We start from the raw sequence: 576716 nt of genomic DNA, 5'->3' as shown, positions 1-576716 counted from the left end.
GCTCTCTTCAACCTCCATCTCCTGGGTTCAAGCGATTCTTCAGCCTTAATCTCCTGGGTAACTGGGATTATAGGTGCCCGCCACCACGCCAAGCCAATTTTTGTATTTTTAGAAAAGGCGAGGTTTCACAGTGTTGGGCAGGCTGGTCTTGTACTCCTGACCTCTGGTGATCTGCCCACCTCAGCCTCTCAAAGTGCTGGGATTACAGGCATGAGCCACCGTGCCTGGCCCACACTTGGCTAAATTTTAAATATTTTTTTGTAGAGATAGGGTCTTGCTATATTGTCCAGGCTGGCATTGAACTCTTGGCTTCTAGCGATCCTCCCATATTGGCTTCCCAAAGTGCTGGGATTACAGACATGAGCTGCCATGGCCCAACATAAATGTAATTCCTTTGGTGGAGTTGTGGAGGCTTTGGAAATGTAGTAACTAACGTTCCATCTGTCTGAGAGGGTTGGAACCCAGAGGCCACCATTAGGAGGCTACAGGAAGGTGTCCAGCCTGGGGGTAGAACCTCTTAGCACCTGGCACCGGCAATAGGTAGCCATCGGGGAACACTGAAATGAAGGTAGGGTGAGCTGGGGTTCAAAGCCAGGATAATTGCCTCTGGGAGGCCTGGAAGGGCAAGAGGAGACAGGGACCAAGGCAGGAACTTGGCATGGAGTCAGGGGTGTGGGGAAGGGAAAGGGCTACTGGGATGGTTTAGTTGAGGACTTAGGGATCAGAGATAAGGCATTATCCAAAATGTGAGGAAAAGGTTGGGTGCGTCGGCCAGGCGAGGTGGCTTACACCTGTAGTTCCAGCACTTTGGGAGGCTGAGGCAGGCAGATCACTTGAGGTCAGGAGTTCGAGACCAGGCTGGCCAATAAAGTGAAACCCCATCTCTACTAAAAATACAAAAATTAGCTGGGCGTGGTGGCGCAGGCCTGTAGTCCCAACTACTTGGAAGGGTGAGGCAGGAGAATTGCTTGAACCCAGGAGGTGGAGGTTGCAGTTAGCCAAGATCATGCCACTCCAGCCTGGATGACAGAGTGAGACTCTGTCTCAAAAAAAAAAAAAAAAAAAAAAAAAAAGCTGGGCGCAATGGCTCATGCCTGTAATCCCAGCACTTGGGGATGCCGAGGTGGGTGGATCACAAGGTCAGGAGTTCAAGACCAGCCTGGCCGACATGGTGAAACCCTGTCTGTACTAAAAATATAAAAATTAGCTGGGCGTGGTGGTGGGCACCTGTAATCCAAGCCACTTGGGAGGATGAGGCAGGAGAATCGCTTGAACCCAGGAGGTGGAGGTTGCAATGAGCCAAGATTGTGCCATTGCACTCCAGCCTGGGCAACAAAGAGGGAAACTCCACCTCAGAAAAAAAAAAAAAAAAAAAAAAAAAAGCCTGGGCGTGGTGGCTTATGCCTGTAATCCCAGCACTTTGGAAAGCTGAGGCAGGCGCATCACTTGAGGCCAGGAGTTCGAAATCAGCCTGGCCAACATGGTGAAACCCCATCTCTACTAAAAATACGAAAAAATTTAGCTGGGCGTGGTGGCGCTTGCCTGTGACCCCAGCTACTGGGGAAGCTAAGGCACAAGAATCACTTGAACCTGGGAGGCGGAGGTTCCAGTGAGCCAAGATCATGCCACTGTACTCCAGCCTGGATAACAGAGCAAGACTCTGTCTCAAAATAAATAAATAAATAAATAAATAAATAAATAAATAAATAAATAAAAAAGAGGAAAAAAATCAAGTGATGGGCCGGGCGCCAGTGGCTCACACCTGTAATCCCAGCACTTTGGGAGGCCAAGGCAAGCGGATCACGAGGTCAAGAGATCGAGACCATCCTGGACAACATTGTGAAACCCCATCTCTACTAAAAATACAAAAATTAGCTGGGCGTGGTGGCATGGGCCTGTAGTCGCAGCTAGTCGGAAGGCTGAGGCAGGAGAACCACTTGAACCCGGGAGGCAGAGGTTGCAGTGAGCCGAGATCACACCGCTGCACTCCAGCCTGGGTGACAGTGAGAGACTCTGTCTCAAAAAAAAAAAAAAAAAAAAAAAAAAAAAAAAATCAAGTGATGAGCCAAATTGTTGATGCAGACTCCTGCTGTTACTACATTTTGGAAGAGCAGAGAATCGTTAAATTCCATTAATTTTTTTTTTTTTTTTGGTGAAAAGATACACATATTTAGAATTAGCCAGCTGGACTCAGTTTAGATGATCCCATTTTTTTTTGGCAACATCCAAAACATCGTAATCTGGAGCCAGTTGAACATATGCCTTCTTCTCTCCATCGGGCCGAATCAGGGTGTTGACCTTGGCCGCATCATTGTCAGGGAGCTTCTTCACAGCCTGTTTGATCTGCTGCTTGTTGGCTTTAACATCCACCCTGAACACATATGTGGTGTTGTCTTCTATCTTCTTCATGGCGGACTCAGTGGTCCACAGAAACTTGATGATGGCATAACGGTCAAGCTTGTTTCTCCTGGGGGCGCTCTTCCGAGGATATTTGGGTGGCCTCGAGTCGCAGTGTCCTGGGCCTCTGGAAGGTGGGTGACGTGCGGGTCTTCTTTTTTTGTGGATGTGGACATCTTTCATCACTGCCTTCTTGGCCTTTAAAGCCTTCGCTTTGGCTTCGGCTTTAGGAGGGGCAAGCGCTTCCTTCTTTGCTTTCAACGCCATCTTGTGAAAAGGGCAAATTCCATTAAATTTAAGAAGGAAAACTTAAGCTAAATCTGGAAGAACATGATATAACATAATTTGGACACTTAGAGGCAAGTGGGGAAGAAATTCCAGACATAAAGGTAGGGGCAAGCATGTGGTGTTTATGAATGGAGGGGCCTTTTGTGGATGCGGGGGCCACCAGCATGTGTGGAGACTCTAGTAACCAGGAGATTGCAGTCTGACGGTGGAGATCTTCAAAAGCAAGACAAAGGAGTTCCTACCAGATGCAAAGGAAAACAGGGGCCCTGGGCCAAGCGCGGTGGTTCACTCCTATAATCCCAGCACTTTGGGAGGCCATGGCGGGTGGATCACTTGAGGTTAGGAGTTTGAAACAAGCCTGGCCAACATGGTGAAGCCCCGTCTCTACTAAAAATACAAAAATCAGCTGGGTGTGTTGGCCTGTGCCTGTAAACCCAGCTACTCGGGAGGCTGAGACAGGAGAATCACTTGAACCCAGGAGGTGATGGTTGCAGTGAGCCGAGATCACACCACTGCACTCCAGCCTCAGTGACAGAGCAAGACTGTCTTAAAAAAAAAAAAATGATCAGGTGTGGTGGCTCACGCCTGTAATCCCAGCACTTTGGGAGGCTGAGGCGGGTGGATCATCTGAGGTCAGGAGTTCGAGACCAGCCTGACCAACATGGAGAAACCCCATCTCTACTAAAAATACAAAATTAGCCAGGCATGGTGGTTCATGCCTGTAATTGCAGCTACTCGGGAGGCTGAGAAGAGAATCCCTTGAACCGAGGAGGCAGAGTTTGCAGTGAGCTGAGTTCGCGCCATTGCACTCCAGCCTGGGCAACAAGACAGAAACTCCATCTCAAAAAAATGAAATAAAATAAAATAAAAAATTAAAAAAAAAAAGAAAAGAAAATAGGGGCCCTTATGCTTTGTGAGCAGAAGAATGATAAGGACAGCCATTTGTTAGGGAGGTGGTGTGAGCTGTTGATTGAAGCCTACAGATCCTGGAGTCCTGTAATTGCCAGAAAACTTTGATAATCAAATCAGAGCTGAAGATAAGGTGGGAAAGGCCTGTGGCCAGGTTTTCTAAGTCAGTTTGTGTGCTGGGGAGACTTGAAACCACCGGATAGATTCATGTCTTCCTTGGAACATCAGATTCACTTGGGAGATTTTGGGGGAAAATACATATTGAAACAATATATATTATATATTGAAACAATATATAATATATATTGAAACTATATATTATATATTGAAACAATATATAATATATATTGAAACAGTATATAATATATATTGAAACAGTATATAATATATTGAAACAATATATATTATATATTGAAACAATATATTGTATATTGAAACAATATATTATGTATTGAAACAATATATTATGTATTGAAACAATATAATATGTATTGAAACAATATATAATATGTATTGAAACAATATATGTTATGTATTGAAACAATATATGTTATATATTGAAACAATATATGTTATATATTGAAACAATATATGTTATATATTGAAACAATATATGTTATATATTGAAACAATATATGTTATATATTGAAACAATATATGTTATATATTGAAACAATATATGTTATATATTGAAACAATATATGTTATATATTGAAACAATATATGTTATATATTGAAACAATATGTTATATATTGAAACAATATATGTTATATATTGAAACAATATACAAGGCTGTCTTCTGGCCTCACGGGGTAACTCAGTGAGCGATAATGAGTAAGAGGATCAGCTAAGGTATTCTTCATGGAATTGATGGGGAAGTTAAGGAGATTTAGGACATGTCACAGTGCTGAAGCTCAGGGGCTAGCACGGACTGGGGCAGCAGAGCCAGGAAATCTCCCTCTATTTTGTGTTGACTTTGTTTTTTGAGACGTAGTTTCACTCTAGTTGCCCAGACTGGAGTGTAATGGCTCAATCTTGGCTCACTGCAAGCTCTGCCTTCTGGGTTCAAGCAATTCTCCTACCTCAGCCTCCCGAGCAGCTGGGATTACAGGCATGTACCACCACGCCTGATTAATTTTTGTATTTTTAGTAGAGACAGGGTTTCTCCATGTTGGTCAGGCTGGTCTCGAATTCCTGACCTCAGGTAATCTGCCCACCTCGGCCTCCCAAAGTGCTGGGATTACAGGCATGAGCCACCGCACCTGGCCTGTGTTGACTTTTTTTACTACTGCCATCAAATCTGCAATCCACGTAAAGGAAAAAAAGAAAACTCTCGATTGTGGTGGTCACCTGTATAGTCCCCGCTATTTGGGAGGCTGAGGCAGGAGGTGAGGATGGGAGAATCACTTGAGCCTAGGAGTTGGAGGCTGCAGTGAGCTATGATTGTACCATTGCTCTCTAGCCTGAGTGACAGAGCAAGACCCTGTCTAAAAACAAAACAAAACAAAACAAAAAAACCCAAAATCTCACTCAACTATTGAACTATGGACATGTCATTTTAGAACAATACCCAAATGTCAATTTGTGCTATGGTAAAAGCTCCAGCTATTGTTGTATTGGTGAAATGGTGGTTTTTAGGCAATCAAAAATCTGTGTTACTTAAGATTTAAACTTGTGGACCTGAAGGGATTGTTAATGTAAACAGGCCTGGTCAAGCAGTCATACAGATGCTAATTTTTATTTTTTCCTGGGTTACTTAGAGAGGTTTAGAAGAAAATGGCTTGAGTGAAGTAGTTAAAATGAGAACAATTAGAGGTATAACAGATTGTAAGATATCATACTTATTTGCCCTTGTTTTTCTCAGAACTTCAAGCTTTCTGCTCCCAACCTCTACTATTATGAATTTTCACGATAGTATTACATGCATGTAAGGTAAACAATATAGCATCACGTAAAGTAAAAAGTGATCTCTTTTCTTTCTTTCTTCAGTATCCCTGTCCTCAGGATTAGTAGCTGATAACTATTGTGTATTTTTTATTTTTCTTTTTGAGATAGGGTCTCGCTCTGTCATCCAGGCTGGAGTGCAGTGGCACAATCATGGCTTACTGTAGCCTCGACATCGGGGGCTCAATTGATCCTCCCACCTTAGCCTCCTGAGTACCTGGGATTACAGGCACGTAACACTACTCCTGGCTAAGTTTTAAATTTCATGTAGAGACAGGGTCTTCCCATGCTGCCCAGGCTGGTTTTGAACTCCCAGGCTCAAGTGATACTCCTGCCTTAGCCTCCCAAAGTGCTGCAATTACAGGCATAAGCTACTTCACCAGTCCTGTTACATATTTTTAAAGGACACACTATGGGCCCCTAGGCAATTTCCCAGCCATTGGGAGACTCTGGAGATAACGGTAGACAAGATTCTAGGCCTCCTACATCTTTCTTTTAACAAACATTCATCCATTCAACAAATACTTGCGTACCTCTTTTATGCCAGGAATTGCTCAAGACATTGGGGTACCTCAATGCACAAAACTGACAATGTGTTCATAGCATATATCCTGTTCTGCAAGTCTGTTGCCTTCATCTGTACCTCTTTTTTTTTTTTTTTTTTTTCACTCTTGTTGCCCAGGCTGGGGTGCAATGGCGCAATCTTGGCTCACTGCAACCTCTGCCTCCTGGATTCAAGTGATTTTCCTGCCTCAGTCTCCTGAGTAGCTAGGACTACAGGCATGCACCACCACGCCTAGCTAATTTTTTTGTATTTTTAGTAGAGACAGGGTTTCGTCATATTGGCCAGGCTGGTCTTGAACTCCTGACCTCAGGTGATCTACCCACCTCTGCCTCCCAAAGTGCTGGGATTACAGGCATGAGCCACAGCACCCAGCCAGCTGTACCTCTTAGACATCACTGCATTTTATTTTATTTATTTTTTAGAGACAGGATCTCACTATGTTGTCCAGGCTGCTTTTGAACTTCGGGCCTCAAGTGATCCTTCCACCTTGGGCTCCTGAGTAGCTGGGATTACAGCCACATGCCACCACACCTGGCTCATCCCATGTTAGTCCAAAATGGACCCAACTCATTCTGTTCTTTTTTTTTTTTTCTCGAGATGGAGTCTCGCTTTGTTGCCCAGGCTGGAGTACAGTGGCGCGATCTCGGCTCACTGCAACCTCCACCTCCTGTGTTCAAGTGATTCTCCTGCCTCAGCCTCCGAAGTAGCTGGGACTACAGATGCGTGCCACCACACCCAGCTAATTTTTTGTATTTTTAGTAGAGATGGGGTTTCACCATGTTAGGCAGGATGGTCTCGATCTCCTGACTTCCTAATCTGCCCACCTCGGCCTCCCAAAGTGCTGGGATTACAGGCATGAGCCACCGCACCCGGCCAACTCATTCTTTTCAAAAGTTTGTCCATTGTATGAATGTATCATAATTTATGTAATCCCCTATACTGTACATTTATACTTGTGGCCTATTTTTTTGCTATTATAAATGTATTAACACAGAGACATTTTTATGTTGTCAGCAGTTAATATGACAATCCTGCCTCTTGGGCAGAAATAATCTGGTCTGATAAACCCTGCCTGTGGAGCAGATGCCAACCTCTGGGGCTGGATTTTCAAGACTGGCCACCTGATTTTCTGAATAATAAGGGTTTGGAGGGGCCTCAGGGTGGGTCAGAGGAGAGCTGGAGGCTGAAAAGGCAGATCTTTAGAGGATTTTCCAGGGAAATGCCACTGAGAGATGTGATGTCCCACCTGTGTTTCTGCCTACCTCGGCACAGCTGCAAAAATCCCTGCATCCTCACTGTGACTGGGTTCCTGGTGGAATCCCCTGAAGGGGTGAGGTTGCGTGTTGAGGTTGGTGCAAGGTGGAACCCCAGTCAGTCTGCAGCCACATCCTGGGTTCCATAAACAATGTTTATGTGCTTTTGGTCACCAGGATGGATTTATTGCCTTAGGGCAAATTCTCAGAAGTGAAATTTCTGGTTCTTATATAGGTTGCCAAATCACACTCTTTCGGCAATTTGCAATAAATTACACTTTTATTAATAGTGATTAAAGTCCTCCTCCACCTATAGTAACAGTGACTATCGTTTTCACCTTTGCCATTCTGTTAGGATAAAAATAACATCTAATCATTGCTTTAATTTGAATTTCTTGAGTTACTACTGATGTCAAGCATCTTTTCATGTTTATAAGTTGTATTTATTTCTTCCGTGAAACACTCGTTCATTCATTTCTATTGTCTTTTTCTTTTGAGATGGAGTTTCACTCTTGTTGCCCAGACTGGAGTGCAATGGTGCCATCTCGGCTCACCGCAACCTCCACCTCCTAGGTTCAAGCAATTCTCTTGCCTCAGGCTCCCGAGTAGCTGGGATTATAGACATGCACCACTAAGCCCGGGTAATTTTTTTTTTTTTTTTTTTTTTTGAGACATAATGTTGCTCTGTCGCCTAGGCTGGAGTGCAGTGGTGAGATCTCAGCTCACTGCAACCTCCACCTCCTGGGTTCAAGGGATTCTTCTGCCTCAGCCTCCTGAGTAGCTGGGACTACAGGCGTGTGCTACCACGCCCAGCCAATTTTTGTATTTTTAGTAGAGACGGGGTTTCACTATATTGGTCAGGCTGGTCTCGAATTCCTGACCTCATGATCTGCCCGCCTCAGCCTCCCAAAGTGCTGGGATTACAGGCATGCGCCACCATGCCCGGCTAAGTAGAGACTTTAGTAGAGATGGGATTTCTCCATGTTGTTCAGGCTGGTCTCGAACTCCCCACCTCAGGTGATCTACCCGCCTTGGCCTCCCAAAGTGTTGGGATTACAAGCATGAGCCACGGCGCCCGGCTCTTTTGTCTATTTAAAAGTATAGTTCATCTATTTTTGTTCTTTTTTTAGACTTGCTTCTCTCCGCATTTGTTTGTTTGTTTGTTTTTTTTTTTTGAGACAGAGTCTTGCTCTGTCACCCAGGCGGTAGTGCAATGGGGAGATCTAGGCTCACTGCCACCTCCATCTCCTGGGTTCAAGCAATTCTTGTGTCTCAGCCTCCTGAGTAGCTGGGAGTACAGGCATGCTCCACCACACCTGGCAAATTTTGTGTGTGTATGTGTGTGTGTGTGTGTAGTTTTAGTAGAGACGCGGTTTTGCCATGTTGGCCAGGCTGATCTTGAACTCTTGACCTCAGGTGATCCACTTGCGTCAGCCTCCCAAAGTGCTGGGATTACAGGTATGAACCACCATGCCTGGCTTTTTTTTTTTTTTTTTCTTAAGGAGTAAAGTCAACATTAACAAAGATTCTGTAGGAAGACAGAAGGATTTATGCCACTAGTTTATCTTTTCTACTTTGAGTTGTAAGAATTCTTTGTATGTTATTAGGAATATTGGAGCCAGATTATTATTATTATTTGCTTGCTGGCCCAAAGTTACTAGCTTCTGTCTCTTTTCTTTTTAATTTATTTTTATTTTTTTATTTGGCTGAAGTGCAGTGGCACGATCTTGGCTCACTGCAACCTCTGCCTCCTGGGTTCAAGTGATTCTCCTGCCTCAACCTCCCGAGTAGCTGGGACTACAGGGGCGTGCCACTACCCCCGGCTAATTTTGTATCTGTGGTAGAGACAGGGTTTCACCATGTTGGTCAGGTTGGTCTCGAACTCCTGACCTCAGGTGATCCGCCCGCCTCAGACTCCCAAAGTGCTGGCATTACAGGCCTAAAAATATATATATATATATTTTGAGATGGAGTCTAGCTGTGTCACCCAGGCTGGAGTGTAGTGGCGTGGTCTCGGCTCACTGCAACCTCTGCCTCCCGGGTTCAAGCAATTCCCCTGCCTCAGCCTCTCAAGTAGCTGGGACTACAGGTGCCTGCCACCACACCTGGATAATTTTTGTATTTTTAGTAGAGACGGGGTTTCACCATATTGGCCAGGCTGGTCTCGAACTCCTGATCTTGTGATCCACCTGCCTCGGCCTCCCAAAGTGCTGGGATTACAGGCAGGAGCCACTGCGCCCGGCCAGGCCTAAAATATTTTTTAAAGAGACAGAAGCAGGCTGGGTGCGGTGGCTCATGCCTGCAATCCCAGCACTTTGGAAGGCTGAGGCTGGCAGATCATCTGAGGTCAGGAGTTCGAGACCAGCCTGGCCAACATGACGACACCGTATCTCTACTAAAAATACAAAAATTAGCTAGGCATGGTGGTGGGTACCTGTAATCACAGCTGCTTGGGAGGCTGAGACAGGAGAATCGCTTGAGCCTGTATGCGGAGGTTGCAGCGAGCCGAGATTCTACCACTGCACTCCATCCTGCACAACAGAGTGAGACTCTGTCTTAAAAAAAAAATTATTTAAATAGCTTTTGGGGTATAAGTGGTTTTCTGTTACATTGATGAATTAAGTAGTGGTGAATTCTGAGATTTTAGTGCATCTGTCACTTGAGTAGTGTACATTGTGCCTAATATGTAGTTTTTCATCTCTAGTCCCCCTCCTACCCCCCACTTCTGAGTCTCTAAATTCCATTATGTCACTCTGTATGCTTTTGCGTACTCATAGCTTAGCTCCCACTTATAAGTGAGAACATACTGCTTTTGGTTTTCCACTCCTGTGTTAGCATAATGGCTTAGCATAATGACTCCACCTCCATCCAAGTTGCTGCAAAAGATGTTATTTCTTTTTATGGCTGAGTATTCCATGGTGTATATATACCACATTTTCTTTATTCATTCATTAGTTGATGGGCATTTAGGTTGGTTCCACACCTTTGCAATTGTGAATTGTGCTACTATAAACATATGTATGCAAGTGTCTTTTTCATATAAAGTCTTTTCCTTTGAGTAGATACCCAGTAATGGGATTGCTGGATAGAATCGTAGATCTACTTTTAACTCTTTAAGGAATCTCCATACTGTTTTCCATAAAGGTTGTACTAAGTTACATTCCCACTAGCAGCGTATAAGTATTTCCTTTCCCCTACGTCCATACCAACATTTATTGTTTTTTTGACTTTTTAATAATGGCCATTTTTGCTAGGTGCGGTGGCTCATGCCTGTAATCCCAGCACTTTGGGAGGCTGAGGGGGGGCGGATCGCCTGAGGTCGGGAGTTCAAGACCAGCCTGACCAACATGGAGAAACCCTGTCTCAACTAAAAACACAAAATTAGCCAGGCATGGGTGGCACATGCCTGTAATCCCAGCTACTCAGGAGGCTGAGGCAGGAGAATCACTTGAACCTGGGAGGCGGAGGTTGCAGTGAGCCAAGATCATGCCACTGCACTCCAGCTTGGGGCAACAAGAGTGAAACTGTTGCAAAAAATAAATAAATAAATAAAAAATGGCCATTTTTGCAGGAGTAAGGTGGTATCTCACTGTGTGTGTGTGTGTGTGTTTTTTTTTTTTTTTTGAGACAGAGTCTCACTCTGTCGCCCAGCCTGGAGTGCAGTGTTGCGATCTCGGCTCATTGCAAGCTCTCCCTCTCGGGTTCATGTCATTCTCCTGCCTCAGCCTCCCGAGTAGCTGGGACTACAGGCACCTGCCACCACACCCGGCTAATTTTTTGTATTTTTTTAGTAGAGACAGGGTTTCACCATGTTAGCCAGGATGGTCTCGATCTCCTGACCTTTTGATCCGCCTGCCTCGGCCTCCCAAAGTGCTGGGACTACAGGCGTGAGCCACCGCGCCCAGCCCTCACTGTGGTTTTAATTTGCATTTCCCTAATAAGTAGTGATGCTGAGCATTTTTTCCTTATGTTTGTTGGCCATTTGTATATCTTCTTTTCAGAAATATCTATTCATATTCTTTGCCCACTTTTTGATGGGATTGTTTTTTTCTTGCTGGTTTGTTTGCGTTCCTTGTAGATTCTGAATACTAGTCATTTGTTCTATGCATAGTTTGCAAATATTTTCTCCCATTCTGTGGGTTGTCTTTTTCCTGTCCTTATTTCTTTTGCTGTGCAGAAGCTTTTTAGTTTAATTAGGTCTCATTTACTTATTTTTGTTTTCATTGCCTTTGCTTTTGGGGTCTCAGTCATGAATTCTTTGCCTAGGCCAGTGTCTACAAGAATTTTTCCAATGTTGTCTTCTAGAATTTTTATGGTTTCAGGTCTTAGATTCAAGTCTTTGATCCATCTTGAGTTGATTTTTTTTTTCTCGTATTTATTGATCATTCTTGGGTGTTTCTCAGAGATGGGGATTTGGCAGGGTCATAGGACAATAGTGGAGGGAAGATCAGCAGATAAACATGTGAACAAGGGTCTCTGGTTTTCCTAGGCAGAGGACCCTGCGGCCTTCCGCAGTGTTTGTGTCCCTGGGTACTTGAGATTAGGGAGTGGTGATGACTCTTAACGAGCATGCTGCCTTCAAGCATCTGTTTAACAAAGCACATCTTGCACCACCCTTAATCCATTTAACCCTGAGTGGACACAGCACATGTTTCAGAGAGCAAGGGGTTGGGGGTGAGGCCATAGATTAACAGCATCCCAAGGCAGAAGAATTTTTCTTAGTACAGAACAAAATGGAGTCTCCCATGTCTACTTCTTTCTACACAGACACAGCAACAATCTGATTTCTCTTTCCTTTCCCCACACTTCCCCCACTTCCACTCGACAAAACCGCCATCATCATCATGGCCCATTCTCAATGAGCTGCTGGGTACACCTCCCAGACGGGGTGGCTGCCGGGCAGAGGGGCCCCTCACTTCCCAGACGGGGCGGCTGCCGGGTGGGGGCTGCCCCCCACCTCCCTCCCGGACGGGGCGGCTGGCCAAAGGGGGCTGTCCCCCACCTCCTGGAGGGGGCGGCTGCCCGGCGGAGATGCTCCTCACTTCCCAAACGGGGCGGCTGCTGGGCGGAGGGGCTCCTCACTTCTCAGACGGGGCGGCCGGGCAGAGACGCTCCTCACCTCCCAGACGGGGTGGCGGTCGGGCAGAGAAACTCCTCAGTTCCCAGACGGGGTCGCGGCCGGGCAGAGGCGCTCCTCACATCCCAGACGGGGCGGCGGGGCAGAGGCGCTCCCCAAGTCCCAGACGATGGGCGGCTGGGCAGAGACGCTCCTCCCTTCCTAGACGGGATGGCGGCCGGGAAGAGGCGCTCCTCACTTCCCAGACTGGGCAGCCGGGCAGATGGGCTCCTCACATCCCAGACAATGGGCGGCCAGGCAGAGACGCTCCTCGCTTCCCAGACGGGGTGGCAGCCGGGCAGAGGCTGCAATCTCGGCGCTTTGGGAGGCCAAGGCAGGCGGCTGGGAGGTGGAGGTTGTAGTGAGCCGAGATCACACCACTGCACTCCAGCCTGGGCAACATTGAGCACTGAGTGAGCGAGACTCTGTCTGCAATCCCGGCACCTCGGGAGGCCGAGGCTGGCAGATCACTCGCGGTTAGGAGCTGGAGACCAGCCCGGCCAACACGGCGAAACCCTGTCTCCACCAAAAAAATACGAAACCAGTCAGGCGTGGCGGCGTGCGCCTGCAATCCCAGGCACTCGGCAGGCTGAGGCAGGAGAATGAGGCAGGGAGGTTGCAGTGAGCCGAGATGGCAGCACTACAGTCCAGCCTCTGCTCGGCATCAGAGGGAGACCGTGGAGAGAGAGGGAGAGGGAGAGGGAGACCATGGGGCGGGGGGGGGGGGGGGGGGGGAGGGGGAGGGCGAGAGGGAGAGGGAGAGGGAGAGGGAGAGCTTGAGTTGATTTTTATATAAGGTGAGAGGCAGGGGGTACAGTTTCATCTACATGTTGGCTTGCCAGTTTTCCCAGCACCATTTATTAAACAGGGTATCCATTCCCCAGTTTATGTTTTTGTATGCTTTGTTGAAGATCAGTTGGCTTTACATAATTGGTGTTATTTCTGGGTTCTCTTTTCAGTTCCATTGGTCTATGTGGAAGCCAGATTATTTTAATGAATATTCCGCAGTTGATTTCCCTTTTCTGTAATTTTCTTCAGTTTCCTATGTTGTGTAATCACATTTAATATATTTTTCAATTATTTCAGTTTGATTTTAGTTTTCTGTTTTTTTGGAGACAGGGTCTCACTCTGTTACCCAGGATGGAATGTAGTAGTGTGATCATAGCTCACTGCAGCCTTGAACTCCTGAGCTCAAGTGATCCTCCTGCCTCAACCTCCCAGTAGCTAGGACTACAGATGTGTGCCACCATGCCTGGCAATTTTTTTTTTTTTTATTTTTTTTTTAGTTTTTGTAGGGATAGGGGTCTTGCTATGTTGCCCAGGCTTGTTTTGAACTCCTGGCCTTGAGCAATTTTCCTGAAGCACTGGAATTATGGGTATAAACCATCATGCACAGCCTAAAAGAGGAATTTCTAATGAATCTCTGAAGCTTTTCTTATTGTTTGAATTTTAGGAGAAAGGTTTTTTCCCCTGGCTTACTCGGCTTATCTAAAGACTTTGAAACAACTCTGACATCTTCAAAATGTGTTGACATTTGTTGAATTTCAGCATTAGTAGCTGTATTAGTCTGTTCTCACACTGCTAATAAAGACATACCTGAGACTAGGTAATTTATAAAGGAAAGAGGTTTAATTGACTCACATTTCCACATGACTGGGGAGGTCTCACAATCATGGCTGAAGGTGAATGAAGAGCAAAGTCACGTCTTACATGTCAGCAGGCAAGAGAGAATGAGAACCAAGCGAAAGGGGAAACCCTTTATAAAATCACCTGGTCTCATGAGACTTATTCACTACTAGGAGAACAGTATGGAAAAAACTGCCCCCATGATTCAATTATCATCTCCCACTGGGCCCTACCCTTGACACATGGAGATTATTATAATTCAAGGTGACATTTGGGTGGAGACACAGCCAAGCCATATCAGGAGCCAACTAGCATGAAGATTTATTTTGGGAGGGTATCAGAGATTCTAATTCCTAGAACTCATTAGATCAATGACAGATAATCCAACTTTATTGTACACATAATTCATAAAATTATAATGAGTTAGGGCTGGGCATGGTGGCTCATGCCTGTAATCTCAGCACTTTGGGAGGCCGAGGTGGACAGATCACAAGATCAGGAGTTCGAGACCAGCCTGGCCAACATGGCCAAACCCTGTCTCTACTAAAAATACAAAACACAGCCGGGTGTGGTGGCTGGCACCTATAATCCCAGCTACTCAGGAGGCTGAGGCAGAATCGCCTGAAACTGGGAGCCAAGATAATGCGCTCCAGCCTGGGCGAGGAGAGCAAGACTCCGTCTCAAAACAAAAAACAAAAAACAAAAAACATGAGTTAGGGCAATGTCGGATAATCCAGCTTTTATTGTACATATAATTTCTAAACTTATAATTAGATAATATATAATGTGATATAGAATGATATGGGACATCTGCTCCTAAGTCCCTGGCCTATGTTAATACACATTCCAGATGGGACTGAAGTTAAGCAGTAGGAAGCTCAGCATTCTAGCGTCAATGACACAAAACACTAATTTGCTTTAATGACCAGATGTGTAATTTAAGCAAATAGTTGGAAACCACCTCCACTTTAAATTTGTTCGAACTCTTTCAGGACCTTAAATTGATTCAGTTATGTTCAGCTCAAATAGCACAGTCTAAAAACTATTTGATATAATTTTCAGAGTTATAGAAGTTATTTTACTTTAACAAATTATTATTTTATAGAATTCTGCCTCATAGTGGACTGCTAATTGAATCATCTCTCTATAAAATAGCCAGATCACCTACATATGAATTCTAGACTTTAGGTAAGCACCCTAAAATTGCTGGTCACCTGTCAAAATGATTTGCTTTTCACATCAAGTTTCCACGGCAAATTATTTTATATTCTATTCTATCTGTATCCCCAGAAGTTATTATAAAGGATACAAAGAATGACACAATGGGCATGGATTGATATTTATTTGCAACATAAAGGAGGCTAACCATGAAATCACTACTGTATTTGGATATGGAAATTAGAACGAGTCAGGAGAAGTAGGAGATGTTATGTGAAACTTGTTTAAATAGAGCCTCTAGTTTACATTCATTTGCTAAAGAGACAGGCTGGTTCAAGACTGATGGCATCTGACAGGGCACACTTGGCTCTTGCTCTTGGACATCCCTTCCTCCAAACAGCAGAGCCCCACCCTTCCAGCCAAACATTGCACCTCCAGCCTTCCCCTTCTCACGGCAGCCTCAGTGCCTCAGCCTCCTCAGCCTCTTCTTCAACTACTAGCTTCTCCAACTTCTTCAGCTTCCTCAGCTTTCTCTGACTCCCCAGCCTCCACACCTTTTTTGCATCCTTGGAGTCTCAGCCTCTTTGTCTCCTTGTATCCTCAGCCTCTGACTTCTCGAGCCTCGACTCCTTGGTCTCCTCCATTCTCATCGGCTTTCGCAGTCTGGACCTCCCTCTCTCAGCCTCCTCTTTCATTTATCTGGGTATTTGAATGAACTCTTTGCATTTATTTCTGGTGGGAAGAGGACAAGATCCTGCCACCCTTCTCCTTCCACAGGTCTGTAGATAATGCATTTTGCAAGGAAAATCAAGTTTTCATTTTCCTGAAGAGTTGAGGTCAGAGTAGGGACTGATGGTGCTGACAGTAAAGCCCCTGTGTGGTGGGATAAAAGCCTTCACTGCCAGCTGCTCATCTAGAAAATCACCTAAAGTACTGGCATCTAGACTGTCAGCTGACATCAGGGTTCCTCGTCTACCAGGACATCCTCGATTGCTCCTTGGTTTCTCAGAAGTGACTAGTGAGTAGGGTAGTGTCAAACAAGAGTATTAGACATCAGGCCTTGGAGGCCGGGTGCGGCCTCAGCTGGGCGTGGTGGCACGCGCCTGTAGTCCCAGCTACTCATGAGGCTGAGGCAGGAGAATCACTGGAACCCGGGCGGCGGAGGTTGCAGTGAGCCAAGATCGCGCCACTGCATTCAAGCCTGGGCAACAGAGTGAGACTCCGTCTCAAAAAAAAAAAAAAAAGAAAAAGAAACCAGGCCTTGGGGCCTGGCATACAGTAGCTAAGTGGTTCACTACTGTATGTATGGTGGTTAGATAAACCTTCTTGGAACTCCTTTATCTTGAATGAAATTACCATATTTAGCCATAGTTCAATGTGTTTACACAGAAAATTGCTGAAACTCCAAATTTGATTCTGCCCCCCGCCACCTCGCTGCCTTTTTTTTTTTTCAAGATGGAGTCTTGCTCTGTCGCCCAGGCTGGAGTGCAGTGGCGCCATCTCGGCTCACTGTAACCACCACCTCCTGGGTTCATGCAATTCTCCTGCTTTAGCCTCCCAAGTAGCTGGCATTACAGGCGCCCACACCACACCCAACTGATTTTTGTATTTTTAGTAGACATGGGGTTTCACCATGTTGGTCAGGCTAGTTTCGAACTCCTGACCTCAAGTGATCTGCCCATGTCGGCCTCCCAAAGTGCTGGGATTACAGGTGTGAGCCACTGTGCCCACCCGCGCCCCACTTCTATACCTTTTTTTTTTTTTTTTTTTTGAGACGGAGTCTCACACTGTTGCCTGGGCTGGAGTGCAGTGGTGTGATCTTGGCTCACTGCAACCTCCGCCTCCCGGGTTCAAGCGATTCTCCTGCCTCAGCCTCCCAAGTAGCTGGGATTACAGGCGCCCACCACTATGCCCAGCTAATTTTCTGTATTTTTAGTAGAAGCGGGGTTTCATCATGTTGGCCAGGCTGGTCTTGAACTCCTGACCTTGTGATTTGCCCACCTCGGTGTCCCAAAGTGCTGGGATTATAGGCGTGAGCCACCGTGCCCGCCTTTTTTTTGAGATGGAGTCTTGCTCTGTTGCCCAGGCTGGAGTGCAGTGGCACGATCTTGGCTCACTGCAGACTCCACCTCCTGGGTTCAAGGGATCCTCTTGCCTCAGTCTCCCTAGTAGCTAGGACTACAGGTGCACGCCACCACTAATTTTTGTATTTTTAGTAGAGACGGGGTTTCACCATGTTGGCCAGGCTGGTCTCGGACTCCTGAGCTCAAGTGATCCACCTGCCTCGGCCTTCCAAAATGCTGGGATTATAGGCATGAGACCAAGCCTGGATGATTCTGTTCCATTTTGAGGCACATGCATTTGCTAAACTCTTCTTATTCCACAATGAGAGCCTATTTGAATAAAATACATATAGATGAAATGTTGATAGTAGTTCTGTTTATTTTCATTTGTGCCTTTCAGTATTTGCTATAATAAAAAATGCATAAAAGTTTTAGCAACCTTTTACTGTGTTTTGAGACATTGTGTAATATATCTTGAGGGTTTTCTTTCGTTTATACTCGAATTTACTAGCCTTGCTTGATCTTTTTCCTCCCTATATCGAGCGACCAGATCAGCACTTTTTCTGCCCTGGGAACCAAATGTCACCCCTGCTTTTCCATCTGCTGGCCCTGGAACCCTCTGGCTTTTCATCTCCTCCTTTTCTTTCTCATTCCCCCACAAACAGTTCCCTCAGTGCTCCTGGAATAGCTCAGCTGTGTCCCAGCAGGAGGGACTCAGGTCTAGAACCCAGAGGTTACTGTGGCTGTCAGTCTAGGAATATCATGAAAACCTAGCAGGCAGGGGGAATCCCATATTTTGTGGTCTTCCTGTGTGCACATGTCTCCTACACAGGGCCATGAACTCCTCAAGGGCTGGCTCTGTGCTACCTGCCCTATCACTCCCACAGCCCCTGGCAAAGGTAGGCCCTTTACACAGTTTTTTTTTTTTTTTTTTTTTTTTTTTTTGAGATGGAGTTTCACTCTTGATGCCCAGGATGGAGTGCAATGGCACAATCTCTACTCACTGCAACCTCCACCTCCCGGGTTCAAGCGATTCTCCTGCCTCAGCCTCTCAAGTAGCTAGGATTACAGGCACTTGCCACCATGCCTGGCTAATTTTTGTATTTTTATTTATTTATTTAGAGAAGGAGTTTCGCTCTTGTTGCCCAGGCTGGAGTGCAATGGCACAGTCTTGGCTCACTGCAACCTTTGCCTCCCAGGTTCAAGCGATTCTCCTGCCTCAGACTGCTGAGTAGCTGGGATTACAGGTTTGCGCCATGACGCCCGGCTAATTTTGTATATATATTTTTTTTTAGTAGAGACAGGGTTTCTTCATGTTGGTCAGGCTGGTCTCAAACTCCCGACCTCAGGTGATCTGCCCACCTCGGCCTCCCAAAGTGCTGGGATTACAGGCATGAGCCACCGCGCCCAGCCTAATTTTTGTATTTTTAGTAGAGATGGGGTTTACACCATGTTGGCCAGGCTGGTCTCAAACTCCTGACCTCAGGTGATCTGCCTGCCTCAGCCTCCCAAAGTGCTGGGATTACAGGCGTGAGCCACCGTCTGGCCAGTACAGTCTTAAACTTAATTACATCATCGTTTCCATAGGCCATATGAACGTATTTCTTTTTAGACCATAGACTCTCTGAGAGCAGAGGTCATGTGACACTGGTCTTTCTGTAACTTGGCACTGGCTCAGCCACTGTATTGTGGGCACAAGGCAGTGGGCAGTAAGTGAAGGGGTTGGTGGAACTACCAGGTAATTGGAACTGAAAAGACAAGTGAAAACTTTCAGGATACAGACAACATGAAATAGTTTTCTGAAAACCTGTCATTTTTTTTCTCATAGGTTGGAAATACTTTTAGTATAGAAATTTTCTTGGATCTGAAAGTACGAGATGATCCACGGTTAATAAACAGGGATAGCCAGCGGCAGCAGGTAAGCCACGTTTGGGCGACAATAGTCAGCTCACGCACTTGAGAGTGAGGTTGTATGGGGACATATCCTAACAAAGGAGGCAGACCTGAGACACTTGGAGGAATGACTCGTTGTCACCCAGGGACAGAAACAAGGGGTGGGGGGAGGAAAAGGGATGTAAAACTGGTATGCCATTTCTGGCCTGAAAATCAAGGTTCTTTCTGTCATAAACAGGAATGAGAAAGGTGGAAAGAAAAGTTAGTTTGTGGTGCAAGATTAGTTTGTGTCCTTGAACTTCAGTGTCCATTATTAAATAGGAGCCGTACTTGCTCTGATGAAATGAGATAATGAAAGCACTCTGTAAACTAGGAAGGACCAGATGATTGTAATGTGTTAGTGATAATCGTTATCATTTTAATTATATTTAAATACATCCTGCCAGCAGGTAGAATAAAGACCTGAAGTGCTATTTGGGATCCAAAGGGAGGGCTGAGCCACCTGAGGAAGCAGGCATGAATGGGGAGAGGCAGAGGAGCCAACAGATCTTTAGGAATGCAGAAGAAAATAGGTTTTTTCAAAGGAATCCAAGGAGCAGTGAGAACTCCCGGAGAAGTTTGGATAGTGCACTGTGGTAGAAACCAAGACTGTGGGGAGTTTTTAGACGGTAGAAATGTTCAGCAGCGGCCGGGCGCGGTGGCTCATGCCTGTAATCCCAGCACTTTGGGAGGCCAAGGTGGGCAGATCACCTGAGGTCGGGAGTTCGAGACCAGCCTGGCTAACACAGTGAAACCCTGTCTCTACTAAAAATATAAAATTAGCCAGGTGTGGTGGTGCGTGCCTGTAATCCTAACTGCTAGGGAGGCTGAGGTAGGAGAATCGCTTGAACCCAGGAGGCGGAGGTTGCAGTGAGCCGAGATCACGCCATTGTACTCCAGCCCGGGTGACAGAGTGAGACTCCGTCTCAAAAAAAAAAAAAAAAGAAAAAAAAAGAAATGTTCAGTAGTGTGAAATGCTGCAGAGAGGTTGAGTAAGAAGATGATTAAACTTCATTGAATTTGGCTTGAAGGAAGTTTTGGTAAACTTGAGGAAATTGTTTTAGTAGGGGGTAGAGAGAGAACCCAGATTTTGTATGTTTTGGAGGGGTGGTTGGACTAGGTCTTAAGGTACCCAACGAGAGGAATGGTGGCTATAGGTATCACCACAACTGCAGGTACTTCACAGCCAAAGAAAAGATAGCTTAATGTAATTTTGTAACTCTCATTCCAAAAAAGGATTTGGACCAGCGAAGTGGGGAGAATTAGTTCAAAAAGGGCAGAAAGATTAGGTGCAGGAAAGTGGAAGAGGAGAGAGAGGAGACTCTTGATCTGTGACAGAAAGTGACAAAGTCCAAGAGGAGGGCATAGCTTTACAGATTAGAGATAACTCTCATGAGGCTGGGAGAAAATGTGCGGTGGTAAGTGTAGGGTGGTGATGGTTGTGAGGAAGGGGAGGGCTTGTAAAGGATGTTTGGAGGATCTCAGAGCATTGGGAGAGCACAAGAGAGGCAGAGCAGGAGGGAGGCTGCCCACTGAGTGCAGAGTAAGAGAGAATTGGATAGAATTGGGCAGTTTAAGAAGAGAGGCTGTGAAACTGTCCTGGAAAAAAATGCTAGATATTTAGCAAATGTTTCTTGTAGTATAAAGAGCATACAAAAATTCAAAAATACAAATATCTTTTTTTTTTTTTTAGACAGTTTCACTTTGTTGCCCAGGTTGGAGTGCAGTGGCCCGATCTTGGCTTACTGCAACCTCTGCCTCCCAGGTTCAAGCGATTCTTGTGCCTCAGCCTCCACAGTAGCTGGGACTACAGGTACATGCCACCATTCCTAGCTAATTTTTGTATTATTAATAGAGATGGGGTTTCGCCATGTTGGCCAGGCTGGTCTCAAACTCCTGACCTCCAGTGATCTGCCTGCCTCAGCCTCCCAAAGTGCTGGGATTATAGGCTTGAGCCACCATGCCCGTCTCAAATATTTATTGTCCATACCCAACTAAAAACTGTGCATTTTCACACAATTCTGAAAATATATAGTAACTAGATCCTTAATAAATGCTGGTCGAATTAAGGTCTATTTATTAGATTTCAGCTAGGCACTGACCTTATTTATGAATACAACTATGTGGCTCTGTGTGTGTGTGTGTGTGTGTGTGTGTGTGTGTGTGTGTGTGTTTAAGTTGTTGCAGTTGGCATTCTATTTTTTTATTTTATTTTTTGCATACCCAACTCAGACCTAATTATGCCAGTAGCTTTGACCCAGGGCTCTGCTTTGAACAGGTTGGAAGCCCTGGGCTGACATGCTTTCCTATGCCCCTTCTCCTCTCTGGGCAGAGCGCCTGAGGTTGGGCAGTGTTCATGGGCTATTTGTTGCTTCCATCACCTGCCTCACCTGCTACCTCAGGGCTGAGCTTTGCTAACGCACAAAATGACTTCTTACTAACATGTATTTGAAAGACTGAAAGTGAGTCAAGGTCCTGGTTTGCTGATTAGACAGCAATCAGTGGTTGCCCCATAGTCCTGGAAACCACTTGGGGCCTGCTGGTGTCTGTCCTGATGCTGCTGTAAGTCAGATGTTGAGGTCAGCCTGGCCCACTTTGCCATCAGCACTATGTTGCTAAGGTACCAATGTTCTGCCTTCCCATTCTGCCCTGGTATTTCCATCTTCCAGGCACATCCCTGCAACAGAACCCTTCTTGCCAACCCTCTCTCTCTTGCCCCCGACTTCACTTTCCTGTATAAACAAAGACTCCTCTACTGTCACCCTCTTTGGGAACACTCTACCTCTTTCTTTTCCCCTGAGGATATGACCTAAGTCCTCCTACCAGAGAGCTGGGGGTGGGACTGGGGGTGGGGCGGGATTGGCTTTCTTCTTGCTCTCCAGTACTGCCTCCTAACCAAAACCATGTGCCACTGGGCTTTGCCCCCTTCATCCACCTGTCTCCTGAGTTTTCCTCTATGCTCACTGAAGACTTTGACATTTGCTTTACAGACTTTTCCTCTCGACACTTAGTTCTGCCATCATCCTGGACAACTTTATCTTTCCTGTGGTCTTTACTATCCCCTCCACTCCACTTTAGCTGCCTATCCCATGGTCACAACCTGTGCCTGGTCATTGTCTAAGACTGGCCTATTTCTGTACTCCTAAGCTTCAGAAGCACAGCCGTGGCCCTCCTCCTCCAACATAGACTCTTTCCCATGCACCTACTCCTACAGTTTCCAACCTCACACAGCTCTGGACTACTCCATTTTATCTTTTCATCATTTACTTCCCTCCGTGACCTAATTCTCCTAGTCATTATTTCAATTATTCTCTCTCCATCAACCTTCTTGCTTGTTTCTCCATTGTATCCATCCAGCAAACCCTGCCTTGGAGGAAGTCTCCTAATTCAACTTCTCTAGTTCTATATATACTCGGTACTTGTGTATTGTTGGTAAAAACTGTATGGTTTTTCTGCCTGACAATCCTTAGGCAGCTTTAGGAAACTTCTCCCATCTCCCTTTTTCTTTTTCATACCCTCCACTCTTCAACATCTTGCTCACTCTCAACAAGAGGCCTTTATTTTTTCACTAAGAAAACTGATGTTGTAAGGTAGGGAGTTCCTTAACTTACTTGTCTGTGTTTATGTCCATCTGGCTCCCATCTTTCCATCCTCCTCCTCTTGGGGAAAGAGCTACCAGTTCCTGTTTATTAAGGCTTTGGATCTGGTCCCCCAGCCCACCATCTTTATCCATATCTTTACTCTAAGCCCATAAACTTGCTTACTCCTTTCCCATCTGAAAATGAAACCAAACTGAAACCCTTGCCACCATTCTATCTCCTTCCCTTCACAGGCAAGCTTCCTGCAAAACTAAGCCTGAATTAACTGTCCTCATTGTTTTACTTCCTGTTCTCTCCTCAGCCTTCTATAATCCGGCTTCTGTCCTATCATCATTCCACAATGAAATGCTGAGTCATCAATCTAGCCCCATGTGGACAAAACAAATTGGCGCTTCCCTTCCTTATTTTGCTTATCCTCCCTGAGCCATTTGTTCTGCTGGCTATCCCTTCCTCCATTAGCTTCTCCTGTATGTCTCTCCTCATTGCTGTCAAATCTCAGGTAGCTCCTTCCCTGTATTGGCTTCCTTTGGACTCTCATTGGCCAAATGCCAGAATCTCTGGGTTTATTCTGTACCCTGCTCTTCCCATTCTATGTGCTTTCCTTGGGTGACCTCATCTGCTCTTCTGGCTTCAATGACCAGGGACATATTGAAAATTCATATGCCTCTAGTTCCATTCAGGCTTCACTTCTGAGTTCCAAACCATGTGCTCAATTGTCCCCTGGACACCTCCATTTAAGTGTCCCTCAGGTACCTCAGACATAGCTTCATCCTAACAAAATCAATATCTTTTCAGCCAAACGTCTTCCTTCGGTTTCTTTGTATTGTCATCATCCAGGATCTCAGCCTCTTTTCCTCATTTCTAGTCAGTCACCAACTTTAGTGAGATGAGGTGGTAGAGCTGGTCTCCGAGAGACACGCAGTGGATTGGGAGCTACTAACAGTGAGGACAACCACCTGGCAGACATGGTGCTAGGGAGTGGACCCAGTAAAGGAAGGGTGGCTACGGGTGATGCTTCCAATCTTGGATGAATTTTATGTAGCATCACCAGATGCTGAGGGTAGTTGGAGTTCTCGAGGAAAAAGGAATGAGCTTGCCTGTGCCTGAACAGGAACAGGGACAGAAAGAAGTCCAAAACAGTTAAGTTTGAAAGTAGGAGGGCACGTGTACCTGCATCTCTGAGGGGTAAGGAGGTTTCAAGTATTTGTGGGTTCTACCTTTGTAATGTCTTCCCAACCTGTTTTTTCCCTCGGTAGCCTCCAGGCTACTACCCACACCCAAGTCTTGTTCCGAAAGCATTTTTTTTTTTTAAACGGAGTCTTGCTCTTGTTGCCCAGGCTGGAGTGCAATGGTGTGATCTCAGCTCACTACGACCTCCGCCTCCCGGGTTCAAGCGATTCTCCTGCCTCAGCCTCCCAAATAGTTGGGATTACAGGCACCCACCATCACGCCCGGCTAATTTTTTATATTTTTAGTAGAGACGGGGTTTCACCATGTTGGCCAGGCTGGTCTGGAACTCCTGACCTCATGTGATCCACCCGCCTTGGACTCCCAAAGTGCTGGGATTATAGGTGTGAGCCACCACACCCAGCCCTGAAAGAAAATCTTATTTAAGTTGTTGGCTCCAGTAACTTTTGGACATCAAGTTAAAAATTTCTTAGCTTCTCAAACAAGGTCCTTCAGAATATGGTCCCTGTTTGCTGTCTAGGCCCATCTCTTGCTACTGCATATACATTCTTTTTGCTCCAGCCACATGGAAGTTCTTCCAGTCTTCTAAAAACATCACAACTTCATCCTTAGAATGTCTGTCTCACCCTCTCTTCCCCAAGCTCATTCATTCTTCCATTTCTGCTTGTCCTTCAACACTCAGTTCAAGCACCATTTCTCAGAAGACTTTCACAAGCCCAATCTGATTTTGTCTGGGCTATCTTGGTATCCTAAAGGATACGATCCACAAAAATATCATTTACCACACCTCACTGTAATCCATTAACTTGCCTCTCTTCCCCAGCAGACTGGGTACTTTATGAAGGCAGGTCTCAGTCTATCTGGCTTGCTATCCCAATGTCTGGCACTTGATATTACTTACTGTTTTCTTTCTTTTCTTCTCTTCTCTTCTGTTTTCTCCTCTCTTTCTCTGTCTCCTTTCTTTCCTTTCTTTTGCTCTGCCACCTAAGATGGAGTGCAGTGGCACCATCCTGGCTCACTGCAACCTCGACCTCCCGTGCTCGAGCAATCCTCCCGCCTCAACCTCCTGAGTAGCTGGGACTACAGGTGCACGCCACCACCCCTGGCTAACTTTTTGTTATGTATTTACTTATTTTTTTTGGTAGAGACGGGGTTTCACCATGTTGCTCAGGCTGGTCTCGACCTTCTGGACTCAAGTGATCCGCCAGCCTCAGCCTCCCAAAGTGCTTGGATTACAGGCATGAGCTACGGCGCTTGGCCGGCACTTGGTACTTTTAATGAATAGTTATTAACCATGAAACTTTTAAAGTTTAAGCAGTAGTATGTTTAACCTGGAAGACTTTTAACATTTAAACAGCAGGCCATTTAATTGTGGCAGTTCACATGCTACACCAGTGCATGGAGCTCCTTGTGGCCAGTGCAATGTTGCTGGCCCATCTGGCAGTGGGAAAATCTGGGCATCCAGGAGTGCATCTCTAGGGAAGTATCACCAGCCCTCACACCAATCTCAAGCTGCCTGTCTTCTGCAGAACCCACTAGATCAGCGCGCTTCTGGCCTTGACCCACTTGGTGGTTACCTACAGCCACTAAGAGGTGGGCAGATAGATGTTTTTGGTAAGTGGTCTCTGGGTTAGGGAGTGCATGGGTTATGTCCGTCTAGGGGTGTGTGTGTGTGTGTGTGTGTGTGTGTGTGTGTGTGTGTGTGTGTGCATGGGTGGGGGAAGGGAGGAAGGAGGCCGAATGTGCATCCCTTCTACAAGGACGCCTTTCCAGACCTCCTTATTAGGTGGCGTTCGCCTCCTCACCCTCTCTCAGCCCCTTATCTCCTCTTACACGGATCACGACTTGATTAATGCTTGTCTCCCAGCTAGGCCGCCAGCTGCACAAGGTAAGGAACCGAAGGCATTCCGGTTCTCCCTGGCAATCCTCCTTCTCAGAAGGATGCCTGAGGCATAACAAGTGTTCCAGAAATATTTCTTCCGCAAGCGCTCTGGGCCAGTCTGGACGGACCGAGCGCCCGCTGGGCTGCGGGGGCCCCGGGACCCCGGCCGGCACTGACGCCCCGCCCACCACCGGCCGGCCCGGGCGGGGTGGGGCGCGGCTGGGCGCTCTCGCGGGGACCGTTCTCCGGCTAGCGTGGGCGATGCCCGGGCGGGGAAACGGGAGGGGACGACGCGACGCGAGGTAGCGGCCTGGCCAATGAGCGCGGGTCGGGCGGGGCTGGGGGCCGGCGGCCGGGGCGCGCGCGGGTCTGGGCGTGCCGCGGGTGACGGCGGGGCCGGGCGGGCCAATGGGCGCTGGGTGGCGGGCGGGCGGGCCTGGCGGCCGGGGGCTTTAGGACGTGAGCGGGCGGCCGGCCGGACAGACTGACGTGTGAGCTGCATCGCGGGAGGCGCATGGCGGGGATGGCGCTGGCGCGGGCCTGGAAGCAGATGTCCTGGTTCTACTACCAGTACCTGCTGGTCACGGCGCTCTACATGCTGGAGCCCTGGGAGCGGACGGTGTTCAGTATCCTGTCCCGGCCGCGCGCGCGGGGGCCGGGCTGGGGGCGCGGGCCGCGGGGCCGCATTTCCCCAGGCCCCGGGCCTGGGGTGGAGGCTGGAGCGGCGGCCCCGCCGGTCCTGTGCGCGGAAGCCGGGGGTGCAGGGGGAGGTCTGGGGGCCGAGGGCGGCGCTCGCGGGGTTAAGTGGGGGGTGGGGGAGACGAGAACTCTTGAGATCCGGGGTCACCTGTGAGTCGCTGGACCCAAGGGGGAAGCGTCTTGATTCCTGGAGGAAATCTCCGAAGGTGATGTGTAACCCTGTGTGTCGCCTGCACTTCGGCCGCAACTGCCTTTGGTTCAGTCCCCTGTTCCTGTAGGAGGCGGGGATCATGTAACAGTGGAGCACATCGCTCCCGGCTTGGACGCCTTTGACCTTTAAGTGTTCCTGATTTAGTTGGCTTTGGGTCTACCAAGAATTCTAGTCAGTTAACTAGCTTTTAAGCCAGGTTCTGAATTTGTAGGCATGACACTCCAGTAGTTTTTGAAAGCAGTTTAAGTTATTGTATCTTTTTGGTCTTCAAGTTGGGGAGTTTTAAAAGTGTATTTATTGCTTCTGTGCACCGTCCGTAGAAGTCGGCCCGAAAAGTGGTGCAATTTGTGGTTAGTTGTCGGTAGGGTTTGAAACTGTGTTTTGGTGGATAGTTAATAAATTCTTGTTAATGACTATTGAGTGGTTACTATAAGCAAAGCATTTGTGCAAAGCACGTTGTCTGTATCTTAACTCATCTAACTTTGAGAACTTCAGTTAATAACTCAGGGTTGTGAAGATAGGCTCCCTGAAAGTCTGATGTTTCTTGTCTCTGCTTGTCCATATTGACATCCTTTGATGATATTCTTGCAGATTAAATACTGATAATGAATGAGATGTAACTTTTAAAAAACTCAGGCCAATACAAAACAGGTATTTCACAAAACATGTTTAGTTTATCCACGTTCTCTCCTTTTCAGTGTGGTTTAGTTGGAGTAGCTTACTTCAGAATAACTTTGCGAATGCATTGTTGCATTCCAGTGAGTGACTGAGGTAATTTCATTCTAAGCCTTATCAAGTGTGTTTATTTGTTTTGAGATAGCTTAAGGTTGTACTCAAAGCTGAGTCTTTTGTTTAAGCACTTTTGAGGAATTTGAGATGCTTTCAAAGCAGTTTATTTATTTATTACTGTTGGCATTTCTTTCCAAACCTGGAATTTAAGAACCAGAATGCATATTTTGGATTTAGACTCTGAATATAGTTTGCTTTGATTTCCTGCACCATTTATTTGTAGCTGCAGTTTAGTCTCACTCTTTAGGGCTCGCAAGGTCATGCCTTGTAAAATATATACTTGAATGCATATTTAATAGAAGTCTCTCAGTAGAAGCAAGTATATCTTGACTGACATAACACATCCTAAAATTAATTTAAACAATGCTGGGTTAAAATGAAACTCTTTAAATCAGAGGTTGAATGTAGAGTGCACTATTAGAATCTAGTATAGATTTGACACCTAAAATCTAATATAGATTTTACACACTAAAATGCTACAGTTATCAATGATGTTAAGATTTTTCTGTTATGTTGCAATAGTGATAGTGTCCTATAAATAACTAGGTGATGCCTTTTTTGGGGGATGGAGAAATAAATTATGAAATGAAATATAGTGCCTTAGTAGATATTTGCCTTTAATGTTTTTGAGTTACCATGGTTTAGCGACAAGTAGTTTCAATTTTTTTTTCAAATAGGTGAGAACTGCAACCAACTGACATCCAATATTATAGAACCTTATGATTTTAAACTTAAGATAAAAAAATCTTATTTCAAATTTCACGTTATTGAATTAACTCAGGTTAGAAATGCAATTGTTTGACATAAGCCAGTCTTGAATTACTATCAGCTGTTGTATTTATATTTTTCCACTTCAACTTCTAGAATCATTTAAAACTATCTGATAGTTTGGAACATCAATTTGAGATTGAATCCTCATTTTAGCTTGGTGGAAAGAACTGAATGAGAAAACTGGATTTTTTTCCCTACTTGTCAGGAGGCTTACTCTGAAGTAGTTTGAATTTCATAAATCCATTAATGATTAGTAAGCTTCACCCAGAACTAATCTGTGGCCAGCTACAGGCTTTTGGAAAGAGGCATACTTTCTACAGCTTAAACATTACATTCAACTTAATCATCAATCCTAGAAACCTAAAATTTAGAGAAATTTGCCTCTGCCTGTCTGAAAATTTGTCTCTGAGTTAGAAGTCCTGAACAGAGGAAGACTTCAGATTGATTTCTTTTCTTTGTGTGTGTGTGTGTGAGACAGTGTTTTGTTCTTGTTGCCCGGCTGGAGTGTAATGTCGCCATCTTGGCTCACTGCAACCTCCGCCTCCCAGGTTCAAGCGATTCTCCTGCCTCAGCCTCCAGAATAGCCGGGATTACAGGTGCCTGCCACCACGCCTGGCTAATTTTTGTATTTTTAGTAGAGATGGGGTTTCGCCATGTTGGCCAGGCTGGTCTCGAACTCCTGACCTCAAGTGATCTGCCCACTGCAGCCTCCCAAAATGCTGGGATTACAGGCATGAGCTACCACGCCTGGCCAGATTAATTTTCTTCTTTTTCTTTTTCTTTTTTTTTTTTTGAGACGGTGTCTCGCTCTGTTGCCGAGGCTGGAGTGTGGTGGTGCAATCTTGGCTCACTGCAACTTTGCATCCCGGATTCAAGCGATTCTCCTGCCTCAGCCTTCTGAGGTAGCTGGGATTACAGGTGCCCACCACCACGCCCAGCTAATTTTTGTATTTTTAATAGAGGCGGAGTTGGGGGTGGGGTGGGGGTGGGGTGGTTTTACCATGTTGGCCAGTCTGGTCTCAAACTCCTGACCTCAAGTGATCCGCCTGCCTTGGCCTCCCAAAAGTGCTGGGATTACAGGTGTGAGCCACCGCGCCTGGCCCAGATTAATTTCTTAAAGAGGATAGATGCATTAGTTTACATTTCCTGCTATATAATGCATTTTTAAAAATTTGAAGTTGTGGGCCGAGTGTGGTGGTGGACGCCTGAAATCCCACTAGTCGGGAGGCTGAGGCAGGAGAATCGCTTGAACCCGGGAGGCGGAGGTTGCAGTGAGCCGAGATCACGCCACTGCACTCTAGCCTCAGTGACAGAGTGAGACTCCGTCTCAAAAAAAAAAAAAAAAAAGTTGTAATTTCAGGGGAAATTGATAACGTACTATCACTGTACTTTCCAGGGGCATCCTTGAGCATCTGAATGGATGTTTAGAAATTATTTGCTTCTTGACTTCCCAAGTCAAATAGCTAGAAGTTAGTTAAAAGCTGTTGTAAATTGAAAGTCAATCTTGGCCGGGCGCGGTGGCGGTTCACCAGTCTGGCCAACATGGTGAAACCCCATCTCTACCAAAAAAAAAAAAAAAAAAAAAAAATTAGCTGAGTGTGGTGGCGCACGACTGTAGTCCCAGCTACTCGGGAGGCTGAGGCAGGAGAATCGCTTGAACCCAGGAGGCAAAGGTTGCAGTGAGCCGAGATCGTGCCACTGCACTCCAGCCTGGGCCACAGAGCAAGACTCCATCTCAAAAAAAAAAATAAAAAGAAAGTCGATCTTAGGCCTGGCGCGGTAGCTCACACCTGTAATCCCAGCACTCTGGGAGGCCGCGGTGGGCAGATAGCTGGAGTCCAGGAATGTGAGACCAGCCTAGAAAACATGGTGAAACTCAGTCTGTACTAAAAATGCAAATATTAGCCGGGTGTAGTAGTGTACGCCAGCTACTTTGGTGGCTGAGGCACCAGAATCTCTTGAACCTGGGAGGCAGAGGTTGCAGTGAGCTGAGATGGCGCCACTGCACTCCAGCCTAGGTGACAGCCTGTTCAAAAGAAAAAAAAATCTCAATTGAATATAAGTATTTTTGAACTTACCTATGTAAGGAAATTGCAATTTGTAAAAAAGATTTTAAGATGTGTTTTTAAGGAAAAGCATCTATTGGGTCAAGTCAGACACATTGTGAATAGTTCTTGAAACAGTAAGATTTATAAGTAAGTTTTGTAAATTCTTCCTCACTAGGGCCTATATACCATCTGTCTTTTCTTTTCTTTTCTTTGTTTTTTTTTTTTTTTTTTTCCGAGACAGTCTTGCTCTGTCACCCAGGCTGGAGTGCAGTGGTGCGATCTCGGTTCACTGCAGCCTCTGCCTCTGGGATTCAGGCGATTCTCCTGCCTCAGCCTCCCAAGTAGCTGGGACTACAGGCCGTGCCACCATGCCCAGCTAAATTTTTGTATTTTTAGTTGAGGTGGGGTTTCACCATGTTAGCCAGGCTGATCTTGAACTCCTGACCTCAAGTGATCCCCCCACTTCAGCTTCCCGAAGTGCTGGGATTGATTATAAGCATGAGCCAAGATGCCTGGGCTACCATCTGTCTTCTGATGAGACATTTGAAGTGATACATTGGCTTTTGGTTTGTCAAGGAATATTTGAACTTTTTCCATGTGCAGACATGTTTCTATCTTACAGAGAAATGGGACATGACACCTGCATTAAGACAAAAGGTAACAATAAAGAAGAATCTGATAAGTGCCAATTAGTATTACAGTATATACTACAAAAGGAGACCTACCATAGACTGAGAACCACTGACCTTATCTCAGGAGGAGACATTTTTAACATACCTTTCAAAAGTATCCTTTCCCTACTGGCATCCCAAGGTGGGAAAGAAAAGACCAGGTTTTGTAACCAAGATAGGCTTTTGTAACAGTGAGACACGCCCTGAAGTACCTCACTTGGATAACGTTGTAACCATTCCTGTTGAGAGTTGAGAAAATTAAAAATAGATTGTTAAAATAATTTGAATCAACTTTGGGAGGCTGAGGTGGCTGGATCACCTGAGGTCAAGAGTTCAAGGCCAGCTCGGCCAGCATGGTGAATTCTTGTCTCTACTAAAAATAAAAAATTAGTGGGGCATGGTGGCTGGCGCCTGTAGTCCCAGCTACATGGGAGGCTGAGGCAGGAGAATTGCTTGAACCTAAGAAGTGGAGGTTGCAGTGAGCCAAGATTGTGCCATTGTACTCCAGCCTGGGCAACAGAGCAAATGCTCCGTCTCAAAATAATAATAATAATAATAGTAATAATAATAATAATAATAATAATTTGAATCAGAAGTGTGCTATTTTAATCTTTTTTCTTTTCTTTTTTTTTTTGAGATGGAGTCTCGCTGTGTTGCCCAGGCTGGAGTGCAGTGGCGCGATCTTGGCTCGCTGCAACCTCTGCCTCCTGGATTCAAGCAATTGTTCCGCCTTGCCCTCCCGAGTAGCTGGGACTACAGGTGTGTGCCACCACGCCCGGCTAATTTTTATATTTTTTAGTAGAGACAAGATTTCACCATGTTGGCCAGGCTGGTCTTGAACTTCTGTCCTCAGGTGATCTGCCTGCCTCAGCCTCCCAAAGTGCTGGGATTACAGGCATGAGCTACCGCGCCTGGCCTAATCTTGTTTTATTCATTAAAAAATAAAGTCATATTAGTCTATAATCACTGGGCTATATTTGCCCATCTCTTTGCTGCTGATGATGTTTCCATGGCATGTTATTTTCAGCAAAATGTGGGCAGTTTTTTGGTTTATGTTAGGAATTAGATTCACCCTGAAAGACAGTTCATGTGTCTTGAAAACATTTTTTTCCCACTTTTAAACCACAGTGCTGGGCACACAAATAATGCTTAAAAAACAGTTGTTTATATATTGATTTGTTATTTTATTTTATTGATTTATTATTTTTTTGAGATAGGGTTTTGCACTTGTTGCCCAGGCTGGAGTGCAATGACGCGATCTCAGCTCACTGCAATCTCTGCCTCCAGGGTTCAAGTGATACTTCTGCCTCAGCCTCCCAAGTAGCTGGGATAACAGGCACCCACCACCACGCCTGGCTAATTTTTTGTTTTTTTAGTAGAGACGGGGTTTCACCATGTTAGCCGGATGGTCTCGATCTCCTGACCTCGTGATCCGCCTGCCTCCGCCTCCCAAAGTGCTGGGATTATAGGTGTGAGCCACCGCGCCCAGCCACACATTTTAAGCTGTATGTTATTTTCAGTAGCAACTAAATTATTTTCTTAGATTTTTGCTGTATCCTCAGATACTTACAACTTAGAATTAAAAAGGACTTTTTTTTTTTGAGATGGAGTCTTGTTCTGTTGCCCAGGCTGGAGTACACTGGCATGATCTCAGCTCACTGCAACCTCTGCCTCCTGGGTTCAAGCAATCCTCATTCCTCAGCCTCCTGAATAGCTAGGATTACAGTTGCACGCCACCATGCCCAGGTAATTTTTGTATTTTTAGTGGAGACGGGGTTTCACCATGTTGGCCAGGCTGTTCTTGAACTCCTGACCTCACGTGATCCTCTCCCCTCAGCTTCCCAAAGTGCTGGGATTACAGGTGTGAGCCACCGCGCCTGGCCTAAAAGGACTTTTTTTGCATCTCAATATACTAATTAAAGTATTTGGGAGTTTGGAAAATATGAATTTTAAGTTGTAAATAAAATAGATTATACATCCTTATGGTTGAAAACACAAAAGATACAAAAAGGTAGTTGGTGACACAGTCTTCCTTCCACCCCTGCCTCGGCCACCCTGGGACAACCAGTGTCAGCAGTTTCCTATGCATCTCTCCTGAGATATTCTGTGAATATATAAAAAATATACTCCTTTTTTTTTTCTTTTTTTGAGACAGTTTCGCTCTTTTCCTCAGGCTAGAGTGCAGTGGTGCGAACTTGGCTCCTTGCAACCTTTGCCTTCTGGTTGCAAGCGATTCTCTTGCATCAGCCTCCCCAGTAGCTGGGATTACAGGTGCCCGCCGCCATACCCTGTTGATTTTTTGTATTTTTAGTAGAGATGGGGTTTCACCATGTTAGCCAGGGTGGTCTCAAACTCCCAACCTCGTGATCCGCCCACCTCGGCCTCCCAAAATGCTGGGATTACAGGTGTGAGCCACCTAGCCCGGCTCCTATTTTTTTTTTTTCTCAAGATGGAGTCTTGATCTGTTACCTAGGCTGGAGTGCAGTGGCGCAATCTTGGGTCACTGTAGCCTCCGCCTCCTGGGTTCAAGCAATTCTCCTGCCTCAGCCTCACGAGTAGCTGGGATTACAGGTGCCTGCCACCACACCCGGCTGATTTTTGTATTTTTAGTAGAGAAGGGGATTTACTATGTTGGCCAGCCTGGTCTCGAACTCCTGACCTCAGGTGACCCACCCACCTTGGCCTCCCAAAGTTCTGGGATTACAGGCATGAGCCACTGCACCTGTCTGGGAAATGAACAATTGTAAGATTAGGAAGTAATGTGGGAGAAGTGAATACATTTATAAGGGAGGATGGGAAGGACAACCAGCAAACCACAAGAATTCTCAGACAGATCAAGCTCTGGGAGTACGGTGGAAGCAGACCACCTTTAACCGGATTCTCCTTAAACTATCCTAACCTCCTGGAAAGTTGTCTTGTTAACTCCAGGGCCCTACTGCTTTAGTTTGAAGAAAACTGCTCTAGCCTGTTTAACATGTTAGCCTTTATATTTGGCTGATTCAGTGAGAATGTTAGGATATCTCTTAACTGTACTCCTTAGAATATTAACTTTTTCTTTAGTAGTTTTTGGTTGGTAAAGGTTGAAAATAATGAAAACTGTGCTTAACAAGAACTAAATGGTCTATACCAGGACAGGCAGAGAAAGTCATGGTTGGGTTAATGGCAGTGGGAACAGACCACACATTGATATTCTGCAGCAGTGTTTCAGCATGTGATTCTAGTGATTTGTGAGTAGTGATCACTATAGGTCCTGTCTCCATTTTCTTAAAGACTTTGTGATTCCTCCAGACTATGAGTGTTGTAACATTTATGGCACATAGGAGCTAAGATAGATTTTTTTTTCCCCCTAAAACAGGGTCTTGCTCTGTTGCCCAGGCTGGAGTTCAGTGGCTGGCATGATCTTTAGTTCACTGTACCCTTGAACTCCTGGGCTTAAGTGATCTTCCCGCCTCAGCTTCCCAAATAGTGGGGACTACAGGCACACACCACCATGCCTGATTAATTTTTAAATTTTTAGTAGAGACAGGGTCTCACTAGGTTGCCTAGGTTGGTCTTGAACTCCTGGCCTCAAGCAGTCCTCCTGCCTCAGCTTTCCAAAGTGCTCGGATTACAGGTGTGAACCATCGGACCTGGCCTCTTTTTTTTTTTAAAAGAACAAACCCCAAATGCTCAAATTTAGTAATTTAAGCTATGTGTTCTAGAAGATGTACTTGATAGAGGATATATACTTTTTATAAATTGGAATGTTGAAAAAATAGTAGTTATGATCAATAGTTATGAGAAATAGAAGTTTTACTAATACAAGCGTTTTGGTCAGCATGTATTATATATGTTTCTGAAAAACTGCAAAATAATATGGTTTATAGGAAAATATTATTGAGTCAGACCACTTAAAATGTATGCAATTTAGTAAGCAAGCACTAACAAACACAATACTTGGCATCTTGAGGGAATAACTTGGATGTCCCAGACAGGCAGGCAGCTCAGCTTCACTGGAAGCTGCCCGAGGGGACATGAACAAAGCATGGACAAAGTTGAATGGAAATGTCAGCAGTAGGTGCTGATGTAATACAGACAGTGTGGGCTGCCATTGAGGCAGTGTAGGGCCAGTGCCACCTGCCACATTGGCTGAGAGCTGTGCTACCCTGGAGGTGCCTTTCTCTGAAGAGGGAGACTGGGTACAAATGCGAATTTCTGATTTTCTTAAAATAGAGTTAAAAGGACTTCTGCCTGTATAGCAGCTGAGTTGAGAGATGTTTCCTGCAGAAGGTGATACAGTTGACCCTTGATCCACTTGGGGGTTAGGAGTACTGCCCCCAGGCCCTCATCCTCACCCTGCAGGCAGTTGAAAATCTGTGTACAACTTTTGACTCCCCAGAAACTTTACTAATAGTCTACTTTTGACTGGAGCCTTATTGATAACATTAACAGTCGATTAACATATTTTGTATGTTATATGTATTATATACTGTATTCTTATAGTAACGTAAGCTAGAGGGAAGAAAATCATAAGGAGGAGGAGGAGGGGTTGGTCTTGCTGTTTCAGGGGTGGCAGAGGCAGAAGAAAATCCATGTATAAGTAGACCTGCACAGTTCAAACCCATGTTTTCAAGGGTCACCTAATTATTTTCCCACTAATCTGCTCCCCTAAATGATGAAATATCCCATATGAAGGAATATAGCTCCTGTACTGTACTAGTCGTATGTGAGTTATCTGATGTTACAGAAACATGTACTGTAGCAGAACAGATTATAATTCAGAGCAGACTGGGAAATTTTTCCCCATAACACTGGGACTTCAAATCTTCCTGAGGGTAATAGAAGCTCAAATCAATAAATGTGTGCCAGAGACACTATAACCTTAGTGTCTCTGGGATTAGAGCTACAAACCATTTCCAGGATTTTAGTCCACAGTGAAAAATTTTCAGTCCGTGATCATTACTCATTTCAGCAGCATGCTTTGTTGTTTGTTTAGTTTTAAAAGAGCTTGTCATCAAGTTGTAGTTTCTAAAAACAATTTTCATACTTAGGTTTGTATAATCAGCACACTATAGAAAGCTTAGAGAATGGATTTTGCTTGCTAAACACTAATTTCTGATGGTGATGTGCTATCCTTTAACATGACCCTTGAATATCAAATTGGTTAACATACAGAGGACTGTGACAGTATAATATTGTGACAGTATAATATTTTCCACTTGTTTCAATGTAAGAAAACTGGAAAAGTATCAAGAGATAGTTGATATATCTAGGAAAAATTAACTTTCTTTTTTTTTTTTTTTTTTTTGAGATTGAGTCTCACTCTGTTGCTCAGGCTGGAGTGCAGTGGCGCGATCTTGGCTCACTGCAACCTCCGCCTCCCGGGTTCAAATTCTCATGCCTTAGCCTCCCGAGTAGCTGGGAATACAGGTGTGCGTCACTGCGTCTGGCTAATTTTTGTATTTTTTTTGGTCTGACCTCAGGTGATATGCCCGCCCCGGCCTCCCAAAGTGCTGGCATGGGATTACAGGCGTGAGCCACCACGCTAGGCACTTTCTTTACATTTCTGTTGGTGATGATCTGCAGTTTTTTGAGGTCAAAGGAAAAGAAAACTACAGTAATAAGGAAGCTTTCCTGTTTGGGGCTTCATTCAGTAGCCTGCAGCTGCTTTCACTTAGGGCTTTGATTGCTTTTCAGTAAACAGCATATGATAATACTTCGTCAAATGCTTTGTTTTCTTTTTTCATTAAGATGATTTCTTAGATTTATCACAACTCTTGAGTATTTCTAAGGTTAAATAGCATTTTAGAATTGATTTTTTTTTTTTTTTTTTTTTGAAACAGAGTCTCGTTCTGTCGCCCAGGCAGGAGTGCAGTGGCGCGATCTCACTGCAAGCTCCGCCTCCCGAGTTCACGCCATTCTCCTGCCTCAGCCTCCGGAGTAGCTGGGACTACAGGCGCCCGCCACCGCGCCCGGCTAATTTTTTGTATTTTTAGTAGAGACGGGGTTTCACCGTGTTAGCCAGGACGGTCTCGATCTCCTGACCTCGTGATCTGCCCACCTTGGCCTCCCAAAGTGCTGGGATTACAGGTGTGAGCTACCGCGCCCAGCCTAGAATTGATTTTACAAAAGAAATTTGATTAATATAGGATTGGATTGCTTTAAATGTTGTTTTAGCTTTGCTTTTTAATGTGACTATATCATTTAGTCACATTTAATGTGATTTAATGTGACTTAAATAATTGAAATTATTTAGACTAGTGAAGATGTATAAGTCATACCCACTGGAACAAAGGTCTATGACCTTTTCCCGGTGAGAAACTACCTTTAAGTTTTCCAAAGTCTTGTGATTAGATTACTAAAGTGGGTGATGATAGTTTAGAGTTACTGATTGGAACAGGAAATGTTAGTTGCTATGGTTTTGTTTCTAATGTACTGTATTTATATGTAAAGCATTTCCTCTCTTTATTATAGGACTTTTTTTTTTTAAGTTGCTGATAATGGTCTTTTTATGGGCCAAAAAAAAAAAAAATCTTTATTTCTTTCCTAGCTTGCTGGAAACTTAGCTTATGTTTAGGAGATTCCTCTTAAAGAAAGAGAAAACAACATACAGATTCTATATATGGCTTCACATCTACTTGCTTTTATGTCCATGGAACCCATAAAATATTTATGTTATGCCCAGGTTATGAATAACCTCTGATTGTTCATTCAGCCCTTGAACAAACATTTATCTTCAGCACCTGCACAGTATCCTGTCACATTATTTGCTCAATTCTGGGATGGTTCATGAAGCAACTGCTTTACCAAGCAATGTACTATGGCTGGAAGCAAAGGCTCAGTAGGGGTGCTCTGTCAAACACTTAAAAGTCAGTGTTTAGAGACAAGTTATAAACACAAAACAGAACAGCCCATTTTTTAGTTTTTGAGGTTGTATTCTATTCTTGTTCTCTATTGCTTGAGTCATGGAACCCCCTCTAGAATATAGACCTGATTAATTTGTATACAGCTACTGGCACTTATGCAAACAACAAGAAGAGTTCGGTAAATAGAAAGATTACTCCATTACTTTGTATATTACCTTCCAATATATGTGTATTGCATAAAACGGATTAATTTTTACATTTTTTCTTTGTGTACATGTGAAACAGAAGATTGCTTTATGGACGATTGACAGGTGGTACTGAAACGTCCTCTTCAAACAAGTGGGATCCTAAAATGTTAATGAAAGAAAGGACCTCATTTTATGAAGAAACTCAGGTCCAGAGAGGTTGTGTCATCCCAGGATTACACTGTAAATTAATAACAAATTAGTAGCAGGATGAACTTGGGCAAACATAGACAGTCATGATGTTAAATGCTCAAACCCTCAAAGAACAGTTTTAATGAGGATTACATTGCCTTCTCTTGCAGAATAGGTTCGATTCTGAATTCTCACAACCCTGAAAGATAGGTGATGTGTGTCCACATTTTATTGATAAGGAGACTAGTGTTAGAGAGCTTTTGACACAAACAGGGATGGCAGAGTTATGACTCAAACCTGGGTCTCCTACAGTGCTGTACTGTTTCTCCTACCCATTTCTTAAAACTCACAGTGTGTCAAGGGTACTTTAAATTTTGAGAGGCTTGTTACAGAATGAGATGGATTGAGAAATCTATACCAGATAGCAAATTATAGCCGGTATACTCTGTTATGTATATGTTTAGCTTTGTGAGAGCACTTTGAAGTGTGACAATAAAACCAATGCCTAGGTCGGGTGTGGTGGCTCACGCCTATAATCCCAGCACTTTGGGAGACTGAGGTGGGCGGATCACCTGAGGCCAGGAGTTCGAGACCAGCCTGGCCAACATGGTGAAACCCCATCTCTACTAAAAATATAAAAATCAGCTGGGCGTGGTGGCACGTGCCTGTAATTCTAGCTACTCGGGAGACTGAGGCAGAAGAATCACTTGAACCTGGGAGGTGGAGGTTACAGTGAGCCAAGATCGTGCCATTGCACTCAGGCCTGGATACAGAGCAAGAAATTGTCTCAAAAAAAAAAAAAAAAAAGGGAGGCCGGGTGCAGTGGCTCACGCCTGTAATCCCAGCACTTTGGGAGGCCGAGGTGGGTGGATCACCAGGTCAGGTGATCTAGAAATTAAAATTTTTGTTTTTTTTCAAGACAGGGTATCACTCAGTCATCCAGGCTAGAGTGCAGTAGTGTTATTTCAACTCACAGCAACCTCTGCTTTCTGGGCTCAAGTGATATTCCTGCTTCATCCTCCCGAGTATCTGGGACTACAGGCATATATCACCATGCCTGGCTAATTGTTTGTTTTTGTAGAGACGGGGTTTCACTATTGTTGCCCAGGCTGGTCTTGAACTCTTAGTCTTGAACCAAGGTGATCCTCCCACCTTGGCCTCCCAAAATGCTGGGATTACAGGTGTGAACCACCACACCTGGCCTGCATTTTTTGATTATTAGAAGTTCCTCACTGTCCTGTTATGTGCTTGTTCACTTACTGTGTCCCTGTATAGCTAATTTATTATTTTTTAAAAAACTTTTTATCTTTTTAGATAGAGTCTCACTCTGTCATCCAGGCTGGAGTACAGCCGTGTGATCTCAGCTCACTGTAGCCTCAACCTCCCAGGCTCAAGTGATCCTCCTACCTCTGTCTCCAGAGTAGCTGGGACTACAGGTGCGTGCCACCATGCCCAGCTAATTTTTTAATTTTTTTGTAAAAAATGAGGTTTTGCCATGTTGCCCAGGCTGGTCTCATATTCTTGGTGTTAATGGTGGAGGGTATCCTGGTTCTTGGCATCTTGAACAAAGAATTGGTCAAAACGCACAAACAAAGCGAGGAAGGAATGAAGGGTTTTATTGAAAATGAAAGTACACTCCATAGTATGGAAGTGGGCCTGAACATAGGGGCTCAAAGGCCCGGTTACAGAATTTTGGCGAGTTTAAATATCCTCTAGAGGATTCCATTGGTTACTTGGGGTATGCCCTATGTAAATGGAGAGGATGAAGTAAAGTTACAAAGTCATTTACTTGGCCTACACCCTCTGGAGAGGATATTTCCTGTTATAGCTGAAGTGTGAATCGGCCTGATGTTCTCTGCCTCCAGACCCTATTTTCCTGCCTCATCTCCCCACTTTGAGATGTGATCCCCATAAATCTTTATGGGAGGCAGAGGGACCAATGTTCTTTTTCTGTAACTACTTCATGCTGCCTTGAGGCCTAGTCCCTACCTATTGGGGACCATGGAACTCTCGCCCTGCTCTGTCTAGTGAAGGTAGGGTAGCTTTTTTTTTTGAGATGGAGTTTTTGCTCTTGTTGCCCAGGCTGGAGTGCAGTGGCATCGTCTTGGCTCACTGCAACCTCCACCTCCCGAGTTCAAGCGATTCTCCTGCCTCAGCCTCCCAAGTAGCTGGGATTACAGGTTACCCACCACCATGCCCAGCTAATTTTTGTATTTTTAGTAGAGATGGGATTTCACCATGTTGGCCAGGCTGGTCTTGAACTCCTGACCTCAAGTGATCTGCCCACCTCAGCTTCCCAAAGTGCTGGGATTACATGCGTGAACCACCATGCCCTGCCAGCAGGGTAGCTTCTTGATGGCCAGGGGTGGTGTCTTCACCTGGAATTGGCTGGAACCTTTGTTGCATGATCATCTGAAGCTTGATGGTTTCTAGGCGAGAGGGAATGAATTTGGTTAAAAGATTTAATGGGAACTTCAGAGGTGGATACCTATGCTGTCAGAAATGTTTGTTACAGAGATTTGCAGAAGAAAAAACAAAACCTTGTCTGTTCTAGAACCCATGTGTTTCCCTAAAGTCTTAGCACAAACAACCCCGTTTTGGTTTGGTTTGGTCTGTTGGGGCCCAGTGCATGAACTTAGTCCAAAACAATGGGCTTCCAGAATTTTGTTGAAAAAATTCCCCCTTTTTGTTCAGGTTCTTACTTAGGTGAGAGTATGAGCAAAACTTAGGGCCATAGCACCACTCTCAGTTACCATCATTTTCGTTTCCAGTCTCAGCACATCATTTATAGGTTAAGTCCTCATGGTTGCACATTTCCTTCAGCTCTTGTCATTCCAGTTGAAGAGCAATCATATGACATTCTAGAGATGGCTGCATGGAAGCATTTAAAACCTTTGAGAGAATACAGCACTCCAGGGAGACGATTATTATGACTGTTGGGAGGATAATACCAAGAGTTCGGAGTATGCTCCTTACCCGGGTCACCATACCAAACCACCTAAAATTATGTAGATTAAAGAATGATCTGGATGAAGTGTCTGCTTGCTTGACCAAATGGTCTTTTTTTTTTTTTTTTTTTTTTTTTAAGAGATGGAGTCTCGCTCTGTCACCTAGACTGGAGTGCCATGGCACAATCTTGGCTCACTGAAACCTCCACCTCACAGATTTAAGCGATTCTCCTGCCTCAGCCTCCAGAGTAGCTGGGATTACAGGTGCCTGCCACCACGGCCGGCTAATTTTTGTATTTTTAGTAGAGACGCGGTTTCACTATGTTGGCCAGGCTGGTCTCGAACTCCTGACCTCAGGTAATCCACCTGCCTCGGCCTCTCAAAGTGCTGTGATTACAGGTGTGAGCCACTGCGCCCAGCTGAGTAAGTGGTCTTTTCATTAATCCCCTACAACTGAATTTTTATAACCTGCATTCTATGTATTTCTCGATAGGCCACAGGTGCCAGCAGCTGCACAGATACATGTCTGTTTAGCCAATTCTATTATTTAGCATAACTTTCACAAGAGAATTTAAAATCTGTTGTGTGATGATAGCCTTTAAAGTAGAATGTGCTAGAGAGCCTATCATGAGGGATACATTTCTAATCATTGCTTCTTTCACTTTAAACCATGGAAAAAGAGCCAAATAACTGATGCCCTTCTAGAAGAGGGAAGGCCTCCTGGCAATGTTCTCTTTAACCCATGATGTGGGTTAAGAGGAGTGAACCAGTGTTTTATTTTTGACTGATTATGAGGCAATGTATATACCATTAAGGTTTCTTACCTACATTGGGCCTTCATTTTTTATCTGTCAAAGTATAAGATTACCCAGGTAGAAGGCTGGCTGCAGACCCCTTCATAAATAAAAGTACACTCCATAAATCCACATAACAGACCCCTTTTCCACTTCTATTGTTTGTAGAGATGTAGGCAAGAAAAAAATATTCAAAGATAAGAGTTTCATGATAGTAAAGTCTTAACCTGTGAACTTGGAAAAGCTGTTCACATCAAGGATGCTATCTTCTTGGGAGAAATTTCCCTGGTTGGCTTTATCTCAAAGGTTCCAATGGATGCAGTTCCAGAAGTGTGCAGGGACCCCTCTCAGTTGTGAGACCATGAACCCAAAGCCCAAGGTCCCAAAGTTTTGTTGTAGTGTGGATGGGGAGGACAGTCTTTCTCTGATGTTCTCAGAAGATTCAAACGATAAAAAGCTTTTTTTACCTGGTGAAAATACACTGTAGTGTAGTAATCTACTGTTACAACATCAGCCCTCTTGCATGGGAAAGCTTTTATACAACCAGATATCAGTGGAATGAAATCGCTTTGTAAAATATTTAAATGGCCCACCAGGTGACCAAATGTACGTGAAGCTTTAATTGTCTTCCCAGTAATATGGGACCAAGCATTGGTTATAAACTATTTTAAACAATTTTAGTATCAACTGGTTTGATTTGGTTATTTCTGTGGTTTACAATGACAACATAATAAGCATAATTATAGTTGATAGCGTATACTTAGACATTAGAATTTTAGAAATCCCATACAATTTTGGAATATACATTAGTATTATTCACAAAAATGTAACCTAAAGAAGACTGAACATCGTTTTGGCAATCCCGTGTATGTAAACATGTCAAATAATCCTGTTTACCTCTTTTCTGGATGTTTTCAGGGACCCTCTGATACATCCAGAGAGCCAGGCATTAGGAAAGACAATTTTGAAACTGAAGTTTGATTTTGGAATTCCAGATTACCATATATTATACGTTTTGCCAAAATGATGACTCAGAAATTTTATTTTATTTTATTTATTTATTTTTTTGAGACAGAGTCTTGCTCTGTCGCCCAGGCTGGAGTGCAGTGGTGTGATCTCGGTTCACTGCAACATCTGCCACCCAGGTTTAAGCAATTCTCCTGCCTCAGCCTCCTGAGTAGCTGGGATTACAGGTGCATGCCACCACGCTCGGCTAGTTTTTGTATGTTTCATAGACAGGGTTTGGCCATGTTGGCCAGGCTGGTCTCCAACTCCTGACCTCAGGTGATCCACCTGCTTTGGCCTCCCAGAGTGTTGGGATTACAGGCATGAGCCCCTGTGCCTGGCCTAGAAATTTTAAAGAAGCAAAAACCTTTTTATTATAACCTTTTACCAAAAAGAAAAAAAAAGTTTTTTCTACTATTTTTAGACACCTTGCGTGTAAAACTGTTTTTAGTAGTCTTTTTAAAATTTTTTTTTTAGATGGAGCCTGGCTCTGTTGCCCAGGCTGGGGTGCAACGGTGTGATCTTGGCTTACTGCAACCTCTGCTCCCAGTTTGAGTGATTCTCATGCCTCAGCCTCCCAAGTAGCTGGGATTACAGGCGCCCACCACCACGCCTGGCTAACTTTTATAGTTTTAGCTGAGACGGGGTTTCACCATGTTGGCCAGGCTGGTCTCGAACTCCTGACCTCAGATTCGCCCTCCTTGTTCTCTCAAAGTGTTGGGATTACAGGCATGAGCCATCGTGCCTGACCTGTTTCTGGTAGTCTTAATTGCATGTTACAATGACGACTCTTAGCAATTTTTTTTTTTTTTGAGGCAGAGTCTTGCCCTGTGGCCCAGGCTGGAGTACAATGGTGCGATCTCGACTCACTGCAACCTCCACCTCCTGGGTTCAAACGATTTTCCTGCCTCAGCCTCCCAGGTAGCTGGGGTTACAGGTGCCTGCCACCACGCCCAGCTAATTTTTGTATTTTCAGTAGAGACAGGGTTTCACTATGTTGGCCAGGATGGTCTTGAACTGTTGACCTCGGGATCCACCCACGTCGGCCTCCCAAAGTGCTGGGATTACAGGTGTGAGCCACCGCGCCTGGCCTGACTCTTAGCAGTTTTAACTTTAATGTAAAACGTGGTAAGTTATATTCTGATAAGGTTTGACTGTTTCTAGCATAGCTAGGGGTGTGGCCAATGCTACATGTCCCTTGGTCTTACCTAGCTGGAAGGCAGGCAAGTTAAACAATTTTCAAAAGCCAAGGAAGCAGTTTATGACCTTAAAGCATTTAGCAAACCTAATATTTGAACATAATTTAGACCAAATGTTTACATTTTGAAGACATTTTTACTAATAATCTTTAAAACTGTCTTTATTTCCCAAAGATTGCTAAAGTCACATGAACTAAAAGGCATTACACTTTCTACTTTTCTGACAAAATATTTGATTTAGGCTCTTATTATTATTAAACCAATTAATTTAAAACTTTACAGAGGAGACTAACCATTTTGCACAGGGAGAAAGCGGGCCAGAGACCAGTAAGAAATTCTTACCCTTTTGCTGGCATGCCAGGTTGCTGGGTTCTCTATCCCTGAGCGGCCCTAGCAACCCTGTTTGACTGTATGCAACCAAACACATTACCATGAATTAAGAATATTCACAAATAGTTTGCAAATTTTGGAGAAATTAGGCAGAGAGAGAGAAAAATATGACTCAAATTTTATTTATGAAAGTATACTCAGCTGGGCACAGTGGCTCATATCTGTAATCCCAGCACTTTGAGAGGCCGAGGCAGGTGGATCCCCTGAGGTCAGGAGTTGGAGACTAGCCTGACCAACATGGTGAAACCCCATCTCTACTAAAAATACAAAAATTACCTGGGTGTGGTGGCGGGCACCTGTAATCCCAGCTACTTGGGGGGCTGAAGCAGGAGAATCGCTTGAACCTGGGAGGCAGAGGTTGCAGTGAGCTAAGACTGTGCCATTGCACTCCAGCTGGGTAATGAGAGGAAAACTCCATCTCAAAACACACACACACACACACACACACACACACACACACACACACACCCTCCCCTAGAAGCAGGAGAATCGCTTGAACCTGGGAGGCAGAGGTTGCAGTGAGCTAAGACTGTGCCATTGCACTCCAGCTGGGTAATGAGAGGAAAACTCCATCTCAAAACACACACACACACACACACACACACACACACACACACACTCACACCCTCCCCTAGAAGCAGGAGAATCGCTTGAACCTGGGAGGCAGAGGTTGCAGTGAGCTAAGACTGTGCCATTGCACTCCAGCTGGGTAATGAGAGGAAAACTCCATCTCAAAACACACACACACACACACACACACACACACACACACACACCCCCTAGAGGAAAACTCAATCTCAAAACACACACACACACACACACACACACACACACACACACCCCTAGAAGCAGGAGAATCGCTTGAACCTGGGAGGCAGAGGTTGCAGTGAGCTAAGACTGCCAATGCACTCCAGCTGGGTAATGAGAGGAAAACTCCATCTCAAAACACACACACAAACACACACACACCCCTAGAGGGAAACTCCATCTCACACACACACACACACACACACACACACCCCCCTAGACATGTATACACACACACAAAGGAAGATCCAATAGCTTGGAACCTTAGCCATGAGATAATAATACAAGCTTGGCGGTTTTACTTTGCCCCAAGAGATAATCCAAGGAAGGCTGTGAACCAAAATTTCGGGTAAAGCAGTCTCCATGACATTTTGAGTTTTAAAGGCCAAACCTCCCCAGACTCCAAGGAGCACTGGGGCCAAACAGTAGCAAAGGATCGTGTCACCTGTTAACCAGACCCTCTGCTTAGAACTGCAGCACAAAGACCTGCATACATGTAACACCATTCCACTTTCCCATTCAACAGTAAACTCCAGATTCCAAACAATGTTGGGGCCAAACAGCATTCATTGCAACTGCAAGAGTAAATTCTAAGGAGGGCCTAGTATTAGACCTCAGAACCTCTGCCAGGAGCATCCCCTTTGGGCAGGTTGAGGTCTGCAGGACCCCTGGAGCAACCTCCTGTGGGGTCCAATCTTGGAGTGCCAGATGTCTCTGACCTTAGGTGGGCACCGGTGCCACATGCAGATTTTCCCCTCCAGAGCCTACTATGAGCTTTAGAAGAATAGCCATAAACTGTAATGAGAACTGGATGCTGGGTGTGCCTTTTCCTTAGCCAGTTGAGTTTGATAAAGGAAAAATTTAGTGTAAGAAAAGAAGATTTAATTCCCCTGAAAAATGGGTGAGTTTGCTCCAAGCTGCGCCACATGTAGGGATCAGGGACCGTGTGCGGAAAAGATAAAGAGTCCACGGCAACTATAAACAGATGCTGAGGCCTCACGAGGTGGCTCACACCTGTAATGGCAGCACTTTGGGAGGCCGAGGCGGGGGGATTGCCTGAGGTCAGGAGTTTGAGACCAGCCTGGCCAACATGGTGAAGCCGCATCTCTACTAAAAATACAAAAATTAGCCGGGCATGGTGGCGGGCGCCTGTAATCCCACCTACTCTGGAGGCTGAGGCAGGAGAACTGCTTGAACCCGGGAGGCGGAGGTTGCAGTGAGCTGAGATTGTGCCACTGCACTCCAGCCTGGGTGACAGAGTAAGACTGTCTCCAAAAACAAAAAACAAAAAAACAGCCGCTGAAAGACTGAAAAAGAAAGAAAGGAAAAAAAAAAATGGAAAAAGACCCAGGTTTAAGCGAACTGGGCGGTGGTGGTTAGGCTTCTCCACATGGAAACCCCTTAGTTTCACTGGCCATGGCCAGAAACCTGCAGTTGCTTCCATGTTTAGGTGCTACCCACATGGGTCCTGGGTGGGAAAGGAAAAGAGAGAGAGGAGAGAGAGAGAGAGTCCCCTGTATGGAGCAGAAAAGAAAAGGAGAAAGGAGAAAAAAAAATCCCAAACTTTAGGTTTACCTCTTCTTCCTGGCTGGCTTGCCAAAATATGTTAACTGTGGAGGGTGTCCAGGTTCTTGGCGTTATGAACAAAGAATTGGTCAAAATGCATAAACAAAGCAAGGAAGGAATGAAGGGTTTTATTGAAAATGAAAGTACACTCCACAATTTAGGAGTAGGCTTGAGCATAGGGGCTCAAAGGCCCTGTTACAGAATATTTGAGAGTTTAAATACCCTCTAGAGGATTCCATTGGTTCCTTGGGGTATGCCGTATGTAGATGGAGAGGATGAAGTAAAGTTACAAAGTGTTTACTTGGCCTGCACCCTATGGGGAGGCTATTTCCTGTCATAACTGAAGTGTGAATCGGCCTTATGTTCCCTGCCTCCAGACCCTATTTTCCTGCCTCACTGGTCTCAAGTGATCCACCTGCTTTGAGTTCCCAAAGTGTTGGGATTACAGGCGTCAACTGCCTTGCCTGGCAACATTCTCTTTTTTTGGGAGACAGGGTCTCACTCTGTTACCCATGCTGGAGTGTGTATACAGTCTTGAACTCTAGTATCTTGTATTTTAACCAGGCAAAAAACTTGTTCAAGTTTTGATAAGTTATTGTTTCACTTAGAATTAAAAAATCATGCTTTTATAGGCATGTAAAAAATTTAAAAGCTTAACAATTTAATGTTCACAAAATTGAGCTTAAGTTTCAGATTCTTTTTTTACTTTTTTTTTTTTGTGAGATGGATTTTTGTTCTTGTTGCCCAGGCTTGAGTGCAGTGGCGCCATCTCGGCTCACCACACCCTCCGCCTCCCGGGTTCAAGCGATTCTCCTGCCTCAGCCTCCCAAGTAGCTGGGATTACAGGCATGCGCCACCACACCTGGCTAATTTTGTATTTTTAGTAGAGATGGGGTTTCACCATGTTGGCCAGGCTGGTCTCGATCTCCCGACCTCAGGTGATCCACCCGCCTCGGCCTCCCAAAGTGCTGGGATTATAGGTGTAAGCCACCGCGCCCAGCCAAGTTTCAGATTCTTGATTTATAGTGGAATAACCCGTTAGGCTAATATATGCGTGTTCCTTAAGTGATATATTCTCCATACTAAATTGAAGAATTAGCATCATAAAGACTATGTAACATACATATTCAGATAGCTGATTTATAGTAATCACTCCTACTGGAGTTGAAATTGAGCCAATGACCTTAAGATTATTACTATACCATTTTCATTTGTTTGGTATATGTATTTATAAGGTTTATATAAAAGCTGTGAAAAAGCAAAATTTGTTCTTAAGTCCAATATTGCCTGGAAACTGTTTTTGTCTTTTCTGTAGTCATTATCAAGTTTTTCAGCCACAATAATGTGAGGAATATGTAGAAAGCATCATAATGAATCTAGTCACATGAACATCTCTGTTCATCAAATGTCTATTTAGCATGTTTTTTTGTTAGATGCTGGAGATACAAAAATAATATTATTTCTCTGTTTAAGGAGTTGATAATTTGAGTAAGTACATCTACAAATAGGTAATGTCAGGTGGTAAGTGCTGTGTTACTCACTTTCAAACAAAGTATTAAAGGAGCTTTATGAGCATTAAGGAATAATTAGTTCTGCCAAGGGGTTGGGGTAAGAATGGGAAAAATTATGAATGCCAGGGAAGGCCTAAGGCCTAATACAAGAGGAGATAACTACTGAGCTCCTAGAATTATTAGGTTTTACTAGGGGGAGTAGGGCTTTTCATATGTAGGAAAGTATATAGTACAGTGGTTAAGAACACAGATACTTGGAGTTGGACTGATTTGTTTTGGAACTGGCCCCTGTAGTTTGTTGGGGAGGTTACTGGAACTTGATGAAGTGCTTAACTAGTACCAGACACACACTAGACATTCACAAAGTGAAAGCTGCTGCTGCCAGTCTTATTCTTATATTATCATTAAACAATAAGCAAAGCCAGAGCAGTATGGAAATATATAATGTTGTTTTCTGAGACTCTTGTAATATGACTGCAAGTAGGATATGTGTATATTAGGGAATGGTTTGGACTGTTGGGAAGTACAGTGGAAAAGTAGCATGGTAGTCGTGGTTGGTCTTCACCTAGGTCTCCTTTCTTTTTTTTATTTTAAGTTAATTTTATTTTTTTTCTTGGTAGAGACATTGTCTTACTATGTTGCCCAGACTAGTCTCAAACTCCTGAGTTCAAGTAATCCTCCCACCTCGGCCTCCCAAAGTGCTGGAATTACAGGCATGAGCCACTGCACCTAGCTTAAGTCCCCTTTAATGGCTGATGTACCCCCCAAGCCTCCGTGAGTGTTGGCTGCTAATGACCTATAGCGCCCCCTTTCTCTAGAGTATTGTCCTCTGCCAAGCAGCCTTCTTGGTTAGGTGGATTTTCCGTATCCCACCCTATAACCAATGATTGACAGATAAGAAGATACAAAAGGTCAGGCCCTTTGTGTCAAAGCAATGCCAACTATATGGTATAATTTATGCTCCAGAGTGCCCTGTGGGAGCTGAGACTCTGTCCCTACTTAGCTTATTTCCCCTGCTCTATTCTACTGTACTCACTCCCCTTCAAATAAAATTCCCTCAATAAATAGCTTGCACAAGAATCCCTGTCTCAATCCTTCAGTCCCTATCTACTTCTGTGGATCCTAAGATTTGGGGCTAGATCGGAAAGTCCTTGAATACTTGCCTTAGAATCCTATAAGTGCTGTCTTATAGACATTGGAAACCTAATGCATTTTAAAAGGATCATTCTAGTAAAGAGGGACATGGAAAGTGGCTAGAAGCCTACGATGGGAACTTTCTATCATCTAAGTAAAGGATGATAAATGCCTTAATCATTTATCATTGATTAAGGTTGGGGAGGTGAGATACAAGAGTCATTTGTAGGGATTGGGGAAGAACTGAGAAGTCATAGGTAATTTGAATGTGGGGAGAAGGAATAAAAAACCTTCTAGACTGGATGACTTGGCAAATAGTTGTGTTAATCGGCAAAATTGGACTCGTAGGAAGAGGTAGTTTTGGAGAAGGTTAATGAGTTCAGTTTGAATTTAAGTTACCTTGTTGAATGTCATAGATGGAAATGTACCGTAAGTAGGTAGAAATATCTGTCTGCAGTATGGAAGGTGAGGTCAGGTTGACAACATGAAGGTACAGAATGGACATCCCTAATCTGAAAATGAAAAGTCTGAAATGCTCGAAAATCCAAAACTTTTGAGCAACAACATGACAGTCAAAGGAAATGCCCGTTGGAGCATTTTTGATACTGGATTAGGTGTGCTCACCGGGTTAAGTATAATGCAAATATTCTAAATTTAAAAAAAAAATCTGAAATTTGAAATACTTCTCAACTCAAGCATTTAGGATGAGGGATACTCAACCTGTAGTTGTTTAAGTTATGAGGGAATATGGGGCCCAAGACAAAACGATGGGAATTCCATTTTATCATCTGGAACGTTTTCAGCCGCAAGTAACAAAATTGAGCAAGCTACTTTAAGAGTAAAGGGGATTGGCCAGCTCGGCGTGGTGGCTCACACCTGTAATCTCAGCACTTTGGGGGGCTGAGGTGGGAGGATTGCTTGTCCCCAGGAGTTCAAGACCAGCCTGAGCAACATAGGGAGACCCCATCTCTACAAAAATAATAAAGAAATCAGCTGGGCGTGGTAGTGCGTGTTTGTTGTCCCAGCTACTTGGAAGGCTGTGGTGGGAGGATTGCCTGAGCCTGGGAGGTCGAGGCTGTGGTGAACTATGATTGTGTAACTGCAGTCTAGCCTGGACAACAGAGTGAGACCTTGACTCAAAAAAAGTAAAGGGGATTTATTAGTTTAGTATGTAAAAATCCAGTGGTAGGGTGGGATTCAGGGTTTTTTGATGAGGATTCTGACTCCATTTTTCTGTGATTATTTTTGTCCTGCCACCTTCTTGAGTCAGCTTTGTTCTGAATCTTGCTTTCCTCATGGAGGTAAAGTGACTCCAGTGATTGCAAGATTCCATCAGCAAGCTGCATATTGTAGGAGAGAGCATCTATGTTCCTGAATTCCTGGCTGAAGTCCTAAGCTTTGAGCTGATTAATCAGTTTTGATGTAGGGCATTGTTACCAAGCAAAAGAGATCCCTCTAATTGGTTAAGACCAGTCAGGGGTTATCCATGAAGATGGGTTAGTCTAACCAAAAGGGCATGGCTGCTATACTAGGAGGAGAGTGGATGTTTGCAAGGAAAGCACAAAGTTCACTCTTATCTATCATCCATCATAAAGGAAAGAGCCAGTGAAAAACAGGGAAATGGTAAGAGAGATTAAAAGAGGGCCTTAGAAAATACCTGAGCCCAGAGTAGAGTTTTAAAGAGTGGAAAGGATTGTTTTGTTTTGTTTTCTGTTTGTTTTTTGAGACAGGGTCTGGCTCTGTTGCTCAGGCTGGAGTGCAGTGGTGCCCTTCCGGCTCACATCAGCCTCCAGAGTAGCTGGCACTACAGGCATAAATGGAAAGGGTTTTGAAGAAGAAGGACTAAAACAGTGTCAATTCAAACAGCCTTTGGATTTGGTGGAGACCACCAGTGATCTTAGAACAATGCCTACAGTCTGGAGGAGTAAGAATCAGATGGTGTGTTGGTGATGAACAAATATATGCCAATGATATAGAAGCAGCAAATGTATATATTTTTCTTTCTCTCTTTTTTTTTTTTTAAAGAAATTAGTAAATAGAAGGCGGCAGTTTAAGGAATAACTGGATTAAGGGCGGTTAAAAAGTAAATTGTAAAAAAAAGATTGTGAAAGACTTTCTGCTCTTGTTTGCTGGATGAAGAGAATGAGTTTATGGCTTGAGTCAGGCAGTCTTGGTTTGACCTCTGGCTCTAAAGACAGCTTCCTGTATGGCCCTGAACAAGCTACTCAGTTTTCTCAGCTTCTGATTAGTGATGAACATAATAAACATTTCATAGGAAAGCTATAAGGGTTAAGTAAGATAATGTAATTGTGGAAGAGATTTGTCAACTAACCTGTTATACAAATATTAGTTGATAGTAAGCACATTGTTTATTTAAACCCTATCTTCTCATAAAAGAATGTAAGTTATTTTAAAAATAATAGTATGTATAGCTGAAAGGTATGTAGAGTTGAGAAAGGGGAAAGGCAAGTGAAAGAGGAGAGAGAGAGAAGAATGAGAATATGAATGAATTAATAAAGCATGACTCCAGTTCAAAAACAGTTATTCCTCTTAGCATCCTATGTAACTGTGCAAAGCCAAAAGCCCTTAGATTTGACATAATTTTTGCTAGCAGTATTTTGTGTGGCCCCAGAGAGAGGCCTCTTGTTGACTTCCATATATACAGTTTCAGTTCCTTTTGTAATAAAAAGAAAGGAACATGGTACAGAAAGGTTATTGTTTAGGTTATCAAGATTACCTTTATTTGAAGTTGTTGCAAATAGTAGCAATAGTGATAATAATGTTTAATAGTGATAATAGCAGTAGCAGTTGCTGTCATCCCTAAGCTAGTGTATGATTGATTTTAGCTTTGTCTGACTCTAAAAATACTTTTAGCCACATTCTAGTCTAATTCTAAAATTCTTTGATCATACATTCTTATTAGTTAAGTTGGTAGATCTTTTATAGTAATTAAATAGAATTTTATTCCTGTATATTTATTTCTTAGGTAGAACAGTATCACATTCTATGCTTCATTTTAAGCAGTCCTGCCGGGCGCAGTGGCTCACGCCTGTAATCCCAGCACTTTGGGAGGCTGAGATGGGTGGATCTCCTGAGGTCAGGAGTTCGAGACCAGCCTGGCCAACATGGTGAAACCCTGTCTCTACTAAAAATACAAAAATTAGCTGGGTGTCATGGCGGGCACCTGTAATCCCAGCTACTCAGGAGGCTAAGACAGGAGAATCACTTGAACCCAGAAGGCAGAGGTTGCAGTGAGCCGAGATCGTGCCATTACACTCCAGCCTTGGGTAACAAGAGCAAAACTCTGTCTCAAAAAAAAAAAAAAAAAAAAAAGAGAAACAAACAAACAAAAACATTTGAAGCAGTCTGATATTTTCAACTACACAGGGAGAATAACAGTACTTACTTTATATGGTGATAGTAAAGATAGAATGAGCTAAAAACAAAATAAAACAAAACCAGCTTAGAGTGGTGCCAGGCATGGTTGTTAGTGGCTAGTATTATCATTCTTGTTGTTTTTTTTATCAGTGCTTGATATAAATGAGAAAGCACTAAGTGAATGGGTACTTCAGCATAAAAGAGTTGTTGAAGACATGTGGAGATTTAGTTTTGAATAAATTAATAATAATAAGTTTCCTTAACTACAACTCAGATTCCATGCTGGTTTCCATTGTGGGGATGGCACTATACACAGGATACGTCTTCATGCCCCAGCACATCATGGCGATATTGCACTACTTTGAAATCGTACAATGACCAAGATGCGACCAGGATCAGAGGTTCCTTGGGGAAGACCCACCCTACGAAGTTGGAATGAGACCATCAGATGTGATAAGAAACTCTTCTAGATGTCAACATAACCAACCTTATAAAGACTAAAATTCATGAGTAGAACAGGAAAATCATCCTGACTCATGTGTTGTGTTCTTTATTTTTAATTTTCAAAGAGGCTCTTGTATAGCAGTTTTTGTCTATTTTAACATTGTAGTCATTTGTACTTTGATATCAGTATTTTCTTAACCTTTGTGACTGTTTCAATATTACCCCCGTGAAAGCTTTTCTTAATGTAACTTTGAGTACATTTTAATTGCCTTCTATTTTTAAAACTCAAAATCATTAGTTGGGCTTTACTGTTCTTGCTATTGTATGGCATATACATCTGCCTGGATATATTTCTACTCTTGACCAAAGTTTTGTAAAGAACAATATAAGATTTCGGGTAGGGGTATGGGGAGGGAAGATATTTTATTGAGAACTACTTAACAAAAGATTTATCTGTAAGCTTGAACTCAGGAGTACAGTTTTAGCTATCTAGACTCTAACAGCTTTTGCTTTAAAATTATTAAAGTGTTTCTTAATGAAAAAGAAAAGATCTTGCTAAAGTTAAAATAAGGAACATTTCACCTTTTAAATATTTAATTCTTATGTGGACTTATTTCCAGAAAACTTTGGTGATAATTCTTGAGACAAAAGGTGGTTAAGTAGCATTATTATGTAATGCTTATATACCATAGAGTTTTTAATAGAAGAGAAATCCATTTCCTCCGAGGGTCACTATTAACAATGTACTTCCTTAAATTTAGTTTAATGATTGTAATGGGTGCTGCATTTGCACATTGCATTAAGTTATGATGAGACGAATTGTTGTTAAAAATTATAGCAAAAAGAAATGTAAACTTGGTTAAAATCCTTTCACTCTTTGTATTGTTTTTTTTAAGGTTTTTATTCCTTAAATGTAAAATGACTACCTAATTTTTTGATGTAAATACATTAAATTCAAAGAGAAAAAAAATCAGCTGATGTAGCAGTATATCTTTTCCTTGATGGTTAAATATTGATCTAGTATTTATATTGCTGAATTATTTTCTGTGGAGGACCAGATAAGCAGTAAGTATGTCTTATCCTATATGTTTTGCAACATAAAAATATTGCTAATTGAAAAGAATTAGGCAATTATGTGTGTTGCTGGGTTGTTTTTTTGTTTTTTTTTTTTTGAGACGGAGTCTTGCCCTGTCGCCCAGGATGGAGTGCAACAGCATGATCTCGGTTCACTGCAACCTCCATCTCCTGGGATCAAGTGATTCTCCTGCCTCAGCCTCCTGAATAGCTGGGATTACAGGCACCTGCCACCATGCCTGGCTAATTTTTTGTATCTGTAGTAGAGACGGGGTTTCACTGTGTTGGCCAGGATGGTCTCAAACTCCTGACCTCCTGATCCACCTGCCTCGGCCTCCCAAAGTGCTGGGTTTACAGGCGTGAGCCACCGCGCCCGGCCAAAATTGAGGTATTTTTTGCCCTACGTTTTAAGGACTAGACTTTTGAAGTATTTTATAGTCTAGAGGTCTCAAGTAATATATATGTGTTTAATATTTTTAGAGCCAATTGATACCACAATTAGATAGGAGTAGTGAGAATAATATGGAATTACTTGGTTTGAAGTAGTTAAAAATTGGATATGGTTATATCTGAGCTGTAGTCATATTATCTCAAGAAAAATAATACGAGGATTTAACATAAGATTTGTTCTATTAATGCCCAAATTTGGCTTTCCTCTACTATCCCCCATAGAGAACCACTAACAAGTGGATGTCTAATATTCCTCTGGTGAGTTGAAGGCAGGAGAAGTTGAGAATCATTAGTTTCAATGAGTATCCAGGTGACCTATCCTGGCCCTCTACTCAGAAACCGGCAATTTGTCTTCACTCTGAGATTCATTAAATTGCTGTTGTATAACTGATGGTTATTATGAACACTGACCTGTGAGACATATGGAAGATAAAGTTTGGTCTTACAGGAAATCTTGAGGAGAGTCAAAAGAGAAATGGGAGATGTCTCTTGAGAGGTGATCAGAGAAGTTTATGCTCACTGTCTGATGCAAATGTCTGGTCTATTTGTTAGTAAATAACAGGGAAATCATTTTCACTTTTTGTTAAAAATAAGGTATTTACAAGCATACCTTGTAGTTATTGTGGGTTCAGTTTCAGACCACTGCAATAAAGTGAATATCTCAATAAAGTGAGTCACATGAAGTTTTTTGGTTTTCCCCTGCATATAAAAGTTACATTTACACCATCCTGTAGTCTATTAAGTGTGCAGTAGCATTATGGCTAAAAAAAAAAAACACCCAATATACCTATCTTAATTAAAGAATTATTTATTGCTGAAAAAAGCTAATGATTATTTGAGCCTTCAACAAGTCATAATTTTTTGTTGGTGGAGGGTCTTGCCTTGATGTTGATGGCTGCTGACTGATCTGGGTCATGGTTGCGGAAGGTTGGGGTGGCTATGGCAATTTTTAAAAATAAGACAACAATAAAGTTTGCTGCATTGATCAACTCTTCATTCATGAAAGATTTCTCTGTAGCATGTAAGCTATTTGATAGCCTTTTACCCACAATGGAACTTCCTCCAAAATTGGAAGCAATCCTTTCAAACCCTGCTGCTGCTTTATCAACTAAGTTTATAAAATATCCTAAGTCCTTCATTGTAATTTCAACAATGTTCATAGCACCTTCACCAGGTGTATATGCCATCTCAAGAAACCACTTTCTTTGCTCATCCATAAAAGGCAAAACCTTGTCTGTTCAAGTTTTACCGTGAGATTGCAGTAATTCACTCACATCATCAGGCTCCATATGTAGTTCTCTTGCTATTTTTAGCATATCTACAGTTAACTTCCTCCACTGAAATTTTGAACCCCTCCAAGTCATCCATAAAAGTTGGAATCAACTTTGCAACTCCTGTTACTGTTAATATTTTGACCTCCTCCCATGAATCATAAATCTTTTATTATAATGGCATCTAGAATGGTGAATCATTTCTGGAAGCTTTTCAATTGACTGCCTAGGTCCATCAGAGTAATTACTACCTATGGCAGCTATAGCCTTACAAAATGTATTTCTTAAATAATAAAGACCTCAAAGTCAAGGTAAATCCTTGATCCATGGGCCACAGAATGGATGCTGTGTTGGCAGGCATGGAAATGATATTAATCTCCTTGTACATCTCTATCAGAGCTCTTGGGTGACTAGATGCATTGTTAATGAGCAGTAATATTTTGAAGAGAATCTTCAAAATAGTAGTAGGTCTCAATGGTGGGCTTAAAATATTTGGTAAACCATGTCATAAATGTGCTGTCACCAGTCTTTATTGCAAAGTTCCATTAATAGAGCACAGGCAGAGTAGATTTAACATAATTCTTTTTTTTTTTTTTTTTGATACAGAGTCTCTGTCACCAGGCTGGAGTGCAGTGGTGTGATCTCGTTTCACTGCAGCCACTGCCTCCCGGGTTCAGGCGATTCTCCTACCTCAGCCTCCCGAGTAGCTGGGACTACAGGCGCGCACCACTGCACCCAGCTAATTTTTGTATTTTTAGTAGAGACGGGGTTTCACCGTGTTGGCCAGGATGGTCTCAATCTCTTGACCTCGTGATCCGTCCACCTCGGCCTCCCAAAGTGCTGGGATTACAGGCATGAGCCACCACGCCCGGCCTGATTTAGCATAATTCTTAAGGGCCCTAGGATTTTTGTAATGGTAAATAAACATTAGTTTCAACTTAAAGTTACCAGCTGCATTAACCCCTAACAAGAGTCAGCCTTTGAAGTTTTGAAGCCAGGCATTGACTTCTCTCTAGCTATGTAAATTCTAGAGGGTGTCTTCCAATATAAGGCTGTTTTGTCTACAGTGAAAATCTTATTTAGTATAGCCATCTTCATCAATGATCTTAGCCGTAGCTGCATTATTTGCCACATCTTCCAAATCAGCATTTGCTGCTTTACCTTGCACTTTTATCTTACGAAGATGACTTCTTTCCTTAAACCTCATGAACCAACTTACACTAGCTTCAAACTTTTCTTCTGCAGCTACCTTACCTCTCTCAGCCTTCGTAGAATTGAAGAGAGCTAGGGCCTTGCTCTGAATTAGGCTTTAGCTTAAGGGAATATTGTGGCTGGTTTGATGTTTTATCCAGACCACTAAGACTTTATTTATTTTCAGCACTAAGTCTGTAATACTTTCTTGCCATTTGTGTGTTCACAGGAGTAGCATTTCTAGCTTTAAAACAATTTATTATTATTTTTCCCTATCAGCAGCCTGGAATATTTCTAGCTTTTGATTTAAAGTGAGAAATGTGGCCAGGCACAGTGGCTCGTGTCTGTAACCTCAGCACTTTGGGAGGCTGAGGCGGAAGGATTGCTTGAGCCCAGGAGTTAGAGACCAGCCTGGGCAACATGGCACGACCCCATCTCTACAAAAACTTAAAAAAAAAAAATTAACCAGGCATGGTGGTATACACCTGTAGTCACAGCAAGTTGGGAGGCTGAGGTGGGAGGATCGCCTGAGCCTGGGAGGTTGAGGCTGCAGTCAGCCACAATCGCACCACTGCACTCCAGCCTGAGCGACAGAGTGAGACCCCCATCTCAAAAAATAATAAATAGATGTGTGACTCTTATTTTCACGTGAACATTTAGAGGCCATAGTAGGGTTATTAATTGGCCTAATTTCAATAGTGTTATGTCTCAGGGAATGAGGAGCCCTGCAGAGAGAGAGACACAGAAGAACTGCTGGTCAGTGGAGCAGGCAGAACATACACAACATTTATCAATTAAGTTCACCTGTTAAATAGGGATGGTTTGTGGCACCCCAAAACAATAACATCACAGATTACCATAACGGATATAATAATAATGGAAAAGTTTGAAATGTTGCAGGAATTACCAAAATGTGACAGAGATATGAAATGAGCACTCGAGGCTGGAAAAATGGTGCCATAGACTTGCAGGGTCGATTGAGAGCATTGCTACGAACCTTCATCATGTAAAAAATGCAATGTCTGAAGCACAACAAAGTGATGTGCAACAAAACAAGGTATGGCTAATTAGATGAGTCTCCATGGACCACTAGTGTTTCTGTATATCTTATAAGCAGAGGTACTGACTGCATAATTTTTCAAGGATGTTTATATGATAGAGAAGATAGAGATAGTATCTCCCTCCAAAATGAAGGGCAGGTATATTTAGAGCCTTGGAAGATAGAGAGTGCCTCTTTCTGGACCAAACGGCATTATAAAAGCTTTATGTTCCCTATGCTCAGGGTTCCTTTCCTGTAATGCAACCATCTGCACATACAGATATCACCTGGTCTTTGCATTGCCCTGTGGGAACTGGGGCTTGGGAACCAGAACAAGAAAATGTTGATATTTTGACTATTTCTGTGAGTAATAAAGTTCTTTGTCTCTAACCCTGAATCTCTTGTCTTCTGCTAGCATCTACAAAGCTGTCAGACTAGCTTGCAAGTAGAGTAGAATCTCAGACTCTTCATAGTTTTTGATAGTTTAGGTGATGAGGATGGGATGCTGGCAGATGTGGTCTTCTGGAAGAGGAGGGATAATGGACCCACAAACTAGGTTTGAAGATGGGACAACTTGGATCAAGAGGTAAATGCATTTGCCTAAGTATTGGGTGAGTTAAGAGAATAAGGATCCCTAATATCCTACTTGTTAATTAATAGTTAGGGGCTGTGTGGTGAGAAGTAGGATGAAAACAGCAGCCTAAATTGTGCCTCAGTTGTTACTCTCTTCTGGGCAGATAGAAAAAGGGATCTTATGACAATGGGACAACAGGTGCCATGGTCTTGGACTAGGGGCAGTGGTAGCTATGGCTACTAAGCTAAAGAATCCCCAAAATGGAAATAAATAATGTGAGCAGTGAGGAGGTGCTATTCAATACAGACATTTGGGTGGTCCAAAAACCTCAGAAGCTCATTCAGATGAGCCGTGAGTGAGGGCCACTTGAAATTGAATGCAAGGCCTCAATTTTCTCAAAGAAAACTGCTCTTCTTCTGTGCCTTTGACCTTTTCTTTGCCTCCTACCCTGACTTCAGCTTTGTTAAGGAGAAAGATAATTAAGAGTGAGACCTAGCCAGGTGCAATATCTCATGCCTATAATCCCCGTACTTAGGGAGGCGGAGGTGGGCAGATCACTTGAGTTCAGGAGTGAAAGACCAGTCTGAACAATGTGGTGAAACCCCGTCTCTACAAAAAATACAAAAATTAGCCAAGCATGGTGGTACACACATGTAGTCCCAGCTACTTGGGAGGCTAAGGTGGGAGGATTGCTTGAGCCCAGGAGGTTGAGGTTGCAGTGAGCAGTCTTTGCACCGCTGCACTCCAGCCTGGGTGACAAAGCAAGACCCTGTCTCAAAAAAAAAAAAAAAAAAATCCAATATGCACTTATGCACTTATGCAGTTGCTTGAATATGGTGGGGAACTGTGGAGGAAAAAAATTCAAACTTTATGGTGCTGTTGCATATAACTATTCAAGGCATGAGTCTTTGCAGCCGCTTGGAAAGAAGGGGCACCTTAATTCAACTGATGGGATTTGGGCAATTTTTGCAGTAAAGAGAAATTAAGTGACCCTGTTGCAAGTGACCCTTTGGGTCTGTTTAGTGTACTGTTGTAGCTTCCACTGATGAATATATAATTGGCATCAATGTTTTACATGATTGTAATTTGAATGCTTATAAGTGCCAGAGGTGATCCTACTGATTGGGAAGAGATGCTGTATTAGTCTGTTTTCATACTGCTGATAAAGACATACCTGAGGCTGAGAAATTTACAAAAAAAAAGAGATTTAATTGGACTTAGAGTTCCACATGGCTGGGGAGGCCTCACAATCATGGCAGAAGGTGAAAGGCACGTTTCACATGGCGGCAGACAAGAGAAGAAAGCTTGCGCAGCAAAAATCCCCCTAATATAATCATCGGATCTCATGAGACTTATTCACTATCACAAGAACAGCACAGGAAAGACCTGCCCCCATGATTCAATTACCTCCCACTGGGTCCCTCCCACTACACGTGGGAATTCAAGATGACATTTTGGTGGGGACAGAGCCAAACCATATCATTCTGCCCCTGGCCTCTCCCAAATCTCATGTCCTCACATTTCAAAACCAGTCATGCCTTCCCAACAGTCCCCCAAAGATTTAACTCATTTCGGCATTAACTCAAAAGTCCACAGTCCAAAGTCTCATCTGAGACAAGGCAAGTCCCTTCTGCCTATGAGCCTGTAAAATGAAAAGCAAGTTAGTTAGTTCCTAGATACAACGGAGGTAAAGACATTGGGTAAATACAGTCATTTCAAATGGGAGAAATTGGCCAAAACAAAAGGGCTACAGGCCCCATGCAAGTCTGAAATCCAGCAGGGCAGTCAAATCTTAAAGCTTCAAAATGATCTCCTTTGACTCCATGTCTCACATCCAGGTCATGCTGATGCAAGAGATGGGCACTCCCATGGTCTTGGGCAGCTCCATCCCTGTGGCTTTGCAGGGTACAACCTCCCTCTTGGCTGCTTTCATGGGCTGGCATTGAGTGTCTGCAGCTTTTCCAGGCACACGGTGCAAGCTGTTGGTGGATCTACCATTCTGGCATCTGAAGGATGGTGGCCCTCTTCTCACAGCTCCACTAGGCAGTGCCCCAGTAGGGACTCCGTGTGGGAGCTCCGACCCCACATTTCCCTTCTGCACTGCCCTAGGAGAGGTTCTCCATGAGGGCCCCGACCCAGAAGCAAACCTGCCTGGGCATCAGGAGTTTCCATACAGCCTCTGAAATCTAGGTGGAGGTTCCCAAACCCTAATTCTTGGCTTCTGTGCACTCACAGGCTCAACACCATGTGGAAGCTGCTAAGACTTGGGGCTTGCACCCTCTGAAGCCATGGCCTGAGCTCTACGTTTGTCCCTTTTAGCCATGGCTAGTGTGGCTGGGATGCAGCGTACCAAATCCCCAGACTTGGTTAAGCTTCAAACTGATGGTATTCATTGAGTTGCTGCCACTGTTCAGCCTCAGTGCCAGCTCTGCCAAGCCAAACATGGGTGGGGTTGCTCCATTCCCTTTGCAGAACTCAAGGCTATTCTCATATCTCTGGCCAGTGTTCCTTTTGATAAAGCTTGTTATATTTTTACTGACCTCTGGGCTATAGCCAAAGGCCTGGGAGTTTAGTCCGTCACTTGGAAAACTACAGATTGGTAGATTAAAGACACCCTCTCTGGGGCTGCAAAATTTGGTAATAAATCAGTTAAGCTGTTGGGTCACTCATGTAGATGTCTATAGTAAGGGCCAGTTCTCTGGTATCGAGCTGCTGATCAAGACTGCACTGTCCAGATTGCTCCCATTTATGACTAGATCCGTCACTGTACTGGACATGGTGACCTATCTACCACCGTAGGTTTGGCATAAAATAAAGAAAAGACTGTTTCTAATGCAGAAGCTACCTAAAAGGCAGACTTGTGAAAGTGTTGCAGTGAGGGGGGTCACATAGCATGAGCCATCACCTCCATCTCCCCACACCTTGTTCTTGGCAGATTGACTACATTAGACTTCCGATCTCTTCTCAGGGCTACCCATTGTGCTGCAATGCTGTTGATACTTTTTCAGTGACGATTACACAAGGGGGAATTTCACTGCACAAGCTCTCTTCTCTTGTCTGCCGCCAGGTGAAACGTGCCTTTCACCTTCCTTTCAACACAATATTGCTGTTTTAACCCGATCAGCAGATTCCAGCTATAATATTGTAGCCCTTGAAACTAATCTGTGTCATGTGTTTGGCCTTCTGGGCCTTTGCAGCTTGACAGTGGAGTGAGTTTTTTTTTTTTTCTTTTACAAAAGCTATTCAACAAAGTGCTGACAGTCAAGGTATTTGATGGACTTTCCATACTCCCTACCGTTCACAGGCATCTGATATTGAATACTGGAATGGCCTCTTCAAAAATCAATTCAAATAGAATTTTACTCTAGCTCTCTCTTCTCCTTCTGGGCCATGTACCTTAACTAGGCAGTTTGGTCACTGAATGTGGCTATGCTCAGAAAGAGATCACCTCTCAGCCACTTCCTGGTTAATGATCAGGATGACCTATTGCTATTTTAAAATTTGGATTCCTCCCTGTTAGAAATAAAATGCTTGTTCCTTGGTGCCACAAAGAAATAGCACTTGAACATAAATTTAATTTTCTCAGCAAGACAATTTTTACTTCTATAGAAGGGTGTGACTCACGAATGGAGTAATGGCGAGAGGACACCTGAACAAGAGAGGGGAAGGGGTTCTTACTCTTGATGCAGGTAGCCCCTACTGCTCTGTCATTCCCCTATTGGCTAGGGTTGGACTATACAGTCTAAGCTAATTCTGATCGGCTATTTTAAAGAGAGCAGGGGTATGAGCCAGAGTGGCGGGGTGAGTAGTTTGGCAGGAAGGACAGTTAGGAACAGGGAACTAAAGGTGACTTAGGCCAGATCAGGTGACCAGGGGTGACTCAGGTCAAAGCAGGTGACTGGGATGAGTCAGGACGGAGCAGGTGACCAGGGGAACAGATGTGAACTACTGATTAAAACTGGTGGGAAAGGTTTTTTACTGAAACTATGAGGAAGTTAAACTTTAAAACGGAGGACAAAGAACTGAACATACTGACATAATGATTCTTAAAAGAGAAATTTGGAACTCATTGTATCCAACACTCCCTGACCATGCTGCTTTTCTGTTCACTAATGGCAGTCCCAGGACAGTGGGTTGGTAGTCCAGCCAGAAAGAGGCCTAGGGATTTCAACTTAATTCTGGCTCAGTCCCCTGGATTCTCTAGTTGAGTTGCTGTGAGTCTATATCATGAGGTTAATCACCACTTGGTTGAGTACATTTGCTTCATAAGTCACCCAGTGGCTCATGCAGGCCTAAGTAGGTGGCGTGAGTCTCTGTAAGTTTTATAAAATTGCCTTATCCCTTTTGTACCTGACTCTTTTGGATGAAAGGTCTGGGTATGAGTAGAGATGATTGGAAAAAGGTGAATGATAACTATTGGAATAGGACAAGCTGATTTTATAGTGATGGAGAGAAAGCAACTCCAATACATGAGGGGAGAATACCTTAGATGCCAGGAGGGGGAAGAAGGATCTCTAATAATATCCTTCAGAGCCACCCCTGGGTCTTTCCTCAGGAAGAAAAAATGCCCAGATGCAGCTCTCCAAAACTGTTGCAAACACTATAAATGGTGAAACTGCTGAATCGGCCATCCCCCATGATGGTGCTGACCATGATTTTGATTGTCATTCCCCTTCACCTCAGCAAGAATCTATCAGATAAAGCAAAGGATTGCCCCATTTTCTATATCTCCCATGCAAGACATTGGTTAACACCGCTGGATGTCTTCCTCACCTCCCTTCCCATAGCTATTGCTTAGTCAGTCATTCCGTGGGGTGAATGAGCAACACCTGTCTGATGGCATAGATAATTAGGGCAGTTTGGACTGACAGCCCTCAGGCAATTTCTGCAAAAACAGGGACTAGCCTCAATTATTCAAACTGAACCAGGAACCCTAAGGCTTACCAGCTTGCCAGGAGGCCAAGTTGGAGGAACTGTCAAACTATGCCCTCTGAATGATGTATGTCCCACTTAGGGAGACCAACAACACTTTCTTTCCAGGGGCACTCTGTGTGCCCTCAGGTCTTTATTTCCTGTGTGGAATCCAGGAGTTATTTTGTCTCCCCTAAAAACACCTTAGGGGTAATCATAAGATCCCTTTAAGTGTTTAAGGAAGCATCACTGACAGATCATGTGGCCCTCAGATGACCACAGAGATCTCTCCAAAATGAGACTTTTCTTAGGTAATGGAGAGATCTCTGCAGTAAGACAACAGATTCTTAGGCTGGGCGTGGTGGCTCATGCCTGTAATCTCAGCACTTTGGGAGGCCGAGGTGGGCAGATCACTTGAGGTCAGGAGTTTGAGACCAGACTGGCCAACATGGTGAAACCCCATCTCTACTAAAAATACAAAAACCAGCTGGCCATGGTGGCGTGCGCCTGTAATCCCAACTACTCGGGAGGCTGAGGCAGGAGAATTACTTGAACCTGGGAGGTGTAGGTTGCATTGTGCGGAGATGGTTCCACTGAACTTCAGCCTGGGTGACAGAGTGAGACTCGGTCTCAAAAAAAAAGAAAAAAAAAGAATCAAACAGATTCGTTATTTATGTATACTTTGCTGGCAGTTATCCCTATAACAGTAGTCATCCAATTAGAAAAGTGAAGTGGTAAAAATTTCGCTGAAGTTTTCAGTGACATGCCTGGACCCTGAAAGGAAAAGCAGGTCAGCCTCAGCTCACTAGCCATGGTTGTTATGAATGAAATAATTGCCCCAGACTTTCTTCTCAGGTGAAGTCTGTGCAATCTCTGCTCTATCTTGCTGTGCCAGGATTAATGCCTTAGGCCAAGTGAAAAGGTCAATATAGAAACAAAGAGAAAGCCATTTGGCTTTCTAAGTAAACCATGATGGTGTATGGGATTTGTTAAGCTGATTGGGACCAGGACCCCGGGAGCCATGGCTGGGGTTAATACTGCCGGATGGCCTCATCTTGCTGTACAAAGTGCTGTTGATAAGAGCCTTAATTAAGTGCTGTGTGAGACAAATGGATTTGGTCCCAGCCTCTGTTAAATTATTTAGAGTGGCTGATGGAGTGGCATAATATGGGAAAAATTTCCAGGAGCCACCACTGTATGGAAACTATACAGTCTTATGGCTATTGTTGGGAAGAAATTCTCTCTGAGTCTTTTGCATGTCTGCATGTCTTGTGAACAGTGGCACTGATTGTCTTTGTTCCATACTATCTCCTCAAAGAAGCTTGTATAGGAAACAGCCTTGGAAGACAGATAGTGTCCCCTTCCAGCAGAAGGAGCAGGTTTGCTTAGAGACTTAGAAGACAGATATAATGTCTACCTCTGAAACAAATGGCAGGCATACTTATTGTTTAGTATAAAAAGATTAGGGTTCTTTAAGCTTGGGGTCCTCTCCTGCAATGAAACCCATTGCATGTGTAGATGTCCTCTTTGTGCTACACTGTGGGGTTTGGAGCATACAAGAAAATTCTAGTGCTCTAGCTACAGAACTTTGGGAGGCTGAAGCGAGCAGATGGATTGAGCCCAGGTGTTCGAGACCAACCTGAGCAAAATGATGAAAACTCATCTCTACCAAAAAAACAAACAAAATAACCACCAAAATTAACCACTCTGAGGTGGGAGGATGGTTTCAGCCCATGAAGCAGAGGCTGCAGTGAGCTGAGATCATGCCACTGCACTCCAGCCTGGGCAACACAGCCAGACTCTGTCTCAAAAAGAAAATTACGTATCTTGTTTTTGGTATCTAGTACCTAATTTATTATTTGCTGTCATTCCATAACAAAAATAGAAATAGCTTTATTTTTCTTAATTTTAAAATAATATGAGCTTATTGTAAAGTAAATTTCAGAAAAATTGGATGGTACCTATTACACTTTGTTAAAATCATATTAATATTGTAATAATTACTTATTGTTGAGAACTATTATGTGCAAGTGGTTTACACACAGAATGTAGCCCTGTGTGGTAGGTGTCATCTTTCTTTTTTTTTTTTTTTTGAGACAGAGTCTTGCTCTGTCGCCTAGGCTGGAGTGCAGTGGCGCGATCTCGGCTCACTGCAAGTTCCGCCTCCTCGGTTCACACCATTCTCCCGCCTCAGCCTCCCAAGTAGCTGGGACTACAGGCTCCCGCCACCATGTCCGGCTAATTTTTTGTATTTTTAATAGAGACAGGGTTTCACCGTGTTAGCCAGGATGATCTCGATCTCCTGACCTCAAGGTCTGCCTGCCTCGGCCTCCTGACCTCAAGGTCTGCCTGCCTCAGCCTCTCAAAGTGATGGGATTACAGGCATGAGCCACCGCGTCTGGCCAGGTGTCATCTTTCTTTACAGATAAAGAAAGCAAGGCTCATTGAGACTTTCCAAAGGTCATATACTAAGTGATGAGGTGGTGCAGATTTATGTGTATAGCTGTTAGGCTGGAAAACTCTGTGCTTGCCCCTGGTAAATGGTTCCCAAACAAAATGATCATCCTTGGTAATTCTGATTCAGGAGATCTATGATGGGGCCTGGGAATCCCTCAGAGGTTGATTACGCTGTGAGGTATGTAGTTCCACAGTATCAGCCTCCTTTTCTTAATTTAGAGAACAGTACAAGCAGGCCTGACTTAATTTTTGATGATTTCACTTAGGGTGCCAAGTTGCTTGTACCCGTGTTTTTGCTTCTGCCAGCAAACAGCCTTAAACATGTAAGCTTACCTCCACATATCTGCTTGCTAGTGCTTTGGGCAAGTCCGACTGTCCTTAAGGTCTCAATATGTCTCCAGCATCCCTTGCCCCTCTGTGGCCCACCTTCTAAAGGTCCTGGGCATCTTGGTTGCGGAGGCTGTGGATACTCAAGCTGTGGGCTCAAGTTGAAGAGAAAAGAGGAAGAGGTCAAAACTAAGTTAAGCAATGTTAGGAAATAAAAGAGGGAAGAAAGAAAGAAGGGGAGACAGGGGAAAGAGAGAGACAGAGAAAAAATTTGACAAATGAAGGAATATTTTGTAATAATAGAGTAATGAAACCCATTTTTTCTTGTGTGGGTCATAATCCATTTCTAAAGGCTGTTTTATTAGTGGCATCCCAAACATATATTTTAAACACTTTAAAATGTCAGATAAAAGGAAACAGAACTCCAATGATATGTTAGAGAAGACAGGTTTGGACTAGTACTCACATGGAAAGATTTACATTCTGTGGTACCAGGGTCACCTTTAGCTTTGAGGTCTTTGCATCTGACCACTGCTTAAGCTAAGATTTGGCAGTGTGAACAGCTCTGAGGTGAGGGATTGCAGGCTAAAATGTTTAGTCAGTATGAGGGTTGGGGTATGCATTTTCAAGGGAAGGCTGTTCACATACTGTCTACCTGCAGAGTGGAGTTGCTGGTGCAGAGCAATGGCAGCCCAAGAATGCAGGTGCCCCATCTATTTCAGAGGCATAAGAAGGACCAACCACCTGATTATTAATGTCTATGTATGCCAAAGGGCTGTGAGGAGCAGTAAGTTCCCCTTCAAGCTCTTTGTTCTTTCTTGTTCTGTAAACAACCTCTCCCGCCCTTGCCGCGCCCAGACATGCCTTCCCACCCAGACATGCCTTCCTGCCTAATTGGAAACTGGACAGCCTCTCCCTTCCTGCCTAATTAGCCCTATTCAATTTACAGCAGTAGCCAATCGGGTCAGCTTAGATTGTGCGGTCCAACCCCAGCCAACAGGGGAAGGATACAGAAACAGGAACTGTGTTAGGGTTAAAAACCCCTTCCCTCTTTTGTTCGGTGTGCTCTGTGATTGCCTCAGATGCAGGCAGCACCCTTCTGCAGAAGTAAATTGCCTTGTTGAGAAAACTTTTTGCTTGAGTGCTGGTTCTTCTTTGCAGCACTGAGCATCCATTTCTAACAGGGCAATACATAATAAATGAACCATTTTGTAATTTCTTGAAATACTCATTGAATGATCCTTACTCTCCAAATATCTTCTTACACTTAATTGTCAAAAATGTCCTAAAACTGATCAAACCCAGTGTTAGTACAAATAGAGAGAAATGAGAGTTCTTATTCATTGTTATTGGTGGGAATGAGAACTAGTACAAGCATTTGGAAGGTAATTTAGTATTACTAAATGTTTTAATGTTTGTATTATTTGATCTAGAAGTTACACCTTCCTCGTTTATAATGATAAATGTACAAGAAAATATATACATTTTTGTTTTATTTATTCTCCTACAGAAAGGAACATTTGGTATTTTTAAAACTTTTTTTGTGTGTGAGATAAAACACATTCAAATAAGTTTATTAAATTCTAAAGTATGGTTTAATGAATAACTATGAAGTGAATATTCATGTAAGAAGTGAATACTCACGTAACCAACACATAGGCCAAGAAAGATAACAATGCCAGTTGCCCAGAGGTCTGCACATATACTTCCCAATTATAATTCTCCCTTTAGAAGTAACCTCTTTCCTGAGTCTCATATCTGCTAGAACTGTCAGCTGTCTAATATGGTAGGCATTAGCCACATGTGACTACTTAGCACTTGAATTTTGGTTAGTCTGAATTGAGATGTTCTGTAAGTGTAAAATTTACCCTGGATTTTCAAGACTTAGTGTGAAAAAAAAAGAATGTTAAAAAACCTTTCATTTTATTTTATTTTAGTTATTTATTATTATTATTTTTGAGACAGAGTCTGGCTCTGTCACCCAAGCTGGAGTGTGGTTGTGCAATCTTGGCTCACTGCAACCTCTGCCTCCCAAGTTCAAGCCATCCTTCCATCTCAGTCTTCCACCTCGGCCTCCGGAGTAGCTGGGACTATAGGCGCATACTACCATGTCTGGCTAATTTTTGTATTTTTTAGAAATGAAGTTTCACCATGTTGCCAAGGCTGGTTTTGAACTCCTGAGCTCAAGTGATCCACTCGTCTCTGCCTCCTAAAATGCTGGGATTAAAATGCTGTGATTCTTCACATCTGGCCACTTTTAAATATGAGTTATATGTTTAAGTGATGATATTTTGAATATCTTAGATTAAATAAAATGTATTTAATTTCAACTATTTCTTTTTACTTCATTTAATGTGGCTACTAGAAAACTTAAAATTAAACTTACAGCTTACTTTTGTAGTTCACATTATTTTCACATTGGGTAGCTCTGCTCTATAGGTAACCACAATCTTGACTTTGTGAAAATGATTTTCTTCCATTTGTTTAGATTTCTATCACCCGTGTGTGTACCCATAAAATAATATATTTTGGTTTTGCCTATTTTTGAAATTTATATAAATAGAAAATGCTTCACATATTCTTTTGCATCTTGCTTCTTTTGCTTATGTTTTTATAACTTATCCTGCTGTTATATGTAGGTGTAATTCATTCATTTTCATTGTTGTATATCCTATTCCATTTTATGGCTATGCACAGCAATTTGTTTATCCATTCCATTATGCTAATTTATAATCCTATCAGTAACGTATGCGTCTACAGCCTTGCTTTTAATCGTGAAAAATTGGAAACATTTCAAATGTCCATCATAGGGATTGATAGGTAAATTATAGTACATCTATACAATGAAATGCCATAAAATTATTTATTAAAAGAATTAGATGGCTGGGCACGGTGACTCACGCCTGTAATTCCAGCACTTTGGGAGGCCGAGGCAGGCAGATCACCTGAGGTCGGGAGTTCAAGACGAGCCTGACCAACATGGAGAAACCCCTTCTCTACTAAAAAATACAAAATTAGCTAGGCGTGGTGGCGTATGCCTTTAATCCCAGCTACTCTGGAGGCTGAGGCAGGAGAATCACTTGAATCCGGGAGGTGGAGGTTGTGGTGGGCTGAGATTGCGCCATTGCACTCCAGCCTGGGCAACAGGGGCTCCAGCCTGGGCAACAAGAGTGAAACTCCTCAAAAAAAAAAAAAAAATAGATAACGCTATCTGAAATAATTTGAAAAGATGTTTATAATATATTGAAAAATTCTAAAAATTTGTTGGCATATAATTCTTCATGGCAATTTCTTATGATCACTTGTATTTCTGTGGTATCAGTTATAATGTTTCCTCTTATTTCTGATTTTATTTATTTGAGTCATCTCTCTTTTTTCTTAGTCTAGCTAAAGGCTTGTCCATTTTACTTTTCTTTTCAAAAACCTACTTAGTTTTTCTTTTCTATTGTTTTTCTAGTCTCTATTTTATTTATTTCTGCTCTGATCTTTATTATTTCCTTCCTGCTGCTGACCATGGGTTTAGTTTGTTCTTTTTCTAGTTCCTTGAGGTGTAAAGTTATTAATAGTTTGCTTATTTGAGAGCTTTTCAGGAGTGTGTTGTTTAATTTCCACATATTTGTGAATTTTTCAATTTTCCTCCTGTAATTGACTTTTGGTTTTATACCATTGTGGTGGGAAAAGTTACTGGATGTGATTTCAGTCTTATTTTTTTGTTTTTGAGAAAGAGTCTCACTCTTGTTCTTCAGGCTGGAGTGCAATGGATTGATCTCAGCTCACTGCAACCTCCTGGGTTCAAGCGATTCTCCTGCCTCAGCCTCGCCACTAGCTGGGACTACAGGCATGTGCCACCACTCCCAGCGAATTTTTTTATTTTTAGTAGAAATGGGGTTTCACCATGTTGGCCAGGCTGCTCTCGAACTCCTGACCTCAGGTGATCCACCCGCCTCGGCCTCCTTAAGTGCTGGGATTACTTCTTAAGTGCTTGGATTACAGGCGTGAGCCACCACGTCCAGCCAGATTTCAATCCTCTTGAATTTGTTAAGGCTTGTTTTGTGGACTAACATATGATCCATACTGGAGAATGTTCTATGTACTTAAGAAGCATGTGTATTCTCTCTCTCCTGCTCCGCCATATGAAGATTGTGCCTGCCTCCCCTTCACCTTCCACCATGATTTTAAGTTTCCTTAGGCCTCCCCAGCCATGCCTCCTGTACAGCCTGTAGAACTGCAACTGAATTATGGAAGAGTCAGAGACGTCTTTGGTAAAATGTAAAGGATATTCTCTTCAATATGATACCATTGATGTTGACTTTTTAGAAAATTTAGATGAGTTTGAAATTAGAGATGATGATGTCTTCATAGTCACATACCCCGAATCTGGAGCTATCTGGTGTCAGCAGATATTAAGCTTGATTTATTTTGAAGAACATTGGAAGAGAACTGAACATCTGAAAACACTGTATCAAGCTCCCTTTCTTGAGTACAGCGGCAAAAACATGAATTTTTGTGAAAGACCATCTCCTCATCTCTTTGCAACCCACCTCCCATACTATTTGGTTCCAAGAGGGATAAAGAACGAAAAAGTCAAAATGATATATCTATACAGAAACCCGAAGGATGCTATGTGCTCATATTTTCGTTTTTCAAAGATGATGACAATGTGTAAGCCTACAGCTACCACTGAGGATTTTATGAAACAATTTTTAGAAGGAAAAGTGGTAGGAAGCCTTTGATTTGGCCATATCAAATGTTGGTATGAGCACAAAAGCCACTTCAACATTCAGTTCATAATGTATGAGGAGATGAAGAAGGATCTCAGAGGTTCTGTATTAAAACTCTGCAAGTTTCTGGGGAAATAACTGAGTGAGGAGGCCATGGATGCCACATGGAGGCCACATTTGAGAACATGAAGGATGACCCACTAGCAAATTATGCAAACCTACTAAACATTAGAATTAGGAGAAAAAGTAAAGAAGGGCATTTCCTTCACAAAAACACCATTGGAGACTGAAAAATTTACATGACTTTTGAGCAGAATGAAAGGTTTGACAAGATTTTCTGAAGGCAGATGAAAGATTTTCCACTGATGTGGAATATGGGATACAAATGAAATTCATCTGTGATACAAATGAAGTATAGAATTCTAAGCTGAGCACACAGAATCCTAAGAGAGCACTTTCGGAAGGAAATACATTAAATTTTACACTTTAATCTTTGACTATCGTTGAATCACATTGAAAAATCTCAGTGATTAGGAGGATTAATATAGTGACCTTTATATGTCATCTACCACCTGCAGAGTTTTCAATTTCCAGAGATTCCTTAGTTTCTGATCAAATGAAGATTCCCCATATTGTTTTGGCATATCATTATGAATAATTTTTTATTTTATTTGTAGTAATTCCTAAGTTCTTAAACAAAAGGGGAAGTTTTAATGTGTGAGCAATGCACTGTCTTGAAATAGAAACCTTGTCGATTTTTACAAACTGCTTATGACCTGTTCGTCATATTCAAGATTTTAATACTTATGTAATAACGTTATTTTTATGTAATCACATTTCATAGCTTCTAGGGTCTATATTTTACTTTGGAGGGTTGGTACCCCACAATATTCATATATGTTGTATATTTTTTATTTGGATATTATTCTAATGTTGTGAGAAAGCTATTTAATTACTTTTACAGATAGATAACAAATTGACCCAACATCATTTATTGAATAGTACATCATTTTCTCACTGCTTAAAATAGACATGATCATGTTCTAAAGAATTGTGTGTACATGAGTTGACTCTATACATTGTTCTGTGGATGTACTTAACACTTCTTCTATCAAGACAATGATGTTTAAATTTCTAAAATAATTTTATAAACTCTCATAGAGGAAAAAAAGTGTGTATTTTGCTGCTGTTGGATGGGATGTTTTGCATATGTGTATTAGGTCTATGGTGCTGTTCAAGTTTGCTGTTTAACTATTGATTTTCTTTCCAGATGATCTGTACATTGTTAAAAGTAGGATATTGAAGTCTACTATTATTGTATTGCTATTTCTCCCTTCAATTCTGTTAATATTGGCTTTATATAGTTAGGTGCTCTGATGCTGGGTACATATATATTTACGGTTGTTATATCCTCTTGATGCATTGACCCTTTTATTGTTACATAACAACCTTCTTTGTCTCTTTTTACAGTTTTTCACTTAAATTCTATTTTGTCTGATATAAGAATTGCTACTCCTACTCTTTTTTGATTACCATTTTCTTTTTTGTATGTGTGAGAGTGGCATGATCATGGCTTACTTGGAGCCTTGACCTCCCAGGCTCAAGCAATCCTCTCACCTCAGCCTCCAGAGTAGCTGGGACTACAGGTGCCTGCCACCATGCCCAGCTAATTTTTTAATACTTTGTAGAGATGGAATCTCACTATGTTGCCAGGGCTGGTCTCAAACTCCTGTGCTCAAGTGATCCTCCGCCTCAGTCTTCCAAAGTGCTGGGATTATAGGTGTGAGCCATTTTACCCAGTCTACCATTTTAATACAATATCTTTTTCCATTCCTTCACTTTCAGCGCATGTAGGTCCTTAAAGCTAAAGTGAGTCTCTTGTAGGCAGCTTATAGTTGAATATTGTTTTTATTTTTTATCCATTCAGCCCCTCTGTGTCTTTTGATTAGTGAATTTAATCCATTTATACTTAATTATTTCTAGGTAACGGCTTACCATTGTGATTTTGTTAATTGTTTTCTGACTGTATTTCTTTTGTTCCTTTCTTTCTTGCTTGTTCCCTTCCTTTGTGATTATATATATATATATATATATATATATATATATATGATAAAGGAATCAAAGCATACCACTACAAAATATATATAGTGTTATGCTTTGATTCCTTTATCTTTTGTGCATATATTACAAGTTTTTTATTTTGTGGTTATTATGCGACTTACATTAAACATCTTATAACAGTTTATTTTAAGCTGAAAAGAACTTAACTTTGACTGCATACAATTCTACACTTTAACATCTTCTTTTCCTACATTTTTTTCTTTTTTTTTGAGATGGAATCTCGCCCTGTTGCCCATGCTGGAGTGCAGTGGTGTGATCTTGGCTCACTGCAACCTTTGCTTCCTGGGTTTAAGCAATTCTCCTGCCTCAGCCTTCCAAGCAGCTGGGATTACAGGCATGTGCAACCACCCCTGGCAAATTTTTGTATTTTTAGCAAAGATGGGGTTTCACCATGTTGGCCAGGCTGGTCTTGAACTCCTGACCTCAAGTGATCTGCCTGCCTGGGCCTCCCGAAGTTCTGGGATTACAGGCATGAGCCACAACGCCCAGACTCCTTCCCCTGTATTTTATGTTATTGGTGTCACAACTTACATTTTAAAATTATGTATCCATTAACAAATTATTACATATTTATTTTTAATAGTTTTGTCTTTTAACTTATATTTGAGTTAAAAGCTATTTATACACTCCCATTACAGTATTAGAGTATTGTGAATTTGATTATACTCTTACCTTAACAGTGAGTTTTATACTTTCATAGTTTTCGTGTTGTTTGTTAGTATCCTTTTGTTTCAACTTGAAGGAATCCTTTTAGCGTTTTTTTTGTAAGACAGATGTAGGGTGGGCCGGGAGCGGTGGCTCATGCCTGTAATCCTAGCACTTTGGGAGGCTGAGGTGTGTGGATCACGAGGTCAAGAGATCGAGACCATCCTGGCTAACATGGTGAAACCCCATCTCTACTAAAAATGCAAAAAATTAGCCAGTCGTGGTGGCGGACACCTGTAGTCCCAGCTACTTGGGAGGCTGAGGCAGGAGAATGGCGTGAACCTGGGAGGCAGAGCTTGCAGTGAGCCGAGATCGCGCCACTGCACTCCAGCCTGGGCGACAGAGTGAGACTCCCTCTCGAAAAAAAAAAAAAGACAGATACAGGGTGGTGAGCTCCTTTAGCTTTTCTTTTTCTGGGAGTCTTTATCGTTCCTTCATATCTGAAGGACAGCTTTGCCAGGTGTAGTATTCTTGGTTGGCATTTTTTTTCTTTTAGCACTTTGAATATATTATCTCACTCTTTCCTGGCCTTTAAGGTCTCTGCTGATAAACCTCCTGATAGTTTTATACAGGTTCTTTTGTATGTGATGAGTTGCTTTTCTCTCATTGCTTTCAAAGTTCTTTTTGTCTTTGACTTTTTGGAAATTTGATTATAAATTTGTGTAGGTGAATAACTTTTTTTTTTTTTTTTTTTGAGATGGAGTCTCGCTCTGTCGCCCAGGCTGGAGTGCAGTGGCCAGATCTCAGCTCACTGCAAGCTCTGCCTCCTGGGTTTATGCCATTCTCCTGCCTCAGCCTCCTGAGTAGCTGGGACTACAGGTGCCCACCACCAAGCCTGGCTAATTTTTTGTATTTTTAGTAGAGACGGGATTTCACCGTGTTAGCCAGGATGGTCTCGATCTCCTGACCTCGTGATCCGCCCGCCTCGGCCTCCCAAAGTGCTGGGATTACAGGCATGAGCCACTACGCCCGGCCAGTGAATAACTTTTTATATTTAATCTACTTGGGTGTTCTTGGTATTCCTTTTTTCTTTTTTTGAGACAGAATTTTGCTCTTATCGTCCAGGCTGGAGTACAATGATGTGATCTTGGCTCACTGCAACCTCTGCCCCTGGGTTCAAGTGATTCTCCTGCCTTAGCCTCCCAAGTTGCTGGGATTACAGGAGTCTGCCACCATGCCCAGCTAATTTTTGTATTTTTAGTAGAGACGGGGTTTCTCCATGTTGGCCAGCTGGTCTGAAACTTCTGATCTCAGTTAATCCCCTGGCCTTGGCCTCCCAAAAAGTGCTGGGATTACAGGCGTGAGCCACTAAGCCTAGCCTCATATTATTATTATATGGATCTGGATATTCATTTTCCTCTCCAGATTTGGGAAGGTTTCTGCCATTGTTTCTTTTTTTTTTTTCTTTTTTTCTTTTTTTTCTTTTTTTATTTTTTTTATTATTTATTTATTTATTTATTTTTTATTTTATTTTTTTTATTGATCATTCTTGGGTGTTTCTCGCAGAGGGGGATTTGGCAGGGTCATAGGACAATAGTGGAGGGAAGGTCAGCAGATAAACAAGTGAACAAAGGTCTCTGGTTTTCCTAGGCAGAGGACCCTGCGGCCTTCCGCAGTGTTTGTGTCCCTGGGTACTTGAGATTAGGGAGTGGCGATGACTCTTAACGAGCATGCTGCCTTCAAGCATCTGTTTAACAAAGCACATCTTGCACCACCCTTAATCCATTCAACCCTGAGTGGACACAGCACTTGTTTCAGAGAGCACAGGGTTGGGGGTAAGGCCACAGATCAACAGGATCCCAAGGCAGAAGAATTTTTCTTAGTACAGAACAAAATGAAAAGTCTCCCATGTCTACCTCTTTCTTTTTTTTTTTTTTTTTTTTTTTTTTTGAGACGGAGTCTCGCTCTGTCGCCCAGGCTGGAGTGCAGTGGCGGGATCTCGGCTCACTGCAAGCTCCGCCTCCCGGGTTCACGCCATTCTCCCGCCTCAGCCTCCCAAGTAGCTGGGACTACAGGCGCCCGCCACTACGCCCGGCTAATTTTTTGTATTTTTAGTAGAGACGGGGTTTCACCGTTTCAGCCGGGATGGTCTCGATCTCCTGACCTCGTGATCCGCCCGCCTCGGCCTCCCAAAGTGCTGGGATTACAGGCGTGAGATGTCTACCTCTTTCTACACAGACACGGCAACCATCCGATTTCTCAATCTTTTCCCCACCTTTCCCCCCTTTCTATTCCACAAAACCGCCATTGTCATCATGGCCTGTTCTCAATGAGCTGTTGAGTACACCTCCCAGATGGGGTGGTGGCCGGGCAGAGGGGCTCCTCACATCCCAGTAGGGGCAGCCGGGCAGAGGCGCCCCTCACCTCCCGGATGGGGCGTCGGGGCAGAGGTGCTCCCCACATCTCAGATGATGGGCGGCTGGGCAGAGATGCTCCTCACTTCCTAGATGGGATGGCGGCCGGGCAGAGACGCTCCTCACTTTCCAGACTGGGCAGCCAGGCAGAGAGGCTCCTCACATCCCAGACGATGGGCGGCCAGGCAGAGACGCTCCTCACTTCCCAGACGGGGTGGCGGCCGGGCAGAGGCTGCAATCTCGGCACTTTGGGGGGCCAAGGCAGGCAGCTGGGAGGTGGAGGTTGTAGCGAGCCGAGATCACGCCACTGCACTCCAGCCTGGGCACCATAGAGCACTGAGTGAACGCAACTCCGTCTGCCATCCCGGCAACTCGGGAGGCCGAGGCTGGCGGATCACTCGTGGTTAGGAGCTGGAGACCAGCCCAGCCAACACAGCGAAACCCCGTCTCCACCAAAAAAATACAAAAACCAGTCAGGCGTGGCGGCGCGCGCCTGCAATCGCAGGCACTCGGCAGGCTGAGGCAGGAGAATCAGGCAGGGAGGTTGCAGTGAGCCGAGATGGCAGCAGCACAGTCCAGCTTCGGCTCAGCATCAGAGGGAGACCGTGGCAAGAGAGGGAGAGGGAGACCGTGGGGAGACGGAGAGGGAGAGGGGAGAGGGGAGAGGGGAGAGGGAAGAGGGGAGAGGGGAGAGGGCTTTAAAAATCTTTTGTAGAGACCCATTGTTTCTTTAAATAAGCTTTCTGCCCCTTTCTCTGCTCCTCTTGGCCTACCACAATTGTATATTTGTTTACTTGATGGTATCCAGTAAGTCCTGTAGACCTTCTTCACTCTATTTAAATAATTTTTTCTTTTTGTTCCTCTGGGTAATTTTAAATGACCTGTTTATATGCTCACTTATTCTTTGTTCTCCTTTATTGAGACTGCTATTGAAGCTCTCAATGGAATTTTTCAGTTAATTGTTACATTCTTTAGCTCCAGACCATCTGTTTGGCTCTTTTTTATGGTTTCTATATCTTTCTTGAACTTCTAATTTTGTTCATGTATTGTTTTCCTTTTTTTTTTTTTTAACAGAGTCTCACTCTGTCACCCAGGCTGGAGTGCAGTGGCAGGGTCACAGCTCACTGCAGTCTTGACGTCCTGGGCTCAGGTGATTCTTCCGCCTCAGCCTCCTGAGTAGCTGAGAATACAGGCATGTGCCATCGTGCCTGGCTAAGTTTTTGTATTTTTTGTAGAGACAGGATTTTACCATGTTGCCCAGGCTGGTCTCAAACTTCTGGACTCAGCAATCTGCCTGTCTTGGCCTCCCAACATGTTGGGATTACAGGCATGAGCCACCACAACTGGCCTCCTAATTTTGTTTAGTTGCCTATCTGTGTTCTCTTGTAGCTCACTGAACTTCTTTATTTTTGTTTTTTTGAGGCGGAGTCTTGCTCTGTTGCTCAGGCTGGAGTCCAGTGGCATGATCTCAGCTCACTGCAACCTCCACCTCCAGGGTTCAAGTGATCCTTGTGCCTCAGCTTCCCAAGTAGCTAGGATTACAGGTGCATGCCACCATACCCAGCTAATTTTTGTATTTTTAGTAGAAATGTTTTGGCACATTAGCCAGGCTTGTCTCGAACTCCTGGCCTCAAGTGATCCACTCGCCTTGGCCTCCCAAAGTGCTGGGATTACAGGTTTGAGCCACTGAGCCTGGTCTGAACTCATTAAAGATGATTGTTTTGAATTCTTTATCAGGCAGGTTGTAGATCTCCATTTCTTTAGGGTTTGTTTCTGGTGCTCTATTTTGTTCCCTTGGTGGTGTCATGTTTCCTTGATTATTTATGATCTTTGTGTTCTTATGTTGGTGTCTCTGTGTCTGAAGTAGATACCTCCTCCAGTCTTAACAGACTGGCTTTGTCAGAGAAAGCCCTTCACCAGTTAAACTGTCCAGAGGTTCTGGGCTGGCAGAGTCTATGAACAGGTTTGCTGATTGAGTCCTTGGGTGAGCTGGCCAAATGCCTACGTCAGTGGGCAAATGGGCCTGGTACCCAGATCTACAAGAGCTGGCCTGCGGTGGGCCTTGGGGTAGGTCAGGAATTTGAGTCTATTGGTGTAGGTCTAGAGCCTGGGTCTGCAAGGGTGGCCTGGTGCTGGAATTGACTTGGAGCTTGAGTTTGCAGGAGCAAGCCTGAATCCTGGGTCTGTAGGAGAAAAGCCTGGGGCCTGAGGTCATGGAGGCTGGCTTGATACTGGTGTGGCCCTAGAACCTAGGCCCACAGGTGCCAGCCTAGAGCTTTGCTTCATAGGTACTGGCCTGGTACCTGGGGCTGCAGAGGCCAGTCTGGAGCCTGGGTGCATGAGGGCCAGCCTAGTCCTTATGTTCACTGGGGTAACCCTGGTGTTGGGGTCTGCAGTAAAATTAAAATTAGGTGCTCAGTTTACTCTCCTTCTCCACACAGAGGCTATCTCTCTCCATGCTGCGCTATGTGGGCTTAAGGTAGGAGTGAAGTGAGTAATGTGAAATTGTCCTTCTGACTCTCTTCAATGCATCTTTTCTTATTTATATATCTTACTTAGGTGCTGTAAACTCTCACCTGGATTCTGTAGCTCTTGTGAAATTATTTTTGTGCATTGATGGTCGTCTAAATTGATGTTTCTGTGAGGGAATGAGCACTGGAAATGTCTTTTCTTTTTTTTCTAATCTTTAAAGCCACATTCAAAGCACTGGAAACTTCTATTCCATTGTTTTGCTGATATCACCCTTAGAAATCAAGATAGTAAATTTTATGTTATGTGTTTTACCACATGAAAAAATTGGAAAAAAATTGATGACATTTTAAATAAATTTAAGGAGAAAATATATAAGATAAAGTACCATTTAAAAAAATTTACTCAAATAATTTACCCTCTTGCTCTTTATTTCTTTCTACAGTACTGGATTTCTACCAGATTTTATTTCCCTTCAGCCTGAAGATTCAGCCTGAAGAACTGCCTTCCACATTTCTTATAATGAAGAGCTATGGAGACAAATTCTCTCAGCTTTTATCTTTCTAAGGATGTCTTTATTTTTTCTTAATTTTTGAAGTGTATTTTCACTGAATAGAGAATTCTAGACTGACAGTTCTTTTTCTTTTAGTACTTTCAATATATTTCTCCGTGTCATCTGACTTTCATTACGTCTGAGGGAAAGTCAGCCTTTGCTTGTATCTTTTCCCACCTGTATATGATTTTGATGTATTTACCAGCCCCCTTTTCTGGCTGCACTTTTTTTTTTTTTTTTAAAGACAGGTTCTCATTCTGTCAGCCAGGCTGGAGTGCAGTGGTACATTCATAGCTCGCTACTGCCTTGAATCCCTGGGCTCAAGCCATTCTTTCACTTCAACCTCCAAAGTAGCTAGGACTATAGGTGCATGCCACCATGCCCAACTAATTTGTTTTTTAATTTTTGTAGAAAAGGGGTCTTGCTGTGTTGCCCACATCAAGTCTTGAAATCCTGTGCTCAACAGCTCCTCATGCCTCAGCCTCCCAAAGTGCTGGGATTACAGGTGTGAGCCACTGTGCCCAGCAGGCTGCACTTTTAAAGATCTGCTTTATACTTTGGATTTTCAGAAGTTTCATTTTGATATGTCTGCATGAGTTCTTTACATTTATTCTGCTTGGAATGTATGAAAAATTTTGAACCTTTGGATTGCTGTCTTTTATCAAGTTAGAAAAGTTCTTTGCTAATATCTCTTTAAATATTTCTTATGCCTCATGTTCTCCTGTCTCTGCCACTGGAACTCCAATTACATGTATGTTGAACCATTTGATATTGTTCCACAAATCTGTTCTTCTTTTTTTTTTTTCCCTCACTTTTCTTTCCTCTTTGTGCTTCAGTTGGGTGCTTATATTGACCTGTTTTCTGGCTCCATGATCCCATCCTCTGCTTTGTTTTATCTGCTCTTACACACATCTAATGAACTCCTCACTTATGATGCCGTAACTTTCCTTTCTAGCATTTCCATTTGGGTTTTCTTTTTATAGTTTCTATATCTCTCTTGAAATTCTCCATTTCTTCAAACATTTTGTCTATTTTTCCCAATAGATATTTTAACTATAATTATCTTAAAATCTCAGTCTGATAATTTCAACATCTGCCACATCTCTGTGTTTGTTTTTATTGATTTTTTTATGACCATACATCATATTTTCTTGTTTTTATATGTCTTGTGATTTTTAATTGCATTCTGGGCACTTAATATAAAAGATAGTAGAGATTGAAATAAATAATATTTACCTTCAGAAAGCAGCACACCCTTTGTATATCACCCTCCTAGAGTGGGGAGAGAGTCAATTTGATCTGTTGCTGAGCTGGATATGCAAAATTTTGAAGTTTTAGTTTACTACAGGTCTTAAATGTTTTGTGGTTTGGATCTGGATTTTTTCTTTAGCAGGACCCGTATCTTAGTACTGGTGAGCTACCATAAATCTTCTTTTGCTTCATAGGTCACCATCAACTTGTGGAGCTATTAAATATCTCTCCTTGATCTACAGACCAGCTGCCCACCTTTTGGGTTGCTGAGGACTCTCTTTTGCTGTTAATTCCTGCCATTTCATCCTGATTTTTATTTTTATTTATTTATTTTGAGATGGAGTCTCACTCTGTCATCCAGGCTGGAGTGCAGTGGCGCGATCTTGGCTCATTGCAACCTCCACCTCCCGAGTTCAAGCCATTTTCCTGCCTCAGCCTCCCGAGTAGCTGAGATTACAGGTGTGTGCCACCATGCCTGGCTAATGTGTGTGTGTGTGTGTGTGTGTGTGTATATATATATATATATATATATAGAGAGAGAGAGAGAGAGAGAGAGAGAGAGAGAGAGAGATGGGGTTTTGTTATATTGTCCAGGCTGGTCTTGAACTCCTGGCCTGAAATGATCAACTCACCTCGGCCTCCCTGGGGTTACAGGGGTGAGCCACCATGCTTGTCCTCATCCTAATTTTTAAAAAGGGTTTCCTGAAATAATCTTTTAGTTAGGAGCCTGGAAAGTAAAAGCCCACTTATATTATTTACTATAAAGTTTAGCTGGCAGAAGAAACCATATTTCCAGAACATTTTTCCCCTTAAGATTCTTCTCTATTTTTACTATTATTTTGTCAGCATAAATATAAAAAAGTAATTAAGCCTAGGATACATAAAAGTATTGTGATTTTTAAAAACTTATGACAAATAGCAGTGCAATCAGAGTTTTTAATTTTATTTTTAATTGACAAAATTGCTTATATTTGTTGCGTACAACATGGCATTTTGAAAATGTATACATTGTGGAATGGCTCAATCAAGCTAATTAACATATACATTATCTCACTTATCATATTTTATAAGAACACTTAAAATCTATTCTCATAATGTTTTTCAAAATACAATAAATTGTTATTAACTATAGTCATCATGTTGCACAGTAGATCTCTTGAACTTATCTCTCCTATTGAATTGAAATTTTGTATCCATTGACCATCTCATCACTCACTCCTACTCCCTAAACCACCAGTATCCACCATATTATAATTTGACATGTTGGTGTGATACATCACAATATTCTGGCAAAAAATTATACTTAACAACTGAAAGAATACCAGAGCAGACAAAGTGTCACTCAGTAATTAGAAATATATGTAGGCTAGTAAGACTTTGAGATGTAGTGAAAAATGATAAGCCTAGCATTTTCCATGGGTCACTTTAGTAGACAATAGCGTCCAACAATAGAGGGGAAAAGCAGTGGGAGATTGCCAAGTGGTAAAATGTGAAACTTTGGAAGTTTTCATGCCCATGTGCTTCTAGGTTTATGCCTGTAACCCCAGCACTTTGGGAGGCTGAGGTGGGTGGATCACTTGAGGTCAGGAGTTCAAGACCAGCCTGGCCAACACGGTGAAACCCTGTCTCTACTGAAAATACAAAAAAATTAGCCAGCATGGTGGTGGCATGCACCGGTAATCCCATCTGCTTGGGAGGCTGAGGCAGGAGAATCACTTGAACCTGGGAGGCAGAGGTTGCACGAGCTAAGATCATGCCACTGCACTCCAGCCTGGGTGACACAGTGAGACTCAGTCTGAAAAAAAAAAAAAAAAAAGAAAATGAAAAAGAATTCTTGTTGGTACAATGCTAGGTATAAAAACTTCAGTATACATAAAAATAAAAACCATTTATTATGCTAATAAAAATTCACATAACTATTCTGTAAGAAAACCGGAAATACACAGAGTACACAAAATTATTCATGGATCAAATCACAGCTACTTCTACTATAGTACTAGCCATGAGAAGATTTTAAAAAATAACTTTTAATTGAAATATTTTCAGTCATTCTGAAAAGTTGAAACATGGTACAAGTAACACATATATAGTTGTTACCTAGATTTACTAATTGTTAATGTTTTCTTACAATTCTAAAAAGTTACAACACATCTTTTATTTGGGAAGTTTAGAATTATAATTCGTTTCTCTTTTTTTCATAGTTTTTTTTGTTTTTGTTTTTGTTCAGAAATTAGTTATAGAGACAAAAAGACACTATGACAGAATTAGTCAGTGCCAAACTCATGATATCTGCTGCTTGTGACCCTTTCCCATTCATTTAGGGCATGGGTTCTTAAGGATCATAGCAAGAGAAGAGGAGGAAAAATGAGAGAATCTTTCTTCTATAAAGTATCTTTTCCTCCTTTTTGATGAGTACTTGCTGGTCTGAAGAATTAACCATGTGCATCAAGGCAGGGTGAATTCAATTTTCTTCTTATCAAGTGAAAAAACTTCAGTCTTTTTGAGGTTGTTCTGCTATAATGTATTATCCATCAGAAAGTTCACTATGATTTTGGATTCTGTTATATTTCCCACAAACTTCTGGATTAATAGTGTCTTCAGGATTAATAGTTTACAGCACTTTCATTCAGATCAGAAGAATTGGTGCTGGGGGATTTATGATATGTAACCCAATTTTCCATCACCATATTTTGACCTTGGCCTTATAAGTTGTAGCCCATACAAAGCAATTGATTGCTACCCTATAGAGGCAAATGACTGTTTTAAATTCTAGAACAATAGCTAATAAGTTCTTGATAATTGTGACTTATCCTCTGTCAGCTGTGACTGCATGCATCTCTCTGAAGCTGCCTTGGATTGATGGATGCAACTTGTATGACAGGAGCCAGTTCCAGTGGCTTTCTCCTTTCTGCTTAGCCCCACCAGAGCTCCTGGAGTGGGATTGATGAGGTCATTTTTCTTTCATTGTGGTCTTCTATAATGAAATATGGTAAAAGTTCATCTTCTCTTGAGCATGGCATTTTTTCCTTGTCAGATGTGCAGTCTTTCTTTTACTGAACGAATTTGTTATCTACAAAAGCAGTGGCCTTGTACTTCCCTTTTGATTTCAAAGAGCTCCGGAATGGCTAAAAGGAGTTTTCTTCTAAAAATTTAGTAGAGAGTCAGCTCTTTCTTTAGCCAAGACATTTGGTCTCCCTTTTAATCAATTTGAGAGAAATATAAATGTGTGTTATTGGTGACCTCTGGAATACTTCAAACTGTCTCATTCTCCAAGCATAGTTGAGCAAACTTCTAGGCAAACCATGTTAGGAGAAACCAAAACTAATTTTTCTATATGTCCCAGGGTTGATGGATACCTTAGTCAGTAGTAGAAATGAGGATGGGATAGTTTGGATCCCCCTCATTTAAACGCATCATCACTTATGAATTTATGGAACCCTCAGAGTCAAGCTCTTTTTGCTTCTGGCTTGTCTGAAGTGAGAGCCCACTAGCATATAAAGTATTGGATCATGAATAATACTGGATTTAATATTAACATGTGAAAGCAGCTGCTGCAAGAAGAGAAGATCTTATTTCCTGATGTTCAGCCCTGCCACAAGTATGCATATTTATACGTTTTTCCCACTGGCTTTTTTGCTTGGGAGTACTTCAAATATTACAATCTGAACCCATATTTGTATTTGAGTTTGCATAGATTTATTGCCTAAATAAAACTATATTAAACATTTCTTGGGTACAGGAAAATGAAGACTCCTTATATTTAAACAAGGCAGCACGTTTTGGTTGTCTTACGAAACGTGTGGCCTCTTGTTGTCAAAGATGATGTCGATTGCAACATGATGATAACTGGTTCTTAGGCAACGTCTTACATATGATCCAAGATATCTTACTATTAGTAGAAATGGAATCACAGCAATCATAATGACTGGAATGACACTGGCTCTTATCTCACCCACTCCAGCAGGACTTCACCATATAAAATATTTCTGGGAGTCCCAGGAGGCATCCACCATGTGCTCATCAATTAACACTCTCCAGCCTGCCATTGCTACTGTTTTGCCACCTCCATAGAGTCCTCTTTGGGTCCTGCTGTCTCGTTTGGTCCCAGTGCTATGTGTCTGAGTCTTGCATCCTGACATTGCCCCTGATGTCCCAGAGTTTTCACAGAGCCAGAGCTGTGTGGCATCTGTGAGGTGAGGAAGAATGTCCTTGCACCTTGGAGCTTGGTGTTGGACTCAGCTAGAGGGTTCACAAAGCACTGTGTGTGCAAGCATACCAGGAGAGCTCTTTCCTTTTTATGGTACCTGTTTTCATAGGACCTAGATATGAAGAGCATTAACTGTCACAGTTAGTCAACAATTATTGCTTATGTACTTAGCAATTTGATAAGCCCTATAATTATTCATTAAGACTTATTCTATAAGCCCTTTAACAAAATTATTATTATTGTTATTATTTTGAGATGGAGTCTCGCTCTGTCGCCCAGGCTGGAGTGCAGTGGCGCGATCTCCGGTCACTGCAAGCTCCGCCTCCCGGGTTCACGCCATTCTCCTGCCTCAGCCTCCAGAGTAGCTGGGACTACAGGTGCCCGCCACCACTCCCGGCTAATTTTTTTGTATTTTTTAGTAGAGACGGGGTTTCACCGTGTTAGCCAGGATGGTCTTGATCTCCTGACCTCATGATCCGCCCATCTCGGCCTCCCAAAGTGCTGGGATTACAGGCATGAGCCACCGCGCCCGGCCTAACAAAATTATTTTATCTGTACAAAGTAGATGCTGTAATTATTTCTATTTTATAGACGAGGACACTAAGGCTTCAAGAGGTTGAGTAATTTGCTCAGTGTTACCCAGCAAACACTGCAAGTCTGACCTCAAAGCCCACTATCTTTTTTTTTTTCTTTTTTTTTGAGACGGAGTTTTGCTCGTTGCCCAGGCTGGAGTTCAATGGCACGATCTGAGCTCACCGCAACCTCCGCTTCCTGGGTTCAAGTGATTCTCCTGCCTCAGCCTCCCGAGTAGCTGGGACTAACAGGCATGCACCACCACGCCCGGCTAATTTTGTATTTTCAGTAGAGATGGGGTTTATCCATGTTGGTCAGGCTGGTTGCGAACTCCTGACCTCAGGTGATCCACCCACCTTGGCCTCCCAAAGTATTGGGATTACAGGCGTGAGCCACTGCGCCTGACCAAAGCCCAATATCTTAATCACTAAATCTAAATACTTTCCTTGGCATCACTCCAGCTTCTAATAACATAAGATTTTTTTTTTAATTGTTAATTTTTGTGGGCACATGGTAGGTGGATATATTTATGGGGTACATAAAATATTTGGTATAGGTAAACAACATGTAATCATCACCTCAGGGTAAATGGTGTATCCATCACCTCAAGCATTTATCCTTTTCTTTGTGTTACAAACAATCCAATTATACTCTCTTATTTAAAAATGTACAATAGGCTGGGCACGGTGGCTCATGCCTGTAATCTCAGCACTTTGAGAGGCCAAGGTGGGTGGATCACCTGATGTCAGGAGTTCAAGACCAGCCTGACCAATATGGTGAAACTCTGTCTCTACTAAAAATACAAAAATTAGCCAGATGTGATGGCATGTGCCTGTAGTCCCAGCTACTCAGGAGGCTGAGACAGGAGAATTGTTTGAACCCAGGAGGCAGAGATTGCAGTGAGCCAAGATCGTGACGCTGCACTCTAGCCTGGGCAACAGAGCGAGACTCCGTCTTAAAAAAAAAAAGTACAATAAATTATTGTTGACTGTAGTCACCCTGTTGTGCTCTCAAATATTGTATCTTGTTCATTCTATCTAACTATATTTTTGCACCCAATAACCATCCCCCCCTGCCCCTGACTACCCTTCCCAGCCTCTGGTAACCATTATTCTATTCTATCTCTCATGAGTTCAATTGTTTTAATTTTTATTAGGTTGGTGCAGAAGTAATCATTACTTTTTTGCCATTAAAAGTAATGGTGAAAACCGCGATAACTTTTGCACTAATCTAATAGCTCTCACAAATAAGTGAGAACATGCAAAATTTGTCTTTCTGTGCCTAGCTTATTCCACTTAACATAATGACCTCTGGTTTCATACATGTTGTTGCAAATGACAGGATCTGATTCTTTTTTAATGGCCAAATAGTACTCCACTGTGTATATGTACCACATTTTCTTTATCCATTCATCTGTTGATGGAAACTTAGATTGCTTCCAAATCTGGGGCATTGCGAATAGTGCTAGAATAAACATGGTGATGCAGATATCTCTTTGATATACTGATTTCCTTTCATTTGGGTATGTACCTAGCAGTGGCATTTCTGGATCATTATGGCAATTCTATTTTTAGTTTTTTTTTTTTTTTTTTTGAGATGGAGTCTCACTCTGTCCCCCAGGCTGGAGTGCAATGGCTCAATCTCGGCTCACTGCAAGCTCCGCTTCCTGTGTTCGCGCCATTCTCCCTCCTCAGCCTCCCCAGTAGCTGGGACTACAGGCGCCCGCCATCACGCCTAGCTAATTTTTTGTATTTTTAGTAGAGATGGGGTTTCACCGTGTTAGCCAGGATGGTCTCGATTTCCTGACCTCGTGATCTGCCCACCTCGGCCTCCCAAAGTGCTGGGATTACAGCCATGAGCCACCGTGCCCGGCCCTATTTTTAGTTTTTTGAGGAACCTCTAAACTATTCTCCATAGTGGTTGGCTAATTTACATTCCCACCAATAGTATATGAGGGTTCCTCTTTCTCCATATCCTTGTCATTTGGTTATTTCCTGTTTTTTGGATAAAAGCCATTTTAACTGGGGTGAGATGATATTTCATTGTAGTTTTGAGTTGCATTTCTCTGATGATCAGTGAAGTTGAGCACCTTTTCATATGCCTGTTTGCCATTTATATATCTTCTTTTGAGAAATACCTACTCAGATCTTTTGCCCATTTTTTAAATTGGATGATTAGATTGTTTTCTATGGAGTTGAGTGCCTTACATATTCTAGTTATTAATCCCTGGGCAGATGGATAGTTTGCAAATATTTTCTCCTATTTTGTGGGCTGTCTCTTCATTTTGTGGATTGTCTCCTTTGCTGTGCAGAAGCTTTTTAACTTGATGTGATCCCATTTGTCCATTTTTTGGCTTGGTTGCTTGTGCTTATGGGGTATTACTCAAGGTACATTTTCCCAGTCCATGTCCTGGAGAGTTTCCCCAATGTTTTCTTGTAGTAGTTTTATAGTTTGAGGTCTTAGGTTTAAGTCTTTAATCCTTTTTTTTTTTTCTTTTTGGGGCAGAGTCTTACTCTGTTGCCAAGGCTGGAGTGCAGTGGTGTGATCTTGGCTCACTGCAACATCCACCTCCCAGGTTCAAGAAATTCTCCTGCCTCAGCCTCTTGGTAGCTGGGATTACAGGTACCCACCATCATCCCCAGCTAATTTTTGTATTTTTAGTAGAGATGGGGTTTCACCATGTTGGCCAGGCTGGTCACGAACTTCTGACCTCAAGTGATCTGCCCGCCTCAGCCTCCCAAAGTGCTGACATTACAGGAATGAGCCACCATGCCCGGCCCCATAGTTTCCTTTTTTAGTGGTTTTTTTTCCTTTTTTTTTTTTTTTTTGACAGAGTCTTGCTGTGTCACCCAGGCTGATATGCAGTGGCACGATCTTGGCTCATTTCAACTCCCACCTCCTGGATTCAAGCGATTCTCCTGCCTCAGCCTCCTGAGTAGCTGGGATTACAGGCATGTACCACCACACCCACCTAATTTTTTTTTTGTACTTTTGGTTGAGATGGGGTTTCACCATGTTGGTCAGGCTGGTCTCAAAATCCCGACCTCAGGTGATCTGCCGGCCTTGGCCTCCCAAAGTGCTGGGAGTACACGCATGAGCCACTGTGCCTGGCCCCAGAATTTCTTTTTTTTTTGATGTCTTTGTCTGGTTTTGATATCAGCATAATACTTGCCTCACAAAGTGAGTTTGGAAGTATTCCCTCCTCTGCTATTTTTTTTTGGAATAGTTCAGGTAGGATTTATATTAGTTCTTTAAATGTTTGGTAAAATTCAGCACTGAAGCCATTGGGTCTGGACTTTTCTTTGCTGGGAGACATGTTACTATTTTTTTTTTTTTTGAGACAAGAATCTTGCTCTGTTGCCCAGGCTGGGGTGCAGTGGTGCAATCTCAGCTCACTGTAACCTTCATCTCCCAGGTTCAATTGATTCTCATGCCTGAGCCTTCCGAGTAGCTGGGACTACAGGTGCCCGCCACCACACCTGGCTAATTTTTGTATTTTTAGTAGAGATGGGGTTTCACTATGTTGATCTCATTACTTGTTATTGGTCTGTTCAAGGTTTTGGATTTCTTTATTTTTCAATCATGGTAGGTTGTATGTGTCTAGGAATTTATACATTTCTTCTACTTTTCCCAATTTATTGGCATATAGTTGCTCATAGTAGCCTCTAGTGATCCTTTGAATTTCTGCACTATCTGTTGTAATGTCTCCTTGTTCATCTCTAATTTTATTTATTTGGCACTTGTCTCTTTTTCTTAGTTAACCTGTCAATTTTGTTTATCTTTTCAAAAAAACAACTTTTCATTTCAGTGATCTTTTATATTATTTTCTTTGTTTCAATTTTATTTATTTCTCCTCTGATCTTTGTTATTTCTTTTGGAGTGCAGTGGCATAATCATGGCTTACTGCAGTCTTGACCTCTCAGGCTCAAGTGATTCTCCCAGCTCAGCCTCCTGAGTAGCTGGGATCACAGGCATGTGCCACCATGCCTGGCTATTTAATTTTTTTTTTTTTTTTTTTTGTAGAGATGTGGTCTTTCCATGTTGCCCAGGTTGGTCTTGAACTCCTGGGCCTAAGTGATCTTCCTGCCTCAGCCTCCCAAAATGCTGAGATTACAGGCATGAGCCCCTGTGCCTTGCGAATATTATTTCTTTTCTTCTACTAATTTTGGGTTTTGTTTGCTCTTACTCTTCTAGTTCTTGAAGACGCATCATTAGGTTATTTGAAGTTTTGCTACTTTTTTGATGTAGGTGCTTGTAGCTATAAACTTTCCTCTTAGTACCGCTTTCACTGTATCCCATAGGTTTTGGTATGTTGTATTTCCATTATCATTTGTTTCAAGAAATTTTTAAATTTCCTTCTTAATTTTTTTATTGGCCCGCTAGTCATTCAGGGGCATATTCTTTAAATTCCATGTGTTCATGCAGTTTCCAAAATTCCTCTGGTTACTGATTTCTAGTTTTATTCCATTGTGGTCAGAAAAGATACTTGATATAATGTCAATTTTTTTGAATTTTTAAAGGCTTGATTTGTGGACTAACATTTGGTCTACCCTTGAGAATGATCTATATGCTGAGGAGAAGAACGTGTATTCTGTAGCCACTGGATGAAATGTTCTGTAGATATGTTACATGCGTTCGGTCTATAGTGCAGGTTAAGTCCAAGGTTTCTTTGTTGATTTTCTAGTTGGATGATCTGTCCAAATGCTGAAAGTGGGGTTTTGAAGTCTCTAGCTATTATTTTATTGGGATTTATCTCTCTTTTCAACTCTAAAAATATTTGCTTTATATGTTTGAATGCTCCAGTGTTGGGTGCATATATTTAAAATTTAAATTTTAAATTTGTTATATCCTGTGCTAAATTGACCACTTTATAATTACATAGTGACATTTTTGGCCTCTTTATAGTTTTTTTTTTCTTGAAATCTATTTTATGTGATATACATATAGCTATTCCTTCTCTTTTTTGGTTTTCATTGGCATGGAACATCTTCTTCTATCCCTTCATTTTCAGTCTATGTGTATATTTTATTTTTTTATTTTTATTTTTTGAGACGAAGTCTTGCTCTGTTGCCCAGGCTGGAGTTCCAGTGGTGTGATCTCAGGTTAATGCAACCTCCGCCTTACAAGTTCAAGTGATTCTCCTGCCTCAGCATCCCAAGTAGCTGGGACTACAGGCGCACCAACCATGCCCAGCTAATTTTTGTATTTGTTGTTGTTGTTATTCTTTTTTTTTTTTAATTATTATACTTTAAGTTCTGGGATACATGTGGAGAACGTGCAGGTTTGTTACATAGGTATACATGTGCCATGGTGGTTTCCTGCACCTGTCAAGCCATCATCTACATTAAGTATTTCTCCTAATGCTATCCTCCCTCTAGCCCCCCACCCCCGACAGGCCCTGGTGTGTGATGTCCCCCTCCCTGTGTCCATGTGTTCTCATTGTTCAACTCCCACTTATGAATGAGAACATGTGGTGTTTGGTTTTCTGTTCCTGTGTTAGTTTGCTGAGAATGATGGTTTCCAGTCTCATCCATGTCCGTGCAAAGGACATGAACTCATCCTTTTTTATGGCTGCATAGTATTCTATGGTGTATATGTGCCACATTTTCTTTATTCAGTCTATCATTGATAGGCATTTGGGTTGGTGCCAAGTCTTTGCTATTGTGAATAGTGCTGCAATAAACATACATGTGCGTGTGTCTTTATAGTAGAATGATTTACAATCCTTTGGGCATATACCCAGTAATGGGATTGCTGGATCAAATGCTATTTCTGGTTCTAGCTCCTTGAGGAATCGCCACACTGTCTTCCACAATGGTTGAACTAATTGACACTCCCACCAACAGTGTAAAACATTCCTATTTCTTCACATCCTTTCCAGCATCTGTTATTTCCTGACTTTTTAATGATCGCCATTCTAACTGGCATGAGATGCTATCTCATTGTGGTTTTGGTTTGCGTTTCTCTAATGACCAGTGATGATGAGCCTTTTTTCGTATGTTTGTTGGCCACATAAATGTCTTCTTTTGAGAAGTGTCTGTTCATATCCTTTGCCCACTTCTTGATGGGGTTGTTTTTTTCTTGTAAATTTGTTTAAGTTCCTTGTAGATTCTGGATATTAGCCCTTTGTCAGATGGATAGATTGCAAAAATTTTCTCACATTCTGTAGGTTGCCTGTTCAGTCTGATGATAGTTTCTTTTGCTGTGCAGAAGCTCTTTAGATTAATTAGATCCCATTTGTCAACTTTGGCCTTTGTTGCCATTGCTTTTGGTGTTTTAGTCATGAAGTCTTTGCTCATGTCTACGTCCTGAATGGTATTGCCTAGGATTTCTTTTAGGGTTTTTATGATTTTAGGTCTTATGTTTAAGTCTTTAATCCATCTTGAGTTAATTTTTGTATAAGGTGTTAGGAAGGGGTCCAGTTTCAATCTTCTGCATATGGCTAGCCAGTTTTCTCAACACCATTTGTTAAACAGGGAATCCTTTCCCCATTGCTTGTTTTTGTCAGGTTTGTCAAAGATCAGATGGTTGTAGCTGTGTGACATTATTTCTGAGGCCTGTGTTCTGTTCCGTTGGTCTATATATCTGTTTTGGTACCAGTACCGTGTTGTTTTGGTTACTGTAGCCTTGCAGTATAGTTTGAAGTCAGGTAGCATGATGCCCCCAGCTTTGTTCTTTTTACTTAGGATTTTCTTGGCTATACAGGCTTTTTTTGGTTCCATATGAAAATTTAAAGTAGTTTTTTTCTAATTCTGTGAAGAAAGTCAATGGTAGTTTGATGGGGATAGCAATGAATCTATAAATTACTTTGGGCAGTATGGCCATTTTCATGATATTGATTCTTCCTATCCATGAGCATGGAACGTTTTTCCATTTGTTTGTGTCCTCTCTTATTTCCTTGAGCAGTGGTTTGTAGTTCTCCTTAAAGAGGTCCTTCACATCCCTTGTAAGTTGTATTCCTAGGTATTTTATTCTCTTTGAAGCAATTGTGAATGGGAGTTCACTCATGATTTGGCTCTCTGTCTACTGTTGGTGTATAAGAATGCTTGTGATTTTTGCACATTGATTTTGTATCCTGAGACTTTGCTGAAGTTGCTTATCAGCTTAAGGAGATTTTGGGCTGGGACAATGGGGTTTTCTAAATATACAATCATGTCATCTGCAAACAGAGACAATTTGACTTCCTCTCTTCCTATTTGAATATCCTTTATTTCTTTCTCCTGCCTGATTGCCCTGGCCAGAACTTCCAATACTATGTTGAATAGGAGTGGTGAGAGAGGGCATCCTTGTCTTATGCCAGTTTTCAAAGGGAATGCTTCCGGTTTTTGCCCATTCAGTATGATATTGGCTGTGTGTTTGCCATAAATATCTCTTAATATTTTGAGATATGTTCCATCATTACTTAGTTTATTGACAGTTTTTATCATGAAGCTGTGTTGAATTTTATTGAAGGTCTTTTCTGCATTTATTGAGATAATCATGTGTTTTTTGTCATTGGTTCTGTTTATATGATGGATTACGTTTATTGATTTGCATATGTTGAACCAGCCTTGCATCCGAGGGATGAAGCACACTTGATCATGGTGGATAAGCTTTTTGATGTGCTGCTGGATTCGGTTTGCCAGTATTTTATTGAGGATTTTTGCATCGATGTTCATCAGGGATATTGGCCCAACATTTTCTTTTTTTGTTGTGTCTCTGCCAGGTTTTGGTATCAGGATGATGCTGGCCTCATAAAATGAGTTAGGGAGGATTCCCTCTTTTTCAATTTTTGGAATAGTTTCAGAAGGAATGGTACCTGCTCCTCTCTGTACCTCTGGTAGAATTTGGCTGTGAATCCATCTGGTCCTGGGCTTTTTTTGGTTGGTAAGCTATTAATTACTGCCTCAATTTCAAAACTTGTTATTGGTCTATTCAGGGATTCGACTTCTTCCTGGTTTAGTCTTGGGAGGGTGTATGTGTCTAGGAATTTATCTGTTTCTCCTAGATTTTCTAGTTTATTTGAGTGAAAGTGTTTATAGTATTCTCTGATGGTAGTTTGTATTTCTGTGGGATCAGTGGTGATATCCCCTGTATCATTTTTTATTGTATCTATTTGATTCTTCTGTCTTTTCTCCTTTATTAGTCTGGCTAGTGGTCTATCTATTTTGTTAATCTTTTCAAAAAACCAGCTCCTGGATTCATTGATTTTTTGAAGGGTATTTTTGTGTCTTTGTCTCCATCAGTTCTGCTCTGATCTTAGTTATTTCTTGTCTTCTGCTAGCTTTTGAATTTGTTTGCTCTTGGTTCTCTACTTCTTTTAATTTTGATGTTAAGGTGTTGATTTTAGGTCTTTCCCACTTCTCCCGTGGGCATTTAGTGCTATAAGTTTCCCTCTAAACATTGCTTTAGCTGTGTCCCAGAGATTCTGGTACATTGTGTCTTTGTTCTCATTGCTTTCAGAGAACTTATTTATTTCTACCCTTATTTCATTATTTACCCAGTAGTCATTCAGGAGCAGGTTTTTCAGTTTCCATGGGTTTGTGCGGTTTTGAGTGAGTTTCTTAATCCCGAGTTCTAATTTGATTGCATTGTGGTCTGAGAGACTGTTTGTTATGATTTCTGTTCTTTTGCTTTTGCTGAGGAGTTCCAATTATGTGGTCAATTTTAGAATAAGTGCGACGTGGTGCTGAGAAGAATGTATATTCTGTTGATTTGGGGTGGAGAGTTCTGTAGATGTCTATTAGGTCTTCTTGGTCCAGAGCTGAGTTCAAGTCCTGAATATCCTAGTTAATTTTCTGTCTCATTGATCTGTCTAATATTGACAGTGGGGTGTTAAAGTCTGCCACTATTATTGTGTGAGGGTCTATGTCTCTTTGTAGATCTCTAAGAGCTTGCTCTATGAATCTGGGTGCTCCTGTATTGGGTGCATATATATTTAGGATAGTTAGCTCTTCTTGTTGCATTGATCCCTTTACCATTATGTAATGCCCTTCTTTGTCTTTTTTGATCTTTGTTGGTTTAAAATCTGTTTCATCAGAGACTAGGATTGCAACCCCTGTTTTTTTTTCCATTTGATTAGTAGATCTTCCTCCATCCCTTTATTTTGAGCCTATGTGTGTCTCTGCATGTGAGATGGGTCTCCTGAATATGGCAAACCAATGAGTCTTGATTCTTTATCCAATTTGCCAGTGTGTGTCTTTTAATTGGGGGCATTTAGCCCATTTGCATTTAAGGTTAATATTGTTATGTGTGAATTTGATCCTGTCGTTATGATGCTAGCTGGTTATTTTGCCAGTTAGTTGATGCAGTTTCTTCATCGTGTCATTGGTCTTTATAATTTGGTATGTTTTTGCAGTGGCTGGTACTGGTTTTTCCTTTACATACTTAGTGTTTCCTCCAGGAGCTCTCATAAGGCAGGCCTAGTGGTGACAAAATCTCTCAGCATTTGCTTGTCTATAAAGGATTTTATTTCTCCTTCACTTATGAAGCTTAGTTTGGCTGGATATTAAATTCTGGATTGAAACTTCTTTTCTTTAAGAGTGTTGAATATTGGCTCCTACTATCTTCTGGCTTGTAGAGTTTCTGCAGAGAGATCCACTGTTAGTCTGATTGACTTCCCTTTGTGGGTAACCCAACCTTTCTCTTGGGCTGCCCTTAACATTTTTTCCTTTATTTCAACCTTGGTGAATCTGATGATTATGTGTCTTGGGGTAGCTCTTCTCGAGGGATATCTTTGTGATGTTCTCTGTATTTCCTGAATTTGAATGTTGGTCTGTCTTGCTAGGTTGGGGAAGTTCTCCTGGATAATATCCTGAAGAGTGTTTTCCAACGTGGTTCCATTCTCCCCGTCACTTTCAGGTACACCAATCAAATGTAGGTTTGGTCTTTTCACATAGTCCCATATTTCTTAGAGGCTTTGTTCATTCCTTTTCATTCTTTTTTCTCTAATCTTGTCTTCATGTTTATTTCATTAAGTTGATCTTCAATCTCTGATATCCTTTCTTCCTCTTGATCATTTCAGCTATTGATACTTGTGTATGCTTCACGAAGTTCTCGTGCTGTATTTTTCAGCTCCATCAGGTCATTTATTTTCTTCTCTAAACTGGTATTCTAGTTAGCAATTCCTCTAACATTTTTTCAGGGTTCTTAGCTTCCTTGCATTGGGTTAGAACATACTCCTTTAGCTCAGAGGAGTTTGTTATTACCCACCTTTTGAAGCCTACTTCTGTCAGTTCATCAAACTCATTCTCCGTCCAGTTTTGTTCCCTTGCTGGCGAGGAGTTGTGATCCTTTGGAGGATCACAGAAGAGGCATTCTGGTTTTTGGAATTTTCAGCCTTTTTGCACTGGTTTTTCCTCATCTTCATGGATTTATCTACCGTTGGTCTTTGATGTTGGTGGCCTTCGGATGGGATTTTTGTGTGGACTTCCTTTCTGTTGACATTGATGCTATTCCTTTCTGTTTGTTAGTTTTCCTTCTAACAGTCAGGGCCCTCTGCTGCAGGTCTACTGGAGTTTGCTGGAGGTCCACCCCAGATCCTTTTTGCCTGGGTATCACCAGCGGAGGCTGCAGAACAGCAAAGATTGGTGCCTATTCTTTCCTCTGGAAGCTTTGTCCTAGAGGGGTACCCTCCAGATGCCTGCCAGATGAGGTGTATCGACCCCCGCTGGGAGGTGTCTCCCAGTCAGGAGGCACAGAGGTCGGGTACCCACTTGAGGAGGCAGTCTGCCCCTTAGCAGAGCTCACGCGCTGTGCTGGAAGATCCACTGTTCTCTTCAGAGCTGGCAGGCAGGAAGGTTTAAGTCTGCTGAAGCTGTGTGCACAGCCGCCCCTTCCCCCAGGTGCTCTGTCCCAGGGACATGGGAGTTTTATCTATAAGCCCCTGACTGGGGTTGCTGCCTTTCTTTCAGAGATGCTCTGCCCAGAGAGGAGGAATCTAGAGAGGAAGTCTGGCTACAGCGGCTTTACCAAGGTGCAGTGGGCTCTGCCCAGTTTGAACTTCCTGGAGGCTTTGTTTCTACTGTGAGGGTAAAATCGCCTACTCAAGCCTCAGTAGTGATGGATGCCCCTACCCCCACCAAGCTCAAGCATCCCAGGTCGACTTCAGACTTCTGTGCTAGCAGCGAGAATTTCAAGCCAGCGGATCTTAGCTTGCTGGGCTCCATGGGGGTGGGATCCATTGAGCTAGACCACTTGGCTCCCTGGCTCCAGCCCCCTTTCCAGGGGAGTGAATGGTTCTGTCTTGCTGGCATTCCAGGTGCCACTTTGGTATGATAAAAAAAACTCCTGCAGCTAAGTCAGTGTCTGCCCAAATGGCCGCCCAGTTTTGTGCTTGAAACCCAGGTGTTGCAGGCACCTGAGGGAACCTCCTGGTGTGTGAGTTGCAAAGACCATGGGAAAAGCATAGTATCTTGGCCAGAATGCACCATTCCTCATGGCACAGTCCTTCACAGCACAGTCTTTCCAGGCTTCCCTTGACTAGGGGAGGGAGTTCCCTGACCCCTTGCACTTCCCTGGTGAGGCGATGCCCCACCCTGCTTTGGCTCACCCTCCATGGGCTGAATTCACTGTCTAACCAGTCCCAATGAGATGAGCCAGGTACCTCAGTTGGAAATGCAGAAGTCACCCACTTTCTGTGTTGATCTTGCTGGGAGCTGCAGACTGGAGCTTTTCCTATTTGGCCATCTTACCCGAAACCCCACTGTTGTTTGATTTTTGTATTTTTAGAAGAGAGGGGATTTTGCCATGTTGGTCAGGCTGGTCTTGAACTCCTGACCTCAAGTGATCCACCCACCTCAGCCTCCCAAAGTGCTGGGATTACAGGTGTGAGCCACCGTGCCCAGCTTATGTGTATATTTATAGGGAAAGTGTGTTTCTTGTAGGCAACAGATCATTGGGTCCTTTTTTTTTTTTTTTAATTCATTCAGCCCCTCTATGTCTTTTGATTGGAGAGTTTAGTCCATTTACATTCAGTGTGATTGCTGATAAGTAAGGATTTACTTCTGCTATTTTATTATTTGTTTTCTGGTTGTTTTGTGATTTTCTTTTTTTTTTTTTTTTTTTTTTGAGACAGAGTCTCGCTCTGTATCCCAGGCTGGAGTGGAGTGGTGTGATCTTGGCTCACTGCAAGCTTCGCCTCCTGGATTCACGCCATTTTCCTGCCTCAGACTCCTGAGTAGCTGGGATTACAGGCACCCACCACTATGCCTGGCTAATTTTTTGTATTTTTAGTAGAGATGGGGTTTCACTGTGTTAGCCAGGATGATCTCGATCTCCTGACCTTGTGATCCGCCTCAGCCTCCCAAAGTGCTGGGATTACAGGCATGAGCTACCGCGCCCAGCCCTGTTTTGTGGTTTTCTTTTCCTTCTTTCTTGCCTTCCTGTCTTCCTTTTAATGAAGGTGATTTTCTCTGGTGGTATGTTTTAATTTCTTGCTTTTTATTTTTGTGTATCTATTGTATGTTTGTTGATTTGAGGTTATCTAGAGGCTTGGAAATAATATCTTATAACCTATTATTTTAAAAGATTGTAAGATATTATAACAACATATCACTGATTGCATAAGAAAGAGAAAATTAATAAAAACTCTACACTTTATCCTCCTGCTTTTAAACACTTTGTTGCTTCTATTTATATCTTATTGCACTGTCTATGACTTGAAATGTTGTAGTTATTATTTTTGATCGGGTCATCTTTTAGTCTTTCTTTTATTAAATTATTAGTAGAGATGAGGTCTTGCTATGCTGCTCAGGCTGGCCTTGAACTCCTGAGCTCAAGTGATCTTCCTGCCTCCCATAGTGCTGGGATTACAGGTGTGACCCCCTACATGCAGTCATCTTTTAGTCTTTCTACTCAAGATTTGAGTAGTTTATATACAACAATTACAGTGTTATAATATTCTGTGTTTTTCTGTATACTTACTGTTACCAGTGGGCTTGCTACCTTCAGATGATTTCTTATTGCTCATTAACATTATTTTCTGTCAGATTGAAGAAATCTCTTTAGCATTTCTTGTAGGACAGGACTGGTATTGATAAAATCTCTCAGCTTTTGTTTATTTGGGAAAGTCTTACTTTCTCCTTCATGTTTGAAGGATATTTTCACTGGATATACTATTCTAGGATAAAAAAATTTTTTCCTTCAGCACTTTAAATAAGTCATGGTACTCTCTCCTGGCCTGTAAGATTTCCACTGAGAAATCTGCTGTCAGATGTATTGGAGCTCCATTGTATGTTATTTCTTTCTTTTGCTGCTTTTAGGATCCTTTATTTATCCTTGACCTTTGGAAGTTTGATGATGATGATGATGATTATTATTTTTTTACTAGGTTTCGTTTTGTCACCAGGCTGGAGTGCAGTGGTGCGATCTCGGCTCACCGCAACCTCTGCCTCCCGGGTTCAAGTGATTCTCCTGCCTCAGCCTCCCAAGTAGCTGGGACTACAGGTGCGTGCCACCATGCCCAGCTAATTTTTGTATTTTTAGTAGAGATGGGATTTAACCATGTTGGCCAGGATGGTCTCGATCTCCTGACCTCGTGATCCACCTGCCTCGGCCTCCCAAAGTGCTGGGATTACAGGCATGAGCCACCATGACCGGCCAGAATTCTAACTTACTTGTCAGTGTTATCTTTAATTTCATTGAGTTTCCTCCAAACAGTTATTTTGCCTTCTCTGTCTGAAAGGTCACAGCAGATCAAAACTGGAGCAACAGCCAGGTTCATGTCCTGTTGCATGGGGCTGTTCCATTGGGCACTCCTTCAAGTGAGGCCAGCCAGTAGGGCCCAAACTCAGGAAATAATTTATGCGGGTGGCCTTGGCCAACTAATTACACGAAGAGCGGGCTGACATTTAGGTGCTGGGCTGCACAATCACGTTAAGGGTTGCCAGACATTCGGGAGCTGGGGCTCCCCAGGCAACAATGACTCATCAATCTTATAAAATGTGTGGGGATAAAAGCCAATTACTCATTTACATTAAAAACGTCTTTACATTATGCCAAGGTTTTCCTCCTAGCAGAGTCTCCTCCTCTCTTGCCATTTTTCATGAAATGGCCCTAACAGCTACAGTCTAGAAGAGCATGGCTTTTTAAATTGACCTTCAGTCACATTGGCTGACGTACGTTTTCATAATGTTGAAGGTGCGTTTTTCTGATTCAATTGTGGAATTAGGTTAATGAAACAGTACCTTCCCACACATGAGGCCGAATGTCATTGCTGAGGTGAAGATGGGGAGTGCTGAACTGGGTCACAGGAATAAGGCTGCATAAGCACCTCCTAGGAAGACCAAAGCACACCTACGCCTGTTTGTAATTCAGTGTTGCAAATAAGCACTTTTAAAAACAGATGTCCATAAAATATTTTAGGCTTTATTCTTTTACCTCGGATTGTTTAAGTTAAAAAACATTTACTATTGGTTTATCATTTTAGTAAACCAGGTTGAAGCATATGGATAAATAGCAATCAAAAGCAGTGAAATATAATGTAGCCTTGATATGTGAATTATTATACACAGTGGGTTAAGGGAAGAAGTCGACGTGTCTGCTATTCATACTTAAATTGTGACTCACCTATTCAGTGAAGAAACTCAGAGAAGAGGATTAATCTGGATCCTAGTCTCATTTTGATCACAGTGTATTTCACTAGCTTGGGGGACTGTCAAATCACTTGAAAAAACATTTATGTAATTTGTCATGCAGTTACACATGTAATCATTTGTAATTGTAACTATACTCCTCGGGGAGTATAATTACTCCCCCAGGATTGTAAGTCACATGAGAGAGCTTTCAGAGTTTCAGGGGTATAGAGATTGGTACCTGTTTCATTTTGTTTCTTGTTTTCATTCTGTGTGCTGGCCATCACAAAGGGCTAAGAGACTACGTTTACTTCATAGTCTCCTGCTAGTGATGGAAGGGTCATACTTTGTTCCCCCCTCTTGGTCAGGGGAGGGCATCCAGTCTTAAGTTAGTCAGGCTATAGGTTGGTTGGTGGCTTATAAGATGGCCTGATACCAAGAACCTGCCCAAATTATTATGATGGTGACCATACTGGAACAAGCAATTTCTTTGTTTTAAGAGAATCAAGATATAGAGAGAGTTAGTTGGTTGTGGGAGCAGGAGCTGAAAATACATACAGAGAGGGGGCAGTCTGCGGATGCCATACCACAAGTATGCTTAAGTCAAGAGGTAGAAAAAGTGCACGTATATTTCTCAGCAGTGTAGCCTGGGCTGTCTCACCAGTGGTTAACAAACAGGTGTCCCTGAAATGCAGATTTCTAGGTAATCACATTTGGGAAACACCACATCTATATTCCCTTCTGCAGAGTCATACAATGCCTTAGCTTATTAAAGACTGAGAATCCTACAGTAAGAAGATCGTCTAACATTGACTCAGTGTTTCCCAGTCTTGTTGGACAAAGGACTCTCACCTATTAACATCTTTTACAACACAGGTGTTCCGTGGAACAGAGTTTAGAGTAGGGGTTGGCATCTGTGGGTGGAAGCAAAAAAAGAATTGCTCCAGAAACAGACAGTTCAGTCCCATGTCAGGGAAGTCCAGAAACTCCTTTGCTGAGGCAGTGATAAATTTCTGGTCATTAGATCTGTTTTACACTCTGAACCGCCTTCTAGTCATTGTGTGGTCTAGGCACAGCTGCTCTAGTATTTTAGAGCTGCCGTAATATTTTAGTGTTCCGATTTCAGTGAGTATTCTTATCTTAAACCTCCACTAATTAAGATGAAGTCACTAATTAAGAGTGAGGCTTTTCTCTTGTAACTGAGAGTCTGATTAATGTAACAGGATGTCACATGTGACTTTCCAGTTGTCTCCCCAGGTGACAAATGTCCCTACTGTCTCATGAGATGTTGGATCACCTACACAGCACTTGCTAAGGGATTATGGAAATGGCATTGCCAGCATTCTCCTCATGTGCTGCAGGTGAGGGAGAAGAGGTAAAGAATCCGTTATGGGAAAGGGCAGTGAGAATCTTTTGACAGGAGAGTTATCAGAGTGCCTTCCTGGGGGAGGGGACAGAGTGTGCCCCTAGGGTCATAAGGCAAGTGAGGGAGCCTTCAGTGTCAGGGATGTAGGGACTGTGACCTGTTTCCTTCTGACTTGAGCTGCCAGAGTGAGGTGAAAAGGTAATTGGGGAGGAATTGTACTCCCACTTGTGGAGGGGTAAGGTGTGAACAGTGAGTACCCATGGAAGGAAGTAGCACTCAGGTTATCTTTATTTTTATTTATTTATTTATTTATTTATTTTATTTATTATTATTATTATTATACTTTAAGTTTTAGGGTACATGTGCACAATGTGCCAGTTAGTTACATATGTATACACGTGCCATGCTGGTGTGCTGCACCCATTAACTCGTCGTTTAGCATTAGGTATATCTCCTAATGCTATCCCTCCCCCCTCCCCCCACCCTACAACAGTCCCCAGAGTGTGATGTTCCCCTTCCTGTGTCCATGTGTTCTCATTGTTCAATTCCCACCTATGAGTGAGAATATGTGGTGTTTGGTTTTTTGTCCTTGAGATAGTTTACTGAGAATGATGATTTCCAATTTCATCCATGTCCCTACAAAGGACATGAACTCATCATTTTTTATGGCTGCATAGTATTCCATGGTGTATATGTGCCACATTTTCTTAATCCAGTCTATCATTGTTGGACATTTGGGTTGGTTCCAAGTCTTTGCTATTGTGAATAGTGCTGCAATAAACATATGTGTGCATGTGTCTTTATAGCAGCATGATTTATAGTCCTTTGGGTATATACCCAGTAATGAGGAATTGCCACACTGACTTCCACAATGGTTGAACAAGTTTACAGTCCCACCAACAGTGTAAGAGTGTTCCTATTTCTCCACATCCTCTCCAGCACCTGTTGTTTCCTGACTTTTTAATGACTGCCATTCTAACTGGTGTGAGATGGTATCTCATTGTGGTTTTGATTTGCATTTCTCTGATGGCTAGTGATGATGAGCATTTTTTCATGTGTCTTTTGGCTGCATAAATGTCTTCTTTTGAGAAGTGTCTGTTCATATCCTTTGCCCACTTTTTGATGGGGTTGTTCGTTTATTTTCTTGCAAATTTGTTTGAGTTCATTGTAGATTCTGGATATTAGCCCTTTGTCAGATGAGTAGGTTGTGAAAATTTTGTAGGTTGTCTGTTCACTCTGATGGTAGTTTTGTAGGTTGCCTGTTCACTCTGATGGTAGTTTCTTTTGCTGTGCAGAAGCTCTTTAGTTTAATTAGATCCCATTTGTCAATTTTGGCTTTTGTTGCCATTGCTTTTGGTGTTTTAGACATGAAGTCCTTGCCCATGCCTATGTCCTGAATGGTAATGCCTAGGTTTTCTTCTAGGGTTTTTATGGTTTTAGGTCTAACGTTTAAGTCTTTAATCCATCTTGAATTAATTTTTGTATAAGGTGTAAGGAAGGGATCCAGTTTCAGCTTTCTACATATGGCTAGCCAGTTTTCCCTATTTATTTATTTTTGAGATGGAGTTTCACTCTAGTTACCGAGGCTGGAGTGCAGTGGCACAATCTCGGCTCACTGCAACCTCTGGCTCCCGGGTTCAAGCAATTCTCCTACCTCATCCTCCCACGTAGCTGGGATTACAGGCATGCGCCACCAAGGCCGGCTAATTTTTTATTTTTAGTAGAGATGGGGTTTCTCCATGTTGGCCAGGCTGGTCTTGAACTCCTGACCTCAGGTGATCCGCCCACCTTGGCCTCCCAAAGTGCTGGGATTACAGGCGTGAGCCACTGTGCCCAGCACAGTCAGGTTATCTTTAAAAAGAGGACCTTCTGGAGGGGCAAAGTGAAAGCAGCATCAAGTGGCCAGAGCTGGGCTGGGTGCAGCGGTGCATGCCTGTAGTCCCAGCTACTTGGGTAGCTGAGGCAGGAAGATTGCTTGAGCCCAGGAGTCCAAGGCAGCAGTGAACTATGATTGCACCACTGCACACCACCCTGGGCAACAGAGCAAGACCCCATGTCTAATTAAAATAGTTGCTTGAACCAGACAATAGGAAACTAGAACAGAAAGGAAGGCACTGGTGGCCAGCTGGAGGAGGTCCTGCCTATACTAGCAACTATGGCAGGAAAGTAGGGTCCCCTGGGAGGAGGAAGAGCCAGTAATTGTGTATCTGCTGCACTGAAGGCTACTCTGAAATGATAGTCCCACCAGGACATAGCTCCATGTCGCTGCCTTTTCCCCCTCCTACCACACCCTCAGCCTGGGGAGGAGCCAGGGGCAGCACGGGGCATGGGGAAGAGGCATAGAAAGCATTGACTATGCCCCCTACAACCCCCATCCAAACAGCAGGTTTCCCAGCTGGTAGGTCCCTCCTGGGGGAATAGAGAAGCTTTAATTGGATCAAGAGTTTGGAGGTTGGCTATTTGACCATACTAGAATTTTTGTCTAAAACTGACCGAAGGGCTTTTATTATCTGAGAGCCTGGAGGATCTGTGAGCCTAGGGCTGGGATGGAGCAGGTGCACACAGTGAGTTGTGCAGGGAGTAGTCATGCTTCTGGTTTATTTAATTCTGCCTCCATGCAGTGGGAATAGGACAAAACTAAAAATCAGTTTAAAGAGTTTATACGTGTTTACACTTTATAACAGGTGTTTACACTGCTTCCTAAGAAATTAATTACACATGAACTAATTCTAACATGAAAGACTGTGGACACTTATAATGCATACACAATAAACAACCAATGAATATGCATTCAATCAATGAACACTTATGAAGCACCTCAGCTGGGTATTGGGGCCTGTGAGGATAACTAGGAACTGATTTATGCTCTCAAGAAGCATGCAATCTAGTCTGAGAAGTCCCGGTCTAGCCTGGAGATTTCTTCAGGTTGCATAAGAATCACAGTGGTGTTGGTTGTGGCACTGGTTTGAATGCATCTCTACTTTTAAGTCTGATTCAGTAGGTCTGGGTTGGGACCTAGGGATCTGCATTTTAACAAACACCTTGTTCTACAGGTCGTCAGTGGAGAAATAATAATCTAGCTCTCCAAATAGCACCACATACAGAAGCAACTTTTACTGTATTGGGTCATGTATTATTGATTCTCACAGAGTTTGTCCCAGAATCCAGGACACTATTATCCATTTGGATAAAACAAAGTTTCTGCTTGTTCTTTGTTACATCAAATGAAAACAGCTGGATAGATTTTCACCAAATTAGAAGAGGATATTTGGGCTTGTCTGACTTAAGAGGTAAAGGAAATTTATTTTAGGGGTTCCCGAAGAGGGGTGTCCTTTGAAGAGACGGGCAGCTATCTTCCAGAGCCATATCAAATGCTGATTTCTGACAATGCCACTTCCCCCACAAGCAATCTAGGCTGAGGGTGGGAGCAGCAGGAGTTTATTGATGTAATGCTGGGTTAGTGATTGATGTGAGCAGCCCAGGGGAGGCCAGGGACCTGATAACAGCATCTTCACAAAAACATATGCTGGAGAAAATGGACCATAAATATGTAAACAGAGAGTTTTTTCTTGTTTTGAGACAGAGTCCCAGGCTGGAGTGCCATGGTGTGATCTCAGCTCACCGTAATCTCTGCCTCCCAGGTTCAAGCAATTCTCCTGCCTCAGCCTCCTGAGTAGCTGGGATTACAGGTGCATGCCACCATACCTGCTAATTTTTGTATTTTTTGTAGAGACAGGGTTTCGCCATGATGCCCAGGCTGGTCTTGAACTCCTGGCCTCAAGTGATCTACCCACCCCAGGCTCCCAGAATGCTGGGATTACAGGTATGAGCCACCAGGTCTGGCCTAGACAGACAGTTTTAATCCCCATTTTCCTATTTGTTTGGGAAGTCTGGACAATGATCTTGCCTTCTCTGTTTGTTTCTCTGGTTACATCATTAGGAGCATGCTGACTTTTTTCCATAAGGTTGTTGTAAGGAATAGTGAATAAAAGCCTCTGTTAAGCACTTGAAAATTTTATAAAGATGAGTTTTTTTAAAAGATGAGTTTCGTTGTAGTTAAAAATGTAGAATAAGTGGGACAAGCTAAATTTTATTGCAAGACCTTGAACTTAGTTTAATCCAGCATTACTTTTTAGTATATTGATCATTTCATTTCGTTCATTGTTTAGATGACTCAGTGTACAGATGTGATGTAATTTTAAAATAACATATGCTTACAGCAAAAGAAACTATCAATCAAGTCAACAGACAACCTACGGAATGGGAGAAAATATTTGCAAACTATGCATCCCACAAAGGTCGACTATCTAGAATCTAAAAGAACTTAAATTTATAAGCAAATAACAATCCCATTAAAAAGTGGGCAAAGGACGTGAACAGACCCTTTTAAAAAGAAGGCATACATGCAGCCAACAAGCATATGAAAAAATGTTTAACCTAATCATTAGAGAAATGCAAATCAAAATCATGGTAAGAGACCATTTCACACCAGTCAGCTGGCTATTGCTAAAAAGTCAAAAAGTAACAGATGCTGGTGAGGTTGTGAAGAAAAGGGAATGCTTATACACTGCTGGTGAGAGTGTAAATTAGTTCAGCCAATGTGGAAAGCAGTTTGGCAATTCCTCAAAGAACTTAAAACAGCCTTACCCAGTCCAGGTGCAGTAGCTCAGGCCTGTGATCCCAGGACTTTGCAAGGCTAAGCTGGGTGGATCACTTGAGGTCAGGAGTTCAAGACCAGCCTGGCCAACATGGGCAAACCTCTACTAAAAATACAAAAAACTTAGGTGGGTGTGGTGGCACATGCCTGTAATCCCAGCTACTTGGGAGGCTGAGGCATGAGAATTGCTTGAACCTAGGAAGTGGAGGTCCCAGTGAGCCGAGAGTACGCCACTGCTCTCCAGCCTGGGTGACAGAGTGAGACTCTGTCCCAAAAAAACAAAACAAGGCCGGGCGCAGTGGCTCATGCCTGTAATCCCAGCACTTAGGGAGGCTGAGGCGGGCAGATCACGAGGTCAGGAGATTGAGACCATCCTGGCTAACACAGTGAAACCCCGTCTCTACTAAAAATACAAAAAATTAGCCGGGCGTGGTGGTGGGCGCCTGTAGTCCCAGCTACTTGGGAGGCTGAGGCAGGAGAATGGCCTGAATCTGGGAGGCGGAGCTTGCAGTGAGCTGAGATTGCACCACTGCACTCCAGCCTGGGCGACAGTGCGAGACTCCGTCTCAAACAAATCAAAACAAAACAAAACCTAGACTTACTGTTTAACCCAAAAATCCCATTATTGGGTATATACCCAAAGGAATACAAATTGTTCTACCATAAAGACACATGCACACATATGTTCATTATGGCACTATTCACAATAGCAAAGACATGGAATCAACCTAAATTCCCATCAACTGTAGGCTGGATAAAGAAAATGTGGTGCATATACGCCATGGAATACTATGCAGCCATAAAAAAGGATGAGATCATGTCCTTTGCAGCAACATGGGTGGAGCTGGAGGCCATTATCCTAGGCAACCTAACACAGGAACAGAAAACCAAACACCACATATTCTCACTTATAAGTGGGAGCTTATAACAAGAAAAATGCATAGACACTAGGAGGGGAACAACAGACACTGCAGCTGACTTGAGGGTGGAGGGTAGAAGTCGGGAGAGGACTAGACAAAATACCTATCAGCGACTATGCTTATTACCTGGGTGACGAAATTATCTGTACACCAAACCCTGGTGACATGCAGTTGACCTATATAACAAACCTGCACATGTATCCCTGAACCTAAAATACAAGTTCAAAAAAATCATAATAAAATAAAATAAAATAAATGAAACCACATGTGCTTAGATTTTAAAAATCTAACAAGCCAGGCATAGTGGTGTTCACCTGTAGTCCCACCTACTTGGGAGGCTGAGGCAGGAGAATTCTTTGAGTCCAGGAGTTCAAGTCCAGCATGGGTAACATAGAGAGACCCCCGCCCCCTTACCAAATCTCTAAAGACAGACAGACAGACAGACAAACAAACAAACATCTAGCACGGGAACAAAGGCAATTGGAAAATAGGTTAAGCATATTTTTAGGAAGCTGAACAAGTTTTTAAGAGCTAAAACAAGTGAGAAGTATGCTAAGTAATGAAGTGTGGACTTACAAAGCAGCCTACTGTAAATTCTTTTGATTATTAATTTGCTAAAGGCCCTTGAGTCATGAATACAGATGAAAATCTATGGAAAATTGACACGTGTTCTCAAATTGGGGCCATACATCACCACGGCCAAGATATGGTGCAATATGATAGTCTTAAATGCTTAACGTAATGCTATGCCTATAATTACATGTATGGCGTTATCTTTAATATGAACTGATTAATGAGGGTGACATAAAGCAAGGATGAATGTTAGTTATTCAGACACTGATGTTCAGATAGCCACCTGAGAAGTCATTTTTCTCAAAGTTCTATTCCTTAAGGATTGTAGAAATGTCAATTGTTTTTGCAGTTTCCATTTCAAGAAGCAGTTATTCATAATCCCCAGAGAACTCTTCCCTAACAGACTACAATAAAACTTACAATTAATGGTGGTGACATTTTAGACCTAAATTACTGCCTTCATGCTTTAAATCATTATCCTGCTATCCCTATGCATGGAACTTTCAAAGTTTTCATTTCATTCCTGGCTTATCTCTCATCTCCACTGCGTGACTAGTTCCTTGTCCCTTACAAACGAATGCAGGAGGCTGAATTTCTAATGTTCCCCTTAAAATTCTCCTACTTGTTAACAGTACTTTTATGGTAGTTCATCTAAAATAGTTTTTCAACAAACTTCTCAAAGGCTGTCTCTGGCTGTCCATTTTCTTTCTTCATTTTTTAGCTGAATAGCTGGTATACACTAGTCCATTCTGGTATTTGTGTGTTTCCTCCCCTCTCTCTCTTTTTCTACTTTATTTCTCAAAGGTGATTGATATCTTCAATCCCTAGTTACCCCATCATGTGAGCCTCTTTGTTCTCCATGTCCTTCCCACTCTGCTCACAGGGCCCTTGGACTCTGCCTCCCTCTCTCTATCCTTCTTCAAAGGCCACTAAAGAGGTTCTTTTTACGAACTTTTTCTTGGTAAACTGAAGACAGAGTGCTGGGAAACGAAACCTTGAAAAAGACCTTGGAAACCTTGACCAGACGCTGGGCAGTCTGGTTCCCTTTGTCTCTCAGCCCCCAAGGGCTTCTCTCCTCTATCCCTGCTGTGAGCTAGTCACTGGAAAAACACACCTGACCTTGCCAGCCAAGTGAGGGTGCCAAGAATGAGAGGGAAGCATTCTTCTCATCAGCAGATGGGAGGTCTCCCTCAAAGGATTTCTCAATGCCGCCTGAATCAAAGCCTGTGTTTCCCAGAGCAAGGTATTCCCTGGAGGCCTCCTGAGCTCTGGCCACAGTGTTCTCATACAGCTAGCAAGAAGTCATAATGGAATTCGCTCCAACAATCCCACTGCCTTGTTGTTGTTCTGTTCTTGAAGCTTACTCTGTATCATAAACATAATTATAAGAAGAAGTTAAACATATAAATGTGTTCTAAAGAAATGGGCTTTTGTGGCAGGGCGCAGTGGCTAACGCCTGTAATCCCAGCACTTTGGGAGGCCGAGGTGGGTGGATCACCTGAGGTTGGGAGTTCGAGACCAGCCTGGCCAACATGGTGAAACCCCCGTCTCCACGAAAAATGCAAAAATTACCCGGGTGAAGTGACACGTGCCTGTAATCCCAGCTACTCAGAGGCTGGGGAAGGAGAATCACTTGAACCTGGGAGGCAGAGGTTGCAGAGAGCCGAGATCGCGCCACTGCACTCCAGCCTGGGCGACAGAGCGAGACTCTGTCTCAGAAACAAAACAAAACAGAAATGGGCTTTTGCTATGCAGTGGATGGGACCTCGGCTTTTTGAGAGTGATTGGTGGTATGCAAAATGTGGAGAATCCCTCCTCGAGGCCAGATTCTTTGGTATCAATAGTGCTTCATGTAGAGATCCTTTTGTTTGGATCTCTACAATCTTTGGATTGTTTGTCAGAGATTGAGAAGGCACCAGTCTCCTCCTTTTCCCATTGGTTACCACCTCCTGTGTGCATAGAATATTGTATTTTTAAAATCATAGAGTTAGAACATAGGGGTGTGGGTAAATTTTCCTTAGTCCAATACAATTAATTTGATATCCAAAATGAGCTTGTTTCCTGCTTTGCATTTCAACCCCCTAACCCACCCATCCCCACTTTACCCAACATTCTTTGAAGGCTGGGGTTTATCTCATCGTTGAGAAGGAAAAGGCCAAAGGCTTGACTTTCAAATAATTCATTTCCTGCAGTCGCTCACATTCCCAGTCTCTTTTCTTGTTCCTATTTTTAGCTGGTCATAGCTCTTTATAATTTGGAAATTAAAGTCCTTAAAAACAAAGAAATAAACAATTTCACTGGGATGACTGTCAATTTTAAAATAAGCAATTGTTGAGTGCCTACTATAAACTCAGAATGGACTAGGCACTTAAAAAAAGCCAAATTAAAAACAAGGTCCATGTCATTAAGAATCTCATAGTCAGCAGGGAAGGCAGTTGCATAAACAAATAATTTAATACAAAGAAATAAATTGCTTTCATGAGGTTATATATCTGGACCAATGAGAAAATCGGAGAAATGGAGCTTCTTAGTAGATCTGGGCAATGCAGACAAAGCTTTCCAACAGACATATCTTCTCTAGGAGGAGTGTGTGGGGAGGGGTTGTTACAGAGGTGGAGGGGATAGTATGTAGCTCAGAGAATGGCATGTGTGCAGGCCCAGTGGCTCTGGAGGACAGCACGTACTCAGAGTCACCACAGCAATCGAGTATGTCTGGAGAACTGGCTGTGAATGGGTGCAGAAGGAGACTGAGACTAGGAAGGAATGCAGGGATGAAGATCACAGAAGGCCTTGCCTACCATGGAAAAGGAGTTTGTTAGGTTTTATCTTCAAGACACTAGGAAGCCACTGAAAGATTCTGAGCAGGGTAGTGGTGTGATCAGACTTTTGTGTTGGAAACATCCTCTGTAGAGAAAGAAGGGTGGAAGATAGATTGGAGGGCAGCAAGACTGGAGGCAAGAAAGACCAGTGGGAGGATGCTTGTTTAATATTTAGTTTAAGAGAGACAATGAAGACAAGAACAGGGCAGTGGGGTAGAGATAGAGAAGAAAAGTTTATAAGATACATAGGATTTGGTGATTGATTACTTATGGAGCAAGAAAGAGAGACATTTCTGGCTTGGTCAGCTTGACATTTCTCAAGATAGAGAAGACAGAGGAATAGGATTTTTGTGGCAGGGGTTGGGAAGAGGAAGGATCCCTCTGTGGTCTCAGTCTAGGAAGTCCCCCAACCTTCCTTGGTTCTCCATGACCTGAACTTTGAGAGTCCAGATCAGTTGTCCCACACGACAGCCTATACCCTGGATCATAGTTAGATTTAAACCTGCTATTTTCAGTAGTTTACCAGTAAGTGATGTTTGTACCTCCCACTGTGTCACATCAAAGAGAATCTAATGTTAGGAGCCCATCCCTTTTATAGTGAGACTTTTGACTATCATATCAGAAATTGTCCAGATTATTGGATCTTACAAATCAGACATATATGAGTATATATATATATATTTTTTTTTTGGTGGTCCTGGTCTTTTGTAAAAAATGATACATGTTCTGAGTATTTCATCTTTAAAGTATGGCTTAATGAAAGCCAACTTTGGAGCTATTTATTCAGATTGTTTTTTCTTGGTTTTATGTTCCCATGGAAACCTGTATAGCAAATAGGTTGTTCTGAGTGAGGCCTGGCCTGGTTCAGTTAAATCCAAAGGCTTCAGTCAATCTGGTTCACTGACATGAGTAATTTTCTGTCTGCCTAACCATTATCCCCTACAATTCTGATAGATAAACCAGTGTTTAAGGGGCAGACAGAGAGGAGTTGCCTACTGAGAAGACTGAGAAGCAGCAGCCAGAGAGAGAAAAGGTGAATTGGGAGCAAGGGAATGTCTATATCAGTCAGGACTCATTGGTGGCAAATAACAGAAGCCAGTGCAAACCGACTGAAGGAAAGAAAGGAGAGTCTTACACAGATACGGGAGTAGTCAGATATGCAGATATAGGCATGTAACTGGAATTTGTGGCTAGAACATTTTGGGAAATGCAATAACTTCATTTTTCTTCTCTATTCCAAAATACTTGGGAAGTCACTGGTTGGTCTTGCTTGGTGAGGCCCAGCCCTGGGTGGTCAGCCCTGGCAGGAAGCGGGAGGGCTGCAAGTACAAAAACAGGGTGGTTGGGGGCCAAACTGGGTGTTAAGGGCATTTCCTAGAAAAGAAGACATTGTTGGCCAGGCTCTAAGAGGGATTTATCACAGTGATGTCAAGACACTGAGGAAAAGAGTTTCAGGATATGGGATGGGTTGCTGTGATATACAGCAGGAGGTCAAATGAGAGGGGAAAAATACTCCTTGGGTTTGGCATTTGGACTGTCAATGGTAACTTTAGCAGGATTGCTTTTAGTGGAGTGAGGGCAGGGGATTCAGGAGAGAGTGAGAAGAAAGGGGCACAAAGATCTGTGTCCTAGAAGCTTGCTTTGAAAGGAAAGAGAGATGTCCACTAGCAGCTAAGGTTTAAGGTGGAAGAGACTTTTGCTAAAGCTGGGATTCTTCACCTGGGCTCCAGGGCTCTGGGAATCTCTCAAGCCTTTGGAAATAGCATGTAAATTTACCTGCTTCTCAAAGAGATCTGTGATCCACAAATACTAAGAACCACCGTGCTAAAGGAATGGTGGCAATAGAAAGGGAGAAGTGAAGGAAATGGGAGAGGTGATAGATACCTTGAGGAGGGGGCCAGAGTAGGAGCCAGAACACAAGAAGGATGACCTTTGTTGGGAAGAGGATGGTTGGTTTATTTCTTCTTCTGAGGGGTGTGGGGGCTGGCGGGGAGGATATGAAATTCAGGGCAGGTGCAGATGCGTTTGTAGGTAGGGTGGTAGGGAACTGTGAGATTCATTCCTGATAGATTTCATTGCTTTCTCTTTTGTTTTTGGTCCAGCTTGGCCTTGCAGCAGGCTAGAATAGCTCTTCCTACAGATAGTTGGTCAAGAGATGGTCATAATCTGTTTTTTTACTTAGGCTTATCATTGGGTTTTCTGTCTCCATGATCATTCTTGACTGATGTGCCTTGTCTCTTGAGCCTGACATCCATGGTGAGTTAGAACCTGAGCTATGCTGAGCTCTCCTTCTACCTTATCCTGGAAGACCTTCTACAGTTCCCTCACTACTCCTTGTCTGTGAAGCTGACGGTATTAACAATTAATTGCACCTTTTCCCTTTCCCTAAAGGGAAGCTGCATGCAGGGATTTCCCCCAGTTTGGGGCTTCCTGTATTGGACTCTCCTGGGGGATTGTGAGTCAGTAGGCATGATTCAAGAGAGTAGGTGCTTGTGTGGGTGGATGTTCATTGGAGTTAATTGATTCACAGTGAGTGACCTTTGTTTCTTAAATGATCTTGATCCAGAAGGTAGGAAAGTGTGGCCTCTGGATATAAAATCTGAACTTCTCTTCTCATGGAATGATCTCAGCTCAGTCATTTAGGTTTTTCATGCCTTAATTTCACCATCTGCAAAATCAAATAACATTTTCCACTTATGTTAATGGAGTACTATGTCTCTTGACATTTCTGAGAGGTATCATGAGAACAAACTGTTCAACGTATTATTGTTAAAGAAAAAGCTGGAAACCCTTATAAGCCACTCCTCTGATCTGAATGTTCTAGCTGCCATTGTGGAAGAACCGGTTTCTGAAAGAAAAGCTTAGTGACATTCTTTAGGAAATCTTACTCATGGGACAGTACTCATATGCCAGAAAGAGTGCACTTCTTTTTAATTTAAAGACTTTTTTTTTTTTTGGAGATAGGGTCTCACTCTGTCACCCAGGCTAGAGTTCAGTGACATGATCATGGCTTACTGCAGCCTTGACCTCCTGGGCTTAAGCCATCCTTCTGCCTCAGCCTCCTCACTCACTTGTCATCATACCAGGCTAATTTTTTTTTCATTTTTAGTAGAGACAAGGACTCACTGTGTTGCCTAGGTTGGTCTTGAACTCTTGGGCTAAAGTGATCTTCCTGCCTTGGCCTCCCAAAGTGCTGGGCTTTCAGGCATGAGCCACCACACCTGCCCCATAATGGCATTTTTGACCTAAAGACATGTATCTTTCTGCTTTTGATTTTCACAGATTCTTGAAGCTGGTATCCTTTCTATACTACTAAGATTCCCTTTAAAAATAATTTAATAGTAATAAATCAGCAATCATTAAGCTACCTGGGACTTAGCTGTACTTTTAAAAAATGTTGCATTCAATTTATTCTTTTTTATTTTTTGAGATAGAATCTCACCCTGTCACCCAGGCTGGAGTGCAGTGGCACCATCATGGCTGACTGCAGCCTCAACCTCCTTGGGCTCAAGCAAACCTCCCATGTCAGCCTCCTGTGTAGCTGAGACTACAGGTGCATGCCATCATGCCCAGCTAATTTTTGTATTTTTTTGTAGAAATTGGGTATTGCTGTGTTGCCCAGGCTGGTCTTGATCTTCTGGGCTCAAGTGATCCACCCACCTGGGCCACCCAAAGTGCTGGGATTACAGGCGTGAGCCACCATGCCTGGCCAATTTATTCTTTAAAGTTTTTTTAATTTAAAAAAATTGTGGTAAAATTACATAACATGAAACTTACCATTTTAAAGTACACAGTTCAGTGCCATTAAGTGTATCACATTGTTGCACAACTATCACCACCATCCATGTCCATGATTAGCTGAACTTCTTTAGAAATAAAAGTAAATGATCTGTTTGTTGGCTTCAGTGACTTCATCTGCTGGGGATCTGTAAAAAGGTGGTAGGCTGAGTAACTCCTTATTCCCCTTTTTTTTTTTTTTTCGAGATGGAGTCTCCCTCTGCCACCCAGGCTGGAGTGCAGTGGCGTGATCTCAGCTCACTGCAACCTCCGCCTCCCAGGTTCAAGAGATTCTCCTGCCTTAGCCTCCCAAGTAGGTGGGATTACAGGTGTATGCCACCATACCTGACTAAGTTTTGTATTTTTAGAGGAGATGGGGTTTCGCCATGTTGGCCAGGTTGGTCTCGAACTCCTGACCGCAGGTGATCTACCTGCCTTGGCCTCCCAAAGTGCTGGGATTACAGGTATGAGCCTCTGTGCCTGGTCTCATTCCTTAGAAACCTCTTACTTTTGAGGAATGGTTCCGAAATGAAATTCAAAGATGTGAAGAACAAGATGTCCTCATTAATGACTGATGTTGTCGGGGTCCACAGTAGTTTAGGATTCCTATTCCAGCTCAACTTGCAGGTTTAGACAGCTGTCCTTTGCGGACAAGGTTAAGTGATTTTAATTTGGAGGGCAGAGGAGAGTTTCCAGCTTTCTGTAACTTCTGCAAGAGTTCCAGCTTCTGTAACTTCTAAGCTCTACAGAAGAGGGCTCAGAAGAGCTTAGTAACAATGGTGGTAGCAATATCTTAAGGCTCAAATTAGCTGGCCTCAGCATTGGGGAAGCAGGAGGAGGAAGCAAGAAGGTGGCTGTGAGGGAATGAAGTGGCACAGGATCTGTCCTCAGGGAAGAAGAAGGGTGCTGTCCCAGCCTGCTGACAGGAGGGAAGAGAGATCACACTCAAGGAGTTGAAATCAGTTCAACATCCTGTTGGTAACATCTCCTTTTTTCCCCATACAGTCTAAGAAATGCAGTTAGCTCGGGTTGGGATGGTTAAGTTTGAGTATTAGAACTCTGGTGCTCCTCAACTCTTTCCCTGTGATTCAGTCTTTCTCTGGCATCATATGAAAGAAAAATATCTTCTCCACAATGATTTGCTCAATCCCTGCTCCCGAAAGACCTGCTTGTTCTAAGTGTGGCCTCATCCATACTCACCTGATTTTATCAAAGTATGTTGATGACAGGTGTTAGAAATTTCACAATTTACAGCTGCAACAACAGAAAATACTGTACCAAAGGCCAACACAGAGAGGATCCAGGAATTCCCTTGGCTGGATTAAATGTCTTTTTTGCAAGACAGAGTTGTTTTTCCCTTTGATGTGGGTATGAAAGCTTGCTCTATGTGTTTGTGGAGGTAAGTTGCTGTGGTGTTGGTTAGTGGCTCTCCCAGGGATAAAAAAGGGTTTCCTTCTCGTTAAATTAAGGAGGCCTCTGCAAATGAGGTCTGCAGATTCTGGACTTGACAAAACCCAGCATTGCCCTGTTGTCCAGAGAGTGCCAGCATAGCCTGCCCCTGGGACACCTCTCTCCTTAGCTGGCCATTCACTGCTTCTGTGATATTGTGTCGGATGAGGCCACCCTCTTCCCCATTTGTAAGCTCCTCTCTGTAGCATGGGAAGCCTGGAGGTGGAATGGAGAACGTGACCTCCTTGTTCATCATTCGCATTGATTCATGAGAAACATGGAAGGAAACATATTTGAAACCATAGTAGTGAAATATTTAGAGAGAGCAAAAAATTGGTTGGTGGGTTGACTAATATGTCTGTTAGTCTGTTTCTGTCTCTTCCCTCTTCCTCTTTCCTCTCTCTGTGTCTCTTTCCGTGTGTGTGTGTGTGTGTGTGTGTGTGTGTGTGTGTATTTGTGTGTCTGACTCTTCAGTCTCTCTCTCTTGCTGTATTTGTCTTTCTCTCTCTGTCTCATGTCTTTCTATGTGTGTCTTGGTATGTTTGTCTCTTTGTATCTTGTTTCTCTGAGATCCTACTGTGTGCCATGTCCTACCTAGAGGCTAAGTGTCTAAAAGCAATTGACACATTGTCAATAATCGTGGTAACAACAGTAACTAGCAATGTTGCTATTGCTTAGCATTTAAGAACTTTGTACACATTATTGCATTTAATCCTCACAACAGCTACATGTGATGGTTACAACGTTATCCATTTCACAGACAAGAAGACTGTAGTTCATCTAAGTTTATAACTTGCTGTAATTCATGTAGCTTACAAGGACTTAGGTCTGTATGACCCTGGAACCCATATTCTTTTTTTTTTTGTTTTTGAGACGGAGTTTTGCTCTTGTTGCCCAGGCTGGAGTGCAATGGTGCAATCTCGGCTCACCACAACCTCCGCCTCCTGGGTTCAAGCAATTCTCCTGCCTCAGCCTCCCAAGTAGCTGGGATTACAGGCATGCGCCACCATGTCTGGTTAATTTTGTATTTTTAGTAGAGATGGGGTTTCTCCATGTTGGTCAGGCTGGTCTTGAACTCCCGACCTCAGATGATCTGCCTGCCTCGGCCTCCCACAGTGCTGGGATGACAGGTGTGAGCCACCACGCCCAGCCAGAACCCATATTCTTTGCTGTTGCCCTTTAGTGCCCTTTAGCTGATAACTTGAGTTCCTAGGGACTTGAGGCTTCCTATAGGAATGTTTTATGATATCTATTTGATTCTAGAATATTAATTTGTTCCAGGTCTAGGAAGCAATGTACAGCTGTGAAATTTATTTATTTATTTATTTATTTATTTTTTGAGACCAAGTCTTGCTCTGTCACCCAGGCCTGAGTGCAGTGGCACGATGTTGGCTTGCTGTCTCCCAGGTTCAAGCAATTCTCTTGCCTCCCAAGTTGCTGGGACTACATGTGTGCAACACCACACCTGGTTAATTTTTGTATTTTTAGTGGAGATGGGGTTTCACCACGTTGAGCAGGCTGGTCTCGAACTCCTGACCTCAGGTGATCCACCCGCCTCAGCCTCCCAAAGTGCTGGGATTACAGGCATAAGCTACTGCTCCCAGTCGTAGCTATGAAATTTAATTGAGAGAGAGAGAGAGAGAGAGAGAGAGAGAGAGAGAGAGAGAGAGAGAGAGTGTGTGTGTGTGTGTGTGTGTGTGTGAGAGAGAGAGAGAGAGAGTGAGAGAAACAGAGAGACTTAGAGGCAAAAATAAAAATTAGATAGAAAGAGACAGACAGACAGACATGAGACAGAAAGGGAGATACAGTAAGAGAACCTGAGGGAAAGACAGAGACAGACAGATGCACAGACTAACAGACATACCAGCCAATCCACCCATCAAGTCACTTGCTCTTTCTCAATTTTCTTTCACTAGTAAGGGTATAGTATAATGTTTCCTTACATATTTCTTACGAATCAACACGAATGTGAACAATGGTGTCCAGTATTATTTTGTGCTGTGGGGAATATAAAATATTAGCAAGAATTTGGCAACTCTAAAGTACAGAGAAACCTAAATAAAGGCTTTTGTTTGTGCCTAACAGTAGACTATTACAGAACAATTATTTAAATGTCTTACATACTTAACATAAGTAATCAAGCATAGGCTTTGGAGTTGGACTTATGAAATTCATATTCCAGCTTCATTTATTAGTGTAATTTTAAGTAAGTTATTGAAGTCTGGGTATCCGTTTTCTGATCTGTGAAATGGCAATAATAATGGTACCTATTTTGTGGAGTCCTTGGGAGTTTTTAAAGAGATGATGTCGGCTGGGTGCGGTGGCTCATGCCTGTAATCCCAGCACTTTGGGAGGCCAAGGCAGGTGGAATACCTGAGGTCAGGAGGTCGAGACCAGCCTGGCCAACATGGTGAAACCCCATCTGGTAGAATATAAAAATTAGCCGGGTGTGGTGGCGCATGCTTGTAATCCCAGCCACTCGGGAGGCTGAGGCAGGAGAATCACTTGAATCCGGGAGGTGGAGGCTGCAGTGAGTGTAGATTGAGCCATTGCACTCCAGCCTGGGCAACAGAGCGAGACTCCATAACAAAAAACAAATAAAAACAAAACAACGACAACAACAACAACAACAGAGATGATGTCCAACAGTGTTTGACACAATTAATTTAGCCATTTTTATTTCATCACTAGTGCTGACAAGGATAATGTAATTTAAAAATTAACTGAATAAATATATCTGCTCTTAATAAGTAGTAGCTGCATTGTCCTACTTGTAGAACTCAGATGCCTAGTTTTAGGGAGCACTGTCCTCAGTGCAAGCACTGTGGTGACCTGGAATCTCCTGCCCTGACACGTACAGTTTGCTTATCAAGCAATTACCCTGGCACCTACCATTTCTGAGCCTTAGGAAAGCCCTATTTAGAATGCCACTTAAGGAATGTGCTCCCTCCCTTGAGTTCTTATGCAAGATCTTTTTTGAATGCTTAAAGAGAGAATAATAATAATAATAATGATAAGAAGAAAAAGAAGAAGAGGAAGAAAGAAAAAGGAAGAAGGAGGAGAAGGAGAGGAGGAGGAGGAGAGCAAATCAGTAAATCACTTAAGTAAAATTTGCCCTGCAAAGAAGTCAGGGCATCTTGGTCCTATCTTGTTCTCCCCCTCACCAAATTGGTGCCACTTCCTGAACACACTGGGTGCTTTCACATACTGGTGCATTTGCTGGCATGGTTCTGCCTGGCCTGGATGCCCTTCCCTTCATTTCTCAACACTTCCCCCGTCAAAAGCCAAGGAACTCCGTTGTGTAGCTTTCTCCAACACCCACAGATGGAATTAATACTTCCCTCTTCTGTAGACCCACACCACTCTGGAAACACCCCTATCATGCAGTTTATTATAGTCTGCCTAATTAGAAGCATGGTATTTGTCCACTGTGGTTGACCATGAGCTCCTGGCAGACTGGCAGTATTTTATCCGCTTTGTAGTCTTAACAGGTGGGGCAGAGCCTCTGATGATTCTGGGGGAAAAGAGTGAAATCACCTTTTGCCATTTGTCATGTTGTAAAGCTTCCTTTCCTTTGCTAAATACTTACCAGGAGAGCCCTACCATCATGGCTTAAGCATTTTTGTCCCACAGCAAGGGACTAGCCAGGGCAGGGAGGTAGATAGTTTTGTATTTCATATATGGCTTGTATTGTGCCATGAGAATATTTGCAGGCTTGTTACTTTGAAGTGCCTCTGTCAGAGACTAGAGGAAGCCTGATTCTCAAGCCCAAATGAGATAGGAAAGTTGTCATGGATACCATAACTGCCAGTCTTCTTGGATGTCATAGGCGAGGCAGGTCAGCTCAAGAGAGAAGTGCTTCCTGGTGGTGTTTGCCATGCCTGATTGTGGATAAATCCAATATAACCCAGCATTTTCTACACTTGTTTGAATGCACGAAATCTAGTGGGCAAAGATTGAGAAAGGCAGCCTTTAATTGCTGGGTGTGGTGTAAGGTTGATTGAGTGTGGTGGAGTTGTGAGTAGACTTGCCTGCAGAGAAGTAAAACAGATGGAAATTCCATGGCCTTGTAAGTGAGTTTTTATCTCTATTTAAAATCTTTCTCATTTCTTCAACTTACGGTTATGAAATATTTCAAACACACAGAAAAGTTGAAAGATTATTATGGTGTAATCCCATATGCCCTCCACATAAATTTCACAATTGTTAATATTTTGCAATACTTGCTTTATTTTTCTCTGTACTTTGGTTTTCTTTTTTGTGTGCCATTTGAAAGCAAATTATGTACACATGATGACACAACACTTTTCGATATTCAGCATTTCATCCCTTAAGAATACAGATATTTATCCACAGAAACAAAATGTCATTATCCCTGCTAAGAAAATTAACTATCTAAAATCAACTAAATATTTACATTTCTGGCCGGGCATGGTGACTCACGCCTGTAATCTCAGCACTTTAGGAAGATTGCTTGAGCCTAGGTGTTCAAGGCCAGTCTGGGCAATATAGTAAAATGACGTCTCTTAAAAAAAAAAAAAAAAAAGGCAAGAGTGGTGGTGCATGTCTATAGGCCTAGCTACTCAGGAGGCTGAGGTGGGAGGATCACTTGAGTCCAGGAGGTTGAAGCTGCAGTGAGCTATGATGACACCACTCACGGCACCCCAGCTTAGATGACAGAACGAGACCCTGTCTCAGAAAAACAAACAAACAAACAAACTGCATTAATTCCTCCAAAATGTCTTTGTAGCTGTTTCTCTCAAATTAATGCATACATTACATTTTAAAACTTCATTTTAACATAGAATGTTTTATCCCTCTTTTTTTCCCTCCATGACATTGACTTTTTGAAGAATCCAGGCTCGCAGCCTTATAGAATGTCCCACATTCTAGATTGTGTTTTCTCTTGATGTTAACCTGTTCCTCTTTCCCAGTAAGTTTTAACCCGGGCTGTACATTAGAATTCCTTGTTTTGATTAATTGGCCTTACAAAGAAGAAGTAATAAATTGGTCCACTCTGTTCTCACTGGGGGTTTTAAATACAAAACTAAAAACCTAGAAATTTCATACAAATGTCTGAGTGCTGCTCTAATCCAGTTAAATCAGAAGCCCTTGGGATGCAGCCCAGGTGGCCCTACTTTCAAAAATCTCCGGGTGGCTCTAATATGAGGTCAGAAGTAAGAACCACTGCTCTATCTCCTGTATATTCTTTAAACTAGAAGTTAGATTCGAGTATACGTTTTTGTTCAGAATATCTTAACTGTACATTACAATCATGTGGGAAGCTTTAAAAAATACTGATGCTTGGCAACTCCGGCCCCCGCCCCTGCCCAAGTAGATTCTGCCGTAGTTGGCATTAGGAGTTTGAAAAGCTCCTCGGGTGATTCTAATGCAATTAAGAAGCGCTACTGCCTTAGATTAGGTTGTTGAATTTGCATCATATCAGGAAGCATGTAATGCCACAGTGTTCCATTTTTTGTGATGTGAAATTCAATCACTGGATTAAGGTGGTCACCACCATACCTCTCCATTTCAAAGGTACAGTTGCTCTTCTTTGTTTATTTTATATATTTTTTGAGATGGAGTCTTGCTCTATCACCCAGGCTGGAGTGCAGTGGCGCGATCTCAGCTCACTGCAACCTCTGCCTCCCGGGTTCAAGAAATTCTTCTGCCTCAGTCTCCCAAGTAGCTGGGACTACAGGCGTGTGCCACCATGCCCAGCTAATTTTTGAATTTTTAGTAGAGACGGGGTTTCACCATGTTGGCCAGGCTGGTCTCGAACTCCTAACCTTGTGATCCGCCCACCTTGGCCTCCCAAAGTGCTGGGATTACAGGCATGAGCCACTGTGCCTGGCCCAGTTTCTCTTCTTTGTAAAAGTAAGTGGTCCCTGGGATGGTACTTTGGTACTCTAGGGATAGCCCGTATGCTAACAAGTTTTCATCCAAAGGTTTTGGCTTCCACTGGTGATTGTTACATGAATCAATGATTATATCAGGGGTTACAAAATGGTGATCTTCGAATTTTGTCATTTCTTTTACATTTATGAGTGTCTTACTTTTGTAAAGAAGAGCTGTCCTGTTTATCCTCCCCACTCCCTGCCCTGGGATTCACGTATCTTCATTAATAAAGAGCTACCATCATTATCCTTTTTGACGTTAAATTGTATCCAATTCGGCCCGTGGGAAACCCTTCAAGTCGGCTATTTATTTATTGAGATGGAGTCTCACTTTGTTGCCCAGGCTGGAGTGCTGTGGTGCGATCTTGGCTCACTGCAACCTCTGCCTCCTGGGTCCAAGCAATTCTTCTGCCTCAGCCTCCTGAGTAGCTGGGATTACAGGTGTCTGCCACTGTGCCTGGCTAATTTTTGTATTTTTAGTAGAGACAGTGTTTCACCATGTTGGCCAGGCTGGTCTCGACCTCCTGACCTCAGGTGATCTGCCCACCTTGGCCTCCCAAAGTGCCGGGATTACATGCATCAGCCACTGTGCCCAGCCTACAAGTTGGCTTTTTAAAAAGTAAATGATTTTTACATTGAAATATAACATATAGATAAATGCACAAAAAATCAAGTCTATAGTTCAAAGAATGTTCACAAAGCAAACACATGAATAGCTAGCTCCTAGATCAAGAAACAAAACATTACCAGGAGCCTGAAGCCCCAATCACACCCTCTTCCTATCACTTTTGTCCCCACACCAGTAACCACCAGCTTTACTTCTAAACCTATTGATCAGTTTGGCTGTTTTGGAATTTTGTGTCAATGGAATCATACCACATGTACGCTTTTCTGTCTGGTTCCTTTGCACGTCTGTATGCTCATGAGATTCACTCTTGTGTGTGCAGCTGCAGTTCTTTGTTTTTCATTGCTCCTGCCATTTATTTATTCATTCTAGTGTAGGTGGACATTAAGGATGATTCCAGGTTTTGACTATTATGTGCCCCTATGAACATTCTGGTACTTGGGGTCAACACATTTTTTTGGGTAAGGAGAATAGGGGTAGAAGTGGAATTCCTTGCTCATAGGGTATGTTTACTTTGGTAGAGGTCGCCACACAGTTTTCCTCCTGTTTTCTTTTGATATAACCCCCTTGGTCCTTACGTACTTCTTTTACTTTCTGGCAGAAGATGTCCTTGGCTCATCTTTTGTGTTCTCTGCCCGAGCCCTGGAACCAGCCATTTCTCTGAGGATTTCTCATCCTTTTGAATAGGGAACTGTATTTAAAAGCCGAGGTGTGGGTACTATTTGTGCTTAGCACTACTGGGATCTCATTGCTCTTAGTTCCTTCTAGTGGACAAAGCTCAGAAATACACAATCATGTGTTTGAACTGAGAGTTCCAATTTCAACTTTACAGAGTTGTTTTTTCCCTTCTTAACTCTGTTTTATGTTATATATCATCTAATTTCTCTTACGTTGAAAATCTTTGTTCCTAATAACATCAATATATTTTATTTGCTTTCTTCTACATTTTCATAAAACAGTTTTGAAGTCACAATACTAATACTACTGACAATATTATGTGAGTAAAGTAATATATGAATATGCGTAAGCTTCAGATTTCTTTGCAGTTCTTTTTGTCTCTTGTGAGCAACTTCGATACTAAGTTAAATGGCTTAAACTAATGTGGAGAATGAGGAATTTATCTAGCGGTTCAAGAAGTGAGGGTGTTCTGCTCAGAATGTAGACTGTGTGCCTTCTAGATGATTGCAGCTGTTGAGCTCCCACTGTGGGCTTTTTTTCCCTCTTTTATTTTTTTTTGAGATAAAGTCTTGCTCTGCCCCCCAACGCGGGAGTGCAATGGCACAATCTCAGCTCACTGCAACCTCTGCCTCCCGGGTTCCAGTGATTCTCCTGCCTCAGCCTCCTGAGTAGCTGGGATTACAGGCACCTGCCATCACGCCCAGCTAATTTTCTTTTTTTTTTTTGTATTTTTAGTAGAAATGGGGTTTCACCATGTTGGCCACGCTGGTCTCGAACTCCTGACCTCAAGTGATCCACCCACCTTGGCCTCCCAAAGTGCTGGGATTACAGGCGTGAGCCACCGTGCCCGGCCTTTTTTCCCTTTCTTTAACTCCCTTTCTGAAGGTTTTCAGGGTTTCCAGTGAGATGAGGTGCACAGCTGGGGGCAGTATGTCCTTCTCTCACTTAGAGGTTCTCTGGTCGACATCCTCCCTTCACTCTGATCGTGATGGTTAATTTTATGTATCAAGTTGACTGAATTATTGTGTTCAGCTATTTGCAAATCTAGATGTTGCTGTGCAGGTATTTTAAGAATAGGTGACTAACATTTAAATCAGCGGACTTTGGGGAAAGCAGATTGCTCTCCACAATATGGGTGGGTCTCACTGAGTCAGCGGAAGTCATTAAAAGACTCAGGTCCCTTGAAGAGGAAGGAATTCTGCCTCCAGATCGTCAGACTTAATACATCAACTTATTGCTGGACTCGCCAGCCTAACTCGTGGATTTCAGACTTATCAGCTCTCATGATTGTGTGAGCCAATTTCTTAAATTAATCTCTGTCTCCCTACTTCCCCCACCCTATTGGTTCTGTTCCTATGGAGAACCCTGATGATGACACTGGTTATCTCAAACCTGATAACAAATGTTTGGGGATCTCTGCTATGTGCCCCAGTAGTGGCATCACGGTGAGAAGCAGACTGTAGTCATCCAGGAAGGAAAGGAACAGAGTGGGATGATAAAGGGCCCCGTTAAGGGAGTGGATGCAGGAAATGATGTGTAAGAACCTATCTCCCCTCCCACTCTGAACTTGGCTAACATGGTTACCAGCAAACAGCTGGTTTGATTTGGAACCAGGGTGTCCTCCTGGGCTAGGAGCAGCTTAGTGTGCCCTGCTTTGATGAGAGGAAAAGGCTCTCTATGACTCTCACACACCTCCTGGGGCCCTTGACTTACAGTTCCTGTCAACGCTCTCATGTGGGACAGGCTGTGCACACCACGCCTGGTGTGGCTCACTTTTGGGAAGCGCTTCCCCTCGGCAGTGGGAGAAGGCAGAGCAGAATCTAATTGCTTTCATTGCTTAATGAGTAAAGACCAAGCTGTTTGTTATAAGAGGGTGTATAGAATTTTCTCCAGTTCTTCCTTCCTAATTTCTCTTTCACATTACTCCTCCCCAGGAGCAGACTTTGGTAAAATTGTGGAAAACATAGACATAATGAACATAATAATGTACTGAACTTATGCTATGAGCCAGTGAGTATAAGTAATGGAAAACTTTATTTCTGAGGACACTCGATTCTGGGATCAAAAGCCTCCTCCAGTGATTCCCAGGAAGGTTCTGCTACTGCCATTCCAGGGAGGAGTTGGGACCCTGGGAAGCAGACAGAAGAGAGGGGAAAGGACCAGGGTGGAGGAAGAGAAGAGAGATCAGAATGCAAAGTGACCCCAGGTATCAAGGGACTGGATGGGAAAAAGCTGCAATGTTTTACACAACCTTCTAAATGCATCTGTAAACATCTTTTAGCAAGATTCCCCTCAGTAATTGACTGAACCCACATAACCTCCTACAGACATAACTAAGGGGTGACATAGATCACCAGTCTAGAGGAAAGCTGCCACAGTCTTGCAGGGGGTTGAAATCAGGCTTGTTTGCTCTGTTTAGTTTGGGTTTGGCAGAGTTGCACAGAGGAGGAGCACGGCATCTACTCATGAAGCTGATGGTCAGGTTCCCAGACCATTACACATTAGAAACTCGGTGAAATTAAATTGGCATCTCTCGGGTGAGGCCCAAGCAAGGGTATTGTTTAGGTCCTCAGATGATTGTAATGTGCACTCTGAATCCCTGCCATCACCAACTCATAGAGGACATGCTCTACAGCTACAGCCCAGAGGCCATGATAGAGAGACAAATGTGTTGTAATCATGAATGTCATTTTGTCCTTGCAGAATTAATGGGATGTTGTGGTTTATGTTATTAGGCACTGGCAATAAAGAAATTTGTGGTAATCATAGTGATTGGCTAGATAAGGCATTGTGAAATAAGGGAATGAGGATGTGATGGATGGTGAGAGAATTAGGGTAAAAATTCATGAATCTGAGAGCACAACAAAGATCTCAGAGGAAAGTGAGAAGGGAAGTTAAGGATTTAGCTAAAAAGTTAAAACAGTCTGGGTGTGGTGGCTCATGCCTGTAATCCCAGCACTTTGGGAGACCAAGGTGGGCAGATCATCTGAAGTCAGGAGTTTGAGACCAGCCTGACCAACATGGAGAAACCCCGTCTCTACTAAAAATACAAAATTAGCTGGGCATGGTGGCACATGCCTGTAATCTCAGCTACTCGGGAGGCTGAGGCAGGAGAATCGCTTGAACCTGGGAGGCGGAGGTTGCGGTGAGCCAAGATTGCACCGTTGCACCCCAGCCTGGGCAACAAGAGTGAAACTCCATCTTAGAAAAAAAAAAAAAAAGTTAAAACAACACAAACAACTGGAACTATGTAGGGCAGTTAAGTGTGCCAGGACTTTGGCAAGAAGACAGGAACTCCCTCCTGTCCCCAAATAATGATGTTTGGGAACTTGGAGTGGTGGTGGTTTACACCCTGCTCACTGTGATGGAAAGGCTGAGAAGGGCAGTTTGGGCAGAACAGTGAGCAGGGAGCAATGCACAGATGGGCACAATAGGATTCAAGAAGTCAGGAAATGTGCAGCAATGGAAGGCTTATGGAGGACTGGCCTCCTTGACTAAGACAAAATGCTATATTCTGCAAGTTTTTGCAGTTTATTCATTTACTGATCCAGCTACTATTTATTGGAAGGTGACTCTACACTGAGTACTAGGCAGTGAGCTCCTTCCGGACCAGCCCCTGGTCTTGCTCATCCTGTGGACACAGCACATCTGAGAAGGGCTGTGATTGTGCTGCTCCTATCACACTAGCTGCTGCTGGGATGCTTCACTGCCTCTCTGAGTTCAAGGGTGAGTTTTTTTGTAGTCTCTTCTCTCCTCTGCATGGCTCTTGTGCAGCTGGTGGGAGTAGTTGTAGTGATGTCCTCTTAGCTGAGGTCATAGCAGTGATGAATGAAACAAGAAGGCCAGTTTGTTAATTTCCTATGAAGCAACAAGAACTATAAATGCCAAAAGGACTGGATGCCTGAATCCTCCTGCTGATCCTTCCTTCCCTGTATGTATGCCATGCTTGAAAAGCTGAACTATAATTGGGAAGTTGTTTGGTGAGCCAGAGGCTAGAACAGGAATAGCTGGTTATGAGTCCAATCTTTAATAGCATCGGATAAAGATGTATCTATCTTCAGAACAGTGACAAAACTGCATTGGGCCACAGTACTTTTCCCCGAGGCCTATCCTGGGTTGGTCACTGCCTGCATTGACTCTGACTTTCTTTTTAGGCTTTTCAGGCTATGTAATCTGTTTCCAGTTGGCCTGTTCTTTCCTCATGCAAATTAATGTATTTAACCAGATTATAGCTTTGTTTTGAAGGCCTGGGCCATTCTGACATTTTTGTAGGACGACATATTCCTGTTCTGATTCATTATGTTTTGATTTATCTTTTAATTCTGAGAAGACAGCTTGGTCTTATTTCCAGATTTCTCGATGATGCTTCCTTGCAGCACTCAAATCACTGACAATGCTTTAAATATGAAAACTTTAATATTAATATTCATATCCAGTGATGTAATATATCATTTTATTGAAAGTGCACATGTTCAGAAAGACTGTATATTTATGATTTATACCCTGCTTGCTGCCTAAACAGATTTGAGACAACTTATAGCCCAGGGAAATATTATAAATATGAACAACTTGTATGGCATGAGCTCTGGCCACTCAGAATAGATGTGCATCAGAAATAACTATTGTCCATACCAGTGCCTACCAGCTGAATATCAGCCCTCCTTTGAGATGTTAGAGTATCTATAAAGCAGCACCACTGTGGCTAACCCAGAGAGAAACACTGAGGACAACACAAATTTTGGGGAAGCTCTCATGGCTATGAGGGCACCTCCTTTCCTTTTCTACATTTTCTTTCCTGGTATCATGGCAGCTCCAGCTGATGATGAACATATTCCTTTGGTTTACAAAATACTCCTGTTTCATCAAAGCAAAGAAGCCATTGGTTGTAAATACACCATTACTTTTTATTATTTTTTAATTTTTATACAGATGGGAGTCTCTCTATGTTCGCCAAGGTTGGTCTTGAACTCCTGGCTTCAAGCAATCCTCCTGCCTAGGACTTTCAAGGTACACCATTATTTTGTGGTCCACTAAGAAAGAAAAGGTTATTTCCAATTAAATTATAACATACTAGCAATTATAAGACAATCCCAACTTCTAATACGTTAAAATGAAATATAGACATATCTATAAATATCTTAGATTAGATGAAATAAGGTATACCATCTCTCAGAACAATGGTGTCTATCCCTGCTTTTAAGTTACTTTCCTTGTCCAAAAACAAAAAAACAAAACAGAACAAAACAAAAAACCTTTACCAATGATAGGCAAAAAGAAGTGTTCTTGCACAAGGACAGAGAACAATGCCTAAGAATGCCTGACTTTTCTGGAAAATTACCATATACCAATCTATTTCTCTTAGAGAAATTTCCAGTATACACAGATTTACCTCCTTATATTTTTTTTGTCCCAGAACTTCATTTCTGGCATAGGAAAGTAAATCATTCTTGTTGGGAAGAATCAGAAAGCGGGACCTATGAGCTGGGAATAGGAAAGGAAGGTAAAGCACATGGCAGAGTAGAATATAATAGTTACTAGCAATGGAACACTGGGAACCGTGTCCGTTTGACTTTTCCTTGTGATATCTCATTATTCTGTACAACTGCTCTGTGAGAACTGTGCTGCTATTGCCCTCCTCTGAGAGATCTGGACGTTGAGAGGTTAAGTAACTTGCCTGAGGTCATGTAAGTGGTAAGTGGCTCAGCTGGGATTCAAACACAATTGACTTCTTGCTTTAGCCAGGCCTAACTCATGTTTTAATCCATTCAAATGAGTTTAAAATTTTCTTTTAATTGTGCTAAAGTAAACATAACATAAAATGTACCATCCTAATCATTTTTGAGTGTACAGTTCAGTAGTGCCAAGCCCATTCACATTGCTGTACAGCTAGTCTCCAGAACTCTTTTCATCTTTCAAAAGTGAAACTCTGTCCCCATTAAACAACCACTCCCCTTGCTCCCAGCCCCAGCCCCTGGCAGCCACCGTTCCACTTTCTGTCTTTATGAATTTGACTACTCCAGGTTGCTCATATAAGTGGAATCGTATAGTCTTTTGTGGCTGACTCATATTTAGCATAATGTCCTCAAGGTTCATTCATATTGTAGCATGTGTCAGAAGAGTTTTTAATTTCATTGACTATTTTTCCTTGTCAGTCTATTTGATTATTTTCCAGATGTTTCTATTTTTTTTTCCTCATGGTGTTTTCTTTTTTATCCTTGGTGTTTATTCTTAATTTCTTTAATATTTAAGAATATTCATCATACAGCATGGTGACTGCAGTTAATGTATGTATTGAATTCTTAAATTGCTAAGAGAGTAGATTTCAAGTGTTCTTGCAAAAAATGATGTTTGTGAAATAATGCATATGTTAATTAGCTCAATTTAGCCATTCCACAACGTATATATATTTCAAAACAACATGTTGTATGCAATAAATATATAAAATTTTATTTGTCAATTAAAAAATTAAAAAGGGCTGGATATGGTGGCTCATGCCTGTAATCCCAACACTTTGGGAGGCTGAGATGGGAGGACAGTTAGCGACCAGCCTGGGCAACATAGCAAGACCTCTGTGTTTGTCCCTTTTGTGTTTCTGTAAAGGAATACCTGAGGCTGGGTAATTTATGAAGAAAAGGCCAGGTGCGGTGGCTCACACCTGTAATCCTAGCACTATGGGAGGCCGAGGTGGGCAAACCACTTGAGGTCAGGAGTTTGAGACCAGCCTGGCCAACATGGTGAAACCCCATCTTTACTAAAAGTACAAAAATCAGCTGGGTGTGTGGAGTATGCCTGTAATCCCAGCTACTCAGGAGGCTGAGACAGTAGAATCGTTTGAACCCAGGAGGCAGAGGTTGCACCACTGCACTTCAGCCTGGGTGACAGAGTGAAACTCCATCTTCAGAAAGGAAGGGGAGCTGACAAGTCACACGGTGAGAGAGCAGGGAGACTCCAGACCCTTGAACAAGGAGATCTCAAGTGAACTCATTACTACAGGGAGGGCACCGAGCCATTCGTGAGATATCCACTCCCATGACTAAATACCTCCTGCTAGGCCCCACTTCCACCACTGGGGATTGCCTTTCAACATGAGATTTGGAGGGGACAAACATCCAAACTATATCAATCCTGTCTCTGACAAAACATTTTTTAAAAAGTAGCCGTGTGTGGTGGCACATGCCTATAGTCTCAGCTACTTGGGAGGCTGAGGTGGGAGGATTGCTTGAGCCCGCAAGTTTGAGGTTGCAGTAAGCTAGGATCACACCATTGAAACAGCCTTTCCAAAATATAACTGAGGAAATTATGACAGTGAAAGAAATCAGACCTAACTGACTCTATCTTGCTTCTAACCCTTAAGCTGTCCTTGTTCATTCCTGGGCATAGGCCAAACTAACTTTGGGAAGGAATTCAGTTCATGGTTCGACTCTGAAACAAAATTGGTAACAGCCCTTTCCTGAAAAGTCCCCCTTTTTGCCTGGGGTCCAGTCTGCCTTTGCAGGACTAACAAATTAGCTACAAGATTAGAAATTACAATTTAGGGGTCATGTAGCCTCCGGCTCCAAGAGTCTGAACCTCTCCAAATTGCTCTTGGGGAAAACATCACTATTGTAAAACCCAAGATCAGTGCTTGAGATATTTTGCAGACCCTGCACTCGATGGATCAGCAGACACCACCCAGATCAATAATCTGGCTCAACCAGTTCTTCCATCGCACCCAGGAACAGGAGACATTAAGAAAACCTCACTTAGACCCCCTGTGGTTCCATCTCCAACCTGACCAATCCCCAACTCCCAAGCCCCTACCCGCCAAATTATCTTTAAAAACTCTGATCCCCAGCTGGGCTTGGTGGCTCACGCCTGTAATCCCAGCACTTTGGGAGGCTGAGGCGGGCGGATCACGAGGTCAGGAGAACGAGACCATCCTGGTTAACACGGTGAAATCCCGTCTCTACTAAAAACACAAAAAATTAGCCGGGCGTGGTGTTGGGCGCCTGTAATCCCAGCTACTCAGGAGGCTGAGGCAGGAGAATGGCGTGAACCCGGGAGGCGGAACTTGCAGTGAGCCGAGATCGCGCCACTGTACTCCATCCAGCCTGGGTGGCAGAGTGAGACTCCGTCTCAAAAAAACCAAAATAACAAAAAATCAAAACTCTGATCCCCGAATGCGCTGGGAGACTGATTTGAGTGATAATAAAATTGCAGTCTTCCACACAGCCGGCTCTGTGTGAATTACTCTTTCTCCATTGCAATTCCCCTGTCTTGATAAATTGGTTCTGTCTAGGCAGCGGTCAAGGTGAACCCATCCGGCAGTTATACCACTGCACTCCATCCTGGGTGACAGAGACAGAGCCTTTCTATACATAAATAAATAAACAAATATGTAAAATAAATAAATATAATTATATATCTAAAACATTAAAGAATCTACTTATCATAGTGTTTCAGATTCTATTACCTAGTTTGTTGTCTAGGCTGACTCTTGTTCATGGTGTATTAGTTCTATGTATGTTTTATTATTACTTTATTATTAACTGTAAGTTCTTCTTTGTAGGGATTTTTTGTGTCTGTGAATTTCAAGCACTCTGGATTGAGAAAGATTCTGTCAATTGTGGATTTCTGTTTGTTATTTTTAGGTACTCTGAGGAAATCACCAGCCCAGGAACAATATTTATGTTTATTTCTTGGCTTGAGGATTCCTGTGTCCCATGTGTATATACATTTAGGTATTTAGATTTCAAATCTACACATGGCTTAGCTTCAACTCCTCCTCATTGTGGCCCAAGACTTTGGTCTCCTAGTTTGATGTTTATTTCTTCTCTTTATCTTTCTTCCCTTGCCCCTACATAATATAGGCCCTCAGCTTTCACACTTTTGTTCTTGCGAACTCAGTTGAGTATCTATGCTAGTCTGTTTTGTGTTGCTATAAAGGATTACCCGAGGCTGGGCAATTTATAAGGAAAAAGGTTTATTTTGCTTACAATTCTGAGGCTAGAAGGTTCAAGATTGGACATCTGCATCTGGTGAGGGCCTCAGGCTGCTTGCACTTACGCAAGAAGGCAGAAGGGGAGCTGGCATGTGTAGAGACCACATGGCAGGAGAGGAAGCTAGAGAGAGGTAGGGGAGGTGCCAGGCTCTTTCTAAACCAGCTCTGTGGGAACTAATAGAGTGTGAACTCACTCATCCCTGAGGGAAGGCACTAATATATTCATGAAGGGTCTGCCCCCACGACTCACATACCTCCCATTGGGCCCCACCTTCCAATACCGCCACACTGGGGATTCAGTTTCAACACAAGATTTGGTAGGAACAAACATCTAAGCCATAGGCATATCTAATAAAACAATTTTGTTGTTGTTGTTATATTTTATCTAACATTTCCAGATTTTTTTTTGTCCTGTTACCAGATCTAGAAGTTTCATCTTGTACAAACTTTGAGGAAGAAAAAAGTTTGAAATGTTTTTTAGCAAAACTTAGATGTCAAATGGAAAAATAATTGCACAATAACTGTCATTATTAATTTAAGATAGTGAACTGCATTTAGTAATTCTCATTATCCAGTGTCTTCTTTACTGTTTTATTTTAGTGAAGAGAAATAATATGAGAAACAGCTTTTATAACTTCTTCCATGACTTTATCCCCTATGTTTTCCCCATGAGATCTCAACTCTACTAGTTCTTCTGCCTTGAGGGTAGCTTCCAGACTTGTTTGGTTTCTTCCTGTAGCCAGGCTGTGGCTGAGAAACAGCTATGGCTTTTGCGCTTCATATCCCTCCAGATGGATGAATCACACAAGCAGATGGTATCATTCTGGAAAAGGCTCCAGTGTGAACAGGCCCATTGTTCATTTGGGTCCTGCTTACAGCAACAGGCAGATATGACAACCAAGCAACCTGGGAGGTAAAATGAGAGGCCTTTAGCCCTCAGTTCCATACAATTGATCTCTCCTTCCTCGACTCAGTGCAGACAAGAAGGATGACAGAAAAGAGAGTTGATTCTGAGCTAAAAGTCTAATTTTGGCCTTTCTGTTTTTTCTATGGTCTGAAATGGCTTCTTATACCTAAACCCTGAACCTAGTTTTTTTATTTTTTTATTTTTTAGGATTATTTTCCCTGTTCTCTTTGACCATTATTCACCTCTGTCACTAGCAGTTTCCTTTGCTGAGCCTCCTTTTCCTCTTTTCTGTACAAAAGCCAAGGCTATTATATGAAATCTTAAAAGATCCAGTATGGGGATTTAATACAGCAATTGTTTAAATGCAGCAACAGTAATTTGGGTCAGGCTTGTTGCTTTCTGATAGTCTGAATTAATGTTGAGATGGAGCTAGGTGAACCTGGGGAGAGGGATAATTGATATGTCCTTTAAATGAGTGTTTTCCAACCACTTTTACCCAGCGTTTGTAACACTTATGCTGTAGCACACATAGAGCACAGACAGGGTTGCGCTTCACTCTGTTGAGAATTGCTGCCTTTCACATTTAGATATTGTTCAATCAAGTTTAGCCTAAAGCTGCCTCCTTCCATATTTTAAGTTTGGCCTAAAAGTTTCTCCATATACAGTGAACTCTAACCTAAATGGGTGTGTAAACAGACTATAACCTACTCTTGAGCCAGTCACCAAGTTTTGGCCAATCAAAAGGGTCCAACTGTTCAAATGGTGTTCAAATAAGGCAGACCCTGAGCTGTGACCAATCTGGCTATTTCTGTACCTCACTTCCACTTTCTGTACATTTTTCCTTTTCCTGTCCATAAATCTTCTTCCACCATGTGGCTGTGCTGGAGTCTCTGAATCTACTCTGGCTCAGGAGGCTGCTTGATTTGTGAATCATTCTTTACTCAATTAAACTCTGTTAAATTTAATTTGGCTAAGAATTTTCTTTTAACAGATGACATCAGAAGTGGGATCTGAAGTAGAGCTTCCAGTGACCCCCAGGAATGCTGCGTGACTAATCGAGGTACCCACCGGGCCCATTGTGTCCATTGCTCTCTTGCAGCAACTGGGGATCATCATAACTTCTCTCTTGGATTCCAAAGCTCCATGGATTTGTGTTTTGAGCTCTCTGAGTTCTCTGAGCAATTTTCTGATCCAAACTGGGTTTGGAAGTCATGACAGAAACTGGACTGGATCCAGGATTAGATTGGCTCTAATAATTAATTGGTTTGGATCTAGTTAGAGGCTTTTTTTTTTTTTTTTTTTGAGATGCAGTTTTGCTCTGTTGCCCAAACTGGAGTGCAATGGTGTGATCTTGGCTCACTGCAGACTCCACCTCCCGGGTTCAAGTGATTCTCTTGCCTCAGCCTCCTGAGTAGCTGGGATTACAGGCATGCGCCACCATGTCCTGCTAATTTTGTATTTTTACTAGAGATGGGGTTTTACCATGTTGGTCAGGCTGGTCTCAAACTCCTGACCTCAGATGATCCGCCCACCTCAGCCTCCCAAAGTGCTGGGATTATCGGCGTGAGCCACCACGCCTGGTGACGCTTCTTATATCTGAGTCAGAAAGAAACCTGTAGTAAATGGCAATACTGCAGGGGGTATAAACTTTTGGAAATTTGCAGGGATTTTTGTGTTCTACTCCTTTTGTGTCTTTTTCTTGGGGGCTTAGGTAGGAAAAAAAATCATTGGCTAAGTTGATCAAGGGGATCTGAGAGCCAAAGCCAATATTTGAGGTAAAATGGGATCCTAAATTTCTGAAGAACCGAATACCTTCCAGCTTATACATACATACGTATTAGGCCCTGGAAGCAGTGAAGGCTTACAGAAATGGTGAAATCTCACTATGGATAATTTAAAGGTGCAGTGGAACATTCCAGATAAACAAGACTGCACTTGAAGAAGTGTACTTGAAAGTGAGGGCTCCCAAATTAGTCTCATCTATTGCCTATTGATGTGCAGAAACTTGTACAAAGATTTCAGTATTTTTATTTAATCTAATTTGCCCTTAAGATTTTTCTTTGCCTTTGCCTTAGTAAATCCCTGAGCAAAGGCAAAGAAAAAGCTTAAGTGACTAATTGATAAGAAAAATTAAATCTGTCAACTTTTTGGCTTAGTTACTATCCTGCCCTGAAGGTGAAAAAGCTATTGGAGATAAAGTGTTTATAAAAGGTAGGCCCTCAGGTAAAATAGGCTTGCCTCCCTTTCAGATCTGTTCATGCTGAGTCCAGGCATAGAGAGCACTTTCTTTGTCCTGTTCCTTAACAGACTCTACTCTGAACTCGGCGATTTTAGCTAAGAAACAATAGCTAAGTTAAAAAGAACACCTGTCAATCAAAAATACACTTTTCTGGGCTGGGTGCCGTGGCTCATGCCTGTAATTCCAACGCTTTGGGAGGCTGAGGCAGGTGGATCACCTGAGGTCAGGAGTTTGAGACTAGCCTGGCCAACATGGTAAAACCCTGTCTCTACTAAAAATACAAAAATTAGCTGGGTGTGGTGGCACACACATGTAGTCCCAGCTACTTGGGAGCCCTGAACCTCCTTTGGTTGATACTCCTGGATTTATTCTGAGCTGGTGGGTTTTTTTTTCCTCCTCCTAGGAAGTGGTTGTTTAGGATCCCAATTCTAGTTTGGAGGAGTATGCTAAAGGGTATTCTTCATTGCCTTTTTCTAAAGACAAGGAGAACAATCCCCTTTTGGGTACCCCATTTCATTTCTAGTTTGAAGGTACATTCTAAAGGGTCTTTCCCATTGGTTTTCCTCCCAAAATTCATCTCAGTTGGCTGTATGTGCATTTGCATGAGGAACTGAACTGTTGTTTTACTAGAAAAATGAGAGACTGAGTTTTCTCAGCTCCAAAGAGAAAGGGTGTTTTGCTCCTCCCAGCTGAAAGGTGCTCCTAGGTGACTGGGGCCCGAGTGGGAGTGTCTGGGGGTTGATCCCCTGCAATGTGCAGCAGCCCTACAGGGAATCCCCAACAAAATTCGTTTAAAAGGCTCATCCAGGAAATGCATACAGGAGCTCAGTTACTCTGTTTTGAGCCTTCTCAAAGGTGCTAGACCTCTAGCGAGAAACTGAGACACATAATAAGGCAGAAATAACTCAGTGGTGATACACTGTGGGGTCCCACCCACAATCAGCACACTTCAATCCACTACACTAAACCCTAGGCCACAACTCAGTTTGTCATTTTGAGGAAAAACAAAGTAGGAAACATAATCTAAGAGTTGGGAAAAACAAGGAGAATGACCCCCTTTTGGGTGCCCCATTGGTTTTATGGCACTTGTACTTGAAAGTGTTTCAAAATTGACATATTGTGGTCTTTTTGTGCACATTTACATGAAGAAAAAATTCAGGGCCCCAAGGTCGACCTGCAACTATAAAGTTCCTAAGTTCTCTGTCACCTCTCTGTTCTCTTTTCTGCCTTTTTTAAGTCAGCTGTTACTTTCCTACTGATATATAATTCACTGTTTGCATCCAATTGTTTTTTTTTTCATTATTGTTTTTGCAAACAGGGAGTTTGTATTACTATCTCATGGCTAGAGTTCTGAAGTAAAAGCTGTAGGATCTTTGTATGAGCATGTGTGTGTCTGTGTGTGTGTGTTTATGTGTATGTACACATATTTTGTTATGTGTTTTTGGCCATAAGGTACAAAATTTTGGCTGAAGTTAAAGTGTGCTCGTAGAATTAAACAATAAACCCAAATGCTTTTCAAGTTCATGTGACTTTAGTAAAATCTTTAATAAATAGGATGGCTTTAAAATTATTGGTAAAATAATGTTAGAAATGTCTTAAGAATTATCAGTATTTTTCTTTTATTGAGCAAGCAGCTTCATATTTATCCCTGCAGAATACTATAAGGTGTCAGAATTTACCATAAGGGATATAAAATCATAAACCCAGCCCAAAACAGAATCATCTTTGCTTGTGTAATTTTTGATAAATAAGACATTCAATATTGTTCACTTAATGAAAACAGCTAAATCCTAAGTTACTGGTAAAATACCTATGATTTAACCTTATGTTTCCTACTCAGGTAAACACCTAAATTCATAGACTATAAAAATGGTTAACAGGGCAATAACTTTAAATGGTGACTATCACAGTTTTCATGAATATTCTAGGTAAACTATTAAGAAGGTGCCTTGCTTGACCTTTGCCATCTGCCATGATTGTAAGTTTCCTGAGGCCTCCCTAGCCATGCTGAACTGTGAGTCAATTAAACCTCTTTCCTTTATTTATTTATTTTTTTTGTGTTTCACACAGACCTTATTTGTTAAGCAGAGTTTATTGTATTTAATCCATTATAAAATTTGAAAAATTGTAGGAAAGCAGCAGACTTGAATTGAGCAATTCTAACAAGGAATAATTCTGGCCCCATGGCAAAACTGATCAGTTTTAAAACAAAGTAAAGTTCACATCGGTTAGGGGGACAAAAAAATGACACTGCTGTACAAACTTCATTTAAAATTACATGTCTAACATGTTTGAAATGCAGTGTGCTCATGAGGGTTTTTCTGAAGTCTTGCCTGGTCTCTGCTTAAAGAGAGACACGGAGCCTCCATATACAAAGAAACTCGATTCAAGGTGTGTCTGTGTTTTTTTTAAAAAAGGAAAAAGACAAAGGAAAAAGAGATAATGGATGGCTGTTGGCAATGGAAACTGTAAGGAGACTGTGTCCTCACTGCTCACGGATTGTTTATTGGTCAAAGGCCTCGGGAGGCCCAGGACACTTCACGGCCATCACAGTACCAACTGCAGCTATCACCTTTTTTTTTTCTTTTTTTCATTTCCTACCTTTTGACATATATAAATACATATATTATATATACTATATACTATATATTATATATAATATATAGTATGTCATATAAAATATATATTGTATATATACTATATACAATATATAGTATATATAACATACTATATAATATATAATATAATGTATATGTATATGTTATATATAATATATAATATATAATTTATAATTATATAATATATATTATATGTTATATGTAATATATAATTTATAAGTATATGAAATATATTATATGTTATATATTATATATAATTTATAATTATATGAAATATATGTTATATATAATATATAATTTATAATTATATAAAATATATGGTATATATAATATAATTTATAATTATATAAAATATGTTATTATATGTTATATATAATAATATAATTTATAATTATATATAATATATGTTATATATTATATATAATTTATAATTCTATAAAATATATTACTATATGTTATATATAATATATACATTTATAATTATATATACTATACAAATTATAATATATAATTGTATATACTATATAAATTATAATATATATAATTGTATATACCATATAAATTATAATATATAATTGTATATACCATATACCATATATATACTATATATAATTTATATAGTATATAAATTATAATATATAATTTATATAGTATATCAATTATAATATATAATTTATATAGTATATCAATTATAATATATAATTTATATAGTATATCAATTATAATATATAATTTATATAGTATATAAATTATAATATATAATTTATATAGTATATAAATTATAATATATATAATTGTATATATTTAATATAATATATTAAATATATATTATATAATTATATATTTAATATAATATAATATTAAATATATTATATAATTATATATTATATAATTATATATATTTATTATTTATATATAATTATATAAAAATATATATTTGTAATTATATATAATTGTATATACTATAGAAATTATAATATATATAATTGTATATAGTATATAAATTATAATATATATAATTGTATATACTATATAAATTATAATATATAACTATATACCATATAAATTATAATATATAATTGTATATACCATATAAATTATAATATATATAATCGTATATACCATATAAATTATAATATATATAATCGTATATACCATATAAATTATAATATATATAATCGTATATACCATATAAATTATAATATATATAATCGTATATACCATATAAATTATAATATATATAATCGTATATACCATATAAATTATATATAATCGTATATACCATATAAATTATATATAATCATATATACCATGTAAATTATAATATATAATTGTATATACCATGCAAATTATAATATATAATTGTATATACCATATAAATTATAATATATAATTGTATATATTTAAGATAATATATATTAAATATATATTATATAATATATATGTTATATATTATATAATTATATATATTTATTTTTATATATAATTATATAAAATATATATTTATAATTATATACTTATATATACTATATAAATTATAATATATAATATATATTATTTAATATATATTATATATAATAAATATAATAATATATATAATATATATTATTTAATATATATTATATATAATAAATATAATAATATATATAATATATATTATATATAATAAATATAATAATATATATAATATATATTATATATAATAAATATAATAACATATATAATATATATTATATATTATATATAATATACTAAATATAATATATTTAATTTATATAATATATAATTATATATTATAATTATAATATATAACATATAATATATAATATATAACATATACTATATACTATATACTATATACTATATACTATATACTATATAATATAATTATATATATTATATAGTATATAGTATATATAATATATGTGTTTATATATGTCAAAAGGTAGAAAATGAAAAAAAGAAAAAAAAAGGTGATAGCTGCAGTTGGTACCGTGATGGCCGTGAAGTGTCCTGGGCCTCCTGAGGCCTTTGACCAATAAACAATCCGTGAGCAGTGAGGACACAGTCTCCTTACAGTTTCCATTGACAACAGCCATCCATTATTTGTTTTTCCTTTGTCGTTTTCCTTTTTTAAGAAAAACACGGACACACGTTGAATGTATATATATACTATATTATATATAGTATATATGTATCATAGTATATATAATTATATTTATAATTACATATAATTATATGTACTATATAAATTATATAGATAATTTTATGTAATTATAAGTATATATATTTATATATAAATATATATAAATATATATACTATATTATATAATATATAATATAATTATGTATATTATATATTATAATATATAATTATATATTATAATATATTGTATATATTATATATTATATATAAAATATATAACATTTTATATATGTTATATATTAAATATGTAATTATATATTATATATAAAATATAATAATATATTTAATATATAATACATTATTATATTAAATATAAATATATAGTATATAGTATATAGATGTTATATATAATATATAATATATAATATATAATAATAGATATAATTATATATATTTTATATATGTCAAAGGTAGGAAATATATATATTATATATAATTACCAGCCTGACCAACATGAAGAAACCCTGTCTCTACTAAAAATACAAAATTAGCCAAGTGTGGTGGTGGATGCCTGTAATAGCAGCTACTCGGGAGCCTGAGGCAGGAGAATCACTTGAACCCGGGAGGCGGAGGTTGTGGTGAGCCAAGATTGCACCATTGCACTCCAGCCTGGGCAACAAGAGTGAAACTCTGTCTGAAAAAAAAAAAAAAGCTCTTCATGGTCCACTGACTGAGGACAATCAACCCCTTCACAGCCTAGGACCTGAAGATTTGATCTTCTGAGAACACCAGAGAATGACTATCCTTGCCATCCACACTGCAGCAACACTTTGAGACCTTGAACCTTGAGTTCATAACACAACTCAGAAGGGCCCCTTCACACTCTTGGATCTGTATACCCATTGGAAACCTTAAGGTAAAGTTAACCAGGGAAGTTTCTCCCCAGAAGAAGATAGCATTTTTGACATGGACAGCTTTTTATCAAGATCACAGATCAAGATTTCTCTGCTATCATGAGATTCCTATCTTTCAGTTTTCTTCCTTGCCTATGTCTAGAAATAAAAAAGGTGGTTTGTTGTGTACTCATGGGGCATACTTTTATTTTTGAAGGATTTTGCAACCAGCCTTATATATGGACTAGTTGATAGATGGAAGATGAAGGGCCAACATGGGTGAGAAATTTTAATGATATATTTGTTATCACATAATTAGAAACAGAACATTGGTCCACTCCTCTTAACCTACGTCATGGGTTAAAGATAACATTGCTAGGAGATCTTCACTCTTCTTTATGGGCATCATTTGTTAGGTCTCTTTTTTCCATAGTTTGGAGTAAATGAGGCAATGATTAGAAATGTATCCCTCATGATAGGCTCTATAGTAGATTCTACTGTAAAGGCTATGGTTACACAGTAGACTTTAAATTCTCTTGTGAAAGTTATGCTAAATAACAGTATTACTCTAGACTACTTACTGGCTAAATAGAGAAGTATATGTGTAGTTGCTGGCACTTCTTGTTGTCCATGGAGAAATACACTGAGTAGTATAGAGATTCAGTTGTAGGGAGATTAATGACTGTTTGGTTAAGGCGAGTAGACCCTTTATCTAGTTCTTTCTTTGATCCATTTTAGTTTAGTTGGTTTGGTTCATGGAGATCCTGGCTAGGGAGCATACCCCAAACTCTTGGTATCATCCTCCTGATAGTCATAATAGTAGTGTCACTGGCATGCTGTATTCTCTCAAAAGTTTTAAATGTTTGCATGCAGCCATTTCTAGAATATCAAATGGTTTCTCTTCAACTGGGATGACAAAAACTTGAAGAAATGTCTGATCACAAGGACATCATAAGCTATGAATGATGTACTGAGACCAGATGCCCAAAATGATGGTAATGAGAGTGGCACTAAGGCCCTAAGTTTTGGTCATATTTTCACCTAAGTGAGAACCTGACCAAAAAGGGGGAATTTTTAAACAAAATTATGGGAGGCCATTGTTTTAGACAGAGCTCATACACTAGGTCCCAACAGACAAGACCAAACAAAAATGTAGTCACTTATGCTAAAAGTGACATAAACTAAGACTTTAAGGAAACAGATCCTAGAACAGACCAGGTTTTGTTTTTCTCCTGTAAATAAGATATTACAGCATAAGGTGGTACCCTCTATTCCAACTTTTATGAAAAATAACTTGAGGTGGGGCATAGTGCCTCATGCCTGTAATTTCAGCATTTTGGGAGGCTGAGGTGGGCAGATTGCTTGAACTCAGAACTTTGAGACCAGCCTGGGCAACATGGCAAAACCCTGTCTCTACAAAAAATTCAAAAATTAGCCAGGTGTGTTGGTGAGAGGTGACAACGTGCTAGCAGCCCTCGCTTGCTCTTGGTGCCTCCTCAGCCTTGGCACACTTGAGGAGCTCATCAGCCCACCGTTGCACTGTGGGAGCCCCTCTCTGGGCTGGCCAAGGCCAGAGCTGGCTCCCTCTGCTTGCACGGAGGTGTGGAGGGAGAGGTGCGGGCAGGAACTGGGGCTGTGCATGGCGCTAGTGGGCCAGTGTGAGTTCTGGGTAGGCGTGGGCTCCATGGGCCCTGCACTCAGAGCAGCCAGCCGATGCTGCCAGCCCCGGGCAGTGAGGGGCTTAGCACCTGGGCCAGCAGCTGCAGAGGTTGCGCCGGGTCCCCTAGCAGCGCCGGCACTGTGCTCGAATTCTCACCAGGCCTCAGCTGCTTCCCCACAGGGCAGAGCTTGGGACCTGCAGCCCACCATGCCCGAGCCTCCCTGCCCCTGCCGTGGGCTCCTGCACAGCCTGAGACTCCACGACGAGTGCCGCCCCCTGCTCCGTGGCGCCTGGTCCCATCGACTGCCCAAGGGCTGAGGAGTGCAAGCGCACGGCACGGGACTGGTGGGCAGCTCTGCCTGTGGCCCTGGTGCGGGATCCACTAGGTGAAGCCAGCTGGGCTCCTGAGTCTAGAGGGGACTTGGAGAACCTTTATGTCTAGCTAAGGGATTGTAAATACACCAATCAGCACTCTGTGTCTAGCTCAAGGTTTGTAAATACACCAATCAGCACTCTGTGTCTAGCTCAAGGTTTGTAAATACACCAATCAGCACCCTGTGTCTAGCTCAAGGTGTGTAAATGCACCAATCAGTGCTCTCTGGGGACTTGGAGAAATTTTGTGTCCAGCTCAGGGATTGTAAACACACCAATCAGCACCTTGTCAAAACGGACCAATCAGCTCTCTGTAAAACAGACCAATCAGCTCTCTGTAAAATGGACCGATCAGCAGGATGTGGGTGGGGCCAGATAAGGGAATAAAAGCAGGCTGCCCCAGCCAGCAGTGGCAACATGCTCCGGTTCCCTTCCACGCTGTGGAAGCTTTGTTCTTTCGCTCTTTGCAATAAATCTTGCTGCTGCTCAGTCTTTGGGTCTGCACTGCCTTTGTGAGCTGTAACACCGCGAAGGTCTGCAGCTTCACTCCTGAGCCAGCGAGACCACAAACCCACCAGAAGGAAGAAACTCTGAACACATCCAAACATCAGAAGGAACAAACTCCGGACACGCCGCCTTTAAGAACTGTAACACTCACCGCGAGGGTCTGCGGCTTCATTCTTGAAGTCAGTGAGACCAAGAACCCACCAATTCCGGACACATTGGCACATACCCATAGTCCAGCTACTTGGGAGACTGAGGTGGGAGGATTGCTTGAGCCTGGGAGGTGAAGGTTGCAGTGAGCTGAGATTGTGCCACTGCACTCTAGCCTGGGCAACAGAGGGAGAACCTGTCTCAAAACAAAAACAAAACAAAACAAAATGTAACTTGAAGTCCTTGTTCCCACTTTACAAAACTCACTGCTCTGCTATTTCCCAGTGGATTTTGAGACAAAATAAGTACATTTATGGTGATGATAGTCACATCAATGACTAAAGTTTTGGTCAAATTTGAGAGGATGACCAAAAGGGGAAAATTGTTCAATCAATTTTAGCCTACAGCTGTTTCCTTACATATTTTAAGTTTGGCCTAAAGATTTCACTGTACATAGTGAACCATAACCGAAATGGATGTGTAAACAGACTGTAACCTACTCTTGTGCCAATCACCGAATTTTGGCCAATTAACGGTGGCCAATTGTTCAAATCATGTTCAAATAATGCAAATGGTGAGCTGTAACCGATAGAGCTGTTTCTGTATCTCACTTCTGTTTTCTGTACATCACTTTCCTTTTTCTGTCAGTCTTCTTTTACCACATCATTGTGTTGGAGTCTCTCTCAACTCTGGCTCAGGAGGCTGCCCGATTTGTGAATCTTTTTTTGCTCAATTAAACTCTGTTAAATTTAATTTGGCTAAGAGTTTTTCTTTTTCTTTCTTTTTTTTTGAGACAGTCTCACTCTGTCACCCAGGCTGGAGTGCAGTGGTATGATCTCAGCTCACTGCAACCTCTGCCTCCTGGGTTCAAGTGATTCTCCTGCCTCTGCCTCCTGAGTAGCTGGGATTACAGGCATGCATCACCATGCCCAGCTAATTTTTGTATTTTTAGTAGAGACGGGGTTTCACCATGTTGGCCAGGCTAGTGTCGAACTCCTGACCTCATGATTCGCCCAGCTGGGCCTCCCAAAGTGCTGGGATTACAGGCGTGAGCTGCGGTGTCCAGCTGATGAAAATGATTTTTTACCATTCCGGTCTTCCTAGCTGTGGAAAGAAACCTAAATATGCTACCCCAAAGTATACTTCTTTGGTATATTTTGATATGGCTATTCAGAGGGGCTACAACACAGGAATAGTTCTGAAAAGCTGTCCTTTTGTGGGGGAGATTTACGTCTGTAGAGGAAATTTACATTAGTGAGGTAAACAGTAAACAGGCTTTCTCTGAGGCCCCCCTACCCCCATCTGCCTTATTGAGATCTAGGAAATATTAACTCACAGGAAAAGGAGACTAAAAGTTTGTTAATGGAAAAACCAAACTCTGCAAAAATATTTAAGAGGTTTATTCTGAGCCAATATGAGTGACTGTGGCCCAGGGAACAGTCTCAAGAGGTCCTAAGAAAGTGTGCCCTAGGTGGTTGGGTTACAGTTTGGTTTTATACATTTTAGGGAGACAAGAATTGTAGGTAAAATCATAAATCAATACAAGGAAGGTGTACATTTGTTCAACCTAAAGAGGTGGAATATCTTGAAGTGGGGGCTTATAGGTCATAGGTAGATTCAAAGATTTTCTGATTGGCAATGGTTTGAAAGAATTAAGATTTGTTTAAAGACTTGAAGTTAGTAGAAAGGAATACTTGAGTTAAGATAAGGGGGATTGTGGAGGACAAAGTTCTTGTTTTGTAGATGAAGCCTCATAGATAGCCACCTTCGGAGGGAATAGATGACAGTACAGGACCATCTTGGATCGCCATCTTGGACAAGCACAGCCATTCTAAAGTTCCCCTTGATAAAAACCACCTAAATCCAAAGGGCATCAGCCTAATGGCTAAGGTCAGCATGACCATAAACCACAAATGACATCTCCCACCAGAAACATTCCAACCATAAGATAAACCCCTTCCTGACCAGAGATATGCCAGCCCCGAGATAACCTCCCCTCTGGCCGTAGAGATGTCAGCCCCAATATAATCTCCCCTCTGACCAGAGATATTCCAACCCCACCATAAACTTCTTCCCCACACAGAAACATTCTAAGCCTGTGATAAGCCCACTCACCCTAAAAGCAATAAATACTCTTAGTCTGTAAGAGAGAGTGCTCCTGACCGAAATTGGCCAGAAGCCCCTCTCAGGTTTATTCTCCAAAATAAACCTGTCTTTGACTATTGAGCTGCTTTACATGTTTCTTTTTCTTTTTTTTTTGAGACAGAGTCCTGCTCTGTCACCCAGGCTGGAGTGCAGTGACATGATCTCGGCTTACTGCAACCTCTGCCTCCTGGGTTCAAGAAATTCTCCTGCCTCAGCCTCCCAAGTAGCTGGGACTACAGGTGCCTGCCACCATGCCCAGCTAATTTTTGTATTTTTAGTAAAGATGGGGTTTCACTATGTTGGCCAGGTTGGTCTCGAACTCCTGACCTCAGGTGATCCACCTGCTTGACCTCCCAAAGTGCTGGGATTACAGGTGTGAGCCACCGCACCCAGCCACATATTTCTTTCCTTTTTCTTTAACTCTTAAAATAGATGCCAGATGTCTCTTTTCAGACCTTAAATGTGTCAGATTCTCATTTAATCTCTCCTAGATCCAGGAGTGGCCTAGAAAGGAAAGGCCTGGTTGCATTAACGGAGATTCTCTAGGGATGCAGATTTTCCTCAGAAAAGATGGTTTTGCAGGGCCATTTCAAAATATGTCAAAGAAATATATTTGGGGGCAAAATATTTTGATTTCCTCCAGGGTCTGTTGTCATGTGATGCTATACCACAGTCAGGTTGGAATTTGGTATCTTACTGCCACAAAGAGTCTGTTTTGTCAGTCTTACGATCTCTATTTTAATATTAATGCTGGTCAGTTGTTCCTAAACTCCAAAAAGGAGGGGGTATAATGAGGTGTGTCCAACTTTCCTTCCCATGATGGCTGGAAATTCAGTTTTTCAGGTTTCTTTGGGAACCCCTTGGCCAAGAGGGAGTCTGTTCAGTTGGTTGTGTAAACCAAAAGTAAAATTCTAAGCCCTTGACCATCTAAATGGACCCCTCCTTTCAGCAAGGACATTCCAAAGTTTACCTGAAAAACTAGTTCAAGCCATGATGGGAAGTGGAAAGGGGGCATCAGATATGCTTCATTATACCCTCCTCCCTTTTGGAATTACTGATAGAACAGACTCTTTAAGTCTGATAAGAAACCCTTACAATTGGCTGGGCACGGTGGCTCACGCCTGTAATCCCAGCACTTTGGGAGGCCGAGGTGGGCAGATCACGAGGTCAGGAGATCAAGACCATCCTGGCTAATACGGTGAAACTCCGTCTCTACTAAAAATACGAAAAAAGTAATCAGGCGTGGTGGTGGGCGCCTGTAGTCCCAGCTACTTGGGAGGCTGAGGCAGGAGAATGGTGTGAACCCGGGAGGCAGAGCTTGCAGTGAGCTGAGATCGTGCCACTGCACTCCAGCCTGGGCGACGGAGTGAGACTCCATCTCAAAAAAAAAAAAAACCCTTACAATCTATTCTCTCTGAAGCCTGCTACCCGGAGGCTTCACCTGCATGATCAGGTCTTGGTCTCCACAATGCCTTATCTTAACCCAGGCACTCCTAAGTTTTTAGACAGTAACTTAACTCTTTTAACCAATTGACAATCAGAACATCTTTGAATTTACCTATGATCTGGAAGCCCCCATTTCCAGTTGCTCCACCTTTCTGGACTGAACCAACCAATGTACATCTTGATTGATGTTTCATGTTTCCTTAAAATGCAGAAAAACTAAGCTGTATCCCAACCACCTTGGGCACATGTTCTTGGGATCTCCTGAGGGCCATGTCATGAGCCATTTGTCACTCATATTTGGCTCAGAATACATCTCTTTAAATATTTTACCAAGTTTGACTCTTTTCTTTGACAATTGTTGGGCTTAGGGTTTTATTTTTAGTTTACAATTCTGACACTTTTAAAGTTTGACAGAGAGCTCTCACCATAGGCTACCACCTATTCTTTCTGAGGGGAGCTCCAAGATTCCCTGAGAGGTTTTTATCTACAAAACAAGAAGCCATTGCTTGTCATACTTTCCTCTCTTCATTCTCCCTGTGCCGATTAATTCCCCCAACAAGAAACCCAAGCCCCTATTCTTTCCGTAGCCTCAGGATGGTAAAAAAAAAAAAAAAAAAAAAAAACAAAACTTCAGTCATCTGGCTCTCCTTTGAGTCTTTTGCAGGACTCCCATGTCCATAGGCATGTTAATAAATTTGTATGCTTTGTTTCCTGTAAATCTGTCTATTGTTGATTCATTTCAATAGACTTAGACTTGAACTTTCAGAGGGAAAGTTTGAATTTCCCTACACTGTCAACAAAAGAAAAAATTTAATTGCCCTCAAATCTCAGAAATGAATGAAGTGGCTGGATGGCCTAATGGTGTTCCTTCCTTACAACTGTTGTCAGAGGTGTTGGAGCCAGAGTAACTCCATCTTGAACAGGGCCGGGGTAAAATGAGGGTGAGGCCTGCCAGGCTGCATTCCCAGGAGGTTAGGCATTTGTAGTCACATGATAAGACAGGACGTTAGCAGGACTGGTTTCCCAAGACACAGGTCACAAAGACCCCACTGATAAAACAGGATGTGGTAAAGAAGCTGGCCAAAACCCACCAAAGTCAAGATGATGATGAAAGGGACCTCACTGCTCATTATACACTAATTATAATTCGTCAGCACCATGACGAATTTACCATGACAGTTTACAAATGCCATGGCAATGTCCAGAAGTTATCCTATTGGTCTAAAAAGGGGAGAAACCCTCAGTTTCTGGTAAAAGGGTGAGGACCAGAAAACTCATGAATAATTCACCCCTTGTTTAGCATATAATCAAGAAATAACCATAAGTATACTCAGTCAAGCAGCCCATGCTGCTGCTGTGTGTATGGAGTAGCCATTCTTTGGTTTCTTTTCTTCTCTAATAAACTTGCTTTCACTTTACTCTGTGGATTCACCCCAAATTCTTCCTTGTGGAGATACAAGAACCCTCTCAAGGGGTCTGGATCAGGGACACCCTTCCAGTAACACTGCGATCTCACTACCTTTATAGGGTTTTCTTTTTCTTGGCAGCAGTTATCAAAGCAGGAGGCAGATGGTCATCAATATGAGATTGTCTGGATGTAGAAAAGTCAATGCCAGTTTCAGTGTCTCTATACTCTGTTGATAGCCAGTTAAGAGGGAAAAGTAGGCCGGGCGCGGTGGCTCACGCCTGTAATCCCAGCACTTTGGGAGGCCGAGGCGGGTGGATCATGAGGTCAGGAGATCGAGACCATCCTGGCTAACAAGGTGAAACCCCGTCTCTACTAAAAATACAAAAAATTAGCCGGGCGTAGTGGCGGGCGCCTGTAGTCCCAGCTACTCGGGAGGCTGAGGCAGGAGAATGGGGTGAACCCGGGAAGCGGAGCTTGCAGTGAGCCGAGATTGCGCCACTGCAGTCCGCAGTCCGGCCTGGGCGACAGAGCGAGACTCCGTCTCAAAAAAAAAAAAAAAAAAAAAAAAAAAAAAAGAAAAAAAAGAGGGAAAAGTTTCCAGAAAGGAAATTTAAATTCTTTTAATTTTCAAAATATTTCTTGTAGAAATAAGACCTTTGTTTAATCCTAATCTTATTGTCAGACTTACAAATAAATGTATGGGATAGCCGGGTGTGGTGGCGCATGCCTGTAATCCCAGTGAGGCTGAGGTATGAGGAATGCTTGAGGCTAGGAGGTTAAGACCAGCCTGAGCAACATAGTGAGACCACCATCTCTAGAAAAAATAAAATTAGGCTGGGTGTGGTGGCTCACGCCTGTAATCCCAGCACTTTGGGAGGCTGAGGTGGGTGGATCACGGGGTCAGGAGATCGGGACCATCCTGGCTAGCACCGTGAAACCCCGTCTCTACTAAAAATACAAAAAAATTAGCCGGGCGTGGTGGTGGGCCCCTGTGGTCCCAGCTGCTCAGGAGGCTGAGGCAGGAGAATGGCGTGAACCCGGGAGGCGGAGCTTGCAATCAGCCGAGATCGTGCCACTGCACTCCAGCCTGGGCGACAGAGCGAGACTCCGTCTCAAAAAAAAAAAAAAAAAAAAAAAAGTATGGGATAAAGGATAGCTCTCAATTCAGTCCAAAAGATCAATTTCAGTAATGTAAGTAACAAAGTTGATTTTTAAATAATAAAAATACCAACCTCCTTGTTAAAGATATACATGAAATTCACTCACAGCATACTTTCTATAAATGCTGCTATTTAAGATTTGATTTTGATAAAAAAAATGTGTCTGGATCATGTTTATCCTACTTTTGTCCATTGCTTGTATCTGGAGAAATGACCCTTTAGTAAATAATTTTTTCAACCCAGATTTTTCTCTTTGAACTAAGCAAAAGACTTCTGACTGGTTTCCTTTCAGTCAGTTTTTCTCATAGCAGCCAGATACGAGTTGTGTTAGTGTCTTGTGATAGCCATACACACCCACCCACTTCTTTTCACTTTGCCTTGCTTTCTTTAAAAAAATAAAAATAAAATAAAAATGTATGAGTCTCACTTTGTTGCCCAGGCTGGACTTGAGCTTCTGGGCTCAACCAATCCTCCCACCTCAGCCTCTGGAGTAGCTGGAACTACAGGCTGCCTTGCTTGCTTTCTTGATGGGGCTCATCACTCTCTGAAATTATTTGTTTTTTGTCTGTTAGATGTCTATAATGAACAATGAGTGTATGTTTAAAGCCCTTGACAGCTTCAGGATTAAGGATCAAGGATTAATCCCTAATCCTGAAGCTGTCAAAGGGCTTTTAGGATTAAGTCTTATCTTCTGCCACAGCACAATCTGACCCTTGTTTGTCTCTCTGGACTCTCCTACAGTGCTCGTCCCACCTCCTTGGAACCATATCCGATACTCATCTAACCATACCCTCTTCTCTGGTTCTCTGCCACATGCTGTTCTCCATTTCTGGAATATTTTTTCCTCAGCTGACCCCTCTTCATCCTTAAGCCTTTGGGTCCCTGACCCACTGGCCTGAGGAAGGACCCCTTACTGTGTGTTCCATGAACTTTCTGGGCTTCCCTCATTAGTACTTTTTTTTTTTTTGATTTATCATTGTCCATTTGTCTAGATTCCTCCATTAGACATGAAGTTGGGGGTGGAGGTCTGCCCACTCTCTGGTGTCTCTTCAGAGCCTGAAAGAGAGCCTGGCATACATATTTGTTAAAACAACGAATAAATGAATGAATGACCGAAAAACCCAAAAGTAGCTTAGAAGCAATTCTACTTTTGTTATATGATAACATGATAGATCATGTTTTCTTTATCACAATTACTCTGCCAGAAAGCAGGATAAGAAAAAGTCCAGAAATCTTAGACCTGGAGAAATGATTTTTCCCAAAGTTGTATCTGTAGTAAACAGGTGATGTGGGAGGCTGGGTTGGTGATTGGGACGCTTGCATTTATTTCCTAATTCTGCCACTTTCTAGGATTTCTGAAGCATGGGAGAGAGATTCCAAATCTCCTGAGGGGCTGGGAAAAATGCACTCAATTACTTTTGGGACTAAAGTTTTGTGATTCTATATTCTCTGATTTATTAATCCTGTCAATTAGGCAGACTTAATTAATCAGGTGAGATGCGGTGTAGCAGGCCAGATCCTTCCGGGGAACACTTAGGGGCTTCCTATGCTAGTCCACTAGAGAAAGGTAAGGGCATGTTCCCTGAGGACTCAGCTGGATCCTGAGGATGATCTCCCTGTCTCACCGCCCTGCTGCTGGAGGACCACACAGCTCAGGCTCTGCCTGAAGGAATGGGGCATAACTATTAAGTTATGCAAGTTATAACTATTAAGTTGGTGCAAAAGTAACTGCAATTTTTGTCATTACTTTTTATTTCTTGAGATGGAGTCTCACTGTGTCACCCAGGCTGGAGTGCAATGGCACGATATCAGCTCACTGCAACCTCTGCCTCCCAGATTCAAGCAATTCTCTCACCTCAGCCTCCTCAGTAGCTGGGATTACAGGCACATGCCACCACGCCTGGCTAATTTTTGTATTTTTTAGTAGAGTTGGGGTTTTGCCATGTTGGCTAGGCTGGTCTTGAACTCCTGACCTCAGGTGATCCGCCCACCTCGACCTCCCAAACTGCTGGGATTACAGGTGTGAGCCACCGCGCCTGGCCTGTCATTACTTTTAATGGCAAAAACCACAATTACCTTTGCACCAACCTAATAGAAAAGTATCAGAAAAAAGTTTCAGTGAGGAGACTTTATGGGCCTTAAATGGTTTGAAGAGTCTCAAGCCTGCCCACAATGGCTCTTACATGCCCTTAGGCTGCGAAGAAATTTTAAAGACTGACCCCAGATGCTATCTGTGGACCTTGGAGCTGGGAGGAGTCATAAATCCTGCATACAGCCCCAGAGGCCCTCACACAGTGAAGGCAGCTCTGAGGTCCCATCAATGATTTCCCATGTATTTGTCTAGATTCCTCCACTGGCTGTGAAGTTGGGGGCAGAGGTCTGCCCACTCTCTGGTGTCTCTTCAGAGCCTGGCATATACATACTTATTGAGCCAATGAGTAAATGACTGAAACGCCTTAAAGTAGCTTAGAAACAATTCCACTTTGATTATATGATGGTAACATAGTGTCTATTGATGGGAGCCCAGATTACTAGGGCCACTTTTATTTTAAATACCGGATTTGGAGTAATCTGGGACAACTTCCCATTGGTGTTCATGATAGGAAAGGTTGTTGGGAAAAACCACCAGAAGAATCCTTCTGGGCTCTTGGTCAGGTTGGCCTAGAAGTGAGGCAGGAGAATAGGGTCTGGAGGCAGGGAACCTCAGGACTTCCTAGAACTAAATCAAGTGGAAACACTTCAGCTACCACAGGAAATATCATCTTCATTTACATAGGGCGTACACCAAGTAAATGACTTTGTAACTTTATTTCATCCTCTTCATTTACATAGAGTGTATACCAAGAAAATAACTTTGTAACTTCACTTTAGTCTCTTCATTTACATAAGGCTTAACACCAAGTAACCAATGGAAACCTCTAGAGGGTATTTAAAACCCAGAAAATTCTGTAACAGGGCCCTTGAGCCCCTATGCTCATACCTGCTCCCACCCTGTGGAGTGTACTTTCATTTTCAACAAATCTCTGCTTTTGTTGCTTCATTCTTTCCTTGCTTTGTTTGTGCATTTCGTCTAAATCTTAGTTCAAAACACCAAGAACCTGGACACCCTTAACTGGTAACAGAAGGGCTTCTTACTAGCCTAGTCTTCTACAAGAAATTGAACTGGAAGGATTCAAGAACAGAACTTCTGAACTAAAACAAAATCTTGGAAAGATTAAGGCAGAAAGGTTTCTTTAGTTTGGTCTTCATCCTTATTTTCCTTCCAGCCAGGATTTGGATTGATGGAGAGTATTGATTAATATGAAAGATTTGGGGCCTGGTGCGGTGGCTCACAACTGTAATCCCAGCACTTTGGGAGGCTGAGGCAGGCAGATCGCTTGACCCCAGGAGTTCAAGATCAGCCTGGCCAACATGGTGAAACTCCATCTCTACAAAAAACCCCCCAGATTAGTCAGGCATGGTGGCATGCACCTGTAGTCCCAGCTATTCCAGAGGCTGAGGTGGGAGGATCACCTGAGTCCAGGAAGTCAAGGCTGTGGCAGGCCAGGTCTCACTAACGCAGGCCTCCATAACAACTGTTTCAGCACTGACTGTGTAGTTAACTTAAATATTAAAAGCTGAAAGAGCCAGTGTCCTTACACAAAGGCTGGGATGTAACAAAAGCCCACCAAGAGCTTTGCCTAGGTCTTTCCTGGGCCTTAAAGCAAAATAATGAAGGAATTCTTAACAGGACCTGTTTAGGATTAAACAAGTTTTATTGGGGGTCTGAAGAAACTCCCCAGGCCTTCACAAACTCCTCAAACCTTCATGATTTAGCAGGAGACAAAATAAGGTTAATCACTCCAGCAACTGGACCCATTTAGATTGAGTAAATTTACTGAGGCTCCAGAGGAAGGTCTTCAGGACTCACACCTTAATTTTAGATTAAAAGAAGTTAATCACTTATGTCTTTTGATGAATGCACACTTACATGTAGACTTATAGCTTAAAAGGTATATAAGCTCTGGAAAACTTTGTAATTTTGAGTTAGTCTGGTGATAATTTCCAGGCCTTCTCCTTGTAACCGGTTGCAGAAATAAAAATCTTCTTCCTCAGTTCATCTGCATCTTGTTATTAGGCCATAAGAAATAGCAGCCCGACCCTCAGTTTGGTCCGAGAACAAGGCGGCAGTGAGCCATGATTGTGCCACTGCACTCTAGCCTGGGTGACAGAGCAAGACCCTGTCTCAAAAAGAAAAAAAAAATTGCAAATGTTGAAGATTGTGGATTTCATGGATTTTTTTTCTATACAGGGACTGCATTATCTCAAAAAATTAAAAACAGCCAAATTCTCATGTGTCTTCTGAACTGGGTTAATTGCTCTTGGGAGTTTAATTTTAGTTTCTGAGGCCTCTGACTTGCCAGAGGCAGTGTTAGACATGGGGTCATCAGCTTTCCCCAGAGGACTTCCTTTTAGTTAAGAGGCTTGTTTGGGGCTGGAAGAAGGGAATTTTTTTTGGTGGGGGAAGGAATGTGAAAGGATGGTAGTGCTTTTTCTTGGGAGCTGTGCTCACAAGGTCTGAGTTTTGTATGTTGTTTATTTACCCAAAAGGGGAAAACTGCAGTTATCTAATGTTATATGCAGGATATTCCCCAAACCCTGGGACAAGCAAGGTTTCCCAGGTACCTGTTTCTTTTTTTTTTTTGAGATTAGTCTGTGTCACTCAGGCTGCAGTGCAGTGGCACGACCTTGGCTTACCTCTGCCTCCCGGGTTCAAGCGGTTCTCATGCCTCAGCCTCCCAAGTAGCTGGGATCACAGGCATGTGCCACCACACCCGGCTAACTTTTTGTATTTTTAGTAGAGACGGAGTTTCGTCATGTTGGCCAGGCTAGTCTCAAACTCCTGACCTCAAGTGATCTGCCTGCCTTGGCCTCCCAGGTACCTGTTTCAAAGATGAACTGTTTGTGGTTTATGGAAACTGAAGTCTGGCCCTCTAGGGTAGAGTTTAAAGGGACATCTTATTTCCTAGTCACAGGAAGTTTTCTTGCAAAAGTGGGATCATCTATTGAATTCAAACCTGTGTCCCTCATAGGTTAGAGCCTGTGTTCTGGGCCTTGTATGGTTCGCCAATGTAATAATTACCTGGAAAGTTTGGATCCCTTCAACTCACACACCTCCACTACTCAGGTGTCAACAGTAAATGGGTCTCAGGATTCTCAAGGTGTGATGCTTTGGGGTGTGGGTGGTACCCACAAATCTGTTCTTGTAAAAACCTGAGTGGCCCTTAAAGTAAAAGTTTGAGGGGATAGAAAGGAAACCTCACCTTTGGGCCACACACCCTCCTTGCTCTTCTCTGGGTGTTCTTTTTTTTTTTTTTGAGACGGAGTCTCGCTCTGTCGCCCAGGCTGGAGTGCAGTGGCGCAATCTCGGCTCATTGCAAGCTCCGCCTCCCGGGTTCACGCCATTCTCCTGCCTCAGCCTCCCGAGTAGCTAGGACTACAGGCACCTGCCACCGTGCCCGGCTAATTTTTTGTATTTTTAGTAGAGACGGGGTTTCACCGTGTTAGCCAGGATGGTCTCGATCTCTTGACCTTGTGATCCGCCCTCCTTGGCCTCCCAAAGTGCTGGGATTACAGGCGTGAGCCACCGTGCCCAGCCTCTGGGTGTTCTTGTCTGAGAGGCAGTAGTGTCACTGGTAGTGGGGTTGTGACTGCAAGGTGTCCAAGTTCTTGGCATTTTGAACAAAGAATTGGACAAAACGCCCACCAAAGCAAAGAAGCAACAAAAGAATGAAAGCAGGGATTTATTGAAAACGAAAGTACACTCCGTAGGGTGGGAGCGAACCCGAGCTGCGGCTCAAGAGCCCGGATACAGAATCTTCTTGGGTCCAAATACCCACTAGAAGTTTCCCATTGGCCACTTCATGCTCATCTCATGTAAATGAATTGGTAGCCTACAATCAGTCTCGTTGCAGAAAGCAGCCAACCAGAGGCTGAAGTTACAAAGGTCACTCCTGTGCAAACCTATCAGAGGCATTTTGCAACCAATCGGAGGCTAGGGTGAAGTTACAAAGTTATACTTCTATGTGCAAACGAAGACTTGGCCTGCAATCGGTCTGACTGGTTGTGGACCGCAACTATTCAGAGGCTGGAGTGAAGTTACCAAGTTGCAAAAGAAGACTCCACCTGCAATCAGTCTGATTTGTTGTTGACACCCAATTTCCCATTTGTCGTTCAGAAAAGGTCAAAGAGAGTAGCCTCTGGTCGTTTTGTTGCTTAGGTGTGGAAAGTTAGGGTTTTCCTTTCAATTTAGTTCTAGGAAGTCTGCGTGAAGGTTTCCTGCCTCCAGATCCTATTCTCCTGCCTCAGTAGGAGCCTTTTTAAACAAGCCTCTTGTTAAAAAAACAAAACAACCTCTAGACAATTTAAATTTAGCAGTTTATTTGAGCAAGGAATGATTCATGAATCGGGCAGCACTCAGAATTACAAAAGATTCAGAGAACTCTGCAAAGAAGCAGTGATATAGAAAACAAGTTAAAGTACAGAAATAGCCTGGTTGGTTGCAGCTCAGCTCTTGCCTTATTTGGCCTCGGGTCTGATCAGTTGGCAGCCTGTGATTGGCTGAAGCTGGGCTGCAGAGGGGCTGAGACTCAGCTGTTTGTTATTCTCCCAAGTTAGGTTTTCAGTTTATGTGCTAAGTTAGGTTGCGGTTCATTACCTAGGAACTGAGAGTACAGAGACAGCCTCAGGTCAGGGGCCTTTCTTATTTAACACTCTCATGATACATTTTTCTGCGTGAATATGCATTTAATACATGGACATGAAGCAAAGCTGCAAAGGGTGCAGCTTTTCTGGACCTGAAAAACAAGTTGGGTTAAAGCAGGTGAGGCTTCCCCCTCCCCATCGGTGTGTATATAGTTTCTTATCCCTGCCTCACCCTTCCTTCTGCCATTTGCCTTGGCAGTGTGATTTGTATCTGTAGTGCTGGTTGGGGCAGGTGAGGTTTAGTAGGGGCAGTTTATGAAGGCTTGTGTTTGCACACTCTGAGATTTTGGGCCCAGCCTGGGTGCCCCTGAGGACAGGTCTGAGCTGGTTCCAGGGTATGGCTTCCAATGCTGGAGCGTCCTGCTGCTCTCTGCTGCCCCCTGGGAGAATATTCTCACACTGCCGTTCCAGGTCAAAGGCAGGAAGACAAGGTATTAATAATTTCCAGGTGGAACAAACTGGGGGCTCGGCGTGAGAAGAATTTCACTGGTTAGATTCACGTATCGAGAAAAACACACAACATACCTAGAGACTATGGAAAAATCCATGCACTCCAGCCTCTTCATCTGCAGCTTTAATTCTCACGAAAGCATCCCCACATGTGATTGTTTCTGTTCCTTGTGTCCTGGCTTTAAGATCTCATTTCAAACTTGTCATTCTCCTTAATAATAAAAATCTTGTCAATCCCTTGCTGAAATCAGGTCTGTCCTATTTCTCAGATCTGTTAGTTTGGAAGTCCCATTTATAGAGGTGATAAGATTAGGCATGGCTTGTCCTTAGTGAACCTTAGTGCTTCCTTTTCTAAAAGTGGGCATAGTGTACTGGTTACGAATATGAGCTCTGGAGTCAGGGGAGTCTCAGGCCCATCACTGAGAACGAGACTAATGCCTGCCTTCTGTGGTGAGGATGAAATGAGATGATATATAGAAAGCACTCTGTGTAGTGTCTATCTCATAAGCCAATGAATGTTGACTGTTTTGTTATTTCCTAAGTTCTTATAATTCATTCATTAGTTTGTTCCAGACTCTTGAATGGTCTCCAAGTCCTCTTAATTTGTTGACTGCATTCTTCATGATTTCTCCACTGTGATACTCTATGAGAAACAGCAGACACGCAGACACAAGCCTTGACCCAGTGGGGTCACAGTGGGTGGTGGGGAAAATCAGTCTCAGACCCAGTCATGACAGGGGTTAAAGTGAAGGTGCTTTTGGCAGATCACACATGTTCTGCATAAAAGCCAAATCTGCTCTGTTTCCAGTATGTCTAAACACTTCACCTTTAACAGTAAAAAATAAAAACATAAAAACTTTGCACCCTGAGATAAATCAGAAGTATCAGAGTCACCCTGACAGGCCTGGTCCCCAAATAATAAAACGTGAATGTTTATTGTAAACTTGGGCACCTTCCAAAACAAGCTCCCGGACCCCATATTTGCTATGTGGATGTTTAGAGCTATGGCGAGAGCTTTGTGAATACAGCAGTCAAGTGAGTAAGTTGCTGCTTTCTCACCAGAAACACGTGAATGGATATTTTGTAACTTTGGTAATACTGCACATTTTCCCTTTAAGTCCTTGTTATATTTTTTATTTAACCGACCAGTCCTTCAGAAGTCTGATTCTCTTGCTCTCTTTGAAGGTGAACTTTTCTTTCCTTTTGTAAATGCCTCTTTCTCTGAGTATTTTGACACTGGTTGTGCCTTGCCTGAATCATGATGAGGTACAAAGTCTCAAAAGATGTTCCATTTGGTCCACTTTGTTATTAGGTTAAGATTAAAAAAAATTTGAGATACTTTGAGAGTATAAATACTCTTAAGAAGTATAAGTACTTTTAGAGTATAAATACTTGAGAATTACCCATGAGAAGTGGTGAAAATAGTATAGTGAGTTCCCATATACCCTTAGTTTAAGATAGCATCTTAACCCCAGCACATTAGCAAACCAGGAAATTGACATTGGTATTAACTAAAGTTCAGATTTTATTCAGATTTCACCAGTTTTTATATGCACTTTTTTTTTGAGACTGAGTCTCGCTCTGTCGCCCGGGCTGGAGTGTGGTGGTGTGTTCTTGGCTCACTGCAACTTCTGCCTCCCGGGTTCAAGTGGTTCTCCTGCCTCAGCCTCTGAAGTAGCTGGGACTACAGGTGCATGCCAACAAGTTTGGCTAATTTTTTTTTTAATAGAGATGGGGGTTTCACCATGTTGGCCAGGCTGGTCTTGAACTCCTGACCTTAGGTGATCCACCTGCCTCATCCTCCCAAAGTGCTGGGATTACAGACATGAGCCACCACACTTAGCCTATATGCACTTTTTGTGTTTGTGTATGTGTGTGTGCATAGCTCTGTGAAATTTTATCACGTGTAGATTTATGTAAACACAGCCACATCCAGGGTGCAGACAATTCCATCACCCAAAGAAATTCTGTGGTGTTACCACGTTATACTTACACTTTCTCCCTAACCTGACCTGTGACAACTATTGCTCTGTTCTTCATCACTATAATTTTGTCATTTCAAGAATGTTATATAAATGGTCCATAGAGTATGTAAACATTTAAGATGAGCTTTTTTCACTTAGCATAATGCACTTGAGATCCATCCAAGTCATACGTATCAGTATGTTTCTTTCTGTTGCTGAGTAATATTCTACTGTATAATGTACTGCAGTGTATTTCACTATTCACTTGTTGAAGGATGTTTGGGTTCTTTCCAGTTCTTGGCTATTACAAATAAAGCTGCCATGAACATTTATTTATAGTTTCTTAGTGTGCATGTAAGTTTTATTTTTCTAGGTTTCTGGATGACCATCTTATGTTATAAATTGTGTTTGCAGTTGTATTTATAACACAGCTGGTGTTAAGTTGTGCTTCTTGGATTATCCTGTGTGCATGAGAAAAGAACAGAAGTAACTTAGGATGTAAGTGATGCATTTAGACCAAGCGAAGTCAAAAGCTATCATGACATTTGATGCTAATGGTGATTTGACAGTACTTCAAATAGAGTCAATTGGTAAGAGAATTGAGCCATCACAAAACACGTGGTAGTATAAATATGCCAAACTCAAAAACATTTGTGTGGAAACATCAGTTCCGTAGCTGTGTTGTGAAGAGAAGAGTGATTTCGTTCCAGCAGAAAAACATCATCTACCTCGTTATATTAAAACAATTGTTCATTTGGATTTTTATTGGTTTTATAGTTTTCTTTTTTATTTCATTTATAAATTTGTTTTAATTTTATGGCTGTGGACTGGCACATAATCAGCTTAACTACTCAATAAAACCACTATAATATATGTGATTTAATAATGGTTGTGGTATTGAAGAAAGGCAAGGTACAAAACAAATACACTATATTGAAAAAGCTGTAAAGGTGGGAATTTATATCATGTTTTGTTTGTACATATTAATATAGTTGGCATTTTGGATCAAACAGACGTAAAAATAAAGGTGCTTAAACAAATATAGAAGGTCTACTTATCTTATAAAAGTCTGAGCTGGTAGGTGGTGTAGTAGGGTGGGTCGTCTAGATACCCAAGCTCCTTCTAGCTTGTTGTTCTACCTTCTCCTGGATCAGTGCTTCTCAAATTTTAGTGTGAATATGAATTACTTGGAGATCTTATTTAAATGCAGAGTTTGGCATCAGTAGGTCTAGGGTGAGGCCTGAGAACCCCTATTTCCACAAAGTCCCAGCTGCTGCTCCTTCTGCTGGTTCGCAGGCCACATTTTGAATAGTAAGGTCCTGAGTACTGCCTTCATTCACATGGTTGAAGCAGTTTCATCCCCACTTCACTGGATTTCCAGCTATGGGAAGGGGTCCAGGGGAAGTCGAGGACTGGCAGCGTCTTAATGAGAACATGACCAGAAGTTGTTTATGTTCTCTTCACTTCTCACTGCCAAAACTTGTCATATGATTGTACTCAGTTGCAAGGGAGGCTGCAACATGTAAGCTCTGGGTAAAACTTGATGAATTCTATTAACGAAAAGGAAGGTAGGGAGAATTAATGCTAAGGAACTGTTAGTGGTCTCTGCCACAATATTTCATGAGAATTTAAGGCAACACGGGGTTTATGAGAATTTTTTCCTTTTGAAGAGGTGCATGCATTACTTAAGTTTGAGAAACACTAATCTGAAGTATACTGTGAAGTTCCATTTTAAGAGTTAATAAGGTTAAGCATAGCTTGTCCTTAGTGAATCCATAGTGCTTCCTTTTCTGAAATTGGGTATAGAGTACTGGTTCAGAAGGTGATCTCTGGCAGGGCACAATGGCTCATACCTGTAATCCCAGCACTTTGGGAGGCAAAGGTAGGACGATCGCTTGAGCCCAGGAGGTCAAGGTTGCAGTGAGCCATGATTGTGCCAGTGCACTCCAGCCTGGGCAATAGAGTGAGACCCTGTCCCAAAAATGTTTAAAAAAAAGGAAAAAGAAAACAGAAAGTGGGCCGGGTGCAGTGGCTCACGCCTGTAATCCCTGAACTTTGGGAGGCTGAGTTGGGTGGATTACCTGAGGTCAGGAGTTCGAGACCAGCCTGGCCAACATGTTGAAACCCCATTTCTACTAAAAATACAAGAAAATTAGCTGGGCATGGTGGCACGCACCTGTAATCCCAGCTACTCAGGAGGCTGAGGCATGAGAATCGCTTGAACCCTGGACAGCCGAGGTTGCAGTGAGCCGAGATCATGCCACTGCACTCCAGCCTGGGCAACAGAGCGAGACTCCATCTCAAAAAAAAAAAAAGCATGATCTCTGGAATCAGAAAAGTCTCAGGTCCACCACTGAGAATGAGAGTAATGCCAACCTTATATTGTGGGGATGAAATGAGATGATATATGTAAAGCACTTTGTATAGTACATATACCTGTAGTAGCATTCATAGAAGAATTTTCATAATCTCTGCTTTGCCTACCTTTTCAATATCATCTCTCCCTATGAGCATACCTTTTGTGCCAACTCTTGAATGATTTATTTTTACCTGAACAAACACGGTCTCACATCCCCATGTCTTTGCATACGGTATTCGCTTTGTCCTTCGCCATCAGTCATCTGCACCCTAATTAGGGCTGGTTGGCAAAGCAGTATTTCATGGCATGGAGTGTACCCCTCAGCACAGGCAGAAGTTTTGCAAATTTGTGGTTTCTATGGAGACCCCTCAAGAGACAATGGATGGATAAACACAAATGGTAACTGTGTTGGAACCTCTCAGCCTTCTGTTTTGCTGATGGGGGCCACACTGAATAAGGCCCACGTAGCTATAATGAGTTTTGCTGTATAGAGATTCTAGGACAAACCTAGAAGCTAAGTGTCCTGGATTCTATTTGAAGATGTTATTGACTCCTTGGGAAGCCTTAAGATACTCAATTAACTGCCTTGAAGAATACTAGTTTATTTCTTTAAGTTGGAGTATGTAACAGGCTAAGGTTTTCCTTTCTTTGAGAATATCCTACAGTTTCCTACAAAGCGTCAAAACCGTGTGTGTGTGTGTGTGTGTGTGTGTGTGTGTGTGTGTGAAAAGAAATATAAAATTCCCTTTTCTTATTTTGGCTTATCTTCCCAGTTGGAATAAAATTCTCAACACATTTTTTCCTGGATGCACTCATAGTTCAAATGATGTTCCTTTAGGAAAAAAACCAAATCCACAACAAAAATTACCCATAAGATTTAATAAACCCACTGTATTTTTCTGTTCTTTTTCAATTCTATTTTCCATGTATTTTCATCCTTTTATAGCAGGAGCTCATCATTACTTTTTTTTTTTTTTTTGGTAAAATCATTGCTGTTTTTTTTTCCTGTCTAATTGCCTCATTGATTCATTTACCTAATAAACTTAATGGCTGAATTAAAAATAATTACGTGAATGAAAATGTAACCTCCTACAAGTCCTCTACTTCTTTGCACAAGGTTTAACTTTTAGAGAAATAGGTACTTTTGGCCGGGCGCGGTGGCTCATGGCTGTAATCCCAGCACTTTGGGAGGCCGAGGCGGGCAGACCACTTGAGATTGGGAGTTTGAGACCACCTGGCCAACGTGATGAAATCCTGTCTGTACTAAAAAAAATACAAAAATTAGCCAGGCGTGGTGGCATGTGCCTGTAGTCCCAGCTATCTGGGAGGCTGAGGCAGGAGAATCCCTTGAGCCCTGGAGGCAGAGGTTGCAGTGACCTGAGATTGCGCCACTGCACTCCAGCCTGGGTGATAGAGTGAGACTCCGTCTCAAAAAAAAAAAAAAAAAAAAAAAAAAGAAAGGTGCTTTTGACCCTTTCTCTCTATTCCATGCCTTTCTTAAGACATGTGCTGGTTAGTTAACTTGGGGAGTGACTCCATTAGCTAAGTGACAGTAGTCAGCCTGTGTCTGAAAGGGACTTAATCCCTGGTATCTTTTTCTTGTTCAAGTTGAGTAGCTGTGTTCTTTCCCAAGAATGCAGGCTTCCCTCTTTGGATTAATCTGTGTCAATGCCAGGAGCTTTGTCATGGCAAAAGAGATACAGCTGTGAACAAGGAACTTTTACTATGCTTTTAATTCAGTCAGTTGGTCAATATTTATTTAGCACTGTGACATATCAAGAATATAACCTCTGGTCCCTAGGAGCTTCTGACTTAAGGTAGACAAAAATAATGGCAAGACAAAAAATAATGTTGAAACAGAGCTGCAGGAAATTCTTTTGCTACCCAGCCCTTGTTCCAGCACTGTTAGTCTCTTGGTGTTCCAGGACTTGCACACTTCCTTTTCGTCATCTTTCAGCAGAGTTGTACATTGCAGCATGGGCTCTCTGGTGGCGGCAAGTCCCTGAGATGTGGTGTTAAGAGTATGTCTCTGGTCTTCCCTGTGGAGAGTGATAAGAAAGGGAGTTGAGGGCCAGGCGCAGTGGTCCATGCCTGTAATCCCAGTCCTTTCCGAGGTGGGTGGATCACCTGAGGCCAGGAGTTTGAGACCAACCTGGCCAATATGGTAAAATCCTGTCTCTACTGAAAAGATAAAAATTAGCCAGATGTGGTGGCATGCGCCTATAGTCCTAGTCCCAGCTACTTGGGAGGCTGAGGCAGGAGAATCCCTTGAACCTGGGAGGTGGAGTTTGCAGTAATCCGAGATCACGCCACTGCACTCCAGTCTGGGTGACAGAGCAAGACTCTGTCTCAAAAAAAAAAAAGGAAAAAAAGAAAGGGAGTTGCATATTCCCTATGTATCCTCTCTCTGGAGGTAGTGCAAAGCATGTGGGTTTTGGAGTCAGGCCTGACTCCGTTGTGTAACCTAAGGGTAAGATTTTGGCCTCTCTGAAAGCTCAGTTTCTCATCTGTAAAATGGGGATAATAATACCAGCCTCATAAGGCAGATGTGGTGATTAAGTGAAAAAATGAATGTAAAATGCTTAGAGCAGTGCCTGGCATGAAGCAGGTGCTTACTTTGCTCCTTGTCCTCCCAAGCCTCCAGTGGGAACTTCTGCTTTCGGAACAGTGCCACATTCTCTCTGGAAAACAAGCTATGTTATTTGTTAAGCTGCTCCAATGGCTCAGTCAATAGACTAAGAGTTATAGTCCCCAGAGTCAAACGACCTATTGTTATTAAATTGCCTTGGCCCTGCTAGTTTTGGGAGTTGTCATCTTGCACTGTTGATTTACAGTTTTCTTCCAACCCTTCTCTTGTAAATGTTGTTACTAGTTCAGGGCACTAGATGGCGCCATTTTACTAGGTATCGATAACTTTCAAAAACGGACCCCTCTGTCCTGCACTTTAAAAAAAAAAAAAAAAAGAAAAAGAATTTATATCGCATGCATCAGTATAGCCATATATTCCAGCACATCAAAGAAATACCTTTACATTTTGGTGTTTCTTTCATTTATAATAGGGAGAGTGTAATGCTGAGAAATCACCCAGAGGTGCACACGATTTAGTTCCATGGTTTAGTAGAGCAAGAAAACTATGGAGTAGACTCACAGGGAAGCCACAAATTTAATGGAAACTGGAAAATGAAGTGAATGAGGTAAAGTCAAATAAAAGTGGATTACTTGGTGTTTAAAGAATGGATAGGTAGGCTGGGGCACGGTGGCTCACGCCTGTAATCCCAGCACTTTGGGAGGCCGAGGCGGGCGGATCACCTGAAGTCAGGAGTTCGAGACCAGCCTGGCCAACATGGTGAAACCCTGTATCTACCAAAAATACAAAAATTAGCCGGGCGTAGGGGCACGGGCCTGTAATCCCAGCTACTCGGGAGGCTGAGACAGGAGTACTGCTTGAACCCGAGAGGCGGAGGTTGCGGTGAGCCGAGATCACGCCACTGCACTGCAGCCTGGGCGACAGAGGGAGATTCCGTCTCAAAAAAAAAAAAAAAAAAAAAAGAAAAAAAAAGGATAGGTAATGCCATGGTAAGCTCTAACAATGGAAGGATTTCTAGGGAAGATGATAAGCCGCTGTTAATCTCCACCACAAGGAAGAATAGAACAAGAAGAAATGGACTTATATGACTACATGAGAGACGTAAGTTAACTACAAGGAAGAATTTCTGGAGCCAAGGCAGTGTAATGTCACAACCAGGAAAATTATCAAATTTTTCTTTATTAATGTTAAAAACAAAGTAGACAAGAACTTGACATGTACAGGTTGGTTTATTTGCCATTCTACTAGAAGACGGAGGAAGGTTCTCTCCTTTATCATGATGCTTATTTGAAGCCTGGCATGACACAGGGTAGGACAATAGTCTTGTGTCCCAATCGTGCAGGCTGGGACTCGATATGAGCTAACAGGATTAGCAGTGTTTTGAAAAGTATCCCATTATTATGTGTCTGTATATCGGTATTATATTAGAGATCTATAGGAGTTGCTGGCATTTTTTTTCTTGGTTTCTAAAATACTTATATAAGGGTTGGGCTAGAGGGAGGAAAACGATCACAGGCGAAGAGAAAATCAAAGATCTCTTCATTGGCACTGTTTTTTGAACCTCTGTCTTGTTACTTATTATATGATCGCTCAGACTGTGGTTTGGTTTTGTTTATTGGCTATTCCTTATTGATACCTGTAATAGCTTGTAGATGAATATGGAGATTACATAGTTGTGATTATACACCAAGTCCACAAGGGGGCGCCAAACTCGACCTTCTCCCCAGAGTCACCCAACAGTACATATGGTGTCTATCCTGGTCGGTCTCCTTTCTTCCTCTCCTGCCCCATGGTACCATCAGTCCTCCTCCCGAGGTCCCATCTTCGTCCTGGGAGAATGCTTCATGTATGCCTTTTCAGGTTCTTCAGATCCTCATAGCAAATAATAAATAAGACAATAAAACTTTCCATTGCTCACAGTGACTGCCCCTCACTGCTTAACTTAGCTGCGCTATTCTAACAATACTACATCTTTCCAGGCTGGGCCTCACGTGGCTCATGCCTGTAATCCCAGAACTTTCGGAGGCTGAAGTGAAAGGATCCCTTAAGGCTAGGAGTTCAAGACCAGCCTGGGCAGCATAGCAAAAACTCGTCTCTACAGAAAATAAAAAAAAATTAGCCAGGCACAGTGGCATGTGCCTGTAATCCCAGCTACTTGGGAGGCTAAGGCTGAGGCAGGAGAATCGCTTGACCCCAGGAGTTCAAGGCTGCAGCGAGCTATGATTGCACCACTGCACTCCAGCCTGGGTGACAGAGTGAGACCCCATCTCTTAAAAAAAAAAATACTATATCTTTCCTAAGGTCATCTGCCAGGAAGGGGAGAGGTGAAGAAATAAAGATGGTGATGGAGGATTGGGATGAGGTGGAGAAAATTTAGTCCAGCCAGATTTTTCCTTTACTGATTATAAATGCATTGCGTGTTAACTGTAGAAAATTTGGAAACAGATATAGAATAGGACAAAAAGCAAAATTATTTATACTTCTGCTACTTCTAGATAACTACAGTTAATATTTTAAAACATTGTATTCTATGTAGCCATAGGAATTTGGAGAAACTGAAGCAACTGTTTGTAGAGAGCTGATCTGAAAAGTTATCCAGGGGCTAAAAAAGCAAGCATGATCTGTGGATCAGTGGGTAGAGAAAATCTGTTCTCAGAGAGAAAAGTGAGGCAGGGATCTAGAAAGAAAAGCAAATGAAGGTCTCTTGATCTCAGAGAGCAATAGAAAAAGTAAGAGTGGCTTTCTGGATATGAATAACTATTACGTATAAATTAAAAAAAAGAATGGCTTCCTGGGTCTTCTGTGCTTCTCCTTTTCCCAGTTCCCAGGATTAGGAGTTTTGAGCCATGACAGTACCGCTCTTAGGTCCTGTGAGCAGTTTCTCAGTAGCCTTTCAATAGTTCAAACAAGTAGGTTTTCTTTTCTTTTTTTTTTTTTTTTGAGGTGGAGTCTTGCTCTGTCGCCCAGGCTGGAGTGCAGTGGCGCATCTCGGCTCACTGCAAGCTCCGCCCCCTGGGTTCACGCCATTCTCCTGCCTCAGCCTCCCGAGTAGCTGGGACTACAGGCGCCCGCCACCACGCCCGGCTGATTTTTTGTATTTTCATAGAGACGGGGTTTCACCGTGTTAGCCAGGATGGGTTTTCTTTTCTTGAAATCAAAGACCTCTGACTAGAATAGCCACATGAAGTAATAGGAGCTTTATTATTACTGCTATTGACAACCTTATGGAAAGTGCCTTTTTCATTCCATCATTCACTGGAAAGCACAATACTGATGCTCTGCCCAGGGCCTTTTTTTACTATTCCCTTTAACCAGAGATTCAGTATGCTTTCACTTCCAACAGCCCATACCTACAACCCTTCTTTTTTTTTTGAGGTCTGCCCACCTACTGGAACCCACCTTACATGCACGCATAAAGAGCACCTGCCTGGAAATTTGTGCCCCACTGAGGGGACCACTAACCAATGACTGGTTATGGGAATATAAAGCCCTAGCCCCCTTTCCCTGGGTTGGAACAACTCTGAAGCCTAACTTACTTCCAGAGTTCTGCAGGATCATGCTGAAGCTACCAGCTGTGGACTTTGAGACTGAACTTGCAGTAGGCAGCGTCTAAGGTGGTCCCCAACGATCCCCGCCTCCTTATATTCATACTCTTGTGTAATTCCCTCTCCTTGAGTGTGGGATAGACAGGGTGACTTGCTTTTGATCATTAGTATATGGCAAAAGTGCGGGGATGCCACTTCCATGATTAGATGACAAAAGATTGTGATTTCTGTCTTGCGAACAGACTATTTTTTTTTCAGGTTGTACGCTTCAGCAAGGCAAGCTTTCTGGCAGGGAACTGAGGGGAGCCTCTGGCCAACAGTCAGCAAGGAACCAAGGCTCTCAGGCCATCAACCTGTATGCAACTAAATGCTAATCACAATCATTGACTGAGTGTAGAAGTAGATCCTTCCCAGTCTGGGCTCTTAAATGAGCCTGGATCAATACCTTGATTACAACCTTGTGACAGGCCATGAAGCAGAGGACTCAGTTAAGTTGTACCTGGATTCCTGACACACAGAAACTGTGAGATAATGAAGGTGTATTGGTTTTAGATGCCAAGTTTTGGGGCGATTAGTTAATGTAGGTTAATACAGTACCTTGCTTGGTTTCCTCCCATTACCTGTCTTGTTTCCCCCATTCTCTTACCAGTTTTTCCTGAGGTCCCTTTCTTAATAAAGCACTTGCACAGAAACTTCCCTAAGATAGCTGACTGAAGGCAACAGATTCTAAGGATGGGGTTCTAAAGTAGGATAACTTATCAGCCAGCTGGCAACAGGACTATCACTGCAGTAAGTGGAGTGTTGTAGGCATATTGTAGCCTTGCAAATGCTAAGACTGTTATCTGTGATGAATTGGGACAGGGATGTAGGTAGAAGGGATGTTCAGAGACAGTTGAATTAATTGGTTGATTTTGGGTGCTTACTGCTATACTGAAGAGAGAAAATAACAAACTCATTTCCAAAATAGGGCATGGTGTGGAAGTCTGAAGACCTCTAATGCAGCAGCCAGAAGGCAGAACATGCTTAAGATAAGGCTTAGGATCTGAGTATAAGAGTAGCAGAACTTCAGAGAAGACTGAATTAGCAGGTTTTCACAAGTCAATGTCGTGATAGGGAAAGTCTAAACCCTGAGACTTGGGATGGGGACAGTTGGGTGTACTAGATGACACTGGCCCCAGATTCCTCCTGAGTCCTCTGAGCCTGTGGAAATGGACCATTTCCTTTTGCTAGAGGGTAATAGCACCTATCCCTTGTCTGAAGACCGTGTAGAGGCTGTAACTGAAGTGGATGCTTTATGTGCTGTCCTCCTGATCTACTCTCATCTCCCTTCCTGGCCATTAGACTAATAATTTGGATCAAATATTGTCATGTCACAACTCAGGAAGTGCTGGTCCTGCTTAGGGAGAAAGGAGCTGAACTGCAGGAGCTGGCTAATGTGAACAGGCATATTAGCCTGGGAATGGCTCTTGAGAGTGGTGGGCTGCTAGTGTAGACTGTCATATGGAGTTAGATGAGGAGAGAGATTGTTAATATGAATATATTCTTCTGTGACTCAGGATTTAATGTTCTGGCAAGGGTTCTTGGAGACATTCTCAACTATGCTGCTAAATGGCTCCTGGAACATTGAAAAAATCATGGCCCACATTAAAGGAGATAGATCTGCCTTGGCATATTTTCAAGCAAGGAATCAGAAGTCTCACAGTTGATTACTGTGTCAGTTATCAACATATTGTTTCTCAGCTCCAAATCCCTGCCTCCAATTTTTCTTTTCTGCTCTGTGATTTTTGAGCTGACTATATAATCATTTTTCCTTTGCCATCTGGTGCAATATTAGGATTTATTGATAGAGGGTACTGGAGGGATACTGCAAAGTATCAGGAAGGAGGCATGTCTCTTCCTGGTTTTGGTGTGATTGTTTTTCTTTTTCCTCTGATGGTGTGGCTGCCAATAGTGGGCGGAGGCCCATTGACTCTCATTACCCTGCAAGCTTTTGTAGCGCTCCGGCAGGCTGCTACAGTTCTGGACCTCTAGTTCACCAGAACCTCAGCAAACAGCACCGCTAAGGGTAGGAGGGTGCCTGCAGGGTTCTTCACCAGAGGCCAATTTATCATGGTGTCATTAGGAATAAAAAGGATGTGGGCATTCTCCTGGAATATTGCTTCATATATCTGGCAGGGAAAATACCTCAACAATACCTGAAACCAAATTTAAGATCGGGTGGCCAAATACTTGACTTGAATTACCACAGTGGAGAGTTATGGCTCTTCACCCATTTCCCAGACCTAAGCCAGCTCAAAGACTGAGAATCCCTTGCTTGAAGGGTAGCTTGTTCCCTTGAGAAGAACCTTGCAATGTTGCCACAAGTTTATATTATATATTCCCCCAAGCCTTCCTCAATGGGACCTGTGGCCATTTACTAGTCACTGTGCACTGAAGAAAAGGCAATACCTAAACTTTGCAGGTTTTACTAGACACTGGCTCTGAATTGATGTTAATTCCCAAGGAAGCAAAATGCTACCGTGGTCTAGTAGTCAAAGTGGGGGCTTATTGTGGTCAAGTGATAAATGGAAACTTTAATTAATTCCAACTCACAGTGGCCCAGTTGATCCATGAACCCTTCCTATAGTTATTTTCCCACTTCCTGGATGCCATATTGGAATAAACATACTTGTTACTGTTAGGATCCCCATCTGGCTCTGTGACTAAGTAGGAGCTTTTGGAATTTCCCTTCCCTATAAATATAGTAAACCAGAAGGAATATTGTATTTATTTTAAATTATATATATTATTGTCTCCGTTAAAGAATTGAAAGAGGCAGGGTTTATGATACCTATCACATTCCCATTTAACTCGTCAGTTTTACTTGTGCAGAATTTGGATGGATCTTGGAGAATGACTGAGAATATTATAATCTTAATCAGATTGTGACTTTGTAGCTTCTGTCTCAGATACAGAATTTTTACTGAAACAAATCAATAAAGCCCCCTGGCACTTGATATGTAGCTATCGACCTAGCTAATGCTTTTCTCTCCATACCAATTTGGAAGAACCTCCAGAAGCAGTTTGCTTTTACCTGGAAGGGCCAAGAGTACACCCTCACTTTTCTAGGCCTCTGACTGATAGCCAAACTGTTTTCCACAGTCCAGGAATGCAGGTATATGTTGGGCTTGGACAACTTTTCTTTTCACACAAACTGGATGACCGGGTGTACTCACCAATATCTTCCCCCTGGTGTTAAGAGGAGACATATGCATACACTTATAGGAGTGGGCAAAAAGTGTCAGTATCTTTTTATTGTACCTTCATGCTCACTAGAGAACATCTACTGCAGAAGAGTCGTGGTCAACCAGGTTGTCAGGACTCATCCAGTAGATGTCAGCTAGCCTTTGTCCTTGGTCACCCAGTGTCTCTCTGGGGGCCTATAAATGGATAGCCATGGTGGCAGAGATAGAGGTTATCTTTGTGTTGAGTTCTCTTTCACCAAGGCTGATCTAGTGACTGCCACTGCTGACTATTTGAGCTGTTGGCAGCAGAGGTTGAGTCTGAGCCTTCAGTATGATAAACACATTGAGGAGACCAAGTAGACTTGGTCATAAGTTGACTGTGTCAGATCCCTTTTGCACTGGAAAGGGCAACAATTCTTCTTAACTGGAATGAATCAAAATGTATTCTAGGTATGGCTTTGCCCTTCCTGCCTTCAGTTCCTCAGCCAATACCATTATCCAAGGGTTCATAGAGTGTCTTTTTTTTTTTTTTTTTGTGAGACAGGGTCTTGCTCTGTCACTCAGGCTGGAGTGCACTGGTGGGATTATGGCTCACTGCAACCTCTGCCTGCTGGGGTCAAGTGATCTTCCCACCTCAGCCTCCCGAGTAGCTGGGACCATAGGCATGCGCCACTACTCCCAGCTAATTTTTTTTTTTTGAGATGGAGTTGCACTCGTGTTGCCCAGGCTGGGGTGCAATGGCACAATCTCGGCTCACTGGAACCTCTGCCTCCCCGGTTCAAGCTATTCTCCTGCCTCAGCCTCCCAAGTAGCTGGGATTACAGGTGCCTGCCATCACACCCAGCTAATTTCTTTTTTTTTTGTATTTTTAGTAGAGACGGAGTTTCACCATTTTTGGCCAGGCTGGTCTCAACCTCCGGACCTCAGGTGATCCGCCTACCTTGGCATCCCAAAGTGCTGGGATTACAGGCATGAGCCACTGTGCCCCGCCCCAGATAATTTTTAAGATAAGTTATTTGTAGAGATGGGACTTCACTAGGTTGCTCAGGCTGGTCAGGCACTCCCTGGCACAAGCAATCCACCTGCCTTGGCCTCCCAGAGTGCTGGGATTACAGGCATGAGCCACTGCACCTGGCCAGAGTGTCTGATTTACTAAAATGGGATCTAACATATAACACAGACCAGCGTATGACCACATGTTAGAAATGACAATTGGACATATGATCGTGAAGTCACCGATCTTACTGTGTATTGCATAGTATACTAGTTGGCTGAACAACCTTGGAATAGCCTCTGGAAGGTATGGTCAAAGTGTCACCTTGAAGATGATAATCTGCAAGATTGGAACACTGTCCTTTAAGGTGTAGTGTTTCTTTTGAGTCAATGGCCATTATGTGGTTTTGTGTAGAATGAGTCTGGGTTCCAAGAGGTGGAGGAAGGGGTGGAAGAAGCTCACCATGAATCCCAGTGACCTGCGTGGGAAATTTGTGCTTCTTGTCCTGCAGTGTTGGGTCCTAGCATTCTAGAGGTTCTGCTTCCCAGAGGGGAATACATCAGGATTCTCAGAATCCTACTAAACCGAAAACTCTACCTTGTCATTTTATGCCTCTCATGACATGAGATCATCAGGCTAAGAAAGGAGTTATACTGGCAGGAGTAATTGGCCTTGATCATGAGGAGGTAGGGTTGCTTTCCCATAATGGGGTTAGGAAATAGTATGTTTAGAAGGAGATCCACTGGGATCTCTTGATGCTGTCATGTGACAAAGGAATTATAGCTGCTGTAGCCTGCCAAGGGCATGGAAACCAGGAGCTCAGGAGCCCTCAGAGTTGGAGGTCTAGGTCACTCACCAGGCAAGCAGCCTAGACCAGCAGTTGTGCTAGCCAAAGGGAGTTCCTGATACATATCAGGAACCACTGCAACAGTGAGAACTGTGGCTTTTTTGTGTGCATGTGTGGCAGGATCTTGCCCTGTGACCCAGGCTGGAGTGCAGTGGTGTGATTATAGTTCACTGTAGCCTCGACCTCCCAGGCTCAAGCCATCCTCTTGCCTCAGCCTCTCAAGTAGCTGGGACTACAGGCATGTACCACCATACCCAGCTAATTTTAGAAATTTTTTGTAGAGATAGAGTTTCCCTATGTTGCTCATGCGGTCTCGAATCCCTGGCCTCAAGCAGTCCTGCCTTGGTGTCTCAAAGTGCTGGGATTACAGGCATGAACCACTGCACCTGGCCTGTAGCTTGTTTTACTAACTTCCTTTTGTAAAAAGGATCATACTAATAGGATCAAACTTAATCATAAGAATAATCATAATTTATAGATTTTATATATTCTTGGCGCTGTTTTAGGTACTTCACATTTGTAAATTCAATTCTCACACAACCCTATGAAGTCATTAGTATTATTATGATAACTTTATAGATGAAGAAATGGAGACCTAAGCTGAAGTCACTAAGTGATCAAGAGTTCAGAGGAGGATATGGATTGTGGGATAACATTTGAATTGGCTTTTGATCCTTTGCTTTAAGGCGGGAAGGATGAATAGCAGATTCAGTGGATGCATAGAGGGGAGGTATTCCAGGTGGAGGACATGGAATAAACAGATGCACACAAGGACCAAATAGAGATACAGGCTTGGTGAGCGACAGCTACATGAGTTTGCCAGAGCACAGGACTGATGATAGCAAGAAATGGGAGGTAAATTTTAAAAAGTATATCTGGGCCGGGCATGGTAGGTGGCTCACACCTGTAATCCCAGCACTTTGGGAGGCCAAGGTGGGTGGATCACTTGAGTTCAGGAGTTTGAGACCAGCGTGGCCAAGATAGTGAAACCCCATCTTTACTAAAAATACAAAAATCAGCCAGACACGGTGTTGCGTGCTTGTAATCCCAGTTACTTGGGAGGCTGAGGCATGAGAATCGCTTGAACCCGGGAGGTGGAGGTTGCAGTGAGCCGAGATCGTGCCACGGCACTCCATCCTGGGCTACAAAGTGAGACTCTGTCTCAAAAAAAAAAAAAAAAAAAAAAAGTATATCTGGGCCCTGCTAGGTAGAGTTCTGAAGGCAAGTTAAAAACTTTGAATTGTGTTTTTGGCAATAATGGAGATTGAAGGGTTTTTAAGGGCAGATGTGGCATGATCAAAGGAGCTCTCTAGAAAAGTAGTTTCTAAATGTTGGATGGTAAGTAGATGCCAGTTTGGCTGCCTAAAATTTGCGTGGGGATGTTTTAATAACACGATTCCTGCGACGCACTTGGGGATTCACCAAACATATATCTCTATTGATTGTCTTTTCTCTTTTTCCTTGTCCCTGACTGTCAGGTTTCTTTTCCTCTTTAAAATGGAGGCCCCCTTTCTTGCTCCCTCATATTTATTTGTGACAACAGTTAATTGTGACTTCTGGTTTACATACCTATTATGTCTGAGGTTACTCAACTCAGTTCTCAAATGTTTGGTGACTTCTAAGTTTTTCCATGTTGGAGGTCTTGCTAATAAGACTCATGAAGAATTCACTCTTCTCTTTGGAGTCCCTAAATAAATTAAATCCTTTGGGTAATTTTTTTTTTGAGACCGGGTCTTGCTCTGTCCCCCTGGCTGGACTGCAGCAGCACAATCATAGCTCACTGCAGCCTCAACTTCCCAGGCTCAAACAATTCTCCTGCCTCAGCCTCCTGAGTAGATGGGACTACAGGCATGTACCACCATGCCCAGCTAATTTTAAAGTTTCTTGAAGAGACAGGGTTTCTCCACATTGCCTAGGCTGGTCTTCAACTCCTGGGCTCAAGCAATCTGCCTGCCCACCTTGGCCCTCAAAAGTGCGGGGATCACAGGCATGAGCCATTGTGCTCAGCCTCATGATAATTTTTGAGGGACAGTTTTCCAATTTTTCTTTTGTCTTCACTTTTCCAAGCTAAATAGTGTCTGTCCTTTTAATCGTTCCAATTGGGTCATGGTGTCAGACCTTCAATATTGTGTCAGGTTCTAGTATACTTGTGATCTTCTTAGATGCTGGCGCCCAGGATGGCATACAGTGCACTAGATATGATTATGATCCATATAAACTAGAGTGGGACCATCCCCCCCAGCACCACCTGCCACTGGACACTAGATCTCAGCTCAGGGTCAGTAAGAGCTCAGTGGCCCTAGCCCTCTGCTGTTCCTTGTAAAGCTTGTGGCCACTAAAGCTTCTAAGCCTTTTCCCTTCTTGCTCCTCGTCATACCTCTTTCATCAGTTGCACATGTGGTTGATTCCTAGAGAGTTATTGAGGAACTGAACTCATGACTTTAGCTGATTGATGATCCCATCCAGCTTTCTTGTGATGGGTAATTTAGTGTAATATTGGCACAGTTGTGATTCCATCTACTTTTCTTGTTCTTTTCTTTTTTTGAATGACATAAACCAGTATTTGCTTTTATTATTATTGTCTTATGTTCTAGGTCTGGTTATAGCCCTTATTTTTTTCATAAAACTAAAAGTTAAACTTCTTTGTATGTTTTACCATCAGTCACGAAGAATAAGAACTTTCAAAACAGAGTTTTGTTTTGTCCTTTAACTGGTGCATATGGTCACTGATTTTTTTTAGATGAGTGAACATGGAAAAGAAAATTGATACCTAGGAGACAGATAACATGTGATGATGTATTTTTTTAATAATCAAGGTATAATTCATATATCATAAAATCTATACATTTTAAAGTATATAGTTCAGTGATACCGTTTCCTCTATTGTTTCCTCTACCTCTGAGAGATCATATTGTCAGCTTTTAGAATACTAAGTTGTGAAAGCATCATCACTATCTAATTCCAGAACATTTTTATTATTGCCAAAGAAACCCCATACCAGCTAACACAGCTAATAGCCGCTCCTCATTTCCTACCCCGCCAGCTCCATTTAGACTCTGTCTTCCTGCCATTCTCTATGTGTGGACACTTGAGCCTTCCATCTTGGAGCTGACTGGCACACTTTTTTTCCTTTACATCGTAAACTGTACAGAGGAGAATCTTGCATTTACAGAGTTCTGATATCCTATTTATTAAATTATACTGGATTCTTAGGAAGAAGTGAACCGATTTGCAATAGCAAGGGGCTTTTGTCACCACCATCTCCTCCACCTGGGCTTCAGTTTCTTCAATATTCATATTATTCTTTCCAGTCAAATGCCTATTTTCTTTAAAGAAAAGAAAGAAGCAAAATAGAAGTTGACCAGCCTGGGCAACATGGTGAAACCCACTCGAAGAAGAAGAAGAAGAAGGAGAAGGAGAAGGGGAAGGGGAAGGGGAAGGGGAAGAAGAGGAGGAAGAAGAGGAAGAAGAAGAAGAACAACTAGCTGGGTGTGGTGACGCATGCCTGTTGTCTCAGCTACTCAGGAGGCTGAGGTGGGAGGATCACTTGAGCCCAGGAGGCGGATGTTGCAGTGAGCCAAGATTGCACCACTGCACTCCAACCTGGGTGACAGAGCGAGACTCTGTCTCAGAAAAAAAAAACAACAAAAAACCAAAACAACAAAAAACCAAACAATCAAAATAGAAGTTGAGCAGTCCTGCTTTCTCTATGATCTGTTAACAGCGTACCATAATCTCTACTCAAGTGACTTCTATCTTTCTTGTCCTTGTTCCAAACAAGGTCACAGAAACCTTTTTATTTCTGCTTGCTGTCCTTAGCAGCACTTGCACATTTTGGGTGTTAGCCTTCCTGACAGTTTCCATAGGTTTGGACCCATGTCTGCATTTCCTCTTGGCTGTGGATCTCCCTCTGTGGTACGTGCGTCCTTTCCAGCCCTAAGCTTACTAAGGTACTTTCGGTGTAGCTGCATCAGTCCTTGCTCTCCATTCTTCTTCTAGGAACAATTTCCAGTAATTAGTTCAGAATTTTCTTTCTGAAAGCCCTACCTTCTCTGCATAATCTTTCCTTACAGAACTCCAGATTGAGTCTCCAGAGTTATGCTCTTTTCCTGCCACCACAGGACAGGAAACTGTCAGTTTTCCCTATGCCAATGGTCATTGTTCCAAAATGACAGAGTCTCTTTGTTCCCCAAGGTTCTTGTCACTTTATCTTCACCAAACAATTCTTCCATGTTGGTCCAGAAAAGCAGTTTCCTGCATTATTTCCTCTACCTCTGAGAGATCATATTGTCAGGCTGAATTTGTCAGATGCACTTTCATAAATGGAATAGGACATTGCCTTGGTAAGACCTTTGTAGTATGTGATTACGTGTTCTTTTATAAACATTCATGAAGTATACCTTGTGGAAATCCACCTGAGAGTAGGGATGAAAGAAAAGGAAAGTCGTATCCAGAGTTGACAAAAAACAGGGCCACAGAGGCACATACCTGGTTTCTCTAGAAAATGACGGTGATTTTAATCACCACTTTTTGGGAGTAGTCAGGGAATTTACTTACTTTCCCATGCAGATGGATGATTAAGTTAGGATTCTGGCTCTGCCCTAACTAACTGTATGACTTTAGGCAAATTAATTATCCTCTCTAATCTTTGTTTTCCTAATTTAAAAATTATATTTTGCAACCCAGGAGCATAGATTCAAGTTGCCTTGAATATACACTTCCAGGTTTCCTCATTTGTAAAATAAGAATAAGAATACCCAGCTTAAAGAATTTGTGGTAGATTAAAAATGGCTACAAAGTTTTTAACACTCCTCTCATTGACAGGTAAAATCTGAGTCTCTGCTCCTTCAATCTGTTCATTATAATTGTTTGACTAAAAGAATATGGTAGAAGTGACAGTGTGCCAGTTTCTGAGCCCATGCCATAAAAGACTGGTAGTTTTTACTTCTTTTTCTTGGAAAGCTTTCTCTGGGGTCTTGAGCCAACACGTAAGAAGTCCACATACCCAGAGACCGCCATGTTGGAGTCTTAGTATGCAATAGTCCCGGTTGAGCCCAGCCTTCCAGGCCATCCCCACAAAGGTGACAGACATGCTACTGAAGCCATCTTGGACTCTCCAACCAGCCCATTTATGAGCTGATTACCAGCAGGTAGCCTCACTGATGGCAGTTGATGCCTTGTAGATAAAAGGAACTGCCCAACCAAGTCTTGATCAAATTCCTGACCCATAGAATCATGAGACATGATGTAGGTTGTTTTAAGCTGTTAGTTAAGCAGCAATAGATAACTGGAACAGAATTTGGTACCTGGGAGTGGGGTGCTAATAAAACCCTAATGCATGTGACATTGGCTTTAGGGCTGGGCAGTTGGCAGAAGCTGGAAGTCCTTGAGGAGCCAGTTCGTAAAAGCTGGGAGGCCATTGAAAAGACTGCTGGTGGAATATGGAAGGACATGGAGAAAATTGGGTTTGGAGGTGGGAAAAAATGTGATCCTTGTGGAGAAAAATTTGGCAACATTGTTATCTGTAATAATGTGGAAAATAGAAAATAAACCTAGCAAACTGGTGGATTTGGGCAGAAAGATTTCCTGGCAGAATGTTGAAGATGCCAACTGATTCCTTTGAGCCACTTCTGATAAGCTATGGATAGAGACAGATAAACTTAAAAAAAAAAAAAAGAAAATTTCTAGTTTTCAAACAAATTTTAAAGGAAATATAAAGGGGTTAGGCCTTAATGGATTTGAAATTAAAAGTGATTCCATACCATCAGTCCTAAATCCCATCTAAAATGTATTTTAACCTACAGTAACTGTGATAATGGAGGGTCTAAATGCTGAAATTCAGAGGAGCTAGCTTTAACATGAAATCTGATGTTTTATATGTTGCTAATCCCCTTCAGAGAACGTTAGGGTAAGCCAGGGCAGGAAGAGAAGTAGGAAAAATTGGAAAGGTAAAGGAAAAGGACACTCAGTTAGAAAACTGTAAGAAAATGCTTGTTGAAATTTCCCTATCATTAGAAAGAAAAATGTATAATGAAAACTGACAATAAAGACATGAAGGGCTAATTTTCAATTTCAATTTGTCTTTTTGAATGATGCGTCTTTGGAATTTTATGAGGGGTAAATGATATTTGAAATGAAGTCTTTTAAATAAGTTATCTTTTGGGTAGTTATTCTGCACACCTTTAAAATGCATTTTACTTATTTGTGGTGGGTGGAGTAGAAAGATGAATTCTGGAGAAGTTGAGAGGAAAATAATTTCAGGAGGTAATGGATGAACTTGGTCTGGAAGATTAATCAGGGCAGTTGTAAGAGAGTGCCAAATGCATAACCAGAGTAGAACTAAATATCTGATTGTAATTAAAACTTTAGGTTTCTAATGGCTGCATGAAAGATATTTTAATAAACCTGAAATGCACTTTCTAAATGGCACGCTAACTTTTAATGACTTGGGTGTTTTGTTTGATTAGTAACCTGGACTGTTAAATTAAAGCCAACTGCAAGTGCATGATAAAATATTGATGGTTTCAGGCAAATGAATTGGGGGAGTTATGCTTGACAGATTTTTTGTATCATTAAGGATTTTAACTGGTGGAAAATATATATTGCTGGTGCTTAAAGATAGTTAAAGAGGATCTTCCTGTTTATATGACCTCGTTTCAATTTTACAGTAATAATAAGGGAGAAATCTGAATTATTCACAGATGATTGGTCAAGAGAGGTCACTTAATTAAAAAAGTGTTATTTTAATTACACCTGTTTCACATTCCTGGAATAGGAAATTAAATATTTTGCGGCATTTGATTATTTCTGTTTCACAGAATACCTGGACTTTTGCTGATTCTTGTGAAGACCTTACATTGTCATGTGTGAGGCTTGTACTGCTTGTTTTAAAGCAGGGAGTTTTGCTTTAAGAATCAGAATTTAAGAAATAGTTTTTTATGGTCCATTTTAGAAATAATGCAAGAAGAAAAAACATAATTTTATGGGCATATGTACACAGGCATGTGTAATATATATAGTATTGTATGTGAAAGATAATTTCTAGAAGGAAATAAGAGGCATGGTTACTTCTAGGCAGCAAAGCTGTGGAGTCAAAACAAAGGGAAGTTTTATTTCTTTGTTTTTGTGAAACGACAATGTGTTTTGCAGTGAGAATGTCTTAGTTTTATGAAAAAGTTTCCCTTTGAAACCAAAATTTATCTTTTAACAACTTAACTGTCCCTTTTCATGTGTCTCTCCTTGTAACAGAACATTTTCTTGATTTTGCCAGATGATATGGTTATTTTTAGGAGGTTTTATCACTGCATCCTTCCTTCCTTCTGTCCCCACAACCATTCATCGATCCTCAAATATTTAGTGTTTCTTGTCTCTTAATGCTTTTTATAGCCTACATAAAGGTAACTTTTGGACAAAGAGAACTGAGCAGTGTTTTAAAGGTAGTGCTCTCTCTGTTAAGATTTTAGCTGTGTGAAGGAAAGGAAAAAGGTAAAACTTTGAGAAAATGAAGGAACTTAGGGAAGGATGATAGGACAGTAACTTAGGGTGGCCTAGCATTGTGTGCTTAGATATTCCCTCATATAGAAGGAAAACACTGGCACCTTCTCAATTAGTGAGAGACTTGCAAAGTGCTGGAGAGACACCCTGAGTAGTGACGGAACAGCCTCTTCCCAAAGGAAGTGTCCAGCCCCTTCCCATGGTGATGACTTTTGGGTACTTTAGAAACATAGGAGGTTGGGTGTTGAAAAGACACAGGGAAATTCCTGGACAGTATTTGGCACACACACACACACACACACACACACACACCCCCACACACACCCTCCTGTCCTATTGCCTGCTCCTCAAATGATTGACCCTCAAGGGGATGAAGGATATAAAATTAATTCAGGCTTTGCCGCTTACTTGTTGTATTGCTCCAAGCTAGTTTCTGTACCTTTCTGGGCTTCTTGACTATGAAATGAAGACATTTATTCTATGTCAGAGTTGTTCAGATTAATAAACTCATCCTCAACTACTATATTGAAGTTCAGTAAAATTTTTTTTGTACTTCTAAGGAATTCTAGTTGATTAGATTTATTTTTGAGTTAGCTAATGTTTATATTAATAAATAGTAGTAGTAGGCTGGGTATTGTGGCTCTCACCTGTAATCCTGATTGCTTTGAGAGGTCATGGTGGGAGGTGGGAGGATTGCTTGGGGGCAGGAGTTTGAGACCAGCCTGGGCAATACAGCAAGACCCCTGCTCTGCAAAAAATTAAAGAATATCTGGGCATGGAGGCATACATCTGTAGTCCTAGCTACTGAGGTGAGAGGATCATTTGAGCTCAGGAATTTGAGGTTACATTGAGCCATGATCGCACTACTGCACTCCAGCCTGGGTGATAGCATGAGAAACTGTCTCTAAAAAAAAAAAAAAAGTAGTAACAATAACAGCTACAATTTATTAACTCTTCACTGTGCTAAGTGCAGTTCAGTGCACTAATTTCTTCTGCAACCCTATGGGGTAGGATAACCTTTACAGATGAAGAAAATGAGGCTCAGAGAAGTTAAGTAACTTGTTAGTAAATGACAGATCCAGAGATGAGAACTCACAGCATTAAGTAGCATATAATTTGGCTGCTATAACAGAAACCCAAATAAAATAACTTAAACAAAATGGAACATTATTACTTTCCCATGAGGGTCTGTGGTTGAGAAGGTGAGAGTCTCAGACTCTTTCTAGCTTTTGTTCTGCCATCCTCAATGTGCACCTTTCATTTTATTCAAGATAGCTGTTCCAGCTGCCAGCATCCCACTAACATTTTAAACAGCAAGGAGGAAAAAGAGGCAAATGCAATGCAAGCTCCTTTCCTTTTAGGGCATGGACCCTGAAATTCTCCACATCACTTCTGCTTTCATCTTTTTGGTCAAAGCTAGGTCATATGGCAAACTACCTGGGAGCGAATCTGGGGAAGGTAGTCATTTTCTGGACAGACATGTGTCCCATTAATTTTTGATTTTTTTTTTCCCAAGGAAGAAGGGGAGAGTCGATATTGGAAGAGTAGCAATATTTTTCTCACCTATTTTTTAAAATTGCCAAATTTAGGCTCTTAATCATTAGGGTGTAAGTAAGCTTCACTTCGTCAAAGATGTCAATATTAGGGAAAACTTTCTAACAAACAGAGCTGTCCAACCACACGAAGAGAAGTGAGCTGTATTCACTGCACGTTATCCAAACAGATGCTAGTTGACAAACACTGCTGTGCACTGCATGAGTGTTCTGAATATGTCTGCTGTGTATCAGATAAGTGTTAGACAATCTTGTGTTTCTTCCAATTCTGAAATTCTATAGTTCGATTCAAATTGCTTAGTGGCCATACCATATATATTGACCCCACAAACATACCTTTGTATAAAACCATGAACAAACTCGTGGACTCAACTATGCAGAATGTTATCTATAGATTTAGATCTATATTTGAGCTTTTAAAATTCTATGTCTGGCGGGGTGTGGTGGCTCACGCCTGTAATCCCAGCACTTTGGGAGGCCATGGTGGGTGGATCACCTGAGGTTAGGAGTTTGAGACCAGCCTGGCCAACATGGCAAAACCCTGTCTCTACTAAAAATACAAAAATTAGCTGGAAGTGGTGGCAAGTGCCTGTAATCCCAGCTACTCAGGAGGCTGAAGCAGGAGAATCACTTGAGCCTGGGGTGGGGGTGGCGGCGGAGCTTGTAGTGAGCTGAGATCTCATCACTTCACTCCAGCCTGGGTGATAGAGCAAGACTCCGTTTCAAAAAAATAGAAAAAGGTATATATCATGTACATACTGAACTTAGTATCTCTTTTACCTCTTTTTTTTTTTTTTCTGAGATGGAGTTTCGTTCTTTTGCCCAGGCTGGAGTGAACTGGCGCCATCACCACTCACTGTCTGCAACCTCCGCACCCCCTGCCCCCGCCCCCGCCCCCACCCCAGGTTCAAGTGATTCTCCTGTCTCAGCCTCTGAGTAGCTGGGATTACAGGCACCCACCACCACGCCTGGCTAATTTTTGTATTTTCAGTAGAGACAGGGTTTTGCCATGTTGGCCAGGCTGGTCTTGAACTCCTGACCTCAGGTGATCCACCCGCCTTGGCCTCCCAAAGTGCTGGGATTACAGGCATGAGCCACCGGGCCCAGCCAGCCTCTTTTACCTCTTGTATTAGTCCATGCTCCAATTGCTATAAAAGAATACCTGAGACTGGGTAATTCATACAGAAAAGAGGCTTAATTGGCTCATGGTTCTGCAATCTGTACAGGAAGCATAGCAGCTTCTGCCTCTGGGGAGGCCTCAGGAAACTTCCAATCATGGCGGGAGGCAAAGAGGGAACAGGCATCTTACATAGCAGGGGCAGGAGCAAAAGAGAGATGGGGCAAGTGCTACACACTTTAAAAATGACCAGATCTCACAAGAATTCACTCACTATCATGAGAATGGCACCAAGGGGATGAAGCCAAAACCATTCGTGAAGAATCCATTCCCATGATCCAGTCACCTCCCACCAGACCCACCTCCAACACTGGGGATTGCAACTGAACATGAGATTTGGGCAGGGACACAGATCCAAACCATATTACGTCTTCTTATACCATATTAACTTCCCCATTTCTAAGTGTGCTACCACTTTTCTAAGCTTCCCACAAGAAATTTCTCCCTATCATCTCTACCAATGCAACTGTTATCAACATGGGATAGATTTTTCCCCTTCAATAGGCTCTTCAATTTTTTCATCCCTTCTCCCATTCCTTCTGCCATCCCTGTAGGTCATCCTCTCTTCTTCCTCTTGTGTCTAGACTGCCACGCTAGCTTACTAAGGGCTCTCCCAGCCTCCGGGCTGTGTCCCCTCCCACGGAGTCTTCACCCCGTAGATGCGCTGGTTCATATTCCGTGGCTTCTAGCGTGCTCTCATCTGCCTCCTCTTGCCTCCTACTTTCATAGGCTCCTTGCCCTGACTCTAGTCAAGGCCCTGCCTACCTCCACTCCACCCGATCCCGATCCTACCAACCTATTCCCCTTTTCTGCACAAACATGTTGATTCCTTGTTTAGTCTTTCTTCGCTTCTCTCTCTTGCTCTCCTCTGCCCTTCCCTTCTTTTTTCCTTTCTTTGTTTTACCAACAAATAGTTTCGGAGTGCCTAGCCAGTGCTAGTCTCTGGAGATACTGGTAAGCTGAGACACAGGTCCTGCCCTCGTGGAGCTTATGCACTGGGTTACAATTGCCTGTGTCTGTTACGTTCGTTTATGTCTCTGAGTCTTGTCTCAGTCTATTTCATGTGCCTAAAAGCTCTCTTTTCTTTCCTCTACGCAGCTAAACTGTGTGCCTAACTCTAAGGCCTAACTCAAGATTTACTTCTTCAGGCACATCTCCAATTGCTTCCATGCCCTTCTCTTTGTGAATGCCTTCAGTGGTCAGCCACTGCAGACTTTTTTTTTTTTTTTTTTTTTAAGATAGGGTCTCACTTTGTCACCCAGGCTGGAGTGCAGTGGCACCATCTCGGCTCACCACAACCTCCACAACCTCGACCTCCCAGGTTCAAGCCATCTTTCTGCCCCAGCCATCCAGGTAGCTGGGACTACGGGTGCATGCCATGAAGCCCAGCTAATTTTTGTATTTTTAGTAGAGACAGCGTTTCGCCATGTTGGCCAGGCTGGTCTCAAACTCCTGACCTGAATTGATTCACCTGGCTTGACCTCCCAAAGTGCTAAGATTACAGGTGTGGGCCACTGTGCCCAGCCTACTGCAGAATTGTTCTTTTTCATGGTGAGCTAATGGTGTGAGACTCTTGAGAGCAGGACAAATATGCCTTATCTATATATCTATATTGATATTCATATACAGCTGCATATAGACCCCTGTTTCTTTCTGTGTGTCTAACAACCTTGACATCCCGGATCTTTCAGAATTCTCTGATTTGTAAAAGTGGAGTTGTTTTTGTTCAGGCTCTTCACCTTTTCCAACGTGTATTCCATTCAGAGCCAAGTGTAATCTTTGTGCGTTCTCATACCACAAACAGCTCTTTCAACATTCACTAAAAGTATCTCTAGCACTTAGTGCCATTTTCCATGTGGTAACAACATTCTGATGGCTTTATGACCACTGCTGTGTGCCCTGAAGTGAGGAGAGAATGACATAGGAGGGAGAATTGAGATGGTTAACTGCTTGACCTTTGGAGTAAGACAGAGCTGGGACCAAATTCCTGCTCAGCTAGCCCCAATCATACTAGCTCTGTGATCGCTTAATCACTGTAACTAGCTCTGTGATCTTGCTCAAATCACACCAAGTAGCTATGTGATCTTAATCACACTAACTATAACAGCTATGTGATTTTAATCACACTAGCTCTATGGTCTTGCTCAATCACGTTGACTAGGTGTATGATCTTGAGCAAATTTCTTAACCTCTGAATCTCAGTTTTCTCACCTATAAAATGGGAATGAGGTTGCTATAATCATGGCTAAGTGAGATAACATAGAGGCAATAATTAGTATAGTACCTGGCATATGGCAAATTGAAAAAAATAATTATAACATTGTGATTTTAGAATAGCTAACTAGGGGCCGGGCGTGATGGCTCACGCCTGTAATCCCAGCACTCTGGGAGGCCAAGGTGGGCAGATCACTTGAAGCCAGGAGTACGAGACCAGCCTGGCCAACATGGCAAAACCCCATCTGTACTACAAATACAAAAAGCAGCAGGGCATGGTGGTGGGCACTTGTAATCCCAGCTACTTGGGAGGCTGAGGCAGGAGAATTGCTTGAACCTGGGAGGCGGAGGTTGCAGTGAGCCGAGATTGTGCCACTGCACTCCAGCCTGTGTGACAGAGTGAGACTCTGTCTCAAAAAAAAAAGCTAACTAGGCCAACTAGGCTCACTCACCAAGTGATTGTCTCCCAAACACTGGTGTTATGGTGTTCAACATTCAAATTTGAGTCTCAGCAAAAGACAAATTGCTATAGGTCATGGGTCTTTGGTACCACTGTGAATGCTAAATCCATGAATACCAGAGGTTTGGTAAACTCTGTGGTCCCTCAGCTTCTTCATGGTGTTGGGTCTTTAGAGAGGCTCGGCATATGATTTATTGATTCATGATGGGGGATAATTAGGTAGGAAGAATTAGAGTAGACAGACAGAGTAGTTAGAAAGACAGACTGTTCAGGGCCCTTATAGCCACCTGCATCCAAATGAAACTATATTCTGGGTTGGAGCACAACTTGATCCTCTCTGTGAGAAAGCAGCACATGGCCTTCTCTAAAGATTTTATGAATGGGAGTGAGAAATGGAGGAGAGCCAAAGATAGCAGCTGGGCTATTCTCTTGGACCATGCAACATAAAAAATCTTTTATGGAATAGGTTCTACGTTTGTCTGGCACAGTGCAGGAAGGGTAAATGTTCTCTTGCGGCATTCTCCACCCCCTCCCCCATGCCTGCTCTCCTTTGTGATCCCTGGGAGAGAGCACTTCTCCAAGCACAAGCCGAGGAGTAAATGGTGCAGGCAGAGTAAAAGAATCCTCCCCTGCCCCGCAAGCCCCGCTGGAGGCTGCCGGCCCAGACAGGGCAGGACACAAGGCAGTTGCACAGAGAATAAAGGTGTGTGCATGTGGCTCAGGGATCTGAACAAAGCTCCAGTGGTGACAAGCGTCCCAGGAAACCAGACTGAGAGCTGGTCACAGGCCTACAGTGTATGCCAAAGTGTACCAAATCTGTGGCAGGAGAATATGTGTGGTCGCATGGAAGCAAAGCTCAGATGATCCAGTTAAGTAGTCATCCATGGGAAGGCCGGGTAAGAGCAGCGCAAGCCATGGACCATTGGAGTTCTGCGGGTCGGAAACAGGCAACATCAGGAATTAGGGAAGCTGCCCTGCTATGAGGCCAGGTGGTTTTGTTTAAAATTTTTTTTTTTTTTTTTAATAGAGACAGGGTCTCACTGTATTGCCCAGGCTGGTTTTGAACTCCTGGGCTGAAGCAGTCCTCCTGCCTCAGCCTCCCAAAAGTGCTGGGATTACAAGCGTGAGCCACTGCACCCAGCCTAAATTAAAACAAAAACAAAAGCTAAATCCACTAGCAGAGTCGGAGGAATTGGTTCTGAGATTTTTTGGTTGAGAGGACCTCCCACCCACCGCCCGCCGAATACCTTGAGAACCAATTTGTGTTACGAAGCCCAAATGGCTCATTTCTAGGTTCCTTACTAATGTAATCCTATGTAACCCTATACCCTTTTCCTGACCCTCAGCCACTTTTCTTCCTGGCTGAGGGCTGACCTATCACCTTTGGAAGAGAACACAGGCAAAGGAGGAACGGCAGAGGGGGCTAGGGGTGGGGCTGGGGCTGGGATGGCTGGTACACACACCATCTCAGGGTGGCTGGTGGCTGTGTGGGTGTGGGGTGCGCTCTGACCCTCGCCTGCAGGCCGCTTTTTCATAGCATTGCCATCTATGCCTTTGAAGCAGAAAAGAAATCCCACTTTCCTCTGAGGCCCCTTTTGTAATATGGCTTTCCTCTGGCTGGTTGGATTAGTTAAAATTTCATCAGCTTCCCTTAAAAAAATTTCATCTCATGAAAAGTGAGGATATCTCTTGAAGATGTTCTCCACCTTCAAGAAATAAAGAATCTGATGTGCTCTTATTCTAGAAACTTAGTATCTCTTGTAAGCTTAAACAAGTCAGATGGTGTGCTTTAGAACTATATAGATGTATTTGTGGTTGTTCAATGGTTGTATTAAAAGAAAAAAATGAGATTCCCACTCCCTTCTCCACCATCCCAATGTTTTGTGTTCTTCGGGGTGTGAGAGTGGGCAGGTGTTCAGACCCTGGCAAAAAAAGACCACACATCCTGAAAACCAACTCAAAATAATAGCAGCCAGCATGAGATGATAAGATCAAAGCAGTAGGGGGCAGTATGACACAATTGAACAGAGGTTGCTAGTCTAATAAAACATCAGAAACAAGGCTCTTTGAGACAACAAAGGCAAAAATTGTGCTAAGAGCTGTAAATCTTGCATGCTAAATTCTGGTGCAAGAGACAGTCATGGTGTATCATAATTAAACATGCTACTAAAACATAAATTTCTTACTGATAACTTCCTCTTAGTGGCCTTGTTTCCCAAGGAGTGAAACAGAGCTGGTCACCCATTAGCATTAATTGGAAAGATTTCTGGTGTCTTCAGCACAGATTTGCCTTTTGTGTACTGGAAACGACAAAGGAAAAATAAATCACCATTGTCATAGCCATCAGTGTTCCCTAATCATCTTTATGAGTATGAGGCTGTGTTAGTGCTGAAGGACGGGGTTTGTTGGTTGACTCCAGCATCCTCCAAACTTGCAGGCAGTGGGTGGAGAAGAAGGACCATTTATAGGTACTGTATTGGTTTCTTTGGGCTGCTATAACAGAGTACTACAAACAGAGAGGCCTTAAACCACATAAACTTATTCTCTCACTTTAGGAGGCTAGAAGTCCAAAATCAAGGTGCTGGTAGGGTTGTGCCTCCTCCAAGTCCTGTGGGGGTGATACTTGGTTGCCTCTTCTTGGCTCCTGGTGGTGGCCGTAGATCCTTGGTGTTCCTTGGCTTGTGACAGCATAACTCTAATCTCTTCCTCTGTCTTCACATGGTGTTCTCACTGTGTCTCTGTCTTTACATGGCTGTCTTCTTATGAGGACATCAGCTGTGTTGGATTAGGGGCCCACCCTAATCCAGTATGACCTCATCTTAACTAATTATAAGGATCCCATTTCCAAATAATGTCACCGATATGGTTTGGCTCTGTGTCCCCACCCAAATCTCATCTTATAACTCCCATAATTCCCGTGTGTTGTGGGAGGGACCCAGTGGGAGATGATTGAATCATGGGGGCAGGTCTTTCCCATGCTGTTCTCATGATAGTAAGTCTCATGAGTTCTGATGGTTATTATAAGGGGAGTTTTCCTACACAAGCTCTCTTCTCTTGTCTGCTGCCATATGAGATGTGCCTTTCACCTTCCGCCATGATTGTGAGGTCTCTCCAGCCACATGAAAGTGTAAGTCCAATAAACCTCTTGCTTTTGTGAATTTCCCAGTCTCAGGTATGTCTTTATCAGCAGCTTGAAAATGGACTAATATAGTCACCTTGCGGGGTACTGGGGATTAGTCTTTTTTTTTTTGAGACAGAATCTTGTTCTGTTGCCCAGGCTGGAGTGCAGTGGCATGATCTCGACTCACTGCAACCTCTGCCTCCTGAGTTCAAGTGATTCTCCTGCCTCAGCCTCCCAAGTAGCTGAGATTACAGGCAGCCACCACCACCACAGCCGGCTAATTTTTGAATTTTTAGTAGAGATGGAGTTTCACCATGTTGGCCAGGCTAGTCTTGAACTCCTGACCTCAAGTGATCCTCCCACCTAGGCTTTCCAAAATGCTGGAATTATGGGTGTGAGCCAGCTCACCGGGCCAAGGCTTTCGATATATCTTTTTTTGGGGGGGGACATAATTTATCCCAACAGGTCATAGATATTTTTGAGTTGTTTGGATTCTGCCACCTGATCTGACCTGTTACCATATCATAGCATCTCTCAAACAGGGCCAGTCAATTCTGGCTGCCTACCAGCCTACTGTATCTTCCTATAGACTATTTGCTAAACAGTTACCTGAGTAATCCTTTTAAAATGCAAATTGATCAACACAAGCTCCTGCTTAAAACCCTCCAGTGGCTTCCTATCCCTCTTAGAATTCCCAGGCTTAAGTGATTTGGCCCCTGGTGTTTCTCTGATCTTTCCTTTTTTTTTGGACACAGGGTCTCGCTTTGTCACCCAGGCTGGAGTGCAGTGGCATGAACATGGCTCACTTCAGTACAGCTTTGACCTCCCAGGCTCAAGCGATCCTCCCGCCTCAGTCACATACGTAGCTGGGGCTATGGGGATGCATCACCATGCATGGCTACTATTTGTATTTTTTGTAGAGATGGGGTTTTGCCATGCTGCCCAGGCTGGTTTCAAACTCCTGAGTTTAAGCAGTTTGCCCACCTCAGCCTCCCGAAGTGCTAGGATTACAGGCATGAGCCACTGCGTGTGGCCTCTTTCACCTCTTTTAACTTCCCTTTCTCCAGCACTTTACTTCAGGTACTTCTCCTTTGACATGACAGGCTCATTTCACCTGGGCCTTTGCCCTGCTATTCCTTGCATCCAGAATGCTCTTCCCAGAAACGTGCATGGCACCCTCCCTCATTTCCTTAAGGGCGATGCTTATATATCACCATATCAAAAACAACACACTCTTTTTTCTCTGCCTTTTTTCTCTTCACTTATCCGTGTGTGAGAGTTTATCATATATCTATTTGTTTATTACCTGTTTCCTCACTATAGTATAATCTCTATTAGGAGTGAAACTTTGTTTTGTCCACTTCTATATCCTCAGTGTCTAGAACAGAGCCTGGCACACGGTAGGTACCCAATAATTGTCTATTGAATGAATGAATGAATATATCTCATTTAACCCTCAACCTATTTCTCAAGCCAGGTTACATAGCAAAAGACCTATCAACTACTTGAAGGAAAAGCCAGAAATCAAACCCAGGTTGGCCTGACTCTTTCCAAGATGCAAGAATATCGAATATTTTGCTTATTATTATTGTTATTGTAAAAATGATAATAACTACCATTGATCAGTTGTTTACTTTGTGCAAGGTTGTATTCTAAGCCCTTTGCATGTGTTACTTTATTATACTCAGGATACCTCTCTCAAGTAGTTTTTATTTTCCTCATTTTATACATGAGGAAATTGCCACTAAGGAAGTTTTAATTTTCCAAATTCACACAATAAGTGGAGAAAAAGAATTCACATCCAGTCAGGCTGGCTTCGTAATGTTACTGGCGGCAAGTCTGGGCAGGCTCCACAGTGCTTGATCCTTGTCTTCTTGGGAAAAAGAATTCGGCCAAGAGACAGAGTAGATTTAAGGCAGAAAGGAGAGTTTATTGAAGCAAAGAAAAGTACACTTGGAAGGAACCAAGTAGGCAACTGGAAAGATTAAGTGCCTTGCCTGATGGTTGGTTCAGGGCTCTATAGATTTACTATTTTCTGTTTTTTTTTTTCCCCTAGTCTTTTCCTTTCATCCCTCCCTCTGGGCAGGCTGTTGGCTAATCAGTGCCTACACAGCGTTTTGCCATTATCTGGGTGGGGCCACATATGCCATTTGGTGGCTGAAGTTATGCACATGCTCTCTTAGGGCAGTTTTGCCTTACAGGTCTAGTGTTCCCGGAGGAAGGTCATATCCAGGTCAAACTCTGCCACTTTGCCCCTTTCTGTGCATGCCTGGACATGTCCCCAGAGGAAAGTCAAACTCTACTATTTGTAGTTCTTATTAGGAAGTTCTTGCTCGTAAGCTCAAGATATGTCCTGTTAGGAAATTTCCCTCTCCCTGTTGCCAGCTGCCTGATAATTGCCTGACAGTCACCTGACATTCTTTGGGGCCCTATCCTGCCCTGCTCATATCTGCCTATCTACCTACTCTAACATTAAACGTCTCATATCCGCATACTGACACTAGCTATGTCCGTCTCCCTGTCTATCATTTATAAATTTATCCTGCCATTATTGAGCTCCTATCCCATACAGAGGACAATTTCAGGTGGATAGGTTTTCAGAGAGTGATTGTTTTTACAGGGAGAGGTTAACATGTATTGATGACATACATCTTGATTTGGGTGGTGGTCACTCAACTCTATATATTTGTCAAAGCTCATCATCCTGCCCACCTAAAAAGGGTGAATTTTACTATATATAAATTATATTTTAATAAGCCTAACTTTTAAAAATGTTAATTGTGACCTCCTCTCCCCTAACTAAATGATGTTTACAGAAATTTTAATGCTATGTAGAAAGGTAAATGAGTCAGGATAATAAATACTATACTTAAACTAATAAAAATATTAATGATCATTGTCTCCTGGAGGTGGGATCATGAGTGGTTATTTTTATCTCTCTCATGAACACATCATACTTTCATAAAACAGAAAATTAAATATTTTTACAAGAAATATATATATATATATATTTTTATTATACTTTAAGTTTTAGGGTACATGTGCACATTGTGCAGGTTAGTTACATATGTATACATGTGCCATACTGGTGCGCTGCACCCACTAACTCGTCATCTAGCCTTAGGTATATCTCCCAATGCTATCCCTCCCCGCTCCCCCCACCCCACCACAGTCCCCAGAGTGTGATATTCCCCTTCATGTGTCCATGTGATCTCATTGTTCAATTCCCACCTATGAGTGAGAATATGCGGTGTTTGGTTTTTTGTTCTTGCGATAGTTTACTGAGAATGATGATTTCCAATTTCATCCATGTCCCTACAAAGGACATGAACTCATCATTTTTTATGGCTGCATAGTATTCCATGGTGTATATGTGCCACATTTTCTTAATCCAGTCTATCATTGTTGGACATTTGGGTTGGTTCCAAGTCTTTGCTATTGTGAATAATGCCGCAATAAACATACGTGTGCATGTGTCTTTATAGCAGCATGATTTATAGTCATTTGGGTATATACCCAGTAATGGGATGGCTGGGTCAAATGGTATTTCTAGTTCTAGATCCCTGAGGAATCGCCACACTGACTTCCACAATGGTTGAACTAGTTTACAGTCCCACCAACAGTGTAAAAGTGTTCCTATTTCTCCACATCCTCTCTAGCACCTGTTGTTTCCTGACTTTTTAATGATTGCCATTCTAACTGGTGTGAGATGACATCTCATAGTGGTTTTGATTTGCATTTCTCTGATGGCCAGTGATGATGAGCATTTTTTCATGTGTTTTTTGGCTGCATAAATGTCTTCTTTTGAGAAGTGTCTGTTCATGTCCTTCGCCCACTTTTTGATGGGGTTGTTTGTTTTTTTCTTGTAAATTTGTTTGAGTTCATTGTAGATTCTGGATATTAGCCCTTTGTCAGATGAGTAGGTTGCGAAAATTTTCTCCCATGTTGTAGGTTGCCTGTTCACTCTGATGGTAGTTTCTTAAACCAGGAAGAAGTTGAATCTCTGAATAGACCAATAACAGGAGCTGAAATTGGGGCAATAATCAATAGTTTACCAACCAAAAAGAGTCCAGGACCAGATGGATTCACAGCCGAATTCTACCAGAGGTACAAGGAGGAACTGGTACCATTCCTTCTGAAACTATTCCAATCAATAGAAAAAGAGGGAACCCTCCCTAACTCATTTTATGAGGCCAGCATCATTCTGATACCAAAGCCGGGCAGAGACACAACCAAAAAAGAGAATTTTAGACCAATATCCTTGATGAACATTGATGCAAAAATCCTCAATAAAATACTGGCAAACCGAATCCAGCAGCACATCAAAAAGCTTATCCACCATGACCAAGTGGGCTTCATCCCTGTGATGCAAGGCTGGTTCAATATGCGCAAATCAATAAATGTAATCCAGCATATAAACAGAGCCAAAGACAAAAACCACATGATTATCTCAATAGATGCAGAAAAAGCCTTTGACAAAATTCAACAACCCTTCATGCTAAAAACTCTCAATAAATTAGGTATTGATGGGACGTATTTCAAAATAATAAGAGCTGTCTATGACAGACCCACAGCCAATATCATACTGAATGGGCAAAAACTGGAAGCATTCCCTTTGAAAACAGGCACAAGACAGGGATGCCCTCTCTCACCGCTCCTATTCAACATAGTGTTGGAAGTTCTGGCCAGGGCAATCAGGCAGGAGAAGGAAATAAAGAGTATTCAATTAGGAAAAGAGGAAGTCAAATTGTCCCTGTTTGCAGACGACATGATTGTTTATCTAGAAAACCCCATCGTCTCAGCCCAAAATCTCCTTAAGCTGATAAGCAACTTCAGCAAAGTCTCAGGATACAAAATCAATGTACAAAAATCACAAGCATTCTTATACACCAACAACAGACAAACAGAGAGCCAAATCATGAGTGAACTCCCATTCACAATTGCTTCAAAGAGAATAAAATACCTAGGAATCCAACTTACAAGGGATGTGAAGGACCTCTTCAAGGAGAACTACAAATCACTGCTCAAGGAAATAAAAGAGGATACAAACAAATGGAAGAACATTCCATGCTCATGGGTAGGAAGAATCAATATTGTGAAAATGGCCATACTGCCCAAGGTAATTTACAGATTCAATGCCATCCCCATCAAGCTACCAATGACTTTCTTCACAGGATTGGAAAAAACTACTTTAAAGTTCATATGGAACCAAAAAAGAGCCCACATCGCCAAGTCAATCCTAAGCCAAAAGAACAAAGCCGGAGGCTTCACACTACCTGACTTCAAACTATACTACAAGGCTACAGTAACCAAAACAGCATGGTACTGGTACCAAAACAGAGATATAGATCAATGGAACAGAACAGAGCCCTCAGAAATAACGCCGCATACCTACAACTATCTGATCTTTGACAAACCTGAGAAAAACAAGCAATGGGGAAAGGATTCCCTATTTGATAAATGGTGCTGGGAAAACTGGCTAGCCATATGTAGAAAGCTGAAACTGGATCCCTTCCTTACACCTTATACAAAAATCAATTCAAGATGGATTAAAGATTTAAACGTTAGACCTAAAACCATAAAAACCCTAGAAGAAAACCTAGGCATTACCATTCAGGACATAGGCATGGGCAAGGACTTCATGTCCAAAACACCAAAAGCAATGGCAACAAAAGCCAAAATTGACAAATGGGATCTAATTAAACTAAAGAGCTTCTGCACAGCAAAAGAAACTACAAGAAATATTTATAAAAATTAAAAATCCAGTATCTTTTAAGGTTGTGAAAATGTACAGAAAAAAACTAGAGAGAAGAATATTAAAATGGGCTGGGTGTAGTGGCTCACACCTGTAATCCCAGCACTTTGGGAGGTTGAGGCTGGCAGATTGCTTAAGCTCAGGAGTTCAAGACCAGCCTGGCCAACGTAGTGAAACCCCATCTCTACTAAAAATACAAAAAATTAGCCAGGCGTGGTGGTGGGCGCCTGTAATCCCAGACACTCAGGAGGCTGAGGCAGGAGAATTGCTTAAACTTGGGAGGCAGAGGCTGCAGTGAGTGGAGATTGTGCCATTGCACTCCAGCCCGGGCAACAGTACAAGACTATGTCTCAAAAAAAAAAAAATTAAAATGACAACAATAATATTAACTTTGGGTATTATTTTTCTTCTTTATACTTTTCAGATTTTGAAAATATAAAGTAAAAAGATTAAAAAATATTTCTATATTAACCTTCTACTACATTTATAATCATTAAAAAATCACAAAAGTTTGAGGTGACTTTACATACTTAATATGTAAAAAATTCACTTTAAGTCTAGCCAGTCCTTTTGAAATACAAAAGACACATGATTGTGAGACAAGAGAGAGATGGCAGATCTGGATGTTGCAGCCAGAAGCATTGGGTGGCAACGTGTTATTTTGCTGATTTGGTGGAGCATCCCAGTTTGTCATTCCTACCCAGATCAGTCACTTGCTTTCTGTGCCCTGTCAGTCATCAGAGAGGAGGTGGGTAAGTCCACCACAAAGGCTGCCACTGGGTTTTATCTGAATTCTGTCTTATACCATGGCACGGCCATGATACTGTGTGTTGGCCGCTTTTTCTGTTCTGCAAAGCAAGAAGCAGCAAGTCATGGGGACTGACTAAGACCATGCAATTCAGACATGGTAGGATGGGACTTTCTTACCCCTTTTCTTTTCTTTCCTGTCCCACTTCCTCTCCTTTAGGTAGGGGCAAGGTCTTTGGCAAGACAGAGGAAGGGAAAATACAGAGATGTTGGATAGTAATGCTGTGACAAAATTCCAAGCTGTGATTTGAGGAAGATTCCACTTCCCACTCCTGCTAGAAGTACCCAGTTCTTTTGGTCACAAGAGACCTCTCTGCACAGGATCCCTCAATCCAGGAGGCACTTCATTGCTAACAAAAGCAGTTCTTGGAAAAGACTCCTGATATGGCTTACTCAAGTCACCAATCTAGTTCTTCATATTTGTTCCACATGAAAATATATAAAAGAGTATCCTGAGAGGACCCACAGACCCTCTGAAGGAAGCAGACTGCTCCTGCAGGACCCAGGAGACACCCCAAATACTGTGCTGGTATCCATGGCTGAGAGACCCATAGATGGTTCACATCACAGGACTCTGTGCAGACAGCCCCCAGTACCAGCTTGGAGCTGGGTAGACTTGCTGGGTGGCTAGACCCAGAAGAGAGACAATAATCACTGCAGTTTGGCTCACAGGAAGCCACATCCATAGGAAAAGGGGGAGAGTACTACATCAAGGGAACACCCGGTGGGACAAAAGAATCTGAACAACAGCCTTCAGCCCTAGACCTTCCCTCTGACAGAGCCTACCCAAATGAGAAGGCACCATAAAACCAACTCTGGTAATATGACAAAACAAGGCTCTTTAACACCACCAAAAAATCACACTAGTTTATCAGCAATGGATCCAAACCAATAAATCCCTGATTTACCTGAAAAAGAATTCAGGAAGTTAGTTACTAAGCTAATCAGGGAAGCACCAGAGAAAGGTGAAGCCCAATGTAAGGAAATAAAAAAGAAAAGACACAAGAAGTGAAGGAAGAAATATTCAAGGAAATAGATAGCATAAAGAAGAAGTTATAAAAAATTCAGGAAACATTGGACACACTTATAGAAATGCAAAATGCTCTGGAAAGTCTCGGCAATAGAATTGAACAAGTAGAAGAAAGAAATTCAGAGCTTGAAGACAAGGTCTTTGAATTAATCCAATCCAGCAAAGACAAACAAAAGAATAAGAAAATATGAACAAAGCCTCCAAGAAGTCTGGGATTATGTTAAATCACCAAACCTAAGAATAATCAGTGTTCCTGAGGAAGAAGACAAATCTAAAAGTTTGGAAAACATATTTGGGGGTATAATTGAAGAAGACTTCCCCAGCCTTGCTAGAGACCCAGACCTCCAAATACAAGAAGCACAAAGAACACCTGGGAAATTCATCACAAAAAGATCATCACCTAGGCACATTATCATTGGGTTATCTAAAATTAAGACAAAGGAAAGAATTTTAAGACCTGTGAGACAGAAGCGCTGGGTAACCTGTAAAAAAAAAAAAAACAAACCTATCAGATTAATAGCAGATTTCTCAGCAGAAACCCTGCAAGCTAGAAGGGACAGGGGCCCTATCTTCAGCTTCCTCAAACAAAACAATTATCAGCTAAGAATTTTGTATCCAGTGAAACTAAGCATCATATATGAAGGAAAGATACAGTCTTTCTCAGACAAACAAATGCTGAGAAAATTTGCCACTACCAAGCCACCACTAAAAGAACTGCTAAAAGGAGCTCTAAATCTTGAAACAAATCCTGGAAACACATCAAAACAGAACCTCTTTAAAGCATAAATCACACAAGACCTATAAAACAAAAATACAAGTTAAAAAGCAAAAACAAAAAATCCAAGGTACACAGGCAACAAATAGCATGATGAATGCAAGGGTACCTCACATCTCAATACCAATATTGAAAGTAAATGGCCTAAATGCTCCACTTAAAAGATACAGAACTGCAGAATGGATAAGAACTCACCAACCAACTGTTGGCTGCCTTCAGGAGACTCACATAACACATAAGGACTCACATAAACTTAAAGGGGTGGAAAAAGGAAAAATTATGCAAATGGACACCAAAAGTGAGAGGAGTAGCTATTCTTTTTTTTTTTTGAGACAAAATTTTGCTCTTGTTGCGAAGGCTGGAGTGCAGTGGTGCAATCTTGGCTTACTGCAACCTCCGCCTCCCAGGTTCAAGTGATTCTCCTGCCTCAGCCTCCTGAGTATCTGGGATTACAGGTGCCCACCACTACGGCTGGCTAATTTTTTGTATTTTTAGTAGAGATGGGGTTTCACTATGTTGGCCAGGCTGGTCTTGAACTCCTGACCTCAGTTGATCCACTTGTCTCCGCCTCCCAAAGTGCTGGGATTACAGGCGTGAGCCACTGTGCCTAGCCAGGGGTAGCTATTCTTATATCAGACAAAACAAACTTTAAAGTAACAGTAGTTCAAAGAGACAAAGAGGGACACTATATAATGGTAAAAGGCCTTGTCCAACAGGAAAATATCACAATCATAAACATATATGCACCAATGCTGGAGCTCCCAAATTTATAAAACAATTACTAATTGACCTAAGAAATGAGATAGACAGCAATACAATAATAGTGGGGGACTTCAGTACTCCACTGACAGCACTAGAGAGGTCATCAAGACAGAAAGTCAACAAAGGAATAATGGATTTAAACTATACCTTGGAACAAATGGGCTTAACAGATATATACAAAACATTTCATCCAACAACCACAGAATACATATTCTATTCAACAGTGCATGGAACTTTCTCCAAGATAGACCATATATGATACGCCATAAAACAAGCCTCAATAAATAGAAGAAAATTGAATTTATATCAAACACTCTCTCAGACCACAGTGGAATAAAACTGGAAATCAACTCCAAAAGGAACCTTCAAAACCATGCAAATACATGGAAATTAAATAATGTGCTCCTGAATGAGCATTGGGTCAAAAATGAAATCAAGATGGAAATTAAAAAATTCTTCAAACTGAACGACAATAACGGCACAACCTATACAAAACCTCTGGTATATAGCAAAGGGAGTGCTAACAGGAAAGTTTATAGTCCTAAATGCCTACATAAAAAAGACTGAAAGAGCACAAACTGGCATTCTAAGGTAACACCTCAAGGAACTAGAGAATCAAGAACAAACCAAACCCAAACCCAGCAGAAGAAGGGAAATAGCCAAGATCAAAGCAGAACTAAATGAAATTGAAACAAAAAAATAAAAAAGATAAACAAAAAGCTGGTTATTTGAAAAGATAAATACAACTGATAGACCATTAGCAAGATTAACCAAGAAAAGAAGAGAGAAAAATCCAAATAACCTCATTAAGAAATGAAACAGGAGATATTAAAATTGACACCACTGAAAGACAAAAGATCATTCAAGGCAACTATGAACACTTTTATGCACATAAACTAGAAAACCTAGAAGAGATGGATACATTCCTGGAGGAATACAACCTTCTTAGCTTAAATCAGGAAGAATTAAATATCCTGAACAAACCAATAACAAGCAGCAAGGTTGAAATGGTAATTAAAAAATTACCAACAAAAAAAGTCCAGGACCAGATGTATTCACGGCAGAATTCTACCAGACATTCAAATAAGAATTGGTACCAATCCTTTTGACACTATTCCACAGATAGAGAAAGAGGAAACCCTCCCTAATTCATTCTATGAGGCCAGCATCACCCTAATACCAAAACCAGGAAAGGACATAACCAAAAAAGAAAACTACAGACCTATATCCTTGATGAACGTAGATGCTAAAATCCTTAACAAAATACTAGCTAACTGAATCCAACAACATTTCAAAAAGATAATCCAACGTGATCAAGTGGGTTTCATAGCAGGGATGCAGGGATGTTTTAACATACACAAGTCAATAAATGTTATACACCACATAAACAGTATTAAAAACAAAAATCACACGATCATCTTAATAGATGCAGAAAAAGCACTGGACAAAATCCAGCAAGACTTTATGATTAAAACTCAGCAAAATTGGCATACAAGGGACATACCTCAATGTAATAAAAGCCATCTATGACAAACCCACAGTCAGCATAATACTGAATGGGGAAAAGTTGAAAGCATTCCCTCTGAGAACTGGAAAAAGACAAGGATGCCCATTCTCACCACTATTCTTCAACAGAGTACTGGAAGTTCTAGCCAGAGCAATCAGACGAGAAAGAAATGAAGGACATCCAAATTGGTAAAGAGGAAGTCAAACTGTCACTTTTTGTTGATGATATGATCGTTTACCTTGAAAACCCTAAAGAGTCCTCCAGAAAGCTCCTAGAACTGGTAAAATAATTCAGCAAAGTTTCCAGATACAAGATTAATGTACATAAATCAGTAGCTCATCTATAGACGAACAGCAACCAAGCGGAGAATCAAATCAAGAACTCAACCCCTTTTACAACAGCTGCCAAAAAAAAAAAAAAAAATACTCAGGGATATACCTAACCAGGGAGGTGAAAAACTTCTACAAGGAAAACTACAAAACACTGCTGAAAGAAATCATAGAAGACACAAATAAATGGAAACACATCCTATGCTCATAATGGGCAGAATCAATATTGTGAAAATAACCATACTGCCAAAAGCAATCTGTAAATTCAACACAATCCACATCAAAATACCACTATCATTCTTCACAGAATTAGAAAAAACAATTCTAAAATTCATATGGAACCAAAAAAGACTCTGCATAGCCAAAGCAAGACTAAGCATAAATAACAAATCTGGGGGCATCACACTACCTGATTTCAAACTATACTATAAGGCCATAGTCACCAAAACAGCATGGTACTGGTAGAAAAATAGGCACATAGATCAATGGAACAGAATAGAGAACCCAGAAATATACTCAAATATTTACAGCCAACTGATCTTCGACAAAGCAAACAAAAACATAAAGTGGGGAAAAGATACCCTTTTCAACAAATGGTGCTGGGATAATTGGCCAGCCACATGTAGAAGAGTGAAACTGGATCCTCATCTCATCTTACAAAAAAATCAACTCAAGGTGGATTAGGACTTAAATCTAAGACTTGAAACTTTAAAAATTTCTAGAAGATAACATTGAAAAAACCCTTCTAGACATTGGCTTAGGCAAGGATTTCATGGCCAAGAGCTAAAAGCAAATGCAATAAAAACAAAGATAAATAGTTGGGACTTAATTTAACTAAAGAGCTTTTGCATGGCAAAAGGAACAGTCAGCAGAGTAAACAGACAACCCACAGAGTGGGAGAAAATCTTCACAGTTGCTACGTCTGACAAAGGACTAACACCCAGAATCTGCAAAGAACTCAAACAAATCAGTAAGGAAAAAACAAACACTCCCATCAAAAAGTAGGCTAAGAACCTGAATAGACAATTCTCAAAAAAAAAAAAAAAATACACAAATGGCCAACAAACGTATGAAAAAATACTGAACATCACTAATGATTAGGGAAATGCAAATCAAAACCACAATGCGATACCACCTTACTCCTGCAAGAATGGCCATAATCAAAAAATCAAAAAAACAGTAGATGTTGGTGTGGATGTGGTGAACAGGGAACACTTCTGCACTGCTGGTGGGAATGTAAACTAGTGCAACCGCTAGGGAAAACAGTGTGGACATTCCTTAAAGAGCTAAAAGTAGAACTACCATTTGATCCAGCAGTCCCACTACTGGGTATCTACCCAGAAGAAAATAAGTCATTATATTAAAAAGATACTTGCACATGCATATTTATAGCAGCACAATTTGCAGTTGCAAAATCGTGGAACCAACCCAAATGCCCATCAATCAATGAGTGGATAAAGAAACTGTGGTATATTTATACAACGGAATACTATTCAGCCATAAAAAGGAATGAATTGACGGCATTTGCAGTGACCTGGATAAGATTGGAGACTATTATTCTAAGGGAACTAGTTCAAGAATGGAAAACCAAACATCGTATGTTCTCACTGATATGTGAGAGCTAAGCTATGAGGACGCAAAGGCATAAGAATGACACAATGGACTTCGGGGATTTTGGGGGAAGTGTGGGAGTGGGGTGAGAGATAAAAGACTACAAATAGGGTGTGGTGTATACTGCTCAGGTGATGAGTGCACCAAAATCTCACAGATCACCAATAAAGAACTTACTCATGTAACCAAATATCACCTGTACCCCAATAACTTATGGAAAAAAAGATATATAAAAGAATATTTGTTATTGAGACACTGCTGTGTGGGTGTGCTTTCTTCCTCCTCCCTGCAACTTTAGTGAACAACAGAGCCTTACTTAAAATTTTGAGTCTGTGGTCTTTATTTACACAATAGGGTATTTTCCAAATTGTAGTATGTGTACCACTGGGGTGATTTCAGGTGGTACATGAATGAAAATTTTTAATTTTAATAGTGATGTATTTGTTTTAGTAATCACTAGAAAAATGTAACCACAGAGGCCAGATGCAGTGGTTCATGCCTATAATCCTAGCACTTTCGGAGGCTGAGGCAGGTGGATCACTTGAGTCCAGGAGTTTGAGACCATCCTGAACAACATGGTGATACCCTGTCTCTACAAAAAAATACAAAAGTTAGCCAGGCATGGTGGCACATACCTGTAGTTGCAGCTACTTGGGGGGCTGAGGCGGGAGGATTGCTTTTGTTAGAAGATTTGATAACTTTCGTTGTCAAATTTATGCCTAAGATTTGGTAGGGGGCTCACAGTTTAGGGTCAGGGTTTCCAGCTGCTTCTGTTAAAGGAGGTTAAACCATAGTTTCTGTGACAGAATTATTCTATTAAGCATTTTTATTCTGGGTGTGCATAACTTTAAAAAATACAACTTTTCAGTAATATGTCATTAAATAAATATAATGTAAAAACGACTTCAAATTTAGGTATTATTTGATGATCAACTTTAAACATGTATTCTAATAAAAATCTGATACTCAATTTAATTAAGCAAATCTTTCATACAACTCTTACTACTACTAATAGTGCCGCTATTTTTACAATGCTTTAAAATTGTTTTGCATTAATAAAATGAACATTGGCAGAAAACTCTATCATATTAGGCATTAACTCTTATCTAGCCAACTCAACTTACTTGGAAAACTGAGTTATCAAATTTTAATTTATGTTTCCAATTATTATTAATATTCAGATTGGTTTGCAATTATGACCAAATTGTGTGGCTTGAAAGGGATCCAGTAAAGAAGGCCCCAGAAATAAATTCATTCAATAATATGTATTTAGAATTGACAATGTGTGTGGTGGAAAGATAGCATGCAGGGCTGAACTAGGATTTGTTGGTTTCTAATTCCAGCTTGGCAACTTGCTTAGTCTTTGCCTTAAGTTTTCTTATCTGAAAAATTCAATAAATATATTATATGTATAATTCTGTGCTAGACATTCTGTAAAACCCCAAAATGCTTTCAAAGAAGTCATAGTATAGAAGAAGAAATGGGTAAATACACAATTATCTACAAGATGAGGCAGCTCATGGCTATTGCCTTATGGACCAACTATAGGAAAGTGGTTGTTAACGGCAGCAACTGGGTGTAGGGGGTGAGGGGGATAGTGAGGCAGTGAGCTGGGTTCACACCTTAGCTCTGACACTTGCCAGCAGTGAAACCTGTGTAAGTTATATAACAACCTCACAGACCCTCATTTTTCATTTTTTTTTAAATCGGAGTCTCGCTCTGTCACCCAGGCTGAAGTGCAGTGGTGAGATCTCGGCTCACCTCAACCTCCGCCTCCTGGGTTCAAGCAATTCTCCTGCCTCAGCCTTCTGAGTAGCTGGGACTACAGGCACATGCCAACATGCCCAGCTAATTTTTGTATTTTTAGTAGAGACGGGGTTTCACCATGTTGATCAGGCTGATCTCAAACTCCTGACCTCGTCATCTGCCTGCCTTGGCCTCCCAAAGTGCTGGGATTACAGGCGTGAGCCACCGTGGCCAGCCTGACCCTCAGTTTTCTAATCTGTAGCTTGGGAACTCATAGGTTGGCTGTGAAGAGTAAATGAGGTAGTATATTTATATGTAAACTGAGCACAGTGGTGGGCTTCTAGTATGTGTGCAATAAATGTTAGCTATTATTATTATTAACATTTCTCTCATCTGGGATAATTATGGTGGAAGTAAAATTTAAACTGTGTTTTCAAAGATGGGCTAAATATTTTTTTATATATGTTTTTTGAGACGGAGTCTCACTCTGTCACCCAGGCTAGAGTGCAATGGCACAGTCTCGGCTCACTGCAATCTCTCCCTCCCGGGTTCAAGCAATTCTCCTGCCTCAGCCTCCTGAGTAGCTGGGATTACAGGCAAGCACCACCACACTCAGCTAATTTTTGTAGTTTTGGTAGAGATAGGGTTTCACCATGTTGACCAGGCCGCTCTTGAACTCCTGACTTCAAGTGATCTGCCCGCCTTAGCCTCCCAAAGTGCTGGGATTACAGGTGTGAGCCACTGTGGCTGGCCTAATATTTTTAAAAAATTAAAAATAATTTAAAAAGTAATATAGGTAATATATATTCATAACAGACAAGGATAAAAGAAAAGAGAAAGCCAAATAAAATAAACACATGTAACTCTAGCAGATGAGTGGGACTTCGGTAAGCAGAGATAGTGAGGAAGGCTTTTAGGCAGTGGACCAGGACAGGGAGGTGGAAAAGTGGTGCTCACTCTGATGGGCAGAAGCAGAGGGTCCTTCTGGGGAGTGGTTAGAGATAAAGTTGGGTCAAATGATAGAGGGCCTGAATGCTGGCCTTTATCCAGCAGGCATTGGGGAGCCCTTGGCAATGTTTAGGCAAGAGTGACTACGTGAAAGAAATATTTTAGGGCGAGCAAATTCTTTTAAAGGATACTCTTGTCTACAAAGACAACCCCTCTACAATACAAACTGGGCCTACACTACAGAAAGTTCCTTTTGCTTATACCACCTTTCTCCCATTACTTATTAAGACCTCAAAGCAAAGATACAAGCTGTGTTAATCAGGGTTCTCTAGAGAGAAAAACCAATGGTATATCTATATCTAGATATATAAATATATGAGAAGGGATTTATTAGGGGAGTTGGCCCTCAGCCTTGATTATGAAGACTGAGAAATCCCACCACAGGCCATTTACAAGCTGGAGGATCAGGGAAGCTGGTAGCATGGCTTAGATCAAGTTGAAGGCTCTGGAACTGGGGAAGCCAATGGTGTAACTCTCAGTCCTAGGCCAAAGGCCTGAGAAATTGGGGAGCTGCTGGTGCAAGTCTCAGAGTCCAAGTCCAAAGGCTATAGAGCCTGGAGTTCTGATGGGCAAGAGCTTAAGAAGGGTGTCCCAGCCCCAGAAGAGAGAGAGTGAATTTGCCTTTTCTGTGCCATTTTGTTCTATCTGGGCTTTTGGGAGATTGGATGGTACCTGCCCACACTGGGTGAGTGCAGAGCTTCATTAGTCCACTGATTCAGATGACAGTCTGGTTTGGAAACACTCTGGCATACATACCCAGAAATAATGCTTTACTATGTGGATACCCCTTAATCCAGTCAAGTTGACACCTAAAATTAACCATGGCACAACCTAATCTTGCAAATGCAGTGATTCTAATTTCCTATGTGCCTGGATGATTTTTCTTGAGGCCTGATTGTGGGCATAACTTTGCTTGGCCACAGGCTTAATGCATCTCCATAAAGATAGGTAGGACACTTTGTATAAAACCAAGGGAGTATGCATAATCCTAACCCTCCCTAAAGAACAATCTCTGTTTTCCTGTAAGAAGATACTTGAATTCATCAGAATTCCTTTTGTGTAATGCACAGTTTGCTTGTTTGGGATAAATATGCTGATAAGACATTTGAGATAAGAACAAGGGGCCCTGTGTTTTCATTTTGCCCTGGACCCCACACATTATGAAGCAAGTCCTGGGGATACTTTTTCCTCACCTGATTTAAGACTTCTTCCCAAACTCCTCAGTTTTACTGTTGGGTTGATGTCACCTCAGGCCAATTAACAATGTAAATAACCAATCCCATCAAGGGGAAACCCCACTCTTACCTACAGGGCAAGGCTGGATCTTATGGTACCAACAAAGGAATCTTACAAAAATTTGATATTGGACATATCCCCAAATCTCAGAACCCAAATCTGAATATTTTGAGAGTTCAAGAAGTCCTAGAGTCCATTTTGACCGAGGATCATTCTGTTACAATGCTATTTGTGTCAGTTTTTACTAACTTATCTTCAAGGTTAGAAGCACACCCAAGTGAGGTGTATTAGTCCATTCTCACGCTGCTATAAAGAACTGCCAGAGACTGGGTAATTTATGAAGGAAAAAGGTTTGACTCAGTTCAGCATGGCTAGAGAGGCCTCAGGAAACTTACAATCATGGTGGTAGGGAAAGCAAATGCATCCTTCTTCACATGGTGGCAGCAAGAATTACTGAGCAAAAGGGGGAAAAGCCCCTGGTAAAACCATCAGATCTCGTGAGAATGCATTCACTATCATGAGAACAGCATGAGGGCAACTGCCTCCATGATTAAATTACCTCCCACCAGGTCCCTCCCATGACATGTGGGGATTATGGGAACTACAATTCCAGATGAGATTTGGGTGGGGACACAGCCAGACCATATCATGAGGGAAATAGAGAAGTACTTGCTTATACAATCAGCCTTCGCACCATGTCTGAGTCCACAGATTCAACCAACTGCAGATAGAAAATATTTGGAAAAAAATCCAAGAAAACTACAATACAACAATAAAAAATAATACAGATAAGTCAGTGTAACATTAATTTATATAGCATTTACATTGTATTAGGCATAATAGGTAATCTACAGATGATTTAAAGTATACAGGAAGATGTGCATAGCTTGTGCTCAAATATGACACCACTTTATGGAAATAACTCAAACATCTGCAGATTTTGGTACCCAAGGTGGTTCCTGGAACCAATCCTCCATAGATTCCGAGGGACTGTATACTAGAGTGATTCAGAATTTCTATTCATTTAAATCCTAACTAGAGTAGTGCTGGGAGATACTTTACAGTTCTTCTAAGCCCAGTGGTTTTTAAGCTGAGCCCAGTTGTGTCCTAAAAATTCCATGGGGAGTATGTGAAGGGGGCACTGCAGGGGACCAGCTGGAGGCCATTGAGCTTGGGGGTTGGGGTCTCCCACCTTGACTTTCAAGAGAATTGTGCTGATTTTTTCTCCTTTACATTTTGTACTCACACAAGGGTTCTTTTGCTAAAAAGAAATCTTAATGTTGCAGGAAGTCAGGGACCCCGAATGGAGGAACTGGCTGGAGCTGTGGCAGAGGAACATAAATTGTGAAGACGTCATGGACATTTATCACTTTCCTGATAATTCTCTTATAATTTCTTACTCCTGTCTTACTTTAATCTCTTAATCCTGTTATCTTCATAAGCTGAGGATGTACTTCACCTCAGGACCCTGTGATGATTGCGTTAACTGTACAAATTGATTGTAAAACGTGTGTTTGAACAATATGAAATCTGATTGAAAAACATGGGTGTTTGAACAATATGAAATCAGTGCACCTTGAAAATGAACAGAATAACAGTGATTTTAGGGAATGAGGGAAGACAACCATAAGGTCTGACTGCTTGCGGGGTCAGGCAAAAAGAGCCGTATTTTTCTTCTTGCAGAGAGCCTATAAACAGACATGCAAATAGGAGAGATATTGCTAAATTATTTTCCTAGCAAGGAAAACAATATTAAGACCCTAGGAAAAGAATTGCATTCCTGGGGGGAAGCCTATAAATGGGCGCTCTGGGAGTGTCTGTCTTACGCAGTTGAGACAAGGACTGAAATATGCCCTGGTCTTATGTGGTTGAGATAAGGACTGAAATACACCCTGGTCTCTCTCCTGCAGTGTCCTCAGGCTTATTAGGGTGGGGAAAAAATCCTGCCCTGGTAAATTTGAGGTCAGACCAGTTCTCTGCTCTCCAACCCTATTTTCTGTTGTTTAAGATGTTTATCAAGACAATACGTGCACAGCTGAACATAGACCCTCATCAGTAATTCTTTTCTTTTTTTTTGAGATGGAGTCTCTCTCTGTCGCCCAGGCTGGAGTGCAGTGGCACGATCTCGACTCACTGCAAGCTTCGCCTCCCGGGTTCAGGCCATTCTCCTGCCTCAGCTTCCTGAATAGCTGGGACTACAGGTGCCTGCAACCATGCCTGGCTAAGTTTTTTTATTTTTAGTAGAGACGGGATATCACTGTGTTAGCCAGGATGGTCTCGATCTCCTGACCTCGTGATCCACCTGCCTCGGCCTCCCAAAGTGCTGGGATTACAGGCATGAGCCACTGCGCCCGGCCATCAGTAATTCTCATTTTGTCCTTTGCCTTGTGATCTTTGCTTTTGTCCTTGCCCTATTTCCTCAGAAGCATGTGATCTTTGTTCTCCCTTTTGCCCTTTGAAGCATGTGATCTTTGTGACCTACTCCCTGTTCGTACACCCCCTCCCCTTTTAAAATCTCTAATAAAAACTTACTGGTTTTGTGGCTCAGGGGGGCATCACGCACCTACAGATATGTGATGTCACCCCTGGCGGCCCAGCTGTAAAATTCCTCTCTTTGTACTCTTTCTCTTTATTTCTCAGACCGGCTGACACTTAGGGAGAATAGAAAGAACCTACATTGAAATATTGGGGGCAGGTTCCCCCGATATCTTGATAACTACTGATCTGGTTCATCTCCTTCTACTGTCATTTGATAAAAACTACTGAAGCTTAGAGAGATTTAGTGGGTTGCCCTCAGGTGACCCAGATTATTAAATGGCAGAGCTAGATCTCAAATTTGACCTCTTGGCTTTCAGTGATATTTTGGTGTTTTATTATTATAGTTGTGTCAGACTGGTTAAATAATTTCGCAAGCATAGTGTTAGAAAAAGCAAAGGAACAGGTTTGCCTGGCCTATTTTTCCAGAGGAAAACTTGAATTCATTCTCAGAAATGCCACCTCTAACTCCATCTGAACATCTCACAAATCTGTATGGTTGGTTGCAGAGGACTGAGTGAGAGAGGGTGGAAGATGCAAACTAATGGACTATCATTGCTAGAAAAACAAGTGTATGTTCCTGAGTAGCCAGCCACAGAAGAAGAAATATAAGTACCTAATACATTTATGAAAAAGTGTTCAACTTCATTGGTAGTCAAAGACATGTCAATTTTAATCTATTGGATGATACGCTGATAATAGATATTAAAACATGAGGGTAGTTGACTAGGAGAGACTAAAACGCCCTTGGTGGGACTATAAATTGATACTACATTTTTGGAGGGTATCTTGGAATATGTTTCTATATTTTAAATAGATCTATCCTTTGATCCAGCAGTCTAGGAATTTGTCCTACAGCAAAACTTGAAAAACAGCACAAATTTATTTGCACAAAGATATTTGCTGTAATTGTAATAGTTTGGGATGGTGAGGGCAGAGGCCTTCTTTCTCCTGACTTCGTGTTTCCATGTGGAGGGAACTCCACCAGGCTAACATTCCTGGCCTTTTACCCCATCCCCTCATGTTTAGTTCCTTTATTCCTCTTCCTTTGGTTGGATCCACCTGCCTTCAGAGGTAGTGGTTTCATTTGCTCTTGTTTGTAGGGTGAGCTCTGTCCTTGTGAGGAAGCCTGCAGTTTTGGAGTCTAAGTTAAATTGTGGTGGTGGTGGGCATCTTCTTAGCAATCTCATTTGGCTTTCACACCTAAACTATATTCTCCCAAATCACCTTAACCAGTAATGAAAGTGATACTTAATTTTTATGTGTCTGAATCCCATGTCTTCATCTTTCAGTTTGTTCTGAAATCCAATAGGAAAATGGAGGGTATTATTGATGACCCCTTCAAACTCAGTAATAGAGGAAAATTCTTTTTTTTTTTTAAGATGGAGTTTTGCTTTTGTTGCCCAGGCTGGAGTACAATGGCATGATCTCGGCTCACCACAACCTCTGCCTCCTGGGTTCAAATGATTCTCCTGCCTCAGCCCCCCAAGTAGCTGGGATTACAGGCATGCACCACCATACCTGGCTAATTTTGTATTTTTAGTAGAGATGGGGGTTTCTCCATGTTGGTCAGGCTGATCTCGAACTCCCAACCTCAGGTGATCTGCCCGCCTCAGCCTCCCAAAGTGTTGGGATTACAGGTGTGAGCCACTGCGCCTGGCCAGAAAAATTCTAAATAATTGTAATGTCCATTAAATAAATTGTGGTATATCTGTTCACTAGAACACCATGCTGCCATTACAAAGAATGAGGTAAACTTATATATAGACATAGAAAAATGTCCACAATACGATGCCAAGGATGGGGGTGGTGGGAAGGAAACCTGTGTAAGAGTTTACATAGCAAGAGCTCATGTCTATTTTAAAAAGTTTGTATATGCCTTAGTAGAATGTTTTGGAAAATGCACACAGATCTATTAACAGTGGTTACTTGGATGGACTGGTGTGATAGGAAACATTTTCTTCTGTAAACTATTCTGTTTTGCTAGATTTTTTTCTTACTATGAGCAAGAGCTACGTTTGTAAAAATAATTTATTTTTTTTAAAAGAAAAAGTCATAATTCTTCTGTTACTGGTGAGGATAGATAATCCAGTTATCAGAAATTGCACTTAATTCAACAATTTTTCCTTCTCTGGCTAGATCAGTGAGGTCCTTGGAGGTGATCAATATTCATGGCCCCTAGGCTAGAAAATGATACTTGGCCATATTAACCCTGGGTTTTATTTTTGAACTGGTATATAATCTCTCAGTTTAATTCTCTGAATTTACAGGAGCCTTTTCTGGCTTTTTTGTTTCTTTTTTGACATGGAGTTTCGCTCTTGTTGCCTAAGCTGGAGTGCAATGGGTTGATCTCAGCTCACAGCAACCTCTGCCTCCCGGGTTCAACCAATTCTCCTGCCTCAGCCTCCCAAGTAGCTGGGATTACAGGCATGTGCCACCACACCCCATAATTTTGTGTTTTCAGTAGAGACAGGGTTTCTCCATGTTGATCAGACTGGTCTCGAACTCACCACCTCAGGTGTTCCACCCTCCTCGGCCTCCCAAAGTGCTGGGATTACAGGCATGAGCCACCATGCCCGGCGGTCTTTTTTTTTTTTTTTTTAGTAGATTGTTGCTTCTGATAATAAAAGCAATGTATGCTCTATTAGTTTGTTTTCACACTGTTATAAATATACTACCTGAGACTGGGTAATTTTTAAAGAAAGAGGTTTAATTGACTCACAGTTCCACGTGGCTGGAGAGGCCTCAGGAAACTTATAATCATGGTGGAAGGTGAAGGGGAAGCAAGCACCCTCTTCACAAGGCAACAGGAGAGAGGAGCTTCCAAATACTTATAAAACCATCAGATCTTGTGAGAACTCACTATCACGAGTACAGCATGGGGGAAACCACCCCCATGATCCAATCACCTCCCTCCCTCCATGTGTAGGGACTACAGTTCCCTCCCTCGACACATGGGGATTACAATTCGAGATGAGATTTGGGTGGGGACACAGAGCCAAACCATATCATATGCTGACTGTATACAATTTGAAAAATATATAAAAATACAAAAATGGGTAGGTAAATACCTTATGATCTCATTATCTAGAGAAATATATTTATATATTATATATATAAATTATATAATTATATTAAATATAATTATATAATATATAATATATGTATATATAATATATAAATATATTTCTCTAGATAATGAGATCATAAGGTATTTATATATAATATATAAATATTATATATTTCATTTTTATATATTTATATAAAATATGTATTTATATATTAAATATATAAATGTATAATATATATTTCTCTAGATAATATAAGGTATTTATATATAATATATAAATATATATATTTCTCTATCTCTAAATGTATACATAGATACATATATGTATCTATGTATATGTATATATGTATACATGTATTATATATTCTCTAAATGTGTATCTATATACATATATAAGTGTGTATATAGATACACATTTAGGAATATATATGTGTATATATATTTCTAAATGTGTATCTATATACACACTTAGAGAAATATATATAATATATATATATATATATACACACACACATATATTTCTCTAGAAGGGTTAGGGTTAGTACAGAGAGGCATTTAAGTTAGAATGCCTTTCCCTACAATATGGAAGTAAGTATTTCCAGGGTTGATCAGGGTGATAGGTTGACATCTCTGTGACTCATTGGGAGTTTTTTATATTAGTTTCAAGATGACTGCCACAGTTCCAAGCTTTGGGTCTGTATTAGTTGAGTCTTAAACAGGAAGCAAGGGGACAGGTAGAAAAGGGACTTTTAAAAAATGTGCTTTTTAGGGAGTGGGAGGCAGGAGAGGAAAACTTTGTAAAATACTGAGAGTCTTACAAATACTTACACCCTTTGATTTAGTTAGTTCTACTGCTGGGGATCCTTCCAAGGGAGGCTTTCTCTTATATCTCCTTGGCCAGAACTGGGTCTCATGCCCATTCCTGGACTAATCATTGCCATGATTTACATCTGAGATTGGGCCATTGCCACCTAAACAAATTATTGAAAAGATAAGAAGGTAAATTATTAAAAGAGCAGTTCCTCCTTTTGTATTGGAAATAATCTTTCACATAAAATATTTGAGCTTAAGTTGTTTTGCATTTTAGGTAATTTTCTTTGGTGAGATTCACACAAGTAGAATCATTAGATCAAAGGGTATAAATATTTTTATGGTAGTACATACTTATTACTGACAGGAATTTTAATATTTTTATTTTTACAGCATTGTAAATTTACATTTGAAACAAGACACAGCAAGATAATAGATTCCTCCCACAAACCAAACAAAAAGCAAACACCACTAAAAGGCCCCAAAGCCAGATAGTCTCAAGGTTTTCTTTCAGTAATTAATGAATAAACTGAAATTGGACAAAATCACAATTGCACTTTCTGCCACTGAGAACAAACTTTGAGGTGAACATCATCTCCCATTGAGGAATATGGAGCTGATTGACCGGGTTGAGCTATCTCCCAGTTTTTCTTCTCATTCTGTCTCCTTTAGATTGTTTTATTGTTTACCATTGTCATATGAATGTAGAAGCTATGGAAGGGAAAATGAAATTCAGTTAATTATTCTTTTTGTTATTGATTAAGCAGAAGATTGAAAGCGTAAGAAGTTAAAATTTAGTGTAAAGGAGGAATTTTAAAATATTTCTGCTCTCAGTATCTTTCCACTCTCTCTGCTTCAGATGATTTGGTCAACTGCAATCAGATTTTCCCTCCCATAAAAGTGTTAGTCACATTGGATTCTTTTAGGAGACAGACAGCAATATAGTTAAAGACCTAGGAGAACTATTTTGAATGTTAGATAAAATTCAGATTCTAAAGAAAAGTAGAAGGATTTGTTGGCATGACTCTCTAGTGGATTAAGGCTTTGCAGGTGGGTGTGCTAATTAAGTCCACTTCGTTCTTTTTTTTTTTTTTTTTTTTTTTTGAGACGGAGTCTCACTCTGTCGCCCAGGCTGGAGTGCAGTGGGGCGATCTCAGCTCACTGCAAGCTCCGCTTCCCGGGTTCTTTTATTTGTTCCTTTTCTTACCTACCTTGAAAAATTACAGCACCAATACTTTAACAAAGACCTCTTCCTTATGGAATTGACAGGACCCATTGATGAATTTGAAGTTTCACCCCCTTGAGAATTAGTTGAGATTTCTCTCACATCTTTTTCAAGTTTTATCTTAATCTTATATAAAAGATAATCTTTAGAAATTCTTTCCTTAGGGGACTGGTCTGTTTTCCCATTAAATACACTTGCTAATAAGCCTGCAGATTTTTCAACACAATGCCTGCAGCAACATCCATGATAAATCCTTTTCTGGCCTCGGCTTTCTGTAACCTTCTCCATCCCTCACAATGACACACACTTTCTCTCATTCATCTTTTATTACAATTCAATATTGTGCTTGAATATCATTAGCTTGGATGCAACATTCTCCCCCTCCCCTTTTTTTCTTTAAAGGACAAACTACCATTGTTGTGCACATTTCATCTGAAAATTGACTTTGGTGTTATAGGTTCTAATATATTTACACAACAGGTACAGAAAGGTATTGGAAAAGAGAAGAAATTTTTTAACATCGTAAACCTCTAGCAAAAATATGTGTGTAATAGAATCTGGTACTGTGGTATTACACACATTACAACTGTCACTGTGACTTAGAGCCTTAGTTTAGCTGAAAGAAAATCTATAACCCCAGAAATGCAACAACGTCTGAGTCACAGTTCAGGGTAATAAATGTTTTTCAGAGAATACTGTAATCCATATTTCCAAAGCTGATGCAACAAAGGAATTTCTACTATAAATCTTTCAATTTCATGGGTGGAGGCTCCAATGCAGAAACAAACAGAGAAAGAGAAAAAAAGTATTTAGAAAAAAATGATACACTTGAGTGACATGATAAACTGCCCGGATGTTCAGAAACCTTAGCCATCTGGCCAGGGAATTTGGTTGCGGTGTACTCTCCTCCGATAAAAGGCAAGAGAGGGCAAACTTGTAGCTAACTTTATTTGAATAATTTTGAGGATGGATTGTTTTTTTATTTTTAATTTTTTAATTTTTTAAGGCATGTTCCCTTTAAGAGAGTGTTGTTTTATGACTGGAACAAGAAACTGGAAAGAGGAATCCCAGACTTGGATCCTGGCGGGCTTTCCTCAGCTGGGGAAATGAGGGCACTTCCAGGCCTTGCTCTTTGATTGCCTTTGTATTGGCCTGGGCAAGGATTGCTGGTCTGAGGAACATTCTCAAGTGCCTGCAGCTGCCAGTTGTATTCTCCTGGCTTAGTTTTGGGTGGGGGCAGGTAGAGAGGACTAGGAGGGCAGATGGGACGGCAAACAGCGGGACTGATGGGAACACTGAAAAGATGGCTGGTTTCATTTGGTAGGCCTTGTTCTTGTGCTTGTTTCTGACTGACTAGAACAGTCATTTTTGGAATGACAGCAGGAACTAGAATACTTTTTAGACCCTCTGAGGGAGCACGGGTAGGGTCTCTATCTGCTTGAACTTTGGAATTTGCTGTCACAAAACAGGCCTGGCACTTTGCCACTTCTGTGTCGTGCTATTACCTTCCTTTCTATGACTATTAAACTCCTACTCATTCCTCAAGACTCATTCAAGTGTTCCTGTAGAAATTCTTTTCTCTCATCACCAAAAGAAGCTTATTTGTATTCCTTTTTATTCCTTTTATACCATTATGATATCCTAAAGTTAGTTGTTCACATGGCAGCAGATTGATTTTCTGAAGATCAATTCCCCAAAGCCATTTAGCCAAATTAAATTCACCAAAAGTTGATTGAGGAAACTGATTTGCCTAAAACAATTTTATTATTATTATTTTTTATTTTATTTTAAGTTCTAGGGTACATGTGTACAACATGCAGGTTTGTTACATATGTATACATGTGCCATGTTGGTGTGTTGCACCTATTAACTCGTCATTTACATTAGGTATATCTCCTAATGCTATCCCTCCCCCCTCCCCCAACCCCACAACAGGTCCCAGTGTGTGATGTTCCCCTTCCTGTGTCCGAGTGTTCTCATTGTTCAATTCCCACCTATGAGTGAGAACATGCAGTGTTTGTTTTTTTGTCCTTGTGATAGTTTGCTGAGAATGATGGTTTCTAGCTTCATCCATGTCCCTACAAAGGACACGAACTCATCCTTTTTTATGGTTGCATAGTATTCCATGGTGTATATGTGCCACATTTTCTTAATCCAGTCTATCATTGATGGACATTTGGGTTAGTTCCAAGTCTTTGCTATTGTGAATAGTGCCGCAATAAACATACGTGTGCATGTGTCTTTATAGCAGCATGATTTATAATCCTTTGGGCATATACCCAGTAATGGGATGGCTGGGTCAAATGGTATTTCTAGTTCTAGATCCTTGAGGAATCACCACACTGTCTTCCACAATGGTTGAACTAGTTTACAGTCCCACCAATGGTGTAAAAGTGTTCCTATTTCTCCACATCCTCTCCAGCACCTGTTGTTTCCTGACTTTTTAATGATCGCCATTCTAACTGGTGTGAGATGGTATCTCATTGTGGTTTTGATTTGCATTTCTCTAATGGCCAGTGATGATGAGCATTTTTTCATGTGTCTGTTGGCTGCATAAATGTCTTCTTTTGAGAAGTGTCTGTTCATATCCTTCGCCCACTTTTTGATGGGGTTGTTTTTTTCTTGTAAATCTGTTTAAGTTCTTTGTAGATTCTGGATATTAGCCCTTTGTCAGATGAGTAGATTGCAAAAATTTTCTCCCATTCTGTAGGTTGCCTGTTCACTCTGATGGTAGTTTCTTTTGTTGTGCAGAAGCTCTTTAGTTTAATTAGATCCCATTTGTCAATTTTGGCTTCTGTTACCATTGCTTTTGGTGTTTTAGACATGAAGTCCTTGCCCATGCCTATGCCCTGAATGGTATTCCTAGGTTTTCTTTTAGGGTTCTTATGGGCCTAAAACGATTTTTTAAAACAAATCTGTGATTTATTTATCATATATTTCTTGAAGGCAGAAACCTTGTCTTATTCATGCTTGGTGCTCCTTCACAACTTATAGCATGTTGCTTGAGGTATTGAAGGGGTTAGTGGATACTTATTGCTTATTGAATTTAATTGAATATAATTATAATCAAGATGAAATAGCTTCATATTATTTTTTTCTTCCATTTATATTGACTTTTGCTCTCTTGGTAATAAGGTGCAGACCACACCTAGCTGGAGTATATAGATCTTGAGAAGTTTTTCTGCCAAGCCTGTCCTGCAGACATAGACTTTGCAGAGATTTGTGTGAGAAATTCAGCTGTTTTTTGGATTTAGAACTTCTTGGCTCCTCAACAGCTTGTGTTCTGCTTGCTTTACTATCACTTCTTAAAAAAAATCATCTTTGCCTACATTTATTTTTCTGTCCCTTTCATTTAGCATCATTGTTGCTTTGCTACATAGGTGATTCGTCACCATTGGTTATTATTGTAGACTGAATAGTTGTGTCTCCCCAAAATTTATATGTTGAAACCTAATCCCCAGTGTGATAGTATTTGGTGGTGGGAACTTTGGATGGTGATTAGGTTGTAAGAGTGGAGTCTTCATGAATGGGATTAATGCTCTTATAAAAAACCCCAGAAGAGCTCCCTTGGCCTTTCTGCCACTGAGGATACGAGAAGGTGGCTCTCTCCAAACCAGGAACAGTGCCCTCACCAGACACTGGATTTGCTGGTGCCTTGATTTTTAACTTCCCAACCCTCAGAATTCTGAGAAATAAATTTCTGTTGTTTATAATCCACCCAGTCTATGGTATTCTGTTATAGCAGTCTGAATGGACTGAAAGACAGAAATTGATACCAAGAAGTTGGGTGCTGTGGTAATAAATTCCTAAAAATATGGAAGTAGTTTTGGAACTGGATGATGGGTAAAGGTTGGAAGAGTTTTGAAGTGCATGCAAGAAAAAGGGATGTGAAGAGCGATTCTGGTGAGGGGTCAGAAAGAAACGAGGAGAGCTGGAGAGAAAGCCTCAAACTTAGAGAATACCTAAGTAATGACAAACAGAATGTTGGTAGGAATTTGGACAGCGAAGGCCATTCTGATGAGGTCTCAGATGGAAATGAAGAACATATTATTAGAAATGGGAGGAAAGATGATCCTTGTTATAAAGTGGCAAAGAGCTTGGCAGAATTGTGTTCATGTGCTAGTGTTTTGTGTAAGGTAAAATTTGTAAGAAATGAAATTGGATATTTGGCTAAAGAAAGCCATGGGAAGCACTAAGAAGTGGAGCCCAGACAGACCCCTGACACTGAGTCACCAATGAACCATTGATACAGCTGCTTTACCTCAGACTTCTGTGCTTAAGCGTGGTACTTGAATTTTCTGGTATTATCGGCTGAAAACATCCTAGCTAAAAGAGAGGATGTTACGCTTTAATGAAATAGTTGTTTCCTGAGAATGAATATTTGGTAGATGTCCCCTGTGTCCTCTAATCTGAGGCTGGCATGAGGCCTGTATGACTCTAGGGTCAACCAGACCTGTGATCCAACTCTGGTGCCACCATTTACTAGCTGTATGCCCTTGGGCAAGTTACTCAACCTCTCTGAATCTCATTTTCTTATTTGTAAAATGGGAATAATAAAAGTCACACACACAACAGATACACACACATAAGTCAATTTAATTGTAGATATCTTGAAACACCACACAGATATTGGAATTGGGAGGCAAGCAGATGTAACGTGTGAAAAATTGGATTTTCTGTGTGGTATAAACCCATGTCCACATTGCTGAAAATCTGAGTGTCTTACTAGCCCTCACTCTATCTCTGACCCTTATCCAGCCCTCACTCCATTTCTGACCCTCATAACACCAAGGCCGAGGATTTTGGAAAATTTTGCTCCAAATGTTGTTTTCCCCTCATTTTGGCTTTTGGGGTTTAGTGAATCAGCTGCTTAGCTGAGTGTGGAGGAGCAGACACTTCTGATCAGGGTGTGGAGAACCTTGGTGGAGAAGCAAAGACAGGTACATTATTTAACAGGCATAATGCAGACACTGCTTTCTGGGTGCTGGGGTTGCTCCTGTGAGCTGGGAATTGTTCTAAGGAAGGCAGGAGAAGCCGAGCTCTAGTCAAATACCCCTGAGCCACCTGGCTACCCTGGAGTCAACTTCCTAGTACCCCTGGCCACATTATACCTCCAGGAAATGTTTTATTGCTTATCTCACTTCTCAAGCATCCCCATGGTCATTCTTATTGGTTAAGAGTTAAACAAAGACCATTTTATTTCTTCCATTGCCTTAATGTTTTGCTTTTCCAGCCTCTCAAAGGCTATTATTTTTTGGGCCAGCGTCGCCTAGAAAAGGCTCTTGTAGTGAGCTCTGAGTTCCCATAGAAAGATGGATGGGCACGAAGAAAACAGTCTAATCTTGAATGTATTCCTTGGCTGTTGTGCTTAAGTTGTTGTGGCTGCTGCTTGTCAAAATTGAGCTTGCTCCCTTCACTCCCATCTGCTGGAGCTAAGCAACAGGGAAAATACAGGAGTCAGAGCCAAGCACCTTCTTGCTGGTGCCCGTGGGGTTTTCTTCACATAAATCGAATGACTAATTCTATCATTGTGGAGTATTTCCTCTTCATTTCCAGATAGGGAGGAAGGTCTAACCCCCCTCCACATTCCCAGGACTTCTGTGTTGGTGGTAGCTCAGAGGTAAGGTGGTGACCCTATAGTGGGCATGTGCTGTTTTATCTGCCTAGAATTTTTTCTTTTTCCTGGCAATATACTCTCACTTCTAATTTCTAGGGGTATGATTGGTTTTGTTATACTGAGACTATTGTGAAGACAAATGAATAATTATGTTGGTTTCAATGAGATTGAATTTTTGACATTAAAAAGGGAGGTAAAGATATACACTCCAATATATTAAAATAAAAAGCCACGGTCTTTAATTTGAATTGGAAGTATCAGTAGAAATGCACAATGTGTTTTATCATATATATGTTTGCATTTGCCAGTTCTATCCATGGAAAAGACATGAAAACAATGACCAACCAAGTAATGGCATTGGCCATCTCTACAGCCTGTACTGTAGTCTCTAAATACCATTTCCCATTAAAGGAACTAGAGGGGTTCTTGGAGAAATGGCAGACTCCACGTCTGAGGCAGGAAATACACAGGATGAGTCTGGAACATCTTGTCATACTAAGTATCAAGGATGTCATAAGAAATGGTTAGAGACATGTCAAAAGAACTCATGAATGAACTTAAAGAGGTTCCACCTGGCCAATGATGGGACAAATTGAGCATCAATAAGGATAGAAATTACAATGGATTTAAACACAAAAAGTATCTTTAAATCCATGAGGATGAATACTACTTGAAGAAAATCCCTAAATAGTCATCTTTAAAGAATGCTAGGGAACAAACTCATTATTTGAAATCAGGCAAATAAAGAGAAAGAATCAAACACTTATGCTACTATTCCCTTATGAGCTGTCCCTTCAGGGGAAGTTTCTCTTTATACAGTTATTGCTGCCATACATGAATAAAGAATAATAAAATTGGAATATTACCTTTTTGCAGCCTCTAATGGATTAATGAATTTTGACAATGATGACAACTGGCTGCTAATATTACAGAAAGAGAGCCGACCAAACATATCACCACCTACAAAGTGTTCTTGATTAAAAAGAATTAAATGTGAATCTGATTAAGCCTAGATCTAGCTGCCAAGTCACAGGGAATACAGGGGAGAAAGGAGCATGTTAAATGATACCATGGGGATACAATCAGCAAAATCCAGACTGTGAGAAACACTACGGGGCAAGCTGGTTTCTCCCACAAACACATCACAAGGCATAACAGATGAAGGGGAATTTATAGACTAAAAGCGACTTGAGTGACCCTTACTAGGATCTTGGTTCAAACACACTTAAAAAATTTTATGAGACAGTTGGAGAAGGTCAAATATTGACTGGATATTAGATGATATGAAGGAATTATTGTTAATTTTTTAGGTGTGATAACAATGTTGTAGTTGTTTAAAAAAATCTTTTAAAATTTATGGATGAAAAGATACAGTGTCAAAGATTTGCTTCAAAATAATTACAGGAGGGTGGTTAGAATAAAACAAGATTCACCATGAGCCCATAATTGTGGAAGCAGGATGATAGGTGCTTGGGGTTAATTATACCACCCTTTCTATTTCTGAATATATGTTTGAAATTTTCTATAACAAGTAGGAAAAAAGCTTACATTTACTGAGCTCCTTTTATAGGCTGTACTGTGTTATAAACACTTCTAACTCTAATCCTCTGAAGGGGTCCAGAATATGTCATTGTGGCATAAGGCTTATTTTGAGTTGAAGTTATTTGAGAATCAACAGATACAGAAGAGACTTTCTCTGCACTCCCCCTATATACCTGAAAAAGCAGAGCCTTCCAAAAGAATTCAACTGTTATGAATTCCCCCCTCCCCTTGTAAAAAAAAAATGTGGTGTGTTTGTGGAAGTAACCATTCTTTGAATTCTTGCAAATTCATCCAAGCTGGAGTGAGTGGCATGATCGTGGCTCACTGCAGCCTTGACACCTCCAAGCTCAAGTGATCCTCCTAACTCAACCTCCCAAGTGGCTGGGACTGCAGGTATATGCCACCATGCCTGGTATTCATTCATCCATTCATTCTTTCATTCATTTATTCATTTATTTAGTGGAGTTGGTGTCTCACTATGTTGCCCAGACTGGTCTTCAACTCCTGGGCTCAAGCAATCCTCCCTCCTCAGCCTCCCAAAGTGCTAGAATTACAGGTGTGAGCCACCATGTCCAGCCTGAATTCCCTATGAAGGGAGGTTTCCTGTAGTAGGAGGAAAGAATGACTCCTGTCACTGGAGATGAAAAGTCAGTGTCGGGATGAGAAATTGCATAAACAGACTTTACTAAAATGAACCTTACCTTCTATTAGTTTTCCCCCTATATTTCTCAGTCATTTCCCACCATTTATTGTCCCTTAAAATCTTAACTAACTCCTTTTTCTTTGTTAGAGGGCATATAAGCCCCAAGTTTTAATCACTTCTTTGAGTCACAATTTTCTGTGACTCGAAGAATCTGCCATTTCTCAAATACTATGCAAATAAAATTTTGTATTTTTCTCTTGCTATTTTATCTTTTGTTAGTTTAATTCACAGGCTCCCAATCACTAAATCTAAGAGCCCAATCGATGACACTACAGGAAAAATAAATGCATGGATCTCGCACTCATCTCATGCTGTAGTTTCTTGCCAGTACCTTCTACTGACTCAACTCAACTAGAAGCCAAAGGACAAGGGTACTCATGGATGGAAGCTATAGAAATCAGCCTCCTCTGGCACAGGTCAAGGTGGTGAAGGATGGAGAATGGACTTGGAAGGGCTAATGAAGAATAGTCAGCACAACCAGATTTTAGTGAGCAGTGAAATGCATGTCACATTCACTAACTCTCTCAAGGTTCCGTAGCTAGGAAGTGGGGATCTGGCATTGGATCCTGGCACCTTGCTCCAGAATCATTGCTTAGTATTCTATGTTATGCTACCTCTCAGTGAGTCCCAGGTTTTCCTTGGACTATTGAAAGCAAAACTTGCTTACTTTTCTGCTAGACTTCAATGTGATAAGATGTGAACCTGAAATTGGTGGGGGTACCATATGGAGACAGAGGCCAACGTGAGGTCAAGGACATACATGCTGTTTTTATGGTGGGGTCACTGGAGCCAATAATTCTGTTTGCCTGGGGATTCTACCACTTTTAACTCTAACTGGAAGGAAATATTTGCTCCTTCTTAGAATTCCTGGTGGCCAGCCATAGCTCATTCCTGGAGGTAAGTTTGGGGATTTTGACCCTGTTCTGTCTATGTGGATTAAAAAGTAGGAGTCAGATTCTCTGCACCAAAGCCATCCCTCTTGACTCTTGTTTTCCCTACCTATACCTGAATATCTCAAAAGTTAAGTATTATAGATACTTAATTTCATCTTATAATTGAGAATGTCTTTGTTAAACAGTTTAAGATTTATTCATATTTTTAGCCTAGAAAAAAGCTGCATAGGTAGGGTGCAAGATTATTCTAAACCTTCTTAGCAGATAAGTGTCAAATTAAGAAAGTGAATTTAATTGCCTTGTCTAACTTCTAGATAAGTTTGTTCCCCAGTCTGGATGACAATTATTTTTGCACTAGAGGTCACTAAGGGCCTCATAAGCATTTTCAGTTCTACCACTTTTGTCCAAAACGTTTATCCCTAGGGAGAGGCTACCTTCTTCACATTTCAGAGGAGTTAAAGAAACCCTAGAGGAACCAAAGACCATGGGGAGGAGGCTGACTGAATCTGTAGGTGTGTCTGGAGAATCGTTCCCATCATTTTAGAAAGCATGCTTTTCAGCAAACTCTTTCTGATTCAAAACCTGCCACTCAGGCAGCTCCCCTGTGAGCTGTATGTGACACCACCATTGTGTCCACATGACCAGCCTAGTCGTGGCTGGGTGACCCTTTGGCCTGTGAGTCTGTGCTTACTTGTTTTTGCACTTACTTGTGATCCCTGCGCCAGTGTTGCATGTCACATGACCCTGTGCCCTGCTTCCCTGGACACCTGTGTAGCCTGGGTCCACAGCCCTATAGGCATGGTTCCAGTCCAGTTCCTTCCACCCTGTCCTGACCTATCCCAGCTGTCTTTAGGCCTAGGCCTGGCTTCACTGAATTTTAGGGGTTGCATGCCCGCTTCTTCTTCCACCATCGGCCTTAACTGGCCCTCAGGACTTCCCTTTACCCGGGACAACCCTGCTGAGGCAGAATAAACCGGATCCTGTCACAAAAAAACCTCAAACTGCCATGTCCATGTACTGTGGACTTCAGTGGCCTCCAGGGAATGGTTATCAGCTCTATAGTCTACTTCCATGGCGTTTATGTTGGCCGGAGAGGCCTCTTCTATGTTAAACAAAAAAGAGAATGCAAATTGCTGGTATCTTTAAAAATAATTGTGGAGTGAAAAGGAGTAAAATTTTTAGAAAGCTTTTATGCAAGCTGTGGAAATCTGAATGAACATCTTTCAGTGAGTCTTGGAATAATGAGAAGGGAAAAATTGGAGACTTTCCTTTGGATCCCACAATAGACTATGCGAAGGTCTAAAATAGATGTCTCTTGCCCCTTTAGCTCTCCCCTCACCTGAAATAGATACGAAGAAAAAAAATTATCTTCCATTTCGGTTCTAATGAATAACATATTGGAGCCTTCAATTTTGGATGTGGTAAATAAAATAGAGCTAGGATTAAAGTCCAAGTTTCCTATAGCCTATGTCCAATAATACTCACTTCAATGAAAAAATATTTAATTTATAGAAAATCCTATATTCAAGATGATAACAAATAATTCAGATGGAAAAAAATGAAAGTTCATCATGATAGATTCTATAAAGGCATTTGATACAAATCAATAGTTATTTTTGATAACATCTAAGAGGGTAGATGAGATTTTCTTTTTCTTTTCTTTTTTTTTTTTTTTCAGACAGAGTTTTGCACTGTTGCCCAGGCTGGATTGCAGTGGCACGATCTCGGCTCACTGTAGCCTGGAACTCTTGTGCTCAAGCAATTGTCCCACTTCAGCCTCCCCAGTAGCTGGGACCACAGGTACATGCCACCAGGCCTAGCTAACTTTTAAATGTTTTTGTAGCGATGAGGTCTCACTATGTTGTGCAGGCTGATCTCAAACTCCTGGGCTTAAGCGACTCTCACCCCGGCTTCCCAAAGTGCTGAGATTATAGGCATGAGCCACTGCATCAGACCAGCTAAAATCATTCTTAATGCAAAATACTAAAGGCATTCTCCTTGAAGTCAGAAACAAGGTAGGGGTGTCTACTGTCATTATTATTTAACTTTCTATGTTCTAACCAATGCATTAAGACAAGAAAAAGACATAGGAGGCATAGTTCTTAAAAAGAGAAAATAGAAAATTCTCATTTTTTGCAGATAGCATACTTGTCTATTCCAAAAACCCAAGAGTCATTAGCCTTAACATTTGAATCACACTTTGGGTGAAGATCCCCCCTGATTTTACCAGGTGACCAAAACAGATATATAGCAAATATAAAAAGACTGCAATGAATAGTAATAGCTAACATTTATTAATGCTTATTATGTTTTCATATACTGATTGCAGTGCACTGAGTCATTTAGTCCTTGCAACAACCCTACAAGGAAGGTGACATTGTTACCTTCATTTTATACATGAGAAAATAAAGGCCAGAAGTTGGGTATTCTGCACTAGGTTACACAGCTGATCAAAGCGGAATTAAGATGTAAGTGCACAAGTCTGGTTACAGAGCCCTGTCTAAGTCACTATATATTGTATGCACTCTGCTACGAAAGATGTACCTTGCTGTACTAGCTATCCCATGTTTGGCTTAATATTTTCAATGACAAAACCACACCTATAGCTCTTCCCCATGGTGGCTACAATATGCATTCATTTTCTCTTGGTCGGTGGTTAGGCGTTTTTGCATTTAAATGCTGCCTTGTGAAATATGGCACATCAAACCACACATTTTGGAAGAGGAAATGGAGGCACAGAGTATTTAATTAAACTTGCTTAGAGTCATACATTCATAATGAGGCAAAGCCAAGATCTGCCTCTTTTGTCTCTCTAATATAATAATTGATGTTGATATATTGGTTTACAACCTAAGAAGACAGCTAAATACATCATTTCATTTGATAACCTCAAGAATTGTGGGAAAGTAAATTAGTAGAGGTATAAATCCCCCATTGCTCAATTGAGGAAACTGAGACCCAGAGAGGTTATGTAATTAACTCAAGATGATACATGTTATGTATGTGTAGCAAGACATAAACATGGTCTTGAATGTTGCGTTTTTCATGGTCCCAGTTGGTTCTTGTGTTCAAAGGTGCTCCTAGAAATGTGCTTAGATGTGAAGAGGACTGAGGTACCACATTTGGTTCCAGATGTGAGTGAACCAGACTGGAGTTTCCTAGGAGTCTTTATCTGATCTGTAGGTGTTCCTTTGGCTCCTAGAAAACCCCAAGCTCTGATAATAAGGCCTAGACATGGTCAAAGTCTTAGTAGGTGCTTTATTGACCTGGGACTTTTAATTCTGGTGTGGCTGAACTGGGGGATGCTTTGCTAGGAATGACAGAGAAGTTATGGCAGAGTGTATCTTCCAGGGATGATCCCAATAGTGTCTCCCATTCCACATGCTGTTCTGCAATGTGACTTTGCCACTCACCTATCAAAAGGTGCAGTTGATTTCTCCACCCCCTTGAATATGGACAGGCCCTGTTTCTGCTTTGACCAGTAGAACATGGCAAAAGTGATGCTGTCTGATTTCTAAGCATAGCCCTTAACAGGCCTAGCAGCTTTTACTTCCTGCCTCTTGGAAGCCAGACACCATGGAATAAGAGCATCTACCCTGAGACCGTAATGCTGTGAGAACCCTCAACCATGCAGAGAGCTGCTGGAAGTTGAGATACCATGTGGGAGAAAGGGATGCTGAGAAATGCTGAGGAGTCAGACATATGAGTGGAGAAGCCATCCTGGACGCAGATCCTCCAACTCCAGCTGCCCCAGGTGACTCCAAGTGTGGTAGAGATGAACCGCCCCAGGCAACACTTTTTTGAATTTCTGATTTATAAAATTATGAGCAAAAGAAGAAGATTGCTTAAACCCACTAACTTTTGGGGGTGTTTTGTTACGCAGCCAGAGCTAACTGAAGCAGAAGTAATATTAGGCTATTCCTAATAGGACACACTGAGCAGTCAGCAGCAACAGGCACACACCTCTGCCTCCTGTGTGCATGAAGTTTCTTTTGATTTAGCATAATGAACAAAAATATGAGTAACCATTAGTCATTAACAGTTATTTTTAGCTGACAGGTGCTTAAGTCTTTAAGGGTGGTCTGTTTTACAATTAGGAAAAGATAAAAGCCAGCGACCTTATTTATACATATCTGAGCTAAAATGTAGGGATTTGTTTTTAGCAAGAGGAATATAGTAATTCAACTATGTGATTATATTTGTTTAGCCTTTTGCAGTTTCCAAAGTGCTGTTTCATGTCTATCTTCTCCTTAGAGCTTTCCAATGAGTCTAAGATAGATGGAAGAGGTGGTGCTTTTATTCTCATTTCTTTTTCATAAGGAAATAGAGACTCAAAGAGGTGATATGTTTTGCTTAGAACCACGTGGATAGAACTGGAGGTGAGGCTGGAATCCAGATGTCTTGACACAGTCCGTTTCCACCCCAGCAGCCAACCAACCTGTGAGTTGGGCAAGACACGGAATGGATTGCGGGGGAGTTGTGCCTCTAGCTGATGTTTTAACCACTACAGTGGGTGTACATTCAATGAAATTCGCTTGTTTCCAAGACAACAGGATTCAAATGAAAACCTCAATAGCTCAGGAGGAGGCAGATTCACTGTCATTTCCATCCTTTTGAAGAGCTGCACATTTTGATGGGCATAGTGCCAGAAATAATTAAATCAAATAGCTCCACAGAGCTCTGATGGAGCAAGAAAGCAGAAGAAAAGAAACATATTTGTATGTATATGAATGTGGGTGGTATTTCTGCTGTGAGTCTTTCAATAGAAATCATGACAATCCAGGAAAATCCAGGGATCAACACTTTATAGAAAAGAACAACAATCTGGAGAGAAAAAAAAGGGAGCACCTCGAAGTGCAGAGATGGGAGGTGAGGGGAGGAAAAGAAGGAAGAGATGGGTTAGGGGGAGGAGCAGTCCCGTCCCCTCAGTCCATTCCCTGATGTCCAGCGGGAGGAGCAGTGGACGAAGCCATCAGATTTTAACTTGCATTCCCTACACTGAGTCAAGTGGCTTGGAGTATTCTGTTTGTTTCTATTTGCTTGTCTTGTGATGCACCCACTGTTGGTCTGATACTCAATTCCTGCTGTGGAGATCAAGAGATTTTGAGTGGAGCAGAGAGAGAATACATTTTTCTGTACTGGCCACTTGCCAGATTTTATTACAATTTGTTGTTAACTTATTATGGGATGGAAAGTTGGTCTCTAAGGTATGTGAGAAGGAGGAGGCCTTTTTGATTTCTTCCATTCTGCTCTTCATTCAACATTTATTGAGTGATTATTCCATAGAAGACCCTTCCCTAAGAATTAGGGGTTCAGAAATGAGTAGGACACATGGTTTAATGGGTCATATTTAATGTGCCTACTTGCCTGGTCTTTATAACTAAGTAATGAAAATACTGTAACTCTGTTGTGAGTCATAGAGGGATTCTCCACTCTATGGCGCTTTTGCCAGATTCAGTTATTCATGTAGTCAACAAATAATTTCTACTTCTTACTAGGAACCAGGCATTTTGCTAGGTGTTGGTGTTTCAAAAAGTAAACAAAAGCAACATGCATAACAGAGAATTAGTATTCAGAATACGTGAGGAACTCTACAAATCAATAAGGAAAGAGTAAGGCAACAAATGGGTAAATGATATAAATATGGGCTTCACAGAAGAGGAAAACATAAAAGACTAAATAACATTTGACAACTAAGCTAGCGAGGACATGCAAATTGAGATACCACTTTTTTTTTACCTATTAGTGTGGCAAAAATGGAAAGTTTATTAATATCAAGTGTTGCTGAGTTGTGGGGAAACAGGCTACTCTTCTGCGCTTCCGGTGGAAATGGTAAAATGATCCCTGATTTTGGGGGTGGGTGCAATTTGATATTACCTCTTAAAATGGAAAATGTCCATATCCTATGATCTAGCATTCCCCCATTAGGCATCTGCTCTAGAGAAACTGGCACACAGGCACTGGAGAAAGCAAAGAGGTTGATTGTTGGCATTGAGAACAATTGCAAACAGTGTAAATCTTATCAGAGAGTAGATAGGTAGGAAGTGGTATATTTAGATGGTGAAATATTGCACAGAAATTTGCAGGAAAAAAATTAGAGCTATCCATATCCACATGGATTGATCTAAAAATATATTGTAAAATGAAAAGGGCAAGTTGTAGAGTTATATGTACTCTATGACCATTTATGTGAAAAAGAAACCACAAAAAAATCAATATTGTATCTATTCTATGGCACAGGTAAACAGCCTGGGAAAGATACAGGTCAGATTATGATAGTGATTATCTCTTAGTATTTGGTGGGAAAAAGACTGAAGAGCTCCAAGGGGGAACTTCATCTATCTCTATAATATTATATATTTTAGGCAAATAGATCATGTATAATTTATTTGTAAGAATTAACTAGAGGGAAACAGTGGACAGTAGGATATGATCCCTATTTTTGAGGAATTTATTGACTAATGATGGCCTTATATATGGGCAAAGCTGGGATTGGAACTCAGGTTTCCAATTATGTAGTGCAACAATTTGTCTTTTAGATGTGCAATAAATGTAACCACCTGTGAAGAATCTACTCTCTGACTTACTTTCTGCAAAGTGATAGCTTTGCCAGTTGGGATAAAGGTCAAGGCATTTTACTTCTTTCTTAGGGGGTGGGGATACATGGAGTTTGCATTAAATTTTTTTTATTAAAATATGAATAGATGCCAAGGATATTTATAATTTCAGTGTAAGGCATACAGAATAACAATACAACGGACACACTGATGAACTCACCACCCAGTTGAAGGAATAGAAGCTTGCTGAATTTTCAAAGAGATACTGGTAAGAATATTTGGACTGTCCCATCAGAGGTGAGATGAAACCTGAAGGGCTTTGTGGTATTCTTTCCCAGTCTACATTAGCATCATTTCCACAATTCCCCAGCAGCCAAATAAATTAAACAAATGGCCCTATTTGGAAAATTGAAATCTTCTCCTCTTTGTGTGCTAAATGGCTGAGCAGTGATTTATCTGAGCTGCTCCTAGAGGGTTGGAAGCCACATAAAGGTCTCAGAGTTGTGGCCAGAGGTAAATAGAGTGTCTGAGTGTATTTAGCAAACAATAATGCTAACCACAGAAAATATATAGCATGGAGGAGGCAAACTGTGCATTTGCTGTCTGGGAAGTAATTGAACATTTATAGTTTGGGAATTGCTAGTTCAGAGCTGGAGGAAAGGAGATCTTTATTTCAGTCAATGGAAGAATCAGTGTTGTTTTGGAAGTCTGTGGGGGAACTAAAAGGAATTTACCCATTTAAGTAGCTCATTTTTGAGGTTCCCTAAGTCTTTATATGATAAGGGATTTAAGCAGAAACTAGGTAAGACTGTAACTAAAATGCAGAAAGACATAGAGTTTGAAATAGAGAGGAGGAAGGAGGGAAGGAAGAAAGGGATACAGGCAAGGGGAGAGGAGGGAAAGACAAAGACAGAGGGAAGTTTATTGCCACAGCCTTATCTTCCATGTTTTTTTTTTTTGAGACAGGGTCTTGGCCCGTCACCTAGGCTGGAGTGCAGGGGCGCAGTCCTAGCTCACTGCAACCTTAAACTCATGGCTTCAAGTGATCCTCCCTACTTGGCCTCTGAAAGCACTGGGACTACAGGCACGAGCTGCCGTGCCTGGCTCACACCTGTAATCCATGCTCTTCTAAGGCATTGGGGGCCACAGAATTTTACCCACATGAAATCTAAGGCTTTCATGGTACGAAAGCCTCACAGTAACATGGTGCCTTTACCAATTGGCAAATATTTATTTTACATGAAGGGTAGAAAAGTGCTACCCTTCAGTGTAAGAAATCAGAACAAAAAAGTGATGCCTGATGAGTACCCAGAAGCTCTGGGCAACCATCTCCTTCCCAACGTCCCACTTTCCTCTTTGCAGACAGAGCTGGGAGACCTCAGCTCCTTCCCTCACCACAGCCTGTAGGGTTGCCAGATAGAGCACAGGATATAATATTTGGGACATACTTATACTAAAACATCATTTATTGTTTATCTGAAATTCATATTTAACTGGGTGCTTTTCTATTTTCTAAATCTGGCAACTCTTCGTTTTTGAAATGTGCTGTCTTTGTTCCTCCCCCAGTTTCTTTTCTATTTCTGATCAAGTCAAAAAGTTCTGCATCCCCGTAAGACCCCTGACTGCTGCAGCAGAACATGTGTTAGGTGATGGTTTTCCTTCTTGGTGACGCATAGTCTAATTCTAAGGAGGAAAGGAATATATGTCTCCATTTTTCATCTACTTTAAGGCTTTCTTTTCTCCTTATGTTTGAAGGCTGTCCCACCATTTCAGGGTTTCTGTTGCCTACTAGCCAAGAAGGTCTTTCCCTTCAATGTCTTGATGCAGTGGAGAGATTGGAATGATACCTTTACGGATCTCATTTTGCAAGAATATTTAGGAGTGAGAAATAATTAGAATCTTATCTCTAAGCCCTGCAGTGTCGGGATGGGCATGGCAGGAAGAATCTGTTTTCAGAAAACATAATCCTTCTCGTAGCTTATCCCAAACACACCTGCAGTTCAGAAGAAGGGCAGAGCATTTGTTTTATTTTTTACTCTTTCCACTGGACTGTTTTCTCATCCAATCATAGTTAGTCTCAGAACTAAGCTGGAAAGTCCCATCCACTTTGTTTGCCCTCCTTGTAATTGTAGCCAGGGAGACCTGTTATCTTTCCTGCCCTGGGAAGGCAATAGAGGATCATCACTTCACCCAGAGACGAGGATCTAAGCCAGAGGTTGGCAAACTCAGCCTGTGGGGAAACTCCCATTCACTGCTTGTTTTTGTACAGCTCATGACTGAAGAATGGGCTTAACATTTTAAAATGGTTTAAAAAAATCAAAAGAAGAAAGATAAGTGGCATGTGAAAATTACACAAAACTCAAATTTGTGTCCATAGTTTGATTGGACCACAGCCACACTCATTCTTTTACATGTTGTCTATGGCTACTTTTGTATTGTAGCACAGTTGAATATTTGCAACAGAGGCCATGTAGCCCACAAAGTCTAAAATATTTACTCTCTGGCCCTTTTCATTAAAAGTTTTCTGACTCCTGATTTAAGCAATAAACTTCTCTTGCTAATAGTGGCTGCCCCTCTACAAATGTAACTTGCAAGTGTATCTGCTCTCTAGGTTACAAGACCCCTTCCCACAGGAATGAATCATTTAGAATCCTTTTGGTTGCCAGGGACAGAAAACCCAACTCAAACTGCTGCAGGGGTAGAAAGGTGTGATATCTTTCCTCATCCATCATAAGGGACATAGCCAACACTCTGATAACAAAAGGCAGGTTAGCAAGAAAGAAGCATTACAAATTTATTTAATCAAAGTTTTGTGTGTCTCAGGACCCGTCAGAAATGAAGACCCAAATACCTAGGGAAAAGTGTTATGCTTAGGTTACATTTATGCTTAGCTTCGATGAAGAATGGACAGCCATGTAGAAATGTGATTGGACAAAAGGGTATGATCTAATGGTAATAGACTAAAGGGGAAACCCAGCAAAGCCTGTCTGCTCGGATTCTTTTGGCCTCTCTGTGTAGCATTCTTCCCCTCCTACCTGGTATGGGACAGGATCCCTCTGGAATGAGAGTCTTCAGGGGAGAAGGGAGGAAAGAGAGAGCGACCTTTCTAGGTTTTATGGCTTACTTTGGGGAAGAGGAATTCTGGTTTCTATGACCTGCCTTGGGGAAAATAAATTCTAGTTCTATGATTTGCTTTCAGGGGAGAAAGAGGGTTGGCAGACAGGAAGACATGAGAAGGTCAGAAAGACCTTGCTTCTGAGGTGCTTCCAATCTTCTTCAGTTCAAAGTACAGTCATGTGCCACATAATGATGTTTTGATCAGTGACAGACCACACAGACAATGGTGGTCCCATAAGATTATACTGGCCTGAAAAATTTATTTTCTATGTTTAGATACACAAATACCTACCATTGTGTTATTATTGTCTGCAGTATTCAGTACAGTAACATGCTGTATGGGTTTATAGCCTAGGAGCAATAGGCTACACCATATAGCCTAGGTGTGTAGTAGATTATACCATCTAGGTTAGTGTAGGTACACTCTATGATGTTTGTACAATGACAAAATTGCCTAGTGACATATTTCTCAGAATGTATTCTTATAGTTAAGTGACAAGTAATTGTATATATAACAAAATTTTCCATTTTAACTATTTTTTTTTGTTTTTGAGATGGAGTCTTGCTCCGTCTCCCAGGTTGGAGTGCGATCTTGGCTCACTGCAACCTCTGCCTCCCAGATTCAAGCAATTCTCCTGCCTCAGCCTCCTGAGTAGCTGGAATTACAGGTGTGCGCCACCATGCTGGCTAATTTTTGTATTTTTAGTAGAGAGGGGGTTTCACCATGTTGGGCAGGCTAGTCTCGAACTCATGACTTTAGGTGATCTGCCCACCTCAGCCTCCCAAAGTGCTGAGATTACAGGCATGAGCCACATGCCTGGGCCATTTTAACTATTTTTAAGCGTACATTTCAGTGGCATTAATTACATTCACAGTGTTGTGAAACCATCACCATTGTCTATTTCACTTAGAATGATGTCTTTAAGGTTCATCCAAGTTGTAGTATGTATGAGAACTTTATTCCTTTTTAAAGGAATTTAATTTAAAGGAAATATTATTTCACCTTAAAAGGGTGAAATGGTTAATTTTATTTATCCATTTATCTTTTGATGGACCAGCTAATTGTCTTTTAAGGAAATGAAGAAACAAGGAAAGGCTGGGTACAGTGACTCAAGCCTGTAATCCCAGCACTTTGGGTGGCTGAGTCAGGAGGATCGCTTGAGGCTGGGAGCTTGAGACCAGCCTGGGCAACATAGTGAGACCTTGTCTCTACAAAAAAAAAAAAAAAAGTAGCCATGCATAGTAGCATGTGTCTGTAGTACTAGTTTGCAGTAGTCCTAGCTACTCAGAAGGCTGAAGTGGAGGGTTGCTGAAGCCTGGGAGTTCAAGGATGCAGAAAAATAAGGAAAAATGCTGCTATACTCACCCATGTATTTATCACTTATAGAATGTTTCATTTGTTTATGCAGAACTGAATTTCAATCTAGTATTATTTCCTTTCATTCTGGAGAATGTTTAATATTTCTAAATGCAGCTCAAGTATGCTGGGTCCCAATTCTCTAAAATCTGAAAATGTCTTGATTTTTTCCTTCATTTTGGAAGAATATTTCGTTGGATATGGAATTCTGGGTTTATAGTTTTTCTTTGAGTGCTTTATAAAGATGTGAACCCGTTGTCTTCTGGCTTGCATTGTTTTTGATGATAAATCAATTATAATCTTTATTGTTGTTCTCTTGTATGTAATGCATCTTTTTTCTGTGGCTGCTTTAAAAGTTTTCTCTTTCTTGGCCAGGCACGGTGGCTCATGCCTGTAATCCCAGCACTTTGGGAGGCCAAGGTGGGCGGATCATGAGGTCAGGAGATCGAGACCATCCTGGCTAACACAGTGAAACCCCGTCTCTACTAAAAATACAAAAAATTAGCCGGGCGTGATGGCTGTATTTCATGAGTTTGGGAAACTCAAACAATTTGTACTTTGTATTTTAAAATAAGATGAGGTTGTCAAACTGCGTAGCTCATAGGCCAAATTGGGCCTGTGGCCTGTTTTTATAATGGCCTGCCAGCTAAGAATTATTTATACCTTTTAAAAAGGTTTAAAAACACGAAGAAAAAGAAGATTTGACAGATTTAATGTAGCCCACAAAGTCTAAAATATTTGCTATCTGGCTGTTTACAGAAAAGTTTATTGAGTTTCATAATAAAGGCTGAAGGGGTAGGGATGCCTCTGTCACAGAGGCACTGTAGTTCAAATGCTTACTTCTGCCTTTTGTTGGGTTCAAAGGATGTGCAGTGCATATCATAGCCTGTTTTTATTTAAGTTAATTTTTTTTTAAAGAGACAGGGTCTTGCTCTGTTGCCCAGGCTGGAGAGCAGTGGCATGATCATAGCTCACTGTAGCCTCGAACTCCTGGGCTCAGGAGATCCTCTTGCCTCAACCTCTAGAGTAGCTAGGACTACAGGTATGCAACAACATGACTGGGTATTTTATTTTATTTTATTTTATTTTATTTTTGTAGAGATGGGGTCTCGCTATGTTGTCTAGGCTGATCTTGAACTCCTGGGCTCAAGCCATCCTTCCACCTTGGCCTTCCAAAGTGCTGGGATTATAGACGTGAGCCACCGTGCCTAGCCCATGCCTGTTTTCGTGCTTGTACACTGCTGTAGAGAGTGATTGTATGTGTGGTGGTACACTGCCTTTCTCTGTTAAAATGGGCATGGCAGCTTGGACCTCCCTATGTGGGTGAAATGCATCTGAAGTCCCAGTGTAAGTTCTTGAGAGAGGAGCACCTCTTCAGCTGAGAAAGGCTGGCCAGAGGAGAGCCACCTCGTGCAGAGGCAGAGGGCTGAGCCCAACACGGCAGTCTCAAGGCGGGGCTCTTCTTTCTTTTTATTGCTATTTGTCCACTTGTGAGGACTTGTGCTAGTGAGAAAACAGAATGAGAATGTAATTTTCCTGCTGGGTGATTCTTTGAGTCTTCTCCCAGGCCTTTGGAATACCCATGTGGGATGGCGGTGTGCTTTATGTTAGGTGCTGGTCCTGAGCAATGCCATTCATTATCTGCGTGGCTTTCAGACTGTCTGTCAGCCTTCTTATGGCAATAAATAAGTTACCGTGGATCTCTAGAGATCGAAGGTCTTCTCTTTTTGTGTAACGGCCTGGTGAAAAGGGGCTGAAAGATAGCTCTCTTCCAGGATTCCTTTATCATCCTACTGTTCCATATTTAAGTGCTATTATCTGGAAGTCATTCTTCTCAGCAATAATTTGAAAGAAAGTTGCTTACAAAGGCATCAAGCAGAGGGGACAACATGGGTGGAATCAAAATGGGAGAGATACTGAATTCCAGGTTAAATCCCCAGTCTGTCCCTTGAAACTAAGGCACATAGATGAGAATACAAACAGAAAACAGTGGGTAAACATGCTGGAATGTACAGTGAGTAATGGATATTGAAGGATGATCTCACCATGCATGCTAAACAGGTATTTTTATGAGTTTAAATTTAATTAGCATCTGGAAATTAACAAGGCTAGAAAGAAGGGCAATGTGTTTTTAAGTGATGGCGATGGATAGGTACTATTTGGAGCATATAGATAAATGAAGATTTAATTTGTAATGCATAATGAGCCAGGTGCCTATTAAATAATTTGTTTCTTAAGTTGCTATCACAGAACAAAACAATAGGACCATCCAAGGTCAGGTGATTACTGTTATTACTGTTTTTCTTTGGTTAAGTGTTAAAATCAGTGGTGTAGATGGATATTGATTTATATCGCTCAAGATGGATAATGTGATTTTTTTTCATTGTCATATCTTCTATTTCTTTTTTAAGGATGGGACATAGAATAATTCTTTTGGTCTCACATCTTTTGTAAATCTACCTTAAGTATACAAATATGCGTATATTGGGTTAGAGTAGGCTCTTGGAAGAATGGGAAATGGACTTCTGTATCTTCTATTTTGGTAACTTTTATTATTTAGAGCATTTGGTGTTTTTTTGGTGAACTTTTTGTAGGAGGGCCTGAGAAAGGGACTTTAGCTAGAGTTCAATTTGAAAAAGGATACAATTCCTCATCTTCTTTGGTCACAAACCATATGAATCTCATTAAAGTATAAATTGAGCTGGCCCCTTGGATCCTAAATGGTGCTGAATTTGGGTCGAAGTCAGGGTGCTGTGGCAGAACCACATGGGTTTGGATTAAAGTCAGAGCTAGTTCCACTAGGGGAGTTTGTTCTGAGGAAGTTAGCCCTTGGGGTTGAGCACAGCATGTGTGTATGCACTGAGCATGTAGATCTTCTACTCATGGACTGAGGGAAGTGACAGGGCAGACTCAATCAGGAGTTATATGGGGCACCCATGTCTACAGTGGCTCATGGGGAAGAGGGTGCACATTTGTGGCACAGGTCTATGGAGTAGAATCCACTTCCAGCATCGATCTTGCAGCAAACTGCCTTTCTCCCTCTCCGTTCAACATGGTATACTCTGAGCTGGGGGAAGAGTCATCTTGGCCAGAAGTAGAGGCCAGGGCTGTAATGTCTTTACTTACATTGGGAATGAATTTGTGTTTCTGTTTTATGATTTTCTTTTTCTTATTTATTCTCAAGGAAGTGCATTTTAGCGTGTATGTCTCGGAGCATGTAGGCAGACTGTATGAAACTCAATAACTCATATAGGTCTCTAGGATTGTGGAAGAGTACATGGAAGGTGATCTAGGGCAGCCTTTCCAAACCTGGCTCTGCAACTAGGCTCCTCCAGGGAGCTTGGAAAAATTCAGATTCCATGCCCCATTCCTGGAAATTCTGATTTACTCATTCTGAGGACCTAGGAACTGATGTTTCATGAAAAGTAGCCCAGTGGGTTCTGAGGGGTAGCTGGTTTGGGGAACCTCTGAGCCAGTACAACTCCAGCCTATAGGTGGGAGCACACTTAAATCTTCCTGGTATATGGAGGCCATAAATGCCAGATGATGCCTAAAATCCTGAGTTTTGACACTAGAACCACTTTGCCATCTTTGGGATTTCATTGTCTCTTTTTGGCCTTTTAAAAACACAAACTCTAGCCTCTTTCTGCTTCTCACACTAGGAAACTTCCACCTGACCCAGGGGTCGGGGGTGTCAGTCACTGTGGTTCCCACACTCTGGGACCAGGTTCTGTAACATGCAATTTACTTAAGAGGGAGTGTGAGTAACCCAGACCAGGCCAGGAGTTACACAGCAAGACCTTATGTGGCTTCCTGCACCAGGCTCTGACGTGCCCCAGGGAATCTAGGCAGCTTTCCTGCCAGCCTGAGGTGCTGAGGTCAGTATGATCAAGAATCCATTCTGGAAAAGGAGAAGGCAGGAAGGTGACTGGAAAATGTTGTTTTAAAATGGGTTGGACCCTCACAGAACTCTAGAGGAAAAATACATTTAGTAATTTTGTTTTTTGCCATCGTTTCTAAAACTTTATGGTGATGAATTAGGGGCTAGTTTCTAAAGTGGGGATGCTTTTTACTTTTGGGTATTTTGAAATGGGGTCTCTGGAGTACCGAGGCACACAGAGGGAAAGGTGGGGAGCAGACATCAGCTGCCACTTGGGGAGCACCTGGAATAGGGCCTGGGAGATTTATGTGGTGTTCATGTGTGGTTAAAGCGTGGTAGGGAAGCAGTCCAGCTCTTCATTGACAACACTTTGTTTTGAGATAAATTTAAACTAGGCCGTAAAGAGAGTTTCATGTCTATACAAGTGCCTTTCATGAACAATAGTTTCCATCCATTTAATAATGACCTTGGCACTTTCATAAGAAAAGCACATTTCTCAGCCTGTGCCTGGCTTTGCTGAGGAGCGGTCACACTTCCTGTCCCTTTAATCGCTTCTCCCATCTGGGAAGCACTGGGCTCTCCGGAAGACACCTGTTTTCTCGCTGGTTATTTTCAAAGCTTGGGTCTCTGCTGGTCCTGAATGGTTGTGAGTGGGGAGAAGGGGCACTGAGGGCCAGGCCTGTCTGTCCTGAGGGACAGAAATCCTGACATGCCTATGAAAGACCCCCACCTCCTCAGTGCTGACCATGAATTCCCAAGGGAAGCTGGGCATTGTTTCTATACTTTTTTCTTAGTACAAGTGACAAATGACTTGAGTTCATTTTGTGAAACAGGAATTCATGGAGAATTTAAAAAAAGAAGATTTTGAAGAAGAATTAAAATTGGAACTAGAAGAAAAAGAAACAGTTAGAAGAGGAAAAATAAATCTTACTTAGTTTAGAAAAATCCTATGTGTCATCAGCAGACTAGTACCTATATTTTAGATTATCCTGATTGTACCCTGAGTAGGTTTCGTGGTATTTGGTAAAGAGAATGAGGCTTAAATGAGTAAGGAAGGAAATGGCCACGCTTTAGATAAAGGGATCCCATGCTTGTGGGATCTGAGGCCTGGACATTATAAAGGCTGAGGTGAAGGCTGGAGATAGGGTGGCTTCGTGTTAATTTTTGGCCTTTTCCCAGTGCTTGCGTTACAGTTCAGCAGAGGTTACTGATGAAATGGCCTGAGGTAACCTTCAGCAAGGGGTTCCTGGCTGCATCAATCTTTCCTGGCTGCAAGATTCACTTCCCAGCATTGGCAGTTCCCATCTGAATAACTACCCACAAGAGTCTCAGTGGCCTGCACCTCCCATTCTTCTACAAAGGGAGGCTGGTGTGGGACAACAGTGTCCCCCACACACCCAGGATTCATGTAGGCATGGGCATTGCAGAAATCCTGATGGTGCAGGTCTGGGAGGGCAGCAGACAGATGGTGCAGGAAATACTGAGACAATGTCAAATCCAGCCCCTACTCCCTAGTAGCATACTCTCCATGTAAGAATTTACCAAAAAAAAAAAAAAAAAGTCCATAAAAAAGAATTGAGAACGTTTATTCAAGTAAGTTAAAAGCAATATGCTCTTAAACAATAACAACAAGATCCACTAGTGATAAAAGTGTCATAGGGCTAATAAGCTAAAATATCCTAAAAAGGAGAGCTTAAAATTCGAAGCTGGGTAATATAATAATAATCATAATACCAATAATGAGCAGGCTGCAACATAAAAAAATACTACGATGCTATTTTTTTCCACAACTCAAAGGTCATTAAGAAGGTGATCTCATTTGTTAGAACATTTGTGAGAGACAAGCATGATTATCCTCATGTTATGGGCAAGGAAATGGAGGCTCAGAAGGACTGAGCGTTTGTTCCTAGCATATTTGCTGCAGAACAGGACTCAGGACTCAAACTTCAGGATGATTCCTTAATGTGTTACAGGAGTCCAGGACTTCACCAGCTTCCTCCACTGTGGCTTTACTCTGTATTGATCTCCAGTGTACCTTAAACCTCTTTCTTGAGGATAAACATACTGTATTAACTATGTCATCAAGCTAGCATGGTTGGGGGGACATATAATTTTTGGAGGGTTATAAAACAGTATTTTTGATATGATTCCATTTTTATAAAACCAAATATATACATGAAAAATGATATCTACTAATTTGTTAACTGGTTATTTCTGATATGCATAGTTATGGCTTATTGTTACATTTTTTAATTCCCTTGTAAATTATAGAAATGAGTATGCATTGTTTTTTGTATTAAATAAAATAAACTCCTAAATAGCAAAACAAAGGAAAATGTTCTGATATTTTGAAAAAACTTTCTGATTTATCTTTAGTGAATTAAACCTGTTTTTTCATGAAATAAAACATTTTGCTATTCAGTGTTAGAAAATTCAATTTGAATATCAGTTTATATTTTATAATTTCTGTGTATGTTATACATACTATTTTGTAACTTATAATTTCTTTAATCAGTTCCCTACTGTTGAACAGCTATATTTTCTAACTTACTGTTATTACAGGCTGCTTAGAATAAAAACAAATGGCTAAAATTAAAAGTACACACCCCCTTCCCATTCTGGAATATAGGCAAAAATTGTTTCTAGATTTTATTTCTAACCAAGTTATTTTTTTGACCAGATTGTTATGTTAACCAAGGAAAAGAAAGAAACTCACATATGTTAAGTACTTACAGCCATCTTTGTAAGCCAACAAATCTTTATAACATTTCTTATTTTTGTATCTTAGTAGATTTTAAAATGAGAAATGAATTCAAATTCCAATAGGAGAGAAATCTCTTTTATATGGATATTCTTACTTACTATAGGGATGATCAAACACAACAATAGATGATTTTACAGAATCTTTAAATGGAATGGATGAAGAAACTTTTTTTTGGAGGGTGAGGAGGAGATTATCTGTTCTTCACCTGCCTGGTCTGTTCTGGAAAGAGCTGTTCTATTTCTTGTTGAGTGCTTCTATAGAGCAACAGAACAGTTTCATTCTCATCAGGAAGATTCTGAGAACCAAGTGTCAAAGAATAATTATGTTTTTTATTCAGCAAATATTTACTTTATTTTTGGTACTGGGGATTCAAAGATGAATCAATTCAAAGATGTCTCCTTTGTGACATCTTATAGAAATCCTCCAGGTTCCCACAGGTCATTTTTATTCCTCTATATAGCACTCACCACATGATTTCACAATTATTTGTTCATAGGTTGGTCCCATGCAGTAGATGGTGAGCCTCCCTAAGGAAGGCCCTAAAAAGTGCTTAATGTTTATTGAATAAATGAATGAATGAATGAGCTGGCACATGAAAAGTGATTAACACTCTGTCATACAAAAAATGGAGAGAAAGGAAAGGAAAAGGCCAGAGTAAATAGTTTATGGAGATGAAACGATGGCTCTGGGACCTGATGCTTGTCATGCCTGCCCACATGTTCAGGAGTCTTACTGTTGCCCAGGTTGGAGTGCAGTGGCATGATCTTGGCTCGCTGCAACCTCCAGCTCCTGCGTTCAAGTGATTCTCCTGCCTCAGCTTCCTGAGTAGCTGGGATTACAGGCACACAGCACCACGCCCAGCTAATTTTTGTGATTTTAGTAGAGACGGGGTTTTGCTGTGTTGGCCAGGCTAGTCTTGAACTCCTAGCCTCAAGTTATCCGTCTACCTCAGCCTCCCAAAGTGCTGGGATTACAGGCATGAGCCACCAGGCCTGGCCGGCAATTATCCTTTGATACGTGTCCTCCCTTTCTTCCACAATAATAGAAACCCAGGTTTTTGTTTTAGCACAGAGATGCCCATGGTAAAGCTATGGTGGACTGCTGGTTCCATTAGTCCTGGACCATTAGTTCTGTCTAATGGATATTAGTGAATGTAGTGAGTGCAGCTTACAGGAGATGTCCTTAAAGGGACTCTTTAAGTGTGTGCTTTTGTTGTTCCTTTTCTTCTTCCTGTTGGTAGGAGTATAGATGTGATAGCTTATCTCCAGCAGCCATTGCGGGCCATGAGGTAAACTTGAGAATGGAAGCTGCTTGCAGGGAAACAGCAAGATAGGAGAACCCTGGTTCCCTGAGAGTGTGGCACCCCATTTCAGCTCTGGACTAACCAATCTCTGTACTTTTTTGAAAGTGAAAGAGAAATAAACTAATTTGTTTAAATTATACTTGTTTTAGATTATTTCATTACAGCAGAACACAGTTTTACTTAATACAGCAACTGTGAGTTGAGGGGAATATTTTGGTGATTTCCTTCAAATAGGCGGACCACAGGTCTGTCTTTGAGAAGAGTGCCTAGACTTAGCATGTGTATACCCTGAACCCAGCACTTCCCCTGGGAGCTTGACTTATAGCACAGTGTCAACTGGAAGCCTGAGCCCCAACCAGAAGTGTGTGGCTCAGATTACGGTGAGGTCTTTAGTCAGGGAGGAACATAGCATAGGGGAGAGAGCATGGGCTTGAGGTCAGAAAGAGTTGGGTTAAAACACTGCAACTGCCAACAATTTGTGTAATTTGAACTTTGGTTTCTGTGGTTGTGAGGATTAATCAGATATCAGATACTGAGAATATATCAGTAACTGACACACAATAGGCACTGAAGGTATAGCTATTATTATTAAAATATATTAGGTACTAATAGGGCCTTATGTATACATGTACCAAGGCTCATAAAAGTCTTGCTTCCATGATTAATAGCAAGTCATTTATTAATGCTATCTAAATGAATCCGCATAGATAGAAATCTGGGAGCTAAAAACAAAACCTCCTGGTATAAAAACTTCTTTCAACATACAAGATATTTTTGCTCAACAGTAACTGTAAAGTGATGGCTTCTCTCTTTTATAAGCAACCCAAAATAAATATCTATCACTGAATGAGACTTTAAATGACTATATTGGGTCGGGATTCTTAATCTCAGAAAACAGAATTATGAAGGCTAATTTTAGCAGAAAGGTATTTGTCATGGGGTATTAGTAGCTTTTGGAAATTCCAGGAAGACCAGAGAACCAAGGTTGGATGGTATCCAGCCAGGAGCAATGCAGCTCAAAGAGGCTCCAACCATATCAGGTAATGGGGCTTCCAGAAACCCGATTAGAGCCTCTGCTCATCACTTGGCACCTATGAGCTGAGAACTGGGGACAAGAATCTCAGCCGCAGCTACTGCAGAAGAACAGAGCCTTAGCAGTCACACTGACCTGTCTGCCTTGTGTCACCATCCCCCACATGGCTCATTTAGGTCCTTAAAGTCTTATGTGATGCTTGGTAGAATTTAGGTCATTCGAAGCACTCAGGGGAAAGTAAAATGTAGCTTCAAAGCTTTCCAGGCTATAGGACAAGAGAGGTCTTAGCTTGGGTTCCCCTAGAATGCAGAGCCTGAGACAAGGGTTTGAATATGGATAGTTTATTTGGGGAAGTCATCACAAAGTTGACTTTGGGCATTAGGAAGAACTTTAGGCCAGAGATGATGGCATTACTGTAGCTTAAATTTGGCAAGTTTAAGTTTTCCTACCATCAATGGCAATAAAGCCTCAAGAACTATATACAGTTTTGTATGGAAATGAATTCAACTGAGTTGTGAGGATTAACTGTAAAAACCAGACCTGCCACGTGTTGGAGATGGGGAGAGCAGTTAGGGGGCTATTGTAATAGTCGTACAAGAGAATATAGAGCCTGAGATAGAACAGGGACTGTGAGAAGCAAAAGAATGAGACACATAGGATCTAACTGAAGAATCTTAATGATGAACCGCATCTGGAGGAGGAGGATGAGGATAGTTTGAGATAGTACCACACGTCTGGCCTTGGTGCTTGGGAGATTGGCAGTGTCTTCCACTGAGATCAGGAATACTGGAGAAGGGAGAGATATGGGGAGGGTGATGAGTTCATTTTGCATATGCTGAGCTAGGTAGGGGTGCCTGTGTACAGTAGGTCATCAGGAATGTGGGTCTGGAGTCAGGAGAGGGGGCATGGCTGGAGATATAGATTTAAGAATCTTAAGCATTTAGGAGGAGGATGAAGGAAAAGGAACTGGCAAAGTACACCAAGAATCTCACTACCTGCCCCCCCGCCCCCCGCATTCTTGCTAGACCAGACCAGTTTGTCATTTGCAAGTTCCTTGCAAGAGGTCTTAGGCATACAACCTGCTGCTTCTCCTCCTGGGTGCTGGCTTTGCCAATTCTGACTCCCCTGAGGTTCTGTCTCTCAGAGGGATGTGGTGTCTGCAGCTCCTTCTAATTCCTCTAGGTCCCTGAAGACAAGCAACCAGCCCCTCTTATTTACTGTTGGTTTATTTTTGAAATAAATTTTACTTCTAATCACTACTGCCTAATATAATGGGAATAATAAAACTAACAAACCCATAAGATTTAGAGAATCTTGAAACATTTGGCCGGGTGCAATGGCTCACGCCTTGTAATCCCAGCACTTTGGGAGGCCGAGGTGGGCGGATCACGAGGTCAGGAGATCGAGACCATGGTGAAACCCCGTCTCTACTAAAAATACAAAAATTAGCTGGGCGTGGTGGTGGGCACGTGTAGTCCCAGCTACTCGGGAGGCTGAGGCAGGAGAGTGGCGTGAACCCGGGAGGAGGAGCTTGTAGTGAGCCGAGATCGCGCCACTGCACTTCAGCCTGGGCGACAGAGCGAGACTCCGTCTCAAAAAAAAAAAAAAAAAAAAAAGAAAAAGAATCTTGAAACATTTTTATAGTTTTGATTCCCACTCTGTTCCTGACTCCTTTCCTGAGATAGTGGCTAGAATTTGCCTTGAATCCCTGCTTTCATTCCTGAGGTAGACAGTATTAATCCTTCTCTCTTCTTCTAAGTCCCTCTTCTCAGGGGAAGGACAGAACTCTATAATAACCCACTTTATGGTGTCCATCTATACATCTGTTAGACAAAAAGATATGTGTCTCTTATTCCTATATGGGTAATTTGTAGGCTCAAGAAACTCCAAACCCAGTTCCATATACATTCTCTTGATTTCTGCTCAGCGTAGGAACAGGACTGACTCTGAGTGGTGTCACCAAAACCATGGATCAAGGGGGCATCAAGACAGAGTTAGTTGTCAACTGCTGTATGGAGGTTGATTAAGGTGAGCACAGAGAAGAGGCTGTTAAAATTGGCAGCCATATAGTGACTGGTAATCCCTGAGGAAGTGGCTTCAGAAGAGTGATGGAATTTGGTATGCTCATCCAGCTTACATTTAGGCAAGTTAATACCTTCAAGAATAACTGAAACCATTGATAAGTTATCCGTTCCCAAGATCATGTTGACAGTGAACCTCTAAGTAAGAAAATATCTCATTTTCTGTGGACAATACAAGCATCATATGTATGTGTGTATGTTGTATGTGTAAGGATAAGGACAGATCCAAATTGGATCACCATTCTGTAATCACAAGGAACAAAAGGGAATCCATGGGAACTCAGGAAGTATTTACATACCGTCTAAAGCAGAAAAATGTGTGCATTGAAATGGTAATATGGCTTCTGCTGGCATATCTGGAAGCAAAATGCTTTTCTTCCTCAGACAGGTGGCTGTTATATGTGATGAAGCCTCTCTTTACCATCATAACTTTAACTTTGAAAGGATATAACTACTGCGCAAGTTGTCTGCTGAAGGAATCACAATATATACCAATTTCACTGAAATCCACTTCCAAATCTCTTCTGACAAGTGGCCATTGGTGTTTTATGTGCCTCACTGGATGAACATTGCATGCTTTTAATTAATTATTTATTTATAGCTTTTTATTATAGATTCAGGGGGTACATGTGTAGGTTTGTTACATGAGTATATTGTGTAATGGTGGAGTTTGGGCTTCTAGTGAATCCATCACCCAAATAGTGAACATAGTACCCAGGAGGTCGTTTTTCCACTTTTCCCCCTTCTCCTTTCCTCCCTTCTTTTGGAGTCCCCTGTGTCTATTGTTTTCATCTGTTCCAGTGTTTAGCTCTCACTTTTTTCTGCTTCTGCGTAATTTCATTTAGGATAATGGCCTCTAGCTGCATCCATGTTGCTGCAAAGGACATGATTTTGTTCTTTTTTAATGGCTGTGTAGTATTCCATGGTGCATACGTACTACATTTTCTTTATCCAGTCCACCACTCATGGACAATTAGGTTGATTCCATGACTTTGCTATTGTGAATAGTGCTGCAATAAACATATGAGTCATGCTTTTTTTTTTTAAAGAAAAATTATGATTTGTTCAAATCTTATTTAAATGTTCAACAGAAAAAACTGAAATCCAATTTAATAAATAGTTTAAAAGCAATGGAAATTTACTGGGCTAATTCATGAGAAATTTCAAGCAATTCAATGTAGAATAATCTTAACATCAAAGGCAAGAAGATATAGTGGGAGGTGGGGAGAACCTGGATTGGAGAGACAGACAACCTTCATTTTAAAGGGCACCACTCCCTGGTACACATCATATTGTGTGCCTGCTCTTGTGTCTCTGAAAGCTCTGTTTCTTTCTTTCCATAGATGGTTTTCTCTTCGTTATTCCAAGGGAAATCTTCTAAACATGAAATCTTTCTAAACTCCCTTCCTTTCTGCCTGCTGCCTTCCATTTAGGCTCTTTCCTCTGGAAAAATAAGATACCAAGAGGAAGCAAACAGGTAGAACTGGCTTAGAAGAAGGCCCAATAAAACCTGAAGGAGCTGGACGTGGGCCTTAAGGAGAAGTCAGAGGAGGAAATATTTAAGGTAAAGAGAGAAGCCTCTGGAGGCATTTATTGCTTTCTTTCCATAAGTTGTAAACAACTATTCATGGGATTTCACAATGCTCTGAAGCCCTAACCCTCAGAGCAAGCTAAGCACGACAGAAGAGACAAGTATGTATGGGTCTGAGTATTTGACACCTCAAATATAGGCTCATAAATAGTATGCAAAAGAAAAACTTATAAGATGAAAAATGGACCTTTTCCAAAGAAGAGGTTTCTTCTTTTTTCCTTGCTTGTGTCACTCTTCCCTTTCTTCCCTACCCCCTCCTCTTTTTTTGTAACCAGGTTTTTATTGCACACACTAGATACCAGGCACTCTCCTAGGTACTGAGAGTGTAAAGATGGTTGTGTTTGAGGCCCGCAGCTACCCCACAGCATGATGGTACCAGCACAGAGATAAGTACACATTGCTGTAGCCACTCAGGTCATCTAGTTCAGAACTAAATTGGTGCAAGGCAAGACTTGAAGTGAGATCTGAGTTGTGAGTAGTTGCAAGGGTAATGAAGAGTAGGAGGAAGAAGTGCATGAGGGGAATAAGGGATGAGAAGGAGGCTGGGAAAGTTCCTGAGTTCTTGGCTTGCTCATCTGGGTAGGTGGTAGATATAATAGAAGAAATAGTTTCAGGAAAAAAGATAATCAATTTGGTATTAGATATATTGAGTTTAAGGTATAGTAAGACATTTTAGTGGCTGTAAAATTGGCTATTGTATATTCTAGTCTGAAGCACAGGGGGATGTTTGGTCTAAATGTATGTTTCTGGATATATATTATCATACTTATTAATTATGATGGAATAATAATAAATACTAATATGGCAGAATAAACCTCTCTGTCTTCTTTACCTTCTTTGTCCCTTCTGACCTTCACCCTAGATGCAGAGAATCTTATAGTATGAACAAATATCAAACTATGCTGAGAGAGGCAGTCATTATTAGCTAGAGATAGGTTTGTGGGACCTGCTTCTATGGAGGGTGCTAGAAAGGTGCCTACCAAGGAGAGAGCTGGCAACAGTCCATGCCACATAGGGTGATGCTGGCAGGGTGGAGCTGGGACCCTGATAGAGGACAGAGGTGTAGAAAGGAAAGAAAACTTCAGACTCGGCAAAGAAGAACATCCTATGATCCCACCCAAGGCAGACTCCGTCTGGACTAGAAGGAAAGCTGAGGAAGAAAGAGTGGCTATGCACCATCTTCTAGTCTCAGTGATCTACTAGTAGTGAGGTTGTATTATTTCTGGTAATGAGCTATACATGTTTAGCTTTCCAGATGTTCTGGAGCTCATTGCAAGATAATAATAATAGATAACAGTTACTGGGCTAATGATTAGTGTATTTCCAAGCATTATGCTAATTGTTTACATGCATCACCACACTTGATCCTCACAATAACCTTCTGACATAGGTATTATCACTCCCATTTTACAGATGGGGAAGCTGAGACTTAAGAGGGTAAAAGAGTAAAAACAGCTAGTAAGTGATGCAACAAGGAATTCAAACTCAGCCTCCACGTCTTTAACCATTGCACTCTGCTGAAGATCGCAGGATAAAGGTTGGCTATGGTGGCTCAGGGAGCCTGCAGAGGGAACAGAGCAGAAGTGTGAAGAAGGGGGTTAAGAAACAATGGCCTTCAAAAGTGAGTGGGAAAAGAAGAGCCCCCACAGGAGATGGAGAAGGAAAAGAAAATCAGAAAGGATAGGTGTCATGGCAGCCAAGGAAATGAGGTTTTGCCAGGAAGGGAATACTTGGCAGCCAATACTGCAGAGAGGTCAAGTAGGATGAGCACAGAAACCTGCCCATGGAATGTGGCAGAATGATAGCCATTGGCCTTGGCAGTCTTAGCCAAAGCCAGATTGGGGTTGGTTAAGGAGAGAATGGGAAGGAAGCAGGTAGAAGCACAAAGAGCTGACCACTCCATGTGAAAGTTTGGCTGTGAAGAGGAGGAAGGAATGGGGCTGGAGGAGAATGCCAAGTCAAGAGTCCTTATCACCTTAGTATGAAGAGGCTTGTGATTGTTTACATGTCGACTGAGTAAAGGAGAGATTGATGGCACAGGATAGAAAGAGGGTGATTGTTGGAGGGACAGAGAGACAGAGATAAAGACAGAGAGAGAGAGAGAGACAGACAGACAGACAGAGAAGCTTCAGAGCCCAGGAGAGGAAGAGCTGTGGCTAAAGGCAGAGCCTTCCATTGCTGAGACAGACAGAGGCAGGTAAGGTTGCAGATGACCCAACAGGAATGTGAGGCTTCATGCCTGGTGCTCTGTGAAGAAGGAGGCAAAGCTATCTGTTGAGAGTGAGGGTGAAGGAGGTGGGATTGGGGTGGGTTGAGGACAAAGTGAAAGTTTGCTGGCTAAGGTTGAAGGTTATGGATTTTAGTAGCAGCTCAAGCGCGGGACTCCTCCTATCATTAGATACTTAGTCAAAATTTTTGCTATCACAAACAAAACGGAGAAGGAATGATTGGCTAAAAATAAACCTGAATTTTTAAAGTAAAACAAAATCATAATGATTCTCAAGAAGAGACCCAGGGAGAGCAGCTTCAGAGTTAGTAGTATTTGAAGAAAAATATCGGTAACTTGTGTCAATATTTCAATCAAATTTTTGTATCAACTACATTCTTTCATTTTGACAAATTTACTTTTGGTCAAATTGCTTTCTACCAAATTAACCTTTGATTAAGTTCCTTGCAGTTGGGTTTTACAGGACAGATGCAAAGTTTGGACAAATAAATAAGAGAGCTTATTGGCTCATCATATATATCTTTCTCAAATTTAATCTTTTAAGCCACAGTACTTACTTTTTGGTGTGAGGAAGAAGTATTTTGACAGCTGAAAAAGTGAAAACTTTAGGTAACTGTTTAGGTAGCTATTTCTTATTTAGAATCAGAAGTGCCAGTTTACCCATCCAGATAGCTCAGAGACATCAGCATCACAAAATTGTGAATTGTTCAGTGGGTCTGATTTCTAGAAATTTCCCAGAGCTCCCAAACTCAGTGTGAGAAATACCATTGCAAGTAAATTATCTATATTCTAAAATTTGAACAGCACATAATTCCACCAGCAAATAAAAAGAGATAAAAACATAATCACAAATGATACTAAAATATCAAATTTTAGTAAACTTTAGGGACTTCTAAAATAGCAATTTTTTTTTTTTGAGTCTCCCTCTGTCACCCAGGCTGGAGTGCAGTAGCGCCATCTCGGCTCATTGCAACCTCCTCCTCCTGGGTTCAAGCAATTCTCCTGCCCAGCCTCCTGAGTAGCTGGGATTACAGGTGCCTGCCACCACACCCAGCTAATTTTTGTATTTTTAGTAGAGATGGGGTTTCACCATGTTGGCCAGACTGGTCTTCAACTCCTGACCTTAAGTGATCCACTCACTTTGGCCTCCCAAAGTGCTGGGATTACAGGCGTGAGCCACTGTGCCTGGCCAATAGCTATTGTTTAAATGATTTCCTTTTTTTTGAAATTCAGTTCATAAGAACGGTGGCTAAGTTAGTGCAGGAACAAGCTTATAAAATTTTCTGTTTCCTGGAGTTTGTTATATAAGCCCAATTAGCTTATACTTTATTTCTTTTCTTACCCCCTACCCTGCCCCAAACTAGCAGAAAAATCACAGGAAACAGAAATCAAATACAAGTACATAGCCCATGTATCCATGGGCAAGAGTTAAGCCCCTAGTTCATAGTGCTTCCTAGGATGATGTATAAAGCCCACATAAAGTCCAGAACCTCCTGGATGGTGGTAGAGGCATCTCAGGCGGTAGCCCACCAAGGAGGAAGCAGTAGCTCTTGCTGCCAGCATCCACTCTAGTTTAGACTGAGGGCCCCTCTTCTGAGTCATCCAGTCTTTGATTTTGACTAAGTCTAAACAATTTTAAAAAATCATCCTTTGCTTGTCTTCTACCTCTTACCCAGCTACTTGAGTTATCTGTTAATCTAGTTTTCTCTAAATCAGAATCATCTGCCCTTTGCTGGAGGGATCCAGACATCACTCTTGTTTACCTACTCGCAATGTTGCATATACATGAAAGACTTCAGCAGAATTACTCAAATATGCCGCACACAGGGGTGGGCTTAGTGGGAAGCAAGGGTGGGAACAAAGGGACTCTAGAAGGATGGGGGCCCACGGAGGCTTCTAGGAGCCCAGGCAAGGCTCATTCTCTGTTCTTCCCCCATCCCCTGCAGTCTTTCTGCTTCACACATTTGTATCCTTCAAAGAGCCTCCTTTGGCTTAAAATGGAAGCAGGATGTGCACTTTCCACTACTACTTAAGATTTGTTTAAAGGTTTTATTTTGGAAATTTCCTCTCCATGTCTCTATATTCTTTTATTTAAAGAATCTGTTCTAAACATTCAGAGAGTTTTATTTTTAAATCAAAGAGTGTGTGGCAGTCACAGCCTTTGTGCTCATATTTAATACCAGCAGGGTTCAAATAGATTTCCTTAACAGCAGTTTTTATTTAAACTTATTACTCTGACCTGATTATCTTCTGCTTTGCATCTTGGCAATTTCTGCCTTAAGTCCTAGCTAGAAACCTCTATTTGAGGGCAATAATTTTCTTTATAAATTTTCCATAATATTTCATTTATCATAGTTTGTTGGCATAAACACCCCTGTCCTGGCCCTTATATTTACTATTCTTTGAGCATCTGGGCCAGCAAAGTAGCAATTGTGTTGTTAATAAGAGTGGCGTGAGATTAAATGTAGTGGACACCGTGGGCCTCGGCTTTTTAGTGATGATGCTAACTATTTCTTAGCAAGTGGGACCCAGCTCAACATTGTGCATCGCGACTGCAAGGAAGCATTTGAATTATGTTTCCCCTGGGCAAGGGTGAAAAGTCAAAGTGAGATTGATATTGGATTCTCTACCTTTATTTTTTTCCCCATTGAGTGTGAATCAGCCATCAATCTCAAGTGAGCATTTTTCTTATAAAAAATTCTGCAAGGCAATTCCATCACTCGAGGTCTTCAAAATTGTCCTTCTCTCATTACCAAACACATTATTTGACAAATAGTATAGGGCAAACCCAGCATTCAACAACTACCCCAAAATATTGCATGTCACGAATTAAACTAGCTGTTGAGATAGATACAAACAGCATAAGGTTCTTGATCACAAGGAGCTAACTGTTTTTTGGAGATGGCAAATATGTTTTAAGTGCTGTAGTCATATTAACTCTGCTAAGGGTTCCCCACAGTCTTCACAATGGTGGTGGTATTTTAGTAGGTTAGGGATACAAGCATGACTAGGAGTTTGGTTATCAATGGGAAAAATTGTGTTTGAATCTTGGTAAGATCTGTCCATTCAATTAATAAGAAGCCTTGTAATATTCCAGGTTAATTGCTTAAAATGGATAGAGCCAGATTGCAGGGTATGTAGACACTTATTAGATTATCTTCCCTAATATATCCTAATATAATCTATATTGCATCCCCATTCTCTGGTTACTGATCTCCTCTCTGCAACCACATGGGCCTCATGGCAGCCATATTTTGCACAGAACCCTGGAGCTCTGGATGCTCTTGACTGGACCAGAGCTGGCTGTGATCAAGCTCGGGTCAAGAGACTTTTCCCTGGTTCTGGCCATATAGATTGGTTTATGAGTAAACACCTGACCCAAGTTCCCCAGTCAGAGTCTCACCCAGATAATTAGGTCTGGGGGAGGGAGAGAAAGAGTGTGAGTCAGAGCAAGTGAGAGATGCACTATAGGTAAACATGGACTTAGAGGGGATCACTGATGGAAGCTGTAAGCTTCCGGGAGAAATCACAGAAAAGAATCTTTGTGACCTTGGATCAGACAAAGATTTCTTTGATTGGACACAATATGTAGGAAACATAAGAGAAAAAATGGATAAATTTAGACTTCACAAAAATTAAAAACTGCTTTTTGAAATGTACTGTTAAGAAAATAAAAAAGACAAGCCACAGTCTGGGAGAAGATATTTGCAAAACACATATTTGATAAGTGACTTATATCTAGAACATGTGAACACTCTTACAACTCAAGAAGAAAACAAAGAACCCTCCAAAAACTGACCAAGGAATTAAACTCCTTACCAAACAAGAGATATGGATGGCAAAGAAACACATGAGAAGATTCTAAACATTATTTATTAAGACAATACAATGAGATACCACTAGAATGCCTATTAGAATGACTAAAGTTAAAAAGACTGACCATACCAACTGTTTGAGAGGGTGTGAAGCAGTATATATTACTAATGAAACACAAAATGGTACAGCCACTTTGGAAAACAAAGCCTCTTTGAGTTTCTTATAAAGTTAAACACACATTAAAATGTGACTCAGCAATCCCATGTCTAAGTATTTACCCAAGAGAAATGAAAACATAAACATATGTCCACACAAAGACCTGTACCTGAACGCCCATAGCAGCTTAATTCACAGTAGCCCCAAACTGGAAACAATCCAAATGTCCATCAACAATGGATAAACCAATTGTGGTGTATTTATACAATGTAACATTACTGAGCAACAAAAAGGAACTAACCACCAGTACTCAAAGCAGGAAAATGGATATATCTCTAAAACATTATGTTGATTAAGAAAAGTCATACTACATGCTGTTATGGTTTTATTTATATGAAATTCTAGAAAAGTCAAAGTGCTACTAATGGAAAACAGATTCCAGAGCTGAAAGTTGGGGAAAGAGATTAACTGATAAGAGCACAAAGGATTTTTGGGATGATAGAACTCTTACATTTTAATTGCGGTGGTGGTTGCATGACTGTATACATTTGCCAAAACTCATGGATTATACACTTGACAAAGAGTCCATTTTATTGCATATAAATGACATTCCATTAAAACTGACCAAAAAATGAGTGTGTGCTGGGGGGGCGCAGGAGCCTCAGAACATAAACCCTGGGGGCTGATAGGACTCTGTCTTCTGCCATATGAATAGCAAAGTAGAAAAGTCTGGCCTGCAAAGAGTAGAAGATGAAGTAGATGTACAGAAAAAGCCAAAGTAGAATGTGGAGAGAGATTTCCAAAGCTACTGGAATCCTTGGTTCCAGTACATACCTGGGGTCCAGCTGTATTCCTGCCCTGAGTTCCATGAATCCCTTATAATAGAGTCTCCCTTTTTGGCCTAAGCTGTCTCAGTGGATTTCTGTCACTTGAAATCAAAGGAGTTCCAATTAATAAGGAAATGAGCACCTCTGCAGAGCATTTCCCATGGGTGCAGTCTTCAGCAGCAGAGAAATTCTTGGTACTTTCCATGAGGAACATGTGTTCTGGAAACTATACTTGTTTGGAATTCCTGAGAATAGTAGAAAGGACATTGTGTTGGGGTTTGGACCCTGAATTCTAGGCCTGTCTCCATGACACATGAGCTATATGCAGTCTTGGGCAAAACTCCTTGTCTCACTGGACTTCCACTTTCTCATATGTAAAAGGGAGAATGAAGCTAGACACACAGCTTGTGAACTTTTCATTCAAATTAGATAAATAACCCAATATATAAAACAGGTCCAAGCAGAGCTGCTCTGGCTGATGTGGAGAGACGCCTCAGCCTACCTACTTGGAGGTCAGGAGTGCAGCAGAAATAGTTGATACGAATGGTTTGTTGTGTTTGAAGATTAAAGAGTGAGAAGCCATCTGCATTGGTTGGAATATAAATATAGAGACTAAGAATGTAAGCATACCTTTAAGATGATGGCAGAGGAAGCCTGACCTAAAAATAAATGTTTGGAGCTGAAGTATAAGCTGGAGGACTGAGCGTACCCAGAGCAAACCCATCTGTTATCCTTCGTCCTAGAGCTCCATGTCTTTTCTGCATAGCACTTAGTGTTCAACTCCTAATAGAGGCATTAGCTCCATGAAGGCGGAAACCAGATCTGTCTTGTTGACCAATTCTTTCATGCTTTCAAATTCACCCAGTTCACCCCAAAGTTCATGACAGCATCATGTCATCAACAGTTCACTTAAGGAGCCAGGACTCTTGTACCTATAGGAAGCCCCTTCCTCTCAGGAGCACCAAACAGTTGCTGTCAACTTCTCCTCCTCTTCCCAGCAGTCACCAGTCTAAGATATGGGATGAGGAGGGAGAAACAACCATGCTGTCTAGAGAGCCATCAGGGGCTTTCTATTTTAATTAATTAATTAATTACCATGGTCTGTCCCTCCCCAGCTTCATGTAAAAATGGAGCTGCTGGGTGGATTGAAAATCTATTAAAACCCAACTGTGGCAGAGATGGCTCACCGTCCACTAAAAGTTTGCGCTCCTCCTTCCATGATGTGCCTGCGAAGAAGCTTCCCAGCCAAGGATTACATTCCCTAGCACCCCTTGCTTTTCTGTGTGATTCTGTAACAAATCCTTACAGATGAAATGTGAACAAGGCGATGTGTGTCACCTACAGATCGTGTTTGTCATTTGCCCTCAGATCCTTTTCCTTGCCCATCACCTGCTCTGCTCATTCTGTAGGGAATCTGTCCCTGCCAACCACAATTTTCCAGGCTTCCTTCCCTAGCTTTGGCTAGGTTTGGCCAGTGGGTGGGTTGGCCGGAGACTGGAGGAAGGGAGGAAGGGAGAAGCTAGGATATTTTAGCTTTGATCTCTTTGCTTCTGGTGACATCTTTGTGGTCTCAGCTCTTAAGTAACAGCCCCTTCTTTCATCGTCTCAGTTGCCCAGCAGCCCTCTCTGGTTCAGAGGAGTAAGTCATGAGTGAGCTACGAGTGGGAGCAGCTTTCTGCTGAATCTCTGGATTGCTTCACCTCCTCTATCTGGCTTTTTGGTTCTTGCTATTATCCATATGAAATTGCCTCTAATGGATTATGTGGCTGGGCTTTGTTTTCCTGATAAGACCCTGACCAATATATAGGCCAAGATGGTAAAGAAGCAGATGTGCTCCCTCTAGTCTCCCTTCCTGTCTCCTGGCTGGGGCCGTAGGTATGGTGGAACATGGCAGAAGAAGGCAAAGGGCCACCAGCAGGCTAGAAACACCACCGACATCAAACTATTATAGGAATAAAAAATAAAATTCTGTGTTGCTAAGCCACTGAAATGTTGTGGTTTATTTACTATAGCAGCTAGCCTTATCCTAATGTAGTAACCAAAATGGGAACGGGGACCTCAGGTGCCTTTCCACTTGGCCTCTTGCCTGTGCCCTCACATGGCCTCTGGGACACTGGCTGTGCAAGAATTTAAAATTAGAGTGAGTAGTATCTATGGTCCCTTCCAAGCCCTATGAATCTGGGACTATGTTCACTTTAAGAGGGTCCTGAATAAGTTGATAAGTTGAGAAATATAAAAATAGGGATGACTAAATGAAAATATTCTTCATTTCAAAGCTATTTGACTTCTGAAATCATTAATTCATTCACTTATTACCTAACATCAATTTTTTGAAGCATTTATGCCTTTGCTACACATTGAGTTACCAGTAATAGATTTTAGTAAGGCAGGCTCAGGGAAAGGGCTGGACAGTAATTGGGCTATGGGTGAGAGAGAATTCAAATAAAAAGTGTAAATAGAAATCACAGACCTTCCAGGTGCTGACCCTCTGGGGCTTTTGATGCTACCTTGGTCAAGTTGATTGTTTCGGGCTTAGTGGAGTACAAGGAATCCTGATAGTTTTCTGGGTAGAGTTTTATGTAGTTTACAGCAGCCATCATCATGCACTAGTTTCAGCCTTTGGTTGGAGGTCAGGAGATTCCACTGTGCCATTATTTTTTGTGTGTGGGTAAGAAAATGTGGCTGGTGTGATGGACAAATGTAACCATATTTTTCTTCTGGACTATTTTTGGCCTATTGATGGGAACAAGTTGTTACCAATCCATCATGCACTGGAGACAGGCTCATCCAGGGCCTGATTTAGAAGGCTTTCCTAGTGACCTGTGTGCTGGGGCACAAGTTTGGTCTGGGCCATTTATTGTCCTGGGTCAGCCACTGGTGCCTTGGACAGGATGGTAGCACATTGGAGGGGATGTCACATCAGGCAGGGCCTAGAGAAGGGTCTGGGGTAATGTCCAGATGTGGAAGAGGGCAGCTGTCATATGTGCTAGAAGCCTGTGAGTGGCTCTCTGGAACTCATGATGGGGAATGTGGGCCTCATGGTGCCTTTCATGGGAAAAGCAGTCAAATGTCAATTCTTCAAAAACTTCAGGGCTGAATTGTTCTTGATAATTTATTCATTCTGGATGGCTAAGAGTTTCTATCTTTTAAACCCTCAAAATGTTATTTAACCACCCAGAGAGGGTGTTTTTCTAAAATGTATGACTGCCCACAGCCCTTCCCTTCTTGGCTCCAACTTTACAGCCCTGAAAGGGCTCCAGAGAGTACACAAAAATCCAGCAGATGAGATTGTTCCTAAGGCTCAAATATTCTACATTCCTATGATTATGATCTGAAGATAGAAATATCTCTGAAAGGGTAACACTTTAAGCACTTATCAGTCATTTACATTATGAAAACACAGGGGGAAAAGAGAGGGGTTCTTTTCTAGGACCCTCTTGGTGAAGTCTTGGAGCAGAGACTTAGAGTCAGTGAGGATAAAAAGGAGTGACAAAATCACTCCTGACACTACAAGACTTAGCATGCTTCCCTTACCCTTTCCTTGTCCGTGAAATCCATTGGCCGTGCCACACCCTTCTTATCTCTGCTTGGGAAACCACCTGTCCTTTTTTTTTATGCTTTTATTTACATGGACATATTCCATACAATTTACCAGTTTATATGTTTCAATAGCTTTTAGTATATTTACAGAGCTGAGCAACCATCACTATGGTCAATTTTAGAATCTTTGTACTACCCCCCAAAGTAATCCTGATCCCCTTAGCTGTCACCCCCCCATCCTGCCATCCCCCTCCCTGCTGTAGGCAAACACTAATCTACTTTCTGTCTCAATAGATCTGTCTATTCTGGACATTTCAAAAAAAAGAAAAAGGGATCATACAATATGTGATCCTTTGTGTGTGGCTTCTTTCACTTAGCGTAATTTTGTCATGTTTCATCCTGTTACATCAATGTATTCATTCCTTTTTATTGCCAAATAACATACCACTGTATGGATATACCACATGTTATTTATCCATTCATCAACTGATTGTTTCAATTTGGGTTGTTTCAATTTTTTGGTTATTGTGAATAATGTTGCTATAAATATCCATGTAAAAATTTTCCTGTAGATATGTGTTTTCGCTTCTGTTGGGTGTATGGCTGGTAGTGTAATTGCTGCATAATGGAGACCGTTGAACTCTGTCCAGGGCGACTTGTAAAGTTCTATGGGTTGGAGATACTTCTTCATGCTGCAATACTCCTTATTTCCACTTTACTCTTGGAAGCTTGGATTAAAAATATGTTTGTATATGCACTGATTTTTATTGATAAACTTTTTGTTCTACTCTATCAGTGTTCATATGTTTGTTATTGCCTTTTTTGGTTAAAGTCCGTCCTGTTTTTGTATGTCGTTACCAAGCAGTCTTCCTTCTTCCTTACTGCCATTCTGTTTAGTGCAGATACATTTCTCTCTTTGGGACTATGGTTTGTTTTTATCTTATGAGTTACAGAAATAACAAGAGGGAGTCTCAGAAAAAAAAAAAAGAAATAACAAGAGGGAAAACCCAATTCCTATTATACTACAGACTGGGGGCTGGAAGTGAGGTTAGCAAGGGGTGGGGGAGGCATGTGGGAAGGAGTTGAATTCTTGGAATGTAGAAGACGCCACAGGGCTTGGTGCCATAAGCCCCATGTGTCCTGGGCCACTCTCCAGGCCTACGCCCAGTGTTGCCTGGGTCTCAGTGCTGTACGTGCTGCCCGGCACTTGCATGAAACACCTGCACACAACAATTGCCAAGGGCCAAGGAGCTGTTTGAGACGCCATATCCTGTTGGGCATTGTTTCAAATGAAATCAATGACTCTTCCCTGCATTAAAACAATGTTTTTCAGGAATCAAAAAGAAAGAGAGAAGGAGACCAACAAGGAGCCTTGCTTTAGAGAAGGAGCCCATGTGCAGCCACCACCCTGCCCACAGCATGTGCCCCGTGCAGCCAGGCCCTCCCCGCTGCCTGCTTCCTCCTGTGGGCCGGAGGGACAGCAGTGAGATCCCGGGTAGAATGCCAGGAGGAATCTGGGCAGCTGCATGCTTCTTGAGCATCTTCTCCCTCCTTGCTCCTGTGTCAATTTTTCCTTCTTTTCTTTATTCACTCAACAAACTGAATCTGAGTTGAGTGCCATTATGTGCCCAGCACTGTGCTTGGCACTGGGACACAGACATGTTCTTTGCCCTCATGAAATTTATAGCCCTCTATCCCCTCTTCTTTTCCTGCCTCCTTTTCTGCCTTGCTCTCCATTTATTTGTTCCTCCTCTTTTCCTTATACTTTTAAATTTTCATGTATTAAAGAGCCACATGTTTTTTCTTTTTGAAAGATGTTTCCATGTCAATATTTCATTTTCTGGACTTACACAGAAAGGACTTAGAGTTGGGAGGCTTTGCCATGGCCTATGGGCCCACTCCATGTTCCCAGTGGCCTCAGCTCTTCCTTGGAGAGGATAAGGCAAGACCTCAAGTCTATATCAAGAAATGTGGGAGCCATGCATTCTCCACATCTGTGCTCTTGCTACTGGCTGCAAGGAAATTGGTGCTGCTCAGAGAAGTGGACAAGCTCCAGGGAGGGATGAAGAATAAGTGTGTGTGTGTGTGTGTGTGCGCATATGTGTGTAGGGGGTATTTGAGGGAGATGGCATAGAGAAACACTGACTAGAGATGTTACAAGTCCCCCAAACTCAGTTGGACCACTTGACTCACCCCTGGATGCAGCCCAAAAATTTGCTCTTGGAAGTGCTTCCTGACTGGCTTGGAATACTTGTCCTTAACTCCATCAGGATGCCATGGGTCTTAAGATCTTTTCTATATTGGAATGTTTGGGGCAATTAGACTTAAGTCCAAGGCCCTGCCTCTGCCTGAATGATCCAAGCATGGGTTCTCTTCATCGGTGTGAACAGTAGGCTTTGCCTCTGCTTGAGTCATTGCTTTTCCTTGCAGAGAAGGCACAGCTGCATTCCTGCCTTCTCTGAGATCCTGCCTGCTGGATGGCCAAGGGGCTTGGGCCAGAGTGAAGAGGGGAATTTAAAGTAGTGCACTTCAAACTATTCATAATGAAAGACTTACGTATGTTGTTTTGTTTTTTATTTCCAATCTCTTGTGGACTGATAATCTTTTAAAGAAAAAACTTTAAAAATTTTTAAATGGACAAATAATAATTGTACATATTCACAGTGGTACATAGTGATGCTCCAGTATTATAAAGTGTAGTGATCAGGGTAATCAGCACATCCATCATCCCAAACATTTGTCATTTCTTTGTGTTGGGAATATTCAATATCCTCCTTCTAGCTACTTAAAACTATGTGACATATTATTGTTAACTACAGTCATCCTATGGTGGTATAGAACACTAGAACTTATTCCTCCTATCTGGCTGTAATTTTGTGTCCTTTAACAAATCTCTTCCTATCCCTCCCTTCCCCCTACCCTTCCCAGCTTCTTGTATCTTCTGTGCTACTTTTACCTTTACCAACGTTTTTTTTTTTGAAGTTTCCACATATGAGTGAGAACGTGGTATTTAACTTTCTGTCTCTAGCTTATTTCACTTAACACAATGTCCTCCAGTTTCATGCATGTTGCTGCAAATGACTTGATTTCATTCTTTTTTATGGCTGAATAGTACTCCATTGTGTGTATGTACCACATTTTCTTTATCCACTCGTCTGTTGTTGGATGCCTGGGTTGATTCTGTATCTTGGCTATTGTGAACAGTGCTGCAATAAACGTGGGGGTGCAGGAGTTTCTTCAATATAATTATTTCTTTTCCTTTGGATAAATACATAAAATACAACAGAAATAAAATACTAGAAAAATGAAAAGGAAAACAACATTCAAAACACAAGCTCTAATTTTTTATTGTTAGATTTGATAAATATTAAATTGCTTTGAAAAATTGTCATAGTAGTTCCCAACACTGTTTCTGTGCTTTTCTTGTTGCTAACCAGTGATGGATTGTGGGTAGATAGCAGTCTGTGGACTGGTCTCCACCGCCTTCCCTTGTCCGCACCCCTGCCCCACGGGGTAGCCATCTCCTGCCTTTGGCTGGAGGGCAGGAACATTGGTGGGCTGAGGGCAGGCTGTGGAGATTCTTCCCCATGGTGTGGGGTAGTGAGCGGAAATCCCCACATGAGTCTGATGTGTGTTCTCTAAGATTTAGCGTGTCTTAGTTACCAATTTCGGTACTAAGGAGCCCAATCTTCTCAAGTTGGTTTTGGGTACAGGACTCATCAACCACAGAAAAGCCACAGTGGTAGACATAGGAATGGCAGAAGCCAGGGCAGTTTCAAGGACCTCAGCAGGCCAAGTTCATGGACCCTTACTTAGGGCCCTCCTGTTAACGTGGCTTAGCTTCCAGCTTTCTCAGTCTCTTGACATAAATCATCAAGACAGAGATTCTGTGGATTCAGTGAGGAAAAAGTTCACCTTAGTTCAATTAGCGGCGGGCCAAGAGATGGCGTCTCAGAGCCTGCTCTGCTCTGTAGGGGCTGTGGAAACCAACTCTCTGAGAAAGGAGTTAATGGCAGATTGGGACCCAGGGCAGATCTGGGTGCAAGCTGCTGCCTGTGGAAAGTTCGAAACAATGTCCCAGTTCTCAAGCAGGAGAAAGGTTTTAATCATTCAACTGTAGGGAGAAATTCCTGGCTCTGCCCTGTGCAATCAGCTCATCCTCCTGGGTCTCTAAGTGTGCTGAAATGTTGCTTCCTTGCTCCTGGTGTAACCACTCACTTAGCAAGCAGGAGCCTCCGTGGAAGGCGCTGACCTGTGATTTATGTGCCATAAAAGGGCCGGGATGTTTGATGCCTGTACTTCTCTGCCTGAGAAGAAACATTAAATGAGAGCGAATGGACCCTAGGCTCCTAACGTGGCTGCTGCTTTCCGAATGCGCGCACAGGCGCTCCATTTCATTCTGGCTCCCTGGCCGGGCCGAGCTGATTTTCACCCTGCAGATCTTAACGAAGCTCAAACACTGCCACAACCACAAGAAGCAGAAAGGAAAGGCCCAGCAGCCACTGTTTTCCTCTTCTCATACTGTCACCACGGGAGGCCTCTTGCCATGAAGGTGTTTAAAACTTCCAAAGTTAAAAACACAATGTGAAGCAAGAATCCAAGCTGATGACACCATTTCAAACGGTTTAGCAATCCATAGTTCCAGATGGAAGTTCAGATAGGAGGGCTCCTTGACTTTGTACTGAGCAGTTTCTTATAGAGGCAGAGTCCACTTGAATCCAGAATGTCTGTATTTTGCTTTAACTGGTCAGCTGGTGGAGAGGGCCCTGGATTGGGTGGCTCTGGGTCTCTATCAGAAGCAGACTGTAGGTGGCACTGCAACGCAACTTTGGTGCACCGCAGCGCGTGATAGCGCGCAGAAAACCGGGGGAGATTTAGTGCTCCGAGAAATTCAAGCCCTTTAGGGAAAGGAGCACAAAAATCACCACTTAGAAGTTGCTGTAGAAGCCTTGGGGCCACTGACCATCCTCTCCAGGGACCGAACGGCTAAATGGCAAGGATGATGTGGTGGGGAATGTGTACCTGGCGATGGTTTGCAAAATCTTGACGTTAAAAATCACCACTGTTTCATGTGTGTGGGAAATAAGAAGGCAGGGAGACAGAATGAAAAGCCTGAGAAAACACAATAAGGGTGAGAGAGAAATGGATTTTTAAATGACTATTATTATTGTTTTATTTTGAAGGAGAGTTTGAAGTACATGAATTCCCTCTGCATGTATACTCCCACCTGACCATTGAATTAAGGTGGGTACAGTTAATAGTTATAATAGAGAATCATGGTAAATAACACTGATTGAGGGTACTTTATTCATGAGTGATAAGATGAATCAAGAAAGAAAAATTAAGGGAAGCGTCATGAAATGTCTTTTCTCGTGGGCCACATGCTCTAATATTTGGGCTAATTCTAGTCTTATGCTATAAGAAATCACTTAGTCTACAGTTTTGTGGACTTAGTTCAGAAGTGGATGCTTTTGGAGACGAATGTAAGGTCCTCCTCTGAACCTCATTTTCCCATTTGCAAGGATTCGTTCTGTCTATTTCTATTTCTAATGGTTTTCAAAGTGTGATTCTGGGAACAGTAGCATTGGTATCACCTGGGAACTTGTTAGAAATGCAAATTTCTGAGCCCCACTCCAGACCTTCTAAATCAGAAACTCTGAGGATGGGGTGTAGCAATGTGTTTTAGCCAGTCCTCCAGGTATTTCGGATGCATGCTGATGTTTGTGCACACCTGCTGTAAGGAGTCCCTCAGATATGTATGGGGGAAAAGTGAGGATAGATTACTCAGGAAACATTGAACCCTTACGATGTTTATTAATAGCTGAGTGATATATGCTGGGGTTACAATGAAGAAAACATGGTTCTTCTCTCAAGCTGTTTATAATTTAGTGGGAAAACAGGCATACTTACAATGCTAAATGGAATAACTACTCCTTGAAAATACTAATTCTGCCTAGAAAGAAGGGAGGAGAAAGGCTTATAGGGTGGTGGGGAACATTTGAGCAGAGTCTTGAAGGATGAGAAGATTTAATGAGGCAGAGAAGGGCTTGTAGCTTTTATTATTTATTTTTACTTATTTATTTTTTTGAGATCAAGGCTCATTCTGTTACCCAGGCTGGAGTGCAGTGGCATGGTCAGGGCTCATTGCAACCTCAACCTCCCAGGCTCAAGTGATCCTTCCACCTTAGCTTTCTGAGTAGCTAGGACTACAGGCCTGTGCCACTATGCCCGGCTAATTTTTGTATTTTTTGTGGAGACAGGGTTTCAGCATGTTGCCCAGGCTTGTCTTGAACTCATGGGCTCAAGTGATCTGCCCGCATCGGCCTCCTAAAGTGTTAAGATTACAGGTGTGAGACACCACGCCGGGCCTGCTTGTAGCTTTTAAATGTTGTTTAATATTGCCAGAGAGTTTTGTCCACCTCAAACCATCAAGGAGCCAAACATATTGAGAGAGATTGAGTTTTCTTTCCCCTACATTTGGTTAAAGACATGGGCTTTGAGAATCACTTATTGAGAGGGAAAATCTGGCTAGCCTTGGACTTTTGCTCAGTGCCAATAGTCAATGAAGTAATGTCTACAAATTTCTGAGGAAAAGAGTGACTCAAAAATATTATATCCAGCCAAGGAGTTGGTCAAATATAAAGATAACAGGTAAACATTCTTATGTATTGACCCAAGAATTACAGGGTGTACAAACACTTCTTGGAAAAAAAGTTAGTGACAAGATGAAGCCACACAAGAGGTAAAAATAAAGGACAAAGTGAAGGACTCAGGAATGAAACAGTCACAGTAAAAGACTGGTAGTGGGCATTCAATTCATGTAAATGTAAGAACTAAGTCTAAACAAAAGTAGAAAATGGTAACAGAATAGAGAATTAATGTTATAATCCTTATCAGGGAATATGGGTGGGAGTGTGAGAGTACCAATTTCCTCATCTTTCTTAGCAGAAAGTTTTTTTGTTTTTTGAATGACTAGCCACTTTATTTTTTTTAATATTTTTTTTCTTAACGTAGAAGGCTCTTTTAAGAAATAATAACTTTACTGGCAAGGAAACGTTTATTTGAAGTTTATTCTCCTTCACTTTCTTCAGTTTCTTTATCCTTTTTTAAGTAAAACAAAGTTTTCTAACTTTCCAAAAATTAAAGCTAGCTAATATAGAATAATCTCATTTTAATTAGCTTATTTCTTTTCTTCCCTTCCATTGATCCATCCATCTTTCTATCCATTCTTGGCTAATTTCTTTTACTCTCATGGTTTTAATTTAATTTAATTTTATTATTATTATACTTTAAGTTTTAGGGTACATGTGCACAATGTGCAGGTTTGTTACATATGTATACATGTGCCATGCTGGTGTGCTGCACCCATTAACTCGTCATTTAGCATTTGGTATATCTCCAAATGCTATCCCTCCCCCCTCCCCCCACCCCACAACAGTCTCCGGAGTGTGATGTTCCCCTTCCTGTGTCCACGTGTTCTCATTGTTCAATTCCCACCTGTAAGTGAGAACATGCGGTGTTTGGTTTTTTGTCCTTGTGATAGCTTACTCTCATGGTTTTAACTATTATCTCTTTGATCACGATGTTCAAATATTTATTTATTTATTTTTTTTTAGAGATGGAATCTCACTCTGTCACTGAGGCTGGAGTGCAATGGCACAATCATAGCTCACTGCAGCCTCAAACTCCTGGGCTCAAGTGATCCTCCTGCCTCAGCCTCCTGAGTTGTTGGGATTACAGGCTCACACCATCACACCCAGCTAGTTTATTTTTATTTTTGTAGTGATGGGCTCTCCCTGTGTTGTACAGGCTGGTCTCAAACTCCTGGCCTCAAGTGATCCTCCCACCCCAGCCTCCTGAGTTGTTGGGATGGCAGGTAGGAGCCACTGCACCTGGCTCAAGTATTTATCCCTGATGATTCTTCTGAGTTGCAGAATTATGTATACAATAGCCCACTGGATGGACAGCTCCACTTGGATGTCCAATGGACACTTCAACATGTTCAGAACAAGACTCATTTTCTTCAGCTTCCAAATCCAAATTTGCTGCTCCTCTTATATTTTCTATCCTGGTTCATGATATTACCATCAACTTGGTCATCCAAGCCAGAAACTTGGAATCATCTTAGATTCCTTATCTCTTCATCCTTCTCATCCAATCAACCATTAACACCGCATCCAAGCCAGAAACTTGGAATCACTCTTGATTTCTCATCTCTCTTTCAAGCTTCCCATCCAACCGGTCAACATCGCTTCCTAAATATTTACTTTTCCCTCTTCTCCTTATCCTAGCTATCCTTGATCTAGGACAGAGCCTCACCAGGGTCTTTGATAATAACTTCAAACTTGTCTGTAGGCCTTCTTGGCTTTTCTTTATATTCACTTCCATTGTTTATATTCCTGCCAGAATGATCTTTCTAAAATGCAAGTTTATCTTGTTATTCCCCAGCTAGCATCCTTCAAAGGTTCCCTATTTCCCTAAGGATAAATTGCAGGCTACTTAAATACACCATCTTCTGTCTCTGGACTAATAGGCAATAGGCACTATTTTTATCCCTGACATGCTGTGATGTGGACAGCTGCTGGTTCTTCTGCTTATAATTGTTTTGTGTCTGTTATGGCCTGGATGACACTTGCTTATTTGTTGAAACACAGCTCAAGGGTCACTTCAGGAAGTTTTCCCAGACCTTGGACTAAGGTTTTCTCCTCTGTACTCAGTAGCACCTTTCACATATCTCAGTTGTAGCACTGAGCATTTAAGAACTGTTTATGTGCTGGTCTCTCCTACTATCACTGCAAGTTCCTCCATGTTAGGAACTGTGTGTGTGTGTGTGTGTGTGTGTGTGTGTGTCTGTGTGTGTTCGTTCACAGTGCCTACTGTACAGCATGGCACATAGTAGGTTTACAAAGACTATTGAAGTGAACTAAGCAATCCTGGTACATCTTTCTATCAATGCCATATGTACTCCCTCTCTCCCTTGGGCACAATTGGATAAACACCAAATTCAATAGTGCTCCATTTTTCTGAACTCTGGGCAGACTGCCTTCCTTCTGTGGACACATTCTTTCTTCAGATATGTTAATACTATTGATTAAGTCACAGCTTTCTTTTAGAGCAATCACATTCCAGTCATGTCTCTGTAGGCTGCATCCTAGACTCTTTAATTAGATTTCTTCATTCCTTCATTCATTAGTTCACTTATTCTATTCATGGACGGCTGTATGTTTAAAAGGCATCTACTAGGTTTTTAGTAAAACAGTGCCCTTTGTATTGGTGGCCCTCATTGTGGGGCACAAAGTGTGAGCCCAGTGGATGCTTCAGTGGGTGGGATGTGTGCATAAGGTAGGCACCAATAGCAGGGGAGGACAAGAGTCCTGAATGCTAAGTCCAGCCTCAGGCAAATTCCTCAGATTCTTGAGAACGGTCTAGCACAGAGGTTCATATCTCTAGTTTTGGAGGGAGGCAGGCTTATTTTTGAATTTTCAAGTTAACAGCTGAGTGGACAGTTTCCTTACTTGTGAAACTCTTCATCTGTTAAATGAGGTTAAGAGCAGGACTAACATAGGTTTGTTTTGAGAATTAAAAAAAGACAATGTTGAAAAGTGCAAGGCAGATGACAAGCATGTGACAAATGGTAGTCAACCTTATCAACCTCATCATCATCATCATTTAACAACAATGAATGCTCTTAGTCTGGACTTACACTGACCATTGGTTGGTTCCTCCCCAAATTGGGATGCGATTTAGTCAGCAGTGATAGGAGCCTGAGAAAGACCTCGTGGACATCCCAGGCACCAGTTGCCTTTTCTGCTTCTGTTAGGAAATGCATTGAGTTTTTAGGGACTCTGTTTATACAGAGATTATTTAGCATTTTTATTCTCTGAAGGTGCTGGCATAGCTTCAGCCTGTATTCTAAAGGGAAGGCGGTTAGCTGTGCCTTTCTTTGTTTGTCGGGAACATTTCTGTAGATAAGCACCCTGCACAGTAAATAAAATGCATTGTTATTACATTGCCTAGCAATTTACCTGTAACAGACGGCTGTGCCTGCTATAATGACATGATAGCTAATCCATACCCCTGCATGATTTTATCTTCCACGGAAGGAGGCTGGCAAGTTTAAAGGGGACACCCTCAAAGATCAGCCAGGGGAAACTACTTCTGGTTTCTGTGAGTACGCCAAAAGTCCGGTGCCCAGATTTTGAAAGAATGCTTAATTTCAGGATCAATTACCTTAAGCTTCCCATAAGTAGGTTCTACCTAAAGCTTCTGTGGAAAAGCAGTTTGATTTAATTAAGGAAGTCTCTCAGTCCTTGAGTCTGTGCTTAATACAGAGGTTAATTTTTTTTTCTTACTGCATTAGAAGTTTTGGATATGCAAATAGCCTATCATCCAACTTGCCTTAGAAGTAAATAACAATTGCCTTTTGCAGTGGACAAATAACACTGCTTTTGTTTATTTAGCTTCCTGTATGCATTTGGATAAAGCCCTCAAAAAGACGTTATTATGTCCAAAGGCAAGAGCTATTTTATAACACTCTAATATTAGAGTGATACAATTTACCAAACGCCAAAACAATGTAGCGTCACCATAATTTTCAATATAAACAATAGAACTGGACTTTCAACTGTACCTTGTTTCCTGGGGTTTGCTGCTGTTTGTTTTTCTGACTAAACTAATCTGGAAGGAATGGGTTGGATTTGGACTTCTCAGGAGGCTCTGTCCCCTTCTGGAAAGGGTACAGACTTGGAGTTTAACCCAAGTTGCACTCTTGGCTTCAGCCATTAACAACCCTATGATCTTGGGCAAGTCATTTACTTTTTTGCAGTCTTTTTGTTGCTGTTGTCACAAAGCTTGTTGAAGATATTACTTGAGCATTTTTTAGGAATTACTTCTCTAAATGGTCTCAGATACCTTTCATAGCTTAAATATTTCTGGCAGTGTTAATAATAAGGAACAAGAATTGTTTCCGGCTGGGCACGATGGCTCACACCTGTAATCTCAGCACTTTGGGAGGCCGAGGTGGGTGGCTTGCTTTAGGTCAGGAGTTCGAGACCAGCCTGGCCAACGTGGTGAAACCCCATCTCTACTAAAAATACAAAAATTAGCCGGGTGTGGTGGCATGTGCCTGTAGTTCCAGCTACTGAGGAGGCTGAAGCACAAGAATCGCTGGAATCCAGGAGGCAGAGGTTGCAATAAGCTGGGATCGCACCACTGCACCCCAGCCTGGGGGACAGAGTGAGACTCTGTTTCCAAAAAAAAAAAAAAAAAATTGCAAATTTGGGAAATTTCTCATATTGGTACCAATCGCCCTTCCTCATTAATTCCTCCCTGACCTTTCTCCTATGAAAAAAATGTGCCCCCTCACATTTTAGGAGTTTAGGTAGGAGTTAGGTAGGGTGATTGCTTGCTGGTAGACTATTATATCTCTCTAATCTGTCTGTGTCTCTCCATCTCCAGCACCACCAACAGCTAACATTTATTGAAGGCTTACAGAGGGCTGAGTGCCCCACAGGCACGATCTCATTTAATCCCCACCAAAACCATGATTATTGCCATTTTACGGGTGGGGAATTTGAGGCTTAAAGGGGTGAAGCAAATTATCCAGGGTCACAGAGCTAGTTAGTATTAGACTCCTGGTCCGATCTCTCGCCAAGACTCAGGTGGAGGACTGGCAAGAGGACTAATAACTGTCTTCCCAGCTCCTTCCTTCTTTCATGTCAACCTGTTCTCCACACGAAAACAAAGTGAGCTTTTGAAAGAGAAAACTCAGCACTCCCGCGCATCATCCTCCCCCTCCACATGCTAATAATCCCCATGATCTGGCTTCTGCCCCTTTCGTTGCATCTGACACCGCCCTCCTCTTGCTCTCTGCTCTCCCTTTGTGGCTGCCTTTCAGTTCCTGTTACGTGCTTCTCGCCTGTCCTCAGAGTCTTTGTATATGTGGTTCCCTTTGTGTGGAACATTCCCCCTCCTCTTGTTGCTTGTGGTCCCAATCACATTTGCTCATCCATTCTCCTTCAACCTTCTCCTGTGATAAAAGTGCATTTCACTCCTCCTGCTGATGGAGGATGCTGCCTGCTGGTGGGCCATTTATATCACTCTGGCCTCCACTCGTTCTCCAGCTCAAAGATGCATTCATTTCTGACTTCAGATTAAGCTGGGTTCCCTTATAGCCGCTGGTGCATTTTCTTAGGCAATTATTAGGATGTATAGTTAGAAAAATATTATCCATATAATTATTTGATTAATTTCCATATCTATTCTACCCCTGACTGGAAGTTTTATGAGGATAAGGATTGTGTCCACTTTAGCTCATTTTGTATCCTCAGGGTCTAACATAACACTTGGCACATGGTATTGTTATTTACCAGGTTGGATGAAAGCTGAGCTTTAGAAACTGGGAAGGCTGGGGATCAATCCTGAGGTTTCTTAGCATTCTCTGTTCCTGGAGGAGCAAGCAGCATGTAACTGCATGCCCTCTGGCCTGTGTGTGCATGTCTGCATATGCGTGTGGCAATGTACATGCACACACACACACACAAACACACACACACACCCCTTCCCTTTCTCCATTACAGGCAGCTGAACCAGGAAGGTGAAGAATATTTTTCATGGCGTTATTTTTATGATAATCTATTTCGATGGTTAATTTGGTTTAGGACACTGATTTATCACCAGTTTATAGATCTCTCTCTCTTTTTATTGTCCTATTTGAATTATAAGGATGGCATGTGTGAAATGGAACTTCTTGGCCTATTCTGCTTCTCATGCAACCAGTGTAGTTCAGACAATAAAAAGATCTATAAAATTAATATATACACAGAGTGAGAGGGGAAAGAGAGGGACAGAGACAGAGAAAATGGGTAATGCTTTGGAATTGGATGCCACATTTATCTCTCTCCGGTGAAGTTCAGAATGAAAATTTACATGTGGAGGGGGCATAAATGAGGTATGAAGGTGTTGTCCTCTCATGTGGAAAGAAGCCTAGTAATCCTAGCTTACCTGTGTTACAAGAAAACATATTTTTCTCTTGCTTTTAGCAATTTTAAGGACTTACTATTGCTGCTCTAACTTTAGAAATATGTGCTCTAAAGGTATGACTTTAATGAAAGGAAATACCAGGCCACTTAGATTATGCATTGCCTAGTCGGCCAGGTATGTCCTAATTACATCACCGACAGGCATCTGCAATGGATATCTGCTTGTGAGTTTTTCTCTAGCACCTGGTGCACACCCAGTGCATAGTAGGTGTTCGATAAAAGTGTAACTGAACGAGCGCCAAGAAGGCATAGCTGGTTTGTTGGTCTCCTGAAGTAAGTCTGAACCTCACTGAGCCTTCACTGGGGGAGAGGAGTGGGCCCCTTTCCCCTCATGCTTTCTGGAGGTTATGCCACATGATGTGCTTTTAGGGCCAGCTCTTTCCTGCTTTTGTCTCTTGGCTTTCTTCTTGGTTTTGTTACTCTGACCACACTAGCTGTTGACCAGTTTTTTTAAAAAAGTGAGGGGGGGGTGATTTTCGTGGAGTATTTGATCCTGATAAAGTGCCTTCTGAGTGGAAAACAAACAACAACCTTCCTACCTTCTGAAGAGGTGTTTTGAATGACCAGGTGGCAGCTCCCAGATGTGATTTCACATGAGGTTCTTGGATTGACTATTTATTGCTATGCTTGAAATGATGGTTATTATTGTTACAAATATTATTATGCTGAGGAAGCCAGCTTGCAAGCACAGGCAGCTGCATTGTTTACAAACATAATTAATGAGGTGATTTTTAATATCAACAGCTCAGCACCAGCCTTCCTAAAGACTGTTTATGGCCTGGGCCACAGAGCCATTTGTAACTTCTACAGCATGTCTATGACGGGGTTGTCTCTAAGACTCATTTCCTTTGGCTGGGAACTGGTTTATTTTATGAATGACAAAAATAAACCCCTACTTGCCTACTTGTTGCTGACAAGGAATGGTTTATGTCTAAGAAGCCCAGGTCTACCAAAAGATAAACACAGGAATACTTTTCTAAGAAGTGAACGTGTATTTCTTCACAGTTAGCTTCTGTATTTATACAGAAGTCATCCAACTGAGGTGGTTGTCCTGGGGGACTGGAAAGGAATGGCACATTGTCTTTCTAAACATGGAAATGTTTCGTGTGATATGAAGCTCTCTCAATGTTGGTAATATATCAGTATTCGAAAAAAATGGCTTATCCTTCAACTAGCCTTTTGTCACCTGTGGCCTTACAATTGAGGCCTGTTACACGACCTCAGACTTTTATTCCATTTAGTTATATTTCAGTGAGGGATTTGAACAAAAGATTTTCTCTCCTCTAAATTTGGCCTGGCACAGCATTTTGAAATGGACTCTAAGACAAGCCACTCTTTCTTGATAAGTAATAGGTCGAATGCGTCCTTTTGCCTTTATTTTTTCGCTTGCTTCCCTGATTTTGAATTTTGGGGTTCTGATAGTGATTGGTAGCTGGTATATCCCAGGTTAAAGAGATGAGACTATTCCTGCGAGATGCCCACACTTGAGCACCTTCCCAAGCAAATAGATGAAAGACTCTTCCACCTGTATGATAAAATGGGAACTAATCACCTTTCTAGGCTCCGCTATATTCAACAGCAAGAAAATAGGTGCCAGTCCGATTCCTGGCTTGTTTCCTACATTTCAGAGTTTAGACAATTTAATTGTTTACTTAGACTTCTTGTCTTCTCTCCTATACACTCTAAGGGAATTATTGTTCTTCTATTCTCTCGTAACAGTGGAATTGCCTGGTTATGCCTGTTCAGTAAAAGGCAGTAAGTTAGAGAGAGATAAAAAGATTAAAATAATAAAAATGACCCAAGATAATTAAAGTCTTCGATCTTGCATTTTTCTTGTAATTCCCAGGCAAATGCCTCTGAAACATAGTTTTATGATCTTAACTCTAAGCATCCTTGTTTATTACTTTAACCCATTGCTGGCATCTCTGGAGTGAATGATGAGAAGTTAGTGAATGCCCTAGGTTTCACAACTTGAAGTATGGAGTAAGTAAGAGCATTCATTTAATACAACTCCACATTTGCCCAGCATCTGAGTTATGTACCCCCCCACCCTCAGGGAGCTTACTCTTTCTCAGAGGAGATAGAAACAAATGATTCTAATCTGACTCTGTAAGTGCACTAATATTCTTCTAAAGAGAGTTGTTTGTTTGATCTGCTTGACTGCTGGAATTTTCATTCTCCTGATTATACTAATGAATAGTAAAGAGAAATGGAAGGTGCCAGAGGGAACTAAATTGATTTATGTAAGAAAGGACATGAATCTACCAGCAAGACTGAAAATAATATATCTAGAAGGTATGAGAAGGGACCAAGAGAAGTGGGGTGCTGAAGTTGGAAGAAATAGAGGTAGAGTTTGGGGGACCAACTGCCATGATGACTAGGACTTTTGGGGACAAAGAGACCCAATGACAATTTTTATTTATTTTTAAAAATTGAGATATAGCTTATATAAAATACACAAATGTTAAGTGTACTGCTCAATGCATTTTTACATATGAATATACTTGGGTAACTACTACCCACATCAAGATATAGAACATTTCAATCACCCCAGAGGGCTCCCTTACACCCTTGTCAATAGCTCAAGAGTGATCATTATTCTGATTCTAGTCCCATAGAGTAGTTTTGTGAGTTTTTAAACCTTATGTATATGGAATCATATAGTATTGATTGTTTGTTTCTGATTTCTTTCCCTTGGCTATGTCTATGAGATTTATACGTGGTTTTGTATGTATCAGTAATCTATTTTTTATTCTTGTGTAGTATTCCATTGAATAAATATACCATAATTAATTTCCCCATTTATCCATGGGCAAGTTAATGAATATGCTCATTGTCCATGTTAATGGACATTTGGGTTGTTTTCAGTTTGGGAACTATTTTGGGCAATGCTGCTGTGAATATTGTTGTGCATGTCATTTCTGTTTGGTAGACACTTAGGAGTGCAATGCTGGGTCACAGGGTATATGTGTATATTTAACTTCTGTTGATACTGCAAAATATAGTTTTCCAAAGTGGTTGTACCAATTGGCATCCTCTGCAGTAATGTAAGGTGCTCTAGTTGCTCCATATCTTTGGTAAACCTTAATAGGAATTTTAGAAAGTCTTTCTGGGTGTCACGTAGTATCTTTTGCCCCTTTGCTGCCCTTTATGAGGCTTCAGCAAAGCCCCTGCACTTGGAGTCAGATGGGTGTTGGATTCCTCGCATTTCCTATCAAGGGCAGCAAGCCCTGGTCCCCCTGGGTTTGAATCCTGGCTTTTCCATTTGCTAAGTGTATGTTCTTAGGCAAATTAGTTTTTGCTTATTTTATTTTATTTTTTGCCTTCTGAAACTTATTCTTCATCTCCACAATGAGAATCAATCATAAATTTATTACACAGGGTTTTAATGAGGATTGGATGAGAGAGTGTACATAAAGCCCTTTGCACAGGGCCTGGCATATAAAGTACTCAAAAAAAGTTAGCTTTAAAAAAAAAAAAAAGAAAAGAAAAACAAAAACAAAACAAAACAAAACCCTATTAACTGAAGTGGGAAAATTCCCAACTCTAAACACAGGAGAATAAAGTTGAGACACCTAGGACATCTCTCCATATCCATCTGGAGATTCTCCTTTCATAGCTGACCCTTAAAAGCTTGGACTTTGATTAGAAGAGGCAATCGTTCCCTAACACAGTAAGTCTGTACCCCTCTTCTGCATCCTAGTAGGTAATTGTGACTTTTCAGACATAGCTTTTTTTTTTTTTTTTTTTTTTGAGACAGAGTTTCACTCTTGTTGCCCAGGCTGGAGTGCAATGGCATGATCTGGGCTCACCACAACCTCCGACTCCTGGGTTCAAGCGATTTTCCTGCCTCAGCCGCCCGAGTAGCTGGGATTACAAGTGTGTGCCACCATGCCCGGCTAATTTTGTATTTTCAGTAGAGACAGGGTTTCCACCATGTTGGCCAGGCTGGTCTTGAACTCCCGACCTCAGGTGATCTGCCTGCCTCAACCTCCCAAAGTGCTGGGATTACAGGCGTGAGCCACCGTGCCCGGCCCAGACATAGCATTTTTAAGCTTAGCTTTTATGAAGACACAGGTGCACTAAAGTCATCCTTTTCTGACATCATCAACCACCATCACTGAGCAATTTTTTACAGTACTTAGAATTTCCTCTCAAAGGAGATTGGTAATACTCAAGGTAAGAGAAGATTGAAGAAAAAAGTTTAAGAAGAAAAAAGGAAAAAAAATAAAAAGAAAGCCTATTTAATTTTATGGTTGATGCAACTTGTTACATGTGTGTCCCGCCAGAATAAATCGGATCATCTGATTTTCAAATTGCTGGATCTATTGTTTCAGAAATAGAGGATGTAAATAATTTCAGTGCAATCTCCTGGATCTGGACCTCTCTCATCCAGAACTGTTATCAGCATTAGCATAATTTATGGTGCTATCTAATAATGAAATCACTGAACACTGATTGTACAGCTTCTTAAAGCTATAATTATTGCTCATTAGGAATGGATTTCATATTGTTTGCTCCTGGCACATAACAAGTTATTGAAAGAAAAAAGTTGTCAGTAGAAGTGGGAAACCAGGAAAGGCACTTTTTTTTTGTTCCTGAATGTTATCTCTGATGAATCTGTCTGAGATTTTGTCTTTAATTATAACGGAGAACAACTGGCCACATCATTAATTATCATATTTCTTTTTTAAGGAAAATTTTAGCTTCACATCAGATGCCTTTTTCAGTCTATGAGGTAGTAAGTGCTCTGTAAATGTTTGTTGACTGAATGACTGTGCAGGGAAAGCAATGAATGAAGACAAAAGCCACAATTTTGGCAAGTTAAACTCTGAGCAATGTCCAGCTCATACCAAACATTAACATTTCTTCCTTTCTTCCTTTCTTCCTTTCTGCCCGCCCGCCCGCCTGCCCGCCTGCCTGCCTGCCTTTCTGTCTGTCTTTATTTCTCTCTTTCTTTCTTTCTGAGACAAGGTCTCACTCTGTCATCCAGGCTGGAGTGCAGTGGCGCAATCTTGGCTCATTGCAACCTCCACCTCCTTGGCTCAAGCGATTCTCCTGCCTCAGCCTCCCGAGTAGCTGGGACCACAGGTGCACACCACCCCACTTGGCTAATTTTTGTATTTTTTTTTTTTTTGTAGAGATGGGGTTTCACCATTTTGGCCAGGCTGGTCTTGAACTCCTGAGCTCCAAGCGATCCACCTGCCTCAGCCTGCCAAAGTGCTGGGATTACAGGTGTGAGTCACCACACCTGGCCCTCCAAGAGGTTAGAGTTGGCAGTTTTTTAGGGGCATGAATCTGAAAAAAATAATCTTAGCTTATTCATCTCAGAACATCTTAAAATGCATTTTCTAAAATTACAGAGCAATACTTGCTTTTTCACTGTAGAAGATAAAAACAATACATGTATAGACTGAGTAAAATATGGGAGCCCCTTTCAGGTACTCTGATTGATCCTCTTCCTGAGGTAATGGCTATTCTTAGTACAGTATATGTATCCTTTAAGCCCTCATGTTTCTGGAAATATTGAGAATTCATTGTCTGGGATAATGCAGGAAAAAAAAAAAAGGTCTGCTTTTGTTGGCTAACAATAATTTCCGGATGGACTATGGGATTGGAGAAAGCTTGGTTTTAAATCTGATGATGGAGGTTTAGTTAGTGATTTCTATGAGATACAATGGTTGGGGAGAATTACACATTTCAGCATGGGAAGGAGGAGTAACCATTATACGGTTTGCAAAATAGGGGTCACTGTCAATGTTTATGATTCTAGGAATGGGGAAGGGGGCTTATCAAAAAAGACTTAAGTTCATTGTGAACAGTGCCTTTAGCTTGTGATGGCATCGACCCCAATGGAAGGTAGCTTGGCTTTGAGATTGGTACAATGTATTTGGCCTTTATAGGTTGAATGTGACTTCTGTGTTTGTCAATTAACCCAGCCTGGTGATTTATCCAGGGCTAGACCAGATTTTGTATGCTGGTATTTTCCTACACAGTTCTAGTTTCCTTGGGTCTTTTGGCATGGAACCTGAAGGGGCTGAAGAAATCACGTGAGTATTTCTTTAATAGATTCGTTTCCTTACTTGTTGATAACTGCTCACTTTTCCTTAAATATCCTCTTATCTAGGGCCTTCTAGTCCCTGAGAGTACAGGGAAAATGTCAGATATGCAGAGATAAAGAAAATCTTATTCTTTTACTGGAATTTTTCAAACTTTAGTAAAACTGTAGAAATGTTTAAATTGCCTTCCAATTTCTGAAGGAAATTGGTTTCCTTTAACGCTTAACGAGATAAACTGCAATTCGATTCAAGTCATTTTTCTGCCTCTCCTTGTTGACAATCTGAGCTCCGTTTTTTTGGTTTCCTCCTGCTTTCTGATTGACTTCAAGATTGCATCTAATCTTTTTATTCTATCTTGCACGAATGCAGCCTGCAATGTGTTGTGACAAGGAGCCAGACCTCCTATTAGCATATATTTATACCTTGCCGCACGCAAAGTGGTGCTTGGGGATTATTAAACCAGGCTGGAGCTCTGAAGGGATATAAATGGCATCAGATTCGCCCCCTCCCCACAAAAAAGCCCTCCATCTCAACTGTCTATCCACGCGGAGATCTAATTGTTTGGGGAAAGGGACAAATGCGGGGAGCTGAAAGAACAGTTGTGGATGAAGTTACTGTGATGGAGGAATGATCAGATAATTGCAGGCATGGGAGACGCAAGTGATGCTCATTGTCCTCGAAGGGCCTGGAGACTCCTTGGAGGAATTTTAAGGCCACACTGTGAATCAGTAGATAATATGATCAAGTTAATCTGCTGATGAAGTACTGGAATGTGGACAGTTCTGGACAGACATCTGGGAATGAAGAGCTAGGTGAGAGGTGTTTATGATTTGTGGGATTCAGAATATGAATTCACAGTCCTAGATATCAGGGGATGAAGATGGGGACTAGGATTCCAAAACAGGGTCCCTTCTGAGATGACTTGAGGAAACAGGCAATATTGCTTCAGGTTCTAGTTGTTTTTCCAATAAATAGAAATCAACAGAGCAAAGCCTGAACAACATTGTAACACATGCCTGTGTTCTTTGGTGTTCCAGTTTCTTTCAGTGGGACTCTTGGGGCTCCCAGCTCCCAGGGTTTATGAATCACTAACCTCTATCGCCTATCAAAACTGGTGATCAACTGATATTAGTCATTCACACATGGGTTTGACCTAATTTCCACTCATGCTAACCATCCCACAGCACTTCTATTTTAAGCTTGTTTTCTCTAATTGCAGAAAGACTGGCTTTGTCTCCACTGAAAGAAATTTCCAGCATTAGTAAAAAGCAAAAGAGACAATTTGGGGGAAGGGAAGCCTTTTTAGTGATTTGTATGCTAGGGAATTGGTCCAGAAGAGAAAGTACTTTTCCTCTCTTGACTCTCTAGTAGGTCTCGTACCCCTAGGATGATGAGTCCCAGTGACTTTCTTGGGAATTGCTAAGTTTTGAGAAATTTTTCGTTATGACATAGTATCTCACAGCCTTGAATACATCTGCCTTTTCCAACTGTCTGCGAGCACTCACAGGGTAGGGATGGTGTCTCATTCATCTGTATTTTTCCATTGATCGTTGGTGTTCAATATACAGTTTTTGAGCTGCACGGCATAGGAAACACAGGTGTCACTATTCTACACCTTTACCTGTTTCAGCCTTTGTGATAGGAAGTCAGACCCAGGATGCCATTTGGGTTGTATGCGGGGAGTATATTGGGGTGGGCTTCACTTCACTTTGTTTATTTCTCCAGGTACTAGGAGTGGTGAGCTGACCCTCTCTGGGGTCCTCTCTAAGGGCCCAGGACAGCTGTCCTAGCCCGTGCCTGCTTTTCACTAGGCAGACTCCATTGCCATCTGTCTTTCTCTGCCCAGGTTGTACTTGCCCCTTATTTGGGGCTTTCCTTTCCACTCTGGTAAGATTAAGGATTAACTTAGGCAGAGGGAAGAGTCAGAGAAGAGCAAAGAAACTCCTTTAGGCTTGGCCTAATTAGGTCTGAGTCACTTAAGAAAAGGGAAACCACAGAGTGTTCAGAAATTACTACTTTGCTTTCCTTTGTATACGTCTCCCTTGGGGATGTCCTTTGGGGATCCCACGGGCTGCAAGGTATCTGGGCTAAAGTTGGATTTAGGAAAATGAAACACTTGATTTGACTATGGAAAATGCATGTTTCCAGGCAGGAGAGGAAAGATTAGGTAGGTAACTAGATAGGCTAGAGTTCTTTTGCTTATGAGTGTGTTTTGTGGAAATTACAAACTTGAAATGTGTGTGAGGAATAAGTAACAACCAATTTTACAGTCACGTTCAAACATCTAACTCCTTAGACATTTGGGAAGTGGTGTGGGGACTGATCAGAAGCTGCCGAGAAGACACTTAGATTCTTGTTCAGGGGAGGGATGTAGATATTGATAAATGTTAGACATCGTTAGGAAAAATGAGCATAATATAAGTATAGGTTAAAGAGTTAGGGCAACCACCACAACAATAACTATAGAATTATGACATTTAAATCAGCAGAATAAAATGGAGACTATTTAAAGAAAACCAAGAAAGAGAAAAGAAAGAAATAAAAGGAAAACATGGCAAATAGCACTAAATAAGATAGCAAAGTGTCAAAGTAACAGTAATTATAGTAGATACAAGTGAGTTAATGTGAACAACCAACAGACAGAAAGAGTTTTTAGACCCATGATCTGGACAGATGTTATTTATAAGAACCATAAATTTTAAATACAAAAGGATATAGACCGATTGAAAATAAAGGAATGGAAAAAAATACACCAGTTATGTCTGAAGCAAAGAAATCATAGGTAGCACTTAATATCAGAGCAGATAGAATTTAAGGTGAAAAACCTAATAAGGGACAAGAAACATTACATGTTGGAGATATGACACCATCATCATGAACATATGTGCTGCTAACAGATCTCAAAATATCAAAAGCAACAACTGACTTAAGAGAAAAAAATAGATCAATACTTATGGTTAGAATAAAAACAAACCTTTTTGGAAAATGAAAAAGCAAATATATAAAATATATCTGAAAAGAGATCAAACAAATACATAAAATATGTGATTTTCAGGCCTGTGTAGGTATAAGTAAAAGAGGAAGTTTAATTCAAAGGCTCAGCTTCATCTAGACTATGTTCTTTGAATATGGTGTGATAAAACTAGAAATTAATGACAAAAATGAAAGCTAACTAAATAAACAATGTGAATGTGGTAAACTAAAAATTATATCTAAAAATTTCCTAAGGTTTTATATATAAAGACGATTTCAAAAAATGTGTTTTCAGTATGAGGCCTGTGTCACTTCATATGTCTTTTCGTCCAGTGTCTGGTGAATTCATTTTGTGGTATAGCAGGTAGGAGGCTCTGTAATGAACCAAAGAATACCAACTGAACATAAAGAAATCCTCTCTCCTATTTAAACCTAACTTCTATAGTTTGTGGAAAATTTTTGGAAAATATGACAAAATAGAGAATATAAGGCAGCTCCCTGACTGAAGGTGATTTCTCTGAACTTTGGCACAATGATTGGGAATATAGAGCAACTGGAGCCGCATCCTTACCTGGGAGTCTGATCTTCAGAGCAGCCTCCTGAGTGCCATGATGTGCACGACAGATACCATGGAGAACATGGAGGTGTCAAGAGGAAGAGAATAGTTCATAGGTTTACGCGGCACATTCTAAAGCCCATTTAAGAGAACCCAGGAAAAAGAGCAGGGCTAGAATTACAGGTATTTTGCTTTGCAGAGGATCACTGATGTCGTCTATGTTTGCCTCTAGTCTGGTGTGGCCAGGGTAAGTGTGAGTTACTTATTGATTTAAAACCTTTTTACCTGGGAAATGAGGGGTAATTACAATTGTTGGCTTAATAGGTATGGTGGGTTGGGTTTCCTAGGAAGCCAACACAGAGATGGAGATAAGCATGAAGGAGGTTTATTAGAGAGTGCCCTTGGGGTCAACATTTGTAGAAGGAAACGGAAGGAAGAGAAGTAAGCAGGATTGGTCAGAGGCAGAAGCTGGGCTGTGATGAAGCCTTTGCAGAGCAGATACATTACGGAAAGTTTTGAAGTTGGGGTAACCCTTTAGAGTGGTCTGGAGTTACGGTGGGAAAGCTGGGACTTTATACCCCACTACTACCACTACTACTAGTCATTAAATGGGCTCTGTGCCAGCAAGGGTGCATCGGCTTGAGTGAGGTGGCTCTTTTCAGCCAAGGCAATCCAAACAGGGATAATAAGCAGTAGTAAGTCCTTCATTCCTGAGGGAGGACATGGATGCCATATCACAGTGTCTGTTATAGTAGTACAATTTGATACACATTTTCTTCCAAACTAATTTTTGCATTTAAGAAAGTGAAGGGTTGGAAGAAAGTGCTAGGCTTAGTAGGCAGTTGAGGGTGAAATCCTTCCCAGCCTAGCACTTGCTGTTGCTATGTGCCCGCTTTGAGAGAAATGGCTCTATGAACGTGAATGGAAAGAACTGTGCTTTATAAAGGTGTAGCACAGGGAGTTCTAACAGTTTTTCCAAGGACCATCTTGTCTGAACAGGACACTAGGAGTGGGAGTATCCTTCCTAATTTTTTTTCCATGTGTAAAGGGAAAGCATGAAGTAAACCATAAATGTTTCAGGTACTACATGTTTCTTTGTCAAATCCTACATATTTGTTTTGAAAAGAATTTAAGAATCTTAATGAACACCCTTGAACTTGTTTTTCACCTGAGGCTAGTCAAGGGTAATTCACAGGTGAGAAGAGAGAGCTTGTGGCTCTCTAAAGAGCTTATGGCTAATTCTACTTCCTACACCTTCTCCCTACCTCCTCCTTTCCTCTTAAACAGGAGAACTGCAGGGGAGGGAAGGAAGAGGGGAGGCCACATGTGAGACCGACAGAGGTGTTGGCAGGAGGAGGACAGCATGGTAGGGGACTCTTCATAGATCTTCCAAATGGCTGGTGGAAGCTGTCTACGTCTTTGATCCTTCTTGGGCTGCCTTCTTGGTGGAATTTTTATCTACTTGTGTGTAGCTAAGATGTGTAGAGCTAAAATGGACAGACCCCAGCAGTTAGAGCAGCCTCCCAGTGTGGGCAGAGCATCTCCTCAGAGAGCAGGGATTAAGCACAGCGGTGTTGGTGTCAAAATCAGACCGTCAAAGTTCAAAGACCAGCTTCATTTCCTGCTGGTCACGTGGTCTTGGACCAGGGATTTAACCTCTCTGAGTCTTAGTTTTCTTATCTGTAAAATGGGGCTGATAACATTACCTCATAGATCTGTTGTTGAGAATGGAATGAATTAACCCTGTAAAATCACTTAGAACATAATAAGTACTTGATAAATACTAGCTATTATTTAGACTATGGGGCCATGTTCCCTGTCCCCTGGGTTTCCTACCTTGACAGATAACTTTAGTATCACACACCAAGCTCCTCTACACCGAAATCTCCCACTCAGGATTGAGGGTCAGAATTTCTGTAGCCAGTATTTTCTCTACCCATCATCTAAGCAAGTGTACAGAGATGCCATGTATTCTTATTTCCTGCATACTGTATTTATATTCTAACACACATAATTTCCCATTTAATAGTCTTCATACACAATTACCTGTCCTCATAAAGACTATTTCTACTCCTGAACTACAGATGGAGTCATTCCAAAGCCTTACAGATAGAAAGGTGGGATCCGTTGCCAAGCATAGATTTTTTTCCTAAATCTCTCCCTGTCTCATCTTACTGTCTTGGAAGATAAATTTTTAGTTTAAACAAGAGGCAGGGAGTAGAGGCAGGCCCCTACTAAATTTTAAATTCTAGACTAAATTTTGCCCTCCAACATTTTTTATAGTCCCTTATGCCATTTTTTCCTCTCCTGGTCTCTCTCCTGGTCCTTCTTATTCTCCTTCAAGGGAAAAGAGCCAAGATGGAGGGCAGCCTGGGAGACTAAAGAACAGGATCCATTTTCATAGACTTAGAAGTAGAACAGGATGAAAGACTAAAACAAACACGGAGCCACAGATTTTGACTTCCTTTGCCTGGAAGCATTGAAACTGAGGAAATGTACAAAAATATAATTTTGTACTTGTGCTATCAATTGTTTATATTATTTAGAGATATCATTTATTTAATTAGCCTATAGAGTTTTTTCACTGCAAAATATAAATGTTTTGTGCCAACCACCATCTTAAGCACTGGGGATACCGCTGTGAGTGAACAAAAATAGAAGCTCAAGAAGAGGTCAAAGCTCTTATGAAGTTTATATAAAAGTGAGAGGAGACGATAAGTAGATAAACAAATACGTATTATGTTGGGTGATGATAAGAAGGAAAAATAACGCAGGGTGTGAGATAAATAGATAAGAAAAATGAAATAAATAGGAAAAAGAAGGAAAAATAAAGCTGGGCGAGAAAACAGAAAAGGACAGTTGAAAGGGGGTATGTGCTATTTTGGGTGGGGTGTTCTGGGCAGGCCGCTTTGTGTTGAGCTGGGACCTTAACACAAAAAAGTGTTTTTCTTGTCATTGTCACCAGATGAGATTTGATGTAAAATACCTGGAATTTCCTTGAGAACAAGATTTTCCCCCATATATACCTTGATCACATCCATAGTAAAGTTGTTACATTCAGCGTGGCATTCTATGTTGATGATTGTCACAACTTTAGAAACTTTCTCTTTTCTATATTTCATTCATTCATTCATTCATATATTCATTTCTATATTTCATTCTTTGTCTCATCCTGTGAAAGGGTAAAACGTAGGAACTGGGGCCAAAACTGACTCATTATTCTGAATGTTCTTAAGTCTGGGAGCGGAGATTTACTGTCTAAAGCTTTTGCATTTGTTTGAAAAATCCATGTCTTTATTTCTTTATCTTTTTTTCTCTATCTTTTTTAAATGATAAGATTGAAAAGTGCAGTAAGAGTTCTGAGCCAATTTGGTGGCATTGGAAATAGTAGTTCCAGTGACTTTTATGGATTTTCTTGTTTTATCTTTGTGTTCCAGGGTGTTCCATAGATCTGGGGTTTGACTCATCCTTCAGACTTACTTCCCTCCGGTGGCTACTTTAACACCGAAAATCCCCATACCTTTCCATCAAAGTCTCTGTAAGGGAGACAGAGGACCTGCTGAGTTGTATTTTTATGATGAATTTTCTTTGTATTATATGTTTATATTCATTAATCCTGGAATCCTTACTATGTTGTTCTCCAACATCCTAAATACATACAACTTAAGGCTACATAATTTTTTCTGCTGTGATAGTCATACATCAATGATAGAAGGAACACAATCATTTGGGAATGGATGGGCCTTTTAGACTTGCAGTCCAGACTTCAGTTTTATCTCTGGAGCAGGCAGCATGCCCAGTTTATGCTGTACTTTGTTTCTAGGTTTTGTTACCTTGGCTAATGTATTTTCAGTGGGTGAAATAGCTTGTGCTCTACCTTCTTGCATAGAATATTGGTTCCAGGGGTAGAGAACAGGGAGAACATGCTTTATTTTTCTCTGCCTCCTCTGACCTTAGCTCCAAGCTCCCACAACTTCCAGGGATGCCTTGAAAACCAATTTCACTTCTAAACATGTATTGAGAGCCGAATCTCTGCTAGGTTTATAGTGGGAGAAGGGGGAGAGCAGCATAAAGATATCTGTGGAATGCAGAGATGTGAGGAGAAAAAAAGTGGCAGGAGCAGGAGAGAAGGCAAGGGACAGTGAAGCAGCAGAAAAGAAGGTGAAATCAGTTTCTGTTATATTCCCCAAATATATTTGAGGAAGATGATTCTTGAAGAGAATAAATACTTGTGGTGATGGAGGCTGTGGTAGAGGGGGTGGTAAGTGTGAAGATGCAGGGGGAGGAGATGGTGCTGGAGGTGGAGATGGAGGTGGAGGTGGAGGTAAAGGATGTAGTGGGGGGATGGAGGAAGTAGCATAGGAGGTTATGGAGGTGGGACAAGTGATAGAGGTGGAGCTAGGGATGGTGGAGGGGGTGGAAAAGATGGTAGTAGGAGTGGTGGAGGTGGAAGTAGTAGAGCTGGTGGTGGAGGTTATGGTTGGGTGAAGGTGATGGAGATGGTGAAGAAGGTGGTGAAGGTGGTGGAGGAATTGGTGGTGAATCCAAGGTGGAGGGAGAAGAGTTGGTTGGGGCGATGGAGGGAGAAGAGTTGGTTGGGGCGATGGAGGGAGAAGAGTTGGTTGGGGCGATGGAGGGAGAAGAGTTGGTTGGGGCGATGGAGGGAGAAGAGTTGGTTGGGGCGATGGAGGTAGAAGAGTTGGTTGGGGCGATGGAGGGAGAAGAGTTGGTTGGGGCGATGGAGGTAGAAGAGTTGGTTGGGGCGATGGAGGTAGAAGAGTTGGTTGGGGCGATGGAGGTAGAAGAGTTGGTTGGGGCGATGGAGGTAGAAGAGTTGGTTGGGGCGATGGAGGTAGAAGAGTTGGTTGGGGCGATGGAGGTAGAAGAGTTGGTTGGGGCGATGGAGGTAGAAGAGTTGGTTGGGGCGATGGAGGTAGAAGAGTTGGTTGGGGCGATGGAGGTAGAAGAGTTGGTTGGGGCGATGGAGGTAGAAGAGTTGGTTGGGGCGATGGAGGTAGAAGAGTTGGTTGGGGCGATGGAGGTAGAAGAGTTGGTTGGGGCGATGGAGGTAGAAGAGTTGGTTGGGGCGATGGAGGGAGAAGAGTTGGTTGGGGCGATGGAGGTAGAAGAGTTGGTTGGGGCGATGGAGGTAATAGAGGTAGTGAATGTCGTGGCTAAGAAGGTGAAAGAGGTAGTGGAGGTGGGTGGGAAGGTGGCTGAGATAGTAGAGGAGGTTGAGGTGGTAGAAGTAAGATAGTGGCGGAGGTGGCCGGGGAGATGTATTTGAGGTGATGGAGAAGGTTGTGGAGTGAGTGTAAGTGGAGATGGAAATACCTGTAGTGATAGCCCAAAGTGATAGGGTTTGTGGAGTCATCTACAAATATAAATATCCACTCTTAAGTCAGAGTGAAACAAGTGCACCAGCACGCGGGAGAACAAGCAGCCATATGTACTACTTAAAACAATTTTCTGCTTAGGACTTTCAGATATTTTTCTCACTAGTTTAATGCATTTTTGCCTTGAATCTAAAATTGTTTTTGTTTTCTTAGATGAGTCAGAGAGCAGTTGATGCCCATTCATTCTCACTGTAAATGCTTTCTATCCGCCAGACTGGACCAAGCATGGGCAATCAAAAATGAAAGAGACTTAGTTTCTGTCTTTGTTGAAGACACAGACCCATAAGTGATAATTATAACACAGTGACGTTAAATGCAATGACGGAGATGTAAACAGCTATGGAGGATGATAGACAACCAAGGTGGGGAGTGTTAGGGACAGAGGAAACTTACTGGAACAGGTAATACCTTAAGGATGAGAGAACTGGGGATTAGTTGGGTGAAGGGGAAGATGAGCATTATAGGCAAAAGTAGGAAGTAGGAAACAGTTTACAGTAAACATGTAGCACAGTAACTAGTTCTCTAACTTTAACTTTTCCTGCTGTCTGCCGGGTATGTTCAGTTCCTTGCATGATTTTGGAATTTAGAATCAGATTTGAAAGCATTCATGGTTGCAAAAAGTAAATTGTAAGTGTGCAGTCAGGGTCTTTTAGTGCTTTTTTTTTTTTTTTTTTTTGAGATGGAGTCTTGCTTTGTTGCCCAGGCTGGAGTGCAATGGCGCTGTCTCGGCTCACTGCAACCTCTGCCTCCTGGGTTCAAGTGGTTCTCCTGCCTCAGCCTCCCGAGTAGCTGGACTACAGTCTCGTGCCACCACACCCAGCTAATTTTTGTGTTTTTAGTAGAGATGGGGTTTCGCCACATTGGCCAGGCTGGTCTCGAACTCCTGACCTCGTGATCGGCCCGCCTTGGCCTCCCAAAGTGCTAGGATTACAGGCATGAGCCATTGTGCCTGGCTGATCTTTTGGTACTTAATGGTGAGATGTTCAAAAGTATAGACAATAAGGGAGAATCTCACAGTTGGTGCCACCAAATTCTTTAAACTCACCCGTTCTTGTAGCTAGAGAAGTGAGTGGGAAGACAGTTCAAAAGGATAGACAATAAAGGTGAATCTCACAGTTGGTGCCACCAAATTCTTTAACCTCACCCATTCTCGTAACTAAAGTGAGTGGGAAGATAGAATCTGAATAATTTTTCCTATCAGTGGAAGCAAGACAAACAGTATTTAAGCTGGGATGGGTGGGTGGGTATGCAGTATCTGTGCAGAAGATGAGTTGCTCACTCAGAGAAGACCTGATATTCAAGGAAAAGTCAGCCAAAAACGTGAGTCACTCATTAGCCTCTTTAAAAGGTGGAACATGCTAAGGCGGGGAAGGTAAACAGACTCTTGCTATGTTGGATTAAGATGTACCCTTAGATATAACTCTTCTCTGGAAATGAAAAAAATTCTCTAAAAAATATAGCACACATATCCTTGACCCAATTAAAATATAGCATTTCAAAAAGGAAGCAGATAGCACATGGTTTGTCAAATAAATGACTCAATAGAAACGCATGAAATATATTTGAATAGAGATTGCCAAATGTTGTTTTTTAAATAAGGAACTCATTAAAGTCTATGAAACAGACTTCAGAAATTGATTTCCTGGAGTGAATACCACAAATGATTCTCCAGAGCCCACGAAGAGGAAGTTTTCTAACCTATTTCTCTGGACCACAAGTTGTCCTGCAAAGGGTGAGAAGAGAGGGATGTCACTGTTTTTCTAGTTCGTGGTGCCTCCATGGTGAACTGAGATGCTCAGGGAGGCTAGATAGTGGCTTGATGCTGTTTATGCAGAATTTCCAACTCAGAGAAGGCCTCCCACCTCCATCTGGAAGACTTAGTATCTTTGCCCACCTACCTTTGAAAGCAGGATATGGATTGCACAGGAGAAAATATTGGAAATTGACCACTGAACCACATATTTAAATTCATTCCTGGCTCTTTCTTTCCAAATAGCAATTGAGTTTGATTATTGTGATTCGGCCATCTGCATCTCATGTTTATAATTGTCCACACTGCCACTGTCTGAGATTTTCTCAATTAATATTATTAAGGGGTGGATATGTGATTTTCTGGATGGTTCAATTTACTCTTCTGTCTTGTTTTGATAAGAAAGTGGCTACCTGCAAGCACTAAGGGGCTTTTATCGGCATTTCGAATTTTTGCTTGTGAGCAAATAACAGGAGAACAGAAATACTCTCCTGGTTGCCTTTCAGAGACAGAATTCTGTTTAATTTGCAAAACCATTTATAAATTCTCAGTATTAACTCAGCCTTTCTTGCCTGCCTTACAAAAGCAGCTCTTAAGAGATAAAGTGTTTGGGACCCAGTGGGAAAGATTCCAAGCTCATACTGCCAAATCTCCTGAGTTATCCTGACTCCTATCTGAGATTTGGGGATTTTTCTGTAAGAAGGAGGAGTGTGGGATTGGCCCCCCTCTGGAACATAGATGAGAGAGTAAATTGACTTGTCTGTTTTTCAAAGATAATTGTGGGTTGTGAAACTAAGCTAAGTAGGTAGCAAAATCCTACGCAGATTACAAAAGAGATTTTCCATCTCTGCATTACCACACGTAATTTTAGGCCCTGAAGCAATGTCTGGTGGGCCAGTTGAACGTGCTAGGGCAATTGTCTAATGACTCTGACAGAAGTGGTGGCTGGGATTAGATCATGAGTGATAGATTCCTAGAACTGGAAGGGACTTTAAAGATTTTCTAGGCAAACCCTTTTGCTTTCCAGTTGAGGAAACTGAGGCCCAGAGAAGCTTAGCTATTTCAAGTGGTTACCATGGTAATCCTGATTGCTAGCACTGTGCTTTGATGTGGGGTGACCCTCAACTAGACCTCAAATAATGGCTCTGCTGCCTTCACTGTGGATGTTCCCCAGAACACATGTCATGGGTGACACTGGGACTCCTCACAGCTAGTCCTGCTACTCAAAGATCACAAAGCATCTTGCTCTCATTTGTTTTGGCCACACCTCAGCTAAGGGGGCAATATTTTCTCTATTAATGGACTCACAATATGTGGCTCTGCCAGTAGTCAGAGGGATTCTCAGTGGGGACTTGGAGAGATGGGCCTGCACTTGTGCCTTCCATCCCAAACTCCCTCTTTCCCTGGGATTCTTTCTCAAGCTGAGTGAAAGAGCATCTTGGCTCTGGGATTTCTCCTTTGCTGAAAGGTTGAAAACACTGGTGGAGGTCTTGGTCAAGTTAGGCAAATTCTCTGCACTTTTGTTTCTTATCTGTAAAATAGGAAAAATAATAATTCACGAGGCTTGTTGCCAAACATAGTCCTGAGTGCAAGGAAGGCAGCTGATAAATGTTTATTCTCTCCTTTGCCTTTTATAATAAAATATCTGAATATTGCTGGTTTCTGATTAGTCTAAAGAAAGTTATTTAGTTTTGTCTATTTATGAAGATAATACCTCTTCCTTGTAGAAAATGAAACAATGCTGAAAATCGTGAAATCCCCTGAACAGTTACTATCTAGAGATAACTCTTCATACTTTTGCAACATTCTTTCAGTCATCTTTCTACGCATCTTTGTTTATATTTGTGTTCAAATCTATAATTTTACATAAAATGAAATCATAGTAGAAACACTCTTTTGCAATCTACCTTGTTCACTCAAGAGGTCAGTTCAAAGAAAGCACTAATAGATATTTTCTGCCAGATGTTTGTCTCCGCTGTAGGACAGAATGAACAACACAATCTCATCTCACAGATTGAAACTTCACTAAGACCTATTTGGCACTCTTCTCTCCAAATGTCCCTTTCCTCTATCTCCTCACTAGAGAGAGAATATGTCACTGGACATATACAATGCAATTTCTGGAGTGTGCGAAAGATTTGCCAACCAGGGAAGTTTTCTGCTTTTATTTACCCTAACAAAAGCCAGGATAAATAAATGATGTCTACTCTATAGTCTCTCCTGCATAGTCCTTTGAATCCCCTTTGTTGGATCCTTTTTTTATTTTCTGTGGGACAAACCTCCAGGGAAGGCACAGATTTTTGTGTACTGTAGCTCACTGGGTCTTACTGACCTGTAGCTATGGGTGGTCATTGTTTTGTTTAGACTGATCTTCTTGGCGGCCTAGTGTCTCATCCTTGTCAGACAGATTGACATTAGCGATGCTCTATCCTTCGCCTGCCTCTCAGTTTTGTCCATATCCCCTGTCTCTTCGGAACTGTGATAGTGGTGATATAAGTGATGATTTAGCACTAAGCATTAGAAAGGCATGCAGACTGATTCTGCCAAGAATTATAATCTGTTGCTGCTATCAGCTCATTCCTATGAATGCCCATTAGTAGAAAGTAGAGCTAATTGAAAGTCTGGGTATTGGGAGCCTTGGATCATAATGAGCAGATGAAAAACTTCAGTATTATAACCTCGTGTAGGGATATCACACTTCCATGCAAATGGTTCTCATCCATGAAGGAAGGATGTTAAAATTCATGTGGTCCCAGCTCACATATATATCACCAGTATGATGTGAAGGAAGGCCTGCCTATCTCTCCTTCCTTCCTTCCTTCTCTTTCTTCTTTCTTTTTTTCCTTCTTTCTTTTCTTTCTTTCTTTTCCTTCCTTCCTTCCTTCCTTCCTTCCTTCCTTCCTTCCTTCCATCCATCCATCCATCTTGCTCTGTTGCCCAGGCTAGAGTGCAGTGGCACAATCATGGCTGACTGCAACCTCAACCTCTCAGGCTCAAGTGATCCTCCTGCCTCAGCCTCCCAAGTAGCTGGGACCACAGGTACATGCCACCATGCCTGGCTAATTTTTAAATTTTTTTGTAGAGACAGGGTCTCACTATGTTGCCCAGGCTGGTCTCAAAATCCTGGGCTCAAGTGGTCCTTCTACCTCAGCCTCCCAAAGTGCTGAGATTACAGGCATGAGCCACCTCATCTGGCCTCCTTTCTTATGCTTTGAGATCCTGGATCCTGTGATTATTGTTTTCAATTTAAAAACAGCAGTTTCAGGGTGTTTTCTGTTTTGTCATATTTGGGCCAGACTATCTCCCAGAGTCTACAAGTTTACATTTCTTCACAGCCTCCGCTCTCCATACCACAGGAATCTGTGCCGATTCATTCATGCCAGATGTATTGAGGTGTTTTTTTCTTAGGCAGCTTTCATCTAGGAAGAGGTGGGCTGGATACACCCACTCGTTTCCCACCATCTCCAGAAGGAGCAGCTTTAACTATGACTCAGTGATGCAGGGCTTCTGACCACAACCTAAAAATGAAAGGCCCTATCACCAATCTTATCTGCTCATCAAAAAACAGACGGTGGTGATATGCAGTCAAGCTTGCTGGTACTTCCAATGCCTGCCCTGAGAAGGTTCTGCCATGGAGATGAAGACACGCTGGAGCCACAGGAGTGGTTCTGGAACATCTAACCTTCTTGTGCAAAGTTTCTATCATAACTTGAGATTAGACATGCTCTTATTAGGAAAGTTGGTAAGTTGGAAGGAAATATAATATTCTTAAGTTAGAACATTTCTGAGCTTCTCTTCCAAAAGAAAACTTCTAATTTATGTGGCATCTGTGAGTGTGCGTTTTCTCCTTCACTGATTATTTTACGATTTCTCCCATACACTGAGAATCACTGCAGAAGGTGCTCTGGGGCAGCTGGAAAGGAAGTATAAGGAAAGACCCTTGCTTTGGAAATTCTGAAGGAAAATGAAATATGCTTTCCATATGTTTGTATCTGTATGTGTTTCTAAGTAGACAACCTAGAACTTCTAGTTCTAAACTCTAAAGAAAGTCCGTATCTGGCTGGGCGCGGTGGCTCACGCCTGTAATCCCAGCACTTTGGGAGGCTGAGGCAGGCGGATCACGAGGTCAGGAGTTCGAGACTATCCTGGCCGTGCCACTACACACACATCCAGCCAGGGCGATAGAGCGACACTCAGTCTCAAAACAAAAAACAAAAAAAAAGAAAAAAAGAAAGTCCATGTCTAACTTGAATCTATGATTAAAAAATTGATGCTTATAAATTTTAAATGTAATTAAATGTAATCATCTGTAAAGCAAGCTGGATTTGACTGGGGTAAGTTTGAATTTTAGTTGTGCTCTCTCCACCTCTAGTTTAGTAGATGGGCCAAAAAGAGGTTGTCGGCTGGGCATGGTGGCTCATGCTTGTAATCCCAGCACTTTGGGAGGACGAGGTGGGTGGATATCACTTGAGGTCAGGAGTTTGAGACCAGTCTGGCCAACATGGTGTAACTCCGTCTCTACTGAAAATATAAAAATTAGCCAGGCGTGGTGGCAGGCACCTGTGATCCCAGCTACTTGGGAGGCTGAGGCAGGACAATTGCTTAAACCCGGGGGGCAGAAGTTGCAGTGAGCCAAGATGATGCCACTGCACTCCAGCCTGGGCGATAGAGCAAGACTCAGTCTCAAAAAAAAAGGTTACCCAGGGTCAAGGAGAAGAGAGCCAGTTTTTTCCTGCAAATGTGCACAGAAGTTACTTTGTGTGCTAGATGATTTCCATTTGCCTCTCCAGTCCACTCTCCATTCTCACCCACTCATGGGCTGTATCAGTGGCTACCTTGCCCTCTGTCATCTAGTAGGTTTGACAAAAGAGGCATCTACAGGTACAGGAGGACAGGCAGAGTGGAAGGTCAGGATATCGATTCTGCCAGTTCCCTTCCTGCTGTGTTGCTGTGAGTTGGCTGTGTCCATCTACCTATGACCACAACTCCTGTCGAAAAGTCCCTGCTCTCTCCAGACTCAGACAGATGCTCCTGTCCCTTGCCCTTTCAGCTCTAGGGTGGTATCAGCTCCCCGCTCTTGCTAGACCTGAGGTGCCCCATTATTCTTGGTTGGTTTCCTTACGCTCTGCCCTTCTTTGTAAATAATCCCATTATTAAGCTTTCCTCTGTTACTATGTTTGAATGGACCATCTTTTCCTGTTGATTCCTGACTATTATACTTAGTGAATATTTTAGGGATCATTTAATGACAAAGAATAGAAGCTCACACATACTAGCTCAAGTACAATATGAACTTACAGACAGGACACAGGGCAGTAAGGAACATGTATCAGGTCATCTGGTAAGTCAGTACCTGAAACCATCTCCTCAGTCTCTTGTGGCACGAGGCTATGGTGTCCCTTATTTCTGCTCTTTCTACACATCTGCTGTCTTCAGCTACTGTCTTATATTGGTATTATTTGTCTGTCTCGTGAACTTTCTTTGTCTGGTCATGCTACAAACTCCTGCTGTGACCCTATTTAACCTTTCAGTTCAAGGAATCCTCACCATTTAATTGTGTTTCTCAGTGTCCTATTTGAAGTTTCCTGGGAGAGAGAATCTCAGTGTTCAGTTTGAGTTAGGTCTATTTATGGTCCACTCAGGTGTGGTGGAGGAGAGGGGTACACAGGACTGTCCTTTCAGGGATGTGAATAGGACTTCCAAGGAAGGTGTATGTTCGATGGGAAATTATTGGTATCTCTACGTAGTGCAGTAAATCTCTCTCTGGAAGAATATTTGAAATCTCAGGTGAAAGTGATGGCTAAGCTTGTCCTTAAGCCATATGGAAAGGCAGTCTATTGCCTCATTCTCAGTTTCAGTAGAAATACATTCAATACTTCCAGAAACCTTGGAAGAGAGCTCTTCTGACAATTTCTCCTATATGTAACCTGCTGTGGATTTTGTCCATTTATTTCCTCTTTCCTGCTGTGAATGGTAACCAATCCACTGTTCAATGACACACTCACTGGATCCTTTTTGGTGACTGGGTGACTGTAACTGGAAGCAATTAATGAGATCCTCATCACTCTTTAGGGTGAACATGCTATCAGCTTTTCAGTCCCCACTCAAATATGAGCAGATAACCAAAGATTACACATCCGTAGAGAGGCTCTAACATGAGAGAAACACACACACACACACACACACACACACACACACACACACACACACACACAGAGAGAGAGAGAGAGAGAGAGAGAGAGAGAGACCAAAGAAAGCAGAAACAGCAATTTGGAGGAAGCAGAGACTAAACCAGAAGATGAAAATTTTTAAAATTGAAGGCTATAGTTAATATTCCTCAAGGAGACAAGAGAAGATGTTGTAACCATGAAATAAGAAATAAATACTATTTAAAAAGGAACATTTAGTGGACAAAAAATAGATTCTTAGAATGTAAGACATATAAAATATTAAAGTATAATCAAAAAGTTAAACTCAATAGAAATATTGAAGATAATGTTAAGCAAATCTCTGAAAAAATACAAAAATAAAAAGTAATGAAAAATAGGGATGAGATATTTATTTAAAAATTCTAAGGACAAGTTTACATGATCTAACATCTAAATATAAGAGTTCCTGAAGAAGGAATAGAGAGAGAGGAGAAAGTCATCGATCAAGTGATTCAAGAAAATTTTCTAGAAAAGGACGTAAGTTCCCAGACTGAAAGAGTTCACTAAGTACCTTTAAAATGAATGAAAATAGACTTAGACCAAGGGCACCTCATTCTGGGATTTTGGAATATTGAGGACAAAGAAGATGCTACCAGCTTTTGGAAAGAGAAAAGTAGGCCACATAAAGGATTAGGATCAGAATGGCTTTGTGCTTCTCAACAGCAAAATTAGAATTTAGAAACAATAGAGCTATAGGCCTTCAAATTCTAAGGAGGAATGATTGCCAACCTAGCATTTGATACTTGTTCACAGTATCAGTTGGATGTGAGATGGGAATAGAGACATTGTTAGATACACACATTCTCAAAACCATTTCCTTCCCACATACCTCTTCTTAGGAAGTGACTGGTAGATGAGTTCCATGAAAATGAGGTATAAACAAAGAAAGAGGAAAAGATAAGGCATAGGAAACTGGGAGCAAAAGGAATTCTCAGAACCATGAAGGGAGACACCAGGAAGACAGTGAGTGTACAAAATATAGAGGGGTTGGGGCAGGTCAGAAAGCTCTAGGTCACATTTCCTCAGGAAGACAAAATTAATAGACTATTAATTGAATTAATTGAATATATATTGAATACCTTGAGAGGAGATTTAGACAACTGTCAAAGATAGGCATTAAACTAGTGATAAATACATAGAAAACTAAGGAAATGAAGACAACAAGGCAATTATTAATTCCAGGGAAAATAAAGTTGTACAAAAAAGAAAAAGTGATTATGATAATACATGGCTCATCTGTGAATAGCATTTACATAGTCATAATACTAGAAATTTCAAATATTGGCCGGGTGCGGTAGCTCACACCTGCAATCCCAGCACTTTGGGAGGCCGAGGTGGGGGGATCACCTGGGGTCAAGAGTTTGAGAACAGTCTGGCCAACATGGTGAAACCCCATCTCTACTAAAAATACAAAAATTAGCTGGACATGGTGGTGCGCATCTGTAATTCCAGCTACTGGGGAGGTTGAGGCACAAGAATTGCTTGAACCTGGGAGGTGGAGGTTGCAGTAAGCCGAGATTGCACCACTGCACTCCAGCGTGGGCGATGGAGTGAGACTCCTTCTGAACATTGACGCAAAAATCCTCAATAAAATACTGGCAAACTGAATCCAGCAGCACATCAAAAAGCTTATCCACCATGATCAAATGGGCTTCATCCCTGGGATGCAAGGCTGGTTCAACATACACAAGTCAATAAACATAATCCAGCATATAAACAGAACAAAAGACAAAAACCACATGATTATCTCAATAGATGCAGAAAAGGCCTTTGACAAAATTCAACAGCCCTTCTTGCTAAAAACTCTCAATGAACTAGGTATTGATGGAACATATCTCAAAATAATAAGACCTATTTATGACAAACCCACAGCCAATATCATACTGAATGGGCAAAAACTGGAAGCATTCCCTTTGAAAACCAGCACAAGACAAGGATGCCCTCTCTCACCACTCCTATTCAACATAGTGTTGGAAGTTCTGGCCAGGACAATCAGGCAGGAGAAAGAAATAAAGGGTATTCAATTAGGAAAAGAGGAAGTCAAATTGTCCCTGTTTGTAGATGACATGATTGTATATTTAGAAAACGCCATCGTCTCAGCCCAAAATCTCCTTAAGCTGATAAGCAACTTCAGCAAAGTCTCAGGATACAAAATCAATGTGCAAAAATCACAAGCATTCTTATACACCAATAACAGACAAACAGAGAGCCAAATCATGAGTGAACTCCCATTCACAATTTCTTCAAAGAGAATAAAATACCTAGGACTCCAACTTACAAGGGATGTGAAGGACCTTTTCAAGGAGAACTACAAACCATTGCTCAGTGAAATAAAAGAGGACACAAACAAATGGAAGAACATTCCATGCTCATGGATAGGAAGAATCAATATCGTGAAAATGGCCATACTGCCCAAGGTAATTTATAGATTCAATGCCATCCCCATCAAGCTACCAATGACTTTCTTCACAGAACTGGAAAAAACTACTTTAAAGTTCATATGGAACCAAAAAAGAGCCTGCATCACCAAGACAATCCTAAGCCAAAAGAACAAAGCTGGAGGCATCATGCTACCTGACTTCAAACTATACTACAAGTCTACAGTAACCAAAACAGCATGGTACTGGTACCAAAACAGAGATATAGACCAACGGAACAGAACAGAGCCCTTGGAAGTAATACCACACATCTACAACCATCTGATCTTTGACAAACCTGACAAAAACAAGCAATGGGGAAAGGATTGCCTATTTAATAAATGGTGCTGGGAAAACTGGCTAGCCATATGTAGAAAGCTGAAACTGGATCCCTGTCTTACACCTTATATAAAAATTAATTCAAGATAGATTAAAGACTTAAATGTTAGACCTAAAACCATGAAAACCCAGAAGAAAACCTAGGCAATACCATTCAGGACATAGGCATGGTCAAGGACTTCATGTCTAAAACACCAAAAGCGTCAACAAAAGCCAAAACTGACAAATGGGATCTAATTAAACTAAAGAGCTTCTGCACAGCAAAAGAAATTACCATCAGAGTGAACAGGCAATGTACAGAATGGGAGAAAATTTTTGCAATCTATTCATCTGACAAAGGGCTAATATCCAGAATCTACAAAGAACTCAAACAACTTTACAAGGAAAAAACAACCCCATCAAAAAGTGGGTGAAGGATATGAACAGGCACTTCTCAAAAGAAGACATTTATGCAGCCAACAGACACATGAAAAAATGCTCATCATCACTGGCCGTCAGAGAAATACAAATGAAAACCACAATGAGATACCATCTCACACCAGTTAGAATGGCAATCATTAAAAAATCAGGAAACAACAGGTGCTGGAGAGGATGTGGAGAAATAGGAACACTTTTACACCGTTGGTGGGACTATAAACTAGTTCAACCATTGTGGAAGACAGTGTGGCGATTCCTCAAGGATCTAGAACTAGAAATACCATTTGACCCAGCCATCCCATTACTGAGTATATACCCAAAGGATTATAAATCATGCTGCTATAAAGACACATGCACATGTATGTTTATTGTGGCACTATTCACAATAGCAAAGACTTGGAACTAACCCAAATGTCCATCAATGATAGACTGGATTAAGAAAATGTGGCACATATACACCATGGAATACTATGCAGCCATAAAAAAGGATGAGTTCATGTCCTTTGTAGGGACATGGATGAAGCTGGAAACCATCATTCTGAGCAAACTATCACAAGGACAGAAAACCAAACACTGCATGTTCTCACTCATAGGTGGGAATCGAACAATGAGAACACTTGGACACAGGATGGGGAACATCACACTCTGGGGACTGTTGTGGGGTGGGGGGAGTGGGGAGGGATAGCGTTAGGAGATATACCTAATGTAAATGACGAGTTAACGGGTGCAGCACACCAACGTGGCACATGTATACATATGTAACAAACCTGCACGTTGTACACATGTACCCTAGAACTTAATAATAAAACCAACAAAAAGAAAATTAAATAATTAAAAATATGCATACATCCCAGGCAGCCATTGCTAAGCAATTGGAATTGGCAAACAAAACAAAGCTATCTTTATTTGGGCAACATGAAAACAATGAGAGTAGAAAAAATATTTTTATGAGTGTCATTAGAACATTGCTTTTTTTTTTTTTTTTTTTAAAAAAAAGACTTGTGGAGTTGGAATAATTATCAGTTGACACCTGTCACAGCAGTGTGTTTGGGGCACAAGCTTCAGTGGAGTTTGATCTTCTCATTGTGGGGACCAAGGGACAGTACAAGTCGAGAGGCAAGGGACTGTCACTGCAGCTAAGAAGAAAAGTCTTCAGGTCTAGACTCATGAGGAGTCAATTCCAGGATGATCAGCTGAGGCAAAGCCTAGAGATCTGGGCAGTGGAGGCCAAATGCTGGATAACCAGAGAGAGGAAGAGGGATATCAGAGGGCAGACCTCAACTCTGATCCTAGAGGAAGGAGGTTCGAGTTTTGTGGCCTCTTTCATATTGCTTGCTAGGTAGAGGTGTTGTTTATGGCCAAAAGTGGGCAGAGACCTTTAGATACCCCCAATCCCTTCACCCTCTAGGTACCCTGATTTCTTCACTCTCTGTGCTCTGTCTCTGACTGTTACAGCTGGATTCCTTCACCAGTGTCTATATGCTTAGCCCGGCACCTGAATCTGGGCCCAATCCTACATCAGCAGCCCCCTAACTTGGTACCTTCACTCTTTCTGGCAACCCTGTGATGTTGGTGGCACAACTGGATCCTTGTCTTCTACCTCAGTTTTCCAGTAGCTGGGTGCCTTACCCTGAACCCTGACTATTCTGGTGCCTTATCTCCGAAATGCCCACCACCCAGTGCTGTGAATGTCCATAGCACCTGGAGATGCCTTGTTCTGGGGTGGGCCGATAATCTGTGTCACAGATCTTTCTTTCACCTCTGCCCAATAGTATTTGTATCTCAGCTTCATTTTCCCCCTGGGGAGTGATTATCCAGCCTCAGGCCAAGCTTTGTATCTAGGTCTTTGCATGTCAGTCCTTTAAGTCCTGTTTAGTTCTATAAGGGCCCAAGTCCCGATTTTATTCCCATGCTAGGAATTTATTGAACATTTACAATCAACCTATTTGGAAACCTTCAAACACGGTTTACACGGATTACCTCATTTAAGTCTTACAACTACTCCCTGAGGTTGTAGCTACAATTACCAGTATCATTTTATAGACAAAGAAATGTAGTTTAAAGATATCGAAGAACTTGTCTGTGGTCACAGTTCAAGGACAGGACAGGAATTGAAACACAGGTCATCTAGTTCCAGCCTCTGACTGTGATTACAAGGTTCATTACCTCCCACAGTCTTTGTTCAAACCTCATCATCCACTTGTTTTCCCAGACCCAGACTTCTCTGACTCAACTTATCCCCAGTTCCAAACCCTGGATCTGGGAGTGGGTTGGTTAGTGAGGGAGTTTGGCCTCCTTTTCCTGTCTGTCTTGTGTGTGCTTGCTTGCTCTTCTGCCATGTTATGATACACAAGAAGGCCCTCACCAGATTGGCCCTTTGATTTTAGATTTCTGAGCCTTCAGAATCATGAGCTGAGTAAACATCTGTTACTTATAATTTACCCAGTGCGTGGTATTCTGTTATAGCAGCAGAAAACAGACTAAGACAGTAGTGATCACACTGCTTTTTAGAGGGTGTTCATGAGGAAATTGGTTGGGGCTGAAAGCTATGATTTGCCTTGTTCTTATAACAATATAGGGCATTTAGTAAATTCAATAATCTTTTTATTTTACATAGTTCAGTGACCTAAATGTAAAAAAATAACAACTTCCCACTCACCCATTGTCTTGGGTTTTAGCCATAGCCAGTTCCTCCTCTTTGCTCGTTCATATCTTGTCTTCATGTTTTGGTATGTTTGATACCTGCTGCCCACCTGGGAGAATATACCTGAAGATGTCCTGGACCTGAGGGTAAAGTCAGGGCTCCTCCAAGCACTGCAAGCTCGCCAAGACTGTATGAGTGCCTTTCTGAGCAGGGCATCCGTGATTGATGATGGGAGAGAGTAAATAAATTTCAGTAAGTACACATGAGAGTGGATCAGGACAGTAAGTGTTTACTACGTACAATCAATGGGCATTATTTTAAAGGAGATTAAAATTTCCTGGACTTAATCCTCCTGCTAGAGTGGTGATGGTGGCAGAGGATGAGTTACTGTTTTCTCCAGGGAGGTGCTGAGAAGAGCATCTGTGCCTTTCAAGTAAAATCATGTAGTAAAACCAGCCGTTTAGAAATCTGTTCAGTTTGGGAATCAATTCTCTGGTAAAATATGTGTTTGTAGTATGTGGAGTGGTAGAAGGTGGTTCTGGAATGTCTGGAGGTTGGAGGTGACACAGCTTTGTCTCTTGACAAATTGGACAGTTGGGAATTGTCGTGGCTTCATTTTACAATGTGTGTAATAGAATCAGATGTTTGGTGGAAGTCGGCATTGGGATTTTGAGTCTGCCAGTTACTCTAGAGGACACTGCATTCTTTCTGAGAGTGAGCTGAAGATGTGATATGATGTTTTGGATGAAACTTGAAATTTAATTTTTTCCCTAAACGTTATAGATTTTTTTCCCAGAAGCTGGAAAAATTATTACTTAAAATTTAAAACAGTATCTGCCTCCTAAGAGGTGAAAGCTTGAACTTAGCTTTAGAACTCTTATTCTGGAAACAAAATTTTGAGTACCTAGCCATTGTTGGGGGGAAAAACCGTGAACTCAAGGTTTTCCTGAAAGTAAATGTTTAAATATAACTAATGTAAACAATGTGTATATTTTAGCAAGTAAAGATTTCTAGATATCTCTGTTTTCTTCATGAGAAAGCTTTTCTTTCCTTAGATTTGGGCTGCGCCGGTCTTTATATTAGCAGTTGGCAAACTATGTCCTGTGGTACAAATCTGGCCCACTGCCTGTTTTGTAAATAAAGTTTTTTTGGAACACAGCTATGTTCATTTATTTGCATATTGTCCATGGCTACCTTCCTACTGCAATAGCAAGTAGTTGTTAGAGAGAGACTCGAAACCTAGACTACTTACTATGTGGCCCTTTACAGAGAAAAGTTTGTTACTCTTACCTTTTACTATTGCTTACTCTTATGTGTGTGCTCTTACTTAAACAGTTGTTCAAAAACATCAGAACCGGAGATCACAAAATGCCAGGAAAGATAGGCAGGCCTGAACTTCACATCACACTTGCGATGAAACTTTGAAAATGCCTTGGACTTGGCTTGGTATAAGTTGTATTGGCTGCACTGTTGATGTGTGTGCACATGATGCTATTCCAGGCTGAAAAACCTGACTTTACTGATATTCAGTTATTATTTTCTGATGTGATTGTCTCATGAGAGCCACAGGACTAAACTCCATGGCAGGTGGGCAGATACAAGTAGGATTTCCCTTGAAGGGAGTGGATATTCTCACTGTCAATCGTCCTGGTAAGAGGGCAACTCTGAGATAGAAAAAGAAGACTTAAGAAGCATGCCTTAGACTAAGGTGAAACTTCCTCTGCTATTTCATGTGGAGGTTAGCTGTGAATTCTGGGGAGAGCAGGAGGGCCCAATGGTACTTCTTTTGCAGAGAAGTGATCTTGTCATTACTTCTTCTTGAGCATACATGAGACAGTTTCCTGGGGGACCTCTCAGAAATATCTGGGTAACATTGAGGGTTAAGAAGAAGAGGTCAATGTCTGGCAGTATACTGATGAGGGCTCAAACTATTGACTCAGTATTATTGATGACCTATTCAATAGCAAAGACCCTCTTTTTCCTTATTAGTGGTGCCTTAATTAGTTCAGATATTGAGTGACCATATTCAAGGGAGGTTGGGCACCTCGTCAGCCCCAGGATGAAAGGTGCATTTTGATTTGTCTAAGCCCATCATGGCAATTCCATTCCCCTTCCTAATAAAAAGAAAAAATGGGCATGCAATACGATTCTAGTCAGTGAGAAACAAATGGAAATTTTCTCCATCATTTATGGGAAAGGTTTCTTTGTTCTTAAATATGAGAAGCCAACGAGAAAGTTGTTCTCTTTCTGCTTTTGGGTGTGGCTGTGAGATGCTATGAAGCCAAAAAGCTGATATAATCCATCTTGCAACCATGAGAAGGAGTTTCCAGTGTGCTGAGGGTGACAGAACAGAATGTGGAAATGACCTTAGCCCTTGATAGTGTCATAGAGCTGCTGAATACGCAGATGTGGAACTTCATGGGCAATGAGAAGGTAAAATCTTACTATTTAAGCCACTTTTCATGGGATCTTCTATTATTTGTAGCCAACCAATACTCTTGAGTATTTAAGGAAATATGACTTCTTGATAATTACAGGTTGGTGAGATTCAGAAATAGTAACCATATCATTAAAATATATCCATGCAAAGATAACTGCACTTGTGGTTACCAAGTAGTTATTCAATTAAAATGGAGAAATCTAGCAACTGACTAATGGCATATGAACCCCAGATCTTCTTTCAGCTGGCAAAAAATCCAGAAAATTATAGTCTTAAATTTCATAATAACAATAAACAAACAAATGACAACAAGACCAAAACAATTTGGGTAATTTGCCCAAGTTGGCAGCGTTTTATTTTGAAAATATTTTAAATTCTAAAATACATTCTTAATATCATCTCAGTTTCAAACACAATAGAAGTACTTAAAGTCACAAGTGATCACTGTTCAGCTGGCTGTTTGAGGCCTACCAAGCAGAAGAACTAGGATGCAGGCCAAGGAACCCACCAGGACTTGCGGTGCCCTAGGAACCAGGTGAAGTGCAGTTGTAAAGCTGTGGGAGCCACTGTCCAAGAGGGCCCCAAATGATATGGCCTCCTGACTCATGCCTTTGGGTAGTTCCCTTCCACACTGAATAGGGCTGACCTCTGTGAACCAACAGGATACTGTGGAAATGATGCTCAGGCAACTGCAGCCTCATGAAAGACCTAGTTGGATTTCTGACCCTCAAAAACTCTTTGAAATAAGAAATGCTTGTTGTTTCAGGTGAACAAGTTTTGGGGTAATTTGCTGTGCTGCAATGGATAACTAATACAAAGACCTAGGCACCCTGGGCCTCATGCCACGCACCACAGTGAGGCTGGATAGTCCACTATCGCAGCAACATTTGCATGTGGCTATAAGACTCCTGCTAAAGTGCTCATTTGGGGTCAACCTAGGGGATGGTCGGCCTTCAGCCTAAAGGTCTTCAGATCAGACAGCTGGGAAGGGATGAGGAGATCTGAGACTGATGGGTGTGTTCACACATGTGTATAGTGTATGCATGTGGGTTTGTGAGTCAGTGTTGTTCCCTGTGCCCTCCATAAGGAACAAAAAGGCCTCTTTGCTGTGCCTGCTACCCCCAGGGGGACTATGAACTCTATTTTAGTTGTGATACCTTTTCTGTTTTTAATCTCTTCTAGTTGATTCTCAGGGATGCTCCTCTTTTGACAGATTCTACAAAGACTTGTTCTGACTCTTAAATTAGTGTTTGGAGAACTCTAATATTGTGTTTGTTTTCATGCTGAGCCTTCTGGGTTTTGTGTATTGAAAACACATTCCTTGGCAGGTAGCAAGTGAGAACTGCATGAGAAATGTGCTCCAAGTCCGTGGAGAAATGCACATAAAGAGGAATTAATGATACTTGTTTATGGTTCTCAGTTGTGAAGCTCTCCTGCCTCTTCTGAATCTGGCTGTTTGCATGGGGGCCGGCATGGTGAAGAATGTCACAAACATAGGGTCATTGGACTTTATGAACTTTGACATTTTCTCAGGTATTAGGGTGTTTGCTTCCAGTAACTCAGGAACTAAATCATTTCTGTTGTAAAAATAAAAACCCCAGCGACCTTAAATTGTGTAGCCCTTGTTGCCTGGAAATTAACTTGAGAAAGAAGGAATTTTTAATAAAAATTTGTAGGCTGTTAGCTTCTGTACAGCTAGAGGGGAAACAAGAGTCCATGGGCAGGAGAGGCGCATCTCCTACTGCACCTGTCTCCTTGTCCCTCCTGCCTTTTCCTGAGCGGGAACCAAGCAGGTGAATTTGTGTCTGGAACTTCAGTTGCTCTGTTCTCTTTAGCAGCTCATGATTTGTGCCTATATTTTCAGCTTGGTCTTCTCTCCACAGACCTGTGCTTTTTTGTTTTGTAATAAAAAAATATTACTTGCCTTTTCAATCTGGAAGGCTTATCTTTCTTTAAAAAAAATTTCATTAATTTTTATTGTTTTTTCTTAAGGTTATAAAAGCTGACACAGAGTTTTAAAAATTCATGTTATAATCAGAGATTCACCTTTCTTTTTTATGATATAAATTGTGGCTGAATTCTTTATTTATTTATTTATTATTATTATACTTTAAGTTTTAGGGTACATGTGCACAATGTGCAGGTTAGTTACATATGTATACATGTGCCATGCTGGTGTGCTGCACCCATTAACTTGTCATTTAGCATTAGGTATATCTCCTAATGCTATCCCTCCCCCCTCCCCCCACCCCACAACAGTCCCCAGAGTGTGAGGTTCCCCTTCCTGTGTCCATGTGTTCTCATTGTTCAATTCCCACCTATGAGTGAGAACATGCACTGTTTGGTTTTCTGTCCTTGCGATAGTTTGCTCAGAATGATGGTTTCCAGCTTCATCCATGTCCCTACAAAGGACATGAACTCATCATTTTTTATGGCTGCATAGTATTCCATGGTGTATATGTGCCACATTTTCTTAATCCAGTCTAGCATTGTTGGACATTTGGGTTGGTTCCAAGTCTTTGCTATTGTGAATAGTGCCGCAATAAACATACGTGTGCATGTGTCTTTATAGCAGCATGATTTGTAGTCCTTTGGGTATATACCCAGTAATGGGATGGCTGGGTCAAATGGTATTTCTAGTTCTAGATCCCTGAGGAATCGCCACACTGACTTCCACAATGGTTGAACTAGTTTACAGTCCCACCAACAGTGTAAAAGTGTTCCTATTTCTCCACATCCTCTCCAGCACCTGTTGTTTCCTGACTTTTTAATGATTGCCATTCTAACTGGTGTGAGATGGTATCTCATTGTGGTTTTGATTTGCGTTTCTCTGATGGCCAGTGATGGTGAGCATTTTTTCATGTGTTTTTTGGCTGCATAAATGTCTTCTTTTGAGAAGTGTCTGTTCATGTCCTTTGCCCACTTTTTGATGGGGTTGTTTGTTTTTTTCTTGTAAATTTGTTGGAGTTCATTGTAGATTCTGGATATTAGCCCTTTGTCAGATGAGTAGGTTGTGAAAATGTTCTCCCATTTTGTAGGTTGCCTGTTCACTCTGATGGTAGTTTCTTTTGCTGTGCAGAAGCTCTTTAGTTTAATTAGATCCCATTTGTCAATTTTGGCTTTTGTTGCCATTGCTTTTGGTGTTTTAGACATGAAGTCCTTGCCCATGCCTGTGTCCTGAATGGTAATGCCTAGGTTTTCTTCTAGGGTTTTTATGGTTTTAGGTCTAACGTTTAAGTCTTTAATCCATCTTGAATTGATTTTTGTGTAAGGTGTAAGGAAGGGATCCAGTTTCAGCTTTCTACATATGGCTAGCCAGTTTTCCCAGCACCATTTATTAAATAGGGAATCCTTTCCCCATTGCTTGTTTTTCTCAGGTTTGTCAAAGATCAGATAGTTGTAGGTATGCGGCGTTATTTCTGAGGGCTGTGTTCTGTTCCATTGATCTATATGTCTGTTTTGGTACCAGTACCATGCCGTTTTGGTTACTGTAGCCTGGAAGGCTTATCTTGTATCAAGATACGGACTTTGTCAGTGAGCTGTTCCCAACTTCTATGAACCATAATTCAATGAGCTGTTCTTGCTTCTGGCTTTCACAGGTACGACTCCCAAGAGCCAACTTCAACGTCTAACAATTGGCCTTGTCAGCATCACTTTCCCCTTTTAACATGGGCCAGTAACAACGACATTGGGTGGCAGTTCAGGATTTAAATGGGCAGCAGGCTATATTTCCCTGCACCATAATCTATGCAGCTAATTGCAGGGCCCTGGATGGTGTTCAGGATGATTTTTAAAAGAATTCTTCAAGTTATGGAGATTTAAATTTAGATATCTTTATATTGGAAACTTGTCAAAGAGGTCAGCGGGGAAGTGGGGTACAAAGAAAAGAATAAAAGCTTTTAGAGTTAGCCAGACATGGATGCCCCAGGACTTCTAGCTTGACTGACAGTATAGTTCAGGGTGGGGACCAAATCCGAGTTCTAACATTTGCTCAGTATCTAAAATGGGTTAGTAATAAGGCCATTTCACAGTGTTATTGTGGAAATGGAATGAATTAATATATATTAAAGCATTTGGAATAAGGCCTGACTCAGTGCAATATTTGCTGTTATTATTATTATTATTATTATTATTATTATTATTACTGGCTCTGTCATCTGCGCCAGTAAGTTAAATTCTCTAAACCCGAGTTTCTTTACATATAAAACCAAGGTGGTAATAACAATGTCATGTGATTCTTGGAATTTATGTAAGACTTCTAGCCCATTTTCTGGTATATAGTAGAAGCCCTGTTAAGGATATTTTATTTTAATATATGACTAATAATCTCCATCTGATTTACCTCACTGTGTGAGGGGGCCTTGCCAGAGACTTAAATGAAGTGTTAGTATCAGAATGCAATGGGCCCAGTGCCATTATCATAGTGCTGGGACACACAGAACTGAAGTCATCTCCAAGGTAGTGTTGCCGCTCTACAGTGAGGCCCTCACTCCCCGAGGTCATTAGAACCCCTATTCTCAGCCAGGTTTGATTTCCATCAGATTATCTCCTCCTGGAACAAGTGAGTCTGACTCAGGCAGTTGCTTCCTAATCTTTGTGATCATTGAAGAAAAGAATAAAATTCAAAGCTTCTTTTAAACCAGGTCTCCAGCTGTGCCCTTTGTGAACTTTGGGACCCAGTGAGACATCTTGACGATTTCTAAGATCTCCTGACTAGCTGAATTACTCTAAGGTCCAACTATTAACATTTAGCACCGAAGCCTGATTATCATGTGATAATCGCTCCATTAGCTTGTGTTGCTGCTGTTGTGCATAAAAGCCCTTCCTTGTCACTCTCAGAGCTCTGGTCTCCTGCCCTGACATCTCTCTCCATGTACATTTGATGTATTTCTCATTATCTCTCTTCGCTTTGCTTGTTATTCCTTTGAACGACTGGGCAATCTCTTCAGTCTCCAAAGCCTGATACTCGGTTCATCCCACACTGCCTCACCCTCCTCTGGTGTGTTCCAGATGGTTTTGTACCAAGCAGAGCATATGCCTCTTTCTTCCCCTTGATTACTCTTTGCATTTCTTCGCTCTTCTGCTTCGTCCTCCATTTGATTTACTTCTGGAGTATTTGCTGCTGGGGTGACGTGCATGATGAATACCCTTGGGCATCCATTAAATTCAGCTTTGAACAGTTTCTATTTCCCCTTGGTGTCCTTGATATCTGATGTGTCTGGTCATTTGCTCATATGAGCCTCAGAGTTTGCTGGCATTTGTTCCACAAAAGCGTATGCCTCTCTTTTTCAGGTTGTCCTATTTTTAAAAAAAAAATTTCACGGAAGTTCTTAGCTGAAAATGGTGTCTTACTGGTGGCCTTTGAGATTGTCCCGTCTGCCCCATTTTGTGTGAAGGAACTGCTTCAGTTATCTATTGCTGTGTAACAAATCACCTGAATTTTAGTGGTTTAAAACACAATTATTGGGCTGGGTGTGGTGGCTCTTGCCTGAAATCCCAGCACTTTGGGAAGTCAAGGTGAGTAGATCACTTGAGGTCAGGAGTTCAAGACCAGCCTGGCTAACATGGTGAAACCCCATCTCTGCTAAAAATACAAAAATTATCCAGGGATGGTGGCATATTCCCAGCTACTTGGGAGGCTGAGACAGAAGAATCACTTGAGCCCAGGAGGTGGAGTTTGCAGTGAACTGAGATTGTGCCACTGTGCTCCAGCCTGGGTGACAGAGTGAGACTGTCTCAAAATAAAAATGAAAATAAAAATAAAAACACAGTTATTATCTCTCGTGGTTCTTTGGGTTAGTCGGGTGTAGCTGGGGTTTCTCCTCAGAGTTTCTCCTCCAGTGGCAGTCAGATGTTGGGGCTGGCTACTGTACTCTGAAGGCTGGAAGGGGCTGGTCATCCAACAGGCTCACTCGCAGGGCTGGCAGTTGGTGCTGGTTGTTGGATGAGAGCTCAGCTGGGGTTGTCCTACTGAAGTGCCAACACAGGGCTTCTCCATGTGACAACATGGTCTTCTCAAAGCATAATGTCCTGGTCCTGCGAAGATGTATCCAACAGTGAGCGTTTGAAGGTAAAAGATACAAGGCTTCCTACGCCGTGGAAGTCATGTGGTTATTTCCATTGCACTTGACTAGTGTGAGGGGGCTACACAAAGAAGTGGCTAACTGAGCAGTGTATTTCACTGGGGGAGACTAGCTACAGTTATTCTGTTCTTCACATTGTTCCATATTTCAGTGTCAGACAGGCTCTTTTGATATTTGTTTTTCTCCAACTATTTCTGGTGACTTGAGCAGTAGCAGCTACAGGCTGTTTTCCCTACTAGCAAGCCTCAGTTATGATATTTCTAATGCCGTCTGTACCTCCCATCCCTGCTGCTAAAGTGTCTGTCTCCCTCCTTGTGGCTCTGAGGTTGGCAAGCTAAAGACATGAAGTACAAGAGAAATAGAGCCCTAGATTGGACCTTAGGGGAGACCTGTGTTCTAGTCTTGGCTTTGGAGTGATGTAACTGACCTTGAACAAGTCACTTCATCTCCCTGGACTTTGAACTTTTCTGAAGTCCCCTATAAGCTCTGAAATTCTGTAAAATTCTAAATAGCTGCCTTGAATATATATTTCTATTGGGTCAAATGCTCTATTTCAAGCCCCTGAACTGAACAAGCTCTGGTTTTGGAACTAATAGAGGAACTGTCACTGCCCATCACAGTCTGCACATAGTAGGCACTCAATAAAAATTTTTTTGGATGCAGTTTCAAGCTAGAAACCTTGATGATATTGTTTTCAAGATCTTGGTGGTAGATATTGCCAGATTATTTATTTTTATTGTTTTAATTTGAAAGATTATTTCCTTGCATATATAAGGATTTGCTTTTAGAACTTGAAACTTAACAGGGTCTCTGCATGCATCCCTTTGCCATTTAACAGGCAGTTAGTTGTTTGTGCCTGTTGACAGATTGATACTTTGCAAATAACCCTCATGTGCTGGTACTAACTGTGATTACCTCAAGCTGCAGCAACCGGAGGGATGCCAAGGGTCTGTGGTCATCTGAGTTTGCTCTTTCTTTTTTTTCTTTAAGGTGCTGTCTCTTGGAACCTTGAGTTATCTCCCTCTGGAATCATAGAGGGGAAAGAAAATAAGGAAAACTAGCGGGAGTGGAGGAAAACCAGGCCAAGTGTAAATGAAATCTACACCCTGGCCTCCCAGCTGGGTGGGTCAGTTCCTAGTCTTGCTCTAAGTGGAAGCTGACACAGGGTTTCCTTCCCTCAAGACCCATGTGACATTTGAGAGGACAAACAAAGGGCTCCATCAGGAAGAGGCTTAACCCTGTTAATGGCTACAAATCACCAGCCCTGGAGAGCTGGGATTCAGAGAAGTGTTTTGCCTTCTTTTTATTTTAGACGAATCAAGCTTCAAAGAGACTGACTACCCAGGCCCCCAGAATTTCCTGATGGTCTGGGAGGAAAGAAGATATCTTCCTAAAGGGAAAAGATAGCTCAAGGCCAAAGGAGAATTGACACCTATATAAGAAAGCAGTATGAAGTGGTCTCAGTTGAAGTGTGTGTGTATTTGTGCGTGTGTGTGTGTGTTTTACTGACAAACACATAAAAAGTGAAGAAGGCAGCATTCTCAGTTGGCGTGATTAGAGTAAGGCTCACATTTCCAGCAGTTATTTTTAGAAAAAGGAAGAGTGAGTTTTGGGGGTAGGTGGGTGGGTGGATTATGGTCTTTCCTTAGCCTGAGGGTTGTAGCTTAAAGAAGACTATGATCTTCCTGGTTGCCCCCTCCACCCACCACTCTGCCAGTCACATTTAATCTTTTTTGTTTTCAACTTTAGCAAACATTTTTGTATCATTTTTGCTTAATTAAATAAAACCTATTTACATTCTGAGCTGGAGGAACAGAGGTCAGGTAGCAGCAGACTCTCTTGCCACCGTTTGCTGAACCCTGTTAAGAAGCTATGGCCCCAGCTCTCAGGCTGGAAAAGGCATCCTTGACAATGTTAATAGTTTTGACCTCTGAGTTCTCGCATTTCACCAAAAAGTCCCTAAAGTAAAAAGGAAGGGACTGAAAAGCTGGTGCCTAAGGCTAAACTTTGCCCCTAGAAAAAGGGGAAGGGCAGAATAATTCTGCTGCAACAGGATAGTCTGTATACTACAGAGTGAAGATAAAAACAAGAAGAAGAGTTCATCATTTCCCTGTTGACTAAGAGCTATTTGCACTTCTGTGGTCGGCAGAATGAGAGTGCAGACCTGGGGCCTGGAGGACAGGTGACAGGTCTGTAGAATTCAGCTTCGGCCAGCCAGATCAAGTAATGTAATATGGAGGTTTTATTTGCCTGGTCCCAGCAGGTAGTTAACTAGCAGTCTTGGGTTGCAATGGGTCTCTCTTGGGAGCCCTGAAAATAGTTTATTTATTTTTTTTTACCTCCAAAATTATAACAAAGCCCACCAGGAAATCTTGGGTATTAATCTCATCAGAGGAAATCCTGGGAGATCATCTACTTCTCTAATTTGCCCAAGGGCTAGAGGGAATATTTATATCCTGTCCCCTACCAGCTTGATTTAAGTCACCTAAAGGCCTTTCCCTTTGTTTATATTCTAGGGAAATCATCCCATCGCAGAATAAATTATAAGACATTTCCAATAAACTCTCCAGTATTTTTTCAGATTAGGGGAGAGGTGAGGTGGGACAAAGATTGAGAAAGACAAGGCTGACTGGAATGACATAAATAATTGTAGTCAACAGTTTTAAGGCATTTCTTTATCAAAGCTTTTATCATTGTTACAAAGAGAAAAGAGCTGACTGGCTAGCAGCCAAAGCTGGGCCTCAGGAGTAAATTTCCTGTCTAGAAACCTGTTTGTGTCCAGCCTTTGGGGCTTTAGCAGGTGCAGTACTTAAAGCCTTCTATGTGCTGGTTCAGCCCAGACCAGGCCTGGTAATATTTCCAAAGCCTCATTTTCAGTAGCAGGTGAAGTCTTCTGCTTGTCTGCTCATTTCTGGTCTGCCTGGGCATATCCCTGGCACCCATCGGTCCACCCACCAAAGCCTTTACCTTAACTCCATTGGGAATCCCCAGACTAGATAATGATGATGATAATAATACCTTCTAATTTAGAATGTTTCCTGTGAGTTAAACCATTATGTTAACTGTTTTATGTAATTTTTTGTCACTTAATCTTTGCAACAACTTTGTGAAGTAGTTATTCCTATTAATCCCGTCTTACAGTTGAAGCTTAGAGAAATGAAATGATTTGCCCAAGGCCACACAGTGAGTACAAGTGCTGGGACCTGAAACCAGGTCTACATATTCCCAAAATCCATGCCCTTAAATTTCATGATATGTTGCTGGGTGTTTTTCTTGATTTTTAAAAATTTATTGCACTTCTCATTAAGGGCTGTTCCCCTCCCCTAAACCCAGGAGTACTTCATTAGAGCCCTGCCTAACTCTTGTCAACTCCTTTCCCAAGAAGAAGGGGTTGCTACCATTGGCCAAGTACTCTTTCAAACTAAACAGGCCTCCATTAAACCATGATTTGTCCACATGACTGATCAGAAGAAATGATTGTATCAACCCAGAAGCATCTGCTGTCACACCTTACCTGCCAGATTAAGTCTCTTGGGTAATACTGTTGGCCCAAATCAGACCCAACTTCTTTAGACATTGTGATTCCCAACCCTTCACAGTATCGTGGCTCACTGTGAAGCCCGCATGAGTTATGGCAGACTCTGAGTTTTGACAATTCAGGAACTCAGCTTGGAAAAATCTGTCCATCTGCCAACTCAGGGAAAAAAAAAACTATGAACAAAAATGTCAGTTTATTAATTTGTAAAATTTTGTCTTTTTCATTGTCATTTCTCTTTGTTCCAGGGCATTCCATCTCAAAATTAAAACTCAAAGGAAGTCAGATAGATCAGTCATCAGCAGCCTACTTGACAAGCCCAGAATGAGAGCAAAGAAAATTGAATTGTCTTAGCTGATATTTCATTCAGACCCTGAAAGAAACATTCTTGCTCCTTCCAGTGAACAGAACCCTCCTCCTTACAAGTAAATCTGAAGATCTAGGTTCAAGGCCAGGCTCTGCCATTTATTATCCCTGTAGTCATTGACAAGGCACTTAACCTCTTCAAGCTCCTTTTACATGGTTAGTAAAATGGTAGTAATAATATCTTACACATGATTCACGATGTTTAAATCAAGGTTAGGGATAAGAATGCTCTGTACATATTACTTTTTGTTACGTAAAACTGTCGCGTTGATTTTTTAATTTGAGTCCTTATGAAACCAGTTCTTTGCAGGTCATCAATCTGATCATTCATCCCAAACTGCCACTTTTCTAAGGAAGGATGTGGTTGCTTCACACATTTTAACCTGCACATGAATCTCCTGGATGGGTCTGGGATTCTGAATTTCTAACAAGTGCCCAAATGATGCAGATGCTTCTGGACCATGCTTTGAAGCAAGATTTTAGATGCTTTTAGCAAGTTTCTATGCAGATACTTAACAGACCAGGTATTTAGAGATCAGCATGACTTCTAGAATGCTGAATCACATGGTCCCTGTGTGTGCTTGTTTTAGGTGGCTTTTCAATACTGTTGAACTTAATGTGTTTTTTCTCTTTCCTTTACATTGCTTGGCCTTACTCTCTCTCATTTCTCCTCCTACCTTTTTGATTGCTTCTCCCCAGTCTCCCCCATAGACTCCTCTTCATTTATCCTTTAATATTAGTGTTCCCTTGGATTCTTTCCTTTGTCTTCTGATCATTTTACTCTGTGGATGATCTCGAGTTGTCTCCAATTTGAACTCTTCCTTGCCTTGCCCAGGCAGACTTAATGGATCCTTCTCCTGCACTCTCATTGAATGAATTGTGTTGTAAGATTCACTTTAGCGTGTGGTAGTTTTACTTTATTGCATCCTCATGCAATTATTTTTTCATGGTCTGTGACTTACTTTTTGAAAGTGGAGAGTGCCACATTCCATCTTTGCATCCTTTGTGCCTAGTGCAGTGCTTAAGTTTTGTAAATGTTTGAAGAATAAAGCAAGTAAACCCAGACATTGGGGCAGACACCAGAAGCAGCCATCTGAGCAGACCAGATGGCAAATGTTAGTGTTTGGACACCCTCGGAAACACAAAACCCACTTAAATTCTGTCGTGCATGCATATGTGTGTGTAAATTACCTCTCTGGATGGTCTCAAGATACCAGTAGCATCTGGGGAAGACACCTGAGCCAGGTTTCCTCTGTAAATTATTTCTGGACTACTTTTTCAGGCTTAAACAATAGGCTGTCAAAATTGTCAAAAAGAGGAAGCATGTTTCTTATGGGAAACATTATTTATCATGCTCTTCTATTGTAATAAAACAAAGAGCGTCCTTCCAGAGAAGGAAGGTTGTAGTCTAGCCAAAACTGGCTTCTAAGAAAAGCTTTACCGTACTCACCCTCAAAAAGGACTCAGAAGGCCAGGTAAATGATGGCCAGAAAGTGAGATGTCCTCAGCCCAAATGTCACATGGGTTGGGATTCAACCCAATTCAACAAACAATATTCAGTACACATTTTCTGTGTGTCAGGCTTGTACTAGGTTAAGGATTGAAAGATTAACAAACAAACAAACAAAATATGGCCTCAGAGACCTCATAGTTCAGTTGAGGCATTCGGTACTTACTCAGCATGATGAGTGTTTAATAAATATATGTAAAGTTCTGTGGATCAGAGAGGACAGAATAATTGGAAATATAGAAGAAAAATTATTTCGGAAAGGCTCCCCATCCCAAAGTATATATCGTCTTTTGAACCACCTATCAAAAATCAGACTGCAGATGTGACACATCCCATTCATGTACACAAATTAGATTCAATTCAAGTTAATGTTTTAGTGCTTACAGTATGCCCACCATATCCCCAAGAAGGTTTTGATGTAGGAACATCAAATAAATATATAAGATTTAATACAATGGAAAATGACAAGGTCATTAGAAATACAAGCAAGATATGATGGAAATATACAGGGAGTAGTAATAAAATCTGACTGGGAGATATAGAAGTCCTCACTGGGGCATACTGGTATTTAGGATGTTTAGTTCATGCCTCCCCATAGTGGCTGTGGACTCTGCACCTGTGTTTATATGGGATTCTGGATCTAATTGGTCAGATCCAGAGGTCTTAGGGGAAATGACACAATGGCTGGGTCATTAAATTTTCCTAGGAATTTAGAATTGAGAACTAAGGATGCTAGGCTGCTGAATGGTGGCTTTGTTGATGGTAAGATATTAAGGAGGCTGCTGTAGCCATGTTTGGGTTTTGGGAGCAGATAAGTGAAGCAATGCTGGGATGAGGGAGTCAGAGGTTGGGGTGGGGTGGGGGAAGACAGGAGAGAGATGGGGAGAGAGAGGAGAATGGCTGTGAAGGAAGAGATAGGAAGTGAAAACAAGGGAAGAGAAGACTGAAACAGACACAGAGAGATGCAGGTATTGTTGAGAAATCTTTGCTTGTAAGTTCCCAAATTCACTTTGAGCTTGTTAACCTGAAAAGAAGCCTTTATTATGAGGATCCAGGGTATAAGAATATCACAGAACCTAAGGGCAGAGACTGGAACTGCCTGAATCCGGAAGAGATTGCAACAAGAAACTGAAAAGCTGTCAGGACCTGGCCAGTTCTCACCACATTCTGGCTTTATTCTCTCCTGCTTGCAGATTGGTTTTCTCTACTAGTTGGTTCACCTTGTAGGTACAAGATGGGTCACCCCATTATTTTCCAGGTTTATATTTCTCTTGATACAGTAGGCCAGACTGAACCAGGATCTAACTTTTAGTCTTACTTCTAAATTCTAATTGCCCCAGATATATCAGGTATCTCTTCCTGATCTAATAACTGTGGCCCTGAAGTAAGAACAGGGTGATAGAGCCTGCACATGGCTGTTGAGGCCTCCTTCCTGTGTGAGGGGTGCAATAAAGAGGTAAGTCTTAACTGAGAAGCCACATTCAAAATTTTGTGCTATAACTAAAGTGCCACAGGTCAGGGAGCACTGACTCTCAGTTCCTGTTTGCATTTCCTTTGTGAAGGCCTTCCCATTCTTCCTGAGAGATGCCGATTCCTTATATAAGTCTCACTTTACTTAAGCTAGAGTGAGTTTCTATTTCTTACAACAAAAGAGCCTTCACTAAGATTTCGGTAGTCAGAGAAGAGATGAAAGAGGGCATTCCAAATTCAGGCAATAGCATGAATATAAGCATGGGAGTGAGGAAGTTCATGATTGAATGGATAGAATTCTCCAAATGGGGATTGCAGAATAGGGTGTCTGAAGGGATGGTGTGGAAATTGGGGCTGGAAAGGTGGTTTGAAGACTGTTGACACTGACCTTGGTAATTTCTCTCTTGGTAGTTTGGAGGAGGCAGTGGGAGCCTGGCAGATTTTTGAATAGCAGAATGATGGTTTCTGATCAGCGTGTTGGTGTTCTGTCTTCTTAGAGAGTGACAAGCACATTATATCTGCCCTAAATTTGATGGTAGTTGGACTGTGATGGATGAAATTCTACTTTTAAATCAAGTGGAATTGTGCCCTAAAATAATCACAGAGGCCTCATTTGCTGGCAGTTTGCCAAAAAGTACTGGGTGCTTGTAATCGATGCTATTGACACCACACCTAGATCCCCTTTACCTGCTGCTGCACCTGGTCTCCAGCTGCTGCAAGTGCTAGAGCCAACGGCTTGGCTTAATGTCTGTTACCTTCTTGGGAGTCACCTCACTGGGAGATATGTAGGAACTTCCACTGCTCAACCCCTATGGCCCATGACTGAATGACTTATGCGGGGGAGTCTAAGAGTCTGGCCCCTTTGCTGCAAGGTGGGGCAAGGCTGCTGGATGATTGATGCTCCAGACCCACACTGGACCAGGTCATGCTGGATGTTACCTGAGGCTACATTCCTACTCAGCATCTTCCCTTTCCAAACTGTCCTGCTTCTCCCGCTAGCCTACAGGATTCTCCTGAAGAACCTGCCCTCAACAGATCACAGGCAACCAAACCCCTTTCTCAAGCCCCTGCATCAAGGCAACCTGCCCTAAGAGAGTACCATTTATTTCAATAGACATCCAAAGTTACACAGGTTTCTATGTTTCTACCTCTATACGGCATAGTGGTCAAGAGCTCAGATTCTGGAATAAGACCATCCTGCACTGGAATCTTGGCCCTGTCACATAGTAGCTTCTAGTCTGGGCAGATTGCTTAGTCCCACAAAATCTAAATAGGGTAAGAATAGTACTTTGGGTTGATGTGAGGATTAGATGAGATAATATACATGATGCTCTTGGCCCAGTACCCATACCAAGTAAAGAACTCATTAGCCACTATTATCATTATTTCTGGTTATCTCTTTAATAGAGCTAGTGCATGTAGTTGCACAGGTTGCACACTGCATCAAGGTCCCTATCTAAGGGTAGCTGCAGGGGTAGATCTGCATGGCTGGCACATTTGTTGATTCACACTGGGTCTTGAGAAGCAAAAATAGCAGGCAAAGACTATCACAGTTAGCCTGAGACAGCCGAGAATACCCAGTGCTTTTCCTGCAGAGAGATTGCCACACAAAGGGCTCTTTGCTATGCGGAGCTCCACGTCAATCTCCCATCCATACCCCAAGCTGCTGTCCATGGAGGTGCATTCTCACCCCTTTGGCCTTTGCTTGTCAACCCAGTCCAGGAAATGGTAGCAGTCCTGTCTTCCAGTTCACAGAAGTGATGGTTTAGAGCCATGGAGCTGAATAAATGGCTATGTTCAGCCAACATTTGTCAATCCCCAGGAATAGCTTCCTATTTTGTCAGAAGATTCCATCCATGTGGCCAGACACTGGCATAAGAGGCTGAAATGCCCCAGTGGTTGGAAACTATGGGATGGGGAGAGATCGTTGGGCGGTAACGTGACCATATTTCTGTGGCATGAGCTGGTACAAGCCAGCACTGGGGGAAACCAGGCCATCGGGAGAACGTTCACAGATCTGGCTGGCAAGTGCTTTGTATATGGAAAAATACACCTTTTCATAGAAGTAACTTGATCTGAAGAGTATCATAGAGTTGCTGTAGTGATAGAGCAAATGATCCCATATTCCAGTACATGAGAGACCTGTTCTCTTGTGTCCCTTCTGGCCAGCCCGCCTTCCCACAGCAGCCCCACCAATGAAATGAAAAAAATCCCTGGAACACTCTAGCTCACAGACTTCAGGACTCGACTTGCACCTGACTAGGGTCCCATCTGAGGTAATACATGAGAAAATTTGGCCTAACTGCTGAACTATTTCTTCTGAAGGGACACAACCACAGCAAGCTAAGCATTTCCAGATACCCAGTCAGAGAATTCAAAGAATGCTAGCTGTATCAGACATTTGCTCCCAAACGGGGATTGCAGGATAGGGATGGTGTGGAAATTGGGGCTGGAAAGGTGGTATGAAGATGGTTGACATTGACCTTAGAAATTCCCCTCTTGGTAGTTTGCTCTCTTATGTGGGGCACCGGGGTACAAGGGGTGTCTTCAACCTCATTGCTCCTGAGCTCTTCAGCCTCTGGCGACAGAGCATGCAGATTGTCTGTCAGTGTCATCAGAGCTGGATGCAAGTCCTCTGGAAGGTGTCCACAGAGCCCCGGGCAGGAAGCCACCTGGTTCCAGGGTGGTCAGGATGCAGTGTCCTTCAGTCTGGATTACTTGCTTAACAACCCAGATTTGTACATCCTTTTGAAAGAAGAAAGCTTGTTTTGGTCTTTGCAAACATGCTGTGTGACATATGAGTCCTTCTAAGTGGCTGGCACACTGAGTGGAAACAAAGCCATAGCTGAGAGTGGGTTGGGGAGTGTCTAGAGAGCCCCCCTTCCTCATGCTTGCACCGAGTATAAGAGCCTAAAACTCTCTCACAAGTGGGACTGGAAATTGGAAAGTCTTTTTCCTCACTTCACATAGAAGTCTTTTTATACCAAGGTTCAGGGCAAGTAGACTAACCCCATGGAACAAAAGTCCAAGTTCTGCTGGGGAGAGGGGAAAAGAGTCAAACCTGCTTGGAATCAGTTCACTGGCATAGATCTGCATTTTACTGTGAGCCAAAATCCTGTGAAGTCTCAGGGGCGATGAAGTCCAATTAAAACAGAGCTCAGGCACCGGAAGAGGCCAACAGACATGTGTAATTGTGAGAACCAGGACTTTAGTGGGGAAAGAAAAAAAAAAAAATCCAAGGAGAAGCCAAGGCCAATGATCAGAACTGCTAATTTTTACCAACCTAATCATTAATGAATACTATGTTTCTGAAAAGAATGTTAAGAGAATAATTGTATTTCAAGGGCTTAAAAACTGCTAAACTCTGAAGTTGTACAATTTGTGCAAATTAATATGATAAAAAGAGACAATTAAGGTTTATAATTAACAGATAAATACAAATGATCTGGTGAAGACAATCTAAGTTTCTGCTCTGTCTTATGAAGCAGTGTAATTGATTTTTATAAATGCTAATTTACAGTACATGCTCTGTTAACCATTAACACAGAGAAAAGAACGTGGAGTAAATGAAAGTCAAGGAGGGATATGAGCCAAGAAACTTAACAAACTAGATCTAGCCAAGGAGAAAAAATAGAAAAATATGTCAAATGTTGGAATGTGGCTTTGAAAAGAGAAAATATATTATCAGACAACAATCTTCCTTCCATATTCCCTTGATTGTCCAGCCCTGTGGAGAGAAAAAAAAATCCCTCAACAATCTATACAAATGCAGTTTAAATTTTTCTCTGTTTTTACACCATGCAAAACTGGCTATCTGGGTTTTGCTGAAATTCGCAGGGTAAGGGTCAAATGGCCTGACTCAAGATATACGTCTCATTATGTAAATAAAATGCACTTTGGGAGGGAAGAAGTTTCCCCAGCAAGAGCAGCTGAACTGTCTAGAGAAAGTCCTGTGTCACTTCTGATCAGGAGAAGCCTGCTATATGTAATCAGATGCTGTGGACAGAGAATACCAATGGTGATCTTAAGTGAACCCCAAACCGACGCACAATGGCTGATGCTCCAGACAGCAGGCAACTTGGGACTGAGCTGCCTCTCACGTGGGCAACTTGTGCAAGTGGGCTCCGGGATGGGCACTGGTAGAGAGTCATTTACGTATATAATGGTGGTTAGCGAGTCTCATGAGCTACTCCAGGAGGCCAGACAGTTCACAACAAAGTATTCCTTTTCAGATGGGGAAGAAATGATTACATAAGCAAAGGGAAGTAAGAGAGACTGAGAAAAAGGAGAGAGGGAGAGAAGGGTTGCTTTGTATGTCCCCATTAGACTGTATGCCTCTACATACATTTGTGTCTTGTACATTCTTATTCTTTGTACCCAGCACAATGTTCTTCTTATGATAGAATCTGGAAAAATATTTGTATTTTGATAATGAAAATAGAGATCTGGCAATTCATATTTTTTACAAAAAGGAAGCCTGCAAAGATGACTTTATTTTAAATTGGAAGTATGAGATCCTAGAGATTTTTACCTGAGTATGGTTAACACTCTGCTTTTGAGTTTTCAAGTTGAAATCAGCAAGAGAAAAAGGAAAACTGGATGAAGAGAGCATCAAAGGATGTCTGGAGAGGAGTATCATCATTCTAAGGCCTTAGATCTGGGGAAGTCAGGAACTGTCTTTTCAGTTACTGCTCCTTCCAGTCACGCTCCATTAACCTGTTCCCAGTGAGTTAGGAGCCCCTCCAAGCATTTCCAAATGTAACTTGCTGGTGAATGTGATGTCTTCCTTGATGCTTCTGAAATTCCTAATCTACAAAACCAACTGTTCTTTCAAAATACATTTTTTTGGTTTCTTCTGTTTGTTACCTTTTGATAATCATATTGGAATTGTACATTTTAAAATTCTTAAAATCTGTTAACAAAAGGAAAGGTAAGAAGTGGATTCTAGAAGCTAAAACAGAAAGTACTTTTTTTTTTTTTTTTTTTTTTTTGAGATGGAGTTTCTCTCTTGTTGCCCAGGCTGGGGTGCAATGGTGCAATCTTGGCTCACTGCAACCTCTGCCTCCCAGGTTCAAGCAATTCTCCTGCCTCAGCCTCCTGAGTAGCTGGGATTACAGGCACGCGCCACCATGCCTGGCTGATTTTATATTTTTAATAGAGACAGGGTTTCTCCATGTTGGTCTGGCTGGTCTCGAACTCCCCACCTTAGGTGATCCACCCACCTCAGCCTCCCAAAGTGCTGGGATTACAGGTGTGAGCCACCTCGCCCGGCCCTGCAGAAAGTACTTTTATCATTCTAGTCTGCCTTCTTATTAAGCAGGAAATAAATGCATGGTATAGACTAAGACTCTCCAATGGAGATATAAATGTAATTTTAAGTTTTCTAATAGCCCCATTGAAAAAGAAAAAGACACAGGTAAAAGGAATTTTTAAAATGTTTAACTCAATATATCAAAAATATTTTAATACATAATCAGTATAAAATTATTAATGAAATAATGTATATTTTATGTTGTCTTCAAAATCTGGTATATATTTTACAGTTACAGCACACCTCAAATGGCACTAGCCACATTTCAAAAACCCAGATTACATGTGGCTAGTAGTTGATGGCTGCTATTTATACAACACAGAGAGAGGGGGAGAGAGAGAGAGCAAAAGAGAGAGAGAGAGAGATCCAAAAATATATCTGTCAGGGTCCTATTGGTTCTTATTCCAATAAAAAACATTTAAGGGTTATGATGGAGGTGAATTTGAAACTCTAGTCATAATATTTATTTTATAGTATAAATAATGCCTAATTGGTACAAATACTATAAGCTGAACAATTATATCTCACCAATAATAAATTCCTTGGATCTGCCAAAACTAAGTTAAGAGACTTGCTGAGCATATCCTTAGCCAATCATATGTTTATCTTGAGGCATTAACCAAAGGCTCTACTCAGAATAAAGTGCCCTATTCATGCACTGGAGTCACAAGTATACTTTTCTACTTTCAGAAAATCTTGTGGGCCAAATAATGCAGCTAGATGTGGTACAGCAAAGGCCAAAGTATGGTTTCAGTCCATATATGTGCCACATGCCCACGGGGCAGTGCTCCTTTTCAAGGGAACTATGCTTCCTGTTTAACCCATGACATTTGTCTTACAGCAGCTACCAGGAGGCAGCCTGAACGTGTCAGGGCCTGGGCACGACACTTGCCTTTCTTGGAGGAGTGATTTGAAGCCATAGTGGAAGACTGAGCCTCTATAAAAAATGAACGAGGACACTCTTAATGGACAGATACAAAACAAGCCCCAGGAGAAAGTAAGTGAAAAGAGCAATTGCAGAATAGTGTGTATAATATGTTAGCAATTGTGTAAAATGGAAGGAAGTGTATATGCTTGTTATGCATAGATTCTCCCTGGAAGATCACAGAAGAAGCAGGCAATGTTGATTGCCTTCAAGGAAGGAGAGGGGTGAGTGATAAGAATTTTCCCTTATAATCTTTGTTCTTTAGAATTTTTCACCAGGTGATTTATTATGTTTAATATATGTATAATTCCTTTCAAGTTTTGTGCCATGTGAATGTATATAAAATAATGTTTAAAAATTTAACAGTATTTGAAATGAGTAAATGAGTCAAGATCATAAGAAAAGGCGTGGCCTAGTGAGGGTGAGTATGTCATGTCTTGGAGTTGAAAGTGGAATATAGAACTAAGTGTTTAACTAGACCCAAGACCAAAGAAGGGAGTTATGAGAGGAGAAATATCCCCACATACTCTTTTAAAAATCGGACAAACAATTATAATTCAGCAATCCCTTCCTAGGTGCTTAGTTTGTGCCCGTCAGCAGGCAAGCCAGCATGCCCACACAGTCTTCATCTCATGAACTCTGATAGAGATGCAAAGAAGCATCCCTTGTAAAACGTGTGTGACAACAAGAAGATGTCATATTGTCGACACAGCAGTATCAGCATTACACACGAAACCTGGTGATCAAATAAACGGCCTTGTAAAATAAGTGGGTGTCGGTGTTGCCTCGTACCTCACTGAGCTGTCACTATTGGTAAAGTATTTGATAGAGGTGAGAGTCCCAACCTCTACTCTTGGGAACAATACCATTTCTCTGGAAATCAATCCAATAGAATCAATTCTTTCAGCAAAGATGTAGTATAGCTTCTATGTGCTGGCACAGAGGGGAACACAGAGGACACACAGATTAAGCTCAGCAAGGGCCCTGCCCACGAGGAGCTGGTGGTGTTCACAGGGTGATAAATATGTAACCAATACTGTTTCAGAAAGCAATGGAAGTGCAGAAGAGGGTAGATAATTCTGCCTGAGGGGAGAGGGGGAAGCTTTAAGAAGTAGTGGGGAACTACATGTAGATGAATAAGTAGAAGTTTTCGTGGCCAGGGAGCAAGAAAAATTATTTTAGGCAGAGTATTGTACAAAGAAGGTAGAGGCATGAATACCAGGCCTATTTGAGAAAGGGGGACTCTGGCTAGACCAGAGCACAGGATGCTGGAGGGTAGAGAGGTGAGGCTGGAAGGCAGCCTGGGACTTTTGAGAGGGGTCATGATGATTCTGCTGAAGAGCTTGGGCTTTTTCCCTAGGCAGTGAAGAGCTACAAAGGACGTGAAACACGGGATAGTGGTAGCACAGTGCAAGGCTTCAGGTGGAGCAAGTGCACCAGAGACAGAGCCCAGAGGAGGCTGTGGCCACAGCCAAAGGAGGACGAGGAGCAGGAGGATCCAACAGTTTGCAGGGCAGGGGTTTTGGGTCTGACAAGCAATGGACTGGGTGGAAGAGTCACAGGGAAGGATGGGCCATGCTGTAGCTGACTTTAGAATAACCCATGAATCCAACTGTACCCTCTCCCCAGAAAATGACAATTGTGTAAAAGGGACAAAACCTGTTTTGCTTACAGAGAATGAATTATTCCTGGCCCCCAAATCTATATTGCAAAAAAGGTTTACTTTACTTAATTTTAAGGTGTTTTTAGAATTATGTAGTTTGACATGGTATTAGAAATAGTTTGATACATAACTTACTTTGAAACAAATAATACGCCTTGTTTATGTGTCCATTTGAATCCTCGCTTGAACTCACAAATGTCAGTTACTTCCTACCTAAAATTTATCACTAAAAGGTGAATACAAAGAGGTGATGGGTTGGAATGGTCACGACTTGAGGCTAGGTATGTCTAAGTCTTGTTCGTTAGGGTCAGTCCTGTGCCAACTGTTGAACAGTAGCATCTATTTTTTCAAAGCATCCTATGTTCTCTGAAGAAGTTTTCCTATGTGATGGATGATGTTGGTTAATTTGGGATAGGAAAGTTCAAAAGTTGGGCATGCAAAACTCTGGACTGAAAGTCTAAAAGGTCTTCATGAGAAATAGGAGAGATTTAATTTGGATCCCCCGGATCTCTGTGATTGAGACTAATGCTATTATTCAGAACCTGATCAGTTTTTCCAGTGGATGAAATCCCATCTTACTAGCATATGTGCTGGAGAGAAGGATGAGCAAGGCTTCGCTTGCCTTATGAAAGCCTCTCAAGGATGGGTGTTTCTGCAGATTCTCTGGAAACCTTTACATTTGCAGTGAACTATTTTATATTTAAAAGCTGCTGGGTTACGTTAGGCAGCATGGACTGTTTTTCACTTAATTGCCACCCTCTGGGGATCAGTGCCAAGGTACCATTCTCTACCAGCCACACAGAGGATGACCCAATTGTGCTTTTAGTTCCCTCTAAATGCAATCTATTGATTTTCTTTCTCCCGCAGTAAGCAGGGTGATCTTGGTTATTCCAAAGCAATTAGGTCGAGTATTTGGTTGGACTCTTCTTCAACCTTGAAGGATTCTATTTACTCTCCTCCATTATAGCCTTAAAGCTTTAGTCCCTTATATAGCCAAGAGTTGCTTTTCTGCACCAATAAGCAAAAGCATTACAATATTAATAACCCTCAGCCACGGGTTTAGCTTCCTCACCTTCTTCCCATGCTTGGATGATTTCCTCTGCATTTGAAGTAATCAATAGTGGCCTGAAATTTATTCGGGCTTTCACACAGTCCATGAAGTTTCCAAAATAAGCCAGTGGCAAGCATTTAATTAGCTCATTTTGTTTCTGCCAGGGCAGAGATGCAGACTTGAGGAGGCCAGGAACTGGTATACAATATAGCTGTTACTGAAACTTTTATTCCTCGCAGTAAATAGGAATGGGATTCAGAAGACTAATGGTTCTGCCTCTACCACACTCTCTGTGGCTTTGGACGTGTGTCTTTGTCAGTCTGGACCCATGTTTTCCTTTGGGTGGAAAGAGTAGGGTGCTACTAATCTTTGAGGGAGGCTTTTTTGAACGGTAGATTCTAAGTACCAGTCATCACGTTGGGTGCTGAGCATCAAAGATGTTCAAGGCACAGCCGAATGGGGAAAGAGGGAGACAGGCATAGAGACAAGTATTTGCCTTGTGCTGGGAAGGGCTCTGCTAGAGATAGGAGGAGAGTGCAATGGTAGGTGTCTGCAGGGCTGTGACTGAACTGGGCTGTAGGGCAGGGCTGTCTCTGGGACAACACTAGGCTGAGGACACAGGCACTGCACCGGCTTCTGCTTTTCCTGAGGTCTTTGCAGCAAGTAGAGTTTTTTTTTTTTTTATTTTTCTCTCTGTGCCCAGTCAACGATATTTATTTCCATACCCTGCAAAGCACCTGAAAAAAGGAAGTATCTCTTAGGATGTTTATGTTAGGAGCTGTCAGCTCTTTGCTGATAGCTATCAGCGGTTTTGAAGTCACTGCATTTCCATCAAAATGAGCTGATAATAAATCTCACGCATACAGAGGAAAAGGCTGCAGTGAGTTTCAGGTAGATAGGAAAGCTGATATTAGATGGCCCGAGAAGGCCTTTGTCTATGGACAGGCAGGAGAACCTGGAAGGGTATTTTCAGGCTGAAAGTGAGAAGACTTCCTGGTCTCTTTCTTTGGTTTGTGGAGAAGGCTCTGTGATCCTGGAATAACACACCCATCACATTTGCAGCCTTGCAAGGGAATGTAACTGAAGTTCTCATTGGGGAGAAACACCACACATGCAACATAGCTCTGCAACCCACATCTCGTACCACTTCCTTACCTTACTATTGGTTTATATAGCCTTCACCTTGTTTCAGAAAAGAGTGAGGCAATGTATATACATGGATACATAGTAAAACTAAAAATAAGGGGGACTGCTCAGGTGTGTATCAATGCTGACTCTTTAAAAGTATTCATGCCTTTTGACTTAACAATGATATTCCTAGAAATTTATCCCAAGGATAAGAATTGAAGTCTGTTCAAAGATTTATCTTTGTTTTCCATATTCTCATAATGTCTTTTCTCTGCTTTTTATAAAATTGTGAAATAATTAACAGAAGAGTGTAAAAAACGTATATATACTGTCAAAAGAAGACTAATGAAGCAAATACTTGTGGATCCAGCACTCAGGTTAAGATAAAGAACACTGATAGTATTTTAGAAGTGCTCTTTGGGCCGTTCTGCAATCACATCTCACTACTACCCTCCTGCCAAATCTCTAATACATATGCAATAATATTAAAATTATCACCTTGTGATAATTTCATTGCTTTTCTTTATAATCTCACCACTTGTAAGTATAGCTCAAAATAATAATTTCACTTTTGCCTTTTTAAAAATTTCTGTGATTCACTTCTTATTCTTAATATTATGTTGAGATTTTAAAATATTGGTGCATATAACTAAACTTTATCCATTTTCTCTATTCTACAGTATTTGAATATTTGAAAATACCATAATTTATTTATCCAGTCTATTGATAGATGTTTGGAGTTGTTTCCAGTTTTTGCTATTACATGCAATACAGCTATTATTGTACCTATACAATATTATACATTTATGAGAGATAATCTAGGGTATAATCTAGGGTATAATCAATCTTAGGAATGATTGCTGGGCTATACAGCACGTGGTCAACTTTACAAGTTGTGAAGAGGCAAATATGATTGTCTGATAAATGCTCGGGGGGCTCAGGTTGCCAAGCACCAAGAGAGCTGGGCTTAGGAACTACCCCTTTCCCCACCCAGTTTCACACGAGGTCACAGGATGCTAGCAGTGGTGTTGCCAGACAACTCTGAATAGTTGGCATCTAAATCCAGACTGCTTACACCAATCAACTCCCCTCCCTCCCTACCCACTGGTCAAGCCATTCTCATGGGGTCCTGCCTCTGGAGTAGAGCCCCCTGGTATGTACAGTAGTACCCTGGCTCTCACACTTTTAGGCGGGAGACTGAGCTAACCATGAACCATGCCCGTTTTGCTGACCCTCTGTTTCCTCACCAAAGCCAATTCTGTGCCTTTACATCATGATCTTGTGGTGTTTGATTTTACTGCCTTTCTACACTGGGGAATTCCTAACTATTTTCCAAAGTGACTGTTCCCAATTTAGCTCTTACGTTCAGTGGGTGAGGAATCCTTTAGCTTTGCATCCTCACCCAGGCTTGTTATTTTAAAAATTTACATTTAATGACTTCAGAATATTTTGTCCATCTTGGCTATAAAATTGTAACCAACTGTGGTTTAATTTGCATTTCCTTGATTACTAAAGAAATTGAGCATCCTATTGGTCATTCAGGCTTCCTCTTTTGTGAAAGTGTCTATTCAAGGCTGTTTTCTGAGTTGTTTACTTTTTTTAAAAATTGAATTATACAAGTTATTGATATATTGTGGTTTTGATTTTCATCCTGTATATGAGTTGCTGATAATTTTTCCAATTTTGTGACTTTTCTCCTTGATGTGATCTTTTATAAACAGATTTTCTTAATTTTAATTCACTCAAATCTGTTGATATTTTACTTTGTGGTTTATACTTTTCATCTTATTTATAATCTGCTTTCCTATCCATGGGTAATTAAGCTATTTGTGTATATTTTCTTCTGAAAGTTTTATGTTTTGCCATTTGCTTTTGGAACTTTAATCCTGGAGTTGATATTTGTTTGTGGTAGGAGTCCAGTTTTATATTTTTCCCTATGGATAATTGCCCCAGCACTATTTACTGAAAAGTCAGCTTTTTTTTTCTTAACTGATTTACAGGGTTAACTAACTATGCCAGACATCAAACATCCATATGTGTTTGGGACATGTTGTTTGCTATAGGTTTATCTTTAATTATTTTTATTAGTTAGAAAAGTTCCCTTCTATTTCAAGTTTGTTAAGATTTGTTTTTTTTAAACAAGCACCGCATGTTCTCACTCATAGGTGGGAATTGAACAATGAGAACACTTGGACACAGGAAGGGGAACATCACACACTGGGGCCTGTTGTGGGGTGGGGGTAGGGGGTAGGGAAAGCATTTGGAGATATACCTAATGTAAATGACGAGTTAATGGGTGCAGCACACCAACATGGCACATGTAAACGTGTAACAAACCTGCATGTTGTGCACATGTACCCTAAAACTTAAAGTATATAAAAAAAAAGATAAAAAAAAGAAGATTTGTTTTTTTTTTTTTAAGTCATGAATGGGTTCTGTATTTTATCATATAGTTTTTTCTCTGGAATTCAGGTGATTATAGATTTATCATTTGTTAATATGATGAGTTACATTATTCGCATATTTTGTAATGCTAAATCATCCTTGCATTTTTGAGATATTCAAACTAAATATAATATTTTAAAAATACATTGCTTAAATCAGTTTGCCAGTTAAAAAATATTTTTGCATCTATGTTCATGAGTAAGACTGGTTTGTAATGTTCCTTTCCCTACCACTTTTGACAGGTTTTGCTATCAGGCAGGTAGTATTATTATTTAAGACTTTATGTTTTTAGAGCAGCTTTATGTTCACAGCAAAATTGAGGGGAAGGTACAGATGTTTCCCATATGCCCCCTGCTCCCACACACGCATGGCCTCCCCTGTTATCAACATCCCTGGTCAGAATGGAACATTTGTTACAATTGATGAACCTACACTGACACATCATAGTCACTCAGAGTTCATAGTTTACATTAGGATTCATTGTTGCTTTGTACATTCTGCGGGTTTGGATGTGTGTATACTGACATGTATCTACCATTATAGTATCACATACAGTATTTCACTGCTCTAAAAATCCTCCATGCTCTGCCTATTCATCCCCCACACCACCCTACCCCCTGGGATTATTTTTGTAAGTGGAGTCAGGATAATAGGACAAAGAAAAAATGTAAATATGAAAGAAAGGAGTTTGGATAGAGGTTGAAATATAAAATTTATGTCACAAGGTCTCTTACATGGCTAGGAATTTGGCTCTGAGCTTCCTAACAATGAATGTAAATCAATTTCATGATTCAGAAAAACCAATGGTACAAAATGAAACTAGCTGTTCAGGAGCAGAACAAGTTTTTTAGGAGGTGTTATAGGGTGATGGTTTAGAGACTGCTCTCTGGAGCTGGATTACCTGCGTTTCAATCCTGTCTCTACAATTTATGACCTTTGTAGATTTGGACAAGTTATGTAACCTCTCTGTTTCAGTTTTCTCACCTGTAAATCAAAGGTAATTTCATAGAAGTGTTTCACAGATTAAAACCTATAAAATACTCTAAAAAGTGATGGGTTCTTGGTAGCACTCAATAAACATTAACCTTTATTATCATTTTGGATACTGAGACCAGAAAGAAAATTTCCTCTTAGATTTATTTTGAGAGGATGCTGTTTAATGGAAATGACAATGACCCTAACAAAATCCTTGTAGAGCTATTATTATCATTTGATTAATTTATCATTGTGAGGCATGTATATCCTTCAGATAAACTTTCATAAGTAATGCTTTTTCCAGTAGAACTTTTGATAAGTTTTGAGGGTAGGTAAGTATGATGTAATACTTCCTGAGCGGTACCTGGAATACAGCCATATTCTTACATATTTTTGAAATCAGAGGAGCATAAATAGAAGATCACCTTGCCTCCACACAGGCCAGGAAATACTTGAGGGCATGACCACACATCTCTCCTCGAACAGTTGTGGGCGTGTAGCAGAGCGCAGTCAAAAGAGTTGTCAATGCCCTGGGTGCACTCATTTCATCTTGGGAAAAAATTGAAATCAGATATTGCTAAACTATCACCTTGGTCATAAGTTAGTTATTAAAAAATCTCTAGGTACCTAAATGAGTTACTGTACCAGATAATTGACTACAGTGTGTTCTAGTCAAATAATAATATTCAAACTAACACATTTGAGTTTACTATGTGCTGCACTAAGTATGCCACACATATTAACTTGTTTAACTCTCAGAACAATCACATGAGGCAGATACTATTACCATCCCCATTTTATAGATGAGTCATACGATTAGTAAGTGGTAGAACTGGGACTCAAACCCATGTGGACTGGCTCCCAAGTGTAAATGTTAGTGAGATGCCTACCCAAAACAGTGACTTTCTTTTCAAATAGTTCACCTGTATGTAGCCCTTCTTTGTGGCAGTAACCTTATAGTTGGCCACTGTATTACAAATAATGAAATAATATGATTTGAATGTGTTTCTCCTTCTGTATTCCATGACAAGGCACATATTAATCCCTGTTAAGAGTGGTACCAATACACAAAGTAAAAACTGGTGGCATATTTCATGCACTTTCCACCTGATCAGTTGTAGATCCCAACTCTTACAGTTAATTAAAAGCAAGTTCTCAATAATCGTTGATAATTAGGATCAAAAATGTATTGATCATGTGATCTCCACAATCAATTCCTGTCTACTGAAATATAGATAAGAAATAGATATATAAAGAGCAAACACAAATCTTGCATAACTCCAAAGAGACTTCTTTGCAAGTTAATACAGAGTTTGTTAATGATCAGTAGTGAAATAACCTCCTGCATAAATTATTGGCTTGCTGGGCCTAAACTTTCAATTTATGAAGAAAGAAATAGGCATGCTTCCATCTATAGAGTCCTTTCCTGTGGCCACAACCTGTAGCTGTTTGTGGCTGGGTTCTTCTGGCATGCAGGTCCCCTGTGGTATTAGCTTTTGATACTACAGAAGCAGAACATGTAGCTGCAGCTGTGTAATAAGAAGCTTGGGTAGCTGTGACTGAGTAGGAGTGGAGAGCCGTGGAAAGCCTCGATGTATATTTTTCTTCTCTTGAGTTTCTTGGCATTCAGGATTGGGATAGTCCTGATGCAAAGTAGGACTCATCAATGATGCCCATGAAAATGCCCTCCTCCTTGATCCTAGGACACGTGTGCTGCAGAAGCTTGCCCAGAGGATACCACCACCACTGGGTGACTGCTTTGGGGGCTACTGTTGCTAACTCTCTAGTTCTACAATTTGGGAATAGTAAAGATGCCCTTTTAAAAACCGTGAGAGAGTTCATGGTGGTTTTAGCTGGATGGTTGAACAGTTGTAGAGTTAATAAAAATATATACAAACAGGAACCTGAGCACACCTTCCAAGCACTCCTTTAATAGTTCTGAGAGCGGAACATCTCCATAGGTACCTTATTTGGTTAATTTTATTTTTAGTTTTTACAAATCAACTGTTCAATTCAAGACAGTCCTACGTAGACTCAGCAAGAAAACAAACCTGGAACTTATAAAGCTCCTTGGGTTTATCTAACTGAGAAAACAACCTTCCCAACAGTTAACCAGACCTGGACTTGAAAGACTTCAGTCATCAAATTCATAGCTCTGGCAATATCCCAGAATCTGGTCTCATTTCCTCATTCAATGGTCAAACTCAAGTCTTACCACATAAATTAATTTTAAATTATTTTTGGTCAGGCACAGTGGCTCATGTCTGTAATCCCAGCACTTTGGGAGGCCAAGGCAGGCGGATCACCTGAGGTCAGGAGTTCGAGACCAGCCTGGCCAATGTGAAACCCTACCTCTGCTAAAAATACAAAAATTAGCTGGGTGTGCTGGCAGGTGCCTGTAATCCCAGCTACTTGGGGGGCTGAGGCAGGAGAATCACTTGAACCTGGGAGGCAGAGATTGCAGTGAGCCAAGATCGCACCATTGCACTCCAGCCTGGGCGACGAGCAAAACTCCTTATCAAAAAAAAAAAATTAGCCGGGCGTGGTGGCGGGTGCCTGTAGTCCCAGCTACTTGGGAGACTGAGGCTGGAGAATCGCTTGAACCGGGGGGGCGGAGGTTGTAGTGAGCTGAGATCATGCCACTGCACTCCAGCTTGGGTGACAGAGTGAGACTCCGTCTTGGAAAAAAAAAAAAAAAAAAAAATATATATATATATATATATATATATATTTTTTTTTTTTTTTTTAATGTGATAAAAAGCTTATAAGAATATTTAAGTTTGAAAAGCTCCCAGATAGTTTTGATTTCCCTGGTGTAAGTTTTACAGTTTTGTTTGTTTCCTTTTGTTTTGGTTTACCTTTCCAGCAGTTCCTAGCTTTCTGTAGTTAACGTCTACTGAGCAGTAGGAGGGAAAGCCTCATGTGTTGGGACCCAGTATGGATGAGGGTGGTTTTAAGTTATTAGCAACCAACTGGAAGGAAGGAAGCAAATAAATTTTTTCCTTCAGACATCCAGGCAAAGTTTTGAAAGGTCTCAGGATAGTGACAAGTAGAAGTTGAAAGCCCTTCAACTCATTCTTTACCCAGACTTCTTAAGCAGCCCAGAAAAATATGAGTGCAAATTAACTCCAGAATGGATATGCTTAGACTTAAAACTTAGGGAAAATTGGCTCCTTCTTGCTGGTCCAAAATGTTAACTCTAAAGATTGTAATAAATAGACAAGACCTAGCTTTGATATAAAATTGGATTCTAACCATGGGGGCAGACATGTAGTAAGTATTTTCTGTAATTTTCCACATGAGCCACCACTCAGTACCAGCAGAATTTTATTCATAATGAACTTTAGTGAGTCTCTAAAGGAACCCCATCACCCTACAGGAAATTCACCCATTCGTTCCTAAATGGTACCTGGCAGAGTCTCATTGCACTCACTGCAATCCTGGGTGTCCAGGATCTTAGAGATAAGCAACTCTGCCATGGAAGATGCAGAATAATTTGAGATTTAAACAACAACACAAAAAGACCATATGGAGGCCAGGCACGGTGGCTCACGCCTGTAATCCCAGCTACTAGGGAGGCTGAGGCAGGAGAATCACTTAAACCCAGTAGGTGGAGGTTGCAGTGAGCTGAGATTGTGCCATTGTACTCCAGCCTGGGCGACAAGAGCAAAACTCCATCTCAAAACAACAACAAAAGACCATATGGGGAGCCAAAAATGTAAACTTTGGAGGGAGGCAGAATGAGTGAGGAAAGGTATTAAGACAAATCATATCCAGCCTACTAAGGAATTAAGACCGGAAAGAAGAGGTTCCACGCATATGAGTGATGGAGGTTAAGAGCAGCCCAGAAGTAAGAGGAACGAGGATCTCACACATTCTTACCTCTGCATATTACAGGAGTGTTACTGTATTCTCAGTCCCTCATGTCAGGAGGCAGGTGGTTTGAGTTGGTATCTATTCTCTAGATGTCACCACTGTAAAGTTATTTTTCCCTTTGTAATAATAAATATTATGTGGAATGATATTTTAAGGCTATGTATATCTTTTTCCTCTTTTCTCATCTGACAGTTCTTCAACTTTAAACCACTGATATGGTGTGACTAATGCCCTAGAATTAAGATTTCTTACAGGCAGATATTAGAACCCATTTTAAAAAGCCAACACATTTAATTTCTTACCATTGCCACACTACTCTGCAGCTAAGAAACTTTTAGTAATTAATGGGCAAATACCAGAGACCTTCCAAAAAAAAAAGCTCCTGAAGACTTAGAGCATATCACCTGGTGAAGCTGTTTCCCCAGGTCATTTGGGTTTTCCCACATCAAGCAAGTCAAGCTCTTCTAGTCCAAGGTGGAGCACCAACCAATTCCTGGAATTAGGGAGCGCTTCAGATGTTCTAGGTCAGGTCCCTGGTTCCAGGGTGGGGCTCAGTGGTGAGTCAATTATGCATGGAGTCAAGAATGATCTCTAGAAAGTGTGGTGTCTAGCAGCTGTGGGTTTGGGTGGCCTGAGGTCCCATCCTTCAGTCAAAAAGGAACCAAGGGGAAAATCACTTTCTGAAACTTGGTGTGAGAGATGGTACCGACACCCTTAGTAAAATCCTACTAGAGGATCTGACAATGCAGGAGGTGCATGGTCACCATAGCCAAGATTCTGAAGGTTAACTGACTTATCCTTCGGGACCCTACCTCTTCCGTAACACAGTCTTATTCTCCTTGAAGAAGCAGATAATGGATCTGAGAGAGCCTGCCTCAGCCATCATCTTGTACACTGAGAAGTACTCCAGGGGTTACACTGGCCTATGATCTAGATTGAAGCAGGCTTTCCTGATTTCCTGTCTGGACCTGTGTTGCTAATGTAACCAACCTGAAGATGCATGGCTGATCATGCTTTTTAAACAGTTGAAAAAGACCCCATTCTGGCCAGCAGTAACTCTCACAATGAAGGCAGTGAACTCTACAAGAAGAGGACCCTCATTTGACTTTGCTGAGGAGGGACATGGAATGACCTGGAAATAAACATATTAGAGGATGGCTGGAATGTGAAGCACGGAAAGGAATCCTCCATTGTCTCCCTCCCACGAGAGTGAAGTGAAGTGGATATCCACGCCTCCTAGCTCCTCTCCACTATCAGTCTACTTGCCTTTCCATCTCAGTGCTTGCTGTTGGCATATTTCATTCAAACTCTCCTTTGCTAAGATTCACCAATTGTTGTCATTTCCCCTACTTGCTTTGTCATTTGTGTGTGTTCTCTCATTCACACAACTTCTCTTTCTGAACTATTTGAGAGTAATTTTATTGTAAGGAAAAGCATTTTATTTCCTTTTATATATATATTGAGTATGTATTTATTTATACCTATGTGGATTCGTGGATTCTTCCTTTTGTTCATTGGGTTATAATTTATTACTGTCATTGTTTATTTTGATGCTCACCATGTCCCAGGTTCAGTGAGTGAGATATTGTAGACCTTTATCCCCAAATACTTCAGTGTGTATTTCCTAAGAACCAAGTCGTTCTTTTAAATACTCACAGGGCAATGATCGAAATCAGTACATTTAACATTCACATGTTATTGTTATCTAAACAATAGTCCATCCTTTCCACCATCCAAACTGAGATCACACATCGCATTTTGCTGTCATGTCTTTTCAATTTCTCTTAATCTGGGGTTACCTTTCTTTGTCTTGAAGGATGCTGGCATATTTAAAAGAGTACAGCCTGTTATTTTGTAGAAAGTCCTTAAATTTAAGTTAGGTTGGTGTCACCTAATGATTAGGGTCATTTATTTTCAGTAGTAGGAACATTACAGAAGCAATATTGTATCTGTCTCAGTGCATTGTGTCAGAAGGCACATGGCTTAAGCTGGTGTCTTCCAGATTATCCACTTAAAGTTACTGTTTTCCCCCTTTGAAATTAATAAATAACTGTAGAGAGATTTCTTTTCTTTTTTTTGTCAAATAAATATTTTTATTATATACTTAGAAAAAAATGTAGTTCTTTTCTTTGTACTAAAGGGCCATCGGTCCATCAACCAATATTTTATTTTTATTATTATTATTTGTTTATTTATTTTTTATTTTATTATTATTATACTTTAAGTATTAGGGTACATGTGCACAATCTGCAGGTTAGTTACGTGTGTATACATGTGACATGCTGGTGTGCTGCACCCATTAACTTGTCATTTAGCATTAGGTATATCTCCTCATGCTATCCCTCCCCCCTCCCCCCATCCCACAACAGTCCCCAGAGTGTGATGTTCCCCATCCTGTGTCCATGTGTTCTCATTGTTCAATTCCCACCTATGAGTGAGAACATGCAGTGTTTGGTTTTTTGTCCTTGCGATAGTTTACTGAGAATGATGATTTCCAATTTCATCCATGTCCCTACAAAGGACATGAACTCATCCTTTTTTATGGCTGCATAGTATTCCATGGTGTATATGTGCCACATTTTCTTAATCCAGTCTATCAATGTTGGACATTTGGGTTGGTTCCAAGTCTTTGCTATTGTGAATAGTGCCGCAATAAACATACGTGTGCATGTGTCTTTATAGCAGCATGATTTATGGTCTTTTGGGTATATACCCAGTAATGGGATGGCTGGGTCAAATGGTATTTCTAGTTCTAGATCCCTGAGGAATCACCACACTGACTTCCACAATGGTTGAACTATTTTACAGTCCCACCAACAGTGTAAAAGTGTTCCTATTTCTCCACATCCTCTCCAGAACCTGTTGTTTCCTGACTTTTTAATGACTGCCATTCTAACTGGTGTGAGATGGTATCTCATTGTGGTTTTGATTTGCGTTTCTCTGATGGCCAGTGATGGTGAGCATTTTATCATGTGTTTTTTGGCTGCATAAATGTCTTCTTTTGAGAAGTGTCTGTTCATGTCCTTTGCCCACTTTTTGATGGGGTTGTTTGTTTTTTCCTTGTAAATTTGTTTGAGTTCATTGTAGATTCTGGATATTAGCCCTTTGTCAGATGAGTAGGTTGCGAAAATTTTCTGCATTTTGTAGGTTGCCTGTTCACTCTGATGGTAGTTTCTTTTGCTGTGCAGAAGCTCTTTAGTTTAATTAGATCCCATTTGTCAGTTTTGGCTTTTGTTGCCATTGCTTTTGGTGTTTTAGACATGAAGTCCTTGCCCATGCCTATGTCCTGAATGGTAATGCCTAGGTTTTCTTCTAGGGTTTTTATGGTTTTAGGTCTAACATTTAAGTCTTTAATCCATCTTGAATTAATTTTTGTATAAGGTGTAAGGAAGGGATCCAGTTTCAGCTGTCTACATATGGCTAGCCAGTTTTCCCAGCACCATTTATTAAATAGGGAATCCTTTCCCCATTGCTTGTTTTTCTCAGGTTTGTCAAAGATCAGATAGTTGTAGCTATGCGGCGTTATTTCTGAGGGCTCTGTTCTGTTCCATTGATCTATATCTCTGTTTTGGTACCAGTACCATGCTGTTTTGGTTATTGTAGCCTTGTAGTATAGTTTGAAGTCAGGTAGCGTGATGCCTCCAGCTTTGTTCTTTTGGCTTAGGATTGACTTGGTGATGTGGGCTCTTTTTTGGTTCCATATGAACTTTAAAGTAGTTTTTTCCAGTTCTGTGAAGAAAGTCATTGGTAGCTTGATGGGGATGGCATTGAATCTATAAATTACCTTGGGCAGTATGGCCATTTTTATGATATTGATTCTTCCTATCCATGAGCATGGAATGTTCTTCCATTTCTTTGTATCCTCTTTTATTTCGTTGAGCAGTGGTTTGTAGTTCTCCTTGAAGAAGTCCTTCACATCCCTTGTAAGTTGGATTCTTAGGTATTTTATTGTCTTTGAAGCAATTGTGAATGGGAGTTCACTCATGATTTGGCTCTCTGTTTGTCTGTTGTTGGTGTATAAGAATGCTTGTGATTTTTGTACATTGATTTTGTATCCTGAGACTTTGCTGAAGTTGCTTATCAGCTTGAGGAGATTTTGGGCTGAGACGATGGGGTTTTCTAGATATACAATCATGTCATCTACAAACAGGGACAATTTGACTTCCTCTTTTCCTAATTGAATACCCTTTATTTCTTTCTCCTGCCTGATTGTCCTGGCCAGAACTTCCAACACTATGTTGAATAGGAGTGGTGAGAGAGGGCATCCCTGTCTTGTGCCTGTTTTCAAAGGGAATGCTTCCAGTTTTTGCCCATTCAGTATGATATTGGCTGTGGGTTTGTCATAGATAGCTCTTATTATTTTGAGATACGTCCCATGAATACCTAATTTATTGAGAGTTTTTAGCATGAAGGTTGTTGAATTTTGTCAAAGACCTTTTCTGCCTCTATTGAGATAATCATGTGGTTTTTGTCTTTGGTTGTGTTTATATGCTGGATTACATTTATTGATTTGCGTATATTGAACCAGCCTTGCATCCCAGGGTTGAAGCCCACTTGATCATGGTGGAAAGCTTTTTGATGTGCTGCTGGATTCGGTTTGCCAGTATTTTATTGAAGATTTTTGCGTCAATGCTCATCAAGGATATTGGTCTAAAATTCTCTTTTTCGGTTGTGTCTCTGCCCGGCTTTGGTATCAGGATGATGCTGGCCTCATAAAATGAGCTAGGGAGGATTCCCTCTTTCTCTGTTGATTGGAATAGTTTCAGAAGGAATGGTACCAGTTCCTCCTTGTACGTCTGGTAGAATTCGGCTGTGAATCCATCTGGTCCTGGACTCTTTTTGGTTGGTAAGCTATTGATTATTGCCACAATTTCAGAGCCTGTTATTGGTCTATTCAGAGATTCAACTTCTTCCTGGTTTAGTCTTGGGAGAGTGTATGTGTCCAGGAATTTATCCATTTCTTCTAGATTTTCTAGTTTATTTGTGTAGAGGTGTTTGTAGTATTCTCTGATGGTAGTTTGTATTTCTGTGGGATCGGTGGTGATATCCCCTTTACCATTTTTATTGCGTCTATTTGATTCTTTTCTTTTTTTCTTCTTTATTAGTCTTGCTAGCGGTCTATCAATTTTGTTCATCCTTTCAAAAAACAGCTCTTGGATTCATTAATTTTTTGAAGGGTTTTTTGTGTCTCTATTTCCTTCAGTTGTGCTCTGATTTTAGTTATTTCTTGCCTTCTGCTAGCTTTTGAATGTGTTTGCTCTTGCTTTTCTAGTTCTTTTAATTGTGATGTTAGGGTGTCAATTTTGGATCTTTCCTGCTTTCTCTTGTGGGCATTTAGTGCTATAAATTTCCCTCTACACACTGCTTTGAATGTGTCCCAGAGATTCTGGTATGTTGTGTCTTTGTTCTCATTGGTTTCAAAGAACATCTTTATTTCTGCCTTCATTTCCTTATGTACCCAGTAGTCATTCAGGAGCAGGTTGTTCAGTTTCCATGTAGTTGAGCAGTTTTGAGTGAGTTTCTTAATCCTGAGTTCTAGTTTGATTGCACTGTGGTCTGAGAGATAGTTTGTTATAATTTCTCTTCTTTTACATTTGCTGAGGAGAGCTTTACTTCCAAGTATGTGGTCAATTTTGGAATAGGTGTGGTGTGGTGCTGAAAAAAATGTATATTCTGTTGATGTGGGATGGAGAGTTCTGTAGATGTCTGTTAGGTCCGCTTGGTGCAGAGCTGAGTTCAGTTCCTGGGTATCCTTGTTAACTTTCTGTCTCGTTGATCTGTCTAATGTTGACAGTGGGGTGTTAAAGTCTCCCATTATTATTATGTGGGAGTCTAAGTCTCTTTGTAGGTCACTCAGGACTTGCTTTATGAATCTGGGTGCTCCTGTATTGGGTGCATATATATTTAGGATAGTTAGCTCTTCTTGTTGAATTGATCCCTTTACCATTATGTAATGGCCCTGTCTCTTTTGATCTTTGTTGGTTTAAAGTCTGTTTTATCAGAGACTAGGTTTGCAACCCCTGCCTTTTTTTGTTTTCCATTTGCTTGGTAGATCTTTCTCCATCCTTTTATTTTGAGCCTGTATGTATATCTGCACATGAGATGGTTTTCCTGAATACAGCACAATGATGGGTCTTGACTCTTTATCCAATTTGCCAGTCTGTGTCTTTTAATTGGAGCATTTAGTCCATTTACATGTAAAGTTAATATTATTATGTGTGACTCTGATCCTGTCATTATGATGTTAGCTGGTTATTTTGCTCGTTAGTTGATGCAGTTTCTTCCTAGCCTCAATGGTCTTTACAATTTGGCATGATTTTGCAGTGGCTGGTACTGGTTGTTCCTTTCCATGTTTAGTGCTTCCTTCAGGAGCTCTTTTAGGGCAGGCCTGGCGGTGACAAAATCTCTCAGCATTTGCTTGTCTGTAAAGTATTTTATTTCTCCTTCACTTATGAAGCTTAGTTTGGCTGGATATGAAATTCTGGGTTGAAAATTCTTTTCTTTAAGAATGTTGAATATTGGCCCCCACTCTCTTCTGGCTTGTAGAGTTTCTGCCGAGAGATCCGCTGTTAGTCTGATGGGCTTCCCTTTGTGGGTAACCCGACCTTTCTCTCTGGCTGCCCTTAACATTTTTACCTGCATTTCAACTTTGGTGAATCTGACAATTATGTGTCTTGGAGTTGCTCTTCTCAAGGAGTATCTTTGTGGCGTTCTCTGTATTTCTTGAATCTGAATGTTGGCCTGCCTTGCTAGATTGGGGAAGTTCTCCTGGATAATATCCTGCAGAGTGTTTTCCAACTTGGTTCCATTCTCCCCGTCACTTTCAGGTACACCAATCAGATGTAGATTTGGTCTTTTCACATAGTCCCATATTTATTGGAGGCTTTGTTTGTTTCTTTTTATTCTTTTTTCTCTAAACTTGCCTTCTCGCTTCATTTCATTCATTTCATCTTCCGTCACTGATACTCTTTCTTCCAGTTGATCGCATCGGCTCCTGAGGCTTCTGCATTCTTCACGTAGTTCTCGAGCCTTGGCTTTCAGCTCCATCAGCTCCTTTAAGCACTTCTCTGTATTGGGTATTCTAGTTATACATTCGTCTAAATTTTTTTCAAAGTTTTTAACTTCTTTGCCTTTGGTTTGAATTTCCTCCTGTAGCTTGGAGTAGTTTGATCGTCTGAAGCCTTCTTCTCTCAACTCGTCAAAGTCATTCTCCGTCCAGCTTTGTTCCATTGCTGGTGAGGAACTGCATTCCTTTGGCGGAGGAGAGGCACTCTGCTTTTTAGAGTTTCCAGTTTTCCTGCTCTGTTTTTTCCCCATCTTTGTGGTTTTATCTACTTTTGGTCTTTGATGATGGTGATGTACAGATGGGTTTTTGGTGTGGATGTCCTTTCTGTTTGTTAGTTTTTCTTCTAACAGACAGGACCCTCAGCTGCAGGTCTGTTGGAGTTTGCTAGAGGTCCACTGCAGACCCTGTTTGCCTGGGTATCAGCAGCGGTGGCTGCAGAACAGCGGATTTTCATGAACTGCGAATGCTGCTGTCTGATCGTTCCTCTGGAAGTTTTGTCTCAGAGGAGTACCCAGCCGTGTGAGGTGTCAGTCTGTCCCTAGTTGGGGGTGCCTCCCAGTTAGGCTGCTCGGGGGTCAGGGGTCAGAGACCCATTTGAGGAGGCAGTCTGCCCGTTCTCAGATCTTCAGCTGTGTGCTGGGAGAACCACTGCTCTCTTCAAAGCTGTCAGATAGGGACATTTAAGACTGCAGAGGTTACTGCTGTCTTTTTGTTTGTCTGTGCCCTGCCCCCAGAGGTGGAGCCAACAGAGGCAGGCAGGCCTCCTTGAGCTGTGGTGGGCTCCACCCAGTTCGAGCTTCCCAGGTGCTTTGTTTACCTAAGCAAGCCTGGGCAATGGCGGGCGCCCCTCCCCCAGCCTCGCTGCCGCCTTGCAGTTTGATCTCAGACTGCTGTGCTAGCAATCAGCAAGACTCCATGGGTGTAGGACCCTCCGAGCCATGTGCGGGATATAATCTCCTGGTGCGCCATTTTTTAAGCCCATCGGAAAAGCTCAGTATTAGGGTGGGAGTGACCCAATTTTCCAGGTGCCATCTGTCACCCCTTTCTTTGACTAGGAAAGGAAACTCCCTGACCCCTTGCGCTTCCCGAGGGAGGCAATGCCTTGCCGTGCTTCGGCTCATGCATGGTGCGCTGCACCCACTGTCCTGCGCCCACTGTCTGGCACTCCCTAGTGAGATGAACCTGGTACCTCAGATGGAAATGCAGAAATCACCCGTCTTCTGCGTCACTCATGCTGGGAGCTGTAGACTGGAGCTGTTCCAATTCGGCCATCTTGGCTGCCCCCCTGTAGAGAGATATTTTGAGGCCATGTATATATCCTGTTGTCATCCAACTTTTAGCTACTAGTTTTAGCGTTTGTTAATGATTCTTCTTGAATCAATTATTTCTATGATAGGTAGAAAATGGTGATTTTCTAACTCTTATCAGTTTTTCTGCATTTATTAGTAGGTATTCTCCTCTAAGGAAGAACTTTCCATATATTTTTTATTTATTCCTATATAGTTTAATAGGTTCTTTTATTCAGTAGGTTATAATTTATTACTATAATTTGTTTTTATGGTCGAAATGTGCTAGATTTGGCCAGTGGAAGCCCCTCCAAACTAAGTCCAGTATTTGGGGGTTTTTTGGACATTGTCTGCATTATTATTTGTCTGCATTATTATCTGAGCTTTCTTTTGCACACAATAAGATATTCCAGGTTCATTTTGTACTTTCCTTGCCACAATTTAGAAACTAAGCTCTAGAAACCATTGGTATTTAGAAACCAAGCTCTGGGCAGCACGTGTACTTGTTGCTACTAGGGACTGATTGCTTTGTCAGCAGACAGAACTAGCTAATAAATATATGCAGATAAGTTTGTGTATACCTATATTATATATTTCATATCTGCATATATATGTTTATGTGTATGTATGTAAATATATGTGTACACACACACATATATGTATATACTATGAGTTCACACGAATACCCCTGATTCCAATCCAGCTTCACAGGGCTTATTCTAGGCTTCCCCTTTCCATATTTCTAACTCCTTTCATCAGAGTTGTGCTTTAATGCCATCCTTAAAATTAGGACAATCTAAGGCAAAGTCAAGAGTAGGGGTAGCAAACCAGGGGGAAATGTCCTTTGAAATCTATTTATGGTGTGGGCTATTTATTACACTTCTTGCTGACTAATATAAAATCCAGTAAAAAAATTTTAAATAAAGGGAGAGTAGAGACTTAGAAAGCTATTAAAATGAAAAACAAAAAGATTCAACCTGAGAAAGCTGATTAGAAAGGAAAAAACCCCAAAAAAATGTAAGGTGAGAGGAAAAAAAGTGAAAGAGAAGTGAAAATAAACTCAAAATTCCAATAAAGGTAAAAAGTTAAGCTTTTAAAAATACCAAAATAAAGTAGATGAAGTTTAAAGTAGCAGACAGTTTATAAATCAATGAGATGGTGGTTAAAAACATAAAAAACAAAAATAATAATAATTATAAAAAACTAAGACAAAATACCAATACCTTATGATTAGAAAGTTAAAATAATAAAAGGGATTAAAAATTAAAAACAGAAAATAGAAAATTAAAAGATAAAAATTAAAATTAACAAAAATATTAGAGAGACATTTAAAATAAAATATATGTTTTTAAAAAGCTGAAAGACTAGAAAGGTGACTGAGATGGGAGAAGATAAGGGCTGTGTGGAGGGGGATGAGGAAGGAGGATCTGTGACCAAGTTCATGAGGTTCAGCTATTCTCAGTGGGGAATGAATCTCCTGTTGAAATTCAAGTGCTCTTCACGAAGCTGGAGCCAGCGCATACTCTGTCTCCCTTCATCAGAGCCTGCACCACTGTAAGCCCAGTGCAAGGAGCCCACAGTTAGCTGGGAGTGAGGTGGGGATGGGCGGACAGTCTCACAGTTGGCACGAGCCAGGCAGAACCGCCTCTGGGTGTTCGGAACTCCAGTTCAGTTTTCCCTCCAGTATTGCAGTCGGGATCGTTTGCCCTGAGTTGACTTGGCATAGAGTGAACACAATAGTACTTTCTAAGAGTCCAGTGTAAGAGTCCAGTGTGGGGGAGAGGGCAGAGCAGTGCTTCAGAATTTGAGAGCTACAGGTATAGTCCCACAATTCAAGGTAGTGTAAGCTTAAATAAGCCATTTACTTTCTCAGGACCTTGTATTTATTTATTTTTATTTAAGCTGCAAAAATGGAGCCTCACAATGTGTTCCTATTAATATTAGACCACAGACAAGTAAATTATCATATTTTCCATTGTAAATTCCCAGATCAAAATCTTCTATCATAGTTGCATGAAGAGAGGTAAGAATGAGAGGGAACTGAACTCTTGCCAAAGAGGAAGATGGGAGAAGAGGACCACACAACTCAGTAAATGCTTGACTCAACCATTCTAAACCCTGAGGTTGGGAAAGAAAGGCTGAACTATGGAAAGCCTTTGTTTGTTTGTTTGTTTTTCAAAATAACATCAAGAAGCAAGGATTATGGAATACCTTAGTTTTATCAGATTATTTTTTTAAACAGTGTCAGTAAAACTAAAATTCACCTGGGAAAGCCCAAGACTCCAGCCATCAAGGAAGAACTTAACAAGACCTGGTAATTATCCAGATCATGAAGTTAAAACAGGATATGAAGCCAATGCTGTCTGGCATGTAACTTGAAGTCTTAGTCACTTGTGTGAAGATGTTCCTATCTGGCTCTCGTCCGAGGATGTCATAGTAACCATGGGTGTGTGCAGGGCAGGTCTTCCCTTTCCCACACCAGACTGGGCATCCTATCAACACACCAGGGCTCTCTCAGCTGCACACTAGAAACCTGGCTCCTGGGAATGGGGTTCATGGGCTTGCTGGCCACCCAGCACGCTGGGGGAGGTCATGGCAAGCAGGGGGAGCAAGCAGGAAGAGAAGCAAGGGTCCCACTCTGTTGCTCCCCTCCCTTCCCTCCTCCTTATCCGGAGCTTGCCTCTAGCTGGAGTTCCCTACTTGCTTGCTTTTTTCCGGTTGGGTTTACTGTGGTCTGTTTATTGGTTCCCTTGCTTTACATGAGAAAATGGTGGGAGGAGAGGAGTGGGAAGCAGTGCAACCCATCCTTTTCTGTCCTTGTTTGGGTTCAGAATTCCTATTTCATCTCTCTGTCTCCACCACCTTCTGCTAAGGCCCCTGCAGTCATTTCCCGGTATTGCTTGAGGCTTTATAGGATGACAGTTTTTTTCTCTTTTGGTTTCCTCCATATCAAGCTTGCCTCAGTTTCCCTATGTCACTCCCACACTCTACTATTCAATAAATCTAATTCCTTCTTTTAAACTGAAAGGAGTGAAAGGTGAATGCAGGTCATCTAAGAATCTGCCAGACTTTCTACTTAATTCAGACAGAACACTTTTGGTGAGGATCCCAAAGGGCTAAGGTAGAGGCTAGAAATATAGTTTGTGATCCTTGCTTTCTGGAGTTCACAATCTAACTGGGGAAATAATCTTCCCCTCGTGTGAGGAGCTGAAAACAGGGGAGTTAATACCAATCCCAGATGACACAAAGCAGGTTGTAGATAAATGTCTAGTGAAAGGCATAGAGATTGCACATTATACAGTTCAGAAGAGCCAGTTCAGAAGGAGAGAGTTTTCCATGGAGACCATGTGAATTTTGACATAGATGGCATCCAGTTATGCTCCTGTGGTCAGAATGAAACCACCTTCTATTTGCATGGTACCGTAAAGCATCTAAACAACATGCCCCATTTAATGTTTAAATCATGCATCTTCTAGCCAAGGAAACTGAGGCTCACTCAGGTCACATGGAAGCAGTGGGCCCCAGTCTCCTGACCATAGGACCAGAGCTCTTTCCCCTCCAGCTGCCTCTCCCTGAGAGAAGGTGGAATGAGCAATGAGCTAGCAGTAGAGTCCAGGAGCTGGACCACCTCAGAAGGAAAGTGAATCTGAAGGATCCCCAAAGTAGAGATGTGGTTCTCTGTTAGGGAAATAATTGGCCCCAGCCAGAGAGAGCAATTCACCTGCATTACAGGTCCTGCCAGCCCCTCAGATGGGCCAGATTTGTCCTAAAGACATGTATTTTGTCTGCACAAGGATATAAAATGTGTGCATTAGTTGTCCATATTTCTAAAATGAAGTGATCTTGCTCTCACACACAAATATACACAAACTCAGATTGCAAGCTTCTCTTGAAAATTGGACTCTCTGGCAACACTGAACTCCTCATTCTTTTTAAAAAAATTTTATTTAATTTTTTTATTATAATACTTTAAGTTCTGGGATACATGTGCAGAACGTGCAGGTTTGTTACACAGGTATACATGTGACATAGTGGTTTGCTGCACCCATCAACCCGTCATCTACATTAGGTATTTCTCCTAATGCTATCCCTCCCCTAGCCCCTGAGCCCCCGACAGGCCCTGGTGTGTGATGTTCCCCTCCCTGTGTCCATGTGTTCTCATTGTTCAACTCCTGCTGATGAGTGAGAACGTGTGGTGTTTGGTTTTCTGTTCTTGTGTTAGTTTGCTGAGAATGATGGTTTCCAGCTTCATCCGTGTCTCTGCAAAGGACATGAACTCATCCTTTTTTCTGGCTGCATAGTATGCCATGGTATATATGTGCCACATTTTCTTTATCTAGTCTAACATTGATGGGAATTTGGGTTGGTTCCAAGTCTTTGCTATTGTGAACAGTGCTGCAATAAATATACATGTGCATGTATCTTTATAGTAGAATGATTTATAATCCTTTTGGTATATACCAGTAATGGGATTGCTGGGTCAAATGGTATTTCTGGTTCTAGATCCTTGAGGAATTGCCACACTGTCTTCCACAATGGTTGAACTAATTTACACTCCCACCAACAGTGTGAAAGTGTTCCTATTTCTCCACATCCTCTCCAGCATCTGTTGCTTCCTGACTTTTTAATGATCACCATTCTAACTGGTGTGAGATGATATCTCATTGTGGTTTTGATTTGCATTTCTCTAATGACCAGTGATGATGAGCTTTTTTTTTTTTTTATGTGTTTGTTGGTTGCATAAATGTCTTCTTTTGAGAAGTGTCTGTTCATATCCTTCACCTACTTTTTGATGGGGTTGTTTGTTTTTTTCTTGTGAATTTGTTTAAGTTCCTTGTAGATTCTGGATATTAGCCCTTTGTCGGAGGGAGAGATTGCAAAAATTTTCTCCCATTCTGTAGGTTACCTGTTCACTCTGATGATAGTTTCTTTTGCTGTGCAGAAGCTCTTTAGTTTATTTAGATCCCATTTGTCAATTTTGGCCTTTGTTGCCATTGCTTTTGGTGTTTTAGTTATGAAGTCCTCGCCCATGCCTGTGTCCTGAATGGTATTTCCTACGTTTTCTTCTAGGGTTTTTATGGTTTTAGGTCTTACATTTAAGTCTTTAATCTATCTTCGTTAATTTTTATATAAGGTGTAAGGTAGGGGTCTAATTTCACTTTTCTGCATATGGCTAGCCAGTTTTCCCAAAACCATTTATTAAATAGGGAATCCTTTCCCCATTTCTTGTTTTTGTCAGGTTTGTCAAAGATCAGATAGTTGTAGCTATGCGGCGTTATTTCTGAGGCCTCTGTTCTGTTCCATTGGTCTATACATCTGTTTTGGTACCAGTACCATGCTGTTTTGGTTATTGTAGCCTTGTAGTATAGTTTGAAGTCAGGTAGCGTGATGCCTCCAGCTTTGTTGTTTTTGCTTAGGATTGTCTTGGCTATGTAGGCTCTTTTTTGGTTCCATATGAAATTTAAAGTAGTTCTTTCCAATTCTGTGAAGAAAGTCAATGAGAGCTTGATAGGGATAGCATTGAATCTATAAATTACTTTGGGCAGTATAGCCATTTTCACGATATTGATTCTTCCTATCCATGAGCATGGAATGTTTTTCCATTTGTTTGTGTCCTCTCTGATTTCCTTGAGCAGTGGCTTATAGTTCTCCTTGAAGAGGTCCTTCACATCCCTTAAAAGTTATATTCCTAGGTATTTTATTCTCTTTGTAGCAATTGTGAATGGGAGTTCACTCATGATTTGGGTCTCTGTTTGTCTGTTATTGGTGTATAGGAATGCCTGTGATTTTTGCACATTGATCTTGTATCCTGAGACTTTGCTGAAGTTGCTTGTTAGCTTAAGGAGATTTGGAGCTGGGATGATGGGGTTTTCTAAATATACAATCACGTCATCCACAAACAGAGACAATTTGACATCCTCTCTTCCTATTTGAATACCCTTTGTTTCTTTCTCTTGCCTGATTGCCCTGGCCAGAACTTCCAATACTATGTTGAATAGGAGTGGTGAGAGAGGGCGTCCCTGTCTTGTGCTGGTTTTCAAAGGGAATGCTTCCAGCTTATGCCCATTCAGTATGATATTGGCTGTGGGCTTATCATAAATAGCTCGTATTATTTTGAGATGTGTTCCATCAACACCTAGTTTATTGAGAGGTTTTAGCATGAAGTGGTGTTCAATTTTATCGAAGGCCTTTTCTGCCTCTATTGAGATAATCATGTGGTTTTTGTCATTGGTTCTGTTTATGTGATGGATTACATTTATTGATTTGCATATGTTGAACCAGCCTTGCATCCCAGGAATGAAGCCGACTTGATCATGGTCAATAAGCTATTTGATGTGCTGCTGGATTTGGTTTGCCAGTATTTTATTGAGGATTTTCGCATCAATGTTCATCAGGGATATTGACCTGAAATTTTCTTTTTTTTGTTGTGTCTCTGCCAGGTTTCGTATCAGGATGATACTGGCCTCATAAAATGTGTTTTGGAGGAGTGCCTCTTTTTCTGTTGATTGGAATAATTTCAGAAGGAATGGTACTAGCTCCTCTTTTACCTCTGGTAGAATTTGGCAGTGAATCCATCTGGTCCTGGACTTTTTTTTTGGTTGGTAGGCTATTAATTACTGCCTCAATTTCAGAACATGTTATTGGTCCATTCAGGGATTCAACTACTTCCTGGTTTAGTCTTGGGAGGGTGTATGTGTCCAGGAATTTATCCATTTCTTCTAGATTTTCTAGTTCAATTGCATAGAGGTGTTTATAGTATTCTCTGATAGTAGTTTGTATTTCTGTGGGATCAGTGGTGATATCCCCTTTATCATTTTTTATTGTGTCTATTTGATTCTTCTCTCTTTTCTTCTTTATTAGTCTGGCTAGTGGTCTATCTATTTTGTTGATCTTTTCAAAAAACCAGCTCCTGGATTCACTGATTTTTTTGAAGGGATTTTCATGTCTCTATCTCCTTCAGTTCTGCTCTGATCTTAGTTATTTCTTGTCTTCTGCTAGCTTTTGAATTTATTTGCTCTTGCTTCTCTAGTTCTTTTAATTGTGATGTTAGGGTGTCAACTTTATATCTTTCCTGCTTTCTTCTGTGGGCATTTAATGCTATAAATTTCCCTCTAAACGCTGCTTTAGCTGTGTCCCAGAGATTCTGGTACATTGTGTCTTTGTTCTTATTGGTTTCGAGGAACTTATTTATTTCTGTCTTCATTTTGTTATTTACCCAGTAGTCATTCAGGCGCAGGTTGTTTAGTTTCTATGTAGTTGTGCGGTTTTGAGTGAGTTTCTTTTTTTTTTTGTTTTTTTGAGATGGAGTCTTGCCCTGTCACCCAGGCTGGAGTGCAGTGGTGCAATCTCGGCTCACTGCAAGCTCCACCTCCTGGGTTCATGCCATTCTCCTGCCTTAGCCTCTGGAGTAGCTGAGACTACAGGTGCCTGCCAACATGCCTGGCTAATTTTTTTGATTTTTAGTAGAGATGGGGTTTCACTGTGTTAGCCAGGATGGTCTCGATCTCCTGATCTTGTGTTCTGCCCGTCTCGGCCTCCCAAAGTGCTGGGATTACAGGCATGAGCCACCGCACCCAGCCTTGAGTGAATTTCTTAATCCTTGGTTCTAATTGGATTGGACTGTGGTCTGAGAGACTGTTTGTTATGATTTCCATTCTTTTACATTTGCTGACAAGTGTTTTACTTCCAATTATGTGGTCAATTTTACAATGAGTGCAGTGTGGTGCTGAGAAGAGTGTATATTCTGTTGATTTGGGGTGGAGAGTTCTGTAAATGTCTATTAGGTCTTCTTTGTCCAGAGCTGAGTTCAAGTCCTGAATATCCTTGTTAATTTTCTGTCTTGTTGATCTGTCTAATATTGAGAGTGGGGTGTTACAGTCTCCCACTATTATTGTGTGGGAGCCTCAGTCTCTTTGTAGGTCTCTAAGAGCTTGCTTTATGAATCTAGGTGCTCCTGTATTGGGTGCATATATATTTAGGATAGTTAGCTCTTCTTGTTGCATTGATCCCTTTACCATTATGTATTGCCCTTCTTTGTCTTTTTTGATCTTTGTTGGTTTAAAGTCTGTTTTATCAGAGACTGGATTGCAACCCCTGCTTTTTTTTGCTTTCCATTTGCTTGGTAAATATTCCTCCATCCCTTTATTTTGAGCCTATGTGTGTCCTTGCACGTGAGATGGCTCTCCTGGATACAGCACACCGATGGGTCTTGACTCTTTATCCAATTTGCCAGTCTGTGTCTTTTTATTGGCGCATTTAGCCCATTTTACATTGAAGGTTAATATTGTTATGTGTGAATTTCATCCTGTGATTATGATGCTAGCTGGTTATTTTGCACATTAGTTGATGCAGTTTCTTCATAGTGTTGAGGTCTTTATAATTTGGTATGTTTTTGCAGTGGCTGGTACCGTTTTTTTCTCTCCATAATTAGTGCTTCCTTCAGGAGCTCTTGTAAGGCAGGCCTGGTAGTGACAAAATCTCTTAGCATTTGCTTGTCCATAAAGGATTTTATTTCTCCTTCACTTATGAAGCTTAGTTTGGCTGGATATGAAATTCTGGGTTGAAAATTCTTTTTCTTAAGTTGTCAAATATTGGCCCCCACTCTCTTCTGGCTTGTAGGGTTTCTGCTGAGAGATCTGCTGTTAGTCTGATGGGCTTCCCTTTGTGGGTAACTTGACCTTTTTCTCTGGCTGCCCTTAACATTTTTTCCGTCATTTCAACCTTGGTGAATCTGACAATTATGTGTCTTGGGGTTGCTCTTCTCAAGGAGTATCTTTGTGGTGTTGTTTGTATTTCCTGAATTTGAATGTTGGCCTGCCTTGCTAGGTTGGGGAAGTTCTCCTGGATAATATCCTGGAATGTCTTTCCAAGCTTGGTTCCATTCTCCCCATCACTTTCAGGTACACCAATCAAATGTAGGTTTGGTCTTTTCACATAGTCCCATATTTGTTGGAGGCTTTGTTCATTCCTTTTCTTTCTTTTTTCTCTAATCTTGTCTTCACGCTTTATTTCATTCAGCTGATCTTCAATCTCTGATATCCTTTCTTCCGCTTGATCAATTCGACTGTTGATACTTGTGTATGCTTCATGAAGTTCTCATGCTATGTTTTTCAGCTCCTTCAGGTCATTTATGTTCTTCTCTAAACTGGTTATTCTAGTTAGCAGTTCCTGTAGCCTTTTATCAAGGTTCTTAGCTTCCTTGCATTGGATTAGAACATACTCCTTTAGCTCAGAGGAGTTTGCTATTACCTACCTTCTGAAGCCTACTTCTGTCAACTCATCAAACTCATTCTCTGTCCATTTTTGTTTCCTTGCTGGTGAGGAGTTGTGATCCTTTGGAGGAGAAGAGGCATTCTGGTTTTTGGAATTTTCAGCCTTTTTGCGCTGGTTTTTCCTCATCTTTGTGGACTTTTCTACCTTTGGTCTTTGATGTTGGTGACCTTCGGATGGGGTTTTTGTGTGGACGTCCTTTTTGTTGATGTTGATGCTATCCTTTTCTGTTTGTTAGTTTTCCTTCTAACAGGCCCCTCTGCTGTACGTCTGCTAGAGTTGCTAGAGGTCCACTCCAGACCCTGTTTGCCCGGGTATCACCAGCAGAGGCTGCAGAACAGCAAAGATTGCTGCCTGTTCCTTCCTCTGGAAGCTTCATCCCAGAGGGGCACCTGCCAGATGCCAGCTGGAGCTCTCCTGTATGAGGTGTCTGTCGACCCCTGCTGGGAGGTGTCTCCCTATCAGGAGACATGAGGGTCAGGGATTCACTCGAGGAGGCAGTCTGTCCCTTAGCAGAGCTTGAGCGCTGTGCTGGGAGATACATTGCTCTCCTCAGAGCTGGCAGGCAGGAACATTTAAGTCTGCTGAAGCTGCGCCAACAGCCGCCCCTTCCCCCAGGTGCTCTGTCCCAGGGAAATGGGAGTTTTATCTATAAGCCCCTGACTATGGCTGCTGCCTTTCTTTCAGAGATGCCCCGCCCAGAGAGCAAGAATCTAGCAAGGCAGTCTGGCTACAGCGGCTTTGGCAAGCTGCTGTGGGCTCCACCCAGTTTGAACTTCCCGGAGGCTTTGTTTACACTGTGAGGGAAAAACTGCCTATTCAAGCCTCAGTAATGGCAGACGCCCCTCCCCCCACCAAGCTCGAGAGTCCCACGTCCACTTCACACTGCTGTGCTGGCAGCAAGAATTTCAAGCCAGTGGATCTTAGCTTGCTGGGGTCTGTGGGGGTGCAATCTGCTGAGCAAGACCACTTGGCTCCCTGGCTTCAGCCTTCTTTCCAGGGGAGTGAATGGTTCTGTCTTGTTGGCATTCCAGGAGCCACTGGGGTATGAAGAAACTCCTGCAGCTAGCTAGGTGTCTGCCCAAACGGCCACCCAGTTTTGTGCTTGAAACCCAGGGCCCTGGTGGTGTAGGCACTGGAGGGAATCTCCTCATCTGTGGGTTGGGAAGACCATGGGAAAAGCGTAATATATGGGCCAGAGTGCACCGTTCCTCACGGCACAGTCCCTCAGGGCTTCCCTTGGCTAGGGGAGGGCGTTCCCCAACCCCTTGCACTTCCCGGGTGAGGCAGTACCCCACCCTGCTTTGGCTCACCCTCTGTGGGCTGCACCCACTGTCTAACCAGTCCCAATGAGATGAGCCAGGTACCTCAGTTGGAAATGCAGAAATCACCTGCCTTCTGCGTTGATCTTGCTGGGAGCTACAGACCAGAGCTGTTCCTATTCAGCCATCTTGCCAGCCACTGAACTCCTCATTCTTATAGCCACCTTGTGTTAGAACTGTGTTGCAACCACCTCTTTAGAGGATGCAGTTGCTCTGCAGTTCTCTAGGGCTCCACAGAGCTTGGCCTCTAGAGGCTTTGGAGTTTGCATCTTACAAGATGGGGAGCCCATAGGGGAATGTGATATTTGTTGCACTTTAGTGTTTACTAGATTTAGGTCTCCTGTGACACATTTGAGAGGCAGCTATGACATGGTAGAAAGAGGCCGAGGGTCTGGATTCAAGCCCCTCTCTGCCATGTATTGTTTGTGTGACCTTAGCTAAAACAGTCAACCTCTCTCAGCTTGAGTTTCATGACCTTTTGATTGGGTGTAAGGATACCCATTCCCAATGAGGTTGTATAGATTATGTGAGTTAATAAAAGTATAATAAGTGGTGCCTATATGTTTTAATGCTTATTTTTGGAAGTATTCAATCTGAGATGCAAAGATACAGAGGATTGGTTCTACAGGCTATTCCTTCAAATGATTTTGGAATCTTAGAGCTAAAGTGTCACTAGCCTTGTTTTAGGAAGAAGCTGCAATGAGTCTCATGTAATTTTGAAGATGTTCTAATGGACACAAGGTAGGGGATGGCAAAGAGGCACTGAAAGAGAGACTGCTGCTTCCCTGCCCCATAATCTTAGCCTGTTTTCCCTACTTTGTTTGAACAGGATGTTTAATATACATATTTGTTTATACATCTGGGAGAGGATCAGAGTCTAAAAGAATTGTAACTGGAACACTTTTTGAAATCCACTTTCAAGGAGGGAGAGTATTTTAGAAAGTCAAAACTTGGTCAATAGAGAAGGACAAACAAACCATGCACTTCTCGTCTCTGAGAGAGCTTCAAGTGCCTGTTGCAAATTGATTTAAGGATTGTGACAATAATGTTGAGGTTCTTTGAAGATGGCAGCAGCCTGATAAAGTTCTTGAGGAAGTAAATTCGTATGTGAAGTATTTAAGGTCAAAACCCTTTGCACACCACTTTTGGGTTTGTCTTTTGTCCAAGCCCACTGAGTGGTTATTACGGTGATGTATGTGGGCGAGTGGCTAAAGTGGCCACAATGACAAGTGCTTCCTGACTCTGTGTTCAGGTGTACAATTCTGTTTTCTTCCTCCTTACCACTCTCCTTCCCATGCCCCTGTGGTCAGGATGGCCATCCCATCCCACCTCCCTAACCCTGTCAAACAAGGCACTGAAAATGCCATTTTTGCCTTTTCATTGTGATTCCTTTGTGAAAAGAAATGGGAGCAACCACTGGATACAGTGCCATCCAGAGATGTCCATCATCTTCTGGCTCAAATGGAAAAACCACAGCTATATCATTGTTCAGGCTTGGTACATATTTACCCAGCTTCTCAGACACCTGAGAACTCATGTAACTCAACATTTGTAAAATTGTCATTTGTTCAGGTAAGGTTTTCCTCTCTACTCATTTAAACCTTTGCTTTCTGAAAAACATCACTGAGAGAGATGGCTGGACATGTGATAGTAATAGCTTTGTGGGGCAAGCAGGTAAGTTTACATCCCTTTCTCCCTTTCTGGGAAATTGAAGGATGCCAGACAAAAAGTCCCTCTAGTTGTCATTATTATATACTTAAAATAAGCTGGGTTCAGGCTCTCTCACAAAATGCTAGTTCTTGGACTGAAGCCAAACATGTAAATTTCAGTTCAAATAAATGCTAAATAGGAAAAGCAAAGGGGTCAGCCCTGGAGGCTCCCCTGTAGGCCACCGGTGGCCCCTTGCTCTGGCTTGCCTTCTTTTCTTCCACATCAGCAGGCCTATTTTCCTGGAGATCTGCCTTGACTTGGTGAGCAAGGCTCAACACAGTGAGTCTCTTGCTTGTTCAAGGGGGAAGGGAATCTGCCTTGCCATCCATAGAAAAGCTAATGAGCTGAGGTGACACCGGGCCTTGAATTCAGACCTCCTGTAATGCTTTGCTTGCCTGATGCTGCTGTAACATATTTTTATATTACTCCATAATAGGGAGACAGTGAAATACAGATCCTGCCAGGCTGAGTTGCTCCCACTGCTTCTCCAGCCACTCAGCAGGGATTGAGATGCTTTGCATCAGGGGTGATAGAACATTTTGACTCTACTGTGGAGGTTGGCCTCGGGCCAAAGGAGGAGCTGCTGCTTCTTTGTATTTCTCAATGAAAAGCAGGCACTCTGGTGTAGCAGGTTCCAGCCTTGTTAGGATGCCAGGGTCTATTCCTTACTTCTGGGTCTGGATTTGAGCAAGTTGCTCTCCCCACTTGTACAAGGCTTGTGCAGGAAACTGGGGGTGGTGGGGGACAGGAGCAGGAGGGAGAAGGCAGTGATACTTTTTATTTCCAGAATGCTATTGCCATGCTCTAGCCTTTCCTGGTATCTGAGGAAACACAACTTATGTCAGGAATCTAATGCCTCCCAGGGACTCCAGGCAATGACCTACTAGGGTGAATACTACTAGTTCATCATCACTGCCCAGCTCTCCTAAAGAAGAATACTCTTGTAGAAGATACTATTGGATTATTGGTCCAGTTGATTGTGAATCTTAAAGATTTGCAATCTCAACAGTTTAAATTAGAAGTTTAAGAAAATGGGAATCTATGATTAACATGACTCAACGTAGAAGGAGAAAACTTCCTTTAGCAGCAGGATGGGTAAAAGGCAAGGTCTTAGCAGAATGATAACCTGGGTGTCTGTCTCCTGTTGATGTCATTGACAGGCCCCACTGAGCAGTAGTTTTAGACTTCTGTATTTTAGGTCTGGCTGGCCATTCTAATTGTGTGAAGTTATTTGGTTGGCATTCAGAATCATCTTCTATGGAGTTATGAAACCCACTAGAGAGGCAGGAAAAGGGCTCCTGAGCTGAGGGAGCAGAGGGCCCAGCCCTACTTTGCCTGATCCTGCCCACCGGCTCTTCTCGGTGAACTTCCAAGATGCCCTCCATGTAGGTCCTCAGGGATAAGCTCCATGACCTCCTGCTCACTCCCATCACCTTTCACCTTTGGCTTTGGACTAGGTGCAGGAAAGAGAAGCACAAATAATAATTTCTGACAGGATATAAACTTGCTGGTAGGGAAGAAGAATGAAGAATCAGGAGAAATAGAAAGTGCTCACTGTGTGGGTAATTATGTAGGATCTGCCAATCTTGTAGGTGGGTGTTGGAGCTGAGGAGGAAGAGGGTCTTAGGTATTGTTATGGAAATCCTGTGTCTCCTCTAGATAAGGGTGGTTGAACACCAATTGAGAATGTCAGCTGAGAAAAGTTTCTAGAAAGCATCCTCATTCGTTTAGTCCTTCCTTCAGCAAAATTATAGTAGATACTTTTATGAACAAGGCCGGGGTTAACAAGACATAAAATACCAGGTTAAAGACTATCTGGTCATCATAAGTACATGATCTATTGAATGACTTAAGGCTCTCCTCCATGTGTCTTCCCCCTTGAGAGTTACTTTTTGAATTTAGTCCCAAAAAAGCATTGTCTCTTGTGAGGAAATGGTCTATATCCTTTTTTTTTTTTTTTTTTTTTTTCCAGATTTGAGAACTGTGTAACTTATGTTTCTATTTTTTTCCAAGGTTCTAGTTTGCATACCACAGAAATCGATTCTGGCTATTGCAGTCAGAAAAGAGGAATTTGTGGCAGGGTGTGGCGGCTCATGCCTGTAATCCCAGCACTTTGGGGATTACAGGCCCTTGAGGCCAAGGCAGGCAGATAGCCTGAGGTCAGGAGTTCGAGACCAGTCTGGCCAATATGGTGAAACCCCTTCTCTACTAAAAGTACAAAAAAATTAGCCGGGTGTGGTGGCATGCGTCGGTAATCCCAGCTACCCGGGAGGCTAAGGCAGGGGAATTGCTTGAACCAGGGAGAGATTGCAGTGAGCCAAGATCGCACCACTGCACTCCAGCCTGGGCGATAGAGTGAGACTTGATCTAAAAAAAAAAAAAAAGAAAAAGAAAAGAGGAATTTGTTGAAAGGATGATTCAGGACCAAGCTGTACCACTGACTAGCTCAGGGGCAGTGGACAAGTCATTTATCCTTTTCAAATTTCACTTTACACCTTACCATTCCAGCCCTACCTGAAAGTCCCCTGTCCAAGGCCCTTGGAAGAGCAAGGGACAGTGAGGCAGGAGAAGACCAAGAGTTGAATATAGGCCTGGCCCATAATGTGAACATAAGTATTCACTTTCTCTGATGTTCAACAATTCATCTATTCAATCATTTATTCATTGGGTTGTCAGATAGTCTACTATGTGCAAAATAATCTATTTTGGCATTACATGCAAAATAATCTGTTACAGCTTTAAAATATATCTGGAACTTTTTAGATTATTTCAAGCCTTATTCTGAATAAATGTTTGTTACTTCTAGTTCTATAAGTGAGGAAATGTTTATGGCAAAGACTTTTGGCACTTTGTTTTCAAGGTGGTGTTATCTTTTGCATTCTTTGTAAATGACTTTTTTTTTCTGCCAAATAATAACTGGTTAACAAACACATGTTCATATTTATTGATTAAAATGTTGTTACTTAATTCCTTAAAAAAAAACAAACAAACCCAAAAGCCTCCCAAAGTTTGCTTTACCTGCCATTCAAGGAATGTTGCACAATCAGAGCGAGGCTCACAAAATAGATGGAATGCTCAAAAACCAAGCCTGGGAAGCACATAGGAACCAAGAGAGTTCTGGATAGTGAGGTCACAGGAACTGGTTCTCTTGCTGCTGGGCCAGGTTGAGTAAGACGTGCAATTGCCTTCATGATGTTGGGTCACTCTACATTCAAGTCCTGGAAAAGTTTCTGATTAGCCAAAGGCTTCAGTTTGGAAAGCTAGTCCCTTTCGATGTCTTAGAGGGAGTACCAGCCACTCTCAAGATTAATGGGGTAGTCTTCAAAAGGAATATCGGTGGGCAGATGTTGGATAACAACAAAAATGGATGTCCGGAAATGCAGAGTAAAGCTGTTGCTCAAAAATAAAAACAATATCCACCCTTGTAAGGAGTGTATGTGCTCTTTCTGCCTTTTCTTGGTTCTGATTTTTTTCTTCCTTTCCCTTTAATTACCCTTATTGTATTGCATTCCTTGAATGGCAGGTAATGTGAGATTTGGAAAGGATAAATGACTTGCTTGATGTCTCTGAGCTAGTAAGTAGTACAGCCAGGTTTTGAATGTATATCTTTTCACTTTAATTTCAGTTGTCTTGTCTTTCCCTCTGTATTGATGCAATACAAAGTGGAGAGTGACAAATATCAAGAAAGTTACAAGAAAACTGCTCTACTTGATCTAAAGAGGAGTATTTCTTCAGGTTTGAAGACATTTGTTGGTCTAAGTAATTAACAATAAATATGTTTTCTTTGCTAAAGGGAGAGTGCATCCACTCTCTTTTGTAAACCAGCTAACCCACCAGCAGGGAATGTCCTATCATTACCAGGAAGGTGCCATGAATAAGAAGAGTGGTTTCTTCAGTATTTTTTTCCCTGGTGAGTTCTGAGGATCTTAGGTCTATGTTCAGGCTATTCCTCTCTTTTGAAAAGACCTATCCTATCATCCAAATGCATCAGAATTTAATTTTCTTGCCTTTATAAAAAGTGTTTTCTGGGGGAAACTACATTTTTTTTTATAAAAAATTTGGATAATACAAAAATAAAATATAATGAAAACAAAAGTACACTCAGAACTCCACTGTTATATTTTACATGTATGTGTACATATTTTCTTTTTTGAAAATTGAGATTATATGATATCCTTCTTTTACATGACATAATTTTGTGAGCTCATGACACATGAAACTTTTGATACTTGGATTCTTAATAACTATTTACTTTGCACTTATTTGGGCTCACAACTGTGCATCAAAACCCCTTCCTGTCCTCCAGGAACTACCTTCTCCACTTTTAGTCTATGTAGGGAGGAGGAAGGGCAAGAAGCCAGGAATCAAGAAATCAAGAGAGCAACCCTGCGAACCATGACTTCAAAGTGATGATTCTTGTCCTACGTTAAAGATACCAAGGAGTCCAAAACACTTCTTTCTCTATTTTTTGAAGAGTATGAACATGTGACTTAGTTTTTGCATGGAACCATATCTAAAGCAACACAGTTCTGCAGAGTACAGCTAATTTTTTTTTAAAGAATTCATTATTTACAACAGTCTCTTCATTAAACAGGATCCAATTCCTAAGCCACATGGGCAGATCTCACTTGTCTCCTCTTTTCCGTCCTCCAGCCTCTGGAAGCCACAGTGAACCATCTAGGTCACTTATCAACCCACAGCTCCCTGCTTTCTTTTCCCTTCCCTCCTCTGTTATTTCTTTTATTGTTTGGGCCACTTCGCGTCTTTTCTAGAAAGTAAGAATACTTCCTCTTTAGGAGGGGTAGGAAGAGTTAAATTGTGGACATTTAGCATTCTCCTCAAATAGCAGGGGGAGAGAGATGCTGTGGACACTTACCCCATCATCTTTTATAGCCCTTTTCCGTGTCTTGCATCTCTGTTCCCCTGAAGTGACCGGCACTGGCACGACCACCTGGAAGGACCTGGGGGAAATTCTTCCTGAATAGAAGTGACCCTGAGAAACCAGGCAGCAAGGCTGATTCTGGGCCATGGCCCCAGGCTACGCATGGGCCAGCTTGGGCTGGGAGGACAACAGCAGCGGTTGTTCCTGAGTTGCCCTCCATGCCTTTTCACATCACCCCACCATCCACCCCAGGGGTAGCCTCCAAAAAGGGACTGAGATCACATTCCCCTGCCAAAGCACGGAAGCTCTGTCCTCTTGGGTAACAGGCCCCAGGACTGTGGACTGGCAGGAGATGGGTGTGGGATTAAGGAGAATGAGGTTGGTCTCTGAGTTTACATCCTAGATCTCTTTGCAGGGTTCTGCTTTCCTTGAGAGTTAGAAAAGAGCCAGAGCATATATGTGAGAAGCAAAATGGCTGGAAAGCTGTGGGCCTTGAGTATTTATTTATTCATCCCAGATTCTTTCAATATACATTCACAAGAGGGTGAGGGTGATACCTAGGTGTTCAGGCTCTAGAGTCGAGCAGACCTAAATTTGAAGCCTGTTTCCGCCACCGATGAACTAGGCAAGCAACTTTACCCCTTTAGACCCCAGCTTTTTTATGGGTAAACTTGGGCAACCTCCTCAGCAGATTATTATGAGGATTAAGAGAAAATTGAAAAGTGCATGTGGAGCATTAGTTCAGTGCCCGCTACATTGGTCTTGACGGGTGGCTGGTATTACTGTTCTTGAAAACGTCCTCCAAGAAGGCTGTGACGGAAACAAGGCTAAGTCAGATACAGATCCTGCCCAAGGTAGCTTATGATGGGCAATCCTAACACCAGAAATGATGGGAGCCAGGAGAGAAGATTAGGACGAAAGGGGCATGAAACAAACAGAATCAAAGGTTCAAAAAAGGATCGGCAGAAAGGATTGTTTAACATGGTGGGGCTGAAAGTGAAAGCTGAATTGAACAGAATATAACAGTGGGGTCTGACAGAGCCTGGGCATAGTGTCTAAAGGTGGGAAAGAGGAGCAACAGGATACATTAAAAGCACAGTAGGTGAGCAGACTCGTCACCGGGTTGACAAGAGTGAGAAGGTAAGCAAAGGAGAAAGCAGACTGGGATCGATAAATAAGCAACAAACGTAGTGATAAAGACGACCCTACCAGTCCAGACACTAAGAGGCAGCCTGTCACAGAGGCTGGAATTGGGCTTGCAGTTTAAGATCACAAAAAGAAAAATGTATGCAGATGTTTGCAGATTTTTCTGATGCTTTGATCGTTTTCCTATCACAACACTCAGAAATCCATCCTGGATTTATCCTCAGGAAAGACATCTGAGAGCCCCTCTCACGCCTTGTCACTGCCTTGGAAGATTTCATAGTCAAGTTCTCAGAGATGGGATAAGTGGTTAAGAGAGTGATCAGCACAAGTTGCTGAGTTCTGGAGACCCTGATTGGAGCAGATGCCGGCTGCGTGAACTATGTCTAGACATGGAAATTGTGCTCTTAATCTCTCAATCCTGCTTTCTCTACATTCTCTGACAACGCGCCTGTTTCTGTAAACATTCTCACCACGGGAGTGGAGCTGGAAACACATGTGCAATCAGCAGCCACAGCAGCTACAAAGGGGGTTATGAAATCCGCGCAAAAATAGCCTGCTTGCCCCATAGGCATGCAAAGCAGCCAACTAGCCAGGGAGAACGTGTCAGGCGGCAGATTTCGCTCAGTGTTTCAAGAGGCTTCCAGTGACCTGTCATACTTAGGGGCAAAGGAGCTTAGTGCTGGACAGAAACACCCGGAGGGGCTCTGGGCCTGCGGACAGAGCCTCCTGTGCAGCTGTGAGCGACAAGACCTCCTCCCAGGGAGGCAGTACAACTTCCAAGAGATGCCAGCCTCCTGTCCTACCTGCCCCGCAACTCCTCAGCCCTGGTTTAAACTTTTACTTGAGCCGGGCACGGTGGCTCATACCTGTAATCCCAGCACTTTGGGAGGCCAAGGCGGGAGGATCACTTGAGGCCAGGAGTTTGAGACTGGCCTGGGCAACATGCTGAGACCTCGTCTCTACCAAAAAATACAAAAATTAGCCAGGTATGGTGGCACAGGCCTGTAGTCCTAGCTGCTCAGGAGGCTGAGGCGGGAGGATTGCTTGAGCCCAGGAGTTCCAGACTGAACCCTGGATGACAGAGAGTGAGGCCTTGTTTCTGAAAAAACTTCTATTTGAGTTAAAACTTTGAGGTCACGTAATGTTACTGGAGGCAAGAATCTAAAAAGCCTGGCTCCTGCCCTTGGAACTTAATGCATCAGCTGGCTGGCCCTTTGCAGGGTTGGGATGGTGCATCTCTATAGAGTGAGGGAGTGGGAGGGAAAAGCACTTTGGCTGGGATGCTGGGCGCAGGGCTGGCAGATATGTGTTCACCATCTGCAAGGTGAAGGGGTGAGAAATGAGACTTGCTGTGAACAGGGGGGTGCACTGGGTGTCTTCTTTCACCTCCAGCTCCTCCTGCTGCATGACGTTTAGCCCAGTCACTTTGGGCCTCTTGCTTCAGCTTCACTACTGAGTGGGAAGGTGCTCTCTCCCCTGTATTTCACTCCTAAAGAAAGAGGAAAGGATCACCAGTCAGGTGACTGGCCATCACCTCGTCACGTGTCCTTGAAGTTGGAATCTCAGTCAACTCAGAGAAATGATTACATTACTGAGTGCCGTCGCAGAGGTCCTGGGGATATTTTTGTCAATAGAGCCCTTTGTGACTGAAGAGACAGGGTGGGTCATCTACATTCTGTTGGGGAAGACCATGGGGCTAGAAGTCAGCAGATCCAGGCTCTGAGCCAGCTCTGTCGGGTTACTTTCTGTGTTACTGAATGTCTCTGCTTTCCTCAGTTGAACAAAGCAAAGATCTGTAGCCCAAGAAAGGCCACTGGGCAATTGTAATGGCTAGGCTAGGGCAACAGAATGTGCTGAGGGCAGCGTGGAAATGGTGGCCAAGGCACTAAAGACCAGCTTTCTCTTTCATGGGAGCCTGAAATGAACCCTCTGCCACCTCCCTTCCCCACCCATAGATTCCTTTCCCATTTACAGGCAGCTAGGTTGGCCTTGGCCTGGACTGGGTTTCTGTTTTGTCAAACTAACAGGTTTCTGCTGGGAGGAGGGCACTGGCGGAAGTAGCATAACTTATCTTTGGTTTAGGGGTGGAACTTCGGTTGTTTCTCCAGGCACGTCATGTCTTGGCTTGGACCATCCCTTGCTAAAGCACTGTGCTTCACATCCTTTTACGGGAAGTACACGACCTTCCATCTCCCCGCAGGTGTGGGCTGGACCCACAGGACCCAGGCAAAGCCTTTTAGGTGGGTATCCTATTCAGAGGGCCAGCCAGGGACCCCATTGGCCTATTCCTCATAGTCCACACCTGTTTCCAAGGGGCCTCTTTGAACTCAATGACTTTCACTCTTTCTTTTGGAGTCATTTTAGGACAAAGGGAAATGAAATCCTGGTCCTTCAGTGACTTGAGCCATATCTTAAAATTGGGGTTGGGAGGGAACAGAATGGCTCCCCCAAGTCCTGCTCTGGGAGTCAGTTGTTGCCTAGGCTGGGACTCTGAGCTAGTACCCATCATACACAGCATTCCGATTTCTCCCTGTAGCATCCTGAATCTGTATATGCTTTGGGAGCCTGGGGTGGGGAGAGGCCAACCCCTGTCCCTCCATCACACTGTACTTCAGAGAAACCTGTGGAAGATAAAACTACCATTGTGGCTCCTTCCAAGGAGCTTTGGTAAAAAGGAAAGGTATCTGTTTCTGTAGGGATAACACTGAAGTGGAGTGTTGGAAACTCATGTTTCCAGAAAGCTTGAAGGTTTTGACCACCCCAGATGCTTTCTTCATGTTTCACACCAGGCAGCTTGGGCGTGGAGAGCTGCCTCCACCAACTTGGCTGAGAAGCCCTGGCAGCTGCTCAGGCTGAAAATAGTAGGTGCTTCGCATTTTCATCGCAGCCTGAGCAGGGCCTCACGTACACACACCTTGGCACGCAAATGTGGGCGCAGAGATTGTTCCAGGCATCGGGGCCGTGTTCACACATGGCTGTGAGGTGAAGCTGGAAATAGGCTCTGGTAGCCAAGGAAGCAAAGGAGCTGAGGGCCTCTACCATGTGGGGCTGCCATCTCCTTCCTGCAAGCAGCACGGAAAAGGACCTGCCTGAGCCTCAGTGGCCAAGTGTCTTCACCCCTGTAGCCCAGGACAGGCTTTAGAAAAAATGAAAAACAGGTTCATGATGGTTATTTTATGCAAAACCTTTGGAATTCTTCCTTTATCTCCAAATACAAATATTTAAAGTGTTTAAATCACTACAAGAAAATAAAAATCTAAAAGCAATCTGTTAAATAGACTGGGGATGTTGGTAGGGAAAGCAATAGGATCTCCTCTCTGCTCTTGGTGCTTGGGGCACCTCTCTCTTGCTTTTCTCTCACTTCTTGGCTGCCATTTCCCAGGGCCCTGTCCTGGGCTCATCCTGGCATTGATCAATGGCTCTGAAAACATAGGACAACGTAGCTTCAGATATTTAAAGCAGGTATAAGATGTGCCGGAGAGTATCTACAGCATCCATCTCTCTCTCTCTCTCTTTCTCTCTCTCTCTCTCTATCTCCATCCATCCATCTACCCATCCACCTCTTCCTCCCTGTATACTTTCCTTGAGAAAATAGACTCTATTAGAAAGTTGATTTCGTGCAATGCTCTAAGACAGTTATTTTTTATTTATTTTCATTTTCCCCATCATGTTCCTCAGCCAGGAGTTTCAGTGAGCTAGTCGAAAGTGCACCAGCCTTGATGAGAGATGGGCTTAGCTTTGAATCCAGGCATGCTATATGTAGCTGCAGAGTGTTGGATAATTCACCTAAATTCTCTGAACTTTGTAAACTGAGAGTAACTACTTTGCAAGCCTTCTGTGAGGTCCCAGGGGGACAGTGTGTACAAAGCACCAGGAACATATTAGCACCCAGTGAGAGGTGACTGCACCATTTCCTTCATGTTGTAGCATTTTTGAGACTCCTAGTGAAAAGAAAACATCACAGATGTACAGAGAAAGGACTGGCCCAGGCACAGCACACACCATCAGCTCATCATGCCCAACCAGTTTGACCTTGGGTCACTAGCAAAATGCCTCTGTAGAAGGGTGCATGTGGAATGGAGCTGGGCTACGGTGCCATTCACTTCTTATGCCTTTTTTTTTTTTTTTTTTTTTTTTTTTTTTTTTTTTTGGTGAGATGGAGTCTGGCTCTGTCACCCAGGCTGGAGTACAGTGGCGTGATCTTGGCTCACTGCAACCACCGCCTCCCGGGTTCAAATGATTCTCCTGCCTCAGCCTCCCAAGTAGTTGGAATTACAGGCACCCACCACCACGCCTGGCTAATTTTTGTATTTTTAGTAGAGATGGGGTTTCACCACGTTGGCCAGACTGGTCTTGAACTCCTGACCTTAGGTGATTCACCTGCCTGAGCCTCCCAAAGTGCTGGGATTATAGGCATGAGCCACCGCTCCCAGCCTCTTATGCCAATTTAAGTCTGCTTGCAAATAGAAGTGGGACTAAATATATAATACAAACTTAGCTAGAGTCCAAAATTGGAGTAGAAGTTGTTGAAACAGTTTCCTTCATGTAATTGTTATAAACAAAGTATAACAAAGCTATTCATTGCCCACTTTCTGCAGGGTGTATCAACCATTTTAAATCTGCCCTCAAAAGCACAGAACAAATCAGACAGCATTTTGCTCACAGAGGAGAGGGTGTATGAGAACCAAATTCCAGCTTCAGCACATGGCCTTGGGTAAGTCATTTGCTTTCTCTACACCTTAGCTTTCTCATCTGTAAAATAAGAATGGTGATATGATAGTAGTAATAATTCTACAGGCCACATGTGTCTCATACCATTATAATAACGATCAACCGAAGTCATGTATTTTAAAGCCTTCAGGAAACTGTGAGTGTAAGGCATGGTTATCTCACCTTGCAGGAAGGTCTTGAATCCATTCCAATAGCCTTTATTGGATGAGTGGTTTCTGGTGTTGATTTGTGTGCTTGAAAACATGTAGAAAAAGGCTGTGGGCAACATTTCTATCAGGGGTTGTGAGGTGATCGTAGGCAGGTTGCTTCTCAAGGGCAGATGATGTAAGGATGAGAGGGCCAACTATGATATCAGGGGATAGACTCAGGATTCCTCCAGGCCTCGATAACTTTAATCCTCTCTACCTTTGTCCTCCCTCCCCTCAATATGCGGCAGTCTCTGTCCCTTGCATGAACACAGGCTCCCTCCTCTTGGTTACTTTCCCCATTTATTAACTTCCTGATCTCTTGAACAAGGTGTCTGCAGCAGTCTGTGTTCACCAGATGTTCTATGTGGTGTATTGTTTGGGTGAGGCCGTGGAACTCATTCTAGCAGATGAACCATGAGCAGGGGTGATATGTGTGGCTTCCACACTGGGGCAATAAAGAACCAATGTCTTACTTCCCTTGTTCTTGCTTCCTCTGCCATGTGCCCCCAAAGGTACAGCTACAAGATGGAGGAAGCTATTTGACCTGCATCAGACTTTACGTGAACAAAAGGTAAGCCTTTATCATGTGAAACCACTGAGATTTGAGGATTTATTCTGGGATTGCCACATAGTTTGGCCTGTCCTGACAATAAGCGGGACATGCCTTGCTGCTTCACTCCCCCTCACCCCACCTGCTCCTCCAATTTGTGTAATCTTGTGTCTGCCCTCACTGCTTGGAGAAACGGCTACCCTCAAAATTTACCAGTGACCTCATCCTTATTTAGCTACAGACTGCTGAGTTGCCTCATTCACTTAAACTCTTCTTTCTCTCTTAATCTTTTACTTCATTATTTTAAGCTTAATAAAAAGTAATCCATTCTCACTTTAAGGAAATCTCCCCTTACCTTCCCAATTATTTATCTGCTTTTTGTTCTGTTTCCTTTTCTCTTACCTCAAAAGGCAGGTTTCCCCCCAAAGATCTGCCTCTGGCTCTCCTCTCTTCTCATCTCCCCACTCCCCCAGGTGCTTCCATATGCTCCTGTGTGCTCCAGCGGTTGGCTCGTTTGCACAAGGCGGCATTCCTCACTCTCAGCTCCAGCCTAACGTTTCCAGCCTCTCTAGATGTCTGCCTGGGTCTGCAGCCCACTTTTGGAGATGACTGTTCAGAACTAGACTTATCATCCTTTCTCCTTTTTTCCTTCTTCTTCCTACTGTGCTCCCTTTTACTTACTGTCCATGGCACTGTTATCAAATTTCACCCAGGCTTGACCCCTACATTTTCTTTTTGACTTGGTCTTTTCCATTCTACCACTCCCTTATCTAATCAGTTATTGAGTGCAGTGGATTCTTTCACCTGGTCCCTTCTCTGTATCTCCATTACTATTACACTACTTGTATGTATGTAATGGCATTGGGAGGAGACTAGAAAGACACATGCTGGACTGTTGACCATGGTTAGTTCTGGGGAAGAAAATCCATGGGAGTGGGTGGAGACGATGGGGGCCTTCATGCTTGAAAATGTGTTATTCTGTACTTTTAACATACTTTCTAGCAATAGATTCACATATTAACTGCATAATACAAAGGCAACTTTAAAAAATAAGAATGGGCTGCCTGTGATGTAGTGAAGACTTCGTAACTGGAAATCTTGGAACAAAAGTTAGATGACTTAGCATTAGGGATGTCACAGATGTTGTAGAGGGGATTCCCGTATCGAATGGTAAACTAGAAGTTATCTTCTGCATCAGTTAGGATTAGATTCAGTGGTGAGTGATGGAACTCCAAAATAACACAGGCTTAAACAACATGGAAGTTGTCTCTGAAGTAAGAGTCCAGAAGGTAATCAACCCAGGGTTTGTGAGAGCCCTCCACGATTCTCAGAGATTTCTTCCCTCTTGCCACTCCATTCCACTCATGTCATGGGTTCCACCTCATAGTTTAATCAACTTGCTAAAGCTTCAGCCATCGTGTTTGCATTCCATTTAGCATGACAGGCAAATTTGTACATGCCCTCTCCCTTTCAGGCCACTTTCTAGAAGTGGCTACTTCTACTTTTACTCCTTTGGCCAGAACCTAGTTACACAGAAACACCGAGCTTCTCAAGAGGCTGGGATATGCTTTAGTCTATGTGGCCATGTGCCCAGCTACAAACTGGCGATTCTATTACCAAGGAAATAGGGGAAAATGAATACTGGGGAGCAATTCATGTTCTCTGCCAATGTTTTAACCTTGTGATTTTAAAATTAATAATAGCTGCTACTTACCGAGCTACCCTATGGACTAAGCCCTGGGCTAAGTGCTTCATGTGTTATCTTGTTTAATGCTCACCTGTCTGTGAGTACTGACGGGTGCAGCCATATCCCAGGCCTGGCCGCAGCCACAGGGGAAGATGGGAAACTCAGTACAGATGGAGTATCCCTAACTCGAATATTCAAAATCCAAAATGCTCTAATGAGTGTTTCCTTTGAGCTTTATGTCAACACTCCAAAATTTTAGAATTTTTCAGCATTTTGAATTTTGAATTTTTAAATTAGGGGTAGTAAACTTGGTGCAAATATTCCAAAATTCCAAAAAGAAGTCCAAAATCTGAAACACTTCTGGTCCCAAGCATTTCAGATACACTACTCAACTCGTACCTAGTATATTTGTTCCCAGTGAGGAAAAGCTGTCCTCATTCCCACCAAAACTCCTAAGGTGGGAATTTTCCATACTTGGAAAGGGGTTTAAATGCTGGCATATGACCACCCCACCATTCAGTTTCTGTATTGCCCTCATTTTAGGTTTAAAAAACTTGAGAAATGGAATTTGAACTGGATTATTTTCAAAGGTTTTGAAATATTTGGTTCTCCTTCTATCCTTTTCTTGTTAGAAATTCCTTTGAAAGCAATAGCATACTAATCCCTGGCCTCCATAACAGGGTCACTTGGTAGGCATGATAATGCCTCCTCCCGACAAGGTTTCCATGTCCTAGTCCCTGGAACCTGGGAATATGTTACCGTATATGCTTAGCAAAAAGAACTTTGTAGATGTGTTTGAATTAAGCATCTTGAGATGGGAGAGAATCCTGGATTAGCTAGTTGGGCCCCATGGAATCACTGGGTCCTTACCAGGGAAAGAGGGAGGCAGGAAAGTGAGAGTCAGAGAGGGCAGCATGGTGACTGGAAGTGGAAGTTGGGGTGATGCCATTGCAGACTGGAATGAACCTGGGAATGTGGCAGCCTCTAGGGCTGGAAACAGCAAGGATTGGGGCTTCTCTCCTAGTGCCTCCAGGAGCAGTGTGGCCCTAGTGGTCCCTTCCTTTTAGCCCAGCGAAAGCCATTGTGGAGTTCTGACTTCCACAACTGTGAGATAATAAATTCATGTTGTTTTTAAGCCTTGAAGTTTCTAGTAAATTGTTACAGCAACAATAGGAAACTAACACAGGGCACAAGTTAAAATGCCTCCAAGGTCCAGAATGTACCATAAATGAGTAAAGTAAGCTATGGGTAAAAAACATTTTTAAAAACATACAATCCTTTTAGTCTCTTTCATTTGTGCATTTTTGACAGAGCCATGAGTCCAAAGTTTTGATGTTCCTCCTAACTTTGTAAGAAAAATGATAATAGCGGTAAATGGTGATGGACACATGACTTCAGTGGTAGGTAGAGAGAGGTGGGGACTAGGGGGAAGTGGAAAGTGAGTCAGCTGCTAAGGACGAGGAAGCTGCAGCCAATTGTTACCTTGTAGAATTTGGATTTGGTGTTTCCAGTGTTTCTAATTTAATTGTAGCACAGTATCTTTTGTTGTCTTGCAAATGAAGAGTTCAGACAAAATCTATCTAGCAGTCTTACAAGTGAAGAGTTCAAACAAAATATATCTTCAGGCAGTGGCTTGCTGTCCTTGGCTATAAAACAATATCATCTCCCACCTGTTCTTGTCACCACCTTAGGATGTTTTCCAATGGAGATTTTCTTTCTTTTCTTTTCCCTTCCCTTCTCTTTCCTTCTTCCTTTCCTTCCTCCTCTCCTTTCCTTTTTCTTTCCTTTCTCCCCTCCCCTCCTTCCCTCCCTCCCTCTCTCCCTTCCTTCCTTCCTTCTTTTTGTAATGTTTTGTGCATGGAGTAGCAGGCATTTTTCTCTTGCAGCCACCGTTGTTCCCCTCCCATCCAGACACACATGACTGCATCATGAGGCTGATTTCATTTTTATCAGCATTCTCTTTCTCTCTCTCTCTTTAAACCATTTTACAAAGCATAAGCAGAAAGACTTCAGAAAGTCAGATTTCAAAAGTGGTGCACTGCCTAAAAAGTTCTCTACACTTCTTATGCTCTTTCCTTGCTAGGACAATATTCAAAGAGCTCTATAAGCATTCAATGAGTCTGTGAACAAGTATTTATTGAGCATCTAGGAGGAATAGGGCTATACAGAATGCTATGAGGACTACAAAAGGTAGAAGACAGCAAATCCTTCTGAACATGCCACTCATATTGAAGGGACAGTGTGTCTTGGGGAGCAACTGCCTGACTTGATAACTTCTTGAGAAGTTGAATCATAACGCGAATCTCCTTGCCAGCAGGATATTTGCTCAGACAGATAAGCAAATCTGGTATTTACATCCCTTCTGCATCTTTCTTGTTTGTGTTTTCCCTGCTGTTTTACCAGCAGGACTAGTAAATGCTGTATTCAAGATAGGAGCCTGGAGTTAACTCTACTTGTGGCAAAATCACCACGTGTGCTTCAGCTGGCCATGGCACCAGATTGCTAATGAGCCCAATCTCCCTGTAGTTATGGTGAGTGACCAGGTGAACATGATGCTTTCTTTGTGCCTTGGGTCCTCAGTTGCTGGAACAGGGCTTCAAGCTGTTAAAACTGTGCTGAGAGAAACCTCACTGGACAGTGTCTGTATTTTGAGTTCCAATTTGTCTGCCCAGTTCCCATGGTGCCTGGATCCATGCAGATAGTGGACCTGAAGTTAATGTTAGATGAAAATGGTAACTATTATTATAGCTGAAATGTATTCAGTGCTTACTCTGTGTCAGATGCTATGCCGAGTTCTTTACATTGGTTGGCATTTTAGCCTCATAACAACTATTTACAATCATAATTGTTACTCTTATTTTACAAACAAGAAAAATGAGGCTTAACATCACACTTCTGCTTAGTCGCAGAGCCAAGATTTGAACCCAGGAATCCATTCACCGGTACATGCTACCTGGGTAAAAAATGTTTAATTAAAATCTATGGCATTAGATTTCAAAGAGTCCTAATGTGGTTTTGAAAATAGGTGTGCTTTAATTTGTTTATCAGTATGCTCCTGAAACTTGAATTGGAAAATGAATATGAATATCCTAAGGGCATGGGACATGTCTTTATAACATCTACAGTACTTAGCACTGTGCCTTACACATAGAGGACCTGAAATAAACGTTTGTTAAATGAATGGATGAAACAATTTGTAGAAGTTAATTTGAATTTTAAGTGTAGCCAGTAAGACCAGTGTTTGAGGGAACCTGCAGGTTTACTGAACAGAGTATCTCGGTTGATCCCATTTATTTAAAGTTACGTTTAAGTGGGCATTAATGCATAGAAAGATGACTGGAGGGGGATGTTTGAAAAGCAGACTTTTACTTTATTTTTTATACTTTTCTGTCTTGTTTTGAGTTATTAAAAATTGAGGACACATGTGTCTTAGTTTTGGTCCCACCTTAAGCAGAGCCTCATAGACAGGAACTTGGCGTGGTTGATTTGGGATGTGATACCAGGAAGAGAAGTGAGGAAGCAAAGAGATGGATGGAGACATCGAAAAGGGAAGTCAATGTCAGGGTGTATATAAGGCACTGGGAGTGGGTAAAGGGAGTTCCTTGCCATGGGGACTTGGCTAAAGGACAGGAGGCTGGAATACTAATCTACTGGGTCACAGCCTTCATTGGCGTGAACACCCTCAACTTTCCAGGCTCTGTTTTCAAAGGCCCAGTGGGCCCTTGCAGCATCAGAAAAGGCCTCACATCTGAGGGCAGAAAGAAACTTGGCTCACAGCTAAGGTGGGAGGGACATTGTGGTGCCAGGAGATCTGGGCTCCTGGAACTGCTCAACACAGTGGCTAAAAGCAGAGGTGAGTAAGAGATGTGAAATAGGAGGCATCTGCTATTGTATCATTTTTCAAACACCAGTGAAACAATAGTGAAAGAAACAACAGAAGTAATTTTTGTGAAAACAAAAAATTGTTTGACTTTGCAAATCTGGGCTTTCACAGATGAGGTTATTTTCAATGAGATACTCATGTGCACCATGTTGCAGGCCAGGTTCCCTCAGAAGCAGGATTCAAAGACCAAATATGTGCAGGAAGTATATTGGGGAGGGATCTATGCTTGTAAAGGAAGCAGGATTGGGCATGGAGAGAAGCCTTGCTGTGATGCAGCTACAAGACTTCAGCTGGCTCCAGAGGGAGCTCTGAAGCTGGGAAGGCCCTGCAGAATCATACTGAGTTAGGGCAAGGGGGCTGGCCTTTAGACAGGAGCACCCTCTAGTCATTGCGTGCCAGATGCCCCAGGAAGGGGACCCACCCTAGAGTGAAGCAGCTAGATGCAATTTCAGGAGAGGGCTTAGAGCTGAGGCCTGCCGGTTGGGGTAACAGGAATCTGGGCAGTGCAGCATAGTATCTACTGTGTGTGACTTTTAGCAAACTCACATTTGAACCTCAAGACCAATAAATAACATTGAAAAATTCAAAGCCAAGATAAAAAGCAAAACTTAATTCATCAAGTCTCCTTCCTTACTGCGGCAGGCCAAATCGGAAAGACACAAGGAATAGGACAAGGTTATTTTTTCACTTGTCAAATGAAGACTTTGGTCTACATCAGGAATTACAAACTGGTGGTCCACAGGACAAATCTGTCTGAAAAGTCTGTTTTACTTGCATCAATAGTTTTTCAAATCTGATTTCTGTTTTCTCTTAAAAATTTGGAATTCCTAGCATGTTGGGCCCACATTATTTCATTGTAAGTGACTGCCAGAGTGGAGTAGCAGGTGCCCTCTTTGTTGGGGCATATCCTTTCCCTTTACCCCCCTTCCCTTCAGCCTGCTTCAGTCATTTTTGTTACTGGCTGAGACCTGTCACCATTTGAGTTTGTGAACTCTGATCTACGTATGAAGTTCTACTGGCTCCGAGGAGCTGTGATTCTGTGTAGATAGTCTTGCATACTGCTAAAATAGGTTTTTTACTTTCCAGTGGCACAATGACAGCTAGAAACCGTTGGCTTTGTAGTCAAAGATACATCTCTTCCTGGAGTTCTCTTTGGGCAAGTCAGACCTTTTTTTTTTTTTTTTTTTTTTTTGTAGTCTAGTTTTGCGGCTTCACAAATGAGGATCTCAATGACCTTGATCTGGATCATGAGCATGAATGAAAATGCTTTTGGTGGTCATGGTAGGGGCTGTGTGGGATTTTTTAGCTTCTAGAATGTTATTTAAGACTCAGTGATTCCCATACCGAGCTGAATCTCAGAATTACCTGGGCCAGTATAGAAATAAAATTTTCAGATTCTTCTAGGCCTCTCTGATTCACTAGATCTGGGTCTTGTAGGTGGAACCTAAGAATCTTGTTTTTAATCAGTTTCTCAAGCAACCTCTGTATGCAACCAGACTCAGGAGCCATACTGGCTTCTTCTAGTTGCTCCTGGTATTCAGTGCTTGGTTCATGTGCTATAAGCTTCTAAACTCATGATGTGAAGGGGTCCTTTCTTATCTTTTTATTCATCCCTATTGTTTTGTGCTGATACCTAGCACAGTGCTCTAGAAATCCTGCTCACTTAATGAATGTTCAGTGAATGAATACTTGAAGGAGTGAATACACATTTCCAAATGCCTTTCTTCTTTAGGACGTGAAGAGAACAAACTTCCAAAATAATATGTTGAAAATCACTGGATTTAGAGAAATTGATTTATAGATATGGTGTCAAATAAGGCAGAGACAGGAAGAGTCCTAACTTCATCTTAGGAGGTTTTTGCCTTGGGGATGTTAAGAAATAAATGACTCCTTTTAAAGATAACTTATGCTTTTCATTAAAAGATAGATGATTTACCCCCCCCCCATGCAGTGTATGTGAGTTATTTGTACAATATTTCAAAAATAGCAAACTGACTCAATAGAAAAGAAAACTTTCTAAATTATGCCAAAATTTTGCCTTGAAATATAAACCTTGAAAGAATAAGATCAGGAGCTTCTTTTCATACTAGGAGATGGATGCCATGATAGAAATTTAATTTATTGTGTTATGGTTTATTTATCATGGGCTTGCTTCCAAAGAGTGCAAAAAGCATGTGTCTGCAGAGCACCAAGGGGAGGCATGGCCAGCCCATGGTTAACTTGGATTGTAAATGGGAACAATCCAGAAAATGTTGGCTCAAAAAAAATCTTGGCCCTTGTCTGGCTATTTACCTAGCCAGACAAGCGCCAAGATTTTTCTTTCTTAGAAGCCCTTGGCCGTAACCTCTAGCTTCTGGGGTTGAGGCTTCAGAAAGGCTTCATGTGGGTGAGATGGAGAATCTTTTTTTTTTTGAGATGGAGTCTCACTCTGTCATCCAGGCTGGAGTGCAGTGGTGCGATCTCAGCTCACTGCAACCTCCGCCTCCTGGGTTCAAGCAATTCTCCTGCCTCAGGCTCCTGAGTAGCTGGGACTACGGGTGCGTGCCACCACACCTGGCTAATTTTTATATTATTAATAGAGACAGGGTTTCACCATGTTGGTCAGGCTGGTCTCGAACTCCTGATATCGGGATTTGCCTGTCTTAGCCTCCCAAAGTGCTGGGATTACAGGTGTGAGCCACCATGCCTGGCTGAGATGGAGAGTCTGATTGTCTTGAGTGTGATTGGCTGTGGTTTACCAGGTCTGAACCAGCAGCCTTGGACAAGTGTGACACTCTGGCTAGAATGCACCAATTTTTCCCAAGTGCTCAGGAGTCTGTTAGTGAAGTTTGTGAGTTTATTTTTTGATACCTATGATGATTTCTGTCTTGAACTCAATTAGAATAAGTTTATGAAATCTGTGTTTTGCATCACTGGCACCTGCCCTTTGTTTTCATTTTCTTCTTAAACAATAGGATTATAATGCAATAAACTACTCAAATTAATGTTGTACAGACAAAGATGGTAATGGTGCTGAAAGTAAACCATTGATGGGTTGCTGTAGCACTATGTAGTATTTTGAAATGTTTACTGTCAGTTGAAAGCCCAAAGGTATAAAAAAGTGAGGGAGAATGTCAATGTTTAAAAATACGTATTGCACAGAAGATACATTTACTGAAGTTAAGCTGGACTGTGGACTAATTGGGTTATAAATATCAGCATCAGCCCCACTGTTGTCTGTGAAGTTTGGAATTATGGCTCCTCATCGTAGGGCTACTCGTTTTGTGCCCTGATTTCTGTTAATAGCTGTTATGACTGTTACTGCTACTTCTACCATTACTATTATCACTGTCCTTCTTGTTGGTATTGGCTAGTCCAGCCCAGCAGAAGTCTTTGAGGATCTGGGACCTTGAGAAAGCCTGAGATTTGCTGTGGTCATAGTCCCCAGAACTATGACTAGATTTGGACAAAGTCATGAGAGATTCTATCAGATGTTAATTTAATATTTGTGCAGTTTGTGCCCCTACCCAATAAGGATATTCAAATAAACTGATTCCATCTAGTTCAAAGGTTTCTAGAAATAGAGAAGTTTTTAAAAAATCTTAAGGACCAAAGAAAAGCATGAGTGGGTAGGATAATACCAGAGTAGTGGTTACAGACTTTGAGAAATGGAGGGATGCTTTGCTTTAATCTTAGACTTTCAGTGGTGAGACCTCTCCATTTTGAGAACAGTGATTTGATAACAGTTAATAGAGTTCAGGGTATCCCATTAAAGTTGTGGGCAAGAATGCAGTTGGTGTCCTGGCCAGGTTGCTCTCCGGTCATTAAGAAACTTTACTTTGCTGAGGAGATGTCTCCAAAATTCTTAGAGAAGAGAACCCAAAATAGTTTTGTGTGACAAATAGTTTGTGTGATTTCTTTAGTGGGTAACCTTCTTTTTAACATTGAAAAGATTCAGAATTAATTATAGAGTTATTTAAGAAAACTTATGTTTTCAAACTTATGTTAATAAAATATTTTGGCTGTAAAGAATCAAGGACAACAGATCCAATGCAGTCCCTATCAAAATATCAATGACATTCTTCACAGAAATAGAAAACAAAATCTAAAATTTTTATGAAACCACAGAAGACCCAGAATAGCCAAAGCTATCCTGAGCAAAAAGAACAAAACTGGAGGAATCCTGTTATCTGACTTCAAATTATACTACAGAGCTATAGTAACCAAAACAGTGTGGTACTGTCATAAAAACAGACACATAAACCATTGGAACTGAATAGAGAACCCAGAAATAAATCCATATATCTACACTGAACTCATTTTTGACAAACATGCCAAGAACATACATTGGGGAAAGGACAGTCTCTTCCATCAACGGTGCTGGGAAAACTGGATATCCATATGCAGAAGAATGCAGCTAGACTTCTATATCTGTCATATACAGAAATCAAATCAAAATGAACTGAAGACTTAAATCTAAGGCACCAAACTATGAATCATTGGGGAAACATTGGGGAAACACTGCAGGACACTGGACTAGGCAAAGATTTATTGAATAATACCCCATAAGCACAGGCAACCAAGCAAAACTGGAAAAATGGGATTGCAAGTTAAAAAGCTTCCACACAGCAAAGGAAACAATCAACAAAGTGAAGAGACAACCCACATAATGGGGAAACATATTTGCAAACTTTTTATCAGACAAGGGATTAATCATCATAATATGTAAGGAGCTCAAACAACTCAACAGAAAAAAAATCTAATCTGACTAAAAAGTGGGCAAATGATCTGAATAGACATTTCCCAAAAGACATACAAATGGCCAACTGGTACGTGAAAAGGTGCTCAACATCACTGATCATCAGATAAATACAAATCAAAACTACAATGAGATATCATCTCACCCCAGTTATGACTTTCATCCAAAGGATGGGCAATAACAAATGCTGGCAAGGATGTGGAGAAAAGGGAACCTTCATATAATCTTGGTGGGAATGTAAATTAGTACAACCACCATGCAAAACAGTTTAGAGGTTCCCCAAAATCTGAAAATAGAACAATCATATAATCCGGCAGTCCTACTGCTAGGTATATACCCAAAAGAAAGGAAATCAGTATATTGAAAAAATGTCTGTACTTTCATATTTATTGCAATACTATTCACAATGGCCAAGATTTGGAAACATCCTAAGTGTCCATCGACAGAAGAATGGATAAAGTAAAGGTGGTACACATATATAATGGAGTACTATTCAGCCATAAAAAGGAATGAGATCTTGTCATTTGCAACAACATGGATAGAACTGGAGGTCATTATGTTAGGTGAAATAACCCAGGCACGGCAATACAAACTTTGCATGTTCTCATTTATTTGTGGGATCAAAATTAAAACGATTGAACTCATCGAGATGGTAGAATGATGGTTACTGGAGGCTGGGATGAGGTAGGGAGAGTGGGACTGGTTAATGGGTATAAAAGTATGGTTAGATAGAATTAAGATCTAGTATTTGACAGCACAATGGGGTAAATATAGTCAACACTTTATTGTACATTTAAAAATAACTAAGAGTACAAATGGATCATAACACAAAGAAAGGATAAATGCTTGAGGTGATGGATACCATATTTATCCTAGTGTGATGATTATGCATTGTATGCCTGTATCAAAATATTTATGTACCCCATAAATATATACACTTACTATGTACCTGCAAAAAAATTTCTAAACAAAGAATCAAGGATATATTTTAAGCATTAGCAAAATGATCAAAGAGTAATTTTCAGCCTGAAAGTGGCAGGACAGGAAATCTGACACAATGATGCTCAGGGTTTTCGGCTCCACCAGGTGCTTATATCTTTGCCACCACTGTCTTGGTTATCACTGAGAGATACTTATTAAGGACTTATTTGTGTATAACAAAAATAAATAAGAAACTAATTAGCTCTGATCTCTTTCCTCTAAATCTAACAGTTCATTTAGTTGATGAAAATTTTATAGGCAGAATGACATAATTTATGCTATATGTAGTTATAGTATATACACTAGTCATAGTTATACAATTTAAGTTAACTATGCAAGTAACATTGCAGAGAAGCCAGGTAGAGATATGCTAGGGCACACACTGAAAGACACCCTGATTGATCTTTATCCAGGTGAGACATTCTCTGACCATTGAATTCAGCCTAGAATTCACAGCATCCTCTCTACAAATTAACAAATTATATTAACACATACTAGTGATGTTTTGACATGTGTCAAATAGAAGACTGCCAAAAAAATTCCGAAAAGTAAAATATGGGATGAAATAATCTATTTGGCTTCAGGGGATATTCATAAGACTCTAGCCTCTTCAATTTGTATCCTAGAAAGTTGCTGAATGGGACAAAACTGAGATGTGATAACAAAATGAGTTAAGACACTTTTCAGTGAGTTCTTTGGATATTTCATAATTCAAAGCAAGAGCTATCAATCTTTTCATTTTAGTTTTTGAAAGACTAAATTTTGTACATATGTTAGACAATGATAAGACACTAATCAAGCTGACTGTTCATCTTTCATTTAGTTAGTCAACCACTAACTAAATGTTATTGGACATAAAAATGTGCTAAGCAGCTTGGGAGATAAGAAAAGGAAGATGAGGTCTTATGCTGGAACATAAGTAAATGGAGCTATCTCTGGGCTTTTGTGACAGATGTTGGCCCATCTTGGGGTCCATGGTTGTAAATTACCTGGGAGTGAGAAGGACCCTTTCTTCCATCTCTGCCAGGACTTATCTTGTGCTCTGTAGAATGCCACCTTCCCCAGGGGAGCCAAGCTATTCATTCTTTCTTCATTGAGGTGGCGGCAGATTTGTTTGTCCCCGTTTTGCTGATAGCAAAAGTGGAGCTAAGTATATTAAAAAGGTCACTTCACAAAAATGTATCTGATTGTATAATCTTAAGATTTCATGGCAAGTAACAGAAGGAAAAGAGTTATAAATGATGAGTCCAAGATTTGCTAGACTTTAGGTTCACTACTGTTCTGAGCTGTGCTTCCTGGAAGAATGAGCATATGTGGAGTGACGTCTCTGTGCAGTTAGGAAAAAGAGAAATGTTAGAAAAATCGGTGCATTCACACCCCTCTCCTGCAACCAGAGAGTCCCCAGACCTTCAGTGAGTTTTAAAGTTATGTACTTACTATCTGGAAAGCCACAGTAAAAGAAAAAGAAATCCCCTCGGACAGTAGACATATTTGGTAGGATTCTTGAGAGGGATGTGGTAATTTCATAATGGAGGAAACAAACATAAATATTTAAGGAATGATAAGCTCCCTGACGTGGTATGCGATTGCCTGCAGGCATTTCTAGTCAGAGAAGCCATCTGCATCTCTCTCGCAGTATGTCTGCCAATTTATGTCTGTGTGATTAAGATCTTTATTGAAAAATTGTGCAATATCAGGATCAATAGCCAGGCATTTGGAACAGTAGCATACACTCGGAAACCCCTCCTGTGGGATGGATGTGCACTGGAAAAGAACACACTTCCTTCTGCCAGTTAGGTTTTTAGGTTCATGGCCTGAGAAAACAATGAAATCAGTCAGGTATTTAGCAAGGAGGAGCATGATACAATAAAATGTCTCATAATGAATTCAACTCAATTCACTTGGAAAGCAAAGGGTAGGGGCCAAGAGAAAGAATGATTGCATAGTTCAGACCACTCCAAGAAATAATAAATGGGCTTATTTACTGTGTCTCAGAACAGCTACCTAGAATGTTTCATTCCAACTGTCCATAACTAAGGTATTAAAAAATAATTGAGAGCAGGATCTGGATGAAAAAGGAAAAAAAAAACCCCTACATTTATTTACATTATTTTTTCAGGGCATATTTTTGGCTCTTTACTTCTTATTTTTGGCTTATCTTGTTCTCTGAGAAATGTATGCAGATCTCCACCTGGAAGAGAGGGTGTGGGGAAACATGGAAAATGCTTGCTTTTATTCCTCTACACCTGAAGTTGCACTGCCCCTAAGACACATAGGATGGAAGAAAAACCCCTTAAACAGGACTTGTAGTCTAGACACTGCCCCACCGCCCTCTTCCACCCCTACTCAATCACTTCCCACCACCCACTTGCTCTGGCAGCTGATGTAGGTCCTGATATGTTGCTACGGCCTGACATATATAGTAGTGTCCTTTCCATACAGTGGCTACAAAAGAAGTGGGGTAATGTTTGAAGGGCCACCAGGGAAAGCCAAACTTTCTATGAGAGGTCTGTGCAGGAGCCCTAATTGTTGCTTCTCTGGTGTTTCCAGTTTATCAGTGCAGCACAAAGGAAGCTTTATTTGCATTCAGGGAGTCTCAAGGTATTTTTGCTTCTAGGTGTTCTGTTAGTATAGGCTTCCAGGCCGTAGGCTCAATATCACCATGTAGCACTGTGAATAGAAATCTAAAGACTTGCCTGGAAGCACAGATGGTCATATACCAACTGTCTATTCACAGTGCTAAGTGGTTAACTTGAGAAACAGGGGAGGTGCTATGAGGAGGATCAGCAAGGGTGTCAGCAGCATAGGCCGGGCTGATGCAGTCTCTTTAGCCCAGAAGACTCAGCGGAGGTTGCTAGGCTGCCTTTTCCTTCACAGAAGGCAATATGAAGACTAGAGGTGGGCTAGAGAACTGCAAACAATATTCAGGGAATTGTCATACAGAAAAATTGGCCAACTTTCCTACTACTCTGCTTAGGGAATCAGCACATCGGGTGTTGATACAGCTGATTTATTCTCTGTCAGCCCATCTCCATCCCAAGAAGTACTGTTTGGGGGTTAATGAAACTGGGCTAAACCTATGTAATAGGTCTCAGGCAGATAGTTTTGTCCCCATGATCTGCTTGAGCCAATTTGTACCTATTCAGGAGAGCCAGTTTTGTGCACTGATATCATGTTGGTAGGTTGAAACTGGCCATGGAGGGAGTATTTATATGATGGAAATTGTCAAAGTCTACAAATCAGAGCCGGTTGTTAAACATTTACCAGCACACTGCTGCCTTGAGGCTTTCTCTTTCGGATAGTTTGGACAGAGAAATTCACTTTCCCCTGGGCAGACCTGCCTTGTGCCTCACAATTCTAGCTACTCACCTCTACCTCTAATGCTGCTCCTGGTCTGCTTGCCTCTGATTGAAGTTCTCTGTCCCCTCTAGATTCCTCCAGTGCTATCTCTCTTTTTTAAAAAATTTCCATTTTTATTTTAGATTCAGGGGATACATGTGCAGGTGTGTTATAAGAGTATATCGTGTGGTGCTGAGGTTTGGGCTTCTATGGATCCTGTCACCCGGATAGTGAACATAGTACCTGACAGAAAGTTTTCCAGCCCTTGCCCCCCTCCTTTCCTCCCTCCCTCCTTTTTTCTTAAGCACTTTCTATCTGCAATACTCTTTGGACATTCATGCTTCATCATATAGGCTTGTGTTACTGTTACTGTTTTGCTGTAATCCCTGTTTATATGTTCCTGTACCTTCAACTAGAACATGAGGATGGAGAGAGTGGGTACTGTTTGGGGAATCAGCCATGGTGGTAACAATGTATGTATGGTAACAGGTGTGTTAGTCTGTTTTCACACTGGTGATAAAGACATACCTGAGACTGGGGAAATTATAAAGAAAAGGGGGTTTAATGGACTCACAGTTCCATATGGCTGGGGAAGCCTCACAATCACAGCAGAAGGCGAAAGGCACGTCTTACATGGCAGCAGGTAAGAGAGAGAATGAGAGCCAAGTGAAAGCGGGAGCCCTTTATAAAACCATCAGATTTCATGAGACTTAATCACTATGAGAACAGTATGGGGGAAGCTGCCCCATGATTCAGTTATTTCCCACTGGGTCCCTCCCACAACACATGGGAATTATGAAAGCCACACCTTAAGATGAGATTTGAGTGGGGACACAGTCAAACCATATCAACAGGGGTGGTTCAACACGGGGAGTAGGCAGACAGGAAACTGACTTGAAAGGCATATTGAAATATTTGAAGTCTGGGGCAGCACCCATTAAGTACAAATGACACGATGGAGAGGCTTTGTGGGTCTCATTGGAAGATATTCAAATATTTTCTTAATGTGCAATCCTTGTCAGGCCTGATTTGTGGTTTTTTAAAATCATCACAGTTGGTTTTCAATCAAAGCCACTCAAGAATTAGCCTTGCCTACAGATAGGAGAAGAGATTGTGCGAGGAGTAAATTGGAGCAAGAAACTATCACTATCCACATTCTGCACAACCCAGGAGATCTTTCAGGAGAGTTCTGGAAGAGAAAGGAGGAGGGGGGTATTAGCTAACAGTGTCTGCTGTTTACCGCCATGTGTCTGTTAGCAGGAAGTTTTCCTTAGCTTCTTACACATGATTCTCTTCTCTCCCTTTCTCCTACAAGCATTTGGGGGTTTTATTCCCTGGTGCCCATAGAGTGCCAGCAGGGTCTAACTCTGCTTATTCTGTTTCCAGAACCCATGGTCTTCTATCCCAAGAGGCCCTTCCACTGAAGATTCTAGATAAAGGTGACCTATCTGAGAAGATCCTTCATCCTAACTTTGAACAACTTCAAAGTTTGCCCTGGGGTCTTGAGTCTGTGATGGAGGAGGTCTGGGTGACTATGGGATGAGGAACCTCCCTTCTCAGTTACACTGAGAGACGGTGTCAGAGTCAGGCTTTTCTGGGGGCATATGAGACTTTGGGGAGGCAGGTTGTCTTGATGACTGTATCTGTGTGGGTTGAGAGTAGGTATGGAAAAGACGGCAGAGAGGAGGATGGTACAGGATCTGTAGGCCCGTCTTTACCCTGGGGTTGCTGGTCTGTGCTCACCATGAGGCCTCGTGCTCACCAAGAGTCTGCCACTTTTCCTCTGCTTCCCAGTCATCCTCGCTGGTTTCACCAAAGACCCACTAATTCCACTAATACGTGGAAGACTCTCAAAGATAAGAAGATGAGTGAGTGAATATAAATAATAAAAAGGTGAGGGCAAAGGAGCAGGTTTATCTTAAACACATTTTTTTTTCCCTGGAGGTGCCTTCTTTTCTACCTAGAGCATATGTTAGTGTCCTACACATGGGATATTGGGGAGTTCATCTTTGGAAAAGACTTTTGAGTTCTGGGGAGCAAGGATGTCTTGAAAATAGGCTTCAGTGGTTATACATCTGTAAATGTCTAGAACTTCTTTGTATGTTTTTCCTTTGATGTTAACAAACTCCTTTGTGGTTCTACACCTCCATACCTGTTTCATCTGCCTGGTCTGCCCATCCCACCACTGCACCTGAGAAAGTCGGCATCTGTTAAGACTTCCATGAAATGCCCCCATCTCATCAGTGTCAGCCACTTCATAGTTAAACTTCAGTTTCCCCATCAGGAAAACAGAGACAATGGTACCTCCTTCATAGGGTTGTTGTGAGGGTCAAACCCCTGTTAAGACATGTAGAACTTCTAGCAGATCTGCATCATATGCGGTATTCAACCAAGGTTCTCCCTCCTTCCCTCTCTTCTGCTAGCCTTCTTCTGGGCTCCCATAGCTCTTTGTTCATAGCTCTCAAGTTTGCCAAACTACCACTTTCGGTTTCCATGTGTGTTTCTCCAGCTGTACCATCAACTCCTGAGGATAGAGGTTCTTTCTTTCTTTCTTTTTTTCTTCTTCTTTTTTGAGATGAAGTCTTGCTCCGTTGCCCAGGCTGGCGTGCAGTGGCGTGATCTCGGCTCACTGCAACCTCCATCTCCCAGGTTCAAGCGATTCTCTTGCCTCAGCCTCCTGAGTAGCTGGCACTACAGGCACCTGCCACCACGCCTGGCTAATTTTTGTATTTTTAGTAGAGACGGGGTTTCACCATATTGGCCAGGCTGGTCTCGAACTCCTGATCCACCCACCTCAGCCTCCCAATGTGCTGGGATTACAGGCGTGAGCCACCATGCCCGGCCTAGAGCTTCTTTCTTAATCATCTTTATAGCCTTAGAACCTAACACAAGTCCAGGTACATAGATAATCTGTAAATGTCTGCCAATTGAGTAAATAAAGGAAGGAATGTGTGAATAAAGAAACGCAGTCTGGTTCAGTGGAGGGGGATTAGTTGCCCAGGAGGCTAACCTAAATTAAGAATATAGTGCCAGTTAACTTAGGTTTTTTACAGATAACTCATGTCACTGGCAAAATGTCAGTAGATGTTTTCATTTGGTAACTTTAATATTTATCATATAGAATTTGAACATTTGATAGAAAATAAAGATTTGTGGCTGGGTGTGGTAGCTCATGCTTATAATTCCAGCACTTTGGGAGGCCAAAAAGAGCAGATTGCTTGAGCTCAGGAGTTCAAGACCAGCCTGGGCAACATGGCAAGACCTCCTCTCTACAACAGATACAAAAAGTAGCAGGGTGTAGTGGCGAGCCCCTGTAATCCCAGCTACTCAGGAGGCTGAGGTGGGCGGATTGCTTGAACCCAGGAGGTGGAATTTGCAGTGAGCTGAGATCGTGCCAATGCACTCCAGCCTGGGGGACAGATTGAGACCCTATCTCAAAACAAACAAACAAACAAACAACAACAACAACAAAACACAAAACAACAACAACAAATTGTTATTTCTAACCACCTTCTGCCTTCAAAGAAGAATGAATTCTTCTTATTAGAAGTTTTATGAAGCACAAAAAGAACCTTTTAAAAAATACTTCTTAGATGCCCAGAATTGGGTTAACTATACTCTCTGATTTATCACTGGCTCAAATATGGCCCTCTTTTATTTGATGTATTATTACATAATCAATACCTCGGAACCCTCTCACAACCCAAAGATGAGAACACTGACAATAATAATTTGACCTGTGTGTTCTTCTCCCATTCTTTACTGCTGTCTCCTTCACATTCTGCAACCATTAACCTGAAGTTTGTCTTTATTATTCCTTTCCTGTGTAAAAGGTTTATCACTGCTCTCTATATATGCCTTCATAAAGCTCAGTTTTTGTAGTGTTTGTTCTTTATTCATAGAGTATTATGCTGTATATGGTCTTCCAAGACTTACTTTTGCCTTTCAGCATCATATCACCTCTGATTCATCCACATTGTTGCCTTTGACTGAAGTCATTCATTTTCACTATTGTATAATTCTCTGCAGAGTGAATGCACCATAATTTATCCTGTCGATGGGCCTTTGGTTTGTGTCCAGTTTTATGCTTTTATGAGAAGTATTGCTATGAGCATTCTGAAACACGTTAGCTAATGTATAGGTGCCGAATCAAAACCTTCATCTTCAGTAATAGGACTTCACAAATAATTAAAGAAAATAAATATTCATCAGTAGTTGATGGAAAACATTCAAATGGGTAGTAACTACAGCAGTGGGGCGGACAGTGGGTGGGAAGTGAAAAGAAAGAGGAGAGAGAGAAACATAGAGACAGGAAATGTTTGGTAGCTGCAAGGCCAAGAAGAGCCATTTGATAGGAGAGACAAATCTAGGAGGTATTTTTCAAGTAAAATACTGTCTGTTGTTCAATATAAATACCTTTCTATATCACCATTTCAAATGTGTCAGTAAATTACATTGCTCACTTACACAAGTGGAGTTTTGCTTTGAAAATACTTACAGGATGAGAGGATAGCTGACATGTGAGTTATAAACAAATACGTAATTCATCTTTTATACTATAAAATCAGCTTTTCTCACCCCTGCTAAACAAATGTTGAACAAATACTAAAAGAATATTGGTGTAAGAGATTCTAAACTATTAGCCTATTCAAGGTAACCACACGTTTTGACCTGACCTTCTGAATGAATGAGTGAAGATGCCTTGGAATGAACATGACTTGGTTCAGCTATTCCAGCACCAAACCCAGAGGGGGAAAATCTCTAGTCTTTGGAACAAGGAGGTAAAATGTGGGTGTGTAATAGACCCACATGCCAAAAATTTGCTCCTTTCTTAAACTTTGGTAACGCTGCTTAATTTTTATGTAGTTTAGTCTTTTACATCTACTAGGGCTGCTATCACCTATATAAGTGCCATGAAATTAAGATTTGGAGCAGCCTACTTCTCCACCAACACAGATTCTCTACTTGAGAATTTTCCCTCCTGTCTTTAGGCAAAAGCAAATGCTTATATCAAGGCTGGTGGCTCTTTATTCAGGCATTTGGATCCTTAAACACCGTAAACTAAAGCATGCCCTGAAGCATAGGGTATGATAAACACAAGTGTTTTTGCTATCAGGACGTGCAATCCTGTTCCTACATGCTCCACGTAATTGGACAGCAAACAGTGCTCCTTTTCTTCCTTATGATCCCCTGTATTGCTGTGGAAATTGGAGTAAAATGTGATAATTGGAATGATCGTGCACTTAACATTCCTGAGCTCAGCAATGATAAGAAAAGGGTAGCAGTCTCTTTGTGATTTTTATGAACAGGAGTAAAACCTGGGATGTGTAGTGGCCAGTTTTAGTAGTTGGTACCAGGTGCTATACGGTTAATTTTTTGAAAAGACACATTTACCAGTGAACTTCTATACTGACAAATTTCAAATAACTGTTTCATCTGCCTTTGTTGAAAAAGGGGCTTGTCAGTGCTCTTAGGGACTCCATCATGTGTGGTGTTCTAAGTGGGCAATGCACTACTTAGAAGAGTCTACAAGGCAAAGACACTGGCTGTTGAGTTTTTTGGCTGCCTCCCCCTGCCCTAGCCCTAAAGATCGAATCCAGGACCACCTGTCTAATTTGTGGGGCTCACTGCAAAATGAAAATGCAGGGCTCCTTATTTTAAAGAAATTAAGAATTTCAAGACAACAACAGAACAAGGGTCTCTGTGTGGCTCACAGTTCCCATGCTCATGAAGGCAGTCCTGGCTCTGATCTTAAATAAGAAGTGGGATAAGAGAAGTTCCCTAATTCTCTCTGGCATAGTTTACAGTGTGTGCCAAATACTCGTGGGGAAGAGGTGATGTTTCACTGAGGGCCCAGGGATGCCTTCTTCCAGCTCCTGGTGAAGAGGAGAGAGAGAAGCCCGAAGTGAATGACTGGGTTACCTTCAAGATCCTTTCTGTTCCTCAGAGTCTGTAACTTAAAAGCCCTTATCCTGAAGGGACTCTAATTCTAAGATGCTGTGCTTTTCTTCCCTACTCTTCACAAACTGAGAACTGCAGCTTTACCACTTATTAACTATCGTGACCTAGGGCTGGTGACTTGTTGTCTCTGTGCCTCAGTTTCCTCATTTGTAAAATGGAGGTAATAGTACTTAACTCATGGAGCGGTTGTGAGGATTGAACTAAACAACTCATGTAAAGTGCTCAGTAGCGTCCAGGTGCATGGTCAGCTTTCAGTAAAGAGTGATCATTATTGCTATTATTGTGATAAACCCTTGCTTTTGGAAAAGCTTGTATATGAGAAAAAGGCCCTGGGGTGACAATTCGGTTGAAGGCATATGCTACCCCAATAGACCTTTCCTAATTCTTTTTTCTCCAGCTTACCTCCTCTTAAATGTAGAATCTTTTGAATATGATGAAAGTCCACACACTAACAAAGCCACTGCTGCCAGCAAGGTCACCCAAGGAGAAGCAGCCTTGTCCTCTGGGCGTGCAGAATTGCATGCATTTATGCAGACACTCTAGAGGCTTGTACGGCTGTGCTGAACCTCCATGTAGGTTTGTCTCACTGCCTCATTCCAATCCAGGCAGAGGGAGTCTGTTAAATTCACAACTCAGCTTAGAAGGGTCATCAGGATTCATTTGTTGGAATTGCTGGTGACATCTGAAGCTTTCATAGAAGAGCTTGTTCTTTCCAGAAGAGTATAGAGTTCCTGTCAGTTACTGCTTCCTCCTCTGGCCTCACAGAATAAGGCTGGGGGCGAGCCAGGTCAGTGCAGTATTTTAGGGCAGTAGGCCATCTCTTTATGTGGAACCTTTCTAATATCCACACTCTGGACTGAAAGACTCCCTTAGACCTGGAAAAGCCCCTCTCCCACTCCTCAAACGTTTACTGCATGTGAAAGTGTAGCTCAGCCCCTATCCTTGGTGCTCTCTGTGGGTCTGGCTTCTCTGCCTCCAGATGGTTCAGGCTGCAGTCTGGAATGTTCTATTTCAGCAAACGGAGCATGTTGTTACATTATCTGCACTTTTGCTTTCATCTTGGGGTGGATGACTGAGTATGGACTTGGAGGTTTTGCGCCATAGATTTGTAGTAATAAAAAGAAAACTGACCTTCGTGGAGCAGTTTCTGGGCTCCTGGCACTGTACTAAGGTGGCTGTTATTTATTCTTAGAAGGTGGAAATTATTATCCCATTTTTTTGTAGATGAAGAAACAGAGGTTGTTTTAATATATTGCCCAAGTGCACATAGCTGATAAGTGGCAAAACCAGCATTTAGGAGAAACAACTAAGAATAAATATCAGGATAGTGCCAGGGACATGGGTAGAGAAGGCCTGATAGAATCCTGTAACACAAGGACTAAGGGAAGGTGTAAAGACCAGCTCTCTAAAAACCTGGAAGTAAGAACAGCCAAGCCAGATACATCTCCCGCAACATGTCGTTGAGGCATCCTGGTAAATGGGGTGGGAACTGCCCCAGCATGGATGGCTCCTGTGTCCCCCTGGGAAGCAGCACATGAGCTGGTGGAGAGTCCTTGGGCAGGTGTGTGTTGCAGCAGACCTGACCATGCCACTTGGAAACAAGGTTCATGCTGCTTTACAAGAGGCCTCCAGACTCACTCCAGACCTCTCCCATTAATGGGGATGGTGTCCCATAGCTCCTGATGTCCTGTATGGTGGGTGGGTTGGACTAGGGAGCTGATAGGGCTGCTCCAGGTAGGATTCCTTAGCAATGAGCTGCTTAGGTCTACAAACACAGGGACTCACACTTGTATTTCAATGCTTCATGGTTATCCCAGGGTAGGGATGAGCTTGGTAGAGGGCAGGAACATCAGTGGGACTTAAGGGTGACAGCCAGCCACCTATCCCTGACCTTCTTTATTACGACAATTCTCTTTGATATACACCATTCATACTACCAGGTAGCTCATATTGTAAGTTTTAATTTCACTTTTATTTGTGTGATTCTTGATTACTGTCTATATCTTCCAATCCATGTCTGCTTTTACTCATCATTGATTCCCAGTACCTCATACACTGCCTGCCACCTATAGTGGGTATTCAAATAAGTATTTTTTAATTGATTAATTAATGAATGAAAAGAAGTTCTGGAAGTGTGAGAAATTGAAAAAGTGCTTCGGAAGTAGTTGAGTGCTGCCTTTCCTGACTCTGCTGATTAAGTATGTGACAGATACCACAATTATCAGCATTCCAGATAAGAATCCAGAGAATGCTATCTTTGGCAGTGTCAGAAATGCAAGCTTTGTTCCTCTTCACTTGCTGGGAATGCATTAGTCTTTGGATGAAAGGAGGCGTTGGGGCAGTCAATATGCCCTTTGGCTCTGGCTCGGGATTTATCAGTCACAGTTCCCCCATTGAAAGCATGAGGGTCATCAGGGACTAGCCAAAGTAAGAAAAATAGAACTTCAATCTCTGCATGGGGATCTCAGGTCAAGGCAAAAATCTCGGAGAGGCTGAGAGCAAAAAGATCTGTATGATTTGAGGGGATCAGAAAGCCCAGCTTGACCCCAACTACTCTCTTATTAGCCTGCTTGGAGGGTTGGAAATTATTGTGTTTAGGAATTTCTCTTTGGGTTAAGGTTTTGATTCTTGAAAAACTCTATAATAAAACATTTTCCTGGGTAAAGTGCTGCTTTTACCCAGTTCCCACCCCATTTACCAGGATGCCTCAATGACATGTTGTGGGAGATGTATCTGGCTCGGCTATTCTTACTTCCATGTGTGAAGTCATTACCATGAGCATGGTAGCATGAATTATTTTGATAAATTAACCAGTTGTGCTGAGTAGAGGCATTCCAAAGGCCAGAAGGAAAGTGACAGGTGAAGTTGAATGGGTATTGGGGTGTGGGAGTTTGACAGCAGATGGGAGTTGGAAGGAGAGATTTTGAGAAGGGTGGTCTCGTGGAGTATTCCTGTGGTGGTAAGCAGGAACTTGGTATAGAAATGTTGCCAGGGCCCTGGCAAATATCCGAGTATGCTTAAGTTGGATATTTTGAGGGGAGTTTAATAAAGAGACTGCTATAACCGTGTGATCGGGCTTAGAGAAATCACACCAAGGACAGTATAGTACTTTGGACTAGCACTAGCATGGTTCTGCCATGCCCCAGGCTGGATGGAGCAAGGAGGGACAGCAATTACTAGAATCTGCAGAGGTTAGCTGCAGGCGAGGCTACTTACAAGGCACAGTGGATTAAAGATAGTTTGAAGTTCTTTGATATTCCTTTGAGATTGAGGTCTGTGTTCTCCTGCCTTGAATCAGAGGGGCCTCGTGACTACTTTGATCAACAGAATGTGACAGACATGATGTTCTAGTTTGTAGGCCCAGGCCTTCAGAGATTGGCAGCTTCCATTTCCTTTCTTGGAAGCTTCCATTTTCTTTCTTCTTAGAAGACCACTTGCTCTTGGATACAACCACCTTGCTGAGAGGAAACCTTTTGAGCCTCAAGGAGAAGCCTACCTGGAGGAGAACTGAAGGCCTCTGCTGACAGCCTTGACAGAGCTCCCAGTTGATGCTGGTTGCAGTCATCATCAACTGGCTAGCCATGTGCATAAGCCATCTCAGATGTGGATTCTCCAGCTCCAATCAAGCTGCCACATGGAGCAGAGATGAGTCACTCCACCAAACCCTGCCCAAAGAGTAGGTTCATCCGTAAAATAAGTGATCATTGTTGTTTTAAACTGTTAAGTACTGGAGGTAGTTTGTTGCCTACCAATGGATGCTGGAATACAGGAGTTGTGGCCTCAGTAAAGGGACACAGATAACCTATACTGTGGCGAGAAGGAAGCCAGGAGGACAAACAGCCTGGCCCCTCTCTCCTCCTGCCTACTTATTTACTACTAGTGACCTCCATTGGATGAACCCAACCAAAGCCAGCGGACAAGGAAGCTGTTGATGTTGTCCTTATAGGCCAGCCCCCTGGGACATGCCAGGTTGGAGAAATGTGAAGGGGCGATCTGGAGGGATGAATGGAAGACATGGAATAAGCACCAGGCACTTTGAAGCTGGTCTCATGGAGTTGAACCCAGTTGATAAAGTTCAACTGCCCAACTGCCCAATAGAGCAAGAACAAAAAATTTCTAAGACAAAGGCCAGAGCCTATTTTACAAGGACTCCGGGTACGTGATCAATAAGGCAGAAAGGAGAAAAATTTACCAAAGCCATTACTTAAAGAAGTAAGCTCTCAGATGGGATAATGCCCTGTGAATGCCAGCCGTGGGCCATGAACTCCCCAATTTCCTGAGCAGTCAGTCTGTTGGGGGGTCTGGGGGCCTGATACACAGTGGAAGATCACCCTCTGCCTTTATGGCCCATAAAACAAATACTTATACTTCTAAGGAAATTGGAGTAATCTAGCTAAGGAAAAGGGACTCTTTCCTGGGGCTAGAAGCTCCAGATAGACAAACCTAGGTGACCTGGGCAGAATCAAGACTGCTGTTGCCTTGCTTGTCAGAGGCTGGTGGCAATGAATCCACTAGCACCTGAAGGGATCCATGGAACAGGGGAACAGTGGCAGAGAGGGAGAAGCCCCTTCAATCTGCTTCTAGGAGAGCAGGCAGGCTGCTCGCTGGGCTCTGGGGCCAGTCACAAAGCCAGAGTAGTGTCCCCAATGTCCAGTAGGAATTTTGTCAAATCTAGTGAGAGAGCTTTCGAAAACTGCCCTGTTAAAGGGAGGTGATAGAGAGTACCATGATTACAGCTGGGATTCAGGGGTCCAGCTGCGTGGATTCAAATTCTGGCTCTGCCTCTTGCCAGCTGTATAATTTTGTTTAATTCCTCTATGACTTAGTTTTCTTATCAGTAAAATGGTGATAATAATAGTGCATATTAGGTGCAGCTTTTAAGGATACATGAGCTTATACTACATACCTAGAGAAACAGCAGGATGAAGTGTCTAAGAGCACAGGCTCTGGAGCCAGATGGCCAGGGTTTGAATCCTGGCTCCACCACTTACTGTGTGCATGATGTAGGGCAAGTTATTTAGTTTCTCTGTCTCATTGTCCTCTTTCATGGGAATAATAGCATACTTCCTTCATTTTGGTCATCACAAAGATTAGTGAGTCAATCTATGTAAAGGGTTTAGAATGGCACCGATATTTAGCAAGCACTCTGTTAGCTGTGATTAGCACAAGGCCTTGTACATCTTGGTGTGATTGTGTGGCATATAATAATCAGGCAATAACATTTTCCTTCTGCTGGAAGCGGAGACAAGAGGGGGAAACTCATATGCTTGTGACAGAGCTCTGCCCAGTTCATATTCAACACATCTCAGAACTGCCCTGTCTCTTGGTTGATGACACTGTGGGTAGTGAAGTTTGGTCCATTCCCACAGGTGTGATCACATTGGTGTCCGTTTTGCGCTCTGCCCCAATCACACCTTAGCTTCTAGGCTGCCTACCAAAGACATTGTCTCCCCAGTGGCGCTCTCAGACCCAGCCTGGCAGCACACTGCCATTGTTGGGTGACTGATGGCCCACGGGAAATGGGGCTTCCCTTCTGCCCTGGGGCCTGGCTGTGAAAGCAAGCACAAGAAAAATGGTATCAATAAAGAAGGCTGCTCCTGGTAGACAGTGCCTCTTTTTTTCCAACTAAATGATACACCTAAGGCATAAACCACAGAGTCTGAAATCTGAGCCAACCTGGTTGTCTTTTCAGCTTCTGGAACCCACTTGGGACATTGCTACTCCCCCGTGCCTCAAGGGTACCCTTCCTTAAGACCTTGTCCTACAAAGGCCTCATCGTGATTTGCCTGTTGGAGCTTGGCTTGCTCTGATAGACAAAGTGCAGGAGTGGGGTGTGGCTGAGCCGCAGCAGCTGCAGGGAGATCTTTCAGAGAACTGTGGGCAGGACAGAGAACTCCGATCCTGGCCCTGGCACTGGCAGGCTGGGTGAAGTCTCTAGTGCTTAACCCCCTTAGTCCTCTTTTTGCAAAATGAAGGCAACATCAACAGACTTCGGGGAGTCTCCTGAGACTAAATCCTTAAAGAGGGAGTTAGGGAAAAGCAGGTGGTAGTGTTCACTGTGTTGACAGAGCAATCATGCTCATCAGAACCTGTGGTTTTAGGGCCTGGGGGCCATGGAAAGAGCAAGGGGTGGCTTCATCCTCAGGTGGATAGTTCTCCTTCCTGGGGCCTCTCTTCCTTCCTCTCTCCCTTGCTATCCCCTAACCTGTCCCAGTGCTTCTTTAGAGACCAGGAAGATTCTCAGGAATGGTTGCCCCTTGGGCCAGTGTTAGAGCAGGAATCTAGAAGGAAGGTCATGTGTTAGGCCTGCAAAATTTACCCTTCTCCCCAGATGCTTCCATTCCTCTTTACCTCACTGCCCTCCCTTAGATTTTTATTTGGCCTAACTTAGGTCATTTTTTTTAACCAAAAAAAAAATGGGGGGCTATTGGCATAGTTCTACCTCAGCAACTATCCAGGGAGCCTGGCCTGGTCCAGGCATGCAGTGGGTTTTCCTTCAGAAATGAGTCCTTTGAGAGCCCAGAGAAGGGCAGCCCTGAGCCTGTTCACTCAGCCTGACCTGGAAAAACTGCAACCCACTGAGACACTCTGTTTCTCAGTTCTGTCCTTTCTAGAAGGTACCATTCCTCCTGAAAGGTCAAAGTGACTGTTCAGTCTCAATCTATCATGTGATGAAAGGTGTGGTACCAACTACAGCAAATAAACTTACAATTTCCAACATCCAACCAAAGAGGCTGACTACAAAATAAAGCTATTCCTACGAAACTGCAATTTTTGCAGGTCAAATTTTCAGCCAGCCACCAGAGGGTGCCCGTAGAGCTCTCTAAAAATGACCAAAACCTGAAGAATTAGAGGAGAAAGAAAATTTCCAGTGCATGGAAGACCAGGACAAAATACAGCTTACCCCCACGTGACTTGAACAGATACACAGGCCAGACAAGGAGCTGTGAGGCTGTCGACAACAAGAACCAGGGTGGGAGTAACCCCAGATTTTACCTAGATATGAGCTAAACAAGTTGCTTCTTGATTTCACATTGGCAATTGCGATAGTACTTTGAGGACTGGCCCAGAAAGCATTTTCATCCCCTGGCAAAACTCTTCCCCATCAGCTTCCCAACCATGTGTACAAAGGAAATGCAAATACATGTGAATAGTAGCCTGAGTCAAAGTCTTCTTGGAAGGTAAGGCTGCTTGCGACTGCTGCTGCTTTGAAAAAGAAAAATCCTACAATGCAAGTGAAAGGACAGATTTTCTGAGCCACTGCTTCTGCACCAGGGTGAGGGTTCAGAAGGACGAAATACAGGTACCATGGTTCTCTGAAGAGATGGTCTTGTGTGGAGCACACCTGGCATGAAAGGATGGGGACAGCTTCTACCCTCTCCCCAGCAGGGCCCGACAAGCAGGCTGTGTGGCATTCCTGTATTTCCAGGGCTGGCACAGTGGCTGACACACAGTAGCTGCCTGTAAATGTTTGTTGAATGAGTGAATAAATGACTAGGAAGGGAGCTGGAGTGGGTGTGACACTGTCTGGGCTGGCTGGAGCTTTCACCAGGTTGAGGGATGACAGGGAAAGGGGTAGGTGGGTGTGGGAGGGTAATTTCCCAGTGAGGAGAGATTCTGTGTTTCATCTGGGTTGCCTGTCTGAGGCCTTTTCTGTGGGCAACGAAGGCCCTAAGACAGAGTGTGTGGACTCTGCCCTAATGATAGTCAAACCGCCCAATGGTCCCATTCATTCACGTATTTGTCTACTAATTGACAGCTATTGAGTACCTAATGGGAACCGTGGCCTTCATCCCTCATCCCTACGCAGGCGACCCCAGACTGTCTTAGCCACCTTCGTGAGCTGGGGATGGGAATGCCGGAGGAAGTGAGCACATGGCTAATACTGGGCAGGGGCTTTGGCTGTCTGGAAATGCAGCCAGCAGGGAGCTGGACTGAGGCACCGGTTGCTGGCAATTGGGCCATTTGTCTCTCTGGACAAGTGCAAGCAATAAGTGTGTATGTGCTCTGTGTGTGTGAGACTATGCAGGTGTGAGTGTGGGTTGCAATAATGTTTCACCTTTGCCTGAGGGTCTACCATTTCACAACCCTTTGGCAGCACCCAGCCTCCCTTGCTGTGCCTACAAGGGAGAGAAGAGGTGATTAATATTTAAATTTGGAAATAGCTGTAGTTTGGAGACAGACATTATCATTCTAATTCACCATTGGAGAAATTATTATGTCCATGCTTTGCAGAGTATAATGTAGCCTCTATACTTGCTCCCTTCCTAATTTTTCTCCCTTGGGGCTGCTTTAATGACATCTTTGGGGGGATTACAGCCTTCAGATGAACCAAGGGGCATGTCTGACTTGGAAGAAAGAGAATGGGTTTAGGAATCTTCTTGTTTCTCTCCTCCCCTGCCCATGGCTAAGTCTGTCCTTCTGATACTATAATGAGCATCTTTTCCCCATCAGACTGAGAAGTGTAGTTTCTTGAGCTATAACCCTTTTAGTTTGCAAATCTCACACTGGTGAGGTGCTGATGATCGCTGGGCCCACTCTGAGTAGTGGCCCAGCAGGATTCCCCACACTCTGTGAGCTGTTTGATGGCATAGATTATGTATCCACCTAGTCCTTTTAAATTTCTGATCTCCAACAGGTCTTGGCACAGTCCTGTGTACTGGGCAAGGTTAGACACAAGTGAGAGACTACTAGGAAAGAGCTTCAATAAACCAGCTATAGCTAAAGCAAAGGAAAATGTTCTGGAAAAGCTAAGCAGGCTCCCGAAGAAGCTTCCACTGGATTTTCCCATCAGATTGCTTTTGTCATAAGATCTTCTCTGGGGAAAAAATCCATTTTTTTTTTTAAAGGGAAGGAAAGAAAACCCATACCTAGAGGCAAAAGATGGCCCAATGACATCTTTGCCTGAGCTCTCTGTCAAGGAGAATCTTAGTGGAAGCCATAAGATTATGGAGTTTAGACATCAACAGAGAGAGTGTGGGTCAGGGAGGAGCTTACCTTAGACACACTCAGCATGGACCAAGGGGAGTTGTGTGGATCTGTGAGTGCCATTTTATCAAATACATAGAGATAACCTCTTTGCTGTTTATAAGAGCGAACTAATGGGAAGAAGCCAGCTTTAAAATTACCATTTTGTCAAGAAAGAATAGAGCAAGCACTATAAACATTTACCGTTTTTTTTTTTTTTGGTCTGTTTAGTAGATAAAATTCTATAAGACTCAACTACTTGTTATTAAACAAACTTATCTTGAGTATCTCCTATGTCTCAGGCACCAAGACCTGTACTCGTTGGAGACTATGATGGACAACACAACATGAATTTCTTGCCCTCAGGTGGTTTACAATCTAGAGAGGGAGGCAGACAAATGACCAGATGACATCCGAGAGACCAAGCTTTGCCTGCCCTCCTGTGGCCTTGGCTGGGGGATCCTCCTGTGGCCCATGGAAGGGGCATTTCTCTGAACTGAAGGACTCCACCTCTCCTATGCTATAACTGGCCAGGGATGGGCCTGCAGTGGCTGATCAGAGGTTCAGCCCTTGGTAATTCAAGCCAATCCAGTTTCTTGCCTTAAAATTTGTAATTGACATGCTGACAGATGAAGTTAGTTACAGGTGGTGAGTGAGCTTCAAGTTTATGGAGACTTGGGACTGAAGCCACTTGATGAGCCACGTATTCCCAGAGAGTGTGTAAAAGCAAAAGAAGCAACCAGAAGAGAGGATGAGAGAGGGGAAGGGGGCAGACTTGGAGAGTCAGCTCCCCTTGATGGCAACAACTCCCCTTGCTCCTTATCTTTGTGTCCTGTGAGATTACCATTCTTTAAAATAAATCCCTCTCTTCCTGCGACAAGTAGACTGAATTTGTTTTTCTTACAAGCAAAAGTTCTGTTTTTAATTCAAAATGTTAGAGAACAATGTGCAGTCAGCCTTTCTATCTACAGGTTCTGCATCCACAGATTTAGCCAGCCTAGGATTGAAACTGTAGTTAGGCCTGTAATGGTTGTGTCTGTAGTGAACATGTGCAGACTTTTTTCTTGTCATTATTCCCTAAACAATACAGAATAACAACTATTTACATTGCATTTACATTGTACCAGGTATTGTATGCAATCTGGAGATGATTTAAAGTGTACAGGAGGATGTGCATAGATTATATGCAAATACTATGGCATTTTATATCAGGGACTTGAGCATCCATAGATTTTGGTATTTGTGGGGGTCCTGGAAGTAAGCTCCCACAGATACTGAGGGTTGACTGTATTAGTTTCCCAGGACTGCTGTAATAAGTTACCATAAATGTGGTGGCTTAAGACGATAGAAATATGTTCTCTCACAGTTCTGGAGACAAGAATCCAAACTTAAGGTGTCAGGAGGGTTGATTCTCTCTGAGGTTGTGAAGAGAAACTGTTCTATGCCTGTCTCCTAGCTTTCTGGTGGCTCTCAGCAATCCTAATGTTCCTTGCCTTATAGACACATTCTTCAATCTCTCGTTCCCTCTTCACATAGCCTTTCTTCACATGTCTCTGTATTTTCCTTTTCTGTTTCTTTTTTTCTTTTTTTTTTTTTTGAGATGGAGTCTCACTCTGTCGCCCAGGCTGGAGTGCAGTGGCCTGATCTCAGCTCACTGCAAGCTCCGCCTCCCGGGTGCAAGCTCCGCCTCCCAGGTTCGCGCCATTCTCCTGCCTCAGCCTCCCGAGTAGCTGGGACTACAGGCTACAGGCGCCCGCCACCGCGCCCGGCTAATTTTTTGTATTTTTAGTAGAGACAGGGTTTCACTGTGTTAGCCAGGATGGTCTCCATCTCCTGACCTCGTGATCCACCCGCCTCGGCCCCACAAAGTGCCAGGATTACAGGCGTGAGCCGCTGTGCCCAGCCCTTTTCTGTTTCTTATGAGGAACGCTTATCATTGCAGTTAGGGCCCATCCTAATCCAGGATGAGCTCATCTAGAAATCCTTACCTTAATTACATCTATAAAGACCCTTGTTCCAAATAAGGTCACATTCTGAGGTTCTGGGAAGACATATCTTTTAGGGAGATACCATTCAACCCACAATAAACAAGGCACCAATGTGTTCATTGCTGGGTTACTCAGTTGGTGGATCATACATGACTTAAACAAGCAACAAAGCAGAGGCACTCATGGAGGAAGTGGGGAGAGAGAGGTATTTTTTTTAAAAGAATTTGATATTAAAATAAAATTGAAGTTCTTATAGGAAAACTTATGATTTAGGATTGTTTTAATTTTACTGAAGTGGAAGAGTAACACCATACTGTTCTCTGTATCTGGGGTCTCCAAAGCTGTTAATATCCTTAGTGAATTTTAAATAGTTGAGTGTCATCAGAAGGTAGAATGTAGAAGAGTAGAAGAGTCATTTTCCCTGTTGGTGGTGGTTTGTTTTGTTTTGTGTCTTGCAATTATTGAGGCCACAGGTGACCGTAGCAGGAACAACCACTATGTTATCAACATAAGTGGTAGAGGATTAAATGGAGACGAAGAAGATTTTAAGTGTAGATTACTTTCGCAAGAAGCTCAATTGTGAGATGAAAGGAAGATTTCAGGGTCTCTGAAATGTGGTCTGTGACCACAGAAAATTGACTGGTGTTTGTGACAAATCTGGTGTTTGTGACTAAATGCTACAATTAACTCTAACTGCTGTCAGAACCTCTCAGGGATGGCATCCACTGATGATGTCTCTTAACCAGTACAAACTGAGGTTCTTAGCCAGGCTGGAAGCCCCTGACCCTGGTACCATCATGCCCTGAGTAAAACAGCACCTTACCCCATGTTAATCCTATAGCTTGACATACGAGAAACTTACAGTAACCTGAGCATGCCATGCCAATGCCCTCTTGGTCCCTTGTACAAGCTATTTCCCCTGCCTGGGATGTCCTTCCCCCTTGTTTACCTACTCATCTGTCAAAGCTCACCTAGAATATTCCCCATTTGTTCTACCCTCCTTCAGGAAGTTGCTCGTTCTTTAGATCCCCATAGCACTCTTATAAGTATGTAACACTCATCACTGTACTATGGAATTCCTTAATTTTCTGCTTCTCCTATTACCTCATTGAAATCAGGATCCCCATTTTTCCTTCTTCTAGTCCTCAGCTCCTTGCACAGTATTGGGCAGATGGTAGGAGTTCAATAAACATTTATTAAATAAGTGAATTTGCAGTGAATACATTCAGATACTCAATACATATTAAGGGGCACACTTGGATGTCTAACAAAAGAAACCAGCCAGGAGGAGGAATGAGAGAGGGAAACTGGGCAGACTCATTATCAGCATCCATCAGCCCCCTCCATTACTACTGGAATCCAGGTTTTCAGCAATATCCACTCGCTTCCAAGCAGCCATGTGCTTAGGGGAAACTTACCCTTCCCCAGCCCAAGGGTGGATCTGATTGATCTAAGAGCAATCATATTTCCTTGCCAGTGATTGATTCAAGAATGGGCATGTCACCCAATTCTGGCCCACAAGACATGGGAGACTTCTGAGAAATGTTTTCTTGCTCCTAAGAAATGAAAAAATGCTTTTTACTATAGTTTGGATACTTGTCCCCACCAAATCTCATGCTGAAATGTAATCCCCAGAGTGACAGTGTCGGAAGGTGAGGGGCCTAATGGGAGGTGTGTGGGTCATGGGAGCAGATACCTCATAAATAGATTAATGCCCTCCTGGGGTAGCGGTAGGTCGGGGGTGGGGTGAGTTCTCACTCGATTAGATCCCAGGGTTGCTCATGGTTAAAAAGAGCCTGGCACTGGCCAGGCGCGGTGGCTCACGCCTGTAATCCCAGCACTTTGGGAGGCTGAGGCGGGTGGATCACGAGGTCAGGAGATCGAGACCATCCTGGCTAACACAGTGAAACCCCATCTCTACTAAGAATACAAGAAATTAGCCGGGCGCGGTGGCAGGCACCTGTAGCCCCAGCTACTCGGGAGGCTGAGGCAGGAGAATGGTGTGAACCCAGGAGGCGGAGCTTGCAGTGAGCCGAGATCGCGCCACTGCACTCTAGCCTGGGCGACAGAGCAAAACTCTGTCTCAAAAAAAAAAAAAAAAAAAAAAAAAACAGAGCCTGGCACCTCCTGCCCCCTCACTTGCTTCCTCTCTTGCTGTGTGATCTCTGCACAAGCCAGGTCCCCTTTGGCTTTTGCCATGAGTGGAAGCAGCCTTAGGCCCTCATAATCAGGAGCCAAAAAAACCTTTTTTATTTATAAATTACCCAGCCTCAGGCATTCCTTTATAGTAATACAAAACAGACCTGACACTTTCTCTTCTTCCTCAGGGTGTTGTTATGTCCAAAGCCATCTTGCCATGCGCAGCCTGAGAATGGAGCCAATGACTGAGGGTGGCAGAGCAGAAAGATGGTAAGAGTCTGAATCTGTAATAACTGGGCTGGCCACTGAACCTGTCTACCCAACCCTCTTCCCCTTGGGGATTACAGTTATCCCCATCAATGAATTTTTAAAAATTGTTTAAGGGTATTTGAATCTGGTTTCTATGACTTGAAGCCAAAAGCATTCTAGCTAAAATAATTTGCCATGTAGTAAATGTTTATTAAACCTTTTAAGTAAACATTTATTAATGTTTATTAAACATAACTTGATTTTAAAGTTGTGGTCTTAGAAATGAATAAGCATGTCCCTTGTGAGTCTGTCATGCAATGGGATCTGGAAAAGGGAAATACAGTATTCTTATGGTCATCTCCTTATAAGCCCACACTTATTTTGTTTATTTGACCCTACCACTCCGATAGTACAGGCTACACTTATTTTCCTGGAAGATTAAGAAAAATTTGGCGGTGAGCTATGCAAGGGGAAGTAAACAAAGTCACGAGACACAGACAGAAAACTTCATTTCCATTCAATCTCTGACCCCAAGAAAAAGTCACTTTGGGGAGATACATAAAGTTTTAAAAATTAAAGTGCAATTAATTGTAGTTAAGTTTTAAAAAATTAAATCTGGGTTCCGCTGGCACATGAATAGAGCAATGAAATGGAATAGGAAATCAAGAAGTAGACCCAAATACATACAGGGATTTAGCATATGATAAAAAAAAAAACACCTCATTTCAAATCAGTGGGGGAAAACTGGAGTTTTTATTAATGGCGTCTGGACAACAGGGTAGTCAGCTATAACAGTAAATAAATGTTAAAAGTTAGAGCTATACCTCACACCTTGCCAAATAAATCTCAGATGGGTGGGTCAGAGATTTTACAAACATGTGAAACCATAAAATATGAAAGAAATCATAAAAGATTTTTTGTTGTAATTTATAGCTTAAAAAACCTTTTAAAACATGACACAAATTACAGGAGTCATAAAATAAAGACTGAAAAATTCAGCTGTGCTTTAAAAAATATCTGCATGCAAAAATGACAATAGCAAGTCAAAAGTCAATGGACAAGTTGAGAAACATATTTGCAACTCACTGGTACACAATGAATCCTAGTTAGTAAGGAAAAGATGAAGAAACCAATAGAAAAATGAGCAAAGGACATTATATCAGGTGATATAGGTGGGCAATTTGGCAATATTTATTGAAATTACAAATATACATACTCATTGATTCAACAATTTTATTTCTAGAGATTACTTATAATACTTAAATATTCATAATGCTTAATAGCAATTATATTAAATTACAGACACACTCTTATGCATGGAAATCATTTATGAATAAGGTTAATCATTGCAGCATTGTTTGTAGTACCAAAAAATTGGAAGTAATGTAAATGATCATCAATGGAAGAGTAGTTAGACAAATGATCCCATTTGTCTAATGTAATGAATTACTAGTCATAAAAAAAAAGATTGAGGGAAAAGATTGAAGAGTTCTTTTTATAGTGAAATGATGTGGCATCATCTCCAAAATACATTAAGTAAAAAAAGCAAGGTACAGAAGAGAATAGTGAGTTACTATTTGTGTAAACAGAAGATCATGGGTGGTGTCTTATACAAATTCACTTGGATATTTCTGCAAGAAAAAGTAGTCAGTCAGTGACACTGATGCCCTCAGAGGGGAAACAGGGTGGCTGGTGCCTGTGGGTAGGAGGGAGGTTTCACTCTATATAATTGTATACCTTTTGAATTATGAACTATGTGAATGTATTACCTATTCCAGTTCCAAAATGAATACATTACCTTTTAAAAGGTATTTTGAAACCAAGAAAGAGAAATAGAAAACCCTCAACACTTTACAAATGAAAACTAAAGGTGAGGAACTGCAAATCTGATTCAACAAATGCAGCCCCCATATCTAATATGATTAGGGCCTAACATCCCCACAAACATCTTCAGCCTTTCTACCAACCTCAGGTAGACTAGGATTTGATTTGTCAACCTTAACCCCTCCCTGCCACTTCCCGTTCCTCCTGCTTTAAGGTCAGGTCTGTCTGCCTGGGATTTGCCTTTGGGCTCTGTCATCCTCACACCCTGCATTGATGACCTGCAGCGGAGCACCAAGCCGAGGGCATCCTACATTGCTCTGCTAAGCACAACTCATGGGCGTGATTGTTTGTCTGAAGGATGCAAAGGTAGTTGAGATGTTTAATGTCGAATTATTAGACTAAGGTTGAAGAAAATGAAGCAGATCAAGGTAGGAGGTTTTTACCTGTAGGTATCATAATGAGATGGTAAGAAGAAAAGATAATAAATCATAGAGAGCAGGAGAACCAACAACTTGCCACACTTCGACTGGATTTTTCTCTTCTTGGAGCTCTGTAGTTGATGCCTTATTAACATCAGAGGGGATTTGATGACTTGTCATATTCAGTCCTGACTACTGAAATGAAAAGGATAGAAAATGAAAAGTATGGAAAATGAAAATCAATTGCATTCTTTAATTTTAGTCATTCCATTCCTGGAGCATATTGAATACTACTTTGGGCTCTTTCATTGTTCAGGTTATTAATAACAAAGAGCCAAAGTATTTCACATTCCTAAAGAGTCTTTCATCTCAAAGGAGCCAATGTAATTCACTAATTCAGTTACCTGAACTACATTTGGTAATTATTTGAGGATCACTTCACCCAGGGGTGAATTTCGACGAGTTGTGTGACACAGCTGACAGTCGCTTCGTTCTCCAGTCAGTGCAAAAGAAAAATGAATAGCTAATGGGGGATGTCCTCCTAAAGGATTTTCCCAGTGAAAACTTCTGGGAGATGGATGCTGAAAGAATGTAATTAATTGCCCGAAATTAATACCTCCAACCTTACTCAAGGTTTTCTGACCTCTTTACTAGTGTCAGGGTGGAGAGGTGGCTTATCTCAGAACGGGGCCTTCTAGCAACTGAGAGACCTGTGAATAGCAGGCAGTCCATTGCTATCTCGTTTTACATTCATGTATTTTTTTTTTTTAGTGATTATAAATGGTATTGTATTTATAATGTTTCCACATATTCACTTTTAGAATACAGAAATACAAATCACTTTTTAATTGTCACAACTGATTTTCATATGTTGATCTTATGTCAGTGACCTTGCTGAACTCAGTTTAAGGAAGGTTTTTGTAGATTCCTTGAGATTTTCTATGCAAACTATCACTGCGTCTGCAAACAGAGATAATTTTAGTCCTTCCTTTCTTATCTGTATGCCTTTTATTTCCTTTTCTTGCCTTATTGAGCCGGCTAGATCACAGTTGGACAGCAGTGGTGAGAGCAGACATTCTTGCAGACATGCTTGCCTTATAAGTGATCTTAGGGGAAAAGCAGTCTTCTATAATTATAATGTTAGTTGTGGTTTTTTTGTAGATGTTCTTTATCAGATTGAGAAGGTTCCTCACTATTCCTAGTTTTCTGAGAGTTTTTTTTTTTTATCATTAATAGGTGTCAAATTTTGTCAAGTGTCTTCTGTGTCTACTGATATGATCATGTGATTTTTTTCCTTTTAATTTATTAATATGGTGGATTACATTGATTGATTCTTGAACATTGAACCAGCCTTGCATCCTATGAACAGGGATCATTCCAACGTTACCTAATTTTAAAGATCATATAGAAGAAATAGTGTCTCAGTTATATGACCCTAATTTGGAGGAAGGGGATAAGGGGTGAGAAACGAGCTCTTCCAACAAGGGCATTTGCCTTGGTTCACCTGACTGGATCAAATAAGACTTCTGGCCGGGCACGGTGGCTCATGCCTGTAATTCCAGCACTTCGGGAGGCTGAGGCAGACAGATTGCTTGAGCTCAGGAGTTTGAGACCAGCCTGGGCAACACAGTGAAACCCTGTCTCTACAAAAAATACAAAAATGAGCTGGGCGTGGTGGTGTGTGCCTGTAGTCCCAGCTACTTGGGAGGCTGAGGTGGGAGGATGGCTTGAACCCAGGAGGCAGAGGTTGCAGTGAGCCAAGATGGTGCCACTGCACTCCAGCCTGGGTGATAGAGCCAGATCCTGTGTCAAAAGAAAAAAAAAAGGTGGCAAGAGGTACTGAGGTCCAAGAGATGATATATCTAGCACTCCCTTCCACCTCAATGAATCCAACAGGAAGCAAAGACCTTCCATCTTCTCCTTACTAATTATGCTGTAAATACTTTCTCTTAATTTTTAATGTCATCTTTCCTCTTTTATTTCTCCCATCATCATTCCAAAACCCATTCAGAAGGGTGTATTTGCAGGCATGTTGTTGGGGTGGTAGAGTAGAGTGGGAAAAGAAAGAGGTAAGATGTGATGCAAATAGAATATATTTCAGCTGAATGATCTGTTTTAACAATCTGTGTTTGTCTAGAGATGTTTGAGAGCATGAGAAAGGAAGTCAAGGAAAGCTTGACCATCCCCGGCAGAGTCTGGAGTTTGGCAGCTGGGAATGGAGATAGCACGCAGAGTGAACAAAGGTCCAAGATGAGCTCAGAGCCACTGAATGACAACACACCTTCTGAATGCACATGACTCCTCAGATGCCTCTGGTCTCTAACACCTCACAGAGCAGCTGCCACACCACACCACTCTCAGGTTCATTAGTTATTCTTTAGGTGGTTAGAGCACAGCATGAAGGAAGCAGGGTTGATTGGTTTTATTCCTGCAATGATTAGGGCATTTTGCACTGCTTAGTGGCCCTATCCTGCTCCCTGAGGCTAGTCTACAGGTGGGAAATATTGGTCCTGCCGAGGAACCAACTGGCATCACCAGATGCATTGGCAACGTTGGAAAAATACAATCTCATGAGCAATGGTATGCCCCATGTGTCCTAAATGTTTTTCTATGCCAGTGATTTTCAAATTCTTTTAGCCTTTAAGTTTTTTTTTTCCCTCCAACTGAAATCTTACTAGGAAACTCATCAAAAAGAAGAGGAGCTGTTCTGATTCAAGTTTGGCAGAATTCAGAGATCCATGTAAAGGATTCCTTTCCTCCTCTGAACTCTGCCACAATCATTTCAATAAACAAAATTTTAAAACTACTGTATTATGTGTTCTTTAATGCTGGTTAATGTTCTTACCTAATTTTAAAGGGAAGAGACTGAGACATGAAGGGGCTATAACTTTTCCAAGTCAATGCCACGAGTTTGCATCAGTCAGGAACTGTGCTTGTCTGATCTGAAAACTGGTTTAAACAAGGCAGGGCTTTACTTTTCTGTCACCTAAGAGGACACTGTAGGGCAGTATAGGGCCGATGTGGTGGGGCTTATGAGGTCTTTGGGGACCTAGGCTCTTTGCGGCCCAACATTCCATGATCTCTAGGATGGATCCTCATCCCATGTTTATGATATGATTTCTAGAGCTCCAGCCATCTGATCAGCACATAGAAGATGTAGAAAGAGGGGGAATAGGAATAGAAGGGGTTTTCTAGAAAGGCTTAATGACTTTTGCTTACATCTGAAATGAGTAACTTAAAAAATTAAGCTGGCATACTGACATACCTGATATGGTTTTGCTGTGTGTCCCCACCCAAATCTCATCTCGAATTGTAATCACCGTGTGTTGAAGGAGGGACCTGGTGGAAGGTGATTAGATCATGGGGGTTCTCATGAGATCTCATGGTTTAAAGTGGGTGGCAGTCTCCCTCCTCCGTCTCCTGCCACCTTGTAAGATATGCTTTGCTTCCCCTTCACCTTCCTCCATGATTGTGTTTCCTGAGGCCTCCCCAGCCATGTGGAACTGTGAGTCAAACCTCTTTTCTTTATAAATTACTCAGTCTCAGGTGGTTCTTTATAGTAGTGCGAAAATGAACTAATACACACCCTTTCCCCCAGCAATATAGGAGCTCTGCCAGTGAGGAAGGGGAGAGCTGACATTGGTGGATAACTAACAGTTTGGCACAAAATATGTGTAAAAAGTATGCCTCTAAGTGAGCACATGTCCTGGATTTATCCCAATTGCAAATAAGCTGCCTCTTCTCCTCATAAACCCACCAAGTCAATATTTCAGCACCTAAATGTTTTTTTCTCATTTTTTTCTTATTCAGAAGAGGCTCAAAACTCCTTTGTCAGATTAATGTCCTGTATTTTATTTTAGAAAATAAGGTGTTCATAAAACAACCTAACTTGTTATTTGTTAAAATTGCTTGACAAAGGATTTTTTTTTTCAAAATATCGCATATGTTTTGGATTGTCTTCAGACCATAATCCTGCTCTATGAGGGCAAGTGGCAGGTGGGAAGGTGTAGATCAGCAATATGTGGTTTGTGACTGAACGTGGAAGTTGGATTACACTTCAGGGTGCATAGATGCCTGCCCTTGACCCTTTACCACATGAGGGTCTTTATTAGCTCCTCACTAAGGCATTCCTGTTCCCCACCTGCTTTCCTGCCCACCTCACAAGGGTGATGGGGGCACTATTGGTTCAGAGTGGGCTGCCACTGCCTGTGGTATAGTGTGGAAGACAAAGAATGGACATGGATTGAAAAGACCTGGATTCAACTCTGCCTTTGTGACCCTTTGACAAGCCACCTCAGTTCTCCAGGCCTCATTTCCTCTTTAGTAAAATGAGAGGATTAGACTAGATGAGCTCTGTGGACACTTCCAAATCAAATATTCTGATATTGTGTCTCCTGCTCCCATCCCCTGTCCTTTGTCCTCACGTGGGCTGGAATGTGAGGTACAAATGCTGCCAGTCACTGGATAAGGACTCTTAAAAGTCATCTGCTCACTTTCTTCCACCAGGAAGAATTATAATAAAAATTAGCCTGTTTGCTTAAGTTTTATGGATTTGTTTTATAGATCCTAGAGATTTTCCTAATGTAGGTCTCTAACTAAAATGCCTCCAGTTGGATTTAATGCCCATTTTCTCTTGCCCTGTTGATTATATGGCTGTCTGGATGTTCATAGGAAAACTTGAGACAAAATCACAATTGCAATAGGATGAAGAACATTTCCCAAAGGAATGGGATCCAGATTGCTCACTGTCTATTTATGAGTTCACTTTTTTTTTTTTTTTGGAGACTGACTCTCACTCTGTCTCCCAGGCTGGAGTGCAGTGGCATGATCTTGGCTCACTGCAACCTCCGCCTCCTGGGTTCAAGCGACTCTCCTGGCTCAGCCACCTGACTGGCTGGGATTACAGGAGTGTGCCGTCATGCCTGGCTAATTTTTGTATTTTTATTGGAGACAGGGTTTCACCATGTTGGCCAGCCTGGTGTCAAATTTCTGATCTCAAGTGATTCACCTGCCTCGCCCTCCCAAAGTGCTGGGATTACAGGCACGAGCCACCGCACCTGGCTGAGTTCACTTTTTAACTGACTCAGTCCATCAAGAGAACTGGGCACCTGCTACGTGCCAGTCTCTACATGGAAAATATGGGCTCCAATGCTTGCCTGATCTATTTTGCAGGTAAATGTGCTACTATGTGCCAGTCTCTGTCTCATGTGTATCACTTTCTTATGTAATCTTAACCATATGATGTAGGCATTTATCATTGAATTCTAATGTTTCTGTCTGCTGCTTCTTTGACTGAGGAAACTGTGCAATACCCTTTTCCCAATCATTTATTTACCTAATCTTTTTGGTAAGTATTATGTGCTAGGGACCAGAGATATAACTGACCAAGACAGATAGGGTTTATCTGACAGGACTGTCAATCTATTCATCATAGTGCCCTACTTACTCCCAAGCACAAGCCTGACCAATCATGAAATGTCATGTTCCTTTGGCCAGTGATTAGACCAGGGGCTGGGAGAATGACCAAAGTAGGACCAGTTAGAGTCCTCGTATGCCATATGATCCAATGCTGGTTGCTGGAAATAGAGGGCTTCTCCTTCCCTTTATTCATTTAAGCCTTGGATTCAGATGTATATGGTACCTACCCCCACTAATGTACTTTGAAGTTTCAAAAACCAATAAATTTCCTTTTTGCTTAAGCTATTAGATTGAACCATATGAAAATGCCATATTTGCAGGTTGAATGTCAGAATTTCATCTGGTTTAACCTAGTAGTTTACATTTCTGCTGCCTATAATTGAATGAGTCCTGACTAATATGGGAGTACTGTTATCTCCAACTTAGATGAGGAAAATGAAGCAAGGGGTATTTGGTCAACGTCATTTTGCTATTAAGTATAGCAGGAATTAAAACCCTGGTGGCTTCAAAGCACATGTTCTTGATGAGCACTGAACAGAAGAGATTGTTGCTCATAGAGTGGGCCACAGGCAGCTGCCTGTCAGCAAACTATTTGCTACTAATCCATAAGAAGATAGGAAGTGCTGTGCCAGAGTGCAAAATCAACTATGCCACTAAGCATGCTCTTTAGTTCAGCATTTTTTTTTAATAGTAAGACTTTCTCAATGATGTAAGCAGTGAGCTGATTTAGATACTGGTGCAAGCTGCTTATCTCCTCCTGATCCAGTGTCAAATGGTCTTGTGGATTGGCACTTGGAGCAGCACTGGGTACACAGTGGACCCTTGGGTTTGCTGCCCAGTGACAATAGCCTCCATTCACTGGGGACTTCCACAGAAGCCATATCTATGCCATGTGATGCTGACCTACTCTTCTGCTAGTCACAGCTGATTGGTTCAAGTCATTTGTTTGAGCCAAACTGGACCAATTAGATTTTCTTATCTAAGAATATGGAATCTCAAAAAGAGAAACAAAGGAGCCAGGAGAAGTAAGTAGTGAAACTACAAAAGCAGAATAAGCCCCAAAAACCCTTGTTTCCATGTCTTTGGAACTGTCGTTCTTACACTTTTGAGGTGTGGCTGTTCAACTCTTCCTGTACATTTTGTGAGATTACTAATATCCTTTCACAAGTAAATTCCTTTTTGTCTTAAGCCAGGTAGAGTTGGTTTCAAAAGAACCTTAATACCATTGAAAAATATAAGGAAGACCACATGTTCATGACTTAGGATTCTGTTAATAATTTCAATTATTTGCTAGCCTATGTGAGGGTGTTACCCACAATTCTGGGTCCCAGTAGTAGCTGGAAAAGTTGCTACCTAAACTGGGCATCCCCTCATCCCCTACTGTTAAATAGAAACAAAGACAAATATAGTCAATTAACTCTGATTACTAAAGACTCTGATAAGAATTGAACATCTTAGTTAAAGCAAATAATCAACTTGTATCGTTTAACTGTAGATAAATAGAAACCAAATGAATGAATTCACTCATTGCTAACATTAGGAGCGTTAGTCACCTTGGGGCTGCAGCACTGACATCTGCCCATCTAGCTGCCTTTAAAAGAACCATTTGCTCTGGGAACACAAACATCATCTCAACTACCTAAACTCAAACAACAGGTCCTTGAATTCAAACTTGTTTTGAAAAAAAATTATGATCGAGACACAACTTGAATCCTCTTATTACCCATCCATTTCTCTTTAGAAGTAATATATGAATAAAAACAAAATACTTGGAAATCTCCTAAGATTTTCTCACTGCTTGAAGTAGGAAGTCCCAATAGATAGTTCATTCCCGTTTGGTGAAGAAAGCAGCTAAAATGGAGGTTTGAGATGAATGCTTAGCAGCTGGAAGTTGCTGCATAGGGCGATAGCAGGAGAAAGGAAGCAGGTGAAAGTTCCTGCTGCTCTTATTTGGGGGAAGATGCTGGGAGAGGCCTTACAAGCTTGATGGCCTTGATCATTTATTTCTGAGTTCAGAATAATTGTCTCCCACACGCTTACCTAGAACCTCTGTGATCTTGGTTCTGAATAGGTTAATCTATTTTTAATGGCTACCCAAATACTATTAAGCTAATTCTTGCATTCCTTTGCTCTTCCTATTTAAAAACAAAAGTTCTGATAGTAATAGATGTCCCTGCCATTGTGGCCAAGAGAATCACCTACAGATGCTCTCTGAACAGAAAAAAATTGAACCTGAGATTCACATATCTATGCTTATAATTCTCCACATTTACAACCTCTTAGTCTTTAAAAAATCTAATGATTTAGGTGCAGAGTTCTTTTTTCTTAATTGTATTGTTGGACTTATCTTAAACATAATCTGTAAGACTCAACATAATATCATTTATCCAGTATTTTTTATTGTACTAAATTTCAGGACTAATCTAAGTTTAAACTCTTTATTTTAGAAAATCAGTAACAGCAGCTAATTAGCACATCTCATTCTGGATGTATTTGCCAACCAATTTCAGAGACTCATTTGCCTGTTAAGAGATTTTATTGAACACCAGCACCACAGACTCTCCTTTTTTTCTAGTAAACAGCTCATGCTTATTATCTTATTACAGGAATGCCACTGGTTAAATCAGGCTCTGAATATAAATAGCCATATTACTGCCATCAGGCATCAATGTTTATTTAGTGGCTGTGAGTCATGCATACCTCTTTGATCGGGTTTGGAATGAGCCATTGCCGTTTTTGTTCAAAAAGGTTATTTGCAAAGGCTACAGAAGTATCAGTTAGATTAAACATGAAATTAATCAGCGTGGAATTTTATCAGCCATTTCTGCCACCAAACACCAGGTGTCAAGAGCATGTGCAAATGAGGGCTGAACATAATGAAGCTGGGGACAGCTTAGTAGAGAGGTCAGAAAAGATTCCAAGAGGTCTGAGGGAGGAAAGGTGGAGGGAGGCAGCGAGGAAGGAGGGAAGACAGGCAGGCAGGTAATATTGAAGGCCTGCTGAATCATCTGGAACGACTTGGCAGTTTTACATAGCATATCTCATAGCACAGTGTGTGGAATGGGAGTTAGGTGACCTGCGAGCTTGAGCTCTGATCTGCCCAGTCCAGTGATCTTAGGAAAACAACTTAATGCATACAGGCATTACAAAGCATGCAGAGAGAACATATGACAAACTTGTACAAAAGCAGGGAAACCACCTCAATGTTTCTCTAGACTAAAAATATCAGAGAGAAATAGACCCAAGGCAGATGTGATGTGGCTTTTTGTTGATGAAACTATGATGGCAGAGAACATGTGGCCCTTTAACTGGAGGGCTCACTGAAACTGGGTCTATTCCGTCATTCAACATTTAGCGTATCCTCTGCTTGTCAGGCACAGTGCTGAGCAGGCCTGTGAGTAATTATACCATGGTTAGTGCTATGATGATTGCCACTATAAATTCCTGTTGACCTCATTCTCAACCCTGCTTTCAGCACTGCTCGGCGATTCTGATACATTATTCGGAGCGACTCTTCCCCCCATTGTCCACGAAGCCAATTTCTAGCACTCCCTGCTGTCTTCAAGCTTCTGTCTTCCCAGCCTCCATTCTGCTTACTCTCAGTGGCTGATCAGACCTTCCCTACAGTGAAAATAAATTTATCTACATTCACACTGATCCACTCCCTCTCCCATATTCTCATCTCAGGGAATGTCTTTCCTCTTAAAACAGGCAATCCTTCTATCTGTGATTTGGATCCCATTCCCTCCTGGAGGTCGTTTTCTACCTAGAATCTTTAATTCTTCCCTCTCAACTAGCTTCATCATTCCAAATTAAAAAAAAAAAAAATCCTCCTTCAACCATACCCCTCTTCAGGAATCCTCCTCCATTGTCAAAGGCAAGCTACCTGAAAGAATTGTCTACCTAGAATTTTCATTCCCTCGAGTTCCCTGGGAGACCGACACAGAGCTTCGAATGCAGGTGGTGAACTGGGGAAAGCTCTCAGAAGCTGCACCAGGGCTGGCATGAAGGAGTCTCTTGGAAACTGTGACTTTAAAAGATGTACAGCAGGCCCTCCAATAAAGTTGTTTGGTGCAATGTTCTTTCTTTATAACATTGGTGAGGGAAAAAATGTTTTATTGTACATCATTTCATTTAAAGTAGTAGTTTCCAAGAACCTATTCACTTTAAGTGAGGACCTACTGTGGATACAACAGTGGCATCATCCAATTCTAGGGAACTCTAGGGCTGGGATGGCCTTTAGAGATGACCTGAATTGAAGCAAAGGGGACAGGCCTTTGTAACCCCTCATCAACCAGCCATTGGATGCACAGGGCAGGCACATCAACTCGGGTAAGTCAGTTTCCTTTGATAAAAAGTCATTCTTGCAGAGGAATTCAGCTGTGAGCCATCAGCGGGCTAAAGTCCTGGCAGCTGGGGAATGAGTGCTTCAACCCTAAAAGGGGGTTCTGGGTGGCACAGCCTAGCACATGCTCTATAATGACAACCATCTTTCTGTCACCTGGCTTTGTCTCTCCTGAGCTCCAGACTCCATCGACATTCAACTGCCTACTGCAGATTTCCCTTTTGGCAACATGTGAGATACAATAAAACATATACAAAATTTAATGCTCATCACCACCTTCTACAGCTCTACTCCCTCTTTAGGGTTCTCTGTATTAGTCTGTGTTCACGCTGCTGATAAAGACATACCTGAGACTGGGAAGAAAAAGAGGTTTAATTGGATTTACAGTTCCACATGGCTGAGGGGGCCTCAGAATCATGGCAGGAGGCGAAAGGCCCTTCTTTTTTCTTTTTTTTTTTAATTTTTATTTTTATTTTTATTTTATTTTATTTTATTTTTATTTATTTATTTTTATTTATTTATTTATTTATTTATTTATTTTTTTTTTTTTTATTGATCATTCTTGGGTGTTTCTCACAGAGGGGGATTTGGCAGGGTCATAGGACAATAGTGGAGGGAGGGTCAGCAGATAAACAAGTGAACAAAGGTCTCTGGTTTTCCTAGGCAGAGGACCCTGCGGCCTTCCGCAGTGTTTGTGTCCCTGGGTACTTGAGATTAGGGATTGGTGATGACTCTTAACGAGCATGCTGCCTTCAAGCATCTGTTTAACAAAGCACATCTTGCACCACCCTTAATCCATTCAACCCTGAGTGGACACAGCACATGTTTCAGAGAGCACAGGGTTGGGGGTAGGGTCACCGATCAACAGGATCCCAAGGCAGAAGAATTTTTCTTAGTACAGAACAAAATGAAAAGTCTCCCGTGTCTACCTCTTTCTACACAGACATGGCAACCATCCGATTTCTCAATCCTTTCCCCGCCTTTCCCCCCTTTCTATTCCACAAAACCGCCATTGTCATCATGGCCCGTTCTCAATGAGCTGTTGGGTACACCTCCCAGACGGGGTGGTGGCTGGGCAGAGGGGCTCCTCACTTCCCAGTAGGGGCCGCCGGGCAGAGGCGCCCCTCACCTCCCGGACGGGGCGGCTGGCCGTGCCGGGGGCTGACCCCACCACCTCCCTCCCGGACGGGGCGGCTGGCCGTGCCGGGGGCTGACCCCCCCCACCTCCCTCCCTGACGGGGTGGCTGCCGGGCAGAGACGCTCCTCACTTCCTCACTTCCCAGACGGGGTGGCTGCCGGGCAGAGGGGCTCCTCACTTCTCATATGGGGCGGTTGCCAGGCGGAGGGTCTCCTCACTTCTCAGACTGGGCGGCCGGGCAGAGACGCTCCTCACCTCCCAGACGGGGTCGCGGCCGGGCAGAGGCGCTCCTCACATCCCAGACGGGGCGTCGGGGCAGAGGCGCTCCCCACATCTCAGGCGATGGGCGGCCGGGCAGAGACGCTCCTCACTTTCCAGACTGGGTAGCCAGGCAGAGGGGCTCCTCACGTCCCAGACGATGGGCGGCCAGGCAGAGATGCTCCTCACTTCCCAGACGGGGTGGCGGCCGGGCAGAGGCTGCAATCTCGGCACTTTGGGAGGGAAAGGCCCTTCTTACATGGCGGGGGCGGCAAGAGAAAAAATGAAGATGCAAAAGCAGAAACCCCTGATAAAACCATTAGATCTCATGAGACTTATTCACCACCACGAGAACAGTGTGGGGGAAACCGCCCCCATGATTCAAATTATCTCCCACTGGTTCCCTCCCACAACACATGGGAATTATGGGAGTACAATTCAAGATGAGATTTGGGTGAGGACACAGAGCCAAACCATATCACTGTCTTTGCAGATAGACGGTAACTTGGCAGTTACCCCTCATTTCTGTCTCTTGTGGATTACTTCAGGGTATATTTGTTCTTTGCAGGCCTTCTGAGGAGTCTTATGTGCTGAACAAACATACCTGCTGAGTGACCCGCTATCTCTCTTTTGCATCCTGCTGTGAAGCAGGAGCCAGAGTGATGATGCAGCACATTGCGTTTCCCCACAGCTTTCCTTGCCCACTTCCCTTTTTTCCTCATGCTCACTGCTTTGGGCTTGTACCTACCAAATGCATTCTTAGCAGCTTAACTTAGCAGCTGACTTCAGGCTTCGCTTTTTAGAGGAACTGGGAGAAGATACTATCTTTTCCCTTATTCCTTACTTCCAGTGAACTGCTACCAAGTCACTTCAATTCTAATTTCTGGAATTAGAATTATCTATCTCTCTTTTTCTCAGTGTCTGCATTGCTACCACTCTAATCCAGGCAGGATCATTTCCACTTGGATTGGTACTTTAGCCTCCTTACTGGCCTCCTACAACCAGGCTCTTTGCCACCCTGTAGCTTGACACATGGTAAAACTTAATATTAGTTGCAAAAGTAAATGAATAAATGAATAGGTATGTCACAGGGCACTGTATTGTAATTGGACTACTTTAGAAAACACTGAAGTGCTGAGATAAGAACTTATACTAGATTGTGGTAGCCCACACAACACCTTCTCTTCTTTGTTGTTCTTCTACTTCTAAAATTTCATGAGGTTTTCAGGAGATTTAAATAAATAATATATGTAAAACATTAGAGCCTGCCACGTGCGGTGGCTCATGCCTGTAATCCCAGCACTTTGGGAGGCCAAAGCTGGTGGATCACCTGAGGTCAGCCTGACCAGCATGGTGAAACCCCATCTCTACTAAAGACCAGACTGACCAACACGGTGAAATCCCGTCTCTACTAAAAATACAAAAAATTAGCCGGGTGTGGTGGCGGGTGCCTGTAGTCCCAGCTGCTCTGAGGCTGAGGCAGGAGAATCACTTGAACCCGGGAGGTGGAGGTTGCAGTGAGTCTAGATCGCGCCATTGCACTCCAGCCTGGGTGACAAGAGCAAGACTGTGTCTCCAACAAACAAAACCACAACAACAACAAAACATTAGAGCCATGTGGGGTACATACTAAGCACAAAATAATTTTTAATTATCTTCATCATATTATCCTTCCATGGATTTTTTTTTTGTTTCTCCCATCTCCTGAGAGTTAAAATTGTTTTAAAATATTTAATTAAAAATTGAGTAAATTCCATTTTCTATACCTAGCACTCCTCGGAAACAAAATACAGTAGAAATCTAAGTAATCATCCACCTAAATATCGGCACTGTCAAGGTGAGTTGTTTAGTGTCTGTGTAATATGTTTTTGTGAACACAAAATATAATTTAAACCTCAAGATTTAAAAATTAATATTCAATTTAGAAAAGTTAAAAAGTAGTCCAGGAGCGGTGGCTGACGCCTGTATCCCAGCACTTTGGGAGGCCAAGGAGGGCGGATCACCTGAGGTCGGAAGTTTGAGACCAGCCTGACCAACATGAAGAAACCCCATATCTGCTAAAAATACAAAATTAGCTGGTGTGGTGGTGCATGTCTGTAATCCCAGCTACTTAGGAGGCTGAGGCAGGAGAACCGCTTGAACCCGGGAGGCAGAAGTTGCCGAGAGCCGAGATTGCGCCGTTGCACTTCAGCCTGGGCAACAACAGCGAAACTCCATCTCACAAAAGAAAAAAAAAAAAAGACAACTGAAAAGTTAAAAAGTAAAACTCTAATTTTCCTTAACCTTTCAAGTTTAAATTCAGGGAGTATGATTATGGTTTGATTGACTAGGTGAACAGGCTAAATTTCCTTAAGCAATTTGTCCTATTTACATCTTAATTTATAAAAATTCTTTTGAACATTTTAGACTGTATTTTAAAATTAAGTATATTTTGATTTTTTTAAAGCACTTTTACTGCCTAACCTATCTACCAAAACCTTCCCCATCTAATAGATCAATTAATGAATGTGCTCCATCTCCAATGCATTCCACTTTGTGTCATTCTTTCTCTTTCAACTTAAAATCCAAGTCTAAAATCACTCCGGTAAATATTTTAAATTTGAATCAAAGGCTAAATCGATAACATTCCCTGAAATCTCTTAAACTCTCCAAAAACTTAAAGTATAAAATATACACAGATCATTCCTAAACATATGAAAATCTATTAATAACATGATTTGGTTTCTTTCATCATCTTCCTTTTTACTTAGAAATATTCTAAAGCTGACAGATAGCTTTCACCATCTCAAGCAGGGTGGGGTTGCTTTTGGTGAGGGGTTTTGGCTGGGATACAATTGTGAGGTCTGAATGCTTTCCATGGTCAGTTCACTGAAAAAGACGCTGAGCACTTTTTTAATAGTCACAGTGATAACAAGGGACTCCTTGTTCATGCTCTACTAATGGGGCTATCTTCACAGCTGACCTTCTTGTTTCAAATTAGACCATTATCCAATCCTTTCTTCTGATTTGAACCTGCAGCTCTGGCTAGTTTACCTCTTGATTGGAGTTAATGTATCTATTTACCACTGATTGATTTGGATTTTTTTTTCACTTACTTTTCATGTGTGACTATTGTCCACAATCCTAAAGATACTTACGTGATCAGGCACATTTTTGTCACTTGTGGGAATGAAAAAGGAAAAAAAATTTTGAGCACAATTTGGGTTGTATAAATGTCATCATACGTGAGTTTGTATACATATGTTATTTTTTTCATAGTTGTATGAAGTGGGCATAATTATGTCCATTGGGTAGATGAGGAAACAGGTTCAGAAAGTTAAGTAGCTATTAAGTTGCAGAGCCAGGATACTAAACCTAGTTATGACTCTGTAACCCACAAGCTGTACTCTCTGGGGACCATCATGTCCTACCCCTGGGGTTTCTAGCTGGAAAACAAGCCTGGCCACGTGTGCAGACAACTCTTGAGACTGTCTTTTTAAAAAATTATTGTTCCCTACTTTTCCCTCTATCTTTTTGCAGCAAAGCAAAGTCATGAGCAGTTTGGGGTCATGGCGATGAGTTGGACATCTGACATGTTCTCTTCCCTTCTGTGAGGTATCACACATTAGTGGGCCAACTGGTGACCTCAGAGACAGAGGCCTGAGGGCTTGGGGGCAGGAGGGTGCAATTCTTCATGACAGGCTCTTGCTGGAGGTGGCCTTTTCATCATAGGGATTTCCTGTAGCTCAGTAATTCTCAAGTTCCTCAAAAAAAAAAAAAAAAAAAAAAAAAAAAAAAAGCAAAGAAAAATACCCAGCAGGTTCCACTGTTGGCTTGGGGGGATGCCCAGGTGATGGCTTTTATTTCTCTTTTAAAAACAAAACTTTTATTTTGATATAATTTCAAACTTAGAGAAAAATTGGAACAGTTCAAAAAAAAATCTCCATATACACGTCACCGAGAATTGCTAATTGTTAATATTCTGCCCTGTTTGCTTTATTATTCTCTGAACTATTTGAGAGTGTGTTGCACACATTGTGCCTCTTTACTCCTAAATACTTCACTGTAAATTTCCTAAGAACAAGGATATTCACTTACACAACCACAGCACAGTTATTAAATCAGGAAATTTTGAAGTGGACATAACACTATTTTCTCGTCTACAGACTTTATTCAATTTTCACCAATTATGTTCTTTTTAGCAATTTTGCTTTTCTGGTCCAAAATCCAATACAGAATTAAGCATTACCTTTATTTATATGGATTTTTAATTTGCATAATCTGTAATGATTCCTGAGCTTTACGTGCCTTTCATGTCATTGACTTTTTTTTTTTTTTTTTTTTTAAGAGTACAGACCATTTATTTTCCAGACTAGCCCTCAGTTTGGGTTTCTCTGATGTTTCCTCATGATGTACTCATTTTTGACAGGAATCTTAAACCAGTGATATCATTTCCTTCCCAGCGCATCCCATCAGGAAACACTAGATATCAGTTTGACCCATTATTGATGCTGACTTTGGTTACTTGGTTAAGGTAATATCTGCCAGATTTCTTCACTGCAAAGTTACTACTTTTCCCTTTGTAATTAATAAATAATTTGTGATGAGATATTTTGACACAATGTAGATAAACTATTCCTCATCAGATTTTTAGCCATTAGTTCTATCATTTATTGATGATTCTTATCTAAATCAATTATTGCCATGATGGTTACAACGTGTTGATTTTTCTAACACCATCATTTTTTCTACATTTATTAGTTGACATTCTGTTGTAAGGGAGCAGTTACCTGCATCATTAATTATCAGTATGGACTCGTGGATTCTTATTTTTTTAGTTGGTTATTGTCCATTACTACAATTATTAATCTTGATGCTCCAATTGTCTCAGATTTGACCAATGGAAGCACCTTTAAGTTGGTTCTTGCATTCATTTGACATGTCTCCATCATTTGTTGAGCACTTGCTTCCTTTCTGACACAAGATAGTCCATATCTTCTTGGACTTTTTCTGGCCATGCTCTGGAATCAGTCATTTCTCCAGGAAACCCTAGTTCCTTGTAGTGGGGAATGGTATTTAGAAACCAAGATTAGGGTGCTGGGTGTCCTTGCTGCTACTGATATATCAAAACTTCTAGGCCCTTTCAACACACAGAATTAAGAAACACACACACTCACCCACACCCCCATACACCCCCATATATATGTGTGTGTGTGTGGGTGTGTGTGTGTATATATATATAATAAATTTATACTATATCCAGTTTCAATCTAGCAGTACAAGATTTTTCACAGCCTACTCCCTCCTTATTTGTATCTCCCTTCTCTAATAGTGAGAGACCTGGTTCACAACATCCTGAAAATATTTATTTGCCCAATTCTTCATGCCTAGAAAATAATTTCAGAATTATTCATCTATACCACTGTGAAAAATGGACATGCTAAAGTATAGTTCACCATTTGTTTGTAGTTCTTTTTGTCTTTAGATCAAGGTTATATAAGCAAAATATTAAGTTCGACTGTTATTTAGGGTGTGGACCTATAGTCCCACTACTCAGGAGGCTTGATCTCGGGAGTTCCAGGCTGCAGTGAGCTATGATGGTGCCACTGCAGTCCAGCCTGGGTGACAGAGCAGGTCTCTATCTCTCTCTCTTTTTTTTGAAGTTATTTAGGTATTTTTCTCCAGTATACTTATTCATTTGGGAATGTAAGGCTCATTTGTATTGTACTTTGGGTTTCTCACCTACCTCCATTTTTGTTGGTTTAACTTTATGGTTTTGAGTAAGTAAAACTGAGTAAATAAAATAGTAACATGCTTTCATAGCCAAAATGGTACCAGAAAAGTATATTTCAAGATCTCTCACTTCCTCCTCTATCCCTTTTACCCTGTTTTTACTCACACCGTATGGGTAACCAAAGTTAGTTCCTCATTTATTCTTTCTGTGTTCCCTTTTGCAAAAATAAGCAGATACATGCATATTTTCTTATTTAATTTTTATTTTCTTACACAAAAGGTAGCATACCATCTTTACTCTTTGCACTTCACTTTAGCTTAAAAATTAAAGAATATACTCCACTTTTTAATTTTAGCTTGGGGTGATCTTCTGTAAATCACTCCATATCATCTCATAGAGATCTTCCTCTTCTTTTTTATAGCTGTACTGTACTCCATTGAATGGACGTGCCATTGTTTAATTACTCTCTTATGTATGAAAATTTAGGTTGCTGCCAAAAGTTTGTAATCACAAATATTGCTATTATGATTAACTGCTATGTCTTCTCTTATTATACAGTTGTAACTGGGTGAAGTCATGAAAGTGGAACTGCCAGTCAAAAGGATAGTTTAGTTGGGTATTGCCAAATTCCCTGCTATAAGTATTGTACCATTTTTGTGTTTCCCGCAGGGATATATGAGGTGACTGTTTCCGCACAGCCTTGCCCACAAAATGTTTTGTTAAGTTTTTTAATTCTTGATAAACTTTGATAGAAAAAAATCTGTTTCAGTATTATTTTAATTTATATTTCACTGATTTTGTCTTGGAACACCTTTTTTTACATGTTCATGATTTTAAAATTTTTTCTGTAAGTTATCTGTTAATATTTTACTATCAAATTTTTAGTCATTTATGCCATTTTTTAGAGTTCTATGTATATTGGGTGTATTTGGTTAACATCCCTAATACATAGAGATATCTCTCTATTATTGTCTTCATCTCCGTCTTTATTGCTATCTTCTTTTTTAAAGGACACAATTCTCTCTTTTACTTTTTTTTAACACATTTTTATAACAACATTGTTTTAGAGACATTTAATGACAAGTGACTTTGCCTGGATAATTACTGGTGAATAGAGACCCTTGAGAGATGATAGAGGCTGGGTGTGGTGACTCACACCTGTAAATCCCAGCAGTTTAGGAGGCCGAGGCAGGAGAATTGTTTGAGCGCAGGAGTTCAAGACCAGCTTGGGCAACATAGAGAGACCCTGCCTCTACAAAAGAAAGAAGAGAGAGAGAATAGAAAATTACATTTCATCTTCTACCTTGGGGACTTTTCTAAGCCACACATTGCTTGTCCAGCAGATGGGTAAGGGATAATACCCATTGGAAAGGAAGGAATAATTTGAAACCCATGTAACTAGAACACAGACCAGAAAACCTGTCAGAGACCACGCGGCGATCTGGAGAGGAGCCTGTGTTTTCTGTAGCAGTTTGCCTCCTCTGCTTATATCCTCAGGCTGAGTCACAGGCAGGGCTTGTCTTAGGGAAGGACTGGAAGATGTGAGGCCAAGAGATTCCAGGCCAATATCAGCAGCTGGGGTCCCTGTGTGTGCATTAGGTAGAGATGGTGAAGTCATACAACCAAATATGAGACTTACAGGAGAGCCTACAGATCATCTGCGCTCAGAAACAATCTAACCTCCTCAGTTTACAGGCAGGAATTAGAGGCCCAGAGAGGTAAGTGACTTGCCCAAAGTCACAAACCAAATTATATTCAGAGCTACATAAGCCTTAAAGCTAATTCTTAAATATTAATGCTTAAAGGCTTAAAACTAATAAGCCCTTTCAAAAGTAATCCATGTTGAAACATCTACATTCCTATGAGTTTTATACTTTGAAGTTGTCATTCTTCTTATATACTTAAGAATACATTAATATACTTAATTATATTAAGTTACACTTAATTCTAGAAACTGCCACTGCCAGAAGTTTTCTGAAATTCTCTTATCAAAGGGAAGCTGAAAACTTGTTTTGGCTGGTCTGTATAGTCCTTCATTCGTTGTAGCAGTACTGATCCATTTTTCTGTTTTTTTTTGTTGTTGTTGTTCTTTTAGACTTGAGTCAAGCACCGTACTCTTCTATTAGCCCAGGGTTTTTTGTTTTGTTTTGTTTTAAAAAATACATTTCAGTATAAATAAGTTGTTTTTCTTTAGTTATATTCTAGTTTTAAGGATACACCTGAATTAACTTAATTGGACTCCTGTGTTTCGTAAGTCTTTGAGATAACCCATTTCTACCTAGATTAATCCAATCTGTTATGTTAGTATTTCCCAAACTGATAATCACGTGGGGTGCTTGTTAGACATACATATTCAAATCTATTCCAACCTCCAGAATCAATCTCTACATGACTGGAAATGCACAATTTTAACAATTTAACATGAATGCAAATTTTGGAAAATGATTCTGTGTTAGTTTTGGGAGTTTAACTCTCAGCTGGCAGCTTTAACCCCAAATCCTCTTACATGTGGATTATCCCCAGGCTCTGAAGGCAATGCCAGTAAAACTTTTTGGTCGATGGTGGAATCATTGGAATAAATGTATAGTTTCCTAACAGAGGCAATTCATCAACACTCTCATGGCTCCTTTGAAATGGAGAGAGCTCCTCAGAATGATTAGGCTTGTGTATGCCAAATCTTTCACAGTATTTTAGAGTGACAGCCATTATTTGAGAAAGGAGTGAGGCAATGGTGGTCGGCTCTCAACGCTGGTGTTACAGAGTTAGATGATCAAGGCAGTCATTCCTTCAGTCTCCAAGATCTGCTGACTAGAGCACTTGACCAAGTACCAGGGCTGATTCAATGACACAAATAACACAGGTGCTATTCTGGACAGACTGACATCTCAGTTTGGGCTACTTATCACTCAAGTTGCCTTCCATTACTACCAGTAGTGCTGTCTGTTTCAGCCTCTCATGAATTCAACCTTTTTATTTTCTATCTCTTTGAATATCTTGCTGTTTCTTCTTTAACACTTAAAATTTAATAAATGAGTGATTACTCTGTGCAAATCACCATGGGGTGGAAAAGCAGGATGGAAAGCTACTAAGAAAAATAAATATTCAGCCAAGTTGTCGAGGCTATAAAAATGCTTAACCAACAGTTCCTGCTCTAAAGGAACTTAGGCCCACTTGGGAGATAAAACAAATAAATAACCATTAAAACTTGGCAATGAGAACAGCCCAGGAAAGGCAGGTATAAAGAAAGCATTTTCATGCAGTAATTAAAACAATGTGGTCCTGGTGTAGTAATAGATATGTCCATGAAATGTAATTGTGAGCCTAAAAATAGAACCATGTATATAAAAGTCATTAATATTTGATAAAATTTTATTTCATATTGGTAGGGAAAATACAGATTATTCAACAAATCATTTTGGGACAACTGGCTAGACTTTTGGAAAATCAGCTGAATTCTTACCTTCTCATACCAAATTAATTCCAAGTGAATTCAAATGTAAAAAATTAAACCATAAATATTTTAGAGAAAACACAGGTAAGAGGCTTTCTAATCTTCAGTGTACAGGCTTTTCCAAGCATGAAATAAAACGTAGAGGCTTTCCTAGAAAAGTAATTTTAATACCTAGAAATCTAAAACATAACATAAGCAAAGTCAAAGACCAACAATGGGGAAAATATTTCGATCACATGTGACAGATGAATGGCTAATATTCATGATAACCAAAGAGGGCTCACAAGTTAACAGAAGACAAAGAAGTCAACAGAAGGATAAAAAAGGAGTCATGAATTAGGAATTCATAATAGAAGAAACACAAATCGCCAACAGGCAAATAAAAATATTCTTCCATAATTTAAAAAATGTAAAATAAAGCACTTTTTCGCCAGTTTGATCAGAAATGAGATTTTAGTGAGATATTTTTTGCCTATTTGATTGATAAAGTGCCCAGTAAGATTTGCTATAAGTGGAGTATAAATTGGTATATACTTTCAGGAACAACTTGGCAATATTTGTTTAAAATGAAAAATACGGATTCTCTCTCAGAAATTCTATATTTATAAAATTACAGGCTTAAATAACTGTACAAAGATGCACAAAGTTATTCATTGCAGCACTATTCGTTACGTGAAGGACTGGCAACAATAAGTTTATTTGATTTTATTCTCTTTTTTTCACTATTCAGCAAGCTCATCCTTAAGCAGTAAGTAGATTATAGTACATCCATATGATGGGATAGAATCAGAGGCCTCTTATCTGTTGAAAACTGCAACGGGTAGTTGTTTAATTGAAAATTTTGTTAAAATTGAGAATCATAAAAATGGATACATTTTAAATGTAATATTTTGACCTAAACTACCTAAATGTAGAATTATTCATTAATCTTTCAATGCTAGGACCAGGCTCTTTGAGTAAGGGTTTGCTGACAGAGTCCTACTCACCTTTCTTGCATAAGCCACACCTCCAATGTCTCTGAGCAGCTTCCTAATCTTATCCCTTTCTTTTCCCTTGTGCTTACACTGGCCTCTGTTGCTCCGGCTTGCTAACCTCTTTCCCACTTCATGGCCTTCTCACTAGTTATCCTCTCTTCTTCCCTTCTGCCTCTACCTCGTTGGCTCTTGTGTCTTAAATGTGACTTCTTCAGAGATACCTTCCAGAGAGATACTTCATGCCAAAGCAAAAAGACAGTTGTTTATGAATAAGAAAGTGGGCCCTTGCCAGATACCAAATCTGCTGGTGTCATGATCTTGGCCTTCCTTCCCTCTAAAACTCTGAGAAATAAATTTCTGTTGTTTAAGAAGCCAGTCAGTCTATGGAATTTTGTTGTCACAGCCTGAATGGACTAAGACACGGAGCAATAACAGGATCTCAGGTCAACTCTAGCCTTGGCCTGATCTACAGAGGGAGCCTAAGTCACAACACAGAGTTGGCTCCCTTGGAGGCAACATGGCCTTTTGAACCCACATATTAGTTACCTGCTGTGGGCTACCTTCAGGTGAGGCAGCTCGTGTCAGCCAGGGAAAAAATGAGCAGCTGGAAGCATTTGCTGTCAATACTCATAGCAGCTGGGGGGTGTGTACTGTGCCCAGTAAAGGGCATCTAAGCTTTTTTAAAGGGCACACAGTATCCACCCCACTGCTGGGCCGGAAAGATTGTTGTGCCAATTGGTTTAAGCTAGTCAAGGCCCACCTTTGGAGCTACGGATTGTGCTATGGTCTGAATGTTGGTGTTTCCCCAACATTCAGGTATTAGGTATAGGAACCTAATACCCAATGTGACAGTATTAAGAGGTGGAACTTTTGTGAAGTGGTTAAGTCATGAGGGCTCCACTCTCATGAATGGTATTAGTACCTTTGTAAAAGAGGCCTGAGAGAGCTCCCTTGCCCTTTCCTCCGTGTGATGATGCAGCAACAAGGAGCCATCTGTTAAGTCCTCACCAGACAATAAATCTGCCAACGCCTTGATCTTGGACTTCCCAGCCTCCAGAACTGTGAGCAATGAATTTCTGTTGTTTAACAATTACCCAGTCTAAGATATTTTGTTACAGCCACCTGAACGAAGCCATGTAGGGTCAATCCCACCCAACCAATGTTACCAAGAAACTCATGGTAGTGTAAGAATGGGGAGAATGTATGGTGATCAGGCACCCAAGAAATGTTCATACCTCCTATCCTTAATTACTCAATATTATATTACCCTGTTTATTTCCTTCAGAGCACTTGTCATAATCTGTAATTCTCTTATTTATTTATTCATTTATTATCTGACTGCTAGAATGTAAGTTAAATGAAAACAGGAACCTTATTTCTTTTGCTCACTGCTACAGCCTAAGAACCTACTGGTATGTCTGGTACATAGTATTAACCAATACATTCTGATTGCATTCCAGATAGGACTCTAAATATGCAGAAGCATGGAGATAGAAAGGAAAATAAATACGCAGATAAAGAAGAGAATTCTAGATCAGTGATTCTCAAACTATAGTCCCTGGACCAGCAGCATCAACATCACCTGGGAACTAGCAAGAAATGTAAATTCTTGGGCCCTACTCCAGCCTTAGTGAATAAGAAACTCTGGGATGAGGCTCAGCAATCTTTATTTAACAAGCCTGCCAGGTGATTCTGATGCACAGCTGAGCTTGAGACCCACTGTTCTGGACCAATTTGACTAAAACACGGGACTTGTGCAGGATAGTTAGTGGTTGATAAAGTGGTAAGGGAAATTCAGGACCGTATTATTATGGCAGGGCAATATGTTAAAAATTTTCCTATGGTGATTGCCCTATGTGTTGTTGATTTATTTTTACTTCTGTGAAACACAAGCAAGACAAGGGAGAAAATGTAATCGGCCCTCCTGTTTTATTGGAAAAGCCATTAGTTATTTGGATTCTGGATACCCTTGCTGGTGGCTGGGAGAAAGGAGTGGGTAGAGATAATGGTGTTTTGATTTTTCAGTCAGGAGAGAAGTACCACCCTAAGGACACTCCTCGTTATCCCCATCCTCACCCTCATCCACAACCAGCTCCTTGCCCTGTGCACACACAGTTTTAAAAAATAAACGTAATTTCTAAGCACAGTTTTAGATGTATAGATAAATTGCAAAGATAGTACAGAGTTCCCATACACCTTGCACCCAGTTTCTCCTAGTATTAGTGTCTGACATTAGTATGGTACAGTTGCCACACTTAATAAACCAAATAATGATGTAAGTAACTAAAGTCCACACTTTATTCAGGTTTTCTTGGTGTTTATCTGATGTCCTTTTTTCTGTTCCAAGATCCACCCAGGATACCACATTAAATTTAGTCATTACGTCTCCTTAGGCTCCTTTTGGCTGTGAGTTTTTGAAACTTTTCTTATTTTTGATGATCTTGACTGTTTTGAGGAGTAATGGTGGGATCTTTTGTAGAATATTCCTCAACTTGGATCTGTCCAGTGTTTTCCTCATTAGATTTGGGTTATGGTTTTAGACAGGCAGACCACAAATGGTAGCTGCTATTTTCATCACATCATATCAAGAGTACATACTATTCACATGAATTATCACTGTTGACGTTGACCTTGATCTGGAGCCCAGGCTAGGGTAGCCATGGAAGGAGGATGAATTTGTGAAATGTTACACAGGGATTTCAGAACTTGACATTTACTTAGATTTGGGGAGAAGGGTTGGAGTAAAAGGAAAAGGAGAGAGAAGAGTGAAAACTATTGCTGAGGTTTCAAAGGTAGGTGACCGGGCACCTGGCTAGTATAGGACAAATCCAGCTGAGTGTCAGTGATCTGTCCCAGTAGAGAAATCTAGCCTGCGGTTGACCTTCTCCTTTTGGAGCTGGGGAAAGTTCAGGACAAGGAGGTTCCATGGCTGAGGTTGTCACTGCCCTAGAACATGAGGGTAGAGAAGTGTGATTGGCACATATTCCCTGCTGGATGCATCAGCCAGTAAGGCCACCTGAAAGAGTTCCTCCCAGAATAATTTGCACAGTCACCTGGAGGTGATGGCAGGGACATCATCACCTTAGATGTCTAAGACCTCCGGCTCTGAGTTTGGGGGTATGGTGGGAGGACTCAGGGCGCATTCCTCAGTATTCTCCCAGCTACTTAGTTATTTGGAAAAGCAGTAGATGCTGCCTGAAGTCAATTAGAACTGTAGCTGAAATTTTCCCAGACGAAGGCAACTGGACACCTGTGGAGGCCAAAGCAATTCCTCGGATGCTAATCCACCATGTTGGCTTCTGAATAACCCCAGTTCTGGGAAACCTTCTGAGATTTCCAGCTTATCTCTTGTACCTTGTTTAAGAACACCCACTTGTCATAAATCCTGCCCTTAGGGCAAATTTCTAGGCATGTCCTCTGCAGCACTTGTGCCCCTCCCCTACTGTATGTAATCCCTGGCTCTGGGGGATGGTGCTGGGATCCACCATGGCTGGAGACGTGGCTTCTGTTCATAAGTCCTTATTAAGGCTGGGTGCGGTGGCTCACACCTGTAATCCCAGCCCTTTGGGAGGCCAAAGTGGGTGGATCACCTGAGGTCAGCCTGACCAACATGGTGAAACCCTATCTGTACTAAAAATACAAAAATTAGTTAGGCATGGTGGCGCAGGCCTGTAATCCCAGCTACTCGGGAGGCTGAGGCAGGAGAATTGCTTGAACCCAGGAGGCAGAGGTTGCAGTGAGCCAAGATGGTGTCATTGCACTCCAGCCTGGGCAATAGAGTGAGACTCTGTCTCAAAAGAAAAAAAAAGTCCTTATTAAATATTTTTTCCTAAGAAACTGGATTTGTCAGCCTGTTTCTTTAGCCTCTCAGCTTCCTCCGACTTTGGGGTAGGTTTGCATAGACTTGCCCACCTCGAAACGACACCGACTTTATAAGATGCATTATAGAAAGAATTGAAGGACATATATTAAAATGTAAACAGTGTGTAACTTTGATTGGTGGATTTAGGGGCTGTATCAGTTTTCTAGGGCTGGTTAATAAATTACCACAAACTGGGTAACTTGGAATTACAGAAATTTATCTCACAATTCTGCAGGCTAGAAGTCTGAAATCAAGGTGTTGGCAGGGTCATATTCCCTCTGAAGCCTCCAGGGGAGGATCCTTCCTTGCTTCTTCCTAGCTTTTGGTGGTTTGCGGCAATCCCTGGTGCTCCTTGGTTTGTAGCTGCAGTATTCCATTCTTTGCCTCTGTCATCACCTGGCATTCTGCCTGTGTGCCTGTGTCCAAATTTTCCTCTTCTCGTAAGAACGCCAGTAATACTGGATTCAGGGTTCATGTTAATTTGATACATCTGCAATAATCCTATTTCCATTCACAGGTTACTTTCACAGGTTCTGGATGGACATAAATCATGGGGGAGCACTATTCAACGCTGTACAGGAGTGATGATACTTCCTTCTTCGTATATTTCTATTTCATCCAAGTTTCTTTTTGCAACCTATATGTATTATTTCTATACCAGCAAAAACGCACATGAAAAATGCAATCTCCACCACCAGTAAAATTTGTTCTCCTTTGAAAAATACAACAAACTGCATTTGTTGAAGGGGTTAGTGCTGTCCTGGAACATGCAGGTAAGGTTACTCGTGCCAGTCATGGTGACTTTGCTGGGAGCCTCCCTATACTCCCAGCCAAACCGTGTTGAAAGGACAGGGAGGAGTGTTGGGTTGCAGGTGCCTGGGGAAGTGTCTGGACATCTCTGCTCAGGCCAGGGCCAGGGATGTGGGAGTGTTCTGTCCTGCTCTGCGGTAGGCTCCTGGCTTCCTTGATATGGGGCTCACCCGGAGAGATTGCATAGACCCTCTGTGGCAGCACCCCTTCCAGAACCAATACAGGAGGCAACTCAGAAGAGCATGGCTGTGATAACTGAAGCCACATGCAGCCTGGCAGGATAAACACTGCCTGGGAATCAGATGCTATTTTCCTGGCCTCTCTCAGGTACTGGGGCCCAGTGGGGAGGTGATTTCTCTCACGACAGACACACCCCAGGCTGTCCTCTATTAGTCACAGCACATGCTTAACTCTGTTTGGTTATGTTCCCCTGACGTTCTGCACGTCCCACCATCCAGCAGTGTGTGTTTACCCCTCCCCACAGCTAGTTGGACTAAACAACATCTCTCGTGCAACACGTTCTAAAGGAGCAGCTGGGAATCAGGTTTAAATCTTGGATTTTCAGCATAACTGAGTTAAAAATCCCTGAGACATCTTTTGTCTATGGGTGCCAGGGAGAGAAAGCAAACAAGAGAGAAAGAAGGAATTCTTAGTGTGTTTGACTTAAAAGCTCGGACGGCTTCTTTCAGAAGGCACTGGTGTGTCAGGCTAATTTTTTAAATGTAAGAGAATCCTGTTTGGGGCTTTCAGTGGGTAGATTTAGCTATTAAGAAACAAAAACACCACTGGTTTTTTTTAAGTGGGGCAGGGTGGGCTTCTCCAAACAACAGTTCCTAGTCAAACTCTTGTAGAATGTCAATTTCAAGCTCAGTCCCACCTCACTGAGAGACACAGGCTTTCATTCTTTTCCTACACAGCGATTTAACCCTTTACTAGGGTAAAGGATAGTTATAGGATAAGAAAAAAAAAATCTCCTTTTTAAAACAGGATCCATCTGTTATCAAAAGATCCCACTTCCTGATGGACACCTAACCACCATTTACTGGGGGATCCCTGGGGAGGCCACTGTACTAAGTGCTTTGCATATATTATCTATTCCGTTCCCCCAGCACCACTGTTATCCCCATTTCACAGAAGAGGAAACAGAGTCAGAGAAACTGAGTGATTTGCCCTAAATTGTAGTCATTGGCTACTCGAGCCTAGGTCTGAGCAACTACAAAGCCTGGAATCTTGACCAATTCATTGAGCTGCTCCAAAAGAGGACAACACCTGTGAAAGGGTCCTGCACAGAGGCAGAGAATAGTAGACATTCATAGATATAAGGTGGATATGGTTTCCATTTCCACCTTTACCATTTACTTGCTGCGTTGAATTCAATGACTCAGTTAATTTTCAGAATTGTAGGTGACCCACTTGTAGAGCATGGATGGTTCCCTGTCCTCAAGGGTTCTACTATCATCTGGTGTTTCCCCCTCAGGCACCAACCAGAACGCCATATTTTAGGGAGGGTAAGGATTGAAAGAAGAACCTGCAAAGCATGGTCGCCAGCAGCATCATGCTCAGGACAGCCCTGGTCTGGAAACCCTGGCCAGCCATGGCATTCCAGAGGCACCCAGCCCGCCCCAGGGTGGGGTTAGAGCAGAGGGGTCTTGGGGAGCTTGCTCCATTCTCTGTTGTGACCGAAGATTGTGGGTGTACAAGCGTAGCCTCACCCGAGACATGCTCTCCAGGCCCATCCCTTTTACACCTTTAGCATAGCACTTGACCTGCAAGGTTGTAATTATTTTTAATTTGAATATTCAGAAAAGTACAAATGAAAAAATAATGATTACTCATATTCCAGCAACCCACAGTTAGCCAGTGTTGACATATTTGCTTCTAGTTTTATTTTATATCTATTCCTTAAAATAAAAAACTGCATGATATATAAGCACATTGTTCTTTGAAACAATTATTACAATATGAGAATAAGCTAAATTCCTATGACTACCATTTCAAATCTGAATTCCTCCCCTTCCATTCAAAGACAGCTTTAAGTTTGGTGTGTATTTTTCCAGCATATATATATATATATATATATATATATATATATATATATATATATGGGATTTTTTGTGTGTATGTACATTTTCTTTCTATAAATGGCATCATGCTGCATGTATCATTTTGCAACTTGCTGTTTTTCATTCAATATACTTTTGAGATTTTGATACACATAGATGCAGCTGATCCCTTTTAATAGCTCTAATAGTACTCCACTGTATGAACATACCACATTTATAGATAAGTGCATTTGAATTTTCCATTTTTTCCTATTATGAACTATGCTAAAATAGACATCACTCATACTCAGGACCACCACACTGCACAGTTCCAGAAAGCTCCATTCACTTCTACGAACGTGTCTTCTGGAGTTGTACAGCATACAGCCTGCTCTGCTGTGCTTGGCAGCCCCTGCCTGTATCTCCTCCATTTATTCTATTAACAAGATTTATTCGGTGCCTACTGAATTCCAGTGCTCTGCTTGTATTAATGTATTTAGACCTCTGAAATGTCCTAAAAAGTAAGTCGTTTTCACCATTTTTATTTTCCAAAACAAGAAGGTGAGGACAGATGGGGGTACTCACTTGGCTAAGATCACACGGTCTGTAAATTGCAGAGCCAGCATCAGAACCTGCACAGCCTGGTTCCCAAGTCTGGGTGCTGAACCGTCATACTAAGTCTTCCTCATGTTTCACTGTCTACTTAGTTAATATCTCCCACTCATCTGTAACCCTGAGAGCAGGGACCACGGGGAGCCACTTATTTTGCGTCACTGGTGCCCAAATAGTGCCTGATCTCCATGACAGGCTCAATAACGTTCTGTCAGTCACTTTACTCATGACTGCAAGCTCCTTTCCTAATCAACGTTTCCTCTCCCCCTTCCCCATGTATCTCTTTCCCTTCATAAGCACCCACCTCGTCTCCCTCTCCACGACATTCCAACCCCTGAGCAAGGCTTTGAAAAAGTGACATAGGCACATCACAGATGTGCCGTTGGCTCTAATTTGTGAAAGAACATTTTACCGAGGGGCAAAGGAGGACTTGGAATTTTTTCCTGCCCCCAGGAGGCCCAGACTTGCAACCCTGTAGGTCTAGAACTTAAGCGGAGGTCCTGCTATGTTCACACATTTAGTAGAGAATGACTTCTAATTCCGTCATTCAGCTGTCAGGCACGTAGGCCGCTTCCTTTTATAAAGCTGGTTGTCGTAACTAAACAGGTGCAGATTTGAGGAAATGCAGACCGACTGGAATGATAAGTCCCACTGCATGTGAGATTAGGTGGATAGAGGACTCGAGTCCCACCCGCCCTTTACTGTCTTTAGTCTCCCCAGTCCGCCCTGGGCACCACCCGCCGAGGCTGGGCTCTCGCAGCTACCTCTCCATCTATCTTCATGACAGCTGCGGGGGCCGGGGGCAACTTAGTCGGGACAAACGTGAGCGAGCGAGTGTGTGGTTCAAAGAAAGGAAACGCAAGGGACAAGGAGAAGGTCGAGCTCCGGCTGAGGAAGAATCACGGGCCGGGCTCGGTCTTGCCCGTCACCCTCGCGCCCCTACTTCCGGGCGGGCAGGCACCGATGGGGACTCCGCCCAGGGAAGGCGAGCCCCACGCCCACGTGGCTTTCGAGGGGGACAACCTGGGGCGTGGGGACACTGCAGGGCACAGGGCACCCGCGAGTGGAACCACCTAGGCGCCCCCTCCCGGGGCCGGTACGTGCGGGCTGCTGGCGCTGCGCGCGGGAGCCCTCCCTCGGCCCGGGGCTGCGCTGGAACGCGCTGACTCACGCTAGCGCTACGTGAGCTGCGAGCCTGCCGGGCGGGGCTGGCTGTCCAGCCCCGGCCGCCGCCCGCCGCAGTTACCGACTACCTTCGGGGCGGCCGCGGGCGCAGGCACAGTGCGTGTGGCTCGGTGTCCGCCGCGGCGCGCCCTGGCGAGACTTCACCCCGCGCCCCGCCGCGCGCTCGCCAAGGCTGCCCGCCGGGCATTTTTGATCATTTCGATTGTCCCTCCGGCTCGAAAGCTGCAGCAGAGCTGGGATCTTGCATCCGAAGCGAGGGCACCAGCCGGTATCTGCTAGGCAGGAGCGGCCAGAGTCGCGTTAGGGCGGCCTTGGGCAGGGCGCTTCGGTTTGGCCTCTCTTTGGCTCCGGGGGAGCCTGCGGAGGCCCAGGGCCGGTCTCTGGCTCTGCACTTGATGGCCTCCTATCTAGGGGAAGGGCCAGTTAGTATCCCACCCGCTCCCTCGCCATTGTAGCTCAGTTCATCCCCAAAGACCCCGTGGAGTGGCAAGGGCAGGCATCATCCAATCCATTTGGCAGAGGACATCAAAGCTGAGGTTTAGATATTCATCTGTTGACAATGATGAGGATGTTTCATCGTAACTTTTCTATCTAGAACCTAGCTCTCAGTTTATCAGTTCTAGTGCTAACGTGGCCTGTTTTAGCGGTGTCTCCCATTCTGTGTTCTCTGGAAAGACAAGTTAAAGGGGAGAGTTTGTATTAACAGGTGTCACGTCTTCTCACTCTCGCCATATCCCTGTACCTTCTGGTAGATGTAAACGGACACAACTGTGCTTATAAAACCAATAACTCGCCAGTCTTCCTCAGGTCCATTCAAGACCATTTGAGTGGGTCCTTGGGTGCCATGGACAGAAATCTTGTGGGGACATGGATGAGGGGGGCCTCCAGCCCCTGAGGACTGTCAAGACCAGGGCCTTGGGGAAGGGCAGCCGAGCTTCACATTGTCCCCACTTAGCCACTTGTCAGGGTTGCTGTGAGGCTCCAGATGAAAATACATGGAGTTTCCTTAACTACCGTGGCCCACAGAAATGACACATGAGATTCTTTTCCTTGGTCGTAGGATACTGGGGGCGGGGTCAGTGAGAGGCACTGTCCATCTCAGAAAAATCTGTATCACTCTTGTTTGCTCATCTTGAGGAAGCCATGGAGAGCACAGTTTCTATGGAGTCAGCAGAAACAAAAATGAGATTAATTCACACGTAAATTCTGCCTTTAGATACAGAGACCTAGGTTATAGGATCTTGACTGTATACACAGTTAAGCCATTTGTAGAGTTTTCCCTATTTGGGGGTAGTTTTTGTTCTGATTTTTTTTTTCAGAGGGGATGTTTGCCAAATTCTTTCTAGATTATAAAATTAATACAAACTCTCATAAAAGTGAATACACTAAAATATAAAGAAGAAAAAAAAAATCCCGTAATACAACATTCATACACCAATAAAATGTTAGCATTTGAGGTATATTTCTTTCGAAGTATTTCATTTTGTTTTATTTTATTTTATTTTTGAGACAGGGTCTTGCTTTGTTGCCCAGGCTGGAATGCAGTGGTGTGATTACAGCTCACTGTAGCCTTGACCTCCTGGGCTCAAGTCATCCTCTCACCTCAGCCTCCAGAGTAGCTGGGACTACAGGTGCATATCATCATGCTCAGCTAACTTTTGTATTTTTTGTAGAGACAGGGTGTCTCCATGTTAGCCAGACCTGTAGCTGGGACTACAGGTGCATATCACCATGCCCAGCTCATTTTTGTATTTTTTGTAGAGACAGGGTTTCACCACGTTAGCCAGCCAGTCTCAAACTCCTGGACTCCAGCAATCTGCCTGCCTTGGCCTCCCAAAGAGCTGGGATTACAGATGTGAGCCACCATGATCAGCAACCAAGTATTTTAAAAGTTTATTTTATATAATGTCTAATATAATTGAGGCCACATTCTATGTCTTGAAAATATTATTTGCCTTGCTTAATATTATATCGTACACATTTCCCATGTCATTAAACCTTTTATAGTCAATTTATGAATGTATTATGTATTTTTTAAGCAATTCCCTTACTGTTGGAAATTTAGGTTGTCTCTGTTTTTTGGCTTAAGCAATACTCCAATGAATATATTTGTGTATAAATATTTGACCAGCTTATTATCTCCTTAACATAAGCTTCCTAAAGTGAAATTTTTAGGTTTAATAATATAAACATTTTCATGACAAGATCACATTACTTGGTGGCAATTTCCATGAAGACAGGAACTATCTCTGCCTGCTTTACTGCTGTATTACCAGTGTCCAGCATGGAGATGGTTCTTAGTGTGCATGTTTTGTTTGTTTGTTTGTTTGTTTTTTGAGACGGAGTCTCACCCTGTTGCCCAGGCTGGAGTGCAGTGGCGAGATCTCAGCTCACTTCAACCTCCGCTTCCTGCGTTCAAGAGATTTTCCTGCCTCAGCCTCCCGAGTAGCTGGGATTACAGGCTCGTACAACCATGCCTGGCCAATGTTTTTTGTATTTTTAGTAGAGATGGGATTTCACCATGTTGGCCAGGCTGGTCACAAACTCCTGATCTGAAGTGATCTGCCCGCCTGGGCCTCCCAAAGTGCTGGGATTACAGGTGTGAACCACCGTGCCCAGCCTTAATGTGCATTGTTGAATGAGTGAAGAAAACAAGGAAGAAATTTCCCTTCTTGCTTAGGAATATCAAAACTAAAGACTGTGTTTTATCCCAGCTGGTTCTAACCTGCTAAAGCTGACCATTAACTTTAAGGAACCCCCCCGGGCCCCACCCACACACAGGACCTGATTGAAAACTCTTTCCTGACCACAGACAGTGACACTTGTTTAAATGACTGACTGTCTAGAATGCTAGTTGTCAATGCTTAACTAGAATAATCATCAGGCACTTCTCTCCAGCACTTAAAAAGCAACCCCTGACATTTCCCTAACAGGGATACATTGCAAATTTCTGTTTTGGTTTGTGTTCCCTTGCCTGGTAAATTAGTAGACTCAGCTGTGATGAAACAACAACAACGACAACAAACCTCTAGGCTTATTCTTTGACAAATGAATATTGCCAAAATGAAATACATAAAAGTTGTAGCAATCTACAGTTCTACCATCAGTTTATATCTCACTGCTTTTTTGGTGCAATGTGTCTTGACCTTTGTTATTTAATGGATTAAAATGTGGGATAATTTTTTGCCTATTAAATTAGGTAGACTGACCTTTTCTTTTTTGAGACAGAGTTCTACTCTCGTTGCCCAGGCTGGAGTGCGATGGTACAATCTCGGCTCACCACAATCTCTGCCCCCTGGGTTCAAGTGATTCTCCTGCCTCAGCCTCCCAAATAGCTGGGATTACAGGCACACACCACCACACTCAGCTAATTTTGTATTTTCAGTAGAGATGGGGTTTCTCCATGTTGGTCAGGCTGGTCTCAAACTCGCGACCTCAGGTGATCCGCCCACCTCGGCCTCCCAAAGTGCTGAGATTACAGGAGTGAGCCACTGCGCCCAGCTGACTGAACTTTTAAATACAAATGTGATGATTTACATTTTTTCTTATCTATTGAGATCTTAGCGATTTTCTTATTAGTCTGTATGACCCTTTTATACACTAAGAATATTGCAGAGTAAATTCTTCATAATACTTTTAAAGTGAATCCCTGCCAGGAAGATCTTCCTGCAACACATAATTTTGATGTATTAAATTTTTGAAGCAATTGTGCATTTAAATTACTGCTGGAGGTGTTCTAAGATGGAAGGGGTAGTTTCTAGCTACTGGAAATATCTAAGTAGAGACTGTTTGATCCCTTGGGAGGGATTGAAACATATGATGACAGGTTGGACCAGTGCTCTTTCGGTTCCCTTACAACCTTGAGATTTTGTGATTCCATAACCTGTCCAAAAATAAAAGGCAATAAGGTTTTTTTTGCGGGGGGGGGGGGTGGGGTGGGGTGGTAATTTTCTTTCTATTAATACTCTGTAAGATTGACAGGCTCCTACAGAAGTCTAACAACTAAGAGAACCAAAGAATGATTTTCTGAAGCTACTGCCTTTATTCACACTTTTAAAAAGCCCAGGGTGGTTGAAGAGTGTGAATGTGCTTGGCCTTGCAGCTGTGTCCTGGCCCTTTAGAATTTGTTATCAAAACAAAACATGCATTTCCACTGGAAGTTTTTAGAACATTGATTTTGCAAACTTTTTCTAATTTCACTTTTGGTTTCTTCTGTGTAGTAAAATCTGTAAACTTATATTTTGCATATTTATTCTTTGTCAATTATCTGTTGTGTAGATTATTACGTATTTACATACACACAGCAATGCATACTTGTACACGAAAACCATGTATACACTATTTTATGGATAATTTAAGGGATTTTTTTTCAAGTGACTGCTTTCAGTTATGTGCTAACTTTGGAAACTACCACCAACATAAAAATCTGCTCTACTGAGGTATCCACCTAGATTTTTATTGTGGAAGTGCTTAATTCCTGTGTCTTGACATTTAGCATAAATGACATAGAGCTCATTTTACATCTATTGTGTAATGTGAGAGCTGTGTTCTGACAGCTCCTGTATTTCCCTTATTGGAATGTTCATTGTTCATTTGTAACTGCATATTTAATCTTTAGTCTCCTATATAGGCTACAAGTTTTGGGGGGCCATGGGGAGCAAGGGGACCTGATCCTCTGGTATCCCCAGAGTTTAGTGCTTGGCATTCTATAAAATCTCTGTTGAATTGAATTGAATGTAATAAATTACATGTAAAAACTAGATAGGAAAAAGCGCAAGAGGCTGTGGACTTAGTGTGAGGTCAGAAAGCTGGCTGAAAAACTAAGCGATCTGAGCACCTCCTAGAAGCTGGGCACTTAGCTGGCCTATCACCTGCCTTATCTTACTGAATCCTCACAACTTTGTTTTGAGAGTTTTTGTTTCTGTTTTGTTTTTATAGAAGAGGAATCCATGGTTCAGAAGGGTCAATGAACTTAGTCAACTGGTAAATGGTAGGACTGGGAGTTGCTCTGAGTTTATGGTGGCTTGAAAATCCAGGCTCTTTTCTCTTGAGTAGGATGCCTGCAGTATGTAGTCTAGTCTTGATTGGGGCAGAGTTGGGGAGGGAAGATGTGGCTTTAGGAAAGGACCTGGCTCCATTAACTTAGCTGAATTTTGTCTTTGTAATCGCTCCTCTCCACACCCCTTCCACTTCTCCATGCCCTCAGCTTTACTCCCTTCACCCCGTCAAGAGTCCAATGCTCTCATGATGCCTCCCCTCCTTACAGTGAGAGCTTCTGACCTTCTTTTCTAAACAAGCCTCAAACTCTGTCCTCCCCATCCAGCTATAGTCCTTAGTATTCTACTTCTATTTAATCTAATAAACTCTTCTGGGGAGAAAAATGGGAAATTGTTGTAATGTTTCCCATCCTTCTCATGTGCTTTTTTTTTTTTCTTTTCTTTTCTTTTTCTTTCTTTCTTTCTTTTTTTTTTTTTTTTTTTTGAGACAGAATCTTGCTCTGTCACCCAGACTGGAGTGCAGTGGCACAATCTCAGTTCGAGTAATTCTTGTGCCTCAGCCTCCCAAGTAGCTGGGATTACAGGCATGCACCACCAAGCCTGGCTAATTTATGTATTTTTAGTAGAGATGGGGTTTCACCATGTTGCCCAGACTGGTCTTGAACTCTTGGCCTCAAGTAATCCACCAGCCTCAGCCTCCCAAAGTGCTAGGAAATCAGGCTTGAGCCACCGTGCCTGACCTCACGTGCTCTTTTTAAATACAGATGCTGGTTGCAGGACTTTTAAGTTTGCTGGGGGAGCATTTGGGCAACAGGATAATTTGTCTCTTCAAATAAAATCATAGCAGGCAGCTACTTACTATCAAGGCACAAATGACTCTCAGATCTCAGGGACAATAATAAGGGCTAGCATTTCATTCATTGAATACATTCACGTGAAGGGCTACTGTGTGCTGGTGACTGTTCTAGGTGCTTTGTGTATATTAATTCGGTTAAATCCTTCTAATATCTCAATGACGTAGGTGCTAATGTTGCTCATACAGTTGGTGAGGGGAGAGTTGGGGCTGGGAAAGGGGCGAAGATAAAAAGGGAAGCTTTCAACAGTGGCTTGGGAATTTGACTGGAGATGAAACAAAAAATCAGGTTAGCCAGTGAACTGTTTCTAAATCCATTAAATAAAGACCTAGTTTAGACTAATGAGAGTAAGGAAGAATTTGTGTGAGTGCTTGCGCCAAGCGGGCAGCTGCCAATTGTTGAAGCAGGGCCTGCTCAAGTGTGTGCCCCAAGGAGCAGGAGGACCACTGGAGGGATCTGCTGCTCTGTGGTTCATTACAGGTAGTTTATTATTGGGTGGAACTGGCCGGAAGTTGAGCCAGCCAGGAGGGAGTGCAGAAGAGGAGTCTGCCAAGGGATATTGTGGGGGAAGATTCCAGGCTGGGAGAGTGAGCCAGATGGAGGGAGGAAATGAGCTTTTCCTGCTGGGTGGATTCCATCCACATGGAAATCCAAGTATGGGACTCTGAGAGTGGGAGGGTTGCAGGAGAGGGCCTGGTTTTGACTGGGAATCCCAAAGGCAGGACTGCTCCTAAAGTTAGTGGGTGTGGATTCCTGGGAAGTCTCCTCATCATTACAAAGCATTTACTGTGTTCTAAGCTGTGTTAATTCTCATGAAGGAGTGTTTCTGGAAATGAAATTTAGAAGGTGTGAGAGAATCATTTTCTGGGTGAGTGGCTGAAGCAGGCAGCATACTATGATCAACAAGGTGATCAACTGTCCTGATTTGCCTGGGACTGTCCTAACTTTTGCAATAAAATTCAGTCCCCCCTTCAGAGTACCCAGGACTCGGCTCATATGCCAGATCCCTGTAAAGGCCTTTCCTGACCATTATCTGAGATACTATCCTACCCTGTCCCCAGTGCTCACATCCTGTTCCCTTCAGAAGTACTTTCTCCATAACACTTACCCTTCCTTGCAGTCATCTTGCTTATTTGTTTATTGTCTCTTATCCAAAACTAGAATATAAGCTCCAGGAAGGCAGGGACTTTGGCTTTTCACTGTTGTATTCCCAGGGCTTAGAACAGGGCCAGGCACACAGAAGGTGCTCATTATATGGTTGTTGAGTGAGTAATTTTTTGTTTTTTTTTTAGTTTCAAGCACTGTGCCCAGCTCTGGATATACAATGGTGAGAAAAATCAGAAATGGTCTTTGTACTCATGAAGCATAGTGGAGGAGAAATACATTAATAACATATTTCCACCTACACAAGTAAAATTACACCTGGGATGAAGGAACAGCTGAAGAGGGGCCTGAAGGAGAGGTGCTGATGCTATGAGAAGATATGATGCTGGGTGGAGTCGGGGCCCCGGGGCCAGTGAAGGCTTGTCTAAGGAAGTAATGATTGAGTTGAGTCTAAAGGATGAAGAAGAAAAGGCTTTCTAGGAAGCAGGAACTGCACATGCAAATGCCCTGCAGCAGGATGGACCAGGAGTGTTTGGAATCCACAAACAGGCCCTGTGGTTGCAGTGCCCAGAGCAAGATGACTCATGACGCTGCGGGGAAAGGCCGAGGGGCAGGCACAGCCAGGCCACTCAGAACCTTGTACATTGGAGACCTTGCTGAAGATTTGGCTGTTTTTCCTAAGAACAGTGAGAAATCACTGAAGGGTTTAAAGTGTGTGTGTGTTGGCTGGGGGTGGTGGGGGGCAATCAGTCTTTGACGTGACTATTCCGTAGACTACCAGGGTTCCTCCATCCAAGTGGCTAAATGGTTAAAATAGTTAAAATTAATTAGGGAAAGGACAATGAAAATATTAACAATTATAAGAGGTAGCTCTTATAGTCTTAGTTCTCTTTTGTCTGCTGATGGAATAAATGTGGTATCAAAGACAGAAGAGTGGGGAGCAAAATTTATGGCCAAATAGATTTTTGAGGAATCTTTCTAAAAGTTGGTACTCAATAAAGAACATAAACTGCAAAGCCAAAGTATTTAAAGCACTCTTCTAGGCTCTGTGGGCAGAGAAAAAGGAAACCACAAGAATGTTCTTCCCCCTTAGGGAGCTTAGATGTTAAATGAGAGAGCACAGGACAGACCCAGGAACATGTTCAACAAGTACTGCTGCTGAGATACCCAGGCACATCGTAATATACAACCTTCCCTGAGCAAAGTCCATGTCTGAATCATTTCTGTTCCTCCCACAGATGTTAGCCAAGTGCTTTGGCCACAAGATGCGCCAAATGAATGAAGCTGAGCCTGTTCACCTCGGCAGAGAAAAGCAATTACTCAGTAGGCAAGTCAGGTCTCTAGTGATGCTTCCATTATAAAAAGTACTTTTAACAGAATGTAAACTCCATGAAGACAGAACTTTGTGTCCATTTTTTGGTTGTTCATTGGTGTGTCTTCAATGCCTAGTACCTTGTCGTTCAATAGTATTTGTTGAGTAAATGAATTTGTTAGCTTAAGTTAGAGCCCTTGGAATGATCAGAGGACTTTGTGAGGAATTGGTCAAGTAAATTAATTTTCCCTCCATATGATGGGGGTACTATTCAGCATGTAGAGCGTGTCCTGGAAGAAGGCTTACTGATGAGGCAGTGTAGCGAAAGAACAGGGCATGGAGGCCAAGTGCCTGCAGCAGAAGCCTGGTTCTACCATTCCCTAGCTATGTGACTTTGGGGAGCTTATTTATTTAATCTCTCTGTAATGCAGTTTCCTCAACTGTAAAATGGGTATAATAGTGCATACCTCCAAAGTCTTTTTTTTTTTTTGAGACGGAGTCTCGCTCTGTCGCCCCAGGCTGGAGTGCAGTGGCGCCATCTCGGATCACTGCAAGCTCCGCCTTCTGGGTTCACGCCATTCTCCTGCCTCAGCCTCCCGAGTAGCTGGGACTACAGGCGCCCACCACCACACCCGGCTAATTTTTTTGTCTTTTTAGTAGAGACGGGGTTTCACCATGTTAGCCAAGATGGTCTTGATCTCCTGACCTCGTGATCCGCCCGCCTCGGCCTCCCAAAGTGCTGGGATTACAGGCGTGAGCCACCGCGCCCGTCCACATATACTGACTTTTTAAATCCTCACAACAACTCTATGAAGTAGGTATTATCGTGATCCTCATTTTATAGTAAGTGATACATAACAGTAATTTCCTTGAATGTGATGGGTAGAAATTGGAGGGTTTTGAGGAGAGGAGTGACATGATCTAATGTGTAGTTTAACACGATCACTGCATCTGCTGTTTGAAAACAGACCGAGGAGAGTGGAAGGGAGTGAGGGCAGAACCAAGGATACCACTTAGGAAACTCCAGCAAGAATCTAGGTGAGATTTCATGTTGTCTTGCCTCAGGGCAGTAGTTGGTGATGCAAAAACAGTCTAATTTACATTATCTTTTGAAGATAGAACTCAAAGTTGGTGATGGAATGGAAGGATGGGAGGTATGAAAGAGATGAGTCATGAATGACTCTATGATTTTGGATCCAATCAACCAGAAGGATGAAATTGCCATGAGCTAAACTAGGAAAGACTGCAGGCGAGCAGGTTTAGAATGTATAGTTTGAGGTGCATATTTGGCACCCAAGTTGAGATGATGAATAGGCTGGTAGAAGTATGAGCTTGGAATTCAGAGAATCCTGGGCTGGAGATGTGAATGTGGGAGTCATCAGCCTACAGATGATATTAAAACCCATGCTACTGGATAAGATCACCAGTGGAGCAAGGAGAGAAGGAAAGCAGAAGTCCAAGGGTTGAGCCCAATATTCAGAGGTTGGGGAGAGGAGAGGAACCAGCAAAGAGACTGAGGAGGACCAGGCGGTGAGACTAAAGGAAACTAGGAGCATGTGAGATACTGGAGGCCACAGAAGAAAAGACTTCTAGTGTTTCATGTGCTTTTAAATCTACTCTTGGCAATGACTTTAGCAATTGCTCCCATGTCCGTGTCAGTGATATCACAGGTGAAGGAACTGATGCTCACAGAATTAGGCCCAAAAGGCAGAGTTTGTAGCAGCTATTGAAATGGGGCCCACATCTCCCCCTCCGTGTCCAGTGCTCTTTCACTGCACCACAACAGCCTCTGGTTGGAAGAAGGAGACTTGCCTAAGGCTATTATGTTTATACAAAATTATTCCCCCACCCCCAAAATTGTCTGTTTTAAACTAGACGTTCAACTTGGCTGCCTTGGTACAAAAAGCTATTTGATATTCAAGTAAGAGTGCTATAAAAGCAGACCAAAAAGGAAATAGGCTAGGCAACGTCATTGCCGACAGCTGAAGGATATGATAGAATTAGCAGCATCTGCTTAGGAAGTGCCTGACCTCACAAAGGTTGACAGGAATAATTTTGAGCCTGTGTTTGGAGCCACAGAGGATTAGGGGAGTGTGTGTGTGTGTGTGTGTGTGTGTGTGTGTATGCGTGTGTGTGTGTGAGAGAGAGAGAGAACGATGGAGAGAATGTGAGAGCATGAGCAAAATCACTCACTGACCTTTGGCTTGGTAAACTGTTTCTTGGGTTGCCTGGCCCCTGGTAAAGTCTTCAGGACTCTGCAGGGAAAATCCTGAGGTCAGGCAGATGAGAGGCGACTGTGATGACCCCATGATGGAGAAAGAGTGCAGGGGCAGTGATACATTCTGTGCTTGGTCCCCTGATCCTTATTGACAGGAGGGTGCCATGGGGAAAGCCAGTCAGAAATGGAAATGCTCTTTACCTACTCTGTCTTCTCTCCCTGCCTTCTTCTACCCAACAGCGGCATGAACTTGGAACTGTGAAAACAAAACTGAGTTAGACAAATCTCAGTGAGGAATTCCTTAGGATGGCATTGAAATGTCTGTAAGCACTGTGGTGCCAATAGGATGAATAGAAAAATAAATTGGAATCCCAGCCCTTTGGAAGGTTGAGGCAGGTGGATCACCTGAGGTCAGGAGTTCGAGACCAGCCTGACCCACATGGTGAAACCCCATCTCTATTAAAAATCCAAAATTAGCTGGGCATGGTGGCGCATACTTGTAATCCCAGCTACTCAGGAGGCTGAGGCATGAAAATTGTTTTAAGCTGGGAGGCGGAGGTTGCAGTTAGCCAAGATTGCGCCGCTGCACTCCAGTCTGGGCAACAAGAGCGAAACTCTGTCTTAAAAAAAAAGAAAAAGAAAGAAAAATCAGAACAGAATGGAGCAGCAAGTATTATACATTAGTTGAAATCAACCAAGTGGTGATTTGGGAGAAAAGCATCAGGATGGGAGGAAGGCTATGAGACAAGGCAACTCAGAAACAGGCCTGAACACTACAGCGGGATAGAGGCAGGGATCTGAGATTGGTAGCAAACCTAATATAGCTGAGATGGAACCCACAAAATTGCTTGGGAAGGTAACCCAAGAGTGTTTAAAATGACGTGATTGTTTCCTTATGGGGTAAGCATTTTTAATCCTGCAAAAATTTAGAAAAAAATGAAGAAATGTTTAAGAGAATCAAATTCATAATATTTTTGTTATACACATTTGGTTTTTTAAGTATTTGTAATATTTAAGGGAAACTGACCCATTAGAATAACAATCATCCTTTTGATGCCAAACAAAATATGTAATTAAGAAATTGATTTAGTTTTCTAATTTTAAATTAAAAGACATTCTAAAATTGCGATCAGTATTGGGATTCTTGAGAGAATATGGTTTTTCACATTTTAAAGCTTAATTTGTTAGAGCTATAAGAAGTTTTTAGACAACTGACATGAGAGAAATAAAATATATTAAATATATAAACGATATAAAATATTTGAATGAGTTTTATAAACTAAATTTATAAATGGGACCTAACATTTAATTAAAAAGCCCTCTTAAAAGTGATTGTTGGCCGGGCACTGTGGCTCACGCCTGTAATCCCAACACTTTGGGAGGCCGAGGAGGGTGGATCACCTGAGGTCAGGAGTTTGAGACCAGCCTGGCCAACATGGTGAAACCCCATCTCTACCAAAAATACAAAATTAGCCAGGCATGGCTGTGGGCACCTGTAATCCTAGCTACTCCAGAGGCTGAGGCAGGAGAATTGCTTAGAACCTGGGAAGTGGAGATTGCAGTGAGTCGAGATCGTGCCACTGTACTCCAGCCTGGGCAACAGAGGGAGACTCTGTCTCAAAAAAAAAAAAAAAAAAAAAAGTGATTGTTAACAATTGTCATATTTATATATATATATATTTTTTTCTGGTTAAATAAAATGTTTTATTATAATAAATCTCACCTGTTTCTACTTTTCTTTTTCTTTTTTTATATTATACTTTAAGTTTTAGGGTACATGTGCACATTGTGCAGGTTAGTTACATATGTATACATGTGCCATGCTGGTGCGCTGCACCCACTAACTCGTCATCTAGCATTAGGTATATCTCCCAATGCTATCCCTCCCCCCAACAATTGTTATATTTATAAAGAGTAATAATATTTCTATATTAAACTTAAAATCCTAAGGCAGAACCTAAGATTTTAAATTAGTAATTTACATAGATTGAAGATTAAGTTTTAAAAATTAAAGTAGCTCTTAATAATCTTTACTGGGCAAAAAAAGGGCCCTTGAGATTGGATAGGGTTTTGATGTTTGTCCCCTCCAGATCTCATGTTGAAATGTGATCCCAGTGTTAGAGGTAGGGCCTGGAGGGAGGTGTGTGATCCCTCATGAATGGCTTGGTGCCCTCCCCATGGTATTGAGAGGGTTCCCAGTCTGTGAGTTCACAGGAGAGCTGGTTGTTTAAAACAGCCTGGCACCTTCTCCTCTCTCTCTTGCTACCTCTCATCACATAACACGTCTTCTCTTCCGCCATGATTGGAAGCTTCCTGAGGCCTCACCAGAAGCATATGCAGTCACCAGCATAGTGACTGCCTTATTTTGTAGATAAGGAAAAGACACAAAGAAGTTAAATGACTTCGCAAGATTGCATGGCTAGCAGAGTTAGAGATAAGGCTGTGGGTTGTGTACTCTAATAACTCCCAGTTCAGGATTCTTCTTGGAGCACTTCTTTGTCAGGGCAAGTGGCTTTGATGGTGAGAATGAAGTCATAGCATCAGTTGGTGGTTCAGGCTTTACAATTTGGCTGAGGGGACACTGCTGCATTCCAAAGCTTTGGATGAAAGTTGATTAATTTTTAAATACACTCACCTCCCCCTGCAAACTTTGAAGTCTCTCCTGTATTCTGGTTGTGAATCTTCAGCCTTTCAAAGCAACCTAGTTCTAAGGAAACTGTCCTCAGGACTAAGGTCTCTCATTCTTGGAGATGTCTTTGGAGGGACACACCTTAGAGGCTCTCTCTCTCTCTCTCCCCCAGGCCCTGTGCAAAATCCCAAAAATGCTAGCTTGGTAGGTGACTGTAGTTGAGAGGAATGGGCCTGGGAGGAGGTAGGGGCAAGTCAGTATATCCCAGTAAAAGCAAGCTTTCTGCATAAGGCGGGTGTAGAAGATCTGATTCAGCAAGGCTGCCCCTGAAAGTCAAGAAACAAGAAGAGGCACAAGGGAAGAGTCCTTGAATTTCAATCTCTAGCGAGCTCGTGCGTGAAGGAGCTTTGGAGGGATTTCCCTGAGGTGGGCTGAAGGAGTGTGACCAGTGAGTGAACACCCCTAGGGAAGAAGGGCCATGATGCCGTTGAAGGTATGCGAAGTACAGAGACTCCCCCATTTTGTGTGTTCTTCTCATGCCCCTTGTCCTATCTAGTATGTTTATATCTGTTTTGTTTGTTTGTTTTTGTTTTTGAGACAGGGTCCCACTCTGTTGTCCAGGTTGGAGTGCAGTGACACAATCACAGCTCACTGGAACTTCTGCATCCTGGGCTCAAGCGATCCTCCCACCTCAGCCTCCCCAGTAGCTGGGACACAGGTGTGTGTCACTACGCCCAGCTAATTTTTAAAATATTTTGTAGAGACAGGGTTTTGCCATGTTGCCTAGGCTGGTCTCCAACTCCTGGGCTCGAACTCCTAGGCTCAAGCAATCCACCTGCCTCGGCTTCCCGAAGTACTGGGATTACAGGCATGAGCCACTGCGTCTGGCCTAGTATGTTTATATCTGGGCAGGTTTGTGCAATATCGCAATAACCCCTCACAGGAAAGAGAATAGATAACAGTATTGCCACTTTAAAATTGAGGAATCTAAAGTCCAAAAAGGATAAGAATCAGCCAAGTATAAAAAAACTAGGAAGTAGCAGGGCCTGATTTCTGGACTCAGATCCACTATTGTTTATTTTTTTCTTCTGCTGTTCTTAGTCTTCCTTTTCATTTTAAAAGCTTTATTAATTTTCTTGTTTTTCACAGAGTTAATATATGTATTAAAAAATAGAATAGGCTGGGCGCAGTGGCTCATGCCTCTAATTCCAGCTCTTTGGGAGGCCGAGGCGGGTGGATTGCTTGAGGTTAGGAGTTCGAGCCCTAACCAGCCTGGCCAACATGGTGAAACCCCATCTCTACTAAAAGTACAAAAATTAGCTGGGCGTGATGGTGGGTGCCCGTAATCCCACCTACTAGGGAGGCTGAGGTAGGAGAATCGCTTGAACCCAGGAGGCAGATGTTGCAGTGAGCTGAGATCCCGCCACCGCACTGCAGCCTGGGAGACAGACCAAGACTCCATCTCGGGGAAAAAAAAAAGGAATAAAATAAATATACATTAAAAAAAAATCATAATTCTATCACTTAGAGGTAGTCATTGTTAACACCTTGGTATATGTTATTTTAGATATTTTTCTATGTATGTAATAGGTAAAAATGTGGTTTCATACAACTTATAATTTTGGTAACATGCTTTCTTTTCTTCTTTTTTTTTTTTTGCATTGGTTCAAAGAGAAAAAAAAAACCTATCTTCTCAACTATACCCTTAACAGTTATAACAATATATGTACATAGTTTAAAAAGTCAAAACAGTCCAGTGCAGTAACTCACACCTGCAATCACAGCACTTTGGGAGGCTGAGGCAAGAGGATTGCTTGAGCCCAGGAGTTTGCAACCAACCCAGGCAATGTAGTGAGACACAGTCTTTATAAAAAATCAAAATATTAGCTAAGTATGGTGGTACACACCATAGTCCCAGCCACTTGGGAGGCTGAGGCAGGAGAATCACTTAAAGGCCTGGGAGGCGGAGGCTGAAGTGGGTCATGATTGCACTACTGCACTCCAGCCTGAGCGACAGAGAGAAACGTTCTCTTGAAAGAAAGAAAAAGAAAAAGTCAAAACAGCACTACAAATGTTACATCAAGAAACATTTGCCGTGGCTACCCTGCTTCATACCTGATTCTGTACCCCTGAGGCAACTGCTTCCAAATCCGAAAACCTTCTAAACAACATGCTTATGCTGCTATTTCTTGATTTTGCAGGTTTGGATATTATGCACTAACTTTCTGCTGAGGCAGATGAGGAGTTAGTTTTCTTGTGTTTGCATCCCCCTTTCTGTCACTCTCCCCTTCCTCCCTTGCTCCAGATATGGTTATAGCACTGTTTTATGATGTGGATGAAACCAATATTTCGGTGGTCACATTTCTGGAAGTATGTGACGATCATTCACGCTGAGCCATGTACTGTGCTAAGATTACTTGTTCTCTCTTATGTAACTCTTTACCTCTGGAATGAATAATTGATTTATTTTTGTTTTAATTGGCTTAGTTGGTTGGTTTTGCACGCAAAGCTCCCTGACAGAACTGTGCATCACGTCCTGATCCATGCGCAAACATTATTCCCTCTTTCACTGAGACAGCCCTCCTAAAGGCCCCTGTCCTGCCCGTATTTGGGAGAGGTGGTTCTCCAGGGCCACCGTGTTCTCCTTGCCATCATTCTGGAATTCCTCTCTCCTGCTCTCCTGGGTTGGATGCCCTGTGTTCTGGCACCCGTGTCTTCCTATGTCTTGGTTGACTTTCTCCAGTTTGTTGCACACATCCCTTTTAGTGGATGAAGAGATAAAAGTTGGTTTTGTTTCCAGATCAACATAAATTAACAAATGGAATTCATCTCATGTGGGATCCACCAATTCCCATTTTACTTTGTAGACTCAGGATTATGGTCAGATTTGTTTTTTTCCTCTAGATTCAGTAAGCCTTCTACACTTAAAAACTTTATCTGAAAATCCAAGCTGTGGCCATTGCAGGAAACAATAGCATAAAGTGTGCTCCATTTAAAGAAGAGGATAATTTGAACTAAGAGCCTTCAGTCCACTGAAAAGTGAGCTCTGGAGACTCTGGTAGGTGATGTGCAGATTGTCACGTGTGCTGGCCTCACACAGCTCTTTCTCACACCTCTGCCCTCCATGTGGCCTGTGGGCTGTCAGATGTGGCTCAGAACTTTGTTTGCCACACTTCATTTGAGCACAAAGTATAGGGCTTGGACAGGTGTTGGGGACTTCACGGTGGCTTCTGAAATGGTTTCCCAGAAAGGCAGTGACTCATCCCAGGAAACCCTTTTGTTTTCTTTCTGACCTTCCCCCAACTTCCTGCTCCACCTATCTGTGCATGAGTTTTCACATTCCTCACCAAGAGACAGCAGCTCACCTCTAACTTTAGTCAACAGTGGTGACTGGAGACAGTTCTGGGAGTAAGACAAGGACACCCCTTCTGACAGTAACGTCCATGAGGGTACTAGGTTTTTCCTCCATGTCTTGGCATCTCCCCTTTGAGGCATGTGTTAGTTTCCATTCCATGACCCTTAGAGAATCCCTTTTCCAACGTCCTTAATCAGAGTAGATTGGAACATTATAAAAGACACAGGTTTGGCTGGGCACGGTGGCTCACGCCTATAATCCCAGCACTTTGGGAGGCTGAGGCAGGAGGATCATGAGATCAGGAGATCAAGACCATCCTGGCCAACATGGTGAAACCCCATCTCTACTAAAAATACAAAAATTTATTTGTATTTTTGTGTGGTGTGGTGGCGTGTGTCTATAGTCCCAGCTACTTGGGAGGCTGAGGCAGGAGAATCACTTGAACCCGGGAGGTAAAGGTTGCAGTGAGCCGAGATAGCGCCACTGCACTCCAGCCTGGGGACTCCTCCGTCAAAACAAAACAAAACAAAAAACCCCCACAGGTTTGCCCTCTTAGCCCTTGCTTTAATGTGGGATTACTTTTGCACAACACAACTCTTTTTCTAGAAAATATACATCACTATATATTGAGTAACCGATATTCAATATTTTTGGATTGATGTGAGCTAACTGGAGAGGAGGTTTGTAGTTGCTGACCCACTGTGCTTCAGACATAGCCAAGAAGTTCGAGGCTAGCCTGGGCAACATAGTGAGACCTCATCTATACAAAAAAATAAAAAACATTAGCTGGGTGTGGTGGGACACGCCTATAGTCCCAGCCAGTTGGGAGGCTGAGGTTGGAGAATCTCAGCTGAGGTCTTCAATAGATATATATTGGCATGAATTATACAATTCAAATTCCTGTATGTTAAAAGGGATCTTAAAGATCACCCAGTGCTCCTTTTCCATTTGGAAGACAAGGATCCTGAGGTCTAAAGAAATTGCTTTCTCATGGCTGCCCAGCCATGTCCTTGGCCTTATTGGTCCTGGCCCTTCTAAGGCTACTACTCACACCTGCCTGTGTGCTGCTCTCCCGTTGAACTCCAGTCCCTCCTATCTGCACTTCTTCACTCTGCACCTCAGGGTATAGTTCTCAGGCTGCAAAAACCCCTTGGCAAAGTCCTACCCTTCCTTTGCCACTGGCTTCCCTGAAGCCCCCTCCCTGGTTCTAGGCTTCTCTCTAGACTGCAGGCAAATTCAGATTGGTGATTTTGGTTTCCTTCTGCTGAGAATCCATGACTTCCCATGAAGGATATGTTTCAAAATAATTCTTGAAAACTCGAATAGGAAAATGCTCACTAAAGAAATTTTGAAGAAGACACAAAAAGGTGATGTTTAGCTTTTCTGGTATTTCTTTGGGCATTTCTCCACTAGATCCCCTTCCTCCTAAGCAATAGGTTGTTTGTATTTTTTATTATAATCCTCACCTTACTCATTCAATTTTGTGTCCTGCTATTTTCCCTTTGTGCTCTTTTAGTGTAACTTTATGACAGATGGATTGGGAACAAACACACTTTTTAAAAGGAAACTTCTGTAGACTACTGCCACCTATTTATAAAAATAGGTTCTAGGCTGGGTGTGTCTGTAATCCCAGCACTTTAGGAGGCCAAGGCAGGAGGATCACTTGAGGCCAGGAGTTCAAGCCTAGCCTGGGCAACATAGGGAGACTCCATCTCTATAGACAAAAATTTTAAAATATTAGCTAGGAGTGGTGGCACACACCTGTGGTCCCAACTACTCAGGAGGCTGAGGTGGGAGGATCACTTGAATCTGGGAGGTCAAAGCTGCAGTGAGCTGTGATCACGCCACTGCACCCTAGCTTGGGCGACAGAGTGAGACCTTGTCTTAAAAAAAGAAAAAAACAAAAAAAAGGAAAATAGGTTTCTTTACTTTTTGGTAGTGCAAACAACAATGTGCACATTCAAGGCTAGTGTTTGGAGACAGGAGCCATGCTCCATATGCCTCTACATCTTCCAGTCTTCCCCACCGCTCCTTTGGGGGAGTTGGGGGTTGCATTCTCTGTTATTGCCAATGGGGCCTGTGTTTTCTAATAGTCTATGAGTCAGAATCCTTCCTCTGTCACCATATCCATATTCAATCCTGTCTTCTAGTCTCCATGATGGGAACTTGAGAGCCTCAGCACCATCTTGACCTGTCTGTCATCTCTTTGATCTCTCATTTACTGTCAGTCTGTTGTAAAACTCTGCAGCCTTGATACCTGCATACCCCATAACTCTGTGAAAGCAGGAACCGAGTCTTCCCATAAGCCTTAGATCTGTCTCTTTATCCCCAGTGTGATGTCAAGCATAGAGAAGACACTGATACATGTATGGTGACTGAATGAATGAATGCACGAATGAATGATATAATTGCAGTGCAGAGTAGTCTTCCCTTCTAGTGATTCCAAAAGCAAAATCAAGACTGGAATAGTAACATTCTCTTCAGTGCATTTACTACCACAAGTGCAGAAACAAACAATAGGAAACTGAGAATCAGAATGGGTTGAGATTTACCTTGGATGCAAATGATGGTTTCTGGTTTCTCAAGCCTCTTTCTCTCTCCTCACAGCCCACAGTCCCTGGGAATTACAAAATTCTTTTTATCATTAAAGAATATTAAATGGCTATTTTTTCTTTAATTAACTGTCCTTAATTTTGAGACCAAAGAAAAGGTTTATTTCCCAAGATAGCAGCAGCAAGCTCTGCTCTAAGGGAAAGCCCACATTTTTTATAAACTTTCCTTAACACCTCAAAATTTTAGTCCCAGGGTAACCTTGCTTGAGATGTAAAATTGCTATAAGTGAAAAACTACTTACTCAGCAATATAAAAGAATGAACAATTGATACATACCACAACATGAATGATTCTCAAAATAATTATGTTGAATTAAAGAAGCCAGACCCCCCCCATCCTCAAAAAGCATATATACTGCATGTTTCCATTTATATAAAATTATAGAAAATGCAAACAAATATATAATGAAAGAAAGGAGGTCAGTGCTTATCTTGTGGGTAGGGAAGGAAGAGCAGGGAGGCAGGGATGATAAAGGGGCACTGGGAAACTTTTTGGTGGTGATGGATGTGCCGGTGATGGTTGATTGTTGTGATGGTTTTGTAGGTGTGTGCCTGTGTCAACGCATATTAAATTTTATATTGTAAACACATGAAGTGTATTGGATGCCAATTATATGCCAATAAAGCTATTTTAAAAATTGCTTCTGGTGGAATAGAGTCTTAGTTTAGGCTGCTATAACAAACCACTATGGACTGGGTAGCTTCAATAACAGAAATTTATCTCTCACAATTCTGGAGGCTCAGAAGTCAGCAGATCCAGTGTCTAGTGAGGGCCCTCTTCCTGGATTAGAAATAGCCATCTTCTCTTTGTATCCCCACATGGCAGAAACCAGAGAGAGAGCATCTCTGTCATGTCTTTTCTTATAAGGGCTCTAATCCCATTCAAGAGGGCTCCACCATAATGATATAAAAACTTCTGGAGGCCCCACCTCCAAATACCATGACATTGGGGATTTAGGTTTCAACTTATAAATTTGGTGAGGGAGACACAAATATTCAGTCCATAGCAGAGTCCTGCCCATCACCCTATATGTCCTACCTCATTTTCCAGCTTCCCGCCACTAAAGGATGATCATCCCCGATTTTGTTCCTCAAGTACAATCGGTCTTTTGCCATGGTAGACGCTGAGATTTAATTGCTTCCTCTGGAAGTACAGAAACTATTTTAACCGGGCTACTGTTCCCTCCTGGTTAATTCCCTGAGCCTCCTGAGTGCTGCAGACAAGTTTGTCCTCTTTTTCTATTTCACACCATTTTAAGGGTTGCCTCCCTCACAGTCCAGTGGCATGTTTTGGATAGACAGCAGCCGATTGGGCACCTGTATTACTGTCTGTCTGGGCCATGACTCACCAGCCCCAATGATAACAATCCTTAGACCTTTGACATGTTTTCAGGATGCTTTTCAAAATACCTATTGGTTCCACAAAGGAAGCCCTGAGACAGTGAGTGACCCACCAGTGTTTGCCTCTTCTTCTCTTGTGTATTTCTTTCATTACTCTCCAAGGTGCTTTAATATTAGGTAGTTCCAGATCAGCAGTAAGAAATGCAAACAAATACCCTCCTCAGAAGTTCAGCATTATTTTACTGTCTTTGAAATATTTTCAGAACTTAAGGGAGAATCAGGAATGAGTCCCTGGAATTATATAGATGTGGGACATCATTGACCAGCTGAGGTAATGACTGTTCTTCCATCTTGCAGAAACAACAGGTCAAGGCTCTGAGTGGTTAAGTAAATAGCTAAGACCTTGAGCTAGAGCAGGGAGACTCAAACCCGTGCTGGTTTGTGGACAAGGGAAGAAATGGAGAGCAATTGTTTAGAAACGTTCATAGCAATATGATGGAATAGTTTTATGACATAATAACAAAAAAGTTGAGCTTGTATTTTATATGCCTGTTATTTTTAACTCTTTTCTAATAATTCATTTTTGTTTATTCTACAAAATTGAGGATTCATAGTAGATTGGAAATTTTAGAAAAAATCAGCGGGCCCTTTATCACAGATTTCTTGAGAAGCACTCAACTAATTTCATGGTCTCTGCAGGGCGGTTCTGGGTGCCTTCCTTCCAGTGAAGATCATGAGTACCTTCCTTCCAATGGAGATGATGGGTGAACTGTGGAGAGATGGAGACAGTGCCAGGGAGGAGGATGTCCCCTTCATCTCTGGTTCCTTTTCCTTTTCCTCCACATGCATCCCTGGAGAAGCACTCCACCAATAGCAAGCAGAGTTGAGACTAGAATAGAGGAGAATGCAGTTAGAGAAGGGCTTGGAAATGGCAAGGTTGGCAGGAAAAGCTTTGTGGTTATCACCTAGCATGCTGACTTAGGCAAATGCCCTGTACTCTGGACCTCAGGAGCAGGTGGAGGAAGCAGCTGAGAAATATCTCACTAGTTTGGAATGAAGCTGGAATTGTGAGTTCCACTATGTTTAAGACGCTCGTATAACCTAAGAGGAGGGAAAAAAAGGCTGCCTGTCATCACCCTGTAGTGTGAGGCTAGACATCGACATATTCCGACGGAGTCACTGATCAGAGGAACTTCCCTTTAAAAACATGGAGGGATCAGCACACTGCACAGGTACATTGTAGTGAAAAGAGATGGGATCAGAAAAGGGCTGAGCCTAAGATGGCCTCATTATCTGTCTTAAAATGGGGAGATCCAAGCAGCTGAAAGGCATCAGGAAGATGTCACCATCTCATTTCACAGCTGTCTCTGCTGGTCCCTGTTTGCTTTTGTTTCAGTAAATCGTAGTGTGAAGTAATGTTCATGTTCCCAGGGGACATGGAACAGCCTACTGCCCTGCTTGCCTTTGAAGCAGTTAGCTGACAACACCTTCACTATCACATCTTCTGGAGAGGTGGCAGAAAGAGATGATGCCTTCCTTTTGTTGACTTTCATACATGATTATATGTCTGGACACTCTTACTGACATCAATGTGCTTGTTGACTGGGAGGACAGGATCAGGTTGAGTGGGTTCAGGCTTTTTACTATGAGAAAAGCTTTTGCTCTTTACTTCGGGAAATGAAGGAAACACCCAGCCCTCTTGCTTGTTTGTTAAATTAAAGGGTGACTTCTGCATCGTAAACTGCCCTGGAATATATCTTGGTTTTGACTTGGGTAATGATGCACACATGCCTCAGTGTGCCTGCCCTGTGGCCTTATTATTATTTAGTCTGACATGTTGGGATTTGGGAGAGGGTTGAGATTAGAGCTTAGGGCTTATGTTGGTTAGCACCATCATGGGAGGAAGGGCCTGCAGCATGGTGAGCTACAGTCAAAGAGAAGCAGAATTGGAAACTCAGCTACCTTTCCCTCTTGTGCTAAACCCAAGTTTGTGACAATGCAGTCAGAATTAGTTACTTTCGGGGAGGATTTGCAATATCTGGACCCAACTGCAGTAGCAGTAAAGAGATTGACAAAGGAGGGCAAGCATAACATGTAAACTATTCCCAATGAATGGTTTAGAAACTCGTAAAGCCAAACTGGCACTTTCTAGGGATGAAGTGACGGACCTACCGCGACTAGGGAGACCAGGCTGTGGTTCTAGGTGTTTAGCTCTCCCAGTTTGTCTGTCCTGAAATAGCCAGAAACAAAATTCAACCCAGTGTCACTGCTCCCCAAAATTTACAATCTTATTGGCTAATAAGACTGGCCCAGCATGAAACAATGGTAATAAGTGCAGATTGTGGCCAAGATGACAGGTAATAGAGTTGTGTCAAAATACAGGGGCTGACGTGGGTCAGAGGAGACAGGGAAGGCTCCTGGGAAAGTTGGACTTGAATTGGCACTGAGTCCTTCCCTCGTTTGGATTCAGATGGGGTTTGAGTCCTAGATTCACCAGGACTTACTTTGAGCAGGTATATAAGATCTCTGAACATCAGCATTCTCATCTACAAGATGGGGAAAATAGTAACAATGTCCTAGGCTTTTTGCGAGCATTAAATGACATAAAGTACCTAGCGATTAAGTGGTCAGTAATGTTAGATCATCCATTACTTCCATGGCTACAAAGAATTCCCTCTTTCTGGGACTGGCTCACGAATCTGGCCACAACATTCAAATTTGTAAGGCTGCTATTTCTGCCTGGGGTGAGGTGCCTGGGTGGTGGTGGGAGTGGGGAGTGGTATAAACAAACCATGAGCTGCTTTTCCTAACTATGTACCCAGTTCCCCTAACTGAATTACAAGTGTCTCTTTTTTTTTTTGGAGACAGAGTCTCACTCTGTCACCCAGGCTGGAGTGCAATGGCGTGATCTTGGTTTACTACAACATCTGCCTCCCAGGTTCAAGTGATTCTCCTGCCTCAAGCCTCCCAAGTAGCTGGGATTACAGGTGCCCGCCACCACACCCGACTAATTTTAGTATCACAAGTGTCTCTTAAACTAGAAAATCTAAGGCATAGCTTGCATTGAGAGGGATATTTTGTCCAAGTACTCACTTGGCTGAAAAGACCAGTTTTCATCACAAAGCTGATATCACATTTTTGAGCTGCTTGGCTTCCCTTCCTAGCCTCTCCTAATTTGTAAACATTTCTCAATTTTACTATACACAAAATAGGAAGTTATGAAATCCCAGCTCTGAGCTTGAGTGCTGTTCATTCTGGAAAAGCAGGCCTAGGAATCGGTTGATTTTAAACTAATTTTAATCAGTAAGAACTTGGTCATGAACCGAGAAGAAATATAGCATAATGGTTAGGAGCAGGGACTCTGGGTTCAGACCACCTGGACTTGCTTCCTGGCTCTGTCACCTTGCTATCTGCATGACTTTGGGTAAGGTATTTACTCTCTGTGCCTTAGTTTACTCATCTGTTAAATGGGAAAATAATGGTACACATCTCATAGTGTGGTTGTGATGAGTAAATTAGTCAACATATATGTGAAGTGCTTAGAGCAGTAAGTGGCTGATGTAAGTCCTAAATATGTGTTAGCCATCATTAATATCATTATGTCCTGGTGAAAAGGGGAGAGGGAAGGTTTAAGGCCCTGATGGATGCGGTCCCCCTAAACAAGAGGGCACTAAGAGAGCCAGCACCAGCTGGGCCTGGCAACAGTGGGAGGCAGGGAAAAGAATACTCTTAGGAAGGTATGGCCCAACTGCCAGATCCTAGTGAGAGAGCCCAGGTTGAATCAATGACAGGAATCTGCCAGCAGAGAACCCCTTTAGAATTTGACTGTCTCCATTCCAGAATTCTGGGCTTCCTGGGACATAGCCTCTCTGCCAGCCTGCCCAAAACCTTTTTCAGTAAGGATGACACACTTAGACAGGGCTGACTCAGTAACAGGCCCTTTGTTCTGTCTCCTGGACCTCTGGGTGCCACTGTCTGTACATGTCCAGCTTGGCAGGCAGCTGGCATCCTAAGGATTCAGGTCGTTATCAGCTGGACACTGACTAAACAGAGCCCCTCCCAGCCAAGTGATGTGTGAGGCAGTGCACGTAGGCCTGCATACCTCATATCTCTGCCCGGGCAATTACAACCCAACCACCCTGCCCCATTCCAAGGCAGCTGGAGCCAGCTAGGGCACAGCGTTTGGGGCAGAAGCCAGGTATTTTTCCTCCTTTTATCCTTTTTGATTCCGTAGGCATTTTCTTCTAAGCTCAGGATCTAACTGCAATGTCCCACATGGGAAAACAAACCTGAGAGGCAGGAACTAGGCCGTGTCTGCTCATGATGCTGCCTTTTACTGCTCTGAAATGGAGCCAAAAAAAGGCGCAGCCTCTGTCCTCCAGGACAGAAAAGCTAGAAGCAGTGTGTCCTTTCCCTAGCCGCTGTTTGCCTTTTGAGCATGTTGCATATACCCGCACATTAGTGGTGCACTGTCTAGTCTGGTGTTCAGATCTATATTTAAATACTACTGTGGGATTCAGAGTCCAAGTGTGTAAAGTGCAAGCCTGGGCTTGGCCAGGCATCAAGGTTTGCGGCCTACCCAGTGGGTCCTTAAAGCTGGCCTCTTGCATCAGAAGTGATCCCATGCACTTCTGATGACAGTTTGTGACAACTCCCTCTGGTTTGGGAAGTCTCCCTGTGCATGTTCTCTTATCTCAGCCGAGAGGACCACGTGTGAATATTAACAATTGGTACCATTTATTGGACGCTTGCTCTGCACCAGACAGTATGCTGAAGGTACTTTCTATAACAATTTCCTGTACCCATCTCCCATCCCCAGTGCTTCAATGGAGGTAGTGGATCAATTCTGCTTTACAGATGAGGACACTGAGATGCAGTGACATTAGGTAACTTAAGGTCACCCAAGTAGGAAGTGGTAAGGTCAATATATATATATTTTTTGAGACAGAATCTCACTGTGTCTCCCAGGCTGGAGTGCAGTGGGGGGTGCTCTGGGCTCACTGCAACCTCCACCTTCCAGATTTAAGCGATTCTCCTGCCTCAGTAGGAATAGCTGGGATTACAGGCGTGGGCCACCATGCCTAGCTGATTTTTGTATTTTTATTAGAGACGGGGTTCACTATGTTGGTCAGGCTGGTCTCGAACTCCTGGCCTCAGGTGATCTGCCTGACTTGGCCTCCCAAAGTTCTGGGATTACAGGCATGAGCCACCGCACCCGGATGGACCAGTACTTGGACAGTTTGATCCAGAGCATGTTCTGCAGCATCTCTCTGCTTGTGTCTCTCCAACAATTAAACCAATGCCTGGGAATTATCATCCTCATTGTGATGATTTTTATCAGCCAGCAGGGGCCAGAAGCTTCTATGTGGTGGACGCATTTGGCTAATTTGCTGTGCCGTTGGTGATAGGGAGAATAACACACACAAAAAAATTGAGTTATTTCCTTACTGATTTCTATTAGTTTGATTCAACAAATATTTAGTGAGCATTTGCATTGTGCAAGGCAGAACTAGCAAAGAGGGCTGCTACAAGGTAATTGCTTTCAAAGAGCTGGCACTCTAGAAAGAGAAATTGTCTTTCCAAATTCCCAAGATGGCCCACAAGGCCATCCTCTTCAGTCTCTTAAGGGCCGTCCTCTTCAGTCACATTGCTCTGCATTCCCCTCCTTTGTCTGAAGCCTCCTCCAAGTCCTTTTGTTTGGGGAGCTCCCTACTAGCCCAGGGCCTTGCACCTTCTGTTCATCAGCCTGAAATACTTCACACCTCTGCCTGGTTAACTCCTCATCCTTCAGGGGATTCTCTCCCACTCCCATAGAATAGGTCAGGTTCTCCCCTCTCATCTCATCACAGGTCCCTCTACTTTTAATTTTTGCAATTATTTGATTAATCTGTTACTGATGAGGGCACAGATGCTTTTGTTGTTCACCCCTGTATTCCCAGCACATAATAGGTGTTTGCTAAATATTCTTAAGGGAATGAAGATTACAGATTATTTATTCAAGCAAAAACTGGGGCATGTTAGTCCCCAGTCCCCCAAGAAGCAGACATCAAGACAAGATCAAACATGGCAGGATTTTAGTAGTGTGAAAGTCTACGAGAAAGTGGCAAGGGAGCTAAAGGAAGGTAAAACAGTCGTCACACTGTAAGTCTGATCCTAGAGTGAAGAAAGGAAGGCTGAGTGGAGTGTTGTGTTTTTTTTTTTTTTCCTTGAGACGAAGTCTCACTCATTGCCCAGGCTGCAGTTGAGTGGAGTGATCTCAGTTCATTGCAACCTCTGCCTTCCAGGTGCAAATGATTCTCCTGCCTCAGCCTCCTGAGTAGCTGGGACTACAGCCACACACCACCATACCTGGCTAATTTTTGTATTTTTAGTAGAGATGGGGTTTTGCCATGTTGGCTAGGCTGGTCTCGAACTCCTGAGCTCAGTTGATCTGCCCGCCTCAGCCTCCCAAAGTGCTGGGATTACAGGCATGAGCCACCGCACCCAGCCTGGGTGGAGTGCTTTATACCTTCCTCTGCAGTCTGAGGAAAGTTTGGCAAGGCCGTGGAGGACTTTAGGCCAGACAAAGTCAACTGAAGGTTGGGAGCCCATAGGAGGTGGGACCTGGCCCTGGGCTTCCGGAGCTCAGCACCTGAGGCGCTCTGTTAATTACGCACTCCTTGTGGATGGAAGGCTGGGGGCTCATTCTCCTGGCTGCCACGTGGGGGTTCTGAGAGGCGAGAGGAGGTGGCTTCTGGTGTATAGAAGGAGAAAAATTACCAAAGACATGTCTTCCGTAAAAAGGTAGGACATCTTACTTTTGAGGCTCAGTAAGTATCTGTCGAACATGTAGCATTCTTTGACACTGTGGAAGACACTATAGGTTTGAGTACACATGGGCTCACTTCAAAAAACTTATGAGCTAATTAAGAGACAAAGTAAACTCACATACATGCTCCTGAATCTCAGTTTTCTCGTTTCTGAAAAGGAGATAACACCACTTACCTCGTGTGACATGTGACAGATCCAGTAACTTCTGTGAATAGGGTAGGTGCTCAACAAGTAAGATTTGAATATGAGTTTAAAAAAATAATAATGCATTGGCCTCTCCACCTTTTCAGTTTTTCTAGTCATTTCAACAGGGTCGACACCTTTTAAAGTAACTTTTGGGTTAGGAAGTGTGTTTTCCTTGTAATTAATCAGTAGTCCTCTGAGGCTTTTTGAAAAAAGATCATTTCAAGTAGAAGAACCACAGTTTAAATAGGTGATCAGCACTAAGGGAAGATTTAGTATCAAGTTGCCACATTTAAGGGACTCTTTGGAGCAAAGCTTAGTAGTGTGTGCTTGGCACAGCCAACTTCCGGGGGGTTGGTTTCTGAACCCTCAGCTCTGGGGGAGTGTTCAGGTTGTCCTCTGTGCTGGCACAGTCATTGGGACATTGCTTGGTTGCCATCCTTCCCATAGATGAAGGTGGTGGATCCCTGAGGGAATTGCAGATTTAATGTGGGGTGGGCCTCCTCCCTTTTCTCAATGCCAAAAAGGGGGTGTGGTTCTGCCCCTGTCCTTCCCACCTCCCCACACACCCCTGTTATTATATATTATGCTTTGGATACACTTGCCCCTGAAGTTAATCTTATCCTGATCTCACCTGTCTCATTGGGCTGTCTTTTTCTAGGAATTGGTTTTCATTCAACAACTATTTCCCAAGCAATTAACTAGTAGATGTAGGTATTGTGCCTCCTCCCTCAGTCCAGGGGGAGGACTGGCTAGAGCATAAAATGTATATGTGAGATGTAAATAGCTCTAAAGAATAAAGCCTATTAAAATATGTATTATGTATTACAAAGTATCACGGGAACGAAGAGGAAACAGGTTTTCCAGGGTAAGGAGGCAGCATTTGATCTAGGACTAATGTTAATAGTCAGAAAAAGGGATGAGGAAGTAGCTTTAGCAAGGGTAGGGTGTGTTTGCCATTTTATACCTTAGACAAGTAATTTGTAAGGGCTGGAAGACAGGGAAGGACCCAAGGACAGATGATAATAGCAAAATGGGGTTGCAGGTAAACCATAGCTGCCCTTGAAAGACTTGTTTAGGAGCATTATAGGTCAAGAAGAGCCACTGATGTTTGACAAGCAGGAGGCAATGTTTGAGCTATTTAGGAAACAGTGTCTGGGTGAGACAGAGTGACTGGTGCCAGAATGGTGCAGTCATTTAGGCGGGAGAGAGAATTGTTTCCGTAGAAATGAAAATAAGAGGCAGATATGAGAGAGTGGGTATCGGAGTGGAGAAGGTGGCTTTGAAGGTGACACAAGGCTTCAAGCCCCTGTGTGGACAGGGAGGGATACCACGGAGAGGGGGAGCCCCAGAAGAGGGGCTGCTAGGCTGGGAATGGTGATCCCTATGTAGATCACATTGCATTTGAGGGGCTGGCAGGATGTACATCTGCACCTGACCAATAGGCACTGGAAATTCAGATCTGGAGCTCAAGTATGTGGTAAGGCTAAAGATAGAGATTTGGGAGTGGTCATCCCATGGATACTAGATGAAATGGCAAGTTGTTTAGTTTCCTTAACCACCTAAAGAAAGGCTTGGTTTCTGGTTGCATGGGTGACAGCAGGTGGATGAGTGTTTTCTGGTGCCTAAATGACCAGTCCTGATTCTGCCAACACAGTCCTTGGATCTTTGAGATTCCAAAAAAGGGACACATTGGTTCTGTCCTCTTTCACTTAGCCCAGCTTTGTCTCTTCTCCCTCAGTTGTCCAGCTTCTAATTCTGCAAACAACAGCTGGAAAACATGAGGGCTGACTCAACAGCTGTGTGTTGGGAATCAAAAGGCATCCAGGATGAAGATACCATCTGGCTATAGCTGCTGCCAAAATGAGTGTGTGTGTGTGTGTGTGTGGGTGTGTGGGTGTGTGTGTGTGCATATGTGAGTATGACATAGGACGGAGTGGCTGAAAATTTATTGCAAACTGTTTTTAAACATGGTAAATTAAATATTCTTTAAAAATAGTTGAATGCTGGCCGGGCACAGTGGCTCACGCCTGTAATCCCAGCACTTTGTGAGGCTGAGGTGGGCAGATCACAAGGACAGGAGATTGAGACCATCCTGGCCAACATGGTGAAACCCTGTCTCTACTAAAAATACACAAATTAGGTGGGTGTGGTGGTGCATGCCTGTAATCCCAGCTACTCGGGAAGCGGAGGCAGGAGAAGCAGTTGAACCTGGGAGGCGGAGATTGCAGTGAGCAGAGATTGCGCCACTGCACTCCAGCCTGGGCGACAGAGCGAGACGCTGTCTCAAAAAAAAAAAAAAAAAGTTTGAATGCTGTCTCAAAGATTATTTCATTTTATATTTCATTCAAAATCTTGGTGATTAGAAAATCGGAAATCTAGCATGCAAGTTCTGATTGCAGGTGACCACCCTTTGTACACTCACTATAGCCTGACCCTGCACTGGCAGTGGAGTATGCTCAGAGACTCAACTTGGCTAGAGGCTGCCTCCTTTTTTCAAGGAGAGGCACAAGGATCTAAGAATATATGAAAAGATTAAAAGTTCAAGAAAAGGCTTTTGTCCCCAATCCCAGTTAAAGAGAGGCCTCTTCCTGGAAAGTGATTAGGGATCTGTGTGGGTGGTTTTGTTCCCCGCCAAACAAGTCTCGAGCTAGGTAATCTGTTTCTAATCATAATTTGGATTACCCGTCAAACTAACCAAATGTTTGTTTGTCTAAGGAGGCCAATCCTCAGGCAAAGAGAAGCTTGACAAACCTCCACCAAGGAACTGGGAAAGTACTTCCCCCACCTCCCCAACCCCACCTCCCAGTGGGATCATTCCAAGGTCAGCAGGCTACAACCGCTGCCTCCTTGTGCTGGAAAGCGCAGAAAGTAACTGCTGTCTTTGCACAGCATTCTGGCTTCTTCAGTTTGGGGCTGTCCCTTCTCGAACCAAACAAATTGCCATCCCCTTCCCAGCCCCTCCTCACCCCCTGGAACATTTGGCAGTGTTTGCGGACTTTCGGTTGTCACCATTGGGGTAACAAGAGTGTGTTATCAGCATCTAGAAGGTAGAAGCCAGGGGAGCTGCTAAACATCCTACAAGGCACAGGGCAGCCTCCATAACAAAGAATTAGCCAGGCCCAAATGTCGATTGTACCCATAGTAGAGACAGCTTTAACTAAAACCTGCCCTCACTGGTGTTTGTTCCTAAACAGAGAGTAAGTAAGCCTTCCAGTAGGCAGATGTTGGTAAACCAGCAATCTGGGGGTGGCGATGTTGGGGGGTGGGGGGTTGGGGAGGAAGCCCCTAATTTGTAGCCTTAGCCAATTTCCCTGATTAAACACTCTCACCATGTTTGATATCAATATCATGTTCTTAACATGGAGTTGGAAAGAGTTGCATTGAATAGGCTCTCGCTAGCTACTACACACCAGCTCCAGATATTCACCTGGGCCCACGGATTCTCAAATCTTAGTAAGAACAAACAAAGCCAGCACGCTCCCATAAATGAATGTGGGTGTCCGTGTCATGCTGAGCCATACTGGAACCTCAGACAAAAGGAAAAATCAGTGATATTGAGCCTGTCTTCATTGAACATTTTGATAGTTTGTTCATCATGGATTTGTTTACATTAATGTAAAATAATGCATTAAATATTTGTTTTATTTTTATTTCTCCTCTTTTTTGTCCCTTCCTCTATTTTTTTTTTTTTTTTTAAACAGGGTCCTACCCTGTTGCCCAGGCTGGAGCATAGTGGCACAATTCTACCTTGTTGCATTCTAATTACTGGGCTCAAGCGATTCTCCTGCCTCAGCCTCCTGAGTAGCTAGGACTATAGGTGCATACCATCATGCCTGGCTAATTTTTTATTTTTTGTAGAGATGAGGTCTTGCTATGTTGCCCAGGCTGGTCTTGAACTTTGGCCTCAAGTGATCTTCCCACCTCAGCCTCTCCTCCTCCTTCTCATTCTCTTTCTTTTTCTCCATCTCCTTTTCTTTCTTTTCTTTCCTTCCTTGCCTCCTTGTTTTCTCCTCTTGCCTTCCTTCCTTTATAGTGGAATGGTTAAGCCACCAGACGAAAGGTTTCCATTCAGGCCAGTGCCCACCACTACAAAGCAAAGCATGGAAGTATGGAATTCATTAGAGTGATTTTCACGCTTCCCGAAGAGAGTTATTGAGGATAGTTGAAATCTCTGCCAATGTCATTTTAAAGGCAGAATGGGAGAGGAGTGGTAACAAATGTTCTGTAGGGTCACAGTCGCTCAATTATCCTTCCATCAAATTAAAACTTTAACTTAAAATTTCAGGGTTTGTCATTAACTGGCTGTGTGTGCAATTCTGGAAGCTCCATTCATAGACTGTGATGTGAATGATGCCCCAGAGTTGTGAGGCAGGTGATCTGGCTTCTTGAAGTCTCTTCAAACTCTACAAATCAAAGCAAACGAAGGAGGATGCCAATCCTGATTTCTTTCTGAGGCAAACCCTGAATGACAGCTGCTTTTCTTTTAAGGAATCCTCACCAGACCTGGAAGGCAACTATGAGAAGCATGTTGTGGCTGTAGCACCCACCGGGCCAAGCATTCAGGACAGATGGCCCGACAAATGCTGTTGCACAAGTGTCCTTCATTAGATCGGCCTGTTATGTTCCTTCATGCTGTCCTGTACTCTCAGAAAGCATGTATCATGACTCTGTAATGATGCAGCTATTTGTCTGATTGTTTATCATTTGTCTGCCCTCAAGAGTATAACTCCCAGAGGACAGGAGCCATGTTTATTTTGTTCATTACTGTGTCTCCCGCGTGAGCCTGTACACACTAGGTGCTCAATAATGGTTACTAAGATGGATGAATGAAAGAAAAACAGTGAGACATAATGCATGTCCAAATGAGTGGAGATACACCCAGAAGGCCAAAAGCCTTCTTTTGGCTTCTTAAAACTGAGCCAATGAATAACCCTACAATCGCCTCTAAGTGTACAAGTGAAGGGAAGAGTCACGTGTCTCTCACTTTAAATTAAAAGTTAGAGATGACAGTGCTTAGTGAGGGAGGCATGTCAAAAGCTAAGATAGGCTGAAAGCTAGGTCTCTTGCACCAAACAGTTAGTTAACTTGTGATTGCAAAAGAAAAATTCTGGAAAGAAATTAAAAGTACTACTCCAGTGAACACATAAATTATAAGAAAGTAAAACAGACTTGTTGCTGATATGGAGAAAGTTTGAATGGTCTGGATGAAAGAACAAACCAGTCACAACATTCCCTTAAGCTAAAGCCTAATTGAGAGCAAGGTCCTATTTCTCCCTTCCCTCCCCTCCCCTCTCCTCCCTTCCGCTCCCCTCCCCTTCCCTCCCCCTCCCCTTCTTCCCCCTCCCCTTCTTCCCCCTCCCTTCTTCCCCCTCCCCCTCCCCTTCTTCCCCCCTCCCTTCTTCCTCCTCTCCTCCCTTTCTTCCCCCCTCCCCTTCTTCCCCCTCCCCTCCCCTTCCCCTCCCCCTTCCCTCCCCCTCCCCTTCTTCCTCCCTCCCCCTCTCCCTCCCCTCCCCATCCCCTCTTCCCCTTCCCCCTTCCCTCCCCCTCCCCTTCTTCCCCCTTCCCCTCCCCTCTCCCTCCTCCTCCCCTCTCCTCCCCCTCCTCCTCCCCTCTCCTCCCCCTCCTCCTCTCTCCTCCCCCTCCTCTTCCTCCTCTCCTCCCCCTCCCTTCCCCTTCCTCCTCCCCCTCCCCTCCCCCTTCCCCTCCTTTTCTTTTCTTTTCTTTTTTCTTTTCTTTCTTTTTTTTCAAGACAGGGTCTTGCTTTTTCACCCAGGCCGGAGTGCAGTGGCTTGATCTTACCCCACTGCAACCTCCACTTCCCCAGCTCAGGCTCAGGTGATCCTCCCATCTCAACCTCTCAAGTAGCAGGGACTACAGGCATGTGCCACCACACCCGGCTAATTTTTGTATTTTTTGTGGAGACAGAGTTTCACCACATTGCCCAGGCTGGTCTTGAACTGGGCTCAAGCAACCCACCCACCTTGGCCTCCCAAAGTGCTGGGATTACAGGTGGGAGCCACCATGCCCAACTGAAAGTGATTTCTTGATATGGCATGTGCTCCTTATTAAGGTGCTAGAAACATTGTTAAAATGACCACAAAGGTTTTAGAGTATTCCGTAAGCTTAGCTGATAAAGCAGCAGCAGGGTTTGAGAGGATTAACTCTAATTTTGAAAGAAATTCTGCTGTCGGTAAAATGTTATCAAACAGCATTGCATGCTATAGAAAAATCTCTCATGAAAGGAAGAGTCCATTGTTGTTGCAACTTCATTGTTGTCTTATTTTAAGAAATTGCCACAATCACCCCAACCTTTGGCAACCACCAGCCTGATTGGTCAGCACCTATCAACATCGAGGCAAGACCCTCCACCAGCAAAAAGATTATGGCTTGCTGAAGGCTCAGATGATTGTTAACATTTTTTAGCAATAAAGTGTTTTTTAGTTAAAGTATATACATTTTTTTTTTAGGCATAATGCTATTGCATTCTTTTTTTTTTTTTGAGATGGAGTCTTGTTCTGTTGCCCAGGCTGGAGTGCAGTGGAATGATCTCTGCTCACTGCAACCTACGTCTCCTGAGTTCAAGTGCTTCTTCCGCCTCAGCCTCCTAAGTAGGTGGGATCACAGGTGCCCAGCACCATGCCACCATGCCCAGCTAATTTTTGTATTTTTAGTAGAGACGGGGTTTCACCATGTTGGCCAGACACTATTGCATTCTTAATAGACTACAGTATAGTATAAACATAAATTATATATATATTGGGAAACCAAAATATTTGTGTGACTTACTTTATTGTGATAGTCACTTTATTGCAATGGCTGGAATTGAACAGTATCTCTAAGGTATGCCTGTATAGGTGATGGTTCTTGAGATGTGAAGTGCCTGGATGATGGGTGATGTGAAGTCATGGGCCTCAAGGGGTTCATGACCCTTACAGTCTGCCTTGGAATGAAACACAGCTTCTTCCCTTAGGGACCAACTTGAAATGGCCTGAGATTGCCCCTGTGGCCAGGCTGGGCCATTAGGGCTAGATGTTGGAACTGGAGAAAGGACCCTGAGGAGGAGGCCACAGGGAAGAATATTCAGGGAACAGCAGCTCCCAGGTTTCTCCATGGTCTTGTTTTGATTCAGCACTCCAGGTAGGAGAGAAACCAAAGGGAGGTAGCACAAGGTAAGCAAAAGTTAGCTGAAGATGTAGATTGTCCATACTCATTAAGAAAATTTGCTGGCTGAGCATGGTGGCTCATGCCTGTAACCTAGCACTTTGGGAGGCTAAGGCAGGTGGATTACCTGAGGTTAGGAGTTCGAGACAAGCCTGGCCAACATGATGAAACCCCGTCTCTACTAAAAATACAAACATTAGCTGGGTATGGTGGCGGGCACCTGTAATCCCAGCTACTAGGGAGGCTGAGGCAGGAAAATCACTTGAACCCAGGAGGTGGAGGTTGAGCTGAGATTGCGCCATTGCATTCCAGCCTGGGTGATAAGAGTGAAACTCCATCTCAAAAAGAAAAAGAAAAAGAAAAAGAAAATTTCCTAGATTTTGTAGCTCACTCTAATGGGCCAAACATGTTTCATTAATTTTGAAAATAACCCACTTTGAAGAACCAATTTACCCAGTTCTGAAATGCATAGTTCTTTATGGGAGATGCTCAGCACTTCAGGACTACACAATGGAGTAGGAGATGAGAAAAGCCTGGTTTGTCTAAGAAGTCTCTACTAGTCAGGGTGTGGATGGCTTAGAGAAGAGGGGTTAATATGAGAAGACAGGCAACTTCACAAATGGAAGTAGATTCCCACTCATCCTATTAATGGTGTGCCAGAAAACTTTAGGTCCTTATTGACACTTACGGTGTACAGATGACCTGGGCCCCACCTCTGCTGTGAAGATAGGAGTGAAGAATTTCACGGCCTTGCCACCATTTAAAAAATTTTCTTTGTTTCTCTCTCCCCCTTCCTCTACTCTCTGCATGTGGGTGTACATGTGAGTGTGGGTGTGTGTGTTGGGGAGGTGGCTTAGGAATTATTTCAATGAATATGCTGGTAGTAGTTTGAGGAGTAAGTCATATAATTGTTGTGTTTCTACTTCTAGCTTTTAGGAGGAAAACATTCATAGGAGGAGATGATTAATTACTGTTTGAAGAGTGCTTTGAGATCCTCTAATGAAGGGTTTTAGAAGTATGAAACATGTGTCCTGAATGTGTGGTTACAACATGTGATTCTATGTTAGAATGGTGCTAGACTATCAAATAGACCCCTCTCCTATGTCCCTGAATAGGAAAGAACATGCTGACCGGGAAGGAGAGGGGAGGAGAAGAGAAGGGAGAAGGGCTGGAAGGAAAGGGGAGGTGTTGGAGAAAAGACTAGTGTCTTGTGTTAACCTGGAGGAAAGACAGCGTGGGCACCCCGGTGTCTGTGCACAAGTTGCACATCAGTTGCACATCTGAGAGTGAAACAAAGGTTTCCTTTGTTCCCCAACAGTTTGCTCCCTGTGAAGTTTGTTCCCTTCACCTTGCAATCGGAAGTCTGTTGACTTTCGGTGCGGTCTGTTGGTTCAAGCTTTGCCAAAGAGTTAATAACTACTGTATTGTTGTGGTGGAAGCTACCTTTAATTTTTCAACAGAACTGCGGAATTGTTTTCTCTTGTATTATTAATATTATTGGAATAATAATCATCAACCATTAAAATATTTATTATTCTCTGCATTTATGGAACTGCTCTTCTTAGAAAGTCCGCCTTTATTTTTCAACAAAGTCTTATTCTGAGAGGAGGTGCTTTCTCTAATATCTAAGGTCTAGCTGGAGAGCGGGCACCTCTTACACCAGCAGCAAGCAGTCACCTACCGCAGGAACTCACCGGGAGGCAGCAGCGTGTGCTAGTTAAACCTCAGACTCTGGATCCGGCTTGAATTCCTGATCTGCTGCTCCCAGTTACATGACTTTAGACAAGTTATTCACCTCCTCAGAATCACAACTTCCTCATCTGTGAAATAGGGTAGGAATAGTATCTACCTTTCTGTGTTATTGTGAGAATTAAAGGTGTAATTATATATAATGCTTACAATAGGATGTGATACATAAGAAGCCCCAGATAGGTGCTTGCTGCTGCTTCTGTCACCATTATTGCTATCCTCTAAGAAACTATAGGCTGATTTAAAGCAAATTATGATAATTATTTCTGTTATTATTATTAATAAAGCCTCCTAAAGAAACTAAGGTTGATTTAAAGCAAAATGCTGAAGAGGATAGAATTATTTTGGGGGCTCTCCTACTTCTGTTCTTAGTTTCTCTCTTTTTCTTTTAGTTTTTCCAAATTTTTGACAATGTACTCAAGGTTATAATGATGCGTTTGGGCACAGTGGCTCATGCCTGTAATCCTAGCACTTTGGGAGGCTGAGGCGGGAGGGTGGCTTGAGCCCAGGAGTTTGAGGCCAGCCTGGACAATATAGTGAGACTCCATCTCTCTAAAAAAAAAAAAGAAAAAAAAAATGTAGTGATGTGTTAAACATATCCCCTATGAGTGTGACTACTTAAGTCACATATACATACAGGGTTCGATTTATACTTTTAAAGGACACTGGAAGCTTGAATTTTTTTTTCTGGAAAAAAAAAAGAAATAGATCCTCTAGACTTCTAGAACTGTGCAACAGAATTTCAGGGAACATCTAGTTCAACTCCACAGTAGGCAAATGATTCATCCTTAGAGACAGGCATGACTGGTTAGTGGCAGAGTGGGCCTAGAATCTTGGGTTAAGTTAGACAACTAAGAGCTATGAACATGTGGCAGCTGGAGTGACTTCTTGTACACCTGTTTCCACTGAATTGCCCTGTGGCAATATGCCAGAAAAGAATCAGACTGTCTGCAAACTGATTATTTTATGCACTGAAGAGGGGTGTTGCTAAGGTTGCCATCCTGATCCTCTTTATGAACACCCTTGAGGAGCAGTATTGAAAATAGTTATTGTTTCTGGAACAACTGTTTTTTTCTTTAAATTTTTTCTGTTATTTTAGAAAAGTATTATTAATATTATTTTGATTACCAAATCATAGTTATATACATAACCGGTTTGTTTTCATTGGATGAACACCATGAACTTTTAATCTATTAATGTATCACATCTTTGCGTTGGCTACTAGGAAGCTCAAGGACAAATTTACATTCTATGTCTATGGTTAGAAGCTAATAGCTACCACAAATTGCAATTACATATTAGAGCTGAACACCTTGTAGCCAGTTTTCCTGAACTTTGATCTATTAAAAAAGGGAGTTTGGGGGCCCTTTCCATTGCATGCTTTACCTTTTTCATGGATATTCATGGTGTACACATTAATGTCTTAAAGGTTCTGAGAAGTCTGACAGTTTTAAATAAATCAAAAGAGCTTTAAAAATTTTGTTTAGCCTTGTAGTTGTAAAACTTACTTGATTACATAATCTTTAAAAATATTATCTCAGAAATTTCTAGTTTTATATGAAATGCATTTTGGAAAATACTACCTTTCATTAATCTGTAATCAAATCCTGTTTATTATTATTATTATTTTTTGAGATGGAGTTTTGGTCTTGTTGCCCAGGCTGGCGTGCAGCGGCATGATCTCTGCTCATTGCAACCTCTGCCTCCCAGGTTCAAGTGATTCCCCTGCCTCAGCCTCCTGAATAGCTGGGATTACAGGTGCCCGCCACCACGCCTGGCTAATTTTTTCTGTTTTTAGTAGAGACGGGGCTTCACCATGTTGACCAAGCTGGTCTCAAACTCCTGACCTCAGGTGATCTACCTGCCTCGGCCTCCCAAAGTGCTGGAATTACAGGCGTGAGCCACTGCGCCTGGCCAAATCCTGTTTATTAGATTCATGACAGTACAAAGGTTGGTGAACTTGTTTCTTTCTACTTCTGTGCCGCAGGAGAAAGTCTAGGCTGTGTACGTTGGACTAGATAACTGACGAGACCCTTGCTAGCTCTAAAATTTTTGATTCCCAATTTAAAAAATGAAGAAAACTTTTCAAGAATGTCTGTTCCTAGAAGTGGAAATACTAAAATGAATGCTAACGTTAGAACTTAAAACATTATATACCATTTCTGGCACTGTTTATCCATGTCTAATCTAAAAGATTGCTTTAAAAATTATGTTTACAGACACAACCACCAGGAGTGTTTACAAAGACACAAATTTTCTTTGAAAAGCATCGGAGTAAAAAGATGTAAGATTTTCTTGAAACTCTGGTTTGGTATAGAGTTTACAACCCCTCCTTCTTGCTTGATAAAGGCTTGTATAATGAGGTGATGAAACTTCATAGTGTATCTTTGGGAGGCTGTGCAGCTAGATATATTAATTCAAGCGTGTGGCCCATTCAGAGGCGACATTGTTCATTCATGGAGAATTTTGCCTGTAAAACCCATTCCTCTCCCTTCTCCATTAAAACTCAGCAAAAAACAACAAGGACCTCCAATACATATCTAATTATGTATGGGATAATAGGTACATACCCCAGCCATATATGTATTCCCTGGGCATGAGCCTGAGACTCGCCCCAGATAACACATCCAGCCTCTAGAGTTGTTCGTCGCCTTGACCAGTAGGGCCAGAGCCAAGGGGAAATAGCAAGGCAAGGTCACCTGCAAAGAGAAGTGGCAGGCTGCAGGGAGAAAGGACTGGCTTTCACACCTGTTCATGGGTGACATTCAACTTCTTCAGCAGCCTACTGGATGTGTCACCACAATCTCAAGTAGCTCTCATTGCTCTTCTCTTTGTGTATGCCCTTGTGAAGGGTGGGTGGGATTTTGTTGCTTCTCTGGGCCTCTTGTCTCGCTGATTTTGTTAGTATGTTGTTTTCTCCCTGTTTGACTTTTATTCATTTAATTCAGATTGAATGCCTACTATGTATCAGGCATTATGTCCCCAAAATGCATATGTTCCCATACTTGCCCTTGAGGAGCCAATGATATAGAAGAGCACATGGACCCTGGAAACAGTTTCCATTCAATGTGACAAAGACTCCAAAAGAGCCGTGTATAGAGACCAGGGAAGCAGTAATGGAGGTGACATTTGAGTCAGGTCTTAGAGAATGTGTTGGACACTGATTTTTCCATTAATATAATTACTTTTTCTACTTAGTAGCACTAACCTGCTAGAAAGAGAAGTAGAAGCCAATAACTCGTTAACTCAGGAGACTGACGGACAGAACCTATTAGCTAAAGGCTAGGCTCTTATTTCAAGCAATTCAGCAAATATTCAGGCCTTAATCATTTCAGTTATTGGAGGACAGTGCCATCTGGAAAGTGAACTCTCTGGAACTTACCCTCAAGTTTCCCTGATAGAAAGACGTTCTAGGAATTGTCTTTGTCTTTGGAAATTCCTAGAATTAGCTTTGCTTTATGTTCAATATAGCTAATTTCCCAGTCTCATGGCAGACACTCAGAAAATGAACAACATGTTTAAATTGTTGCAAAGATGAAAGCAACAAAGATGAAAACAAGGATTATTACTAAAGAACCGGTTTTAATTTAAATTTCTGAAGAAATTTTACAAAGTGCAGGAACACGTGAGGTAAGCTGGCTCCTTGAGTTTGCAGTTCCTTGGAGAGCTGATGCTGAAAGCTCATAGCCTTCCTAGTGCCAGGTGGGATTCTGTGGATTTTTTTCACGTTACTTTTATGAGACAAACCCATGGATGTCAACCATGTGACACAATATCCATGACTTTCCTGGCTGTACAAATAGTTCTCTAATTTGATGCTAATAATAGGACATCTTTTTTCCTTGGGAAATACTGTTTTTTAGGCTTAACACTTCAGGCACACCCCTCCCCCTGGGAAAAAAAAAAAAAAAACCCAGTTCAATTTAATAATGATTTTTGTCTGCCTATGTTTATTATATCTGGACCCTGATAGTACATTTATCTTCTGTCATGGAGTTGAGACAGTATCTATTCAGCTGGTTTTCCAGCCCCAAACTTAAGTAGGATCCTTTACCTGCAAAACATGGGGCTGGCCTTGCGTTTAAAAGCAGTACTCATGTTTCAGTTTCCAATTTGAAACTTAGGAACTGCTCTTTCCAGACTTGAAAGTTTTCCTCCTGACCAGCTATTATATACCGCCTCCTGGGACTTTAATACAGATCTGTCATTCCTTCTAGACCTCGAACTCCTTAAGAACAAGGACAATGTCTCACTTATCTTTGTATTCCATAGCTCATTACGTAAAGGAGGTCTTTAAGAATTATTTGCAAAATCTGTATTGCATTCTTATCCTAAAAGTTTGTAAACTGGACCATCAAATGTAGATTTCCCTGTGCAAGGAGTGAAAAACAGCAAGTACCATGTATGCAAGTCTCAGAACTTGACTTCTCATAATTATTTTTTAAAACGAAGGCAAACCAGGCTGGGCACGGTGGCTCACACCACGCCCAGCCTGGTTTGCACAGGCAAATAGGGTAAGTAGGTTGCTTAAAGTTGTCTAGAAATTAAGTGATGGTTCAGATTCAAGCCATTTGGCTCTAGATCCACATTCATAATCCCTTTGCCATCTATTCTTAGCTTACCTTGTTCAATTTTCTATCCTGAGTCCCTCTAATAAGTTCTCAGCTTCTGTTTTTTCTTTAAAATCGGCACTCATCTCTGATTTATCACCTCTCTTCTGTCCCCTCGCCCCTATTCTCTCCCTCCATTTTCCCTTCTTCTCTCCCTTCTAATTCCGTTCGTGATGAGAACCACATTGTGTACCTGAAATTTATATTTCAAGCAGCTTTCTATCAGCAACCAGGAGCTTCCTGTACACGTTGCAACTTTAGAGAACACAATGCAGATGAGAATTATAAATCTCTAAGTGCGCATGTTCTTCCTTTTATGATGGGTTAAAAGACAGTTTAAAAATCACCTCCCATTTTGAGCTTTGAATCTGAGCTGAGAAGGATAGTAAAAGCAATATAAAGAAAAGGAAATCAACTTCAAAACCGGCCCCCCGCTTTTCCCTGTGAGAAGGCCACTACAAATTGTGGAGATGCTTCTCAAATGCAATTAGATTCTGCCGCTGCCTGCCGCGTCTCTCCACATTGCATCACTGTTCTCGAAATCGCTGAAGCCTCTCTTGGGACACTAGATAATCTGAAGAAAGAATAGAGTGTTCAGGCAACACAAGTTCTACAGAGAACTAAGGCACACCGATTTGCATTTCTGGGTCAGCATGATTTCACTTTCATTTAACCCTTGTACTGACCCTTGTTTTCCAACGCGTTGGCTCTTTCTGCCGTCTGAGACTGTGTGATGTGCTGAAGCCAAGAAGGTAAGTGTCCCTGGCAACCCGAAGCCTGCAAACCTCTCTCCAAGCCCCTCTTCAAGCTTCCCACCATCATTAAGGTCCTTTCAGTGAGGAATTGGCCAACATTTTAAGTGTCTCTGGATGCAGGTTTTATTCACGTTTAATAAGGTAGTTTTGTGTGTTAATGGAAAATGAAATGAATATTAGAAATCACATATTCAGATATGCTTGTGGCTGCCAGAGTTTTGCATTTCCTGCGTGGTTGTTCATCTTTAATGTAATGAGAATAGTAACGGAGAACAACGGATGTTATATTCTCTTTCTCTCTCTCTCTCTGGTAGGAGTCATGCTGAGAATCCCTTGAAAACCCACAGTGTGTCAGAAAGACAGACATGACATATATTTCTCTCGTCTTATTCACAGTATAATTTCCATTAAAAGGGAGCAAAGACCCCCAACAAGACTTAATTGCTTGCAACTTAACAGGTGTAGGTCATTAGTTGTTTATGTGCAATGAGGTCTACTTGGCTAGAAGAACCTTGTGTAAAAGTAAAGGTGCATTGCAAAATTTAAAGTGCTGGATAAATGCTAGCTATGAACCCAATATTAAAATAATTGAGATGACATGTTGATTAATTATTTGCCCAAAAGAGGTTTACCTCAATCAGTAAGAATAATTTTATTGCTTTTTTTCTTAATTATAAAAGTAATAGCCGGGTGTGGTGTCTCACACCTGTAATCCCAGCACTTTGGGAGGCCGAGGTAGGCAGATCACTTGAGTTCAAGAGTTTGAAACCAGCCTGGCCAACATGGTGAAAGCCGATCTCTACTAAAAATACAAAACAATTAGCCAGGCATGGTGGTGCACGCCTGTAATCTCAGCTACTTGGGAGGCTGAGGCAGGAGAACTGCTAGAACCTGGGAGGTGGAGGTTGCAGTGAGCTGAGATTGCGCCACTGCACTCCAGCCTGGGCGATAGAGCAAGACTCCATGTCAAAAAAAAAAAAAAAGAAAATTAATAGTTGTATGATATGTGAATGCCATCTCAACAAAGCTGTTTTTTTATGAAATTATAGAAAAGACAGGTAAACAATGGGAATAAAATCAAAATCACCAATAATCCCAGTTCCCAGAGATAAACCACCAATAGCATGATTTGTTTTACTATAATTTTCACTGTGTAAATGCAAAACTGAAGTGATGCAATAGTGTTGAAATCTCCCTTTCCTTTTCTTTCTTCCTTTCTTTCTTTCTTTCTTTCTTTCTTTCTTTCTTTCTTTCTTTCTTTCTTTCTTTCTTTCTCTTTCTTCTTTCTTTCTTTCTTTCTTTCTCTCTCTCTCTCTTTCTTTCTTTTTTTGAGACATGATCTCACTCTGTCACCCAGGCTAGAGTGCAGTGGCACAATTGTGGCTCACTGCAACCTTGAACTCCTGGGCTTATGCTACCCTCCCACCTCAGCCTCCCAAAGTGCTGAGATTACAGGTGCATGCCACTATGCCTGGCTCCCTTTTCATTTAATGTATTATAAACATTAAATATTCCTCTGCCTCCGCGTAGTGTTCTGCTGTATAAATGTTTTATAACATACTTAAGCAACCCTCTATTTTTGGATATCTAGGCTGTCTCCAAGTTTTTGATAATGTTTTTGATAGCTGTCTAATGAGCATCCTTGTAGCTATATCTTTGAGCATATCTGTGATTATTTCTGAATAAATTTCTAGATATCTAGTCATTGAATCAAAGAATATGCACCCATCTAAGGCTTTAAAACACACATGACTCTGTGTCTGTGTGTGTGTGAGTGTGTGTGTATCACATAGGAAATAAATATTAGAAATCACATATTCAGATATGCTTATGGCTGCCAGAGTTTTGCGCTTCCTGGTTGTTGTTCATCCTTAATGTAATGAGAATAGTAATGGGGAACAACGGATGTTATATTCTCTCTCTCTGGTATGAGGTATGCTGGGAATTCCATGAAGACCATTTCTTCATGGTCCATTCCATTTCTTCATTCCATGAAGAACCTTCAGGAACATTCTTCCGTAGATTCTTAATGAAGCTAAACATTGTTTCAAATGATTATTGTCCACTAAATATAAATAAATATAAATATATTTATAATATTTATTATGTATCTAGATAAATACATATACATATATTTGTATATGTTCATATAAATAATACTTATATAATATATGTGTATATATAATAAATTTGAATCAATACCTTTTAGAAGGTATATATGTAGATGTATATATACACACACGCACTCACACTACATTTATACTAGCAGTGTATATCCTTGCACTTATTTTTATATACATTCCCCAACATTAAGTATTTAAAATTTTTCTTTCCAATTGCTCTAGTGAAAAATGACATCTTATACTTGTTATAATTTGTACTCCTTAGATTCTTAATGAAGTTTAATGTTGTTTCAAATGATTATTGGCCATTTCAAAATTATTTATGTCCTTTGACATAATTTTTTTCTTGTTTATCTTTTCATTAATTTGTAAGATTTTAAACAATTGAATATGGCTATTAGTTCTTTGTTATCTTTTTTATTTGAGTTAAACAAAAAACTCCACTGAAATGAAAGTGATGCACATTTTTCTTTAAAAGAAGAGCAATTCAATTTTAACTTTAAAAGAAGTTAAAATCAGTTACAGGTAAACAAAGCGTACCCCTGACCGCATACACCTGGTGTGTATATAGGTTTAACTTTGTACATTCCTGAGTTGCTTTCTGGAAAACACTTCCAAATGAAAAGCCAGATACCATCATCTTTACAAGTAACTGTGATGTTATTTTGAGATAAATTATTACTTTAAGTTAAACAAAGGAAAATTACCATTTTTGAGCATTAGCCAATCTTATAATCTCCCTTTCCAAAGAAGCTTAATTCAAACTATTTTTAAAGGTTAGTTTATGCTTTCTTTTAATTCAGCGGCTTCATGGGTGCCATATTTTTTCTCCATTTTAGCAGTAATCTAAATTGAGACAAACATAGGTCAGAATTTTGAACTCAAAGATAAATAAAAGGAATTCCAAAGACTGAATGATCTGCTAGACTGGCCGCTTTAGTAAATTTTGATGTTTGATACCATATTCCTCTTCTCCAGGAGAATGTCATGAACCTGGGAGGCAGAGCTTGCAGTGAGCCAAAATTGTGCTACTGCACTTCAGCCTGGGTGACAGAGTGAGACTCCATCTCAAAAAAAAAAAAAAAAAAAAAAAAAGAATTGTGAAATGTATGTGTAATTTTAAAAAATTATAATAGTAATTACTTCTTTTTAGTCACTGGCAGTAAGTCTCTTATTAACTAATGGAGATAATGATGGCAACTTCTTAACCCAAAAAGTAATTAAACGGCTCTGTTAAGTCCCCCTAATCTGGAAGAGGTCTGCTATCTTTACGCAGAGCAACACTGTCACTTGTTTCCAGATTGTGGGGTGAGAGTGAGGATAATTCTTTAAGTGATGAAGTTGGTTGTTTCCCATCTGTTGTGCCTCAGACACAGGCCTCCTTCTCTCTACCAATCACAAATATAAAACCTCTGCCCATAATTTGACCATCTGGATTTCCTGTCATCCCCTGTTTTCACACCTGGAGATTCAGAGCAGTTCTTTGATTGATGTTTTTCAAAATTGCCTCATAAAATCAAAGGACAGGCGAACAACATTTTTCTAAAATTGTAAACAGTAGAACCAACATTCAAAACTTTTGTTACTGCTTTTATAACCGTGAATAACCTTAGCTTCTGGGATTTTGTCAGAAGTGCTTTTTTTCTTTCTCTGAAGCAAGCCACCACATTCTCCCGAGCTGCTTGCATTTAACAATGTCAGGACTAAGATTCAAGTAGTGGGCCACGGTAGTCCCAGGAAGTTCAATATCAAGCACAATGAGTTCTGTATTCAACTTTAATTAAAATATCCACATGCAGCAGGGCGTGGTGGCTCACGCCTGTAATCCCAGCACTTTGGGAGGCTGAGGCAGGTGAATCACCCGAGGTCAGGAGTTGGAGACCAGTCTAGCCAACATGGTGAAACCCTGTCTCTACTAAAAATACAAAAAAAAATTAGCTGGACATGGTTGTACGAGCCTGTAATCTCAGCTACTTGGGAGGCTGAGGCAGGAGAATCACTTGAACCCAGGAGGCGGAGGTTGCAGTGAGCCAAGACGGCGCCACTGAACTCCAGCCTGGGCAACACAGCGAGATTCCGTCTTCAAAAAAACAAAACCAAACAAAACAAAATCCACATGCTCATGGTTTGCCTTCTCTTAGGGAGCCAAATACTACCTAAGTTTTGTCAGCTGGCAGGCTCTGCTAATAGAATGTCACTTAAAACACCACTTTGAATCTAAGGGCAATGCAATGCATTATTCTGAACTATTACTAAATTAGTTATTCCTCAAGCAGCAATTTGCCTATTTTTGCTCTTACCTAATTTTTAGGAGGAATGATAGACAAACATTAAGCATTGGTTTCTCTCTAGATCCCGTCAGTTTCCTCAAACACAGTAGTCTCCTCTGTTAGACCCTGGTGTGCTGCTGGGAATTACTGGGACTCACTGGCCAGCTGCTGTCTCTTCTCTGCGGACCTCTTTGCTTTTAGGGAGCAGGAAACTAATTCCTCTAAGTGTTATACACTTGGAGACCCTTTAGCATGAACAACGGTGAAGAAACAGAAGCTCTCGTTGCTTTCCTGCATCAGACAAAAGGCTGTGGCCACTTAAATACCACATTTTTACTTCCTTTTTAGTTCAGTTGAGGGAGCAGGTGCAACCCTGCAGCAAGATAAAGCTGACCCTTGCTAAGATTGTAGTGTCTGCTAAATGTACGCCAGCAAGGCAAGGCCTTGTAAACAATAATTAATAAATTTGAAAGGCCCAGGACACGAGAAGAAAATTAAATACAAGATTTGGACCATCCACTTTGACTCATGTGGCATTGCTAATCAGTGTGATGAAAAAAACCTTCATCTGTTAAGAATGTGGCATTTGAAACACATTGCTGCCTTGTTGGTAGGTTTACTTCCTCCTTTCTTTGTAAAGCTTCACAATGAGTATCCCAGTGTGAAACTGGAACTCAGTGTGGGGAAAGAGGACGGGTGGAGGAACCGTCATGTTATTAAGTTATTGCAAATATAGAGACTGGTGATTTCACACGTACACATTCCACATTACAGGAAGCTCACACGTCTAGGAAAAATCATCCCTTGTTGACCCCTCACCGCCAAATTTTCCATTACCTACCTCGAAAATCTCAACGTCCCAAATGGCTTGCTTATTTTTATCATGTCAATTGCTTTTCTATAGTAAAGTAAGAATACGGTCACTTGAATTTCAAGAATAAGAAAGCAATCTACATGAATTAAACAAATCTAAAGGACAAAAGAGATTTTTTCTGAGTCACTTGCAGATGATGATGTTCCTCCTTCACTCCACAGAGCTTCCTTAGTGATTGTCAAAAAACAAAAAAGAAACCAAAGTAACCTTGAGGTAGGGCCGTGGAAAATTTTACCCACTTCATTTGTTCACAGTTGTTCATTCCTTCTCATTTCTTTTCATTTTTTTAATAGAAAATGTTTACTTCTAACTTACTTTTCTAGTATAATAAGTAATCTCTAAACAAAAGCTTATAAAAATTCAAACACTGGCCGGGCGCAGTGGCTCACGCCTGTAATCCCAGCACTTTGGGAGGCTGAGGCGGGCGGTTCACTTGAGGTCGGACATTCGAGACCAGCCTGGCCAACATGGTGAAACCCCGTCTTTACTAAAAATACAAAAAATTAGCCATCCGTGTTGGTGCATGCCTGTAATCCCAGCTACTCGGGAGGCTGAGGCAGGAGAATCACTTGAATCTGGGAGGCGGAGGCTGTGGTGAGCCAAGATCAAGCCATTGCACTCCAGCCTGGGCAACAAGAGCAAAACTCTGTCTCAAAAAGAAAAGAAAAAAAAATTCCAACACTATAAAGGTATGTAAATTAAAAACCATCCACTTCCTGCCCCATCCTGCTTACCTCCCCGGAGTAATCGCTGTTGATCTTTTGGTGTGTGTTCTTCCAGCCACGTTTACTTTTTACATGTTTGGTAAGGCAGAGTCTGTGAGGGCTCCTATGAATCCTTGACAACACAGTAAGGAAGGACAGGCAGCTGGGTGGGGTTGCTTATGCCTCTCGTCTCAGCCCTTTGGGAGGCCAAGGCAGGACTGATTGCTTGAGGTCAGGAGTTTGAGACAACTCGAACAGCCTGGGCAACATAGTGAGACCCATATCTTTACAAAAAAAAGTTTTTTTAATTAGCTGGGCATGGTGGCATGTGCCTATAGTCCTAACGACTCCAGGGGCTGAGGAAGGAGAATCACTTGAGCCCAGGAGTTCAAGGCTGCATTAAGCTATGATGAATCTCCAGCCTGGGTGACAGAGTGAGACTCTGTTTCTAAAACATAAAAAAAATAAATAAAGGAAACACAGGCAAGGAAGGAACTGACTATGAATGGGCATATTTACAAAAAAAATTCATGAAGTAAAGGGGAAGGGAGGAAAGAGAGAGTTGAACTGGGGAAGAGAGAGATGAGAAGAAAGATGTACCTGCTTTCTCCTGTCTTGGGGAGTCAGCTCCTTGAGGGTAGGATTTCTGTCTTAAGCAGCTTCTTCTTCACACTAGAAGAATACCTACTAACTAGGTGGTGATGAATGAATGAATACGAATGAAGAGCAGGAACTAACTGGCTACTGTTAGCAGAGTTCACGGAAATAATTTTAGGCTTTTTCAGTTTATCAAAGCCTTGTTAAGCCGGTATTTTCTGTCTTTACCTTTGATTTTTCGTCAGTAAGCAACCAGCATGTGCTGCTTTCAGGGTTAGTACCACAAGTAGTTGTTGCTCTAAATTGAGCTAATATTAAAGATAAAAACCCTTCTAGAAGGAATCTGTACTCAGAAAAGGAAGTTTTAAACCATTAGCTCACTGGGGGATACTACTTGAAACATCATTAAGACAAAGTAGCTTCCAGGCCCACTGCCTCCTTTTGGGGAAAAGGGACCACAGGGAATTCTCTAGCCTTCGATATCCACTTCCCCCACCATTTTGGCGACGAATGGTTGAACCAGGAATTAACAACTGACCAAAAGACACACTGCTTTAGGCTTTTAGCCCCTAGGAGGTGGCCTAAGGTGGCACTGGATAGGGACTTTCTGAACCAGTCAAAGCCACTCTTGGGGGATTTGAACTAGGGACAGAGATGAACAGAGAGTTAGAGAAAAGCAGACAACTGATAGACAGCAGTCCAGTGTTGACACAGAAACTGAGAGACGTGGAAAGAAGGCAGTGAGCAGACACTATGAAGCAAGTAATGACTTCAGTAGAAGAGGATATGAATGGAGGCATAGAAAGGCATCTGCTAGCAGAAGATTAAGAAGAAGCAGCAAGTAGAGAAAGGACTCAGTGGAGGAGATGCTTCAGAAATGGCAGGCTGCTGGAGAAACTGCTGCTTCATCCTGAACCACGTTCCAGTTCTCCATGAGGCCTCACATGTAGCCCCAGAAACCATTTTCTTTGCTTCCTCAAGCCTCCTAAGTATCTTTATCCTGGAGTAAACGAGAAGGTCTCCATATTTTGCAACTTGAAAAACCCCCGTTCTAAAACGAGCAGGTTGTCTAGAGAGAACCATGAGCGTCCCTTCTGTTGTAATTTGAGAGGAGTATTGTAAAAAGACACATAGACCACCTGTGGGGAGCTTCACATGGTGGCCAGTGCTTTGCTGGGGTGACCACAATTCAGTTCTTGTTTTTTGCATTGTAGCTCTTGAAATTTGATTTAATCTGTGCAGCCAGTGTTGACTTACCCCAACTAGGAGATTTATAGATAATCTAATATGCAGATGTATAATGTGAGGCCAAACTTTCCAGACATAGGGATCTCTTTCTATAGTTTTTGATACTGTTGAATATCTTCTTATCAAAACTCTCGTTAGAGTTTTTACCGTTTTTCTTTTTTTTTTTTTTTTTTAGCATTACTTCTCTTTTTCCACTTTTGGGACCAAAAATATATCTAATTCTTGCTGTTTGTCCTTCATCTGCCTTTATTATCTCCTTGTTCTCCTTGGAAATACCCTCCACTGCCATGGTTCTCCTCTACCCCAGTGATATCTATCCATACAGCCCTCTCCACTCTAACACCCTGCCATATTTTCAAATCTCCAGGGGACATATTCACCTGAAAATCTCATCAGCCTCTCGAATTTAATGAGTTCAAAATGGAAATTATTTTCTTTCTCCGCAAAATTCTTCCTCCCGTGTTCCAACCCCTTCTCTAAAAATAGAACCTCAGTGAGCCAGTCCAAAGCTCGGGATTCTTTTTACTTCTTTTGCAACTCTATACCCAATAGCTATGATCACAAAGTCCTGGCAATTCCACCTATATAATATGAATTTCATTCATCTCTCTCTGTGTTCATTACGCAATGTGCATAGCAAATTGTGCCAAAACTTGGCAGCTTAAAATATGTCCATTATTTCATACAGGTTGTGAAGGCTGGGAATCTGAGAGTGGCTTAGCTTAGCTGATCTCTCATGAAGTTGTAGGCAAGTTGTTATCTGGGGCTGCAGTCATCTTAAAGGTTGACTACGGATGGAGAACCACTTTTAAGATCACTCATGATCAATGCCATTTTTTATAGAATTAGAAAAACTGGCCAGGCCGGGTGGCTCATGCCTGTAATCTCAGCACTTTGGGAGGCTGAGGTGAGTGGATTGCTTGAGCCCAGGAGTTTAAGACCAGCCTGGGCAACATGGCAAGACCCTATCTCTAATATTATTTTAAAAATTTTAAAAACTATTTTAAAATTCATAGGGAACAACAACAAAAAGAGCCCAGATAGCCAAAGCAATCCTAAATGAAAAGAACAAAGCCAGCAGCATCACATTATTCAACTTTAAACTACACTACAAGGCCACAGTAACCAAAACAGCATGGTGCTGGTAGAAAAATAGAGACATAGACCAATGGATCAGAATAAAGAAGGCAGAAATAATGCAGCATACCTGCAACCAATGGATCTTCAACAAAGTCCACAAGAAAAAGCAATGAGGAAAGGACTCCTAGTCAAGAAATAGTGCTGGGAAAACTGGCTAGCCACATGCAGAAGAATGATACTGGACCCTTATGTTTCACCATATACAAAAATTAACTCAAATGAATTAAAGACTTTGTAAGACCTCAAACTATTAAAATCCTAGAAGAAAACCTAAGAAATACTCTTCTGGACAATGGCCTTGGCAAGGAATTTATGACCAAGTTCTCAAAAGCAATTGCAACAGAACCAAAAATTGACAAGTGGGACCTAATTAAACTAAAGCTTCTGCATAGCAAAATAACCCATCAACAGAGTAAATAGAGAATCTATAGAATGGAAGAAAATATTCATATACTATGCATCTGACAAAGAATTAATATCCAGAATCTGTGAAGAACTTAAACAAATCAACAAGGAATAAATAACTCCATTAAAAAGTGGGCAAATCGGGAGTTTGAGGTTGCAGTGAGCCATGATCATACCACTGCATTCCAGTCTGGATAACAGAGCAAGACCCTGTTTAATTAAAAAAAAAAAAAAAAGTGAGCAAAGGTCATGAGCAGACACTTCTCTAAAGAAGACATACAAGTGGCCAAAAAATATGAAAAAATGCTCACCATCACTAATTACCAGATAAATGCAAATCAAAACCACGATGAGATACCATCTCACGTTAGCCAGAATGGCTATTATAAAAAAGTAAAAAAAAAACAAAACCCAGCAGATTCTGGTGAGGCTGCAGAGTGGGAACATAAATTACTTCAGCCACTGTGGAAAGCAGTTTGGAGTTTTCTCACAGAACTTAAAACTAAACTACCATTCAACCGTGCAATCCCATTACTGGGTATACACCCCAAAGAAAATAAATCGTTCTACCAAAAAGACGTATGCACTCGTATGTTCATCTTGGCACTGTTCACAATAGCAAAGACATGGAATCAACCTAGGTGCCCATCAATGGCTGATGAGATGAAGAAAATATGGTATATATACATCATGGAAAACTACACAGCCATAAAAAGAATGAAATTATGTCCTTTGCAGCAACACGGATGTGGCTGGAGGCCATTATCCTAAGCGAATTAACATAGAAACAGAAAACCAATTATCTCATGTCCTCACTCATAAGTGGGAGCTAAATCTTGGCTACACGCAGACATAAGATGGCAACAATAGACGCTGGGGACTTCAAAGTTTGGGGGGTAAGGGCTGGAAAACTTTCTATTAGGTACTATGTTTACTATTTGGGTGACACGACTAGTAGAAGCCCGAACCTCAGCACCAAGCAAAATATCCTTGTAACAAACCTGCACATGTACTCTCTGAATCTAAAATTAACATGGAAATTAAAGAAAAAAAATCACTCATTGTTGTAAGCAGATCTCAGTTCCTTCCTGGCTATTGGCTGGAGGCTTCAGTTCCTCACCATGGACTTCTCTACAGGGCTTCTCACCACATGACAGTTTACTTTCCCCACTTGGGGAGGGGTAGTGGGAGAGGAGGAGGAGTGGGTTGGGGGAGAACGTATGTGCTCAGGGTGGTAGCTGCAGTCCTCTTTAGAACCTAATCTTGGAAGTCACACACTATTACTTTTACCATATTCTGTTTGTTAAAAGGAAACAGCTAAGTCTAGCCTACACTCAAAAAGAAGGAATTAAGTGAGAAGTGTCCTTATGGACATATTTTTGAAACTACCACCCCCTCTTCTTCATTTCTGCTTCTGTAATCCTCTTTCAGTCCCCATCATTTCTTACCGGTATTTGTGCTTGACATAAAGACCAAGATCCTTAATATCGCCTACAGGGTTCATGTTATGTCTGTTTCTGCATTGCCACTGTATTCTATTTATCTGTCAGTCTGTTTTTCTCTATTCCTGAGTCTTTTTCTCCCTGTCTATTTCACGTTCAAACTCCCCAAGAGAGAGGCATTGATTGGTTCTGGCAATAACTATCTGGTGTCACTCGAGGTCACCTTATGATGACCTGGCGGAGGAGTCTAAAGGAGCCTGTCTTTTGGCCAGGTGTTGATACCTGGCTCAATCAGTGTGGCCAAGGTGGTGGGTAATTTAACCCTGCCTAACACTTTCTTATCTCAAACCACAATCTCCCAGGCCCCTGGTTCTACCTCCACTGGCCTTTTCCCAGAAGGTTTGGAGTGTCATTTCCCCTCTTGCCACAGAGCCTATGCTCGTCCTGTTCTTCTGCCCAGCAAACTCTTCTCTCCAGCCCACTCGGCCCACTCCTGCATATCTTTACATCTCAGCCCGGTGTCACCTCTTCAGCCTGACTTCCTCACCCCTCCATCTACGTTAAGGTGTCTTACGAGCTCTCAGAACACTCTGCACTTTTCCTTCACAACTCTTATTCGTTCGGTTATTTAACATCTCCTTCCTCCTCTAACCTGAAGCTTCCATGAGGGCAGGGACCATTTTGCCCACAATGTCTGGCACTTGCTATGAACACAGTGATTATTTAAAACACAGGGAATAATTAGTGTTTCTCCAACATTCATGCTTCTCCCTGGCTCAAACACTCTTGGTGGTCCTCTAGCGCGTGCAGGACAGAGCCACAGCTCTTTGGCTTGGTATTCTTGGCCCTTTGGGTAATCCGGGCCCATCTTGCCTTTCTGGTTTCAGTTCTCAGCACTCCTTTTAACAGACCCAAAAGTCTTAACTGCAATGGATTAGTTGCTATTTCCAAAGCGCTCTTTATGCTTTACTCTCTGAATCTTTGCTCACATTGTGCCCTGAATCCTGGAATGAATTCTCCCCACTGGGATTATATCAAAATCTCTTTCTAGAAAAACTTTCACTGTGTTTTTTGTATATTGCTTTTTTTTTTAAAATATAAACAAAGTACTAATTTTAAGAACTTTTCTTACATTAGTTCATTTAATGATTATGACAGCCTACAAGATAAATCCACTTAGTATTCACACAAAGCTTAAATAACTGGTACGGATAAACACCTAGTATGTGTCATAGCTGGAATCGGAACCCAGGTGGTCTGGCTCCAGAGTGCAACTATGGAATCTGCATACTTTCTCTGCTCCTAGACTCTTACTCTTTGAGGGTGGAGGGGGTGTCTTATCCTTCATTTTTTTATCTCCCCTAGGGGCTCACTCCAAGTAGTTTCTAACTAATGTTTAATAAATTAATGACTAGAAACCAGTGCCTCAGGCAGAAAATGATGGAGGAAAGCTGCCTCTGTTCACAAAAAAGCACCTCGTTTTTACTTCTTTGGTTACAAACCCTCAGTCCTTCCTCCCTGGCTTTAAGTATGTAGTTTAATAACTAATGGTATTTTTTTCCTTTTTATGTTCTAAACTTTTTATTATGGGTATTTCCAAACAATGTAAAAATAATAGTATAACTTCCACACACATATCACCTAGCAGAACAATTAGTAACATTTTGCCATGTCTCCTGTACATTTTGCTGAATTAACTTAATTTGAATCATAGATATCATGACATTTCACTCTTAAAAACTCAGAAAATGATGAACTTTCCTTACTCAATTACAACACCATTTTAACCTACAAATTAACAGTAATTTCTTTATTTCATCTTTGCTTAGTCTGAATCCTGTTGCCTCAATGTCCCAAGAATGTCTACTTAAAGTTGGTTTATTCAAATGAGGATTCAAGCCAGGTCCACACACTGTATTCGGTGTTGATGCTCCTCATTGACTGTACATCACTTATACTTTGGAACAGTGTTGTCTAGCCAGGTCCCAGGAATGCAGGTCTGGCAGGGTTCAGGGCACACCCAGGTTGAGACCCCCGAAAAGGGCCACTGGTTCGGAATGTTGGCTGCTCTGGGGACAAGCTGAGATGACCCAACTCTTTCTTCCTAAGCCCTTCCAAGGGTGGGGTTTAGCCTGATCTTCCACTTCCCTACCCCATTTGCCATGCTCTGACCACACTGACCTTCTAGCTCTTGTTGGCTGTACTGAAGACCTTTGAACAGTGGATTCACTGGGCCAGGTGAATATCGTAGGGTCTCCATAAGTCTGCATAGTCAGGTCTGCAGAGTGGTCAGAGACAGAGACTGCTTTTGGATGAGAAAGGTAAAAGGAAGGTTGTAAGGAAGTTTGAAGAATCTGTTCCATGGCATCAACTTGGCCAAGGGGATCTCTACTTTCTGCGCATTCACTATTAAAATGTAGAAAGAGTTCTCAAATTCACTCATCCTTGCTGACAAATCACAAGGAAATTTGAAAGCCCCTCAGATTTCTGTTTTCCAAAATTTCTTCTTTTTAGATGCAGCTCAGAGACTGATGTTAAGAAAAAGAAAAGAAAAGAAAAGAAAAAAGCCTTAGATTCCACACTGAAACTTGTAGACTCAACACAACAAAGAGTCTGTTACAAGGCAACATTAATCTTCTGTAGAATTTCACTAAATAATTTCCTACAGAGATCGCAGCAGTTCCTTCCACAATTTTCTGAGCAAATGTGTTGGAGCCACTTAAGCACAGTGCTTTCCTCATGACGGCAGAGCCCACAGACACTATTTACATGCACCAGTGCCATTTAGACCTTAGCTATAAATTACTGCATAAAGGTTAATAGAACTGAGCCGAGCTTTAGGAAAGACCTTATGCACAAAATTGCCTAATATATTGGTGGTTGATATAGAAATAAACATTGTGGCAGGGATAAAAAAGCAAAGTTCTTTGAATATCGGTGGAAATCCCTATCAATGGAATAGCAGGGCAGAGATGCTAATTCCTAAGGCTTTTTTTTTCAACAGCAGAAAATTCACTTTAAGGTCATTTGTTTCCGACTGCTCTTTTGGCCTTCAATTGATAACACAGTCCATTTAAAATGCCTGCTAGGCTGGGTATGGTGGCGCATGCCTGTAATCCCAGCACTTTGGGAGGCCAGCAGGCAGATCACCTGAGGTCAAGAGTCTGAGACCAGCCTGGGCAACATGGAGAAACCCCACCTCTACTAAAAATACAAAAATTATCTGGGCGTGGTGGCTTGTGCCTGTAATTCCAGCTACCAGGGAGGCTGAGGCACGAGAATCACTTGAACCTGGGAGGTGGAGGCTACAGTGAACTGAGATTGTGCCACTTGCACTCCCACCTGGGTGACAGAGCAAGACTCTGTCTCAAAAAAAATAGAATAAAATAAAGTACGTACTGAACTAGCTCCAAGGTTTTCCTTTGGTGTTAATAAGGTTACTTCCTGTAAGAGTGACGGTCAATAATGTTGGTCAAAGAAGCCCTCCACTTCCCAAATTTTATAAATGTCCAGTGACATCTTTAAGTGAAAAGAGGCAGACCTGCCTTATCTAATGGTTAAAATGGTTTTATTTTAGCAGTCTATGTGTATCAGTTATAGTTCCTATCTGCTTTTGAACAACTGCTGGGAACCTAAAACATTTTTAAGTCCATCATTTTAAAAGGAAACATGACAGGTACTTACTTGGCTTTAAAAATGAATTACAGCTGATTTTATAGTCACTGTGACCATTTCCATGGGAAAGCAAATGGATGAGATTGGTAGGTTAAGTTCTCCTTTTTTTTTTTTTTTTTTGAGTCTAGTCAAACTATGGATCAGAAGGTGTCCACCATATCCAGTTCCCAAACCTTACTGGTTAACTGGACTCACAGGCTTTTAGGAGATTATCACACGTCAGCACAGGAGACTCCAAGGGTGAGTAATGCTGAGCATCTGGCCTCTGGGTTTCGTCCCATAACTGTGAAAACAGTTGCAGTAATGCCCCCACCAATGCTTCCTTCCTCAACGCCCAAGTGTCCAGCTTCATGGGCTGGCAGGGTCAGTTTTCTCCTGCAACACATCCAAACTGAGCCCACGTATTCCATCTGTGCAAATGTGGGTTGTGCTGCAGGATGCAACAACCAGTGAGGCCTGGCAAGTTCCACAGGCATCACTTCACCTCCCGTTATTTTGTAGCATCCTGAAGAGTAGAATGCTGTTCAATAGCTCAGAGGAAGGCACTCCAGTAGGAAGCAGAGAATATAGTCTGAGGGGGAAAGAGTTTCTATAGAAGAATAATTACATATCTGTGCAGCAAGAGAACAACTGTGACTAACACCCCCACAGTCATGAAAGAAGCTCTGAGCTGGTCAAGACCTCAGGTTTCAATTTCATCCCTAAAAGAGTGCATGAGGACCTTTCTTGATTGCTTTTTTTAGACCAGAAAAACAGGCGCATTATAGATTGGAGGCAGAGGAACACTTAAGCCAACTTTGTTATTTTCCAAGGAATCCTTGAACCAGAGATAAGAACAAAAATGGCCGTACTGTGTCAGCTCTAAGTCGCTCAAAGCTAGGTCTGTCTCTGACAGGATTTAGTGTCTCAGGCCAGGGGAGAGCAAATTATCCAACAAAGGATTGATTTTCACCCCAAACATTTTGGTTTCCCAGAACTCATTTTGGATCTGGCATCCCTACATTTATCTGAAAAGTTTAAAGCTTTTAATATTTTCAGCTTCTGTTCTGTTAAAGGATAAAAAGGTCTTAAATTGCATAAAGCAGTTCCTTCCTCCCGTCTCTCTCTTTTTTTTCTTTCCTTGCTTCCTTCTTCCCCACTCTCTTCCTTTCTGTTTCCCTCCTCTCCATCATCCTAAAGCTCCCTCTTTCAAGTTTCAGAGAGGTGCTTCCTGATTCTGATAATCTGGGGTTTAGCAAAAAAAAAAAAAAAAAAAAAATCTCTGCTCCCTTCATGATATTGTGGATTTGATACATATCCTTTCTCAGCTTTTGTCTTTCCACATTTGTCCTACAAGCTGTGAAAACAGCAATCTCAAACCGCACTCACTCTGTCATTTTCTTTAACTATAGCCAGCATTGCTCTCTTTCTGCTTCCTAATTTATTTTCTCATACTACTCAATTTAGGATTTTATGATATGTTGTATTAGTTTTTTATTGCTGCTTTAACAAATTGTCACAAACTTTGTAGCTCAAAACAACACAAATTTATTATCTTGCAGTTCTGCAGGTCAGAAGTTGAACAGGGCTAAAATCCAGATGGCAGGATGGATGAGTTCCCTCTGGAAGCTCTAAAGAAGAATCTGTTTCCTTTCCTTTTCCGCCTTTTGGAGGTGGCCTGCCCTCCTTTGCTGAGGTCCCCTTCCTCCATCGTCAAAGCCAGCAATATAACCTCTTTATCCCACTCCCATAGTCGTTAGTCGTATCTCTTTCTCTAGCTCTCTTCCTCTGCCTCCCTCTTCCACTTTTAAGGATTCTTGTGATTAGAGTGGGCTCACTGGATAATCCAAGATAATCTCCTCATGTTAAGGTCAATGGATGTAGCAATTTTAACTGCATTTGCAACTTTAATTTCCCCTTTGCCATGTAACCTAACATATTCACAGTTCCTGGAACTAGGATGTGGGCATCTTTGCGGGGACGGAGTTGGGGAGGGAATTATTCTGCCTATCACACATATATATATACGTCTTTATAAAACTTCCCCCATTTTGATGTATGAAAATTTTGAGCCAAACAGACTATTGACTTCTTAAAGGCAAATCTGTGGCAAAATGTGTTGTTTTCTTGTATTTTTGGTCTTTCCCATGGCATCTTCAAAAATGCCAGAGCTTAGTAGGATCCTGGTAAATACCTGCCAATGGCTCCCAATGGCTTTGATTACTTGAATCATCATTCTTCTATTTGATTTTGTCTTTCCTGGCAGTTTGCACATACAGAACATTCAGGTGCTGACGCGCTGCGTTTCATACATGTGATAGCTAACGTTCACTGGAAGGAGCTACTGGGAATGCCATCAGAATAGTTTGCATTTAGCTCCTTCACAACTCAACCTTGATTTTCTAGTGGACAAATATATCAAATTAGAAATTGTAGATGTATGCAATGAGAAGAGGACAGGAGAAATCGAGGATAAGTACGGAAGTGTCTTTGTGATTCTTCCACCAACTCCTGGAGACAGATAGTTTCTTTCATGTGACAGTGGAAGCCAGATGACAGACTCAGCTGGAGCTGACAGCCCTTCCTCCCTGGAAAGCCCCAGAACCTCTTTCAGTAGAAAACAACCACAATATTTCCAGCAAATTCCAAAGAAAATCCTGCCACTTCTTTGGAGTTGACCAAAAATGTCACATTCTATCTATAAAACCAAAGGCTTTCTTCCAATAAATAGTTCCAAGAGGAAAGGGAGCCTTTTATTCTTGCTGATCTGCTCTGTCTTCTTGTTTGGCTTGCTTATAAATGTAGGCTTAACTGCAGGCACCACAATTTATTAATTCATTTAACTAAAAACCAACTATTTGTTAGGTACTGTATTGGTCCAACAATCAAAAAACTTTAACAAACATATTTATAGGGATTACTATTTGCCAAGCATTATTCCAAGTGACTAAACCATGCTAACTTGTGCAGTCCTCATAAGAACCCCAAGAAGAAGGTACTGTCACTATGCCTGTTTTACAGATGGGGAAACTGAGGTTCAGAGCAATTAATTCATTTGGCCAAGTAATAAGAGCCAGGATTCTAACCAAGGCTCTGGCTTGGAGTTGTTGCTCAAGATTACTTCACCATGCTGTCTCCCCTTGCAGCCAGTGCCTGCTTACAAAGAAGTTCTAGATTCATGGGGAAGACAACGAAGAAGCAAGAAACAACAAATCGGATTGAATTGTTTTGTACACTGCTGTATCCCCAGCACCTAAAACAGTACCCAAGTGCATAAGCAGGGACTGCATAATTATTTGTGGAATGTTGTTGCAATAAATACTATGAAGTAAACTGATTGGATGAGATGAGAGACTGTCACGGGAACCTACTTAATTCATATGCAGTGGTGAGGGAGGGCCTCTCTGACAGATGACATTTAAGCTAAGACCTAAAGGATGAAAACAAGGGAACCATGAAAAGAGTGTGGAAGAGCATTCAGGCAGAGGGACCAGTATGGTAAGAGGCCCTGAGGTCAGGGGATCCTGGCAGATGTGAGGAATGGAAGGAGCCGGTGTGTGGGAGCGGGGTGTGCACAGGCAGCTGTGGAATGAGATGAAGCAAGTTGTGAGCACAAGCTGGATTATGCAGGGCCTTAGGTCATTAGAATTCACTCTCACAGGGCCGTATAAATGCCATGGAAGAACTCAAAAGGGGGCCCATGGGCCCTGAACACCAGGACCATTCAATTCTTTTAGAAAGACAAGGCAAGGCAAGCAGAAAAAAAGAAGAAGAAGAAGAAGAAGAAGAAGAAGAAGAAGAAGAAGAAGAAGAATGCATTTGAGCCCTTTGGTGAACTTATTTGTTTAGTGAACATCTTCGTTTGTCTTTCCTTCTCTTGTTCATTCCTTTCTTCCTTCCTTTTTTTTTTTTTTTTTTGTTTTCTGAGGCCTTAAAAAACTACTCTTGTATTCTCTTATGATCTTTGGAAGACTTTAACTCAAATCAGGGACTGGCAAATGTTTGATCCATTTGACGGATCTCATATCTATAGTAATTTTAACTATGTTGCAATAGCTCATGAGGCCCTAAAGCTAACATTTCCATTTGTGGTATTTTTTAACAAGGACTAAATTTGGTTTGCTATATTGGTCTATCATCTGGGCTTTGTTTTAAAGCCCTGACTCACAGTTGAACATTGTACAGAAAGACCACACTACTATTTCTAGACTGGTATCTTGGTACAACGGGCTTGATGTCAGCCAGAGAAGTTGAGGAAGGTGAAATGGACTTGTGGAAGTATAACTTTCTCTCTTGTTTTAAAAAATCTTTATTGAAATATAATTTACATACCACACAATTCACCCATTTAGGATATACAGTACAACAGATAAGAGTTGTGTAATTATCACCACAATTAATTTTAGAACATTTCATTATCCCCAAAAGAAATCTTGTACCTACTAGCAATCAATCCCATTTCCCCTCCTCTATTTTCCCAGCCCATTAATCTACTTTCTATCTCTATAAATTTGCCCATTCTGGGCATTTCATATAAATGAAATCATGCAGTTTTTCGTGACTTTTTTCACTTGCATAATGTTTTCAAGGTTCATCCATATTATAGCCTGTGTCAATACTTCATTCCTTTTTTTTTTTTTTTTTGAGATGGAGTTTTGCTCTTGTTGCCTAGGCTGGAGTGCAATGGTGCGATCTCAGCTCACTGCAACCTCCACTTCCTGGGTTCAAGTGATTCTCCTGCCTCAGCCTCCAGAGTAGCTGGGATTACAGGCATGCGCCACTATGCCTGGCTAATTTTGTATTTTTAGTAGAGACGGGGTTTTTCCATGTTGGTCAGGCTGGTCTCAACCTCCCAACCTCAGGTGATCCACCTGCCTCAGCCTCCCAAAGGGCTGGGATTACAGGCGTGAGCCACCGTGCCTGGCCACTTCATTCCTTTTTGTAGCTTAATAATATTTCACTGTTTGAATTACATTTTTGTTTACCCATTTATCAGTTGATGAACATTTGGATTATTTCTACTGTTTGGCTATATGAATGACGCTACTATGAACACTTGTGTACATGCTTTTGTGTATATGTAAGCTTTCATTCTTTTGGGTATATACGTAGGAGTGGAATTGCCAGGCCATATGATAACCCCATGTTTAACACTTTGAGGGACTGCCAGACTATTTTCTAGAGTGGTTGCATCATTTTACATTCCCACCAGCAGTGTATGAAGGTTCCAGTTTCTCAACATCTTCACCAACATTTGTTACTGTGACTGTGACTCTTTGTCTGTGACCTCTCCATTGGAATCCTCAGGCATCTCCATTTCTTCTCCATTCTGCCACTTCCTTTGACCTGGCACATCCTCTGTAACACCAGCAATTTGTATCACTTTCACAATACTCTGGATATATGTCTTGGTGATTAAATGCAAACTGCTTTTCTTACTGAAAAAACTTTACTTCCCAATGGATAAAAGTGAAGGAAGCTAAGTGATATAGGAAGTTCCATAACTCATTCGTCTTCCCCTCATTCTGCAATGAGAAGCTAATGTTGGAGATTAAATAATGGACTTTGTTGATTTCAGTGTGTCTGCTGCTGAATGTGTAAATTCATCCTTTCTCAGATAGTCAGACACAACTAGCTAAGTAGCATCCTAAGTAAAAGTGGTAACATGAGTAATTCTGCCGGGAAATAAGGTCAACCTTTTCAGCCTTTTCTCATGAGATCTGGACTGTGAGCAAGGAGTAAAGAGCTACATAAACCTTGCACCTCAAATAACACTGAAGCTCTGTCCTCCTTGTTCCCTCTAATGCCTGAGCATCCAAGAAATGAAATATAGGACTAGAGATTTTTTTAAATAACCTGGATTTTGTAGAAAGAAAGATCATAATACATTAAGTAAAATATGGTTCCCATGTAAAATTATTCTTTCAAAAACTAGGAATTATATAAATACATGAAATCAGGATATATACAAAGGAGTTAGTAGTGATTTTTATTCCTTAACTGGTGGTTGAATAAGTGAGTGTTAAATTTTTTGCTTTCTTCACCTATATTTTTAACTTTTTTCTACAATGAACATATATTACATTGTAATAAGAAAAAGTTAATTTGTAAGTTGTATTTCTGATGCTTATATTGAATTACAAGACACAGTTTTTTTTCTACCTTGCAATAAATTATTAGGATGAAGAATAAATTTGGTTAGGAAACTAGACAATTATTTCAAGGTTTGTTCCAGCTCCCGAGGCTTTATGAGGTTACCATCAAATTTGGTCAGCAAAATAGATGGCAAACCATGACACAGCACAAATCATATTCTTTAGGACTCTTAAAATTGTATCAGAAACCACTAAAACTAGCTTAGCAGCATTTCTTGTAAGAATACAGACAGGGCTGATAGCCGGTTGCACTTGCTTGGGGATACTGGTTGTTTACATTGTAAAATACCTCTGTTCCTATTACTCTGACACCCCCAAATGCCTCCTGTCTGCCTCAGCCACTTGGGGATTTCTCAGGCTCTCTGTACTTCATGGCAAAAGAGGGAACGTGTGGAATGGCAGTGGACTTCTAGAACCATGTACCAGGTGTCTGGCCCTGTCTGTTCTAATTTTCTCCCCCAGTTTCATATTAACTATTTTGAATATCACCCTCAGAATGCATGGGTATCTCATGGAATCCAAGGGCAAAGATTTAGCTGGGCCTCCTGAAGGGACTAGACCCAGACTCTCGGGGGCTGTCAGGCTTCTCCTTATTTCTCATCTCTGTGCGTCTGCTCCATCCTCTCTTATTGCCTTTTCTGCCTTGAAGTTCACATGACAGAAATATGACCTACAGCTCTCAGAATTGTCATTTGACAGGTCTGGCCGTTTGGAAAGAGAATGATCTTCTTCTTCCCTCCCTCCCTTCCTATTTCAAATGTCCAGGGAAGAAACTGAATGCCAGTCATGTGCCCACTCCTGTACCAAACCTCTATGACCCTATGGGAAGAGGGGATCACATTGCCCAACCATGGCTTTTCCAATTATAATCATATGAATAGAGGGGGTGAACAATTCCAGATAAAATGAGGGAGCTTTTCCAGAAATTATGGAGTGGAGCACAAATATAATCATGTCCTTGCCTAGCACGTAGCTATCTCTCAACCTTCCTTTAATTGGGGCTTCTTTATCCAACAATCTTAACACTCCATGAAAGAGTCTCTGAATAGCCATATATCAAAGCTTATAATTTTGCATATAGAATTGTATATAGAAAAGTACCTAGCACAAAAGTTTTAAACTCTTATTTTACACAACTTGCTTATTAGGCTCTATGTCCAAGGCAAATCAGAAGTAGAATTAAAGAGGAGTGGTAAGAAAGGCAGGCTTGCTGAGCCTGGATGGCATATGAGTGTGAGTGGGTGTGTGATTGAGTGTGTGTGTGTGTGAGAGAGTGTGTGTGTGGGTGAGTGCGTATGCGACTGTGTGTGTGTATGCGAGTGTGTGTGTATGCGAGTGTGTGTGAGTGTGTGAGTGTGTGTGTGTGAGTGTGTATGCGTGTGTGTGTCTGTGAGCGCTCATGCGTGCACATCTTCAGTCATGTGCCCACTCCTGTACCAAACATTTATGGTCCTATGTGGGAGCAGATCATATTTCCCAATTACGGCTTTTTCCATTATGACCACATGGATGAAGTGGGTATATAGTTTCATACACACAAACACACACACACCACACACACACCCTGATACATAAATTCAGGAATAATGATTCAGCAATGCAAAAGGCAAAAATCGTATCTGAGGCCATTTTTCCATACCAATAATTAGAAATTTAAATAATCTATGAAGTAATAAAGTAAGTTAGCATATAATTATTGATATTTATTTTAATAACTAGAACCCTCCATTTTAAAAGTGAAATTATGTTGAATATATCCTGTTTAAGAAGGCAGAGAAAATTTTAATGCATTGATGAAAGAGAGTAATGGTAAATGTAGAAATACAGGGATACTTGATATCTAAGCTTTAGCTAGCTGGAAAGTTATTGAAAAAACTTGATAAGCTTTTGCTAGCTGGAAAATTATTATTCAGCAATGCTAGATCTTAGACAGGTCTTTGCGAATTTCTCCTCCATAAAATGGGACTGATAATTATACCCAATCGCCAGGGTAGAGAAGCTCACTATGTGTGAAAATCCTTTGAGATCTTTGAAGAAGTCAAGATGTTTTAAAGTATTAGTGATATTAAAATCTATTTTGGTTTTTGCAAGAACGATTGCACTGGAAACAAATTTACTTTTAATGAAAGAAACATGAGGGGAAATGAATTATTCTGCCTGGGTCTTTTTGAGTCCATTTCAAAGCACCACTTACTTAGGTCAGACCTTTTTATTGGTCACTTGTCTATAGTTTCTATTAATTATTTCATAGTTTAGCAATTTGCAACTCTAGATTGTCCATCTTTTAGGAAGTTGGATTGATGGCTTTATTTCATAAACTACAATTGTTAAAATCATGTTTTCTCCTACCTCTATCATGATTATCAAATAATGTAAAAATGTTGCACAAAATTCAAACTATAGAGAAAATAGTCACTCATAATCCCATTTGCTTCACTATTATAATTTTCCATATAATGTATATTTTTATGAAATTTCAGTCATAGCTATGTTCAATATTATAGTCTCCTTTTTCCATTTTGCTACTTGTTATTCTTGTTAATCAGAATTGTCCCCTTTAAATGTGCATACAATTCTATTGAGTGAATGTGCTAAAATAATGGAATAATCATTTCACTATTTTCAGATATTTAGATTCCTTTCTTTTTTTTTTATTACAATAAAAAGTACACCCTTTCCCTTCTTCCCAAATTGTGTAGTCTGGGTAATCTCTAAATTCTAAGTGCCCACCATGCCCATAGCCTGCCTCTGGGGAAAGAAGCCAAGTCTTTCTTCATAGTCATTATGCTCTATGCATGTGACTCTGCCATTCCTATGACTACTACTGAGCCAGGGGGTCTGTGCCTGGGCCAAAGGGCAGCCATGTCCATGAGAAAGGCCCATGCAGAGGCTCTACAAGAGACTGCCCAATAGCAGGGCACCATATTAGATGGTATCAAATGGATCCAGTTTCCTCCTCTCTCTCAGTGAGAATAAATGTGAGATACACAGAGCAGTCAGGATGCTCTGCATACCCTTTTGGAGACAGAAAAAGATGACCAGGACACCAAAGCTGTTGGCTCACCAGAGCTGCTACTACATTCTGAATAACAATGGACCATGTCTCTAGTTTGGCACAAACACTGTGTCCTTGCCAGTGGTAGAGGGCTGGGACTCAGGGTCATAGTCCAGCTTCTGAGACTACTGTCCATGCCCATTTTCTTCCCCGTGGAAGTAAGCCACCATCCCCTAATATAATTATTTTCTTTTCTCCTCTTAGATGACTTCCTTGGAATGAATTACCCAAAACAGGATAAAGGAGTATAAATATTTTTATGGTTCAGATATATATTATCAAATTACCTGGTAATGTTTCTAGAGATTTTCCTCTGGATCTTCTGCTCCACTTATTTTATGCTCTTTCAATCATCTCACCCTTCTCTACAGCTACAACGACCATCAAGTTTGAGACACCATTCAATTGTAAAATGCACCATTATTTTATGAATGACAGAAGAAAATGTGTTGTTAATTAGGTTGATATAATGCTTTATCACTTAAAATGTTTATTTCATAAGTATTGAAAAAGTTCTTTTAGACTTTTGTGCATATAAAAAATGAAATACAAGCAAAATACTATATATCTGACATTTTTCAGAATCTAACTTCTCAGAGTTACATTTTAACTCAAACTATCTTTATCCTTATTTTTCCATCACAGTATTGTGTCTTATTCCATCTAAAGTATTGATAAATCAGCATTACTTAAAAGAATTCTCAGCTGGGTGTGGGGCTCACACCTGTAATCTCAACACTTTGGGAGGCCGAGGTGGGAGGATCACTTGAGCCCAGGAGTTCAAGACCAAGCCTGAGCAATATAGCAAGACCTTGTTTTTACAAGAAACAAAAAAATAAAAATTATCCGGGTGTGGTGGTGTGCACCTGCAGTCCCAGTTCCTTGGGAGGCTGAGGTTGGAGGATCCCTTGAGCCTAGGAGTCAAGGTTGCAGTGAGCTATGATCTTGCCACTGCACTCTAGGCTGGGCAACAGAGCAAGACCTCTACTAATGTCCCAAAGAGTTTCTTCCAAGTCATTGACACCCACTCTGAAAGTTTTGATGTTGGCTCTTGTTTGATCATTCTAAAACTTACTGATAGAAAGTCTTCAGACAATACCCAGGAGTCATGTGCTTTCTTGAATAGTGCTTAAGTGTTTTGTTGACTGAAATGTCCAAAGTGTTACATTTGTCCAGTCCAGTCACTTGGACATACACAGCTGTGTGTTTGTTGCCTGTAATGATTGTAATCCTTATCAGTTGCAAGACACATTCTGATTTCAGAGATGTTAAAATGCAATACATATATATATAATATAATATATATGTATTGCATTATATATCATATATATATTGCATTTTAACATCTCTGAAATCAGAATGTTTCTTGCAATATATAGATATAGATAAAGATATAGATAGACAGATAGCATGTGCCAATGATTCCAAAATCTGTAATTCTATTCCAGACTGCTATGTAAACTGTCCTCCAGATCTCTATTTGGGCAACGCCCACATACCTCAAACAGCTTCTTATTGCTGTTGGAAACATTTCCAGAAATGTAGTGGCTTAAAACAATGCAAATGTATTGTCTGAAAGTTTTGGAGGTTAGGAGTCCAATATAGGTTTCACTAGGCTAAAATCAAGGGATCAGCAGGGTTACATTCCTCCTGGAAGCTCTAGGGTAGAATCCATTTTCTTGTCTCTTCCAGCTTGTAGGGGCTGTCTGCACTGGCTTGTGACTTCTTCCATCTTCAAAGCCAGCAATGGCCTCTCTTTCTTCCATCACATGACTCTGAATCTTACTCTCCTGCCTCCTATTTCACTTAGGATGTAAGTGGTTACATTGCGCCTACCTGGACAGTCCAGGATAATCTCCTTATCTCAAAATTCTTAATGTAATCATGTCTGCAGAGTCCCTTTTTACTGTAAGGAACATATTCACAAGTTCTAGGAATTAGGATGTGAATAACTTTGGGAGGGGTTCATTATTCTGCCTACCACAATGTCCAAAACTAAATTCCTGATATTCCTCCCTGTTCAAATTTGCTGTTTCTCCAGTCTTTCCTATCTCAAAGATTTAAACCACAATCCATCAATTGCCCACACAAGAAGCCTGGACATCATCCTAGCAACCTCCCTCTTACACATTTCCCACATACAATTAATCATTAAAGTCTGTCATTTTGTTTTTCCTCCTAGAAAGCAAATAAGTCTACTTAGCTCTCCTTACGCGGTCATTGCTCTGGGCTAGACCCTCATCATTGTCTCTTATCTATTTTACTGCTACCAGTCTACCTGCTACTGGAAGAGATACAGCTCAAAACATACTGGTGTGAAATTTATGATCGGGGGTTTATGTTTTTAATACCTACTCAGTAGCATATGCAACTGGGGAGGAGATACACATACAGTACAATACCAAAGGCTTGCATTTGCATAGCATATTATGAAACATCTTTACATTCTTACCACAGTTAATCAGCTCCATAGCCAGGTGAACCAGGTACTATCATCCTACTTAGTGAGGTTAGACAACTTAGACTCAGGTGATTTTTGTTTTTAGAGACAAGTCTCATTCTGTTGCAGGCTGGAGTGCAATGGTGTAATCATAGCTCACTGCAGCCTTGAACTGCAGACTCAGGTTTTGAAAAAAGGTCTCATTACCTCCTCAAATTAGTCTCCTTCGGCATTACCTCCTTACAGTGCTCATTGTCATTTCAAATTCCACACGTTCAGAGACAGATCTTCTATAACTTCCTGGTCCGGTCATCAATCTCCTCCCCACCCGCTTCACCCACCTTCAAATTTACTGTTGATTTGCTCTATCCCTATCCTCACATCTAGCCAGACACCAAGACTGGTTGAATTTTCTTTTGACCTCCTAGTTCTTGCCGCTGTCCCCACAGTCCCCTGCATAGCCAAAATGTCCTGTTTTATCTCACTGCTAGGTCAGTTCAGCTGCCTTTCCCGCATCTTGCTTCATCCTATGTATCACTGCCCAAAATAGAGTGTGAAAACCACTTTTATATCATCACTCCCTAGGTCAAAATCCTTTAGTGGCTCCTTATTTTCCATTACATTAACCTCGAGCCTCTCTGTGTGGCTTTAAAGCCCCTCCATAATTTGAGCCCTTCCTATGAAGTTTACATAATTCCCACAGTTTCCCAGCCTCGTGCTCTGGGTGGGCTGGCTGCCCCACTGACCATCACTCTGGTTATTCCTTCCAGGGCTTTGTCCCTGTAGATGCCTCACTGGGAATGCTTACCATCTCACATCTGCCTTTCCAAACCTTGTTCTCCTTTCACCTGGTTCAATACTGTCATCCCTGAATCCTTCAACCAGTCCTTAGGGTTCCTATTCCTCTCTGAAATTACAGAGCACGGTTAGGGCCTTGTAATAAAATGCTCACATTGTAAGTGTTGTTTCATGCACCTTAGTCCTGTCTCCTCCAACTAAACCACAACCAACTTGAGAGCAAAGCTCAGGTTTTCTGTTTTCTTCTTACTATAAGTAAATAATAAGTTCTTCTTGACCGATTTCTTGAATTATTCCCAAATCATGTTTCTTTCTGCATTGGTATATATTATGGCAAGTTTGTATATACAGATTTAAAAGGCAAATGCAGCCAGGGGCAGTGGTGCACACCTGTAATCCTAGAATCTTGGGAGGCCAAGGCAGGTGGATCACTTGAGGTCAGGAGTTTGAGACCAGCCGGGCCAACATAGTGAAACCCCATCTCTACTAAAAATACAAAAATTATCTGGGTATGGTGGAACATGCATGTAATCCCAGCTACTCAGGTGGCTGAGGCATGAGGATCACTTGAACCCAGGAGGAGGAGGTTGCAACAGAGTGAGACTCTGTCTCAAATTAAATAAATAAATAAGGCAAATGCAAGCATACTCTCTTAAAGATAAGCTATTTTCTTTCAGTGAATGGAAGTGTTTGACAGAGAAACACCTTTGGAAGCAAACATTGAGATGTTACTGCAACATGTTCTATTTGCACTGGTGCTTATTATGCCAAGTTTACATTTAAAAAAACAAAGACTCAACTCTGGTTTGGGAGTAATTTACTGGTTCAATTACATTTAATTATTTCAAACTACTAAAATATTGAGGTCTGCTTGACAATTCAGAGATTTATATTGATTGACGGATAGCTGGTAACTGAAAACCCCAGTTGAAAACCCCAGTTTTTGAAGAGATACAGTATAAATAACTAATATAAACAAAACACAACCATTATGATAGTCAATTCGCACACCATTTAATGAAGACTTCTTTGTGAATCAAGTGCTAGATGAGACTGCAAATTTGGAGAAGATGGAAGAAAATGGAAGAGGGCCTGACCCACACCCTCAAAGTCAGGGAACTTGGTAAGTTTAGGGAGGATGGTGTGCCCAACACAGTCAAAGGATCAAACAAAGATAACAGACACAAAAGGAAATCAATCATACGAGGACAGAGTGAAAGTAAAATCTTTTGATGAAAAAATGGATGTTTGAATGTCATGAAGATACTGTAAAAAAAAAAATGGAGGAAAGAAAGCAAATGAATGGTTAGTTCACAAGCTGGCTAATTGCTGGTCTGAAGATAGTAGTCACGGCACTGTTTTGCAAACATAACAGCATCATCAGAACCAACGTGAAAGTAGGCAGTTCTGCAACCAGAGTTCCTGTGTACAAGAGCAACTAAGAAGCCCTTCCCATCAAGATTCCTCTCTGCAAACACATTCCAACACTTTATCAATTTGCTAGTTTGGCAACTCAGTGTTACAATCTGGTCAGATAAGAGATTTTCAGATCTTACAGTGAGAGGAAGAGACACATTTCCTATCCACACAGTGACACTGCCTTTCCACCCCCTGAAAACATGCTCTCTCTCTCTCTTTCTCTCTCTCTCTCTCTCACACACACACACACACACACACACACTACAACGTGTCTAAGTCATTAGCTGTTTGTGCCCTAAATGTGGAACAAGGAATTCCCCAGATGATTTTTAAATTCCAGGGCAATTACTACGTACAGTTTCAAGAGCCAGAAGGAAGAATCAATCTGCCAAGCAACGATTAGGGATGGAATTGCTTGTGCTTCAAAGTATATGCTGGATTAACTTCTAAAGTAGTTAATTACTTTCCAGATCATGCTGTGGTGTCACGTGGCCTAAAGAGAAAACTGCAGCCATCCAGACCTAAGGAGGTGGAAGTAAGGGAAGGTCACGATTTCTATCTTTTAGGCTGTGTCTGATGGGACTGGCTTAAAAGCAAAAGAATCAAAAAGCATTTTTTGTTTTAGCCAAAGCAATATTAAGTAACAGGGTTTTTAAATCTTTAAATATATTAAGTTGTTTAAATGAATCCACTGATGGTTGTTTTAAACATTATAAACTTGTAACCTAAACTGAAGCTGCTTATCAAAGATGCAGTAGCTACATTTTCTTTGCTGAACTACATTCAGATCCAAAGCACTTTTACAATGAATTCAATTTTCCTGGTGGAAAGTAGCAGAATACAGAACCCCCAAAATTCCTTCAGCTCTGAACTACCTAATAGGAGATAAAGGAAATATTGATCTAAATGAAAAGGTTGGCAACAGGGATGAGGTACAGGGCACACATACTGTTTTTCTGTCTTTCCAGGCCCAAGACAATCACCACTTATTTATCATGGCACTATTAACTCCCATCAAGCTTGGTCCTGGCTTCAGAAACCTCAACACAGTGCTTTGGGTGGCTACTACCTGAAAATGCAACTTATTTGCAACCTCTGATCTAGAAGGAATATAAACTCAGAAAAAGATAGTCTAGAAGTACACACTCATCCTCAGAGTTTGTCAATATCTGCCACAACTAGAGAAAATAACCCATGAGATATTTGGTTCATTGACACTACTAATGGTTTCAGTCTTGAGACACTTATCAAGATATTAAAGTTAAAGGGACCAAAGTCATCTTGTTCTATGCCCTCATTTTATAGATCAGGAAACTGCATCAGACTTATGTACATTATCAAAGCTTAGAACGTAGGCTTCCTGGTCTTCCTGCTCCGATGTTCGTCCATGCTGACCCTCTTCTGCTCTACTTATCATATGCTAGGCTCAACGAATCTTTATCATCTTGATTATATCATCTGTGTTCCTACATATAGACGTATGGAGTACTGTATGAAATGTTACTACATGAAAATGATTCACTAGTAAACTAGGACCTTTATCAATATGTAAAATTCAAGTCACAACCTCAAAGGTTAACTTAATGTTCAAAAAATACAAGATGTAGCTGTCTAGAGATTTTTGAATAAAGTAAAATTTAGCATCTGCCTCTAAGAATAAATGCAAGTTTAATAGAGAGGGAAAGAAATTGAACTGGATTTCACAATGAATAATACCAGTTTATACAGATGCAAAATATAGCAGAGATGATTAAATTATCTGTGACAGTTTTCTAGAATTTCAGCATTTCCTATGCTCACTAAACTTTCTAACTGAAAAGGAAGAATCACTAGTGCTTTCTAAGGATTCAAAAAATAATATTTAAAGTTCTTTTCAGGACCCATAGACGGGGCAGAGTACAGACCTCTTCTTTTCAACCTTACCTTTCACTACGGGAATTATCCTAGCCTTGCCATTCATTTTACTTCTTCTCTTGTCACCAGGCCATGTAAATTTTTTCCTCTTTATGCTTAAAGCAAAAATAGTAACACCAACCATCTGTCACATAAATTAGAGATGTATTACCTTAAACCAATAGTTCTCGACCTTGGCTACGCATTAAAATCATCTGCTTTCAACACTGTCAAACCCAGGTCAATAGAATCAGAATTGCTGGTGCTGGAACTCAGGGATTGCTTGTTTTTAAAACTCCACAGGTGTTTCCAATATGCAGGTAATTTTTCAACCACTGCCTTTAACCAAAAGGATGAAATGTTACTACAAGAGCATCATAGATCAGATGACGGTAAGGCCACAGGGGTAGTTCAAAGATCATCAGAACCACTCCGAACATTGTCTTTACTGTTCCTGCTGCACATCACAGTAAATTTAGCATCCTCCTCTGGAGTATAACCAAGAGAAGAAATCAGAAGCAGTCCCAGGCTGAGATAGATGGCTAGATCTCAGTGATGTTCGGGAGCTAAATAGTACTAGCTTACAAGAGGTGATTGTGTACATTTCTTTCCGACTTTATGTTCAGTGACATGATACTGCTGGCTGGAAATTGACCAATGGCAGGAGTATTTACACTGTAGAAATTGGCAAACACTACAAATCAGGGCTGGTTTTCCCCTAGACAGCCAGTTGTTAAACATTCATTGGCACATTACTGGATGGATCCCTAGACCCTGACCCTGGTTGAACCTGAGAGAGGAAAATGTAAAATCACTCCTGGCTCATTAGCAAGTCTGAACTTAAGATACTATTGCTCCTCTAATTATTGGCAAATAAGGAGGGGGAATAAAGCCAAATAGCAAAAAACCAAAAAACAAAACAAAACAAAAACAAGAAAACAATAGAAGTTTGTTGATGATATTATGATCCTGGTGGTATTACAGGTAAGCAGGAGAAGACAATATGAATTTAATATGGACTGATACATCCCCCTTGTCACTTTGCCTAGGCACCTGCCCATTATTTTGGTGGGTGGGGGGCATGTAGAGAACCAACAAAAAGGAAAGGTGGATGTGTTATTATAGTAGTAAAGTTATAGAGTCTGTTCTAATATACAGACTCCAAGATTGAGTGGTTTATGTAATAAAGAAGTTTATAACTGTCATGGAAATTTCCAGAGATAAATGGTACGAGGCTGATATGGGAGCATCCATCACTGACTACCAGGTTGCTACTCCCAGCTCCTGTCTTCACATCTGCATACCAACCAGTAAGAAGAGGAGAAGGAGCAAGGAGAGCACATAACTTTCCTTTTAAGGACACAACTAGGTATGACTCACATCTCTTCCATTCATACCCCGTTGACCAGACTTTATTCTTGTGGCTGACCCAACTGTAAAGGATGTTGGGAAATGTAGTCTTCATGGGGCGATGTGCCCGGCTAAGCTTTAGAAAATGTATTACGAAAATGAGAAGGTGAGGATGAGTACTGATGGAACTGGAAGACTGCCACACCATCTTACTAATTTAGATGCAAGCTTGTGTGTCGATATTGCTAGGGGTGGAGACTTCACAGTCTGATACTTTAAAACATTTTTCAGTCTACAGTAGTTTCTCAGGGTTTGTGGGTCCTGGGTTTCCAGGAGCTTCCTATGTTAGTAGAAAACAACCTTTTCTGGAAATCCCTATATATTCATTGGAAATAGTTTTGAGAGTTTAATTCAATATACACCTGAAAATATCACGTGTTAAACATAGAATTTGGTCACAGGCCTTGTAATATATTACTAAATATATCTTTGGCCCAAGTAATGTTTTCACAGACCATTTTATTAGTACTTCACTGGATATTTTTATAAGAACAGAATACAAAACTTTAGGCCATAAACATATGCTACTTATAAATAAATAGGAGTTAATATAATTTCTAGTCATTGTATACATAGTCATCACATTAATGTTTCTTAAAAATCACTTTTGTCAGGCTGGGCGCAGTGGCTCACGCCTGTAATCCCAGAACTTTGGGAGGCCGAGGCAGGTGGATCACCTGAGGTCAGGAGTTTGAGACCAGCCTGACCAACATGGTGAAACCCCATCTCTACCAAAAATACAAAAATTAGCCGGGCGTGGTGGGGCACACATGTAATTCCAGCTACTTGGGAGGCTGAGGCAGGAGAATCGCTTGAACCTGGGAGGCAGAGGTGGCAGTGAGCCAAGGTTGTGCCATTGCACTCCAGCCTGGGCAACAAGAGTGAAACTCTGCCTCAAAAAAAAAAAAAAAAAAAAAAAAAAAAATTCACTTTTGTCATAGCATTGTCCTGCTCAAAAACCTTAGTACCTATTATTTGAAGTTAAAATGCTTTTGCTTGGCATTGTGGGGCTTCTTGTGCCTGTGCTGGAGGTCTAACCAAGCATCACATGCAGCAGAAAACAAGGCTGACCAGGAACCCAGGAGTCTTGGATTCTAGTTCTCATCCTGCCACTGTCCAGATGGGGGACATTGGACTCCCACACACTCTGAGTAGAGCTGGCCCTGAAGCTAAGGTTCCAGACAGACCGGCTAAGAAAGGAGACTAAGGAAGGCTCCTTAGAGTAGTTGTGGAAAGCAGCTCCTCTGATGACTCTCAGTGGTCCCCATGTCCTGGTGTTCACCCTCTGGTCTTGCATAATCCCCTCACCTTGAGTATGAGCTGCACGTAGTGACTGGCTCCTAACAAATAAAATACAGCAAAAGTGATGGGATGTCGCCTCTGAGATTAGGTTACAAAAGACTGGGCTTTTTGCTCACATTCTCTCTTTCTGTCCCTTCTTGCTTTCTCTCTGATGAGGCAAGATGCCATGTTGTGAGCTGCTCTGTGGAGGGGGACCTGTGGCGAGGAACTGAGGGCAGCCAGCAGGCAACAGCCAGCTGCCATGTTGTGAGTAGCCCTATGGAGGGGCCCACATGGCAAGGAACTGACATCTTTGGTCAACAGTCAGTGAGGACTTAAGGCTGCCAATAGCCACATGAGGGAGCTTGGAAGCAGATCTTCCCCCAGTGGAGCCTTGAGATGACTGCAGTCTGGCTGACACCTTGATTGTTGCCTTCTGGGAGACCTTGAGGTGGGGGACCCAGCTAAGCTGCCCAGCTTCCTGACCGGCAGAAACTGGGAGACAATAAATGTTGGTGTTTTAAGCCACTACATTTTGGGATAATTTGTTACACAGCAATAGATAACTAGTACAGAAGTGCTAAAGATCAAACACCCCTCTCCCTCTCTCTCCACGGTCTCCCTCTGATGCCGAGCCGAGGCTGGACTGTACTGCTGCCATCTCGGCTCACTGCAACCTCCCTGTCTGATTCTCCTGCCTCAGCCTGCCGAGTGCCTGGGATTGCAGGTGCGCACCGCCACGCGTGACTTGTTTTCGTATTTTTTTGGTGGAGACGGGGTTTCGCTGTGTTGGCCGGGCTGGTCTCCAGCTCCTAACCGCGAGTGATCTGCCAGCCTCGGCCTCCCGAGGTGCCAGAATTGCAGACGGAGTCTCGCTCACTCAGTGCTCAATGTTGCCCAGGCTGGAGTGCAGTGGCGGGATCTCGGCTCACTACAACCTCCACCTCCCAGCCGCCTGCCTTGGCCTCCCAGAGTGCAGAGATTGCAGCCTCTGCCCGGCCGCCACCCCGTCTGGGAAGTGAGGAGCGTCTATGCCTGGCCGCCCATCGTCTGAGATGTGGGGAGCGCCTCTGCTCCGCCGCCCCGTCTGGGATGTGAGGAGTGCCTCTGCCCGGCCGCGACCCCATCTGGGAGGTGAGGAGCGTCTCTGCCCAGCCGCCCCGTCTGAGAAGTGAGGAGCCCCTCCGCCCGGCAGCCGCCCCGTCCGGGAGGGAGGTGGGGGGCAGCCCCCACCCGGCCAGCTGCCCCATCCAGGAGGGAGGTGGGGGGCAGCCCCCGCCCGGCCAGCTGCCCCGTCTGGGAGGTCGGGGGGCGCCTCTGCCTGGCCGCCCCATCTGGGAAGTGAAGAGCCCCTCTGCCCGGCCGCCACCCCGTCTGGGAGGTGTACCCAACAGCTCATTGAGAACGGGCCATGATGACGATGGCGGTTTTGTCGAGTGGAAAAGGGGGAAATGTGGGGAAAAGATAGAGAAATCAGATTGTTGCTGTGTCTGTGTAGAAAGAGGTAGACATGGGAGACTCCATTTTGTTCTGTACTAAGAAAAATTCTTCTGCCTTGGGATGCTGTTAATCTATAACCTTACCCCCAACCCGGTGCTCTCTGAAACATGTGCTGTGTCCACTCAGGGTAAAATGGATTAAGGGCGGCGCAAGATGTGCTTTGTTAAACAGATGCTTGAAGGCAGCATGCTCGTTAAGAGTCATCACCACTCCCTAATCTCAAGTACCCAGGGACACAAACACTGCAGAAGGCCGCAGGGTCCTCTGCCTAGGAAAACCAGAGACCCTTGTTCACTTGTTTATCTGCTGACCTTCCCTCCACTATTGTCCTATGACCCTGCCAAATCCCCCTCTCCGGGAAACACCCAAGAATGATCAATAAATACTAAAAAAAAAAAAAATAATAAAAATAAAATAAATATTGAAATTATTAAAAAAAAAAGATCAAACACCATCTGAAAAAGAAGGGACCTTAAGGAAAATATTATTTAGAAGTTAAAGCTATTAAAGCTGAGAAGGTGACTTCTGAACTGAGTTTAATTTTGAAAGTCACATGTACAATAAAAAAAATTTAAAGTTTAAATAAATGATGCCCAGACATGGAATCAACCCAAATGCTTATCAATGGTAGACTAAATAAAGAGAATGTGGTACATATACACCAGGAAATACTATGCAGCCATAAAAAGGAATGAGATCATGTCCTTTGCAGGGACATTGATGGAGCTGGAGCCATTATTCTCAGCAAACTAACGCAGGAACAGAAAACCAAACACCACATGTTCTCACTTGTAAGTGGGAGCTGAAAGATGAGAACACATGGACACAGGTGGGGGCACAACACACACTGGGACCTATCAGGAGGTGGGAGGAGGGAGAGCATCAGGAAGAATAACTTATGCATTAATTAGCTATCAATAGCTAATTATTATTAGCTTAATACCTAGGTGATGGGTTGATCTGTGCGGCAAACCACCATAGCACACATTTCCCTATGTAACAAACCTGCACATCCTACACATGTACCCCGGAACTTAAAAGTTGAAGAAAAAACAAATGCCCAAAAGACTGATTCTCAAACTTCTGCTTGCAAAGAAACACATTTGGTTTTGCAGAGAATGATTGCATTGGCACAATATAAAAGCCTGTCTCCTCAAGAATTGGAAGGTAAAACATCTGAAGAAAACATTGGTATGTAGCCAGAAAATGATCAGTTTGAACCAATCTCCTAATAACTGTGAGGAAAAAGAAGAGAAACTTCATTTTTGTGAATATGATATGGCTGTGCTATTCAGTGCAGTAGCTATTAGCCACATGTGGTGATTTAAATTTAAGGTAAAATTAATGAAAATTAAACAAAATTTAAAATTCAGTTCCTCAATCACACTAGCTATATTTCAAGTACTCAATAGCCTTACTCACTGGTAGCCACAATAGCAGATATAGAACATTTCCAAAATTGCACAGGGTCCTATTGGGCAGCCCCCTATAAAGCATTTCCACAATTCCTAACCCCATTGTCTCCAACTGTTGTTCTTTCATATATAGTCAACCAGTTTAAAATGGCAAGTGCTTGGCCAGGCGTGGTGGCTCACACCTGGAATCCCAGCACTTTGGGAGGCCGAGGTGGTCAGATCACGAGGTCAAGAGATTGAGACTATCCTGGCCAACATGGTGAAACCCCGTCTCTACTAAAAATACAAAAATTAGCTGGGCGTGGTGGCGGGCGTCTGTAGTCCCAGCTACTTGGTAGGCTGAGGCAGGAGAATCACTTGAACCTGGGAAGCGGAGGTTGCAGTGAGCCGAGATCGCACCACTGCGTTCCAGCCCAGCAACAGAGCTAGTCTCCATCTCAAAAAAAAAAAAAAAAAAAGGCAAGTGCTCCTGAATACCTTGTAGGCATCAACAGCTCAGTGAACCTAAAGATATATTGAGCACATTGCAGAGCATCCACACTGAGTGGGGAGAATCTAAAGCGCGAGAAGGCTGGTACCATAAAGCACTACAGAGAACCCAGTCTTAAAGTGAGCCAGTGGGAATCACCACTTCTGATACCAGCTCCCAAACATAGGCCTACTCCCTTTACTGCCCTGGACTTCAGTTTCCATATTTGCCAAATGGGAGCAGAAGGCCAAACAATTTTTTAAGTACGTTCAAGCTCTAAAACTCAATGACCTTCCCTATATGTTACACTGATGAAAGAGTTGTTGCATGTCTAAATTACTTATGACTCTCAGATGCAGGGTAGGGGTCCTATGGTTGGTTAGTACTACTCTTCCACCTCCCCAAGAAGCTGTCTTAAATGATGGTTAACCTGGAATTAGAACATGCTAACAATGGCAGAGTCTTTTAGACTATATTCACACACTGCCCTGTGGAATCCTCAGCAGCCCTCTGTATAATGAGAAATTATGATACTTCCTGGATTGTTCCCGAAAATTAGCAATTAGCATATGATTAAAAAAACTGTGAGATAAGAATTTCTTTTTATTTATTTACTTATTTTTGGCAGAGTCTTTTGCTCTGTCGCCCTGGCTGGAGTGCAGTGGTGACATCTTGGCTCATGCAACCTCCGCCTCCCAGGTTCAAGCGATTCTCATGCCTCAGCCTCCTGAGTAGCTGGGATTACAGGCGTGCACCACCATGCGGGGCTGAGTTTCTTTTGTTTCTTTTTTCTTTTTTTTTTTGAGATGGAGTTTCGCTCTTGTTGCCCAGGCTGGAGTGCAATGGCGCCATCTCGGCTCACTGCAACCTCCACCTCCCAGGTTCAAGCGATTCTCCTTCCTCAGCCTCCCGAGTAGCTGGGATTACACGTGTCTGCCACCATGCCCAGCTAATTTTTGTATTTTTAGTAGAGACGAGGTATTGCCATGTTGGCCAGGCTGGTCTCGAACTCCTGGCCTGAAGCTATCCACCTGCCTCAGCCTCCCAAAGTGCTGGGATTACAGGCGTGAGCCACTGCGCCCGGCCAGATTTATTTATTGATTGTGGACTGTGACCCACCTCAGGTCACCTGGGCCCTTGGAAATTTCCCCTCCACCACAGGGCAGCCGTGGGGAGTCAGGCCTGGTGGTCTCTCAGTGCTTTCTCTACCTGACAATATTTTGGCACAATTTCCACTGCCTTTTGGTTAGCCCATATTGTAGTGGCTTGAAATTTTCCAGAGCTCCTAGAGGGCAAGAGACAAGTGCCTGTGCTCTGGATTCTCCCAAGCATATCTGTTCCTTCCTAATATTCCCTACTCCCCACTGGCTCTTTGACCCTTAAGTTTTCCCTATAGTGGGGTAGTGGGGGTGAGCGGGAGCTCCCACATTCACATTTGATCTGTTGCCCTCCACTTCTTCTCCCCTTCCTACTTCACCTTCACGTCTAACCCCAAATGCCTCTCCACCCTAGCCTGCTTCTCTATACTGGTTTTTGTGGGGTTTTTTTTTTTTTTTTTTTTTTTGAAACGGAGCTTCGCTCTTGTTGCCCAGGCTGGAGTACAATGGCGTGATCTCAGCTCACTGCAACCTCCACCTCCCGGGTTCCAGTGATTCTCCTGCCTCAGCCTCCTGAGTAGCTGGGATTATAGGCATGCGCCACCACGCCTGGCTAATTTTGTATTTTTAGTAGAGACACGGTTTCTCCATGCTGTTCAGGCTGGTCTCCTGACCTCAGGTGATCCGCCCACCTTGGCCTCCCAAAGTGCTGGGATTACAGGCATGAGCCACCGCACCTGTCTATACTGGTTTTTAGCATGTTTTCTTTTCCTTCCCTCTTAAGGAATTCTGAAACACGTGCACTTTTTTTAGGTTGACATCTAAAAATTTTTTATCATAAGTTTAGTAGTTGCAAAAGACATAATCTCTGCTGCATTTTATATTGTATATGTCCTCTAAATGTAACCAAATCCAGGTGCAGCTGCTGGCTGCTCAAAAGCCGGACACAAGAGATGAGGGTTGGTGGGAGGAAAAGCAGGTTTATTTGGAAAGCTAGCAAAACCAAGAAGGTAGTAAACTAGGATTCTAAGGTACCTGTTAAGTCAGTACAAATTTCAGGCTCTTTTTACATTTAGGGCTGGGGGAAGAGGAAGTGGTTGGAATTGAGGTAATTGATGGCCACAGACATCTGGGCACCAGCAAGGGTCCCAGGAGACTGGGGACTTCTTTGTTCTTGATCAGGTCACAACGCTCCTATAAATCTTTAACAAAACATAGTTATTGTTTACATACTTCTCCTTTAATCCCAGAGTTAGTTTCAAAAACTACATGATTGCTGTTTCTGTGTATTATCTCAGTGCTCTAAAAATTATCCTAGACTGGGCATGGTGGCTCAGGCCTGTAATCCCAGCACTTTAGGAGGCCGAGGCGGGAGGACTGCTTGAGCCTCCGAGTTTGAGACAAGCCTGGACAACATAGGGAGACCCCGTCTCTACACATAGTTTTTAGAAACTTAGTTGAGCATGTTGGCATGTGCCTGTAGTTTCAGCTAATGGAGGCTGAGGTGGGAGCATTCCTTGAGCCCAGGAGGTCAAGGCTGCAGTGAGCTGTGATTGCACCACTACACTCCAACGTGGGTGACAGAGTGAGTCCCTGTCTCAAAGCAAAGGAAAACAAAACTAAAATAAATAAATAAAATAAAATTATCCTAGCCTATGTGCGTGAATGGGTAAAGGCCCTTTAAACAAAAATGGAGTTAGTTATGTTAGTTCTTTTGCTGTTTCACTGTTACATAAATATATTTTTTTGTTAGAACATTAGATTTTGCTCATTCAATATATGGAAAATGTCTGCACAGATCCTAATGGCCAAAGTTAGTTTTTGTTGTCCAGCCAAATCAGCTGTACTTTCTGTCAGGACAAGTCTTGATTTAATTTTTCAATTTAAGTTAATGTTTCCATATGCGTCCTCATGGCAACCATATCACTTCTGAATTCTAATACATAGAACCAAAGATAAGCAGATGAGGCATAGGGCTGCATATGGCTCTGCAACCTGGATGAAATGAGGCCCCAGGGCCCTCGAGATTTTTCTACGAGCTCACCTGGCACTGCTAGGAAACAACCTCCCTCAGGAGCGTGCATTCTCCAATTGTCCTGTCATTTGGTGTCCTGGAGGTTTTTGTACCCTGGGAACATGCGCTATTTTAGGATTCTGGATGGTGAGAGGCATATTTTTCTTTTGTAAACTAGGAGAGCAAACCATTTGAAAAGACGGGTTGGGTAAGGAGGACCAGCCAATCACAGTCAATTCTAAACGCAAATTAATTAATTTTAGGAAAGAATACACATGGAAGTTGACAATGTCAAAAACTTTTTTCTTAAAATTGCCAGTGCCCAAGAAGTCCTGAGGAAGTCTTCGTGTACTTCCAGGGGTACACACACACACCACAGGAAGACCACAGCCTTCTAGTGAAGTTCTGTGCTCAGACCCCGGAGCTTTGCTCTTAAAACATTGGAAAAGAAAATTTTTTGAATTTCAGCAAAACCCTTTTTTCTCTGAACAAAGCTTGGAATGATCTTGCTGTGAACTTAAGAATTTTAGTTTGACACTGTAAGCTGAGTAATGACTTTGTTCTAGTTAGGTATTCAGCCTTCCCCTGAGGTAGTGAAACTCATTGATTCAACGAGTGAGGGGTCATAGGACACCACCACTTAAGGGGAATGAAAATTACTTTGGTTTAATATTTCAAGAGTCTCATCCTTCTTTTATCTTTCATTTGGAACAGGGATTAAACTGATTCTGTGCTGTAGGACCAAAGAAATGGGGATATACAGAAGCCAATTTTGAGTTGATGGGAGGGAGGAAGAAGCAGAGCTGTGAAGCTATGATGGGATCTGCCTTCTGTGACCCACATGTCACCCGGGGCCTCTGCCTGTTGACACCTAAGATTGACTCATTTTTATCCCTCAGTTCTTTCTTTTCTTTTCTTTTCTTTTCTTTTCTTTTCTTTTCTTTTCTTTTCTTTCTTTCTTTCTTTCTTTCTTTCTTTTTCTTTCCTTTCTTTCTTTCTTTCTTTCCTTTCTTTCTTTCCTTCTTTCTTTTTCTCTTTCCTTTTTTCTTTCCTTCTTTCTTCTTTCTTTCTCTTCTTTCTTTCCTTTTCTCTCTCTCTTTCTTTCTCTCTCTTTCTTTCTTTCTTTCTCTTTCTTTTTTCCTTCTTGATGGAATCTCGCTCTGTTGCCCAGGCTAGAGTGCAGTGGCACAATCTCGACTTACTGCAACCGCCACCTCCCAGGGTTTAAGTGATTCTCCTGCCTCAGCCTCTAGTGTAGCTGAGATTACAGGCACGTACCACCATGACCAGCTAATTTTTGTATTTTTAGTAGAGATGGGGTTTCACTATGTTGGCCAGGATGGTCTCAAGCTCCTGACCTCAAGTGATCCGTGCTCCCCGGCCTCCTGAAGTGTTGGGATTACAGGCATGAGCCACCAAACCTGGCCTATCCCTCAGTTTTCACAAGATGAAAGTCCAGAGCTGTCCCTAAGAGTTTGGCAAGTTATTTTCTTGTGGTTAATGCTGATTCCAGGTGCCTGATTTCAATTGTGCCATTCTGTAGCACATCAATCCAGATGTAAAACTTATCTCCAATTTTGATTTTCAAAAAAAGCACTAGAGTGGGAGGGAACAAAGCAAAGGAGACAAGCAGCTGTTAACGTCGAAGGAAAGAAACAAAACAAAACAAAACAGTTTCATGGAGCGCTAGGTGGAAAGACTTCCAGCCAGCCTCACTCAGAGACAGTGGGAGTGGAGCCTTCCTCTCTCTATCTTGCTAAATGCCCACTTCACTCATCTTCCTCTGCAAGCCTTGTTCCCACTTTAGGCTGGTACAAAAGTAATTGTGGTTTTTGTCATTACTTTCAATAGCAAAAACCAGAATTGCTTTTGCACCAACCTAAATAGTGGTTGGTGCAAAAATATGTTCAAAAGAACACACATTATTCTCCTTATCCCTTACATAGCACTTTAGCATTGGTTTACACCCATGCTCTTGGGGTCTTACCATACCTACAGTACTACAAAGTATTCCATATTCTTTCCCTAAATACAATTCTGCTGCCATCAGTATTATATTGTTACACTTGAAAAGCTGCGTGTTCCCTATTAATTAAGTCTGGATGTTCCTTAGTAAATAAGTCTGTCAAAAACCCTCAGAATGGATTCTAGTACTGGATGTAGCAGGGGATAGGAGGGGCGGGGGACTTGGATTAGGGAATCTTCTACTTTCCCTTCTACTTCAAAACTCTTTGACTCTACCCTTTGTTAAGTAGGTATTTTTCAGCATTATTTAAAAATCAGATAATAAAAGTATCCAAAAATAAAAAGAACTTCTATAATATCCAAGATAATATAGAAATTCAAATAGTTCACCCAAAAAAAGTACCAGTATTTACACTCGGCATACATCATTTGAAATTTCAGATTCATACAGTATTTATTTTACTTGTTTTATGAAAACAGGATTGAAATGTGCTGCTTTCCACGTGTGCAGGTTTGTTGCAAGGGTATATTTAGTGATGCTGAGGTTTGGGCTTCTATTTGATCCTGTCACCAAAATAGTGAACACAGCACCCAGTGGGAAGTTTTTCAGCCCTTGCGCCACTCCTTTTGGAGTCCCTAAGTGTCTGTTGTTCCCATTTTTTAATGTCTGTGTGCACCAAAGATTATCTCCCACTTATAAGTGAGAACACGCATCATCATTTTTAATAGCTTCACATTATATTGCTGGGCGCAGTGGCTCACGCCTGGAATCCCAGCACTTTGGGAGGCTGAGGCGGGTGGATCACGAGGTCAGGAGATCGAGACCATCCTGGCTAACACGGTGAAACCCCGTCTCTACTAAAAATACAAAAACAAAATTAGCTGGGCGTGGTGGCGGGAGCCTGTAGTCCCAGCTACTTCGGAGGCTGAGGCTGGAGAAAATGGTGTGAACCCAGGAGATGGAGCTTGCAGTGAGCTGAGATCGTGCCACTGCACTCCAGTCATCTGGGCGACAGAGTGAGACTCCGTCTCAAAAAAAAAGAAAACAAATAAAATATATGATCGAAGATATGATTCAACTAGGTTTCTTTTTATTCTTACCATTTATTCTTACAATTTGACTTTCAAGAAAACCAAGGCAGAAATTTTAAAAAGAAAGATGTACTGATTATGGATTGGGATCCAAATCACAGAATATGTTAACATAAGAATATTTTATTCTACACTATTCAAATATGCCATAATATATTCACCCAAAGCAATAAATCCTATGCTGCACAAGCAAATTACAAACAAATGATAGAAGCTGAAGTTTTCCTCTCAAAAGAGGCTAAAGAACAGATAATTTAGAAAGAACAGATTTTATTGGAACGTCAATAGTTTTCATGACACAGATACTTAAACTACTCATTTCAACATACCCATATGAAGAAAATTATGAAAAGGTTTTTTTTTTTTTTAAGAAAAGATAATTTGACAGATGGAGTCTTTTTATGGGATCAGTAGAAGTGATAAAATTGAATAAATTACCAAGATTTTATCTCCGTTTCTGTAATTCTCCCTAAAGATTTAGAGATGGCAGATTGAATCAAATGGAAAATAAATTTGCAAGTTTATAACATTTCTAAAACAGGAATTAGACACAAACTTCTGACTCTTTTCATGAGTGGTTTGCCTTGAGGAAACCTGCTCTTATGGGATTCCACATTTCCTAAGTATCAAGGTTCATCAAATGGACATGCACCACATAAGTTACACAAATGTAGGTTCTGTGAATGGTTTACTGTTTATTATTACCATGGTCAAAGAACAAATAAAAACAATTGTAAACTAAAAAACATTTGGAGCAACTCAAAATCTAGTTGCTCCAAATGATTCGTTTATGATCAGGCTAGATTAGATTGAAAATAAAATCAAGCCATGGCCTTTTGGTTCACAACATAAATGACTTATGCTTCTGGAGTTGTGTGATCTTATCACAGAGACAGAAGTTGTGCAGACTTCTAGGAGAAGGTGCAGAAAGACACTGCTAGGATGTTTTATGGACAGAACATATGTATATTACTTTAAGAAAAGCACCAGCAGACCAGATGTATCTCCTTCTACAGAATCCTAGCATTGCTTGAAAATTCAGCAGCTCTTTCCTAGACCATAAAACGAATGAGAAAAGGCAGTGGAAAGTAAAGTTTTCATAGAACCATAGGAGACAGTGTCTGGGAGAATCTGTAAAATCCTGTGTCCTTCAGTAGGAGAGGATCCCGAGACCCAGAGAGGGGAAGTGATTTGCTCCAAGTCTCACACACTCACCAACTGACAGTCAGAACTGGGGTCCTGTTGGCAAATAGTGAATAAAAAAAGTTTTAAATTCAAAGCCTCAGAAAGCAGAAAAGTAGAAAGTTTTGGCTGGGTGCAGTGGCTCACACCTGTAATCCCAGCACTTTGGGAGGCTGAGGCGTGTGGATCACCTAAGGTCAGGAGTTCGAGACCAGCCTGACCAACATGGAGTGGTTACCCTGTCTCTACTAAAAATACAAAAAAAATTTAGCCAGGTGTGGTGGCGCATCCCTGTAATCCCAGCTACTTGGGAGGCTGAGGCAGGAGAATCACTTGAACCCAGGAGGCAGAGGTTGCAGTGAGCCGAGATTGTGCCATTGCACTCCAGCCTGGGCAACGAGCAAAACTCTGTCTCAAAAAAAAAAAAAAAAAAAAAAAAAAAAAAAAAAAAAAGAAAAGAAAAGAAAAGAGAAAGAAAGTAGAAACTTTTTCAAGGGCCTAGCATAAGTCAAATCTCTACTGGCTTTTCATACTCTAAATTCAGGATTTACACAGGAAATATTCACTATGTTCTGTATTTTTTTCTTTTTGTTTGACCTTGTTCTATAATAACAATTTTGTAGTTGTTTTTTAATGTACCCATTGATAAGAAGAATATATGGTAAGCAAGGAGTAAAATGAATTAGCTGTCATGTGGAATGGATTTTCAGATTTTTTTAAAAAGCATAAAATCAACTCCTGTTCATTGCTATTTTGGGCTGCTTACCCCTCCTCCCCATTTGCTAATGTTTTCCTTTGCTTGTGTATGCAAAAAATTGTAAAACATAAACAGTGAGCAAATCATAAAATGTAGGCTTCTTTATGTTTGTATATCTAATTGTACTAAATGTGTTTGAGGCAGGACAACTCCCATCTCCCACAAAATCCAGGGTGGATTTTTAAAAAGCATTTTAGGACTTGTTTTTTTATTGGGCATCTCCCAGTTTTTAAGGTGTTTCTATGCTAGAAATCTCATGGATGTTTTCTTTATTTTCATGCCTCCTTGTACCCTCTGTATTGCAACCTGCCTTAGTGATTCCATCCATAACTGTGGCTTTAACTTATCTGTAGGGAAGGCTTCCAACTCAGTTTCCTATCCTGATTCCTCAGGGCATTCTTTACCCTCACTTTTCCTAGATCTCAACTGTTGAGAGGAAACCATACTGTCTGTCATTAGCAATTTTGCAAAAACAGCCTGTGAATGCATATTAGCATCACCTGATTACTGAGCGCCCAGAGGCTCCGTCTCTCTGTACCCGGATACAACACAGGAGGGAAATGATGTGGTTCCTGTCCTCAGAAACTCCTGGTCAAAGAAGGTTCCTGTGTCAGGTATGTGCAAGATGTGAAAGCCATAGACATAAACAGGTGTCACTGAAAATAGAAAGATATTTCCATGTAAACAGTGTATAAACTTGGCCTTTAGAGGTATCGGTGGAGCCAAGAAGAAACCGTTGGCAGTACTATCACACGAGGGAGGATAATAGAAAGAAAGAAAGTATATTTAAGACGAGAAATTGAGGGCCGGGCGCGGTGGCTCACGCCTGTAATCCCAACACTTCGGGAGGCCGAGGCAGGGGGATCACGAGGTCGGGAGATTGAGACCATCCTGGCTAACACGGTGAAACCCCGTCTCTACTAAAAATACAAAAATTTAGCTGGGCGTGGTGGCGGGCGCCTGTAGTCCCAGCTACCTCGGAGGCTGAGGCAGGAGAATGGCGTGAACCCAGGAGGTGGAGCTTAGAGTGAGCGGAGATCGCGCCACCTCACTCCAGCCTGCGCGACAGAACGAGACTCCGTCTCAAAAAAAAAAAAAAAAAAGAAGAGAAAATGAGAGAAACCATAAGGAAAGACAAATGCAGGGGCATACACACCGCAGAAAATCTCAGAATCTTGTTAAGCTTAGACTGGAGATAAATGTCAACTAGTCAAACCCCCATCTAACGCTTGAGTTCCTCTACAGTGTTTCCACCCAGCTGTGTTTTACACTTCTGCCTGAGAAGTTTCAGGGACAGGAAAGCAGCTGACAAATACCCCTGGAGCCCGCTGCACACTGGACTGTGATAATTATTGGAATGTTCGTCTAATAGTTAAATAGAACCTAAAATTGCCTTCACATCATTTTTTTTTCCCCATTGATTTTGGTTTCTCTCTGGGGCCCAAAAGCTAGCCCATGTCTGTCCCTGGCTTCCAAACCTCCCTACCTGGGCCTGGTGTGACTCGCTGCTTCCTGGTGTGCCATTGTATATTGTGTTCTCCAGGGCTTCTTTCAGTTCCCCAAAGACACCGAGCACATTCTTGCCCCAGAGCCTCCTGACTACAGCACTTGTCTCCTGCCTGTGGCATGAAATTTAGGTTTTCACTCAAATGCTACCTTTTCAGAGGAGCCTTCACTGACCACCAAAGCTAAAATAGCCCATTCCTGGAATGCTAAATTTAATGACATTTAAAAAATATATTTATGGCAAAGGCCATATAAGCCAGCTCAAAAGACCAACAAAAGACTGGGGAAAATACTTGAAACTCACATAATAGGCAAAGGACTAAATTCCCTAAAATATAAAGGATTTCTACAAATCAGTAAGAAAAAATTCAATAACCCAATAGAAAAAAAAACTGGCAAAGGATATGAACGGATCATCAAAACAATAACAACAAGAAGAACCTTACGTATGCGGCTCAGATATGTGAAAAAGTGCTCAGACTCACTGATGGTGAAAAAAAAGGAGAGAGAAATAATTTTTTTTAACTTGTCAAAGTGACAAAGATAAAACAATATTGATAATAACGTTGTATCAGCAAGGGTGTGGAAAACAGATTCCCTCATATTATACTGGTGGGACTATAACCTGGAACAATTTCTATAGAGAGTGATTTAGTAATATTTACCAAAATTAGAAATGCGCAAACCCTTTAACCCAGTGATTTCACTTCTACAATTTGCCTTTCAGATATGCTCCTAAGTATGGGAATTGATATATGTACAAAAGTACTCATGGCAACCTTGGATAGAGAATAATAGCAAGAGACTGGAAACAATATACAGATCTATCAATGGGGGTGGGCAAGTAAATTACAGTGTATTTACACAATGAAACATCACGCCATTACTAAAATGAATGATGCAGATCTGTATGTGGCCCCGGAGTGCTCTGAATGAGTTTTATGTTGACTATAGGCATTTATATTCTCTATTTTGTATTTATCTTCTCTTTAAATTTTAATTTTTAAAGTTTTTTTAAGTTTTTAACTTTTGTGGGTAAATAGTACGCAATGGAGTACTATTCAGCCATAAAGAAGAATGAGATCCTATCATTTGCAACAACATGGATGGAACTGGAAGTCATTAAGTATGTAGATGTATATATTTACAGGGTACATAAGATATTTTGATATAGTCACACAATGTATAATAATAACATCAGGGCAAATGGGGTATCCATCACCCCAAGCATTTATACTTTCTTTGTGTTACGAACAATTGTAGTCTTTTAGCTATTTTTAAATCTACAATAAGCTACTGTTGACTGCAGTCACCCTGTTGTGCTATGAAATTACTAGCTCTTGTTCATTCATCTAACTATGTTTTTGTACTCACTAACCATTCTGACTCTCCCTACCCCACTCTACTCTCTATGAGTTCAATTGTTTTTTAATTTTTTTTTTTTTTAGCTCCCACGAATAAGTGAGAACATAAAAAGTTTGTCATTCTGGGCCTGGCTTATTTCACTTAACATAAGGAGTTCCAGTTCCATACATGTTGTTGCAAATGATGGGCTCTCATTCTTTATGGCTGAATAGTACTCCATTGTGTATATGTACCACATTTGCTTTATCCATTCATCCGTTGGTGACACTTAGGTTGCTTCCAAACCTGGCTATTGTGAATAGTGCTTCAATAAATTTGGGGGTGTAGATATCCCTTCAATATACTGATTTCCTTTCTTTTGGGTATATACCTAGCAATGGGATTGCTGGAGCCTATGGTAGTTCTATTTTTAGTTTTCCGAGGAAAAATAAACTGTTTAACTAAAACTAAAAAAAAAAAACAAACGGTTCCAAACTGTTCTCCATAGAGGTTATTCTAATTTACATTCCCACCAACAGTGTACGAGGTTTCCTTTTACTCCACATCTTCACCAGCATTCATCATTGTCTACCTTTTGCATGAAAGCCATTCTAACTGGGATGAGATAATATCTCATTGTAGTTTGGATTTGCATTTCTCTGATGATCAGTGATGTTGAGCACCTTTTCGTATACCTGTTTGCCATTTGTATGTCTTCTTTTGAGAAATGTCTATTCAGATCTTTTTCCCATTTTTAAATCTGATTATTTGATTTTTCCCTATAGAGTTATTTGAGTGCCTTATATATTCTGGTTATTAATCCCTTGTCAGATGGATAGTTTGCGAATATTTTCTCCCATTCTGTGGGTTGTCTCTTTGTTTTTTTGATTGTTTCCTTTGCTGTGCAGAAGTTTTTTAACTTGGTGTAATCCCATTTGTCCAGTTTTGCTTTGTTTGCCTGTGCTTCTGGGGTATTACTTAAGAAATCTTCACTCAGTCCAATGTCTTGGAGAGTTTCAATGTTGTTTTGAATAGTTTCATAGTTTAAATTCTTAGATTTAATTATTTAATCCATCTTGATTTGATTTTGTATATGGTGAGAGATGGGGGCTAGCGTCATTCTTCAGCATATGGATATCCAGTTTTTCAGCACTGCTGACTGAAGAGACTGTCTTTTCCCTAATGTATGTTCTTGGCACCTTTGTTGAAAATGAGTTCATGGTAGATGTGTGAATTTGTTTCTGTGTTCTCTATTCTGTTCCATTGGTCTATGTGTCTGTTTTTATGCCAGTACCATGCTGTTTTGGTTACTATAGTTCTGTAATATAATTTGAAGTCAGATAATGTGATTTCAACAGTTTTGTTCTTTTTGCTTAGGATAGCTTTGGCTATTCTGGATCTTTTGTGGTTCTATATCAAGTTCAGGATTTTTTTTTTCTATTTCTGTGAAGAATGCCATTTGTATTTAGATAGGGATTGTAATGTCTAGATTGCTTTGGGTAGTATGAACATTTTAATCATATTGATTCTTCCAATCCATGAACATGAAATTTCTTCATTTCTGTGTGTCCTCTTTAATTTCTCACATCAATGTTTTGTAATTTTTATAGAAATTGTATTTATTTTCTTAAAGAGGCTCCCTAAAATTGTATCAGTTTCCGTACCCACAAAGCTTGGATACACTCCTAACCTTAACACAACTGGGAGATAGATAATCTCCTGTGAGTAACACAGGCTCCATTGCACAGTGATAGGAGGGGGATATGGTAGTACTATTTTTAGTTTTCTGAGGAAAACTAAACTGTTTACCTAAAACTAAAAAAGAGAACATGGGCAGTGGGGTGCAATAGAGAACAGGGATGGAACAAAACTGAGAGTTTGAAAAACGTGCCACAGGTGATTATGATGTGCTCCACCACTTTGAAATCCACCACTTCTCTGTTCAATGCATGAGTCCCCAACCCTGCATAGCCCTCCACCCTGTTCTCCTTAAGGCTCCAAAACCACTCTCACTTTCACATGAAGACTAAATGCTGCAGGCAAAGTTCAGGTGTCCTTCATCCATTTAATCACAACTCCCTGCCTTTATTAGCCTAGTTCGTCCAGCCCTTGAAGTGCCCCTAAGGAGCTCAGACTGGTGGATCCTAACTCCAGAGTCGTTTCCTCTTCCTGGGTTTTCTGATCTCTAATTTGAAATGCAGCTACCCTTCTTCATCTCACGTTTATCAAGAAGATAGCAATACACTGAAGACATTCCCAGATCATTCTCTAAGCTCCTCAGTCTTCTTGGAGGCAAGCAGCCTCTAAACAGTTCTCATCTTTTAAAAATTGCCTGAGTATTCACTTTTTATGTGTTTCCTTTTTGCCAGTTGTCAGACAAAATTGATGCTGCTGCTGGGAGGGTTTGGAGAAATTTTGAGGAGGCCAAATGGGGAGTAAACCAGGCTAGCAGGAAGCATCACAGTCACATAAATCAAGAAGTGAAGTTATGCGGGGTTTTTTAACCACTTTTTTTTTTTTTAAAGCAAGGGAGGTGAGCCATGGAACATTTGGAAAATGGAGAGGCAGGCTTAAGAGTAGTGCCACTGTGTTTAGTAAGACATGATTCCATTTACTTTTCTAATTTTCCTTCCTTCCTTCTTTCCTTCCTTCTGATGAAAGAAAAACTTCAGCTGAGTTTGCCCAGGTGCAACGGCTCACTCCTGTAATCCCAGCAGTTTCTGGGGCCAAGGCGGGTGGATCACCCGAAGCCAGGAGTTCCAGACTAGCCTGGCCGACATGGTGAAACCCCATCTCTACTAAAAATACAAAAATTAGCTGGGTGTGGTGGCATGTGCCTGTAATCCCAGCTACTCAGGAGGCTGAGGCAGGAGAATTGCTTGAACCTGGGAGGTGGAGGTTGCGGTGAGCCAAGATCACGCTACTGCACTCCAGCCTGGGCAACAGAGCAAGACTCCATCTCAAAACAAAACAAGACAAAACAAACTTCAGCCAAATGAAATTTAAAGGAGTTTAATTGAGCACTGAATGATTTACAAATCGGGAAGCCTTCTGAGCCAGAATAGGCTCAGAGACTCCAGCACAGCCACGTGGTAGAAGAAGATTTGTGGACAAAAAAAGGAAAGTGACATACAGAAAATGGAGGTGAGGTACAGAACAGAAACAGCTGAATTGGTTACAGCTCAGTGTTTGCCTTTTTTGAACACGGTCAGAGCAGTTGGTTACATTTGATTGGCCAAAACTCGGTGATTGGCCCAAGTGTAGGCTACAGTCTGTTTACACCTCTTCTTGGTATAGTTTATGACATACAGAAAAACCTTTAGGCTGAACTTAAATATGTAAGGAGACAGCTTTAGGCTACCCTTGTTTTAGTCCTTCCTTCGTTCTTCCCCCTCCCTTCCTTCTTTCCTTCCTGCCTGCTTGCTTCCCTTCCTTCCTTCCTTCCCCTTCCTGACTTCTCTTTAATGAGTAAAAATAGCTAAAAATATTTTATATGAGTTTTGTGATTAATATGATTTTGTGGTGCCTCTGAGGCTCTGCCTTCATCTGATTTGCCTTCAGACTTATAAAGTGAAGGCACCTTCAGGGGGTGCCCACGTTAAAGATTCCAATTCAAATCCACAATGATTTGGGAGAAAGCGGCTTATTTCTTTAAAATTGAATTCAACCTTGAATATAGTTATATTGAGCATAAACAAAAGAAATATGGCAGAAACCAGCCACTCCTGATCAGTCAAGGAATTTTGTCAGACCCTGCAACCTCCATTACCCTCTGCAGCCCCCTCCACTTTTTTTCCCAATCGTTTTTCCCTCTGCATCTGTGGGGTATTGCTTCCAGGACCCCTACAGATACCAAACTCTGAGGATCCGCAAGTCCCTGTGATATGGTATGGCTGTGTCCCCACCCAAATTTCATCTTGAATTGTAATCCCCATTATCTTCACATAATGTAAGAGGGACCCAGTGGGAGGTAAGTGATTCATGGGGTGGTTTTCCCCATGCCGTTTTCTTGTGATAGTGAGTGATTTCTCATGAGATCTGACGGTTTTAGAAAGGTCTGGCATTTCCCCTGCTGGCACTCATTTTGTCTCCTGCCACCCTGTGAAGGGCTGTCTTCTGCCATGATTTTAAATTTCGTGATCCCTCCCCAGGCATGTGGAACTGTGAGTCAATTAAACCTCTTTTCTTTTTCTTTCTTTCTTTCTTTTTTCTTTTTTTTTTTTTTTTGAGAGGGAGTCTCAGTCTGTCGCCCAGGCCAGAGTGCTGCGGAGCGATCTCAGCTCACTGCAACCTCTTCCCGCACCGTTCAAGCAATTCTCCTACCTCAGCCTCCCTAGAAGCTGGGACTACAGGCATGTGCCACCACACCTGGCTAATTTTTGTATTTTTGGTAGAGACGGGGTTTCACTATGTTGGCCAGGCTTGTCTTGAACTCCTGACCTCAGGTGATCTGCCATCCTTGGCCTCCCAAAGTGCTGGGATCACAGGTGTGAGCCATCATGCCTGCCTAAACTTCTTTTCTTTACAAATTACGCAGCCTCGGGTATTTCTTTATTGCAGCTTGAGAATGGACTAATACACCCTGATATAAGATCATGTAGGATTTCCATATAACTGTGAAAGGAAAACATATCTCAGGACTCCAGAATCACTAAGCCAAATGAAGTCAGGCAAACCTGCCTCTCATTTTATTCCTAAATAAGATAGCCACAAAGATAAAAAGCTACACACCTCCCTCACAATTTCTTCACAAGGAAATTCCTTGTGGACGTCAAGTTCTTTGCCCTAAAATGGTTCTGTTGAATTTTGCCCTGGCAATGTAAACTGATAACTTATCTTAACAGGTACAGACAACCGACAGAACTAAAAAGTCATTTCTCTGCTCACCCGATATCTGCATATCTGATTGCTTCCTCCTCCCTATTGTTTATGTAAAAATGCAGATTCACTGAGCCAGACTAAGCCATAAGTGACTATTCCGCCACCCCACTCTCACATGTAAATTGCGTATTCAGTGAAAAGCTGATCAAAAACTCGAAAGAGTGCAACCTTTTGTCCCTAATCTACCTATGACCTAGAAGCCCTCACTTTGAGATGTCCCATCTTTTTAGACTGGACCAATGTACATCTTACACGTACCGATTGATGGCTCATGTCTTCCTAAAATGTATACAATCAAGCTGTGCCCCAACCACCTTGGGCACATGACTTCAGGACCTCCTGAGGCTGTCACGGGCGTGTCTTTAACCTTGGCAAAGTAAATTTTCTAAATTGATTGAGACCTGTCTCAGATACTTGTGGGTTCACATAACCTAAGTACATCCTCCTGTGTACTTTAAGTCACCTGTAGATTACGTATATAGTTGTTGTATTGTTTTGGGAATGATGACAAGAAAAAAGCCTGCATATGTTCAGGACAGAAGCAACCATTGCAGGTGTAACTACATTTTTGATCTGTGATCAGCCGAATCTGAGGATGTGGAACCCGCAGGTATGGAGGGCCAACTGTACTGGCAGAAAAAAGTAGAGGCAGAATGAGGTGCCAGCTACCAGAAAGGCGGCTGACTCAAGTTAGAGAAAAGAGGCTGCGTTGCTGGGGATCACACTAAAGGGGCACATGCCTGCCTCACATCAGGACTCAGAGCTCGAGCAGGGAAGCCCACACGGGTAGGTGCATCTGCCAAGCCCAGAAGGCTGTGTGCCCTGCCATGAGGACCTTGGAACAGGGGCATAGTGTGGGTTGGGGTGAGGTTGGGGTGGCAAGGAGTAGTCTCAGCACCAGTCCCCCACTCTTAGCTCCCCAGGGTTTTCACCAGCTTGTCACCATGAGAAGCTGAAGAATGAATACCAGCAGCCATGGTGTGTTCCTTGTGGCTCTGAGGGCTTACAGAGGCTCTAGGGGGCTTTTCAAGACATCTGGTACCTGAATGGGATACCAAAGTTTAAGTTTCAGAGGCTTTTCCTAAGGCCTAAAGTTGGCAGAAACACTGTCAAAGGCCTCTAAAATAAGAGGGCTAATCAATGGGAAGACTCAAAAGGTATTTGTGGCATAATAAGAAATAAATTCTTACAGAACACCAAATAAAAGTTGCTTAATTATACCAAGTAAAAAGAAAAAGTATATATATTTGATCCTTGTCCCCAGTACCTGCTATAGGCTCCTAAAACCCTTGGAATTTCTTGAGTGATAAGAGCATCTTTTGTTATTCATAATGGGCCCCTTTTGATCATACCTGAGTTTATGCTGATGAGATAAGTCAGGGTGGGGCCAGTCACCAGAAAGACCAAGTGTGGAGAGGATTAGAGAGTAGGATATTTCAGCCCCACCCTCCAGCTTCCAGGAAAGGGAGAGGGGCGATAGAGATTAAGCTCTGTAAAAACTCTTGAACAATCCTCAGTGAGCTTCCGGGTCACTGAACATGCATAGGTGCTGGGAGGGTGGTGTTCCTGGAGAGCACTTGGGAGCTCGGTAGCACCTCCCCCATACCCTGCCCCATCCACCTCTTCATCTGGCTATTCACGAAATGTGCTTCATTGAGTTCTGTGAGCCATCCTAGCAAATTAATCAAACTGGAGGAGTGGGTGGTGGGAACCCCGGTTTATAGCCAGTTGATCAGAAGTATAGGTGACAACCAATTGCTTGCAAAGTGGCAGCAGTCCTGTGGGAGTGAGCCCTCTACTGAGAAGAGCTGGATGGACACTGTGTGAAGGACTCTTAGAGCCCTTTCAAGAGAAAAATGAGCCCGTGTTGTAACTACATGAGGGTTGATCCCTTCAGAAGATTTGATGCTTACAGCTCTCACCCAACTCCAAGCCCCAGCAGCTAGCACCAAAGCATCATCCTGTTCTCTTTGCCTCTGTGGTGCCTTACCCCCAAATCCATTCTCTACACCACGGCCAACGCCACCTTTTAAACAATAAAAATGAAGTCCTGCATCCTCCACAGCTAAAAAGTCTCCAATGGCTCCTAATCTCACTTCATAAATAAACAAATAAGCAAGCCCAGGGGTCAGCAAATTTTTTCTGTAATGGACCACATATTTTAGGTTTTGCCTGATACCGTGTCTGCTGTGCTGTTGTGCGGCAGCGATTGGCTACACTAGTGAGGCCATAAAAGAAACAAAGTTTAAGGCAATCAGTCACTCTCAGGGTCATGCAAGTGTGAAAGTAGCCACAGATGACATGTGAAAGAACAGGCATGGCTATTCCAAGGAAACTTTATTTGGCCCATGGCTGTATGCACCAAGCTCTCACGCCCGTCTTTGCATTTGCTCTTCCCTCTTCCTGGAATGCTCTTCTACAGATTTTTGCATGGATGGCTCCAAGTGCTATGGAACTCAGTAAACAGATTAGACACATATTTGGAGAATCAGCAGGGACCTAAAACAAGAAAATAATTTTAGAAGAGTTTTTAGATATTATCATAAAAGTATTCAAGTAGTTGCCATTGGGAAGAAAGCAGAATTGTGTTGACCTTGTTTGAAATTTTTTTTTTTTCTTTTTTTGAAATAGGGTCTCACTCTGTCACCCAGACTGGAGTGCAGTGGTGCGATCTTGGCTCACTACAACCTCTGCCTCCCAGGCTCAAGCGATTCTCCTGCCTCAGCCTCCTGAGTAATTGGGATTACAGGGGCACACCACTAAAGGAGGAGACCACCCCTCATTTTGTCTTATGCCCAATTTCTGCCTCCAAAGAAAGAAAAAGTAAAAACTAAAATGCAGAAATGAAATCCACAAGCAGACAGCCCGGTGCCACACCCTGGGCCTGGTAGTTAAAGATCGACCCCTGACCTAATTGGTTATCTATAGATTACAGACATTGTATAGAAAAGCACTGTGAAAATCCCTATCTTGTTTTGTTCCGATCCAATTACCAGTGCATGCATCCCCCAGTCACGTACTCCCTGCTTGCTCAATCGATCATGACCCTCTCACGTGCACCCCCTTAGAGTTGTGAGCCCTTAAAAGGGACAGGAATTGCTCACTCGGAGAACTCGGCTCTTGAGCCCCGGCCCAATAAACGCCTTCCTTCTTTAACTTGGTGTCTGAGGAGTTTTGTCTGCGGGTTGTCCTGCTACACCACTGTGCCTGGCTAATTTTTGTATTTTTAGTAGAGATGGGGTTTCACCATGTTGGCCAGCCTGGTCTTAAACTCCTGACCTCAAATGATCCACCAGCCTCGGCCTCCCAAAGTGCTGGGAGTACAGGTGTGAGCCACCACGCACAGCTGTTTGCATTTATTTTAAGGCTTGGTTGATTATTTTTATTTTTAATTACTTGAGTTAGAAGAGAGAGAAGACACTATAATATCACCATGTTTAAGACCTCTAAAGTCTCTCTTTAAAAATAATTGTTTTACACTTTTATTTTAGGTTTAGAGGTACATGTGAAAGTTTTTTTACATAGGTAAACACATGTCACAGGAATTTGTTGTACATATTATGTCCTCGCCCAGGTATTAAGCCCAGTACCCAATAGTTATCTTTTCTCCTCCTCTCCCTTCTCCCACACTCCCCCATCAAGTAGACCCGTGTCTGTTGTTTCCTTCTTGTGTTCGTAAGTTCTTATCATTTAGCTCCCACTTATAAGTGAGAACATGTGGTATTTCGTTTCCTGTTGCTGCATTAGTTTGCTAAGGATAATAGCCTTCAGCTCCAACCACGTTCCCACAAAATACATGATCTTGTTCTTTTTTATGGCTGCATAGTATTCCATGGTATATAGGTACCACATTTTCTTTATCCAATCTGTCATTGATGGGCAATTAGGTTGATTCCATGTCCTTGCTGTTGTGAATAGTGTTGCAATGAACATTCATGTGCATGTAAGACCTTTAAAGTCTCAACGTGGCCCTGCTGGCTCCTCCTGGTAACTCTGGCCTCATGGCAAGTGTTGCCTTCTCAGGCAGTTTCTCCCACTACAGACTTGGTGGTACCCCTCCACACCTATTGCATTTAGCTGTTTCACTTTCTCACAGCATTCAATCACAACTTGAAATTGTTGTGCTCATTCATGTACTTCCTTGTTTATTGTCTTTCTTTTGCATGTGGTCCTCAGAAGCACAGGGATCTTGTCTGTCTTCTTTGTGTGTGCATCTGGCACTGAGTACGGTGCCTGGCACACGGAAAGAATGAAAGAAAACATTTGTTGTCTGAATGAATGGAACAGATGCCTAACTGAAGAAAGCAACAGCTAAAACTGCTTCTAGAACTTGATCTGATTGTAAGTGAAAATCTCTGGTTGTCCTTCACAGAGCCTTAAAAGTGACTTAGAAACCGGTTTAGAGAACTGCATCAACTTTAGCTAATAGAGTTAAATCAATTTAGGTCAAAGCAAATTTGTCAACAGAAGAATTTGGATTTATGCCAAATTAGACTTGGTAGAAAATTTTGCTATGACATCTTCAGAAAATGTTTTCAGCTTTTTATTTATCTTTTATCCACTTGGTCTATTTTCCAAAAATGTTTATTTTTTTATTCCTGCTTTTTAAGATTTTAATTAACCTGTGGCTTATTCTCTAGAGAAACACAGCAATCGAAGCATCTAACAGTACAGACTTTACTGAAATTAAATCAAATTTTCTTCATTTCTATGCATGAATATGGAAACAGTTAAATATGCAGAGTATTCATTTAGCATATAGTGAACAGCTGATTTGTGTCAGGCACTGTGCTGGGCACTGGAAATACTGTGGTGAACAGGTCCCTGCCCTCATACTCCTATGGGAGAGAGACATAAAACACCCATTTAAACAAACAGACAAACAAAAATGTCAAGTTTTAGTAGGGACTATGTAGGAAATAAACAAGGAGCTGAGATGGACAATGCTGACATCCTATTAGGTTGGTGCAAAAGTAGTTGCTGTTTTTGCCATTACTTTCTTTTTTTCTTTTCTTTTCTTTTCTTTTTTTTTTTTTGAGACAGAGTCTTGCTCTGTCGCCCAGGCTGGAGTGCAGTGGCACGATCTTGGCTCACTGCAACCTCCGCCTCCCGGGTTCACGCCATTCTCCTGTCTCAGCTTCCTGAGTAGCTGGGACTACAGGTACCCGCCACCACGCCCAGCTAATTTTTTTGGTATTTTTAGTAGAGACAGGGTTTCACCGTGTTAGCCAGGATGGTCTCGATCTCCTGACCTCAGGATCCGCCCGCCTCGGCCTCCCAAAGTGCTGGGATTACAGGCGTGAGCCACCGCGCCCGGCCGCCATTACTTTCAATGGCAAAAACAGCAATTACTTTTGCACCAACCTGTAGGAAGAAGGCTGTGGCTTCCATGTAGAGAATGGATTGACGTGGTGCAACTGCAGAAGTAGGGATATCTGAGAGAAGGCTGTTGCAGTGAGAAATGATGGTGATCAGAACTGGTGATAGCTGTGGACAGAAGAGGAAGAGGAGAGGTTGGAGTTAAATTTGGCAGTAGAACTGACAAGATTTGCTCGTGACTTTGATGTAGAAATTGAGGATATGAGAGCATATCAGTTAGTGTCCAGTTGGGAAAACAGACATCATTCTAGTATGTCTTTTGTTTTGTTTTGAGATGGAGTTTTGCTCTTGTTGCCCAGGCTGGAGTGCAATGGCACGATCTCAGCTCGCTGCAACCTCTGCCTCCTGGGTTCAAGAGAGTCTCCTACCTCAGCCTCTCAAGTAGCTGGGATTACAGGCATGGGCCACCATGCCCGGCTAATTTTTGTATTTTTAGTAGAGACAGGGTTTCTTTTTGTTTGTTTGTTTTTTGAGACGGAGTCTTGCTCTGTCGCCCAGGCTGGAGTGCAGTGGTGCGATCTCAGCTCACTGCAAGCTCCGCTTCCCGGGCTCACGCCATTCTCCTGCCTCAGCCTCCGGAGTAGCTGGGACTACAGGCGCCCGCCACCACGCCCGGAGAATTTTTGTGTGTGTGTTTTCAGTGGAGACGGGGTTTCACCGTGTTAGCCAGGATGGTCTCGATCTCATGACCTCGTGATCCGCCCACCTCAGCCTCCCAAAGTGCTGGGATTACAGGCATGAGCCACCGCGCCCGGCCGAGACAGGGTTTCACCATGTTGGCCAGGCTGGTCTCAAACTCCTGACCTCACGTGATCTGCCCGCCTCGGCCTCCCAAAGTGCTGAGATTACAGGCATGAGCCACCACGCCCGGCCTCATTCTAGTATTTTTAAATAGAAGGAATTTAACATAAGAAATCAGTCTTAGCAGTGTTGGGAAATTTGGAGGAACCAAAAGGGGAAGATGTGCTAACCTAGAGATAAGTATCTGCAGGAAATCACTACCACTTGAAAGGCAGGAGGAATACCAGGGAGGGGGTGATGTTATCAGAGCCCAGGAGTGTCTGGCATCTGACAGTGCAGGAAGCTGCTGATGCTGCTGGAGCTGGCCACTGCCTGACACCGATGCGGTTGCTGGAACTGCTAAAGGCTACTGGAGCCCCTGCAGCTGCAAGTCACTGCGGCACCCCTTGCCAGAGCCTAAAAACAAAGAACAAAACAAAACAACAACAACAACAACAAGAAAAATGGGTCTCTCATTTCATGCAGCTTCCCACCAGTGCTTCCCATTGGAGCATCTAAGTGGGCCAGCTGGCAAGGGAATCTGGGAAATGTAGTTCACAGGATTTCAGCCACCTCAAGCAAAGCAGTGCGCAGGATGCTGGGAATGGTACTTAGCTCAAACAAGCCAATGGCCAGCCCATGGAGGAGTGAAAGATTATTTTTAAGTGGCAAAACAATCTCATATCCTTAAAAAAGTTCTTTTTCTTTCTTTCAACAAAAGCAATATGTGCCCATTAGAAAAATATTAGAAACACAAACAACAGAACATAAGAAGGTCCATATTCCCACTTACTCAGAAACAACCATTAATAACATCTTGGCACGTCTCTCTCTCTGTCTCACACACACGGACTCTTACTTTATATTCCATCTCATAACCCATTATACTAGATGCATACAATAAAACATTGGCTGGACATTTACTTTGTTCCAACTAGCTTCCAGTGTTATTTATGTTCTACAAACATTTTCCTATTATAAATATTAAGAAAGGCATTGTCTGAAGACAAATTTGCAATTTAAGGAAACCATTTGTGAATAATACAATTGTAACCTCCAAATTGACTATTATGTGATTGTTTGCTTAGGTAAAAGAAGAAAACTATTGATTTTAACTATAAGGTAAAATGTCAGGTCTTACCCTGTTCATTTCCTTTTTCAGGAAGAAAAAACGCCATTAGTAGAATTTCTGAGCTGGAAATGAGCAGGCTAGAGGTGGAGAGGAGCTGCAGCTACAGTCTGCACTAGAACCACCCCGTTGCCCCATCTGGTTTCCATGGAGTCAGACTTCTGATGAGGAAGCTGGTCCTCCGGAATGTGCAGAACGCAAGACACCCAGGCAAAGTGTCTTTAAGGGTAGGGACTGTTCATTATGGCTATGGGATGACCACAGATTTCTTTCGTGTTATCTGTTAGAATGCTTTTGATTGCTAGTAGCTGAAAGCTGTGACTTAATTTGGCTTTACAAATAAGGAAATGTATTATCTCACATAACTGGAAGTCCAGAGGTAGGACAGGCTCCAGGGACAGTAAGATAAGGCAGCTCAGTAATGTCACCAAGGTCCCAAGTTCTTTCAGTACTCTGCTCTGCCTTCCTCCATGTCGGCTGCATCCTGAGACTGGCTCCCTTCATGGGGATGTGACGGCTGCCAGAGGCCACTGGGCTGCCTGTTTCCTTTCTTCATGTGCAGCAAGAAAGAGAAAGAAAGAGAGAGACCTCTCCCTTTAATATCAATTCTCTTCAGTTCAAGCAGGCCAGTAGTTCTCAGTACTGTTGCACATTGAAGTCACCAAAGTGCTAGAGCTGTATTCATTACAGTCATGCTCTGCATAATGACATTTTGGTCAACAATGAACCACATGTAGGATGGTGGTCCCATAAGATTATAATACAGTACTGTATTGTAACTGTACCTTTTCTCTGTTTAGAGATGTTTAGATACACAAATACTATCGTGTTACAGTTGCCTACAGTATTCATTACAGTAATATGTTGTACAGGTTGGTAGGCTAGGAGCTATAGGCCATACCACAGAGCCTGGGGTATAGTGGGCTATGTCATCTAGGTTTGTGTAAGTGCACTCTATGATGTTCTCAACAAGGAAATTGCTTAGTGATGCATTTCTCCAAACGTATCCCCTTTGTTAAGTAAGGCATGACTGTATTTGTTTATTGCTATTATTTTATTTTTATTTTGTTTATTTAATAACGTATTATGTAGCATTATTTTTTCTTTTCAAACTGCAGATACCTAAGGCTTTATCTTCAAAAATATTAATTTATTAATCTGGGGTGGGGCCCAGCTGAGAGTCATTTTTCAGAAGCTCCCAAGTGATTCTACGGTACAACCAGGGCTTTCAACCACCAGATTTGGCTGGTGCAGGTCACCTGCCCACCTCTAGACCACTAACAGTTAGCAGGGTAATGCCATAAACTGATTGGCTTGGAATGGTGGTTCTCAAAATGTGGTCTGAGGCCAGCAGAAGCAGCTCCTGGAAACTTGTCAGAAATGCAAATTATCAGGCCCCATCCCAGACCTACTGAATCAGAAACTCTAGGGGTAAGGCATAGCACTTTGTGTTTTAACAAGCTTGCCAGGTGATTCTAATGGCCAGTAGAGTTTGAGACCCACTGCCTTAGAGCAATCAGGTTCTTTCTCTGGAGGGAGGGAGAAGGTAAATATATGAACAGAAGCAGAGAGGTCTGTCGGAACTGGAAAGTCTAGGGCCAGTGGAGCCTAGCACTACCTACTCCCACTTCCAGGCCAGGAGCAGGAAAGATTGGGATCAGCTACCTGAACCCCAGAGACCCCTGGCTGTAGAAAGAGGGCCTCACAGCAACGGTGCCAGCGACCTTCAGCCACTGACATATACTGTTGAGGAAGGGAAGAAGGCACGTTCTGTAGGTAACCATTCATTTGGACCCTGGGGATCTCGAGAACCGTTTCTGTAGGCCTAAAGGGCTAAGAAGACTGATTTGGTATAAACTTCCCTAAAAACCCTACAGACTTACTTCTACCTCTGCAAACTTCAACAGGATCCAGGAAAAGAAAAAGGCCACTAGGTAAAAAACAAATCTGAACAAAATCAGGACTTTAGTTAATAATGCATCAGTATTGGTTCGTAAATTAGGACACATGTACTATACTAATGTCAGATGGTAACAACAGGGGAAACTGGGTGTGGGGTATAGAGGCACTCTGTGTATCCACCTTCCCGACTTGCCAGTAAGTCTAAAAGTATTCTAAAATAAAAAGTTTACTCCAAAAAAGATGCAATGAACACTGTTCATAGACACAATTTGACACTTTTTATGATCTATGCAAAGGCTTTTTAGACATTTTCGGCTTAAATGAGAGCTGAGTTGGAAAATATTAAAGAACATTCCTGATAATGTCACACTTCCCAGAATCTGCACATGGCCAGAATGATCAAAGAGCAGATGAGAGAGGCTGAAACTTGTCTACGTGCTGAGAAACAAGAACTGATAGAGAAAGTAACTTTCTTTGCCATCCTTTTAGAGCTGAGAAGGGGTAGGATAGCTCAACTCCTCAGAGAGAGAGGGACATAATCAGATCCTTCCTTTTCTAAACCCACTTTATACCAGTGAGCTCCAGACCATAAATTTACTTCATAAGCTTCTTCTTACTTCATCAGCTCCACTAAAATAAATTCATTCCTGCATCCCGAGGGGTGGAACACACACTCCAGCAATTGAGGGGCAGCTTATTCCCAACTGTTCTCCACAGACCTGTGCATCACTGAATTTATGTTGATCCCTGGAAATCCTTGGCCATAATTGGAATGGAGCAAAGAGCAAAACCTAATTTGTAGTTTGGAAAATGACTCTTAATGTAGTGTACTAAATAATTTATGGGAAGTTTTGCTTATCTCCCTTCTGCACCAAATATCAGTAAAGAAACCAATAATTAAAATAGTCATTACAGGTGAAAGTGTTCTAACTAGAGTTACAACAAGAAAAAGAGTACTTAAGGGCAGAAACAGTTTCATGCCAGACACTTGGCTCAAAATGATTCTCCCTCCACACCCCCATGTTACTACATTTGAATCTCTCAAATTTTGTCCTACATTGTTATTCTCTTGCAGAGTGACCTTGGGCAAGTTCCTTAGCCTCTTTATTTCTCACTTTTGTCATCTTCATAATGGAGAAGAAGAATAGTACCGATTTCCTGGTGGTGTTATAAGAATTAATTGAAGTAATGTTTGTAAACTTTTAGCACAGTACTAAGTGTTGCAAAAATGTTTAATGGATCAATAAATAAGGTTGCCTTTGCTCACAGTGAAGTCATGCAAAATAATGATAAACCTTCTGATGATATAGGATGGTAAAAACACACACACAAAATATTCAGATACCAGCTAGGAGGAAGAGAACCTCAGGTATGGCAGTACTTTGATGGAAAAGAAGACATGTAGACATTTTTCATCAGAAATAAAAAAGGACACGATGGAACCTTCCCATATTTCTGTTGGAAATGTAAAATGGTACACCTATTGTGGAAAACAGTTTGGTGGTTTTCCAAAAAGTTAAACATAGGCCGGGCGCAGTAGCTCATGCCTGTAATCCCAGCACTTTGAGAGGCCAAGGCGGGTGGATCACTTGAGGTCAGGAGTTTGAGACCAGTCTAGCCAACGTGGTGAAACCCCATCTCTACTAAAAATACAAAAATTAGGTGGGCATGGTGGCGGGCACCTGTAATCCCAGCTACTTGGGAGGCTGAGGCAGAAGAATCGCTTGAACGCAGGAGGCGGAGGTTGCGGTGAGCCGAGATGGTGCCATTGCACTCTAGCCTGGGTGACAAGAGCGAAACTCTGTCTCAAAACAAACAAACAAACAAACAAACAATTGGCTGGGTGTGGTGGTAGGTGCCTGTAATCCCAGTTACTTGGGAGGCTGAGGCAGGAGAATCGCTTGAATCCGGGAGGTCGAGGTTGCAGCGAGCCGAGATTGCGCCATTGCACTGTAGCCTAGGCGACAAGGGCAAAACTCCATCTCAAAAAAAAAAAAAAAAAAAAAGAAAGAGTTATAAAATTACCATATGCCCCCAAAACTGTATGCCTAGGTCTATTCTCCAAAGAATTGAAAACAGGTACTCAACATACTTATGCATGCATGTTAATAACAGCACTATTATAATAGCCAAAAAGTGGAAACAACCCAAATACTCATCAGTGGATGACTGGATAAACAAATTGTGGTATATCTACGTAGTGGAATTATCATTCAGCCATAAAAAGAAATAAAATCTTGGTAAATGGTACAAAACATCATGCTAAGTGAAAGAAGCCAGTCACAAAAGGTCACAGGTTATATGATTCCATTATTAGGAAATATCTAGAATGGGCAAATCCATAGAGAAGGCAGATTGATGGTTGCTAGGGGCTTGGGAGAGGAGGCAATGGGGAATAACTGCTTAATAGGCACAGTTTTCTTTTGGGGTGGTGAAAATGTTTTGGAACTAGAGAGAGGTGGTGGTTTCATAACATCGCGAATGTAGTAAATGCCACTGAATTGTTCATTATAAAATCGTAAATTTTATGTTTTGTGAATTTTACCTCGTTAAAGTCAAAATGCATACATATATAAATAGGACAGTGTTACAGTTGAGAAGGCAGAAGCATCCCATGCTTCCTCTTCCACTCAACTGAGACTCTTTGGTTTCGTCATCTGTAGGAAAATGAAGTTGAACTAGGTGACCACTAATATCTCTTCCAGTTCAAATTCAAAGGTAAGAAAACTCAACATTTTTCTTTCTCCCCTACTCCTCCACATGCTTGAAAATGACTGCATCTATACTGCAGATGCACACTGGAAGACAATGTTGCTGTAATTAAATTACAGGGAAATTAATTTGCTTTAGTTATTATGGAAAGGTATTTTAATATTCATTATTATGACACAAATTAGTGGACAAATAACTAAAGCAAATGCACTTTAACAATTAGCTTGGGTTTTCCCTCTCTGATGCTCAGACCCACAGCCTGTGCCTGGCTCCAGCCTGTCTGTGTTCCTCCGTGCAATCACACACTCTGATTTTTGCCAGTCACAGTATCTCTGATTCCTCTGCCAAATGCAGTGCTGGCAGCCCTAAGCTGATCGGGAGGTCCTTGATTGATTAATGAGTGCCCTTGCCAAGCAGGGATGGTGCCAAGGGATTGAATTCCTTTCTAAACTGCCCATGCTTTACAACCAACATAATCTAGAACAGTTGTCACTAGGACTCACTTAGACTATTGCTCTAGTTATAACGAGTTACAATTTTACTGTGAAATTATTGAAATATTATTTGAACAGTAAACTAAATTTACCCACTCCTGGGATTTGAAGTCTTGGGTCAACATGTTCATTCTGGAAGGTGGTTGTATAATTTTCTGTATTTTACTGACCACCACCCCTCTACCAGTGATTGCAGGTTTCCATTCCTTTGTAAATTCCCTCCTTATCGTTCCTAGGAATAAGGTGTATCTACAAAAAGCCTCCAGCTAGAAACATTTCAGCTAGTTACTAAGGATTATCTGTCACCTTCCCCCTTTTTGATTCTGTCCCTCTTCAGGGATATCTACTTCTGAGATTTACACAGTCCCCAAAGCTGCAAAATGCACGACCCAATGCCAACCAGGGTCTACATTCAGGCTGTCTTAGACCAGGTTTCTCCTGGTCACCCCATTATCCATAGTGCCCCTGGAGGAGATCACTGCAGGAGGCAAAGCAGTTCCTTCTGTGCAGGGTTCAAGCAGAAGTAGAGAGGAGGGCTTTCCTCCTTTTTGGTACTGCACTCCATTTCACTCCTTGCTGCAATTTTTTTTTTTTAAGGCTAAATTTCACTTTTGTCACCCAGGCAAGAGTGCAGTGGCATAATCTCAGCTCACTGCAACCTCCACCTGCTGGGTTCAAGTGATTCTCTTGCCTCAGCCTCCCGAGTAGCTGGGATTACAGATGCCTGCCACCATGTGTGGCTAATTTTTGTATTTTTAGTTGAGGCGGGGTTTCACCACGTTGGCCAGGCTGGTCTCAAACTCCTGACCTCAGGTGATCTGCCCACCTCGGCCTCCCAAAGTGCTGGGATTACAGGTGTGAGCCACTGTGCCTGGCCCTTTGCTGCAATTTAACAGTCCTCCAGTTTTCACTTTATGTCTCTGGCTCCCACCACTCAAATGTCCACTGCTCAGATAGACAAAGCTGAGAGACAAATGCCCTGTAGAACTCCTAAGTTCTCCCTCCACTGGCCTCTAAGCTTTTGTGCTGGGTCAGGCTAATTTGCTTGACTCTTTTCCAGTGACTTCTCTTTGGGGAGGCTCCCCAGCCCCTTTTGCAAATAGATCCTTCCAGATAAGCCCAGACATACTGAATCCCAAGTGGAGGCTGCTATGGCTCAGGGTCAGACATTGAGTTCCCAGTAACTATTTATTAGCCATTCACTATGTGCTAAACACTGGGGTTCCAAGGATGATGGTCTCCTCTCATCATGGAGCTGCCTTGGGAATTTAGACAAGAGCTCTTTGAGCAGTGATGGCCTTTACCCCAAGGAGGGGTACCTCCTGCTCAAAGGTAATACCAAAGGTGCCAACTAATCACTGACTTGGCAGAGAACCTCTCTCAATATAACTAGAAGTTTCATCAAAGTTTCTTAAGCACTCCACCATTGACTGCTCTCCTTCACCATCCCCCAGGTTCTTACTCAACCACGTGCCTCTGTCTGCTTCTTTCCAACTTGTAGCAGCACCTTTCCTCTTCTATTCTTTGTTCTTGTCCTGGATGTCATTCCCTTTCTCCCCTCAGAGGCAGAGAGGAGAGGGCTGCTGGAGGAAGAAGAAAAGTGAAAAAGCTGTAGAAATTTGCTTCCACAATAAACAATACCCGAAAAACCTGTACATTCTTTTCTTCAACTTAAATGAAGAACCCAAGTGTGCACTCATATGAAGTAAAAAAGGTGCAAATAGGCCGGGCACGGTGGCTCACGCCTGTAATCCGAGCACTTTGGGAGGGCGAGGCGGGCGGATCACCTGAGGTCGGGAGTTCGAGACCAGTCTGACCAATGTGGAGAAACCTCACCTCTACTAAAAATACAAAATTAGCCAGGCATGGTGGCGGGCGCCTGTAATCCCAGCTACTTGGGAGCCTGAGGCAGGAGAATTGCTTGAACCTGGGATGCGGAGGTTGTGGTGAGCAGAGATCACACCACTGCACTCCAGCCCAGGCAACAAGAGCAAAACTCCGTCTCAGAATAAATAAATAAAAAAAATACAGTTCCTTTTTTTTTTTTTTTAAAGAAGTACAAATAGCTTTGCATGCAATTTATGAATTTTTTCCTGATTCTGATCGCTGGTGTTCAGTAGGAAAGGGAATCAAAACTCCATAAAGCAAATCAGCTTATCTGTAGATAACCAAAGTCTTCTCAGTGGTGTCTGTCCCTCTTGTGAAAGTACAGCTGCTTGTGGGAAAAGTGAGAGACCTAGAATACAGTGTATCTTTTGGGGGACATACCTCTGACTGTTACAGAAGCATGTGATTAATTTGGAAGGTAGAATTTCGGAACATCATATTTTAATAGGAAGCTTGAAAGGTAAGTAGAGGAAAACATCAAGCAAAGCAAAATACACCATTTGCAGAGTTCAATCAGATATGACTCAGCATTTCTTCATTGTGCTCATCCCCAGCTCCTCAAGCACATAGTGCCTTGCACACAGTAGGGGCTGAGGGAAATATTCGTTAATGCATTAATTTTAGTTAAAACTAGATACCTCCTAATCTCTCAGTGGCTTGAACTGGGTCAAACAGCAGAGGAATGGGGTAAATAAGGAAAGACACCCGGTAAAGGTAGAACAAGACCACTGCTTAATAAATATATTCGTTTTTGGGGTTATTATTTTGCTCAAAAGTCTATGAGGTGACCAACCCAGAATGTGGCAGTTAATTCTATTTACATTTTCAGTGTGGGATCCAGGTTTTCAAGTTTGTTATGTGATTTTATGCAAAACAATATGCAAATCCAGCGCATTCTAAAAATTCAGTCTGCTTTCCAGCCGCTCCCCTGGTCACAAACAACTAAGGTTGGCGCCGGGCTCTCTGGGATCCTTCGCGGAGGGGCAGAGCAGGCGGGGGTGACTGGCAGCGGGGCGGGGGAAAGGGCGGTCCCGGAGGCGGTCCCGGGGCGGAGCCCGTGACGCGCGGAGTCGGCCGGCTTAAGGGCCGGACCTCAGCGTCTCCCGGAGTCTGGCCGCAGTCGCGGCAGTGGTGGCTTCCCATCCCCAAAAGGCGCCCTCCGACTCCTTGCGCCGCACTGCTCGCCGGGCCAGTCCGGAAACGGGTCGTGGAGCTCCGCACCACTCCCGCTGGTTCCCGAAGGCAGATCCCTTCTCCCGAGAGTTGCGAGAAACTTTCCCTTGTCCCCGACGCTGCAGCGGCTCGGGTACCGTGGCAGCCGCAGGTTTCTGAACCCCGGGCCACGCTCCCCGCGCCTCGGCTTCGCGCTCGTGTAGATCGTTCCCTCTCTGGTTGCACGCTGGGGATCCCGGACCTCGATTCTGCGGGCGAGATGCCCCTGGGACACATCATGAGGCTGGACCTGGAGAAAATTGCCCTGGAGTACATCGTGCCCTGTCTGCACGAGGTGGGCTTCTGCTACCTGGACAACTTCCTGGGCGAGGTGGTGGGCGACTGCGTCCTGGAGCGCGTCAAGCAGCTGCACTGCACCGGGGCCCTGCGGGACGGCCAGCTGGCGGGGCCGCGCGCCGGCGTCTCCAAGCGACACCTGCGGGGCGACCAGATCACGTGGATCGGGGGCAACGAGGAGGGCTGCGAGGCCATCAGCTTCCTCCTGTCCCTCATCGACAGGCTGGTCCTCTACTGCGGGAGCCGGCTGGGCAAATACTACGTCAAGGAGAGGTCTAAGGTAGGACGCGCTCGGCGCCCTGCCGCAGCTGCTCCCGCGGGGACGGGAGGCACTCGGAGTCCGTTGTATGTCGACTTCCCAGGGCCGTAAGCGAACTTTGTTTTTTAACCAAGAAGTCAGCCTGGTTTGTCTCTACTCGCTGCTTCCCCCCACCCCTCGCCCCAGCTCCTCTGAGCGAAAGTCAACGTTAAGGGGCTCAGGTGAACCATGATGATGACCTTCTGTTGACTTTGAAATATTGGCTCTTGTGGGTGACAAAAGCCAGACAAGCTGTGGCTGTGGTCCGATTTTAAGACGAGGTTCTCAAAGATCCAAAGGAGGGAAAGGGTATTGGAAACACTGTGTATCATCTGAGACACACGTGTCCTCATGATCTTAAATGCCTACTTTAAAGCCACCTAATACTGCCCTTCATTGTGGTCAGAAGAGATTTCTACAAAAGCACTCAGAATTCTGGAGGCAGTTGTGATTTTGCCATGTGGCAGTTGGTTTGTGGAGTTGGGCAGGTGTGAAAGGGTAAAACTCCACTTCTGAATGCTGCTTCTGCCCCCTGGGACCCAGCACATTGTTAGACCATCTTCTTGACTGAAAATTCTCTCCTGATGCTGAGCCCTGCACCACCACCTTCCTTTTCCTAACTATGAATTGATGGCAAAGTCCACTCAAAACAACCAGTTAAGTGCTCACGAGAGAGTAGTCAAGCACCTCCAGAAAGAAACCGGGTTTTTGTTCACATAGCAGGAAGTGACTCCCTGGGTGGTAATTTATCTTGGAAACACAGGTAGATTGGCAGAAAAACGGGAACATGTAGGTACCGCGATGTTGGTGCATGTCCATTACTTTGGGATAGGCTTTCTCAGTCTTTCCTCAAATGATAGTTGAGCCAGTTTTCCAGTGGCAATTCTGAGTGACTTGCGCTTGTCTTATGGTGTGGTCAAGGGACGTTCAGAACTACGGAAAACTTTTACTGAAACAGCGAAGCAGAGTATACCGGCATGAGAGGGAAGATGAACACTCACCTATGTACCACTCTTTGACAATAAATATAGTATTTCTCAAATCAGTCTCAAGACTGATCCTGTCTCAGAACAGACCATTGTTCTCTCATTTCTCTAATACGCTGAGAGGAACACTCTGAATAAAGGCTAAGTGGTGAGGATTGGAAACGTGTGGGAGTGAAGGGGTGGAGGTGGATGAGTGCAGTGGGGAGTCACAGTTTGCCGTACAACTTCCAAGCCAAGAGGCCATGAATAGAATATCTGAAAGCATCGTTATTAATGCACCCAAGTAAAGTAAATCTTAGAAGATACTGCTTTCTAAATTTTACTTTGGGGAAAAAAATTCCGCGTGAGCTGAACTCTGTAGGAGATTGATGCTAAAGTGTTTCTTTATTCTTCTTCCATCATGTTGGTGGTGGATTAGTCACTCGTCTTTGACTAGTTTGATTTTTGCATTAAATGACCTTGCTGTCTTCTGTGGTGGAGGTGTGTCGGGGAGGGGAAGGGTCAGCCTCAGTGTTGCTGAGATGCTGGTAGTTTCTACCTGGAAGAGCAGACGGCTTCTTATTGGGTTTTTAAATGTTTCTTGTAAATTTAGGTGTTAGGAGTTTTTCTTCATCATTCTAGGAGCAGAATTTGCTCTGAGGGAGGTCAGGATTAATTGGTATGGAAAGAGGCCACTAACATTGAAAGTTAAATATTTTTATTTAGCTTTGACTTAATGGATAGGGATAGGGTTTCAGACTAGAATTTAACTCAAATGGAAGGAAAAACACTGTGTAAGTTAGGGTAAGGGAAAGAAAGATCCTGTAGATATGATTCATCAATTTTAGGTTATCTTTTGGGTGGAATGAAAAACTTTCCAGGTGACCCTGTCAGAAGGTGATCGTGAATTGAAAATAAAATTTATCCTGTCCCACCCCCAGATTTCCAGGTTTACTTTGGCTGGTTTGTCACAAAGCTCCCTGCCCTTTAGATAAATCACCTTTCGATTGGAATATTCCCTGGCCAATTAGAACCAAATGCAAACCAGGCTTGAGCAAACAACTAGTGTAGTTAAATTTTTTTTAAGTGTGCTTTGCTTGTATACAGAAGTCTCCTTAGTGATGTCTTGTGGTCTTGGGTTTCTTGTTTGAAGTTCATTATTAAAGTCATGGTAGAAACACTTTCCATTTCTACATGATTTTTATTGGTTTCACATTAATTTATCCTTCTTTTTCTTCACTCACTTTTTATCCCTCAGCTGAGCTCCTCATTTTGTGCTGCTTTCCAGAGCAGTGATAGAGACCCAGTTTACCGGTTCATCCTTCACCCGTGTTTTCAAGAAAAACTAAAGTTTTAAATTTATTTATTATTATTATTTTTTTGAGATGGAGTCTTGCTCTGTCGCCAGGCTGTAGCGGCTCACTGCAATCTCTGCCTCCTGGGTTCAAGTGATTCTCCTGCCTCAGCCTGCTGCATAGCTGGGACCACAGGCACGCCACCCTGCCCAGCTAATTTTTGTATTTTTAGTAGAGACGGGGTTTCACCATGTTGGCCGGGCTGGTCTCGATCTCTTGACCTCATGATCCACCCGCCTCGGCCTCCCAAAGTTCTGGGATTACAGGCTTGAGCCACTGTGCCCGGCCCTTAAATTTATTTTTAAGTTTTAATTAAGGAAATTTTCAAACATACATAAACATAAGAGGCTAATATAATGAGCTCCCATCACCCAATTTCAACAATTGCCAATATGTACATTTGTTTTAGACCAATTTTTTTTAGCTACTTTAAATTTCTTGAGGTTATGCTTATTCATGCACTTACCCAAATTTCATTTCTTTTTTTGTTCTTTGCTAGACTTGGAAAGATCATTGAATAATATTGCCCTTTATCTCAATGAAACAATAGCAAAGATATTGGGAGTAAAACAGAAAGATACACTGGACCTAAAATTGAAATTGTGGAAGAATATAGAAAGAAATATTAGATGGTTCTGCTTCCTGCCAAGAAAGTTGTTAATGGTCAGAATTTGTCTACCTCATCTTTGCTGGAGAAAAATCCAAGGGTGTTGAAGACCCCTTGGGAAGTGGTTCCTGTAATGTACAGCTGTATGGCCCCCCCTAACTTCAAGCATGATCATTGCTTTCAGGCTAGCAAAGGATTTATCCGCTCGCTACTCCCTTTTGGAGATTTTAGACCATATCCAAGATAAATATTGGTCATAATTTGCTCCTTTTTCTTTGGCTGCCTAGATCTTGAAAATGGCTGTTTTCCAGAGAATGTATAATTTTTAGAACCAAAAGTCCCTCTGCTTCAAACAGCTCACTGTAGACTCACTAGTTAGTGACTCTAATAAGAAGAACTACCTTTTATTGAGCAGTTTGTATTGTCTGGCACTGTGCTATGCACTTTACAAATACTATCTTGCTTAATCTTCAGAAACACAGTCTTAAACATATTGAGTGATTAAATACTGTGCCCAAAGTTTCAAAGTCAGTGGTAAGAAACAGTTTAAATGGGGGCTGGGAGCTCAGGCTCAGTGTTAACTAACTTCGTGGCTTTAGGCAAGTTGCTTGGTTTACACCAGGTGCAAAATGAAAGGAAATAATGCCGTAAAGCTGTTGGAGGAAGAAGCATTAAATAAGATGATGTTTATGAAATGTTTAGCAGAATTCCGAGCCTTCATCAGTGTTTTAAGTCTCCAGAGGGGAAATTTGGGATCCTAACCTAGATTTGTGTAACTCCAGAGACTGTGTTATTTCCTTTTATTCTCTCCTACTTCCGACCTTTCATTTATTCAGCAAATGTTATGGAGTGTTCAGCCTGTGTGGGATGCTGTGCAGGGGTGGTGGTGCCATGATGAACGAATTTATACTTTCGTATACTTTGAATTGTAGGATGGTCTCATTCACACTTGACTAATTCTTAGGCTTAAGAAAACCCTCAAACATTGAAGTGGGTCAGTTGAGTACATTTGAAGAAAAAAATAGAGTACTGTGCTGATGTTTTCCTACTGTTTTATTTATTTATTTATTTATTGAGACAGAGTTTTGCTCCTGTTGCGCAGGTTGGAGTTCAATGGCGCAATCTTGGCCCACCACAACCTCCGCCTCCTGGGTTCAAGCGATTCTCCTGCCTCAGCCTCCTGAGTAGCTGGGATTACAGGCGTGCGCCACCATGCCCGGCTAATTTTGTATTTTTAGTAGAGACGGGGTTTCTCCTTGTTGGTCAGGCTGATCTCTAACTCCCGACCTCAGGTGATTCGCCTGCCTTGGTGCCTCCCAAAGTGCTGGGATTACAGGTGTGAGCCACCGCGCCCGGCTTCTACTGTTATTTTTAGGAAAACATTTATTGATAGGGTTTGTTCGTAGGATTCCTGACCAGACTAGCTCTGGAAGGTGGCATTGTGAGGACTGCATTGTGAACAGACCAATTGGTCCTCCCCTGGAAACAATAAGGAGGAATGATGAAACAGCAAAACATTTATGAATTAAAGAAGATGTGTTGCAAGGTGGTGTGTTTATTCCTTGCTGTTGAGCAATAACAGTTTTGGCCCACCCTTCTCATGTGAGGTCAGGAATATACATTATTTAATGGAGCTTATCATGGTTGCAAACTACTTTAAGGGAAAAATGAAGCAATGTACTATGAAGTGATCTCGCAGGATCCAAGTGCAAGAAATGCAGTCAGGGTTCTCAGAAGCTTAGAGGTATGAACTAGGAAGCAGAAAGTCCTTAACATCCAGGACAGCTGGTGTGTTCTTTTCTCAGGAGCCTCATGACCTCCATCTTTGCTTCCCTGCTTTTGCTCTTCATTTCTTATCCTCTTTTCAATCCAGCTTTTGCTGCCTTCCCATGCACATGGCTCAAGATGGCTGCCCCACAATGGCCACCTCAGCCTTTAGTTGCAGATGAGCAGAGACTTCAGTAACATTCCTGGATCCCTGTTTTCATCGCCTGGGAGAAAGTCTGATTGTCTCACCTTGGCTCAAGGGATCTATCAGCCGTAGTCTGGCACAGTGGGAGGCATGTGGAAACCATGCATCACAAATATGGTTGCCAGGGCCCATGAGAGTTATAGCTCTTAGAGCACAGAGTTTGAGAGCTGGATACCATAAATGGTATCTCTGCAATTAGAATCTTAGAAATCTACCTGTGAATAAGGTATTTTGGGGAGGAGTGCTGCTGAGTTTGAAGCTCTGGAACACTGTGAATAAGGTATTTTGGGGAGAAGGAGTGCTGAGTTTGAAGCTCTGGATCATCTTTCTGTAAGGATGTAAGGGATTCCTATAAAAGCTTTTGTATTAAAAATAACTTAGCTCCTGTAGGAAGGAAATTACTCCACAGTAATAATTTACAGAATACAGTCCCAGTGACAGTGAAACAAGTCTCTCCAATGGGCAAGTTTTCATGGGGTTTTTTGTCTATTTTGTGAATGACATTTGGAAACAAAAAAGGCAGGAGGGTGTGTGTGTTTAATTTGTAATTTCTTTTGCTCAATTTTGGGCCACTGGCCACTTCACTATAACCTTATCTGCTTCAGAGAAGTGGATAATAAAGGGATATCGATTTAATTCATTCACAGATCACTCAGTGCTGCACACTGTGGGAGACCTGTCCGTGGATGGGGAAGGGAAGTGCCCAGTGATTACAAAACCACCTGAAGAACTAAGCTGAGAGTTGAGTGTAGTGTGCAGTGGTTGTCACCAATTCTTTCTCTTTTTCTGGTTAAAAAGTGCACGTTTACGCTCATTAGTCATTGTTTCTCTTTGGGTTTTCTCCAATTTCTCTGTTAATTTAAAATGAAGCAACCAGAACAAGTGATCAAAACTATACAGGATGTTAATAATATGGGTTTTTAGGGCTAGAGAGATATTAGAAGTCACATCTATCCAATGTCTCAGTCATTCAGCAGTTGTTTTCATATTTGGAGAGATGATATCTTGAGCAGATCCTTGGGAAGGGATGGATAAAAGGTACTTTAATAGAGAAAGGGTGGCTGGGTGCAGTGGCTCACACCTGTAATCCCAGCACTTTGGGAGGCCGAGGCGGGCAGATCACAAGGTCAGGAGTTTGAGACCAGCCTGGCCAACATGGTGAAACCCCATCTCTACTAAAAATACAAAGTCTAGCCGGGCATGGTGGTTTGCGCCTGTAGTCCCAGGTACTCAGGAGGCTGAGGCAGGAGAATTGCTTGAACCTGGGAGGTGGAGGTTGCAGTGAGCCGAGATTGCACCATTGCACTCCAGCCTGGGCAACAGACCAAGACTCCATCTCAAGAAAAATAATAATAATAATTAAAAAGAAAATAGAGAAGGGGCTACGCTGGCTGGGTCAGACAGACTGGGACCAGGGTCAGTAGGTTAATTCAGTGGCATCACCATTTTATTTGGGAATTTTAAATATAATTCTGACTGAAAATTGATAAACACCCTTAAGTGGAGTTATGCAAGCCTGTCTCTGCATAAGGTTTTGGAGTATCATGAATGATTTCCCTTTCTAACCTTTCTGCTTCAGCTCAAGCAAAATTGGTAAAATTTTTCCTGATTCCTGAATCTCCTGGAAAAACTTGTAATTTCATAAGTAACAAACAGCCCTCCATTTTATGACCCTATCCCAAGAACACACCATGTATGAAAGATTTCTCTGAGGAAGCTTAAAGGTCAGGGTGGCGTTCTACCCAACCTCTAATGAGCAGAGTTTAAGCACTGCCAGCATCTTGTGTACTTCCGGATAAAGCTTGGAAGGCTGCTCACCTGTGGGCCATGTTTGGTTTGGCAAGGCCTCTGCTTTTGACCCAACTTTGCAGCCCTAGGTAAATTAAATTACATTTTGATCTGTGCCCACTGAAGACCAAGAAGTAGCTTGCAGGTTAACATTATGGAGAAGGTTATTAACTTTTTGTTAATTATTACGGCAACAGACTCCACAATTCCTTGGTAGCAGCACTTTGTAGTTGTTAAGTGATATTGCTCTAAGAAACGGGTGTCGCTTTTCTCTAGTGTTTGTCAAATGCACATGTTCTGACAGTAATGATAGTTCAGATCTATTTTGCTGGGCATCTGCCAGGGGTGCCCAGTGGGTAGCTGAATCCAGAGGCACTGGAATTGTAAATACAACAGACAAATCATTTGATGGTGCCAGACTAAGGAGTTCAGCTTTGGCAGATTGCCAGGAGCCGTTGATTGGGCTCAGATTCAGTGCTATGTGTCTGTTTGCCAAGCAAGATTAGTTGTCTTGGTTAATTATACATAGAATTTGTACCCCCTTTCTCTCGATTATTTCCATCTTAAACCGGTATGACATTTACTTTAATTTTGCATCTTGTTTTGATATTGATTTGTGGGTGAGTTTCTGTCCCTGTTTTTGGTGAGTCTGTAGTGACTACGTTTTCCTGCCCCGGTCCTAACACAATCCCAGCCTTACAGACCCTGGGTTTGCTGGTGTATAATGCAGGCTTTCACATCTTGTATTGGATTCATTTGGTACCTTGTTACTTAGTGTTCTCCGTGTTCAGTACAGTGTCAATACCTCCTTATTAAATCAAGCTAATTTTTGATTCTTTAGAAGGTACAATGATTCTCAAGTTCTGGAGTACATGTGCCTATCTTATATTAAACATTAGTTTTTCTTTACAAAATGAGGCCAAAATACTTATTGTTGCCATACAAAAATAATTCCAGAATACAAAGAATCAAATAATATGATAGTAACCTCAATTCTTTGTCAGTGGGAAGAAAACAAAATGAAAAACTCAATTCCAGGTGTCAATAACATCTATTTTTTATTCTAATGTGAGACCCTGAAGTTCCATCTTTTTGAAGTTGTCAGGATAATTTCATTTGAGCATTGCTTGGAAGCTGTAAGGATATACTGTTTGGGACCCTTTTATTTATTTTTATAGAGATGGGGTTCTGCCATGTTGCCCAGGCCTCCCAAAGTACTGAAACTACAGGTGTGAGCCACCAGGCCAGGCCAACAAAACCCCTTTTAAACACAAAATATTGAAGATTCAGGCAAGAACATGCAGTATTGCTAGAGAAGGGCCTATTGTGCTTTCTTTGTTTAGTTTTACTTTTTAGGTTCACTATAGAACCTCAAGTTGTCTTTTTTTTTTTTTTAACTAAACTTTCTTTCCTTTCTTAGTAGAAAAATCCTTGAGGGGCCCTTTCTTAGTAGAAAAATCCTTGAGGGGGGAAGTTTTTTAAAGTAACTTACTGTAACCATAAATCACTTGCCGTTGGTTCTTGTTCTTCCTGTAATCCATTTTATGTACTTTTGCTAGAGTGTAGTAGTCCCAATTCCAATTCTAATCATGTAGTCTCTGTGCTTAAAACAAAATAATCCAAAAATCCAACCATGCTCCTTCTTCATTATCTACTATACAACACTGTAAAGACTGTAAACTTAGCCAGCTTTGACAGCCCTCTACATCTGACCACATCTGACCTTTCTACACTTAATTTCCCACCACTGCCTTCCTTTCCTCCCAGTCCCTGAAATGCTAGAAACTAATTTGCCAGGCATAATGAGCTTCCCCATTGTCTTCCACTCATCAAAAATCCATCTCTACCGCCTTCTAGTGCCTGTTCCCTGAAGTCTTCCCTTCTGCTCCCCAGAACTCTGTCGTGGCTCAATCCAGGCTGCCCAGTACATGGATTTATTGGGCTGTTTATGCTGTCCACCGTGTGCTTAGAAATTCCTTGAATGCAGAGACTGTTAAGCTTTGTATATACTTTTAGTGCCTAGAACAGTCCCTTATACTTCATAGGTGCTTGTTGGCTTAATTTCATCTTCAAAAGGAACTTTGATTTTGATGGATATTTGAATGTTAAAAAAAAAGCTAGAATTTTTTTTGGGGGGGATAGAGGGGAATGACGGGGGAAGATGGGTGGCTGCAGCTTAGTCTCTAATTCGATGCCTAAGTATTTAAATATTTTATTAGAGTGACATGTTATGTGAGACCATCTCAATGGAGGACCTTAGCTTTGTAAGTTTTTTTTTTTTCTCAGTTTCGAAATCCTAGGTTTCACCCTAGAAATACCCGAGTCACACCTGGATCCTGGCAGCTCATACCTACAGGTCTGGCTCAGAGACGCCAGGGCCACGAGGCTTAGGGCCCCAGGTTCTGGTCCTAGCTCAGCCCCTGGCAAGTTTCATGGTCCTCCATTTCCACTTCTTTATGGATGAGTTAGATACTTGTTTTCATTTTTGAACTTAAATTTGGTCAGCACCTACCACTTGACACTAGGATGGACACTTCAGATTTTATTTCATCTTCCTATGATCTTGGGCAAGTCAGTTCTCTGAGCCCACTTTCATCATCTATAACATAGGCACAATAATACTGTATGTCTACTTCTAGGATTATAAGGAATTAACATTGAGATGACATTTCCATTTGAGAAGGAAAATAGTTGCTTTCAGTGCCTTTTATTTGATTCCTGGAGAGAGCAGACTCGCACCGACATTCAACCCCAGCGCTGATATGACAGTAATCCTCAGAGGCAGAGCCCAGCACAAAACAGCAATGCTAGAAAGTTACAATTGGAAAGTTTCCTGCCAGCTTCGGGAATGACACTGCAAAGCTGATGCCAGAAACTGCCAGAGTAATTCTCCTCATTACTGCTCTACCCACCCACTTTCAGCTCCCCAAATTAACTAGTGCAGTTGACTAATTCCTCTTTACCTTTATCATTTAGGGTGAGGCATTGCACAAAAACTCTCGACTTTGCCATATAAGGGCTGTGGTTCTCTGTGGTCCCTGGATAAGAGGCATCACCATTATCTGGAAACATGCAGTAAATGCAGATTCTTCATCTTCTCCCCAGACCTCCTGAGTTAGAAATTCACAAGTTCTCCAGGTGATCTCATACATGCTAAAGTTTGAGAACCATTGAGTAAAGTTAATGCATTAAGAAGAGATTAGATAGGGATGGTGGCGTATCTTCCTACAGTTTCCCTGTTAACAAGAAAGTCAGAGGTCAGTTGATCAGACATTAGATTATTTATTGCTAAAACTAAAAAAAAAAACAAAAAACGATTTTTAGTTCACATTTATAGCCTATTATTTGTACCAGCATATTTAATTTTCCAGAACTAGAATTGAAGCAAATTTTGGAACCAGTTCCCTCCTGTTATGGTGAATGGAGGTGAATGTCTGGCCTTTGGCAAGACAACTGCATTTGAGGCCTATGTGGACCCTGCAGGGGCTACAGAGATTTTATGGTGGGCTTGAGGTTGACCTGCACTGGGAATAACCAAAGCAAAGACAAGATGACTTGGACAAGTAGGGTCAATTTTCTTGGCCTCTTGCCTTTGTTAAAATTCCCCCTTTGGATCTTTGAGTTTACAGACTGAATACCAAGCACACTCTTTTAAAAAAATTCTTGCAATTGTTTGTATTTTGTGATTTTTCTATCACTCTGGAAGGGTGATAGGCAAGGATGAGGTAGGTGGAGTCAAATATTTCAAGTAGAACCAAAGATCTTAGTTCCCTCAAAAATGAGGTGGGGGTGAATTTGCTAATGTCAGACATTAGATAAACTGAGTTGGTAAAGCACGTCTTAAGACCTCACACTCTTCAGCCAGACCAACTGGGTTCAAAAAGGCAAGTTACCTAAGCTCTCTGTGCCTCCATTTCCTCATCGGTAAAATGGAGATAATGTTCCTACTTCATGCGGTTGTTAGGGAGTGTGAAGGAGGTCCGATTTGTGAAGCACACAGAACAGTGTTGGGCACATAGTAAATGCTTTACAAATGTTTGTTTAGTAAATAAATATAGCCACTGAATTTCATGAGTTCTAATCTACGCTAACTTGCTGTGTGTCATTTCTTTCATTCAGCAGATCTGTTTTTCCAAGTGCTGAAATGCATATGTAGGTTTCTCCTGTTTTAAGATTGTTTCGGCCGGGCGCGGTGGCTCACGCCTGCAATCCCAGCACTTTGGGCGGCCGAGGCGGGTGGATCACGAGGTCAGGAGATAGAGACCATCCTGGCTAACAAAGTGAAACCCAGTCTCTACTAAAAACACAAAAAATTAGCCGGGCGTGGTGGCGGGCGCCTGTAGTCCCAGCTACTCGGGAGGCTGAGGCAGGAGAATGGCCTGAACCCGGGAGGCAGAGCTTGCAGTGAGCCGAGATCGCGCCAGTGCACTCCAGCCTGGGTGACAGAGCGAGACTCCGTCTCAAAAAAGAAAAAAAAAAAAAGATGATTGTTTCAAGGCATTTTTCATGACATTTTGATTGGTAACTTCGTTTTTTCATATATTATCCATTATTAAAGTCTTGTCTTACCAATTATTTTGAGTTATGGATTCTTTAAGTACTTTAGGATTAAGTTCAGATGAAAATTTCAAATATTCCATTCTCTGATGAGCCTGCAGTCACAAGTATTCCTTGTCTCTGTTATGCTCAAAGCCTTTAGAGAGCCATAGGTGATGTTTTATTATTCTGATAAGGCTGTTTTCTCATATCAAAGGAAGTCGAATATTATGTTTCTCTATAGAAATACCTGTGATAACTTCTAGGTCCATAGGGTAACTTCTAGGGTTAATGACTTCTACCAAGGACTTGGAGCGGTGTGACTCAGGGCACACACTGCTGCTCACCTTCCCAGTAACCAGGAAATTAAACAAGATATGTGCAAAATGCCACCGGGCTACATGAATTCTCAGGAAACAGCAGCTGTTAATATTTGGGGAAAGGCATCAGAAAGGAAATGGTTAAATGCGTCTTGATGTCCTTATCCCTGGGCTGGACTGACCTTTGCTGATTTTATAATTGTGAGGAAGCCCGGTTGAAAACATTTCTCTGGTGACTGGGGTAGAGATGGGGGAGGGGGATGGTTCCCAGTGTCCGTTCCCAGCTCAGGCTGCCTGGCGGTGTGCTCGGGTGTGGGCTGGCTGCCACCCTCACGCAGCGCACGTAGCCCTGTCACTCAGCCATCACCCTGCTGGCTTAGAGCCAGTCCTCCACGGGAAGGGCGGCCTGCCCAAACCCAAACACCCTGTATTAATATGGCGATGTTGCCGGGCCTGTTTACTGTGCCTAATTGCATGGGCTCTGGCTGAATCCCCTCCAAGGAGAAGAATTAACCACAATGCAGAAAGGAATGACAATAGTCTCTTAAATTCCTGGCCTCTGAGCCTTTCAGTGGCTTCTTGGGGGAGGGCGATTCACTCAGAAGGTCGTGCATGAAATGCGGGATCTCCTGGAATAGAATCTTGATCCCGCACAGTTCAACTTTAGAGGCCTTTGAACCCCCTAGAATTTCGTGCAGACTTCTGTGTGTGCGTGCATATTTCTTACATCCTTTTAATGTAAGAATCTCAAAGGGCTATTGTGCCTGGTAGAACTATCATCACTGACCCAGGAGAACTAGATGGATGCTTCCACGCTCTGGGTAGTTAATGATCCTGAAGCTAGGACCAAGTTCATCTGAGGACAGGTTTTAAAGTGAGAATGGTAAATTCTCTGCTATTCAGGCACGGTGCTCTCACCTGGCCAGGAGGGTGTGGGCAGACCCACTTCACTAGAGCAACCGAGAGTCGGTTATTACTTCTTATTTTTTATTTTCAGAAGTTCTGAAGTTTCTACAATATTAGAAAATTCAGGTGTAGGTATGTGATGACCGTTGTTCTACCTTGGGAGAGAGGTCATGTGTAGCAGTGTTCTGGGTAAGTAGGTTCTGCGAGAGGAATTATTTTTAGTGTGGATTTAGGACAAATGAGGAGGGCAGAAGTAGTCTGCATTGTGGAAGTAGAGTAGTAAAAAACATTTTCATGAATAATTTGGGGTTTATTGAAAGGATTACCTACCTGACAGGTATTTGTCTGGTATTCTGAATCTTCCAAATGGTCTGGTGAGATGCTGAAGCTTTGGAAAGGTGAACACGGTGGCTGGACACAGCTTGTGTTATGGCCCACCAAAAGTGTATTTTCTCTTTCCCCCTCATTTTATTACATCAGTCTGTAACTAGAGGCACTAGAAGTCAGGAAATAGAATAGCTAGGCTTGCTCTTAACCAACAACAAAGATGACCAGCAAGATGCCAAGGTAACTGATGACAGTTTACACAAAATTTCTTACTTTTCTAAGAGCTCACGTTTGCTTACAACTATTTTCTTCATGCCCGTCTAGGTGAAGTTTGAATGTCTAAAAATTCTAAAGCACTTTTAATACTTACAAGTTAGCACTGCTTCATCATCACATTGAGACCTTTTTTGTTCAATTCTGTATAAAGGATAAGACCAGCTGGCAGCAAATGTGAACTTTTGCAGTGACATTTTCTTAAAACTTGGAGAAAGCTTTGCATAGTTGCCATCGTCTTGTAAAGAGGCCCTGTGAACATTGTTCTGTAGGAATTTAATTTACTTGACAACAGTAGATCCCACAAAATGTCCTTGAAGATCACATATCCCTGAACAAGGGAGATGATAGAAGGTTGAAGTAGTAATTCCAGTTTGCTTTTCATGTCCTCCGGATTTAAGTTGCAAATGATTTTTTGAGTTCTTTTCTCTCACTCCTTGTCAGAGCCAAGTGGAAAATAATGGAATTGGACATTTTGGCTTAATTTGTCTTTAGATTTTTTTTTTTTTAAATAAAACTTGTAAAGGGCATGTCTCTTTCAGGTTTTGTTTTTTTTTTTCTCCAGCCTTTCCTCCAGTATGCCTGCATATAGCAGTTTGAATACCTAAACGTTTTTTTGGTTTTTCTTTCTTTTTAAATAGGAGAATTTCAGATCTAGAGCTGCTGCTAGCACATATAGTGCCTTTGTTCCAGCTACTAATCCCCTTTCCCCTCCCTCAGATGAATTACCAAATGGGGCCCCTACATCAGCAGGGTGCCTTGATGAAGGCAGGACCTAAAGTATGTGATCATGGGGATGCCCTGCTCACTGGCCACAGTCAAGGCGTGTGTTAAAATATGTGCTGAACATAAACCACCTAGAAAAATAGCCCTGGAAGTGTAGCCTTCAGCTCCTCTACCCACAGCTGACTAAAAACATTGGCAAGTTTGTCACCTAGGCTGTTGTCACCCGAATATAAATGAGACCCATTTCTGGCCAGAAAACTTCAGCTATCACAGTCTACATTGTGATGAGTTGCTTGGCTGTTTTTCCAAGCAAAAGAAGGTGCATGGTCTCATGTATTTCCTCCCAACTCTTATTTATTTATTTATATTTTTTGAGACAGCATCTCGCTCTGTCGCCCAGGCTGGAGTGCAGTGGTGCGATCTCGGCTCACTGCAACCTCCACTTCCCAGGTTCAAGCAATTCTCCTCCTCAGCCTCCTGAGTAGCTGGGATTACAGGCGTGCGCCACCATGCCCAACTAATTTTTGTATTTTTAGTAGAGACAGGGTTTCACCATGTTGGTTAGGCTGGTCTTGAACTCCTGACATTGTGATCCACCCACCTCGGCCTCCCAAAGTGCTGGGATTACAGGCGTGAGCCACCGCGCCCAGCCCCCAACTCTTTACACATCTAGTTGTCTGTGTTGTTGTGCCTGTGTCGTTGTGCCTTATGGTGGAGAAGGGAAGGATCCTGGGCCTCTGTTGCTCTGTACTGGGTGGACATGGGGGAAGGACTTGATGGAGCGAGGTGTCAGGATGCAATTGGAATGTGGATGGCATTCAGGATGAGGCATTGTCTTTGGATAGGATGTGTTTGAGTCTGGTGGAGAGAGATGGGGAAGGTGCCCACTCAGCAGCTGTCTCAAAGTAGCTTTACTTCTTGGAAGTCCTCACACAGTGATCTCAAAATATAGCCTGATATATGTGTGTGTATATATATATATGTGTGTGTGTGTGTGTGTGTGTGTGTGTGTGTGTATTTATTTATAGCCCTGATTAAAAAATTGGGATCAACAATATTCAGGAGAGTTTACATAAAGATCTGATTGCCTGCTACTCTCATAAAATCTGAAGATTTGCTCTCATTGAAAATAACAGCAAGTCCCCTCAGTGTAGGTGGCATAACACACACCAGAGTTCTGACTCATGTATACCGGATTGGCTTCAATCATTTGTTACTCGCAAACATCGAAAGCTATTTTAGTTTGCCAGTCCTGGGTTCAAAACTACAAAACACTTAAGTAGAATTGGGTCTCTGAAGAAGAGACGTTCTACAGCTTCAGTTGAGGGGAAGACAAACATAACACATCATCTTTAAAAATAGCTAACATTTATTAAGCACTTAGTGTGTGCCAGGCCGTGCATTAAGCATTTTACATGGATTATCTCCCTGAGTCTGCATAAACCCATTTTACAGATGAAGAAACCAAGGTGTAAATGAGCTAAATGCAGATTATCCCGTACTTAGGTTGCATTTTATTCAAAGTACGCTTTGCTCAAGACCATGCTTAATTCAAAATGAATCCTTACAAAGGTTGGCTGGTATTTCTACTTAGCAGCTGGAGGGGATCTAGCATTTGTCGGTAGATCAGAATACTAGTTTAAAGCTCCTTCAACCAGATAGTTTTGAAATCACGCTTTTCTCAACAAATCTTAAACAATGGATTTTCATTTATTGGAAATTTTGCAAATAAAATGAGATCTAATTAGTACTTTAATTTGGTGAGTTAAATTTTGTATAAAATGCCACTTTATTATAACTTGTTCAAGATCGAGTCATACTAGTGAATCTGTCTCAAATCATGAGCAATGTAAAATACATTTCTATGAAAATACATGTTGCAACTGTTAGCAGAGAAGTGGTAACGGCAGGGTGGGTGTATCCCCTTCTCACCTGTGGGTCTGAAAAATGATCATCATTGCCTAGTGGATGGTGGAGGTCACTGATGCCAAGTTTTTGAAATGGTTTTTACATGCAGTCAAGCTGCGGTTGATGGCATTCAAGAGCATTCTGTTTAGGCATTGGAATGGAAATCCTGGACTTTTATTTTTCAACTTTACCTTTGGACTTGATGAGATAGGTTTTTTTTTTTTTTTTATGAAGTCAGCTCACTGGTAACTCTTAACAGAACCACTGTTTCCTTTTCCACCTGTGGCATTTGGGGACCACTTTTTTATACTGGGTTTTGACTGTTACGGTTCTATATATCTGTGTATATCTTCAAAGGATACATATACGTTTGTTGTCTGGACATGGCTGCATACGTGTCTAGAGCACATATTCTGGTCTAGAGCCAGCCTGGGCCGGCCTGATTCACCTCTCCACTCATTTCCTATTGCTACAGAGCTAAGGAGAGGCCTCTGGGAATGGGGATGGTGGGAGGTGGGGTGGGTACACTATATAATGTCAGTGGACAGAGCGGTAAATGTGTAAGGGGACATGTGGATTTATCAGTATATCCAAGAATAGAACTATAGGACTATACTGTATGTGCTGCTGTAGATGACACTACTGTGTTAAACTTGCGTAAACTTCAAATATTAATCTAGTCAGGAAGTTTTAGAAAATAAAAAGCCTGTACTAAAGTAGGCATCCTCTTGATATGTGTCAGTTTATTGCTTGGCATGTTTGTTATATGATCATTAAATTACTCTGGCCCGTTCTTTTAACAATAAAGCATTGAAGACTTCTCTTCTGTTAAACACTAAATCCCTTCCCCGGCTTGATGAGGTTTAGATAGCAACTCAGTTGGACTGATCTGTTTCCGGAGTTTGTTACTGCCCCGTGCACAAATTGGCACAGAAGTGAATGGCTAGTTATTGAAGTCAGGCTTGCTTCTCGGTGCATCCTTAGCCTCATGGTTTTAGACCCTGTCAAAGACGAGCAAATAGTTGGGAATGTGCCCAAGCAAAGACCCATCTCCTATGGCACTCATCCAGAAAACACACTGATAAAATTGGCCAAATGTAGCCTCAACTGGCCCACTGATGCTCGAAATGATTTCCTTCCATTGTTTCCAACTTGATGCATGTGGTTTCTGGAACCAGGAGAGAGGGTGAATGTTCACTCTGGCCAGAAAAATTATCTCTTTGCCTCCCTCTTAAGCAGTCGGATACTTTGCTGACATGTAGGGGTTTTGTCCTAATAGTAAGTCCTCTGGAATTGGCTTTGTCTCTGTGTGTTTTATAGATGCGGCATTTGGTAGAGGATTTACTTTTGTGAGTTTGTATCCATCTTTTTTTTTTTTTTCAATATTTTAATCTGAGCTGAGTTCTGAGGCAGAGAAACACTCCTTAATGACCTGAAGAACTATGTTGCTTTTTCAAGGGTTGATGCTTAGATCAAGTCTTAGATCTTCTTGGGCCTTTGACAGCTGCGTAACCCAATCCCCTCTTTATAGGAAAGAGACAGCCTGGGATCACAGTTAGTTGCAGAGTGAACTATGGCAGGCATCCAGACCACTGACCTTTTCCTTAGAGAAGAGCTGTTTAAGCATATAAGATTATAGCATTGATGTCATACTTTTTCTTTTCAGACACACTCAGTGGGGGGAGCCTGAGATAATAGGGAATCCAGCCTGTAATTGTTTGTGGCTTAAGCGACTTTCATTATTGGCTCTGTGGTGGCTCTTATAATCCTAATAGCTGCTTCCAGGGGTGGGTAATTCTTTAGTCATTATAGGTGACTTTATTTGTCTCTTCTTCTCTTGCTAGGCCCATCAATTCTGTTTGCTACCAATCACCCTTCCTCAAGCCATGCTTTGCTTAGTGGTACCATCATTTGTTAAATCTTCATTGCTGACGTCGCCTCACAGTTTCACCTTCTGAAAGATGTTCAAGCTAACAGCCTAACTTGAGCTCTAAGGATGACATCACATTGACATTTTGATGTTCAAAGGCAGGATATGGGGATTGTTTGCTGCATGAGGATATGAAGTTTGAGAGAGATGGTGATTTAAGCTTTAAAATTGTTGTAAAGTCCAGTTACTATTCAGCCTTATTATTGATCTGGCATGCAAGGTGTGTTTTGCCTAGTTCCGTGTTTTCATGCTACTATTGAGAGTGACTCGGCAGCCACGTTGAAGCTGATTCATTGAACCACTAGCCCATTAGCTTGGGGCTCTACTCAAACGGTCATTTTACCAATGAAGCAACGCTGCCATTTATCAGGAAATATATGGCCTGGATCTTTACATGTATGTTTGAAGATAGGTCTTTTAAAATGACAGAAATAGCTATTGATCTAGGTAAAATGTGAACTTACTCTTTAGAGAAAGAGCCATTCGCTAGTTCATTGATTTATTTATCACATTTTAGATGGACACCTTCTGTATGTCAGGCACTGTCCTAGGTGCTAAGAATACATCAGTGAGTAGAACAGGAAAAAAAATCCCTGTCCTCATCTTGTGTTGCTGGTTCTAATATTTTCCTTGCACCTACTGCATCCCTATAAAAAATATTTTTCAAACATGGCGGTATCCTGTGAAGAAAAGAACTGGCTTTCTATACTTTGCTTTCTTCCCCCTCCCCACTCTGTGTTATAATTTTTCCCTTGGAACAATTAGAGGTCTGTTTACTCTAATGGTAATTTTCAGTAGGATTTTTGGTACGGTTTTCTACTTTATTCTTCCACCTGGTTGATACAGGTAGCACTTAGACAAAGAGAACTTCAGATTATCACCTGATTACATAATTATCAGGAAGAAGACACATATTAAGATACATGCATGGCTTTTTTCCTGAAAGGAATCTCCCTGTGTTGTCTGTGTTAACAAGTTAGGGTGCGGCTTCCTATTGATCTTCCTCTATTCTTTCTATCCTGAGCATTTTATTGAGTAAGCCTGACCTTTTCCTCCTTTGGTGATTAGTTCTGTCACTTTGTGTATGCAAATACCTTTAGCCATTGTTCTGAAACAGTGTGAGTGATTCAGCAGCACTTGCTAAACAGTCATAATCCCTAAACTCCACACCTAGTGACTCTGATTTTGTAGCATGGGAAACTAGAAACTGCTTTTCCAAAAAGGAGTATTGAAGAAAGGCAGGGCATACAAACAGGTTATGCAAACAGGGCATGCAGATAGGTTACTTTAAGAAAGACTGTGTAAAATGTTCTAGAACTGTGGGAATATTGTTGAACTACTTTCCACTGGGCAGAGCCATAGTATGACCTGGCCATTGTGCACAGAAGAGTCCAAATTTATGTACCATACATGAAATTAAGAAGCCAGCAACTACCTGTAAATGTCACGTAACACCCAAGGAGACTGTGTTACTTATCTGCTCACCAGTGGGAGGAGAAGATTGTCTGTCTCAGCTTTGTTAACCAGCTTTCTTGGGATTTCTCCATAGGCAATGGTGGCTTGCTATCCGGGAAATGGAACAGGTTATGTTCGCCACGTGGACAACCCCAACGGTGATGGTCGCTGCATCACCTGCATCTACTATCTGAACAAGAATTGGGATGCCAAGGTACTTTTGAATAATGGGAGTAGAGTGTGGGGTTAGAAACTACAGGAAAATGATTCAGATAACTTAGAGGAGAGTTTATATTGAGTTCATAGTTGCCGTATCTCCCACTGATGAAACATTTCTATTTCCATTTCATAACCTCCTGCGACAATGGAATTAGTCCTAAAGTTGTTAAGAAGAAAACAATGAAGTTAATTTGGAGTGGGGTAGGTAGGGTGATTATTAACCCTACCTCTGGGAAGGGTGGTTGATGAAGGGAAGGTAATTTGATATTAGGATTAAGGATTAATTTTTTTCAGTTTAATTCAGAGTTGTTCTGACTCAATGCAGAATAGGATATACACTTTTCCCTCCCAGCAGCAGCATTGAGAAAGTTCCACAAAAATAGAACTGTAGGCTATAAAACCATCCCCAAGAGAGATTTCCCACACAGTCCTCTCCCTCGGGGTGGTATGTCTCATTGATGGCTGCTTGCCATGGCTTACTATGGTTTGTGAATGCCAAAGGCTTTGTGGCTTATTTTTGTATTATAGAACTTATAGATAGATGGAGATATGAAGCCTGGTTCCATGCTTACAGACATTCATCTGGACTCTGTATGCTTTCCGAAAGTTAAGAATGATTTAGGAGTCTGGGAAGTCAGATAACTTTTCAAGCTTATTTGGCTTTTGAACCTTCTGCATCTCAATTTCCTGTTCATTAGGCAAATACTGGCTGTCATAAAGCAATAATATTTATCCAGAGTCAGAAAAACGAAACTTGGGAAACCATTGAATCAGTGAAAAGGCCTATCTCTTCTCCCTGTTTGGTAACATGACTGGAATACATCCATTAAGTCTCCTTTAAAATCTTGAGAGGTGCTGATAGAGACAAGAGAATAAAGTTATCAGACTGGTAATAATAAATTGCAAGGTCTGGAATCATTTAACAAATATTTGAGTTCCTGCTAGTGTCAGGCGTTGTATTATGAAGAAACATTGATGTGTGAGGCCTGAACTTTACTCTGAATATGGTTATTCTAGTAGGATGAAATAGGTTGACATGTAAAAAAAATAATTCAAGGAAGAGAGTGGTGTATGTCATAAAAGGTGCAGATTAGGTGGTCTGAGAGTTCAGTAAAAAGAGCATGTAACTTCCAACTAATGAGGTCAGATAGGAGCTAAGGGAGTTCAGAAGAGCTGTAAATTCTAATTGAAGGGGAAGTTACATGTGATGATTTTCTTAGAAAGTTGTTAATGGTTAGATGGAACCATGTGAGATCACTGGGCATTTTTTTTTAAGTCAAAAACACTCAAATATTGGCAAATCGGTATGATTCAATCTAATAGTACTCTATTTTACGTCCATGGGCTTTATGACTGTGGGGGGTGGGAGTGCTTTTTTTGGTTTAAGGTGAATAAGGAGATATCTCTAGCTAAGTTTGATATAAAATTTGGTACGAAGTGGCTGGGCGTGGTGGCTCATGCCTATAATCCCAGCACTTCAGGAGGCCCTAGTGGGCGGATCACCTGAGGTCGGGAGTTCGAGACCAGCCTGACCAACATGGGGAAACCCCGTCTCTACTAAAAATACAAAATTAACTGGGCATGGTGGTGCATGCCTCTAATCCCAGCTACTCGGGAGGCTGAGGCAAGAGAATCACTTGAACCAGGGAGGTGGAAGTGGCAGTGAAACGAGATCGTGCCATTGCACTCCAGCCTGGGCAACAAGAGTGAAACTCCATCTCAAATTGGTACAAACTATGAGGTTGAAGTAAAAATCTGGGGTACCATGCATTTGGAGTGGTGGTTAGCAGATGGCATGTTTCTAAATGGAGCTGAAATATGGTTGTTGATAAACTACATGAGAGGTAAGAAATAATCCCCCTTCTTTGTGTCTTTCAGCTACATGGTGGGATCCTGCGGATATTTCCAGAGGGGAAATCATTCATAGCAGATGTGGAGCCCATTTTTGACAGACTCCTGTTCTTCTGGTCAGATCGTAGGAACCCACACGAAGTGCAGCCCTCTTACGCAACCAGGTAATAGCCGGAGCCATGATTCCTCTTCCGGAGCTTGGTGTACAAACCCTAGTTCCAGAGAACTCTTTAAACGTGTGTCCTGTGCATGTGGGGGATTGACCACACCCCATAGCTGATAGCAAACTTGTTTGGAGTCTACAAAAATTAAAGGGGAAACTTTGCGTTCTTTAGCATATCAAACCTAACCTCAGTTTGAAAGTACTATTAACAAGTTGTTTTCTATTAGATGAGCATATTGGATTCCAATTTCTCAAAAGTATTTTTCTCTTCTCTCCTTTCCTCCCTTCTCTTATCTCTCTTTCCCTTTTTTTAAAAAACCTAATGTTGAACTATGCCTAGAGAATGTTGGCTGTCACATATCAGGAATTCTGTCTGGTTACTTTGGATGAGTTTACAAGCTGCTAATTGCAAGCAGAGAAAGAGCCTTGAGAAGAGAAAGAGTAATTTGTTTTGACTTTCTCTTTTTGTCTTTTCCTTGGTTTGAAATTGGCTTGGGCTTGCTGTATCCATGGTCCAACAGTTGGATGTTTTATTAATCTTTTCTTTATCATGTGCACATGAAGATTCTCAGAGTAACTGAACACCTTAGTATTGTTTAGGACCAATCTAGACAATCTTGACAAAAAATCTTCATTCTCAATTCTGCCTCTCATTTACCTTTGTCTGTGTCTAAAGCAATAAGCCGGGCAGCATTGGAGGGCTATGGAGTGCAGCTTATACTGAGACTAGCATTCAGGGGCAGGAGGAGAGAATTTTGGTAGGATGATGATTAAACCCTAACAAGCCTAATTAAATTAAGATCACATGTGCCCTCCTCCGGAAGTCACACAGCTTAGCCCCAAACCCAGTTATATATTAACTGCCAAATCGGAATGTCTTCTAGATGAGCAGGGAACGAATTCTACCACTGAAGTCAGCTTTTGTGTTTTATGGGGTATGTAACTAAACCCTGTTGTTTGTGGCAGAAGTCTTTGGTTATTCCCCAATCTCATGATGACTGGCCTTACAGGGAAAACATTAGCAAATGTTGATGAGAAGTCCCTTGAAAAAAACTCAAGTGCTATAGAAATTGTTAGCTACGGAAGTAGCTAACAATCATTACAAAATGAAACTTTAAAAAAAAACCAAGCATGAAATGGCTCCCATTACAGTCTATCCAATGAATGGGATAAAGCAAATTAGTGGGGATGCAGTAGAAAGCTCTGGGGCATTATTATTATTCAATTGCAATTTTGCCTCAATGTCCAAAACTAAAGAAAGCAAGCCAAGAGTTTTAAACATACTGTGATTTACATAAGTCGTTTTTCAAAGCTTCACTCAAATGTCATCTCTTCTCTATGTTCTCGCCACCAACTTGGGTCTCCCAGTCTTTAGCAGAATGACTCCCTTCTAGTCCTTTCTGTAGAGGCTATGTTTACCTGTTGCATTATTGCAAAATCACCTGTCTCCCCTACTTGGAGCCTGAGATCGCAGAGGAAGATCTGATCACAGGGTCATTTGAATTCCTAATGCCCAAGATAATTTCTGGCACATACCTGGAATTCCTTATGCATTTTATTACATTGAAATAGAATTAAAACCAGAGAAGTTAATTTTAAATTAAAATCAGCGTAGACAGGCCGGGCATGGTGGCTCACACCTGCAATCCCAGCACTTTGGGAGGCCGAGGTGGGCAGGTCAAGAGATCGAGACCATCCTGGCCAACATGGTGAAACCCCATCTCTACTAAAAATTTAAAAATTAGCTGGGTGTGGTAGCGTGCACCTGTAGTCCCAGCTACTTGGGAAGCTGAGGCAGGAGAATCGCTTGAACCTGGGAAGTGGAGGTTGCAGTGAGCCGAGATCACGCCTCTGCCTGGCAACAGAGCAAGACTCCATCTCAAAAAATAAATAAATAAATAAATAAATAAATAAATAAATAAATCAGGGTAGACTTCTAATAATAGAGAAAACTTTAAAACTTTTAATGTGAGATTTATAGGACATTTGTGTTTCTAGTAGTACCATTAAATCTCTTTCCTTATATCTGCTTATCTTTCACAGATATGCTATGACTGTCTGGTACTTTGATGCTGAAGAAAGGGCAGAAGCCAAAAAGAAATTCAGGAATTTAACTAGTATGTGTTTGATAATTTTCTGTGACTTTTGATCAAGTTAATCCTTGACTTTTATTCAATTTTATGTAGTTTTAAACATGTTCTGTTCAATCTGTTACGGCTTAGCTTTATATATAATGACATCTTGATGGGTTTTATCCTGAAACCTTGGCCTTAGGGCTCTTAGAAAAATCAGAAACAATGCAAGGGGCTTCCCCTGAGAATGCCCACTGAATGTATGATGGTTTATGATAGATGGGAAATAGTTAACTTTTTCCTATTAATGTTAACCAGTCAAATGTAACATTAAATTTTGCCCATGATTTTTGGCATATTGCAAAGGAAATATAATGGAACCCAGTTATGATGGCAAAATTTATTATATTGGGTGAGACTGTGACTCTCAGTATAACAGCAGGGCTCATGTAATATAAACTGAATATAACAGCACTACTCCTATCCCTTCCAACCAGTATTAGAAGGCAGCATTTCCCAAAATACGTTGCATTAAAACACAAATCCTGCCAATTTGGTAAATTCCTGGTCCCAAAAATGTGGGAAATGTTGCATGCTGTATGCCTGTCTTAAAAAGAGTCACATTGCTCACTAGCATATTAAATTAAGGCGCTAAGAGATCCTGCAGTAAGGAAACATATATAATATTGCCTAGCCCATAACCCATTTGGACTGTATACCTCTCAAATACCAAAGTGGTCTCCAAATTGCACCCAGGAAATCTCAGTTTGTTTTCTCTTCCAGATGGCCTACACTGCTTAACTCTGATATGTGAGTGAGGCTACACTTCATACAACTTATGCTCAGCATTAGCCCAAGAGGTGCCAATGCTGGATGTAAACCCAAAGTTCCTCCACAGTCTGTGAGGCATATGGGAAAGATCCCATTGCAAAGTCAAGAGAGAATCCTTTGGCAGAGCTCTATTAGGAGGCTTATATAAGATGGGAAGTGTTTACTGGAGGCTTTTTGGTGACATTTGTGACATAAAACTCATCAGAGCTGACTCCATACCCTCTTTATTCTCCTTTCTGTCCCCAACCCAGGGAAAACTGAATCTGCCCTCACTGAAGACTGACCGTGCTCTGAAATCTGCTGGCCTTGTTCATTTTAGTAACGGTTCCTGAATTCTCTTAAATTCTTTGAGATCCAAAGATGGCCTCTTCAGTGACAACAATCTCCCTGCTACTTCTTGCATCCTTCACATCCCTGTCTTGTGTGTGGTACTTCATGTTTTCTTGCCAAGACTGTGTTGATCTTCAGATACTCTCTTTGCCAGATGAAGTTACTTGCTAACTCCAGAAATTCCTGCAGACATCCTACTCGGCCAGCGGTTTACCTGATAGATTCGGTAATACTATCAAGAGAAGAGCCTAGGAGCACAGCGAGGGAATGAACCTTACTTGCACTTTATGTATACTTCCTGATTTGAAAGGAGGAGGTTTGAAAAGAAAAAAATGGAGGTGGTAGATGCCACAGAGAGGCATCACGGAAGCCTTAACAGCAGGAAACAGAGAAATTTGTGTCATCTGAACAATTTCCAGATGTTCTTAATCCAGGGCTGTTGGGGTTTCTGGAGAATTATCACAACCTAATGACATTAATACCTCTAGAAAGGGCTGCTGTCATAGTGAACAATTTATAAGTGTCCCATGGGGCAGACACTCCTTTTTTCCCAGTCCTGCAACCTGGATTTTCTGCCTCAGCCCCATTTTGCTGAAAATAATGACTTTCTGAATAAAGATGGCAACACAATTTTTTCTCCATTTTCAGTTCTTACCTGGGAACCTAATTCCCCAGAAGCTAAAAAACTAGACATTAGTTGTTTTGGTTGCTTTGTTGGAATGGAATTTAAATTTAAATGAAAGGAAAAATATATCCCTGGTAGTTTTGTGTTAACCACTGATAACTGTGGAAAGAGCTAGGTCTACTGATATACAATAAACATGTGTGCATCTTGAACAATTTGAGAGGGGAGGTGGAGTTGGAAATGTGGGTGTTCCTGTTTTTTTTTTTTTTTTTTTTTTAGTTTTCCTTTTTAATGAGCTCACCCTTTAACACAAAAAAAGCAAGGTGATGTATTTTAAAAAAGGAAGTGGAAATAAAAAAATCTCAAAGCTATTTGAGTTCTCGTCTGTCCCTAGCAGTCTTTCTTCAGCTCACTTGGCTCTCTAGATCCACTGTGGTTGGCAGTATGACCAGAATCATGGAATTTGCTAGAACTGTGGAAGCTTCTACTCCTGCAGTAAGCACAGATCGCACTGCCTCAATAACTTGGTATTGAGCACGTATTTTGCAAAAGCTACTTTTCCTAGTTTTCAGTATTACTTTCATGTTTTAAAAATCCCTTTAATTTCTTGCTTGAAAATCCCATGAACATTAAAGAGCCAGAAATATTTTCCTTTGTTATGTACGGATATATATATATATAGTCTTCCAAGATAGAAGTTTACTTTTTCCTCTTCTGGTTTTGGAAAATTTCCAGATAAGACATGTCACCATTAATTCTCAACGACTGCTCTATTTTGTTGTACGGTAATAGTTATCACCTTCTAAATTACTATGTAATTTATTCACTTATTATGTTTATTGTCTTGTATCCTTTCTCTGGAGTGTAAGCACAATGAAGACAGGAATTTTGTATATTTTTAACCAATGCAACATACTCTCAGCACCTAAAATAGTGCCGGGAACATAGTAAGGGCTCAGTAAATACTTGTTGAATAAACTCAGTCTCCTACATTAGCATTCTAATGGTTTGATTAATATATTCCATCTTTGGCAGGAAGGGCTTGCTAGAATTTTTACACACATCTTTTTAACATTGTTGACTTACACATTTACGCTAAGAGTTTTAGAACGCTTTGGTCATAGTGTTGCTTCGTATTTGTATACCCATGAATAGGTCATTCACTGACCACTATGAATCTGAAAATTGAACAAATTATATTTTGCCCTTCCATATCCTAGAAACAACATTAGTAAAATAACATTAGTCTCAGATAGGACAGAGTGAATTCCCCTTTCGAACAATCTTGAAAAATTTCAATAGGAAAGAAAGGACGAAGTTTATTAGGAATTTTGTATTCTGTAAAATTGTAGTTATATATTTTTCATGATTTCTAATGTCATAAGAATGATAGTGACAATATTCTGAAGGAGGATCATATAGTTCCAAAAGCATGTCTTGTATTTTTCATTTTAGTCAATATGCCAAAAGATCTGACCTCCAAGGCTTTGTTTATTCCTTCCAGACAAAGGTCCTATAAGCTAACAAACCACTTTTTTTATGTGCACTGATTTTTTTTTTTTTTTTTTTTTAATGACTCAATTTGAGTCCTGGAAAATTAAGCTGGAAAATACAACTTTAATGCTAGGAGTCTGTTTTTTGCTCCTCTCTTTGACAGCCCATTTAGGGGAGGAGTTAGCCCTGCTAAAGAAACATTATTTGGCAAATAATCTGATCAATTTCATTTATATTCCCGGCAATGAAATATTAAGAGCCTACCTCACCATTATGTCACTTATATAGTCCAGAGTTCTTGGTAGGAGATTAAATTTTGAACCAAAGATCCAATTTCATGGAAATAAAAAGTCTTACCTAAGTGCATTAGATAGATCCTTAGTAGAGTAGTTAATACCATTAAATGCTGGACTGTCAGAATCATGAATTATCCATTCAGACATGATTTTGTTTTTCTTTAACTCAGGTTTTTTAGAGGCTGGGTCGTCCTAATTTCTTTTGGCCATTCAGTACTGAAATTTCCTGTGTTTTAGAAAGCAATGATGGGAAATGCCATGCTGGGCCAGCAGTTTATATAAGATAGGAGTTTGGATATGTCAGGTACTTATATATTTGATCGACTACGAGGACAAGCAGAAGGGATATTCTTAGTAAAGTTATTTTTTAAAACGATACAACATTGACTTAGCTACAGTCTTGAATCTTTTGAATGGCATGAAGAGTTGGTTAGTAAGGTGGTTAGAAAGTATTGTTAGAACAGAATAGAAATAAACTTTTCTTTTTTGACACAGAGTCTTGCTCTGTCACGCAGGCTGGAGTGCAGTGGCGCCGTCTTTGCTGACTGTAACCTCTGATTCCCGAGTTCAAGCAGTTCTTTGCCTCGTCCTACCGAGTAGCTGGGATTACAGATGCCCGCCACCACACCCGGCTAATTTTTGTATTTTTAGTAGAGACGGGGTTTCGCTATCTTGGCCAGGCTGGTCTCAAACTCCTGACCTCGTGATCCACCTGCCTCGGCCTCCCAAAGTGTTGGGATTACAGGCGTGAGCCACCGTGCCCAGAGGAAATAAACTTTTCAAATGAAGCTGTCTATAGTTGAACTCTGTTGGATAATATATGCTGGTTTATGTTAAAGACCCAGTCTACTTTCAGACCCCATCTACTCTCATCCCAATACGGTTTTTAGTATGCTGTTTTCTTGTTGTGTTGATAGGTCAGGATTTACCATGGTTTACCACCTTTACATTTGCAAGGCCATGGCTAGAGAGGTTAAAGAGTTGTGATGTAAAGAAGCTGAGAACAATGGGTAAGATGACTCGAAATACTCGGAGAATACCTATATGCCAGGCCCTGTGCTACGTGCTCCCACATATTTATTCTTTGCTACCACTGTGAGTCAGCTCTTCCTCTTTCACAGCTGAGGAAATGTACTCAGAATGGTTAGGTGGCTTGTCCAAGGTTACGCAGTGATGGAGTAGTACACTAGGATTTGACACAAGACTTCCAGCTCCTCAGCATTTGTTGTCTTTGGAATCTCCTTCCTGCCAACAGAGCAAGAATGAGTGGAGTTGGGAGAGGGGGAGTTTTAAATGCTTGCTGCTTGATATTTTTATTGAATGTTGTGGTTATGAACAAGGGTGTCAGGCCATCCTGAAAGAGTCAGTTATTCCATAAAAACCACACAAGCAGAAAACATCAGTTGGATTGTCTCCTGACTTTGCAATGGGATCTTTCCCATATGCCTCAGAGATCATGGAGGAACTTTGGGTTTACATCCAGCATTGGCCTCTTGGGCTAATGCTGAGCATGAGTTGCATGAAGCGTGTTCTCACTCACGTATCAGAGTTAAGCAGTGTAGGCCATCTGGAAGAGAAAACAAACTTGAGATTTCCTGGGTGCAATTTGGAGACCTTCCATTAGGCCACAGCACACTGGGACAGTTGGACAATGTGCAAGCTTCAGCCCTCATGTCCTTGTGTCAGATGCACTTGGGGGGAGCAAAGGAAACAGATTTCCTTTCTTTTTGATACACATAACTTCCCAGCTTGGACTTAAGGTAGAGCTGAGATGTCAGTGGAGTTCTATTATAATTCTCCATCGAATAAATTAAATGGCCTACTTTTGTCACCTCTGAGGGACATTAAGTAGAGATAAACATTTTTAATTAAAGCCATTTGAGCCATGTCTACCTATTTTTTTATGGTAGCCTGTAGAAAGATGCTATTTTAATTTCTTTAAAACACAGCTCTTTGCCTTACTTAAATACCATGAAAAACTGAGTATTGAAAAACCACATTTTTTTCTTGGATCTTGCTTATTTGAAAAACAGCATATAGAAAAGTCAGCTTTTCCAGAAGTACTTATGCTCCCGAGGGCTGAAATTTTTCAGAAAATAAAGGCCATTTTGTGATTCTTTTTTTCTTTTTTTGAGATGGAGTCTCGCTCTGTTGCCCAGGCTGGGATGCAGTGGTGCGATCTTGGCTCACTGCAACCTCCGCTTCTCATGTTCAAGCAATTTTCCTGATTCAGCCTCCTGAGCAGCTAGGATTACAGGTGCGCACTACCACGCCTGGCTAATTTTTGTATTTTTAGTAGAGACAGGGTTTCACCATGTTGATCAGGCTGGTCTCGAACTCTTGACCTCGTGATCCACCCGCCTCAGCCTCCCTAAGTGCTAGGATTACAGTCGTGAGCCACTGCGCCCGGCTGTGATTCTTTTTTAAAAGTGAGAGAAACAGACAATGGCTGTTGTATTTTATTGTCATAATTTTGCAAGAAGATTTAAGAGCAGTTGAGTGAAATTCATTATTTTAGGAGTGGCTAAACACTAGGTCATTAAAAATTAATTTAACAGGTCCATACCCCAGAGGTATTGTAGGTTTGGTTCCAGACCACCACAGTAAAGCGAAAATTACTAAAGTGAGTCACACAATTTTTTTTGGTTTCCCAGTACATATAAAAGTTATGTTTATACTATACGGTGTGTATTCAGCATGCAATGGGATCTATATGCAATAGCATTATGCCTGAAAAAACAATGCACATACTTTAATTAAAAACACCTTATTGCTAAAAAATGCTAATGATCATCTGAGCCTTCAGCAAGTCATAATCTTTTTGCTAGTAGAGGGTCGTTCCTCCATGTGGATAGCTGCTGGCTGATCAGGGTGGTGGTTGCTAAAGATTGTGGTGGTTGTGGCAATTTTAAAAATAAGACAACAGTGAAATTTGCCATATTAATTGACTCGTCTTTTCATGAAAGATTTCTCTGTGGCATGCAATGCTATTTGATAGCCTTTTTTTTTTTTTTTTGGAGACAGAGTCTCAGTCTATTGGCCAGGCTGGAGTGCAGTGGCACAATCTCAGCTCATTGCAACCTCCGTCTCCCGGGCTCAAGCAATTCTCCTGCCTCAGCCTCCTGAGTAGCTGGGATTACAGGCGTGTGCCACTACACCCAGCTAATTTTTGTATTTTTAGTAGAGATGGGGTTTCACCATGTTGGCCAAGCTGGTCACTAACTCCTGACTTCGTGATCTGTCCGCCTTGGCCTCCCAAAGTGCTGGGATTACAGGTGTGAGCCACTGCGCCTGGCCTTGATAGCCTTTTACTTATGGTAGAACTTCTTTCAAAACTGGAGTCAATCCTCTCAAATCTGCTGCTGCTTTATCAACTAAATTACATAATAGACTGGATGCAGTGGTTCACACCTGTAATCCCAGCACTTTGGTAAGCCGAAGCAGAGGGATTGCTTGAGCCCAGGGGTTCAAGATTAGCCTAGGCAAGATGATGAGACCTCGTCTCTACAAGAAATAAAATAAATTTACATAATATTCTGAGTTCTTATTTGTCATTTCACAGCTAGAGAAAAGTAGTCCATGCCCAATTTCAAGACTTCAAGGGACAGGCTGGCTCTCTTGTTAGGAGCTAATGCAGCTAATGCAAAGAATCTTCACCAGAAGCAGACTCTATCTCAAGAAACCACTTTCTTTGCTCATCCATGAAAAGCAACTTATCTGTTCAAGTTTTATCATGAGATTGCAGCAATTCAGTCTCAACTTCAGTCTCCACTTCTGATTCGAGTTCTCTTGCTGTTTCCACTGCATCTGCACTTCCTTCTCCACTGGAGTCTTAAACCTCTCAACGATGTCCATGAGTATTGCAATCAACTTCTTCCAAACTCCTGTTAATGTTGATATTTTGACCTCCTTCCACAAATCAGTGTTTTTAATGGCATCTTGAATGGTGAATTCTTTCCAGAAGGTTTTCAATTTACTTGGCTCACATTCATCAGAAGAATCACTATGGCGGCTATGGCCTTATGAGATGTATTTCTTAAATATGACTTGAAAGTCAAAATTATTCCTTGATCCATGTACTGTAGAATGGAAGTTGTGTTAGCAGGCATGAAGACAACATTAATCTCTGTGCACCTCCGTCAGAGCTCTTAGGTGACCAGGTGCATTGTCAATGAGGAGTAATATTTTGAAAGAAATCTTTTTTTCTGAGAAATAGGTTTCAACTGTAGGCTTAACATATTTAATAAACCATGGTATAAACATGTGTGCTGTCATCCAGGCTTTGTTCCATTTATAGAACACAGGCAGAGTAGATTTAGCATCATTCTTAAAGGCATTAGGATTTTCAGAATGGCAAATGAGCATTGGCTTCAACTTAAAGTCAGCAACTGCATTAGCTCCAAACAAGAGAGTCAGCCTGTCCCTTGAAGCTTTGAAATCGGGTGGACTACTTTTCTCTAGCTGTGAAAGTCGTACATGGCATCTTCTTCCAACAGAAGGCTGTTTGATCTACACTGTTGTTTAGTGTAGTCACCTTTATCAATGATCTTAGATAGATCTTCTGGAGAACTTGCTGCAGCTTCAACATCAACACTTGCTGCTCCACTCTGCACTTTTATGTTATAGAGATGGCTTCTTAACTTAAACCCCATGAACCAACCTCTATTAGCTTCCAACTTTTCTTCTGTAGCTTCCTCACCTCTCTCTGCCTTTATAGAATTGAAAGAGGCTGGCTCTGGATTAGGCTTTGGCTAAAGGGAATGTTGTAGCTGGCTTGGTCTTCTATCCAACCCACTCAAACTTTCTCCATATCAACCATAGGCTGTTTTCACTTGCTTATTTGTTCACAGGAGTAGCACTTTTAGTTTTCTTCCAGGACTTTTTCCTTTGCATTCACGAGTTGGCTAACTGGTGCAAGAGGCCTAGCTTTTGGCTTATCTTAGCTTTCGACATACTTTCCTCACCAACTTTCGACATACCTTCCTCACCAACTAACTTTTGACCTAAAGTTGGAGATGTGTGACTGTTCCTTTCACTTGAACCCTTAGAGGTCATTGTAGGATTATTAATTGGCCTAATTGCAAGATTGTTGTGTCTTAGGGAATAGGGAGGCCAAGAGAGGGCAAAAGCCAGTTGGTGAAGCAGTTGGAACACAAACCAAATTTATCAATTAAGTTCATCATCTTATATGGGCACAGTTTTTGGGACCCCGAAATAATTACAATAGTTTACATCAAAGATCGCTGGTCACAGATCACCATAACAGATAATATAATAATGAAAAAGTTTGAAATACTGCAAGAATTACCAAAAATGTGACAGAGACACGAAGTGAGCATGTGCTGTGGAAAAATGGTTCCAGTAGTCTTCTTAATGCAGAGTTGCTAGAAAAAATATCTATGAAGCAGAAGAAAGTGGAGCACAGTGAAATGAGGTATGCTTGTAGTCTTTGTTTTGTGCCTTTTATTTGAGGGAAACCGCATATCCCTTATGACTGGGTGCATGTTTTGAAGTGAGCTTAGGGAGTAGATCAAGTTCACAGATCTCTGAAAAGCTACAGGGATGGAGCATGGGGGTTCCCAGCAAGCCTCTTCACTTCAGGGCTGCAGCCAGGGCTGGGTGTGGACAAGGGGAGCAGTAGGGAGCAGCTGGGGGAGGATTTAAGTGTTCACCAACTATCTGGAGTTTCCAGATTCTCTAGGGGACTAGCCTACTTGTCATAAAATGCTGGGAGTAGGAATATTCCAATAACTGTTTCCATAAACATTTACTTTTTTTTTTTTAAAAGGTAATCTAGGCACATGGGGGAAAAATGGAAATAGTCCAAAAAGGTATAGAGGAAAAAAAGTCTCTCTTTCCGGGAAACAGTTCCTTGGCCAGGGTTTTTGGCCTTGACTCATTCTCTTGGGGGAGTAGGTGAGGGAAGGCGAGCAATCCTGGAAAGTCAGCACTTCTAGGATGAGAGGCGTCCTCTGGCTGTTTGGCATGTTTGCTTGATCATTTCCTCCTATTTTTATGCTTATTCATCCTGTGGCCTGTGTTCTCCTTGACATGCCTATTTTCTTTTCCACCCTCCTGTGGGGAGAGATAACATTCTCAGGACCTAATTCTCATCTGATAAGTTTTATTTTTAACCAACTTCTACACCCTTTCCTCTTTGCTTCTTATTTTCATGGGCCCATATACTTCTCAGCCTTCTCTGGCTTTCTCAGGAGGCATGTGCAGAACGTCTGGTATGGTATCTTGTGCCAGGGTTTTTCCAAATGGGAGCAGCTGGTCAGGGTACTGGGAACCTGGCTTGGCTTCCAAGAGCAGGGAAACTTTCTCCTCTGCACATGTTCCTGTTTTTAACCAGGCAATTCACTCTTACCTCCTGCTTCCTCTCTGGGCTGTCTGTAAATTTCATTTTATCATAAATTTATATTATCTTGATGAAGGAAACCCGCTTAAAAAACAACAAGACAGCTGTGACTTGCAGTGATGAGTGTGGACTAGTCTCCTATCAGCAGCAGTTTTGTAGCTGCTTAAGGCTTCCACAGTGTGACAACTAAGCCATGAGTTTACATGATGATTCTTGGTTTGAGATTTAATCAAACTAAACCAGTTGTCCACCCAAATGAAGAGAAAGGGTGTTTTGTTTTGTTGTCACGTGATCTCCAGTAGAGGCTTTCCCAGACAAGCATGTTAGGAGTAAACTGTTAGCTACTTAAGTATATATACATTCTTGGGTTTTTTTTTAAGCCTTTGACCCACCACTCCCCTCTCCCTAAATATAACTAAATATGGTTATGGCCGAAACTTTTCAAACTAACATCAGGGTGAAGAGGAACTTTTTAACCTGGAGAGGGGAATGGGGTTTGCAGGGACTGGCTGCATTCCCCAGAGAGAGGTGTGCATGGGAATGCTGCTCTCAACTTGAACTTCATGGCCTCCAAATGCATTTTGTTCTCAACGGACCAGTTGTCTCTCAAGTACACTTGGCTCTGTTGTGCATGGTGTATGCAGTCACTAAGCATTTCCTATAACACTGTATTAGGCACTTGGAAACAAGAGTTTAAAAAAATCCATGTTGTAGCTTCACAGGATGAAAGATTATTACCAAATGACTTAAGAATACTACTAACAAAATTACACACCTCATCATGGTGTAGCAACAGATCCCAGGAGACACACATGAATTAGGATAATTGGAGGACAGTTAAATACAGGCACATTTTACCACAGTAGGGAGGGTATAGGAAAACCACAAGGTGGGGAGGGTCTAGGGAAACCCTAGTGCCGTGCCCTAGGCTGCAACAGCAGGTGGTACCACCACTCAGAGGCAGGAAAGGGTGCGGGGTATGGGAAGAAATCAGTACCCAGAAACAGAGAGGCCCGCAAGAAGAGAATGAAGGGAATAAACACCGCGGCCTTCCCCTTTTCCCACTTCAGACCTGCAGGAGCACATCCCGGGCTAAACACATCTAGAAGTTAGCAGTCAATGGAGTCTGTTGACATAGCCTGTGCAGGTCGAGCTCCCGTGGCTCAGAGTAGGGCCATAAGGATAGAGAATGTGGAGAGGCAAAGGGAAAACAGTCGACACAGATGGCCTCCAGAGTTCACATGATCCAGCCCTGCCTGCTCCTCACAGCCTTTCTCCTACTAGGCTTTCCCCTATTTGCTATGTTCCTGACACTGCCATTTTCCTCTTCTTCAAACAAGTCAAGGTTGTTTCTGCCTCAGGGCTTGCACTTCTTCCCTCTGCCTAAAGTGTTCCTCCCTTTTCTACTTTCCATGGATGATGATGGGCCATTTAGATCTCAGCTCCTTAAAAAGGATTTCCATCCTAATGTTGCTTCCATCTCACCTGCCCATGGTCTATCTCACTATCCAGGTTTTACATTTAAGAGAGTAATGAAACAGTTTTATTTTAAAATGGTGATGTTTACTATATACTGGAAGTCGTATTCCTTGTAGCTATTCAAGCTTAAAGTGAAAAATCTAGATGTCAACCTTAACATTATGCAGTGGGTACCTGCTTGTATGAACCTCACTGGGAATGTGCAAACTAAGACGTGTGGACATCACTGGCAGGGCATAACCGCTCAACAGGGCCTGCTGGAAGGAATGAGTCATAGAAGGGAATGTCTCGGCTTTTCACCATGGTGATCTGCACTGCATTTCCTTCTCTACAAAGACCTATAAAGTCTCCTCCAAGGGCTTCAGAAAGATCCCACCTCCCTCTGATGGCCACACCCTGGCCCATTCTAACTCAGGTGGATATAAAGGAACCACAATTTGAAATGACTACTTTGGTTCCACCTAAGGATTGGTTTGTGTGGCAGACCAGGGTCATTTCCTTGTCTGTCAGAAGGCTCTGTCATGTTCCTTTCAGGCATCATCCACCAGGAGTGAGGTTTGAGGAGCCAAGCCTGGGTGGGAGCAATTTGAAGATTGTATTGCACTTGATAATTTATGGTGAGTGTTTGCAGCATTGTCTCATTCAGAGATGGACATGAAGCTGTTCTCAATGGCCTTCCTCCAAGTGCCATGATGTTCCTGACTTGAGCAGGCAGCCAGGATGCACCTGCACTTTCACTACCGGCCTGCAACAGGGCAGACCTCCATTCTGATCAGTGGGGCCTGTGCCACCTAGTTGTTAAGTATATTCATGATCACACCTGGTTTTTGGGACAGACACATCAGTTTTGGTTTGGAGGTCAAAGTTTTATTCCATGTTCTGCTGTTACTTGGTGGGCCACCATGCTTGTCCTCTGGTGGTGCTCTCCTAGTGACTGGGTTCAAGAGGAAATGTCATGGACATCTAGAACAGGGACCAAAGCCACACTGGACTAGAACTGGAAGCCAAGAGAACAGTTAGGACTGAGGAAACTCTCAGGGCAGCCATCTGACTCTCTCTGCCGCCCCGCTCTTCTCAGCTGCTCAGTTTCTTTTGGACCCTGGGGCCCCACGTGACTTTCTAGCTATTCCAGCTGCCTTCAGTTTTCCAATTCTCAAGAAAAAAATATGATTTACAAAGTTCATCTTTTTTTTTTTTTTTTTTGAGACAGAGTCTCGCTCTGTAGCCCAGGCTGGAGTGCAGTGGCGTGATCTTGGCTCACTGCAACCTCTGCGTCCCGGGTCCCAGTTCAAGCAATTCTCCTGCCTCAGCCTCCCGAGTAGCTGGGATTACAGGCACGTGCCACCACGCCCAGCTCACTTTTTTTTTGTATTTATGTAGAGACGGGGTTTCACCATGTTGGCCAGGCTGGTCTCGAACTCCTGACCTCATGATCCACCTGCTTCGGCCTCCCAACGTGCTGGGATTACAGGTGTGAGCCACTGCACCCAGCCATACAAAGTTCATCTTCATGAGCCAGACCAGAAGTCTGGATGGACTGCCTGACCTCTGGCCACATGTTCACAAGTGCTGTAGATGGAGGGGATGGGGTAAAATCATGGGGTATCCTATCCTATATGGCTGTTTAGAGCTGTTTCTCTCAGAAGGGGATGTGGGCAGAGCAGGCAATGGCAGGCATTCCTTTTCTAGGAATATAAGCAGTAGAGCCGATGTGCTTTGCCTGGCATAGTATAAGAAGTTTCAAGAATCCTGTCTGCCCCTAAAGTATCCTGCAGGACCTGAAGGCAGTACCTGACTTGAATTTCTGTTATTATTCACTGAAGGGCTAGTATATTTATTCATCGACTCTAGAGTCATTCAGCACCGGGGTTAGGTTCAGGTATAGGAACCCATTCCATCCCCTCCAGATCACATAGGAGCCCTTTCCCTCTTTTGGTCTGTCAAAAACAGAAATGAGGCTGGGTGCAGTGGCTCACACCTGTAATCCCAGCACTTTGGGAGGCCAAGGCGGGCAGATCACAAGGTCAGGAGTTCGAGACCAGCCTGGCCAACACAGTGAAACCCCGTCTCTACTAAAAATACAAAAATTAGCCAGGCATGGTGGCGGGTGCCTGTAGTCCCACTTACTTGGGAGGCTGAGGCAGGAGAATCGCTTGAATCTGGGAGGTGGAGGCTGCAGTGAGCCGAGATCCCACCACTGCACTCCAGCCTGGGTGACAGAGCGAGACTCCATCTCAAAACAAAATAAAACAAAACAAAACAAAAAAACAGAAATGAATACTGGGTGGGTTTATCCAAAGGAAAGTAAATCAGTTTATGAAAGAGATACCTGCACCCCCATGTTTATTGCAGCTCTATTCACAATAGCAGAAATATGGAGGCAACCTATGTCCATCAGTGGAAGAACTGATAAAGAAAATGTGGTGTACACAGAAACAATGGAATACTACTCAGCCTCAAAAAAGAATGAAATCCTGTCATTCGTGGCAACATGAATGAGCCTGGAGGACCTCATTTTAAGTGAAATTAGTCAGGCTCAGAAAAATACCAAATATTCATATTCATACGTAGCGCTAAGAAAACCATTGAGCTCATAGAAGTAAAGCGTAGAACTGTGGTTATTAGAGACTAGGAAGGCTGGTGGGGAGGGGAGAGGAGGGGAGGGGAGGAGAGACTGGTCAACAGACACAAAGTGACAGCTGATGGGAGAACAAGTTCCAGTGTTTTGTAGCACTGTGGGTGAATATAGCTAGCAACAATTTAGTGTATATTTTCAGAAAGCTAGAAGAGAGGATTTTGAATGTCCATAGCACATAAAAAAAATGATAAATGTTCGAGGTGATGAATATACTAATTACCCTGATTTCATTATTACACATTGTATACATGTATGGAAAATCACTCTGTATCCCATAAATAGGCAAAATTATTACATGCTGACTAAAAATAAAAGGAAAATAAAATAAAATCAGACCCATATTTCACACCACATGCAAGAAAAATCTCCAAATGAGTTTGAAATTTTAATGTAAAAAGTGATAGCATGTAAGCAATGGGTGATTTCCTCATTAACCTTGATGTACATAAAGGCTTTCTAAATATAACTGAAAATTCAGAGACATAATTAATAAATTTGACTATATTAAAAAAACCAGAAGTGAAGCAATTCAAATCACTTGTCACTTAAGAGGTGAACAGTTACAATTTGCTAAAAGTATACTTTTTCATCCTTCCAGGAGTGTTAAACATTTTGGTGAAGACAGGTCTGTTACATCAGCTTGTGGAGGTCTCAGCTGAGGGTCAGTGTCCCTGAATTTCCCTCCGTTCTACTCACTGGGCTCTGCTGCCTCCACAGCTGCCTGGACTGTGGCTGCAGAACACACGGAGGAAAGGAGCCGGGGACTGGGGCTCTGACTGAGGGACCAGGGCAGATGCACACTCCCTGACCCTACAGCTCTTACCAGTCTCATCCCATGGACTGTATCTGCCAATCCCCAGCAGGGCCAGGTTTCTAGTTTATGTTAAACTGGAAAGGTAACAGTCTTAGTTATTATCAGTTCCATGTTGGTTGTTACTAGCAAGCAAGGGGAGATGGTGACATGGCATACTGGCTGACTTCAGATGACAGGGGAAGTTTGAGATTGCTGTCACTGCTTGTTTGG

The 576716-nt window shown here is 41.9% G+C and overlaps 2 protein-coding genes, 4 long non-coding RNA genes and 2 pseudogenes across 8 annotated transcripts, besides 31 other annotated features; 5 read left to right on the top strand and 3 right to left on the bottom strand.

Annotated features, from left to right (window-relative positions):
• RPL23AP71 (ribosomal protein L23a pseudogene 71) lies at positions 2151-2677 on the bottom strand (annotated as a pseudogene).
• Positions 25590-26540: an enhancer, noted in NCBI's record as "H3K27ac hESC enhancer chr14:34931309-34932259 (GRCh37/hg19 assembly coordinates)". NCBI's record gives its function as "activates a minimal SCP1, AML or CMV promoter by ChIP-STARR-seq in primed H9 embryonic stem cells {active_cell/tissue: H9 hESC(primed)}" and the evidence as "EXISTENCE:reporter gene assay evidence [ECO:0000049][PMID:30033119]".
• Positions 25881-26390: a silencer, noted in NCBI's record as "silent region_5663". NCBI's record gives its function as "represses an Ori minimal core promoter by ATAC-STARR-seq in GM12878 lymphoblastoid cells {active_cell/tissue: GM12878}" and the evidence as "EXISTENCE:reporter gene assay evidence [ECO:0000049][PMID:35858748]".
• SPTSSA (serine palmitoyltransferase small subunit A) lies at positions 26403-55855 on the top strand. The gene is made up of 2 exons (NM_138288.4): positions 26403-26547; positions 53339-55855. The coding sequence occupies exons 1-2, from the start codon at positions 26436-26438 to the stop codon at positions 53440-53442; spliced, it is 216 nt and encodes a 71-aa protein (NP_612145.2). The 5' UTR covers positions 26403-26435; the 3' UTR covers positions 53443-55855.
• Positions 26511-26680: a silencer, noted in NCBI's record as "silent region_5662". NCBI's record gives its function as "represses an Ori minimal core promoter by ATAC-STARR-seq in GM12878 lymphoblastoid cells {active_cell/tissue: GM12878}" and the evidence as "EXISTENCE:reporter gene assay evidence [ECO:0000049][PMID:35858748]".
• Positions 27081-27190: an enhancer, noted in NCBI's record as "active region_8253". NCBI's record gives its function as "activates an Ori minimal core promoter by ATAC-STARR-seq in GM12878 lymphoblastoid cells {active_cell/tissue: GM12878}" and the evidence as "EXISTENCE:reporter gene assay evidence [ECO:0000049][PMID:35858748]".
• Positions 29551-30052: an enhancer, noted in NCBI's record as "H3K4me1 hESC enhancer chr14:34927797-34928298 (GRCh37/hg19 assembly coordinates)". NCBI's record gives its function as "activates a minimal SCP1, AML or CMV promoter by ChIP-STARR-seq in primed H9 embryonic stem cells {active_cell/tissue: H9 hESC(primed)}" and the evidence as "EXISTENCE:reporter gene assay evidence [ECO:0000049][PMID:30033119]".
• Positions 37666-37960: a silencer, noted in NCBI's record as "tiled region #3929; K562 Repressive non-DNase unmatched - State 16:ElonW". NCBI's record gives its function as "represses a minimal TATA promoter and a strong SV40 promoter by Sharpr-MPRA in K562 cells {active_cell/tissue: K562}" and the evidence as "EXISTENCE:reporter gene assay evidence [ECO:0000049][PMID:27701403]".
• Positions 71077-71876, top strand: LOC100421787 (sulfotransferase family 1C member 2 pseudogene; annotated as a pseudogene).
• Positions 140569-140838: an enhancer, noted in NCBI's record as "active region_8252". NCBI's record gives its function as "activates an Ori minimal core promoter by ATAC-STARR-seq in GM12878 lymphoblastoid cells {active_cell/tissue: GM12878}" and the evidence as "EXISTENCE:reporter gene assay evidence [ECO:0000049][PMID:35858748]".
• LOC102724945 (uncharacterized) lies at positions 284915-529772 on the top strand. The gene is made up of 9 exons (XR_001750942.2): positions 284915-284984; positions 318997-319152; positions 361499-361614; positions 362332-362390; positions 396241-396322; positions 501481-501631; positions 503136-504087; positions 514864-515058; positions 529497-529772. It is a non-coding gene; the product is annotated as an uncharacterized LOC102724945 (long non-coding RNA).
• Positions 308034-308093: an enhancer, noted in NCBI's record as "active region_8251". NCBI's record gives its function as "activates an Ori minimal core promoter by ATAC-STARR-seq in GM12878 lymphoblastoid cells {active_cell/tissue: GM12878}" and the evidence as "EXISTENCE:reporter gene assay evidence [ECO:0000049][PMID:35858748]".
• Positions 308144-308193: an enhancer, noted in NCBI's record as "active region_8250". NCBI's record gives its function as "activates an Ori minimal core promoter by ATAC-STARR-seq in GM12878 lymphoblastoid cells {active_cell/tissue: GM12878}" and the evidence as "EXISTENCE:reporter gene assay evidence [ECO:0000049][PMID:35858748]".
• Positions 347962-348780: an enhancer, noted in NCBI's record as "H3K27ac-H3K4me1 hESC enhancer chr14:34609069-34609887 (GRCh37/hg19 assembly coordinates)". NCBI's record gives its function as "activates a minimal SCP1, AML or CMV promoter by ChIP-STARR-seq in naive and primed H9 embryonic stem cells {active_cell/tissue: H9 hESC(naive and primed)}" and the evidence as "EXISTENCE:reporter gene assay evidence [ECO:0000049][PMID:30033119]".
• Positions 348781-349600: an enhancer, noted in NCBI's record as "H3K27ac-H3K4me1 hESC enhancer chr14:34608249-34609068 (GRCh37/hg19 assembly coordinates)". NCBI's record gives its function as "activates a minimal SCP1, AML or CMV promoter by ChIP-STARR-seq in primed H9 embryonic stem cells {active_cell/tissue: H9 hESC(primed)}" and the evidence as "EXISTENCE:reporter gene assay evidence [ECO:0000049][PMID:30033119]".
• LOC105370444 (uncharacterized) lies at positions 389611-392802 on the top strand. 2 transcript variants are annotated; one of them, XR_001750945.1, is made up of 2 exons: positions 389611-390139; positions 392228-392802. It is a non-coding gene; the product is annotated as an uncharacterized LOC105370444 (long non-coding RNA). The 2 variants fall into 2 exon arrangements; XR_943735.2 differs by having other exon boundaries at positions 389611-390261.
• Positions 413178-413237: an enhancer, noted in NCBI's record as "active region_8249". NCBI's record gives its function as "activates an Ori minimal core promoter by ATAC-STARR-seq in GM12878 lymphoblastoid cells {active_cell/tissue: GM12878}" and the evidence as "EXISTENCE:reporter gene assay evidence [ECO:0000049][PMID:35858748]".
• Positions 413318-413427: an enhancer, noted in NCBI's record as "active region_8248". NCBI's record gives its function as "activates an Ori minimal core promoter by ATAC-STARR-seq in GM12878 lymphoblastoid cells {active_cell/tissue: GM12878}" and the evidence as "EXISTENCE:reporter gene assay evidence [ECO:0000049][PMID:35858748]".
• EGLN3-AS1 (EGLN3 antisense RNA 1) lies at positions 426281-448662 on the bottom strand. Its single transcript, NR_184209.1, has 3 exons — positions 448473-448662; positions 447374-447438; positions 426281-429511 (listed from the first exon to the last, which is right to left on the bottom strand). It is a non-coding gene; the product is annotated as an EGLN3 antisense RNA 1 (long non-coding RNA).
• Positions 428067-428426: a silencer, noted in NCBI's record as "silent region_5661". NCBI's record gives its function as "represses an Ori minimal core promoter by ATAC-STARR-seq in GM12878 lymphoblastoid cells {active_cell/tissue: GM12878}" and the evidence as "EXISTENCE:reporter gene assay evidence [ECO:0000049][PMID:35858748]".
• Positions 428067-428826: a biological region, named in NCBI's record as "H3K27ac hESC enhancer GRCh37_chr14:34529023-34529524".
• Positions 428325-428826: an enhancer, noted in NCBI's record as "H3K27ac hESC enhancer chr14:34529023-34529524 (GRCh37/hg19 assembly coordinates)". NCBI's record gives its function as "activates a minimal SCP1, AML or CMV promoter by ChIP-STARR-seq in primed H9 embryonic stem cells {active_cell/tissue: H9 hESC(primed)}" and the evidence as "EXISTENCE:reporter gene assay evidence [ECO:0000049][PMID:30033119]".
• Positions 433310-433359: an enhancer, noted in NCBI's record as "active region_8247". NCBI's record gives its function as "activates an Ori minimal core promoter by ATAC-STARR-seq in GM12878 lymphoblastoid cells {active_cell/tissue: GM12878}" and the evidence as "EXISTENCE:reporter gene assay evidence [ECO:0000049][PMID:35858748]".
• Positions 444008-445207: an enhancer, noted in NCBI's record as "BRD4-independent group 4 enhancer chr14:34512642-34513841 (GRCh37/hg19 assembly coordinates)". NCBI's record gives its function as "activates an origin of replication core promoter dependent on BRD2, P300/CBP, MED14 and CDK7 cofactors, and independent of BRD4, by STARR-seq in HCT116 cells {active_cell/tissue: HCT116}" and the evidence as "EXISTENCE:reporter gene assay evidence [ECO:0000049][PMID:35650434]".
• Positions 444481-444880: an enhancer, noted in NCBI's record as "active region_8246". NCBI's record gives its function as "activates an Ori minimal core promoter by ATAC-STARR-seq in GM12878 lymphoblastoid cells {active_cell/tissue: GM12878}" and the evidence as "EXISTENCE:reporter gene assay evidence [ECO:0000049][PMID:35858748]".
• Positions 444586-444880: an enhancer, noted in NCBI's record as "tiled region #2297; HepG2 Activating DNase matched - State 5:Enh, and K562 Activating DNase unmatched - State 5:Enh". NCBI's record gives its function as "activates a minimal TATA promoter and a strong SV40 promoter by Sharpr-MPRA in HepG2 and K562 cells {active_cell/tissue: HepG2 | K562}" and the evidence as "EXISTENCE:reporter gene assay evidence [ECO:0000049][PMID:27701403]".
• Positions 445726-446020: a silencer, noted in NCBI's record as "tiled region #12661; HepG2 Repressive non-DNase unmatched - State 6:EnhF". NCBI's record gives its function as "represses a minimal TATA promoter and a strong SV40 promoter by Sharpr-MPRA in HepG2 cells {active_cell/tissue: HepG2}" and the evidence as "EXISTENCE:reporter gene assay evidence [ECO:0000049][PMID:27701403]".
• Positions 474499-474668: an enhancer, noted in NCBI's record as "active region_8245". NCBI's record gives its function as "activates an Ori minimal core promoter by ATAC-STARR-seq in GM12878 lymphoblastoid cells {active_cell/tissue: GM12878}" and the evidence as "EXISTENCE:reporter gene assay evidence [ECO:0000049][PMID:35858748]".
• Positions 515651-515970: an enhancer, noted in NCBI's record as "active region_8244". NCBI's record gives its function as "activates an Ori minimal core promoter by ATAC-STARR-seq in GM12878 lymphoblastoid cells {active_cell/tissue: GM12878}" and the evidence as "EXISTENCE:reporter gene assay evidence [ECO:0000049][PMID:35858748]".
• Positions 524237-524738: an enhancer, noted in NCBI's record as "H3K27ac hESC enhancer chr14:34433111-34433612 (GRCh37/hg19 assembly coordinates)". NCBI's record gives its function as "activates a minimal SCP1, AML or CMV promoter by ChIP-STARR-seq in primed H9 embryonic stem cells {active_cell/tissue: H9 hESC(primed)}" and the evidence as "EXISTENCE:reporter gene assay evidence [ECO:0000049][PMID:30033119]".
• LOC105370446 (uncharacterized) lies at positions 524494-529561 on the bottom strand. The gene is made up of 2 exons (XR_943737.2): positions 529476-529561; positions 524494-524674 (listed from the first exon to the last, which is right to left on the bottom strand). It is a non-coding gene; the product is annotated as an uncharacterized LOC105370446 (long non-coding RNA).
• Positions 537432-537511: a silencer, noted in NCBI's record as "silent region_5660". NCBI's record gives its function as "represses an Ori minimal core promoter by ATAC-STARR-seq in GM12878 lymphoblastoid cells {active_cell/tissue: GM12878}" and the evidence as "EXISTENCE:reporter gene assay evidence [ECO:0000049][PMID:35858748]".
• EGLN3 (egl-9 family hypoxia inducible factor 3) lies at positions 537569-564416 on the top strand. 2 transcript variants are annotated; one of them, NM_001308103.2, is made up of 5 exons: positions 537569-537965; positions 557428-557547; positions 559431-559567; positions 561610-561683; positions 562721-564416. In NM_001308103.2, exons 1-5 carry the CDS (start codon positions 537891-537893, stop codon positions 562750-562752), a joined length of 438 nt encoding a protein of 145 aa, NP_001295032.1. In that variant the 5' UTR covers positions 537569-537890; the 3' UTR covers positions 562753-564416. The 2 variants fall into 2 exon arrangements, with proteins under 2 accessions (NP_001295032.1, NP_071356.1); NM_022073.4 differs by having other exon boundaries at positions 537569-538247.
• Positions 537632-537801: an enhancer, noted in NCBI's record as "active region_8243". NCBI's record gives its function as "activates an Ori minimal core promoter by ATAC-STARR-seq in GM12878 lymphoblastoid cells {active_cell/tissue: GM12878}" and the evidence as "EXISTENCE:reporter gene assay evidence [ECO:0000049][PMID:35858748]".
• Positions 549708-550679: an enhancer, noted in NCBI's record as "OCT4-NANOG-H3K27ac-H3K4me1 hESC enhancer chr14:34407170-34408141 (GRCh37/hg19 assembly coordinates)". NCBI's record gives its function as "activates a minimal SCP1, AML or CMV promoter by ChIP-STARR-seq in primed H9 embryonic stem cells {active_cell/tissue: H9 hESC(primed)}" and the evidence as "EXISTENCE:reporter gene assay evidence [ECO:0000049][PMID:30033119]".
• Positions 550008-550077: an enhancer, noted in NCBI's record as "active region_8242". NCBI's record gives its function as "activates an Ori minimal core promoter by ATAC-STARR-seq in GM12878 lymphoblastoid cells {active_cell/tissue: GM12878}" and the evidence as "EXISTENCE:reporter gene assay evidence [ECO:0000049][PMID:35858748]".
• Positions 556666-557227: an enhancer, noted in NCBI's record as "NANOG hESC enhancer chr14:34400622-34401183 (GRCh37/hg19 assembly coordinates)". NCBI's record gives its function as "activates a minimal SCP1, AML or CMV promoter by ChIP-STARR-seq in primed H9 embryonic stem cells {active_cell/tissue: H9 hESC(primed)}" and the evidence as "EXISTENCE:reporter gene assay evidence [ECO:0000049][PMID:30033119]".
• Positions 571225-571369: an enhancer, noted in NCBI's record as "145 bp enhancer 110 fragment used in the MPRA reporter construct; PK_construct_4281". NCBI's record gives its function as "activates an SV40 promoter by MPRA in K562 cells {active_cell/tissue: K562}" and the evidence as "EXISTENCE:reporter gene assay evidence [ECO:0000049][PMID:23512712]".
• Positions 571299-571306: a transcriptional cis regulatory region, noted in NCBI's record as "GATA motif; enhancer activity is reduced when this motif is scrambled". NCBI's record gives its function as "necessary for full MPRA enhancer 110 activity {active_cell/tissue: K562}" and the evidence as "EXISTENCE:site-directed mutagenesis evidence [ECO:0005528][PMID:23512712]".

This window comes from Homo sapiens, chromosome 14 (assembly GCF_000001405.40).
Source record: "Homo sapiens chromosome 14, GRCh38.p14 Primary Assembly".
NCBI lineage: Eukaryota > Metazoa > Chordata > Mammalia > Primates > Hominidae > Homo > Homo sapiens.
Note: the sequence above shows the minus strand (reverse complement) of the source record. Positions and strands in the feature narration are given on the sequence as shown.

Excerpts from the sequence above, each read along its gene's own strand:
- SPTSSA (NM_138288.4), top strand. The coding sequence starts at position 26,436 with ATGGCGGGGATGGCGCTGGCGCGGGCCTGGAAGCAGATGTCCTGGTTC. Across the intron at positions 26,548-53,338 it reads CTGGGAGCGGACGGTGTTCA|ATTCCATGCTGGTTTCCATT; the intron begins GTATCCTGTCCC and ends ACTACAACTCAG.
- EGLN3 (NM_022073.4), top strand. The coding sequence starts at position 537,891 with ATGCCCCTGGGACACATCATGAGGCTGGACCTGGAGAAAATTGCCCTG. Across the intron at positions 538,248-557,427 it reads ACGTCAAGGAGAGGTCTAAG|GCAATGGTGGCTTGCTATCC; the intron begins GTAGGACGCGCT and ends ATTTCTCCATAG. Across the intron at positions 557,548-559,430 it reads ACAAGAATTGGGATGCCAAG|CTACATGGTGGGATCCTGCG; the intron begins GTACTTTTGAAT and ends TGTGTCTTTCAG.